At 43.6% G+C, this 576,716-nt stretch overlaps 1 protein-coding gene across 2 annotated transcripts; it reads right to left on the reverse strand.

The window, feature by feature from the left end:
- Nucleotides 1-7,499: 7,499 nt before the first annotated feature.
- On the reverse strand, nt 7,500-397,017 carry kcnd3 (potassium voltage-gated channel, Shal-related subfamily, member 3). 2 transcript variants are annotated; one of them, XM_060845057.1, is made up of 8 exons: nt 395,906-397,017; nt 56,592-56,754; nt 43,139-43,240; nt 38,276-38,284; nt 37,637-37,717; nt 28,665-28,724; nt 17,240-17,490; nt 7,500-7,698 (listed from the first exon to the last, which is right to left on the reverse strand). In XM_060845057.1, exons 1-8 carry the CDS (start codon nt 397,015-397,017, stop codon nt 7,500-7,502), a joined length of 1,977 nt encoding a protein of 658 aa, XP_060701040.1. The 2 variants fall into 2 exon arrangements, with proteins under 2 accessions (XP_060701040.1, XP_060701041.1); XM_060845058.1 differs by lacking the exon at nt 28,665-28,724.
- Nucleotides 397,018-576,716: the final 179,699 nt, after the last annotated feature.

The raw sequence follows: 576,716 nt of genomic DNA on the forward strand, positions 1-576,716 counted from the left end.
TGAGTGTCGTTGGAGCTGCCCCCATCCAAGTAAGTGGGCACTATTCCATCCCACTCCTGACTGGCACCTTTCAGATAGTGGGCGGGCTTTAGAGAGTCAGGAGGTGGGGGGGCATTACCAGCTACAGGATTCCCAGCCTCGATCTGCTCTTGTCATAACTTTGTGTCTGGTCAAGTTCAGCTTCTGGTCAACTATCTTACAGAAGGTGGTGATGAACCGCTGCAGTCCACATGGTGTAGAGATACTCACAGAGCCGTGAGGAAAGGGGTCACAGGATTTTGACCCAGTGAAGGAGCAACGATGCATTTCCAAGTCAGGGTGGTATGTGGTTTGGAAGGAAACTTGCAATGAATAATGTTCTCATACTCCTCTGCAGTGGATGGCAGAGACCACGAGTTTGGGAGATTGTGTTGAAAAGACTTCAGCAAGTTGATGCAGAGATTGAAAGAGATATCACACTTGGTGACAAAGACTGTCTCACCACTATCGAGTTTATTGATCTCTTCTACTGTATGATGGATACAGAGATCATCTGATGCTGAGAATATATGACCATAGGCACTTTCCCTACATTGTCTTCCTGTTGAACTGTGATGGAGATTTCAAAAAGCTTTTTCATTTTCGTCTTCAACAGGAAGGCCTCAATACAAATATTAAAAATGAGACTAGTTAAAATAATACAGACACAGCACATAGATCAGAAAATTAACCCACCAGGACATGAAGCCATTCTATTAGCCTAGATACACGTCATATGATTGCTACAAAGTGGGTTGCAATTGTGTCCAAATACCATGTTTCAGCCCATCCAATCAGAGCCAAGGTGGCAACATTTTGGATACTGGGACCGAGAAACAAAATGGAGCTCACTTCCCAATCCAGAGAAAGAAAGATTGGTTTCGTAAAGGTGGACTTTCTCCAGATACATGGGGATGAGTAAGATTGTGAAAATGAAATTACAGAGGAAGGGGGTGCAGGAATATGCACAGGTCCACGATCTGTGATGATCTACACTAAGGATCAGCTTAAGGACATAACCGGAAAAAACTGAGTTTTGGACAATGAGAACTTTTGGTTTTGAATTTTCATCGTTAAAATTTCAGACACAATTTCAAAACCAAACAGTGTTTTGAAAGAGAATGGGGAGTGGGGGGGAGGGCAGAGTGGGTGAGAAAGCAGAATGTGTGGGAGAGGGGAATCTGTGGGTCAGGGGGTGGGGGGGGGAAGAGGGGAATCTGTGGGTCAGGGGGTGGGGGGGGGAGAGGGGAATCTGTGGGACAAGATGTGGGGGTGGATGGGGGAGAGGGGAATGTGTGGGAGAGGGTGTGAAGGGAATGGGGAGAGGGGAATGTATGGGAGAGGGGGTAGGGGGAATGGGGGAGGGGAAGGTGAGGGTCAAGTGTAGGGGGGATGGGGAGAGGGGAATTTGTGGGAGAGGATGTGTGGGGGTGGGAATGCTGGAGAGGGGAATATATGGGAGAACGGGTGGGGGGAATGGGGGAGAGGGGAATATGTGGAAGATGCTGTTGAGGGAAAATGGGGGAAAGGGGAATGTGTGGGAGAGGTTGTTGAGGGGGAATGGGGGAGAGGGTGCTGAGGGGGAGAGGGTGTTGAGGGGAATGGGGGTGGGGGAATGTGTAGGAGAGGGTATGCAGGGGGAATGTAGAGAGGGGAGGGAATGTAAGGGGTGTGTGGGGGAGTGAGAGGGAGAGGATGTGAGAGGTGGATGGGGGAGAGTGGGAGTGGGAGACGGTGTGAGAGGTGGATGGGGGAGAGTGGGAGTGGGAGACGGTGTGAGAGGTGGATGGGGGAGAGTGGGAGTGGGAGACAGTGTGAGAGGTGGATGTGTGGGATAGAAATGGGTAGGAGAGGTGAGTGAGTGAGGAGGGGAAAGGAGGGGAGAGAGGTGGGATGAATGGAGATGATGTTGTGGGTAATTGGGAGGAAGAGTTCATGGGAAAGGGAAAGTAGAAATCATATTGGTCAATGATTTATCTGAAAATATGGGCGATCTGCGTCCTGAAGGTCTTTTTATTAATTTGCCTGCACTTTGTTTAAATTTCAAATAGTTAATGAGTATTAGCTTCTCCTTCTGACTGGTCTCCATGGTGAGATTTCTGATTGAATGTATGTCCCTCACCTTCCGGCAAGTTCCTCGAGGGGAGTGGCTAACAGAAAGATTAGTCACATGTGTATCGAAGGTCCACTTCGAGCTCATTTTCATGACTCACTGGCATTTTCCTGGTGCCAGACCAGCTCAACACCCACCCCACCAAACCTGGAGACCCATGGCAGTATGGTAATGGGGAAGAGGTGTAGTCAGTGGGGGTAGATGAAGCCCTCTTTCTCACTATCCCAGTGAGTGATACACCAGACACACACCCCAGGCAAAACCATTCCACTGCAGGGGTATCCCCACCACACTGATTAACTACGGGCTGCATTGAATTGGAGCTGTCCATCGGGCTTCTGATGGTGCTTCCATTTTGAGTTGCCCTCATGCTCACTTTCTGATCTCAGCAACACCTACCTTCCCCGGTAAGGGTCAAATTGGGTCAAATCTAGGGTCTCCTACTTAGTTAGAAAGTGAACATGAAGTAGACATGTAGGAGTCTGACTCATGTGAGGTTGGGCACCCTAACAAAAATAGCACAGGCTCAGGTCCCTCAAATAGTCCCAACATTTGATCTGGAATGCAGCCTGATGATCCCTCATTGCCACTGAGTGAACCTCCCTGCTCCTCTAACTCTGATATTTACACTATAATCCTCTATCATAATCCTCCCAAGCTGCTGAAAGCAACATGTGGACGATTAACCTTTAATTCCTAGAGACAATGGTGGGGGGATGGAGTGGGGTGGGAGTGGGGTGGGGTGGGGGTTGGCGTGGTGAAGGAGGTTTGTCAGTGTCTGGTGGGACATCAGAAGAGAGTTGGTGCTATGTCATGAACCACTGAAATGACGTGACCCTGCGTCATTCCAATACATTAAATCCCAAGACATTGTTAGTCCCAAAGTAAATGATCATGTCCTACATTCCAATAAGATACAGAAATAAACAAAGATATTCCTAAGACATGAGATATAATAATCAGGATAATACTTTAGTCATATTGAAGTCCCTAAGTGTTAGTTCTATGTTAACTAGGTCTGACTACTCTCCTCTTACCAATGCTCCATTTCTGAAAGGGAAATGTCCTTGGAAAAGTGCAGCAGGTCAGGCAGCATCCAAGGAACAGGAAATTCGATGTTTCGGGCATAAGCCCTTCATCAGGAATGAGGAAAGTGTGTCCAGCAGGCTAAGATAAAAGGTAGGGAGGAGGGACTTGAGGGAGGGGCGATGGAGATATGATAGGTGGAAGGAGGTCAAGGTGAGGGTGATCCCTCCTCCTTACCTTTTATCTTAGCCTGCTGGATACACTTTCCTCATTCCTGATGAAGGGCTTATGCCCAAAACGTCGAATGTCCTGTTCCTTGGATGCTGCCTGACCTGCTGCACTTTTCCAGCAACACATTTTCAGCTCTGATACTTCAGCATCTGCAGATCTCACTTTCTCCTCCAGGGAAATGTCCTTCCCAGTTTCCTGCTGATCTGGGGTGGTCCATGGCTGGAATTCCATATTTTAATTTGTTAACTCCGTGGAGCTCTACAGTCTGGACAGAACATTTCGGAATGTTGTTGGACAACATTCCACAGAAGGAAGACCACTATTTTGCCATTACTCTCCACAGAAGAGGGCTGAGAGGAGATCGTGAGCAGCTTGGACAGATTAGATAGAGTGAAGCTGTGTTTTCATTTGTAAATCTGATCAGATGGGCCAATGGCCTGAGGAGTGGCAGGTGGAGCTTAATTTAGATAAATGTGAGGTGTTGCATTTTGGGAAGACAAATCAGGGCAGGTCCTATTCACTTAGTGAGAAGGTCCTGGGGAGTGTTGCAGAACAGAGAGACCTTGGAGTGCAGGTTCATAGTTCCTTGAAGGTGGCATCACTGGTACATATGACAGTGAAGAAGGAGTTTGGTACGCTTATCTTTATTGGTCAGTGAATTGTGTATAGGTGTTGGTAGGTCATGTCACAGCTGTACAGGACATTGGTTAGGCTACTCTGGCCAATTATGGTCTCCCTGCAATAGGAAAGATGCTGTTAAAATGAAAGGATGCAGATAAGATTAACAAAGGGCTGGCGGGTTTGAGTTATAGGGAAAGGCTGAATAGGTGGAGGTTATTTTCTTTGGGATGTCAGAGACTGAGGGATGACCTGATAGTTTTATAAAATCATGACAGGCATGGATAAGGGTAGCGGAGTCCAAAATTAGAGGGCACAAGTTTAAAGTGAGAGGGGAAAGATATAAAAGGGATCTAAGGGGCAACTTTTTCACACAGATGGTGGTGCGTGTATGGGATGAGCTGCCAGGGTAAGTGGTGGAGGCTGCTACAATTGCAGCAATTAAAAGGCATCTGGATGGGTATATAAATAGGGTGGGTTTAGGGGAACATGGGCCAAATGTTGGTAAATAGGACTAGATTAGTTTAAGATATCTGGTTGGCATGGATGAGTTGGACCAAAGTGTCTTTCCGTGCTGTAAATCTCTATGACTGTTTGAAAATGAAAGGGTACAAATTTAAGATAATGTACACATCTATTCTGATGTAAAAATCCATTCACTCAGCGAATCATTAATGGTTTGGAATGCAATGTCTTGAAACGTGGTGGAGGCAGGTTTAATCGAGGCATTCAAGAGGGCATTGGACAGTAGTGGTGTGCAGGGACAGGGGGAATAGGTGGGATTGGCCAAATGGTCTCATTTTGCATTTCTGTGATTCTGTAATATAGCAGATCTAACATGGAGGCTCCACCAGTATCCTACATTAACTTCAGGTCAAACCCAGAGGAGAATTGTTCAACATCTTGTCTCCAGCGTTCAAATGGAGCTCCCACCACCACTCTAATGGGAGACCTGAATAACGTCATTGACATTACTGCTGAATCGGGAAATCTCATGTTGTTCTGGTTCGTGAAGACATCTAGGGGAAGATGTTGGACATTAGGACATGCACTACCTATCAGTTGCTGTTAAAAGGAATGCTTGGAAAATTGCAAACAGCCTGTGCTGGATTTTCCAACTTTTTAAAAAATTATTCATTTGTGGGATGTGGACATTGTCAGCTGGGGCAGCATTTATTGCCCGTCCCTATTTGCCCTTGGGAAGGTGGGGGTGAGCTGCCTTCCTAAACTGCTGTTGTCCACCTGCTGTGAGTTGACCCACAATTCCTTAGGGAGTTAATTCCAGGATTTTGACCCAGTGACAAGGAAGGAACATTAAGATGGTGAGCGACTTGGAGGGGAACTTACAGGTGGCGGGGTTCCCACGTACCTGCTACCCTTGTCCTTCGAGGTGGAAAATGTTGTGTGTTTGAAAGGAGCTGTTTGAGGGTCTTTGGTGAATTTCTGCAGTGCAGCTTGGAGATAGTACACACTGCTGCTGCTGAGCGTCAGTGGGAGAGGGAATGGATGTTTGTGGATGTGATGCCAATCAAGTGGGCTGCTTTGTCCTGGATGGTGTCAAGTGTTGTTGGGGCTGCCCCCATCCAGGCAAGTGGGGAGCATTCCGTCCCACACCTGACTTGTGCCTTGTTGAAGATTCCCCAATGCCTGTCCATCAATGCTCCCAGCATTGCATTTCATTGCTGTTTTTTGGGTTCTGGCTGTGCACAAAAATTAGCTGCTTTTTTTATCCCCTAGTACAGAGATTAACACTGCAATAGTTATTAATTGATAATAAAGCACATTGAGATGCTCTGACGATGTGAACAGTGATTATATCAGCACACAGTCATTGTTGTTACCTTCTCCCCAGTTCTGCTGCATGTTTCCTTTGACAGACTGTTTTTTTCCATATTTTTCAGATGGAATTTTCTTTGTGTTCTAGCTTGCTGGAAGGATGAATTGATAACAGCACAGTGGGCATTTGGCACCCGTAGCCTATCTCCTTGCTTCATGAGATGAGGATTTTGTGATTTAGACACATATCAATATTTCCTTAGCTTTTACTTCTCTTTCATGTTTGGGTGCTATTGTAAGGATTACTTAGTAGTTTGAACACTGGCTCAGAAATTACCTGGCTGTCTGATCTCTCTGTCCTTGGCCTCCTGCACTACTCCAATTAATTCCTATGTTCATTTTAGAACAGCAACTCATCTTTTGTTTAGGCAATTGACAGCCTTTGGATTCAAGGTTAAATTCAGCAATTTCCGATGATAACCACTGCTTCCAACAGCAGCTGTTGATAATAATTTTGCTCTTGCTAATTACACCCAACTTCTGTTTATCCCATTTTCTCTTTTGGCATTATTCCCTCATCTGGCCATCCATCCTATCTGAGCTGTTCCGTCTGTACTTCACCACCCCTTCCCTTTTCCCGCACTTAATTAAAAACTGTTCCATCTCTAACTTTTTTCTGGTTCTGTAAAGTTAGCTTTGTTTCTCTCTTCTGCAGACGCTGCCAGTTCTGCTGAGCATTTCCAGCATTTTCACCTTTATTTCAGCTAAAGTTCTGGAAAGAGGAAGCAAAACATTTTGAGAATAAAGCAAATCTCCAAGTTTTCGATTCACACTTAAATTTTTTTTTGCAAAATACAGAAACCGTTTCTTCTGAACTAAGTCTAATAAAGTCACGCTACGTAAGTGAGAGAGCGAACGGGGGTGATACTGGGAAGGGAGGATTCAGTGCGTGGAATGGCTTAATTTGCTGGATACAGTTTTCTGCTCACAATACACCCACAAACTGTACTTAAACTGACAAACACCATGTTTACACGATGCTGCTTCTTGTCAGCATGAACATTGAGATGTCACATGGATCAAACAGCAGAAATGAAAGCTCTTATTGTAACTACAGACCATAAGCAGACAAGTTATCTGCCGTCAGTGGCTAATAGCTGTCTTCTGTTCCACATGTAACACACACTAGAAACGTGTCAAAAAGTGGGGACTACAACAACATCTGGATCCTAAATCTCTTGTCTTTTGTGTCTTTTTTGTTAAGTCACTCTTCCACATGGAAAAAAAAATCCTGCTTGCTCTTCTTTTTTATCAAATTGGCTCACCTTGTCACATTTCCAATTTGTGAATAAATATTATCCATTTTAAACATCACCTAAATTAGGTACAGTACTTTAAAACGGCACAGTATGGAGCTGGTTCCTTTTGTAGCTCCCAAAGTGTCCCTCACTTTGGAGTCTCTCCGGCGTTGGTCCTCTCGAGTTTCCCCGGTTATTCTTCTCATTGAAAATAAAGACTAAACAGAAATCAAAAAATCTGGATTGAAACTGTGCCGTCGCTTTGAGACGCAAACGCGGTGACCTTGGATCACCCTCCCCCTTTCACTGGGATTGGTCTCATTCACAATTTCCCCTCTCACCCTTGCTATGCGATTGCCAGTGTCATGCTTGACGATGTGATCTTTGAGGTGACTGATTGCTGGGGAAGGGCTGGAATTTTACAAGGCAGACACTTTCACGATGTTACAGCTTGCGGCTTCCATGCTGGTGCTGGACTGGTTGGGGATAGCAGGCTGATGCTCCCCCTCGGGTGTAGTGCCGGGCGGGGTGGGGATACTGATGATCGCTGTGGCGATCTGCGAGCTCTTGCAGTTGATTCGCAGACCCTCCTCCGATTTGTCGTTCAGGCTGGAGCGGCTGCAGTGATAGAGGGAGAGAGAGAAAATCCAGATGATCAATACCTGCAACTCCAGCATTGTGTAAAAAGTGAGGTCTGTAGATGCTGGAGATCACAGTTGAAAATGTGTTGCTGGTTAAAGCACAGCAGGTTAGGCAGCATCCAAGGAACAGGAAATTCGACGTTTCGGGCATAAGCCCTTCATCAGGAATGACCTGATGAAGGGCTTATGCCCGAAACGTCGAATTTCCTATTCCTTGGATGCTGCCTAATCTGCTGTGCTTTAACCAGCAACACATTTTCAACTCCAGCATTGTCCCTGTCACACAAATACAGAGAGCAAGTGGTGCCCATTCAACTCTGCTCCAACATACAATGTTTTTAAAAATTCATTCACAGGAAATGTTCTTCGTTATTTCCTTATTTTTCTAATTATTTTCCCTAAGAATTTGTACTGAAGGATCTGAACCGAGGTACTTTTGTACCTATTGTCCTACTATCTGACTGTAATGTTTATCCTTTTAACTATGTCTTATTTCTAAGTATACTATGGATCATTGTACAGTAATGGAACTTTTTTCTTCTTTATTTCTCTTTTTGTATCTAAGATTTGTACCTAGGCACTTTATACCTAAGATGGCACCATGAGAGGTGACGTTATAAACTTTCTATTGTACTCTTTTGACTACACAGAGTCAAACAACATGGAAACAGACCCTTCGGTCCAACCAGTTCATGATGAACATAATCCCAAACTAAACTAGCCCCACCTGCCTGCTGCTGGCCCATATCCCTCCAAACAGTTTTTATTGTGGAGAAAGGAATGGAGTCTAGAGAATACAGAGAAATAAACTTTGATGTTTTAAAAACAGTTCACACTACAGAAGAGGAAGATCGAGAGGTCTTAGAGAATATAAAGGTGGATAAATCTCTGGGACCTGATCTATCTCACAACATTGTGGGAAATTAAGGAGGAAATTACGAGACCCCTTGCAGAAATATTGCATCATCTATAACTGCGGACGAGGAGCCTGGTGACTGGAGAGTGGTTAACTTTTGTTTCAGAAAAGTTGTAAGGAAAAAACATGGAACTATAGACCTGTGGGTTTGACTTCAGTTGTGGGTGAATCGTTGGAGCAGATTATAAAAGGTGGGATTCATGGAGATTTGGGATCATCAGCATGGATTTGTGTGAGGAAAATCATGTCTCACAAACTTGATTGAGTTTTTTGAGGAAGTTACGAAAAAGATTGATGATGGCAGAGTAGTAAATGTTTACTTGGATGCTGGTAAAGCCTTTGGCAAAGTTCCACATGTTAGACTAATTAGTAAAGTTGGGCCACGTGGGATTCAGGGTGAACTTGCCAATTGGCTACAGAATTGTTTCAATGACAAGAGACAGAGAGTAATGGTGGAGGGCTACTTTTCAGACTGGAGACCTGTGACCAGCGTTGTTCCACAGGGATCGGTTCTAGGTCTTCTTTTGCTTCTCATTTGTATCAATGATTTTGACAAGAAGATAAAAGGCATGGTTAGTAAATTTGCAGGCAATGCCAGAATTGCTGGCATAGTATACAGCAAAGAAAGTTTTCTAAGATCACAAAGGGATCTTGATCAAATGAGTCAATGGCCTGAAAACTGGGAGGTGGAGTTCAATCTGGATCCTTGAAAGTGGAGTCACAGGTAGATAGGATAGTGAAGGCGGCGTGTAGTATACTTCCCTTTATTGGTCAGAGTACTGAGTACAGGAGTTGGGAGGTCATGTTGCGGCTGTACTGGATATTGGTTAGGCCACTGTTGGAATATTGCATGCAATTCTGGTCTCCCTCCTATCGGAAAGATGTTGTGAAACTTGAAAGGGTTCAGAAAAGACTTAAAAGGATGTTGCCAGAGTTGGAGGATTTGAGCTACAGGGAGAGGCTGAACAGGCTGGGTCTGTTTTCCCTGGAGCGTCGGAGGCTGAGGGGTGACCTTATAGAGGTTTACAAAATTATGAGGGGCATGGATAGGGTAAATAGGCAAAGTCTTTTTCCTGGGGTCGGGAGTCCAGAACTAGAGGGAATAAGTTTAGGGTGAAAGGGGAAAGATATAAAAGAGACGTACGGGGCAACTTTTTCACGCAGAGGGTGGTATGTGTATGGAATGAGCTGCCAGAGGAAGTGGTGGAGGCTGGTACAATTGCAACATTTAAGAGGCATTTGGATGGGTATATGAATAGGAAGGGTTTGGAGGGATATAGGCCGGGTGCTGGCAGGTGGGACTAGATTGGGTTGGGATATCTGGTCGGCATGGACGGGTTGGACCGAAGGGTCTGCTTCCATGCTGTACATCTCTATGACTCTATGACTCTAAATGTGACGTATTGCATTTTAGTATAACAGGCAGGGGTAGGGCTTTATACAGTTAATGGTAGGGGCCTTGGGTAGTGTTGTAGAACAGAGGGACCTAGGAGTGCAAGTTAGAAAGGCGCTTAGCATGCTTGACTTCATTGCTCAGTTCTTTGAGTGTAGGAGTAGGGACGTCATGTTGAGGTTGTACAGGACATTGGTGAGGCCTCTTTTGGAATACTGTGTACAGTTCTGGTCACCCTGTTAGAGGAAGGATATGACCAAGATGGAGAGAGTTCAGAAGAGATTTACCAGGACGTTGATGGGCATGGAAGGTTTGAGTTATAAAGAAAGGCTGGATAGATTAGGACCTTTTTCACTGAAGTGTAGGAGGTTGAGAGATGATCTGAAAGACGTTTATAAAATAATGAGGCGTCTAGATAGAGTTAATGGTAGTTTCCCCTAGTTTGGGGGATTTCCAGACTAGAGGGCACATTTTTAAGGTGAGAGGATGGAGGTTTACAAACGATGTGAGGCAAATGTTTTACACAGAGATGTGAAAGGCACTATATAAATACAAATTTTTTTCAAACGTGTAGCCCAATACTCTGTTAGTTTTGTTAACTGGTCAACATGGACAGTGCAGAGTCTGGCATCCATTCTCAATCTCAGTCATTCTTGTCAGCTGCTAGTTTAACAAATTTCGTTGTGTTTCCTATTTTGTCTTCCAGGGTCTAAGGTCTTGAATATGCTTTCTCTGCCTTAGTTCTGCCCATTTATAAAGTCCCAGTTGTTTCTTCACACACTCGACCACAACAGCGTTCAGGAAACATCACGTTTGTCCAGCACACCATCCAACATTTTAGGCATTGATCCTTCCAGCACCAGCACACACCAGCAGCCATGAGTACTGTTCACAGAAAACTCTATCAAGGATCTCTCCACTCAGCCTTCAATTAAAGGGAGAAGCAGTAGGGTCTTGGAAACTTTTTCAAGTTCCTCTAGGACTGGAGCAAATAAAAGCAAAATACTGCAGGTGCTGGACATTAGATTCTGAAGTTATTAGATTAGATTCCCTACAGTGTGGAAACAGGCCCTTCAGCCCACCAAGTCCCCACCGACCCACTGATGATTAACCCACCCAGTCCCATTTCTCTCTGGCTAATGCACCGAACACTACAGGCAATTTAGCATGGCCAATTCACCTGACCCGTACATCTTTGGACTGTGGAATGAAACCGGAGCACCCGGAGGAAATCCACGCAGACAATGTGCAAATTCCACACAAACAGTTGCCTGAGGCTGGAATCGAACCTGGGACCCTGGTGCTGTGAGGCAGCAGTGCTAACCACTGAGCCACCGTGCTGCCCTAATCTGAAATATAAACATCAAGTGCGGGAGAAGGTCTGGCAGCATCTGTGGAGAGAGAAACAGAGTTAATGTTTCGAGTCTAATAGCACTCTTGGCATGTTACTTGATATGATTTCAAGAACAGTTCCATCAAACTCAAAACATCAATTCTGTTTCTCTCTCTCCACAGATGCTACCAGACCTGCTGAGTTTCTCCGGCACTTTCTATGGTTTTCCCCTAGCAAGCATATGCTATCCTGGCTTGGGTACACATTTCTTCATTGTCACTGGATCAGAATTTAAGGACTATCCATCCAACGGCACTATGGGTGCATCTTCATTGTCTGGACGGCAGCAGTTACAAAATGATACCTCTGTTCGAAGAGTTAATCTTTGAGAACAGATAGCATAAACCTGACCTCCATTGTGGATAATTGAGGTTTATTTAAAGTTTAATAATGTGGGGATTGAGGTTCATTTAAAGTTTAATAACGTGGGGATTGAGGTTCATTTAAAGTTTAATAACGTGGGGATTGAGGTTCATTTAAAGTTTCATAACATGGGGATTGATGGTGAAAAAGTGGATGAACCTTCAGCATCTTCAGCATAGAATCAGGGACAGGCCATTCAGCCTCACTCTGTCATTCGAACCATCCCTGAGTTATACATTAACTCTATCTTCATCTCTTGGGTGTGAAAGCCAATTCCAATTAAAAACAAAATAGCAAATCCAAAGGAAACATTTATATTCCTAAATTTAGAGCATTCAGTTCAGTGGTTAGTGAATCAATTTTTTTAAAACAATAATTTATAAGTTAATGGCTGCCATCACTTACTTTAATTTTCAATTACAGATTTCATCAATTGAAATCAAATCCCACCAGCTGCCATGATAGGACTTGAACACATATTCTGGAAGCATTATTCACCACAGATCCTCAGACAGCACCTTCCAAACCCAAGACCGCTTCCATCTAGAAGGACAAGGGCAGCAGATACATGGGAACACCATCTCCTGCAATTTCCCTTCCAAACCACTCCCCATACCAACTTGGATATATATTGCCATTCCTTCACCATCATGGGGTCAAAATCCTAGAATTCCCTCCCTCATGGCATTGGGTTAACCCACAGCAGGTGGGTTGCAGTGATTCAAGAAGGCAGCTCTCCACCACCTTCTCAAGGGCAAATGGAAATGGGCAAAAAAAGCTGGGCCAGCCAGCGACACCCACATATTATATTATTAGGCTGGTGCTGCTTGTTTACTGGCAGCTTCTCTGCACTTGGAATGTTTAATTACAATCATTGAGATGATTCTGGTAAAAGGGGCCATCAGGGATGTTTCTTGAAATTTGTGATGTGGAAATACTGGTGTTAAACTGGGGCAGACAAAGTCAGAAGTCACACAACGCCAGGTTTTAGTCTAACAAGTTTTTTTTTAAAACCAGAGTCCTTCATCGAAGGAGCAGCCTCCAAAAGCTTATGATTTTAAATAAACCTGCTGGATTATAACCTGGTGTCCTGTGACTTTTGAAATCTGGACATTACTCAGCATTAGAAGCTTGAAGTCCTCACTGTGATCATTGAGTCGATGTGTTTATCTAATCCTTCAACCCATCTCACAAGGGAAATGGAGTAAATTGTATTCACGGCATCTTCAAACCCTCAGATGCTCACTCGGGATTTTTACATTTTAACTATTAAAGGATAATCAGTGCCAAACAATATTGAGACCATTGGCTATTACTTTGTACAATGCACTGTTTCTGGGATAGTTTTCAATGTACATTGAAACAACCTGATATTTATCAATATTTTATGCCCTACCTTCAATAATAAATTAGGCAGTAGCTACTCAGAGTTCCAAATGTTTTGAAAAATGCATGAACTTATCCATTATACCAAAAGTTGCAAAGTTGGATTGAATGGATAGGTTTTAGATCAATGTGTCACTTAAGATTTGTACATTAATCTCACTGCTTCCCCTTTAAAAGCAATGTTTCCGATGAGTCATAAACAGCAGACAATCAGCTAAACTGAGCAATGTATGTTCACCCAGTACCATATGCCTTACATTTGTTGGACAAGGGAATGGGTAATGGTAAAACTGCCATAGAAAGGTGAGACACACAACTGGGGGCTAATATTGTAACCCGCTATGTGCGACCCCTGATCACATCCATGTGGAGGATCAACCCAAGGGCAGCTCATAGAATCCTACAGCAAAAGAGGGAGCCATTCTGTCCATCTGCCTATACTGCCTCTTTTACAGCCCTCTCCTTGCAGCCCTTCAGACATTCCCTTTTCAAGTATTTATCCAATTTCTCTTTGTAAGTGACAAATAAATCAACCTTTATAGTCAGCACATTCGAGATCACAAATGGGTTGGCGCTATAGCTCAGTGGTTAACACTGCTGCCTCCTAGCGCCAGGGACTTGGGTTCAATTCCACGTGTGGGTGACTATCTGTATGTAGTTGGCACATTCTCCCTGTGTCTATGTGGATTTGCTCTGCAATCCTTCCATAGTCAAAAGATATATAGGTTGGAGGGATTGATCATGCTCAATTTGATTAGGGATAGTCAATGTGGTTTTGGTAGGTCGTGCCTCATTAACCTATTGAGTTCTTTGAGAAGGTGACAAAACAGGTGTATGAAGGTAAAGCAGTTGATGTGGTGTATATGGATCTCAGTAAGGCATTTGATAAGGTTCCACATGGTAGACTATTGCACAAAATATGGAGTTTCGTGATTGAAGGTGATTTAGTGGTTTGGATCAGAAAATTGGCTAGCTGAAAGAAGACAGAGGGTGGTGGTTGATGGGAAATGTTCAGCTTGGAGCTCAGTTATCAGTGGTGTGCCACAAGGATATATTTTGGGGCCACAGTGTTTATCATTTAAACAAAAATGATCTGCATGTGGGCATAGAAGGATGGATTAGTAAATTTGCGGATGACACTAAGGTAGGCAGAGTGGTGGATAGTGCTGAGGGATGTTATAGGTTACAGAGAGATGTAGATAAGATGCAGAGCTGGGTTGAGAAGTGGCAAATGGAATTTAATGCGAAAAAATGTGAGGTAGTTCAGTTCTGAAGAAGTGACAGGAATGCAGAATACTGGGCTAATGGTAAAATTCTTGGCAGTGTCGATGAACAGAGAGATCTGTGTCCAGGTGCATAAATCCCAGCAAGTTGCCACCCAGGTTGATAGGATTGTTAAGAAGGCATAAGGTGTGTTGGCGATTATTGATAGGGGAATTGAGTTTCAGAGCCACAAGGTCATGCTTCAGCTCTACAAGACACTCGTAAGGCCGCACCTGGAGTATTGCATACAGTTCTGGTCACCACATTATCGGAAGGATATGGATGCTTTGGGAAGGGTTCAGAGGAGATTTAGATTAGATTACTTACAGTGTGGAAACAGGCCCTTCGGCCCAACAGGTCCACACCGACCCACCGAAGCGAAACCCACCCATACCCCTATATTTGCCCCTTACCTAACACTACGGGCAATTCACCTGACCCACACATTTTTGGACTGTGGAAGGCAACCGGAGCACCCGGAGAAAACCCACGCAGACACCGTGCAAACTCCACACAGTCAGTCGCCTGAGTTGGGAACTGAACCCAGGACTCAGGTGCTGTGAGGCAGCAGTGCTAACCACTGCGCCACCGTGCCGCCCACGAGTAGGATGTTGCCTGGTATAGAGTGAGGGTCTTACAGGGAAAGGTTGAGGGAACTGAGGCTGTTTTCGTCAGAGAGAAGAAAGTTGAGAGGTGACGTAATCGAGAGTATAAGATAATCAGTGAGACCCTTTTTTCTCAGATGGTGATGGCGAACACGAGGGGACCTAGCTTTAAATTGAGGGGTGATAGATTTAGGACAGATATTAGGGGTAGTTTCTTTGCTCAGAGAGTAGTAGGGGTGTGGAACGGCCTGCCTGCAACAGTAGTAGACTCGCCAATTTTAAGGGCATTTAAATGGGTATTGGACATGCATATGGATAATAATAGAATGGTGTAGGTTAGACGGGCGTCAGATTAATTTCATAGGTTGGTGCAACATCGAGGCCGAAGGGCCTATGCTGCGCTGTAACATTCGATATTTTATCTTCTAAATTTCCCATAGTGTCCAGGGGTGTGCAAGCTGGGTGGGTTAGCCACGAGGAATGAAGGGCTACAGAGATAGAGTGGATGGATTGCTCTTTGGAGGGTCGGTGTGGACTCAACGGGCCAAATAGCCTGCCGCCACAATGTAGGGTTTCTATAACTAGCAAAAAAAAATCTTCTCATCTCCTTCCAGCTCTTTATCTCCTATGGATATATAGGGGTGTGTGTGACCATAAATTAAAGTAAAGATTGAGAGAGGGGTTCATAAAGCATTGAGTACCTACACTTTATTAATGGGAGCATAAAATAACAAGAACAAAGAGAGAAATGAAAGAGGCATTTAAAATCATGATAGCTTCTGGACAGAACAGATGGGGGAAACTGTTCCTATTGTGTGGAAAGATTGAGAATCAGGAGGAACAGATTTAAGGGAATTAGCAAAAGAAGCAAATCTATTTTGGTTGAGTGGTTGAGATCTGGAATGCACTGCCTAAATTTCTGAAGTTTAGAAGAACTAAGGAGAATCTCATAGAAACCTGAAACATTTCAACAGGAAAAGACAGGTTAAAGACAGGAAGGATGGTCCTGTTGAGTCAAACACCAGGACAAACAGTTTCAGGATATTGGAAAAGCCTTAAAACTGAGCTGAGGAGAAATATCTTTGTCCAGAGAGTGGTGAGCCACTGGAGTTCCCTGTCTCAGAAAACGTTTGAGGCCAAACATTGATTATTTTTAAGAAGGAGTTTGATATAGCTCTTAAGGCTAAAGGGATCAAAGGGTATTGGGGATTAAGAAGGAACAGGGGACTGAATTGGATGATCAGCCGCAATCATATTGAATGGCAGAGTAGGATTGAAGGGCCGAATGGCCTACATTTGTTCCTTTTTAAAAGTTTTCTATGTTTTTAAGAAAGTGTGGATGAGGTAGGTTAAGTCGAGGCATTCAAGAGGAAATTGGATTATTATCTGAAAAGGAATAATGTGCAAGATTACAGGGAGAAAGTGGGGCTATGATATCCAGGTGAACTCCTCAGTGGAGAGCTGGCACAGACATGATGGGCCGAATAACCTCCTTTTATGCCATAACAATTCAATAACTACATCTGTGCTTTCCAAGATTTAACTGAGATGTGCTTGATGGTGAAAGCGTCTCTCAAACTCAGCACATTTACTGACAAAAAAACTACATTTGAACACACTTTCTACTCTGCCCTCCAACTCAAACTCAACGCTGACTTGGAGAATTTCTCAGCAATGGCCAGCAGCCCCCAGAGCAGAGCTGTGGGCTGTTGCTGTGGATTACCGTGAGCCCTGTGGTATTACCTGGTGTTGAAGGATTAGTGTGAGTCCTGTGGTATTACCAGGTGTTGAAGGATTAGTGTGAACCTTGTGGTATTACCTGGTGTTGAAGGATTAGTGTGAACCCTGTGGTATTACCTGATGTTGAAGGATTAGTGTGAACCCTGTGGTATTACCTGGTGTTGAAAGATTAGTGTGAGCTCTGTGGTATTACCTGGTGTTGAAGGATTAGTGTGAACCCTGTGGTATTACCTGGTGTTGAAGGATTAGCGTGAGCCCTGTGGTATTACCTGGTGTTGAAGGATTAGTGTGAGCCCTGTGGTATTACCTGGTGTTGAAGGATTAGTGTGAACCCTGTGATATTACCTGGTGTTGAAGGATTAGCGTGAACCCTGTGGTATTACCTGGTGTTGAAGGATTAGCGTAAGCCCTGTGGTATTACCTGGTGTTGAAGGATTAGCGTGAGCCCTGTGGTATTACCTGGTGTTGAAGGATGCCTGCTCTCCACTTTGGATGTGAATGGTACTAAGTTCCTGCATGCTCCTCAGGTGAGCGGCTGACACACTGGAGTTGGGAAGATGAGTGGACTTCTTGTTACTGCGACGGGAGCAGCAGGTACTGGTTGTCCCAGACTCCGAGGACAGAGATGGGCTGTGGGTGGACGGACAATTCTGCATTGAACCTTCCAGGCAGTTCTGTTCATAAACCGGTTCATCGAGCAACTCGTGGTTCTAATAAAATGCAAGAAGAGATTAAATGTTTAAATTATGGAGGCACTTGGTGTAGAATGAAGCACATCATCTTTCACAGGGAATAAGGAACTGCATTTGATCTGGGTCCGAGTTAATAATTCTGATATTCATACCCTAAGGTGAATCTGGTTTAATTTGTGCATGAATGGGATTTGGTTATTGGAATACTTCCTTTTTCAATCAGTCTTGAATGTTCCAATTACCTGTTGAATAAATAAATGGCCAAAGTTTAGCTTCAAATTTCTATTGCAGGACACTGCAAAGAAAAACTTGGGAACTATACATCAGTAAGATTAACATCTGTGGTAGTTAAGTTACTTGAAAATATTCTGAGGGATAAGATATATATGCATTTGGAAAGACAGGGTTTTTGATTAGAAATAGTCAACATGGCTTTGTGCATGGGAGATCATGCCTCGCAAATTTGTTACAATTTTTTAATGAAGTGACCAGGAAGGTTGATAAGGGCGGGGTAGTAGATGCAGTCTATATGGAGTTCAGTAAGGCTTTAGATAAGGTTCCACATGGTAGGCTGCTTTGGAAAGTTAGATAGCATGGAATCCAGGGGGAGCTGGCAAATTGGATTCACAGTTGGCTTGATGGTAGGAAGCAAAGGGTAAAGGATGTTTGGCCGTCTGGAGGCCAGTGACTAGTGGAGTGCCTCAGGGGTCGGTGCTGGGACTATTGCTGCTTGTTATCTACATCAATGATTTGGATGAGAATGTACAAGGCATGGTTAGTAAGTTTGCTGATGACACTAAAATAGGCGGCATCGTGGAAAGTGAGGAAGGTTATCAGAAATTGCAGCAAAATGCAAATGGAGTTTAATATTGATAAGTGCAATTTGGAAAGTCAAATCAAGGTAGGAGTTTCATGGTAGGGCCTTAATGAGTGAAGTGAAACAGAGGAACATTGGAGGTTGTGTGCAGGTGAAGAAGGCTGTTGGCACACTGGCTTTCATCAGTCAGGGCACTGAGTACAGAAGTTGGGAAGTTATGTTGCAGTTATACAGGATATTGGTGACACTGCACTTGGAGTATTGTGTTCAGTTTTGGTTACCTTGCTATAGGAAGGATGTTATTAAACTGGAAAGAGTGCAGAAGAAATTTACAAGGATGTTGCCAGGACTCAATGGTCTGAGTTATAGGACAAGCTAGGACCTTTTCTTTAGTGTGTAGGAGACTGAAGGGGGTCCTTATAGAGATGTATAAGATCATGAAAGGGTATGTATAAGAGGCATGGATAAGGTATATGCACTCAGTCTTTTCCCCAGGGTTGGGGAATTGAGGACTAGAGGGCATCTGTTTAAGGTTAGAGGGGAAAGAATAAAATGCAACCTGAGGAGCAACTCTTTTACACATAGGGTGGTACGCATATGAAATGAATTGCCAGCAGAAGTGGTTGAGGTGGGTACATTACAAACTTTTAAAGGCATTTGGACAAATACATGGAGAGGAAAGGATTAGAAGGATACGGGCCAAGTGCAGGGAAATGGGGCTAGTGTGGATGGACATTTTGGTCGGCATGGACCAGTTTGGACCAAGGGCCCTGTCTCCATGCTGGAGGACTCTATGACTCTATAACACTTTCATTTGTATAGCACCTTTGTTGCACATGGCCTGAAAGTGCCAATACTGAGGAGCACCATAAGCATCAGGAGATCATAAGGACTTGTAGGAAAAGCAGCAGAGGATCTTGAAAGAATGAGATGCAATTTCTCCGTAATAATGTCTTCTCAATGTAACCTGTAACTAGTTTCTAATGTGTCATCAACAGCATCTTGTTGCTACAGGAGACTCTTCTGGTTAGACCGGGAAACGGTATCCGTCTGCTGCATTAGACCAATCAGATCCTGTTATTTCCTCCATTGGAAGAGAATGGTGGCAGCAAGCTCCATCATATCCTGCACCTCATTCTGCTTAAAGTCACCATCGTCTGGCCTCCCTTTAGAGAAATCAAGAGGGAATTGGTGGTGGGGCTAATTTGAGGGGCATCACACTTTGAAAGTGGGGCTTCTGAGTCCACTGGCTGAATCAACACCTACATACGTTGTAGTGAGCTGACAACCTCATATAATGTCTTCCACAAGCTCAGAAAGTACCAAATGCACTTTACCATCAATGGTATTGACCAAACTGATTCCTGGGAGGCAGGACTGATGCATGAGGAGAACCTGAATTGGTTAGGATTCTATTTGTTGGAGGTCAGAAGAATGAGGGATTGCGGGTGGGGGATGGTGTGATCTCATAGAAACCTCTACAATTTTAACAGGACTAGACAGGGGTAGATACAAGAAAGATGTTCCCAATGGTGCGGACGGGGTTCTGGAACAAGGGGTCATAGTGTGAGAACATAGGGCAAACCATTTAGGACTGAGATGAATAGAAATATCTTCACCCAGAGAATGGTGAGCCTGTGGAATTCTCTGCTTCGGAAAAGCTTTTGTGGCCAACACATTGTATATTTCAAGTTATGCTGTGTTGGATTACATACTTGGGGCCCATTAGGATTAAAGGATAGTTGGGGGAAAGGCAGAAACAGGCTATTGAGTTGGATGGAGAAAGTGAGGACTGCAGATGCTGGAGATTAGAGTGGTGCTGGAAAAGCACAGCAGGTCAGGCAGCATCCAAGGAGCAGGAAAATCAACGTTTCAGGTAGGAGTCCTTCATCAGGATTGAGTTGGATGATCAACCATGACCATAATGAATGGGGCAAGCAGGTTTGAAGGGATGAATGGCCTACTCCTGCCCTGTTTCGATGATTCAATATACTTTGTCATTGTTTTGCGGAGGATACGTGGTAACTAATTTCAGCAAACAAACTCCCACCAAGAACAATGAGATAATATCTTCACCATCTGTTTTCGGGTGATTGGTTAAGAGTTAAATATTGGTCAATGTCAGATGATGCTGAATTAAAAACTGTTTCAATGTATACGTGTGCGAACAATTTTACTGGGGACTGAACTATGACAAGCCAAACTGTTCACATGGAACTGAAATAAATTCCGTCTCACGCAGGCTGGATTTAAATCCAGGTGCCTGGAATAAAGGAGCACCAAGTTCCACCTGCACTGAAAGTGTGGAATACCATTTGATTTAAAAAAAAATCTTCTAATTAACTTATTACCGAATGTTATTGCATACCTCTAGAGTGGGTGGGACTTGAACCCAGGCCTCCTAACTCAGAGGTAGCGACACTACCAGCACACTACAAGAGATCCTAAACAACATTGCTGAACAGACTGTTCAAAAATATCAAAGGTCATCACCTATTGCTAAGTGTTTATTTTCCTCAAGTTAACTGGGGAACTATTGTGAAAAAGCATGTTTTAACAGAAGCAAGTAACAAGTAGGTGATGTTAGTTTTGTGGCAATGCCCCAGAATTAGTGATCTGATGATCCAGGCCATGGGTTCAAATCCCATTGTATTAGCTGGTGGATTTTAAATGCAATTGAAAAACAAAACCTGGAATTTAAAGCTAAGCTCAGTAATGGTGACTATCAGCCATTGTTGTAAATGCCCACCTGCTTCACTAATGCCTCTTAGGGAAAGAACATTGACTTCTTTACCCAGCCTGACCGACACGTGCCTCCAAACCCAGAGTGCTTAGTGGTTGACTTTCAACTTCCCATTGAAGTGGCCGAGCAAGCCATTAAGTTCCACTAGAGATGGGCAACAAATGGGCAATAAATACTATTCTCAATCAAAAACCACGGTGGCACAGTGGTTAGCACAGCTGCCTCACAGCGCCAGAGACCCGGGTTCAATTCCCACCTCAAGCAACTGACTGTGTGGAGTTTGCACATTCTCCCTGGGTTTAATCCGGGTGCTCCAGTGTCAGGTTAATTGGCCATGCTAAATTGCTCATGTTAGGTGAAGGGATAAATATAGGGGTGGGTCGGTGTGGACTTGTTGGGCCGAAGGGCCTGTTTCCACACTGCAAGTAATCTAATCTAAAGAACTGTGGATTCTTTAAATCAGAAGCAAGCACAGAAATTGCTGGAAAGGTTCAGCAGCATCTGTGGTGAGGAAATTAGAGTTAACATTTCAGGTTGAGTGACTCTTCCTAGAACTGAAGTGTTAACTCTGAATTCTCTCCAGAGATGCTGCCAGACCTGCTGAGCTTTTCCAGCAACTTCTGTTTCGATTTCTGAAATGCTATTCATGAAAGAACAAATGAAACCATTCTGCCCCATCAGGCCTAAGATAGCGTCGTCCAATTTCACCCTATTCCTCTTGCTTCTTCTCTGATTAACGTTTGAAGTTTTGCTCTTCACATATTTATTCTATTATTGTTTAATGATTTTTGATGTAACTGCTACCACCACCCTTTTAGGCAACATCCACTAGATCATTTTTAAAATCTGTTATACTCACCTTCCCAGCAATCCTTCACTCCTCCCTCACACCTCTCGGCAAATGGAGGGCCTGATGCCTGAGGTAAGTTTTTTAAGCTGTTATACTCACCTTCCCAACAATCCTTCACTCCTCCCTCATAACAATTTGCTGCTTAACAATAAAGGTTCCTACGATGTCTCTGGCCTTTTTTTTTGCCAGTCACCTTTGATCTCTTTTCTGACATTCCTGCTCCTGAAAACATATTTCCCCCTTTGCAGAAATGGGAACGATACATCCCAATAAAAACAAAGAAAAAAGTGGAGTAAACTCAGCAATTCAGATAGCATCTGGGGAGAGAAATCGTGAGTCATTCCTCCTGACTCAGCCAAGCCTGTTCACCATCTACACAACACAGTCAGGAGTGTGATGGAATACTTCCCTGTTGCCTGGATGGGTGCAGCTCCAACAACACTCAAGAAGCTTGACACTATCCAGGACAAAGCAGCCCCCACTTGATTGGCACCACATCCACAAACATACACTTCCTTTATCACTGATGCTCAGGAGCGACAGTGTGCTCTTACTGTGCACTCCAGAAGCTTGCCAAAGACCCTGAGACAGCACCTTCCAAACCCACAACCATTTCCATCTAGAAGGGCAAGGACAGAAAATACATGGGAACACCACCACCTGCAAGCAATCTCCTCTAGCCACTCACCATCCTGACTTGGAAATATATCGCCGTTCCTTCACTGTTGCTGGGTCACAATCCTAGAATTCCCTCCCTAAGGGCATTGTTGGTCAACCCACAGCAGGTGGACTGCAGCAGTTCAAGAAGGCAGCTCACCCCCACCTTCTCAAGGGGGCAACTAGGGACAGGCAATAAGTGCTAGCCCAGCCAGCGACACCCACATCATGTGAGTGAATTTAAAAAAAAGTGTTCATGCTACAGGTCGATGATCTGATCCGAACTCTGATGAAGAGTCATTGACCTGAAATGTTAATTCCGTTTCTCTCTCCACAGGTTCTGCCAAATCCACTCTGCCTGAATTTGTTTGTGCTTATTTCGAATTTCTGCAATATTTTGTCTTGATATTGATGAATTTACTCTTATGAATGTCCCTTTAAATCAAAAACTATTTCAAGCACTCTGCTAGCTACAGAACACAGCATTCATTTAATTCATCCTGCTCTTGAATCTGAATAAAGGGTATACACATCTGGAAATAGAACAGTTACTTTGGTGAAGTCAAAACATTCCCCTGGTAGTTAGATTGAAAGCTATTTTCTCACAATGTCATATTTTATGTGACCCACTACTGCACTGTGGCTGTCTTAGGAATGATTGATGTTGTTGGTAAGTTCCTTTCTTAGCTTCACACAGGTGATCTGGTAATATAAGCTAGTAACATAAAGGAGAAGGAAGATTGAGGGAGGAGAGTTTTGGCATTGCCTATGGGCAACTGGTAAAGTGTGAGAGGAATGGTACGGTGAGGATCAGAATGGAATGGATTGGGATGGGATTGGATAGAGGATGTTGCATGAAGAGGTCTCGAAAGGGGTGAGTTTTCAGATGGTGGGGTGGGATAGGAGTGGACTGAGGTGAGTTGGTGAGAAAATAAATGGGGTGGCTTGAGAAAATCTGGGGTGAGTTGGATTGTGCGGTGTGTGTGTGTGATCAGATGTAATACGTTGGCATGGGTCAGCCTAGAGAGGGAGGGAACAAGATGGAATGGGCTGTGTTGGGATAGACTGCGTTGGGGTGAGGTGGACTGGAATGGATTGGCAGTGATTGGGATTGGGCTGAATGTTATCTTTATGCCCAGAGTGTGAAAAGTAAAGTAGAGTCCCCAAAATGTGATGACTATTGATCAACTTCATCAATAGAAATGGTGAAAAGAAGGATTTTCAGGTAATATTGGAGGATTCCTCGTGTTTTTACATGCAACAGAAATACTAGAAAGTTCCTGTCTCCTACAAGGAAATTCACAGAAACATTTCAAGCAAAGGGTTTCAAATATCTTATTACTTTCATGAGATGTGGGTGTCAGTGTCAAGGCCTGCATTTATTACCCATCTCTAACTCCCCTTGAATGAAGTGGCCTGATAGGCTTTTTAAGAACGCTGTTAAGAACAGCCACGTTACTATGGGTCTGAAGTCAGTTGTTGGCCAAACCATAACATGTTGGAGCTGAAGTAGACCATTCGACCCATCGAATCTGCTCCCCCATTCAATAAGATCATGGCTGAGCTAATAATCCTCAACCTGAATTTCCTGCTTTTTCCCCCTTACCTCTTGATTCCCTCCCTGCTAACACCATAAAACACAATAGAAGTAGGCCATTCAGCCCATTGAATCTGACCTGCTACCATAAGATTGCAGAGTATTCCTCCACGAAGGACATTATTGAACCAGATGGTTTATCTTAATAATGATAATTTCATATTCACCATTACAGAATAGCTTGCAATTCTAAATTTATTTGTTGAGTTTAAATTATGCCAGATGTCATGGTAGATTTGAATTCCTATTCACAGAGTATTACCCTACACCTAGTGAATTACTAGTGCTAGTGGCATTACCACCATGACCTTACCAGCATGTCTCCCATCACAGCCATGTGGAAAACCACTGAAACATAGGGAATGGTTTCAAGGTGTGAGCAGATATGTTTCTGGAGAAAGGAGGATTGTGGAACAAGAAGGCGTGAGGACAGCATTGGGGTCAGTCAATCAACTGGAATATTAAACTAAATCGTATCTGAATTTCTACCAGATGGATTAGTCCAAGTGTTAGCCATTCTCTGAAAACCTTCCTAATTCTGAGTGTTTGTTCCCCTGTTCACACAGTGAGTAATAATTCAGGACAAACTGGCACTTAGAAGCAATTGGAAAAATCAAAGAAGGAAATTGGGAGAAGTGTTTTACATTCTAAATTATTCTAATCTGGAATGCACTGCCTTAAGGTGGAAGCAGGTTTAAGTTCAACTCAAAAGGGGATTTGATGAATATTTGATTAGATTAGATTACTTACAGTGTGGAAACAGGCCCTTCGGCCCAACAAGTCCACACCGACCCGCCGAAGCGCAACCCACCCATACCCCTACATTTACCCCTTACCTAACACTACGGGCAATTTTGTATGGCCAATTCACCTGACCCACACATCTTTGTGACTGTGGGAGGAAACCGGAGCACCCAGAGGAAACCCACGCAGACACGGGGAGAACGTGCAAACTCCACACAGTCAGTCGCCTAAGTCGGGAATTGAACCCGGGTCTCAGGCGCTGTGAGGCAGCAGTGCTAACCACTGTGCCACTGTGCCGCCCACAAAAGGAGAAATTTGCTAGGTTGTGGGAAAATTGCAATGGGGAATGGGATTGACTGGATGGCTCTTTCTAAGAGTTGGATGGGTATGACGTGGCCAGTGGGCTCTTTCAATGCTGTGTGATTCTATGTGATTTACGGGAATTTTGTGTTGTAGGTCTATGTAGGTACTTGCTTGTATATAAATGTCTATTTGCACTTTATCTATTGTGTGTTTGCATGTGTATATGTGGGCATGCTTCTGTATTTGTGTGTATGTCCATATGAGTGAGTGAACAGTTTTAATGCTTCTTTCTTACTGTCACTGAAACATCAACAAAATCTGCATTTTGCTGCACAGCGTTTAAGTGCAAGACATTCACTGGACAGGTACCAGTAATGAGGGACTTTGTTTCCTTTGAGAAATTAGAGACGGTGAGCTATTCTTTGTGCAAAAAATAATTAGGCAGAGGTTTGTTAGAATTTTTCAAAATCCTGAATGTATTTAGAATAGAATGTGTGGAAACAGGCTATTCGGCCCAACAAGGCCATACCAACCCTCCGAACAGCATCCCACCCAGACCCATCCCTGTAACCCTGTGTTTCCCAAGGCTAATACACCTAATACACCTACACATCCCTGGAATTATGGGCAATTTAGCATAGTCAGTTCACCTAACCCGCACATCATTGGATTGTGGGACGAAACTGGAAAACCCGGAGGAAACCTGCGCAGACATGGGGAGAATGTGCCAACTTCACACAGTTGCCTGAGGCTGGATTTGAACCCAGGCCCAGTGAGGCATCAGTGCTAACCACTGAGCTACCACTGAGGAGAGACTGTTTGCTTTGGCTGCAGGGTTGATAACCAGAGGAGGAGAAAGTGAGGTCTGCAGATGCTGGAGATCAGAGCTGAAAATGTGTTGCTGGAAAAGTGCAGCAGGTCAGGCAGCATCAAGGAACAGGAGATTCGACGTTTCGGGCATAAGCCCTACTTCAGGAATTCCTGAAGAAGGGCTTATGCCCGAAACGTCGAATCTCCTGTTCCTTGGATGCTGCCTGACCTGCTGCACTTTTCCAGCAACACATTTTCAGCTCTGATAACCAGAGGACCCAGGGTTAGGGTAATTAGCAAAGAAAGCATGAGGAATTTTCAGGAGAAAGAGTGTTCTGAAGAAGAATCATACAGGACTTGAAATGTAAACCATCGTTCTCTCTTCACAGACCTGCTGAGTTTCTTCAGCATTCTTTGTATTTGTTGAGGATTTTTTGTTTGCGTGTGTTGTTAGGCATTGCCTGAAAGGATAGTGGAAGAAGAGCCAACAGCAGCTTTCAAAAGGGAATTGGAAAACATATTTGAAGGGAATCAAATACAGAACAACGATGGAAGAGCAAGGGGAAATGAGATTGATTGAGTCTTGCCGAAAACCTGTTGAAGTTTTTCATCTTTCACTCAGCAGGGTCATCCATATGTAGAGGGGAACAACACCATCCCATACACCACCTTCACTCCTGGTGGAGAGTACAAGAAGCGTTGCAACAACTGACCAAGGCTCCTTCAACAGCACCTTCCAAGAATATAAACTTTATCAGCTACAAGGACAAGGGCATAGGATACATGGGAACACCACCTTGAGCAAGTTCCCCTAAAAACTATACACCGTCCTGTCCTGAAACATATATTGCTGTTCCTTCACTCTCACTGTATCAAAATCCTGGAATTCCGGTCCTAATAGCATTGTGGATGTCATAGATCCCCTACTGTATGGAAGCAGGCCATTCAGCCCATTAAGTCCATAGTGACCCTCTGAATTGCATCACACCCAGACTCACCCCATCCCCGTAACCCTGCATTTCCCAGGCTATTCCACTTAACTTGCACATCATTGACTGCCATGATGTGAAGGTGCCAGTGTTGGACCGGGGTGGGCAAGGTCAGAAATCACACAACACCAGATTATAGTGACTTCACCTGACAAAGGAGCAGCACTCCGGAAGCTTGTGATTTCAAATTAACCTGTTGGACTCTAACCTGGTAGTGTGACTTCATCTTTGGACAGTAGGAGGAAATGAGAGCAACTGGAGGAAGCCCACATAGACACAGGGAAGAACATGCAAACTCCACACAGCCAGTTGCCCAAGGCTGCAAATGAACTTGGGGCCTTGGCACAGTGAGGCAGCAGTGTTAACCACTGAGCCATTGTGCCACCCTTACACCAGCCATCCTTACATCCTGAGTATTATCATTTAATAAAGTCAGGAAGAATCCCTGAGACCTAGTGGAATGAGAGGATAGGTGGCAGATATATTAATTAAGAATTAATTGGGTCTGAGTTGGTCATATAAATACAGGGAGCCAGTCATTAGTGGGGTTTCAGCTTTATGGAGCGTAGTAAATTGAAATAAATCTCCATAAAAATGTGGACTTAAATTCTGTTTAAATACAGTTAATGTATGGAATATAACACATGGACTGCAGTGGTTCAAGGTGGCAGCTCACCATCACCTTCCCAAAGGCGATAGGGACGAGCGATAAATGCTGGCCCTGCTGATGATGCCCAGGTTTTAGTAATGAGCAGAAGGAGAGTTGAACACATAGGATGTCCCAGATCATTCACTCAATGCGAAAATTTGGCAAATGTTGACTTGTGTTAATAAAGACTTAGTTTTCTATTCATAGTAAAACAACGAACTCTTTGAGTCTCCATTCTCTGAAGAATAATGAAGACATTTTTTATAGAGACAAAATGTTATGCTCTTTGATTGTTCACTAAAGGATGACATTTTTCAGTAGAAATGCATGTCTGCTTGTCAGATGTTTTGAAAAGCTCTGTCCTTGTTCATCTCTATTGTTTTTGCTCTACAGTCTTCTGCTCTCTCTCTCTCTCTCTCGCTCGCTCTGTTACTGTGCTGAAATCCTGAGGCATAGTTCCACATGCACCAGCTCGCATACAACCCTCTGAAATCACTGCGCTCTTCCAATCCCTGTTTCTTGTTAACCTCCAATTTTATTACTTTTACGATTAGCAGATGTGACTTGCACCACCGAACTCTGGACTCCTATCCCTTAGACCCTGCCCATCTCTATCTCCCTCTTCTCTGGAAGCTATTCCATAAAACCTAGCACTTCAGTCATCCATCTTATAAACTCCAAAGGTGGCTCAATATTTTTTTGAACAGTGGCTGTTATGAAGTGCAGGGGCACATTTTATAGTGGTAAAGGTGCAATACAAATGCAGCTTGCTGTTTTTAAATAGGGTAGAGAATACCACTGCACGATTTCTTAAAATAATACCAATTATTTTAAATGCGGTAATGAAGGCAGAATGAGCTGAGACCCTCAATAGATCGATTTCCCCAGAGTTTGATAATGTCACACATCAGTGCAGTAACCAAAGTCACATTGGTCAAATAGAAAGGAGGTGGTAATGTCACATGAGTGTTCATGGAGAGATGATACTTCAACGTCTGTCCTCTGGTGTAATTACAAAAAGTAGAAGACTTACCTTGGTTGAAGCAGATGTTCGGATTGATAGAAGGGGATCATCCAACAGGTAAGACAGTCCCTGCAGCACCAACAGAAGACCAAATGAAAACACTGTGGTACAGTTTTGAATTTCAAGTATTGACCTTAGTGTTGTACAGTCAGTTCCGACCTAACACGGTAGTTCCGTTCTTGTGTGATCTCGTGTTATAAGAGAAATCTCTGCACCATTTAAACCAATGGGAACAGAATCACATTATAGCCAATACAGGTAAGGAAAGTACACATTGTACAAATGACAGTCTAAATTCTTCAGTTGCGTTACAGCCAATTTGCATGATTAAACATGCGTTATAGCAGAATGACCTGTAACTATGGAGATTGGAGTGGGTATAGCTCATGATAATATTCTTTGATTCCAATCACCATCTCAATTACTGTCCGTACAAATTTATCCAGACACAGATACCATAATTTTGTCCATGAAATATTGTTATAACTTCAAGTTATAGGTTTGGATTTTGTGCTTAAGTTATCTTTGTGGTGTGACTTTTCCTCCCTTTGATTTCATTCGGTGCCAGTCAGAGATCTCTAGCATCCATCCAGTAAATAGGAATGAGCTGCCAATTCACAAAGAAAGCAGCAAATAACAAATCAGGTTTGTGTATTCACCTTCTAAACTTTTACAGAGAGTGAAATAAAGATTGACATGTATGTGAGATTAAGGCACATGGTGAAATAGTATTTTTTTCTAAACTTGCTTTTTTAACATAATGGAGTGGAGAAATTTGGCATTCCAGAAACTTAAATATCAGTTTGTCAGGACCTGAGAGGTTGTTTGTGAGTAGTTGTGGTCTGGAACCAATGTTCCCTCTGAGGTGCTGGGAATATTGCTGGATTGCTGCACAGGGAGGACACTGGACACAAACTACATCCCCTTAAAAGTGTACTCATGTAGAGCTGTGTGGAATTTCCAAGGACTGAGCAGAGTAACACCAAGTTGTGGACTTCAGTTAGAGGAATCTCTGTGTGGTGCATCATTAAACCACAGTGATGTTTCATTCAGCAAAGGGTAATCTGTTCGGCGTTATTTTTTAAAAGAGAAATGTGAAGTTCCTGCTAACGTAGTGATGTCACACTGATTCTTCACATCTATGGCCGACAGGAAGCATCTTGCAGAGGAATGAGGATCCCTGATAGTAACATCTGAATTTCTGCAATTAATACCCTGTGTATGATTGTCAGATGTTGCTTCCTGTTTTACTGTATAATAACAGTGAATACTAATGGTTCTATAGCAATTCAAAATACAGCCATAGCCTTCATTACAAGGAGAGGAGTGCAAACAACTGAGTGCTTGCAGCTCTGACAGTTGCAGGCTGCTATATATATTCAATAATTGTTCACACTTGTTATGGTGCTTTTATACTAAATCAGGCCTAAGTGGGAAGGTCCCTGAATTATGAAGAGAGGTATTTGCAACTATAAGGGGATATTGCCACATTTAGCAGTCTTGGGCAATTAAAAGGGTTGAGAAAGTAAATTGTCCAATGTTGTTCATGAGCAAATTGTTGGGACTGTATCAAATAATAGGAATATAAAGTGTGATAAGCATTAATGGACACCATTAACACATAGAGCTATTCTCACTGGCTCTTGATTTCGATTTATGCTGTGCACAAATTTTATTAAAATCAAACTAGAACATAAAATGCATTAGAAGACACTTAGCCAGCGATAGCAGCCGCCCCTGAGAATGCTGAGTCCATTTCTGTTTGGCAATCCATCTCTTTCTATGACATAAAATGGACTTTAATAGGTTTATAAGTGAGAATTACATTATGCAGACTACACCTACAACTAAACAGTGCAGAGGTCACGGTGCTGTACACGTTTGTACTTTGCTATTGAATTTTTCCTAATCTTGTCCTCACTTCTTGAATAGTCTTGGCTCAGGAGCCAACTCCAGTTTTCAGGACCTCATTCCAAACTGGTTCATTTACTTGTAGCTGACAGTAGACACTGACAGAGCCCCACAGCCCAGCTCAATTTTGCTCTGTGCCATTGTCCACACAGACACACATTTGCACAAAGATACACATATGGCAATAAGCACATGTGAATTTATTGATGCATATATGTGTAATAAGAATACATTCCTATAGCTTAACACAGTCCTCGTAATATGCTTAATAAAAATCATTGGACAATTTACATATTCAACCCTTTCAACTGGCCCATGCCTATTAGATGTGACAATATCCCACTAAACTTGCAAATACCTCTCTTCATAATTCAAGGACCTTCCAACTTAGGTGTAATTTAGTATAAAAGTTAACTGCACCGCAGAAATTCACACGGAAATACCTGTATACATTGACAAGCAGTAACATGCACGCACATGTCTGCACAGGGACACACATTCTTTACCCTGGGATATTGTCAGGATCAACAATTCATTTTCTCTCCAAGCCTGCCATAATGTTTTCTAATCAACCAGTTCAAAGATGTGATTACACACTCGTGGAGCGTGTGTGGCTTAAACCCAGCTCCCTCAAACTTGATGTATTCCCTTCCATGTAACACACACATGCCACTCACACATTTAATATCTGGTTTGTGGTGATGTTGAACTCTGGTTTCCTAATAATAATCTATTGGTTCCCGCACTAGCTGAGGTGACTGTGAAGGTCTCACCTTCCCAACCTCACCCCATGCCAGAGGTGCAATGACCCTCAGGATAAGCTCCCCACCAGTCATCTCTCCACCTTGTCTCTAATGACAGAGCAGCTTTATTGTCCTTTGCACGTGACCTTTACTTCTGGGAGTCTAGCAGTCATTCCTACCATCCCTGCTACCTCAGTCAACAAGATCCACAAACATCCATTCCCTCCACCGTCGGCGCTCTGTAGCAGCAGTGTATACTATCTACAAGATGCACTGCAGAAATTCACCAAAGATCCTCAGACAGCACTTTCCAGACCCACTATCACTTCCATGTAGAAGGACAAGGGCCACAGATACATGGGAACACCAACCCTGCAAGTTTCCCTCCAAGCCACTCACCATCCTGACTTTGAAATATATCACTGTTCCCTCAGTGTCTCTGGGTCACAATCCTAGAATTCCCTCCCTCAGGGCATTGCGGGTCTACCTACAACACATGCACTGCAGTGGTTCAAGAAGACCTCTCACCCCCACCTTCTCAAAGGGCAACTAGTGACTGGCAATAAATGCTGGCCAGCTAGCGACACACACACCGCACAAAATGAATATATTTTAAATAAAATTTAATGAACAGTGCAGTATAAGAAGCATTAATGGCCACCGTTGCGGCTCAGGTAAAACACTGGATGGATGTTGGAGAGTGATTATTTTAGTAAAATTGAACATGAGGGAGATAATGAAACAATTAAAAGATCCAGAAACGGGAGTTCCTATAATCCCCCCACGCTGCTATGAAGTCTCCTTTTTACTCACATTGAGAAATTTTGCTCCTATGGCTTACAATTTAAAAATTGTTTCGTGACTAAAAATGTTTGAGTTATCTATTAAGCAGAATAAAGCAGTGTAAACAAGACCAACATGAGAGTTTCTTGCCAAAGGTTTGAAAATTGGTCTTTACAAATTAAGCCACTTTAAATTAGACTACTTGGAATTGAATGAAGGGGGGGTTTGAAAAGAATTTGTTCTCCCTGTGCTTTCTCCTTTTCATCATTTAAATGTTACGTCTCACTGGAGTGACAGGCTGCTGAATATTAACACAACCCAGAGGGGTTCAGCATTGTTAATGTGTTAAATGCATTAATTTGTAGTACCTAATCTATCCGCAGCACATTTGATGGTGTTATTCTCTACAGCTGGTCATTTTAAGCCTTTGATTTACGTCGGATGAGACTAGACTAACACATATCCACAGAGGAGACACAATCTAAATACTTTCCCGGGGAATAGTGAGCCTGATCAAGTCCGTCTGCTACTCTGACAGTTCTGTCTGAGCCTCAGTTTTGATAACCATCTCTTCCAGGGTCTGAGGCTTTGGAGCATAGCATTGGCTTTGAGCATCTATTTTAAAGAAAATTGCAACAACTCCCCTCAGAATACACTAACTTACTGCAAAGTCCCTCTCAGAGCCTCACACCATCCTAACTTGGAAAACTATCACCATTCATTCACTACCATTGGGTCAAAATCTTGGATCTCACTTCCTAACAACATTGTGGGTCTATCTACAGCACATGGACTGCAGCAGTTCAAGAGGGCAGCTCATCGCTGTCATAATTGTAACGAGGTCAGCCGGGAACTTCATAGAATCAGTTCCCCTGCCAGGCCAACTTATTTCTGTTCACTGTTTTTGTCTAATGGTTACTTAACTGGCTTTGTGCCGAATGTATCAACTTTTGACTTGGTTGTGTGGTTGTCATGCACAGGTAGCTAGGAAGGAACTGAAGAATGGACTTAGGAGAGCTAGAAGGGGAGCATGGAAAATCCTTGGTGGGTAGGATTAAGGAAAGCCCAAGGCATTCTACCCTTACATGAGGAACAAGAGGATGGTCATAGTGAGGGTAAGGCTAATCAGGGATAGTGGAGGAAACTCGTGCCTGGAGTTGGAGGAGATAGATGAGGTCCTAACAAATACTTTGCTTCAATATTCGTGACTAAGAGGGACCTTGTCATTTGTGAGGACAGCATGAAACAGGCTGATGCACTTGAACATGTGCTTAAGAAGGAGGATGTGCTGGAAATTTTAAAAAACATGAGGATTGATAATCCCCTTGGGCCAGATGGGATGTACCCAAGGTTACTACGTTAGGCAAGGGGAGAGATTGCTGTGTCTTTGGCGATGATCTTTGCATCCTCACTGTCCACTGGAGTAGTACCAGATGATTGGAGGGTGGCAAGTGTTATTCCCTTGTTCAAGAAAGGGAATAGGGATAACCCTGGGAATTACAGACCAGTCAGTATTACGTCGGTGGTGGGCAAATTATTGGAGAGTATTCTGAGAGACAGGATTTATGATTATTTGGAAAAACACAGCTTGATTAGAGATAGTCAGCATGGCTTTGTGAGGGGTAGGTCATGCCTCACAAGCCTTATTGAATTCTTTGAGGATGTGACAAGATACATTGATGAAGGTAGAGGAGTGGATGTGGTGTACATGGATTTTAGAAAGGCATTTGATAAGGTTCCTCATGGTAGGCTGATTCAGAAAGTAAGGAGGCATGGGATACAGGAAAATTTGGCTGTCTGGATACAGATTTGGCTGGTCCACAGAGGGCGGTGGTAGAAGGAAAGTATTCAGCCTGGAGTTTGATGCCCCATACTGTTCCGCAGGTCTCAGTTCTGGGACCTCTGCTGTTTGTGATTTTTATAAATGACTTGGATGTGGAAGTGGAAGGATGGGTTAGTAGGTTTATTGATGACACAAAGGTTGGTGGAGTGGTGGATAGCGTGGAGGGCTGTTGTAGGTTACAGTGGGACATTGACAGGACGCGGAGCTGGACTGAGAAGTGGCAGAAGGAGTTCAACCCGGAAAAGTGGGAAATTATTCATTTTGGAAGGTTGAATTTGAATGCAGAATACAGGGTTAAAGGCAGGATTCTAGGCAATGTGCAGGAATAGAAGGATCTTGGGGTCCATATCCATAGATCCCTCAAAGTTGTCACCCAAGTTGATAGGATTGCTAAGAAGGCATATGGTGTGTTGCTTTTCATTAGCAGGGGGATTAAGTTTAAGAGCTGCGAGATTATGGTGCAGCTCTATAAAGCCCTAGTTAGACCACACTTGGAATATTGTGTTCAGTTCTGGTCGCCTCATTTAGAAAGATGAAGAAGCTTTAGAGAAGGTGCAGAGGAGACTAACCAGGATGCTGCCTGGACTGGAGGGCATGCCTTATGAAGAAAGGTTGAGGGAGCTAGGGCTTTTTTCATTAGAGTGAAGGAGGATGATAGAGGTGTACAAGATGATGAGAGGCATAGATAGAGTGGATAGCCAGAGACTTTTCCCCAGGGCAGAAATGGCTATCATGAGGGGTCAAAATCTTAAGGTGATTGGAGAATGCTTTTGGGGAGATATCAGAGGTAGGTTCTTTACACAGAGAGTGGTGGGTGCGTGGAATGCACTGCCAGCAGTGGTAGAGGAGTCAGAGACATTAGAGACATTAAGCGACTCTTGGATAGGCACATGGATGATAGTAAAATGAAGGGTATGTAGGTTAGTCTGATCTTAGAGTAGGATAAAAGGTTCAGCACAACATCAAGGGCTGAAGGGTCTGTATTGTACTGTACTGTTCTTTGTTCTATGCTCTATGTTCCAGTTCTCCTCTACATTGCAGCGACCAAGCGTAAACTCTGGGACCGGTTCATATGGTCCATATGCACCAACCAACCCCATTCTGGTGGCCAACCATTTCAACTCCCCCTCCCACTCCTCCATGACATGTTCATGCTGGATCCCCTCTAAAGCCTAAACAAGACCACCCACAAACTGGAGGAAGATCACCTCATCTTCTGCCTCAGAATCCTACACCACACGGCATCAACATTCAATTCACCAGTTTCCAAATCTCCCCTTCCCCCACCCCATCCCAGATCCAACCATCGAACTCAAATCCACCCTCTGGAACTTGTCCTTCTTCCTCCTCATCTATCCACTCCACCCTTCCCACTGACTATTGAAACCACCGAAATGCCGTTTTATCCTGCTCCATGGATGCTGCCTGACCTGCTGTGCTTTTCCAGCACCACTCCAATCTAGACTCTGATTTCCATTATCTGCAGTCCTCACTTTTGCTTATTGCAATCATCCCCCACCTGCATCCACCTATCGCCTTCCCAGCTACCTTTCACCAGCTCCACCCCACCTCCCTATTTATCTCTCAGCCCCCATCCCCCACCCCCCCACATTCCTGATGAAGAGCTTATACCCGAAACGTCAACTTTTCTGCTCCTCAGATACTGCCCGACCTGCTGTGCTTTTCCAGCAACACTCTTTATTGACTCTGACTCTCCATCATCTGCTGTCCTCACCACCTCCTCCATGCACAGTTCTTGTCCAGGAAGCGGGGAAAACAGAGAATTAAATAGGGTTTGTACAATATGAAATGAGCTGTGAGTCCATCCAGTCGTACTGATGTTGATCCTCCAGAGGAACAGCTAGTGAATGACTAGATTCACCTTGTTCCAAATCACTGCACTCTCAGTCACTTTGATCACCTCCCTAACCTGTTCCTAAACATCATTGTGCTCTCTGCTTCAATCACTAACTTGGCCAATCAATTCACCACAAATCCTATGTTTCTCCTGCTTTCTGCCCTGAATTCTGCCTTTTGTTTAATTTTATATCTGCGTCCTCTAGACCTTTCGGTGGCTGTAACAGTCTGACCTTGTGATTTCTGTTCCCTGCCTTTGCGGAGCTTCTGATTATTATCTGGAATCTCTCGTTGTAAAACGTCCTGTCAGGGTGGGGTAGGTTTGGGCTTCACCTAGCCCCAGATGTTCAGTAGCCAGCTACATTTTTTTTGGATTAGATTAGACTTACAGTGTGGAAACAGGCCCTTCGGCCCAACAAGTCCACACCGACCCGCCGAAGCGCAACCCACCCATACCCCTACATTTACCCCTTACCTAACACTATGGGGCAATTTAGCATGGCCAATTCACCTGGCCCGCACATCTTTGGACTGTGGGATGAAACTGGAGCACCCGGAGGAAACCCACGCAGACACGGGGAGAACGTGCAAACTCCACACAGTCAGTCGCCTGAGTGGGGAATTGAACCCGGGTCTCAGGCGCTGTGAGACAGCAGTGCTAACCACTGTGCCACCGTGCCACCCACTACATGTGTTGTAAATGGTAGCATTTCTGTGTCTTAGGTCTGAATCTTGGGATTGAGTCCCACACTTGATGGTTAAGGGAAAACATGGTCAGGGTTATAACATGGTCAAACAAGTAGGTTATTGATACTGAAATGCAATGTAGGCAGTGATAGAGGGAGAGTGAGGTTAAGCTGAATGGAATAGTAGCTGCAGTGAAATATCCTCCCCATGTTGAAAGTTGCAAGCTCTTCATAGAGTGTGTTTTGTGCCCTCCTAGCTTTGAGAGACTACCAGAGAGTTGGATGGAATATTCCACACCCCTAAAAGCAGGTCACTTGGTGGGGGTACGCACGAGGTTTCTAGTATCTGTGGGTTTGGAGCCCAGCAGGAGCCAACACTTTGGAGGAGGGGGACAGAGATTGTTAGTTTGGCCACCTCCTATGTTGTTCTAAAAACCACTCTGCCCAGAGTATTTCTTGGGAAATGGGTTATAAGTTTGAACTCCTTTAAATAAAGGATAAAGAGCAAAGATAGGATGTGGCCCACATCCATTTGTTGTGACTGATCCCTCCTGGGTTTTGTCACAAGTTTGTTCAGGTTCTGTCTAGATCAAAGGCAAAGGGACAGTGGGGGTGGGGATGGGGGGGAGGTGGTGGTGGGGGGGGTGGGGGGGGGAGGAGAGTCAGGTGGATTTTGCTGCCGAGTTGTAAAATTCCCAGAAGTTCCCAGGACGTAGGAACATCTCCACCTCCCTCCCCAACCCAGCTTCTCCCCACGAGTCTCTAAAACCAAGGTGTAAAATAACATATCAAAAGGCCAGAGAGAGTAACCACTCAGGCTGAGGCTGGGAGATAGGCTCCTAATGCAGTCAGATGTTAGACTGAGAGGCTTTGAACATTAAAGAAATGGCTGAGCCTTTTCCAAACATTAAAGTGACTCCACTGAGAGAGGTTGGAGATTGTACATCACCTGCTTCCCTGACAGACAGGAACACAGGTTTTGTGTTTTAGACTTTATTTCCCATGGACATGACCCCAGGGAACATTCTGAAGTAATGTTGACAGGTTGGAATGCTGAACAAGAGTCTATACAATTTTCACCGGAGTCTCAAAGGCAAACGTCTACAGCATGTGTTCAGCTGCACCTGCACGAGGGGGGTAAGGGGTCTGTTGACTTACTGTTGTTCTCTCTAAGCAGTGGAGCAGATGGTGATGCTGTCTCGCCACAGCTGAGCCTGGCTTGTTCAGAGACTGCTGCTGCTCCTTATCGCCTGAGTCCTGAAATGACAGCATCATAAAGAAGCAGTTTGTATTACATTTGAAATCAATGCTACTGTTTACAGAAAGAGGCCATTTGGCCCTACTGAACCCATGTCATCCCTCTGCAAGAGCAAATGAGTCTGCTCCCCCAGCCCAGCCCTTTCCCTGAAACCTGACAACTTCCCTTTCCCTTCAGCTATTGACAAACCAAAGAACTGCAGATGCTGGAGATCTGAAACAAAAACCAAAATTGCTGGAGAAACTCAGCAGATCTGCCAGCGTCTGTGGAGAGAAAACAGCATTAATACTTTGAGTTCAGAGGGCTAATGAAGAGTGTCTGGACTCAAAACGTGAACCTTTCTTCCTCACAGAAGCTGCCAGTCCTTTTGGGATTCAACGGTAATTTAATCGTTTTGTTTTTCTTTTTTAAAAGCTTCCTGATTGAATCCACCTCCAAGAGAGTTTGAGGTAGTGAATCTCAGATCAGAAATGTAGGCAAATCAAAGTAGATAAGATTTCCCCATGTCACCTTTCGTTCTACTTCCATTCATTTTAAACTGGTGTCCTCTGATTTTTGTCCCTTGCACTAAGAGGGAGCAATCCCTTTCTGTCTATCCTGTCCAGATCTCTTGTGATTTTGAATACCTCTGTCAAATTGCCTCTCTGATGCGGAGGCGCCGGTGTTGAACTGGAGTGGATAAAATCAGATTGTAGGAGAAAGTGAGGACTGCAGATGCTGGAGATTAAAGCCAAGAGCGTGGTGCTGGAAAAGCACAGCAAGTCAGTCAGCATCCGAGGAGCAGGAGAATCAACGTTTCGGGCATAAGCCCTTCTTCAGGAATGAGGCTGGAAGCCTAGGGGTGGAGTGATAAATGGGAGGGTGGGGTTGGGGGGAAGGTAGCTGAGAGTGCAATAGGTGGATGGAGGTGGGGTAAAGGTGATAGGTTGGAGGGGAGGGAGGAGCGGATAGGTGGGAAGAAAGATTGACAAATGGGACAGGTCATGAGGGCGGTGCTGAGTTGGAAAGTTGGTACTGGGGTAAGGTGGGGGGAGGGGAATGAGGAAACTGGTGAAGTCGACATTGATGCCATTGGGTTAGAGGTTTCTGAGGCGGAAGATGAGGCAATCTTTCTCCAGGCGTTGGGTGGTGAGGGCATGGCAATGGAGGAGGCCCATGTTCTCAGCAGAGTGGCAGGGGAAGTTGAAGAGTTTGGCGATGGGGTGGTGGGGTTGATTGATGCGGGTGCACAACACCGGCACCTATTGTCCAAGAGATTTATTTGAAATCACAAGCTTTTGGAGGGCTGCTCTGTTGTCGCTTCACCTGATGAAGGAGCAGCGCTCTAAAAGCTTGTGATTTCAAATAAACCTATTGTAGTATAACCTGGTGTCACGTGGCTTCTGAAATTCCTCTCAACCTTCTCTTCTTCTAAGAAACATAAGAACATAAGAACCAGGAGCAGGAGTAGGCCATCTGGCTCTTCAAGCCTGCTCCACCATTCAATGGGATCATGGCTGATCTTTTCATGGACTCAGTTCCACTTACCCACCCTCTCACCATAACCCTTAATTCCTTTACTGTTCAAAGATCTATTTTTGCCTGAAAGAAACATTCAACAAGGTAGCCTCAACTGCTTCACTGGGCAGGGAATTCCATAGATTCACTACCCTTTGGATGAAGAGGTTCCTCCTCAGCTTGGTCCTAACTCTGTTGCCCCCTTATTTTGAGGTGATGCCCCCAGTTCTAGTTTCACCTGCCAATGGAAACAACCTCCCTGCTTCCATCTTATCTATTCCCTCATAGTTTTAAAACTGTCATTCTTGAAAGCATTTTCTTTAAGAAGGTAAACACTTATTGGACCATGGAACCAAAGGCTGTCAGAGTAGATGGGAATGTGGATCATGTTCCATGATCTTATTGACTGGCAGAGACCAGGGATTGAATGGTCTTTTTATAGGGTGCTATTTATGCTCTTAGGGTGTAGGTAGGGATGGGGTTGGTTGCATAGCTCAGTTGGCTAGACTGAGTGGCGTAAGGCATAGAATAAAGACAACAATATGGTTCAAATCTGTGATAGCTCATGGAATCCCTGACTCTTTACCTTATGGAATGGTTACCATCAAGCTGCACATAACAATTGTGGAGAGGGTTGTTAATAATACTTTGTCAACTATGGCTCCCTATGGTACCATCAGGTCATCGATGGTATACGGGGATAATGTGTATAAAAGGCATTGACATGTTTGATCATCCATTATTATTTTACATGGTGGAGAGGAATTGATGGGCTGAATGGCCTACACCTGTTCCTAATTATTACATTCATATTCTCCTCAAGACCTAGCTGTCAATATTTTTCCTGGTTGATAACCATCTCCTGCATCGTGTACCTCCTCCAGCAGGGTATAGATTCATGCTTCCTTTATTACCCAAAGCAGCCTTCATTTACATATAAACCTGACCATTCTTTATTTACAGAGGAACCTCAATTATCTGAAGGACACAGGCAGGGAATATTTAGTTCGGTCAATCAAATTTCGGATAATCGAATGCCAAAATTGTTTGGCCAAGCATTGGGACCTTGTGATCTTGCCCGATAATCCAATATTTGGACGATCAAATGACGGATAATTGAGGTTCCTCTGTATAGCTAAACCTGGTCAGGAATGTTACAAAGCTGGAGGAGGTGTCACTATGCAACCTGGCTCATTTGGTACCACTCCTCAAGCCTTTAAGTCAAGACATTGAGGGTCGAAGCTGGTCGAGGACTTGAGAAGCTAATTGAGAGATGTGGGCTACATCAGGCTGTTAGAACAAAGGGTATGGAGTATTTCAAAAAGTCGTGATAGGTTTTTTTTACTGTGATCAGCAGTGAGGTTTATCTGAAGATGATAGTGAGGCTGCGTTCGAGTATTACTTTGCAGGGTGTGAGGCAGATCATAGGAAGTTACTTTGAGGGGAATAGACTACATCAACTGGAACTAATGAGGAGTTTGGGGAATATCAAACTTTATTCAAGTGAGTGAGCACTGTTGCACCGAGGGGAAGAGGTTATGGCCTATCTGCAATCATTAATACTCATGATTCTATATCTTTCTGCTTTGTATTTGATTTTGAGCCTCTCTCAAACTGTAATGACTTTGTTTTGAAATGTTATTGAGTAGGTATTCATTTAAAACTAACTGTGATTGTTCTATGATTTGGCATTGTATGTAATCCGTAGTAATGTTATTAATGTGGACTCAGTTTCTCTGGTTACTTCCCATTTGAACAAAGCAAGCCAGGTTTGTAACTAATGTTTAACCCAAACTATTGCAGGAAACGGGCTGATTTTGATCTGATAACACATGAACTACAAATCAAGCTGAAGACTAATTTTGACACAAGAGGTTGCCAGCCACAGATGGTGTCATGAGATGGAGTTTGATTGATGGGAAGTATTTTCAGGAGCCATCTTGAATTGGCCAACTTGGACTTACTCTTTGGCCAAGAAAATGACTCTGGTCCTTTCTCTTTCGCTCACGTTATCTTTTATATTTCCCTCTTTCTTTGTCTTCCTTGTTCTCTCTTTCTATCCCTCTTGCTTTCTCTCTCCTTTCTTTCCTTTTTTTCTTTCTCTCTGTCTTTTTCCCTTGCTTTTTCTTCCTTCCTCATTATTCATTTTTAATTATTTACTAAAGTTGTTGCATTAATGTATGATTTAGTAAGGTGTCACTCATTATTTCTACATCTAGAGTATGATGCTAAATCTAAGATTGTGCAGGGTCTCTTAGCCTGAAGGATGTATCAGGAAATTGCAGGGAGACATTTCAGAAAGGTCTGAATATGATATAGTGAGGAGTACATTAAAGCATGGTATGATGAGGGTTGTGAGATCCTCTGAAAGCTATACCATATATGAGAGTGAGGAATATGTGGTACATTTGAGAATGTTATTGGGCAAGGTACAAATTCTATGTGTAAACGAAAATCCAAAGAACTGCAGATGTTGGAAATCAGAAAAAGGACAGTAATTGCTGGAGAACTTCAACAGGTCTGGCAGTATTTGTGAAATCGAAACGTTTGGTGCTGGAAAAGCACAGCAGGTCAAGCAGCATCTGAGGAGCAGGAAAATTGACTTTTCCGGCATAAGCCCTGCTGTGCTTTTCCAGCGCTACATTTTTTGACTCTGATCTCCAGTATCTGCAGTCCTCGCTTCCTTCTAGCATCTGTGGAGAGGAATCAGACTTGCACCTTGGATATAGTGACCCCTTTTCAGAACAGTTATATGTGTATGTGTGTGGAATAGAGACGGATATGTGTTATTAACTTTTGTTGCAGGTAAATCTATTTGTGTTCACGTTATAGTGACAAGTTCAGAGTATGATGGCAAGCGTTACACTGAGTTCATAGAATATACAAAACCTTCTAGCCTAGAGTTCCTCTTCGGGTCTTCCTGGGTCATCTGTCCTGAATTCCACTCCAATCTTCCCAACCCCACATCAAAAATGGTAGCTGCTTTTCAAGGTCAGGTTCATGGAGCTGGAACTTCTCCTACCTGAACCAGGAATGGATCTCGGGTTTTCGGATTATTTGTTTATAATTTCGTATTACCCCATAACCTGCCAGTTCAGTGTACCATCACTTTTTCCTGCCTTTTGTTTGTTGTTGTGAAACACACATTTACTGAATATTGACCGAAAAGAAGTTGCTGCTATATATCACAAAAACAAATCGCTGGAGAAACTCAGCAGCTCTGGTACCATCTGTGGAGGGAAAGCGGAGTTAATGTTTTGGGTCTGATGATCATTCCTCAGAAAGGGTCACAGGAAATGAAACATTAAGTCTGCTTTCTTTCTTCATATATGCTGCCAGATCTGCTGAGTTTTTCCAGCAATTTCTGATTTTGTTTCTGATTTCCAGCATCAGCAGTTCTTTGTTTCATATTATTGTTGGTGTATGTGTGTGCCCACACGATAGTTTTATGACACAATGAGAAGTTTGATATGTGTTAGGATCTTACAGTCGGAGATGGGGGTATAATAGAGTGTTACTTCGAGATCAGAAGAAGTTAATATGGGAGGAGTGGGAGATAGCAGCCAGAGGAACTTCACTTATGCAATTGTTTTGACTAGCATGGATAAGATGGGCCAAAGAACCTTTAAGTGTGATGTAGATCTCTATAACTATGAACCTACGAGCTACACCACACCTTGTCAGAGTAGTGGAGGAGTGTTGTAGTGAGGCTTAAGAATAAATACTGGGAACATGCATAGGACATAGCAGGCCATCTCATTCAAACATAAGGAGAAATAAATGAGACACACTCAATCAAAACTTCAGTGTTCTTGGAATGATCCACCATTTTGCTTCCAGGCAATCATTTCCAAGCACCCTTGATCTCATCATCTAATCTCTGGGCAGTGTAATATTGAACTTACTGTGAGCTCCAGTGCCTCGTTCATCAAGCCATTACGTTTGATTTGCAGATAAGCGTTGGCATTTCCAGTCTTTGCTATCTTTATCCTCGCGAGCCTGGCTTTCTGTGAAGGAAATCAAACAGTCTCAACATTTATCCTCAAAACTATTTCAGCTTCTAAACAGTTTATTGTAGCTCCTTCTCCCTTTGAACTTGCCCTGTTTCCAGTGTGGAACAATCCGGTGCAGAGGGAGGAGATTTGTGAACAGAACCTCTCCCTGGACCCAATGGTTCCTGACTCCTCCATTTGACAATTCTCTTCAGAATTTCCCACTCTTCTAGACTCTTCTTTTCTGCCCTTTGCCATCTTGGAATCAATATCCATCACATTGAATTCTGCCCACTTTCTTCCTCAAAAGCTTCTTCCTAAAATTGGCAACTTAGAAAGCACAAGCCTACGTTCTGGTATCATAGAATCCCTACAGTGTGGAAGCAAGCAATTTGACTCACCGAGTCCGTACTGACCCTCTGAAGAGCATCCAACCCAGTCCCACTCCACCTAACTTTGGACTGTGGGAGGAAACCCAGGCAGACACGGGGACAATGTGCAAACTCCACACAGCCAGACTCTCAAGCTGGAGTTGAACCAATGTCCTTGGTGCTGTGATGCAGCAGTGCTAACTGCTGAGCCACCATGCTGCCCCAATTACACTCCGTGTAGCGCTAAAGAAAGGTTTTGAGTTTGACTCCAGAGGTTTGAGTACAAACCCAAAACTAACTCTCCAGTGGATTGCTGAAGGAGTGCGGAACTGTTGGAGATGCTATATTTCAGGACGAGATGCTAACTCTTAGACATCTGTTTCTGGATTAGTGGTGCTGGAAGAGCACAGCAGTTCAGGCAGCATCCGAGGAGCAGTAAAATCAACGTTTCGGGCAAAAGCCCTTCATCAGGAATACAGGCAGAGGGCCTGAAGTGTGGAGAGATAAGCACCTATCTCGGATGCTGCCTGAACTGCTGTGCTCTTCCAGCACCACTAATCCAGAATCTGGTTTCCAGTATCTGCAGTCATTGGTTTTACCTCTTAGACATCTGTGTCTACTCTCTCAGGTGGATGCGAAAGATCTCACTGCTGTGTTTTGAAGAAAGCAGAGGAGTTATTTCTCAACATTGCTAAAAACATTGATCATTTGTGGATCTGGGAGTAAGTGATCACACTATCACTTGCTGTGAAAAACTTCGATCCTGAGGTCATGAATGGTGCTACATAAATGCAAGCGTGTTGTTCTTGGCTCAATTTACCTTCTATTAGCATGTTTTGAGAAGATTTGTAGCTCAGGTTGAGATTTTGGATGTAGGTTTGCTTGATGAGCTGGAAGGTCCATTTCCAGACGTTTCATTACCCTACTAAGTAACATCTTCAGCGGGCCTCTGGGTGAAACACTGCTGATAATTCCTGCTTTCTAGTTATATATTTGGGTTTTTTTGGGTTGGTGATGTCATTTCTAGGAATTCTCATTGTTTGTCCTAGAAGCATGGCATTCCAACTGGAACTCTATCAACAAACACATCAAGTTAGACCCCATCTACCACTCCCTGAGAAAAGGAACAGGAAGTGACTTCACAACAGGAAATAACATCACCACAGGAAATGACATCACCAACCCAAAGAAACCCAAACATATAAATAAAAAGCAGGAATTTTCACCATTGCTTTGCCTGAGGCCCACTGAGATGTTACCTAGTAGGGTAACAAAATGTCTGAAAATGAATCTTCCAGCTCAGTGAGCAAACCTACATTGATTATCTTCTGTTCTTAGCCTTTTACCAAGGTTTTGCCTAGAGCATAATCTAGTGCCTAGTGAGTGGTTTCCATAACTTCTGTTGACTCAGTTGGGTACACTCTGAAGAGAGAGAGAGAGAGAAAAAAAGCTGTGCTTTTGAGGAACAATGAGAGAACAAATTGGGATATTGGAATGTTGTAATTAATGCAACAGAATGAAGATGTAACAAAGAGCAATGGAACTTCGAGTGAAGGTTTTGAGAAAGAGTTTCGCTTAGTAAAGGAATAAGCAAACTATTATTGCAGAGGGTGTAACCATCCACTGTTACTAAGTTCTGCACTCAAGGTATAATGCTGTCTGAGCCAGAAATATAAGCTTATTAAAAGTATTCACCCAAGGTAGATGAAGTATGCTCAACCACAAAATCTAATTCATTCCGATAAATTGTTCAGTTACATTTAGAACAACAAGAATTATTAGAATTGTTGAAAGAGTCTGGCATGTGATATTTCCACTGTCTACACATCAAGAACTAATGAAAACATTACCACTTAACATTGGCAACGAGAGGCATGCACTTAAGACAAAATAACTATCATTATTCAATAACTGTCTTTTCAAGCAGGTCTACCAAGACTGAAGCACTTCAGTACTTCAGATGAATTGAATTGATACAGGGGGAGCTTGGCCAGATTAAATCCAAGGTAACATTGGCCTCAAAGCTAACAGAAACCCTTTGCTGTCACTATTTTGTTGAATCCCTAAAGGTCAGAGTCCGGAGTCCTAAAGGACATGATTGAAGTGCAGACTTGGAAGCAATAACAGAAATTACTGGAAAGGCACAGCAGGTCTGGCAGCATTTGTGGAAAGGAATCAGAGTTGGCATTTAAGGACCAGTGATCCTTCCTCAGAATAGTCATTCATAGAATCCTGACATTTGGCCTATTGCCCCGCCAAAGAGCCATCCCATCTACAACACTGCGTTTCCCAAGGCTAACCCACCTAACCTGCACATCCCTGGACATACAGGCAATTTATAGCATGGCCAATCCACCTAACCTGCACATCTTTGGACTGTGGGAGGAAACCAGAGCACCCGGAGGAAACTCACTCAGATGCAGGGAAATGTGTACACACCACACAGACAGTCACCTGAGGCTGGAATTGAACCCAGGTCCCTTGTGCTGGGAGGCAGTGGTGCTGACTGCTGTGCCACCAATCTTAATTTATTCGCTGATTAAAAACCTCTCTATCTCAATGTTGAATATACCAAATGAGGAGAAAGTGAGGACTGCAGATGCTGGAGATCAGAGCTGAAAATGTGTTGCTGGAAAAGCGCAGCAGGTCAGGCAGCATCCAAGGAACAGGAAATTCGACATTTTGGGCATAAGCCCTTCATTCCTGATGAAGGGCTTATGCCCGAAACGTCGAATTTCCTGTTCCTTGGATGCTGCAAGACCTGCTGCGCTTTTCCAGCAACACATTTTCAGCTCCAATATACCGAAAGACCTAACCTCAGCAGCATTTGGGGGAAAGAGTTCCACAGATTCACTACTTCTTGACTGAAGAAATTCCAATTCATCACTGACTTCTATGTGTGATCACTTATTCTGAGATGATACCCTCTGATCCTAGTCTCTCCGACAATGAGGAAACACCCTCTGTGCAGATCCCCTGTCAATCTCCTAAGAATATTGTATGTTACACTAAGATTGTTTCTCATTCTTCTGAACTCCAGTGAGGTACAGATCCAATCGATTCAACCTGCCCTCAGGAGATATTTCCTTAATACCTAAAATCAATCTAGTGAACCTTCTCTGGACAGCCCCCAAAGCCAGTATATATTTCCTTAGATGAGGGAACCATGGGATATCAGCTGTGGTCTGAACATTGTCTTGCAAAGTTTCAACATTGCTGCTGTGTTTTTTCACTTTATTTCCTTTGAAATAAAGACCAACATTCCATTTGCCTTCTGTATTACTCACTGAATTTGTGTGCTAGCTTTCTGCAATTCAACTTTCTGAGGAAGGGTCACTGGACCTGAAATGCTAACTTTGATTTCTCGCCACAGATGCTGCCAGACCTGTTGAGTTTTTCCATCATATTCTGTTTTAATTTCTGTACTTCATGAACAGGGACTCCCAATCCCTCTTTAGCTTGCTTCAGTCTTTCGCCATTTAAGTACTATACAACTCCTCTATTCTTCCTGCCAAAGTGCATAACTTCACATTTTCCCACATTACTTTTCATCTTATATCCACTTTGGCTTCTCTCTTCCTTCTTATATATTTTAAGAAATTTTTGCTGTCTGTCTTAACATCACTGCCAAATGTACCCCCTAAGTTTTTGCTCAATTGCTTAACCTGTCTGTATCCCTTTGCAGACTCTGTGTTATCCTCACTATGTGTCTTGCCACGTATTTTCGTGTCATTCATAAACTTGGTGACAGTAAATTCACTTCCCTCATCTAAGTATTTAAAATATATTGTCAATAATTGTTGCAGCCTCAGACTTATCCCTGTGTCACTCTACTGGCTATAGGTTACCGACCTGAAAAAGCCCCATTATCCCATTTTCATTAGTTAGCCACTTTTCTATCCATTCAAAAGTATTTATCCCCAACACCGTGGGTTCTTATTTTATTAAGTAGCCTTATGTATTTTTATGAGGAGAAAGTGAGGACTGCAGATGCTGGAGATCAGAGTCAAGATTAGAGTGGTGCTGGAAAAGCATAGCAGGCCAGGGAGCATCCAAGAAACAGGAGAATCGACGTTTCGGGCATAAGCCTGCACTTCCTGAAGAAGGGCTTATGCCCAAAACATTGATTCTCCTGCTCCTTGGATGCTGCCTGACCTGCTGCGCTTTTCCAGCAACACATTTTTCAGCTTATGTATTTTTATGGAAATCCAAATGTATTGCATCTACTTCCTATTTATCTATCCCGCTTGTTCCCTTCATGAAGCCATATTGACTCTGATTGATCATATTATGCATTGCAGGCATATCTTTTTTAAAGACTGTCAACATTTTTCCAATGATAGATGTTAAGCTAACTGGCCTATAGTTGCCATTTTCTTTTGTTTTCCATTTTTGAATGAGTGAGATACTTTGGCAGAACATTTCCAATCCTCTGGGTTTTTTCCATGATCTAAAAAATTCTTTGAAACTTACTATCAGTGCATTGACTATCTCTGTACCTAATCTGTTAAATATCTCAATGTCCATCCCATTAGCTGCAGGGGAAATGTCGCTTTTAGTTCATCTAGTACTTCTCTAATCTTAGCTCATATTTATTTCCCCACCCTCCCACTACTTTTTGTCACTTATATAAATGATTTGTATGTGAACATAGGAGGTATAGTTAGTAAGTTTGTAGATGACACCAAAATTGAAGATGTAATGGACAGCGAGGAAGGTTACCTCAGTGTACAATGGGATTTCGATCAGATGGGCTAGTGGGCGGAGGAGTGGCAGATGGAGTTTAATTCAGATAAATACGAGGTATTGCATTTTGGGAAAGCAAATCTAAGCAGGACTTACCATTTAATGGTAAGGTGCTAGGGGGTGTTGCTGAACAAAGAGACCTTGGAGTGCAGGTTTATAGCTCCTTGAAAATAGAGTCGCAGGTCGATAGGATAGTGAAGAAGGTGTTTGGTATGCTTTCCTTTATTGGTCAGAGCATTGAGTACAAGAGTTGGGAAGTCATGTTGCAGCTGTACAGGACATTGGTTAGGCCACTTTTGGCATATTGTATGCAATTCTCGTCTCCTTCCTAATGGAAGGATGTTGTGAAACTTAAAAGGGTTCAGAAAAGATTTACAAGGATGTTGCCAGTGTTGGAGGATTTGAGCTATAGGGAGAGGCTGAACAAGCTGGGGCTGTTTTCCCTGGAGCGTTGGAGACTGAGGGGTGACCTTATAGAGGTTTATAAAATCATGAGGGGCATGGATAGGATAAATAGACAAGGTCTTTTCCAGGGGAGTCCAGAACTAAAGGGCATAGGTTCGGGGTGAGAGGGGAAAGATGTAAAAGAGACCCAAGGAGCAACGTTTTCACGCAGAGGGTGGTACATGTATAGAATAAGCTGCCAGAGGAAGAGGAAGAGGCTAGTAGAATTACAGCATTTAAAAGGCATCTGGATAAGTAAATGAATAGGAAGGGTTTGGAGGTGTATGGGTCAAGTGCTGGCAAATGGGACTAGATTGGGTTGGGATATCTGGTCAGCATGGATGAGTTGGATCGAAGGGTTTGTTTCCGTGCTGTACATCTCTATGACCCTATTGTTTGGTACAAGCAGATCATTCTTAAAAAGTGCCTCAGGGTAGCAGAATGGAGTGCAGAATACAGTGTCAGAGCTGCAGAGATGGGGCAGAGAAAGAATTTGTCTCAATTTTTTAGCATTTTTAGAATGCTGTCAGTGCCTCTTAACATAAAGATTATGCAAAACATAATTCACCTCTTCCATTTCCTGATTTCCCCAATATTAGTTCCCCAGATTGCTTCTCTAAGGACCTTATATCCACTTTGGCTTTTCTCTTCCTTTTTATACATTTAAGAAACTCTTGCTGTCTGTCTTGATATGACTTGCAAATGTACCTTCTAAGTTTATTTTTTCTTTCTTTATTACCTTTCAATTTGATGCTACCCTTAACTTCTCTGATTAATTCCAGTAGGCTTATCCCTTTCCTAGAATCTATCTTTCTGAGGCATATATTTATCGTGAGTTATGAACTATTTTCTTAAACTCTGTTATTGTTCTCCAACTGTCTTTTTAACTAAACCCAATTCCCAATCAACTCCAGATAACTCTGCCCTCATTCCTTTGTAGTTGCCCTTACTGAAGTTAGTACTGTAGTTTCCAACCACAGTTTCTCACTCTCCAATTGAATGCTAAATTTTGTCATGTTAAGGTCACTTTTCCATTGGTGATATTGTATTCTGAAATAATTTATTAAATCTGCCGCATCCTTAATGACCTGATCCCTGTTGGGAACTGTGACATATTGTTCTGGAACTCTCCTGAATACGTGGTAAAAATCACACGACACCCGGTTACAGTCCAACAGGTTTATTTGGAAGCACTGGTTTTTGGAGCATTGCTCCTTCATCAGGTAGCTGTGGGACATGATCATAAGACACAGAACTTATAGTATGAATTATTTCCTGTGGCTAACTTTTCCAATTTGATTTTCTCAATCTAAATGAAGGTTAAATTTATTCATGATTATGATGTTGCCTTGTTTACATGCTCTCATTATCCCTCATTTAGGTTGGACTAGATTAGATTAGATTGTTGTGGTTCTGTTCGCCGAGCTGGGGATTTGTGTTGCAGACGTTTCGTCCCCTGTCTAGGTGACATCCTCAGTGCTTGGGAGCCTCCTGTGAAGCGCTTCTGTGATGGTTCCTCCGGCATTTATAGTGGTTTGTCTCTGCCGCTTCCGGTTGTCAGTTCCAGCTGTCCGCTGCAGTGGCCGATATATTGGGTCCAGGTCGATTAGATTAGATTAGATTAGATTACTTACAGTATGGAAACAGGCCCTTCGGCCCAACAAGGTCGACACCGACCCGCCGAAGCGCAACCCACCCATTCCCCTACATTTATCCCTTTACCTAACATTACGGGCAATTTAGCATGGCCAATGCACCTGACCTGCTGATGTGCTTGTTGATTGAATCAGTGGATGAGTGCCATGCCTCTAGGAATTCCCTGGTAGTTCTCTGTTTGGCTTGTCCTATAATAGTAGTGTTGTCCCAGTCGAACTCATGTTGCTTGTCATCTAAGTGTATGGCTACTAAGGATAGCTGGTCATGTCGTTTCATGGCTAGTTGGTGTTCATGGATGCGGATCGTTAGCTGTCTTCCTGTTTGTCTTATGTAGTGTTTTGTGCAGTCCTTGCATGGGATTTTGTACTCTACATTAGTTTTGCTCATGCTGGGTATCGGGTCCTTCGTTCTGGTGAGTTGTTGTCTGAGAGTGGCTGTTGGTTTGTGTGCTGTTATGAGTCCTAGTGGTCGCAGTAGTCTGGCTGTCAGTTCAGAAATGTTTTTGATGTATGGTAATGTGGCTGGTCCTTTGGGTTGTGGCATGTCCTCATTCCGTTGTCTTTCCCTTAGGCATCTGTTGATGAAGTTGCAGGGGTATCCGTTTTTGGTGAATACCTTGTATAGGTGTTCTTCCTCTTTTTGCAGTTCTGGTGTGCTGCAGTTTGTTGTGACCCTTTTGAACAGTGTCTTGATGCAACTTGTTTTGTGTGTGTTGGGGTGATTGCTTTCGTAGTTTAGGACTTGGTCTGTGTGTGAGACTTTCCTGTATAACTTTGTGGTGAATTCTCCGTTCGGTGTTCTCTGTACCACGGTGTCTAGGATTCACTAGAGAGGAAGAAAAGGACAACCGACTCCCATTCCTAGACGTGATGGTACAGAGAACACCTAATGGAGAATTCACCACAAAGGTATACAGGAAAGTCACACACACAGACCAAGTCCTAAACGACGAAAGCAACCACCCCAACACACACAAAACAAGTTGCATCAAGACACTGTTCAAAAGGGCCACAACACACTGCAGTACACCAGAACTGCAAAAAGAGGAAGAAGAACACCTCTACAATGTATTCGCCAAAAACGGATACCCCCGCAATTTCATCAACAGATGCCTTAAGGAAAGACAATGGAATGAGGACATGCCACAACCCAAAGGACTGGCCACATTACCATACATCAAGAACATTTCTGAGCTGACAGCCAGACTACTGCGCCCACTAGGACTCATAACAGCACACAGACCAACAGCCACTCTCAGACAACAACTCGTCAGGACGATGGACCCGATACCCAGCATGAGCAAAACTAATGTAGTGTACAAAATCCCATGCAAGGACTGCACAAAACACTACATAGGACAAACAGGAAGACAGCTAACAATCCGCATCCATGAACACCAACTAGCCACGAAACGACATAACCAGCTATTCTTAGTAGCCACACACGCAGATGACAAGCAACATGAATTCGACTGGGACAACACTACTATTATTGGACAGGCCAAACAGAAAACAGCCAGGGAATTCCTAGAAACATGGCACTCATCCACAGATTCAATCAACAAACACATCGACCTGGACCCAATATACCGGCCACTGCAGCGGACTGCTGGAACTGACAACCAGAAGTGGCAGATTCAAAACACTATAAATGCCGGAGGAAAGATCACAGAAGCGCTTCACAGGAGGATGTCACCTAGACAGGGGACGAAACATCTGTAACACAAATTCCCAGCTCGGCGAACAGAACCACAACAACGAGCACCCGAGCTACAAATCTTCTCCCAAATTAGGTTAGATTCCCTACAGTGTGGAAACAGACCCTTTAGCCCAACCAGCCCACACCGACCCTCCAAAGAGTAACCCATCCAGACCCACTTCCCTCTGACTAATGCACCTAACACTATGGGCAATTTAGCATGGCCAATTCACCTGACCTGTACATCTTTGAACTGTGGGAGGAAACTGGAGCATCCGGAGGAAACCCACACAGACAAGGGGAGAATGTGCAAACTCCACACAGACAGTTGCCTGAGGCTGGAATCGAACCTGGGACCCTAGTGCTGTTGGACTGCAGTGTAAATCACTGAGCCACAATGCTACCACTATGTCTATTCTACAGTATAGCTACTGTCCGGGGGCTTGTAGTTTACTCCCACTAGTGTCTCCTTCCCCTTGTTTTTCTCACCTCCATCTACATGGATTCTTTGTCTTCTGATCGTAGATCATTTCTTACCAATGTGCTTATTCCATCCTGTACTAACAAAGTTATCCCACCACCCACTCCTCCATGCCAGTTCTTTTGGAAAGCCAATACTCCCGAATATGTAATTCCCAGCTTTGATCTCCTTGTATCTATGTCTCCAAAATGGCTACATTATCATACCCATTAATTTGCATTTGTGCAGTCAATTCATTTATTTTGCTGTCCATACCACACACCTTCATGTAAAGAGATATTCAGCTTGTCTTTTTACCATTTTTATCCCCGTTGACATTATTTTCTGCTGTTTTTCTCTTTATACACTTTGTCTATGTGTCACAAACTGGGTAACAGGATTGAGATAGCTGCCCTATAATGCTGCCATACCCTCTTGCTTTGTAAACCCATGCTTCCCTTCTGCTGAACTCTCCCTCCGATGTGGAGGTGCCAGTATTGGACTGGGGTGGACAAAGTCAGAACTTTCACGACACCAGGTTATAGTCTTCACCTGACAAAGGAGCAGCCTCCAAAAGCTTGTGATAACAAATAAACCTGTTGGACCATAACCTGGTATTGTGTGACTTCTGACTTTGAACTGTCCCCATTTAATCTCTAGTCTTCAAGTTGCTTGGTCCCATGCTGGCTTCAAGTGAAGCCAATCCCAGTGGAGCCGCTCCCTTGTCCCCCAGCCCTGGTGCCTGTGGCCAGCCAGCTCAGAGTCAGTCCTTGAACTTTGGAGATTCTAAATCGCCTGTTTATTTTCTCTTCTTTTTTGTAATTTTCTCCCACGCTATCGCCTAACTGTGGTAGTGCTTATATTTTCTCCATGTTGTGTGTGTGCAGGTGTGGGATGCAGTGAAAGACACAAGGCGTACAAATCTTTATTCAATTTCCATCACCAGGAAGAAAGAAAACACTCAAGTGGCCAGTGACAAGCAGCGCCCTTCACATCAAAGGGCAATGTTACGTGATCAAACAGTGAAGGGGAGGGCAGGGATTAAATCAAAATAAAGTTGGACAGGGAAATCCCCTTTTTATATCTGTCAGCCAGGGCTCCCTGATTGTCTCAGGTTGACAATCCCAGTCAAGGATTTCATAGTCAATGGGATCTAGTCAGTGACTATAGTCAGTGGTTCCAATCACTGCAGTTATAAAGCTTTTTGATACATTCAGGGTATCAAAAGTGCTACAGATATTTTAGTTAAAAATAACTTGGGACACTAACACTATGCCAGAAGTTCCCCAAGAAAATTGCAATATGAATGCAAGTTTTTCTTTCTTGAGGAGAAAGCTAAGGTCTTTTGTTAAAAATCACACAACACCAGGCTATCGCTCCAAAAGCTAGTGTGCTTCCAATTAAACCTGTGGGACTATAATCTGGTGTTGTGTGATTTTTAACTTTGTACACCCCAGTCCAACACCGGCATCTCTAAATCAAGGTTTTTTGTGATTATGAACTGTCTCTAATAAATCTGATAAGGAATTCAGGAGAGATGCTTTTACCTCGACAGTAGGGGGAATGTGGAGGCCACTATTGCAGACAATAACTGAGCTCAATAGCAATTGCATTTCAAGTGAAGCTAATCAATTTTAAGAAAGAAAGGAATAAAGATTATGCTGATTGGTGAGTTGAAGAGAAATGGGAAAGGGGCCTTTATGGAACATAAGCACTAGCACAGAGTGGTTGGGCTGAATGGTTTGAGCCTGTACTATAAATTCTATTTTTTTTTATAAGATGCAGCAGTCTGTGCAATTCTGTCCTGCAGTTCTAGCCTGAATAATGCATTCAAGCCCTTGAACCCACTCCAGGTCTTGAGCACATAATGTCAAGGCAAGGTTGCGAATAATGAGCCAAATTGCCACTTGAATGCACAGGCAAATATAATAACGTTGTGAATGCTCCCAATATCTGACTGCAGCAAAGCTCAAATACGAACAGGCAAATAGCGAAAGGTAATATCCAGTGCTGGTGTACTGGCAAACACAAGGGCGAAAATTTACACAAGAATGCTTCGAATATTACGAGGTTGGAGAAAATAATATTTCATGCAGAAATGCTGTTGGAATCTAGCACGCAATGATACAAGCCAATGGTGAGAAGAATTAGTTAGTGCAATGAGTTGTTGTAAATTGAAACACATTGTTTAAAAGGGTGTCAGAATTAAATTCAATGCCAATTTGGAAAAGATCATTAGAAAAATAGTTGAGATTGCAGTACAGGAATGGAATTTGTTACATCGTTCCTATTGAGGGTTGGCAGCAGGCACAGATATACTGAGCAGAATGGATCCCTTCTGTGTTTTCATTTCTATAGTTGACTGTTTGGGGATATAGAAAGCACACAGTGACAGATAAGCTGTAATCAAGTGGAGGGAATGCATTAAAGATCCCCTTAGCCTGACTGGACTTACATGGAATTATATACAAGTTACAGGAAAAGAATTAAGTCATTCAATTCAATTAGTCTATGCAAATGTTTCTCCTCCGCATGGACTTCATCTGAGGGTTTTCAAGGAAATTGCTGGAAAAGCTCAGTTCTGAGGAAGAATCATGCGATCTTAAACGTTAGCTCTGATTTCTCGCCACAGATGCAGTCAGATCCGCTGAACATGTCCAGAAATTTCTGTTTTCGTTTCTGATTTGCAGCATCTGCAGTTCTTTTGTTTTTATAAGAAGCAGCGAGTTGGATAGTTGATGTTTATATATTTTCGTGATGGTTGATAGCTAGTTTTAATTTTTCCAAACTCCATAAATTTGGGAAGATCCCATTAGATTGAACAATGTGCAACTCCTTTATTTAAGTTGTTAATTTAAGTTGATTTTATTTAATTTGACCTAATCTAAGTTAAGTTAGGTTAGTCTAGCATAATTTAAGCTAATTTAAACTAATTTGCTAAGTCCAACTATTTGTCGAACGTGGAAAGATCGTTCCGTACCTTTGTGATAGTTTTGGTTTGTTTTGTAGGTATTTATTGTTAATGGTTTTGTAACAGAAGACTGCGATACTACCTTTTGTACTTTTATAATTTTATAAAAAGTAAAAACGTTTTTCAATAAAAGAAGGGAGGGCGAGAGAAGCAGAAGCTACAGGTTAGTTAGCTCATTCCACACACGAGCCACCCTCTGTGTAAAAAAAAGCCCCCATGACTTTTTTAAAACTTTCTCTTCTCACCTTAAAAATATGCCCACCCCCATCTTGAAATTCCCCGCCCTAGGGAAAGGCACCAACTATTCACCTTATCTACACCTCAACAATTTTATAAACCTCTATAAGGTCTCCCCTCAACCTCCTACAGTCCCAGCCTATCCAGCCTCTCCTTATTACTCAACTCTCCAGGCCCGGCAACATCCTAGTCGATTTCTTCTGAACCCACTCTAGTTTAATAATATCCGTTCTATAACAAGGAGACACAGTGCTCCCAAAGAAGCCTTCCCAATGTCCTGTACAACCTCCCACAACTGCTCGTGGTAGCAGGAGGGGTTTTCTCACTGACCTCTGGGGAAGTAAGTTTCTTCTGAATTCCTTATTGGGTTTATAGGAACAATCTTATGCTAATGGGCCTTAGAATCATGGCTAGATTCACAGGTAAGTTGTAACATCTTCTCTACACCTTTCCTGTGAAATCCTTCTATTACATTGACAGTGTCTATCAAGCCATGCCCTCTGCCTTGATCTGTTTGGAGGATGGAATAGGTTGGAGGGGATGAGCGGCCTCCTCCTGTTCCTATACAGTTTGGTAGATGGTACATAGGTAAGAATTGCACAGAAATATGCACAATGGTGGGCAATTTCTGGCTTGGATTTGGTTTGGCCGTGAGGGTAAGAACGTCCATTGATCTGGTTGTTGGGTGTGGGGGTTGGAGTTGAACTTCTGTTTCGTGATTCTCAGTGCTTTTTAGCCTCTTGGAGAATCAGATGCGCAAGAGACTGGGACAGACGGTGTTACCTTTTGTGCCCGTCGCTTGTCTGCTCGCTGGTTCTGATGGTAGATCCTGCTGAAGTTGGAGACAATGACTGGTACAGGCAGAGCAATCACCAGCACACCACTCAACGAGCAGATGGAGCCAAAAATCTTCCCAGCGATTGTCTTTGGTACCATGTCACCATAGCTACAGGAGAAAAGAAGATTGCATTAGAGTAGAGAAGCCCACACCAGGGAATAGTGGTTCAAGAAAGAAGCTCATTCCTGCATGAGTATATGAACACTCAAATTAGGAACAGAGGTAGGCCATTTGGCCCCTCAAACCTGCTGCACCATTCAATCAGATCCTAGCTTATTTGAATTCCACATTCCCATCTATCCTCAATAACTTGCCTAGCTCTGTCTTAAAAGTATTCAATGACCCTGACTCCACAAATCTACCAGGTCAATGAGTTCAAAAGTCATACAGCTCTCTGAGAGAAAAAGAAACATTCTCTTCATCTCTGTCCTCTGACCAACATCTTGAGGGCAATTAGGGATAGGCAACAAATCCTGGTCTGGCCAGTGACACACGCATCCTGGGAAAGAATGGGAAATATCCCACTTTCTGATCATTTCCTTTGATCACTTTTAGTTATTACATTAGCCCAATTCACAGTACCACCTATTTCCCCAATGTCTGTGTCTCATCCACAAGGTACAAGGCAGGAGTGCAATGAAATACTCTCCACTTATCTGGATGACTGCAGCTCCAACAACACCCAAGAAGTCGGAACGTAGAACAGTACAGCATAGGAACAGGCCCTTCGGCCCATCTGTGTTGACCATGATGGCATTCTAAACTAATCTGATCTGCCTGTAAGCTCAACAATAAAGCACTGAGAAACCTTTGGGATTGACATCCCATTCATCAACTCCAACATTCATCCCCTGCACCAGTCATAGGTAGCATGGTGTCCAATGTACATGATGCACTGAAGCAACTTTGTAAGGCAAGGCTTAGCAAAATTCCTCAGAGTGATGATCACTGACAATCTGTCCTTGACTTCCCATGTCGATGTGATGGTCAGGAAGGCACAACAATGCCTCTGCTTCCTCAGGCAGCTCAGGAATGTTGGCTTGTCCATAAGGACCCTCACCAACTTTTACAGGTGCACCATTGAGAGCAGACTGTCCAGGTGCATAATGGCCTGTTACAGCAACTGCTCTGCCAGGACTGTAAGTAATTGCAGAAGGTGGTTTGCACAGCCCTGATCATTACAGAAACCAACCTCCCAGCCATGGACTCCATTTACAAGGCTTGCTGCTGTGGAAAGGCTGCCAACATCATCAAAGTCTCCCACCTGCCCTCCACCCTACCCAGGTAATGTTCTTCTACAACCTCTTCCATCAGGCAGAAGATACAGAAGCCTGAACACACGCACCAGAACGTTCAGGGACAGTTTCTTCCCAGCTGCTATTAGACTGATTAATGGACTCTCTCACTTCAAATAACGTTAAACTTGCTAATGTTGCTCTCACCTAGTGCACATCCTGTGCAATGTAACCCGTATGTCTCGTTTAAGTCTCTCTGATCTGTCATTCTTGCTTACTATGATATGCCTGGACTGCTCATAAACAAAGCTTTTCATTGTACTTCGGAACTCATGACAAAAAAAATCAATCAATCAATTGGGGATTGGGAACTCTGGTGAGATAGAGGCAGCGGTGGCCATTCGGAGCTCTGACTGAGTTATAACATCTGTGCTCCTGTGCAAACACATAATTGTTCATAGAATCCCTACAGTGTGGAAGCAGGCCATTTGGCCCATTGATTCCATACCAACCCTCTGAAGAGCATCCTAGCCAGACCCATCCCCCGACTCTGTTCCGGTAACCCTGCATTTGGCATGACTAATCCAAACAGCATGGAAACTATGGGCAATTTAGCATGATCAAACCAGCCTAACCTGCACTCTTTGGACTGTGGGAGGAAACTGGAGCCCCTGGAGGAAACCCACGTAGACATGAGAAGAATGTGCAAACTGCACACAGACGGTCATCCGAGGGTGGAATTGAACCCGGGTCCCTGGTGCTGTGAGGCAGCAGTGCTAACCCCTGAGCCACCATGCTGTCCCAAAGTAGTGCAGCACAGAATGAGGTCATTTGGCCCCTTCTGTCTGCCCCCATTCGAACAGGCTCCTGTTCTCGTAGGCCACTACCCTACACCACCACTATCCCCACACACACATCCTAACTTGAACCTCATGACCTGTCCTAGTTATTCCTAACCTTACTATGGGCAGCGCTACACTACCCTTGAGACATGAAAGTGGGTCACTATCACCTTCTCAAGGGTAATTATGGATGGGTAATAAATGCTGGACTGGCCAGCAACAACAATATCCTCAGAATGAAAGAGAAACTTCACATCTCCATTCGGTTTCTGCGTTCTGATTCTACAAGACCCTTTCAAGACTCAGATCTCATCACTTGACTTTCCTTGGAGAATGTGAGGACTGCAGGTGCTGGAGATCAGAGTTGAGAGTGTGGCACTGGAAAAGCACAGCAAATCAGGCAGCATCTGAGGAGCAGGAGAATCGACGTTTCGGGCATAAGCCCTTCATCAGGAATGAGGTTTGTGGGCCGGGGGTCTGAGAGATAGATGGGGGGGTGGGGTGGGGGAGGGGGGGAGGTAGCTGGGAGTGCAATAGGTAGGTGGAGGTGGGGGTAAAGGTGATAGGTCGGAGGGGACGGTGGAGAGGATAGGTGGGAAGGAAGATGGACAGGTAGGACAGGTAGGACAGGTCATGAGGGTGGTGCTGAGTTGGAAGGTTGGAACTGGGGTAAGGTAGGGGGAGGGAAATGAGGAAACTGGTGAAATGCACATTGATCCTGGGGTTGACTTTCCTTCGCAGTCTCTGTAAGTTCTATCTATAGCCTCAGGAGCACTTGGTGCTGAGGTTATAGTGGCTTATCAGGAAATACTCAAGAGAGGACAATACTGCATTTGTTTTCTTTTCAAAAGCCCATCAGCTCACATAGCCACTGCAAGCTGCCTCACATATAACTTCATTCCATCAACATGAGTTAGTATTAGATCAGATATTGGCAGTGACAGGTCCCAAAGTTTGTCACTTGGGCAGATATTTGCATTTTTTTCATCTGAATCATTCACCAACATTCAGTTACCAGTGAATAAAATATTCCGTTATTTTATTGCCTGCAAACCACTCCAAGCTATTTGTTTATTCTGTGTAGAAACTTCCAGAACTCCTCGATTAGATTCTAACCTGCAACTTCTTCATTTATGTAAGCCTTGCTCTCTGCTGCTATTGCTGCCTGGTCTCTAATCTCTTCCCGTTCTGCTTTTATCCCATGATGATGGGCAGCCTGCAGATACTGCTAAGATTCTGAGTGACAGGATTAAATGATGACAGCTGCTATCCCTGTCACTGTCTCTCATCATCTTTTCTGATATTTGGGGATCACGCATGGTCAGGACCTGTCATTTAAGTTTGGTTTCAGGTCAAAGGATGCTTACTGACTGATGTTTGAAGCCCCCTCACTTAGCAATTACAATTCCTTGCTTTTTAAAGTGAGTGAATTCAGCATTGAGAAGCCCTGTAGGTGTTTCAGGGGTTTTGTGTGTGCATGCTTCATTTCAATATGTCAAAAGACATTTTACTCAGCTGTTTCCACCACCAACATAAGCCCCCAACCCAAACTCTGCAATTTATTTTGTAATTCTAAGTTTCTTAGACTACGTTGGATGTTTCTGAGGGTTTTTTTATTCATTCACTTGTGGGACTTAGATGTTGCTGGCTGGACAGCATTTATTACCCATCCCTATATACCTTTTAACTGTGTGGCTTGCTAGGCCATTTCAGAGGGCAGTTAAGACTCAACCACATTGCTGTGGGTCTGGAGTCACATCTAGGCCAGGCCAGGTAAAGATGGCAGATTTCCTTCACTGAAGGACATTAGTGAACCAGATTTTTTTTGACAATGTTTTCATGGTCCTCATTAGACTTGTATTTCTAGATTATCATTGGATTCAAATCCCACCATCTACCATGATGGGATTTGAACCTGCATTCCCAGGATTTAAGCTGAGTTTCCAAATGAATAGTCTAGCAATAATACCACTAGGCTATCACCTCCCCAACAATGGGCCAATTCTGATTCTAAATGCATTGGAAACTCTGTTTCTGAACATCAGTCATATTTCTGTTGCACTTCTCCTGCAATTTAGACCTTTTATGTTCTCTGATTGTCAAATTTTTTGATTTCGCGTATTAGACTGCATTTATGGTTCATATAGTTCAAAATTCCAAGGTGCTTCACAGAAGTGGTACCAGGGAGAATTTGACACCCAGTCACATGAGGGTATTTTGAATCAGTTTATCAAGATAGGGTTTAATAGCCATCTACAAGCCACTGAGGTATGTTGCAGTTCATCTGTGTCCTCGATGGTCACGTGTTAGGGTCTCTGTTAGAAGGTTGGAACTAATGCAGCTCAAAACAAAGAGCTCTCCTTGGAGAGAGAAAGGCCAAGAGGACATCTGACAGAGGTTTCCAAAATCAGGAGCAGGCTGAATTGTGTAGATAAGGAGGGATGCTTTCTCAAAGGAAGAAGAATGAGAGGGCATAGATTTGAAATTATTTGCAAAAGAGCAAAGGGAGATATAGGACAAATTATTTTTATTGAGCAAATTGGTAGGGAATGGAGTGCACGGTCTTGAAAAATGGTGGAGGCAGGTTCAATTGAGGGCATTGGATGTTTATCTGGATAAAGGTAATGCGGAAGGGTTTGGGGAGAATGCAAGAGATCGGCACCAAGTGATAATGCTCATTCAATGAGCTGGTGAAAGCATGATGGGTTGAATGGCCTTTTCTTGCATGGCCAGACTCCTTGGAGCCCTGGGATATGGGAAAAGCACAGGAGATTACCACCAGGTAATGGAATTGGGAAGATGGGCTGAATGGTCTCCATCTATGCAAGAACGAGTCTGTGATGTCATTGTATCTATGTTGTTAATAAATAATGTTTGAGAAAGCCTTGCATTTGACTGGAGCTCATATGAAGAACAAGGACTGCCTTACACTGAAACACATCTGACCAAAAGCTTCAGTCAAAAAAGTCAGTTTTAACAGGGACTTAGACAATGAAATGGCAGCACAGTGGTTCAATGGCTAGCACTGCTGCCTCACACTACTAGAGACCCAGGTTTGATCCCACCCTTGGGCGATTAGCTCTGTGGAATTTGGATGTTTTCCCTGTGTCTGTGTGGGTTTCCTTTAGGTACTCCAGCTTCCTCTCACACACTAAAGATTTGCAGGTTAGGTGGATTGGCCATGGGATATATAGGGTTACAGAGATAGTGTAAGAGGTGGGTCTGGGTGGAATGCTCTTCAGAGGGATAGTGTGGACTTGATGGGCCAAATGGCCCACTGTATGGATGCTATGAAAGCAAAGCAAAGAGTAAAGGTTTAGGAAGGGGGTATCAGACCTTAAGTGAGGACTTTGCAGAAGAAGACACACCTGCCGATGGTGGAGATATCCTCCATCATCTTTGTTTACCCCAACAGGGTACAGTTCTCCTGGTGATCAAACTGCCAAACATCGTCACAGGCCGCTATCTGTGTCTGTGTGTCAATCACCAATGTCTGTTCTTTAGATTAGATTAGATTACTTACAGTGTGGAAACAGGCCCTTCGGCCCAACAAGTCTACACCGACCTGCCAAAGCGCAACCCACCCATACCCCTACATTTACCCCTTACCTAACACTACGGGCAATTTAGCATGGCCAATTCACCTGGCCCGCACATCTTTGGACTGTGGGAGGAAACCCTCGCAGACACGGGGAGAACATGCAAACTCCACACAGTCAGTCGCCTGAGTCCGGAATTGAACCCGGGTCTCAGGCGCTGTGAGACAGCAGTGCTAACCACTGTGCCACCGTGCCGCCCACTTTATTTCCATCCTAGCCAAGGGAGAATGAAGAACGACAGGAGCCAGATCTATTTCTCTTTCTGCCCCATGTGTATCTTCATTGCTTCTGTCTTGAGGATGTCTCAGCTCTTTTGGATGCATTAGAGAATGCTGTCAGTCTTTTATTCTTCAAAGCCATGGTAGTGTTGGACCAGCCTTCCAACTGATTTTGGAATAAGATTAATTCAGGTTTGGTACAAAGGGCCAAATACTGGAGTCTCTCAAAATAGATTAATCTCCAGAGCGTTCCAAACAAAAATTGGCAGCATCAGATAAATTGTACTTTTCCATTTCTGTGGTTATATAAAATGATTGTTTGATGGCAACTGGGGATGGGAGGAGTGATATACTAGAATCCCTACAGTGTGGAAGCAGGCCATTTAGCCCATTGATTTGACACTGTCCCTCTGAAAAGCAGCACACCCAGACCCAGACCCCTTCCTTGCCCTGTAACCCTGCGTTTTCCATGGCCATTCCATCTGACCTGTACATGTGCGGATTGTGGGAGGAAACTGGAGCTCCCAGAGGAAACCCACACAGACACATGGAGAATGTACAAACTCCACACAGACAGCCACCTGAGGGTGGAATCGAACCTGGTCCTAACCACTGAGCCACTGTGCTATCCTAACACTGTTACACTATCAAGATTAACACTATCATATGACAAAACATTGTTATTCATTTACAGGTTATAACTATTGCTGGCAACACCCATATTTATTGCCCTTGAACTGAGTGGTTTGCTCAGCCAGTCAGAGGGCAGTTAAGAGGCAACCTGTTGCTGTAGGTGTGGAGTCACATATAGGCCAGGCCAAGTAAAGATGGCAGATTTCCTTCCCTAAAGGGCATTCATGAACTGGAAACAAAAACAGAAAGTGCTGGAGAAACTCAGCAGATCTGACAGCATCTATGGAGAGAAAGCACAATTAACTTTTTGGGTCCAGTGACACTTCTGCAGAACCAGATGGGTTTTTATTGACAATTTGGAATTTTCATGGGCATTAATACCCTTGCTAACTTTTTAATTCCAGCTTTTTATAAAATTGAGTTTAATTTTCCTAATGGTCCTCCAGTGGGATTCGAACTGACAGCTCCAGATCATTTGTCCAGACCTTGGGGTTACACATCTACTACACAACCATTTAGGTTACCATCCTTGTATCATTGGTTGAGAATAGGCTATGGTACCAAGCTGATACGCCAATAGCAGGAGTGTTTGAAGATGGGGGTGGGTTGGGGCGGAAGGTCATATGATGTCAACCCTGAGAATACAGTCAATGAGAGTTCGCAACCCAGCCCTCCATACTAGCTTCAATGTGCCAGAGGAAGTAAGAAAGATTTCTTCCTAAAGACCAATTCAAAATTCTCCAAGGCTCTTTATACAGCACCTTCCAAATCCAAGACCTCTCTCATCTGGAAGGACAAGGCAGCAGATACATGGGAACATCACCCACTGCAAGTTTCTCTCTGAGCCACTCACCATCCTGACTTAGAAATATATCACTGTTCCTTCACTGTCGCTGGGTCACAATCTTGGAATTCCCTCCCTAAGGGCATTGTGGGTCTAACCACAGCACATGGAATGCAGCAGTTCAAGAGGGCAGCTCACTCCCACCTTCTCAAGGGGCAACTAGGGACAGACAATAAATGTTGCCTCAGCCATTAATGCTTCTGAACATAAAACAATGAGTGAGGTTGTAGGATTTACCTCCAGTGTCGATGGTTGAGACATGAGCTATATCAATACCAAGAGATTAGCTGGGACAATTGGATGAATCACAAAATTGCTAATTGTTATAGCACTGAAGAAAGCCATTCAGCTCATCATGCCTGAATTGTCTCTTCAAATGTGTGTCATTATTTAGTATCAATCCCCTGCTCCCCCAAACCCTTGTTCAGTGTCTCTGCCCAAATAATTGTCCAATTCCGTCTTGACTGCCTCACTTGAATTGTACTTAAACACATTTCCAAGCACTGAAGGAAATAGGCTGGGTGACTGTGATTAGGAATAATTGCCTGGTGGAGACTAAGTGCGAGTATGAACTTTCCTCCCAGTAGCATAGTCTAAAGCCTTCCCCAGTTTTTGGTAGTATTAATCCTGCTGATAATTTATAGAATAAAACTTTTGCAAAGCTCCTCCCTGACCCTGTACCACACCCAAGCAAATGTTCAGCAATCAAAGTTAACTATAAATCACCAGGAAATATACTTAAACTAACTCCTTACCCCCTGCTTTTCTCAAATTCCTTGAAATACAGTGATGTAGAGACACTGCTTGGTAACACAGTGAACCAGACTAATAATCCTGGGAACACGGGTTCGAATCCCATCATGGGAACTTAAATTCAGTTTGTTAATTTGGAATTAAAAACTTGCCTCTGTTTCAAGGGATTGTTCTGAGAACCCATCTGGTTTATCACTGTCTTTCAGGGAGGGAAATCTGCTATCCTTACCGAGTGTGCCTACATGTGACTCCGGACCCAATGTGACGGAGTTGACTCTTAACTACCCTCTGGAATGGCTGAGCAAGCCACTCAGTTCAAGGGCAATTAAGATCAGGCAACCGAGCTAGCCTTATTAGTGACACCCACATTTTGTGAGTGAATGGACAAATGAAAGATTGGGTCCCTTTAAGTAGCTATAAGTGCCACTGTTTTTCCTCCCTGTGTTTAAGACTGTTGATTACTGTTCTCAGTGATATCATCATCCATTACCTCTCAGTGACATGGAGGGCGGGTAAGGGAGGCAGTGGAGGTTGGTACAGGAGGAGAGTTTTCTCTGGGAATTACAATAACAATCTCACTATCAACTTGTTCTGCCGAAGATGAAGCCTCTGACGGAGTGACTAAGGCTGAGATTGCTGTCCTTTAGCAGACAGCATTATCTGTACAATCTGACAATATCTCTTTGTGCCGGTATCAGACAATTCCTCTGACGGTTCTGGATACAGAGGGATTCAGAAAATGCATTTCTCCATCACTTCTGCTTTTATTCCATGGAGTACTACAGTGCCAGGATTCAGAGTCGTTTCTATGTGCCGTTTGGTCTATAGTCCTGAACACACAACACTTGGACAGCGAGGGGAGGGTGGAATGGTGTGGAGAGTGGGCTTGACCACTAGCCGCAGAGTTGGCAAAGTGACCAAGTCACCTCTTTTCAGGGAAACATGCCGTGTCTACACTCAGGCAATTAATTGGACAGCAGTGGGGTCTTCTCACAGCACTGAGGACCCTGGGAGTGGCCCTCTCCTCCTCTGAGTACTGGCGGCCAATCAGAGACAGCTCAGATCAAGTAGGGAACCAGGAATAAGACATTGATGGCCGCAGGGCTGATGGAGGACAGGAGGACCAAGTGATATTGAAGGCAGGGGTAGGGAAAGTCTATGCCCAGACTCTCAGTGCTGGGTCCCTCGATCAGGCATTGAGTACTGCACCATTGGAGGGGCCGTCATTTGGAGGAAATTGAAGCCCACACTGTCTCTTTCGTAAAATTTACCACAGCATTATTTAGGAAAGGTTAGGGGAATTTTCCCAAATGCCCTGGTCAACATTTATCTTTTAATGAACCCTTGAATGCACATCGGTTTATCTGGTCATGATCAAAGAGCTAATTGTGGGATCTTTCCATGCACAAATGATCTCAAACTCACAACACAGCGTCCAACACTGGATGTGATTTGAATGCATTTGCTCAATAATTCTGAGAGTTTAAAGATTTATGCTGATAACAAATTTATGATTGTCAATTGGTCTAGCATCTACATGTACTGAAAGCTACTTATATTGATGCACAGGGCCCTGGTGTTCACTAACAGAATGAATGGATACTCACACTGAGCTGCTTTAACTCAGTAGAATAGGTGACAGATATTCACTGATACATTTCTCATGGCCTAACTTAAGCAACCAACTTCGACTGCCCTGGTTTAAGATTTAAACAAAAGCTTAGCACTTAACTGTCAGTCATCATTGACTGGTGTGATCTCCATGGCAATGCCTCTACTAATCAGAATCCACTCTCCAATCAGTCAACACTCTCCTGTTCTTCAGTATGTATGCATTCTCTGCGACATTAGTTTTTCTTACAAATGGTGCTGATGTTTGCGAGGTGAAAAGCTTTGATAAAGTAAAGTAATTGTGGTTGACCTGAGGCTAGATAAATGCATGCCTTTCTTCAGTCGCTGGCATATTTCCCATTGCTTTCCTCTGGACAGGAGGAGATCAGAATATGACAAGTGGGGGTGGTAATGACTGTTATTGGGGGAGGGGGTGCTGTTGAATTGTGAGAAAGGTCTAATTTGGATGTTACCATGTTTGGATAGTGTTCAATCTGCTACGATGCTTCAGGTATGTCTACATCTGTTTAGGTGTTACTTTTTCTGTATTTATTTGGAGCTATTTTGACTGTGATGGTTCGGCAGTCTGTTACTTTGTTAACCCCTGAGTTGCAGGGACTGATCTTGCAGAGACTTCCCAGCAGTTTAAACTTCTCCCTCAGCTGATTCACCATTACTCATGGTGGATACGCTGTGAGTTATTGAAATGAAACATTTCTTTCTGAAGTGCCTTTACAAATAGCAACTGTAAGAATGAACTTCAACTCACCAACGCTACACAGGGTGGAGGTTGATATGTCAAACATAACTGATAAATGCAAGAAAACAGAGAACAGACATTCCATGGTAACCGGCACAAAATGAAATTTACATGAATCATAATCGCTGGAAAAGCTCAGCAGTTTTGAGTGGCACGGTGGCTCAGTGGTTAGCACTGCTGCCTCACTACACCAAGGTCCCAGGTTCGATTCCAGCCTTGGGTGACTGTCTGTGTGGGGTTTGCACATTCTCCCTGTGTCTGTGTGGGTTTCCTCCCACAGTCCAAAGATGTGCAGATCAGGTGAATTGGCCATGCTAAATTGCCCATAGTGTTAGGCGCATTAGTCAGAGGGAGATGGGTCTGTGCGGGATACTCTTTGGAGGGTTGATGTGGACTGGTTGGGCCAAAGGGCCTGTTTCCATAATGTAGGGAATCTAATCATCAGGGGAGTGAAATCAGAGATAACTGAAAGTTCTAAAGAATGGTCACTCGACCTGAAACATTAACTCTGATTTCACTCCCCAGTTGCTGCCAGACCTGCTGAGCATTTCCAGCAGTTTCTGTTTTTGTTTCTTTTATTACAGCACCTGTAGTTCTTTCGGTTTTTTCTCATCTTAATCGTATTTTTTTAAAAATGTTGAGTTGATCGTGCATTAGCATTTTAAAATTGTTTTACGTATTTATTTACTGAAATTATATAAAGATAGCATTTTTGTTTCTTTGATAATGCAGAAAGAAAAGCATTTTAAGTCAATTGGTTTTCATAATGCAGTGGTCTAAATTAAAGTTCTATCTCTGACCAGATGCTGCTGTCAAAACAGTTCGGGTCTCAGATTGATCTCTGTGATTGATAAACATAGAATCACAGCAGTATAATGGCACAAAGTCCATTGTACCTGATCTAGTTTGTTAACCAGGTGGCATGCCCAGTGCTAATCTTCTGCTTTTTCCCTATATTCTTGCAGACTATTTCTATACAAATAAACATGCAATATCCTCTTGAATGTCTCAGTTGAACCTGATTTCCAGGCAGTGCATTCCAGACCCTAAGTGTTCACTAAGTGAGAAAGTTTATCCTTAAATCACCCTTATTTCTTTTTTAAATCACTTTAAATCCATGCCCTTTCATTATAGTTCCTTTTACAAGAGGGTTACAGTGGCACAGTAGTTCAGTGGTTAGCATTACTGCCTCACAGCACCAGGGATCCCGGTTCATTCCCACCTTGGGTGACTATGTGTGTGTGGTGTTTGCACATTCTCCTTGTGTAAGCGTGGGTTTCCTCCAGGTGCTCCGATTTCCTCCCACAGTGCAGATTAGGCGAATTGGTCACGCTAAATTGCCCACAGTGTCAGGTGCATTAGTCAGGGGTAAATATAGGGTAGGTAAATGGGTTTGGGTGGGTTATTCTTTGGATGACCAGTGTGGACTTGTTGAGCTGAAGGGCCTGTTTCCACATTGTAGGGAATCGAATCGAATCTTACAGTTTGTTTCTATCTGGCTGTCCATTCTGGGTATATCGTGAGGTGTGGGGAAAGGGGAGAGAAAGTGTCCCTACCTATTATTAGCTCTAATAAAAACACCCAAGGCAACATGCCCCTGAATAGCAGACATTTCCTCAAAGCTTCTTGCAATGTGTGGACTTTCTGAAATTGGGCTCCCTTTGCTAGAGCTTCAGGAGCTGAGAGCCTCTCGAAATGTGCAGCAGGGATCAATGTTTAAATGATCTGAAACGTCCCTCCTCCCTCATCAACTTGCGTTTCCACTGAGCCGTGCCTGTGAGCCGATGACCCCGTCTGCAGATCCATTAACCCCAGCCTCTAATTCAGGTTGGAACCCTTGTCTCCCATCTCAGTGACCTGAACAGAAGCAAAATGCCGCAGAGGCTGGAAATCTGACCAGCTACTGGCCTGGACTTGCTACCGAATGGAATGGCTGAAGCAGACTGAGCCAATATCATTAACGGGAAACGGATGATGACTTGGAGAAGAAAGGACATATTTATAGGGTGTGAAAATGTGAGGTGGGAAACTGCTTAAGTCGGTCATTAGCACATTGTTCGGGTCAAATGGCCTGTTTCTGTACTATGCTTGCACTATACAAAAGGTCAGGGTAGATTACATCTCTGATTTAGTTTGAGTCCCACTCCAAGACTTGATGATCCAGGAATATGCAGCATAACATGACCAAATAGTTTGATTACCAACAGAGAAATGTTTCTGACACATGCCAAAAGCAGTCAGTACGAATGGGAGAGCTTCCTGCTCAGCTGTGTGGTGGAAATAACCTTGGAATCTCAAGATCAAGACTATGACATGCATGTAAAGGTATATGTTACTCAGCATCTCGGACTCACTAAATGAACCACTGGGCAAAAATCTGCTAGTGGACTCAGTGTGACTAAGTTAATTAAGTAAATTGTAGTGTGTCCATGATTATCTTACCAGCATAAGTTGGGTCTCTGAATTGGTACTTTCCTTGTCTGTTTGGCTAGGAGCAGTCCTCCATTGGACTCTCAGAATGTACACTGTGGATACTGTTGGTGGAGTGGATCGGGTCTATATTCAATGGGAGTTAGAAGGATGAGAGGAGATCTCATTAAAGCATGTAAGATTCTTAGGGGGCTAGTTAGAGAGATATTGAGAGGTTGTTTCCTGTTGTGGAGGGTTTAAGACCAGAGGACATAATCTCAGAGTAATTGGTCACACATTTAAAGCAGACCCCACTTCTCTCAGTGTGTAGTGAATCTGTGCAGTTCTCTATCACAGAGGGCAGTCAAAGCTGTTTTGTTAGGTATATTCAAGGCTAAGATGGATTTTTAATCAGCAATGGAATCAAAGGTTATGGGAATGGGTAGGAAAGTAGAGTGGATGATTATCAGATCAGCCATTGTCTCATTGATTGATGGAGTAAACTTGATGGGCTGAATGGCCTACTTCTGCTCCCACATCCTATGATCTTCTGAAGTCTTCATTCAAGTTAGAGATTGCAGTCAACAGAGAGAGGGAAATAATTGATTCCAAGTGCATTAGAATCAAGTTTCCTAATTAAACTTCAGGGTGTAGAATTGCACTCAGCATACTACCTTATTGACGATAAATTTAATGGGATTATCGGATTTTTCCAAGCGATTGGAACCAATCGCAAACTATTGATATGCAGATGCAGTGATATCGATCGATATCCGCTACTGAAATAAGTCCCAGTCGAAGCTGAAGATGAAGCTGAAATATGGACTCACTGGTTGCCCAAAGCGGAAAGGTGTGAATGTTCTGTCGCCCTGTTCCCTGGTACAAACCGGAAGTGCTTGTGGTGAAGTTTGTGGTGAACAGACCATGATTTTCCCTCCAGGGTGAAATGACAAGACTGGAGAGGAAAGCACTTCCTCCTGAGCAGCAGAACTGAATTCTCAACCTTGAGTTCTGTCCGTGACATTTACATCCCTATAGTGATGCTCAGGTCCCAAGATACATGGTGAGGTCTTATTCTACTGAGTATTGAGCACAACAAGAAGTGGGAGATAGATGGAGAGTCAGAAATGAGGAAGTGGAGGAGGCCATTCCACTCTAACAGCCTATCTCCCAGTCAATGAGACATGACTGATCTGGACTTCATTTCCTCACTGTCTGTCTCCACCTCCTCATAGATCCATTGCAATAAATCAGGCCTCTCAGCCAATTGTGATTGCGCTAGCCCTTTGAAAGAGTCATCACTCTCAGTCTCGCACCTCCACATTTCGTCCATAACCCTGTAAGTAATTGTCCAAATCCCCTTTAATTTTAATTTGGTAATTAATTCGATTCTCTCCCATTTTAAGTATTTTAGATCCTGACAATTCTTGGAGGTACAGTGTTTCAAATCAAATGCTTCATCAAGGCCCAACTCTTTCTTCATTTGGATGTAAAAGATTCCCATGTCATAATTGAAGAGCAAGCGGGTTCTTCAGATTAGTGTTGCTCCTGAAAACTGTCAGACCAAAAAAAGGATTTATTTCTTTATCTTATTGTTGTCCATGGGAGCTTGCAGTGTGCAAATCCTCCTCTGCAAACATCTGCCTAAGAACATTAACTTCACCTCATCTGTTGTAAAGCACCTGTGTGATTCTGAGGAGGTGCAATTTCTTTCATATCGTTTGGAAGGGGTTAATGTTCATGTTACATCTGTACCAGCTCCCTCAGGCCCTCATCATTATTCCTGACCAAACGTGGTTGCTCTTACTGGTATCATGCAATTATCTTTGTTATCTAGGAGCAGTGTCTTTTGTGTAGATAATCTATCATGATGTATCCTTTATGACTAGGCATTAGATAGATCCAAGTTGAAAATGTGTTGCTGGTTAAAGCACAGCAGGTCAGGCAGCATCCACGGAATAGGAAATTCGACGTTTCGGGCATAAGCCCTTCATCAGGAATGAGGAGAGGGTGCCAGGCAGGCTAAGAATAAAGGTAGGGAGGAGGGACTTGGGGGAGGGGCGATGGAGATGTGATAGGTGGAAGGAGGTCAAGGTGAGGGTGATAGGCCGGAGTGGGGTGGGGGCGGAGAGGTTAGGAAGATGATTGCAGGTTAGGAGGGCGGTGCTGAGTTGAGGGAACCGACTGAGACAAGGTGGGGGGAGGGGAAATGAGGAAACTGGAGAAATCTGAGTTCATCCCTTGTGATTGGAGGGTTCCCAGGCGGAAGATGAGGCGCTCTTCCTCCAACCGTCGTGTTGTTATGTTTTGCCGGTGGAGGAGTCCAAGGACCTGCATGTCCTCGGTGGAGTGGGAGGGAGAGTTAAAGTGTTGAGCCACGGGGTGGTTGGGTTGGTTGGTCCGGGCGTCCCTGAGGTGTTCTCTGAAGCGTTCCGCAAGTAAGCGGCCCGTCTCCCCAGTGTAGAGGAGGCCACATCGGGTGCAGCGGATGCAATAGATGATGTGTGTGGAGGTACAGGTGAACTTGTGGCGGATATGGAAGGATCCCTTGGGGCCTTGGAGGGAAGTGAGGGAGGAGGTGTGGGCACAAGTTTTACATTTCCTGCGGTTGCAGGGGAAGGTACCGGGAGTGGAGGTTGGGTTGGTGGGGTGTGTGGACCTGACGAGGGAGTCACGAAGTGAGTGGTCTTTGCGGAACGCTGATAGGGGAGGGGAGGGAAATATATCCCTGGTGGTGGGGTCTGTTTGGAGGTGGCGGAAATGACGGCGGATGATACGTTGTATGCGAAGGTTGGTGGGGTGGTAGGTGAGAACCAGTGGGGTTCTGTCTTGGTGGCGGTTGGAGGAGCGGGGCTCAAGGGCGGAGGAGCGGGAAGTGGAGGAGATGCGGTGGAGGGCATCGTCGATCACGTTTGGGGGGAATCTGCGGTCCTTGAAGAAGGAGGCCATCTGGGCTGTACGGTATTGGAACTGGTCCTCCTGGGAGCAGATGCGGCGGAGACGAAGGAATTGGGAATATGGGATGGAGTTTTTACAGGGGGCAGGGTGGGAGGAGGTGTAGTCCAGATAGCTGTGGGAGTCAGTCGGTTTGTAGTAGATGTCTGTGTTGAGTCGGTCGCCTGAGATAGAAATGGAAAGGTCTAGGAAGGGGAGGGAGGAGTCTGAGACAGTCCAGGTGAATTTGAGGTCGGGATGGAAGGTGTTAGTAAAGTTGATGAACTGTTCAACCTCCTCGTGGGAGCACGAGGCAGCGCCGATACAGTCATCGATGTAGCGGAGGAAAAGGTGGGGGGTGGTGTCGGGATGGAAGATAGATCCAAGACAAGCAAAGAATAATTGATGGGGGATGGGGGGGGGGGGGGGGGGGTTTGGTGCAACAACTACCTCAAGCCAATTTTTACCAATTTTTATAGGTGCACCGTAAAAAGTGTCCTGTTGAACACATCATAGTTTGATATGACAGCTGCTCTTCCCAAGACTGCAAGAAACTACAGAGAGTTGTACACAGCCCAGTCCAGCTCTCCATCCATTAACTCCATCTACATTTCTCGAATACCTCAAGAAGGCAATCAACATAATCAATGACCCCTCCAACCCTGTTTTTCTCTCTTCCACCCTCTTCTGTCAGGCAGGAAATGTAGGACCACAGTTCCCTAAAAGTGGTAACACAAGTAGCTGAGGTGTTTAGGAAGGCATATGACATACTTGCCTTCATTGGCCGGGGCATGGAATACAAGAGTTGGCAAGCCATGTTGCAGTGATATAAAATTCTCGTTAGGCCGCATTTGGAGTATTGTGTGCAGTTTTGGTGGCCACATGACCAGAAGGACTTGGAATGCAGAGAAGGTTTACCAGGATGTTGCCTGGTCTCAAAGGCATTGGCTATGAGGAAAGGTTAAAAAGACTAGGATTGTTTTCATTGGAAAGATGGCGGCTGAGATAGGTCGCTCTAAAATAATGAGGGGCATAGATAGGGTGTATAGTCAGAGGGCTTTTTCCCAGGGTCGGAGTTTCAATTAAAACAGGGCACAGGTTCACAGTGAGAGGGGGAAACTTTAAGGGAGATGTGCAAGGGAAGGTTTTTCATGCAGAGAGTGGTGGGAGCCTGGAAGGCACTGCCAGAAGGGGTGGTGGAAGAAAATATGTTGATGACATGTACGAGGCTTCTGAATGGTTACATGAATAGGGAGGGAATAAAGGGATAAGGACTGAATCAGGGCAAAAGGTTTGTTGTTTAGTTTAGTTAGGGCATGATGGTTGGCACAGGCCTAGAAGGCCGAAGGGCCTGTTGCTGTGCTGGACTTCGCTTTGTCCTTTGTTCTGTTTTTTGAAACAACGAGATAGGAAGATATAATTACAAAAAGAAATGCAGTCCATCTATGAAGTTTGCAATGAAATGGGCATTTACTTATCACAAGAAAATTATAAATATTCAAAATCTCAGCAGCACTTTGTGTCCACCAAGTCTTATTCCCATCCTCTCCAAGTGTGAGCTCAGCCAACTCCTCAGAGACTTCACTTGTCAATCATATGAAATTGCTTCAGAGTATTAATACAATAAGCTAATTATCTTTATCCTGTGTCAGCGTTGGTAAGACCTGAATCTGTAATAAGGCTACTGAGCAAACTGTCCTATTCAATCGCATTTCTTTGCCTTCCTTACCATCCCTATTGAATCTTACAGCATCTGGACTTATTGCAAAATCTCTCCCTTCATCTCTCCTGCTCGTAAAATCCTCATTAATTGGACTGAGAATCATTCATTTTGGTTCCAGAATGACCAACCTGATGTCAATGTCTTACTGCTACCGGTTTCAACGGACTGTCTCAATTTCCTTCAATCACAGTCCCATGTCTCATCTCTCCCGGTCTGTCGTTGTCCCAGTGTACTTAGCCCTTGTCAATATTGTGATGTACTTTTGAAAGTACTGCCCCATCACTATCCACAGGAGTCAGGCTGTCGACAACAATGAAGTGGCAGTGCTCTCAGTCAGATTTGTCTCCCTAGCCTCCCATTTCCGTTGCTCATGGATCTTTAAGTAAAGAAGCCACATTATTGTTTCACCAATCCTTATTGTGTGTTTGCTGTATTTCCAATAAACAGGAGGATGCAACTGTCAAACCTGCTGCAAAGCTCCTTGTTTGCTGAGGGTCAGCGCTGTGCACCCTCACTGGGCTTTTCCATACTCGATGGGATTTCTGGGGTTTGGTCACCTTCACACCAACGATCATGTTTTTGAGTTGGTTGGCGTTTCTTTTAAAAAGATCTGCCTTCAGATCCCAACCCTCACTTGTCTTTCCCCAGGCTGGTGAACAGACATTGTCAATTAGCAGCCTGTACAGCCAGTAGGCCCGAGAGTAGGATTTGAATCTAGCACCTTGGAGGCAGGGGAACTGTCCATTATATATTCAAGCTGATAAGGCATTGATGCTGTTACTTCTCCTTTATTCAACAACGTAACAAAGAGAATCATAGGATTAATATGGTGCAGAAGGAGGCTGTTCGGCCCATTCTGCATGAACTAGCTCTCGTATCTAATGCTACTCTCTCACTTATTCCCATCTCCCTGTTCACTATTACAAGCCATATAATCACCTAACGTCCTTCTTGAATGCCCACATTGGACGTGCCCCCAGCAGGCACTGCCTTCCATGGCCCAACTGCTTGCTGAGTGAAAAGGGTTTTCTCACATCACCCTTACCCATCACTTCAAATCCAAGGCCTCTTATTCTTGTTTCTTTTACAAAGGTAAGGCAAGGTCACTCAGAGGCAGAATTATTCAGTTTCCTTTACCGGTGTGTGACAGTATGGATGATCGGTTTGAGAGCTGCAGATTAATGAAAGGGCAGCTGTATGGATTCCTTGAGGAAAGTTATGCCTAATGAATGTGTTTGAATGTTTTTGACCAGGTAACAAGAATCTAAGTGCACAGAGGCTATTCCAGCACAGGATGATGCTCCAGTTAGGCCTCAGTGTTGACTTTTGATCTTTGCAGTACAGTTTGCGATTACACTGCAGAGGGTATGGTAGAGATTTATGAGGATGTTGCCGGGACTGGAGAATTTTAGCTACAAAAAAAGATACATTGGAGCTGTGGATGCTGACATGAGATTTAATAATAACGAGGTATGTATAATAACGAATGGTTTGGAGGTACCTGCTTTCTTAGGGAAAGAAGTTAATAACTAGGAGCCATAGATTTAAAGTAATTTGTCAAACATTTAGAGGGAGGTTGGGAGATAACACATTGCCCTCAGAGAGTGGGGAGGTTGGGACTCACTGCCTGAAAGGTGGGAAAAGGCAATAACTTCACAGCATTAATAAAATCTTTGGATTCGCACTTGATGTCACAGTGTGGCTGATCAGGAATTGCCAAGTAGAAAGTTCATTTATAGCCAGGAGAGTCAAGATGGATCAAATAGCCTTCTTCAATTCTGCAAATATTTCTAATTTTCTAAGGAATAACAGAGCATAGAATTTACATCACAGAAAGAGGCCACTTGGACAGGCCAGACAGGGGTTTATGTTAATGTCTACACCATTCTACTTCATCGAATACTTTATAGGTTTATCCAGCTATTCATTTCTCCCTCATCCTCTTCTCCAACTTTCCTTTAAATTTGCCTGCAATCAGGATGGACTTAGGGTTAACCCAACTCTTAACCTAACCCTAATGCTAACCTTAACCCTAACTCTGATCCTAACCCTTAACCTAACCCTAACCCTAAAACTAACCCTGTCCCCAACCCTAACCCTAATGCTGACCCTGTCCCTAACTCTAACCCTAACCCTGACCCTGTCCCTAACTCTAACCCTAGCCCTAACCCCGTCCCTAACTCTAACCCTGTCCCTAACCCTAATCCTAACCCTGTCCCTGACCTTGTCCCAAATCATAACTCTGATCCAAACCCTTAATCCAACCCTAACCCTAACCCTAAACCTGTCCCTAACTCTAACTCTAACCCTAACCCTAAACCTGTCCCTAACCCTGACCCTGACCCTGACCCTACACCTGATGAAGGGCTCTGGCCCGAAACGTTGAATTTCCTGTTCCTTGGATGCTGCCTGACCTGCTGCGCTTTAACCAGCAACACATTTTCAGCTCTGATCTCCAGCATCTGCAGACCTCACTTTTTACCTCACCCTACACCATTGGCCTTAGCCATGCAGTAATCAGTCCACAGTGCCACCTTTATCTGTGGAAAGTACTTAAGAACCAGGAACAGGAATAGGCCATTCAGCCCATTGAGCTTGCCCCACCATTCAATATGATCATGATGGATCTCATCCCTGCCTTACTCCACAACCCTCCAGCCCACTAGCTGTTTCTCTGAAATCCCTCACTTTGATTTTCTCTGGCCACAACTTACCTGTTTCTCTTTGAGCTAGCTGACCACCCCTCATTGTTTACAGCCACCAGACAGGACATTTGGGGCTTTGGTTTCAGGTACTATTTGAAACATTGTACCATCAACAGTGCAGCACTGCCTTAGTATTACACTTGAACGTTCATCTCGAGTATGCACTCAAGACTGGAAGTCTGGCAGGAACAGGGTTGTCAATGGTCTGTGTGCTGTGGCAAAGAACAGTGTTAGGAAGATATTCCAACATCCAAAATTAAAATATATCTCCTTCCTTTACAGCACTTGAGATTGCTTCCTACGCACTAACCCTCTTTATAAAACCAGGAGTTGTTTGACACAAGGATATAGATCAGTGACTTCACCTGACAAAGGAGCAGCGCTCCGAAAATTTCTGATTTCAAATAAACCTGCTGGACTATACCCTGCTGTCATGTGACTTCTGACTTTGTTCACCCCTGTCCAATGCCAGCATCTCAGCACGGTGGTTCAGTGGATAGCACTGCTGCCTCACAGTGCCAGGGTCGCAGGTTCGATTCCAGCCTTGGGTGCCTGTCTGTGTGGAGTTTGCACATTCTCCCTGTGTCTGCCTGGGTTTCCTCTGACAGTCACAAAAATGTGCAGGCCAGGTGAATTGCCCATAGTGTTAGGTGTGCTAGTAGAGGGAAATGGGTCTGGATGGATTAATCTTTGGAGGGTCGGTGTAGACTGGTTGGACTGAAGGGCCTGTTTCCACACTGTAGGGAATCTAATCTCATCTCCACGTCATCCTTATAAAATCAGCAACATTATAATTACCACACGTGCAAACGCCCAGGAGATCTGTTAAAATAGAACTGTCTCCTTGATCCTGCAGACAGAAGCTTCACTGCTGCATTTATTTTAGAGGGTTCAAATCTCAGACTAATTATTCACTTTTTTTGTCAGGTTTACTAAACAAATGTCTTCCTACTTTCCACCTTTTGTAATGTTGCCTACACTTCTGAAAGAATTAATAATGAGGCTGCATTAAACTCCTTTCAAACTCACTCTGTCCCATAGTCTGGGCTGGGGGTAAGGCACAACCTCTGAGGATGTCACAGAGTGTAGACCTGATCGACAGATCTCCTCAAGTCTAAGTACCAATCTCCCTTTTACTGATGTAACTTGCTAAAATGCACAAATCTACATTATTTTTTATTCATTCACGTGATAAGGGCATTGCTGGTTGGGTCAGCATTTATTGCCCATCCTTATTTGCCCAGAGGGCAGTTAAAAGTCAACTACATTGTCGTGGGTCTGGAATCACAAGGACGCCAGACCAGGTAATGATGGCAGATTCCTATCCTAAAGGGGATTAGTGAACCATATGGGGTTTTCCAACGTCAATTCATGGTCACCGATAGACTTCTAATTGCAGATTATTTTTAAAATTAAACTCAAATTCCACCATCTCATGGTGGGATTTGGACCCAGGTTCCCAGAGTGCTGTTTGGGTCACAGGATTACGAGTGCAGCAATAATACCACTAGGCCATCACTGTATTATAGAGGGCCTTTTCTCATTAAGACTCACTTAATGGGAGCAAACTATTTGTTGGCATCTTAAAACATACGACATAGTGATCAGCAGCGAGAATTGGAATTTAATTTAGTTTATCACCCTGCAAGGTAACAACAATGAGAATTCCAGCGTTCCCAAGATCAGAGGATTCCAGGAGCACTGCCAGATGTTTACAACAGTAATGACTTTCTGGTTTTGAGGGCTACACATACAGCCTGTCAGTAGATACATGAGGTGACCAGTGACACACCTATACAGATAATACCTCACAGTCCAGGGTTAAACAGCTCTCAAGGTTAAAGGTGTGCCAAAAGCAGCACTGTAATACAAAGGGAGGAAGTGAAGACTGCAGATGCTGGAAAGTCAGAGGCGAAACGTGTGGTGCTGGAAAAGCGCAGCAGGTCAGGCAGCATCTCAGGAACAGGAGAGTCAACACTTTGGGTCTAAGCCCTGAAGGGCTTATTTAGCTTACCATCCTGCTTCTTGGATGCTGCCTGACCTGCTGTGTTTTACCCGCACCACATTTTTCGGTTGTAATACAAAGGGAGTCACAGAGTAAAGAATAATCATGAAGCAACATTGTGTGATACCCCCTCAGCTGCAAATGTGTTGCTGGTCAAAGCACAGCAGGTTAGGCAGCATCTCAGGAATAGAGAATTCGACGTTTCGAGCATAAGCCCTTCATCAGGAATAAGCTGGAAGCTTATTCCTGATGAAGGGCTTATGCTCGAAACGTCGAATTCTCTATTCCTGAGATGCTGCCTAACCTGCTGTGCTTTGACCAGCAACACATTTGCAGCTGTGATCTCCAGCATCTGCAGACCTCATTTTTTACTCGAAGATGATACCCCCTCAACCATCTTCAAAAGGTTGAACTACAAAGGTATAAAAGTTCATGTGATAAGGGCTGCTCTAAATTGTGTACAGGATTAGGGAACATTAGGGCACCTCATTAACATTGAAACATTATGCCTTGACACACCCGGGAAGATTCAACATCCCTTCATGAAACTATAGTCATAGAATCATACAGCACAGAGGAGGCCTTTCAGCCCATCGGTCATAGTGAAACTAGTCCAGAAGCAACTTAAGGAAATGTCTAGAATGGGTGCCTTTTCCCTAGTTACGAAAGCAAATCAAGAGATATTGGGGTATTGTCAGAGCACCCAACACCAGGAGCCCATCAGGATCTGTGTTCATATAATACATATCCACGAGAGGCTAGAGAAGGAAACCTACCCCATATCTACAATAGTCAAGAGTTCGACCAAATAGGTTAAAACCAAGCTTCTGCTAAACTTCATGTCAACAAGTGGGTTCAGCAGTTACCAATAGCAGAACAATCAAGACTGCTCACTACGCTTATGACGGCATCTAAGGCTGGCATTATCACCATCACAGATAGATTTGTCATGAAATATTTGCTCTTCATGGGATTCCTAATGTGACCATGTCAGCTACATGTCTTCCAGGCTGTTTGCAACAGTTCTGGATCTGACAGCGTAACAAGCTCATTGAGATATCTGAGAATGGGGAGGTTGCATATGGACGGTCATGTTTGTGGAACATGTTTGTGGAATGTTATTAAATGAGCAGCCCACCCAACTCCAGTGTGGCTTCTCACCATCAGGGCTGACTGACTGACTGACTGACTGACAGGCAGAAAAGTGAAGATGCAGCTTCCTATCCCACCCTAGAGGTTGACTGCACATTTAACTCCTGGATGGTTTTGGAACATTTGTGAAATGGAACAGTCTTACAGGAAGCACCAAACTGCTCACTATAACAGGGTTAAAAATCACACAATACCGGGTTACGGTCCAACAGGGTTAATTGGAAGCACTAGCTTTCGGAGTGACGCTCCTTCATTAGGTGGTTGTGGAGGACACAATTGTAAGGCACAGAATTTATAGCAAAAACTTAGACCATTCTACGCTCACACACACACACACATATAGACTCTCTCTCACAGACACTCACAGCCATCTACCCCAGACACACACACTCCTACAGACACACACTCCCACACTCACACATGTATGCCCTCACAGACTTAGACCACTCTACACTCACATACACACACATATACACTCTCACACACCCACAACCCCCCACCCCAGACAGACAGACAGACACACACACACACATACACATACACACACACACACACACACACACACACACACATACATATACGTTTGTGGGGTGAATTTGTACTTGCAGAGTTACATTGTACTTTGCTTAAAAACTGCATGAAATCATGTAAAACTCTGTTATCTCACTTTTTAGATTAGAATCAATCTAAACATTATGGCACAGACAGAGAACACAGGGGGCTAACACCAGCATCTCCAAATCATGATGATAACAGAGAGCAGGGATAGAGGATGCAGCTGGGTAAAGCTATGGATAGAGAAATTTAACAGGATTAGGACACGCCTTTGAAAGACAGCAGACCAATGTTGAGTGGTGAGTAAGTGTGATAGTGATCAGTGTGAGTGAGTGCGATAGTGATCAGTGTGGGTGAGTGTGATAGTGATCAGTGTGAGTGAATGTGATAGTGATCAGTGTGGGTGAGTGTGTTAGTGAACATTGGAAAAGCGTGTGATAGTGATCAGTGTGGTTGAGTGTGTTAGTGATCAGTGTAAGTGTGATAGTGATCAGTGTGAGTGAGTATGATAATGATCAGTGTGAGTAAGTGTTATAGTGATCATTGTGAATGAGTGTGATAGTGATCAGTGTAGGTGAGTATGATAGTGATCAGTGTGAGTGAGTGTGATAGTGATCAATGTGGATGAGTGTGATAGTGATCGGAATGAGTGTGATAGAGATCAGTGTGAGTACGGTAGTGATCAGTGTGAGTGAGTATGATAGTAATCAGCGTGAGTGAGTGTGTTAGAGATCAGTGTGAGTGTGATCGTGATCAGTCTGGGTGAGTATGATAGTGATCAGTGTGAGTAAGTGTGATAGTGATCAGTGAGAATGAGTGTGATAGTGATCAGTGTGAATGAGTGTGACAATGATCATTGTGGGTGAGTGTGTTAGCGAATATTGGAAAAGTGTATGATAGTGATTAGTGTGAGTGAGTGTGATAGTGATCGGTGTGGGTCAGTGTGTTAGTGAACATTGGAAAAGAGTATGATAGTGATTGGTGTGAGTGAGTGTGAAAGTGATCAGTGTGGGTGAGTGTGTTAGTGATCATGGTGAATGAGTGTGATAGTGAATATTGGAAAAGAGTATGATAGTGATCAGTGTGAGTGAGTGTGATAGTGATCAGTGTGAATGAGTGTGACAATGATCATTGTGGGTGAGTGTGTTAGCGAATATTGGAAAAGTGTATGATACTGACCGGTGTGGGTCAGTGTGTTAGTGAACATTGGAAAAGAGTATGATAGTGATCAGTGTGAGTGAGTGTGATAATGATCAGTGTGAGTGAGTGTGATTGTGATCTGTGTAGGTGAGTGTGTAGTGAACATTGGAAAAGAGTATGATAGTGACCAGTGTGAGTGAGTGTGATAGTGATCAGTGTGGGTGAGTGTGTTAGTGAATATTGGAAAAGAGTATGATAGTGACCAGTGTGAGTGAGTGTGATAGTGATCAGTGTGAATGAGTGTGATAGTGATCAGTGTGAGTGAGTGTGATAGTGATCTGTGTGGGTAAGTGTGTTAGTGAATATTGGGAAAGAGTATGATAGTGATCAGTGTGAGTGAGTGTGATAGTATTCAGTGTGGGTGAATGTGTTAATGAACATTGGAAAAGAGTGTGATAGTGATCAGTGTGAGTGAGTATGATAGTGAGCAGTGTGAGTGAATGTGATAGTGATCAGTGTGGGTGAGTATGATAGTGATCAGTGTGAGTGAGTGTGATAGTGATCAGTGTGGGTGAGTGTGTTAATGAGGTTCCTGAAGAAGGGCTTATGCCTGAAACGTTGAATTTCCTGTTCCTTGGATGCTGCCTGACCTGCTGCGTTTTTCCAGCAACACATTTTCAGCGAGTGTGTTAATGAACATTGGAAAAGAGTATGATAGTGATCAGTGTGAATGAGTGTGTTAGTGATCAGTGTGAATGAGTGTGATAGTGATCAGCGTGGGTGAGTGTGTTAGTGAATATTGGAAAAGAGTATGATAGTTATCAGTGTGAGTGAGTGTGATAGTGATCAGTGTGGGTGGGTGTGTTAATGAGGTTCCTGAAGAAGGGCTTATGCCTGAAACGTTGAATTTCCTGTTCCTTGGATGCTGCCTGACCTGCTGCGTTTTTCCAGCAACACATTTTCAGTGAGTGTGTTAATGAACATTGGAAAAGAGTATGATAGTGATCAGTGTGAATGAGTGTAATAGTGATCAGCGTGGGTGAGTGTGTTAGTGAACATTGGAAAAGAGTATGATAGTGATCAGTGTGAGTGAGTGTGTTAGTGAGCAATTGAAAAGAGTGTGATAGTGATCTGTGTGACTGAGTGTGATAGTGATCCTTGGAAATGAATAGTATGAATGAGCGATGGTGAATAGTGTGTAAGCAGTACTGGACGGTGTGAGTGAGCAATGGTGACAGTGTGTGTGCAATAGTGAATGGTGTGTGAGTGATAGTGAAGGGTGTGTGTGAATAATGGTGAGCAGTGTATGGGAATGATAGTGAACAATGGCGAACAATGTGAGAGAGTGATGTTTATTCAGTGTATGGTGATACGATGGATTACAGAAGAAATGGGAAATGTATTTGCAGTAAACTGAAATGATTCAATTTTGAATTCTGGTCGAGTCCCAATTGTCTATGTTAAATGATAAATAGATTGGATATTTCTTCTTAATAATCATCCAATAAAGTATCACTGATTCCTGGAATTGTTCGGTTGAAAGAGCAGACTGTACACAGAATGAGAACTTTAATATTCACCATCCATAAAAATGCTCTCCAGAGATTGTCAATTTTCCAGCAGTTCTTACAGCAATGAGTTAGAATAAACTCTCTTCTCTTTCACTGTTTGCTTTTTAAAGGGGAGTGTTAGGGTGGCATGTGAACCTTGACCTCCTGACGTGTAAAACATTGGGGTCAATGTTTGCCCTTCACTGCAGGTTGGATAAAATGGCAGAATGGGACAGTAATCTGGTTTACAAGCCATGGATTTTAACAACGGTCAGGAGGATTCTAAAAAAGGAGAGTGTCAATTGACTCCTAGAATAGAGGCTTTGGTAGTGCTGTGGTAATGTCTCTACCTCTGAGTCAGGATACCTAGATTCATGACCCACTGACTCCAGAGTTGTATAATAACATCTCAGAACTGGTTGATTAAATATATCAACAACTTTCTTCTGAGTATTATGAGACAGAAACTCCAGGTTCAAATCTCTTCTCTCCTTGAAGCCATATAATGATATTTCCAAAAAGATTAATCCAAAACAAAAATTGACTGCACTTGAACAGGTGTCTGTGATGCAGTGCCACTGTCCCTGCTTCTGAACCAGGAGACCAGGTTCCAAGTTCCACCTACTACAGAGGTATGTAATAACATCTCTGAACAGGTTCAGCAGAAAATAACTTGACTGTATTTGATCCCACCAACGGAAATTAACTAATCCTTGACTTTCAACACTGGATGCCTTACTAAATTTGAACCATTGTTTTTTGTCCAAATTGAAATCTGGGTGAAGGAGCAAAGAAAGAACTTGCAATTATAAAGGCGTCCTAAGACGCACTGCTGTCAATGAGCTCCTCTTTGAAGGATAATTACCATTATAGAGTGACTTAACAAGATAGAATGGTGGCAGAATGACAGAAAATGCTGTAGAAACTCAGCAGATCTGGTAGCACCTGTGTAGAGAGAAACAGAGTGAACATTTTAAAGCTCTAAAAAAAAGCCCTTGTCCTGAAACATTAACTCTGTTTCTCTCCCCACACAGAGAGAGAGAGAGAGAGAGAGAGAGAGCTGCTGAGTCTCCCCCAGCACTGCTGCTTTTGTTTCAGATCTCAAGCATCTGCAGTATTTTGCTGTTGTCTGTATTCTGCTCTAGTAGGTAGGGTTAAGAGGTGAACACTTGCAATGTGTAGCTCTGTAAATAATCACCCTAGATTGTAAAGATGGGCTTCAGTGTTACCCTTCTCTGAGTGGCCTTCCAGAATATAACAGGCATTTCAGGTGTAAATTTTACAACACATTTGCACACAAATAATCGTAAAAATTTAGATCACTGTCCTACAAATTATACTAAATTTAAATCTGATGCTCAGAGATTTTTGTTATCAAAAAAAATAGGCAAAGGCAAGAGTGTGGAGTTAAGTCACTGATCAATTAGGGGAATGGGTCTGGGTGGGTTGCTCTGCGGAGGGTCGGTGTGGACTTGTTGGGCCGAAGGACCTGTTTTCACGACGTAAGTAATCGAATTGAATCTAATCGAATCGAATCAATCATGACCTTAATACATGGTGTTACAGGTTTGATGGGTGAAATGGCCTCACTCAGTTCCAATGTTCCTTATAGTAAAGCATAGGATAAGATAGTCATAGGAGAGAGCGATTGTCAAAGTTATGTTGCACAAGTTGGTCTGGTGGCTGTTCCAGGTCCTCCTGTATTGTGTGTGTGCCTTGTCTTCAAGAGAGTTCACTTATCAGAACCCAACATGTGGTGGGTATACAATGCTGTGACTCTGCCTGGTAGTTAGCCTGCTGTTGGTCTGTGGGCTTTATACAGAGGGAACAATTGTTTTGCTATAACGTCTATTTCTGAATACCTAAACTAACTCAGAGTTAATCATCGAGACAGAGAAACTAACAGCAGATGTCCATTTGGCCCTTCAAATTTCAAATCCATATTGAATTTCCTTTGATTCCTTCAGTCCTAAGAATGATACCTAATTCAACTCTGAAAATATTCAATGTTTTGGCCTCAACTGCTTTCCTGTGGCAGAGATTTCCACAGACTCACCATTGTCTGAATAAAGACATTTCCCCTCATCTCAGTCCATAGTGCTTTTCCCCTATCCTTGAGCCATGATCCCTGGTGATTGGGAACACCTTCCTTCATTCATACTGTCTAGTGCTGTTAGAATTTTATAGGTTCCTGTGAGAATATTCCCTCATTCTTCTAATCGCCAGTGAAAATAGTCTTATCCAATCCAATCTCGCTTCATACATTAATACTGCCATCCCAGAAATCAGTCTAGTACCCCTGATGAGTGATTGATTATTTGACCATTATCATTAACTCAACACACAGAATAGTTCAAAATACAAGTCACTAAAGTAGAGATTTGACAGGAAATATTTGATGGATTTTTGATGCTATGTATAGCTTGTATAGGCTGCTGTGGCCAATACAGCTCTGATTTACCTGTCCCCAGTTGCAATAATAGACAACTGCGAGATGAGACTTTTGACACAGTGGGATTAAGAGCAGAGAGGAGGAAATAGCTGATCATGGAGCATGATGCGAGACTGAAACTCTTCAACTTCCGACACCAACTCAATGACATCTCAATAAAAGAAGCATCTTTCACCCAACAAGCCTGATGGAGAGGCAATGGTCTAATGGTATTATCACTTAGCTCTGAAATCCAGAAACTCAGTTACTGTTTGTTCTGGGGACACAGGTTGGAATCCTGTCATAACAGATGGAATTTGAAATCAATGAAGAACCTGGAATTAAGGGTCTACTGATGACCATGCAATCACTGCCATTGCCATGATATGAAGTTGCCGGTGTTGGACTGGGGTGTACAATGTTACAAATCACGCAACACCAGGTTATAGTCCAACAGGTTTAATTGTAAGCACTAGCTTTTGGAGCACCGCTCATTCATCAGGTGATTATGGAGGACACAACCACCTGATGAGGGAGCGACGCTCTGAAAGCTAGTGTTTCCAATTAAACCTGTTGGACTATAACCTAGTGTTGTATAGTTTTTAACGTTGTGCTGCCATTGCCAAAAGCCATCTAGTTGACTAATGTCTTTTAGGGAAGGAAATCTGCCGTCTTCACCTGGTCTGTCCGACGTATGACTTCAGACCCAAATCAATGGGGTTGACTTTTAACTGCTCTCAGGACAATTAGGGATGGACAATAATTGCTGGCCTGACCAGTGACTCCTACAGCCTGTGAGTGATTTTTTTAAAAAAGAGACTTTCCCTGTGTTGACAGTGTCATTGGATGGAATAGGATTGCTGAGGATGGTCAGTGGATGGAATAGGATTGCTGAGGATGGTCAGTGGATAGAAAAGGATTGTTGAGTATGGTCAGTGGGGTCTTTTGCCCTATTTAAATAACTCCTCAGCAAAAATGTTTGAGTTTGATTTATTGTTGACACGTGTACTGCAATACAGTGAAAAATGTTGTTTTGCGTGCTCTCCAGTCAGAACGTACCATATAAAGTACAACAGGGTAGCAGAACAGAGTCTGCCCTGCATGGGAGGGTGGAATGGTGTATAACTGGGAAACAGAGTGTAAAGGTAAAGTCACCATAGCCTTACCAGACTGTTGGTCTGCTCTCTCATTAGAGAGAGACAATTAGTGGTGGTTTAACCTGAGGGTCATCACACCTGAGTTGAAGGGAGAGGTTGAGAAAGAGAGCCCTTGACCGTAACCTCACTGGGGTGAGAATTGAACCTTAGACTGTTGCTATCAATCATGCATCACAAACCAGCCATCAAACTAAACAGCTTAGCAACAATGAAGTAGGACAGTATTGGGGCATAGAGTGATTGGGGCATATATTTAACCTGCTGCTGATAAGAAATCAGTAGAACATCAAAACATCAGTTGTAGTTCAGCAAAAGAAAAGTCTCTTGTTTCTGAAACAAGGCATGACATTGATGAATTACCAGGTAAATGCCTGAGAAATCAGAGATTGCAGTTGGGAATCAGCATGTGTAGTGAGGATTCTTTTGAACTAACTGGATTGTGCGTATCCACGTGTGAGTTACTGTCTGTCACTACAGACAATTGCTAACCTGCTGAAGCCAGCGGGGTGGAGGTGGGGGGCGGGGTGGAAATGCTTTCCTGTGGGTCCTTTTTGGTAACCAAGCTGAAAGCTAGGTCTTAATGATTGGAGTGAAATGGCAGATGTCGCGGCTACTGGGTCAATTGAGCTAGCAAACATTTAAACATTGGGAAATGTTGTATTCCAAGCCAACAATAACAACCTCTCGCTCATCATTCAGCCTCCCCCTGTGTGCGGCTCTTTACAGGGGATTATTTATCAAAGCGTTGCCCCTTGGCTGAACAAAGATGGTTGGGGGCATGTGATGGAACTCAGTGTGAAAGCAACATTGCCCACTGTGTCCAGGCCAGGTCCTCCTATTGCAAGGCTCCATTTTCCAAGCATTGACTCTCTCTAAATCAGCACAAAATGGGGCAGAAACTACAGAAATAACCTCTTCCCAAGACTCTTCAGTACCTTCTGAAGTGAGGTTGGCATTGAAGAGCAGGAACTGTGGCAGCCACTTTTATTATTAATTGAATTTTAATAGCTGCCACGGTGGGGTTCAATCCTATGTCTCCAGAACTGTAGTCTGGGCTTGGGATTGGTGTTGGTTCCCCTGCACTATCGTGAGCAACATCAGTGAGGTGGTAGTGACCCTTCCTGAGTTACAAGTTCACACGACTGAGGCAAGACTTGTAAAGCTATTTCAGAGTTAAACCCACAGGGAGTCACCTTTGAAATAGAGAACGGGTTAGGTACAAAAGGAGGCCATTCAGCCCTCTCCATCTTTCTGCAGTTGTCTGCTCCCACTCCTCTGTGCTTTCCTCTTAGCCCAGCAATCCCTCTCCACGGCTGGTGAATTTATCATGAAAAGGCAAAATGCTTTCTTCCTTTATGATTTGGAGATGCCGGTGTTGGACTGGGGTGTACAAAGTTAAAAATCACACAACACCAGGTTATAGTCCAACAGGTTTAACTGGAAGCACACTAGCTTTCGGAGCAACGCTCCTTCATCAGGTGACAGTGGAGAGTTCAATCCTAATCTGATGAAGGAGCGTCGCTCCGAAAGCTAGTGTGCTTCCAATTAAACCTGTTGGACTATAACCTGGTGTTGTGTGATTTTTAACTTTCTTCCTTTATGGTTCAGTAGTGAGCCAATTGGAACTTTAAAATAATTTCATTATCACTTTGACTGACACCAACTTTCACTCCTGAGTTATTTTTGTTTTGTTCCCTGAACATGATGGTGGCTTTTGAACCACACATTTTCAAATAGGCTAGATCTCATGATTACAATTAACCCAAACACAATGACATCTACATCTGCTGTCTCACATATATTGTCCAACTGATGAATTTAACCAAATGTAACTGTTAATGTCCCTCCACACCACCCCCACTGAAATACAAAGAATCATCTGTTTTGAATCTAAGCATCCTGCATAATGTTCTCTCTCGTTTCCCTTTGTTGCCTGCGGCCAACATTCCCTCTGCTTTTCTGTCGGGATAGGGTCATCCTATTTGCACACTCTACACCATGATTCAGTAATGTAGGGCAAGAGAATTGACTGCTTGGGAAACAGCTTTAGAGGCTGAGAGAGTAGTACTGGGAGAGAGACAGAGCCTAAAGTCCATATTTTTGTGCAGTGTAGCTTGTTAGGAATGGAGAGCAAGAGAGAGAGAGAGAGAAGTCTCCACTTCAACTCCCCCTCCCACTCCGCCAAGGACATGAAAGGCCTGGGCCTCCTCCATGCTGTCAAATCCAAGCCACCCGATGAGGAAGAGCGCCTCATTTTCTACCTTGGGAGCCTCCAACCACACGACATTAATGTCAATTTCACCAGTTTCCTCATCTCCCCAACCCCCACCTTATCCCAGATCAAACCCTTCAACTCAGAACTGCCGCCTTAAACTGTCCTACCTGTCCATCTTCTTACCCACCTATCCACTCCACCCTCCACTCTGACCTATCACCATTATCCCCTCACCTCCATTTACCCATCGCCTTCCCAGCTCCCTTTCCCCTAACTTCACTCCACCCCCTCCTATTTATCCCTCAGCTCCCTTCCTACCCTTCACATTCTTGCTGAAGGGCCTATGCCTGAAACATCAGCTGCCCTGCTCCTCGTGTGCTCTCCTGACCTGCTGTGCTACTCCAGCACCACACTTTTCGAGATGTGGGTGAGGTTGAGTAATTTGTTCCCAGTTTATTGCTTGACACTGGTAAGGGTTACAATGGTAAGACAAGTTGGGCCTGTGGAATGCTTCTCCTGTGAACTGTGCGAAAGTAGTGACATTTCCTGTCTCCATAGTGACCACGTACACAGGAAGTTCTGCTGCAGCTCCCAATTTGTTGTACGGAGTGCCTGGAGCTATGGATGGACTCACTATGGAGCATCCATGAGGGTAAGAGCATCATGGAGAGCATGTTTAGTGAGCTGGTCATAGAGTCATAGAGCTGTACAGCACAACTCGTCGGTGCTGACCAGATATCCCAACCTAATCTAGTCCCATTTGCTAACACTTGGCCCATATCCCTCCAAACCCTTCCTATTCACATACCCATCCTGATGCCTTTTTAATGCTGCAATTGTACCAGCCTCCACCACTTCCTCTAGCGGCTCATTCCATACACTTACCACCCTCTGTGTGAAAAAGTTGCCCCTTAGGTCCCTTTTATATCTTTCCCCTCTCACCCTGAATCTATGCCGTCTAGTTCTGGACTATTTATCCTATCCATGCCCTTCATGATTTTATAAACCTCTATAAGTCATCCCTCAGCCTTCGATGCTCCAGGTAACACAGCTCCAGCTTATTTAGCCTCTCCTTATAACTCAAATCCTCCAACCCTGGCAATATCCTTGTAAATCTTTTCTGAACTCTTTCAAGTTTCACAACATCCTTCCAATAGGAAGGAGACCAGAATTGCACACAGTATTCCAAAAATGACCCAACAAACGTCCTGTATAGCTGCAATGTGACCCCCAACTCCTATACTTAGTGCTCTGACCATTAAAGAAAATGTGCAGACAGAGAAGCATCGGGTGACCACCAGGAAGATGGGTAAGTGGGGACAGGCAGTGCAGGAATCCCCTGTGTCCATTCCCCACTCTAACAGGTAAAGAGGAAACTTGATCATCCGGCATTCCATGAACTGAACATCGGATAATCCGAACAAGATTGCAAGATCTTGTTGCATGCCTAGCTATGTTATCCGGCATCGATTGTCCGGCATTCAATTTACCAAATGCAATTCTCCCCGGCTGTGTCCTTTGCATAATTGAGGTTCCTCTGTATACTGTGTAGGATGCTGTCGAGGGCTGGCCTCTCAGGGGAAAGAAGAAACAGCCAAGTTCGTAGCAGCATCGTTGGCTCTGCTGCATAACAGGGGAGGAACCAGACTGGGAGAGCCTTGGTGATAGGGGACTCGATTGTAAGGGGATCTGACAGATAGTTCTGTGGCAGGAAACAATGCCATGTTACCTCTTAGTGCCAGAGTCAGAGATGTCTCAGAACGGCTGCAGGACAATCTGAAAAGGGAGGGTGAACAGCCAGAAGTTGTGGTACATGTCAGTACCAACAACATGAGGAAGTCCTGCAATGGGGATGTAGAAAATTAGGTCTTAGATTAAAGAGAAACACTACTAAGGTTGTAATCTCTGCATTACTTCAAGTGACATCCTTGAGAATAGGAGGAAGGTAGATCAGGTGAACGTGTAGCTCAAGGTGTGGTGTAGGAGGGAGGGCTTTAGATTTTTGCATTGGGACTGCGTCTGGGGTAGGTGGGACCTGTATAACCGGGATACATGGTAGTGTTGTTGACGTGGTTTGCTTCAGTTATGGACGGCACAGTGGCTCAGTGGTTAGTACTACTTCCTCGTAGTGCCACCAACCTGGGTCTCGGGTGACTGTCTGTGTGGAGTTTGCACATTCTCCCCGTGTCTGCGTGGGTTTGCTCTGGTTTCCTCCCAGAGTCCAAAGATGTGCAGGTTAGGGTGGATTTGCCATGCTAAATTACCTAGAGTGTTCAGGGATGTAAAGGTTAGTTGCATTAGTCAGGGGTAAATGTAGGGTGGGGGGATTGAGTTTGGGTGGGTTATCCTTCGGAGGGTCGGTGTGGACTTGTTTGGCCAAGGGCCTGTTTCTACGCTGTAAGGATTCTGTGATAAGGCCTTTCACAAAGCCCGAATTGAAAGGCTCGTCCAAAAGCTCAGGTAAGTTTTATTGGTTTTACCTTTTATTTTGTTTTTAAAGGGTTTTGCTTTGTTACTGACATGAGGCAACAGTTTATTTCCACAGTCCGTCGATGTGTAGGCTTGGTGGGTTGACCGTGGTTAATGTGGAGTTATGGGTTCTGGATGGAATGCTGTTTGGAGGGGCAGAGTTGAAGGGGCTGAATGACCTCTATCTGTACTTACCATTTCTTTTTGCCTTGTGCCATCTTGTCATTAAGTCTCTCCTGTCTTCCATTCTATCACTGACCTTCGCTTGTGTTCTGACTTCCTTTGACCCACTTGCACTGCCTCACTTAAAAATGGTTACATCACAAATTGCTGGCAGTTGTGACCAGGGGTCATTAACCTGTGGATGTGAACTGCATTTCTCTGATGCTGTTAGACTTGATTTTCAGAAACTTGCTGTTTTTTATTTCAGATTCCTGGCGTCCATCGTGTTATCACTGTCTGTTGGGACCAGCTTTGACAGTTGACAGTTCCTCATGATTCAATTCCATAAACTGTCGCTGAAGGAGCTATATTGAGAACCCACCATCAAATATTCATGAATGATTAGGTCCCAGCTGGCTCAGACCTTCGATCTTATTTAGTCCGAGAACAAATCGTTGTGCATTTTATTTGTTAAACTCAGTGGCTGCATAATCAGTGTCAGCCAGCGCTTGATGCGATGACACTGGATAAAGAGAAGTCAATACTCCTGGCCTTGCAAGGGGACATAAGCTTTGCAAAGGGACAGATGAGGTGAAACAGACTTGACTGGAAAAGTAGGTCACAAACTGACTTGAGCTCACACTCCGAACACTGGGGTAATTAACATTCTTGGACAATGATGAAGGCAGTGAGGCAGCAGACTGTAATTTCGAAAAGCAGGGGCACTACATGTGAACATTTTTCCTCAAATCCCTACAGTGTGGAAACAGGCCATTCGGCCTACGAGTCTACAACGGCTCTTTGGAGAGCATCCCAGAATCAGCCCCTACCCTACCCCTGCAACCCTGCATTTCCCATGGTTGGTCTGTCTGACCTACACACGCCTGGATACCATGGGCAATTTAGCATGGCCAATCCATCTAACTTGGAGATCTACGGACTGTGGGAGGAAACTGGAGCGCCCAGAGGAAACCCATACAGACACGGGGAGAATGTGCAAACTTCACACAGGCAGTCACCCAAGGCTGGAGTCGAACCCGGGTCCCTGGCGCTGGGAGGCAGCAGTGTTGACCATGCCACCCCTTTGAGCCAGCCAAAAAGCTTGATTTGTGCTTCCAGTCATGGCTACTTAAGGTCTGAATCATCTCAGTCATTATTATTAATATAAAGACAAGCACAGCGTGAGACTGTGGGTAGACCATGAGACACTGCTTCCATTGGCATCAATGTCAATAACTAAAAGGACTTTAAGATAATTGGCAAAAGATCAAAATGAGATGGGGAGGTGAGAAGAATACTTATTCAGCAGCAAGTAGATCCATTGGCAACTTTTTAAATGGGAGTTGAAGATACTTTTAATCAACCTGTTCCAATGAGTTATGACACACCTCTGGACCAGATGGGCCTTAAATTCCTGGCATCCCACTCAGAGGTAAGGACACTACCACTGCATCATGAGAACCCCTCAAAAAAGGAGTTGGATTTTCCTGATGAATGACTTAAAGTTCAGAGATCGGGCCAATTGCTGAGAAGGGAGCTATGCTCACCACGAGCAACATCACTGGCAAATTAGGAATTGGATAAACAGCCTCAAAAATACTTTCATCTCTTGCATTACTCTGTGGTTGATGAAGAACTGCCATTTAGTTAGAGATGGGCAAGAAATGTTGATACACCCATCCTGGGAAAGATGCAAAGGACACATTGACAGAGCAAGGAAGCATGGCCCATCGGACAGCCTCAGTACAGGTACAATAGGTCGAATGGTCTGTCTTGCAGCTTTTTGAATGTGGACTGCCTTCCTTTAACTTGCCTGCCCCCTCTCCTGCTCATTCAGAGTTTTGGTGCCAAGAGCCTGTTTATAGTGAACTCAAATTCCTGCTCCACTCCTCAGAAAGCACAGAGCAATTGGGTACATGGTTGCTTGCTTTCCCTCTTGCTCAGAAGGGACAATGAGGTAAAATCAACGCACCCACAAGATGATGGACCGAGTTTCTGTGGCTCAGTCCAACAGTTCCCACAGTAGGTTTTGAACCCATTCCGCTCAGAGGATTACCCAGGTCCTTTGGATCACTAGGAGAAAGTGAGGACTCTGGATCACTAGGAGAAAGTGAAGTTGGAGATTAGAGTTGAAGAGTGTGGCACTGGGAAAGCACAGCAGGTCAGGCAGCATCCGAGGAGCAGGCAAATCAACATTTCGAGCATAAGCTCTTCACCAGGAATCCCGATGACTCTCCTGCTCCTTGGATGCTGCCTGATCTGCTGTGCTTTTGCTCTGGATCAGTAGCCAAATGACATTACCTCATGCCACCGTCTTCTGACCCATTCTTAAAACCATTCTGAAGTTTGTGAGATATTTCACAAGCTCTTTTCCTAGTTCTACTTGATATAAAGGAATAAGGAATGAAAAAACTAATTGGATCAGACAGTAACATTGGCAGGAACTGCGGGGTGCCTATTACAATGTAAAAGCCATTATATTTTCAGATACCTGCCTCATGGTTCTGGAAACAATATTACAGAATTACTTCACACTTCCTCCTTTTTATTATCAGCTTGCCTGGAGGTGGCATGATGGTTCAGTTGTTAGCACTGCTGCCTCACAGCACCAGGAACCCGGCTTTAAACCCAACCTTAGGTGACTGTCTGTGTGGAGTTTGCAAATTCTCCCCGTGTCTGTGTGGGTTTCCTCCGGGAACTCCGGTTTCCTCCCACAATCCAAAGATGTGCAGGTTAGGTGAATTGGCCATGCTAAGTTACCCATAGTGTTTAGGGATGTGTAGGTTAGGAGCATTAGTTGGGGTAAATGTAGAGTAATAGGGTCGGAGAATGGGTTTGGATGGGTTACTCTTCGGAGGGTTGGTGTGCATTTGTTGGGCTGAATGGCCTGTTTCTGCACTGCAGGGATTCTATGATTCTATCGTCCACTCTCCTCAGCGTCCAGGTGCTTCATCATGCCCATTAGATATGTCTGCTTAATCTAGACTGATATCTCAATGGAGAAAGTGAGGACTGCAGATGCTGGAGATCAGAGCTGAAAATGTGTTGCTGGAAAAGCGCAGCAGGTCAGGCAGCATCCAAGGAGCAGGAAAATCGACGTTTCAGGCATGAGCCCTTCTTCAGGAAGAAGAAGATTCCTGAAGAAGGGCTTATGCCCGAAACGTCGATTCTCCTGCTCCTTGAATGCTCCTGACCTGTTGCGCTTTTCCAGCAACACATTTTCAGCTCTGATATCTCAATGTTTATTCTCAGAGATCTGCAGAGATGGTACACTATGAATTGTAATTTTATTCAGTGCTTTAAAATGTCTGCTCTCATGTTCACAACTGCTTGTCTGCAGTTTGGTTTCTCTTTTGCTTTATCTTTCAGTCAAAACATTTAGACTTAGCTAACCACACAGGAGTAGCATGGTGGCTCACACAACCAGGGACCTGGGTTCGATTCTTCCCTCAGGTGACTGTCTGTGTGGCGTTTGCACATTCTTCCCGTGTCTGTGTGGGTTTCCCACAATCAAAGATGTGGAGGTTAGGTGGATTGGACGTGGGAAATGCAGGATTGTAGGAATAGGGCAGGTATGGCTGAGATGCTCGTACAGATGGTAGGTGTGGACTTGATGGGCTGAATGGCCTGCTTCCACATGGTAGAGATTCTATAAATTAGCAGTCAACAGACTGACAGACTGGAATGTCAGACAAATGAGCAGCACACTCTGAGAGAGCCCTGTGTTGTCAAAGGTACACCTTTCAGATGAAACGTTAAACCAAAATCCTTTGCAAATGCAAGATTCTCATCCTTCATGGCCTCACCAAAGCCCTCCCTATCCCTCTAATCCTAGAAAAGAGGAAGCTGTAGGCCAGTTAACTTGATGCGTGTGATGGGGAAGGTATTAGAATCAATCACTGATAAGATTACAGCTGGATATTTTAAAAAACTCAAGGTAATCACAAAAAGTCAGCATGGTGTTGTCAGAGAGAAATCACTTTTAACCAATTAATTAGAGTTACTTGAAGCACTAACAGGTGGATAAAGGAAAATCCTGAGATTTGCTGTATTTGGATTTCCATTAGAGTTTCAATGGTTATTACTGAAAATTTGAGCTCATGGTGCAGTTGTTAATATATTAGCACAGATAGAAGACTAGCTGGCTGGCAGATCGACAGGATGCAATGTGTGGACTCCTTCAGTGTTTGGTGCTGGGACCTGACCCTTTTTGCAATTTACGTCAAGGAGGCTGGTACAATTACAGCATTTAAAAGGCATATGGATGGGTAAAGGTTTAGAGAAATGCTGGCAAATGGGACTAGATTTGAGTGAGGGGAGTGAGGGCCTGGTAACTAAATTCACAGATGATCCTTGGGGGTGGGGGGTCGGATCTCACCAGAGTCTGAGTGATGTGGGAATATTGGGAAATATGGCAGAAATGCACAAGAAGATAACTTGATTTGGAAACAACTCGCTGCTTTACTTACAGTAAGAAACAGACCCTTCGGCCCAACAAATCCACACTGACCCGCAACCCACCCCCCTAACCCTAAGACTACAGGCAACTTAGCATGGCCAATTCACCTAAACTGCACGTTTTTGGACTGTGGGAGGAAACCCACGCAGACACGGGGAGAATGTGCAAACTCCACACAGTCAGTCACCTGAGGCAGGGATTGAACCCGGGTCTCTGGCGCTGTGAGGCTACAGTGCTAACCACTTTGCCACCCTTATAGCTAAGCTCTGAAAACACAGAAGAAGAGTTACACTGGTCCAGAAACATTGATTCAGCTCTTCTCTCCACACAAGCTGCCACACCTGCTGAGTTTCTCCAACATTTTTGGTGTTTGTTTCAGATTTGCAGCATTCACAGTATTTTGCTGTAAAATTGCACTTTGTCCCCAGCAACTCTTCCCTGACATCCATCCCTTGTGAAACTTGAAAAGGTTCTGAAAAGATTTACAAGGAGGTTGCCAGGGTTGGAGGTAGGCCGGGGCTATTTTCCCTGGAGCATCGGAGTTCGAGGGGTGACCTTGTAAGAGGTTTATAAAAGGGAATGGATGGGGTAAATAGAAAAGTCTTTTCCTGGGGTCAGGGAGTCCAGAACTAGAGGGCATAGGTTTAAGGTGAGAGGGGCAAGATATATACAGGTCCTGATTTTTTCACACAGAAGGTGGTGTGTGTATGGAATGAGCTGCCAGAGGAAATGGTGGAGGTTGGTTTACAACATTTAAAAGGCATCTGGATGGGTAAAAGAATAGGAAAGGGTTAGAGGGATATGGGCCGGGTGCTGGCAGATTGGACTAGATTAGGTTAGGGTATCTGGTCGGCGTGGGTGAGTTGGACTGAACGGTCTGTTTCTGTGCTGTACAGCTCTATGACTCTGTGACTAATGGTCATGAAATACTGGGAAATGAGCTAGAGGTGTTCTTAGCGTCTCTGTGATGCTTAGGCCCAACTTGCCCAAGGTCAGATGATCCTTAATCAGTGGAATAATCTAGAGCCCAGCTGACTTAGACAAAGGTTGAGAGTTATAAGAGTCAATAGATGTAAAGCTGGAAAAGCACAGCAGCTCACAAAGTCAGTCCTGACAAAGGGCTTTGGACTAAAACAATGACTTTCCTGCCCCTCGGATGCCGTCTGATCTGCTATGCTTTTCCAGCTCCACATTTATTGACTCTTGCCTGCAACATCTGCAGTCCTTACTGTCTCTAGTGACAAGAAGCTGTGTAACCCAGTGGTTCTGTAACTGGGTTAATTTGTATGCCATCACTGCAGGTCTTAGCAATGTCTAATTAGCTGTCAGATCTTAAATCACCTCCTGGTAATTTTCTCCCCAATCCAAGCACAATTGATCATCTGGTTGGTACAAGATGAACAAGAGCAAAGAAAATTAAGCTCACTCACTCATGTGTTACATACCTGACAGGATACCACTTTCTCTGCTTAGTTAGTTTCAGTTCTGTAATTAACACTTTAGTGATAGATGTCCCACAGTGCATAGATTCATGCTGTCCATCCCTGCCTCAGGTTCTGTTTTATCCCTCTTTTTAGCATTGCTCCCTTCGAAAATTAGAAGCTTGGTTAACAATAGCATCCCACGCTCAGAACTCCAGGTCATTGTCTGCAGTCATTGCATGTTTGACCTCAGTATCTTAGAGGTGATGGAGGGCTAACAGCATGTTCTGGTTACTATCTTTAATGATGCAACTTAAGAATCATTCCGATGGGTGAAAAGACAAGTTATAAAGAGGATACAAACAGTTTACAATAGGTTAATTAAGTGGTTAAAATGTTGACAAATGGAGTACGATGGAGGAAAATGTGAAGTTCATTTTGGAAGGGAGAACAAAAGAGCAGATTGTAATTAAACAGAGAAAAACTGCAGAACGTTTCATCACAAATGGACTTGGGGGGACTTGTAGATGAAACACAGGAAGCTCGCACACAGAGCGGCAGCAGGCAATCAGGAAGGCGAATGGAATATTGGCCCTTATTTCAAGGGGATAGGTGTGTTAGAGTAGGGAAGTCTTACTGCAACTGCACAAGGTGCTAGTAAGATCACATCGGGACTCCTGTTTTGGTGCCCTTATCTAAGGAAAGATATCATTTCAATGGTGGAAGCTCAGAGAATGTTCACTGAGATGATCCCTGGTAGGGAGGGATTGGCTTATGAGCAGAAATTAAACAGGTTGGGTCTCTGCTCCCTCGAGTTTAGAAGATGATCTCATTGAAATATATCGGATTCTTAAGGGACTTGGCAGAATCAATGCTGAAAGGATGTTCCCCCTCAGGGGAGAGTCTAGGACCAGAGGGTATAGTCTCAGAGTAAAGGGGCACCAATTTCAGACTGAGATGAGGAGGAATTTCTTCTCTTAGAGGATTGTGGGTCTTTGGAACTCCTTGCCCCAGAGAGCTGTAGGGGAAGTCCTTGTGTATATTTAAGGTTGACATGGATTCTTGATCAGTCAGGGAATTATGGGTTACAGGGAAAGGGCGGGAAAGTGGATATGAAGAATTTTGGATTGACCATGAACCTATTGAGTGGTAGAGATGTCTGGAGCGGCTGACTGGCCTCCTTCTGTTCCGATTGTTTGTGAATCAGTTAATAAAGAGACTGATTATTTCAAGTCCCATTCTAGCTCAAAGTCCCACAGCGGTGGGAGTGCTGCACTGTCAGAGGTACTGTCTTTCGAATGAGATGTTAAACCAGGAATCTTTTTGCTCCCTCAGTTTCAGCTTGGAGGTGGGGCAAATAGGGCACTAGAGGCATCTGGAGAGTAGGGTAAAACTGGCAAGAGCTTAAGGAGAGAGGGGAAGAGAGGCATCCAGCTGGAAGCAGGAGCTCATTGGACAAAACCTCCAGGAATATAACCAATTCCCAGGGCCAGAACTAGGGGGATTAAAGGTAAGTTTGAGCCAAGCATAAATAAATCCGATAGGAATATCAAGAGAAAGCCCTTACTCATAGAATAGTGAAACTATGAAATATGCCACCACTACAAAGGGGTGAGGTGAATGATACATTTGAAGAATAGGGAGGGGGTTCATAAGGTTCATAATCCCAGCACTGATCATTTGTGCTGAATGGTCTGTTCTGAGCTGTAAATGGGACCAGAGGGACAGGGAACAGAGGGAGGTCATTTGGCTCATTGAGCCTGACCATCATCTGAACAGACCAGCTACCTCCATCAAAAGCAGGAATTGCTGGAGAAACTCAGCCGGTCTGACAGTATCTGTGGGAACAGAAAGCAGAGTTAACATTTCAAGTCCAGTGACTCTTCATCAGAACTAGTCGATCAGAAAGGTCTGATGAACGGTCACCTGACTCGCAACGTTAACTCTGCGTCCTTCTGACACAGAGTCAGAAAGTGTGGTGCTGGAAAAACACAGTTGGTCAGGTAGCATCCGAAGAGCAGGAGAATCGACGTTTTGGGCAAAAGCTTCTGATACGTGCTGCTAGAGTTACTGAGTTCCACCAGCTTTTGGTTTCAGATCTCCAGCATCCTCAGTTCTTGGCTTCATCTACCACAATAGCTCTTGTCCTCACTTCTCTCAAATCCCTTGATGTCATAGGCATCCAGAAATCCAGTCTTGAACATATACATTGACTGAGCTTCCACGACCTTCTACTGAGAGAATTCCAAAGATCCTCCAGACCCTGAGAGAAGATACCTAATCATCTCAGTCTTACATGGACTACCCCTTATCTTGACTCTGTCTCCTGGTTAGACCCACCAACCAGGGGAAACATTACATGACAATCTTCTCTGTCATGCCTCGTAAGAACTTTTCATGTTCTTGCTTGTCCAAACTCTAAAAAAACAAAGCCCTAGTCACTTCAATCCCTTTAGGTCTCTTTTAAATCTTTTGCCTCTCACCTTAAACCTACGCCCTCCAGTTTTGGGCTCCCCTACCCTGGGGAAAAGATCTTGGCTATTCACCCTATCCGTGTCCCTCATGATTTTATAAACCTTTATAAGTTCACCCCCCACCCCCTCTGATGCTGTAGGAAAAATAGCCTCAGCCTATTTAACGTCTCCTGATAGCTTAATGAGAAAAATTCTAGTGTTAATTAAATTCATAGAAATTATTGCAACACGTTATATGCAGCATTTGAATATGTGCCAAGAAAATAGTCAAACAAAATTGCAGAAAAATGTAGGACTTTTAGGGATCTTGGAAGGTCACTGAAAAGTTATGGCCAAAATCAGATGGAAGGGCAATGAGAAATATAAGAATTCATGAATAGAATGGAACAAGTGATTAGATTTATTTTTCTTATCAGCCTATCCCTTTCCATCACGGGAACAAACTAAAACACAACAGAAATACATCACAAACACACACAGATACAGCATCAGTCCTAAAAAAGGGTGAGTTTATGATTAACTTACCTTGTGAAAAGTTGAATCAAGGATAGTCTAAATAATAACACTGAACTGTGAGGATAGTTTTGTTTAAATCTATTTGATTGCATGTCCAACTGTGCTTTAAGGTAGATTTAAAGTATTGTGTATAAACCTCTGGTAGAACAGTTATGTGAGAATGACCTTAATTGATATAGTACTCGTTATTTTAATGCAATTTAGAATTGATTCTTAAAATAAATACTCATAAAAGGGTTAGGTTAGATTATTTAGTGTGTAAACAGGCCCTTTGGCCCAACAAGTCCACACTCACCCACTCCCCTATATATACCCCTTCACCCAACACTACAGGCAATTTAGCATGGCCAATTCACCTAACCAGTATATTTTTGTACTGTGGGAGCATACACAGACACGGGGAGAATGTACAAACTCCACACAGTCAGTAGCCTGAGGCAGGAATTGAACCCGGGTCTCTGGCACTATGAGGCAGCAGTGCTAACCACTGTGTCACTATGCCACCCATAAATTTCATACTTGAATCCTAAAATGGCCATAAGATATAGGAGCAGAATGAGACTATTCGGCCCACTGAGTCTGCTCTGCCATTCGATCATGGCTGACATGTTTCCCAACCCCATTCTCCTGCTTTCTCCCATAAGCCTTGATCCCCTTACTAATTGATAACCTATCTATCTCTGTCTTAAATACACTCGATGACCTGCCCTCCACACCCCTCTGTGGCAATGAGTTCCACAGATTCACTACCCTCTGGCTGAAGAAATTCCTCCTCATCTCAGTTCTAAAGGGTCATCCCTTCACTCTGAGGCTGTGCCCTCAGGTCCTGGTCTTCCTACTAATGGTGACATCTTCTCCATGTTCAGTCTATCCAGCCTCTCAGTATTCTGTAAGCTTCAATCAGACCACTCCCCCCGCCCTTATTCTTCTAAACACCATCAAGTACAGACCCAGAGTCCTTAACTGCTATGCTCACACCTAGATAACAGTGTCTGAGAATTATTAAGTTAGAATTCTAATGGCTGATATTGGCAAATTTAAATAGTTGTTACTGTGATATATACCTGAAGATTCATTCGACCCTGAGATAATTTTTCTGGTTGGAAACTCCTGGGGGAAAATGACATTTCATTACTTGACCCAGTCTGTCGGTGAAATGCTGACTAAGTTCCTTTAGTTATCTGAATTTCTTTTAACTGAGTTTTTATGTTGACAGTAAGATTGATTGGGTAGGTTCACCTTGCTGGAGGTAAACAGTGTAGAACCATTAAGAAATATAGAAATAGAGATAATAGGAGTAGAGTAGGCCATTCGGCCCTTCATGCCCACTCCACTATAAAGTATGATCATGGCTGATCATCCAACTCAGTAAAAACCGAAAGAACTGCAGATGCTGTAAATCAGAAACAAAATCAGAAGTTGCTGGAAAAGCTCAGCAGGTCTGGCAGCATCTCTTCACAGACCTGCTGAGCTTTTCCAGCAACTTCCATTTGTGCATCCAACTCAGCACCGTGTTCACAATTTTGGCCCATACCCTTTGATCCCATTAATCCTAAGAACTATATCAAACTTTCTCCCCTACCACCCCCTCATCGTCATTGCCTGTGCCTTCAGCTGTCTGGGACCCTAAACTCTGGTATTCCCTTGCTAAACTTCTCCATTCCCCCCTTCCCTTCCTCTGTCTTCATCTTCTCCTTCAAGAAACTCCTTCAAACTCAACTCTGATTAAGCTTTTGGTCATCTGTCCAAATATCTGGTTGTCAAGTTATTCTCGAAAATGCTCTTGCAAGACGCCTTCAGAATGGTTTGACATTATAAAGCCGCTACGTAAATGCAAGTTGTTGTTGTCTAGTTTACGTGGCATCTTTTAAACAAACCTTCTTCCGTCAGGGGACTATTTCTGTGTTAAGGTCAGATCTCTGCGGAAAGGACAGGAGGGACAATTGAATACGGTTTGCTGACAATATCTGTCAGACTGTTATCTCCCACGGGGAGAAAGTGAGGTCTGCAGATGCTGGAGATCAGAGCTGAAAATGTGTTGCTGGAAAAGTGCAGCAGGTCAGGCAGCATCCAAGGAACAGGAAATTCGACGTTTCGTGCATAAGCCCGACATTTTGGGCATAAGTTTTCCTGATGAAGGGCTTATGCCCGAAACGTCGAATTTCCTGTTCCTTGGATGCTGCCTGACCTGCTGCGCTTTTCCAGCAACACATTTTCAGCTGTTATCTCCCACTACCTCCTCATGAATCACAGCTTTCGAAGGATGTGAAGAAGGCACCCACCAATGGAAACCAGCATTGAGGCTGACAAACGGAGATTTATAAAACTGATTACAACTTTTCCACGTCTTCACCCATTAGAAGAAAAAGACCAATATATCTCTATAGCCTGGTCATCACCGTAGGACTCGCTTGGGAGTGTTGCTGAACATAGAGACCTTGGAGTGCAGGCTCATAGTTCATTGAAAGTGGAGTCACAGGTAGATAGGATAGTGAAGAAGGCATTTGGTATGCTTTCCTTTATTGGTCAGAGCATTGAATCTAGGAGTTGGGAGGTCATGTTGCGGCTGCACAGGACATTGGTTAGACCACTGTTGGAATATGCTGGTCTCCCTCCTATTGAAAAGATGTTGTGAAACTTGAAAGGGTTCAGAAAAGATTTACAAGGATGATGCCAGGGTTGGAGGGTTTGAGCTATAGGGAGAGGCTGAACAGGCTGGGGCTGTTTTCCCTGGAGCGTCAGAGGCTGAAGGGTGACCTTATAGAGGCTTATAAAACCGTGAGGGGCACGGATAGGGAAAATAGACAAGGTCTTTTCCCTGAGATGGGGGAGTCCGTAACTAGGGGGCATAGGTTTAAGCTGAGAGGTGAAAGATATAAAAGAGATCTAAGGGGCAACTTTTTCACACAGAGGGTAGTGTGTGTATGGATTGAGCTGCCAGAGGAAGTGGTGGCGGCTGGTACAATTATAGCATTTAAAAGGCATCTGGATGGGTATATGATTAGGAAGGGTTTAGAGGGATAAGGCCCAAGTGCTTGTAAATGGGACTAGATTAATTTAGGTTATCTGATTGGCATGGGTGAGTTGAACCGATGGGTCTGTTTCCGTGCGGTACATCTCTATGACTCTAATTGCTCTATAGTCAGTGAGATACAGTCACTGTTGCAACACAGGGAATTCAGCACCAACGTGTGCACAGCAAACTCCCAATGTGCTTTCCGGGGTGTTAATTGTGGATAAACTTTACCCACTCAGTGCTACACTCGAACACCAGGTGAGATTTGGGGCTGTGTTCTCTCCAGGGGTACCCCGACCTGCAAATTGTCCCTGCTGACATAAAGATACCCAGATGCCCTTTCTGTGCCCCTTCTCCTGCACACCACCCATTGCCTGGCAGCTACCAGCACTTAAGGTGCAGATCCAGATGCTCTTTGAAAGAGTTTAGGGTCTCTGCCTCCTCCGCCAACCCAGAAGCCCACCACTCTCTGTGTAAAACCATTCTTCCTCAAGTCCCCTCTAATCTTTCTGTCACTTAGTATGAATCTCTGACCCCTGGCTTTGAACTCTTTGCCAAGGGAAGCAGGTCCCTCCTTTCTGCTCTATCTCTACCCCTCACAGTTTTGTAGACCTCATGTTGCCCCTCAGCCTTCTCTGATCCAGGGAAAACAGTCCCAACCTCTCCAATCTAACCTCATAGCTACAGTTCTCCAAACCCGACAACATTCCAGTAAATCTGCACTGACTCCAGTGCACATACCCACTGCTCCAGGGGCTTTCCATAACGCACTATACCTTGATGAGCCCATCTCCCCCTCCCCAACACCCCTTGCCAGGCTGGCCTGGTGGGATTCTGCACAAAGCTTGGAGTCCGCTTCCATTCAGCCTCTTGGACTCCCTGCAGTCCCACCAGTGGCCATCACTCCTGGTGGCGTCGCTAAGACAGAATTGCTGCTGGTCACTCTCAGAGGTTGGTCTTCTTTCTGCCGTGATTGGGTACAGGGCACATCTTAAAGTACCAATGGCCATTAATTTGCTACAGGGCAGGGTGCCCAGGAGAGTCTTGCCCGTGACTTACGTGTGGAGGGGGATGGGAGGGTGGGGGTATTAGATGCTGTGGCCTCAGTGTCAAACAGCCCAGGGTAGAGCGGGAAATTGTTTATGGGTACAATGAAGCCCAATTCTCAATCATTCTGATACATTCACACCTGATCGCCCGAGTGCCAGTAATGATGTAAACCTTTTCTGCAAAAGTCTCTTTTCATTGACTGTAAAATTGTGCTTTCCTTTTCCCTCCCCCACATTAAAACTGACAATGGTAAAAGTAGGTCACTCAGTCCAGGAACACACAAAGCACTCAGTGTCTCTCCTGTGATTGTGATAATGGCCTACTTCCCGAACCACCTGAGAAGTGAGTTGTTGTGATTTGGAGTGCGCTGCCTGACGGGGCGGTAGAACAGATTCAAAATAATTTTCAAAAGAGAATCAGAGGAATAGCTGAAAAAGGTGAAAGGGACACAGCTGCAGGGCAGGGGGGTAAGAGAGAGAGAGAGACTGATTGAATAGCTCCTTCAAAGAGAAAGTGATTTGGAGATGCCGGTGTTGGACTGGGATGTACAAAGTTAAACATCACACAACACCAGGTTATAGTCCAACAGGTTTAATTGGAAGCAGTAGCTTTCAGAGCACTGCTCCTTCATCAGACAGTTAACACAACCACCTGATGATGGAGCAGTGCTCCGAAAGCTAGTGTGCTTCCAATTCAACCTGTTGGACTGTAACTTGCTGTTTTGTGATTTTTAACAAAGAGAAGGGACAGCTTACAGAGTCATGAACACAGCCCAGTCCACCACACAAACCAGCCTCCCATCCACTGACTCCATCGATACTGCCTGCTGCCTCTGGAAAGCAACCAATGTAATTAAAGACCCCTCCCACCCCGGTTATACTCTCTTCCATGGGGTAGAAGATGTAAAGGTTTGAATATGCACATGGATAGATTCAAGATCAGCTTCTTCCCTGCTGTTATCAGACTTTTGAACAGACCTAAAAATGTGTTGCTGGAAAAGCGCAGCAGGTCAGGCAGCATCCAAAGAGCAGGAGAATCGATGTTTCGGGCATGAGCCCTTCTTCAGGCCTGCTGGACACACTTTCCTCATTCCTGAAGAAGGGCTCATGCCCGAAACGTCGATTCTCCTGCTCTTTGGATGCTGCGTGACCTGCTGCGCTTTTCCAGCAACACATTTTCAGCTCTGATCTCCAGCATCTGCAGTCCTCACTTTCTCCTCTTCCCTTTTGAACAGACCTGTCATGTATAAATGTTGATCTCTCTCTCTCTCTGCGCCTTCTCTGTGGCTGTAACACTGCTCTCTGTTCTGCTACCCTGATGAACTTTGAATGGTTCAATCTGCCTGTCGACAATGCAAAACAACACTTTTCACTCTATCTCAGTGCATGTGACAATGATAAACTAATGAAACAATCAGCCAAATGGGCAGAACTGTTGTGTTCTGTGCTGTAAGATTCCATGAAATTAGTAAAAGGATTGATAGTTACGGGGAAAATAGGGTTGAGAAACATATTAGTCATGATTGAATGGTGGAGCAGGCTTGATGGGCTGAATGGCCTAATTTTGCTCCTATATGTTGTGGTTTTATGATATGCAGACACCAAGTTCTGGAAAGACGTAAAAATGTAGAGGGCTGGAAATGCTTAGCAGTTCTGACAGAGTGTTTGGAGAGAGGGAGAGACAGAGATACTGAGTTACTGGATTACATTTCTCTGGTCCCATTTGATGTGAGGTAGGGGTGAGAGTAACAGAGTGGGACAGTGTGAGGAAATCCCTTCAGGGCAGCTTCCTGTGTCTCCAGGCAGAGTTTGCATGGGAAACTGACAGACCACTCCACTCCATTAAAGCCAATTAGAACTTGAATTACAGGCCATTTATTCTCGTTGGGTGTTGACAATACACTGGGTTGGTAAACTGAGGAAGTTATGGAAGCAACCACTTACAAAGAGATCAGTTATTAGTCAATAGAATGTGGAAGGGATGCCTGAGACCAAATGGAATTAGGGACCTTGTGATGTTTGTAGATAGTTTCATGTCAATCTGTTCAGAGGTGTTACGACACATTTGTGGAGTAAATAGGGACTTCTACCTGGGCCTCCTGGCTTGGAGGTGGGGATGCTACTGTTGCACCATGAGAGCTCCAGGTGATGATTGTATGTTAATTGAAGGAGATTAATAAATTAATTCAATGAGAATTAGTTGTGGGTATCCATATCAATCTATGGGGAGCAAGTCATCAGGGTGCAGGACGTCTTATGACAGGTAAGTAGAAATAAAATTGAGCAGAAAAGTTTAAGCTTACATTCTGTCTGATCAACCTTTCAATACTTTCCAGTCAGCCTGTTCTGAGATGTTGTGATATACCTCTAGTCCAGGTGGGATCGGAACTCAGGTCATCCAACTCTGAGGTTGAGACACTACACTGAGCCACAAGAGCCCTCTTGATCGAACTTTTGTTTTGACTTAACCTATTTTTCTAATCAACCTGTTTAGAGATGTTGTTACACACCTCTGGAGCAGGAGAGACTTGAATCCAGAGCTCCTGATCCAGGAGTAAGGACACTACTCCTGCACCACAGGATCCCCTGGTGCTGCTGTTTAACAAGCTAAAAGTGGCTGAATTGACTGATCCAGTGGCAGCGACAGACTTTTCTATAGGGGTCAACCCTGTGTCCTCAGATCCCTCACGTCACTTGGTAACCTTCTCTCACCACTAGCGGAGGGAAGGTTTTCCCCAATTCCCTTCAATTTGAGGGATCCTCCTGGGTTTTTCTCATCTCCAGCAGTGCCTGATCCCCTCTCTCCCTGTGGGTACGCTGTCCAGACGTTGCTTGACTTGGGTTGGCCACAGAGAGGCTGTTTCCTCCCGGGACTGGGGAGTCAGGAACATGGTGCATGGAGTCAGGAGGCCAATCATTTAGAGCTGAGCGGAGGAGGGAACGTTTTCACTCAGAGGACTGAGAATCTCTGGAGTTCTCAACCCCAGAGGAATGTGGATCATCCAGCATTAAGGCTGTGATGGACAGTGTTCTAGTCTGTCAGGAAATCCAGGGATACAGGGGGAAGGGAAGGTAAGTGAGGTTGAAGCCTAAGAACATATTGAATGGTGGTGCAGTCTCAATGGGCTGAATAGACTGATTACACTTATAAATCTGGCGATCTTATGAGCCTGCCTCCTGGACCTCCCATGTCCATCCCATTGACCATCGTTAATTGGAAGACCAACGTGCAGTGAACCAGTTATAGGATCACCTCGTGCTCTGGCGACTGTGGTGGCTGTGAGCAAGTTTGAGATGTGTGATAGTTTGGTCGGTGAGATAGATTTGGTGGCAGCACAGTGGCTCAGGGGTTAGCACTGCAGCCTCAGTGCACCAGGGACCTGGGTTCAAATCCAACTTCAGCGACTGTCCATGTGGAGCTTGCACGTTCTCCCTGTGTCTGTGTGGGTTTCCTCCTCACAGTCCAAAGATGTGCAGGTCAGGGTGGTTTGGCCATGCTAGGTTTCCCCATAGTGTCCCAGGATGTGTGGGGTTACAGGGATGGGATTGGGTCTGGGTGGGATGCCCTTTGGAGGTACGGTGTGGGTTCAATGGGCTGATTGGCCTGTTCCCACACTGTAGGGATTCTATAATTAAATAGTAAACTAGATGATGGGCCAAGCCAAGAGAGGATGGTAATGAGAAAAATAAAAATCCTAAATGTGAGTCCAGGACAGTGCAGAATCACTACCATCTGGAAAGCAAAGGAAATTTGGGAGAAGTGAGAACAAACTGAAATTGTGAGCTCAGTGTTGAGGCTAGAAGGGGATAGCTCCTTGAGTTTCATTGGAACACTATGGGAGGTCAAGTACAGAGCAGTATGTGGGAGTGAGATACAGGATCAAAATGACAAGTTACAAAGAGTCTGCAGGACCTCAGAGAAAGAGGACTCTCAGTCGGGCAATTTCAGTTTTAAAAAATGCTGTGTTACAGAGTGTCCTCAGTGATGGATTGGGAACTTCCAGCTTGCTTGGCTGCTCAAGGCCCAGAGTGGCTCCTTCTATCCCACCCTCGGGTGGCTGTCCATGTGGCGCTTGTACGTTCTCCCCATGTCTGTGTGAGTTTCCCCCGAGTGCTCTGGTTTCCTCCTATGGTCCTGAAATGGGCAGGTTAGGTGGATTAGCCGTGCTAAATTGTTGTGTAGTGTCCAAGGCTGTGCAGTTTAGGTGGATTAGTCAAGGGAAATGCAGGGTTACAGGGATAGGGCGGGATGCTGTTCGGAGGGTTGGTGCAAACTCAGTGGGCTGATTGGCCTCTTTCCATACGGTAGGGATTCTAACAGAGTTAAGCTGAGGGTAAAGGAACGTGAGGCAAGTCATTGTGAGACAAGCCATGTTGTCCTGACGATGGTGTGATTGAGAGTGTAACTGGTCTAGAAATTGGGTCACATATATTATGACTGAGGAGGAGAGAAGGAGTTAACTAGTAATGTGTCTCTGTGCCTGAATGGCCCTGTATTGGGCCTGGTCTTCCATAAACCTGGTGCACTGGGAACCCTGTGGCTAACTGTCTGCCAGGTCTCACACAGGCTTCTTTCTAAGGTTGCCGTGGGAACAACCCAATCTAAACATGGAGATTTGAGCAAGATCAGGTTGATAAAGGCAAATGACGGCTTCACCTGTAAGGATTTGGAGATGCCGGTGCTGGATTGGGGTGTACAAAGTTAAAAATCACAACACCAGGTTATAATCCAACAGGTTTAATTGGAAGCTCTAGCTTTCGGAGCACTATTCCAACCACTTGATGAAGGAGCAGCTAGTGCTTCCAATTAAACCTGTTGGAGTATAACCTGGTGTTGTGCGATTTTTAAGTGCCTTATGGTCCTATTTTCTGGTTTTCAGTTGCACTTCCATAAGCTTTTTTTATTCCATTCCCAGGATGTGTGGGTTGGAGGATTTGAGCTATAGGGAGAGGCTGAACAGGCTGGGGCTGTTTTCCCTAGAGCGTTGGAGGCTGAGGAATGACCTTATAGAGGTTTACAAACTTATGAGGGGCATGGATGGGGTAAATAGGAAAAGTCTTTTCCCTGGGGTGAGGGAGTCCAGAACTAGAGGGCATAAGTTTAGATGAGGGGGGGAAAAGATACCAAAGAGACCTAAGGGGCAACTTTTTCACACAGAGAGTGGTGCGTGTATGGAATGAGCTGCCAGAGGAAGTGGTAGAGGCTGGTACAATTGCAACATTTAAGAGGCATTTGGATGGGTATATGAATAGGAAGGGTTTGGAGGGATATGGGCCGGGTGCTGGCAGGTGGGACTAGATTGGATTGGGATATCTGGTCGGCATGGATACGTTGGACCGAAGGGTCTGTTTCCGTGCTGTACATCTATGACTCTATGTGTAGTGATTGGAGCAGGGCCCAGGTGGATCTCTTTGAGTGTGAGACACCTGATTGGGGTTGTTAACCAGGGCCTATCAGGGAGCCCTGGCTGACAGATATAAACAGGGAATTCAGCGAGTTCCATGGGCTGTGCTCGTGTAAATAAAAGGTGACTTAGTGATGGGATACTGACCTCCTTGGAATTACTTCAGGATCACAGCATCACTGGCTGGGTCCAGCATTTATTGCCCATCCCTAACTGCTCAAAGGGCAGTGAAGCTCGTCTCTCCCCCACACCCAAGCTGACAATGAGACAAAAATGTCAGTCTACAATGCCTGCATGGAAGATGACCATATCCCAAAGGATATCCTCTATGGAGAGCTTGCATCCGGGAAGAGACCCTCTGGGCATCCCCAGCTGCACTACAACGACGTCTGCGTGAGGGACATAAAAGCACTTGATTTGGTTACAGAGTCCTAGGAAAGGCTTGCAGCTGGGGTTGCACAGTGGCTCAGTGGTTAGCACTGTTGCCTTGTAGCACCAGGGACCCGGGTTCGATTCCTGGCTCGGGTGACTGTGTGGAGTTTGCACATTCTCCCCGTGTCTGCGTGGGTTTCCTCTGGGTGCTCCAGTTTCCTCCCACAATCCAAAGATGTGCAGGTCGTGTGAACTGGCTGTGCTAAATTGCCCAAAGTGTTTAGTGCATTAATCAGGGGTAAATCTAGGGTAGGAGAATGGGTCTGGGTGGGTTACTCTTCAGTGGGTTGGTGTGGACCGAAGGGCCTGTTTCCACACTATAGGGAATCTAATCTAATCCGACTGCATGAGATGGAGAAACACCCTGAACCAAACACCTCAAAACAGGGGAAAAGAAGCAGATGAACACGCAGTAGACAATCGGGCACCAAAGGAAGGAGTGCAGCAGCTCAAGCAGATCAATGACCACATACAGATGTGATCTGTGTGTGACCGGGACTGTCACTTTAGCATTGGTCTCTTCAGTCACAAATGACGCTGCTTCAGGGAAGCAGGAAGCTAGAACAATGAGGATGCAACCCATGGTCAGCCATGATCGAAAGGGGCCTCAAATCAGCTAAAAGTGGTGTTAAATAGGGTGGAAAAAAATGAGGTCTGCAGATGCTGGAGATCACAGCTGAAAATGTGTTGCTGGTTAAAGCACAGCAGGTCAGGCAGCATCCAAGGAACAGGAAATTCGACGTTTCGGGCACAAGCTCTTCATCAGGAAAGCCTGATGAATTCCTGATGAAGGGCTTATGCCCGAAACATCGAATTTCCTGTTCCTTGGATGCTGCCTAACCTGCTGTGCTTTAACCAGCAACACATTTTCAGCTTAAATAGGGTGGAGGCAGGTACAATTGAGGTATTCAAGAAGACAGTATATGGTTATTTGGATAGAAATGGTGAGTAGGGTTAGGAGGAGAAGGCAGGAGGAGACTGACACTAGGTAATAGGACCAGGGCTGGCATAAAGGGTCAAATGGCCTTCTTCTGCCTGGTAACAATTCTGTGATTCCAAAACAACCACATTGCTGGGGGTCTGAAGTCACGTGTAGGCCAGACCAGGTAAGGATGGCAGATTTCCTTCCCATAAGGACATCAGTGAACCAGATGGATTTCATAACAATCATCTCACGGTCACCATTCGGCTATTTTCTTTTGAGATCTCAGATTGTGTTGAGTTCAAGTTTCACCATCTGTCATGGTGAGGTTCAACTTGTAAGGAAAAGATTATGGAGGTTGTTGTCTGCAAGGGTTGCAGGGCTGGTTCAGGATGGGGACGTAGATTAAGATAAGCTTACACAAGCAAGCTATGAACAGCTTTTTTTGTGCTTCTGCAGAAAACCACAATCAGGTCATTAGGCTCGGTGTGGGTTAAGGAGGGGGAGGAGTGTCGCTTTAGCCAAACACGTACACAGTTTACAATAGGAGAGGATGTACGCTAACTGTAAACCACAGAGGGTTGTGGTAAGACGATTGAGCTATGTGGTGATGCAGATACCATACCTAAGGCCAGGAGTGTGAGTAGTGGGAGATGTAAACAGGGGAGAAGCAATAGGAGAAGGAGACAGAAGATTTGGACATATGGCCATGCCAATGAGATAAGTGGGGAAAGGAGTAAACGATGAAGGGATTGTTTAAAATGTTGTGTACTCGTTAAACTCGCGGTGTGTGTGTGACTGCCTTTGTAAACAGTAGACACCACACCCCTCATGCAAGAGCGTAATAAACGATACTACTGTTTCAGATCTTGTCTCGGACTGAAATTACTGAAGTGAGTGACCTTCGTTTCTCACAAATTTCATATCAAAGAACAAAGAGAAATGCAGCACAGGATTAGGCCCTTCAGCCCTCCAAGCTTGTGCTTGTCACCATGCCCTAACTAAACGAAAAAACAATCCTTCTGCCTTTATGTGGTCTGTATCCCTTTTTTCGCCCTGAGAGTATTTCATTGGAGTTCTGCATTACAAGTCTAATGACATTACCACTGAGTCCACCAATCCCAGCACCCCAGTGCTTGTTCCTGTCATACTAGAGGCTGATAAACAGACACTACCTGGTTGAATAGTGCAAGTGAGTGGGGAATGGGAGATAGCACATTGGCTGAATACCATGGGACGCCACACACTTTACACTCCACCTATTTTACACTCCAAACGATGAATACAATAAAATGAAAATGTATCTCGTTCTATGCCAAGTTAATTTCTGGTCCTACTCCAAATTGGTGCTGTGTCAGCTCCAGCAATAGTTTTGGGAATAATACCAGGTTCTGTAATCCAGTACATTGTCCAGGGATTCTTGCCTGGGTTATACATTTCCAGTCAAGTCAGGTTTGGCTTTGGCTCCACAGCTTCTCTGATTTTTATGACCAGTTGGGAACTGAGCCCAAATGTTTTGATTGCAGTGAATTTTACTTTAAAGGTGTTGCTGTCAGTGACAGAGGAACTGCTTCAGAAAATTAACCTCCACTGCCCAAACTCACTCGGGGGAGTTCCCTATCCCCCTCTCACATCACAACAATTAGATCTCAGTATGAAAAAAGAAACATTTTGAGACAAAGATATGAAATAAAAAGTCGATTCAAATCTTGAACTACTTAACTACTGAAAAGAGTTAACAGTTGTGAGGAAGAAATGCTGCAACACTGTATTTTAATAGCAGCATTCATAACCTCAAAACGTACCAAAGTAACCTTAAGTCAATAGCAATCCTTTGAGGTACAGCCATTGTTGTAATTTAGGAAGTAGCAGCCAATTTGTAGCAATGAGAAGACAGCCAGAGAATCGCTTTGGCTGTAAGATAAACATTCACCAGAATCCCCAGCCCCCACTCTGTTCCCTTTGCTTTTCTTTCACGGACTGCGGGCTTTATTGACAAGGCCCATCTCTAATTACCCCTTGAAGTGAGTGGCTGCTCAGCTACTGCAGAGGACAGTTAAGAGCCAACCACATCACTATGCGTCTGGAGTCACGTGCAGGTCAGACGGAGTGAAGACGGCAGATTTCCATCCCAAAAGGACATTTGTGAAGCAGATGGGTTTCACAGCAAGCAATGATCGTTATCAAGGTTACCATCACTGAGAAAAGTTCCATATTACAGATTTATTTGTAAATTGAATTCAAACTCCAAAAGCAGTCGTAATGCAACTTGAGCCAGGGTGTTGAGAGCACTATCACAGAGTCACTGAAGTGTTACAACAGAGAAGGTCTCATTGTATCTGCACTGGCTGTCTGAGCATCGTGCTTTAGTACCAATCTCCAGTCTTTTCCCCAGTATATTTCGTTTCTATTTAAATAATGATCCAATTCTTTCTTGAACACTTGAATTGACTCTGCCGCCATCACACTTCCAGTCAGTCCATTCGAACACAGTCTCTCTCACATTAAATTTGCTTCTCTTTCAAATTACATCGATTTGATTCCCTACCGTTTGTATTCCTTTTACAAGCAGAAACAAGCTACAAATCTTTTTCCGGCTCAAAGAATATTCTTTGACCATTGTACTTTGTTTCCTATCACTCAGCCGATTTTGAATCCACATTACCACTACCCCTTTGGTTCCATTAGGTATCAATTTTCTCACAAGTCTGTTGTGCTGTACTATATCAACACCTTCTGGAAATCCATGGACATCACATCGACAATGTTACCCTCACCAACCCTCTCTGCTACCTTGGACACTGAGTCAGTTAAACATGATCTCCTTTTCAGAAATCCACACTGACTCTTCCTAAACAGTTTTACCATGTGACTACTAATTCAATACCAAATAATTGATACTTGAAGCTTGCCTTCCATTAGTGTTAAACTGACTGATGTATAAGTACTGGGATTACTTTTCTAACCTTTGTTTGAACAAAGCTGCAAAGTTTTCAGCTCACCGGTCTTCTGGCACCTTCCTTGAGCCTAGGCAAGACTGAAAGATTATGGTCAGTGCCAGTGGAACTTCTACCTACACTTCTTTCCTTGGATGTATCTCATCCAGCCACAATAGCTTGTCAACTGTAAGTGGCAGCAATATCCTCAATTCTTCCTCCTTGTGAAATCTGAATCCTTTCAATGAATGAGTTTCCTCTTCTGTCACTATAGCTCAGGCAGGGTCCTCATGTTTAATAAAGACAGGTGCATTGTAGTCGTTTAATGTATCATCCATACCCCTCCCTCTTTTTAGCGTTTAATTGGCTTGGCTCCTGCTCTTACCTTTCTTTTACTCCTTTTATGGCCAACAGAGAATTTTAGGACACCCCTTTAAACTGGCAGATAGTCTTTTCCAGTTACTTCTTTGATAATGCTTTCTCATCTCCCCTCTGGAACTTTCAGTACTCACTGGTATCTCTCCCCGATACCTGCCATAAGCACACTTTTTTCTTCTTCAATTTCTGTCCCCTTTGTCATGCCAGGACCTCTCGACCTGTTTGCTCTACACTGCTCTTTCGAAGGATTATACTACAGCTGTGCCCAAAGCATCCCACAGAGTCATAGAGTCATGCAGCACGGAATCAGACCCTTCGGTCCAACCAGTCCATGCCAACCAAAATCCCAAACTAAAGTAATCCCACCTGCTTGCTCATGGCCCATATCACCACCCACACCCCTCAAATTTTTCCTATTCATGTACTTATCCAACTGTCTTTTAAATATTGTTATTGTACCCACATCCACCACTTCCTCAGGGAATTCATTCCACATTAAACCACCCTCTCTGTAAAAATATGTCGTTTTTTTAAATCTCTCCCCTCTCACCTTAAAAATATGCTGCTTAGCTTTGAAATTCCCTTAGAGAAAAGGCACCTACCATTAATGCTGTCTATACCCCTCATGATTTTATAAATCTCTATAAGGTCTCCTCTCAACCTCTTACACTCCAAGGAAGCCCATTACTCACTTGGTGATCTAATTGAACTCTTTCAGCTATCAACAGGACAAGACAGGGTAGATAAAGAGAAACTATTCCTACTGGTTGGTAGGACTAAAACTAGGAGCATTGTCTGAGAATTACAGCCAGACTGTTCAGGAGAGATGCTAGGAAGCAATTCTACACACAAAGGATGGTAGATGTTTGGTACTCTCTTCTGCAGTTGGCAGTGGACACTGGATCAGTTGTTATTTTGAATCGGAGATAGATAAATTTTTATGAAGCAAAGGTATTAAGGGATATGGGCAAATATATGGAGTTAAGCACCAGATCAGCCATGACCTCATTAAATGACAGAACAGGTTCATGGGGCTGAATTGCCTACTCCTGTTCCTATTTTGCAGTTTTTCTTGCCAGTCTTTCATTCCAGTCTATCCAGCTCCATTCTTATCCCTTTGTAATCTGGATTGATCATTGTCCATCACCCCAAGGTTTACCATACAAAGATCACTGTCTCCAGAAGGTCTCTCCCACTGACACTTGATCGACTTGGCCCACCTCATTTCCAATAACCAGTTGGAGCAAGTGAATTTTTTTCTCCTTACCACTAGCCTTGGCCTCTAGCGTACCAGCTCACTGACATTATCACTGCACCACATTGTTCTTGTCTTTTCCCAAGTCACACCATGCTTGTCCATTGGAGACTGCAGATGGAACATCAGTTCAACAACTGAGCCAGTGCTGGACTCCTCCATCAACACCATTCAATCAGAAACATCCTCGTTATCCATCCGTCATGGAGTGGTCAGCAAATATGACAGCCATTTTGTGTACAGCAAGAAATCCAGAAATATTTGGCTGAAAGAGCAATCTTTCTTGGGGCAGCACCATGGTTCGGTGGTTAGCACTGTTGCCTACCGGAGCCAGAGATCCAGGTTCAAATCTAGCCTCAGGTGACTGTGTAGAGTTTGCATATTCTTGCTGTGTCTGCGTGGGTTTCTGCCGGGTGCTCCACTTTCCTCCCACGATCCAAAGATGTGCAGGTCAGATGGATTGGCCGTGCTAAATTGTCCTGTAGAATTGGGATGTGCAGGCCAGGTGCGTTAGCCATGGGAAATGCAGTTACAGGGTAGGGGTGTGGATCTGGGTGGGATGCTCTTCTGAGGGTTGGTGTGGACTAGATGGGCAGTTTGAACTAATTCCACCCTGTAGGCATTCTATGATTTTCCCCGTGGCAGATGCATTTAAGACCAGAGGGCATAACTTTAAGGTGGGGAGGAAGTGATTTAGAGGAGAGCAGAGGAAAGACTGTTTCACCCAGAGGGTGTAGACATACAGAACATGCTGTCTGAGGGGGTGCTGGAGGCAAGGACTCTCACAATACTTAAGAAGCATCTGGATGAACATTTAAAATGTCAGGGCCCAGTAGGATATGGACCAAGTGCAGGTAAATGGGATTAGTGTAGGTTGGTGTATGTGGTCGGCATACACATGGTGGGCTGAAGGGCCTGTTTCAATGCTGTACGGCTCTAAAACTCAATGACTAGTTGACTCAAAAATAACAAAATATCACGAATGACAGTGGCTTCTATTTTTGCTGAATATATGTATAGTTTGTTATTTTTCTTCTTGTTATCTCTCTCTGGTCTTCAACCATTCTGCTGTTTGTGCAGAAATCCAACACCTGGTCACTTTGCTTGCTTCAATGGCTAATGTGCTCTTGCATTCTGGGATTATGTTTGAACTAGAACTTTACATTTAGATGGCGCCTGTAACACAGCAAAAAATTCCCAAGATGCTTCACAGGCGCATTAACAAAACAAAATTTGACACCAAGCCACATTACAAAAAAAACACATAGAGGCACGTGGGGAGATGATAGCACAGTGGTATTATCACTGCACAGTTAATCCAGTGACCCAGGTAATGTTCTGGGGATCTGGGTTTGAATCCTGCCACAGCAGATGATAGAATGTTGATTAATGTTTAGGCATTAATCATCAAATGATGTCCATTAAACCATTGTCAGTAAAAACCTAATTGGTTCACGATAATGTCCTTTAGGGAGGGAAATCTTTAATACTTACCTGGTTTATGTGGTTGACTCTAAATTGTCCTCTGGACAATTAGAGATGGGCAATAAATGTTGGATGCCCTCATCCTGTGAATGAATTTAAAAAGAAAAATGTTCAAAAGCCTGGTGCCAGAGGAGGGGAGCACCATGGTGGGCGGCACGGTGGCACAGTGGTTAGCACTGCTGCCTGACAGCGCCAGAGACCCGGGTTCAATTCCCGCCTCAGGCGACTGACTGTGTGGAGTTTGCACGTTCTCCCCGTGCCTGCGTGGGTTTTCTCCGGGTGCTCCGGTTTCCTCCCACAGTCCAAAGATGTGCGCGTCAGGTGAATTGGCCGTGCTAAATTGTCCGTAGTGTTAGGTAAGTGATAAATGTAGGGGTATGGGTGGGTTGCGCTTCGGCCGGTCGGTGTGGACTTATTGGGCCGAAGGGTTTGTTTCCACACTGTAAGTAATCTAATCTAATGGTGAGTCTCAGAGCTCAGGGGTTCCAGTTTTCTGATAGGCATGTGCTGCCAATGGTGGAACAACAGACATCGAGGATGACCACAGGCCAGAATGAAAGAAGCACAGCTATTTCAGAAGGATGCAGGGGTACCTGTGACTATGGACTACAAGATACGGATGGATGAGGCCTTGAAGAGGTTTGGAAACAAGCAAGTGAATTTTAAATGAAGGTCATTAAATGTAGATAGAGGTCACTTGGGTGATAGGTGAATGAGATGTAGCCTGTACAATACAGTAGAGGTTTGGGTGAGTTAAAGGTTATTGGAAGATGAAAGAGAAGGTTCACTTAATTTTGTGCATGACATGACGTTTAAGAAGGGTCACTGGAGTCGAAACATTAATACTGCTTTATGTCCACAAATGCTACAAGAAACGGTGAGTTTCTCCAGCGATTTCTGTGTTTGTTTCAGATTTTAACCATCTGCAGTACTTTGTTTTATCTGAGGAAGGGTCACTGGGCTCCAAACTGTTAACTCTGTTTCTATCTACACAGATGCTGCCTAATCTGCTGAGTTCCTCCAGCGATTTGTGTTTTTTGTCAGTAGTTGGAGGGTGGCTTTGAGAGAAATCAGAATTCAAGATTTTTTCTTTCATTTCAGCTTTTTAAAATCAGCCACAGTCCTGATATTTCATCGCTGAGATGGAGACTCTCTTGTTGACAGAATCAGAACTGTCACCAACTGAAGTCAAATGGTATATTCACATTGTAAAAGCTTTAAGGTTGAAGTTAATGCTTGTGAAATGCTACCATAGTTTACTAATCATTCCTGATTTGCTTCAACATTTATTCCAGAGCAGGAGCTACGTCCTTCTTCACAGTCCCTGAGTAAATGGCAAGGCAGAAAATTGTTTTGAGTGAAAATTTATTCTACATTAAAGATGAAACATATAATGATACGAATGCCCTTGATCAGCAATGTACAATATCTAGACCTGTCTCTACTTGGTATCCACACACTATTACATTTTCATTGCTAGAGCTATCATCCTGGTCCTTGAATCAATATTTCTAAGTGATCCTGACCTCTTCAGATGACTTTCTGAAAGAAAACAGAATCCCAGATGTGAGCTGAAACTAGCCCTTTGTTTGTTCGAGAAGGAGTTCTTGCCTTCCAGCCATAAAGCAATTGCATTTAGTCAGAAGTCACATGAAACCAGGGTAGAGTCCAACAGGTTTATTTGAAATCACAAGCTTTCGGAGCACGATGTTTGACTCTAACCTAATGTCTTCTGACCCCAGTCCAACACCATCACCTTCACGTCAAATACTCCAAGATGCGTCACAGAAATAGTCTCAGAGAATCTCTGATATCAAATCATAAAAATGTTACCACAACTTTAGAAATTAACCCTTCTTCCACTTCCTCAGCTGTCAGCTAATGATTCCATTGTTATTCATACCTCCTCTAGACCCAATTTTTTTCTCCTATTGATGACCCATTCTCATGTTTTATTTTATTCATTCAAAGGAGATGAGCATCACTGGCTGGATCAGCATTGATTGTCCATCTGTAATCTCCCAGACAAGTTGGTGATGAGCTGTCTTCTTTAACTGTTACAATCCCATGGGACATAATGCTCTGAGGGAGGGAATTCCAGGATTTTGACCCAGTGACAGTGGGGGAACAGTGATATATTTCCAAGTAAGGTTGGGGAGTGGCTCAGAGGGGAACTTGCAGGGGGTTGTGTTCCCATGTGTCTGCTGCCTTTGTCCTTCTAGATGGAAGTGGTCAGGATTTGGAAGTGGGTGTGGAAATGGCTTATGGAAGGCTCCTTCCTCCAAACCTACCACCAACCATCCCTTAAGGGATGCTTTTCCTTCTGCACCCTCTGCTTGTTTACTTACAGAGTCAGGAATCATACAGCTTGGAATCAGACCCTTTGACTGAACTCATCCACGTTGCCCAAGTTTCCAACCTGAACTAGTTCCATTTGCCTGCATTTGACTCACATTCCTCTAAACCTTTCCTATTCATGTACCTGTGCAAATGTCTTTTAAATGATGTAATTGTACCCACCTTTACCACTTACTCTGGCAACTCTTTGCATACACGCACCACCCTCTGGGTAAAAACGTTGCCCCACAGGTCCCTTTTAAATTTCTCCCCTCTCACCTTAAACCTACGCCCTCCAGTTTTGGACTCCCCTACCTAGGGGAAAAGACTTTGACTATTCACATTTCTAAGCTCCTCATGATTTTATAAACCTCCATAAGGCCACCCCTCTGTCTCTGATGCTCCAGAGAAAACAACCCCAGCCTGTTCAGCCTCTTGTTATAAGTCAAAACCCTCAGTCTTGGTAACATCTCTTTTTGCACTCTTTTCAGATTAATAACATTTTTCCTAAAGCAGAGTGATCAGAATTGTATGCAATATTCCAAATATGGCCTTGTCAATGTCCTGTATACCCATAAAATGACATCCCAACTCCTGTACTCAATGCTCTGACTGATGAAGGTAAGCATGGCAAATGTCTTCTCCATCATCCTGTCTACCTGTGACTCCACTGTCAAGGAACTACGTCCCTACACTTTCATATCTCTCAGCTCTTTCCCCTTATCATGTTGTATCTGTGGAGTGTGTCTCTTGGTTTCAGTTTTCCTTGAAGATGATAGTAGGGAAGGTGGTGAAGAGCTTGGTGAGAGAGGGAGGGTTAAGATGGAGAAGGAGGAGGAGAGGTTTAGGGGAGGAAGTTCAGAGCTCACATAGCGGAAGGCAGTGGTGGAGTGATAAAAATCAGATCTGTACACGAGGGCAACATTGGTGGAGAGCAGGCATCATTGAAGCACTGTGGGATTGGTGGAAATAATTCAGATTGGATACAATGAGGCCAAGGAGGGATTTAAAAATAAGAGGGAGAACTTAAACAACAGCAGAAATTGCTTGCAAAGCTCTTGGCAACACCTATGGAGAGAAAGCAGAGTTAATGTTCCAAGTCCAGTGATCTATGAGAACAGAGTCACTGGACTTGAAATGTTAACCCTGTTTCTCTCTCCACAGATGCTGTCAGACCTGCTGCGTTTCTCCAGCACTTTCTGTTTTTGTTTCAGATCTTCAGCGTCTGCAGTACTTTGTTTTATTTTGCTGAAAACCTAAAGGTGGTGTGGAATTATCACAGAGTAAGCTTATATCCCAATTTCTTTTTTTATTCCTTTAGGGAAATGCAAGGAAAAGGGAAGTGGTGCCATAATGTTCATGCCATTAAGTAATCCAGCAACCCAGACTAATGTTATACAAAAGTGGGTTCAAATCTCGCAACCCATTTCAGTTAATAAATCTGGAATTAAACACCAGTCTCAGTGATGGTGAGCTGAACAGCTATCAGCAAAAGACCCATCTGGATCATTAATGTCCTATAGGGAAGGAAATCTACCATCCTTCATTCCTGATGAAGGGCTTTTGCACGATCGTCAATTTTCCTGCTTCTCGGGTGCTGCCTGACCTGCTGTGCTTTTCCAGCACCACTCTAATCTAGAACCTGCCAGTCTGGCCTACATGTAACTCTAGATTCACAGCAACGTGATTCTAATTGGACTGGGAAGCCACACAGTTCAAGGACACTGAGGGATAGGTAACCAACAGTGGCCTTGTATACGTCCCAGGAAAGAGGAAAACAAAAGGTCATGGCGGTCTGATTTAGGACTCATCCACCTATGAGGGAACAGCTGACAGATAAACCTTTTCTTAGGCTTGAGGCCTAAGGCCTACAGAAAATAACTGTCCACAGGTCCCAGTAACGTTGAGTTGAAGGGGTGATATAACTTGAATATCTCTTTCTTCCACAGGTATGACTACACTTAGATGTTCTTAGTAACAGAGGTACATGGTACCACACAGAAAATCAAAAGAAAAAGTATTATAACTCACAGATGACATTTTCTGGCCTGACTCACCTTGTCTCCTTGAAATGGAGCTCCAGTACATCAGTGTGCTCCTTCTGAGCAATGGAGACCAGGGTGAGTTGGGGGGAGGTAGGAGTGCCTTGTAGATATGGACAGGAATGAATGTACCAGGAGCAGAAGTAGGCCAGTTAGCGCCTCAGAACTGCTCCACCATTTATTATGATCAACGCTGATCTCATCTCAGCCTAGTGACACAGTGATTAGCACTGCTGCCTCACAGCACCAGAGACCCGAGTTCAATTCCCACCTCAGGCGACTGACTGTGTGGTGTTTGCACGTTCTCTCTGTGTCTACGTGGGTTTCCTCCCACAGTCCAAAGATGTGTGGGCCAGGTGAATTGGCCATGCTAAATTGCCCGTGGTGCTTAATTATGGGTGGGCTGCGCTTTGGCTGGTCGGTATGGACTTGTTGGGCCGAAGGGCCTGTTTCCACACTGTAAGTAATCTAATCTTAATTCCACTTTCCTGCTTACTCCCCATAACCCTTTAATGCATTAATAATTAAAAATCCAGCTCCTCTCCGAATTGGCTCAATGCCCAAATTTCTATTGCTCTCCAAAGGAGTGAATTCCACAGATTCACAACCATCTGAAAGAAGTAATTCCTCCTCACCTCTGATTTAAAGCGGTTACCCCGATCCAAAAACTATGATTTCTTGTTCTGGATCACCCTACAACAGGAAACATCCTCTCTACGTCTATTTTGTTAATCCCCTTTAGCTTCTTAGATACCTCAATCAGATCGCCTCTCATTCTTCTAAAAAAGCACCTTTTGACTTAGTAAAGGTCATTTAATTTGCAGTTTACTGAATATGTAGCTTTAAAACTTGTTAACTCACACTGTTGGTGACCAATGCCATCCTATTTTGTCCTGGCAAATAAAAGGATTAGCCTACGGATTTCCGTTTGGCTTGTATATCTTTGGGAGAAAGCACACTGCTGCATTGTGTCAACAGATGGAAGCTCAGGTGCAAATTGACAAATTCATGGGTATCTTGTCTTAATCTGCACAGTTCCTGACAATCCTGCTCTCCTCACTGTCACTATCATCTATGCCGAGTCACAATGAGAACCAAGGTCTAGGCAGGAGGTGATGACACTGTCACCCAGGCAGCCTCCTCCTTATATCTCTCTCCTCACTGTTTCAACATGGGAAAGTGTCCTGAGAAGCAAGTCACTATGGCAACACCTCGCACTTTAAGATCCTTGGCTTGGAATATATTCTCACCTCCTGCACCGCACATCACTGACAAAGTCCATGAGAAACACAGTTACACCAGTGGATAATCAGATAAGGCACCCAACAGCAAATGGGCACTCTGCTAATGGAAACATTCATTTATATTACCCATTTCTTCAGCTTCCAAACAAGAAAAGTTCTACTTCATTGAAAGAATTCAAACAAGAGCTATTTGCTTTTGTCCTGATATCTCTACAACTCTGCCTGCTCAGTTTAATACCTGATTCCCTTAACTATTGCTGAAAAGTTACATGATCTGATTCCTGTTTGTGGGATCTTGCTGTGCGCAAACCGGCTGCTGCGTTTCCCACGTTAGAAAGGTGACTCTGCTGCAAGAGAGTACTTCACTGACCGCAAAGATCTCTGGGATCATCTGTGGTTGTGAGGTGCTAGATAAATCTGAGTCTCTCTTTCGTTTGACCTTGGATGAAAATGCTTCATGGGTTTAAGTTCTCCCCACCCCCCCCCCACCCCCCCTTCACCCCCACCCCCCCCCCGAATCCCACTCCATTCTGAGCCTTGTGGGCAGAGGGAGGGACATGGATCACTATCTAATCATTGCCAAGACTCTCCTGGGTACCTCGCTGGAAATTAAACTCTGCTCTTCCCAGAGTCATCACAAAAGTTAAAGATCTTACTCAGTATGCAAAATTCCCCAATGACTTTAACACAAAGCTCAGAACAGGTTTTGATACTTTCCAAGTATTAGTATTTATTACAATTAATTAGACACTAGCTACAGGCAAACAGTTATAAACTGTAGGCATGATACACTCCCAGTTAAAACACACACACGCACAAGCACAAGCACAAGCACATGCACACACACACATTCAAGCACACAGATACATACACACAAACACACAGATATACACGCGGATGCATGCGCATATACACACGCATGCACACACATTCAAGCACATGCACACACGTACACACAGATACACACACAGACATACACACAGAGAGACACGCTCTCTCACACAGACACAAAGTAACACACAGATGCACACATACTGACATACACACACATACACACACACACAGACACGTACACATACCAACATGTACACTGACACACAGACACACACATTGACATGTACACATACCAACAAGCACACTGAAACACAGACGCACACAGACAAGCACACACAGACTCACAGACATGCACAAATATACACAGACATGCACACACAGCCACATATACACACATACACACACACACACACACACACACACACACACACACACACAGAGGCAGACGATGGGAGGCAATTCAGTGGCTTCTACCTATGGATTTGCTACGATAACTGAAGCAGTCCTCAAACACTGAGACCTGGACAATACCAGGCTTGGGCCAAAAGGTGGCATATTACATTCACACCAAACAGATGCCAAGCAATGACTATCTCCAATAATAACTACTGCACATCACTGTTTAATGGTGTTACATCACTGAATCCCATTAACCCACTATGAATGTCTTGGGGCTACTATTGACCAGAAACTGAAGTGGGCTAACCCCATAAATGCTGAGAGTTCAGGACCAGGTCACAGACGGAATACTGCAGCGAACAACTCACCTCCTGACTCCCCAAAGCCTGTCCACCATCTGGCCTGGCTATATAACTACAATGGTATAAGAATACATCAGAGGCTAGGAATCCTGTGGCAAATAATTTCCCGATTCCTCAAAGCCTGTCTCCCCTTTACAGGCACAGGTCAGGATTATCATGGAATTTCCCACTTCCCTGACTGAGTGCAGCTCCGACAGCAATCAGGAAGCTTAATGCCATCCAGTCCAAGGTATCTTGATTGATAACTATTTGTCATCTATAGCACTGCACTGTGACACCCACAGTATTTAACATCCGGTCAATAGTAACCTCCATTACCTTGGTGGTGAGGGATTCAGTGATGGCAATGCCATTGAATGGCAAGAGGCAATGGTTGGATTCTCTGGTTGGAAATGGCCTGGAGCTACAGTTAGGTAAAAACAATGACTGCAGATGCTGGAAACCAGGTTCTGGATTAGTGGTGCTGGAAGAGCACAGCAGTTCAGGCAGCATCCGAGGAGCAATCCTCGGCTACTGCCTGAACTGCTGTGCTCTTCCGGAACTACAGTTGGCAATCTCTAAGATGCACTGCAACAGCTCATCAGGGCTCCTTAGACAGCACCTTCACAATTTACAACTTCTCCCATCTAGAAGGTCAAGAGAAGCAGATATATGTGTACACCATCACCTGCAAGTTCCCATCCAAGCCATTCCCCATCCTGACTTGGAAATATATCGCCATTCCTTCACTGTCGCTGGGTCAAAATCCTAGAATTCTCTCTCTAAGGGCATTGTGGGTTAATCTACAGCACATAGACTATAGTAGTTCAAGAAAGCAGCTCACCATCTCCTTCTCAAGGGACAACTAGGGACTGGCAATGCATGCTGGCCCAGCGACATTCGGGCAGCACGGTGGCACAGTGGTTAGCACTGCTGCCTCACAGCGCCTGAGACCTGGGTTCAATTCCCGACTCAGGCGACTGACTGTGTGGAGTTTGCACGTTCTCCCCGTGTCTGCGTGGGTTTCCTCCGGGTGCTCCGGTTTCCTCCCATAGTCCAAAGATGTGCGGGTCAGGTGAATTGGCCATGCTAAATTGCCCGTAGTGTTAGGTAAGGGGTAAATGTAGGGGTCTGGGTGGGTTGCGCTTCGGCGGGTCGGTGTGGACTTGTTGGGCCGAAGGGCCTGTTTCCACACTGTAAGTAATCTAATCTGTATCTCATGAATGAATAACAAACATTTGACTTGAATTTGATTATTTCTGAAGAGGAGTCACATTCGAATTGAAACATTAACACGAATTGGACACCGTCTATTAATTCTCCTGTTACATTTCTCTGCCCAATTGAGGATAATTCCAGCTTCTTTTGTGCCTTCCATTAAAAGTGAAGTCTCTGATCCCTCGTCACGTTCTATAAACATGCAAATCGAGAATAGAAATAGACCACTCAGCCCCTCGTGTTTGTTCTATCAAACTCTCAGTGATTTTTATATTCCTCCGAAGGTATGGTGCCCAGAATGGATAGAATGCTCTCAAACAACACTGAACCAGTGCTTTTAAATCTTTAAAGCATCACCTTTTTTTTGTACCATAAGACATAAGAGCAGAAGTAGGGCCATTCGGCCCATCGAGTCTGCTCTGCCATTCAATATGATCATGGCTGATCTGATAATCCTCATTTCCATTCTCTTGCTTTTTCACCATAATTCTTGACACCTTTACTGATTAAAAATATGTCTACCTCAGCCTTGAATGTGCTCAACCAGTTAGCCTTTACAGCTTCTATAGTAAAGAATCCCACAGATTCAAAGACTCTGCGAAGGTTATGGAGACAATGAATGAAGCAAAAGTCATACGGTCATGTGTTCCTACATTGGCCGGTTTGCAATTCAGGGTGATGCTAACTGAAAGAGCTCCTTTCCTTTATCCAACTGAGGCTACTACAAAGCTTCTCGACTTCTCTCCTGGGCTCAGGTGTATATCTTGATGAAGGGCTTTTGCCCAAAACATTGACTTTCCTGCTCCTTGGATGCTGCCTGACCTGTTGTGCTTTTCCAGCACTAATCTAGACTCAGGTGTATAACCCTCAGTCTAAGCCACCATCAGTTGTCTCTCTCTAGCAAGAGAATGGGTCTATGAAGAGATTACCTACACTCACTTTAACATAGAATCCCTACAGTGTGGAAACAAGCCATTTGACCCAACAAGTCTGCACCTAACCTCCAAAGAGCATCCCACCCAGACCCCTACCCTACATTTCCCATGGTTAGTACACCTTACCTCTTCAACCCTGGATACTATGGGCCAACCCACCTAACTTGCACACCTTTAGACTGTGGGAGGAAGCCTACGCAGACACAGCGAGAATGCGCAAACTCCACACAGACAGCCACCCCGAGGCTGGAATCGAACCAGGCACCCTGGCGCCGTGAGGCAGAAGTGCTAACCACTGAGCCACCGTGCCACCACAAGCATTTTTGCTCCGAGTTTACCACTCTCCATTCTGCTGGTCAAATTGCATTACTTTGTACAAAAGCAAAAATAAAGCAGATGCCAGAAACAAGAAATAAAATGCTGGAACTACTGAGAATGTTGGGAGACAAAAAGGAAACGTTTATGGCTGATGACCCTTCTTTTGTTCATTTTGCTTTTTATCTTCCAACGTTCTTCAAAACCGGGTCACTGTTGGGAGATAGCCACAGTTGGAACGTCAAAAACACAGCAGCCATTTTGCACAGAATAAACTCTCACTGTGATTGAAGAGGACTAGCATCACAGCTGGGGCCACAGTTGAACTATTTAACCTCCCCCTGCCACTCCACCGCCCCCTCCCCAGTGTAGATGCTGCTGTACTACAATGAGGAGGTGACTGTCAGGGTGAATATTGCTCTGCATTGTTGTTGCGACAGAATGAAGATCACCCCTCCCTAACCCCAGGGTGCTCACACGTATCTGGCCTAATCTGGCATTTTCACTCCCTTGTTATCGTGCCAAGACTTAATGCCCAACAGAAATAAAATTGCAATTCATTCAAAGTGAGCAAACTGAAAACGTTTACAGGATCTCGTGAAAGGTCAGATTGTAAACGGCAACTGAAGGAGTAGGTTGTGCGTCACATTGCATATAGGTCTCATTAAAATATTAATAGTGTTGCACATAATTAGCATGCCACTTGGAAGCCCTGTACTTTAATCCAGGTTTAGGAACCAATGAGGGCTTAAGTGGAGGAAACTGAGGCCATAATTCAACCTGATCTATACATTTGTTGGAATAACACCTAAATAATAAGAAAGCACCAGAGATAAGTTTTCATTGTCTATGTAATCTCTCATTCCATTTCCTTGCCTTCTCTCACTCCCTCTTCAAATTATTTTATTTGTTGAAGATTCTAGTTCCAACCAAGATACCATTAATGGCTGTGCTTTTAACTGATAGGAGCTCTGGAATTCCTTCACTAAAACGCTCTCTCGCTCTCTCTCTCTCGATTCACCTTTAAGACAATCCTTAAAACTCCTCTTTGATTTGCTTCTGTTCTGCTGTAGCAACATCTCTTGGTTAAAGACAACAACAAAAACTGCACAGGCTGGAGTCTAAGGTAGAAAGGTGGGAACTGGAAGAGCACAGCAAGTATCAGGAGGTGGGGAAGTCAACGTTTCAGGTGTAACCCTTCTTCAGGACTGTGGCTGAGTTATGTCCTGCTCCTCAGATGCTGCCTGATCTGCTGTGCTTTTCCAGCACAACTCTAATCTTGACTCTGATCTCCAGCATCTGCAGCCCTCACTTTGGCCTTATGTCAGGTTATGTCAGAGCACTGGGCTGCAGTTAATGGGGGTGGCAGAGGCAAGTTCACCCTTTATCTGCAGCTCCCCTACACCCACCCCCAGTCCTGAAGAAGGGTTACATCCACAACGTTGACTTCTCTACCTCCTGGTGCTGCCTGACTAGCTGTGTTCGTCCAGCCTCCTGCCCGTCTATGTAGCAACATCTCTTAGCTAAAATGTTGCTGTGAAACATTGTGGGAGGATGTATTACATTAAAGGTGCTATACAGATGCACAGGTTGTTGCTCTTGCTGTTTACACACTCTGGCCTCTGAAGCTCATGAGTTCAAGTCCCACACCAGAGGCTTTAACACATCATTCCTGAAGAAGGGCTCATGCCCGAAACGTCGACTCTCCTGCTCCTTGGATGCTGCCTGACCTGCTACACTTTTCCGGCAACACATTTTCAGCTTTAACACATCATCCAGCTACACTTTTCCCAATGTGGTGGCAAGGGAGTGGTGTGTGAAGTTCGCACATTCTCTGAGTGGGTTTCCTCTGGATGCTCTGGTTTCTTCCTACAGCCCAACAACTGCAGGCTAGGTGGATTAACCATGGGAAATGCAAGGTTACAGGGAGAGGGTGGGTAGGATGGTCTTTGGATGACCGATGTGGAATCGATAGGCCGAATGGCCTGCTCCTACACTGTAGGGTTTCTTTGAAGAGCAACAGTTTGAAGAAAAAAAAGGAGAGTTCTCCCTCTGTATCTGGGGGAAGATTATAGTCATCAATCAGCCTCAGTAAATCAGGCATTAATCCACTGCACCAGTGAGAGATATTTGCTAATCACCCTGTTATCACACACTGCATGAGCTGATGGCATTATGACCTCAAAGGCAGGGACACTAACCACTGCACCAGATCAACCTAACACTGTGCCTGTGGGAGATATTTTCTGATGAACCTACGCAGAGATGTTAGTGCACACCTCTGGTGCATGGATGGCGTAATCCTGGGCTGCCTGGCTCAGAGGGAGGAACACTACCATTCAACTGCCTCTGTGGGATTTTAGAGTGTGCAACTGGTTGTCAGATTTCCTACATTACCACGGTGATTACACTTCAAAACATACTTTCTGCTATTGGGCTTGCATCACTCTTGAATCTCCTGTGGTTGGGAAAGGTGCCATTTCAATGCAGATCTTTCTTCTCAATTCAACCCAACGCTCATTAAATGTTTAAACCTTACTTGACCTGACTGACGTTGACAGCTTTGGTTCAAATCTCTCCTTAGAGGGTTAACCTTCTGTCTCTCGGCTTCTAATGAGCAGTCTTTCCCACTGCTCCTGCTCAGAACCTTTGTCCATTCATTGCAAGTGTGCATGAAAACAGAGAACGGTGTGGAACAGGAGAGATAATTTTGTCCAATGTCTCAGCTCCTTTAATGAGCTATTAGGTTATTCCAGAGCACCCAGTCTCTTTCCCCATAGTTCTGCAGATTTTTCTATTTTCATTTTTTTCCCTTTCAGAAGCTGCTATTGAATCTGATCCAAATTCTTGACATCTTTCCTGAGGTGTGGGGACTGGATTTGGACACAATACACCAGCTGGCTAGTTCCTGAAGGTCCAGGTTTTGCTCATTTCGAAACTCCCTGTTGGAAGCCTGAAGTCAGAAACTGACCCGGTGTGATCCTAGGCAATTATCCTCATTGTCTCAGTAAGATTGACATAATCAGAGCCAGCTAGGTAAAAACAAGGACTGCAGATGCTGGAAAACAGATTCTAGATTAGAGTGATGCTAGAAAAGCACAGCAGGTCAGGCAGCATCCGAGGAGCAGGAAAATCGATGTTTCGGGCAAAAGCCCTTCATCAGGAATAGAGGCAGAGTGCTTGCAGGGTGGAGAGATAAATGAGAGGGGAGTGGGGGTGGGGAGAAAGTAGCATAGAGTACAATAGGTGAGTGGGGGTGGGGATGGAAGTGATAGGTCAGAAAGGAGGGTGGGAAAGGTAGCTGAGAGTAACACTTCAGGGCAGAGGAAATGACCTGGGAGTTGCAGTGGGAGAGGGACTCCCTGAGATTCTTGTAGGGAGAGGAGGAAAACTTCTTCAAGGCAGGCCTTGCAAGAGGATTTGCGAGGATTCCTGCGTCTCGGATGCTGCCTGAACTGCTGTGCTTTTCCAGCACCACTCTAATCTATAATCAGAGCCAGCTACTGCCAACACCCTTCACTAATGCACAATCAGCTTCAGTTGTTAGAGACCCTTACATGTGGAGTAGTATTTATGTATCTGTGTATTATCTGTGAGTTCATTTGCATGTTTATCTAATAACTTCAAAGCTTGGCTCTTCTGATTAACCAATGAAACACAACACGGGGAAAGTGAGGACTGCAGATGCTGGAGATCAGAGTCAAAAACTTGCATCCAAGGAGGAAGAGAGTCGACAGTATGATCATAAGCTCTTCATCAGGAATACTGCCTCTCCGGCTGTGCTTTACCAGCATCACACTTTTTGAAAATGAAACACAAGAGTTTGATATGATTAATAACACTTATTTACAGAGTACATTGCATGGTCCTTACATGTCTCCTTCCCCAATTCAACCACCCACTATAAACAGATTCCCCACTTCATCTCTGATTGGATGAGTGGGTCACATTACTCCTTCCTCAGAAGTATCTTGAATGGGGTAAACTGCTACAAGTTACCTGCAGATATCTGCTTGTCTGTCTGTGTTTGCAGGGTATGCGTGTGAGTGATAAAACATGTTTATTTGTATAGGTGTCAGATTGTGTCAATGTATAGGCATGTGCAGGTATGACCGTATGAGCATGTATGAATATGTGTCAGCACGTCTGTGTTAGATTGTGAGCATGTATGTGAGACTGCAACTACGTTTGTGAGATTGTGAATGCTTGTGTGAGACTGACAGCATGTGTGAGCGAGATTGTGAGTCTGTGAATGTGAGCGAGATTGCGCGTGTGAGACTGTATTTATGTTTGTGAGATTGTGAGTGTGTGTGAAGCTCTGAGTGTATGTGTGAGGTTGTGAGTATCTGTGAGCTTGTGTGTGTGTGTGTGAGACATTACAAGCATGTCTGTATGAGACTGTGAGTGTGTGTGTGAGACTGAGTGTGTGAGATTGTGAGTGTGTGTGTGAGACTGTGTATGAAACTCTGAGAGTGTATGAGAGACTGTAAGTATATCTGTGAGATTGGCTGAACCTGTGTACGCATGTTTGTGTGCCTGTGAGACTGAGTGTGTATGTGAAATTTTGCATGTGTGTCTGTGTGTGTCTGTGTCTGTGTACATGTGTGTATGAGTTTAAATGTCTGTGTGTATGAGTGTGTCTATGTGTGTTCTATAAGTGTGTGTGTTTATGTGAATGTGAGTGAGATTGAGTGTGTGTGAATGTGTGTGAGTATGTGAGTGCGTGTATGACTGTGTGTACCGTATTTGTGAATATCAGTGTGTACGTAAATGTGAAAGTGTGTGTGCGTGTTCTATGTGCAAATGTGTGAATGTGTGCACGCATGTGTGTGCGTTCTGTGTCTATGTGTGTGTGTGCATGCATGCATGCATTCTGTGTGCGTGTGTGTGAGTGAATCTGTGTGTGTGTGTGTGTGTGAGTGAATCTGTGTGTGTGTGAGTGAATCTGTGTGTGTGTGTGTGTGTGTGTATATGTGTGTGCGTGTGTGTGAGTGAATCTGTATGTGTGAGTGTGTTTGTGTGTGTGTGTGTGTGTGTGTGTGTGTGTGTGTGTGTGAATGAATCTGAATTATGGAATCCCCATAGCATCCTGCCTGGCCTCAAGTCAGATCAGTAAAAAATCTTCTCCTTTCGACTTAAACTAGGATTTTGTTCTGGAGAGCCGATGTGAAATGTGAATGGTGGCCATTCTCGTGTTTATCTCCAGTGGAGGTCAGATCGAATGCTGTTACATCCAAGCCTTGCCAAAGAACAAGAAGGCAGTGATCTGAAATATCTGCCTCTTCTTGTATTAATGCTTGACCTGCTGTGTGTTTCAATTATACTCTGTTTACATTCCTTGAAAATTAAATCAGTCCCATCAATGCACAATGATTTCCCTAATTAATATTCTACATTTCAGTATGGTACAAGCTAGTTTATACATTCTCTGGTGAACGATTTATTGGTGGTAATAGCAGAAAACAGTGGACAGGTATGGGTGGATTGCGCTTCGGCAGATCGGTGTGGACTTGTTGGGCCGAAGGGCCTGTTTCCACACTGTAGGTAGTGGGCAGCATGGTGGCACAGTGGTCAGTACTGATGCCTCATAGCGCCAGAGACCTGGGTTCAATTCCCATCTCAGGTGACTGTGTGGAGTTTGCACATTCTCCCCGTGTCTGTGTGGGTTTCCTCTAGGTGCTCTGGTATCCTCCCACAGGTTAAAGTGAATTGGCCATGCTAAATTGCCCATAGTGTGAGGTGAAGGGATAAATGTAGGGGAATGGGTCTGGGTGTGTTGCGCTTTGGCGGATCAGTGTGGACTTGTTGGGCCAAAGGGCCTGTTTCCACACTGTGAGTAATCTAATCTAAAACAATCAATTGATGTTTCAGATGGAACTCTGCTCCGTGGTGGGACCACAGTCTCAGGAGTTGTTCTTCCCTACCAGGTCATCATTGACCCGCTTCACTTGAACAAAGTCTGCATTTCCTCTTTCTGATTTACAATGCTTTTTGTATCACAATTCAACATTGTGTTCAGATTTCTTGCAAATTTTAGATCAACAATCTTAGTGAATGTGCTAATGGACAATGTACACACTTGTGTAAAAGACAAAAGTTTCATATTTTGGCAACAAAAGTAAGAACATCAAATAACCCAAGCAGCACAAGTATTGAAAAACTGAAGCAAAAACAAAAACTGCTAGGAAAGCTCAGCAGGTCTTTTAACATCTGTGGAAAGAAATCAGAGTTAACATTCCGGGTCCAGTGACCCTTCCTCAGCACCCGATCTGAAATGTGAACTCTGATTTCTCTCCACAGCATCTGTATCTAAGTGGAGTCAAGGAGCAGAAAGATCTGAAGATCTGAAAATATAAATCTCTAAAATAGCACTGCAGGTTAATAGGTGGTTAACAAAAAGCAAGCCAAGTATTATGGTATATTTTCAGAGGGACAGAATTAATAAGTAGATAAAATTTACTACAATTGTGTTGGATATTTTGTACAGTGCATTTGCAGCATTTTGTTCAGTTCTAGTTGACAATTATCAAAAGGACAGAAAGACACTGAAAAGAGTGAAAAAGTGAATGATAGTCAGATTAAACTGGAATGACAACATAGTTCCACTTTTTCATTAGGGAGAGACAATGGGCAATGGTTGAACCTGAGGGTCACACAGCTCAAACAAAGGGGAAGCTGGAGAAAGAGAATTTTAGACTGAGATCAATCTGAGCAATGATAACAGCAGCAATGCAGGAGGCACGGTGGCTCAGTGGTTTAACACTGCCTCCTTATAGTGCTAGGGCCTGGGTTTGATTTCTGCCTTGGGTGACTGTCCACGTGAAGTGTGCACATTCTCCCTGGGTCTGAGAGGTTTTCTCTTGGATGCTCTGGTTACCTCCCGCAGTCCAAAGATGTGCAGGTTTGGTGGACTGGCCATGCTAAATTGTCCTGAGACATCCAGGCACGTGTTAGATAGAGTAGGATGCACTTCAAAGGTTGGTATAGACTTGATTGGCCAAATGGCTTCTTCCTGCACTATAGGGATTCTATGAAGAGAGTGAACTTGTGGATAAATAGTGGTGACAGCATGAACTTTATTTACTGCAATCACTTTTAATGAGGTACATTATCAAATACCTTCTGGAAATCCAGTACATCCACCAGCTCCTTCTTACCCACAGTACATGTTATTTCTTCAAAGCACCCCAAAGAATTGCTCAAATATGATTTTCCATTCTTTAAATTGACTCTGCCTGATGACCTTGAACTTATCCAAATGCCTTTGTTATAACTCCTTTGATCATAGTTTCTGACGATTTCCCTGTGATAGATGTTAAGCTAGCTGGTTGGCAGGTAAGTACGTTTTACTTAATAGAAGATTTACATTTTCTGTCTTCTCGTCTAATGGTACATTCCCTAAATCTAAGTAGTTTTGGAAGATTACTCAGTGCTACTCTTATGATTTTGCAGAGTTCTTCCTTTCCTTCCATTCCCAGATTCAGAATCTATAGGAGCAGAATTAGGCCATTTGGCCGATTGACCCATTCACAGCTATTTCTGCCCTGTTATCCTCTACAGTGAAGGCTGATGCAAAATAGCTCTTCAATTCATCTGTCACCTCTTTAGTTTCCATTATCACTTCTCCAGACCTCTTTTCCATGGTACTAACACTAAGTTCATTCTTTTCTTTCAAATATTTTATAGAAGCTCTTACTATCCATTTTTATATTTCTGGCTTGCTTTTACTACAATTTTCTCCTTTTTTATAAAGTTTTATGGGTTTTTTTCTGCATCTTGCCTAATCTTCTGACCTGCCACCTGACTCTGAATGATAATGTTTTTTATGTTTGCAACAATATGTTCAAGAGGTTGCTGGATAAATGCACAAGGGACAGATTAACTCAAGGAAATGTTGCTAGAAGGATGTTGGAGGAGGCTGAGGGGAGAATCAACACCAGCATGGGCTGATGGGCTGAATGGTCAGTTTCTCCATCAACGTAAGTGAATTCAGAAACAAGGCACAGCTCTATAGAGTCCAGGTTAGATCGCACTTGGAATATTGTGTTCAGTTCTTGTCGCCTCATTATAGGAAGGATGTGGAAGCTTTAGAAAAGGTGCAGAGGAGATTTACCAGGATGCTGCCTGGACTGGAGGGTATATTCTATGAAGAAAGGTTGAGGAAGCTAGGGCTTTTCACATGGGAGCGAAGAAGGATGAGAGGTGACATGATAGAGTTGTAAAAGATGATGAGAGGCATAGATAGAGTGAATAACCAGAGAGTTTTTCCCAGGGCGGAAATGGCTACCATAAGGGGTCATAATTTTAAGGTGATTGGAAGAAAATTTAAGGGAGATGTCAGAAGTCGGTTCTTTACACAGAGAGTTGTGGGTGCATGGAATGCACTGCCAGTGGTGGTAGTAGAGTCAAAGACATTAGGCACATTTAAGTGGCTCTTGGACAGGCACATGGATGATAGTAAAATGAAGGGCATGTAGGTTAGTCTGATCTTAGAGTAGGATAAAAGGCTGGCAGAACATGGAGGGCCGAAGGGCCTGGACTGTGCTGGACTGTTCTATGTTCATGCTACCCACACAAAACATGGGAGACTGTACATAGGACAACTCTGAAGGAAAGAATCATTAGGGAGCAATTTCTAACCTTTATAGTGACTGTATAATCAGAAAGTGGAATTTCCATCTGATTTGTATCAATTATTTCTGAATGTTAGTTCGAGTGCAGAATATGAATGACACTAATTGGATTGAAGCCTGCTCATAGTGAGTCAGCTGGTTTCAATCATGCCACAAACTGGCACATTGGATCGCCCTAACTCAGCATCCTCAAAGGGCTCTTGTGGCACACTTGTGGCATCCTTATGTCCGAATCAGCAGGCCAGATTTCAAGGCCCACCTGCTTCAGAGAATGTGCAAAAGCATCCCTGAAAAGGTGGATTGGAAAATATCTTCAGTATCCTCAGATACTGAAGCAGTCCACACCCAAATGCAGCAAAAACCTGGATAATATTACTCCATACAAGTGGCAGGAAATGGCCATTTCCAATAAGAGACTATCTAATTTTTCATCCTTGCCATTCAATGGCATTGCCAGGACTGAATCCCCAAATATCTACAATCTATGGGTTACTATTGAGTAGAAACTGAGCTGGTCCAGCCATAATGTGGCAACAAGAGAATATCAGTGGCTGGGAATTCTGAGGTGGATAACTCCCCCTTCTGACTCTCTAATGTCTATCCGCCATTGGCAAAGCACAAGTCAGGAATGTGATGGAATGCTCCCCATTTGCCTGGATGGTTTTCACACCAACAACACTCAAGAAGCTTGACACCATTCAGGACTCAGCAGGTCTGGCAACATCTGCTGGGAGAAAATAAAGTCAATGTTTGTTCCTTCACTGGGCCTGAAAAGTTAACTCTGCTTTCTCTCGACAGAGGCTGCCAGGCCTGTTGCATTTCTCCAACAATTCCTGTGCTTTTGTCACAAAAATGTTAAGTTATTTGGACTGTACCTTGTGATGTTTGTATGATCTTGCTGACTGCAAATTGGCTGTAGCTTTGTCAATGATTTCACCTCGAACTTTCTTGTTTATCTGTGAAGCATTGCAGAAAGCCCTACTCTCAACACCCTGACCGTTATTGCTGATCAGAAGCTGACCGTACTAACTATATAAATACTATGATTACAACAGGAGGTCAGCAGCTGAGGAATCTGTGGTGAGCTATCCACCACCTCCCCAACGCCTATCCACCATCTATAAGGCACAAGTCAGGAGTGTGATGGAATGCTCCCCACTTGCCTGAATGGGGGCAGCTCCAACAACACTCAAGAAGCTGGACTCCATTCAGGACAAAGCAGCCCATTTGATAGGCACCACATCCATAAACATTCACTCCCTTCACCACCAACACTCAGTTGCAGTAATGTGGGATGAAGCTGTTCCTTTAACAAGGTTATGCTGTCCATGGTTTTTTTTTCAGAGAGGTCGTAAATGACACAGATTCAGAAAAGTCTCGGCTTGAAGGGCTTTTCGGGCAATTTGATAATAGCTAACAGGTACTGCCTCAGGAAACAGGCTTTCAAGTAAAAAAAACCTTGCGCAATGAAAGGGGTGTGGCCAGTTCTCCCAGCTCAGCTTTACTCTGGTTTGGTTTGGATTTTAATGGTAATGATGAAAAAAGCTGCTAGACCCAAGGAATCCTTAGAAGAGTATAAAGGCAGTAGGAGTATACTTAAGAGGGAAATCAGGAGGGCAAAAGGGGGACATGAGATAGCTTTGGCAAATAGGGTTAAGGAGAACCCAAAGGGTTTTTATGACTACATTAAGGACAAAAGTGTAACTAGGGAGAGAATAGGGACCCTCAAAGATCAGCAAGGTGACCTATGTGTGAAACCACAGGAAATGTGGGAGATACTAAATGCTATTTTGCATCAATATTTACTGTGGAGAAGGACATGGAAGATATAGAATGTAGGGAAATAGATGGTGTCATCTTAACAAATGCTCATAATACAGAGGTGCTGGGTGCCTTGAAATGCATAACAGTGCATAAATCTGCAGGACCTGATCAGGTTTACCCTGGAAAACTGTGGCAAGCTAGGGAAGTAATTGCTGGGCAGCTTGCTGAGATATTTGTATCATTGATAGTCACAGGTGAGGTGCTAGAAGATGAGAGGTTGGCAAACATGGTGCCACTATTTAAGAGAGGGGGTAAGGAAAAGTCACAGAACTATAGACCGGTGAGCCTGACATCAGTGGTGGGCAAGTTGTTGGAGGGAATCCTGAGGGGCAGGATTTACATGTATTTGGAAAGGCAAGGACTCATTAGGAATTGTCAGCATAGCTTTGTGCATGGAAATTCATGCCTCACAAACTTGATTGAGTTTTTGGAAGATGTAACAAAGAGGATTGATGAAGGCAGCGTAGTGTACGTGATGTATATGGACTTCAATAAGGCGTTCGGCAAGGTTCCCCATGGGAGACTGATTAGCAAGGTTAGATCTCATGGAATACAGGGAGAACTAGCCATTTGGATACAGAACTGGCTCAAAGGGAGAAGACAGAGGGTGATGGTGGAGGGTTGTTTTTCAGACTGGAGGCTTGTGACCAGTAGAGTGGCTCCACTACTTTTCGTCATTTATATAAATTATTTGTATGTGAACATAGGAGGTATAGTTAGTAAGTTCGCAGATGACACCAAAACTGGAGGTGTCGTGGACAGTGAAGAAGGTTTCCTCAGATTACAACGGGACCTTGACCAGATGGGCCAATGGGCTGAGAAGTGGCAGATGGAGTTTAATTTAGATAAATATGAGGTGCTGCATTTTGGGAAAGCAAATCTTAGCAGGACCTATACACTTAATGGTAAGATCCTGCGGAGTGTTGCTAAACAAAGAGACCTTGGAGTGCAGGTTCATAGCTCCTTGAAAGTGGAGTCGCAGGTAGATAGGATAGTGAAGAAGGTGTTTGGTATGCTTTCCTTTATCGGTCAGAGTTGAGGACAGGAGTTGGGAGGTCATGTTGTGGATCTACTGGACATTGGTTAGACCACTTTTGGAATATTGTGTGCAATTCTGGTCTCCTTCCTATCGGAAAGATGTTGTGAAACGTGAAAGGGTTTAGAAAAGATTTACAAGGATGTTGCCAGGATTGGAGGATTTGGGCTATAGGGAGAGGCTGAACAGGCTGGGGCTGTTTTTCCTGGAGCATCGGAGGCTGAGGGGTGACCTGATAGAGGGTTTATAAAACCATGAGGGACATGGATAGGATAAATAGACAAAGTCTTCTCCCTAGTGTTGGGGAGTCCAGAACTAGAGGGCATAGGGTTAGGCTGAGAGGGGTAAGATTTAAAAGGGACCTAAGGGGCAATGTTTTCACTCAGAGGATGGTGTGTGTATGGAATGTGCTGCCAGAGGAAGTGGTGGAGGCTAGTACAATTGCAACATTTAAAAGGCATCTGGATGGATATATGAATAGGAAGGATTTAGAAGGATATGGGCCAGGTGCTGGCAAATGGGACTAGATTAGGTTAGGATATCTGGTCGGCATGGACGAGTTGAACCGAAGGGTCAGTTACCGTGCTGTACATCTCTATGACTCTATGATTCTAAGCAGGTCCAGGCTGCTACTCTCTCTCTGACATCTCTCCTGTAAGACCCTGTGTTTGATTTTACCTTTTGTGTCAAGGGGTGTTTATGGGGATTGTTGCAGGTATTTGGAACAGCATCATTAAGTTGGGATGATCTGTTGAGTTTTCAGATAGGTTAAGTTATTTGGTATTTTGTTTCTGTTGTTTTTGTTTCATTCAGTAATCTTGTAAATGAATTCTGTTTTCTTCAAATCTAAATGGTTTGACCAACAGCATCCCTCTGGAACATACATGTTACACGTGCTTAAAACAGCTAGAAAAGTTAGGGTCTGGACTACTTTAATGAAATGTTGTGAGGGGTCTGGCCTGGTCCATGACAAATGTATGCTATCTACATGATGCACCACAGAAATTCACCAAAAATCCTTTGACCGCGACCCCTTGCATTGAGAAGGACAAGGGTAGTAGATACATGAAAACTCCAACCCCTGCACGTTCCCCTCCAAGCCACTCATCATCATGACTTAGAAATGGATTATCGTTCTTTCACTGTCACTAGGTCAAAATCCTCAAAATCCCTTCCTAACGACATTATGGGTGTACCTACACCAAATGGACTGCAGCGGTTTAAGAAGTCAGTGCACCACCAGCTTTTCAAAGGGCAACTAGGGATGAGCAATAAGTCTGGCCCAGCCAGTGGCATCCACATCCAACAAGTCAATTAAAAGTCACCTTCCTTATTCATTCACAGGATATGTGAGTCACTGGCTAAGCTAATATTCATTGCCCTTCCCGAACTGCCCTTAAGAAATTGAGCTACCTTCTTGAACCAATGCAATCCATGTGCTGCAGGTAGATCCACAATGTCATTAGGGAGGGTGCTGCAGGATTTTGACCCAGTGACACTGAAGGAACAGTGCTATATTTCCAAGTCAGGATGGTGAGTGACTTGGAGGGGAACTTGCAGGGAATGGCCAAGTAACTGTTGCTGTTGTCCTTCTTGGTGGAAGTAGTCGTGGGTTCGAAAGGTGACCTCTTCAGGACAGTTGTAAGAGCGCCAAATTTCAAATAGTCACGGTGGCACAGTGGTTAGCACTAATGCCTCACAGCGCCAGGGACCTGGGTTCAATTCCCGCCTCAGGCGACTGACCGTGTGGAGTTTGCACGTTCTCCCTGTGTCTGCGTGGGTTTCCTCCGGGTGCTCCGGTTTCCTCCCACAGTCCAAAGATGTGCGGGTCAGGTGAATTGGCCATGGGAAATTGCCCGTAGTGTTAGGTAAGGGGTAAATGTAGGGGTCTGGGTGGGTTGCGCTTCGGCGGGTCGGTGTGGACTTGTTGGGCCGAAGGGCCTGTTTCCACACTGTAAGTAATCTAATCTAAACATACTCCACAGGAGAAAAGTATGATGATTAGTTGGCAAGTTGATTCTGATTGGCCGAGTCATTGCCACAGTAATGGAGAAGTGGGGAGTGAGTAACTGAGTAATTAATGCTGAACCATGGAAGAATCGAGTAAGGGTAGGCCATTTGGCTCTTCCAAGGCACTTTGTCATTTAATAAGCTCAAGGCTGTCACAACTACACATTCCCACATTATCCCCATAAGCCCTGAATGCTTTTGTATCAAAACATTATTGGTCTCATTCTTGCGTGTACTCAGCAAGTGCACATCCACTGGTCTGAGGGGAAGGAATCCCAACGTTCATGACCTGTTGAGCAAAGAAATATGTCTTCATCTTGATACTAAGTGACTGATCCTTTATTCTTCCACAGCCTTGGATTAGTTAGTGATAACTAGACAAAAGTTGCTGTGAATCCAGAAACTACTGAACATTTGGTGACAACAGGATAAGAATCTGGATTGCTTTTCTTTGTAAGATTTTGGTGATAATTTCATAGCAGCTTTTGCATTGAGGGCATTAACAGTCAACCTGAGAGTGCGGAACCGGAGTTACGTTTAAGCTGAAATAATGATGGCAGGGTCCCTTTCCTGCAGTCGATTAGTCGATCAATCTTAGAAACAAATGGCAACATTTATATTCATGAGTTCTGGTGCCAGATGATATATCATCAGATTTATTGAATTCAAAGACATTGCACTTATCTCTGCTTAGCAGACACAATCTGATAATGTTAGGGTTCAGAAAGAAGGCCATTCTGCCAATTGTACCTATGCTAGCTTTTTAAAAGAATTATCTAATTATTTCCACTCCCTATCTCTCTCCCTATCACACTCCCTGCATATTTTCATTCCTACAACAATTTATCTAATTTCCTTTTGGAAGTGTCTTGTGTATTTGCTACCACTGTTGTTTCAGGAAGTGCATTACAGATCAGTACAAATCGTTCTGTTAAAAAAAACTTAGCATTTTGTCTCCTTACTCAGTGAGTGTAATGATTGGAACCATGGACAGGTGGATCTCATTGACTATGAGATTGTTGACTGGGGTTGTTAACTATGGAGCCCTGGTTGACAGATACAAACAGGAGATTCCTGGCCATAAACAGGTCCAGGCAGCGGGCCGTGGAGGGGGTCGTTAGGGCCGACTGCCTACTCCTCTTCCATGGTTACGTTGGAGCTCGGGTGTCCTTAGAGAAGGAACACGCGGTCTCCACCAACACCCTGGAGTTGTTCAGGGAGAGGTGGGCGCCGCAGGGAGTGTGGTTCATCATTTCCCCCTCCAACTCTATTTTGATTTAGTCCCTGCCCTCCCCTTCAGTGTTTGATCACACAGCATTGCCCTTTGATGTGAAGGGCACTGCTTGTCACTGGCCACTTGGGTGTTTCCTTTCTTCCTGGTGGTGGAAACCAAATAAAGATTTGTGCACCTTGTGTTTTTCACTGTGTTCCACACCTGCACACACACAACAAAAAAAAAGGAAAAAAAAATAAACAAGAACGTTTCTGTTCACTCTGAGAGCTGGCTCAATAAAAAATAAACAGGAATGTCAGACATCCTGTTCACTCTGAGAGCTGGCTCTGAGGAAGCTGGACCTGTTTGTGTGCACACGTGTGCTGCAAAAAAAATAATAAATAGGAGTGTCAGAGGTTCACTCTGAGAGCTGGCTCTGAGGGAGCTGGATCAGTGTACTGCTGATCACAGTCTAGTGCAGAGGTGGGGAACCTTTTTGTGTTGGAAAGCCGCATTATGTTAGTTGTAATCTAATAAGGCCGCATCCAAGAAACTTCAATTATATATTCTTCAAAATTCACATTATTTTGTGAAAGTCCAACTACTATGTACTAACTACCTAAAAAAAAATGACAAACAGGAGATTCCTGGCCATAAACAGGCCCAGGCAGTGGGCCATGAAGGGGTTTGCTGGGGCCGACTGCTGCCCTCTTCCGTGGACAGTGTCAGAGTCCGGGTGTCTCTGGAGAAGGAGCACGCGGTGTCCACCAATACCCTCAGTATTTTCAAGGAAAGGTGGGTGCCGCAGGGAGTGGAGTGTATTATATCCCCCTCCCCCTCCAACTGATTTAATCCTTGCCCTCCCCTTCACTGTCTGATCACATAGCATTGGCCTTTGATGTGAAGGGCACTGCTTGTCACTGGCCACTCCAGCATTGCCTTTCTTCCTGGTGGTGGAATATAAGTAAAGATTTGCACACTCGTTGTTCTTCACCTGCACAGACATGACATGGATGCTGGGAAAAATAAACACTACTGCTGTTAGGCGGTAGTGTTGGGGAAAATCAAAAAAATATATAAACAGGAAACATCCTGAAAAAAAACAGAATAGGAGTGTTAGGGGTTCTGTGAGCTGGATCAGTGGTGAAGGACTCTCCTTTTTGTGTAAGGGAGGGGCCTGACCTCTGTGAAAAAAAGAAAAAAAAGAAAAAAAAATAGGAGATTCAGAAGGTCACTTTGCTCTAGAGACTGGGCTCTGAGCTGGCTGGTCAGAGTCCATGTAAATAAAGGGTGACTTGGCGAGGGGACACTGGGCTCTGTGCAGTTATTTCATTGGGTAATTAATTTGCATCCTTTGGTCCCCAATGTTTCTGCCATGAGATCAGATTCTCCGTGTTCAGTCTATCAAAACCTTTCATGATATTAACATCAGTATCATATCTCCCAATGGAGCAGAATAAGAACAGGGTGTTAAATGTATCTATCAAACATTCGTGTGTTCTATTAAGCATCAATCTGAAAACGAACAATCAAAGAGAATGATCTCTTGCTAATGCATTAAATGTATTCCTGTTTCATTGAGTTGTTGCCTGAAGCAAATGGCAGCCCAGGGCCATACTAGGAATTCACTCCTTTACTGATTATAAAGCAAAGTTCTTTGTTAATGCAAATTCATATTTGATGAGTTTTGCAGTGAGTATGGATGAACGGAAATTTCCTATGAGTTCAGCTCTCGATGTGTTCTGTAGGGAGGTTAACTCTTTTGGTTTACATTGTCACTAAAGTGTTTCACATGATAAAAACTTGAGTACAGTGAGTATTAGAACATTGAGTGCAGGATTTACGGGTCATTAATATTAATAACCAGACATCAGAGAAGCTGCACCAATGATGATAGGGCATGGAGAACAAGAGCAAGGAACTGAACTTGGTATAAGACCCTTCTCAGACTCATATGGAGAATACTCGTGGCCATCACCTTATTATAAAGATGTGAATGCATTGGAGAGGCTGCAGAAGTCATTTCCAAAACTGGTTCCAGGGATGAGAAACTTTTGTTATGAAGAGAAATTGAAGATGTTGAGAATGTTCTCCTGGTAGAAAAGAGGGTTGAGAGCAGATTTGATTCAGCTTTTCAAAATTATGAACGGGCTCATTAGAGTAGATAGGAAGAACTTACAAAAGCAACAAGAATGAGAGGACATAGATTCAAAATGATCTGCAAAAGAAGCAAGGGTGATGTGAGAAAATAATTTTTCCTGCAGTGAATAGTTAGGGTGTGGAATGCACTACCTGCGAAAGTGGAGGAGGAGATCCCATTGAGATGGAAATAGCATGCAGAGTAGGGAGGAAAGGCAGGAGATTGGCTCTTGGTTATGATGCTCGTTTGAAGAGTTAATGCAGGCAAGATGGGTTGAACAGCCTCCTTCTGTGCTATGGGTCTAGATTAGAGTTGTGCTGGAAAAGCACAGCAAATCAGGCAACATCTGAGGAGCAGGAAAATCAGCGTTTCAGGCAAAAGCCCTTCATCAGGAATTGGGGCAGGGATCCTCCAGGGTGGAGAGATAAGGTGGGGGGATGGGGAGAAGGTAGCAAAGAGTACAATAGGTGAATGGGGGTGGGGATGGAGGTGATAGGTCACAGAGGAGGGTGGGGGAAGGTAGCAAAGAGTACAATAGGCGAATGGGGGTGGGAATGAAGGTGATAGGTCAGAGAGAAGGGTGGGGGAAGGTAGCAAAGAGTGCAATAGGTGAATGGGGGTGGGGATGGGCATCCTTCTGTGCTATAACAATTCTGTGATGATCCAATTGAAAGAACAACATTTTGCATCAGGAGCAATAGTTTTACAAATCTGTTGTCAACTGCATCATTACTGTTTAAATCTTGTGGTTTATGGTTACTGAGCCCTCTGCTGCTGGAAACACGTTACCCTGGTTTACTCTACCAAAGTTGCTGATGATTATAAACACCTTAATCAAATCATCCCATAACCATCTCTGCTCTACAAACCAACTTCTCCAACATCTGTACATAACTGAAGCTCTGCACCCCGGTTTAATTTAAGTAAATGTCGTCTGCACCAGCTCCAAAGCCTTGACATCTTCCTAGGGTACAACCTTTTCACACAGAGGGTGCTGCATGTATACAACGAGCTGCAAGAGGAAGTGGTGGAGGCTGGTAAAATGACAACATTTAAAAGGCATCTGGATGGGTATACAAATAGGAAGGACTTAAATGGATTATGGGCCAAATGCTGGCAAATGGAATGAGATTAATTTAAGATATCTGGTCGGCATGGGTGTGCTGGACTGAAGGATTGGTTTCCATGCTGTATGACTCTATGACTCTGCAAAATGGGAGTGGGATTGGACGCAACAACTGGACTCAATATTATAGCTGAAGCCAAAGAAATGGTACATAAAATTTCAAAATAATTTCTTGCTTTTGTATTTGATATCTCTTCTAATAACCAGAACATTTTCTTAACATCATTATTTATTTGTTCTCTTGTAATATACAAAGCCTGGAAATGATAATTGCCATGAGTTCTATAGCAGTGATGACCTTTTCATTTATAAATGGACTGGGAGTGGCCATTCACATTGTTCACTCAGGCAATCCAAGCCCCTATTGTAATGTAAACTTTATTGTACATGCATGTTGTAATCTGGATCAATTCTCCTCCAAGCATGTGGCTAACAGGGCAGCACTGTTTGGTTAGCACTGTTGCCACACAGCACCAGGAACCTGGTGAAGAAATGAAACTGGATGGACCACCTGACATTGACTTGTGTCCTCCCTAAGGGCATTTGTGGGTCTACCTACCTACAATTCAAAAAAAACAGCTCACCACCAACGTCTCAAGGTGAACGAATGATGGGTAATAAATGATGGACCAACCAATTCTGCCCATGTCCCAAGAGAGAATTTTTAAAAAAATTACCAAATGCAGAGGAATGTTGAAGATCTACAGAAAACTGCAGCAGTAGTGATGGAAAGTGCAGGAGAAAACAGGCATCAGAGCCACATGAGTTTTAAAATCATGTAAGGTAGTGAAGTACAAACTTATCAGATGAAACCTGACCTTAAGCCACTTTGGAAATAACAGGAGAACAAAAGCTAGGACAGAGAGGTTTGTTTGGAGGAATGATACAAAGGGAGAAAGTGAGGACTGCAGATGCTGGCGATCAGAGTTGAAACGGGTGTGGTGCTGGAAAAGCGCAGCAGGTCAGGCAGCATCCGAGAAACAGGAGAATCAACATTTCGGACATAATCTCTTCATCAGGAAGAACGACTCTGCTGCTCCTCGAATGCTGCCTGACAAGCTGTGCTTTTCCAGTGCCACACTTTTTGATGAATGATACAAAGGTAGAGGGTAAGAGTTGGAATGGTTTATGAAATGGATTTCAGTGATTGAGACCTCTACCACTGGAGCTAATGGTGGAGTGCTGATAATTCAGCTATGCAAAAGCCCTGAATTGGAGCAACACAAAAATTCTGGAGGACTTTAGGCCTGGAGGAGGTTACAGAGATAGGGATTCCAGCTCTTGAAACAGATTTAAAAGTGAGGATCCACGTTTTAAAACTGAGGCATTGTGGGACTGTTTGGCAATATAGGTGAAAACTTGTAGTCAGGAGTCCCCACATGTTGATACTCAAAGACTGTAAATGGTAGGAGAATTACTGGGATGACAATGAATGAAAAGGACTCCGCAGTTTAAAGTGCTGGGAGTTTGACTAGCAGATGTTGTGCCTCTCGCTTTCAGCAAGTTGAAGATGCTGACTGAGGCAATGAGCCTATACTGTAATGTATTTGGAACTTAACTGACCTGAAACAATTTGTGACTTTTTAATCGTCTACAAATTATTCTTTAAGTTTCTGTTGCGTGGTTTCTATCAATCATTAACCACTATCTAGCATGACATTGAGGACTTTTATTCTGGCTAATTTGCTAGCACAGATGTTGTTTACATCTTCAGCACAGGATATCGATAAAACCAAAAGAGCATAAATCATAATCTTTGTATTTATAATGGATGCAGTGTTTCATGGTTAAACTATTGCCTATGGGCCTTTCTGGAATATTACCCCTCTTTATCTCTTGGCATTAAGTCAACAAAGAAAATTATATTATAATTCTTCTTCTGTTATTAATGTATTGGTGTGTAACTTGAGTGCCTTTGAGAACTGGATGCTTAAATCCTGTCAAATTCTTATATAATATTAAAAGAAATTATTAGTAATGGTCTGATGCGTGTGGCATGCTATTAAGTTGCATTGCGACCCATAAGAAAACAACCCATACATTTTAAAGTTCATTCATGGGATGTGAGTGTTCCTAGGGGCCAGCATTTATTGCCCATCCTGAGTTGCCTTTGAGAAGGTGATGGGTGCGCTGCATCCTTGAACAGTTGCAAGTAGATCCAAAATGCCATAATTTTGACCAAATGACACTTAAGAGAAGTGGTTTGAAGGGGATCTTGCAAGTTTGGCATTCCCATGTATTTGCTACCCTTGTCCTTCTAGATGGAAGTGGTTGTGGGTTTGGAAGGTGCTGTTGAAGGAGCCTTTGTGAATTTCTGCAACGCATCTTGTAGATAGTACATACTGTGGCTATGAAGCTTCGGTGGTGAAGGGAGTGGATGACTGTATCACTTTTCACAATTTCAGAACATTGCAAAGTCTTTGAGTAATTCAGAGCTCATGTTAGTGCTCCAGGGATACAGGGTTCAAATCCTACCATGACACCGGGTGGATTTAAACTTAATTAATGAAATCTGGAAACAAAAATCATCTCATGAGTATGAAGCAATCATTGTTTTTAACAAAAGCCCATCTGGTTCATAGACATCCTGCAGAGCATGTTCATGCAGCACACACTGCATATGACTCTTTCAGACATTCTTTAATGTGGCTAAATCTGAACTGCCCTCTGAAATGGCTTTGCAAGCCTTTCAGTTCAAGATTAAGAATGGGTAAGAAGTATTGATTTTCCGAGTGACATTAACATCTCATGAAATAATAAAAAGCTGTAATTGTGGTTGTAATATGGGAAGTAAAGAGTTGCAATAGTTTCAGTGAAATTGAAAATAATTTCAATTATTTGCCTAAATTGTAGTTTGAGATTAGTATCATTTACAAATGGGCAGAGGAATGATTGCTAGTCAGCGTTTTATGATTTTCATTCAGACTGAGCGCTGAGATGTTGGAATGAAGACAAATCAGAACAAATCGGCCTTTATACAATTTCTCCCATCTCACAGCATTGGCTCAAAACACTTCAGCTGCAAATGTGTTGCTGGTCAAAGCACAGCAGGTTAGGCAGCATCTCAGGAATAGAGAATTCGACGTTTCGAGCATAAGCCCTTCATCAGGAATAAGAGAGAGAGAGCCAAGCCGGCTGAGATAAAAGGTAGGGAGGAGGGACTAGGGGGAGGGGCGATGGAGGTGGGATAGGTGGAAGGAGGTCAAGGTGAGGGTGATAGGCCGGAGTGGGGTGGGGGCGGAGAGGTCAGGAAGAGGATTGCAGGTTAGGAGGGCGGTGCTGAGTTGAGGGAACCGACTGAGACAAGGTGGGGGGAGGGGAAATGAGGAAGCTGGAGAAATCTGAATTCATACCTTGTGGTTGGAGGGTTCCCAGGCGGAAGATGAGGCGCTCCTCCTCCAGCCGTCGTGTAGTTGTGTTCTGCCGGTGGAGGAGTCCAAGGACCTGCAAGTCCTCGGTGGAGTGGGAGGGGGAGTTAAAGTGTTGAGCCACGGGGTGATTGGGTTGGTTGGTTCGGGCGGCCCAGAGGTGTTCTCTGAAGCGTTCCGCAAGTAAGCAAAACACTTCACACAAACAACCTACGCTGAGATTGAGGCTTTATTAGATAGTGGAATGAATGTAGCACAGAAGGAGGCCATTTGGTCCATGCAGTCTGTACTGTGTCTTTGAAAAGGCAATCTACTCCCGTACTGTTTCCATAGAGACTTGTGTTTTTTAAATGAGTTTCCTTTGCTAATGATCTTAAGAAATGTGCAGGAACTCTGACACAGCAAGATCTCAGACCACGTCTGTGTTGGCACCAGTGATTGACAGGCCAATGTTAGTCAGGACACCTAGAATCCCTACAGTGTGTAAAGAGACCATTCAGTCCATCTAGTCTGCACCATTCCTCCAAACAGCAGCCCACCCAGGCCCAGACCCTATTTCCCATGACTAATCCACATAACGTGCACATCTTTGGACTGTGGAAGAAAACCAGATCAAACTCATGCAGACACAGGGAGAATGTGCAAACTCCACTAGAGAGTCACCAAAGGTTGGAATCGAACCCGTGTAGCTATGAGGCAGTTGTGCTAATGGCTGAGTCATTCTTGGTCATCATTTTTTTTTGGGGTCTATCTCGGAGCTTATGATAATGAGACAAGACAATTTGTCTGAAGGATGAGGAACTGCTTCACTGCACCCAGTACAGGAACCCAGATGTTATGCTCAAGAGTTGGGATTGAGCATATCATTGTCCAACTCAAAGAAGATCAATGCCAGTTATGTCCATTTGAGGACTTTGATGCACTCACATTGATTCTACAAATAATTAAAAGACAAAGTGCATTCTCATTATTAATGTTGCTCTGCAGTAGCTAGTATTTATCCCTTAGCACCATTGACATGATTTATTAATTCATCATAATCTCATAACCACTTCCACTTGAAGGACCCTACTCTGCATAATCAGTTTCCTTGTTTGGCTAAAATGCAGTAGTGAGAGTGAGCAGGGAGGTACTGCTGAGATGGTGATTGACTCTAGTCAGACTGCATTTGGAACATTGTGAGCAGTTTTATCTAAGGAATGACATGCTGGCCTTGGAGGGGGTCCAGATGAGGTTTACAAGAATGATCCCGGGGGTGAAGGGCTTGTCTTATGAGGAATAGTTGAGGACTGTGGATCTGTACTCAGTGATGGTTAGAAGGATGAGGGAGATCTCACTGAAACTTGCAGAATACTGGGAGGCCTGGATAGAGTAGACATGGAAAAGAAGTCCCCATTAGTAACAGAGACTGGGACATGAGAACACAGTCTCAGAGTGAAGAGATGACCCTCCAGAACCGAGATGAGGAGGAATTTCTTCAGCCAGAGAGCAGTGATTATGTGGAACTCTACGGAAATGAGTAGAGGCCAATTCAGTAAGTTAATTCGTGACAATGATAGATAGGTTCTTGATGAGTAAGGGGGTCAGAAGTTAAGGGGAAAAGTCAGGAGAATAGGGTTGAGAAACATACCAGCCATGACGGGCAGAATGATCTCATTCTGCTCCTATATCTTATGGTCTTCAAGGAAGATAATAAACGAAAACATGACACCGAGAGCATGAGGACGTAGGGAAAGGCAAAGAAGTAGCTTTCAAGGAGCATCTCAAAGAGGAATGATAATCAGGGAGATCAGACAGTGAGGATTGGGGCACATAACAGAACAGAATTGGAGGAGCCCACAGATCTCAGGGAACTTAGGATGGGAGGGGACAAGGGCATGGAGGGATATGAAAACAGGATGACTGCTCAAAAACTGGTGACGACAGTGTTTGCGGTTCCTCCATGCTAGATTATAATCGTAGAATCTGTCTTGCCCTGTTTTATGTGCTTAGAGTTAATAAAATATCTTGTCCGATATTATGAGGAATGAGAGAGTGAAGAGCAAACCCTGACAACAAACAGAACGAATTGCATCATTAAAGGCAGTGGGATGGAGTGGGGAAAAGGAGCGGGTGACTGTGATCGGCAATGCTGTGCCTTCGGACCCTACATTAATGGGAAAAGAAGAGTATGCATTTGTGTAGTGCCTCTGATGACCTCAGGATATTTCAAAGTGCTATACAGCCAATGAAACTCTCTGGAATTATAGTCACTGTCGCAGTGTAGCAAACGTGGAAGAAGATTACAGCAAAAAATCTCAACGTAAATTGCTTTGCAGCTTTCGATAAAATCAGCATGATAATTCAGCTGGGAGTTATTGTACTTCACATATAGTTTAGACGGCAATATAGCTTTCTGATATTACTTGTCTGGCTTGGCTATCTTGATCTGCCGTGTGTAACAAAATTAGGTTATATTTATAGGCCGGGAGTTTTGCAGAATAGTCCAGCTGACCACATTTGCAGTCTGTACCACCTCTGAGTATGTGTTCATCAATATTGTGCAGTGGTGAGTTGTGGCAGATGGGATTTGCTGCTGTATAATATTATTATTGATAAATCTATATTCCGAGACAATAGGAACTGTGAGTGAGCAGTCCTCAAATGGAGTAACGACACTTATTATTTCAGCATTCCCTGAGAAGAAACAGAGAAATTGACCTTAGCATATACCGTCAAACCTCAAGCAATAGCACAAAAATTCAAACAAAAAATGCAACAAAAAAGAAAAAAAAACTGCAGATGCTGAAAATTGAAACAAAAACAGAAATTACTGGAGAAACTCAGCAGGTCTGGCAATATCTGTGGGGAGCAAATGGAGTCAATATTTGAGAGCAATGACCCTTTATTGTACCTGAAGTGTTAACTCTGCTTCTCTCTTCGCAGATGCTGCCAGACACACTGAGTTTCTTCAGCAATTTCTGTTTTTTTATCACAAAAGTTTAAATTATTTTGACGATATCTTATGGTGTTTGCAAGACCTTGCTGAGTGCAAACTGGCTGTTGCATTGTCAGTGATTTCACTTCAAAGATCTTTGTTTGGGTGTGAAGCATTGGGTGCAGTTCCAATAACACTCAAGAAACTTGACACCATCCAGGTTGCCCACTTGGTTGGAACCTCATTCACCATTTGCTCCCTTCACCATTGCTGCAAGGTCTACTAACTACAAGATGCATTGCAGAAATTCACCAAGGTTGATCTGACAGCACCTCCCAAACTCATGACCACCACATCTAGAAGGACAAGGGCAGCAAGTACATGGGAACACCCACTCTTTGCAAGTTCCCCTCTGAGCCACTCACCGCCCTGACTTGGAAATATATCGCCGTTCCTTCGTTTTCACTGGGCCACTGCCTTGGAGCTCCCTCTCTGATGACTTTGTGGGTGTAACTACAGCACATGTTCTACAATGGTTCAAGAAGGCAGCTCACCACCACCTTCTGAAGGGCAATTAGTGATGGATAATAAACGCTGGTCTCACCAGTGACCCCTAAAGCTCATGAATGAATGAAATATAAATTATTTGGGATATCTTGTGGTGGTAATGGGTGATATATGAGTGCAAGCAATTCTCTGCTTTCTCACCACAAAAACAAATTACATTTATAGATTAAACAGAATGGCTTGGCATAATCATCAAATCTTCCCTGGATACTGGGGGTGGTGTATTTCTGTCTAATAGGATCTAACCAATGGAACATTATAAACACCTCCTTTAGAATCCTCAAAGCGACCTTATTATTCAGAATACTTAAACAAATCACCAAGCAAATTGGATTTTGTAGCTCATTGTAAGTTATGATGATTTCTCTCAATTGTGTTCCCTAAAAGTGTGTGGAACTCTGTGAACAATCTGCTGTGAACTGAACAGAGAGCTTGTGCGAATGTGAATGAGTTAAGCTGCAAATAATTAAATTTTTCCAGTTTGAGAAATTCTCAAAAAAAATGTCCCTCTGTGTCCTCTGCTCCCTCTGGCCTGTCTAAGGGAATAATTCCACACATGGAACATGTTCTCCCTCAAAGATTGATGCCTGTCCATGACTAACTGGAAGCTGATGGTTTGACTTCTCATGTTGGGGAAGAAAGTGAGGACTGCAGATGCTGGAGATCAGAGCTGAAAATGTGTTGCTGGAAAAGCGTAGCAGGTCAGGCAGCATCCAAGGAACAGGAAATTCAACGTTTCGGGCATGAGCCTTTCTGAAGAAGGGCTTATGCCCGAAACGTCGATTCTCCTGCTCCTTGGATGCTGCCTGATCTGCTGCCCTTTTCCAGCAACACATTTTTAGTTCTCATGTTGAGATATGCTTAAAGAGAGATCACATCCTGTTTAACATCCAAATTTGTTGTTGAAACATTTACTGAACTCTAAACTAAAACAACAATCTGTGGATGATGGAATTCTGATACAGAAACAGAAATTGCTGGAGAAATTCAGCAGGTCTGGCAGCATTTGTGGAGAGAGAAACAGAGTCAATGTTTTGAGTCCTGTTACGCTCCTTCGGAACCTTTCCTGAACTCTTTGGATGTTTCCAGTGCTATATTCTGCTCCATTAACACTCCAGAGTATATTGCATAACACTTTGCAACAGAAGAAATGATTTGCAAAGAAATGTTGGGAAGATTGAAGCAATTGTCTTCAGTCACCAGTACATCTCTTTCCTTTGGAACTATCTCCCTTAAGCCATCTCTGCTATTATTGCCTGGTTTGGTGGGCCATTCGGCCCTTCAAACCTGCTCCAACATTCAATCTAATCATGGCTGATCATCCAACTCAGTCCCTTGTTCCTGCTTTCTCCCCAGACTCTTTGACCCCATTAGCCCTAAGAACTATATCTAACTGATCCAATCTCTCTTCATACATCAGTCCAGCCATCCCAGACCTTAGGCGATCTGACAGAAATTTTTAAAACTATGAAAAGGTTGTGATCCTGTGAACACAGGAAAAATGTTTCCACTTTTGGAAGAGTTGAAATAAACATATCAAAAATTCCAACAAGAGGTTGAGGGGAAACATTTTCATTCAAGGGAATAGTGAGGGAATGATTACTGTCACAGGAGGCGATTAGGGTGAGTCATAGAGAAATCGTCAAGGGGAAACTGGATAAACATGCAAAGGAGAAGGAAATAAAATGTTTTGATGATGGAATGAGATGAAGAGGAAAGAGAAGAAGGATCATAAACACTGACATGGACCAGTTGTGATGAATGGTCCATTTCTGTGCTGTCCTAGTTAACACTCCTCCCATGACATGTAATATTAAAAAGAATTGTCTGTTCATTCATCTGACTGTTGTTTGTCAGATGTTGGAAGGCTGCGAGAATTGGCTACATTATATGCACTTCACAAACTAATTCCCTGCATGAACTGATTGGGCCATTTTGATGCAATGAACGCCTTATAAATGAGATTGTTATTCTCACTCGGTTGGAGGACTGGAATATAAAAGGGATGAGGTTGGCGGTCTCCATTTACATCACTCTCAGCTTCAATGACGCTCTGCTTTTATATTCTGCCACCCTTTCATACTCTCCAGATTCCTGCCACACACAGATTCTGGCACTCATCTACTCTTTCCTTACTTGTTAACATTGTTTTTCTCACACAGATCCAGCTACATACACATTGGCCGGAAAATTAACACAATCGCCATCAGGTTCAGCACTTTGAAACATCTGACCAGAGTTCTCTATTAGATTCCAGCCTGTAACTCACTCTCGGTGCGGAATCTGCTCTCCACTGTGATCCGTTTAGAGATGAGAACAGGCATTTCCTTGGCCAGGGTGAGGTTCTATCTTAACGTGCTGCCCCCATTCCTCAGCCTGATGTAAGGTCTGGCAGGAGGATGGTAACTGGCCAGTTAGGGCCTGCTTGAGGAGCTGGACTTGCAGATGCTGGGACGGATCCCACTGTAAGATGGCGAGTTGACTGTGCTGTACCTGAGGTGGCAAGCAGCGAGGGCGACTTGTCACCTCATGAGGGTGGAGGGGTGGAGAGGAAGAGGGCTGTTCTTGAAAAGAAAATCAGATTCTGAGTGAGGGACTAGATTGTGGGAAGGTGAGGGCCAATGGCAACTTCTGACCGCTCTGCATTGTTTCCGACCCGGATGCTCTCCACCCACCCCCAGGGCTCCTACTCCAAGAATCCCCTCACCCCATATTATTTATCTGTAACCTGGTTGGAGGGGGAGGTTTAAGGGGAAGGATAGAGGGGGGTGCTGGGTTTAAGGGAAAGGTCTTAGGGGCTGTTGGACTTTAAAGGGAAGGGCAGAGAACGGGTGTTGGCTTTAATGGGGAGGATGGAAGGGCTGTTGGGTTTAAGGTGAAGTGTAGAAGGTCTGTTAGATTTAAGGGAAAGTGTACAGGGTCTGTTGGGTTTAAAGGGAAGGGTAGAGGTTCTGTTGGGATTAGAGTGGTGCTGGAAAAGCACTGCAGGTTGGGCAGCATCCAAGGAGCAGGAAAATCAACATTTCGGGCAAAAGCCCTTCATCAGGAAAGGCTTTTGCCTGAAATGTTGATTTTCCTGCTCCTTGGATGCTGCCTGACCTGCTGTGCTTTTCCAGCACCACTCTAATCCAGACTCGGGTTTCCAGCACCTGCAGTCCTCGTTTTTACCTAGAGGCCCTGTTGGGTTTAAGGGGTAGGGTAGTGGGTTTGTTGGAGTTGTGGGGACAATGTCCCTGCAGCAGCAACCACATCATTCTTGGTGCTTTGCTGAGCAGAAGAGCTGCTGACGTCTGAATGGCTCCACCCACTTGGGGTCTTACTTCCAGGGAAAGGTCTCAACACTGCCTGACGGGTATGTATAAAAACCACAGCAAAAAACATGCCAATCCATAGTTTAATAGCCCTTCCCAAAAAGGAAGTAGCACAGGCCTCTCACTGGCTCTCCAGCTGGTCGGCACGATCTTCAACACCTCAACAAGATCCCAATAGCTCTCATTTGAGATGTAACACTTACCTGAAGCCCCCAATCAGATTCAAGTCTAACTCACTCTTTGGAATCTGATATTCTATACTTAAACCCCTCAAATCTCTTAATTATTTTCCAGTTTGTAACTCCCAGAAAATCCCTGTTTTACTATCTAAAACACCCGACTCCCTCAATCAGATTCCAGCCTGTAGCTCACTCCTGGACATCTGTTATTCAATATTTAAACCTCCCTAATACCTTGACTTGATTCTAGTCTGGAACTCACTCTCAGGTATCTGCCATTCTACAGTTATCCCTTCTGAATGCCTCCATTAGAATCAAGTCTGTAAATCATTTTCCAATACACCTGCTGTTCCATGTGTAATACACTCCAAAATTTCAATTAGTTCTGGCCCAATACTCCTAGTATCTCTTATTCTAAACATAAACCTCCTCAATCACTTGACTAGATCCTGGTCAGTAACTCATCCCAAGGTGCCTGTTATTCTGTATATAAAACACCCCAGGCTCCTCAATTAGATTCTGACCTGTTACATTCTCCAGGGTATCATTTATTCCATATGTAACCCACCCAAATCTTTGATTAGATTCCAGTTTGTAGTTCACTCCTAAGCAGTTATTATTCTATATATAAACCATCGAAACCCTTGTATAAATTCCAGCCTATAACTCTTACGTATTTATGACTAAATACGTGAACCAACTGAATACATCCTGTGACTCAGTTCCAATTATCTATTAAAACCATCTTTAAATGTAGAGCTAAAATTCTCAGCAGCTGTCTGCCTACTCATTTGCTATAAAGCAAGTTGGATCAGAGATCAATTTATTGATGTTCTTGCCATGCTGTTGCGTCCTCTCACTGCCTTCATTTTTAATTAGAAGGTTGTGACTTAGCTTTGCTTGTACTTACGGCTGCAACAGCTACTCAATGTCCTATCATAGGTACAGAGGGAATTAACATTACAGCTATAGTCAGTAAGCAATGCAGTCTCATGGGGGGCAACTTGTCAAATTCATTGTCACAGACATAAAAAACCTGAGGAATGGGAGCAGGTCAGGTCATTTTGCTCCTTGAACCTTCTCCACCATTCAACATGATCAATGATGATCCTGAGCTCACCTCCACTCCCCTGCCCTATCCTCTGTTCCTTGATTCCCAATAGAGACCAAAAATATATCGATCTCAGCCTTAAATACACTCAAGAGCAAAGACTCATCAGCTCTCTGGAATAGAAAATGCAAAAGATTTCTCCTTATCCTAGTTCTAAATTGCTGCTTCCTTCTCTACAGCTGACATCCTCTGCTGTATATCCAGGGAAGCTTTTCACTATTGATTCTGTCAAGCCCTCTCAGAATCTTACATGTTTTTTCCACAGAATATGACTGTTGGAGCCCTTTATCAGGCCTCTATTCCTGATGAAGGGCTTTTGCCTGAAACGTCAATTTTCCTGCTCCTCAGATGCTGCCTGACCTGCTGTGCTTTTCCAGCACCACTCTAATCTAGACTCTGGTTTCCAGCATCTTCAGTCCACACTTTTGGCCTGTTGGAGAATATTGACCCATTCTATTCAATCTCTCTCCTCACTGTCAAATCACTGAAGCTTTGGCGAAGCCACATTAAAGCAAAAATGTCTTTCCTTTGAACACCATACATTGTACTCTGGGTATATCTCACTAAAGGAGAAAGTGAGGACGGCAGATGCTGGAGGTCAGACTCGAGAGTGTAATGCTGGAAAAGCACAGCAAGTCAGGTAGCATCTGAGGAGCAGGTGAGTCGATTTTTGGGCAAGAGCCCTTCATGGGCCTTCTTGATGAAGGGCTCTTGCCTGAAACATTGATTCTCCTGTTCCTCGAATGCTGCCTAACCTTCTGTGCTTTTCCAGCACTACACTCTCGGCTCTGATCTCACTAAAGCCCTGCCTGATTGTAACACTTCCTTACCATTGTGTTCCAACTCCCTTGCAATTAGAGCAGTACAGAGGAACTTTGATTACCCGAATATCAATGATCCGAATTTTGGATTATCCAAAGAAGTTCTCAAGGTCCCGATAAAATCATGACATCAAAGAGATGTTACCAACACTGATCACGTCTTTTTTACTAATAGTTAAAAGTGAATTTGGCTAACGGAAATGCTGCCGAGAACAATCCTGCACATTGATGGGAGCCCAGGCACTGTCTCCAAATGACCGACCTCCCACTCTCTCTGTCTCTCCACCCACACTTTCCCTGGAATTCTCCACAGGTGTGTGCCCTAAACCCCCTTCCTCAGATAATCTCTCCACCATTCTCCTATACAAGGCAGATTGGGAACTTGTCAAGGTGTGTGTGTGTGTGTGTGATTTTGAGACTCACCCCCCCCTCAACAGGTAGCAGCAGCCTTGTTGTTGGTGTCCAGTCTGGCTGCCGTCTCTGTTCTGTTACTTTGTTCTGGAGTCCCATTGGGGGACAAGTGATAAGAGGCATCTGGCCGCTCCACTCCATCCTCTGGCTGGAAACGTGGAGAGAGTTGAAAGCAAAAACTTGCCGGGGGGTGTGGGGAAGGGGGGGTTGGGGTGCAAGTTCCCAGTGTGCTACTGCCTAGTCTCCTGAACGTGGAGCAGACTTAGCAAGTGCTCACTCTGTTAATGGATAAAGTGAGGACTGCAGATGCTGGAGATCAGAGCTGAAAATGTGTTGCTGGAAAAGCGCAGCAGGTCAGGCAGCATCCAAGGAGAGGGAGAGTCGACGTTTTGGGCATGCCCGAAACGTCGACTCTCCTGCACCTTGGATGCTGCCTGAGCTGCTGCGCTTTTCCAGCAATACATTTTCAGCTCACTCTGTTAATCCCATTGAAGTGAAGCAGCAGCAGGGAGAGGCTTCAGCAATGCTACAGATCCCTTACACACAAATGTGTGTGTGTGTCTGCTCAGAAACAAACCCTGGGACAGAGAGAGAGAGAGAGAGAGAGAAAGGCAGAGTGAGGAAAAAGCAAACTTCAGAAAACTCTGAGTCCCAGAGTAGAGGCATTGAATCTTTTATCTGAATAATCACTTACCTGAATGAAATATGGCCTGCCCATCTCATTCAGATAATTGAGGTTCCTCTGTACGTCTGATTTGGAGATGCCAGTGTTGGACTGGGGTGTACAAAGCATGTGAAGGAGCAGTGCTCCGAAAGCTAGTGCTTCCAAATAAACCTGTTGAACTATAACCTGCTGTTGTGTGATTTTTAACCTCTGTATAGCATTTGTCTTCTTAATTGCTTCACCTTGCTGCATTTCTTGTACAAGGACACCAAAAGCCCTCCAAACACCTGCACCAGGAAATGGCCTAGTCGTCTTATCATTAGCATATTGATCAGGAACCTCAGCAAATGCTTTGGGAACCAAACGTCAAATCCTGATGGCGAAATTGAAATTCAATAAAGGACCTGGAAGTAAGGGTCTAAAGATGATCATGAAGCCATTGTTGATTATCAGGGAAAAAACCTCTCTGGCTCACTAATGGTCTTTTGGGAAGGAAATCTGCCATCGTACCCAGTCTGGCCTACATGTGACTCCAGATGCATAGAAGGTGTTTGACCTATAACAGCCCACTGGGCAATTAGGGATGGGCAATAAATACTGGTCTAGCCAGAGATGCCACATCCTGTGAGTGAATTAAACAAAGTTACTCACTATTTTTATGCTTTTCTATTTTTCCAACTAAAATGAATAATCTCACATTAAACTTCAATTACCATCTTCTTGCCTCACTGATTAAATTGATGTCCCTTTGCAGAGTCTTTCTATCTGTCTATCATTTTATTTTCTCACCTACTTCTGCAATATCAGCAATTGTAGAAACATTGCCCCTTGTTTCCTTCACCTCAGTCATTAGTATCAATCTTCGCAGGATTCCCAATGTCCGGTTCAATTTCTGGCCAGAGGTTTGAGATACAGTGGCAGTGGGCGGCACGGTGGCACAGTGGTTAGCATTGCTGCCTCACAGCGCCTGAGACCCGGGTTCAATTCCCGACTCAGGCGACTGACTGTGTGGAGTTTGCACGTTCTCCCCGTGTCTGCGTGGGTTTCCTCCGGGTGCTCCGGTTTCCTCCCACAGTCCAAAGATGTGTGGGTCAGGTGAATTGGCCATGCTAAATTGTCCGTAGCGTTAGGTAAAGGGTAATATGTAGGGGTATGGGTGGGTTGCGCTTCGGCGGGTCGGTGTGGACTTGTTGGGCCGAAGGGTCTGTTTCCACACTGTAAGTAATCTAATACTAGTTAATGGTCAAATTCTAGTTACAGGTGAGATGTTAATGGTGAGATAATAGTTAATGATGACATATTAGTTAAAGACTTTTTTTAGATTGTCTAAACAGGCCCTTTGGCCCAACTAGTTCGCACCGAGCCTCCGAAGAGTAACCCACCCAGACCCACTCCCCCTAACTATCTGGGCAATTTCCCATGACCAATTCACCTGACCTGCACATCTTTGGACTGTGGGAGGAAACCGAAGCACCCAGAGGAAACCCACGCAGACACGGGGAGAATGTGCAAACTCCACACAGACAGTCACCCGAGGCTGGAATCGAACCCGGGTCCCTGGCGCTGTGAGGCAGCAGTGCTAAGAGATATTAGATAATGGTGAGATATAATGGAGTCATGGAGTCATAGAGTCATAGTGCTGTATAGAACGGAAACAGACCCTTCAGTCCCACTCACTCATGCTGACCAGATATCCAAAATTAATCTAGTCGCATTGCCAGCATTTTGTCCATCCCCCTCTAAACCCTTCCTATCCATATACCTATCCAGATGCCTCTTAAATATTGCAATTTTACTGGCCTCCACCACTTCCTTTGGCAGGTCAGTCCATACATGCACCACCCTCTGCGTCAAAAAGTTGCCTCTGAGGTCCCTTTTAAATCTTTCCTCTCTCACCCTAAACCTATGCCCTCTAGTTCTGGATTCCCCCACCTTAGGGAAAAGATCTTGTCTATTTACCCTATCCATGCCCCTCGTGATGTTGTGAACCTCTATAAGGTCATCCCTCAGCCTCCAACACTCCAGGGAAAACAGCCCCAGCCTGTTCAGCCTCTCCCTATAGCTCAAAACCTCTAACCCTGGCAACAGCCTTGTAAATCTTTTCTGAACCTTTTCAAGTTTCACAACATCCTTCCTACGCCAGGGAGACCAGAATTGCACACAGTATTTCAAAAGTGGCCTAACTAATATCCTGTACAGCCACAAAATGACCTCCCAACTCTAATACTCAATGCATGGAACAATAAAGGTAAACCTATCGAACGCCTTCTTCACTATTCTATATACCTGTGACTCCACTTTCAAGGAGATATGAACCTGCACTCCAAGGTCTTTTCCTTTAGCAACACTCCCCAGGACCTTACCATTAAGGGTTTAATTCCTGCCCTGATTTGGCTTTCCAAAATGCAGCACCTTACATTTATCTAAATTAAATTCCATCTGCCACTCCTCAGCCCATTGTCCCACCTGATCCACATCCTGTTGTACTCTGTGGTAACCTTATTTGCTGTCCACTACACCTCCAATTTTGGTGTCATCTGCAAACTAACTAACTATACCTGCTATGTTCACATCTACATATATAAATGACAAAAAGCAATGGACCCAGCACCGATCCTTGTGGCACTCCACTGGTCACAGGCCTCCAGTCTGAAAAGCGACCCTCCACCACCACCCTCTGTCTTCTACCTTTGAGTCAGTTCTACATCCAAATGGCTAGTTTTCCTTGTGTTCTATGAGATCTAACCTTGCAAACCGGTTTCCCATGGGGAAACTTGTCGAATGCCTTACTGAAGTCCACATAGATCATGTTCACCATTCTGCCCTCATCAATCCTCATCATTACTTCTGCAAAAAACTCAATCATTATTGATTAATAGTGAGATGATAGTTGTGTTGGTGTGATACTGGTTGACAGTGAGATACTAGTTAATGGTGAAATATTAATCAATAGTGAGATGCGAGTTAATTGCCAGATGTAAGTTAATGGTGAGATACTAGTTAATGGTGACATATTAGTTAATGGTCAGCTTCCAAATAATGGTAGTGAGATACTAGTTATGGTGAGATATTAGCTAATAGTGAGATATTAGTTCATGGTCAGATTCTAATCAATAGTGGTGAGATACTAGTTACGGTGGGATATTAGTTCATGGTGTGATATGGCGATGCAGTTGAATGTCACTAGAGCATAGTTGAGATCACTTGTAGAATTCAGTCATTGCCTGGTGTTTTGCAGCAGAATAGTTACCAGCCACTGAATCCAAAACAGTAACATGATCTGAACTGAAAATATGATCTATAGTATACGTTCTATTCATGCTGTATTTGATGTGATCTATATTCTATTGCGTCATGATTCCATGTTATGGATGAGCCATAAACTGAAGTGAACGTATGTATTTTTCCTCATACCCAAATGCTTTTGATGACCAGAGAGAATGCTTCCTCTTATGGGGAATAGTATAACCCGAGGCCATCAGACAAAGACTGTCACAAGGAAATTTAATCAGGAATTCAGAATGAATTATTTTTACCCTGAGAATGGTGACAATGTGGAACTCACTCCCATGGGAAGGCGCTGAAGTATATTAAAGGTAAAGTGAGTCACATTTAGCAGGGAGTTGGGAGTAGAGGGCTATGATGATGGATGTAGATGAAAGAATGATCAGAAATAACTTGAGTGGAACATAAACACCAACCTTTGGTGGTTTGGTCTGTTTTTGTGCTGCATTCCTCTGTATTTGTGTGGAGGTCACTATTACAGTGCTCTCCTGGCTGCTGTCTTATCTTCAATCTCTACTTTGACCTCTTGGACATCCTTAATTTTAATCTCTGTTTCGCTGGAAACCATGTCTTTAGCTGCCTAGACCCTATGCACAGAAATTCCCTCCCTAAATGCCTCAGCCTTTCTCTCCTCCTTTAAGGTATGTCTTATATTTAGCTTAGACAAAGCCTTTGAATAAAGTCTTGTCCAATGTCCAATGTTATCTGATAATTGCTCCTATGAAGTGTCTTGAGATGACCTACAGGTTCAGGACACTTGGGTGGCACGATGGCTCAGTGGTTAGCACTCCTGCCTCACAGCACCAGGGACCCAGGTTGGATTCTCTGTATGTGTGGAGTTTACACATTCTCCCCATATCTGTGTGGGTACTCTGGTTTCTTCCTACAGTCCAAAGGTGTACAGGTTAGGTGGATTGGCAATGCTAAATTGCCCATAGTATCCAGGAATGTGCAAGCCAGATTGATTAGCCATGGGAATTACACAGATAGGGTAGTCCCGGATAGATCACCTCAAAATGTTTCAAGAAAGTAGCCCAGACCCTAACTTTGCTAGTTGTTTTAAGCAAGTGTAACATGGATATTCCAGGAGGGATGCAGCAGGTCAAAGTCACTTAGTTTAAAGAAAACAGAATTTATTTACAAGATTACCGAATCAAACACAAACAAAAGAGAACAGAATACTGAATAGACTAATCTACCTGAAAATCCAACTGGTCATCCTAATTTAATGCTGCTGTTCCAACACTTGTAACAATCCCTATAAACACCCCATGGCATAAAAGTTAAAACCAAACACAGGGTCTGACAGGAGAGACAGAGATGGCAGCACCCTCTTCCATGAAACTGTTCCTGGGATCAGCAACCTCAAAAACTCTACCTGCCTGCTTTCAGTGAGTAGCCAGAGTGGCAAAACCAAACCAAACCAAACCAGTGAAAAGCTGAGCTGGGAGAACTGGCCACTCCCCTTTCATTGTACAAGTGTTTTCTTTTATATTTGAAAGGATTTCGCCTGAGGCAGTATCTGTTAGCTATAATCAAACTGACCCTAAACCCCATTGAAAGTCAGACGTTTTGGAATCTTTATGACCGCCCTGAAAAAAACAGCAAGGACAGTGTAATCTTGTAAAACGAGCAGCATCCTCACGGTGGGGGAGTGGGTCTGGGTGGAATGCTCTTCAGAAACTCAAAGGTCTGAATTCTCTATATCCACACTCTAAGGATTCTCCACAAATGCAAGTCACTATGATTGTAATTATAGATAGTGAGGACTGCAGGTCCTGGAAGGTCAGAGTCAATGAAATGTGGAGCTGAAAAAGCACAGCAGGTCAATTAGCATCAGAGGAGCAGGGGAGTTGATATTTCAAGTCAGGACCTTTCGAATGTCAACTTGCCTGCTTCTCTGATGCTGCTTGACCTAATGTGCTTCTTCCAGCTCCACACTTTATCCACTCTGACTGTAATTACAAACAGCATACAGTGTCACACAGCCACTATGAGTTTCTTCTACCACATACTACAAGACAGACCATGCATGCTATTGTGTGTGACTAACCAATAGTAAATACACTTTCTAACTAATAACCAACCAACCACCAATGATTTATAATATGCAAATTACATTTCCATCAATTTTTTAAAATTGAAGAATGGCAGCATAATTTTACATCATTAATAGCTGAGGAGAACCAAGTTATAGGCTGGGATTTATGGGGAACAGTTATGAGAATGTCTGAGGTACTTACAGTATGAATATGTTACCAGCTTTACCAACCTCAGTACTTAGAGATCAATAGTACTGCGTTACTGCTTTTAGTGTGAATTTTTCATGATTGGGCTTTTTTTTTACTGAAATGCTGAAAGGCAACATCAGAGCAGGCAGAGCCTATTCAGCCCCTCTCCCCTGTTCCTCAATTCAATTAGATCATGGCTGATAAACGTCTTAACTTCATTCCTCTGTTCCATTTAGTTCCATCAGAAACAAAAACAGAAATTATTGGAAAAGCTCAGCAGGTCTGGCAGCATCTGTGGAGAGAAATCGGATATAACGTGTCAGGTGTGAGGAAGGGTCACTTGACCTGAAACATTAACTCTGATTTCTCTCCACAGATCCTGCCAGACCTGCTGAGCTTTTCTATCAATTTCTGCTTTTGTTGCTGATTTACTGCATCAGCAGTTCTTTTGGTTTTTATTTGTCTTAGCTCCGTGATGGTTAATAGGTTTGTCCAATAAAAATCTACCAAACTGACAACTCCAACCTCGAAAGCTCTTTGCGGAGAGGGTTTTCAATTTCCGCTACCTGTTATGTGAAGGTACACTTGCTAGCATCACCCCTGAAACTAATTGCTCTAACTTTGTAGTGATTCCACGTCTCCACCTCATCATCCCATCTCTCACCTGTTCTCAGTTGTCTGCCAGAGGAAATTGTTTAAACCTTTTTAGTAAATTACTCAAACCTCAATTAGATCACTCTCCCCTTAAAGCCTCTCCTACACTTGAGGGAACACAAGTCTAATCTACGACAGGAGTCCTCAACATTTTTGTTTCCATGCTCTTCATCCTTAACATACAACTTTGTGGATTCCCTGTACCACAATGCTACTTTGTTTGGACAAGTGACTCCTTCACATGGTCAAAACCGTTTCACTCAACAGAGCCCACAAGAGGAAATCAGGTGGATTGTCTTAAACAATGTGCACCTTATCTCTGGGATCACTTCCCAATGCAATTTGAACATACATCAGGGTTCATTGCAAAATGCCTGAAAATGCTCTCGATAGATAGATAACGTAACTTTAACTGTCCATTTACAACGCTGGTTAAATCCTAAGCCCTTTCAAAATGAATAATGAGACAGCTATAATCCAGTAAGAAAAAAAACTCTGTTCTAGTAGCTTTAATATCTGCTTGTTGACTTCTTCCTGAATTTTCATCAAATGCTTGACTGATTTCCAAAGCCTATATTTATCTTGGAAGGCAGGGGTGGGTTCTGAATTCACAGTTTTACAGTTTAAAGAGATTACTGGAGGATTATGTGTCCTTGATGTGAAGTTTGTATTTATAGAGGGTTCGGAAAAGATTTACTAGGATGTCGAAGGAATGAAAGGTTTGGGTTGTAAGGCAAGGCTGGATAGGCTGGGACTTGCTTCACTGAAGCGTAGGAGGTGGAGGGGTGACCTTACAGAGGTTTTTAAAATCATAGTGGGCATAGATAAGATGAATGGCAGGTGCCTTTTCCCTCTGGTGGTGGCATATTTTAAAAAGGAAATAAGGGGCAGTTTTTTTTTGCACAGAGAGTGGTTCATGTGGAATGAACTTCCAGAGGAAGTGATGGATGCAGGTACCATTATAACATTGAAAAGAGATTTGGATAAGTACATAAATAAGACAGGTTTGGAGGGATATGGTTCGAGTGCTGACAGGTGGAATGGTTTATTTTGGGATGATGGTCTTCATGGACTAGTTGGACTGAAGGGTCTGTTTCTGTGCTGTATGACTCTAAATCTCTATGATTCTATAAGACATTGACAACTTGCGATTTAAAATCTTTAAAAGGGTCTTTGGGAATGGGAGCTTTTTGGACTTAGTAAAGACAATTAGATTATTAGAGTTATATTTTACTTCACCACAGTTTGCTGCTGAGATCTGACCATGGTGAATACTGAGTGATATAACATGGAAAGTATGAGGGCTAAGGCCAAGTAGATGAGTTGACATGAAGGATGTAAGGGACCAGAGGGGACTGGGGCAAGAAGGGCTCATCTCATTGGAGAACATTGTGCCATAGGTTTTGTTGCAATCAATAGAACTAAGATGCTGGAGAAATTGCTTCAGATTGGTGTCATGGTGGACAATTATTCAAAATATTATCTTTTATTCCTCTATCTATGTTCTGAAGAAGACTCAAAATGTCAACGCTATTTTCTCTCAGAGATCTGTTGATTTCTCCAGTAATTTCCGTTTTATTTGTTTCTGATCTCCAACACCTGCAGTTCTTTGTTTTATATTAATCATGTCCAATGATTTTTAAAATGATTTTAAAAGACAGGTGCCCTGTCAAAGATAATTTTAATGTTTTTGGTGAGGACAATAGGCCCTAAAATTTGCAATACATTAAAAGCCATAAGATAGAGAAGCAGAAAATAGGTCATTCAGCCCATCGAGTCTGCTCCGCCGTTCAATCATGGCTGATACGTTTCTCAACCCCATTCTCCCGCTTTTTCCCTGTACCCTTGATCCTCTTGATATACAAGACCCTATCCAACTCAGTCTTAAATATAGTCAATGACCTGGCCCCCACAGCTTTCTGTGTCAATGAGTTCCACAGATCCACCACTCTCTGGCTGAAGACATTTCTTCTTATCTTCGTTCTAAAAGGTCTTCCCTTTATTCTAAGGCATTGTCTTGGGTTTTGGTCTCTCCTACCAATGGAAACATCTTCCCAACACCTACTCTGTCCAGGCCATTCAGTATTCTGTAAGTTTCAATTAGATTCCCCTCATCTTTCTAAACTCCATTAAGTATAAACCCAGAGTCCTCAAATGTTCCTCATATGTTAAGCTTTTCATTCCTGGGACCATTCTAGTAAACCTCCTCTGAACACCCTCCAGAGTCAATATATCCTTCCTGAAATATGGGGCCCAAATCTGCACACAATACACCAATTGTGGTCTGACCAGAGCCTTACAGAGCCTCAGAAGTACATCTCTGTTTTTATATTCAAGTCCTCTCAAAATAAATGGCATCATTGCATTTGCTTTCTCAACAACTGACTCAACCTGCAAGTCTACCTTGAGAGATCATGGACTAGAACTCCAAAGTCTCTTTGCACTTTTAGACTTCTGAATTTTCACTCCATAATGATGGAAATTGTTGTTGGCACTGCCATCAAGTAACATTTGCTTAGCAATAACCTGCTCACTGACAGAAAATTAAAATAAAGAACAGTGGATGCTGGAAATCTGGAAAAAAAAGACATAAATTGCTGGAGAAACTCAGCAGTTCTGGCAGAATCTGTGGAGGCAGAAAGCAGAGTTGATGTTTCGAGTTCAGTGACCAATTCAGTTATGAAAAAGAATCGTTGAAGACTTGAGATCTTATTTGTCTCTCCACAGATGCTGCCAGACCTTCTGAGCTTCACCAGCAATGACGGTTTTTGTCTTTGCTCAATGTTGCTCATTTCAGGTTCAGCCAGGGCCACCCAGCTCCTGACCTCACCTCCAGAAAAAAACAGCTAGACAATTGGCACCCAGACCTAGAGAACCTGGAATTGTCTCCTAACCAACTTATCTCAGTAGGTGGTCACCCCAGTAGGTGCCCATGCCACATTTTCAGGGGTGGTAGGCCAGTTTCCATTCCATGGCACAGCGCCCCCCCCCGCCGCCCCTCCCCCTCCCCAGCCTCTCCGTAAGGTGAAAGGTGAAGGTTTAGCCATTTGGGGAAGCTAGATGCTGAGGCAGATCTGGAATATTCCAGACTCGGGTTGCTCACCGCTGTCGTGAAAATGTGAGCCTTGTACATATATTCTTAAATCTACAGAAGAAGGGCCATTGTGAGTTAAAATATGCTACAGCACAAGGAGTGTGTTTTATTGTTAGTGTAATGCTCCCTAACCTTTACGTTAAAGTTTAAGGCTCACCTTGAATTTTTTGATTTATGTTATGCCATTAGATTTATGTTATAGTGTAAGGTACACGATGTACTGTTAGACTTATGCTGTATCATAAGCTTTACATTATATTACAAGGCACCATAAGTTTTATGTTGTACCATAAGTTTTATGCCATACTGTAAAGTATATATAGTCTTCAACAGGTAGATCAACTGGAACTTCTCTCAAATAGTTTTTTTTAGTTAGAAAATATTAATTCCTTCAAAATTGGAAGAAAAATTCAATGAAAGTTAAAACACTGGCCTTTTCTTGTAAAACAGTTTCCTGGATGAATTGTTAATTTTGTTTAAAGACTGGTGATTAATGGGTCTCCTTTGGTGTGACATTTGCAGAGAGATGCACATTGCATCTGCCCTTGCCTGCTTCCAACAAAGGTCTGCCCCCCTGCTATGGCTTGGCCTTTTCCTGCTCAGCAAGTCATCCCTCATGGAATTGTGAGGCTGGCTATTTGTAGCACTGGAGTTAAGTATCTGTCAGCAGCTGCTGGAAATGAAGGGGTGAGGAGGAATGAATCTATCACAACCTCTTCCCTTCCCTCACTCCTCCTTTCCTTCACTCCTGCCCCTCTTCCTCTCCCTTTCTTCCCTTCACAGACAGATGCTGATGGGGGAGGCAATAATCCAGCAAACTAGGCTTGGGTTCAAATCCATCCATAGCAGCTATCAAATTAAAGAATTCCTTTTTATCCACTTGTGCCTATCCCTAATTGGTCTAGTGAAGATGGGGGTGAGCTGCTTTCTTGAACCAGTGCAGTCTACGTGTTGGAGGTTGACCCCCAATGCCTTAGGGAGGGAACTCCTGGATTCTGACCCAGTGACAATGATGGAACAGTGATATTTTTCCAAGACAGGATGATGAGTGACTTGGAGGTGAACTTACAGGTCCAAGTGTTCCCATGCATCTGCTGCCCTTGTCCTTCTAAATGGAAGTGGTCATGGGTTTGGAAGTTGTCTAAGGATCTTTGGTGAAGTTCTGCATAGCACTTTGTAGATATGCACACTACTGCTACAGAGTGTCAGTGGTTGTGGTAGTAGATGCCAATCACACAGGCTGCTTTGTCCTGGATGGTGTCAAGCTGCTTGAGTGTTGTTGAAGCTGCCCCCATCCAGGCAACTGGGAAGTATTCCATCACACTCCTGACTTGTGCCTTGTAGATGGTGGACAGGCTTTGGGGACAGGGTCAGGTGGTGAGATACTTGCTGCAATATTCCTAACATCTGACCTGCTCTTGTAGTCACTGTGTTTATGTGATTAGCCCAATTCATTTTTTATTCATTCACAGGGTGACTGAATCTCTGGGCAGGCCAACATTTACTACCAATCCCCAACTGCCTTAAGAGTCAACCACATTGTTTTGAGACTGGAGTCATATGTTAGCAAGCCCAGGTAAGGAAAGCAGTTTCCTTCACTAAAGGACATTAGTGAACCAGATGGGTTTCTGACAATCAGCACTCATTTCATTATTAGACACTTAATTGCCAAATTAAAAAAATTCAAATTTCACCATCTGCATACCAGGATCCAAACCCAGGTCCCCAGAATATTACCTGTCTCTCCAGAATGACAGTCAAGTGATAATATCACTAAGCCATCACCAATCCTTAAACTTAGACATCTAACTCTGCCTCTTCATTTACCAAAGATCAAAACTACAACATGATTTCACAGTGTAAGCCAGGGCATAGGGTTTGCAATATCTGAGCAAGCAGCTGAATCTACCTCACATCAAAACTAAGCTGCCATTATCAAAGTTCTCACCTAGTTTCTATCAAGTCAAAGATGCATTGTTGCATTTATGTAGTACCTTTAATGTAGCATGACATTCCAAGATACTTCAATGGGACATTATCAAACAAAATCAGACATTGAGTAATGAAGCACCATTTAAGACAAATGAAATGCTTGAGAGACAAAACAGATAGAGAAGCAGAAAGATTTAGGCAGAGAATTCTGGTGCTTTGGACCCAGGATATCAGTGGTGGAGTGATAGAAATCAGATTGGCACATGAGGCCAGAACTGGCTGAGCCCAGACTTTCTGGAATGCTATTAGATTCAAGGAGGTTACAGAAATGGAGATTGATTTAAAGACAAGGTTGAGAATTTCAAAACGGAGTTGTACAATGAATAAATATCGTTTCATTCGATCATAACATTTGGAACTTTTATTCAACCCATCCTTCATACACTGGCGGCTGTGCCTTTAAAGGCTTATGCCTGACTGCATTAAAGATGCTATGTAAATGTAAATTGTTGCTACTGTAATGTATGGGCTGTGACATAGGATTGGAGAAGGCTACGGGGATAGGGAGACCGTGAGGCCCTGTCTGATGGATTTGAAAGTAAAGACAACATTATAAAGTTAATGAGCTGGGGAATGAAGTTAATGGAGGCTAGAAAGGTTACAGGCATATGATGAATTGGATTGTTTCATTACAAACATAGGAAATAGGAGCAGAAGTGGGCTATTTAGCCCCTTGAGCCTGCTCCACTATTTAAAAAGATCAAGACTGATCTGTTTATGTTCCTAATTCTGCAATCCTGTCTATCTCCTGATAACCTTCGATTCCCCTGCCTAACAAAAGTTTATTAATCTCCACCTTAAAAATATTCAATGACCTTGCTTCCAGCGCTCCAAAAGCTAGTGCTTCCAAATACACCTGCTGGACTATAACCTGGTGTTGTGTGACTTCTGACTTCTGTCCACCCCTAGTCTGACACAGGCATCTCCACATCTTAGCTACCTTTTGAGGCAGAATTCCAAAGTTGAAAAGTTGACAGAGAAAAAAATTACTCTAATCTTTGTCCAAATAGAGTAATTTTAAAACAGTGCCCACATGTTCTGGACTGACCTATAAAAAGAAACAATAACCCTAACCCTAACCTTTCCTTCTAAGGTAACTTGCTCATTTCAGGTATCAATCTAATAAACCTCCTCTAAACTACCTGTAACATGTTTACACCTTTCCCCAAATAGTGTGGTCTCACAACATCCTGTGTAACTGCAACATAACATTGCCAAATTTATGTTCAATTCCTCTTGCAATAGGATAGTACTCCATTAGACCTCTTAATTACTCTCTGTACCTGCACACTAAATTTTGTGATTGATGCACTAGAACACCGAGATCCCTCTGCACTTGGAATTCTGCAGTCATTCGCCATTTAAATAATACTCTATTTTTATTGATTCATCTGCCCACATGAGCAACTTGACATTTCCCACATATTTACACTAGCTGTCAGATTTTTGCCCACTCATTGAACTTACCTACACTGGCCTGCAGCCGCGTTATGTCCCCTTCACACCATGCTTTCATAGCTATTGTTGTGCCATCTGAAAATTCAGCTCCTATGCCTTCCCTCTCGTCATCTAAGTTGTACAAAGCCAAGGCTGCAGTACATAACCCCCTGCAAGACTCCACTGTCCTGCCCATTAGAAAAAGACCCATTTATGTGTATTCTCTGTTTTTCACCAGCCAAACAATCTTCTTTCTATTCATGTAGTTTGTTACATCATCTTTTGTGTGTGTCTCCCTGTCAAATGCCTTCTGGATATTCAATTATAGTATATGAGCCACGTTCCCCATATACTCAGTGCCATGTTACTCCTACAACAAACCCTGATATATTGGTTAAATGTGATTCCCTCTTCACAAAATCATGCTGAGTCTTCGCAATTCACTTGAGCTACTACACCCTGAGTGCCACTCACTCTAACATGTTTATAAGCTTTTACTGTAGTTTGATGCTTTTCTTAATATCTTTAGTTAACTGTCACTGGTGGATCCTCCCTTTGGAACTTATTCTGAAATATCTCCTTAAGTATTTATCGTTGTTTCCCGAATGACCTATTCTCCCAGCCTAGTGTGTCCGTTCACTTCAACTAGCACACCCTCCATGCTCACACAGTTGCCTCTACTTAAGATAAAATACTAATTTAAATCCAATCTTCTCTGTCTCCAACAGTTTATCCAAATTAATCATGTTGTCGTCGCTGCTACCTAGGTGCGTCTTAACTCTAAGATCACTAATTAATCCTGTCACATTACACAACACTAAGCCTAACCTAACCTGCTCCCTAGTCAGTTCCAGAATGTGTTGCTCTAAGGAACTTTCTCGAGAGCATTCTATGAACCTTTCATCCTGACTATCGTTGACAATCTGAGCTTTCCAGTTTAGTGGTAGATTAAAGTCACCCTTGATTAATGTCATCTCTTTATCACAAGAACCCAGTATTTCTTCTTGTGTGAGTTATTCCAAGTTGTGGTTATTGTTAGGAGGTCTGTGGATGACTCTCATTCCTGATTTCTTTCCCATGCCATTCCTCATCTGCAGCCAAACTGATCTCCCAAACCAAGGTCATCTCTAACTATCACACAACTAAAATCTCACATTAAAATTGAATGAAAGTTTGGGAGCACCAGATAAGCTGGGAATCTAAATATAATGAATGGTATTACATAGTATTTACAGCACAGAAACAAGCCATTCAATACAACAGATCATTGAGGTATTTGTGCACCATACAATCTTTCTCCCAATTTATTTTGTCCAATTACATCAGCACCTTCTTCAGATTGATTTCATTGACAGTTATCTCATCATGGCCTCTGATTACTTCCTAAGTATCGCCTGGGGCGTTACCTCTGTCCTCTACCTGGATCCCATTCTGTGTGCATTGACTGTTCACTGATTGAAGAATTTCAGCCCTAGATCTGTCTTTTATGTTTGAGCCTGTGCCCCTTTGCTGCCAACTCAATGACTCAGACTTCCCTTTCTGACAAAGGATCCCTGGAACGGAACTGCTTTCTCTCCACAGATGTTGCCAGATCCACTGAGTTTCTCCAGCAATCCTGTTTGTGCTTCCTTTTATCATGGCATCACCATCTTTCAATTCTCTCTTTATAAGGATGAATAGCTCAAACCTCCTCTGCTCTTCCTCACCAATCATTCCCCCTGACAGTGATTGTCATCCTGACTCTTCTCTGTGCTAAGTACAGAGCTGAAATGTGTCTCTAGCGAATTAAGGATCACAAATCTTAAATAGGTGAGGACCGTAAGGGTAAATTCTCTGCTTCATTAATCGCAATGTTGATACAATATGAGGCTGCGACTCTGAATTTGAAGTGAAGATCGTGACTGGAATGTGGGATTGATACATTTCCCCAATATGTTTTTTTTGCTCAGACTAATCATTTTTGTATTACTTTCAGGTCATCACAGAACATATGCTTCAAATCTCAGAGCCTGTGGCATTTGCAGATCGATGTCCTGAGAATTATTTCCTCAATCCATCATTGCTCTTTAAAGCTGCCTGTTATTGTAAACGTCACATCATGACATTATGCAGATGTGACACTAGCTTTGATGGGGCCAAATTTTACTGGAAACCGGCTAAGTGCCAATTTTGGTGAATTTCATTGAGGGTTTCCCAGCATCCTTGATCAGGCCAAATGTCCCCAGCATTGGGGCACTGACCCTGCTCCATCAACTGCGATGGGGCTGGGCACGTCGTCCCCTAGTAGGTGCTCTACTCCCAGCTCCGAAATGGCAGGCTAGCACCATGTGGGACAGAGGTAGCACCTCAGGGATACCCTCAAGGCCTCACTGGGGAAGTGCGGCATTCCCACTGACACCTGGGAATCACTGGCCCGAGTCCGTCCAAAGTGGAGGAGGAGCATCCGGAAAGGAGTTGAGCTCCTCCGGACTTGCCATTGGGAAAAAGTGGAAGTCAGGGGGAAACGGTGAAAGGAACGCGCTGCTACACCAACACCCCATTCTTTTGCATAACCACCACCTGCCCCAAGGGTACCAGAGCCTGTGGTAGCTGCATTGGTCTGTACAGCTGCCTACGGACTCACTCTGAGAATGGGAGAGAGTCATCCTCATCTGCGAGGGACTGCCAATGATGATGATTCTCTCTGTGAACCCCAACAAATTTTCTCACACTATTTTCCCAAACCCATCTCATTTCCTACATCCCAAGTCCCCTGGTAGCCACAAGTCAAATCCTCTCCGCCTCTCCCGGTATCTCCCAGGATTATCTGTGCTGCCAATTCCTTTAATGCCCAGCTGGTCGAGTACTGGCAAGTCCACAGTTGCCCTGCCCTGTTCCTGCCAATTGTTTCAGTCATGGAAGAAATTGGTCGCCGCGCTTTGCCTATAGGAACCTGGAGGATGGGGTGGATGGGATGGTGCACAGGAGGGCTATAGTACTCCCTCAGGACTGGCAGATACCAGACACTGCCAGCCTGGAATGAGGTTGTCAGCTGAGTCACTGTCCACAGTCCAGAGGAACACCCAGCAATGTAGGAAGAAGATCAATGACCTTCTCTGCTCCATCAGTGTAAGTGCCACCACCTTCTCTCTGCTACTCCACACTTATTCTCTCCCTTCCGCTGCCAAGGCTTGTGTCTCCCACTCTCACTATTGTACAGTCACTGTTACTAGTGTATTCTGTCACTCACTCTGACCTACCCATACCCTCCCCACACACTGAATCTGCATGGCCTCTGTGCTGCCTACTCACTCACTCACTCGGGACGTCTCACCAGCTTTCCTTCACCTGCACCAGCGTTAACAACTGAGCCACCCACTGTCACCTCATTCAATCCTTCCCTTTGGCTCATTCCAGGAGACAATGGTGAACACTAGGGAAGAAGGAGCCAAGAGAGGTGGTGGGATGTCCAAGAGAGGTGGTGGGTGAGCTCCTCACTCCCTACACAGAGAGATTGTGACCCTGACTACCCCCCAAGAGGCTGAATGACCATGTCCAAGCCCCTGGACTGATATCAGAGATTGCCTTTAACTTACTGTGCTGAGAATCCCCTGACTGGGGGCTGTGTCTCCTGACATGACTGAGGACTCCACTGTTTAGACTTTGAGACATGGCCGTGCTTGAAGAACATGTTTGATGCTGATACATGGCCTGGGAGTGAATTTTTTTTTATTCATTCAGAGGATGAGGGCGTTATTGGCCAGGCCAGCATTTGTTGCCTTACCTTAATGCCTAGAGGGCAGTTAAAAGTCAACTACATTGGAGTCATGTGTAGGCCAGGCAAAGATGGCAACTTCCTTTCCAAAGGACATTACTAAACCAGACAGAATTTTATGATGATCAACAACAGTTTCATGGCTATCATTAGATTCCTAAGTCCAGATTTCTATTGATCCCAAAGTCTAGCATGCTGGGAGTTGAACCCTCAGTCTCTGGGGTAACAGTCTAGTGATAATACTACTAGGCCACTCCCTTCTCTTGACATAGCACACTTCCATAAAGTGAGGTGTCCAGCCCTTCGACTGATTGCTGCTGCCAACATTGATGACATGGCTATGTGATTTTGTGTCTGTGCCAGATGGTAAGTCCAAGTGGATGGACTATTAGCCTTTAATCTCTGGCTGAAAGAGCAAGGCACAATAAGGCAAGGCCAGGCTGAGCGAGTAGTGATACAGTGAGCATCCAAGTACGTGACCGTTGAGTGAGTGAGCATAAAGAGAGCAAGCGAGGAGCTCAGAGGTTCAGGCTGGTCCAGTCCATGTGTTGGTGCCTGTCATTGTGCACAAATTGTCCTGGGAGCAGCATTCCAATGAAAGATGCGAGTACGGTTCCAAGGTACAGACTGTATTGGGACATGTGACGTAAGGGTGTGATGAGACTGGTACATGCCCAATTCCAATGTCTGTCAATAGGAGACAAATGTAGTTGCTGCCCAGGGTATGTGCCCTGGGTATTGGTAACTGCTGTCCAAGATGAACGGTCTGAAGGAGCAAATGGAGAGCTGGAGCCATCAAGTACCTGCTCTGAGTTTCTTGTTGGGAATTGTTACCATCTATTTTCTAGATATTTTCTCATTAACCTGTTGAGGAAGACATTATGACACAACTCTAGAGCAAGGGGAGGTGATGGCCTAGTTGTATTATTACTGAACTGTTAATCCAGAGACCCAGATAATGTCTCGGGGACCCGCGTTTGAATCCTGCCATGACATATTGTGGAATTTGAATTCAATACAGAAGTACCTTGATTATCTGAAGGATGTGGGCGAGCAGTATTTCTTTCAGTTAATCAAATGCCATTTAACATAGTTTAGCTGAGCATCGGGACCTTGCTGGATAATCGAGGTTCCTCTGTAAATATCTGGAATTAAGGTTCTAGTGATGACCATTGCCAGGAAAATCCCATCTGGTTCACTAATATCCTTTGGGGAAGGAAATTGCCATCCGCACCTGGTCAGGCCTAGATGTGACTCTAGACCTTCAACAGTGTCATTGATTCTTTACTGCCCTCTGGGCAATGAGGGATGGGCAATAAATGTTGCTTAGCTCATCCAATGAATGAATAAAGAGAATAGTGGGACTTGAACTGGGATCTCATGTCTCAGAGGTAGGGGCACTGCCACTGCATCATAAGTGCCCTTGCTATCTAGCAAATAGTGGGATGTCACTGTACGCTAACATGTAGAAATAAACCTCTCCCCACTCATTACGGAGAATCTTGTTTCCCCATTATACACTGAATTGGAAAATGAGACGTTTAGTCCTTGACATTGAGAATCACCTCACATGATTTTTCAAACTTTCTCACCACTGCCTATGGCATTCAGTGTCTGGTAAGATTCCATCCCAGGTGTGAAATGCCTGAAAATATCTCCACCATGATTCCGTACTGGCATCTAGCTCTTTCTACAACACCGTTCACCTTTCACTGCACCCATACCCAGGTTGAACCAGTCCGGCCTCCTTTACTGTGTCTGTTGCTCTCGATGTGGTTACCTCTATATTGGGGAGACAGGAGGCCAATTTGTGCAATGTTTCAGAGAACATTTCCGGGACACACGCGCTAAACAATCACACTGCCCTTTGGCTGACCACTTTAACTCCGCTTCCCACTCCACCAAGGACATGCAAGCCCTGGGCTTCCTTCACCACCAAATCCTAGCCACCTGACACCTGGAGGAAAAGCGCCTCATCTTTCACCTTGGAACTCTCCAAGCACACGGCATTAACGCCGATTTCACCAGTTTCCTCATTTCCCCTCCCCCCACCTCATCCCAGATCCAACCCTCCAACTCGGCACTGCCCTCTTGAACTGTCCCACCTGTTCATCTTCCTTACCACCTATTTGCTCCACTCCAACCTGTCACCATCAACACCCCCCCCCCCCCCCCACCTGCACCTACCTATTGCCTTCCCAGGTACCTTCTTCCCAGCCCCAACCCCTCTCCTATTTATCTCTCAGGCCCCTTCCCCCTACGGCCAACACTCCTGATTGAGGACTTATGCCCAAAACATTTATTCTCCTTTACCTTGGATTAGAATTAGAATTCCTACAGTGTGGAAACAGGCCCTTCAGCCCAACAAGTCCACACCGTCCCTCCAAAGGGGAACCCACCCAGACTCATTCCCCTTGCTTATATCTGCCCCTGACTAATAATTTAAACTATGGGCAATTTAGCATGGCCAATTCACCGAACCTGCACATCTTTGGAGTGTGGGAGGAAACCAGAGCACCTGGAGGAAACCCTCACAGACATAGATAAAATGTGCAAACCCTATACAGACAGTCACCCAAGGCTGGAATCGAACTGGGTCCATGGTGTTGTGAGGCAGAAGTACTAACCACTGATGCCTGACCACTGTGCTTTTCTAGTGCCACACTTTTTGATTCTGATCGCCAGCCTGTGCAGTCCACACTTTCTCCGTGAACCAATCTAGCACAGTGAGCATCAATAGTAAACAGACTTTCAGAATCGAACACAGAACAATTGAACACTGCAGCCACAGCTCTCGAATTCCTTTATTCAGGCCTCTCCCCCTCTCTCTTCTCCAATTTCAAGATGCTCCTTAAATCTACCACTTTGCTCACCTGACCAAATATTGGCATAAATTATTCATTGATCTTATTGAATGGTGGAATAGGCTTGAGGGGCTGAATGGCCTATTCCGGTTCCTATGTTGTCAGCTTTGTTTGACAATTGCTCCTGTGAAGCACTTTGGGATGTTGATGGTGAGTTATTATGGTCTGGAAAACACACTGTGAAAAAGTAACAGATGCAAATTCAATAACTTTGCAAAGAGATAAGTATTCAGCACGGTGGCACAGTGGCACTGCTGCCTCACGGCGCCAGAGACCTGGGTTCAATTCCCGCCTCAGGTAACTGTCTGCGTGGAGTTTGCACATTCTCCCGTGTCTGCGTGGGTTTCCTCCGGGTGCTCCGGTTTCCTCCCACAGTCCAAAAATGTGCAGGTTAGGTGAATTGGCCATGCTAAATTGCCCGTAGTGTTAGGTGAAGGGGTAAAGGTAGGGGAATAGGTCTGGTTGGGTTGCTCTTCGGAGGGTTGGTGTGGACTTGTTAGGCCAAAGGGCTTGTTTCCACAGTGTAAGTAATCTAATCTACAAATGTGCAGGGGAAGGAGTAGGCAAATTGGATAGCTCCTTCCATTAGCATGTTGGGCCAAATGAACTCTTTCTTAAATACACCATTGTACAAGAAAGGCATTATCTAAATGCAAGTTACAGATGTGGTTGTTATGCAGGCAAATCTTCTGCAAGGTTAGGTCTGATTACTCATTGATGGGGTCAAGTCAGCACAGAAGAACATCTTGTTTTCTTTGTTCAGTTTGATACTGAATTATTTACAGAGCAGCACTTCATAAACAATAAGCTGATAAACCCATTTAGACTTCCACAAGGCTTTCTGTGAAGTGTGTTTTACTGAACTTAATGTTCAAACACTTCCAGCCTTCTGCAATTACTGCCATGAAACATAAATAATTTCTACTTTTCCATGGTGCAAGCAATTTTAAGTTTACAAGCATGAACAGCGATTTAATTGTAAGATGTAAAATTCTTAACAGGCTGGACAGGGTAAAGACTGAGTAAATGTTTCTCATGGTTTGTGAGTTTAGAACACAAGTCGATTCTTGTTTGGAACTGGCTATTTAGGACAGAGATGATGAGAAATATCTTCAGTCAAACGGTTGTGAGTCTTTTGGGTTAAGTTTCCCCGGTGAGCCCTGAATGCTCAGTCATTAGGTACAGTCAACACATGATCTTGATGAATGATGGAACAGCCTTGAAGGGTCAAGTAGCCTAATTCAGCTCCGATTTCTCATTGAATCTGCTCCCATCACTCCTTTACCAGTGTGTTTTCCAGACCATAATAACTCACTAACAACATCCCAAAGTGCCTCCCAGGAACAGTTGTCAAACAAGAGTTATAGAATCTTGTTGTCATAGGGTCATACAGCATGGAGACAGAGCCTTCGGTCCAACTAGTCCTACGTTCCCAAATTAAATGAGTCCTACTTATTTGCATTTGGCCCATAACTCTCAAATCTTCATGTACTTATCCAAATATCTTTTAAATATTTTAACTGTATCCACCACCTTCTCTGGAAGTTCATTCTACACAACTAATTTCTCTCTGTGTAAAAATGACAACCACCATCTGTTTCCTACCATCAAGTTAATTTTGTATCCAATTGGCAGGCTGACCCTGAATCCCATGTGATTAGATTAGATTACTTACAGTGTGGAAACAGGCCCTTCAGCCCAACAAGTCTACACCGACCCGCCGAAGCGCAACCCACCCATTCCCCTACATTTACCCCTTCAACTAACACTACAGGCAATTTAGCATGGCCAATTCACCTGACCTGCACATCTTTGGAGTGTGGGAGGAAACTGGAGCACCCGGAGAAAACCCACGCAGACACAGGGAGAATGTGCAAACTCCACACAGACAGTCACCTGAGGGGGGAATTGAACCCAGGTCTCTGGCGCTGTGAGGCTGCAGTGCTAACCACTGTGCCACCGTACCGCTCTAGTGATCTAACTTCACTAATTTGTCTACCATGTAGAACTTTGTAAAAGACTGTAATAAAGTCCATATAAACAATATCTACTGCTGTGTCCTCACAATTTGCCTGGAAGTATGTCGCAGGTTGTTGTAATTCATATTCATGTCATAGAGTCATCAAATTTTACAGTACAAATGAGGCCATTCAACCCATCATGTCTATACCGGCTCCTGAAAGAGCTATGACAAATTAAATGAATTTCCATGGGCCTAATTATCCAACATGTGACAAAATTGTAGGAACAATAAACAGTGAAAGGGTCAATAAAATAGGTAGAGGGGTTCATTGTCCTTTTTTTGCTGGAATGTAAAATGAGCAAAGGACCACCCACACGCTTCCTACTTTCAAAGTATAACCAAGAAGTAATCTCTCGCAAAAAGGGGCAGGTGTGTTTCCAGTGCATGAAGACAAAAATGTGACAACTTCAAGGGCCAAAGGGAAGTGAAGAACTTAAGACAGCATTATTAATGCAAAAACTGCCAGGAAACCGATTAGACGTAAAGATTGATAAGTCTCCAGGACCCGATCACCTACATCATGATTCATGTGTGGAATGAACTCCCTGAGGAAGTGGTGGATGTGGGTACGATTGCAACATTTAAAAGACATTTGGATAAGTACAAGAAGAGGAAAAATTTGGAGGGATATAGGCCAGGAGCAGACAGGTGGGACCAATTTAATTTGGGATTATGCTCGGCGTGCACTGGTTGGACTGAAGCATCTGTTTCTGTGCTGTCTGACTCTATGACTCTAAGTGGCTATAGAGACTAGAGATACATTGATTGTAGATTCTGAAAGGGTTCCAGCAGATTAGAAAAGACCATAAATAACACCTTTCTTCAAGAAAGAAAGGATGCAGAAAGCAGAGATCTATATGGGGCAGTTAGCTTAACATCTGCCATTGGGCAATTGCAAGAATCAATTATTAAAACGAGTATAGCAGGATGCTTCCAAAATCATGATGTGATCAGGCAGAGTCAACATGGTCTTTTGAAAGTAACAAAACATTTAGTAATCTAATCTAATCTAATTTATTGCAGATTGTTCTGAGGAAATGTATAAAGGGGACCTGGTAGATGTGGTGTACTTGGAGTTTCAAAAAAAGATGCTACATCAAAGATTACTAGCCAAGATAAGAGCACAAGGTTAAACACATTAACATGGAAACAGAATTTGGTTGGCTAAGAGGAAGCAGAGAGTGGATAAAATGGTTCTTGTTCGGATTGGCAAGCTGTAACTAGTGGAGTTGCACAGGGATCAGTGCTGGGCTTTTGTGATGCATATCAATGCCTTCGATGATGGGACCGAATGTATTGTAGCTACATTTGCCATAGACGTCACGATAGGCAGAAATTAAGTTGTCAAGTTGAAGTAGTGAGTCTGCAAAGGGATATAGACAGCTTAAATAGCAAAGTAAAAATAACAGATGAAGTATAATGTGGGAAACTGTGAACATGTCCATTTTAGCAGGAGGTGTAGGGAAAGAAAAATCAGCTTAATATTTAAATGGTGCGTACTTGCAGAACCTTGAGGTACAGAGGAATCTGAAGGTCTCGGTACATGAATCATAAAAAAAAATGCAAATATAGCAAGGGATTAGGAAAGCAAATGGAATATTACAAAATATTGCAAAGGGAATGATATCTAAAAGTGGGGGAAGAGTTCCTGCAGCTGTACAGAGCCTTGGTGAGACCACATATAGACCACTGTTTTGTTCTCCCTATTGAGCAAACCAAGTAACTACATTGGAACCAGCTCAGAGATTTTTGCTTGACCCAGCCCTGGAATGAATGGGAAAGAGATGGGAAAAGTTGAGCCAATCCTCATTGGAGTTCAGAAGAATGAAAGGTGATGTTACTGAAACAAATATGATCTTAAAGGGCAAAAACAGAAATTGCTGGAAAAGCTCAGCAGGTCTGTTAGCATCAGTAAAGAGAACTCAGAGGGGTCACCAGACCTGAAATGTTAACACTGATTTCTCTTCACAGATGCTGCCAGACCTGCTGAGCTTTTCCAGTAATTTCTGTTTATGTTCCTGATTGACAGCATCTGCATTTCTTTCAGTTTTTATGACCTTAAAGGGTCTTGTCAGGCTGAATACTAGGGGAATGATTTCTTTCCTCTTGTGATACAACAGCCTAATGCAGGAGACACAGCTTAAGAATAAGAGATCTCCTTTTCACCACAAAAAATGAGAAGCATTTTTCTCTCCGCAGGTTGGAGTTTGTGGAATTCTCTTTTTCAGAAATTGATTGAGACTGGTTAATTAACCTTATTCAAAGCTGAATTAGATAGACTTGTGATAGATGAGGGAGATCAAGGTTTAGGATGGTCAGGGCAGACAAAACATGGAGTTGAATCCAAAGTCAGCCGTGAGCATATTGAATGGTGGAGCTGTTTGAAGGGCTGAATGGCTTCCTCTTGGTCCTATTTCATTTCCTCACTAGTTCTGCCTCAAAGACACATTCTTCCATAACTACCATCTATATCTGACCTCAGAACCCTGATAAGAGTAAGAGTTAGTGAGAATGAAATCTCAATCTGAAAATAATACCCTCTCCACTTTTATTAAACTTTCACCAATTACTCAAGAATCATTCCTTTCAGCAATATAATTAACTTAATATAACTCCTAATGCTCACATCCCAAGCTACTGCTACCCATCTCCTTTCCTCCTTTAAAGAGGAGACCCTTAACTGAGAAAGATTTTAGCAATACCTTTGAGTTTCTGACATCAATCAGAAATGTGCATGAATAACACATGCAAGGGACCAATGGGACCTCGCTCCTGGATTTAAGTAGCTGCTGAAGGAGTTATTGTCATGGAAAAATGATAGGACCCGTAAGTAGGCCACTCAGCCCATTGAGTCCACACTGACCCTCGAAAAGCATCCTGCCCAGACCTCACAACCACTCCCCCATTGCTGCATCTCCCATGGCTAATCCACCTCACCTGAAAAATCCCCAGACTCTATGGGCAATTTAGTATGGCCAATCCACCCTAACCTGCACGTCTTTGGACTGTGGGAGGAAACCAGAGCACTCTCAGGAAACCCACGCAGACACGGGGAGAATGTGTCAACTCCACACAGACAGTCACCCGAGGCTGGAATCGAACCTATGGTCTCTCTCACCGTGTGGTAGTAGTGCTAACCACTGAGCTACCATGCTGCCCCTATGCCTGAAGGAAAAATAAGAAAAACAAGTGAGGGATAAAGGAATTGAAGAAAGTGCTAATCAGGTGAATGTAGGAAAATAAGGGCAGGCTGTAAGGAAGCTTAATTGATTTATTAAGCTGAAAGCCTTGGCACGTGATGTGATAGAGCGAAACAATGGCAGGAAATGGCTGCCAGAGGTTTATAACTTGCCAGCAGAGCGGAAAACTAACTTTAGAGATTGGCACCAAGAGAAAGTTTCTGCGATGGACACTGATGCAGAGTTTGAGCAAGTCGAACATTCCTCAGCTCGAAAGAAGGACCTGACTTTGGACAGCACCTCGGGATGTCCCAGTGAAACACCTTTGAAGTTGAGCCCCACTGTTGTAATGGAGGTGATCCAAGACCAAGCTCCAATACACAGAATGTGCGTGGGGGGAGAGGTGGCAGTGACCTGAGTATCCATTACACTTTACTAGTTCTCCTGGCTCCCCCCCCCAAACCTGCAAATTCAAGAGTTTCTGGTCCAATGGAAGCTCATTATCTCACAGACAAGAATGATACTTCATATCACAGCATTGAAACATTGAACAGGTTGGTTGGAAAACATTCTTAACAAAATAAATGTTCAATTAGTGGAGGGTAACTCCAAGAAAATGAACGAGGGACATGAGACCGCACACCCTGCCTTCGACTCAGAGAAAATAGGAGCAGCAATAGGCCATTCGGCCCTTCAAACTTACTCTGCCATTCAATATGATCATGGCTGATCATCCGACTCAGTATCCTGTCCCTATTTTTTCTTTGAACTCATTCGCGCAAAGAACTGAACCTACCTCCTTCTTGGAAACATTCAATGGTTTGGTCTCCACTGCTTTCTGTGACAGAGAATTTCACAGGCTCCCCATTCTCTGGGTGAAAACATTTTTCCTTTTCTTCGCCCTCAAAAACCTACCCCGTGCCCTGGTTCAGGTCACTCCCCGGTCAGCGGTAACATCCATCTGTTTCAGGGTCCAAGCAAATATTCGTGGGCTGCTGATGATGGATTGACACTATGGAATTCACTGTCACAGTGGTATGGACTAAGCCAGACCACTCAGAACATTCTTAAGCAGGCAACTCAGACCATAACTTTGCAATTTGTTTCGGTAAGTACCCGGATTAAATGAGCTAGGTTGACTGCTAGATTTCAAAACAGACAAAAATGTATTCACAAAATTACACAATGAAACACAAAGAACAAAATAAAGAACCCCTACAGAACTCAGTCTATCCAAATGAGACTTAATTATGCTGTTCCGTATATACACAACAGTCCCAATAAGCAAACTCTCTTTGAAAACCAGTATAAATGGAACACATGCTTACCAGTTGAAGTTGGAAGCGAGAAATGGAGAGAGTGATAGTTTTCACACAGCTCCCGTCGAACTCCTCACCAGTTCAAGGCTGAACTAAACTGCTCAGCTCGAGAGCTGACGACTCCCATTTTATTATATAGGTCACTTCTAAAACATGACCACTTTGGCCTGAAGTCTCTGTTTACATATCAAAAAAAATCCTCTCAAAATCCTTTTCATCTCTGTACCAAACCAGTCTGATCAGAACCCGGCCCGGTTTATTGTCTCTCTGAAAAAAAACCAAGGACAGAGTCTCCTTGAGTCAAGGAACAGCTTTTAGAAAAAAAAAGACTAGATTTGTGACAACACCATGACATGCTTTCAAGCAGGAGGTAGATATAGCTTTTGTGGCTATGGAGATCAAGAGCGTATGAGGGGAGGGTGGGATTGGGATATTGAGCTTAATGCTTGGCCATCATCATCTTGAATAATGGAGTTGGCTTGAGGGGCTGAATGGCCTACTCCTGCCCCTATCTTCTACATTTCTATGTCCTATGGGGAGGAAGGCTGAAGGCTAAGAGCTCCTCATGTTGATGGGTCCAATCTTCCATCTAATTTCTGGGACGTGGAGGTGCTGGTGTTGGAATGGGGTCGACGAGGTCAGAAGTCACACAGCACCATTTTCTAGTGCACCAGGTTTGTTTGAAATCACAAGCTTTCAGAGCGCTGCCCCTTCGTCAGGTTCATCTGGACTGTAGCTTGGTATCAGAGTCAAAAGTGTGGTGCTGGAAAAGCACAGCCAGTCAGGCAGCATCCGGGGAGCAGGAGAGATGACGTTTCAAGGTTAAGATCTTCATCAGGAGTCAACTCTCCTTCTCCTCAGATTCTCCAGCATTTGCAGTCTTCACTTCTTCCTTTAGCCTGGCATTGTGTGATTTCTGACCTAATTTCTGGGAGTCTGTTACACAAGTGCAGAATGTACAAGGATTGCAAAAAGCTTATCGGGAAACTTCTTTCATGAGTACGTTAAAGTCATTTCAATCAACAAAAGATTATTCTGTTCTAATGGGCTGCATCACTTCCCCACATACATAATACATAGAGGTTTAGTTGCACTATACAGACTTCATTTAATTATTAAAAGAGGTGAGGGAATGTGCTATTTTCCTTCTGCATTAGTATGAAGCAGAGCAGTGGTATTACTTAAGCCAGTGACAAACTGAGTATCTGCCTTAGTGTAACAGGTTGTACCCTTCACCTCAGACTTAGAAGGTCATGGATTCTCAGCCGTACTCTGCAAATGTAATAATCCAGGCTGACACTTGCAATGCAGTACTGAGTGAGTGCTGCACTGTAAGGGATGCCATCTTTCGTACGAGTCATTCACTCAAGGCTTTGTTCTCTTAAGAGATTCCAAGGCAGTATATTGATGAAGAATGGGGCTGTTCTGCATAGTTAGTACCTTGGCCATTGTATATCCCTCGACCAACGTCACTGGAGCAAAACAGCCACTCCTGCAGGTGGCACAGTGGCTCAGTGGTTAGTACTGCTTCCTCCCAGGGATCCGGGTTTGATTCCAGCCTCGGGTGACTGTGTGGAGTTTGCATATTCTTCCCTCTGGTTTCCTCCCGCAATGCAAAAATGTGCAGGTTAGGTGAATTGGTCACACTAAATTTCCTGTAGTGATCAGGGAAGTGAAGGTTAGGTGCATTAGTCAGGGTCAATGTAAAGTAGTAGGGGAGTGGGCCTGGGTGTGGATGTTTTGGACTGAATGGCCTGTTTCCATACTATCCAGATTCTTTGATTCACATTACAGGCTGTGGGAGCTTGTTGTGCACAACCTGGCTTCTGAGTTGAAAGCAACAAATGCTGGAGATCACAGCAGGTCAGGCAGCATCCATAGAGGGAGAGCGAGTTAATGTTTCCAGTCACTCACTGTGATCTTCAGTATTTGTGGTTTTCTGTACAGATTCCAGCATCTGCAATAATTTACTCCTACTTTGGTTTCTGAGTTGCCTACATTATGACAGTGATTCAACTTCGAAAAGTACTTCACTGGGTAGGTCCAGGGTGCTACTTAAATGCAAGTCTTAATTCCCAGCTGGAGAATATGTAAAATCGTGAATCGGGGCTCATTCCAGAAACTATCTGTTTCGTTTTTTTGTTGCCAATCTATAACATCAGTTGCATGCTGCTGGCAAGTTTAAAGCCCGCTACAGCACTTTCTAATATCATTTCATTGCATTCAATCGCTCAGCTGGTCTATTCACCTTCCACAAGAGCCTTGCCTCATCCCTCGCTATCTCGCTATCTGCACATTCATGTCCTGCATTTCGTTTTCCCAAAAATGCATCCAAGTTGCTGTCAGTCAGTGGTTTCCACATCCTCATGACTCCTCAATAAATTGATTTCTATTGAATATTTATGAAATATTTTCCGATTGTATTTATTTATGACTGTTTAATGACCATAAGTTTTCGATTACATGGCTTCTCATCACTCAGTTCTAATGTGATTTGAGGGGTGACACATGACTGCTTGCAATAAATTGACAGGGATTCTTCTATTTCCTGTTCAATGCTCAAACGAGGTTGTTAAGTATCGGATTGAAAACCTAAAATATTCATTGGTTCAATGGGGAGTGCAGGAGGACAGGCCAAAGGCAGCACCAAGCATACCTAAAAATGAGGTGTCAACCTGGTAAAGCAACCAAACAAGACAACTTACGTTCTGGATCAGTGGTGCTGGAAGAGCACAGCAGTTCAGGCAGCATCCAATGAGCAGCGAAATCAACGTTTCGGGCAAAACCCCTTCATCAGGAATAAAGGCAGTGAGCCTGAAGCGTGGAGAGATAAGCTTGGGGAGGGTGGGGGTGGGGAGAAAGTAGCATAGAGTACAATGGGTGAGTGGGGGAGGGGATGAAGGTGATAGGTCAGGGAGGAGAGGGTGGATGGATAGGTGGAAAAGGAGCTAGGCAGGTCGGACAAGTCCGGACAAGTCATGGGGACAGTGCTGAGCTGGAAGCTTGAAACTAGGATGAGGTGGGAGAAGGGGAAATGAGGAAGCTGTTGAAGTCCACATTGATACCCTGGGGTTGAAGTGTTCCGAGGTGGAAGATGAGGCGTTCTTCCTCCAGGCGTCTGGTGGTGAGGGAGCGGCGGTGAAGGAGGCCCAGACAAGCAGCATAAGCAGCAAGGGATAGACAGAGATAAACGGACCCAGAACCAATGGATCAGATCTAAGCTCTACATTTCTGCCACATCCAGTCGTGAATGGTGGTGGACAGTTAACCATCGGACTGGAGGATGAGGCTCCACAAATATCCCCATCCTCACTGATGGAAGAGTGCAGCACATCAGTGTAAAAGATAAGGCTGAAGCTTTCACAGCAAACTTCAACCAGAAGTGTCAAGTGGATGATCCATTTTGGTCTCCCCAGCATCAGAGATACCAGTTCGAGATGTAGGTTTGCTCGCTGAGCTGGAAGGTTCATTTTCAGATGTTTTATTACCCTACTAGGTAACATCTTCAGTGAGCCTCCGGACCAAGCCTTCATTCGGAGGGTCACTGAAGATGTTATCTATTGTGGTGACGAAACATCTGAAAACGAACCTTCCCGCTCACAGAACAAACCTACATCCAGAACCTCAGCCTGAGCTATAAATCTTCTCAAAACTCGTCAACAGATACCTGTCTCCAGTCAATTTGATTCACTCCAGGTGATATCAAGAAACAGTTGCAGACACTGGATATAGCAAAGGCTATGGACCCTGACACTATTCCAGCAATAGTACTGAAGACTTGAGCTCCAGAACTTGCCATTCCCCTAGCCAAGCTGTTCCAGGACAGTTACAACAATGGCATCTACCTGACAACATAAAATATTGTCCAGGTGTGTCCTGTACACAAAAAGCCATGAAAAATCTAACCCGGCCAGTTATCATCCTATTAATCTATTTTTGATCACCAGTAAAGTGATGGAAGGGGTCATCAACAGTGTTATTAAGCACCACCTACTCAGCAATAACCTGCACAGTGATGCCTAGTTTGGGTTCTGCCAGGGTCACTCAACTCCTGACCTCATTACAGCCTTGGTTCAAACATGGACAAAAGAGCTGAATTCCAGACGGGAGGGGAGTGTGACAGCCCTTGACATCAAGGCTGCATTCGACTGAGTGCGACATCAAGGGAGCCCTAGCAAAACTAGAATCAATGGGTATCGGGGGCAAACTCTCTGGTAGTTGGAGTCATACCTGGCATGGAGGAAGGTGGTCGTGATTGTTGGATGTCAGTCATCTCAGCTCCAGGACAGCTCTACAGGAGTTCCTCATGATAATGTCCAAGGCCCAATCATCTTCAGCTACTTCATCATAAGGTCTGAAGTAGAGATGTTTGCTGATGATTGCACAGTATTCAGCACCATTCGCAACTCCTCAAATACTGAAGCAGTTTGTGCTCAAATGCAACAAGATCTGGACAATATCAAGACTTGGGCTGACAAGTGGTAAGTTACATTTATGCCACAGAAATTCCAGGCAATGACCATCTCCAAATAGGAGACAATCTAACTGCAACCTCTTGACAGTCATTGGTGTTACCATCATTGAATCCACCACTATCAATATCCTGGGGTTTATCATTATCCAGAAACTCACCACATAAACACCATGGCTAGGAACGCAGGTCAGAGACTAGGAACGCAGGTCAGAGACTAGGAACACGACAGTGAGTAACTCACCTCCTGACACCAAAGAGCCTGCCCACATCTACATTCCAAGAGCAAGTCAGGAGTGTAATGGAATACTGCCCACCTGCCCCACATTTTAAGCACTCTGCATGTGGAGAAGTTACCCCAAATTTGTATTGGGTGCAGTTGAGACATTCTCATATCCATAGCTGCTAGTTTTGTTTTCCATGACAGTTGGGAGTTATGATCTTTACATCTACCACTTTAACCCATCGAATAAATTGCTTTTCACACAGAAAATGTTTCTCTTCCCAGTGCTCTCTCTGGATCCTGCCTTTGAGATGGACCTGGTTTTGTGTGTGAAAGATCTCACCAACTACAGTGTGTGGTTTGTAGTTTTTTTGTGATCAAAGGCTGGTCCTTTTCTTACATTGACAACAAAATGGGAAGGGAATAATTTATAAAAATAATAATCCAGTGTGTGTGTGTGTGTGTGTGTGTGTGTGTGTGTGTGTCTGTACCTGTATGTGTGTGCATGCTTGTTTGTGTGTATGCGTGCATGCGTACATGGCTATGTGTGTGTGTTTATATATATGTGTGTGTGTATATATATATATATATATGTGTGTGTGTGCGTGTGTGTATGTATATATATATATATGTGTGTGTGTGTATATACACACACACACACACACATATATATTCTGCATAGTCTGACAGGAAAGTGCCAATAATTTAGCAAGTTCAACGTTTATCCACTGCCTTACGTCTTTGGGTTAAAATGAATGGGATAAATGCCTCCTCTGCATGGTAGATGAGCCAGACAATAAGCCTCAAACACTAGGACTTTAGAGATTCATCTTCACGGAAGAGATTAAACCAGTCTGAAACCATTTCCAGGGAAATTTGAACCTGTTGCCAGGACGGCACATGGAATGGGTAGGGTTGAGGGTCGTTGTATACAAAGGCTCAGTGATTACACAAATCTCAGACGTTTCTGGTTAACAGTTCAGCTTTATTTGTAACCACTGGACAGCTTGCCACTGTTACTATGGCAATGACCAATGGGCCCTGCTGTGATTATCTGTTGCTGTGGAAACTGCAGCCTGCCGGTCCAGTCCTAAAATAGATAAAAGGTGCATTTATTTTTAATTCCCCTCCCCCCACTGAGTTGACATTTCACTGTGCACCATTCTAATTAGCAATTTACCCACTAATGGTTCTGATGGCCAATTTATGCTGAGATGTGAGAATCTCAAAGACACATCTTTGTTGAAGGGGACGTAGTTGGTATCTCACTCGTTGTTTGTTCCTTGTAAAACCCACCAGGTGTTCAACAGCTCATTGGAAGTTAACCCATGAAATGAGCTTCTGCTGGAAATGTCCTCCCTCCTCTGGATTGAAAGGATTAATCTCACGACAGAACTGCTGGGAAAAAGCTAATAGAGAGAAAACAAAACCAAAGGAAAAAGAATGTTTTCTTTCAATGCTCTTCAAACATTTTCAGTGTAGTCTTGCAGACATTGGAACTGAGGGTGTAAGAGGACATTTGTTCAGCTGGGAGGATTATATGATGAATCTAAGTTTGTTGATGGTTAGTATATGTCAGGGATTTGAAGGTTTATCTTGTGAACGCACCTCAACTTAATGGTTCAAACGATGTTGGCTGTGGAAAGATAGGCTTTCTTTGGCCATCGCAAACTCTTTCAGCTTTCTGTTTGGTCGTGGGAAGGCACTGTGGATACAGACAGCCACTGACAATGAGTACGTGTGGAGTTTTCATTAGAGACAAACAGTTGTGTGGTGGAACCCTAACCACTAACATACCTGTCAGAACTCGCAACCCCTTGAAAGTGAAGGATGGATGACCAGGAATAGAGCATTCACTGCTGTCTTGTATTAAATGCTCAACTGAACTGTTAGGAACAATTAAAAGCTTTAAAAAACTCAAAATTATTAAAAAAGAAGCAAATTGAAAAGGCAAGGAGTCTGATTGTTTTGAATACATGGGAATGAAAACATGCCAAGATGTGCATTTCAGTAGCAGCTTTCATAACCTCGGGAAGTCCCAAAGTGTTTTACAGCTAAGAACCTTCTTTTATTCCCTCATGGGAGGTCAGTGTTACTGGCTGAGCCAGTATTTCTGACCTATCTGCAGATGTCCTTGTGCAGGTAGGGCTGAACTGCCTTCTTGAACTGCTGCAGTCCACCTGCTGCTGATTGACTCACAATGCCCTTAGGGAGGGAATTCCAGGATTTTCACCCAGCGGCACTGAAGGAACGGTGATATATTTCCAAGTTTGGATGGGGAGTGCCTCGGAGATTATTTTGCAGATGGTGGTGTTCCCATATATCTGCTTACCTTGCCCTTCTCGATAGAAATGATCGTGGACTTGGAGGGTGCTGTCTAAAGGCATTTGGTGATTTTCTGCAGTGCTTCTTGTAGGGGTTGGTGCATACTGGTGCTACTGAGCGTCAGTGATAGAGGGAATGGACGCTTGTTAAAGTGGGTTGCTTGAGGAAAGTAGGGAGTATTCCACCACACTCCTGACTGGTGCCACGTCAATAGTGGATAGGCTTTATAGAGTCAGGAGGTGAGTTGCTTGCCGTATTTTTCCTAGTCTCTGCCTTCTTCTTATAGTTACTATGTTTATGTGATGAGTCCAGTTGAGTTTTGGGTGAATGGTGTTCCCAAGGATGTTTGTGATGGTGAATTTCAGTGATGGCAACACCATTGAATGTCAGGAGTGTTTAGATGGTCTTTTATTGGAGATGGTCATTGCCTGGCATTTGTGTGGTGCACATGTTACTTGCTACTTGTAAACCAAAGCCTGGATGTTGTCCAGACCTTGTTGCATTTGAACATGGACTGCTTCAGTATCTGAGGAGTCGCTTGGAGAAAGATCAAATGTAATGTAGGAAGAGGACAAGAGGGAGGATAACAATGTATCTGCCCTATCTCTACTGCAGGATTGCTGGGCTGACTATTGAAACATTGTCAGAGGCTGATCTGTCTCTCTGTGTGGGAGTCTTAGTTGCTGCTTCTGCCTCGTCTATATACAATGCATCAAGAGGTGATTCATACTTGTACAAATACAAAGCCAAGTGACTCATTTCAGGCTGACCTGTTACTTTACTCATTATTTTTACATAACTCTACTCAATCTGAACTTTGTTTAACCTCAAAAGATTCAACAGCTCATCGCCTTGTTTGCTTTCATGATTATCTGATGAATAAATGGCCCTACAACAACTTTAATATTCTATCTCCCTTGTGGCTCCTTCTAGCTCTCAAATAAGCGTTGACTTCTCACCAGGCAACAGCTTTCTTTCTCAGTGATGCAGTCAGAAGTATCACATGAGCACAGAGTCCAGGTGCCAATTTTGCTTCTCAATACGAGAGTAGTGTAATGGAATTATCGCCCACTGATCTTCTATTCTCCATCAGCTAGTATTTGTTGTTGGGAGCCTGTTAAATTGGGAACATTCTAGGTCCTTGCGCGAGCGTGCAATCTTAACTTGCAAGCCTAGACAGGTAACGCAGTACCCAATCAATCACTCAGCAAGCTCCTATCAATGCTGTAGAAATTGTTGATTCCTTTTCACCATTGTTTTATTTTCTTCTGGTCCAATACAGTTCAGAACAAAGAAATAGAGCTTTCACTTGATGTTTAAGTTCAGCTACAGCTATTCAACTACATGACAGCACAGGTTCAAGGTGAAAAGGGGAAATGTTCAGGGGAGAAGTGCAGGGAACACTTTCCCCCCCAGAGAGTGTGTGTACCTGGAATGCACTGCTGCTAGAGGTGATGGAAGCAGGCACATTTAACATAGAAATATAGAAAATAGGTGCAGGAGTAGGCCATTCGGCCCTGCACCACCATTCAATATGATCATGGCTGATCATGCAGTCTCAGTATCGCATTCCCACCCTCTCCTATACCCCTTTATTTCTTTAGCCCCAAGGGCCACATCCAGCTCCCTCTTGGATATATCTAACAGACTGGCCCCAACAGCTTCCTGTGGGAGAGACTTCCACAGGTTCACAACTTTCCAATTGAAGAAATTCTTTCTCATCTCAGTCCTGAATGGCTTACCCCTTATTCTTAGACGGTGACCCCTAGTTCTGAACCTCCCCAACATCGGGAACATTCCTCCCCCATCTTCCCCCATCAGGATTCTACATGTTTCCATGGATTCCCCCCTCATTCTCCTAAATTGCAGCTAGTAAAGCCCAGTTGATCCAGTTTTTCCACATCTGTCAGTCCTGCCATCCTGGGGATCAGTCTGGTGAGCCCTCGCTGGACTCCCTCAGGAGCAGGAACACCCTTCCTCAGACTAGGAAACCAAAACTGCACACAATCCTCAGGGTGTGGCCTCATCAAGGTCCTGTTTAAGGTGCATCTTGATAGAAACATGAATGGGAGGAGAATAGAGGGATAGAAACCACAAAATGGTGATAAAAAGGAGGTTAAATAAGGATCAGGAATTGGCACATGCTTTGTGGGCTGAAGGGCCTGTTTTGGTGCCAGTTGTTGAATCGTAGAATCATAGAATCCCTACAGCCTGGAAACAGGCCACTTGGCCCAACAGGTCCATACCAACTCTCCGGTGAGTATTCCACCCAGAATCATTCCTCTACCCTATTACTCTACAGTTCCCCTGACTAATGCACCTAACCTAAACATACCTGAACACTATGGGCAATTTAGAATGGCCAATTCACCTAATCTGCTCATTGGTCAACTGTGGGAGGAAATTGGAGCACAATTTGAATTGTATTTATTGTACTGTATTGTATTATATCCAGCACGACTGGTGGAAAGGTTTAGGGAGGGCATTCCAGAACATATGACTGTGGCAGCTGAAGGGAGAGCCATTAATAGTGAAACGTAGAATGCATGAGAGGGTAGAGTTAGAGGAGCGCAGAGATTTCAGAGATTTGTTGGGCTGGACAAGGTCACAGAGCTAGGGGGTACTAATGTGCCTTTTAGCCCCAGCAGGGCATCTTTACAGATGTGTTATCCCTTGTAGAAACCCAGATGTGGGTAACATAGCATTGAAAGATCTAACTGAGCTCACAAATGCATGCAAATATTAAAGTCACAGGCATTTTGTATCTGGGCTGACAGCAGGTTAATCAGTGACAAACAGTAGCCTACATCTCTCAGCATGTCATGCATCAAGTGGCCCTAGTTAAGCTGGAGTCTGAGACCTTTTCACCCTCAGAGTATTTCTGCAGGTTTTCTCCCGGTCATTATCCACGGTTTGGGAAAATCTCAGATGAACACAGGTAATGCTTTCTCTGGAATGTTTGTTCTCCATCAAAGTTCCAGCAGCTCGTCAGGAAATAGAGCCAAGGGAAGTGATTACACAAGGGAGGTGCTGGAAGTAATTTCAACCTTTAATACCTTTACTGACCCAGAGCACAGGCATCTAACGCTTAATACATGCTTTTATTAAAATGAGCAACTGAGGTTCAAAGTCATTTTATTTTCATAAAGCAATGAGATGAAAAGGTTTATTGGAATGTGCTTTGAAATCTAAAGAATAATTCCATGATCAAACACTCCCAGTGAGGAAGCTGTGCTTATCAGTGGATACTGTAACCTTATCTCTGACCTATGATTGCTTCATGCTTCGCCCCCTCTGCTGTGATGGTTTAACCTGGACCCTCGAAAACTGATAAAAATTCATGAAGAACATTTCTGTTCTTTTAATCCTGGCCATCCAGGGTTATTAGTTTACTGTGACTGAACTTTTCAGATTCCATTTGAAGTTCAAATGCATTACTAACCTGTGGAAATATTATCGCAATGACAAAGTGGTCAATCTATTGCATTGGGCTCTCATAGGGAGATGGTGAACACAGTCAGCGATGATTCATTCAAATGCAAATTAGATAATATCTTTTTCAGAAAAGAATGCAAAGGGACACAGTAATTTGAAACATAGCATGAGACTGTGAAGACATTAGAGAAGTTGCAGAAAAGATTTGAGAATGGTTCCAGGGATTAGGGACTTCAGGTACATGAACTGTTCTCCTTAGAGAAGAGTAAATTGAGAGATTTTACAGAGGTATTCAAATTCTGAGGCGTCCAGCTATAGGGAAACTATTATCCCAAACAGTTCTGTGACCCAGGACTCTGGGTTCTACGATTTGTTCCCTGAGGGACACATCAGGATAAACATCGACTATGCCTGGAGGGCCATCAATTTGGTGAAGGCGTTCTTTGGTCTGCCTGAACCTTGTTGGTCTACCAGTGCAAAGAGTTGACCTTAACCATGTGTTACAGATTGGCATATTCCAAGGTCCAGGACTATGTGCTGAGAGACGCGCTAAAGCCTGGGGCAGCTGCTGCCAAGGCGCGGTGGGGAAAGACCACCTTTTTAGCTCTTTCAGACAAAGTGCAACGGGATCCATTCAGTTATCAGACACTCTCTGTACCTCAAATATATGTAAGTATTGTTCTAAATAAGTAAGAAATGCCTTTGTATTTTTTGTTTGAAATGGGTAGGAAATGCCAAATTCCAATATTTGCTCTTCAGGTACAAAGACTGTACAGAACTGCTTCAGTCAGTGCCTGTAGATAAAGATTTTTTATGCGTAAAGTATATATTTTGCAATATAAAAGGGGAACTATTCCCATTGCAGGAAGAGTCCAGAACCAGGGAACAACAGATTTGAACTGAAGGGAGTCAGAGGAAAACCTGTTTTTGTGTGACGAGTTGTTGGGATTTGGAGTGCATTGTCTGAAAGTGTGATGGGGATACGGTTATTCATGGATTTCAAAAAGGAATTACAAAAAGAGATGAAAGTGAAAACTACAGGGCTATATAATGATTATTAACGAGGTCAGCTAAGTGGACCTCATAGAATATGAGTTCCCTGATTGGGGCTGTTAACATGATCCAATCAGGGAGCCCTGGCTGACAGATATAAACAGGGGAGTTCCCTGTCCAACTCCATTTTGATTTAATCCCTGCCCTCCCCTTCACTGTTTGATCACACACCATTGCCCTTTGATGTGAAGGGCACTGCTTGTCACTGGCCACTCGGGTGTTTCTTTTCTTCCTGGTGGTGGAAATCGAATAAAGATTTATACACCTTGTGTCTTTCACTGTGTCTCACACCCGCACACACACAACATGGCTGCTGGGGAAAAATAAGCACTACCGCAGTTAGGCGAAAAGAAAGAAAAAAATAAACAGGAGTATCAGATGTTCTGTTCACTCTGAGAGCTGGCTCTGAGGGAGCTGGAGCAGTGTCAAGGAAGCACCGCATGTATATAAATGGTGACTTTGAGGGTGACTGTGAGGTTAAAGATAAGTCTCCTGGCCCTGATGGAATGCATCCAAGGGTACTAAAAGAGATGGCAGGAAAAATAGTAAGTGCACTTGTGGTAATTTTCCAAAATTCGCTGGACTCTGGTGCAGTTGCAGTAGATTGGAAAACAGCAAATGTGACACCACTGTTTAAAAAGGGCGGTAGACAAAAGATGGGGAATTATAGACCGGTTAGCTTAACCTCTGTGTTTATTATCAAGGAAAAAATAGCAAGGCATCTTGATAGAAATTATCATGTTGGGCAGATGCAGCATGGGTTCATGAAGGGTAGGTCATACTTAACTAATCTTTTGGAATTCTATGAAGACATTATGAGCACGGTGGACAAAGGGGACCCAGTCGATGTGGTGTCCCTAGATTTCCACAAGGCATTTGACAAGGTGCCACACAAGAGGCTGCTGCATAAGATAAAGATGCATGGTGTTATGGGTAAAGTATCAGCATTGATAGAGGATTGGTTAACTGACAGGAAACAAAGAGTGGGGATAAATGAGTACTTTTCTGGTTGGCAATCAGTAACTACTGGTGTGCCTCAGGGATCAGTGTTGGGATTGCAATTATTTACAATTTATATAGATGGTTTAGAGTTGGGGACCATGTGTAGTGTGTCAAAGTTTGCAGATGATACTAAGATGTGTGGCAGAGCAAAGTGTGCAGAGGACTGTGAAACTTTGCAAAGGGACATAGTTTAAGTGAATGGGCAAAGGTCTAGCAGATGGAATACAATGTTAGTAAATGTGAAGTTATCCATTTTGGTCGGAGTAACAGTAAAAAGGATTATTACTTGAATGGGAACAAATTGCAGCATGCTGCTGTGCAGAGGGACCTGGGTGTCCTTGTGCACGAATCACAGAGTGTTCGCTTGCAGCTACAACAAGTAATTAAGAAGGCAAATAAAACGTTGTCCTTCATTGCTAAAGGGATGGAGTTTAAAAGCAGGGAGGTTATGTTGCAGCTGTACAGGGTGCTGGTGAAGCCACACCTGGAGTACTGTGTGCAGTTTTGGTCTCCTCACCTGAGAAAGGATGTACTGGCACTGGAGGGGGTGCAGAGGAGGTTCACTAGGTTGATGCTGGAATTGAGAGGGTTGGCTAATGAGGAGAGACTGAGTAGACTGGGACTATACACATTTGAAATAGTGTGTTCAGTTCTGGTTGCCACAATACCCAAAGGATGTGGATGCTTTGGAGAGGGTGCAGAGGAGGTTCACCAGGATATTGCCTGGTATGGAGGGTGCCAGCTATGAAGAGAGGTTGAGTAGGTTAGGATTATTTTCAGTAGAAAGATGGAGTTTGAGGGGGCTCTGATTGAGGTGTACAAAAGAATGAGAGGTATAGAGAGGGTGGATAGCAAGAAACTTTTTCCCAGAGTGGGGGACTCAATTACTAGGAGTCACGAGTTCAAAGTGAGAGGGGAAACGTTTATGGGAGATATGCGTGAAAAGTTCTTTATGGTGGGTGCCTGGAACATGTTGCCAGCGGAGGTGGTAGAGGCAGGCATGATCATTTAAGATGTGTCTAGACAGACACATGAATGGGCAGGGAGCAGAAGGTTACAGATCCTTAGAAAATAAGCGACAGATTTAGACAGAGGATCTGGATCAGCACTGGCTCGGAGGGCTGAAGGGCCTGTTCCTGTGCTGTAGTTTTCTTTGTTCCTTGTTTATTCTTTGGTTGACGGTGGCAGAAACTTCTATCCGACTGCACACCCCCTGTATTCCTGTAAGGGTGGCTCCCCTTTGACACATGGCAGTTTGCTGGGAGTATATGTAGTGTGTTCGCTGTGTACGGTGCTGGAACATGGTGGTGGTATGATGCTGATGTAACAAGGTGCTGTAGAACGACATGCCCACCCTCCCTTTGATTGATCCATTGACTGTTAAGTGCCCCCCCCCCCCCCCCCACAGACACAAGCTGCCAGTCCCTCCCTTTTCATCATAAAAGAAAATAAACTGCTGAGGCTGGCACTTCAAACGGACCCCCAAAGAGTCCTTGCCCCAACAAAGCAATGTGAGTCTTACAGAGGCTGGTAACCTTTATGTTAGTGTGGAAGTCAGTCAGTGTGTTGTAAGAAAGCAATTTGAACTACACACAGGCTTCCAGTCCCTAACTAAGTGATAAGGTAAGTGAACATGTAAAGAGATTAACCACATTAACATATAAATTAAGGTGTTAATTAAGTTAATCAAGAGTCCTTTAAATAAAATGCAACATACCAACACCCTCCAGGTTTTCAGGAGGAGGTGGGCGCCACAGGGTGTGGAGCTTTATTCCCCCCACCCCCTCCCCCCGACTCTATTTGATTTAATCCCTGCCCTCTCTTTCACTTTCTGATCATTCAGCATTGGCCTTTATTGAGAAGGGCACTGCTTGTCACTGGCCAACCTGGTGTTTCCTTTCTTCCTGGTGGTGGAATATCAATAAAGATTTACACACTCGTTGTTCTTCACTGTGTCCGACACCTGCACAGACAAGACATGGGTGCTGGGGAATAAATAAGCACTACTGCTGTCAGGTAGTAGCGTGGGGGTTTAGAACAAATAAATAAATAAACAAATAAACAAACAAACAGAAGATTCAGTGAGTCACCTTTTCCTAGGGACTGGCTCTGAGCTGGCTGGTCAGAGTCCATGAACTGTGCATGTGTAATTAAATGGTGACTTGGTGATGGGATACCGGCCTCTGTGGAGTTACTTGTGACAAGCGAAGGTGAATTTTCTTTTCATTTCTTGCTGCTTGTTAATTGCATTTCAACTTTCCATTAATGCACACTGCAAAAAAAAATGCAGCAATTAAATAGGTGCCAAGCAGTACTACTTAGTAAAGTGAGAGCTTCCCAGGGACTTAATACCTTGGACAGAAACCAGACGGGACAACTATTTGAACCATTGAAATTCATGGAAGAAACAGTGTTTTGTTTTGGTTTCATTTCATTTATTATTGCCACATGTACCTAGGTACAGTGAAAAGATTTGCTTGGCATGCAGATCATACCACACAAAATGCATTGGGGTAATAGAACAGAGCAAGGAATACAGTCTTGCAGCTACAGGGAAGGTGTACAGAGAATGAGATCAACATTAAATTTGAAATTTGAGAGGTCCATCCAGAAGTCTAATAACAGTGATTAGATTACTAGATTAGATTAGATTACTGGAAACAGGCCCTTCGGCCCAACAAGTCCACACCGACCCACCGAAGCGCAACCCACCCATACCCCTACATTTACCCCTTACCTAACACTACGGGCAATTTAGCATGGCCAATTCACCTGACCCGCACATCTTTGGACTGTGGGAGGAAACCGGAGCACCCGGAGGAAACCCACGCAGACACGGGGAGAACGTGCAAACTCCACACAGTCAGTCGCCTGAGGCGGGAATTGAACCCGAGTCTCAGGGGAAGAAGCTGTTCTTGAACCTGTTGGCCATGTGCATAAACATTTGTACTTTCTGCCTGATGGAAGAGATTGGAATGGAGGGTAACTGGGGTGGGAAGGGTCTTTGATTATATTGGCTGTGTTCCTGAGGTGGTGGGAAGTATAGATGGAGTCAATGACTGGATAAGCAAATTGATAAGACTTGTTTTTGTGGACATACATTGAACAAAGACAGCTGTCTCTTTCTGCCACAGAGGCAAATTATAATGCAGAACAGATATATTTTTAAAAAATGCATCGACAGAGGCAGCCATCTTAGGACACTCTAGGGTCAGGTTTATCACTGGAATAACCTTTAAAGATTGTGATAAAACCATGTACAGAAATTATATGACATAATGAGAACAGATATCTTTAATTCTTATTTACATGAAAATCCAAGTATTCTAAGATGGATTTAAACATTGTGTATGGATTTAAAGTTAAATGGTCATGTTATAAATGTTGTGGAGGTGTTGTGTTGGACTGGGGTGGACAAAGTTAAAAATCACGTAACACCAGGTTAGAGTCCAACAGCTACCTGATGAAGGAGCAGCACACTGAAAGCTTGTACTTCCAATTAAATCTGTTGGACTATAACCTGATGTTGTGTGATCTTTAACTATGTTATAAATATCTTTGATATTCTATCATACACTATTCAGTCCCACATTTAGAATGCATTCTGACAATAAATATTCATAAGCAAGTACAACTGCATGATAAACTCATATAGGATGTGTATTTCACTGGCTAGGTCAGCTTTTATTATTCATCTCTGATTGCCCAGATGTCAGTTAAGAGGTGACCACATCATTGTCAGTCTGAAGTCATGTGTAGGACCAGATCAGATAAGGATGGTAGTTTCCTTCACAAAAACGTATTAGTGAACCAGGTGGCTTTTTTGTCTGGATAACTGACCAGATTCTACTGCCCATTCCTAATTGACCCTTGAGCTGATTCCTTGCTAGGTCATTTTTTGTGCCAATCACTTGGCTGTGGGACTGGAGTCACACAAAGGTCAGACCGTGTAAGAATGGGTGATTCAATGGGACTTGTGTGCCCTTGAACACCAGTCCCTGAGAGGAAGTTCAGGTGCAGCAAGTGGTGAAAAAGGCATCTTGTATCTAGGTCTTCACACTGAGAAGATTGACAACAGGAGCAGGGATATCTGACTGCAATAATCCAGGACCTTGGAGAGATCAGACTGAGAGTATTGTGTGTAGTTTTGGTCTCCTTGTCTCAGGAAGGATATTCTGGTTATGAAGGGAATGCAAGAAAGGCTTCTCAGACTGTTTCTTTGGATGGTAGGGATGACTGAAGGGAGATTGAATTGGTTAGGACTACATTCAGCTGCAAATGTGTTGCTGGTCAAAGCACAGCAGGTTAGGCAGCATCTCAGGAATAGAGAATTCGACGTTTCGAGCATAAGCCCTTCATCAGGAATAAGAGAGAGAGAGCCAAGCCGGCTGAGATAAAAGGTAGGGAGGAGGGACTAGGGGGAGGGGCGATGGAGGTGGGATAGGTGGAAGGAGGTCAAGGTGAGGGTGATAGGCCGGAGTGGAGTGGGGGCGGAGAGGTCAGGAAGAGGATTGCAGGTTAGGAGGGCGGTGCTGAGTTGAGGGAACCGACTGAGACAAGGTGGGGGGAGGGGAAATGAGGAAGCTGGAGAAATCTGAATTCATACCTTGTGGTTGGAGGGTTCCCAGGCGGAAGATGAGGCGCTCCTCCTCCAGCCGTCGTGTAGTTGTGTTCTGCCGGTGGAGGAGTCCAAGGACCTGCATGTCCTCGGTGGAGTGGGAGGGGGAGTTAAAGTGTTGAGCCACGGGGTGATTGGGTTGGTTGGTTCGGGCGGCCCAGAGGTGTTCTCTGAAGCGTTCCGCAAGTAAGCGGCCTGTCTCACCAATATAGAGGAGGCCACATCGGGTGCAGCGGATGCAATAGATGATGTGTGTGGAGGTACAGGTGAACTTGTGGCGGATATGGAAGGATCCCTTGGGGCCTTGGAGGGAAGTGAGTGTGGAGGTGTGGGCGCAAGCTCTGAAGCGTTCCGCAAGTAAGCGGCCTGTCTCACCAATATAGAGGAGGCCACATCGGGTGCAGCGGATGCAATAGATGATGTGTGTGGAGGTACAGGTGAACTTGTGGCGGATATGGAAGGATCCCTTGGGCTCAGCACCGCCCTCCTAACCTGCAATCCTCTTCCTGACCTCTCCGCCCCCACTCCACTCCGGCCTATCACCCTCACCTTGACCTCCTTCCACCTATCCCACCTCCATCGCCCCTCCCCCTAGTCCCTCCTCCCTACCTTTTATCTCAGCCGGCTTGGCTCTCTCTCTCTTATTCCTGATGAAGGGCTTATGCTCGAAACGTCGAATTCTCTATTCCTGAGATGCTGCCTAACCTGCTGTGCTTTGACCAGCAACACATTTGCAGCTGTGATCTCCAGCATCTGCAGACCTCATTTTTTACTCTAGGACTACATTCACTGGAGTTTAGAAAATGAGATGAATCTCATAGAAACCCAAGAAAATTCTCAAAGAATTAGGCAGGAAGGACGTTACTGATTATTGGGGAGTCCAGAACCAGAGGTCACAATCAAAGGAAATGTCTAGATGAGGAGGAATTTCTTCACCCAGATAGAGGGGAGTCTTCTCTTCCACAGAATGCAGTTGGGGCCAAAACATTCAATGTTTTCAAGAACGAGGTCATTACAGTTCTGAGGATTAAAGGGATCAACGGGTGTGGGAAGAGAGTAGGTGCAGAGTACTTCATTGGATGATGAGTCATGATCACATCGAATGTCACAGCAAGCTCAAAGGGCCGAATGGCTTACTCCTGTTCCAGTTCTAGGCCTCTATTCCCAAAAGTACTCTGCATTTGTTTGGAGACCTGTAACGTGGTTTTAATCCATCCACACTCTGTCTGAGAAAGGAAGTGAAAAGTGTTATCCTGTTAACGTAATCATTTGGCAGTTTGTTGATTTAAAACTGTTGCTGCAATATGATAAAATTTAAAAAAATGAGTGGAACAGACCAATAGAGAGAGAAGAGATGATTGAAGACAACAAAGTAATCTTTTCCTTCTTGTTCTAATAAAGGATTCATATTAGAATATTCATACCATTTTTAACAGTTGAACTGATTTGTGACTGTAATATTTGTGTTTTTGTCATAATATGTGAGTTAAAAACAATGAATGGAAAGATGGAAATTTCCTCCAGTCTGCTGGGGACCCAAGGATAGACTTGGAAATGCAGAATGTCACGTTGCATCTTTGCAACAACAGTGGGAATTTTTGTGTGTATGAGGTACAACCACTTGCCCCTTACACAGTTGTCAGCTATTACTTTTGGACTTTCTATGGATTACAAATCAATATGATTGGAGTGGTTTCATTAAATAAGTAAAAGTAAGTTATAAGACTTTCTGTAAAGCATCACCACCTGAGATATTCCTGCCACAATTCTACAAGCACAGTAAATCTTCAGGAAAATAGTAATCTATGTTTTCCAAGGGAGGACGAATAGAAAGATAGTATGAGGGAAGAAACAGAAGTGGGACGAATGTAGACAGTGGCATATGTGTGGTGGTACAGACTAGCTTGTATTCCTGATGAAGGGCTTTTGCCCGCAGCGTCGATTTTACTGCTCCTTGGATGCCGCCTGAACTGCTGTGCTCTTCCAGCACCACTAATCCAGAATCTGGTTTCCAGCATCTGCAGTCCTTGTTTTTACCTAGATGGGCCAGACGGCCATTTATGTTTGTATATATTTCTGTAAGACTTAACTGAACTTTGTGCCCTCCCACAGGTGGAGTCTAGTGTGAGAGTTGAGGGGGATGTAACAGGCAGGAAGCTCTTATCTCCTCCTCCCTCCAACCTGACGATGCTGTCAGTGATGGGGTGAACCATGGACACCCTCACCACCCCATGCCATTTGAAGCACTTAAAAGGCAATTAATGCCACACACAGGCTGTTGGTCACCATGACCTGGTGTCAAACCAATGAGGGAGTCACCATTTGGTGAACAGATGCATGCAGGGATACTGGAGGACTCTCATTTGGGTGTCTCCCCTTTGAAGGCCCTCAGTGCCTTATTGAGGGACCCATCACTAGCAAAGGGGGGGAGGTTCGTTTGAGGGCAACCTCTCGATTCTCACTGCCAAACTCTGCTCTACACAGCAATCCCCCCACTGCTAACCCCATCCTCCCATCACTGTGATGCAGTGATGATTCCACAGGCCTGGCAAGGGGATGTCATATTGTGGTTAGCAGGAAAACTGGCTATGTGACTGGTTAAGAGCTATGATCAAGCATGCTGGGTGAAGCTGGTTTAAACTTTGACCTTGGTTAATACAGTTGGGACTTGTCCTTTAAGCTATGAGCTAAAGATTCCTACGTTGACCAAATAAGGGAGGTGACATGCTTGTCTGCTGGATACACTATTACCACTATTACCTTAGATGGAGCAGGGTATGTGTCTGTTCACAACTTGATATAAACATTGGTAAACTCCATTGGTTAGGATTGAACGAGGTGATTAGGGTCTGGTCAATTCATTGGCTGAGTGCCAGAGAAGTTTTTGGAAAGTGAGCTCTGGGATAAAAAGTACCAGCACAAAGCATTTTGCAGGAGTGAACCCTCATGACCAACATTTGAGAAGAATGTGCCCTGAAGTTATCTTCAGAGAAGACACAGAACCATGGGGTAAGATCTACACTGCCACCAAAGTTAGCCACTTCACTTGAATCATGGTGCTATTTGTTTCAAATTTATGGAATTAGAATTAGAGTAATGTAAAGTGAAGTTACATTTTCCTACAGTGTAGAAACAGGCCATTCAGCCCAACAAGTCCATACTGACAGTCCAAAGAGCAGCCCACCCAGACTATCCCTCTACCCTATCCCTGAAACCCTGCATTTCATAAGAACATAAAAACATAAGAACTAGGAGCAGGGGTAGGCTGTCTGGCCCTCTGAGCATGTTCCGCCATTCAATAAGATCGCAGCTGATCCTTTTGTGAACTCAGATCCACTTACCCGTGCTAGCAACGTAATCCTTAATTCCTTTACTGTTCAAAAAAAATTATCTAATTTAGCTTTAAAAACATTCAATGAAGCAGCCTCAGCTGCTTTACTGGGCAGGGAACTCCACAGATTCACAACCCGCTGGGTGAAGAAGCTCATCTTCAATTCAGTCCTAAATCAGCTTCCCCTCATTTTGAGTAGACAGGCAGGAGGCATGGAAGAACACAGCAAGTCGACTTCTCCACCTCCTGATGCTGCCTGCCTTGCTGTATTCTTCCAACTTCCCATTTGTCTACTTTGGATTCCAACATCTGCAGTTTTTTTGTCTCTAACTCCCCTAACTTTGAGACTATGCCCCTAGTTCTAGTTTCACCCGCCAGTGGAAACAACCTTCCTGCTTCTATCTTAACTATTCCCTTCATAATTTTATATTTCTATAAGATTCCGCACTGCCCCTCATTCTTCTATATTCCAATGAATATAATCCCAGTTTGCTCAATCTCTCCTCATAAACCTACCCTCTCAACTCCGGAATCAACTTAGTGAACCTCCTCTGCGCCCCCTCTAGTGCCAGTACATCCTTCCTCAAGTAAGGAGACCAAAACCTCATGCACTACTCCAGATGTGGCCTCACCATTCCCCATGGTTAATGCACCTAACATACACAACCCTGAACACTATGGGCAATTTAGCATGCCCAATCCACCTAACTCGCACACCTTTGGACTGTGGGAGGAAACCTTTGCAGACACAGGGAGAATGTGCAAACCCCGCACAGAGAGCCTTAAGGTGGAATTGAACTCAGGTCCTTGATGCTATGGGGCAGCAGTGGTAACTACTGAGTCACCATGCAGCTCAATGGGTGCATTAAGTTCATCGAGATAAAGTTGAAGTGAAATTAAATGAAGGAAAAAGTCTGGATGTTTTATACTGAATATTTTAACCTAAAGAATTAAATAAAGGGTTGATTTAATTAAAGTCTGAGTTGATTCCCTGCCTTTTGCCTATTGTGCAAGAGAAAAATAATTGGGTAAAAGGTTTGAGTTCTCCTTTCGGACAATAATATTGTCAGCTACTGCCTCCCTATGGCCAGAGGATAGCTCTCAGCAGGCAGGACGTCCATCACGTAGGTCCTTGATGTTGGGAAAAGGCTGGATTGTCAAGCACTTGAGTGGACCTTCCCTACCAGAAAACGATGTGGACCCCAGACCATGTTCCCTTTCACAGGATTGCACTGTCTCTGCATTATCCACGACTTGGGGGGGATTGAACTAGGGATGACAGAATTCAGTCAAGTGGAGGGATTGGTCAGTCAGAGCAGAAGGGAAGGCTAGTGAGACCTTTTAACAGAAGTGTTTACAAAGATCAAACACTTTGATAAGGAGAAAACACTTGCATTGACCAAAAGATCAGATAACTAGAGGCTGTAGCCATCCGTTAATTGTCAAAATGGTCAGTGAGCTGTTATGTTCTGGAAAGTCTGAATTTGGAACTAGATTCCAGAGCGATTTTCAAAAAAGAAACAGCCTTCTTCTGTAAAACAAAATACTAAGCTTGCTGGAAATCTGAAATGAGCACCAAAATTGCTGGGGGAACCTAACAGGTCTGGCAGCAACTACATAACGAAAGCAGAGTTAAGTCAGAAAGCTGAGTTCTGAAGAAGGGTCACTGGATTCAAAATGCTAACTCTGTTCCTCTGTTCACAGCTGCTGCCTGACCTGCTGAGTTTCTCCAGCACTCTGTTTTTATCTCCTTTTGTATTCTGATTTCATGATTCAATGCTTCCACCTAAAAAAGCACATAGTGATTAAAGATTTTAATATTTATAGCTAGAGTGAAGAACAAAAAATAACCCAAGTATTACTTCATATTTGAACAGTTTAATTAAACAATGTCTAATTACTCATTTAATTAATGTGCATTATAGGTGGGATTCAGTTCTGATTGTGATTCCAGTAATTACCCTAAAGATTAAAAGGGATTTAAAATTTGCCAGATTCCTTATATCAGACGTCGCTATAATGAGAGTTTCATTGCTGAGGGGATTCTGCACAGTGATGATAGAGTTTGGGGCAAAGCCACAAATATATCAAAATTGTTGGGGCTTAAGTTAAACTAAATTTAATACTCCCACACACATTTCACTGACAATTTAACACTGCCTATCTGTAAGAGAGTTTTATGCATGAATCCTGGGAGATAGGCTCAGGTTCTATAGAAAAGCTAATTCCTTAATCCACTGCCTTTATGCAATGCATTAAAATATTGAGCATTAACATGAGGTCACTATTCATAGAGTCGTATAGGCCTGTACTGAAACCAATCAGTCCATCTGAAATAACTGCACAGAGGCCAGTATCCCATCACCAAGTCACCCTTTACTTACACGTGCACAGTACACTGGCAGTCACCAGCCAGCTCGGAGACAGTCCCTGAAGTCAGGGGACTCTCTGACCGTCCTGTTTATATCTGTCAGCCAGGGCTCCCTGGTTTCCTGATGAAGGGTTTGTGCCTGAAACGTAGACTGCCTGCTCCTCAGAGGCTTGTGCTTTTCCGGCGCCATCCTTTTCGACTCTGGTTCTCCCGCATCTGCAGTCTCACATTCTCCAGGTTAACAACCCAATCAAGGATCTCGTAGTCAATAAGATCCACCTGGCTCCAATCACCACACTACCAATCTGTGGCAGCTCACTGAAAGGCCCGTCTCTTCATCACCACTCACTCATTCTTTCTCTGTTGCTCTATAAGTTATCAACCAAATATCTAAATTAATACCTCATACACACCCTCTGCCATCATAGGATTTCACTTTAGCTCATAAATGATAAAAGTCTTTCTTAGATTACCCTTTATACTTTATACTGTATATGTGTGCAGTGTTTTTGCATTACTTGGTGATGCATTCATAATTCAACACCAGAGATCTGAGTGCATTATCTCAGCTGGAATTCTTGTGCTTGGGACAGCAGTACTCTCTCAAATGCCATCTTTAAGATGAGATTTTAAATCGATCCTCTAAAGCAATGTGAATGATCTCAAACAGATGCAGTGACCTGAATTTGACAACTTTGGGATGAAGACATTGCTGGGTTTGCCTGGATTGTGGAGGACTCCACTCTCTGACCTCAGGGGGACAGAGAGAATCAGTAGCTTTCTGACCCTCTGTCCAGAATGCAGCAGGGAATGTTGTGATCCAAATGTTCCTATGGGTGGGACAGGCAGCCTCATGGCTGGAGGATAAAGGAGTACTGAAAATGTATTGCTGGTTAAAGCGCAGCAGGTCAGGCAGCATTCAAGGAACAGGAAATTCGACGTTTCGGGCAAAAGCCCTTCATCAGGAATGAAGGGCTTTTGCCCGAAACGCGAATTTTCTATTCCTTGGATGCTGCCTGACCTGCTGCGCTTTAACCAGCAACACATTTTCAGCTCTGATCTCCAGCATCTGCAGACCTCACTTTTTACTCAGATACAGGAGTATGGCAAACTCAGCTCCCGCACAACTCTCACTGACTCCATCCTCTGGGATCAGCCTGAGACTGGCCTCTTCATCCCACTGCCTAATCTGATTCATGAGCAGCCCTTGAGAAAACATTGCCCTGTTATGAAGATGTAAGACCATGTGATGCAGGAGCAGAATTTGACCATTTGGCTCATCAAAGCTCTACTGCAAATTCGACAGATCCTGTCTTTGGACAGCAACACTCTCCCTGTCAGGCCTGGTCTTGGATAAATTTTGCTGGGGCTGAAGATGGGATTTTCCACATTGACAGTAGTGGAGTAGGGTCATAGGAATTGTGTCTTGCCAGTCCATGCGGAGTGACATTCCTGGATCATTCTAAGATGTATGTCCTCACTGAACCTGGCTTCCAAATGGTAAGTATGCAAAAAAATTCTCCAGGGGATGTTGGTTCCTTGAAAAAGTATACACTATGGATGGGAGGGTGACTCAGTGGTTAGCACTTCTGTCTCACAGCATCAGGGACATGGGTTCGATTCCAGCCTCAGGGGACCGTCTGCGTGGAGTTTGCACTTTGGGACACTGTCTGTGTAGGTTTCCTCCAGGTGCATCAGTTTCCTCCAAAGATGTGTTGGTTAGGTGGAGTGGCCATGCTAAATTGTCCATAGTGTTCAGACTAGGTGAGTTAGCCATGGGAAATGCATGGTTATAGGATAGAGTGAGTCTGGATGGGATGCTCTTCAGAGGGTTGGTGCAGGCTGAATGGCCTCTTTCCACACTTTTGGGATTCGATGATTTTATTTATAAGAGGCGAATCAGTTGAAACTCTTGGAATGGATATATTTTGTGTACAATGAGGCTAATCTACCTAGAATGCATAGGTAGATTAATAAATAGGATAGATAAATATGGTGATTGAGGCTGGATTAAAGCACAGCTCCCACTTAATATACAAAATAGGTTACATTCCAAGGGAGAGATATATATGGCAATAGATCTCATATTATCCACCATCGGCTATCTCTTGACTCAATTATTCCAATGGTGGCTGGCTATAAGCCAGAGCCCTGTGGCCTACACGCTAATCCCTAACAAGTGCTCTTTAGTTGCTGACTTACACTGGCTCCTGATCCAGCAATACCTCCATTTCAGAGTTTGTATTCTTGTTTTCAAATCCGAACACGACGTCGCTCCTCCCCGTGTCTGTAAGCTCCTTGAGCCCTACAATCCTCCACAATCTCTCCTTCCCTTCCAGTTCTGGCCTCTTCTGCTTCCCCAGTTTCGATTATTTCACCACTGGTGACTGTGGCTTCAGTTAGGCTCTAGGTTCTGGAAGGTACTGGAATCCCCTCCCTAAGCCCCTTTCCATGTCTTTTTGTGACACAGACCGTTCTAGGTGAAGAGGCAGCTCACTACATTTCCAAGGCCCATTAGGGATGGGCAATGAATCCCAGCCAGTGACACCTACAGCATGTGGGTGAATTAAAAAAAGACACTCATTAAAACCTACCTCTTGGACCAAAAACTCCCTTAACTTCTTTCTGTTATGGAATGCTTAAGCCAACATTTATTTCTCATCCCTAGTTACCTCTTGAGAAAGTGGTAGTGAGCTGTCCTCTTGAATAGCTGCTATCCATGTGAGGTAGGTGGAACAATAATGCCCTTAGAGAGGGAATTCCACCATTTTGACCCAGCATTAGTGAAGGAATGGCAATATATTCCCAAGTCAGAACAGCAAGTGGCTCAGAGAGGAATTTGCAGGTTGTGGTGGTCCCATGTATCTGCTGCCTTTGTCCTTCTGGATGGAATGTTTTCCTAGTTTAAAGGTGCTAGATTGATGCATGTTATTGTGCACAATCAGTAAAGTTCGAGATATACTTTAGGAGGGAGCTGAGTTGGAGTTTGTGGGGAGGGCAGTCACAGCTCAATATCTAGGGTAACTTCGGAGAGAATGAGCAAAACATTTTTATTATTATTTTAGAAACCTCAAGAAATCAGAAAGAGTGTTAATGTGGAACAATTAAGCTAAATGATAACCAGCAATTATTTTGACAGTTCAGGTGCACCACATTAATGAGCTGTGGTGGCAGTTCCAAACTAATATAATATCAGTTTTGATTGCAAAATATTGTCAAGCTATTTTCAGGTTAAAAATACTCTTGTAGTGCTTATGAATAGACTGAAAAATGGGATCAGTTTAAATTAAAGAAGCTGCTCATTACCATTATGTGATGAAACACGAACATGTTATTAAAATCTCCTGGACTATGAAACAGTTAATGCTGAAGTTTAATCTTGTAGTTTGGAACTATCAACATCGTTTTACAGTTGCTTTCTGCTGTGCATTCATCTTTTTAATAATGTTGTTGATTTATTGTAAGATCTAAGAACTGTGTCCTGATAACCTGGATATGATAGACATGCAACGACAATTTAATTATTGGCCGAAGAGTCTGAGAATACAGATGTATCCACAAATAAAACCATACAAACTACAACACAGAAAGAGGCCACTATAATAAGGCCATAAGATAAAGGAACAACAGGTAGGCCATTCAGCCCATTGAGATTGCTCCTCCATTCAATAGGATCATGACTGATCCAGAAGCCCTAATTTCACTTTCCTGCCTTTCCCTGTAACCCTTCATTCTCCAACTGATATATCGATATCTATATCTATCTACTCAATTTCTTCCATTGTACTCCATCTGCCAGACCCTTGCACACTCACTAACCTGTCTAAATCTCTCTGCAGACGCTCCACATCCGCTGCGCAGTTTGCCTTTCTACTCAATTTAGTGTCATCAGTGAACTTGGATCCGTTACACTCAGTCTCCTCTTCCACATCATGTACATCATGAACAGTTGTGGGCCCCCCTGTGGCACCCCACTCACCAATGAAAGAAACACCTCGTTTATCCCAACTCTCTGCTTTCTATTGGTTAACCAGGCCTGTATCCATGCTAACACATTCTCTGCAACTCGATGCATTCTTATTTTATGGATGAGTCATAGAGTCATAGAGATGTACAGCACGGAAACAGACCCTTCGGTCCAACTCGTCCATGCAGACCAGATATCAGAGTCCCACCTGCCAGCACCCAGCCTATATCCCTCCAAACCCTCCTTATTCATAAACCCATCCAGATGCCTCTTAAATGTTGCAATTGTATCAACCTCCACCACATCCTCAGGCAGCTCATTGCATACACGTACCACCCTCTGTGTGAAAAAGTTGCCCCGTAGGTCTCCTTTATATCTTTCCCCTCTCACCCTAAACCTATGCCCTCTAGTTCTGGACTCCCCCACCCCAGGGAAAAGACATTGTCTATTTATCCTATCCATGCCCCTCATAATTTTGTAAACCTCTATAAAGTCACCCCTCAACCTCCGGCGCTCCAGGGAATACAGCCCCAGCCTGTTCAACCTCTCCCTGTAGCTCAAATCCGCCAACCCTGGCAACATCCTTGTAAATCTTTTCTGAATCCTTTCAAGTTTCACAACATCCTTCCGATAGGAAGGAGACCAGAATTGCATGCAATATTCCAACAGTGGCCTAACCAATGTCCTGTACAGCCGCAACGTGACCTCCCAACTCCTGGACTCTATGCTCTGACCAATAGAGGAAAGTATACCAAACGCCTTCTTCACTATCCTATCTACCTGCGACTCTACTTTCAAGGAGCTGTGAACCTGCACTCCAAGTCTGTTTGCTCAGCAACACTCCCTAGGACCTTACCATTAAGTATATAAGTCCTGCTAAGATTTACTTTCCCAAAATGCAGCACCTCGCATATGTCTGAATTAAACTCCATCTGCCACTTCTCAGCCCATTGGCCCATCTGATCCAGATCCTGTTGTAATCTGAGGTAACCCTCTTTGCTGTCCACAACACCTCCAATGTTGGTGTCATCCGCAAACTTACTAACTGTACCTCTTATGCTTGCATCCAAATCATTTATGTAAATGACAAAAAGTAGAGGGCCCAGCACCGATCCTTGTGGCATTCCACTGGTCACAGGCCTCCAGTCTGAAAAACAATCCTCCACCACCACCCTCTGTCTTCTACCTTTGAGCCAGTTCTGTATCCAAATGGCTAGTTCTCCCTGTATTGCATGAGATCTAACCTTGCTCATCAGTCTCCCATGGGGAACCTTGTCAAACGCCTTACTGAAGTCCATACAGATCACATCTACTGCTCTGCCCTCATCAATCTTCTTTGTTACTTCTTCAAAAAACTCAATCAAGTTTGTGAGACATGATTTCCCACGCACAAAGCCATGTTGACTATCCCTAATCAGTCCTTGCCTTTCCAAATACATGTAAATCCTGTCCCTCAGGATTCCCTCCAACAATTTGCCCACCACTGACGTCAGCCTCACCAATCTATAGTTCCCTGACTGGTCTTTACCGCCCTTCTTAAACAGTGGCACCATGTTTTCCAACCTCCAGTCTTCTGCACCTCACCTGTGACTATCAATGATACAAATATCTCAGCAAGAGGCCCAGTGGGGAACATCTCGAGTTTCCCACTGAGTTCTGAAGTACACCTGACCAGGTCATGGGGATTTATCCATCCGTTTCAAGACATCCAGCACTTCCTCCTCTGTAACTTTGGCACTTTGCAAGATGTCATCATCTATTTCCCTACAGTCTATATTTTCCATATCCTTTTCCACAGTAAATACTGATGCAAAATATTCATTTAGTATCTCCCCTATTTTCTGTGGCTCCACACAAAAGCCGCCTTGCTGATCTTTGAGGGGCCCTATTCTCTCCTTAGTTACGTTTTTGTCCTTAATATATTTGTAAAAACCCTTTGGATTCTCCTTAATTCTATTTGCCAAAGCTATCTCATGTCCCCGTTTTGCCCTCCTGATTTCCCTCTTAATTATACTCCTACGTTCTTTATACTCTTCTAAGGAATTAACCTGATCTATCCTGCCTATACCTGACATATGCTTCCTCCTTTTTTGTAACCAAACCCTCAATTTCTTTTGTCATCTAGAATTCCCTACAGCTACCAGCCTTCCCTTTCACTCTGACAGGAATATACTTTCTTTGGATTCTCGTTATCTCATTTCTGAAGGCTTCCCATTTTCCAGCCGTCCCTTTACCTGCGAACATCTGCCTCCAATCCGCATCAGCTTTTGAAAGTTCTTGCCTAATACCGTCAAAATGGGCCTTTCTCCAGTTTAGAACTTCAACTTTTAGGTCTGGTCTATCCTTTTCCCTCATGATTTTAAAACAAGATAGAATTATGGTCGCTGACCCCAAAGTGCTCCTCAGTCACCTGTCCTGCCTTATTTCTCAAGAGTAGGTCAAGTTTTGCATCTTCTCTAGTTGGTACATCCACATACTGAATCAGAAAATTGTCTTGTATGTACTTAAGAAATTCCTCTCCATCTAAACCTTTAACAATATGGCAGTCCCAGTCGATATTTGAAATGTTAAAATCACTTACGATAACTATCCTATTATTCTTACAGATAGCTGAGATCTCCTGACAAGTTTGTTTCTCAATTTCCCTTTGACTATTGGGGGGTCTATAATACAATCCCAATAAGGTGATCATCCCTTTCTTATTTCTCAATTCCACCCAAATCACTTCCCTGGATGTATTTCTGGGAATATCCTCCCTCAGCACAGCTGTAATGCTATCCCTGATCAAAAATGCCACTCTCCCTCTTCTCTTGCCTCCCTCTCTGTCCTTCCTGTTGTATTTGTACCTTGGAACATTAAGCTGCCAATCCTGCCCATCCCTGAGCCATGTTTCTGTAATTGCGATGATATCCCAGTCCCATGTTCCTAACCATGCCCTGAGTTCATCTGCCTTCCCTGTTAGGCCCCTTGCATTGAAATAAATGCAGTTTAATTTATTAGTCCTACCTTGTCCCTGCCTGCCCTGACTGTTTGACTCACTTCTGTTCTCAACTGTACCAGTCTCAGATCGATCTCTTTCCTCACTATCTCCCTTGGTCCCCCCCCCCACAAATAACTAGTTTAAATCCTCCCAAGCACTTCTAGCAAATTTCCCTGCCTGTATATTAGTCCCCTTCCAATTTAGGTGCAATCCGTCCTACTTGTACAGGTCATTTCTACCCCCAAAAGAGATTCCAATGATCCAAAAATGTGAATCCTTCTCCCTCTATACCAGCTCCTCAACCATGCATTCATCTGCTCTATTCCTGCCCTCACTAGCTCGTAGCATTAGGAGTAAACTAGATATTACTACCCTTGAGGACCTCCTTTTAAAATTTCTGCCTAACTCTCTTTGATCTCCCTTCAGAATCTCAACCTTTTCCCTTCCTATGTCGTTGGTTCCAATGTGGACAATGACCTCCTGCTGGGCCCTCCCCCACTTGAGAATATCCTGTACCCTCTCTGGGACATCCTTGATCCTGGCACCAGGGAAACAACACCATTCTGCTTTTTTCCTGCTGGCCACAGAAACATCTGCCTGTATCTCGGACTACAGAATCCCCTAACACAGCTGATCTCTTGGAAGCCGACGTACCCCTCGTTGCATTAGGGCCAGTCTCAATACCAGAAACTTGGCTTTTATATGGCACTTTATTGAACACCTTCTGAAAATAGTTGAAGAGTGTGGTGCTAGAAAAGGACAGCAGGTCAGGCAACATCCAAGGAGCAGGAGAATCTACGTTCTTGGCATAAGCTCTTCATCTGGAATCCTGATTAAGGGCTTATGCCAGAAACATCAATTCTCCTGCTTCTCAGATGCTGCCTGACCAACTGCGCTTTTCCAGCATCACACTTTTCAACTCTGATCTCCAGTATCTGCAGTCCTCACTTTCACCTTCTGGAAATAACCCACAAATCTACTCCTCCATTCAATCAGATCCTGGTTGATCTGATTGTGGTCCCAACTCCAACTTCCAATAGCTAATGTCAGACCAGAGCTCAGAACATTTTTCTCTTCAAGCATCCACCCAGTTTCCTTTAATGATTTCTCCGGAATCTGGCTCCATTGCCATCAGGACAACACATTCCCAAAACAAACTGTTCCATTTCAAAAAAAAAATTCTCCTTCTTCCTCCTCTGGTGCCAATGACCAGAAATTATGTCCTTGAGTTAATGAACATCATTCCCTCAGAAACACCTTCCCCTTATTTAGCTTACTCATACCCCCCTACACATTAACAGCACAGAGGTGGAACGAGTGGTGGGCATCAAGCTCCTGGGAGTGGTTATCCACAACAAGCTTTCTTGGACTCTTCATGTGAACGCACTGGTTACAAAGGACCAACGATGTCTCTTCTTCCTCTGGCAGCTGAGGAAATTTGGAATGATGATGAATACCCTTGCAAATGTTTATGGGTGCGCCAGCGAGAGCATTCTGTCTGGATGTATCACTACCTGGTATGGCAACTGTACCATTCAAGATCGGAGACGGTTACAGGGAGTGGTGAACTTGGCCCGGACAATCACAAAGGCCAACCTCCCATCTACAGAATCCATCTACCAGGCCCACTGTCAAGGAAAGGCCGCCAGCATTCTCAAAGATCCATCCCACCCTGGCAATGTTTCTCTACAACCTATAACATCAGGGAGAAAGTACAGAAGTCTGAACACACGCACCAGCCGATTTCAAAACAGTTACTAACCTACTGTTGTTAGAATACTGAATGGACTCACAATCTCTTAACATTCAACTGGACCTGTGTTTCTGTTTTTGCCGCTGTTTACCTATTATTTACTATCTATGCTAATTAACTCTGGTATCTGCCTGTATTGCTCACAAGACAAAGCTTTTCACTGTGCCACAGTACATGTGACAATAAATTCAATTCAAATCAATTCTTACTCACATTTCTTATAATTATGGAAGCTGACAAGGCCAGTATTTGCAACCCATCCCCACCTGCCCTTGAAATGATGACAATGTGACTGAGGAGGAGACAACTTGAGTCTTCAGGCCTGCTGTGCCACCCATAGAATCATAGAGATGTACAGCACAGAAACAGACACTTCGGTCCAACTCGCCCATGCCGACCAGATATCCCAACCCAATCTAGTCCCACCTGCCAGCACCCGGCGTATATCTCTCCAAACCCTTCCTGTTCATTCCAATGCCTTTTAAATGTTGCAATTGTACCAGCCTCCACCACTTCCTCTGGTAGCTCATTGCATATACATACTACCCTTTGGGTGAAAAGGTTGTGCCTTAGATCTCTTTTTTATCTTTCCCCTCTCACCCTAAACCTATGCCCTCTAGTTCTGGACTCCCCACCCCAGGGAAAAGACTTTGCCTATTTACCCTATCCATGTCCCTCATGGTTTTGTAAACCTCTATAAGGTCACACCTCAGCCTCCATCGCTCCAGGGAAAACAGCCCCAGCCTGTTCAGCCTCTCCCTTTTTGCTCAAATCCTCCAACCCTGGCATCATCCTTGTAAATCTTTTCTGACCCCTTTCAGGTTTCACAACATCTTTCCGATAGGAAGGAGACCATGACTGGACTGTATCACAGCATGAGCCACCTGCCTTGGCTCCACATTCTTTGACACAGAATGGAAATTGTCAGAAAAGCTCAGCAGACCTGGCAGCGTCTGTGAAGAGAAAGCAAAGCTATCATTTCGAGTCCGGGCACCGTTCCTCAGAACTGATAGTAGTTAGGAAAATGTTGGTTTACATGCAAATGATAGGGTGGGGGGAGGGGTTAAGGAGTAAATGATAGGTGATGATAGAGCCAAAGAGAGAGGAGGACAGATGGACAGACAAAGGAATGGCTCCCAATCTGGCTAGGAGGATGAAGAGCTGTTAATGGAACCTGTTAGTTGTGTGTAATAGAAGACTCCATGATAACAAGGGCCTAGTGTGTGGGGTTGGGGCTAGGTCATGGGAGAGTTCAGGTCCTAAAATTATTCAGAGGAACTGCCAGTTCCGAGGTGCCATCAGCTCTGATGAACGGTCACTGGACACGAACCATTATCTCTGATTTCTCTTCACAGATGCTGCCAGACCTGCTGAGTTATTCCACCAACTTTTGTGTTTGTTTCTTGTTTATGGCATTCACAGTTTGTTCCATTTTTATTCCATACCCTTTGATCAGCTCGGCAGACTGAAAATGAGCTGGATTTTTGTTTGACCAGTGAGGCAAGGCATGATAATAGATCAAAGCTACAATCAAATCAACCTGTTTTCACTGAATGACAGGGAAAACTGATTGGGACTCATGGTGCTCCTGTTTCTTATGATCTTTTGGCAATTAATTAAGCTTAGGTATATTTTTTGTACATGAAGATATGTTTCTAACATTCTAAATGGTTTGGCTTTAGTGTTATTTCATCTCCTTCTCCCACACTCCTCCCCACATCAAAAATGTCTCTCTCCACCCAACTAATCAATTCCTTTTGAAATCTGAAACAACTTAATCAGATTGCCCCTTTAATCTTCCACATTCCAGAGGATATAAACCTGTAATCTCTTCTCCTAATCTAACTGTTGGATACACTCTGGCGGATCTCTGCTGAAATCCTTTCAAAGTTGCAGTGGCTAGAAATGTTCACAGGTGATGGGCTTTCTCAGCTTGTAATCTCTTTTGAAGTAACCAGCCAACAAACAGTGATTAGCTCAGTTTGGTTACAAGGAGCTTCGTCGACAATAGCTGCATGCTTTTTGATCAGCAACACCGACCAACCGTGATCTACAACCAACAAAATTGGGAAAGACACGGCATCGGAAAAGAGCAGAGGGTTTGCCGCTGCATGGAAAATCAAGGCGAGAGCCCTCTGGGTCTGCTGGAGATTGACAGAACCAACATGCACCAGATTCAATCTTCTACAGCAGCAGGAATGGCTATTTTTAACACTATTGTGTCCATCTGTGCTGATGTAATGGATGAAAATGTTGAAATCATGCAGTTCTAACAATACCTAAGAAGCTTGGCACCATCCAAGACACAGCAATCCCCTTGACTGGCATCTCATCCATCACTTTAAACATTCATCCCTTCCACCACCAACAGCAGTGTGTACCATGTACAAGATTCATTGTGGTAAATCACCAAAGCTCCTTTGACAGCACCTTCCAACCCCTTGACCTCTACCACCTTGAGGGACAGGGCAATAGGTGCATGGGAACATTAACCCCTGCAAATTACATACCACCCTTCACTGTCAATATCCTGCATATCCTTTTGAATAGCACTGACAGGATATCTGTGCTCCACTGACTACAGCAGTTCATGAAACTGAAAACTTCTCAAGCACAATTGGAAATGCACAGTAAATAATAGTCTTTATTGTGATGTCCACATCTCATGGTAAATAACACCCTAGGTCTAGTCGAACTGTAGGAAGTACTTGAAGTAATTGGTATAAGTGCTGGGTGCGTGTACCCTGTGGAATCTTTTCACACCCAGGTAGTAATTAAATCAAGATTTTCCACCATCAGGAATTCACGCCCCATGGTTCTCTATCCATTATGAAGTGCAGTCATTTCGAGAGATCCTGCTTGACAGCTCTCCTCTCCAGCCTGTGGCAGGTTGACTGAACCCCCAACCTCTACTGCACTGAGATTAGCCAAGACAGTAGATGCCTTCTGTTTGGTCAGTGTGACTCAAATTTACATTGAGGGACATTTGAAAGAGGTGCATAGGTTTAAACAATAACAAATATCATTCTAGGTTGAAATCCAAGGAGAAGCTTGCTTCAATGTAAAGTATTTTTTGATAACAAGACATCCTAAAACAGCACAGAGGATGAAAGACATTTTTCAAGAGTTAGAATGCAGGAAATATGACAGCCAATTTGCTCGTAGCAATCTCCCACACACAGTAACATGATAATGTACTATTGGCCTGTTCTGGTGCTAAACATTGGCTCAGTCACCTGTGTATATCTTTGAGGAAGTGCCATAGGATCTTTTATATCCATCTTAGAGGCTTTGTTTTAAGGTCTCATTGGAAAGATAGCACTCCTGACAGTGCAGCACTCCCGCAATACTGACCTTCCAACAATGCAGCACTCCCTTAGCACTGACCCTCTGACAGTGCAGCACTCCCTCAGCACTGACCCTCTGACAATGAAGCACTCCCTCAGCACTGACCCTCTGACAATGCAGCACTCCCACAGCACTGACCCTCTGACAGTGTAGCACTCCCTCAGCACTGACCCACTGACAGTGTAGCACTCCCTCAAAACTGACCCTCTGACAATGCAGCATTCCCTCAGTATTCACCCTCTGAAAGTGCGACATGCCCTCCATACTGACCCTCTGACAGTGCGGCACTCCCTCCATACTGATCCTCTGACAATGTGGCAATCCCTCAGCACTGACCCTCCGACAGTGCAGCACTCCCTCAGCACTGAACGACCGACAGTGTAGCACTCCCTCAAAACTGACCCTCTGACAATGTAGCATTCCCTCCGTACTGACCCTCCGACAGTGCAGCACTCCCTCTGTATTGACCCTCTGACAGTGCAGCACACCTTCTGTACTGACTGCCTGACAAAGTGGTACTCCCTCAGTACTAATCTTCTGACAGTGCAGCACTCCCTCAGCACTGACCTTCTGACAGAGCAGTATTCCCTGAGTACTTTATGCTGAAGTTTCTGGAAGGAGACCTGAAAATAAAACTCTCTGATTCTGAGGTAAACCTGCTCACACTGTGATAATCAATGCAGAACCAGGAGCAGAGGAAAATTAAATTGTCAGTAAAAAAAATCAATATCATACTTTTACAAAAGAACATTGTGTTGATCAGTTGGAGATAATACATCCCAATCTCCAATTATCAATATCCTGGAGGCTATCATTGGCCAGAAAGTGAACTGGCCTCATATCTCCTGACTCCCCAAAGCCTACCCATCATCTTCAAAGCACAAGTCAGGAGTGTGATAGAATGCTCCCCACTTGCCTGCATGGGTGCCATTCCAATAACATAAGAAGTTGACAGCATCTAGGACAAAGCAGCCTGCTTGATTAACACCATATCCATCACCATCACCACTGATACTCAGTAGCAGTAGTGTGCACTATTGTCAGTATACACTGCAGAAAATCATCAAAGATCCTTAGGCAGCACCTTCCAAAAGCTTCCTGATGAAGGATTTTTGCCTGAAACGTTGATTTTTCTGCTCCTCGGATGCTGCCTGACCTGCTGTGCTTTCCAGCACCACTCTAATCTACACTCTGGTTTCCAGCATCTGCAGTCCTCACGTTTGCCTTCCAAAAGCTATGACCACTTCCATCTAGGAGGACAAGGGTGGCAGAAATATGGAAATACCACCACCTGCAAGTTCCCCTCCAAGCCGGTCACCATCCTGACTGGGTCCTTCAGTGTCACTGGGTCCAAATCCTGGAATTCCTACCCTGATAACATTCTGCTTTTGTCTATAAAACATTTTTATTGATTTAATCACAAGACGAAGGCATCAGTGATTGGGCCAGCATTAATTGCTTGTCCCTAATTTCTCAGAAGGCAGTTATGGGTCAACCACATTGCTGAGGGTCAAGAGTCCCATATATACCAGACCAGGTAAGGGTGACAATTTCCTTCTCTAAAGGACATTATGAATCAGATGGCCTTTCGTTAGATTCCAGATTTTTACTGAATTCAAATTCCACCAAGTGCTATGACAGAATTCAAACCTGTTTCTCGGGTCCCTTGATTAACATTGCAGCAATAATGTTGCTAGGCCATCACCAATCCATCGACTGCAGTGGTTAAAAAAGGCAGCTTACCACCACCTTCTTCAGGTAATTAGGGTCAGGCAATAAATTCTAGCCCAGCCAGCAATGCCCACACCCAATGGATGAATAAAGAAAAAGTTTGGTGGTGGGACTGATGATATCAGTTGTTAAAGTCACTTATACAGCTGAAAAAGACAGTCTGCTCTCTAGTTTGTAAGAACCACGAGAGAGGTGTCAATTGAGGAGAAAGGGCTGGTGTTGTCTATGACTATAATGGGATCACACACAGAGACACAAATGTCAATCTGACATGCTAATCTAACACACACTGATTAATGTCACAGAAACATATCAACATCGCAAAGTACGTGTTCAATGTTCATTTTGAGGTTTCACAAGCAGCAAGTCCTGTGTTTAAGCAAAGTCCTGCACTTTTAATATTAATTGTGAAGGCTATCCTCAACTGGGTACAAGCCTTATTATATAAATTATATCTACACTCCTGATATTTTATATAACTGTGAGAATTTCTTTCCCATTCTCGCCGACTCAAGTTAATCTTTTAAAACCTGTTCTGAAATTATGATGTTATTTGATTCACATCCATCTAGTGATTGTGTTAGCATTGCAACCAGACCTCTCCATTCCTCACCACATGCCACTTTCAGTATTCCCCAACTAATTTACCATATTTAGTTTAATAACCTGCCCTCTCTGTCACTCACAGATATTAATACCAATCCAAAAGGGAGAGGGAAACCTATTGTAATGGAAACAAGGGACCGAATGTTCCTGAGAAACTCTGTCAGATATATGTTGCTGTTTTGAGCCTTACATCAAAGATCAGCATCCCTACAGGATTATGTCAGTCTTTCAAACCATAGTGATCATTACAACGTGATCAGAATGATAAGACAGATTTTACTTCTTGCTGGTACATAATGAGTGATTGTAAATGATTCACCAACTTTAGACTCCATGTCTAATATTTTTTTCTATTGCCACATTTTATGAAGGATACATTAGTCTCCAAGGAGCGGAAACTAGGTTTACTAGAGTAATACTAGAACTTCAGGGGTTCAGCTATGAAAAGAAGAGAAACAAACAATGGTTGTACAGTGCCTGGAATTTAGAATGCTATGGGGGATGTTATAAAGATTTTCAAGAAATTAAGGGAAGAGAGACGGTAAGTAGAGGAAACAATTTCAACTCCTTCTGAGTCGGAGACTAAAGGTGATGGTCAAAACAATGGAGCCAATGATTTCAGGAATGAAATTCGGAAACGTTTGTGGACTCAAAGACTGGTTGAAGTTTGGAACTCTCTTCTGCAAGTGGCAATTGGTACTCATTTCATTACTAATGTCAAATCTGATATTTATAGATTTTTTTGTTGTACAGATTGATAAGGATTCATAGAGCTTGTATGCAGTTGTTTCTGAGAATGGCCAATCAGGTGCAAGGGATTAAAAGGACCCCTCCTATTGAAACCCAAACTGCATTATATTAACGAGGTGTAGGTGCCAGTGTTGGACTGGGGTGGACAACGTCAGAACTCACATGACACCAGGTTATGGTCCAAAAGGCTATTTAAAATCATAAGCTTTCGGAGTGCTGCTCCTTTGACAGGTGAAGTCCCGATCATAACCTGGTGTCATGTAACTTCAGGCAATATATTAAGGTGATGGAGGTAAGGTGAGTAATTGGAGTTTCAGGGCCAGTTTGTACTCCCGTCACATTAATTTCCTCAACATTGCCTCTTCTCCATAATCAGTGCTAATACATTTGGAGGGATAGAAAGCTGCCATTTGCTCCATCAAAACCACTCCATAAGGTAGAGGAAGCACTTGCTTGAGTCTCAGTGGTCACTGCCCTTAGGAACTCGTGGCAAAAGTCTGAGCATGTGCCACACACCATTTATCCCGTCTTACTAAATGTTGGTGAAGTTGTATAAGCCTGCTCTTAATTCCAATATGCCCTCAGGTTCTACTCTCCAGAGTCTGAAAAATGTCTGCAATCATGAACTCTGATCAATTAGCATCCTGTGGGAAAGTTCTACCTAAATACTCACTAATCCCCAAAATTAATTAAGCAGAATTGCAGACTCTTCTTCACTTTTCCATTCATTTATTCTGGCTGCTTCACCACTCAACATCACAGATACCAACCTACACCTTGGAATGATTAACTCTGTATCTGTCCCTCATCAACTCTATTCCCTCAGTGGTGAGCACTGCTGCCTCACAGCGCTGGGGACCTGGGTTCAATTCCTGCCTCTAATGGCTATCTATGTGGAGTTTGCACATTCTCCTCGTGTCTGCATGAGTTTCCTCTGGGTGTTCCGGTTTCCTCCCACAATCCAAAGATGTGCAGGTCAGGTGAACTGGCCGTGCTAACTTGCTCATGGTGTTAGGTGCATTAGTCTGGATAAATATCGGGTAGGGGAATGGGTCTGGGTGGGTTACTCTTTGGAGGGTCGGTTTGGACTGAAGGGCCTGTTTCCATAGAGGTCCTAATCTACTAGATACTTAGCTGGCTGCATTTTTAAAACAGATACAGTTCCATGTGTATTTCTTGCTAGAAATCTGAGACAGACGATAACACATGAGACCTAGTGTTGTGGATATTTTGAAGTGTGTTGCCTGAAGGTGAAAACGGAAAAAAAGAATTGGATAAATACTTGAAAAGGAGAAGTTTGAAGGCCAATGCTGAAAGGGATAAGACTGGAATTAATTGGGGAGCTCTTGGAAAAGCAACGGCTTATGTTCAATGCACTGAGAGGTTTATTTTTGTGCTGCTGAGTTTGAAGATTTATATATTCAGATTACCAGAAAAGAAATTGCACCTTGTGTTGACTTTTAGGACATGATTATATTTAACATCCTCCCCACCACTCTCCTCCAAACTGATCAAATTCAGCCAATTAAATCAAACCTTCTCAGCCATTATTTCACTACCATGTATTTCAGATTTGTGACTCTTAATGAAAAAAACTACATAAGACCGGAACTTAGCTTTTCAAATACGATAATAGGAATCACTCATTTTGTCAAAGTGTGGAAATCTGGAAAGATGAAAACAAGAGAGGACATTCAGCCCTTTAAGTCCATGTGCCCTGTTCCTGCTCTGATAGTTTTACAACTGATTGAACAAGTGGAAGATCAGGAGCTTTATGCTCATTGTCGTGATTAGAACAATGCCAGCTAAGTGGATCTCATAAAATGTGGGTGACCCAGTGGTTAGCACTGCTGCCTCACAGCGCCAGAAACCTGGGTTCAATTCCTGCCTCAATTCCTGTGTGGAGTTTGCACATTCTCCCCGTGTCTGTATAGGTTTGCTCTGGCTTTCTCCCACAGTCCAAAGATGTACAGGTTAGGTGAATTAGATTAGATTTCTTACAGTGTGGAAACAGGCCCTTCGGTCCAACAAGTCCACACCGACCCGCCGAAGCGCAACCCACCCATACCCCTACAATTACCCCTTACCTAACACTACGGGCAATTTAGCATGGCCAATTCACCTGACCCACACATCTTTGGACTGTGGGAGGAAACCGGAGCACCCGGAGGAAACCCACGCAGACACGGGGAGAACGTGCAAACTCCACACAGTCAGTCACCTGAGTCGGGAAATGAACCCGGGTCTCAGGTGCTGTGAGGCAGCAGTGCTAACCACTGTGCCACCGTGCCGCCCTCTAAATTGCCCGTAGTTTTAGGTGAAGGGGTAAATGTAGGGGAACGGGTCTGGGTGGGCTGCTCTTCGGAGGGTCGGCGTGGACTTGTTGGGCTGATGGGCCTGTTTCCACACTGTAGTCTAAAAAAAATGAGTTTTTTGATTGGGGTTGTTAATCCAGTTCAATCAGGGAGCCCTGGCTGACAGAAATAAGCAGGAGAGCCAGGCGTTCTAGGAGCTGGCTCTGTGCTATCTGGGTCAGTGACTTGTGTTATGCAGATATAAATAAAGGCTGACTGAGTCATGAGATACGTGCTGTCATGGAGTTATTTCACTCACAACTTCCTCAACTTTGACTCATTGAAAAGAGTTGCTAGATTGTGTAATCATTCTTTAATTCATCAAGCAGACTGATGCTCAGGTAATTCAACATTTATCTACTGACACATCAAATTCCGTGGGCCAGCCAATATTGTATGTGTATTTAGCAAACAAATACCAATATTGCACTCAAGAAGCCTAATCAAACATTAGGGATAAATATACTCCTGCAGTTTGAAGCCTGGCATACTAGGTTAGATCGCTAAAGAAAGATTCACATTTAAATAACAATTGTTAGCACCACTGGATATCTCATTGTGTTTTATATTGAATAAAGTGGGGTTAGTGCTGTAACGTGGGAAATGCAGTATCCAGCAAGGCACTACAAACAGTAGCATAATGACAAGTCAAAACTAATTTTGGAATGTTAACTGAGAGTTAAGTGTTGATCAGGTTATAGGTGAGGATTCCACTTTTCTTCTTTGAGATAGACAGGATCTTTTACAACAATCTGAAGGGCTGGCTAGAACCTCAGTTCAATGCCTCATCCAACATCTCAGCACCCGCTCCCCCTCACCACCCCAGTGTGAGAGTGTCCACCTAGTTCTTGTGCTTGGTTCCTGTTGTGGTGGCACAGTGGTTAGCACTGTTGCCTCACATCAGCAGGGACCTGGGTTCAATTCCAGCCTTGAGCAACTATATGTGCAGAGTTCGGACATTTTCCTCTCTGTATCTGCACGGGTTCCCAATGGATGCTTTGATTTCACGTCCAAAGGTGTGCACATTAGGTAGATTGGGCATGTTTGTTTGTAGTGTTCAGGTGTCTTTGGGAGAACATCGAGAAATGCATGGTTGTTTGGGAGGGATGTTCTTCAGTATAGATTCAGTGGGCAGAATGGCCTCTTTTTGCACTGTCGGGATTCTATGACCTGAACTTGCAATCTTCTGCTTCAGATGTAAAAGTGTTTCCAAATAAGCAATAGGCACTTCCTCAAGCTGAAAGTCCACAGAAATCATTAACATCATCACTTCTCTTTATGACATGTTGACAGTTCAGTCAAGTGAGTCCGTAAAATAAACCACATACTGAGTATTCTAGTTTGATTTCAGCAACCAACAACTTGGTTGCAATTAGGTAGAACGTCACTGGAGGAAAACCTTCCAGAGCTTGAAGTCTAGGCAAATGAGGGCACAGCCACTAATGGTGGAACAATTGCTCCCAGAGATACTTAAAGGGATAAGACTTAGAGGGGCACTGATATCTCAGAGAACCACATGACAGCTGGAAACTGTGGAGATATGAGGAACAAGAGCAAGCGGGATTTGCAACCAAGGAAGGGAATTTAAAAATCTAGCAGCCAATGTAGGTCAGGGATGATAGGGGACTGAGGGAATTAAGACATGGCAGTTGTATTTTGGAAGGTAGAATGCAAGACCATTTTTGGAAAAAATCTGAGCAGGTAGCAGTTGGTTGTTTTAAGATCTCATTTGAATAGACTTGTTGCCATTTAATCTGGCAATGACTCTTGTGAGTATAAGGTGGTGAAGGATTAACCATGATTAATTCTCAATAGAAGAGGCACATACTGGATTGACCATAAATATCTTATTACATAATATTAAGCCACCAGGTTGCATTAGTTTAAGAATGATCAACCTCTTTCCAGATAAGAGCCACTGCTATCTCCAAAGAGACAGTAGCTATGGCTATGCCACATGGCTGTAGATTGCAAAATGACACTTAGACAGTTAGAACTGACACTTAACCAGACAGAGGAGCAGCACTCCGGAAGTTTGTGATTTCAAATAAACCTGTTGGACTGTAAACTGGTGTCATGTGACTTCTAATGTAGAACTGGCTAGCTCCTCTCTGAGACAGTCACTCATAAATCATTGGGCGGAGCTATTCCAAAGTTTCCAAGTTAACTCTTTCCGGCCAGTTGTTATATATGACAAGGCCACAGTGTTTTTCCAAAGGAATAGCCGAATTTAGAGTCTGGACTCGTTTTAAGTTTGGATTCTTTTAAAGTTATTTTAAAAATTTTTATTTTAAGTTCATGTGAATGGCACCTACACTCAGCAGCGAAAACATCTTTCAACGTATTTTATACTGAAATACGTGTGGCAATAAATTTCTCTAAATCTCTAACGGGAACAAGACTGGGGTTTCAGTATTCAGTGGTTCTATGTGGAGCCGAGTGATCTTGGTCATGTCATGAACATGAGGCGGTACGCTCACCTCAGAATCTAAATGCGTCACCAAGGTTACAGATAGACCAGATCCCAAACAATTATCCTGGAGAAGTCTGGAGTTAGTAGTTAGGCAACAGTATTTGGAGTGGGATCAACAACAGTGGATTCAGACTTCCCAAAAGTAAATTGAAAGAAATTCTGCTCATCCTGTGTCTACAAACATTTGAATTGTATATGTCATGTGAACGGTGTTCGAGTAATAAGTTCTCAGAATTATTGAACCAGTCAACAAAAGATACCAGCACAGACAATTTAATGTAAATAAGGCTTCTCAGTATTTCAAGCCCATTAGTGTACAAATGCTTCGGCTCTCAGTCATTATTGCATAATAATTAATCATTGTTCAGGCAATTTTATGGTGACATTAATTCAAAGAGCAAGTCTTGTCATTAAAACTCCTTTGAAGATCAGTCACAGCAAATTTTCATTAACTTTAAAATCCTTCTGTTCATTTTCTGCTTTGCATTGATTTCTGTGGGGTTTTTAATTCAATGATTTTTTTTTAACAGATTACTGAAGCCTTATTGACATTTCACTATGGCTTTTTTTTTACCTGGAAACTACAGTGTTTACAAAGGCAAGCAAGTTTACAATTAATTAAAATATTCAAGGTGATGCTCCAACGCTATAAACCCAAATACATCTTTTCTCATGCAGTTTTTTGTTGCTTTGAGCAGAGACACTCATTACTTTGTTTGTAACGGTGTCGGAAATTGATGAACAAACCCGACAACATAACAATAAGACAACCTCACAGGAAGGTAGGGGAAGCTGAATGCGACGTTGAATGGGTTGGGCAGTAGGATACAAACTCTTCTTGTTTCATTGGAGTATGGTACAGGCTGAACCACACACACACCCTGCTTCAGAAATGGCTCCAAGGAGATAAAAAGGAATTCAAATGATATATCAAATCTACCTCAGCAATCTCCACCCCGACTTTCTGTACAGGACAGCATATAGTACGGACAACAGAACATTTCCATGTTAGCTGTCAGCACTGATGGAAGGTCATCAACCTGAAAACTTGGGCCTGATGTTAACTCACTCAAATTGTATTCTTTTCAATAGAGTTCACATCGACCTATGGGCTCTTGACAACAGCAGAGACCCAGTCTCCCAGCCTGGTGTGACCACAGCGTGCACTTCCAGTCTTGTCGTGATTCCAGACTAGTCTCCCGGCCTCAAGAGCCTCAAGGTGACACCTGAAGCAGTCTGGAGCCAAGATCCAGTGCGGTCTGGAGCCAAGGTCCAGTGCGGTCTGGAGTCAAGGCCCAGTGCGGTCTGGAGCCAAGGCCCAGTGCGGTCTGGAGCCAAGGCCCAGCGCGGTCTGGATCCAAGGCTCAGCGTGGTCTGGTGTCAAGGCCCAGTGCGGTCTGGAGCCAAGGCCCAGCGCGGTCTGGAGCCAAGGCCCAGTGCGGTCTGGAGTCAAGGCCCAGCGCGGTCTGGAGCCAAGGCCCAGCGCGGTCTGGAGCCAAGGCCCAGTGCGGTCTGGAGTCAAGGCCCAGTGCGGTCTGGAGTCAAGGCCCAGTGCGGTCTGGAGCCAAGGCCCAGCGCGGTCTGGTGTCAAGGCCCAGCGCAGACTGGAGCCAAGGTCCAGTGCGGTCTGGAGCCAAGGCCCACTATGGTCTGCAGTCAAGCCCCAGCCCGGTCTGGAGTCAAGGCCCAGTGTGGTCTGGTGTCAAGGCCCAGCGCGGTCTGGAGCCAAGGCCCAGCGCGGTCTGGAGCCAAGGCCCGGTGTGGTCTGGTGTCAAGGCCCAGTGCAGTCTGGAGCCAAGGCCCAGCGCAGTCTGGAGTCAAAGCCCAGGGTGGTCTATAGTCAAGGCCCAGCACGGTCTGGAGTCAAGGTCCAGCACGGATTAGAGTCAAGGCCCAGTGTGGTCTGGAGTCAAGGCCCAGTGTGGTCTGCAGTCAAGGCCCAGCCCAGTCTGGAGTCAAGGCCCAGTGTGGTCTGGTGTCAAGGCCCAGTGCAGTCTGGAGTCAAGGCCCAGTGCAGTCTGGAGCCAAGGCCCTGTGCAGTCCGGAGTCAAGGCCCTGTGCAGTCCGGAGTCAAGGGCCAGTGCGGTCTGGAGTCAAGGCTCAGTGTGGTTTGGAGTCAAGGCCCAGTGCGGTCTGGAGTAAAGGCCCAGTGCAGTCTGAGTCAAGGCCCAGCATGGTCTGGAGTCAAGGCCCAGCGCAATATGGAGTCAAGGCCCAATTCGGACTGGAGCCAAAGTGCAGCGCAGTGTGGAGTCAAGCCCAGCGCAGACTGGATTCAAGGCCTAGGCCGGTCTGGAGTCAAAGCCCAGGGTAGTCTATAGTCAAGGCCCAGCACGGTCTGGAGTCAAGGTCCAGCACGGATTAGAGTCAAGGCCCAGTGTGGTCTGGAGTCAAGGCCCAGCGCAGTCTGGAGTCAAGGCTCAGCGTGGTCTGGAGTCAAGGCCCAGTGCGGTCTGGAGTCAAGGCCCAGCGCGGTCTGGTGTCAAGGCCCAGGGCAGACTGGAGTCAAAGCCCAGAACAGTCTGGAGTCAAGGTCCAGTGCGGTCTGGAGTCAAGGCCCAATGCAGATTGGAGTCAAAGCCCAGTGCAGTCTGGAGTCAAAGCCCAGTGTGGTCTGGAGTCAAGGCCCAGTGTGGTCTGGAGTCAAGGCCCAGCACGGTCTGGAGTCAAGGCCCAATGCAGATTGGAGTCAAGGCCCAGGGGGCAGTCTGGAGTCAAGGCCCAGTGCAGATTGGAGTCAAAGCCCAGTGCAATCTGGAGTCAAAGCCCAGCGCGGTCTGGAGTCAAGGCCCAGTGCAGATTGGAGTCAAAGCCCAGTGTGGTCTGGTGTCAAGGCCCAGCACGGACTGGAGTCAAGGCCCAGTGTGGACTGAAGTTAAAGCCAAGTGCTGTCTGGAGTCAAGGCCCATCGCGGACTAGAGTCAAGGCCCAGCGCGGACTAGAGTCAAGGCCCAGCACGGTCTGGAGTCAAGGCCTAGTGTGGTCTGGAGTCGGAGCCCAGTGCAGACTGGAGTCAAGGCCCAGCACGGTCTGGTGTCAAGGCCTAGCGTGGACTGGAGTTAAAGCCCAGTGCGGACTGGAGTCACTGAGACTTTAACCACCTCAACCTGTCTACTCCATTCCCCGACTCCAACCTCTCACCCTCACAACACGCAGCCCTCCACTCCCTCTGCTCCAATCCCGATTTCACTACCAAACCAGCGGATAAAAGGGGTGCAGTGGTAGTTTGGCGCACTGACCTCTACACCACTGAAGCCAGACGCCAACTCGAAGACACCTCTTCCTACCATCACCTCGACCATGACCCCACCCCCCATCACCAAATCATCATCCCCCTGACCATACAGAACCTCATCACCTCATGAGATCTCCCACCCACAGCTTCCAACATCATACTCTGGGAACACGGCACTGCCCGGTTCCACCTCCTGCCTAAGTTCCACAAGCCTGACCACCCTGGCCGACCCATTGTCTCAGCATGCTCCTGCCCCACCGAACTAATTTCTACCTACCTTGACACTGTCCTATCCCCCCTAGTCCAGGAACTCCCCACATACGTTCGAGATACCGCCCACATCCTCCACCTCCTCCAAGACTTCCGTTTCCCTGGCCCCCAATGCCTCATCTTCACCATGGATATCCAGTCCCTTTACACCTCCATCTGCCATGACCAGGGCCTCCAAGCCCTCCATTTCTTCCTCTCCCGACGTCCCCAACAGTACCCTTCCACCGACACTCTCACTTGTTTGGCTGAACTGGTCCTCAACAATTTCTCTTTCGAATCCTCCCACTTCCTCCAGGCCAAAGGGGGAGCCATGGGCACCTGTATGGGTCCCAGCTATGCCTGTCTCTTTGTTGGCTACGTGGAACAGTCCATCTTCCGTAGTTACACCAGCACCACTCCCCACCTCTTCTTCCGCTGCATTGGCACCACCTCATGCTCCCGTGAGGAGGTTGAGCAATTCATCAACTTCACCAACACATTCCACCCTGACCTTAAATTCACCTGGACTGTCTCTGACACCTCCCTCCCCTTCCTGGACTTCTCTATCTCCATTAATGACGACCGACTTGACACTGACATTTTTTACAAACCCACCGACTCGCACAGCTACCTGGATTACACCTCTTCCCACCCTACCTCCTGCAAAAATGCCATCCCGTATTCCCAATTCCTCTGTCTCCCCTGTATCTGCTCCCAGGAGGATCAGTTCCACCACAGAACACACCAGATGGTCTCCTTCTTTAGAGACTTCAATTTCCCTTCCCACGTGGTTAAAGATGCCCTTCAACATATCTCATCCACATCCCGCCCCCCCGCACTCAAACCCCGCCCCTCCAACCCGTAACATGGGCAGAACCCCCCTGGTGCTCACCTTCCACCCTACCAACCTTCGCATTAACCGTATCATCCGCCAACATTTCCGCCACCTCCAAACAGACCCCACCACCAGGGATATATTTCCCTCCCCACCCCTTTCCACTTTCCGCGAAGACCATTCCCTCCGTGACTACCTGGTCAGTCCATGCCCCCCAACAACCCACCCTCCCGTCCTGGCACCTTCCTCTGCCACCACAGGAATTGCAAAACCTGCGCCCACACCTCCTCCCTCACCTCCATCCAAGGTCCCAAAGGAGCCTTCCACATCCATCAAAGTTTTACCTGCACATCCACCAATATCATTTATTGCATCCGTTGCTCCTGAGGTGGTCTCCTCTACATTGGGGAGACTGGACGCCTCCTCGCAGAGCGCTTCAGGAAACATCTCCGGGACACCCGCACCAATCAATTCCACCGTCTTGTGGCCCAACATTTCAACTCCCCCTCCCACTCTGCCGAGGATATGCAGGCCCTGGGCCTCCTTCACCGCCGCTCCCTCACCACCAGACGCCTGAAGGAAGAACGCCTCATCTTCCGCCTCAGAACACTTCAATCCAAGGGCATCAGTGTGCACTTCACCAGTTTCCTCATTTCCCCTCCCCCCACCTCACCCCAGTTCCAACCTTCCAGCTGAGCACCATCCTCATGACCTGTCCTACCTGCCTATCTTCCTTTCCACCTATCCGCTCCACCCTCCTCTCTGACCTATCACCTTCATCCCCACCCCCATCCACCTATTGTACTCTTTGGTACTTTCTCCCCACCCCCAACCCCCTCTCATTTATCTCTCCACTCTGCAGGCACCCTGCCTCTTTTCCTGATGAAGGGCTTTTGCCCGAAACGTCGATTTTCCTGCTCCTCAGATGCTGCCTGAGCTGCTGTGCTTTTCCAGCACCACCCTGATCCGGTCTGGAGTCAAGGCCCAGATTGGTCTGGACTGAAAATGTGTTGCTGGAAAAGCGCAGCAGGTCAGGCAGCATCCAAGGAGCTCCAGCATATGCAGTCCTCACTTTCTCCCAGAGTGGTCTGGAGTCAAGGCCCAACATGGACTAGAGTCAAGGCCCAGTGTGGTCTGGAGTCAAGGCCCAGCGCGGTCTGGAATCAAGGCCCAGTGCGGTCTGGAATCAAGGCCCAGTGCGGTCTGGAGTCAAACCCAGCACAGACTGGAGTGAAGGCCCAGCATAGTATGGAGTCAGGGCCCAGTGTGGTCTAGATTCAAGGCCCAGCACAGTCTGGAGTCAAGGCCCAACACGGACTGGAGTCAAGGCCCAGCGTGGACTGAAATGAAAACCCAGCGCGGTCTGGAGTCAAGGCCCAGCACAGTCTGGAGTCAAGGCCCAGCACAGTCTGGAGTCAAAACCCAGCGCGGTCTGGAGTCAAGGCCCAGTACGGTCTGGAGTCAAAACCCAGCGCGGTCTGGAGTCAAGGCCCAGTACGGTCTGGAGTCAAAACCCAGCGCGGTCTGGAGTCAAGGCCCAGTACGGTCTGGAGTCAAAACCCAGCGCGGTCTGGAGTCAAGACAGCCGCCCAGACTGGAGGCGAGGCCCGATGGGACTGGATGCAAGGCGATGGTATGGACTGGGTTAGAAGGATTGTTATTCTGAACTTCTTGTTTCTTTATTTTCCTAATGTTCTTGCTCTTGAGAACTTGTATTGAAAAAAACTGTACCTCAGTCCAGACCTTGAAACGGTGCCACTTGATTATTGATCACTCTACTAAGGGGAAATGTTTCTTCTTACCTACTGTATTGACAGCCTTCATAACTTGTTACGCCCACCTCAGCCTTCCCTGTTCTAAGGAAAACAACCTCAACCTACCTGGTCTGTCTTTGTAGCTGAATCGCTCCAGCCCTGGCAACATGCTGGTGAATCCCCTCTGTAACCACTTCAATGTAATTATACCCTTCCCTGAGTCACAAGCAGAAATGCACAGAGTATCATGTGCAGGCTTGTGTAAGTAGGGAAACAATGGGCTAATGACATTGTCTCTGAACCAGTAATCCAGAATTTCTAGGGAGCTTGGATTCAAATCCTGCCATGGTAGTTAGTGAATGTTTAGGGTGATATGATGGTACAATGGTTCACATTGCTGCCTCACGGTGCCAGGGACCGGGGTTCGATTCCACTCTCTGGCAACTGTGTGGAGTTTGCATGCTCACCCCGTGTCTGCATGGGTTTCCTCTGGGTGCTCCAGTTACCTCCCACAGTCCAAAGATGCGCAGGGTTAGATGGATTGGCCTTGCTAAATTGCCCTGTGGTACCCTGGAATGTGCAGGCTAGGTGGTTTAGTGATGGGGATAGGGTGAGGCTTTCAGTCTGGGTGGGATGCTCTTTAGAGGATCAGTACAGACCAGCTTGTCTGAAAGGCCTGACTGTGCAATGTGGAGATCCTTTGATTTTCTGAGTATTCCAGCTATAGCCTAGCTCATATAGAGTTTCATCATCATCTCCTTGCTCTTGTGTTCAATGTCTTGGCTAATAAATGCATATATCTCATTTCTTATCTACCTGTATTGCTGCTGCACACACTTGCACACCAAGGAACGCATTATAAATGATGGCACACTGTGTTCTCATACCCTCAGTGAATGATGGTCGTTCTCTGGAAAGTATTGTTGTCATGAGATCATAGTGAGCTTGTTGAAAGAGGTAAATCTGTCCACATGTTGGCGAACAAGAACCTTATTACAATAGAACAAAGAACAGCGGTTGCTTATAATCTGAAACAAAAAGTGACATTGCTGGAGAAACTCAGAAGGTCTGGCAGCATCTGTGGAGAGAAAGCAGAGTTCATGTCTGAAGTGCAGTGAAGAAAGCTCATTGGACTTGAAACGTTAACTCTGCTTGCTCTCCATAAGAGCCCATAGTAACGACTTTCACTACACACAAATATGGGAAGGAGACAACATTTATAGAAGGCTTAGTCCGAGTTCTAAGTGTAACCTCTAACATCAGCACACATACACTATTGGGAAAAACCTGTTATCCTACAGATATAAGAAAATGGCCCCTTACATAGGAGTGGCACAGTGGTTAGCACTGCTACCTCACAGCAGGGACCTGGGCTCAATCCCAGCCTCAGGTGACTGTGTGTGGGTGGAGTTTGCACATTGGCTGCATGTGGTTTCCTCTGGGTGTGCTGGTTTCCTCCTAGATAGAGTCATAGAGTCATAGAGATATACAGCATGGAAACAGACCCTTCGGTCCAACCTGTCCATGCCACCAGATATCCCAAGCCAGTCTAGTCCCACCTGCTAGTACCCGGCCCATATCCCTCCAAACCCTTCCTATTCATATATCCATCCAAATGCCTCTTAAATGTTGCAATTGTACCAGTCTCCACCACTTCCTCTGGCAGCTCATTCCATACACGTACCACCCTCTGTGTGAAACAGTTGCCCCTTAGGTCTCTTTTATATCTTTCCCTCTCACCCTAAACCTATGCTCTCTAGTTCTGGACTCCCCGACCTCAGGGAAAAGACTTTGTCTATTTATCCTATCCATGCCCCTTATAATTTTGTAAACCTCTATAAGGTCACCCCTCAGCCTCCAACGCTCCAGGGAAAACAGCCCCAGCCTGTTCAGCCTCTCCCTATAGCTCAATCCTCTAACCCTGGCAACATCCTTGTAAATATTTTCTGAACCCTTTCAAGTTTCACAACATCTTTCTGATAGGAAGGAGACCAGAATTGCACACAATATTCCAACAGTGGCCTAACCAATGTCCTGTACAGCCGCAACATGACCTCCCAACTTCTGTACTCAATACTCTGACCAATAAAAGAAAGCATACCAACGCCGCCTTCACTATCCAATCTACTTGCGACTCCACTTTCAAGGAGCACTCCAACCTGCACTCCAAGGTGTCTTTGTTCAGCAACACTCACTAGGACCTTACCATTAAGTGTATAAGTTCTGCTAAGATTTGCTTTCCCAAATGCAGCACCTCGCATTTATCTGAATTAAACTCCATCTGCCACTTCTCAGCCCATTGGCCCATCTGGTCCAGATCCTGTTGTAATCTGAGGTAACCCTCTTCGCTGTCCACAACACCTCCAATGTTGGTGTCATCCGCAAACTTACTAACTGTACCTCTTATGCTCGCATCCAAATCATTTATGTAAATGACAAAAAGTAGAGGGCCCAGCACCGATCCTTGTGGCACTCCACTGGTCACAAGCCTCCAGTCTGAAAAACAACCCTCTACCACCACCCTCTGTCTTCTACCTTTGAGCCAGTTCTGTATCCAAATGGCTAGTTCTCCCTTTATTCCATGAAATCTAACCTTGCTAATCAGTCTCCCATGGGGAACCTTGTCGAATGCCTTACTGAAATCCATACAGATCATATATACTGCTCTGCCCTCATCAATCTTCTTTGTTACTTCTTCAAAAATCTCAATCAAGTTTGTGAGACATGATTTCCCATGCACAAAGCCATGTTGACTATTCCTAATCAGTCCTTGCCTTTCCAAATACATGCACATCCTGTCGCTCAGGATTCCCTCCAAAAACTTGCCCACCACTGAGGTCAGCCTCACCGGTCTTTAGTTCCCTGGCCTGTCCTTACCACCCTTCTTAAATAGTGGCACCATGTTAGCCAACCTCCAGTCTTCCGGCATCTCACCTGTGATTATTGATGATACAAATGTCTCAGCAAGAGGCCCAGCAATCACTTCTCTAGTTTCACACAGAGTTCTAGGGTACACCTAATCAGGTCATGGGGATTTATCCACCTTTAGCTGTTTCAAGACATCCAGCACTTCCTCCTCTGTAATCTGGACATTTTGCAAGGTGTCACCATCTATTTCCCTACAGTCTATATCTTCCATATCCTTTTCCACAGTAAATACTGATGCAAAATATTCATTTAGTATCTCCACCATTTTCTGCAGCTCCACACAAAGGCTGCCTTGCTGATCTTTGAGGGGCCCTATTCTCTCCTTGGTTACGTTTTTATCCTTAATATATTTGTAAAAACCTTTTGGATTCTCCTTAATTCTATTTGCCAAAGCTATCTCATGTCCCCATTTGCCCTCCTGATTTCCTTCTTAAGTATACTCCTACTTCCTTTATACTCTTCTAAGGATTCACTCGATCTATTCTGTCTTTACCTTACATATGCTTTCTTCTTTTTCTTAACCAAACACTCAATTTCTTTAGTCATTCAGCATTCCCTGTACCTGCCAGCCTTCCCTTTCACCCTGACAGGAGTATACTTTCTCTGGATTCTTGTTATCTCATTTCTGAAGGCTTCCCATTTTCCAGCTGTCCCTTTACCTGCGAACATCTGCCTCCAATCAGCTTTCGAAAGTTCTTGCCTAATACCGTCAAAATTGTCCTTTCTCCAATTTAGAACTACAACTTTTAGATCTGGTCTATCCTTTTCCGTCACTATTTTAAAACGAATAGAATTATGGTCGCTGGCCCCAAATTGCTCCCCCACTGACACCTCAGTCACTTGCCCTGCCTTATTTCCCAAGAGTAGGTCACGTTTTGCACCTTCTCTAGTAGGTACATCCCCGTACTGAATCAGAAAATTGTCTTGTACACAATTAAGAAATTCCTCTCCATCTAAGCCTTTCATACTAAGGCAGTCCCAGTCGATTTTTGGAAAGTTAAAATCCCCGACCATAACCACCCGATTATTCTTACAGATAGCTGAGTCGCAAAGATATACAGGTTAGTTGAGTTGACCATGCTAAATTGCTCATCGTGTTCAGGGATGTGTAAATTAGGTACATTGCTCAGGGGCAAATGTAGGGGAATAGGTCTTGGTAGGTTACTCTTCAGAGGGTAGGTGTGGAATTGTTGGGCTGAATGTCCTATCCTCACACGGTAGGGATTCTATGATTTCCTTTTAAAGCTCAATTGTGATCCAATGCAAAATGTTTCATGAAAAACTGCATGGCCTGGATCACACCATCCCTCTCTTCCCAACAACTGCATGGCCTGGATCACACCATCCCTCTCTTCCCAACAACTGCATGGCCTGGATCACACCATCCCTCTCTTCCCAACAACAAAAGTGTAACTCCGGAACAGCAGGCTGGAGTAATGCAATCTGCTCCTGTGGACCATTTATAAAGATCCATGGATTCTTCCTGACTCTGTGAAGATCTACCGGGTGACTTCAGTGATGAGAGGAGATTGAAGAAATTGGGAATGTTCTCCTTGGAGAGAAGATGGCTTAGAGGAAATCTGATAGAGGTTTACAAAATCATCAGTGGGCGTGACAGGGAGAAGCTGTTTCTTCTTGTCAATGGAATAAGAAAGAGAGGGCATAGATTTACAGTGATGCGCAAAAGTGTGCTGTGAAAAAAAACCTTTTTCACTCAGCAGGTAATTAGGATGTGGAGCACACAACTTGGAAATATGGTGGGGACAGGTTCAATTGAAGCATTCAAGAGGGGCAAGGGATGGCTATTTGTATAGAAATAGTCATTCAATGTGGCATTTTATAAATTCCTACTTTGGAAATAAAACCTGTCTGACTCCAGGTTAAAACACAGACAGCCTCTAAACAAGGCCTCACACCTAAAGTGCATTGTCTGACCTGAGATGTCACCTTTTTTTTATTCTTAATTTATCTCAGGGCAGTGATTTGAAAGAAATTCTGAGACTTGCATATTAATCAATCAATCAAAACCTGCATCTCCATTCTAACTGATTAAAGATTTAACAGCCTTCTAGCTTTTCTTCAATGCATTCATATCAGTTGTACGACCCTTTGATCTTTTACTTAAAAATTCTGTGTCCAATGTATCCTGACTCACTCGCTACCTGAAGAAGGAGCGAGGCTCTGAAAGCTTGTATTTTCAAATGTTGGACTATAACCCAGTGTTGTGTGATTTTTTTTATTTTATAGGAAGAGTGTATATGAGGGAAAGGGAGGATATTGGCACGAGGTAATGGGGCTTGTTTGAAACGTCATTGCAGGCATCAATTGTCTCCTTCTACACTGCAGCAACTTTGTGATTCAGTAATAGCCCTATCTGTAAAGTAAGGAATCCTGAGGGATGGCTGATCAATTCGTCCTGTCACCTTAAAAAGATCTGTACACATGGGGTCTCCTGATCCTGCAATGTTTTGTTTATTCAGCCCTTAAAACGGTTTCAGGGTGTAAGCATTTGGCAACAAGATCTGGCATTGGACCCAGCCCCAAGTTATAACAGAGACAAAAAAACTGCAGATGCTCTTTCTTGATGAAGGGCTTATGCCCGAAACGTCGAATTTCCTATTCCTTGGATGCTGCCTAACCTGCTGTGCTTTAACCAGCAACACATTTTCATCTGTAGATGCTGGAATCCAAGGTAGGCAGGCAGGAGGCTGGAAGAACACAGCAAGCATCAGGAGGTGGAGAAGTCGACCTTTTGGATGTAGCCCTTCTTCAGGTGAACTCCTATTGAAGTGTTACACCCAAAATGTTGGCTTCTCCATGTTCTGATGCAACCTGGCCTGTTATGTTCTTGCAGCCTCCTGCTTGTTTACCCCAAACTATCATGCTGCTGGTTAACGAGGAATTTCCTTCCTTATTCATCCATCCCATCTCAGCTGGTTGCAACAAGGTAGTATGGGGTAACCTGTCTGGAATCCGAACAAATGGGGGAACCATGGCTTAACAATAGAGACTTGGAATATTATCGATGTTGGTTTTCTGATGCTGCTTTGTAAATCCAGTCCCAAGCTTTGATTCTGTGGATCTCACTCTTAAGACAGGAGAGTCACTTCTAGCCAAGAAATACCAATGAGTGAATTCCTAACAAATGCGTTGAGACTTCTTTAATGCTGGTATGTTCAAACAGCAGAATGAGGAGTCTGAATTTATATGTATACACTCTACAACCTCAGGTCATCTCAATGTAATGTCGGAGGTTAATTTAGGCACAGCAGACTACCATAAACTACAAGGCTAGATAATCTGTTTTGGTAATGTTGGCTGAGGCTGAACAATTGATTGAAGCTCCAAGTGAATTCTGCCATTTTCCTTCAGGATAGCATTCTGATATCCACCTGAAAGAGCAGATGGGTGCTTATCTAACTTTTTGATGTGAAAGATAACACCTCCAGTAACTCTGTCTGTATCCTATACCGGAAGAGTCGATTACTTGCATCTCGCTGTGCCACAGTGGAAACTATCAACCTACTCCCCCACCCTCTCCACCTTCTTCTGTACACTCCAGTCCTACCCTCTGACCTCCCTATTGAGGGGCAGTGATGGGATAGGCAAATGTTGTATTTGTGGCATTTTCTTTATCGATTAGATTCCCTACAGAGGAAACAGGCCCTTCGGCCCAACCAGTCCACACCGACCCTCTGAAGAGTAACCCACCCAGACCCATTTCCCTATGACCAAAACACCTAACACTACGGGCAATTTAGCATGGCCAATTCACCTGACCTACACATCTTTGGACTGTGGGAAGAAACTGGAGCACCCAGAGGAAACCCATACAGACATGGGGTGAATGTGCAAACTCCACACAGACACTCACCTCAGGCTGGAATTGAACCTGGGATCCTGGTGCTGTGAGGCAGCAGTGCTAACCACTGAGCCACAGTGCCGCCCCACAGTGTGGTTTCTGGGCTTGGTGGCAGGGTGGGGGTGGGGGTGGGGGTGGTTGTCATGGAGAAATGGGGACAGGGAATCAGAAGTGAAGCCAAGTGGAGCATTCAGGGGCCATTGCCTTGCCTGAGGTTGAGCCCCTTGGTCTCACATGAATGAGCAGGTTGACAGACCCAGTGCCTTGTAAACTGAGAGCCCTGCCCCCACTGGTTTACCAGTCGGCAAGGCTGGCATTTTCTCATTCTGCCTGGAGTTGAAGTAATTGCATGCCAGGCAAGATGAGACCCAATAATAAGTGATTGATGGCAGGCTGGGGAGGCTGACAATGAACTGAATATCTGAGATAGTAGGTCTCTCCCCTGTGCCAATCACCTGCTCTTCCTGATGTCTTCCCTGCTGTTTCCCAGAGAGGGGTAAAATTCAACCCCACGTAGCCACAGAGGGAATTACCATATATACTTGTGTAAAAGTCAATCTCATGTAAAGGTCAACCCCTTATTTTTGGCCAAAAAATCTTGTATTTTCCATTTATCTCATGTAAAAGTTGATGCTACTATATCGCATTATAAACCCTCTTACAAAGCAAACTGCATGTTCCTATTTACCCACCTTAAAAAAATCACATTCATTCATTCATAACGGTAACTCTACCCATCGCTCTTTGCATCCCCATTCATTCATAACTCTATTCAGCTCATTCGGTTTACTACAGCACATTTTGATTCATTCATTCATTCAGACCAGGACTTATTGCACTTTGTTCACAATACATCGTTAATATCGTTAAAAAATTAATCGTTTTAATTGTTCCATTATATCTGAATAAAAGTGAGCTACATATATCTTTAATTCTTTGACAAATTTGTTAACATTGTTGATGTTCGTTACATCTAAGTATAAATAGAAGGGAAACAGAAGAATTTGGTGGGAACATTCGAGACATTTATACATTTAGAATTTAATAAATGTTTCATTTTCAGTGTGCCATTATACCAGGCCATGATGATGTTGAACCGTGTGATTTTGCAGGATTTCAATTAATCTTTGGCCTGTTAAATTTTCATATCAGTATAAATAAAAGTTACTACTAATAATTTATTCTTGTTTTTCTGGTTTTTATCCAGTAATTACCTTTACTGTAATTCATTGTGTTTTTCTTCTTTACCCAGGATTAATTGAGTGATTAAATTGACTTCTGCTAATAATACAGTATTTCAAACTGCAGCATGAAGTTTCAGCCCCTCAAAACTAGCGCCTGTGTAATAGTCGACCTTATAAATTGAACCTTGTCTAAAAAAATTGACATTTACATGAGTAAATACGGTAATCCCTGACTATTCAACCTGCAGTGTAACTGTGCAACCCATTGAATCAAACAGCCTAATACCAAACACAACAGGCCAATGGATCACATATTAATATTGGACCAAGACTGACACTCATACCCAGATGTTTCTTGGAATATGAAAACAGAAATAAATTATTTTTAGTCCCTCCAGCCAAGCCTGCAATTCAATAGGATCATGGCTAATTGAATACTCAGTGATTTTTATCCCACCCCATCCCCATAACTCTGTGCATCCCCAATAATCAGAAATCTCTCAATCACTATCCTAAACAGACTCAAAGACTGAGCTTCCACAGCTCACTGAGTTAGACAAATCCAAAAGTCACAACCTTCTGAATTAAGAACAATCTCCTGACCTTCCCCCTAAGTGACATTTCCCGTTATTTTTAAATTGCACTCACTAATTCTATACTCCTTAACCAGAGGAAACATTTTCCTGTATCCACCCTGTCTATCCCTTTAAGTATTTTGTAAGTTTTCATTCTTTGAACCTTGACAATAGAGGCTCAGTTTTCCCAATCTCTCCTGTAGGCGTCTTGATGTCCTGTAAACATATTGCCAACCGACCTTTGCTGAATTTCGGATTTTCTTGTTTTTGTTCTCGAGTTGTTTGGAATTTATTCTTCGTTGCTCAGCAACTTTGCAGAAGGTGACAGTGAATCACCTTCTTGAGCCGATGTGTGAGAGGGAAGTGTTAATCCCATTGTACGTATCCAGGATACTGTCCCAGTAACATTGAAGCAATGGGTCTTGTCAGAATTACCCATATTCCAAGATGAAGTAAAAAGTGTGAACACAAACAAATTAAATTTGAAAAGATGTAACTTGAAAATTGCAGGATTATAAGGAAGGTGTAATGGGACTGGTTAGATGGGTCTTCCCAGAAGCTCAAGGAGCACAGTGGACCAAATAGGAAGCAAGATTTTGTGATTCAACACCGCTCTAGTCAAGCAAATCGCAAATTACCAGGCTATGACTGGAAGAAGAGGCATCTGAAAATCTGTCAATTCTTTCTGTAAGAGGCTTGAAAGAATAACTGATAAACGATGACAGTAAAGGTCAGAGGATAGGAATAGGCACAATGAGCAAATAGTTTATCAACTATGTGAAGCAATATATTGGTTTCTGTACTGCTGGGACCATAGGCTTGTCATTTGTGGAGTATTATTAATATACACTGAATAAATTGAATCTAATGCTAATTTAATCTCCAGTAACTTTATTTCAGCGCTTTCTTTTTAACATTCTTTTAGGGGGTGTGAGTGTTACTGGCTGGGCATCATTAATTGCCCCTCCGAGGTACAGAGGAGCTGCCTTCTTGAATCACTGCTGTCTGTGTGGTGGAAGTGCATCCACAATACACTTAAGGAAGGAGTTTCAGGATTTTAATGCAGTGACAGTAAGGAAAGGTGAGAATGTTTCACAACAAGGTGGGCCGTGTCTTAGAGAACTTGAAAGTGGTGGCGTTCCCTTGTGCCTCCTTCCCTTGCTCTTCTCGATGGTAGAGGTTGTGGGATGGAAAGACAATGCCGAAGAGCCTTGTACATTGTGCATGGGGGTCAGTTGCCTGGATTGCAATGCTGAGTAATCCTAACAGTGTGGTTTGAATTTCCACACCGGCTGACGTTACTGTGAACAGACTCTCCTTCACAACCCATGAGACTATAAGAGATAGGAGCAGAAATTAGGTCATTCAGCACATTGAGTCTACAGTGCCAATCATGGCTGATAAGATTCTCAACCCCATTTTCCCATTTTCTCCCTGAAACTCTTGATCCCCTTGATACTCAAGAATCTATCTATCTCTGTCTTAAATATACTCACTGACCTGCTCTCCATAGCCTTCTTTGGCAATGAATTCCATAGATTCACCACTCTTTGGCTGAAGAGATTTCTCCTTATCTCCATTCTAAAAGGTCTTCTGTTTATTCTAAGGCTATGCCCTCAGGTCCTAATCTCTCCCACCAACAGAAACATCTTCCCAACATCTACTCTGTCCATTCAGTATTCTGTATGTTCCAAATAGATCCCCCCTTATCCTTCTAAACTCCTTCAAGTGTGGTCCAGAATCCTTAAATGTTCATCATATGTTACGCTTTTCATTCCTCCTCTGAACATGCTCCGGGGCAATATATCCTTCTTGAGATATGGGAAAAACTGCGCACAATACTTCAAATGTGGTCTCACCAGAGCCCCATACGTATATCCCTGCTTTTATATTCAAGTCCTCTCAAAATAAATGGCATAATTGCATTTGCCTTCCTAACTACTGACTCAACCTGCAAGTTTACCTCGAGAGAATCCTGGACTAGAACTTTCAAATCTCTTTGCATTTCAGACTTCTGAAGTTTCTCCCCATCTAGAAAATAGTCTGTGCCTCTATTCTTCCTACCAAAGTGCATAACCTCACACTTTCCCACATTGTACTCCATCTGCCACTCTCCTCACCTGTCTGAATCCTTCTGTAGCCTCCCCACCTCCTCAATGCTATCTGTCCCTCTATCTATCTTTGTATCGTCTGCAAACTTAGTCAGAATGCCCTCGGTCCCTTTATCCAGATCATTAATGTATGAAGAGAAAAGCTGTCATCCCAACATTGAGCCTTGTGAAACACCACATTTCACCGACTGCCATCTTGAGAAGGATCCTTTTATCCCCACTCTCTGCCAGACAGCCAAGCTTCTATCCATGCTTGCATTTTGCCTCTGACACCATGGGCCCTTACCTTACTCAGTAGCTCCTGTGTGGCACCTTGTCAAAGGTCTCCTTGAAGTCCAGGGAGTTAACATCCATTGGTTTTCCTTGATTTAACCTGCTCGATATTTCCTCAAAGAATTCTAGTAGATTTGTCAGGCATGACCTCTCCTTAAGGAAGCCATGCTGACTTTGCCCTATTTTACCATACTCTTCTAAGTATTCAGAAATCTCATCCTTCACAATGGATTCCAGGATCTTACTCACAACTGAGGTTAGACTAACCTTACACTCAGGTTAAGCAACCACCAATTCTCTCTCTCTAATAACAGAGTCAGGGCAAGCAGAGTTTACTTCTTTGTATGATATACTTAGTTGATATTGTGCATTGGTGGTGCAGAGATTGAATGCTTAAAGTATTGGATGCAATGCCAATCAAAAAAGAAACCTTCTCAAGAGTTGAGTGTTGGGTGCACTCATCCAATTAAGTGGACACAATTCCATCACAATCTTGATAGGTGTTTTATAGATAATGGATAGGCTTTGGGAAGTCAGGAGGTGTGTTATTCACTTGAGAATTCCCAGTGTCTGATCTTTCCTTGCAGCTGAAGTGTTTGTATGGCTGGTCCAGTTCATTTTATGTTCATTAATCTGTTAATTTCTGTTCAATCCCTTTAGGTGTTAATACTGGAGGATTCACTGTTGTAATGCCATTGAGTTTCAAGGGGAGATGGCTAGATTCTCCCTTGTTAAGAATGGTCATTGCCTGGCACTTGTGGGTTGCAAATGTTACCTTTCAGTGATCAGCCGAGATATTGTTCATGTCTTGCTGCAGAGTGAGGTGAAGAGTGAGGTGACACACTTAGGTAGGAAGAACATTGAAAGACAGTGTTAAATAGGGAATACAAGTCTAAAGGGGACTCAGGAGCATAGTGACCTTGGTATGTATGTGCACCGATTACTGGATGTAGCAGGACAGGTGGAGAGAGCAGGTAATAAAGCATACAGTGTCCTCAGCTTTACTAATAGGGACAGGGAGTAAAAGAGCAAGGAGGTGATGTTGAACTTGTACCATCAACCTGTTTAGAGACTTATTACACACCTGTGGAGCAGGACCTGAACCTGCGTCTCCCCAGTCCAGGGATAGGGACATAACCACTGCACCACAAGAGAGGCCCCAAAAATATTCCTGAACACACTCTAGGACATCCTACACCAATCATTTATTTATTTACCTATTTTCACATTGACCTATTCAGTGATGTTATTGCACACCTCTGGAGAAGGCGGCACTTGAACCTAGATCTCCTGGTTCAGGAGTATGGACACTACCACTGCATCACAAGCATTAGACCTCTGCTGGGCTACTGTGTACAGTTGTGGATGCACGCTGTAGGGAAGATACATTGGGGAGAGTGCAGAAACATAGGGCCTCAGTTTAATAATTAATCCAAAAAGCAGCCCTTCTGACACTTGCAGTGCTACACTGGGAATATCAGCTTGGATTTGGTGCCCAGAGACAAATAAACTCCAGATGCTGGAATCCAAAGTAGCCAAACAGGAGGCTGGAAGAACACAGCAAGGCAGGCAGCATCAGGAGATGGAGAAATCAATGTTTCGGGCATAATAGTCCTGAAAAAAGCTTCCTGTTTGTCTACTTTGGATTTGGTACCCAAGTCTGTTGAGTAGGAATGGAACCCACAATCCTCAGGACATTGTCAGGAGGGAAGAGAGTTCGAGAGGTTTAGAAAGGGTGTTTCAAGTTAGGAAACAGAACCCTCATTCATCAATCACAAAGCAATTAAAATCAGGGATCCTTCCGACACCAGAATTAAAATTAATCCTTTTTGACTTTCGCGAGATCAGGACAACGATAAATAATGTGAAAGATATTAACGAGACTTGGCAGCAAAATAAACAAGAAATATATGATGGATGCATTAATCTGTTTCAGTTCTGTGCCAGTGAGGAGCCAATGTTGAAGAGAATGCAGGTCAGTGAGTCACATGTACAGCATTCAAAAGCCCTCATCCCAACCCACACTCCCTTTAAGCATGGCTCCCCCTCCCCCTCCATCTTGCTGTGAGTGGGATGAATTCTCCCCTATACTGTGCAAAGTAAATCACAAAGGGCTGACTGTTCTTTAGTTCCAGCATTCGGTCAATTGAGTCAGGATTGAATTTGCCAGGCTCATGAGAGGCAAGCTATCAAATCCTGATTATTGGGTCAGCTGGAGGTTGATGAGGTGCAGAGCCATTTTGTCCAGGTTGCACTCATTATGCCTTTTAGAATCTAATCCTCGCTGTGCTGGGTATATCGGCAGCAGTGACCTCCTCCACTCCTGCTCACGTGACACGGATAACAGCTATAAATAGACTGAAGGGACCCATCTCCCAGGGAATAGAGGAAATGAGAAAAGAGTAAATAACTACATAATCGATGCAGTTCCTGCCACAAATATTGAGCAAGAAGAGATTCCCGTGAAGGAAATATGCACAGCTACATATCTTCTCAAGATACCCAATGCATTGGGTGGGAGATTGTTACTATGGCTACCTGCCAAGATTGACAAACAGGACAAATCAATAATTGATACTGCAACAATATCAGGCAGTGGTGACTGTGAGGTTTTCTTCAGAACAACACATGCTGGTCAAGTGAAAAATTCTTTGAGAGAAAAATATCATTTCAACTTGCTCCAAAATGTAAGAGCTGCCCGGGAACACTGCCCCTCCCAACTGTAACCATGCCACAAGCATCGTCTCTATGTAGAAATAGGGCTTTTACACAATCTTCACCAATACATAGCAATAGGTCGGGTGAAGTTTGGAAGGTGTCCTCCTGACCCATCTCACTGTGGTTCAAGGGGATGTTGGGCATTAATGTAATAAGATGAATTTTTCTGCGTTTTGTTGACTGCTTCGCAATGTTGGCAGCTCTGGTCTCTTGTGTGTCGCCCCAATCCTGCATTCCACCATTGGTGGGCATACCTCACCTCCAACCAATGAATATGGTGAATATTCCTTCCTGCTGGGGAGTCTTTCATGAGGGTCATCGATTTAAAATTGTCATTGCCTGAGAAATGTCTTCCTCCAGGAATTGGTTGGAATGTGGAAAGCTTCCCCATCTGAACTGGTTAGGGTGGAAAGAGTTGCCAAGTTAAGGGAAAACTAAGTAGCTGTTTGAAAGAGAGCAAAGTACAAGGCCATGAGGAGAAAGCATTGGATTGGTTTTGGGTTGACTTGCAATCAAACTGACACAGACTCAATCTGCCAAGGAGCCTCCCCTAGTGGAGGAAAACCTGATAATAATCAGAAGAGTGAACATAGACAGATCATACTTTAAAAAAAAACTGTCAAACAAGGTATTATCAATAACAATAACACTGCAAAACATCCTCCAAGGCCATCAATGCAATTCAATAACTTTGTTCAATGAGGGAGCAGCTCTAAGCCTGGTAGGGCTATGGCTACATCTTATAATTATAAAATAAACTCTGGAAATAATTCTTCATGACATATTATAGCTTTCCCAAAGAGTTTTACCTCTGAGTGACTGTTTCCAGTCCATTGTAACTAAATCATATCTTAGCTCCATGGCAGACACAGTTGGTGACATCTGCAGTCATACATAAGTAACACAGTGTCACAATTGCTTCATTGGCCTTGCCTGGTTTAAAAGCTTCATGGGGGTGGACAATAGACAGTAAACACTGTCAGTGAAGGGATCAAGGCAGTGTTGAATGGGTTGGCTTGGAAAAAGACAGGTAGTCAGGGGGTTTTTCAGAAAACATTGCGACAATGTCTTCAGATTCTGCCCCACTTCAGAGATTTGAACACATGACTTAGACTGTTCATTACAATGCAAGTAAATGGATCATCTACGTTTGCTACGGCAACAAAAACACTTCAGTTAGCAGTTCATTGGCTGGGAAAGAATTTGAGATATCCTAAGGCCATGTAAGATGTACCTGAAGTACAAGCTGTCCTTTCTTTTAGTGTTGCTGACCAAAGATATGAAAAATTCTGTTGATTTGTTCCAGTAAACTTACATAGAGATTTGTCCATGATTTTATATTACACTGGCATTAAAATAGTCTCTTACCTTCCTCATACTTGTCGAGGTGATGGATGCTGTTTTGCTGATTTAAGCCAGCAGGGTTACCATTGAGCTCTCCCTGAATTACATGAGGGTTAAAGACAGGCTTGTAATAATCCACAGGGAGATGAATGATTTCATCCCATCAGTTTTAACTGGCTCTAATCATAACGCCTTAAGGGGGAAAATAAAGTCTTTCATCTGATAGCACTATTGTCATATTCCTATTGTACACGACAGGAATCAGCCTCAATTTAAAATTATGAAATGAATTAACATGGGAGGTGATCGTTTGGCCCATCATGCTTGTCTTGCCTCTTTGTAAAATCTAACCAATTAGCACCTCACCTGCTGTTTCTCCATTCCATTTTTCCATTCAAGTGTGGCAAATCTCAGTGTGTAAGTCAAAACTGTGTATTAGGTGATCCCATTTTTTTAGACACCAAAATGTACATTAGAGTGATGCTGGAAAAGTACAGCATGTCAGGCAGCATCCGAGGAGCAGGAAAATCGACATTTAGGGCAAAAGCCCTTCATCAGTAATAGATGAAGGGCTATTCCTGATGAAGGGCTTTTGCCCGAAACATTGATTTTCCTGCTCCTCGGATGCTGCCTGACCTGCTGTGCTTTTCCAGCAGCACTCTAGTCTAGACTCTGGTTTCCAGCATCTGCAGTTCTTGTTTTACCAAACTATATATGTCTGTTGATATTCTTAGATAAGCAACACTCTCACTCCACCCCATTTCTCAGCTAATAACTGTATGTTAATATGGAGGAATCCTGATTTTGGCTCTTGTTTGTAGACTATGACAAAACCTCCCACACTGTCCATTATGATGCTCCACAGAAGACACTTTTTAAAAATTCATTTAATGGATGTGGGCATTACTAATAGAGTTGGTGTTTCTTACCTATCGCTAGGTTTTTAAATTCACTTGTAGGATGTTGGGGTCACTGGCTGGGCCTAGCATTTACTGCCTGTCCCTAGTTGCCCCTTGAGAAGGTGGGGGTAAGCAGTCTTCCTGAACCCCTGCAGTCCATGTGCTGTAGGTAGACTCACAATGTCATGGAATTCCAGGAGTTTGACCCAGCGACACTGAACGAATGGTGACATATTTCCAAGTCGGGATGGTGTGTGTCTTGGAAGGGAATGTGCTGATGGTGGTGTTCCCATGTATCTATTGCCCTTGTCTTTCTAGGTGGTAGTGGTCGTGGGTTTGGAAGGTGCTGTCTAAGGATCTTTGATGAATTTCTGCAGTGCATCTTGTAGATAGTACACACTGCTGCTACTGACTGTTGGTGATGGAGGGAGTGGATGTTTGCAGATGTGATGCTGATCAAGTGGGGGGCTGCTTTGTCCTGGATGGTGTTGAGCGTCTTGAATGTTGTTGGAGCTGCCCCCATCCAGGCAAGTGGGGAGTATTCCATCACATTGTAGATCGTGGACACAGTTTGTGGAGGCAGGGGATGAGTCACTCACCACAGTATTCCTGGCATCTGACCAGCGCTTGTTGCCACTATGTTTATATGGGCATTGCAGTTTAGTGTTTGATCAATGGTAACCCCAAGGATGTTGATAGTGGGGAATTCAGAGATGTTGATACCATTAACAAGGAGAAATAATTGGATTCTGTTTTGATACAGGTGGCCATTGCCTGGCAGTAATGCAGCATGAATGTTCCTTGCCATCTATGGGCATAAACTAGATAGGTTCGAGGTGTTGCAGCTGCTTTAGTATCTGAAAAGTCATGAATGGTGCTGAACATTGTGCGATCACCACCAAATATTCCCCTTCTGGCCTTCCGATGTCGGGAATGCTGTTGATGAAGCAGCTGAAGGTGGTTGAGCCAAGGGCGATACCCTGAGGAACTCGTATAGAGATGCTCTGGAGCTGACATGACTGACCTCATATCAGCAGTAGGATCAAGGATTATAGGGAAAGGGCAGGAAAATGGAAGTGAAGAGTGTCGTCAGACCAGCTATGATCCTATTCAATGGTGTAGAATGTTCAAAGGGCCAAATGGGATGACTTCTGTTCCTATTTCTAAAGGTTTTATGGCTAACCATAACCATTCTCCATTCTATTAGGTATGGCTCATATCAGCAGAGGGTGTTTCCCCATTCTCATTGACTGCCATTTTGTTCGGGCTCCTTGAGGCCACACTTGGTTGAATGCTGCCTTGATGTCAAAATTTGATGAGAAGATTGTTTTTCTCTCAAAAGGTGGTGAGTCTGTGGAACTCTATTCCCAAGAGAGTGGAGGATGCTGGGTCATTAAACTGATTCAAGGCTAAGTTAGAGATATTCTTGATGATGAGGGGAGTCAAAGAATGTCTGGGAGTAAACAGGAAGGTAGGATTGAGGCCACAAACTGATCAGCCATGATCTGACCAAATGGCAGAGCGGCCTTAAAGGGTTGAATGGCCTACGCTTGCTGCTAATTTGTACGTTATAAAATAGAGATGTCCAGATGCTTTGTCAAAGAGCTAGCTTCTGAGGACTGACGATTAAGGCTGACATGGAGCCAATGAAACTGAGTAAGAATGGTATCAACAAGAGGAGTTAGGGGGTAAAGGTGAGTATATGGAGTTAGGCGAAGGATTGTGCATGATCTCATTGGAATATTTTGGTGAATCCTCCTTTTTCTATGTGTCAATTTGTATGTAAAGAGATGCAGGATTAGACACTCTCTTTAATGCTGGCAGAGAAGGGATTGTCTCACATTTACTCTATTGGAGGTTTTTATGAAGTCAAAAGTCACATGACACCAGATTACAGTTTAACAGGTTTATTTGAAATCACAAGCTTTCGGAGCGCTGCCCCTTTGTCACTTGACGAGCCACTTCACCCGATGAAAGAACAGCACTCCGAAAATGTCTGAATTCAAACAAACCTGTTGGATGATAACCTGGTGTCGCATGACTTCTGACTTTGTCCACCCCAGTCCCACACTGGCACCTACATCTTAAAGTTTTATGATTTTCTACTGTACCTCTAGGTCACGATCATTGATCTGATTGAGAGCTCAGCCATTGCCTTATTTACCCAATCTCTCTGAGCCAATCTCAGAGTTTGGCCATTGTCTCATTGCCCGATTCAGTCCCATTGAATTCAAAACTGAAATGGATATCAGATGGAGTGTGAGCACCACTATACTATCCACATCTATCTCGCAGTTTGTGGATATGTGTGAGGTGGTGAGGAGCATGTGAGGGTGGAGAGTCTGAGGGCCCACAAGCATCTCCTTCCTCATGCTGTGGGAGACACTTATAGATGTCATCTTTTTACCATTCTTGAACGTCCCCCCCAGGTGACTCAAACTAATATGCTGACATCGTTACAGCATCAAAATGACTTTCTCCACTGCATCTTGTAGGAGTTTACAGGCACTGTATTGTTAAACATTTCATTGTGTGGCGTTCTCGAGGATGTTCGTGACAGATGTAATAAGCTGCTCAAGAATGAAGAGCTACATTTTCTTTGAAATAAGCTGTTTCAAGTTTTATTTTTAGATCCAGCCCTTTCAGCCATAGGACAAGAACAAGGTGAGAGGAGGCATCACCTCTCAGTCTGCTGATCATTGCACACACACTCCCAGCTCCACATCTTTTTATATCCTGCCATACTTTAATAGGCAAACATGCTATTTCCACTGTCTTCATTTTGATTTTAAATCTGGTTTATATTTCACTAGTTTGAGCTGTGCAAATTGACAACAATATAAGACTGCTGGATGTACGCATCATCTTGACCCAGATGGATCCCTAACCACACAAAGACACAAACACATAGATAGACACACACACACACGGATACACAGAGACAACTACAAAGACATACAGTCACAAAACAGCACAAACACACACACACACACACATACACAAAGACACACATGCCCAGATATATGCAAACAAACACAATGATACACATGCACATATAAACGCATATACACACATGCGCAGAAAGATACATACATACAGACACACAGAGACATGTATGCACACACACACACACACTCAAAGATGCACACGTAAATACACACACAAGGACACACACACAGGCAAATGAACACACACACGGATACATACATACACACTCAAAGATGCATACACACATGCACATAGACGCACATACACAGGCACATTTTTGGACAGATTCACACATACATTGACAGATGTGCACACACAGTTACATATAGACACACATAAACAGATACATACACATGTGGATATCCAGTCACACACAGACACGTAACATTGGTACATGCACATATAGATGCACGCACACAAACATATATATTTGTACACATAGACACATTTACAGACACTCAGATGTACACTCAGACACACAGGGACTGGACACAAGAACATGAGTACACACACATACATATACACACACACACACACACACACACGTATACACACACACACACACACACACACACACACGCACATACGCTGGACTCAACACACATCCCTACCCACACAGATATAGACACACACACATGCACACATAGAAAAATGTTCACTGAACACACATGTACACATAGATGCTTACACACATATAGACAGCACACACCATTATCTTACACACATATACACCTCTCCTCACCAGCAGCACTCCTAACCCAAGCCTGTACACTTCTCACAGATATATACACACAAACATAGCCTAAAACCGACAGCCATCCCACACACCCAACACCTCTCCACACACACAATTACACAAACAATTTTATACACCATTCCCAAACTATCACATACTGATGTATTGGACTGTAAGAGATGCCATTATCTCTTGAATCAAATAATTTTTGGTTCAAATCGCACTCCAAGGACGTAATGATACCTCTTTAAGCTAACATGCCCAGTGTGGTGCTGAGGGGGTGTCTGCCATCAGGGGTACAGCCTTTTTTTGTTTGAATAAATGTTAAATTGAGACCCCTCTCAGATGGCATTCTTTTAAAAAGAAGCTTTGGAATTCTTTCCAATATTTAATCAATATCAGTCAAACATTATCTGATTATTGTCACATTGCTATTTGTTGGAGTTTGCAGTGTGTAAATTGGTCGCTGAGTTTCCTACATTACAACAACAACTCCACTTCAATAGTAGTTCACTGGCTGTAACGGACTTATGATCATGAGAGATGTTATGTAAATGAAATTCTTCTTTTCTTTATGCATATAACCAAAGCATCCATTATTAATTAACACTGAAATGAGATGAAACACCATCAGCCAGAGAGTGGGGAGCGTGTGGGATTTTCTGCCACAGAACGTGGTTGGGGTCAAAACTTTGAATGTTTTCAAGAAGGAGTTATAAGTAATGGTGAGAGCTGAAAGGATCAAAGAGTATGGGGGAGAAAGTGGGAACAGGGGATTGAGTTGTATGATCAACCATGATCATATTGAATAGTGGAGCAGGCACAAGGGCCTTTTCCTGCTCCTAAATTCTATATTTCTGTGTTTGTAATGAGCCCTACAGCTACAGGAAAAGAAAACTCATGGTAGTAAAATTCTCACAAGGCAATCAGAACTTTATCACCTCCCACCACCACATTGAAGATCTTGTTGTACACATGTGGAACTTGATGGATAGAAAGGATTGGATGGAAATGCCAATTGTCTGATCATACTTTATTAGAATAGAACCCCTACAGTGTGGAAGCAGGCCATTTGGTCCATCAAGCCTGCGCCGATCCTCTACAGAGCACCCCACGTCCTTACCCTATACCAATAATCCTGCATTCCCCATGGTGAATCCACCTAATCTGCACATCTTTGGACGGTGGGAGAAAACCAGAACACCAGGAAGAAATCCACTCAGACGTGGAGAGAATGCAGAAACTCCATACTGACAGTCATCTGAGGCTGGATTTGAACCTGAGCCCCTAGAGCTGGGAGGCAGCAATGCTAACCACTGAGCCAATGTGTCATTCCTAGAAGAAAAATGTAATTACCTCTATAGGTTTTGCCTCTGCCTCATGTGCTGTCTTCCACGGACTTAACTACAAGGAAGCGTTTGTAACCTCGACAGTGAGTAATAGGAGAGAAATGTAGGGGGGGAGAGAAGGGAAACAGAATGTGTCATTGTTGTTGGCCTGCGATGAATTCAACTTGCTGCTTTTAGGCTTTGTTTAGTTTTCCAACACAAGGAGCAGCCTCAGGGAATGGCTGGGGACTGAATAGATCACATCTAGCTCTATGCCCAGGGTTTGAATATAAGTAACAAGAATCCATCTGCTTAAATAACAGAGTTTAAAGAAAAATACATATAACTGTGCATTACACAATGACAGATTCAAATGGGAAGGCCCCAGGGTAGGAATGATTTGTCATAGGGACAGACTGGTCTCGATTGCTGCGTACGGGGATGTAAAGTGGGAATTGTTTGCGGAAGACTCCTTCAGCAATTGTGATTGTTGAAATCCAAAGGACAAATTGTTTGTTTCTTTTCACAGTAATGTCAATACTCCATTCCACCCTCACTCTCTCAACTTCCCAACCAGCTTCATAGCCTGAGACCCAATGGCGGCTGAAGATCTGTTTTCAAAATCAAAAATCTGAAGCACAAGTTTCTCATGAATTTATGGTGACTCCTTTCTGTCTGGGATGAAGGACTGAGTCAGCCAGAAAGAGCTCATGGATCTCTTTGAATCAATCAGCCAACTTATTTAAGGTGGCTCAGTGGTTAGCATTGCTGCCTCACAGCATGAGGGACCTAGGTTTGATCTCAGCCTTAGGTGACTGTCTGTGTGGGGTTTGCACATTCTCACCATGTCTGTGCGGGCTTCCTCTGGGTGCTCTGGTTTCCTCCCACAGTCCAAAGATGCGAAGGTTATGGTGGATTGGCCATGCCATAGTAGCCAGGGATGTCTGTTCTGGATGGGATTGTGGGGGGCTGGGAGGTTCCCTGGAGGGCCAATGCAGACTTAGAGTCATAGAGATGTACAGCATGGAAACTGATCCTTTCATCCAACTCATCCATGCTGACTGGATGTCCCACTTGCCAGCACCCGGCCCATATCTGTCCAAACCCTTCCTTTTCACATGCCCCTCCAGATGCCTTTTCAATGTTGCAATTGTACCAGCCTCCACCACTTCCTCTGGCAGCTCATTCCATACACATACCACAGTCTGTGTGAAAAAGTTGCCCCTTGGGTCCCTTTTATATCTTTCCCCTCTCACCCTAAACCTATGCCCTCTAGTTTTGGACTCCCCCACACCAGGGAAATTACCTTGTCTATTTATCCTATTCATGCCCCTCATGATTTTATAAACCTCTATAAGGTCACACCTCAGCCTCTGACCTCCAAGGAAAACAGCCCCAGCCTGTTCAACCTCTCCCTGTAGCTCAAACCCTCCAAACCTGTTAAATCCTTATAAATCTTTTCTGAACCCTTTCAGGTTTCACAACATCCTTCCGATAGGAAGGAGACCAGAATTGCATGCAATATTCCAAAAGTGGCCTAACTAATGTCCTGTACAGCTGCAACATGACATCCCAACTCCTGTACTCAATACTCTGACCAATAAAGGAAACTATACCTAATGCCTTCTTCACTATCCTATCTACCTGCAACTCCACTTTCAAGGAGCTATGAACCTGCACTCCAAGGTCTCTTTTTTCAGCAATACTCCCTAGGACCTTACTATTAAGTGTATAAGTCCAGGCTAAATAGTACCTGTCGACACCATAAGGATTCTATGAAAGTGGATCACTCTTCAAATTACGTCACCATTGGTAGGAATGTGAATCTGCTCCTGATCTGTTGCTATGTTGACATGTATCCTCTGTAGCAGCACCCACTGGGTGGAGAAAACTCTAATGGCTGCTATTTACTGTAGTCCAGTCTCTGACCTTGGAATGCTCTGACCATGAGAGGAGTAGAGGGAGAGCTAATGGAAAGATGGGAAAGGTGGGAACTGAATGGGCAAATGAAAAAAATAAACTTGGAGGAGCTGGGCAGTGATCATCCAGTGAGGACAGGCTGCAAATATTGCTCCCTGGAGTGTAGGGTGATCTTATAGATATTTTTAAAATCATGAGGGGCATTGATAGGGTGAATAGCAAAGGTCTTTTCTCTGAGGTTCGGGAGTTCAAATCTCAAATGCGCGGATTCATGGATTTCATGCAAGGGGGGCCCATATAAAGGGAGTATCAGAGCCCAAGCAAAACACTTCCTACTCTGCTTAAACAACACATGAGGACCCAAAAATACTCCACATGAATTCTTTTGCAGCTTCTGCATCAGATTACCAAGTTACCAATTAATAATGAATACCGTTGAGTGCTGTGGACTATTGCCTCGTGTTTGATTAGAATCCCTACGGTGTGGAAACAGGTCCTCCAGCCCAACATGTCCACACTGATCCTCCGAAGAGTAACCCACCCCCCTACATTTACTCCTGACTAATGCAGCTAACACTATGGGCGATTTAGCACACTAATCCACCTAACCTGCACATCTTTGGATTGTGGGGGGAAACTGGAGCAAACCCAGGCAGACCCCAGGGAGAATGTGCAAACCCCACACAGACAATCGCCCGAGGTAGGGATCAAACCCACGTCGCTGGAGCTGTGAGACAGCAGTGCTAACCACTGAGCCACCGTGTCGCCCTAGAGGATTCCAGAGGATATATATTAGATATGATTGTCGGACAGAAAAAGTTCGACCATTCTGATGATTAGCTCACTACTAGCTGATGCATAAGCACCAGATATTTAAATCAAACATAGAGGATGCTGGAGAAACCTAGCAGGTCTGAGTAAAACTGCGCTAATATTTCGAGTCTGGCTTCAGTCTTCTTCAGGACTGTAATGTCCAAGCAGCTTTGACTGCACACCTTACCACATTGAAGATAGTTGCATCCTAGAAAGATGTTGGAGCATATTTATTATAGAATCCCAAGCTTGGTTACTTCTAATTACAAAGTCCCTGAGACAGCTCAGGCAAACTCCAACACTGAAACAGAATTTCTTGCTTTCATTTTGGGAATACAACAATTTCATCTGCCCCTCTCTGGCAAGCATTTCATTGTTCATAACAACCACAAGTTGCCAGAAATGACTTGCTGCAAACCTTTCACAAGCTCAGCTCCAAGAACTTGCGTATGAGCCATTTGTGAACCACGAACTAGGGTGGCACAGTGCTGCCTCACAGCACCAGGGACCCAAGTTCAATTCCAGCCTCAGGTAACTGTGTGGAATTTTCACACTCTCCCCATGTCTGTGTGGGTTTCTTGCCACAGTCCAAAGATGTGCAGGTAAGGTGGACTAACCATGGGGAATGTAGCATTTCAGGGATTGGGTGGGATGGTCTTTAGGAGGTTGGTGTGGACTTGATGGGCTAATTGGCCTGCTTCTGCACTGTGGGGATTCCGAGACCAAAACGCCAACTTGTAAAGGGCTGAAGGTGTAATTTAAGGAGCAGTCCAAGCCAGATGCCCAAATGACCAATTGGCGTCGACTTCCAAGAACAAAGATATTAGAAAGAAAAGTGGGTATTGTTGAGTCTGAACTGGAAAATAATCTCAATACCAATCTCATTTGTTTCGGTTACAGCTGAGCAGAGTGGATTCAGTGAGATTCATCAGGCAATGGTTAGTTGCAGAAGCTCAAAAAGATCACCAGCAGGTGACCTCAATGGATCCAATAGATCCCTGAGCAAAATGAAATCCGAAAGAACTGCGAATGCTGTAAACCAGAAACAAAAACAGAAGCTGCTGGAAAAGCTCAGCAGGTCTGGCAGCTCTGTGAAGGGAAATCAGAGTTAACGTTTCGGTCCAGTGACCCTTCCTCAGAATGCCAGATCTGCTAAGCTTTTCCAGCAATTTCTGTTTGAGATCTCTGAGTGACTATGTTCCTTCCGGTCATTTACGGATACACACGCACTCTCTTAAAATGGAATCTTCAAAAGCAAATAAGTCATAATTTCGCAAACTCTATACCAAGACATGTTAGACGAGATCCACATACATAGTTATACAGGCAGAAAATACTGAGAGACTGGAATGTGTGACTCTAGACAATGGCCTGGCATGAATCAGGACACCGATCACATGATCAAGTCATGTGAAAATGACTTAATTTGATCAACCGCGATAATCAAGAATTCTTCTCCCTCTACGTGGGATATCCTCTGAACCATGCTGCAAGATTGCCACTGATATTTTCCAAAGACAACGGGCGTGAGTACATTCTGGAGTGTGACTATTTCACGAACCAAACGGTCACAATGATCCACAGTACACCAATGCACATTCCCAAGACAGGTGCAGGAAATGGGGCAGTCAACCTATTCCCTCTTCACCTCACTATCCTCTGTTGAATTTTCTCATCGAACACACTGTACAACCTGTAAAATCCACAATCATTAAACACACTTGCTGAGATTTTTCAACAGCTACGTTAAATCTGTGTGCTACTCCTCCAGACAATTGTTTACTCTCACTGCTGGCTCTTATGCTTGGAATCTCAGTTTGGTATGGAATGAGCTGCCAGAGGAAGTGGTGAAGGCTGGTACAATTCCAACTTTTAAAAGACATCTCATGCTGCAGCTTAACAAAACTCTAGTGCGGTGACATTTGGAGTATTGCATACAATTCTGGGCACCGCATTATAGGAAGGATGTGAAAGCTTTGGAAAGGGTTAAGAGAAGATTTACTAGGATGTTGCCTGGTATGGAGGGAAGGTCTTACGAGGAAAGGCTGAGGGACTTGAGGCTGTTTTCGTTAGAGAGAAGAAGGTTGAGAGGTGACTTAATTGAGACATATAAGATAATAGGAGGGTTAGATAGGTTGGACAGTGAGAGCCTTTTTCCTCAGATGGCGATGGTTAGCATGAGGGGGCATAGCTTTAAATTGAGGGGTGATGGATATAGGACAGATGTCAGAGGTAGTTTCTTTACTCAGAGTAGTAGGGGCATGGAATGCACTGCCTGCGACAGTAGTAGATTCGCCAACTTTAAGGGCCTTTAAATGGGCATTGGATAAACATATGGATGAAAATGGAACAGTGTAGGATAGATGGGCTTTAGATTGGTTCCACTAGTTGGTGCAACATCGAGAGTCGAAGTGTCTGTACTGCGTTGTAATGTTCTATATTCCATGTCTGGATGGGTATATTGATAGGAAGAGTTTAGAGGGATATGGGCCAAATGCTGGCAAATGGGACTAGATTAATTTAGGATCATAATTCATGTACAGTTAGATTAAAACAAAACTGAGATGATCTGGTCGGAATCACAGTGTTGATTTTGGATCTTGCTGTGCAGATTTTGGTCACCACATTTCCAACACTACAACAGAGGCTATATTTCAAACGTAGTCATTTCCCTTACAGACATCTTGAGACTGTGAAAGGCATTGTTAGAAATGAATATATTTGTTTACAAAATAGATGGCACACCCACACAGATAAAAATAGGTTTAAAAAGGCAGAGGTGGGCAGCTCAGGATAAATTCTCTTGATCTCCAATTGCTGACAGCAAAACAGGCAAAAAATTGTTCCAGAACATTTTCAAACTTGCATGTAATTTTATGTGAGGCATAAATTGTGCATCGATGTTACAAAGTGTTTTTATAGGCCTTTAAATGGGGTTGACAGATTTTGTACATGTCGATAATGCAGTCTCGAATCAAATACATGAAAGACACAAGATGTTGAAAGGCTCCAATCTTTTAAAAAGTGGATCATTTCATCAATATTATGAAATAAAAGATGGTTAAAATATTTAATGATATACAAAGAAATATTGATGGCTACAACTTGGAATCCTTGTTATCCGCCAGTAATATCCATTTTGTTTCTCCAGGTTATCACTGGGTCTGCGTCGATGTGAACTGACTCCGTGAAGAGCAGTTTTATTTTGTGGATCAGTCCAAATCCAGCCAGGGTAATCAGGCTCTAGACAGGTATGTGCTGCTTCATCGAAAACAGTGCTCCCCGCCTTATCCTGATGTGATCCCATTTTGACGCCTCACACATTGTGTGGTCTAAGGATAGGAAATTATGTCAGGGGACAGTTAAAGAGTCAACTGATACAGTTACTGTCTGGATTGTAGGTGTGTGGGGGTAAATGGTTACCGTCTGGGGTGTATAGGGGTAAATAGTTACTGTCTGGATTGGGGACTGTGGGGGCAAATGGTTACTGTCTGGATTGGGAGTGTGTGGGGTAAATGGTTACTGACTGGATTGGGAGTGTGTGGGGGTAAATGGTTACTGACTGGATTGGGAGTGTGTGGGGTAAATGGTTACTGACTGGATTGGGAGTGTGTGGGGGTAAATGGTTACTGACTGGATTGGGAGTGTGTGGGGGTAAATGGTTAATGTCTGGATTGGGGGTGTTGGGGTAAATAGCTACTGTCTGGATTGGGGACTGTGGGGGTAAATGGTTACTGTTTGGATTGAGGGGTGTGGGGGTAAATGGTTACTGTCTGGATTGGCGTGTGTGGGGGTGAATGGTTACTGTCTGGATTGGTGTGGGGGTAAATGGTTACTGTCTGGATGGGGTGTGTGTGGGGGTAAATAGTTACTGTCTGGATTGGGGGTGTGTGGGGGTGAATGGTTACTGTCTGGATTGGGAGTGTGTGGGGGTAAATAGTTTCTGTCTGGATTGAGGACTGTGGGGGCAAATGGTTACTGTCTGGATTGTGGGTTATTTAACTGTTGTGGTTTCCCTGAAATGATTCAATCTAAGAGATTGGTAGCAGCAGCAGCCAGATTCCAGTGAGCAGCTGATAGACCATAGTCCCCAACGGAACAAAGTAAAGGTTTAAATCAGCCTTGGAACTGTCAGCACCCTGCCCATGTTCACACCATTGGTGCCTTGTAGTCCGAGATAGCACAACCTCAACTCGTAGCACCACAGGGTTCATAACCCCAAGTCTGGGAACGTTTCCCACACCACCATATATACACACACACACACACACACACACACACACACACCTTCCCCACCTGGACCAGACATTGTTTTCATTTCAGGCTCTCTAATGTCTGAACTCTTTCACAATGAGGACTAGATTTCATAGGTCATCTGGCAAATTGGCCTGAGGTGCCTCAATGAATGAAAACCATTGAGAAAAGAATGAGTTTGCATTTAGATAGCGTCTTTTGTGACAGTTTGTTTCATCAAGTCATGCAGCATACAATTAGATCCTTCAACCCAACCAGTCATAGACTCCTAGATCTGTGCAACACAGAAACTGATCCTTCATCCAATTCGTACATGCTGACCAGATATCCTAAAAGAATCTAGCCCTATCTGCTAGCATTTGGCCCATATTCCTCTAAACCCTACCTACTCATATACCCATCCAGATGCATTTTAAATGTTGTTATTGTACCAGCCTCCACTACTTCTTCTGGCAGCTCATTCCATACATGCACCACCCTCTGCGTGAAAAGTTGCCTCTTAGGCCCCTTTTAAATCTTTCTCATCTCACCCTAAACCTATACCCTCTAATTCTGGACTCCACTGACCCAGGGAAAAGACCTTGTATAATCCCGAATTAAACTAGTCCCATCTGTCTGCGCTTGGCCCATATCCCTCCAAATACTTCTTATTCATTTACTTGTCAAAATGTCTTTTAAATGTTGTAATTGCACCTGCATCCACCGCTTCCTCTGGAAGTTCACTCCACATATGAATCAGTCTCTGTGATAAAAACATTGCCCCGTATGTCTTTTTAAAATCTTTCTCCTCTCACCATAAAAATATGCCCCCAGTCTTGAAATCCCCCGACCATAATGGACAACACATAAATTTCTAGACAGGACCTGAACATTATGAATGCATCTGTGATTCATGGTATTTTCACTAGCAACGTACACTCTCTTCATTTGTTCATGGGATGAATGTTGTTATTTATTATTAAACAGAATTTATTCCACATCTCTAGTGTTGTATGAAACAGTTAGAACCTGAAATAAATTAACTAGCACCACAAAATAAGTTCTGCCCATCAGAATAAAAAAGATAGCTCATGGGAGGAGCCAACCAGTTGTTCAGTTGTCTAGCCCCTTGGATGCTGCCTGACCGGCTGTGCTTTTCTAGCAGCAAACTCTCGCCTCTGATCTCCAGCATTTGCAGTGCTCACTTTCTCCCACCCGAGGGAGCAGACCCCTGCCATTCACCTTATCATGTCCCTCATTGCCATGTCCTTTTGTGACAGTGGTGTCCATTGTATTTTGTTGGGAGAGCTAGCAGTCAATTAGCACACAGGAAGTTCCATGGAACAATAAACATAGTAACACTGATCTGATTGGTCAGGATACCAAGAAGAATAGTGAAGATTTTACTACCCACTTCAGAAGGTAGTTTGGTCCTAGGTTTGATATTTAATTTGGAGAATAGCACCTCTGATAGTGCAGCACTCGTACAGTCATAGAGTCCCACAGCATGGAAACAGGCCCTTCAGCCCAAACCGGTCCATGCCTACCAAAATGTCCATCCACGCTAACCCCATTTCCCTGCTCTTACACCATATCCTTCTAAATCTTTCCTATCCATGCATTTGTCCAAGTGCCTTTTAAGTATTGTTAATGTACCTGCCTCAACCACTTCCACTGGCAGCTCATTCCATATGCGTATCATCCTCTGTGTAAAAAAAGTTGCCCTTCAGGTTCCCTCTTATTTTTTTCCCTTCTAACCTTAAACTGATGCCCTTGAATCCTTGATTCCCCAACCCTGGGAAAAAGACAGAGTACATTCACCCTATTCATGCCTCTCATGATCTTCTACGGTTTTCTAAGATTCCTCGCGCACCCCCTCCCCAGTTTCCTTCACTATAAAGAACAAACATCTCTGGTACTGCTTTGGTGTGATGACTCAAACCCACAATGTTCTCAATGAAAGGTGAATGGGCCACTACTGAGCCATGACTGACAAAGAAAGAAATGGGAAAATAAAATCGAAAGATTCAGTATTAAGGAAAAGTTCACAACTGACCTGTGTCACATCAAATGTAAAATTGATAGACCCTGGAAGATATGAAGTGAAATGTAATCAATTCATTCCTCAGTGTAATGAACTCAGATGAAGAACATTTTCTGCAGTTTATATTTACAATTTCCTGCTAACCTACATCTGGGGAAATTGCCTGAAACAAAAGCAAGGTAAGCAATTTGCCAATGATTCTGTCTCAGTTTGCTGACATAACACAGGTTCATGTCCAGGGTTCGAATAAAATTGGAAGGAGATTTGTGACTCAGTAAAGTTGTCCCTTAATTGGCTGGATAAAAACAATGACTGCAGATGCTGGAAACCAGATTTTGGATTAGTGGTGCTGGAAGAGCACAGCAGTTCAGGCAGCATCCGAGGAGCAGTAAAATCGGATGCTACCTGAACTGCTGTGTTCTTCCAGCACCACTAATCCAAAATCTTAATTGACTGATCAGCCTGCAATTATTTACAGGGTGCTTACACAGAGTTCACTCTGATCTTTTCAGAGGAAACTCATGCTTTAGGTTAGTAATAGGAACTTCCACAATCTCTTTAATGCCCTTTTACTTGGAAAATCTCCTATTTTGTTTATTGCTAAATGTACCCCATAGCATTGACGATGTTGTTGCAACTCTGTGATGACAGGAGCATAAACTTTTTCTTTATTCATTGTGGAATCTGGGCATTTATTGACTGTCCCTAGTTGCCCTTGAGAAGGTGATGGTGAGCTGCCTTCTTAAACTGCTGCAGTCCACCTGCTGTGGGTTGACCCACAATACCATCAAGAAGGAAATTCTAAGATTTTGCCCAGCGACAATGAAGGAATGTAATATATTTCCAAGTGGCTTGGAGAGGAACTTGAAATTGGTGATGTTCCCATGTATCTGCTGCCCATGTTCTTCCAGATGAAATGGTCCAGGGTTTGGAAGATGCCATCATATCCTAGTGTCTTGTTGTCTTTAATTAGCCGTATGATATGATAACCAGGTGTAGTATCTGCATTACTGACCTTACCAAAGCAAATATTCCACCTAATCCCAGGTCCTGCTTCTCTGGTCGCAGCAAAGTAAGAATGAGCATTTTGTAGCTTTTCTCTCATTGTCATCGTTGTCAGTCAGAGGTGAATATTGGAAAACAGCACTGCGAACGTGCTGCATTGCACATATACTCCCTCATATTCACACTCCCTCTCAACACACAGACACGCTCTCTCTCTCTCAAGAGCGTGCACACACACAAACATACCCACCCTCTCCCTCTTTCTCCCTCATACACCACACACACGCACTGTCTCAAGAATGCGCACGCACACAAACTCACTCACACTCTCCCCCTCTCTCTCTCATACACCACACACACTTGTATGCACACACACCCATATATATAAATCCATGGGGTGAATTTGCATTTTAAGATCTGTATTTGGAGATATGTTTTATTTTGTTCAAGTGGCATACAATCTGTGGACAGTCAGTCAAAGTGGTATTTTAGAAATTCCTACCTTGGAAATAAAACCAGCCTGACTCCAGGCTGAGATACAAACAGATCCGAAATATGACCTCGCACATCCTGACTTTTTACAGATCCATGTGCAGATTCCTATACACCTCAATATTCTGCTGTTTCTCTCCATCAATATAATAGTTTGGTTTTCTACTCTTCCTGTCCAAGTACTTAACTCCATTTGCCAATTTGTTTCCTATTCACTTAATCTATTTTTCTTTGCCAGACTGCTCTGAAGTTCATGGTTGGTTATCCTCGATGGAAAATAAGGTGTTTCATAAATCAAAATCAACACTGCATTCAATCTTCTATAACATATGACAGCTTTTAGATTAAATAAAAATTTCTTGTTAGGGGTGTCTAAAACTAGAGGACATAGGTTTAAGGAGAAAGGGGAGAGATACAAAAGAGGGTAGTGAGTGTCTGGAACAGGCTGCCTGAAGTAGTTATGGAGTGAGTGCAATTTTGTCATTGAAGAAACACTTGGACAAATTCATGGATGGGATAGGTATGGAGGGAAATGGATCAATTGCAGTTGAATGGGACTAGATTAATTGTGAAATCTGGATGGGATGGGCCAAAGGGTCTGTTTCCACATGATAAGCCTGATGACTCTTAGCACTTACACAGATAATGGTAAGGTCTGAGGGAGTGTTGCTAAACAAAGAGACCTTGGAGTGCAGGTTCATAGCTGCTTGAAAGTAAAGTCGCAGATATATAGGATAGTGAAGGCGGCGTTTCGTCTACTTTACTTTTTGGGTCAGAGTATTGAGTAGAGGAGTTGGGAGGTCATGTTGTGGCTGTACAGGACATTGGATAGGCCACTGTTGGAATATTGTGTGCAATTCTGGTCTCCTTCCTATTGAAAGGATGTTGTGAAACTTGAAAGGGTTCAGAAAAGATTTACAAGGATGTTGCCAGGGTTGGAGGATTTGAGGTATAGGGAGAGGCTGAACAGGCTGGGACTGTTTTCCCTGGAGGGTTGGAGGCTGAGAGATGACCTTATAGAGGTTTATAAAATCATGAGGGGCCTAGATAGGATAAATAGACAAAGTCTTTTCCCTGGGGTTGTGGAGTCCAGAACTAGAGGGCGGCACGGTGGCACAGTGGCACAGTGGTTAGCACTGCTGTCTCACAGCGCCTGAGACCCGGGTTCAAATCCCGACTCAGGTGACTGACTGTGTGGAGTTTGCACGTTCTCCCCGTGTCTGCGTGGGTTTCCTCCGGGTGCTCCGGTTTCCTCCCACAGTCCAAAGATGTGTGGGTCAGATGAATTGGCCATGCTAAATTGCCCCTAGTGTTAGGTACGGGATAAATGTAGGGGTAGGGGTATGGGTGGGTTGCGCTTCGGCGGGTCGGTGTGGACTTGTTGGGCCAAAGGGCCTGTTTCCACACTGTAAGTAATCTAATCTAATCTAGAGGGCATAGGTTTAGGGCGAGAGGGGAAAAATATAAAAGAGACCTAAGGGGCAACTTTTTCACACAGAGGGTGGTACATGCATGGAATGAGCTGCTAGAGGAAGTGGTGGAGGCTGGTACAATTGCAACATTTAAAAGTCATCTGGATGAGTATATGAATAGGAAGGGTTTGGAGGGATATGGGCCGGGTGCTGGCAAGTGGAGCTAAATTAGATTAGTATATCTGGTTGGCATGGATGAGTTGGACTGAAGGGTCTGTTTCTGTGCTGTACATTTCTATGATTCTAAGAAATGCGTTGTCTGACCTTAGGTGTCATCTTTATTCTGATAAAACCTGAAGTTATTTGGGGATAGTGACTTGAAGTAAAAAATGAGGTCTGCAGATGCTGGAGATCACAGCTGCAAATGTGTTGCTGGTCAAAGCACAGCAGGTTAGGCAGCATCTCAGGAATAGAGAATTCGACGTTTCGAGCACAAGCCCTTCATCATGTTATTCCTGATGAAGGGCTTGTGCTCGAAACGTCGAATTCTCTATTCCTGAGATGCTGCCTAACCTGCTGTGCTTTGACCAGCAACACATTTGCAGATAGTGACTTGAAAGAAATTCTGCAATTTGGATATTAATCAATTGAAACCTGCACCTCTATTCTAACCGATTAAAAATGTGATAGCCATCTAGGTTTGTTCAATGCATTTGCATAAGTTGGATGACCCTTTGATCTTTTACTATAATTTCTGAGTCTGATGCATTCTCTCTCACTCGCTGCCTGAGGATGGAATGGGGACACCGGAAGGTTGTGATTTCAAATAAACCTGTTGGATTATAACCTAGTGTCATGTGATTTTTGACTTTGTCCACCCCAGTCCAAAACTGGCACCTCCACATCATTGCAGAAATATGTAACTCTTTGTAGGTGATGTTAATCTGCTTAGATGGACATTGGGATTCTCCTAACCCTCCCTCTTCAAACTCTTCTCTGTCCTCCTTTAAGAGCCACTATTATAACCAAGCCTTTGGTCACGCCTTGTATCACCAGTTATTAATTCACCTTTCTGATATACAGGCATTGAAGGAAAGGCTCTTCTGGTACAGTGGTACTGTCTATCTCTCTGAACCAGAAGTCCTACCTGCTCCAGTGGCATGTAATAATATAAAAAAGCAGAAATTGTGGAAAAAGCTCTGTGCTGCGGAGCATTTCGAGGAATTTCTGTTTTTGTTTCTGATTTAGAGTGTCCACAGTCCTTTTGGTATATAATAACATTGCTGAACAAATTGATGAGGAAAATATTCCCCGACATTGATGGGAGCATTTAAATGCAGTTCGGAAAAAGAGTCATTTTAGTAATTCTATTTGTCTCTACAAATGTACAGAGTTTCTCTCATACTTGCTATTTTTATTTTGATTCACAGCACTTTGCTTTTACAGAAGTCCAGTTTTCTGTTTGTAAAGATCCTCCTCTTCCACCTATTAAGAAAGGATCATGCCCTCACCCAACATACCCCTCATACTATCTCCTCTCGATATTTTCCAGTCTGTGATCTCTTACAATTTGCAAAATTAGCTTCTCCTGCCACTTTCAAACACATGCAAATCTCCAGGGTGTACCTCCACTCTGTTTAAAGCTGCATCAGTTCCATCTGCCATGCGTTGGCCCATTTCGCCAGGACTTTATCCTCCCGAACTCTGTGCAGACATTTTAATTGCATTTTCAAGTTCCACAGAAAGCATTTCTAGCTATATACAACACTGTGCTATTTCAATATCCTCAACTTTGTTAGTTCTCCTCTGTACAATTTAGTTTCTTTTTTTTGGATTACTGAGAGATTTATGAGCTCTTGAAATGTGACAATTCATTTCTCTCCATTCCTGCATATACATCAAAAGAACTATCACTCTCACATGTGTCTCCCGCTCAGTTCTCTTCTATGCCTCTTCAATCTTCCCTGTATTTTGATGAATAGTTCCAAGTGTCACTCACCCATTGGTACAGCATTCAAACAGTCATTCTTTATACATAAGCCTCAGTTATGACTGCTCATAGGCTGTTTGATTGTTGCAAGGATGTGACTCTTTATCTTTGTGTCTTTAAAAACTGATGACTGTAAGGAGAAAAATACTGTTTCTGTTAGAAAATGGTGTGTGTGTGTGTGTGTGTGTGTGTGTGTGTGTGTGTGTGTGTGTGTGTGTGTGTGTGTGTGTGTGTGTGTGTGTGTGTGTGTGTGTGTGTGTGTGTGTGTGTATATTAATGGCATTAGTGATGAACTTTTACATTGACATCTTTATTTTTCTATTTTTATACCTGAGGTTTTGTACTGAGGTATATTTGTACCTAAGATGGTGTTGGGAATGGCAACTTTGAACATTCTTCACTGTCGTCCTGTATTCCCGTACTTGAATAGATGTGACAATAAATTATAAATCTAAAATTCCAAATTCTAAATTATATGCCAATAGTTTATATCTGTTTACTTGTAGCTATAGTTTAGTTGCTTATAATAAATAAAAATTCTTCAGTACGGTTCTGAAGAAAGATCATACTAGACTCAAAAGGTTAACTTTGTTTCTCTCCACGGATGCAACCAGACCCCCTGAGTGCCTCTTCTGTTTTATTTCAGAATTCCAGCATCCATAGAATGTTGCTTTTATTGAATTTATTCCAGTGTTGAGTGTATGGTGCTGGAAAAGCCCAGCAGATCAGGCAGCAACCAATGTTTTTCCAGCACCATGCTCTTGACTCTGATCTCCAGCATCTGCAGTCCTCACTTTCTCCAATTTATCCCATTCCTTCACTCATTTTCCGTAGCTCTACAGAGTCCTTTCTTTTCGGGCAACTGTACGATTCAGTTCAGAAATATATTGGACCTTGTTATGTCTGTTTTATTCTTAATCTTTTAGAGAGTCATTTAATCCTTTCCTTGCCCTTTTTACTTTGTCTCTGATGTGTCTCTTCCTGGTCTTGCATTGTGCTTTTTGTGGTCACATCCACTAGCTGTATCCATTTGTTTTACACTGAGCAAGGCAGAAATGTACGGTTAGTAACATTCATGAGACAGCAGTCCAAAGAGTTGCAAGGATGCAATTCTGCCCAGCTCTAAGGGAGGAGCACATTGCAAATCTTTCAATGGGTCACTCTGGAGAGTTCAGGAGTCACTAATGAAACCTCAAAATATTTCAGATGGGGACTGAGGGTCAGTGAGAGAATCACAGACAAGACACACTGTTAGATTGAGATGGAATTTCAAGCTCAGATCAGCAAAAATGAAGAGGTCTGTTCCTTTGAAATGTTTAATGAGATCTGGTGACCCACCCTGATATTAACATGGGGAGGGAGGGGTGTAGTTGCTGTGAAATCCATGGGATCTGTCTTAATCAGAGTTGCTATTTGATGTGTGTTTGATTACAATCTATTGCCCACATGAACATATTAATTCTGAGTGTTAGAAATAATTTGTACATATATTGTAGATTGTGTTACTGTTCTAATGTTGTATGGTCAAATTTTTTGTTGTTAGCTCAACATGATGGCTTTACTCTGTTAGTAAGTCCCTGGATCTCACCATTGATAATTGAACCAAAAATATTATTGGTTCCTAACTGGATCATAATATTATTGGGTGATCTTAAGCAAGGTTGTAATGTTACGTTGGTGGCCTGAACTGAGATGGCAACATTTTGTGCACTGAGAAAAGGAATGAGTTCTGAATCTTTGCCACTTCAGAGTTTGAAAGAAAAGCTTTCATTGTACATTAAGCTCATGTATATGGCGCCAAACATGAGCCAGGGTTTGGCAGAACAGATGACGCCAGAGTCCTGCTTACAATGACTTGAAGACTTGACTCACGATGAGCATACCACCTTATTCTTGCACTTCCAAGTGATTAAACACTGCACAAAATCACCATTTCTGAGCCGCTGACAATTGCTTACTTTTGGAAGCCATCAGAAATTAGTAGGACCTGATGCTTTCTGATGCCAGGAGATTGTATTTCTGCTTTGGCACTACACTGAATCAGATTCCAGTTTATTGCCATTGTAGGCTGAATAAAGCTGTAGGATTAGTTAAAGTTTACATTATCACAGCGCAGACACTTCCAAAATACTTAATTGACTGCAAAGGGTTTTGCAGCATCTTGGGCTTCGTGAAAGATATTATATATTTTCTAAAATAAATTTCTTTGGTGGAGTGCAGGTGTTGCTGGTGAAGGCAGGAGCAAATTGCTGGAGATGCTGGAATTGGTACTGAAGACAACGAATGCTGGAGATCACAGTGGGTCAGACAGCATCCATGAAGAGAGAGCAAGCTAACGTTTCGAGTCTAGAAGACTCTTCATCAGAGCTGGTGAAGAGTGGAGGGGACAGCATTTATGCAATAGTTTTGGAGGAGTGAGGGTGGGGGTAGTGGCTGTAGGGTGCTAATGGAGAAAAGATGTTGATAGTTCAGTTTAAGTGATTGGAATGTGAGGATGGCAGAACAATAGTGGGTCTCCTTCCAGACTGGAAAGGACAGTAAATGGGATGGGGGGAGGGGAGGACATGATAGCAATCTAAAAGCAAGGGAAGAAATGTTCACAAGTTAAAGTATTAAGTGCAAAAAGTGTGGCCTGAAGATGAGATGCTGTTCCTCCAGTTTGCGCTATGATTCACTGGAACACTGCGGCATGCCGAGGATAGACATGTGCATATGTGAGCAGGACACTATGTTAAAATGACTGGCTATGGGAAGTTTGGGATCAGGCTTGCGCACAAACAGGAGGCGTTCCACAAAGCAGTCACCCAGTCTGTGTTTGGTTTCTCCAGTGTAGAGGAGGCCACATTGGGTGCAGTGAATACAACACACAGGATTGGAGGAGCTACAGGTAAAATGCTGCTTCACCTGGGCAGACTGTTTAGGCCCCAGGATGGTGAGCAGGGAGGAAGGGAAGGGGCAGGTATTGCACCTTCTGCAGTTAGATGGGAAGGTGCCTTGGAGACGGAGAGTGGTGTTTGCGATTGTGGAATGGATTAGGATGTCTCTGAGGGAATGATCCCTGCAGAATGCAGATGAGGGAGTGAGGCGAAGATGTGTTTGGTGGTGGAGTTCTGTTGGAGTGGCCGAAAAGTATGGAGAATGATCCTTTGAATTAAAAGGTTGGTGGAATGAAAGGGGAGGACAAGGGGGACCTGATCATGATGATGAGTGATGGGAAGGGACAAGGTGGGAAGCATGGGTGATAGGCCAGATGCAGCTGAGGGCCCTGTCAACCACAGTTGGTGGGAAGCCATGGTCATGGAAGAAGCAAGCCATGTCAGCAGCACTGATTTGGAAGGTGCATCACCCAAACAGATACAATGTAGGTGAAGGAACTGGGACAATGGGATGGAGTCCTTCCCGGTCATAGGAATGTGACGAGCTGTAGGGAAGGCAGCTATGGGAGTCAGTGGCTTTGTAATGGATGGCAGTTTATTTCCTGAAATGGAGACAAAGAGGTCAAGGAATGGAAGGGAAGAGTTGGAAATGGACAATGTGAAAGCTATAGAGGGGTGGATATTGGAGGCAAAATGAATGAAGTTTTCAAGGTCTCAGCAGCACTGAAGCAGTTATTGATGTACTGAAAAAAGAGTCTATAGATCATAGAATCCCTCCAGTGTGGAAACAGGCCATTTGGCCCAACAGTCCACACCAACCTTCTGAAAAGTAACCCACTCAGACCCATTTCCCCTACCCTACATTTACCCCTGACTAATGCACGTAACCTACACATCCCTGAACACTATGGGCAATTTAGCATGGCTAATTCACCTTACCTGCACATCTTTGGACTGTGAGAGGAAACCCAGGCAGATACGGGGAGAATGTGCAAACTCCACTCAGACAGTCATTCGAGGGTAGAATCAAACCAGGGTGCCTGGCGTTGTGAAACAGCAGTGCTAACCACTGAGCCACCATGCTGTGGGAGGGGGACCAGTTTAAGACTGGAACAAGGGTCATTCAACATGCTCCATAAAGAGGCAGTGTATTGTGCACGTGTAAATAAAGGGTGACTTGGTGACGAGACACCGGCCTCAGTGGAGTTATTTCATTTGGAAACATGTTTCTGTTAGAGGTTGTGAATTGAAGTGCTTTTTGTGCAGGTGCATGGGGTGGCAGGGAAGGAGGGGTGGTGGTTTAATCTCCAAGGGAGTGCAAGGGAGTGCTTAAGTGGTGAAGGGTTAGCACTGAGAGATTTGTGGCTCTGTCATCGCGCACTCTTGTGGTGCAGTGGTATGTTCCCACCTCTAGGCCAGAAGGTCTGGATTAAGTCCCATCTGCTCCAGAGGCATGGAAAACATCTCTGAATGGGTAGGTTAAAAATGTCTGCATCAATTCTCTTAGATTTATGATAAGGATCCCACACAATGTTATTAAAAGAAGAAGATAGTTCTCATTGGCTTTTGTTTGACTTCCAGCCAACGGCTAAAACAGATGATCTGGTCATTTATTTTTGTGGAGAGAGAGCTTGCCATGTACAGATTGTTTGCTGAGATTCCTTTAATGCTATCCAACTGCAAATTGGAGGAAGAACACCTCATCTTCCGCCTGGGCAATCTATGACTTGGAGGATGCAACATTGAGTTCCCCAATTTCGAATAACCTCCCTTTCCATCCCCCAACTCCCTTCCCAGCTCCTCCCCCTCCCTTGCATTCGTCTGATTGACCCTTCCTTCCAGCCACCAACCAGATTCATTCCTCCCATCAACCAGCCAGGCCATACCCTCTTGTGCTCACCTATCCCTACCTCACCAGTCCACACCCCCCTCCCCCACCCACCACCCCTCCTTTATCTGAAGCTCCCCTTACACCCACCCCCAGTCCCAAAGAAGGGTTACACCCAAAACATTGACTTATCCACCTCCTGATGCTGCCTGGTTTGCCGTGTTCTTCCAGCTTCCTGCCTGTCTACCTGAGATTCCTCATTTGCAATTTGCTGCAATTCAGAAGTATTTAACTGGCTGTGAAGCACTTTGGGAGATCCTGGGTTTGGGAAAAGCATTGCAGTCAGTTATGACAGTGCCAACGCTCTTTGTACTCCATGAATAAACAGGAACTCACTGCTGCAAGTCTTTCTTTTTTTTAGAATGGAGCTACTCCAAGAAGAGCAAAGAGTTTGTCAGATGTCCCACTTGACCTGAAGCCAACACCAATGTCCCTGAGCTGAAGGAATGAGACCTTTTGAAGAGCGTGTATTTATAGGTGACATCAGGCCACGTGTGCCTGTGCTGTCCCACAGCTAAATAGGTCATTGTCACTCAACATCAAATGTCTTGAATGACCCCTTGCTCAGCTGGAAGGAAAGAAAACAAAGGACAGAATGTGTTCCCTTCAGGGAAGGTGTATCCACAATCCAAGAGCATTATGTTCAAATATTTATCCCGAATCAATGTTGCATATCAGAAACCCTGTGATGTTCAGACTATAAACAAATGTCAACCTGATCCAAAGAGAAATTAAAAATATACAACTGCCCACAAATGTATTCTATTCCCAGATGAGACAATGTCTACACATTGTTCATTCCACTCACTGAAGACATCAACATATTCTTCGTTAGGATCTCTTGGGACAGAGAAGGATAAACGTTCAGTGAGGTATATGCCAGAACTGATCACCTGCACTGGCTCATGGATTCTGTTCTATTGGATAATTATCTTTAACATTCTTCACATCAGTTGGACACAAAATCCGTATGTTTGTTAGAAATGGAAGATTTCTAACCAGAAGACATTTTGCAAGAACTTCATAAGTTGAGGGAAAATAACTGTATGAAAGATGAATGCTGATTAGTTCAAACGTGGACTCAGTAGAAGTGGTACCATGGTTAGTGCTCCAGTTAACTATGACTGACAATTAACTGCCAAACTGTATTAAATTTTTAATCAGGCAGGTTGACTGATTGGTCAAAGTACTGTCCCATGAAATGAACTGTTCTAAAGAAGTGCCACACCTGACTTGAAATATTAAATCTGTTTTTCTCTCCATAGATGTTGCTAAACCTGCTGAGTTTTTCTGCCATCCTCTGTGTTCTTCCTTCAGATGTCTGGTTCCCATAGTAGTTTGCTTTTATTCTGAGAGAATGCATCACTATTTTGTTGAGTTGAAGGAAGGCCGGTGTATGTACATGTTCTTTCTGTCAGCATTAATTTATATAACTTCCAGTGCACAAAAATACATGAAAATGTATTAGTGGGCAGCACGGTGGCACAGTGGTTAGCACTGCTGCCTCACAGCGCCTGTAGACCTGGGTTCAATTCCCGACTCACGCGACTGACTGTGTGGAGTTTGCACGTTCTCCCCGTGTCTGTGTGGGTTTCCTCCGGGTGCTCCGGTTTCCTCCCACAGTCACAAAGATGGTGCAGGTCAGGTGAATTGGCCATGCTAAATTGCCCGTAGTGTTAGGTAAGGGGTAAATGTAGGGGTATGGGTGGGTTGTGCTTCGGCGGGTCGGTGTGGACTTGTTGGGCCGAAGGGCCTGTTTCCACACTGTAAGTCTAATCTAATCTAATCTAAAATCTAAAATGCATGAATGCAAGGAAATGCAAGGCCAGCTAAGAAGCTTGTTAATGTAATTCTTTGTACATTCAGGATTGTGTCCTCAGAGATGTTGAACAGTTTGTTGTGTTTTCCAGGTATGGGTTTGTGAGTTTAGTTCATATCTTGCTTTTGAGAACAGCCAAAGGGATGTGATGTTTGACAAGATCCACCAATTGGGGGTGGGGGGGGGGAGCTCTTGAGAGTTAAATGGGAGGTTGGGGATGGGTCTGGGGGCAAGGTAGCTGGGAAGGCAATATGTGGATGCAGGTGGGAGGTGATGGTGGAAGTTCAGTGGGGAGGATGGAGTGGATTGTAGGAAGGAAGATGGACAGGTAGGACAGGTCATGAGGGTGGTTATTTTGGCTTGATGACTAAGATCCATTTGAATAAGGAACATCACTTCCATCACAGCACATGGCTCAGCTGGCTTTACTAGGCACTCAAATGTTTGAACAACATTTCACAGGCTAATCCAAGGTAGACTGGGCATTTTTCAGGAGAAAGTGAGGACTGCAGATGTTGGATATCAGAGTCAAGAGCATGGTGCTGGAAAAGCACAACAGGTCAGGAAGCATCCGAGGAGCAGGAGAATCAACATTTCAGGCATAATCTCCCTTCATCAGGAATGGCACTTTTCAGAACAACTGTGATGAACTGAACAGGGTAGCCATTATATTGCAGAAGGATACTATAAACTCAATTCCAGCATTAGGTTTTCATGTGGAGTAAATGATTTGGTCCCTCACTATGAAGTTGCTAATAAGGCAAAGTCTTATAATATGTGAACAGTAAGAATCCCAATGTGTATATTCATCCCTGAAGATAGATTTATAGTAAACAATAGTGGGGAAACCCTGGCTGTTTTTTCAATTAGGAAGTCAAGGAAAGAGCGCTGAGTTGACTGTTCCTTTTCAAAGATGAATTGGAGTGCTGGATTGGAGATTACTCTGTACAGAGGAACTTCGATTATCCGACATTTGATTATCCGAGTATTGAATTATCTGGCAAGATTGCACAGTCCCGATACTCGGCCAAACTAGGTTATCCGGCATTGGATTATCCGGAATTCAATTAACTGAACAAAATACTCCCAGCCCGTGTCCTTCAGATAATCGAGGGTCCTCTGTATATTTACAGAGTATAGATGTTTTCCCCTTAACTTCGGTGTTTCTTGCATATTGTCCTGAAGAGTGCAAGACAAATTGCAAGGACAAAATGTGTCTTTTCTCAGGAATCCCATTTTCATCAGTGAGTCTTTGTTGACCATACATTTGAGAATCTCTTCATAGATCCTGAGGTTAAGGTAGGTTTATCATTGTTCGGGTGATGAAGAAAATGCCTTGTCGGGTAATGTAGGGCACACAGTAAAGTAGCGTTGAGGCCATAATCAGATCAGCCATGATCTTTTAGAATGGCTCTCAGGCTTCAAGGACCAATGGCATACTTCTGCTCCAAGTAAACATGGTGTTGTGGATTTCTTGAGTAACTGGATTTCTTGAGTAACTTCCATCCCGTGTCTCCATGCACTTCCCCCTTGCAATAATGCACAGTCACTCCAGCAACAGACATTATTAACTGCCACTTAAATTTATTAAGCAGTAGATGAATATGTTCATAAATAATACTAATTTAATGTAATATATTTATATACATTTACAGATAGCACCAGCTCTTGAAATAGGGGAAAATAATGAATGGTTCACAATCTCAATTCTGAACTATAATTGGTAATTAAAATTAAGCAGTTATTCTTGTTTCATATTTTTATCAAGTGAAGGAGTAAAGTGGCCTCTTGCCTACACTTTAAGAGTTCCAGATTAACTCTTTCTCTCCTATTTCTGCTTTGGTCTGTCCCTCTCTCTCCCACTTTCTTTCTCTTCCTTCCTACTGTCTTTCTTTTCCCTTTTTCTCTCTCTGTTTCTCTTTGCTCTCCCTCACCTTCTTTCTTCTTCTTTCCCTCTCTTTCTCCCTTACCATCTTTATTTCTCCCTTCAAACATGCACTGTAGAAATTCACCAAGGCTCTTTCCACAGCATCTTCAAAACCCACGACATGATGTGGAAGTGCGGTGTTGGGCTGGGGTGGACAAAGTCAGAAGTCATAAGACTCCAAGTTATAGTACAACAGGTTTATTTGAAGTCACAAGCTTTCAGAATGTTGCTCTTTCACTTGATGAATAAGCATCCCTCTGAAAACCTGTGATTTCAAATGGACCCACGACCACTTCCATCCAGGAGGACAAGGACAGCAGGAACATGGGAACACCACCGCCTGCAAGTTCTCCTCTGAGTCATTCATCATTCTGACTTGGAAATATATCACTGTTCCTTCAGTGTCATCAGGTCAAAAACCTGGGCTTTCCTCCCTATAGGTCTACATGGACTGCAGACGTTCAAGAAGGCAGGTCAGCCCTACCTTCTCAAGGGGCAACTAGGGACGGGCAATAAATGCTGGTCAGACAGCAATACCCACCCCCATGAGGTTCAAATTGTTCCCTTTCCGACTTAAAGCCATTACTGAGCCATTCTCAGGGATTGATTTTATGCTTTTAGCAAAACCATTATACACAATGTGGAGCCTAGCATTTCTGATGACCTGCCCATTCCCCCACCAGGAGAGGTCGGCCGAAGAAAACCTGTTTTCATACAACACAATTGCCCTCAGCTCTGGCGAGCTATAAACAGACACTGAAATCATTGCTGCTCTTTGGTTGCACTCAGACAATTGATCCCAGATGATGCACCAGCTGTGCTCTCACACTTTGCAAATACTAACTCAAGTTGGAAATTGGAATTAGTGCTGTTCTACAGATCCTTAAAGTGCTCTATCTGAAGCATTTCAGGTGATATTTTACTATTACTTTCAAAATCATACAGAGAGCAAACTGATTCAGAATTCAGGTTAGAATGAAGCTAATTGGAGTTTCTGTGCAGACATTTAAAATCTCTACTGTGGAAATTCAGAGTTTAAAACCTGACTCAAAGCAGTACACCCAGCTCTCTATAGTTTCTTATTACTTATAACTGAGTCTGATTTCCACCTCATCTCCTTTATCAGTGACAGAAAATTGTTTTTTACTGTGGAGAATGACATGCAGGCTGGCCAGTTCATGGAAATAAATATTGATGTCTTGAAGATAGTCCACATTTCAGAAGAAGAGGTGCTGGAGGTCATAAAGAAAATGCGTAAAGGTGATAAATGCCTGGGCTTTGGGTTGCTCAGTGGTTAGTACTACTGCTCACAGCATCAGGAACCTGGCTTTGATTCCAGCCCTGGGCGACTGTCTGTGTGGAGTTTGCACATTCTCCCCGTGTCTGCATGGGTTTTCTCCAGGTGCTCCGGTTTCCAAAGATGTTTAGATTAGGTGGATTGGCCAAGCTAAATTGACCATAGTGACCAGGGATGTGCAGGCTAGATGTATTAGCTATGGGAAATGCAGAGTTACAGGGATAGGGTAGGGGGATGGGACTGGGTGGGATGTTCTCCGAATGTAAGCATGGACTCAATGGGTTGAATGACCTGCTTCCACACTGTAGGGATTCTATGATTTTAATTGTATCCCAGGACATTGTGGAAAGTTAGGGAAGAAATTGCAGGGACCCCAGCAGAGATGTTTGTACCATCTATAACCACGGGTGAGGTGGCGCAGGACTGAAGGGTGGCTTATGCCCTTGAAACGTTAACCTGGACATCTGGATTACTATATTAGAAACATTATGCCAGCATTTCTTTCCATGTAAATGGATCATTGGTGCTTGTTACAGTCCTATCTTTGCCTCATGGTACTTGGCAGAACAGTTCATAAGTTTATAAAATATAGGAGCAGAATTAGGCCATTTGGCCCATTGAGTCTTCTCCTCCATTCAATCATGGCTGATATGTTCCTCACCTCTGCCTACTTGTGGAACGTTTCAGAGAACACCACTGGGACACCCGCATCAACCAACCCAACCGCCCCGTGGCTGAACACTTTAACTCCCCCTCCCACCCCGCCAAGGTCATGCAGGTCCATGGCCTCCTCCATCACAAGACCATGGCAACACGATGCCTGGAGGAAGAGCGCCTCATCTTCCGCCTAGGAACCCTCCAACCACAAGGGATGAATGCAGATTTCTCCAGCTTTCTCATTTCCCCTCCCCCCACCTTGTCTCAGTCCCAACCCTCAGACTCAGCACCGCCTTCTTGACCTGCAATCTTCTTCCCGATCTCTCCGCCCCCCACTCCCTCTCCGGCCTATCAGCCTCACCTTAACCTCCTTCCACCTATTGTATTCCCAACGCCCCTCCCCCAAGTCCCTCCTCCCTACCTTTTATCTTAGCCCGCTTGGCACATCCTCCTCATTCCTGAAGAAGGGCTTATGCCCGAAACATCGATTCTCCTGCTCCTTGAATGCTGCCTGACCTGCTGCGCTTTTCCAGCAACACCTTTTTCAGCTCTGATCTCCAGCATCTGCAGACCTCACTTTTTCCTGATATGTTCCTCACCCCCATTTTCCTACCTTCTCTCCATATCCCTTCAATCCATTACCAATTAAAAATCTGTCTAACCCCTCCTTAAATTTACTCACCGTCCCAGCATCCACCACACTCTGGGGGTAACAGACATCAGTGATGGTGGGCAAATGCAGGAACCCAGCCTTCAGCTAAATCCCAGGCCAACCATGAAGCAGATTTGATCAACAGGAAGACCTGGCACACTCTGTGAATGGCCAACTTTGCTGTCAGTTGTTATGAAACATGAAATTGCCTTGTCTTACGTCCCAGCAAGAAATCTGTTTTCTGGTACGTTGTGAGGTCTGGTGCATGCATGGAGTAGGCTCATTGGCTCGTGTGTGCTGCGGGTCTTTTCTTAAACAACTGAAGGACCTAGCCACTTAAAGGGAGCAGGGTGTCTGCATTGTGACAGCTGGTGCAATTGGAGTCCATGAAAGCCAGTCAGTTGGCTAGAGGCAGCAGAAGCAGAAGATTATGACCTTCGAGCTGCTGGCCCAGCAGATGCTGAGAAGCAGTGGGAAGAGGCCACAGGCAGAATGTTGTTAGCAGTTTCCAGGCAGTGATGGCTGACAAGAGACGTTTAAGAGCTGAGGAGATGATCAAAGGTCAGAGGCTTTCTATTAGATAGAACAGACAAAGTTGGCTCCATAAAGCGCTCCTGTTGGCTGTAAGGAGCTAGGGCCTCACTGAAGTGCTGGGAGCTGTGTGCTGCTGAGATGTGTGGTAAAGGGAGTCCAAAATTAGCATTTGCTTCACACAGCTGTGAAAGTTTAAGATTGGATGTCTCCAAAAGAGCTGAAGTTGTGATCTGAGGAGGTAATGGAGTGCAGCGTCAAGAATCCAGGGAAATGTAGTCCCAGGAAAAGAGATTGAACTACTGGGAGGTGATCAGGTTAAAGTGGTCTATGAAAATGTAGTTTAAAGGAGTTTCAACACTAGAGATTAAAAGTAAAGAACTGAAAGCCCTTTCGGAGGAGATTATTTTTAATTAGTGTTAGTGAACCTAGAGACTGTGTTTCATTCTGTTTGATTGTTAACTAATATTTTGGGAGAAGGTGAGGTCTGCAGATGCTGGAGATCAGAGCCGAAAATGTGTTGCTGGAAAAGCGCAGCAGTCAGGCAGCATCCAAGGAGCAGGAGAATCGACGTTTTGGGCATGAGCCCTTCTTCAGGAATGAGGAAGATGTGCCAAGCAGGCTAAGATAAAAGGTAGGGAGGAGGGACTTGGAGGAGGGGCGTTGGAAATGTGATAGGTGGAAGGAGGTTAAGGTGAGGGTGATAGGCCGGAGTGGGGTGGGGGCGGAGAGGTCAGGAAGAAGATTGCAGGTTAGGAAGGCGGTGCTGAGTTCGAGGGATTTGACTGAGACAAGGTGGGGGGAGGGGAAATGTGGAAACTGGAGAAGTCTGAGTTCATCCCTTGTGGTTGGAGGGTTCCTAGGTGGAAGATGAGGCGCTCTTCCTCCAGCCGTCATGTTGCTATGGTCTTGTGATGGAGGAGTCCAAGGACCTGCAGGTCCTTGGTGGAGTGGGAGGGGGAGTTGAAGTGTTGAGCCACGGAGTGGTTGGTTTGGTTGGTCCGGGTGTCCCAGAGGTGTTCTCTGAAACGTTCCGCAAGTAGGCGGCCTGTCTCCCCAATATAGGGGAGGCCACATTGGGTGCAGTAGATGCAGTAAATGATGTGTGTGGAGGTGCAGGTGAATTTGTGGCGGATATGGAAGGATCCCTTGTGGCCTTGGAGGAAAGTAAGGGAGGAGGTGTGGGCGCAAGTTTTGCATTTCTTGCAGTTGCAGGGGAAGGTGCCGGGAGTGGAGGTTGGGTTGGTGGGGGGTGTGGACCTGACGAGGGAGTCACGGAGGGAATGGTCTTTTCAGAACGCTGATAGGGGAGGGGAGGGAAATATATCCCTGGTGATGGGGTCCGTTTGGAGGTGGCGGAAATGACGGCGGATGATACGATGTATGTGGAGGTTGGTGGGGTGGTAGGTGAGGACCAGTGGGGTTCTGTCCTGGTGGCGACTGGAGGGGTGGGGTTCAAGGGCAGAGGAGCGGGAAGTGGAGGAGATGCGGTGGAGAGCATCGTCAACCACGTCTGGGGGGAAATTGCGTTCTTTGAAGAAAGAGGCCATCTGGGTAGTTCGGTATTGGAACTGGTCCTCCTGGGAGCAGATGCGGCGGAGACGAAGGAATTGAGAATATGGGATGACATTTTTACAGGGGGCAGGGTGGGAGGAGGTGTAGTCTAGGTAGCTGTGGGAGTCGGTCGGTTTATAGTTAACTAATATTTGATTGCCTACACTATGGAAACAGGCCATTTGGCGCAGCAGGTCCTCACGGACCCTCCAAAGAGTAACCCACCCAGACCTATTTCCCTCTGATAAGTGCACCCAGCACTATGGGCAATTTCTCATGGCCAACTCACCTCGTCCACACATCTTTGGATTGTGGGAGGAAACCCAAGCAGACACGGGGAGAATGTGCAAGTACCATACAGTCACCCAAGGCTGGAATCCAACCCAGGCCCCTGTGAGGCAACAGTGCTAACCACTGAGCCACCGTCCTGCCCCTCATAGTAATGCTGGATGTTAGAGTATCAATTACTATATAGCAATTATGCATAATTATATGTGAATTATTTTACTGCTATAACTTTGTACAATAAAGATCATTATTATTTGTTCAAAGTTATGGAATTATGTGGACTTTTTTCTCTTAGTAAATATTTGGGATCACAAGCTATCTCTACTTTAAACACGAGTGTTACTGACCCCTGACTAGATCATAATATAAATCTCAAGGCCCTGTCACAGAGCATAACACTATGTCCCTTCATATCTAGTTGCATTTTCTGTAACAACATTTGAGGTTAGGATGATCAAATTGTGAGAACTGTGGGGTTGAATAACATTGGCCTGTAATCTCTTGTTGATAGAAGATCGAGAGCAAACTGATTTAGCCCTTTACAACATTAAAGAGATTCAGTGAGGTTGGAAATTCACTATGATAGGGAAATGAGAAGTGAGGAGACATAATTTCAGAACTGAAATTAGAGATCTGATGTTTAAGAGCAAAATTAGAAAGACACTTTTCACACAAAGGATGGTGAAAATTTGAACTCTCTCCCCCTAAAGTCTACCGATTTTAGGGATGAACTGAAGATTTCAAGAGTCAAATTTGCAGATGTTTGTTGGGGAAGGCCATTAAGGGATAAAGAACCAAGTTGTGCAAATGGAATCAAGGTACAAGTCAACCAAAATAAGACTAAGAATTGTGGTTGCTGGAAATCTGAAACAAAAAGAGAAATTGTAGGTGAAGTATGGCAGGTCTGAAGAAGAATCAATGTACTTGAAATGTTAAATTTGTTTCTCTCTCCAAAGATGCTGCCAAACTTGCTGAGTTTCTCTAGCAATTTCTCTTCTCATCATGGATCAGTCAAGATCTACTGAAATGGTGGTACATTAATGGGCTAACTAGTCTGATCCTGTTCCTATAAAAATCAAAGCCAAATTTGGATGTTTGAATTCTGAAGTCAGAACATTCAAGATGGAGGTGATAGCAAAGTGATATTACCACTAGACTATTCATCTGGTGATTCTGATAATATTCTAGGGACTCAGGTTCAAATCCTGTCATTTCATATTGTTCAGTTAAAAAAATTGGCATTAAGGCTATAATAAGACCTCGGTTGGCTTTAAAAATGAATCTCACTTGTTTCATTAATGTCCTTCAGGGAAAGAAACAGCCATCCTTAACTGGTCTGGCCTACATGTATGGTTGACTCTTTATTGCCCTTTGGGCAATGAGAGATGGGAAATAAATGCTTGGCCAGTCAGTGGCACCCCTGCCCCTTGTACAAATTTCACCAGGCCTGGCAGCATCTGTGGAGTGAGATACAAAGTAAAGTTTTCAGCTCCGATCTGACTCATCTTTGGAAGTCAAGAAAAAGACTTATACCAGAATGAGATTTCTGACAGTACAGGTGGATCTAAAACAATGTCGATGGATATGGTGCCAATCAAGCGGGCTGCTTTATCCTAAACATTGTCAAGCATCTTGAGTGTTGTTGGAGCTGCACTCATCCAGGGAAGTGGGGAATATTCCACCCCACTCTAGACTTGTGCCTTATAGATGGTAGAAGGCTTTAGGAATTTAGGAGGGGAGTTAGGTGTCACAATATTCCTACTGTAACCTCATGACCCAGCATATGCCCCTCTCAACCATTACCATCAAGCCAGGGGATCAACCCTGGTTCAATGGAGAGTGCAGGAGGACGTGCCAGGAGCAGCACTAGGTATACCTGAACATGAGCGGTCAAACTAATGAAGCTACCAAACAGAACTACTGACTGGCCTACTGACTGGGTGTCACTGAGCAGGTTATTACTGAGCAGGTGCTACTTAATGCCACTGTAGATGACACCTTCCATCACTTTACTGATGATCAAAAGTAGATTGATAGGGCAGTAATTGGCCAGATTGAATTTATCCTGCTTTTTATGTACACGACTTACCTGGGCAATTTTCCACATTATCGGGTAGATACTGGTTTTGTAACTGCACTGGAAGAGCTTGGCTAACTATGCAGCAGGCTCTGGAACTCGAGTCTTTAGCACGATTAAATAGAACAGTAATTTAGAATAGAATGGAAATTTATTGCCTCTGTTATTTTTGAAAAATGAATACGCTGAAGAGTGTTGAAGTCACTATACTCCATTGCCATTTTACCAACAGAAATTATAGAGATATAAAAAACATTCAGACAAAGTCCATCTCAGTTCAGTTTTGCCAGGACCTATAGCCTTTGGAATTTCCAATGCCTCCAACCATCTTTTGATATCCCGTGGAGTGAATCAAATTGCCTGAAGACAGGTATCTGTGATGGTGGAGGAGGCTAAGAAGGATCTTCCACTCAGCTCTTCTACCTGAAGATTGCTGAGAGTGCTTCCACTTTGAACTAGTATGTTGGACTCTTCCATCATTGAGTAGGGGGATGTTTGTGGAGCCTCCTACTCCAGTTAGTTGTTTAATTGTCCACCACCATTCACGATTGAATGTGGCAGGACTGCAGAGCTTAGATCTGATCTACTGGGTGTGGGATTGCTTAGCTCTGTCTATCACTTGCTGCTTATGCTGTTTGGCAGGCAAGTAGTCCTGTTTGGTAGCTTCATTAGTTTGATCGCTCATTTTCAGGTCTGCCTAGTGCTGCTCTTGGCATGTCCTCCTGCACTCTCCATTGAACCAGGGTTGATCCCCTGGCTTGATGCTAAGGTTGAGAAGGGCATATGCTGGGCCATGAGGTTACAGATTGTGCTGGAGTACAATTCTGCTGTTGTTGATGGCCCACAGTACCTCACGAATGCCCGGTTTTGAGTGGTCAGATCTGTTCCAAGTCTAGCATGGTGATAGTGCCACACAACATGATGGAGGTTATTCTCAATGTGAAGTCAGATGCCATCTCAGCAAAGACTGTGCAACGGTCACTCTTACCAATACCATCATGGATAGATGTATCTGCAGTCAGCAGTTTGGTTAGGATGAGTTTTTTTCCTCTTGTTAGTTCCTTCACCACCTGCTGCAGACCAGGCTATGTTCTTTAGGTCCTGACCAGCTCGATCTCTATGCTGCTGCTGAGCCACTGTCAGTGGTGGACATTGAAATCCCCCGCCCAGAATACATTCCGCGCCCTTGCCCCTCCTCTAAGTTTTATTCAACATGGAGGAGTACCGATTTGTCAGCTGAGGGAGGGCGGTATGTGGAAATCAGCAGGACGTTTGCTTGCCCATGTTTAATCTGAAGCCACGAGACCTTATGGAGTCTGGGATCAATGTTGAGGACTCCCAGGGCAACTCCCTCCTGACTGTATATGATTGTATCATCACCTCTGCTGGGTCTGTTTAGCTAGTGGGACAGGACATATCCAGGGGTGGTGATGGTGGTGTCTGGGACATTGTCTGTCAGGTATGATTCTGTAAATATGACTATGTCAGGCTGTTGCTTGGCTAGTCTATGACACAGCTTCCTCATTTTTGGCACTAGCCGCTAGATGTTATTGAGGAGGACTTTGCAGGTTTGGTAGACCTGTTTCTGCCATTGTCCTTTCCGGTGCCTAGGTCAATGCTGGGTGAACTGCCTGTTTGGACTTTATTTGGTGGGTTTGAGGTGAGATGGGTTGAGCTCGGCTAGGCTGTGATGAGCCTGATTAAGTAGAGTTAGGGTTGGGCTGGAATGAACCAAGGTGCGGTGGTTTAAATTTGGTTAGATTGGATTAGGATGGGGTGTTTAGGATGACCTAGGATGGGGTGGTTAGAGTTTGACTGGATTGTATTGGGCTGGGATAGGATCAAGAAGGTTGGGGTGGACTGAGTTTAATTGGGGTTCAGTTGGGGTTGGATCGAGAATTTTGAGAGGTGGACTGGGTAGATGAGGGGCTCTTATTTTGTTGATCGGTTTGGGGCCACGGGACCTCTACAGTTTAAAGAAATCCGTTCGAAAGAACAACACAGCACCAATGAGTTAATCTGCTCTGTTTGAAAGAAATTATGTCGTTGTGATATGGAGAAGCATTCAATGTGATCATTGCTTAATTGGACCAATTGAGGAATTGACATGTTTTCCCTCATGTCACAGCATTCAACAGAAGCCTTTACAGATGCTAGCATTGTCATTCAGAATCAGATAGACCAGCCCACGTTAGTGCCTTGTACAGTCACGGATCTGGTTTCAAGAGTTTTGATGCACGAGTAGCAATCTGCTGTAATAGCAGATCAATCTCAATTCACAACCACATGAAGGATTGAACTGCATTTGTTTAGGAAAATATGAGCTTTCAGAGCAAAGACAAATCACTTCCCTTCTTCTCTCAGCTTCATTTCCTCTTGTGTCTTGCTTTTATACATTAGTCAGCCTCTCTTTGCACTTTTGGCCTCACTCTGTCATGTCTCCTGAAGCACCAACACCTACTCCCTTACCCATTATCCCCCAGCAACAAGCATATTTCTCAGAATTGGAAAATGAACAAATAACCACCTCAGAAAGTTGCAGGGAAAAATTCAATATATTCTCTTCAATTTTGTTAGGTGGTTGAAAATTAATCCAGGAGATGTATTGTAGAGATGTACAGCACAAAAACAGACCCTTCGGTCCAACTCATTCAGGCCGACCAGATATACTAAATAAATCCTGTTCCATTTGCCAGCATTTGGCCCATATCCCTCTAAACCCTTCCTCTTCACATACCCATCCAGATGCCTTTTAAATGTTGTAACTGTACCAGCCTCCACCAGTTCCTCTGGCAACTTGTTCCATACACACATGATCCTCTGTGTGAAAAAGTTGCCTCTTAGGTCCCTTTTATATCTTTTCCCTCTCACCTTAAACCTGTGCCCTCTGGTTTCGGATGCCCCAGCCCTGGAAAAAAGATTTTGGCTATTCATGTGATCCATGCACCCCATTTTATAAACCTCTATAAAGTCACCCCTCAGTCTCCGATGCTCCAGAGAAAATAGCCCCACTTATTCTGCCTCTCGCTATAGCTCAAACCCTCCAATCCCAGCAATATCTTTGTAAATCTTTGCTGAGGCATTTCAAGTTCCTTTGGCAGGGAATATCTGGGTTTCCTTATCTCTCCATCTTTCTCTATCTTTCTCTCTTTTCAATTCTATTGGGTTTTGTTTTGAGTTACCATCCCATGACCATGTGACTCCATTGATATCACTCCTTCCCCTCAGTCCAGGGCAGCAGATTCAACCCCATTCTAACCCCAACTTCTGAAGTGGAACCCAAACTGCATCATATCCTTTATCACAGCATGAGTGATTGTATTTTATTTGATTATTATTATTCTGTTTTGAGATGGAAGAGGAGGTGAATTTTAGAGGCTGGAAGTACCTTTAGACACAGTATTTGAAACGTTCTTCCTGCAGAAAGCTGCTGAGACTGAAGGTTCAATTGAAAACTTGAGGTTGATCGGTGCTTCTGAGGCAAGGGTAATACAGGCTACAGAACCAAGAAATTCAACTCACAGTTCACATATAATTGTTGAGAGCATCTCATTTTTCTGCTTGGGAGGCCTGGCAGTCAACATCGAGTTCATTAACTTTAGGGTCTAAGCACCTTCTCCCTTGTCCTTATTCCAGCCCCCACACACCCGGCCGCGTCATCACATGGGCTGCTACCACAAACAACACACTGTCAATCACTAACAGTCCTCATTAGCAGCTTCTCCCAGGCTGACCTTTACCCATTCCTTCGTCCGTCCAACTATTTTCCTCTCTCTCTCTCTCTGGGCTCCACCTTTATCCCTTGCCCCTCCCCCCACTCCTTCTTTAGCACATATGCCAACCTTTCCTCAGCTACAATCAGTTTCAGAAGAAGGGCCACTGGAACTAAAATGTTACCTCGGCTTTCTCTTCACAGATGCTGCCAGGCTTTGCCGAGTTTTTCCAGCAATTTCTGTCTTTGTTTCTGATTTCTACCATCTGCAGTCTATTGTTTTTTGGTTTAACATCCTGGTAAATCTCCTCTGCACCATTTCAGGTACAATCATATCCATCCTATAATGTGTGATGATGCTGTTCCTTTAACGAGGTAATGTTATCCTTTTTTTTCATTAAAGGCACAGACTCTGGAAAGTTGAAGGGTTTTAGGGCCAATTTGATATTAGCTAACAGATACTGCCTCAAGAAAAGGCTTTCAAGTTAAAGAAAACACCTGTACAATGTAAGGAGAGTCTAGATGAGTGTGTAGTGCTGGAAAAGGGACAGGCAGCATCCGAGGAGCAGGAAAATCAACGTTTCAGGCAAAAGCCCTCCATCAGGGATGAAAGGGGAGTGGCCAGTTCTCCCAGCTCACTTTTTCTCTGGTTTTTCGGCAGTCTGGCTATTCACTGAAAGCAGTCAGGCTGAAGCTGCTGGACCCAACAAAGCAGGTCCATGCTGGTCCTCTCTCTCTCTGACATCTATCCTGTAAGACCCGGTGCTTGATTTTCCCTTTTGTGCCAAAGGGTGTCTACAGAGGTTGTTGCAAGTATTGGGAACAGCATCATGAAGTTGGGATGTTCTGTTGAGCTTTCGGATAGGTTAGGTTATTCAGCTGGGATGATCTGTTGAGTTTTGGCATAGGTCAGGTTATTTGGTATTTATTCTGTTCTCTTTTGTTGTGTTTCGTTCAATAACCTTGTAAATAAATTCTGTTTTGTTTAAAAGTATGTGGTTTGACCAATTGCATCCCTCCTAGAATATCTGCGATACACCTGCTTAAAACAACCAGCAAAGTTAGGGTCTGGGTCACTTTTTTGAAATGTTTTGAGGGGTCTGGCCTGATCCAAAACAAATGTGGATTCCAGAACTGGATGTAATACTCTAGCTGTGGCCGAACCGACATTTCAGACAGTTCCAGCATAACCGCCCTGCTCTTAAATTCTATGCATTGACTAATAAAGGCAAATATATCATAAGTCATCTTAAAACTTTATCTACCTGTCCTGTTTTCTTAAGAGACTGATGGACATGCACACCAAGGTCTCTTTGATATTTGGTACTTCCCAGGGTCCTACTGTTCATCATCCACCTCAACTGCACATTCACATACTCTCACCGTATCCCATAATCCCCTGCAGTTCTTTAATACCCAAGATTTACCAACAGAGTGCTGTCAGCAAGTGACCACTCATTGTTGCCCCTATTGGAGTGAGAATTCCAAAGATTCACAATCTTTTGAGTAAAGATATAGCTCCTCGTCTTAATCTTAAATGGCTGACCTTTTTATTCTGAGACTGTGGCTCCATGTTTGAGAATTCCCCATGCAGGAGATTTTTTTTCAACACTTACCTTGTCATGCTCCTTAAGAATTCCAAATGTCTCAATGATGTTAGCTCTCACTCTCCAAACTTCAATAAAATATGGATGTACTTGACTCAACCTTAGGCTGAGAGGTGACCTGATAGAGATGTGAAAAATCATGAAGGGCATGGATAGAGTGAATAGTTAAGGTCTTTCCCCTATAGTTGTGGGGTCCAAAATTAGAGGGCATAGGTTTAAGGTGAGAAGGGAACAATATAAAAGAGATCTCAGAGCAATGTTTTCATGCAGAGCGGTGTGCATATGGAATAAGCTGCCAGAGGAAGTGATAGAGGTGGGTACAATACAACATTTAAAAGACATCTGGATGGATGTATGAATAGGAAAGGTTTAGAGGCTTATGGGCAAAATACTAGCAAATGGGATTAAATTAATTTAGGATATTTGGTCAGTGTGGATAAGTTGGACCAGAGGGTCTGTTTCTGTTCTGTACAGCTCTATGGAAATCTGTCTTCATAGGATTATTCTTTCAACCCAGTAACCTATCGAATGAACCTTAATCATACTCTTGCTCCTCATGGTTGTTTTAGTATGTGTATGAGGTTTAATTAGCTTTATCGCCCAAACTGCTTCTTGAGTCCAAGATGGTTTCTGATTACTCAACTGAAGTTGAGATTTCTGTTGTAAAGTGCACTGCTGGGGAGGGGTCAAAGGTTACTTCCAAAATCTCAAACTTTTCTGTCGTCAGCAAAATACCTCAGAGCCCAATCTCCCTCCTCCATCTCATGCCTTACTCTGATGTCTAGATGAAAGTGAGAACTGCAGATGCTGGAGATCAGAGTGAAAAAGTGTGGCATTGGAAAAGCACATCAGGCCAGGCAGCGTCCTTCACCATTCCTGATGAAGAGCTTATGCCCGAAACATCAACTCTTCTGCTCCTCAGATGCTGCCTGACCTGCTGTGCTTTTCCAGCGCCACACTTTTTCACTCTAACTCTAATGCCTGTGAAATATAATGCCACAATTGTATAATAACAGGGATCAAGCCTTCAATGGGAAATTGCTAAAACATTTAAAGATATAGTAATAATAATGACACGGATTATGTCCAGTGCCTAATCACTGTTGAGTCAGAAAACCCTAGAGAATTTGCAATCTAATTCTAATATAGAACAGGAACATTCTGCCACAATATGACTTGAAGCAATAATTTAAGATGGGTATTGCTTTACATCTCTTCCGTCTCTTATTTCAATTATGCAAAATTCAGGATTTACAGACATTTTCTTTCCTTTGTCTCATAGGATGTGGGGGTCACTGGAGAGGTCAACTTTTGTTGCTTATTCCTATTGGCCTGGAAACTGGGCAGCTTGTTGAGTCAACCACAATGCTGTGGGTGTGGAGTTACCTGTAGGCCAGGCTGGATAAAGGCATCAGATTTGTCTGTTGGTCTTCAGTCACAGGATGTGGGTGTCGTTGACCAGGTACCCTATTATTGTCCATCCCTAATTGCCCAGGGAAGTTGAGAGTCAACCACATTGCTGCGGGTCTGGAGTTACCAGTAGGCCAGATTGTTTAAGGAAAGCAGATTTCCTTCCCTCAAAGACATGAATGATCCAAATGTATTTTTGTGACAACAGATAATAGTTTCATGGTCACCATCACTGAGATAAGACTTCAAGTCCTTGTTTATTAATTGCATTCAAATTCCACTAGATGCCATATTGGATTTGAACTTGTGGCTCTCTGGAATCATAATTCAGTAGCCAACCCCGGATGCTAGCCTCTTCCCCTATTCTCAGTTTAGTATTGACTGTCCCACCAAATAATTAAAAATGACCAATTACTAAGGGAAATGAGAAGCAAATTTTTTTCAAGTCTCCCAGTTTAAGCTTCCTCTTTGCTTCCTGATTGGTTGTCCTACCTTATATATTTCCCTTTACAGCTAATTCTAAGACTAATTCTAATTCTAAGAAATAGGGCCAGGGATAGATCACACTGTCTATTGAGTCTGATCCACCAGACAATATGATCATATGTGACAAGTCCTCAACATTACTGTTCTGGAATATTCTCATTTTCCTCAAATCCCTGAGTGTACAAAAATCTATCAAAGTCAGTGTTGAATAAATCCTGAGTGTAAGGGTTTCTGGACTGTGGAGAAACCTTCATCGATGTCATGGAGCAGCTCCCACTGGGCACAAATAGTACAGCAAGGGCAGTTAGTTAGATGCAATGAGTTAGAAAGAGATTGAATTGGATCGACAGGGAGAAGCAAAGCAGAGAATATTTTCTCAATAATATAGCAATCTTGTCTATCTCAGGATTTGATGTATGGTGGTCGTTAGTTTAATATGCAAACAACAGAATGCTAGCGATGTTTACGCCTGAAGCCAATGCTTTGCCTTGCCTTTCTACTTGAATAGTCTGTCTTCACCCCAAACTATTAGACATGGGCAAGGAAACACACAGCAAATGACCAAATATCCATAGCTATTGCAGGCAGAAGATTTATCAAAACATTCACAGACCCTAACTGAAGGAGTCTCATCATTTCAGTTCTAGGTGGATGGCCCTTTAAATTAATGTATTCCTGATGAAGGACTTTTGCTCGAAACATCGGTTTTCCTGCTCCTCGGATACTGCCTGTACTGCTGTGCTTTTCCAGCACCACTCTAATCTAGACTCTGGTTTCCAGCATCTGCAGTCATTGTTTTTACCCCTTTAAATTAACCATCAGCTCTGAGGGATTTGAATCCACAGCATTGAGTCTGAAGCCAGTGAAGGAGTTGGCTTGGTCACTGCTGCCATTGCAATGTAAGTTGGAAATGAGATGCAGAGTTCACATCTGTGAAACTTTACTGGAGTGCCGTATTATTTAGGAATATATATATAATGTACATGCTACTTGCAACTGCTTTTCCAAAGTACAATCTTCTGTTTCCCACTCTCTTCTCTCGGCTGAATGTCAGGCAGCAGAAGCATTGTTACTCTGGTACAAATGTGCCACAAAGAGTGATTTTTGTTAAGTGCAGTACATCCCTCGTGATCTAAACTGACCTTGTCTCGTCTTGTCCTGTAGGCTGTCTCATTAATCATCTGGTAGAGACTCACAGTTGTGCAATAAAAGCTTCTGACTGTAACAAGAGGCTTTGAAACATACATCATTTACTGACACACTACAAGCTTTGTCATTTTAATTTTTTTTCAATAGTTCTTGTTCTCATCATGATGAGAGGTGCTAATTCAGGAGAATAGAACAATTTCTCCTGATTCAGTTCTCAGTTTCTTCTTTCGCCTTGACCAGATAATAACACTGAGGTTCAGTCATAGGCTACATCACACAGTCTATAGTGGTTCAAGAAGGCAGCTCACCACCACCTTCTCAAGGGCAACTACAAACAGACAATAAGTGCTGGTGGAGCTATTTCAGGAATAAATTTTAAAAATACTTTCTTCAGAAACGGTCTGGTTCCTTTATCATGGAATCATGGAAAAGGCTTTTCAGCCCATCGAGTTTGTACCATCAAAGCAACACTAAATCAACACTAATCTTACCTCTTGGTTCATCGTCTTCATTGTTATGACATTTCAAGTAGTAGTACAAGTACTTTTGAAAGGTTGAGGTTTCCACCTTGCTTACCCACCCAGCCCTCTTGGGATTAAAAAAAAATCTTTCTTCAAATCCCCTCTAAATCTCCTGCCTTTCACCTTAAAAGTTTGCCGCTTCATAGAACAACTCAATATGACAACCTGGTGCCAGAAATGCAAGGTTGAAACTGATCATGTCACTCAGTTCTAGGACAGAGAACTCTGAGCTCATTTCTCAGCATCCTGAGGAACCAGAACCTCTACCACTGAGACATGGGAGCCTGCAGGGTGCCCTTCAAGTTACACACCATCCTGATTTGGAACTATATTGCCGTTCCTTCGCTCTCCTGGTCTAGCAACTCTCAGTTCTGATATTTTCATTTAAATCCCTGCATGACCTGGCCCCATCCCTACCTCAGTAACACACTCCAGCTCTGCAGTCCTCCTCCAAGTCCAGCTGCTCGTTCATCATCCAATTCATTCCCCATACCGGCCATCTGGACTTTCAATTCGGATTTCACTATAAAAGTCTTTCTGCCTCTCCACTTCTCTCTTCCCTTCTTCATCAGAACCTAATTCTTTGATCAAGGTCTTGGTCACTTGTCTGAATGTGCCTTGTATATGTTACCTTTCTTTTTTTAACATGCTACATTCCTGTGAAGTACCGTATTAAAGGCGCAACATAAATGCAAAAGGTTGTTGTTTTTCTGAAAATTCAAAGGAATAGTTACAGAAGAGGATAAGAAGCAGTCAAGCATCTCTTCTGTAGGTCAGGACTAGAGAAACAATGTTGGAGTGGAATACAGACAGCATTACCCTGCGTCTATTTGAAGCTGTGCTTAACTGCAGAGCACCATTCCCTCGAACATTCCCCCACCTTGATGAGCAACAATGTCACTGATATTTAAGAAGCAAAAGGAAAGCACACTTTCTTAAACATTCCTTCACAGGATGAGGGCACTGCTGTCCGAACAGTTTTTGTTGCCCATCCCTAATTACTTAGAGAGCACTTAAGAGTCAACCAAATGGCTGTGGGTCTTTCTCCCAGTCACATGTTGGCCAGACCAGGTACGGATGATATTTTCCTTCCCTAAAGGACACGAGTGAACCAAATGGCTCTTTACTGTCAATCGATTTATGGTCATCTTTACGTTCTTAATTCCACACTTCTTAAAGAAAATGAGTTCAAGCACAACCATCCACTATGGCAGGAATCAAACCCAGGTCTCCGCAACATTACCAAGACTCTGGATTAACGGTCCAATGATAATATCACTCGGCCAATGAGACTAACTGGCTACGTTTTGGTTTTGCATTCATCAAGCTGAATGGCTAGGATCGTCCCATTCCTTGAGATGGCAGGAAAGGACACATGATCAGTGATTAGCACTCCCAACATCCCGCCCTTTCTCATCACCTCAGTAACCAGCTGGGCAGCTCCAGGGGCAGCTTCCTGACCTGCCATCACTTTGTGATTTATTACTGTCCGTGACAGGGCCTCGGTCTTTGTTTTCCAGCCTGTGAGATAGTTATCTGCTTTTCTTACAGGGAAATCCTGCTGGATTGTGGGGAGGGGATGCTCCATTTTTCCCAATCTTGGATGGCCACTAAAAGTAACGCCTCCACTCTTTCTGTTCCTCCATTCTCTCTCTCTGCACTGCTCCCAAACAAACACCACATACACCCTCATTGGTGGAGTTCTTCATGGCCTGGGCTTCCTGAGCAACTGTCCAGCTCCCAGTACTACCAGTAGCCCCTGATGGTCCAGCCGCCTCTGATGGTCCAGCATCCTCAGGCACATAGAGAGGAGCTTGGTTCAGTGGATTTCCTAATTGGTGCAGACCTGGAGTGAATCGTCTGTGAAAACCCCTACTTGGTATAGAAATTGCATTAAATCCTGACCTGCAACTCAATCTCTTCATTGCAGTGCAATGACTACTCAATGACCTAGCATTGATCCATTGAGAAATCCAGGAATGATTCACCTACATTAATGCACTGAATTTCTGAGCTGGAACATAGCTCTGGCCTACGTAAGTAACTTGATATCCTAATTATTGCCTGACAATAGGCAATTATCAAAGGCATATCTCAATAAATAAACCATTCTGGCAAAACATCTCTGGATATAATAGCAAAAACTTTCTCCTTAGTACATAGTGGAAAGTTTTGAGCAGTTAGTAAAGTTTTTCAGCAATGTAGTTATTGTAAGGAATTTCATTTGTGTTCTTTATGGTGTTTTCAGGTTTTTAAGATCCAAGAAGTAGTGATTGGAACAGGGGGAGAGGTGGATCTCATTGACTATGAGATCCTTGATTAGGGTTATTAAGCTGAGCCAATCAGGGAGCTCTGGCTGACAGATATATACAGGCATGTCAGAGAGTCTCCTCATTGTAGGGACTAGCTCTGAGCTAGCTGATCAGAGCCCATGGACTGTGCATGTGTAAGTAAAGGATGACAAGGTGCTGGGTTAGTTGCATCCTTGGAGTTATTTCACAAACCTACTGTAAAATGATTTGCAAAAGAAGCAAATATTAGATGAGCAACGTAAATGTTTTCATGCATCGGGTGTTTGCGATAAGGAATGTACTGTCTGGATGTGTGGGTATAGGCAGAGTCAACTGAGGCTTCAAGAGGCTACTGGATGCTTATTTCAGGAAACGGCAGGAGAATGCTGCAGATGATGCTCATCTGGAGAGTGGATGCAGACATGATGGGCTGAATGGCCTCCAACTGCACTGTCACTCACTAAGTATAATATTGTATTGTGCTTTATTGCTGGGCCCAGATGAAAACTTGATGCTAGGCAGAACTCAAAAATAAAATTTCTGCAAGGTTTCACTTTGAATCTTGGTGACGACAGTTACTGTGAAAGGAAAAAGTGAAGAGAGTTTGAAAGAAAAAGCAAGAAAAGAGAAAAAAAGTCAACTGTACAAAAAAGGTGCTTTAGGGAACATCTCCAGGACACCCGCACCAATCAACCCCACCGCCCCGTGGCCCAACATTTCAACTTCCCCCTCCCACTCTGCCGAGGACATGCAGGTCCTGGGCCTCCTTCACCGCCGCTCCCTCAGCACGCGACGCCTGGAAGAAGAACGCCTCACCTTCTGCCTCGGAACACTTAAACCCCAGGGCATCAATGTGGATTTCAATAGTTTCCTCATTTCCCCTTCCCCCACCTCACCCTAGTTCCAACCTTCCAGCTCAGCACCATCCCCATGACCTGTCCTGCCTGCCTATCTTCCTTTCCACCTATCCGCTTCACCCTCCTCTCTGACTTATCTCCTTCATCCCCACCATCGGTCAGCTATTGTACTCTTTGCTACCTTTCCCCACCCTCTTCTCTGACCTATCACCTCCATCCCCACCCCCATTCACTTATTGTCCTCTATGCTACTTTCTCCCCACCTCCATCCCCCTCTCATTTATCTCTCCACTCTGCAGGCACCCTGCCTCTATTCCTGATAAAGGGCTTTTGCCTGAAACGTTGATTTTCCTGCTCCTTGGATGCTGCTTGACCTGCTGTGCTTTTCCAGAACCACTCTAATTTAGACTCTGATTTCCAGCATCTGTTTTAACCTAAAAAAGAAAGACAGTCCAGGGAGAAAGAGAGAAGGAAGAGAAATGAGGTTGCCAATTTGTATACAACAAATTCTCACAAACTGCAATGATATAATGACCAGATCATTTATTTTCTACTTACTACTGACTGAGGGGCAGACATTGGTCAGGACTCTAGGGGGGAATCTCCTGTTTAAAGACCATATCTGTTTATAGTTCTGTATTTTTAAATATGGACTGAAATGAGAAAAGAACAGCTTTAAAACCAAGGATTGTTTGATGATTGCTGCATGTTATGTAGGCAAGGAACCTTCCATTTACTGTTCATACAGCTGCTTGTTCTAGGGGAGGTCATAAAGGATACAGATGAATGGAAGCTGAGGGGATTGAATGGGTACAAGTAATGGATTGGACTGTGGACCAATTAATGATGACAAAGGCCTTCTGCCTGCCAACAGCTTTATGATTGGATCTCAGGCAGCTGAACAGCTTGAGTTTGTGAAGGAGGTGCAGAGAAAGCTTCAGAATTTCATCAGCTCAGAAGCTGTCTCTGTTCTCTGCAGTAAAAGCTACTTTAAGACTGGAGAAAACTATTTTATTTTTCCTCCAGCTGTTGATGAATCTGTGACTTTATATTAATACATCAGAGACTTTTCATAGTGTGAACCAGTTCCTGTGCCTCCTAAAGACCGAGAAAAACATCCAAAGAAGGAACACCATGAATCCGTATTCTGATCTGAACAAGAACCATCTAGACAGACCCTGCCAGCAGAGATCACTGAACTTTCCTTCCATCTATTACACCCATGTTTTTTTCTCCCTGTTTACGCCTGCATATGTTCTGTGTGAATGTGAAAGTGTTTGTGTGAGTGTAGGGGGAGCTTGTAAGTAAAATAACTTTAAAATCTGATTGAAGATTTGTAGCTTGGGTATCCGTTGTTGTGGTTCTGCTCGCCGAGCTGGAAGTTTTTGCTGCAAACGTTTCGTTCCCTGGCTAGGGAACATCATCAGTGCTGTTGGAGCCTCGTGTGAAGCACTGCTTTGATGTTTCTTCCGGGATTTATATTGGTTTGTTCTTGCCGCTTCCGGGTGTCAGTTTCAGCTGCAGTGATTTGTATGTGGGGTCCAGGTCGATGTGTCTGTTGATGGATGTTCTTGCCGTTTCCGGGTGTCAGTTTCAGCTGTAGTGGTTTGTATATGGTGTCCAGGTCAATGTGTCTGTTGATGGAGTTTGGGGATGAATGCCATGCTTCTAGGAATTCTCTGGCTGTTCTCTGTCTGGCTTGTCCTATGATAGTGGTGTTTTCCCAGTCAAATTCATGTTGCTGTTTGTCTGAGTGTATGGCTACTAGAGATAGCTAGTCGTGTCGTTTTGTGGCTAGCTGATGTTCATGGATGCGGATTGTTAGCTGTCTTCCTGTTTGTCCTATATAGTGTTTTGTGCAGTCCTTGCATGGTATTTTGTAAACTACGTTAGTTTGGCTCATGCTGGGTATTGGGTCCTTTGTTCTAGTGAGTTGTTGTCTGAGTGTGGATGTTGGCTTGTGTGCTGTTATGAGTCCTAAGGGTCGCAGTAGTCTGGCTGTCAGTTCTTCAGAAAGTAACCTCCCCAACACACACAAACGAAGCTGCATCAGGACACTATTCAAAAGGGCCACAACACACTGCAGTACACCAGAACTGCGAAAAGAGGAAGAGGAACATCTATACAAGGTATTCGCCAAAAACGGATACCTACGCAACTTTATCACCAGATGCCTAAGAGATAGACTGAGGAACGAGGACATGCCACAACCAAAAGGACTAGCCACTCTACCATACGTCAGGAGCGTCTCAGAACTGACAGCCAGACTACTGCGACCCTTAGGACTCATAACAGCACACAAGCCAACATCCACACTCAGACAACAACTCACTAGAACAAAGGACCCAATACCCAGCATAAGCCAAACTAACGTAGTTTACAAAATACCATGCAAGGACTGCACAAAACACTATATAGGACAAACAGGAAGACAGCTAACAATCCGCATCCATGAACATCAGCTAGCCACAAAACGACACGACTAGCTATCTCTAGTAGCCATACACTCAGACAAACAGCAACATGAATTTGACTGGGAAAACACCACTATCATAGGACAAGCCAGACAGAGAACAGCCAGAGAATTCCTAGAAGCATGGCATTCATCCCCAAACTCCATCAACAGACACATTGACCTGGACACCATATACAAACCACTACAGCTGAAACTGACACCCGGAAACGGCAAGAACATCCATCAACAGACACATCGACCTGGACCCCACATACAAATCACTGCAGCTGAAACTGACACCCGGAAGCGGCAAGAACAAACCAATATAAATCCCGGAAGAAACATCAAAGCAGCGCTTCACACGAGGCTCCAACAGCACTGATGATGTTCCCTAGCCAGGGAACGAAACGTTTGCAGCAAAAACTTCCAGCTCGGCGAGCAGAACCACAACAAAGTAAAATAACTCCCCGGAGGCCAGTATCCCATCACCAAGCCACCCATTACCTACAAATGGAGAGTCTTTGACACTGCTCCAGCTCCCTCAGAGCCAGCTCTCAGAGTGTACAGAACCTCTGACATTCTTGTTCTTATTTGGCAGCCAGGGCTCCCTGACTGGACCAGGTTAACAGCCCCAGTCAGTCAACCCATATTCTGAGGTCCATGTGGCAAAGCTCATTACAATCACTACAGTAAAGGGTTAAAATTTTAAATAGCAGAGTTATATCATTGCTTTGAAATGGGGAGGCAATGGCCTAATGGCATTATCAGTAGATTATAAATCTAGGAGCTCCTCCAATGTTCTGGGGTCATGGGTTCAAACCCTGCTACAGCAGATGGTAGAATTTGTGTTCAATAAGGAATTTGAAATTACCAGTCAAATGGTGATCATGAAGCCATTGAAAGATGTGCTTTTTTAAAAACATTTTGTACAACCATCAAACATATCAAAACCCTTATTTATCAATTATGTACTTAGATCCATTGGCTGGTCTATGATGCCAACAGTGTGGGTTCAATTCCTACAATGATTGAAGTTGCTGTGAAGGACTCTCTCTCCAGCTGTTCCTTTGCCTGAGATGTGATGACCCTCAGGTTAAACACCATCATTTACCTCTTTCATTGGAGAGAGATGGATTATGGTGATTTTCACTTACTGAAGTATAATCATTATTGTAATGTAGTAAACAGGTCCACTGAAGAGAGAATGACCCAATAATCTGTTTTCTTTGTGACACTGATGAAGGGATAACTATTGGGCAGGACATTGGGGTGAACTCCCCTGATCTTCACCAGAAAGTACTGTGAGATTTTACACATGCCTGCAGGCAGTCGGTCTCTTAGTAACATCTCATTTCAGAGATCGAACCTCCACCTGGAGCAACGGCCTTGGTAACTGCACTCAAGCCCTGGACAGTGCCTCATATGATGAACAGATGTGTAACCCTTGATAGAGTATTGTATCACATACAAAGCCTGATTTAGGCAGCACACAGGATAATTTTACTGCACTCCATGCTGTGTAGGCCAATGTAGAAAGATGAATTATTGGACAACGACATTTGAGCTATTGACTAGTAAAGAGGAACTGTTTTCAGGAAGGGAGAGAGTGATAAACTAAAAAAGCCTCTAATGGCCAACTCTCACCAAAAAAGCCCAATGATAATGTGGAGGGGTCTCACAGATCTACACCTCCATGTCAAAGATAACAAACCAAAATTCATTCTTGAAACCCCTAGTGCTGCCAGTCACCACACAGCTCATTAATCAGGGATTCACAATTCAGTAATGGACCATATTTTTGCCACAGCGAAAGAAACAGTGGGGATCATCTCCTTGGGTTTAAAGTCACCATCAACAAATGTGCCAGCAATACAGAGTGGAGGAGCAGACTAGAGAACTGTTAATTGGCATTGGTTACTGGGAGCTAGACAGTGTTATTCCTCTGATGATCTGAAAGGTAAGGAATTCTTTCACCAACTATCTGTAAGGAAAGAACTTACATGCACAGAGGACGATTTGCAGGATCACTAAGAATTTTAAAGGTTGTAGTATGGGGCTGTCAGTATTTTGTAGACAATTTTATAACGTGCAGCAAAAATCACATAAGCTGCAATGGGAGAAATTACCATATCAATCTTTTTGGAAAGTGACAGTAGTTGGGTGACATTAATGGGCCAGAAGACCTCCCATGTTCTCTGTGGAATAGTGCCATGGGATCCTTCATCTCGCCAAGGCCTTGGTTTAATGTCTTGTCTGTTTATTCACATGTGGGACTTGGGAATTGCTGGCTGGTCCCAGCATTTATTGTCTGTGCCTAGTTGCTCTGAAAACGGTGGTGGTGAGCTGCCTTCTTTAACCACTGCAATCCATGTGGACCCACAATGCCCTAAGGGAGAGAATTCCAGGATATTCACCCAGCGACAGTGAAAAAATGGTGATATATTTCCAAGTCAGGATGGTGAGTGACTTGGAAGGGAACTTGAAGGTGGAAGTGATCATAGGTTTTGAAGGTGCTGTCTGAGGATTTTTGGGAAATTTCTGCAGTGTATCTTGTAGTTAGTACACACTGCTGCTACTGAGTGTCAGTGGTGGAGGGAATGATGTTTGTGGATGTAGTGCCAATCAAGTGGGCTGCTTCATCCTGGGTGGTGTTAAGTTTTCTGAATGTTGTTAGGGCTACATTCATCCAGGCAAGTGGGGAGTATTCCATCACACTCCTGACTTGTGCCTTGTAGATGATGGACAGGCTTTGAGAAGTCAGGAGGTGAGTTACTCACTGCAGTATTCTCATCCCCTGACCTGCTCTTGTAGCCACTGTGTTTATGTGGTGAGTCTAGGTGAGTTTCTGGTCAATGGTAAACCTCAGGATGTAGTTGGGTGGGAATTCAGAATGTCAAGGGATTGGGGTTAGATTGACTTTATTGGTGATACTCATAGACTGACATTTGTGTGGCATGAATGTTATTTGTCACTTGTCAGCGCAAGCTTGGATATTATCCAGATCTTGTTGCATTTGAACATGGACTGCTTCAGTATCTGAGGAGCTGCAAATGGTGCTGAACATTGTGCACTCATCGGTGATCATCCCCATTTCTGACTTTATGATGGTGGGAAGGTTATTGGGGAAGCAGCTGAAGGTGGTTTGGCCTCAGACACTTTCCTGAGGAACTCCTGTAGAGATGTCCTGGAGCTGAGCTGGCTGGCATCCAACAACCACCAGAGAGTCTGCCCCGTGATACCCATTGATTCCAGTTTTGCCAGGGCACCATGATGCCACACTCAGTCGAATGCAGCCTTTATGTCAAGGGTTGTCCTTCTCCCCTTCCCTCTTTTATCCATGTTTGAACCAAGGCTGTAGTGAAGTCAGGAGCTGAGTGGCCCTGGCAGAACCCAAACTGGGTGTCACTGAGCAGGTCATTGCTGAGCATGTGCTGCTTGATACACCTTCCATCACTTTACTGATGATTGACAGAAGACTGAAGGGATGGTAGTTGGTCGGGCTGAATAATTCCCAGTTACACTGAAGGAATGGTGATATATTTCCAAGCCAGGATGGGAAATGGCTTGAAGGGAAATTTACAGATGGTGGTGAATGTCCAATAATGCATCACTGTTTCCACACTGTAGGGAATCTAATCTAAACTAACTAACTGAGTCCTGCACTGAGACTGTCAGCCTGGATTATGGGCTCATGTCTTTGGAGTGGGACTTGCTGACTCAGAAGTCTGAGCTCTACCGCTGAGTCACAGCTGCCTTTATTTGACCTGCTGTTGCCAGAACATTCTAATAATGACATTTCACACCAGGGGTGGACTTACTAAAACACAAAATAAAGCAAATATGGCATCAGGGAATGAGCATTTGAGAAAAAGAAACATAATTGCGTGACATTTTGTATGGGTACCTTCATTAGTATTGATGATGGACACATCCCTGAATCATTCGAACCTGACGTCCCACTTTACTGACCTGCTGTGATGACTTTCCCTTCTAGGTGTGCGTCTCTCATCTCATTACTGCTGTCAAGTTGAGTTAGCTTTGTTTCTTGACTCAGAGTTTGTCACTTAATGTGTTAGTCAAGTCCGGTGAGTGTAGTATTACCCTTATTCTTTATCGCAGGGCTGGGTCATTAAGTATATTCAGGCTGAGTTAGCCAGATTTTTAATCAGTAAAGAGATCAAAGGTTATAGTGAAAAGGCAGGAAAGTGGAGTTGAGGATGATTAACCATAGTTAAAAATGGCACAACACCAGGTAATAGTCCAACAGGTTTATTTGGAAGCACTAGCTTTCATAGCACTGTTCCTTCATCAGGCAGTTGTGAAGCGGGACCATAAGACACAGAATTTATAGTGAAAGATTACAATGTCATGCAGCTGAAATGATGTATTGAACAATCTCTATGACTATAAGTCTTTCATCTTTTAGAATGGGTTTGCCAGGTTTGGTTCTTTAATATGTAAATCCCAGAACTTCTCGAGATAAGTTTAGGTTTTATCCAAAAAGGTGCCATCTCAGTTCAGACAATGCATTAAAGGTTAATGTCTGTTTGTATCTCAAGCTTGAGTGAGACTGGTTCTATTTCTAAAGAGGAACATACAAAATATTACATGGATTGACTGCCTGTATATTATGCATTTTTGAACAAAATAGAATCTATCTGCAAATATAATTTTGCAACTATAAATTCACCTCATAAACATATATGAGTGTGTGTGCGTGCAGGAGAGAGAGACAAAGTAAGTGTGTGCATGTGAGCGTGCGCGCGAATGTGAGTGCATGTGAGAGAGTATGTGCTCGTGTGTGTATGCAAGCTTGGTAAAGTGTGTGTGAGAGTGTGATTGGGTATAAGCCTTGGGGAGGGTGCATGCATGGGTATGAATGTGGGGACTGTATGTGGGTGCGTATGAGAGAGAGGTTGTGTATGAGAGAGAGTCTGCGTCAGTATGTGAGCATGTAAGTGTGTGTGTGTGTGTGTGTGTGTGTGTGTGTGTGTGTGTGTGTGTGTGTGTGTGTGTGTGTGTGTGTGTGTATGTGGTGCAGTGGGGTCACCTGCAGTGTGACATGAACCCAAGGCCCTGGTTGAGGCCATCCTATTGGCTACCGAACTTAGTTGCCAGCCTCTGCTCAGCTACTCTGCGTTGTTGCCTATCCTGAAGTCAGCCTTGGAGGATGGTCACCCAAAGATCTGAGGCTGAATGTCCCTGACTGGGAGAAACATATAGGTTTATGGGGTGAATTTGTATTTGCAGAATTTTTTTGCAAATTACATTCTATTTTGTTCAAAAAATGCATAACATACAGGCAATTAATCCATGTAATATTTTGTAAGTTCCTCTTTAGAAATAGAACCAGTCTCACTCAAGATTGGGAGACAGATAGACTTTAACCTCACACCTTTAATGCATTGTCTGAGCTGAGATGGCTGGATTAGAGTGATGCTGGAAAAGCACAGCAGTTCAGACAGCATCCAAGGAGCAGGAAAATCGATGTTTCGGGTAAAAGCCCTTCATCAGGAATAGAGGCCTGAGATGGAGTTGAAATACTGTTTGTTGAAAGTATGAATTCTCCTGAGGATGTAGCACAGAGTGGGTCCTTTGCAATTCTGAGAGAGTGTGGCCCTCAGCTGTGGCAGGGTTGACTGTAGAGAGGTTAGGTGCTGGCGCATGGCTGTGAGTGTGAAGCGGAGGATCCTGAAGGAGAACTGTTGCTGGCGTTTTTGAATCTGTAGTCTACTGTTTGTCCTGTTCGGATCCGAACTCTGCTGGTTTAAAGGTGATCTGGAGTCCGTGTGGGATGAGTTGGTTATGAGGCAGGCACTGAGGAAGCAAATGTGGCTTTGGTAGCGAGTCTGTTTCGGGACATGGTTGAAGAGCTTCAGGGCAGAGGAGATGACCTGGGAGTTGCAGTGGGAGAGGGACTCTCTGAGATTCTTTTAGAGAGAGGAGGAAAACTTCTTCAAGGCAGGCAACCTTGCAAGAGGATTCGCAGTAGGATTCAAATCAACTAGTTAAAAACAATGATTGCAGATGCTGGAAACTAGATACTGGATGAGAGTGGTGCTGGAAAGCACAGCAGTGCAGGCAGCATCCGAGGAGCAGGAAAATCAATGTTTCAGGCAAAAGCTCTTCATCAGGAATACAAGGGCTTTTGCCCGAAACATCGATTTTCCTGCTCCTCGGATGCTGCCTGAACTGCTGTGCTTTTCCAGCACCACTAATCGAAAATCTGGTTTCCAGCATCTGCAGTCATTGTCTTTATCAATTGAGCTGAGATGGCACCTTTTGTTATAAAACCTTAAGTTATCTCGAGAAGGTGACTTACAAGAAGTTCTGAAATTTACATATTAAAGAACCAAAACTAGCAAACCCATTCTAAAAGATGAAAGACTTCATCTAGGTCTGTTCAATTTATCATTTCAGTTACATGACACTGTAATCTTTTGCTATAAATTCTGCGTCTTATGGTCCTGCTTCACAACCGCCTGGTGAAGGAGCGACGCTCCGAAAGCTAATGCCTCCAAACAAACCTGTTGGACTATAACCTGGTATTGTGTGACTTTTAACTTTGTCCACCGACTCATTCCTGAAGAAGGGGTCATGCCCGAAACATCGATTCTCCTGGATGCTGCCTGACCTGCTGCGCTTTTCCAGCCACACATTTTCAGCTTTGTCCACCCCAGTCCAACACCAGCTCTTCAAATCAGATTAGTCATGCTCTTATTGAATAGTGGAGCAGACCAGATGGGCCGAATGGAAACCTTTGCTCTCCATCTTATGGTCTTCTGGCCATATCCCCCAACCCATAAGGGTTGAAGAAACCTATTTAGTCTTAACACCTTTTCTATAGCTCATGCCTTTTCCCATTGGATGATATAAAGATGGTTGTGACTATGGGATAAATATTCACATCGACAATGTAATCATCCCATCACTTCTTTAACGAATTAAGAAAATAAAACAAGGACATATTCACATTTTTATATTGAGAGGCTTATATTTGTCAGAATCAAACACACATTGCAGCAGTAAAGCATTCTTTGGCTTTGCATTACAGACAAGATTCATTTTCTTTTAATTAAGGCAGCAAACCAGAGGGAGCTTAATTCAATTTGTGACTACGTTACGTACAAAGCGACATACCACAAGTTAATCTGACTTCTGCAGCTAACTGGTCAATTGGATGACTCATGCTGTCTAAAAGACACTTGACCAATTGAAGAGAGATGTCATTACTTTTGAAAATTAAATGATTAATATATTGATCGTCTGCAGCCGGGGAAAATGTAACAGATGAAGCATAACAGCACATTAGCTCAGAATATGAATTTTCATCAATTCTCACACAGACTCTGGAACTGAAATTAAATAGGCAGCACTGAAAAGAGTGTCCACAAATGTCTGCATGTATTGTATGAATTTGTGTGTGAGTCTGTAGATGCATGAGTGTGTATTTGTGTGATGTGTGTGTGTTGTGTACATGTGTGTGTATCTGTGTGTTGTGTGTGTGTTGTGTACACGTGTGCGTGTATCTGTGTGTATGTATTGTATGCAGGTGTTCCTGTGTGTGAGTCTGTCTGTGTTTTGTGCAGGTGTGTGTGGATATGTGTGTCTTTGCGTAAATGTGTACTGTGTGTGTTGTGTGTGAGTATGCGTGTGTTGCATGTGTTCTGTGTCCATGTGTTCATGAGTGTGTGTGTGTGTGTGCGTGTTGTGCATTTGTGCTTTGTGTGTGGGGTGTGTGTCTGAGTACGTGTGTACATTGAATGTGAGGATGTGCATTGTCTGTGGGTATGTGTGTGAGTGAGCATTTATGAGTGAGTGTGCGTGAGACTGTACATGTACGTGTGAGTGTGCATGGCTGTATGTATGTATCTGGCTGTTTATGTGCATGTATTTGTGAGTGCTGTACTTTGTGTATATGTGCGTTAGTGTTAGGAGGGGTGCTGATTGGAGTTATTAGATTATAAATAATGTCCCCCATCAATCTCCCCACCTGTCTATCACTTTCCCTCTCTTTCACATCTTTTCTCTTTCCTGTTCAAACATCTTCAAAAGTGGCTCCCAGAGTCAAATTTTGTTTGAGAAAGCTTCTGTGAAGCATCTTGGGGCTTGTTATTGTGTTAAGATGCTATATAAATGCAATTTATCCTTAAAGCATAGGATACCCCATAAAAAATGTAAGCTGTGCCTGACCTTACAAAAAAAGCCCCCCCCCCCCGGTGGGAGCCTTTGTCCGGATGAGACTAAATCCAGAACCCTTATCCACACTTTGATTCCCAGAATACTCCCTGAGCGAGCTGAAGCCTCATTAACATCAGAACTTCACTTACATAGCACCTTTTATATAACCATAGAAAATAGGATAAACGGTTAGTCCCATTTGGGCATTATCAATGATTCTGCTTCCATTGGCCTTTCAGAAAGTGCATTATACAGAAACATAGGAGCAGGAGAAGGCCATTCAGCCCTTCGAGCCTATCCCACAATTCAATGTAATCATGGGTGATTATCCAACCTAGTATCCTGTTCCCTCTTTGTCTGCATCCCCTTCAACCCTTTAGCCTTTATATCTATAAACACAACTGGGGCTCAGTTAGCTGAACGGCTGGTTTCGGGCATGAGCTCTTCATTATTCCTGATGAGGGGCTTATGCCCGAAACGTTGACTTTCCTGCCCCTCAGAAGCTGCCTGACCTGCTGTGCTTTTCCAGCACCACAGTTTTCGACTCTGATCTCCAGCATCTGCAGTCCTCACTTTCTCCAGGTTGGTTTGTAATGTTGAGTGACACTAGACAGACTGAATGAGGTCAATTCCCACATGAGTTCAGGTCAACATGAGGGATCCTGTTTTTCCATCTCCCCCCTCACCTGAAGTATGGCTATCCTCAGGTTAAACCACAGCTTGTCATCTCCCTCTAACAAGACAGGAGCCCTATGGTCCAGTGGCAACTTCTACCTGACACCTTCTTGAAAATTTTCAATGTTTTGGCCCCAACTGCTTTCTGTGGCAAAGAATTCCACAGCCTTCTTCCTACACATTGGGATGTCCAAGTGCCTCTGCAGGTGATCAACTACCTTTCGTACTGTAGTTAATATTGCAAGGTAGGAAATGGAGCCAAACTGCACACAGCAAGATCCCACAAGCAGCAATGAGACCTAGATTAACATCTCATCAGCAATGTAGCACCTCTGACAGTGTAGCGCCCCTCTATTTGGCACTGGTAGCACTGTCGTAGTTTAAGTATTCAAGTCACTGGCTTATTGAAATTGGGGTGGGGTTGGGGTAGATTTCTTGTTCTAAATATAGCCATGCCTGCCTCGTTCTACTGTGCCACATCACCCACTCTCCTTCACTTATCAATTTCTTAGGTTTTCTGCTCTAATAACAAGCCTAATGAGGGAGCGCAGACTTGCGTCACTCATCATACAATGCATTGTAGTTGTCTAATCGAATTAGTGCAACACTTGGTTACCCAGCATCTCTCAGGATGTAGCTAGTGACAATATAATTTTGTTCTCTATCCAATCATTGAGAAAGCCCACACAGCCTTTAAATAAATTAGCTACTCATATCACAGCAAGCTTGACAATGCTTCTGTAACGCAGAGAACTTTCAAACTAGCACCTTCAGAAAATAGAGTGGTTACTTTTATTGCCATCAGTAATTTAACCCTAAGAGATGGAACAGTAAACATTTTGTTCCATTGCCTGGCAGGCTTGTGAATTGGCAGTTTGTTGCAGTTGTATAGATGGTGATAGTTACAATAAGTGACTTTGATATAGAATGTTAGATAATGTTTTTGGGTGTTGTGCAAACAGAACACAGGTTTGAAAGGAAGTGGGGAACAGGTAGCTTATTACATACCAGGGGGAGGTGGGTACTGCAGATGCTGGAAGTTAGAATCAAGATTAGAGTAGTGCTGGAAAAGCACAGCAGGTCAGGCAGCATCCGAGGAGCAGGAAAATAGACATTTCGGGCAAACCTGGTAAAGGGTTTTTGCCTGAAACGTTGGTTTTACCACTCCTCGGATGCTGCCTGACTTGCTGTGCTTTTCCAGCAGTACTCCAATCTTGAGCTCATTATATACACTAAATGACTCCATTAGCTAGTCTTATCTTGAATTCTGGACTAAGCATTTGCTCACCTGCCTTAATATCACCTGGAATGCTGCTGAGGCACTTTCAGACATTTTGTACTCTCATGAAGCACTTTGGAATATTTTATGATGTGCAATGACTGTATATTTTTATTTTTCTCTATTTTTAATTCTATACTGAAATAGGAAAATGATTGTTCTGAAATCCAAGGGCTTGATACACTTTTAACAGAAGCTCATTGTAAGTGATCTTTACACTGCTGCTCTTGTTCAAGCAGTGGGGAGGTTAGTTGTAGACGGATGGCACCAAGGACTGTGTACGGGGTAAGATTCAGCTGGCAACAAGTAGCTGGCTGGTCTGTGGAATTGAGGCCTGTTGTCAATGACAAAGACCGTCCGCCTGCCAACAACAATGTGATTAGTTCCCAGTTAGTTGTGCAGCTTGTGGGAGTGAACAATACTGTCAGAAGCATTCAGACCTCAAGGGTGGATGGTATCTCTTTCTCTGCAGTAAAGTGGTGGAGACAGGCGACTGTCTGCGAGGAGTTTGTACATTCTTCCTGTGTCTGTGTGGGTTTCCTCCGGGTGCTCCGGTTTCTTCCCACAGTCCAAAGTGTGCAGGTTAAGTGAATTGGCCATGCTAAATTGCTCATAGGTTAGGTGCGATAGTCAGAGGGAAATGGGTCTGGTGGGTTACTCTTTGGAGGGTCGGTGTGGACTTGTTGGGCTGAAGGGCCTGTTTTGACACTGTAGGGATTCTAATAAAAAAAAATCTGAATGGGTATATGAATAGAAGGGTTTAGGGGTATATGGGGCAAATGTTGGCAAATGGAACTAAGTCAGATCGGGTTGTTCGGTCAGCACATTGGCTCAGTGGTTAGCACTGCTGCCTTACACCGCCAGGGACCTAGGTCCGATTACACCCTGGAACAACTATCTGTGGGAGTTTGCACATTCTCACAGTGTCTGTGTGGGTTTCCTCCAGTTTCCTCCTCCAGTCCAAAGATGTGCAGGATAGGCTGGATTGGCCATGCTAAATTGCCCAGTTGTCTCCAGGGATGTACAGACTAGGTGGATGAGCCAAATGCAGGTTACAGGGATGGAGTGGGTTTGAGTGAGATGCTCTTCAGAGGGTTGGTGTGGATTTGATAGACTGAATGGTCTACTTCCACACTGTAGGGACTCTATGGAGTCTGTTTCTGTGCCGTATGACTCTGTATATTCCCTGAGGGCGAGGTCTATGCTGGGACAACACATTCGGAAAGTTGCCCTTTTCTTGCCTTTAGCTTGAACATGATAAATGGCCAGTGAGGTGGGTTACCCAGTACACACCCACCACAGCTAAGTGAAAGGCATAAGGATGGAACTGAATGAAGACACACAAAGTGCTCTCTGTTTGGCACCAGTTGTCACCACCGTATTGACTATCCAGCCAGCACAAAATATCCATTATCATCCAGGAATAAATTACGTTAAGTGAGTCTAAATCAGTCTCGGCAACACTGCTCTGATATAATCCTGTGAAATACAATTGTTTCAGGAACTGTTTCCTTGTGATTAACAATGGCCCAGTGCTAAATATATGAGCACCATGGGATCAAGTATACCTCCTGTAGCCTCTAGGCTTCTCTCTGCGTATGTCCCAGCCTCACACTGCGCCTCCGTGGCACCATTTAATAGTTGGCGAATGGCATAGTGAAACAGTGCAGTAAATGTAATGTACAGGCAGTGACACTTACAATGTTGACAGCAGGTTATTGATTGTTGGGCAGATAACAATAGACAGCCTTTAATTACTCAGCCAGAGCAGATAGGATGCAGCCAGTTGGTGACCTATTTTCAGATATCAAAATCACTTTTCTGTATTCAGCCAGTCAAATTTTTCAGAGAATCGAGGGAACGTAATGCAAAACCCAAGTTTGACTTACACAACACCTCGTCACGTTTCTCTACTGTCTTCTCATAGGGGCCACTCAAATATTGTTCCTTTTTTTTCCAAACTGAGTTCAGTTCACTGAGACACTGGGTGGAATTCCTTGAGACTTACATTGGGTTCAGTTCACTGAGTCTCATATTGGGTACAGTCCACTGAGGCTTAGACCGGGTACAGTTCATTGAATCTCACATTAGGTTCAGTTCACTGAAACACTGACTAGAATTCCTTGAGACTTACATTGGGTTCAGTTCACTGAGTCTCATATTGGATACAGTCCACTGGGACTCAGACTGGGTCCAGTTCACTCAGTGTCGTGTAGGGTACGGTTCACTGAAACACTGGATGGAGTTCCTTCAGGCTCAGACTGAGTGCAGTTCATTGAGCCTCACACTGACATGGAGATTTTTGATGTTCATACTGAGGCTCACTGAGTCCACACTGGGTATACCTCTCATTAAGTCAAAACGTGTGGTGCTAGAAAAGCACAGCAAGTTAGGCAGCATCTGAGGAGTAGGAGAGTTGACATTTTGAGCATATGCTCTTCATTCCTTAATACAGAGGAATAGGAGTAGGCCATTCAGCCCCTCAAGCTTGTTTCCAAATTCAATAAGGAGGAGAAAGTGAGGACTGCAGATGCTGGAGTATCAGAGCTGAAAATGTGTTGCAGGAAAAGTGTAGCAGGTCAGGCAGCATCCAAGGAACAGGAAATTCAATGTTTCGGGCATAAGCCCTTCATCAGGAATGAGGAAAGTGTGTCCAGCAGGCTAAGATAAAAGGTAGGGAGGCCTTCCTAACCTGCAATCTTCTTCCTGACCTCTCCGCCCCCATCCCACTCCGGTCTATCACCCTCACCTTGACCTCCTTCCACCTATCACATCTCCACCGCCCCTCCCCCAAGTCCCTCCTCCGTACCATTTATCTTAGCCTGCTTGGCACACTCTCCTCATTCCTGATGAAGGGCTTATGCCCGATACGTCGAATTTCCTGTTCCTTGGATGCTGCCTGACCTGCTGCGCTTTTCCAGCAACACATTTTCACCTCCAAATTCGATAAGACCAACTCCACTGACCTGCCTTTGGACCATGGCCCATAGCCCTTAATACCTTTGCTTAACAAAACTCAGTTTTGAAATTTGCAACTGTTCCCTACGTTTTTGAATAAGAAGTATAAGCCTCAGTAGGTCACATGTCCCCTCCAGCTTCCTGATATGATCATCGTTTTCAGGAGAGAGAACTCCTGAATTCCCTACACTTGTAATGAAGCAATTCCCAACATCAGCCAAACTCTAACACATGCAGCTTTGTTAGCATGTAGTAGAATCCCAACAGTTTTCAGAGCAGACCATTCAGCCCATCAAGCCCATACCGACCCTCTGAAGGGCATCACACCCTATCCCTGCATTTCCCAAGGCTAACCTGCATATAGCAGGATATGATGGACAATTTAGCACCTGCACATCTTTGGACTGTGGGAGGAAATCCACACAGACACGGGGAGAATATTCAAACTCCACACAATCAGTTACTCGGGGCTGGAATTGAACCCAGATCCCAACTACTGTGAGGCAGCGGTGCTAACCACTGAGCCACCATGCCACACAATGTTCTAGCATCATGGGATACAAAGTTGAAAGTGTAATGAACTATGACTTTAATCATATATGCCCCTTTAAAACAAAGACAAGGTAAGTTTATTAAACAGCTTTCATTTCACTTCACTTTTCATTTTATTGTCCACTCAGAAAATTCCACACGGAAATTTATTTTGGTAATGTTGCTCATTTGTTAGAATGTGACATTTGAGAAAATAATAACAATAGAGAAAAGAAATGACGATCAGAGAAAACCAACTTTAATTGAAATATGCACAAAAGCTATTCCAATGTAATTAGAATAATCAGTCAGTGAGTCCACCCTGAATATATATCCTCATCCATATAGCAGCTCCACTTATTGCTCGTTATTCTTGTCCCTTGCAGGGTTTTGTTTTGATCATGTGTGACTGAATAAGAGCAGAAAAGAGAGCAGACTTAACCAGCTTACAGGTTGAAATATATAAAGATATGAATTGGGAGCAGAGAAAGGCCATTCAGCCCAATGGACCTCAAAAAGATCATTGCTTATCTTGATGGGTGCTCTATTCGGCATTCCCATCTACCTCTGTTAACCATTGATTCCCTTGTTAGACAAGAATCTATCTATGCCTTCCTTAAAATATTCACTGACCCTGTCTCTGCTGACATATGGGAGGAAGGGTTGCAAAGACTCTTGACTCTTTGAGAGAAATGGAAGTCTTCCTCATCTATCTCTAAGTAATAGTAACGTCACCATTGTCCCAGTGGACCATTGGGTTGCTCTCTCATTGAAGAGAGATGACTGGTGATGATTTAACCTGAGAGCCATCTCATCTCAGACAAGGGGAGAAGTGCAGAATCCTTCATGGTAAGCTTAGCTGGTGGAGAATTGGACCCACTCTGTTGACATCACAGACTGGCCAATAGAGCTAATCAACGCCACATCAAAGGTGAGACACTCCTTATTGTTAAACTCTGTTCCCTCTCCTCTCATTTTTCTAAACTCCAGTGGATACCGGCCTTATCCAAACTTTCCTTATAAGATAACAGAGAGAAAGTGAGGACTGCAAACGCTGGAGATCAGAGCCGAAAAGTGTGGTGCTGGAAAAACACTGCAGGTCAGGCAGCATCCGAGGAGCAGGAGAATCCGTGTTTCAGGCATAAGCCCTTCATCAGGAATGAGGCTTTTGGGTGGGAGGTGGGTGGGGGGGCGGAGCAGAGAGATAAATGTGAGTTGGGGTAGGGTTGGGGGTGGGGAAGGTAGCTGAGAAAACGATAGGTAGATGAAGGTGAGGGAGAAGATGATAGGTTGGAGAGGAGGGTGGAGCGGGATAGATGGGAAAGGTGATGGACAGGTCAAGAGGGCGGCACTGGGATAATGTGGGGGGAGGGTAATTGAGGCAATTGTTGAAATCCACATTGATCCTGTGTGGTTGCAGGGTCCCAATATCATCTACTGTATCCATTGCACCCAATGTGGTCTCCTCTACATCGGGGAGACAGAATGCCTACTTGTGGATTGCTTCAGAGAACATCAACCAACTCCATCACCCTGTGGCTGAACACTTCAACTCCTCCTCCCACTCCGTCAAGGACATGCAGGTCCTGGGCCTCTTCCATCACCAAACCTTTACCACCCGACGCCTGGAGGAAGAATGCCTCATATTCAGCTTTGGGACCCTGTAACCACAGGGGTCAATGTGGATTTCAATAGCTTCCTCATTTCCCATCTCTCCACATTATCCCAGCCCCAAGCCTCCAACTCGGCACTGCCCTCCAGACCTGTCCATCACCTTTCCCAACTACCCGTTCTGCCTTCCTCTCTAACCTATCACCTTCTCACCCACTTTCATCAACCTATTGATTTCTCAGCTAACTTCCCCACCCCCCCCCACTCCAATACCACCCACTCCCATTTATCTCTCAGCCTCCTAGTCCACAAGCCTCATTCCTGATGAAGGGCTTATGCCGGAAATGTTGATTCTCCTGCTCCTCGGATGCTGCCTGGCCTGATGTGCTTTTCCAGCACTACGTTCTCGAATTATAAGATAACAACCCCACCCCAAATAACAATCAAGTGAATTGTCTCTGAACTGTTTCTAACTCTGAACATCCTTTCTTAAATAAGGAGACCAACGCTGTACACAATAGCCCAGATATGACTTCAACAACACACCACATGACTGGAGCAAAACATTCCTACTTTTATATTCCATTCCCCTTGCTGGAGTTTCAAATTCAGATTGAAAGAATGAAGACTGAGTCATATACTAGAGTTTTAACATTATGCAAAGGCCATTATACAGGCTTGAGGAAGGAACTGGCCCAAGTAGACTGGGCAGAGCTCTCGGGAGATGCGAAATTCCTCCCAATTAAAATATATTCCTGAGAGGAAGAGGAATTGTTAAAAAGGTGAAAAATCATTCGTGGCTTAATGAGGAAGTCAAGGTGAACATAAAGACAAAAACTAGGGCACATCATACTGCAAAAGGTAATGACACTCTGGAGGATTGGGAGAACTTCAAATGTTAGCAAAGGGTGACTAAACACAAAATCAGAAGAGCTAAGATGAACTATGAAAGGAAACTAGCAGAAAGTATAACCACTGAAACCAAAAGCTTCTATAAGTATGCACACAGGAAGTGAGTAGTGAAAGTAAATGCTGGCTTTTCAGACGGTGAAAATGATGAAGTAATATTGGGAAACTTAGAAATGGGAAGGGAATAAACTAATATTTTGTCTCTATTTTCACAGTGGAAAATAATAATTTCGAGCTGAAAACTGCAGTTATTACAGAGGAACTTGATGAAATTACAATAACTAGGGAGAAGGTATTAAGTAAACTGATGGGATTAATAGTCACAGAGATGTAAAGCATGGAAACAGACCCTTCGGTCCAACTCGTCCATGCCGACCAGATATCCCAACCCAATCTAGTCCTACTTGCCAGCACCCGGCCCATATCCCTCCAAACTCTTCCTATTCATATCCCCCTCCAGATGCCTTTTCAATGTTGCAATTGTCCAAGCCTCCACCACTTCCTCTGACAGCTCATTCCATACACTTACCGCTCCCTGAATGAAAAAGTTGCCCCTTAGGATTCTTTTATATCTTTCCCCTCTCACCCTAAACCTATGCCCTCTAGTTCTGGACATCCTAACCTCAGGGAAAAGACTTTGTCTATTTATCCTATCCATGCCCCTCATAATTTTATAAACCTCTATAAGGTCACCCCTCAGCCTTCGACGCTCCAGGGGAAAACAGCCCCAGCCTGTTCGGCCTCTCCCTGTAGCTCAAATCCTCCAACCCTGGCAGCATCCTTGTAAATCTTTTCGGAACCCTTTCAAGTTTCACAGCATCTTTCCGGTAGGAAGGAGACCAGAATTGCACGCAATATTCCAACAGTGGCCTAACCAATGTCCTGTACATTGGTTCCTGATGAAGGGCTTTTGCCCAAAATGTCGATTTACCTGCTCCTCGGATGCTGCCTGACCTGCTGCGCTTTTCCAGCACCACTCTGATCTAAACTGTGGTTTCCAGCATCTGCAGTTCTCACTTTTGCCAATGTCCTATACAGCCGCAACATGACCTCCCAACTCCTTTACTCAGTACTCTGACTGATAAAGGAAAGCAGACCAAATGCCTTCTTCACTATCCTACCTACCTGTACTCCAAGGTCTCTTTGTTCAGCAACACTCCCTAGGACCTTACCATTAAGTGCATAAGTCCTGCTAAGATTTGCTTTCCCAAAATGCAGCACCTCACATTTATCTAAATTAAACTCCATCTGCCACTTATCAGCCCATTGGCCCATCTGATCAAGATCCTGTTGTAATCTGAGGTAACTTTTTTGCTGTCCACTACACCTCCAATTTTGGTGTCATCAGCAAACTTACTAATTATATCTCTTATGCTCACATACAAATCATTTATATAAATGATGAAACGTAGTGGACCCAATTACCGATCCTCGTGGCACTCCACTGGTCACAGGCCTCCAGTCTGAAAAACAACCCTCCACCACCACCCCCTGTCTTCTACTTTTCAGCCACTTCTATACCCAAATGGCGAGTTCTCCTTGTATTCCATAAGATCTAACCTTGCTAAGCAGTGTCCCATGGGGAACCTTGTCGAACACCTTACTGAAGTCCATGTAGATCACATCTACCACTTGCCCTCATCAATCCTCTTTGTTACTTCTTCAAAAAACTCAATCCAGTTTATGCGACATGATTTCCCACTCATAAAGCCATGTTGACTATCCCTAATCAGTCCTTGCCTTTCTAAATACATGTACACCCTGTCCCTCAGGATTCCCTCCAACAACTTGCCCATCACCGATGTCAGGCTCACAGGTCTATAGTTCTCTGGCTTGTCCTTACCATCTTGGCATCATGTTAGCCAACCTCCAGTCTTCCAGCACCTCACCTGTGACTATCGATACAAATATCTCAGTAAGAGGCCCAACAATCACTGCTCTAGCTTCCCACAGAGTTCTAGGATACACCTGATCAGGTCCTGGGAGTTTATCCAGCACATCCTTATCTGTATTATGGACATTTTTTCAGATGTCACCATTTATTTCCCTACATTCTATATCTTCCATGCCCTTTTCCATAGTAAATACTGATGCAAAATACTCAATTAGTATCTGCCCATCTCCTGCGGCTCCACACAAAGGCGGCCTTGCTGATCTTTGAGGGGCCCTATTCTCTCCCTAGTTACCCTTTTGACCTTAATGTATTTGTAAAAACCCTTTGGATTCTCCTTAATTCTATTTGCCAAAGCTATCTCATGTCCCCTTTTTGCCCTCCTGATTTCCCTCTTAAGTATACTCCTACTTCATTTACACTCTTCTAAGGATTCACTCGATTTCTCCTGTCTCTACCTGACATATGCTTCCTTCTTTTTCTTAACCAATCCCTCAACTTCTTTAGTCATCCAGCATTCCCTATACCTACTAGCCTTTCATTTCACCCGAATAGGAATATACTTTCTCTGGATTCTCGTTATCTCATTTCTGAAGACTTCCCATTTTCCAGCCGTCCCTTTACCTGCGAACATCTGTGCCCAATCAGTTTTCGAAAGTTCTTGCCTAATACCGTCAAAATTGGCCTTCCTCCAGTTTAGAACTTCAACTTTTAGATTTGGTCTATCCTTTTCCATCACTATTTTAAAACTAAGATAATTATGGTCGCTGGCCCCAAAGTGCTCCCCCACTGACACCTCAGTCACCTGCCCTGCCTTACTTCCCAAGAGTAGGTCAAGTTTTGCACCTTCTCTAGTAGGTACATCCACATACTGAATCAGAAAATTGTCTTGTATACACTTAACAAATTCCTCTCCATCTAAACCTTTAACACTATGGCAGTCCCAGTCTACGTTTGGAAAGTTAAAATCCCCTACCATAACCACCCTATTATTCTTACATATAACTGAGATCTCCTTACAAATTTGTTTCTCAATTTCCCCGCAGCCTGATGGCCTGTGCCTGAGGGTAATAAAGGAAAAGGTCCCAGAGATAATGGATGTATTAATTATGATTTTTCCAAACTTCCTTGGATTCTGGAAAGGTATGAGTGGATTTGAAACATGTTAAAGTGATACTATTATTTAAAAAGGAGAGAGGCAAAATGTAGGAAGCTATTGATCAGTTTGACCTCAGTAGTGGGGATGTTGCTGGAGTCAGTCATGAAGGAAGATGTAACTGAACACTTGGAAAAACAAAGCTCAATTCATCAGTGTCAGCATGGTTTCTTGGGGTGACATGGTGGCTCAGTGGTTAGCACTACTGTCGCACAGTGCCAGGGACTTGAGTTTAATTCCAGCCTTGGGCAGCAGTCTGTGTGAAGTTTGCACATTCTCCTTATGTCTGTATGGGTTTCCTCCAGATGTTCTGGTCTCCTCCCACCGTCCAAAGACTGTGCAGGTTATGTGGATTGACTTGACTAAACTGCGGTAGTGTCCAGGGATAGCCAGGCTACATGGATTAACCATGGAAATTGCAGTCTACAGGGATGGGGTGGATTTGATTGGGATGCTCTTCGGAGGGTTGATGTGGATTCAATGGGCCGAATGGTCTGCTTCCATACTGTAGGGATTCTATTCTATTCTATGAAGGGCAAAATTGCTGGACTTCTTGAGATGTAGCTAGCAAAATGAATACTGTGGATGTGGTACATCTAGATTTCCAAAAGGTATCCGACAAGGTGATGCATAAAAGTCTGATCCAGAAAGGTAGATCTCAGGGGGTAAGGGCCGAGTATTGACTTGGACAAGGGAGTGACTGACTGACTGACAGGAAGCATAGGATCGTGATAAATGGGTTCTTCTCTGGATAGTGGGGTACTGCAGGATTCAGTTTAGATTAGATTAGACTTACAGTGTGGAAACAGGCCCTTCGGCCCAACAAGTCCACACCGACCCGCCGAAGCGCAACCCACCCATACCCCTACATATTACCCCTTACCTAACACTACGGGCAATTTAGCTTGGCCAATTCACCTGACCCGCACATCTTTGGACTGTGGGAGGAAACCGGAGCACCCGGAGGAAACCCACGCAGACACGGGGAGAACGTGCAAACTCCACACAGTCAGTCGCCTGAGTCGGGAATTGAACCCGGGTCTACAGGCGCTGTGAGGCAGCAGTGCTAACCACTGTGCCACCGTGCCGCCCAAGTTCTTGGAACTCAACTGTTTACAATCTACATAACTGCTCTGCAAACAGGGACAGAGTGTAACATTGCAAAGTTCATTGATGATGTTAAAATAGGTGGGAAAATAGGCAGTGTATGGAGATAAAGGGCTTACAGATGGATATTAATAATCTGGGAGAATGGACCAGAATCTGGAGTTAATGTGAATAAATACGAGGTTATCCATATTGGCCAGAAAAATAAAAGGATACATTATTATTTAAATGGGAAGCAGAGGAATCTGGGTGTCCTTGTGCGTGAATCACAGAAACTGAGTCTGCAGGTACATCATAGACTAAGAATCTAATAGAACCCTGACATTTATTGCACAACGGCTAGATTATAAAAGTAAAGTTGTTACAATTATATAAGGCATTGGGGAGACCACACCTGGAGTATTGTGTTCTTACTTGAGGAAGGGTGTGGTGACACTGGAGACCATTCAGGGAGGGTCACCAGGTTGATCCCAGGGATGAAAGAGCTGTCATACCAGGAGCAGTTGAACAACTTGGGCTTATATTCACTGGAGTTCAGAACAATGATGGGGGTGGGGGGGTGGGGAATCTGATTGAGGAATATAAAATGCTAAAGGGGATTGAGAAGATGGGTGTTGAACAGGTGTTCCCCCTTGTGGGACTGTCTTGAACAAGAGGTCATAGATTATAGAGTGAGAGGAGGTAGGTTAAAACTGAGATGAGGAGAAACTATTTCTCCCAGAGGGTTGTGAATCTGTGGAACTCACTGTCCCAGAGTGAAGAGGAGCAGAATCAATCAATGGATTCAAGAAAGAAATAGATATGTGTCTGATGAAAAGTGGGATAAAGGGCAATAAAGAGCAGGCGGGAGATTGGAGTTGAGACAGGATAAGATCACCCATGATTGTGTTCATTTTTGGAGTGGGCTGAAGGGCTGCATTGTTTACTCCCACTCCTGTGTTCCAATGTTCCTAACATTCCATGTGGGGTTTCTCAGACCCTTTAAACTGCATTAATCTGATTTTTCTCATCCCTTGCATGAGAAAAGCATAAAAAGAACAATTTGCCTTCTTTCAGTACTTTTAACGTTGGAAAATGACCCAAGGTGTTTTTTGCAGGAGTGTTGTCAAAATCAAATTTGGCATTGAGACACTAAGGGCAACATTAAAGCAGATGGCCATCAGTTTGATCAAAGGGTTTTTAAGGAAAGCCTTTAAAGGAGGAAGGAGTAGAGAAATGAAAAGGTTTCGGGAGGAGAGTTCAGAGCTTCAGGCCCAAGTAGCTGAGGTAACAGCCACCGATGCTCGAGGAATTAAATCGGAAGTTCCACACAACCCATAATTGAGGGAATGCAAATATTTCAGAGGGTTGTAGGGCTGGAGGAAGATCAGAGATAGGATGGAACAAGGCTAAAGAGGGATTTCAACAAGAGAAAAATAACTTTTAAAGTTGAGTGTTGCTTAACCAGGAATCAAGGGGTTGTGGTTCTGTTCGCCAAGCTGGGAATTTGTATTGCAGATGTTTCGTCCCCTGTCTAGGTGACATCCTCAATGCTTGGGAGCCTCCTGTGAAGTGCTTCTGTGATCTTTCCTCCGGCATTTATAGTGGTTTGTCTCTGCCGCTTCCGATTGTCAGTTCCAGTTGTCCGCTGCAGTGGTCAGTATATTGGGTCCAGGTCGATGTGGTTATTGATTGAATCTGTGGATGAGTGCCATGCCTCTAGGAATTCCCTGGCTGTTCTCTGTTTGGCTTGTCCTGTAATAGTAGTGTTGTCTCAGTTGAATTCATGTTGCTTGTCATCTGCGTGTGTGGCTGCTAAGGATAGCTGGTCGTGTCATTTCATGGCTAGTTGGTGTTCATGGATGCGGACCGTTAGCTGTCCTCCTGTTTGTCCTATGTAGTGTTTTGTGCAGTCCTTGCATGGGATTTTGGACACTACATTGGTTTTGCTCATGCTGGGTATTGGGTCCTTCGTTCTGGTGAGTTGTTGTCTGAGAGTGGCTGTTGGTTTGTGTGCTGTTATGAGTCCAAGTGGTCGCAGCAGTCTGGCTGTCAGTTCAGAAATGCTCTTGATGTATGGTAGTGTGGCCAGTCCTTTGGGTTGCGGCATGTCCTCGTTCCATTGTCTTTCCCTTAGGCATTTGTTGATGAAATTCGGCAAAAACGGATACCCGCGCAATTACTATTATAGGACTATTATAACACTACTATTATAGGACAAGCCAAACAGAGAACAGCCAGGGAATTCCTAGAGGCATGGCACTCATCCACAGATTCAATCAATAAGCACATCGACCTGGACCCAATATACCGACCACTGCAGCGGACAGCTGGAACTGACAATCGGAAGCGACAGAGACAAACCACTATAAATGCAGGAGTAAACATCACAGAAGCGCTTCACAGGCCGCTCCCAAGCATCTAGGCAGGGGATGAAACGTCTGCAACACAAATTTCCAGCTCGGTGAACAGAACCACAACAACGAACACCCGAGCTACAAATCTTCTCCCAAATCAAGGGGTGACGGACACTTGGTGCAGTTTTTGACAAAGGACAGACAAGGTCAAATAACTTTACCTTATTTTGGACAAGGTCAAGTTTACAAAGCATTGAGCATGGAACATTAGTCAAGGGTGAATCGGAAGAGTCAAGGGTAGAGGAAACAAAGGCTTTGATTAAGGAATTCCCAGCAGATGAATTGAGGCAGTGGCAAAGTTCTGCTATTATACAGAGGGTGGAAATAAGCAGTCCCAGTGATGGTATAGATGATGGAAGTTCATCTCTGGAGGACAAAGAGGAATTTAATAAAAATGCATCAAGTGTTTCTACTGGAACTGCGCTGGTTGGGTTATATGTTCCCTTTGAGAACTCAGAGTGCTTCAGAAAACTTATCGCTTATGAAATTAACACATTTTTATTAAAGTTTCAAATGGACATCAAACATAATTATTGCTGATAAATCAGATTGTGTCTGTAAGAAGGAACTTCAAAGTTAATGGTAAATTTACTCCGTGTTCTCTATTTCTGAAGTTAGGGCAGAAACTAATGGATCCTCCACGCCATTAAACATTTTCCTGTCTAACTGCAATCTGAAAAGGCAGTGCACCAGCTTTCTCCAAGCCAGTGGATGTTTTTCAAACCAAAGACTGACCCTTGACCATGAACACCAGTTTAAATTCAATGGTTTGAGTGCATGGACATAGCTGCACGGTCAGAGTGGAATCTTTCAAATGGCCCATTTAACCAAAACCCTTTCCTCACTATATATAAAACAAACCCTTCACTTCACTTCCAGGAAGTGCTAGAGAATTTTCTTCAGTTTATTGCCCAATATTTATCACTGAACTAACGTCATAGATACCACTTTCTCCAATGTTGCCACCTGTTTCACACTGATCTATGTGTTTTGCCTCCTTTCTCCTCCCCCGAGGATTCTGTTCCACCAAATTTGACATCATCCTTGACAACGTCTCTGCCATTTCCCAAGCGTCTGCTCAAACCCCTCCCTCTGCTTCCCAGAACCGTGATAGGGATTCTCTTGTGCTCTAAACCCCATCCCACCCTCCCCGGCTACACACACAATGCATTACACCCTATCCTTTCAAAGATGTCCAACACGATGCCTCCACTAAACACATCTTTCGTTCCTCATTAAGCCTTCTGAAGAACCTGTGACACATTGGTGCAATTCTCAATCATCTCAAAATTCCCTACAATGTCCTGTCCCATCACCACCTTCCTGTCCATCATTCAATGATCTAAACACTCTTTCCAGGTGAAAGAATGATATATGTGTACTTCTTTCAACTCAATACACTATCTTTGTTGCTTGTGATGCAATCCTCTCGACCTCACAGAGGCCAGATTGGTGAACACCTCTATTCAGTGTGCAAGCTTCTATCTGATCACTCATCATTTTAATTCTCTGCCTCACTCCCATACTGACCCTCCAGCCTTTGTGCTTCCATGCTGTTCCACAAAAAATCTATTTAATTTCAAAGAAAAGCACCACATCTTTCAAATGGACACTTTCTTAACTCAGCAATTTGAGATCATAATTCTTCATTTTGTTTTGATCAGCCGTTACTAGTGATCAATCTGCCTTTGTACGTCCTGTCGACATCCTTTTGTTTCTTTAGCACCTCCCCTTGTACCCTGCACGATCATTCATTTGTCATTTAATCTTTGCAGCCTTCTACCTTCTGCTTTTCCTCCCATGCCATACCCACACATTCTCTGCCCCTATACTGTACCTGGTTGAAACATGTTGTCTCTCTTGACCCATTAAATTTTGATGAGGGGTCATCGATCTGAAACACTATTAACTCTGTTTCTCTCACCACACAGATGCTTCCACACCCACTAAGTACTTCTAGAATTTTGGTTTTGACGTTACAAGGTTGTGTTGTCATGGGAGATCTTACTGTGTGAAAATGTAAGTTGTTCACTTATTTACTGAGTCATGCAAAGATGCAGTGTGCCCTATCTACAAGTTGCAATGCAGCAACTCACCAATCCTACTTTGACACTGTTTCCAAACTCATGGCCACTCTAATCTAGACAACAAGGGTAGCAGATACGTGGGGACATCACCCTCTGCAAGTGTTCCTCCAAGATCCTCACCATCCTGACTTGGAAATATGTCACCATCCCTTCACTGTCGCTGGGTCAAAATCCTGCAGTTCCCTCCCTAAGGGCATTGTGGGATTACCTACCACACATGGACAGCAGAGGTTCAATAAGGTAGCTCACTCCCACCCCTCAAGGGCAACTAGGGATGGGCTATAAATGCTGGACCAACCATTCTGTTCATATTTTCATATAAATTTAACTAAAGACCTATTCAGAAGATAAAAACAAGAATTGCTGGAAAAGCTCAGCAGGTCTGGCAGCACCTGTGAAGAGAAATCAGAGTTAACGTTTTGGGTCAAGTGGCCCTTCCTCAAGGGTCTGAGGAGGGGTCACTCAAAACGTTGAATTTTGAGTGAACTGCTGAGATTTTCCAGCAATTTCTGTTTTTGTTGTGAATGAACTTACTCTTCTAGCTTCTGTTGGAAGAGAGAGAAATCTTCCCTTTACCACTGACCCTAAAGCTGCTGAAATAAACTGTTCATAAAGAAACATGCATTTCTCCACCACCTTTTAGATCCTCACAATGTTCCAAATGCTTCAAGGCAAATTATCTTTTTAAAAGTGTAAAATGGAAATGATTGAAGTCAGCAGTTAATTTGCTTTAGGTATTGTGGCCTGAGGAATAAATGTTGATATTGGACTGCAAACCACCTTCTTCAAGTAATGAGCAGTGCAGTCTCAATTTTCCGGTCACATGTGTAAGGGAACTCCTCTGACAGTGTAGCACTGCTCCAGGACTGCACTAACGTGTCAGCCTAGATCATGTTTATAGAGCTCTGGAGCGGAGGTTGAACCCCTGACCTTGTGACTCTGGGTGCGAGGAAACTAACAGCTGAGACAAGTCTGCACTTGCTAAAAGAGGTGTGTTTGGACAGATTCAATCCAGTTCCCACTGAATGTGAGTCATCAGCTCGAAGATTTGTGCTGTTACTCAGGCTAAATTGGCATCGAGCTGTCAGTCTCACTCAAGAGAGGGCATGTAGACTGCTGGTGAAAGCAGTGACAAGTGCTGATCCTGTGAACTAAATACAGAGAATGAGAAGGACTCTGCTCCACTGCCCAGGGACCCTGCAAGGTGGTACATTATCAATTTTAGGTCAAATTCTTTACAACATTGGAGATTCAGAAAGGGAGCTCATCGCCTCCCATGCATAATCACGGATTGTCTTTTCAGTTTCAACGGTGGGTGAAATTAACCAGGTTACAGACCTCATTCCCGATGAAGGGCTTATGCCCAAAATGTCAACTCTCCTGCTCCTCAGATGCTGCCTGACCGCCTGTGCTTTTCCAGTGTCACACTTTTCTCTTGCACTCTGATCTCTTGCATCTGCAGTCTTCATTTTCTGTACAGATGGATGATCTGCCTGTTAAGTAGTGTAGTGATTGGAATCAGGTCAATCCTGTTGACTATGAGATCCTTGATTAGGGTTGTTAATCAGGGAACCCTGGCTGACCGATATAACCAGGGGATTTAGAATCTCCTCAGTTCAGGAGACTGACTCTGAGCTGGCTGGTCACAGTCAGTGTACTGTGCACAAGTAAACAAAGGGTGACTTGGTGAAGGGACACGGGTCTCCGTGCAGCTATTTCATCTAACCACCTGAAGGTAAAATTGCATTTGGTGAACTTGTCGCATCTCTGTCTCACTATCTGAGGCATTAAATCAAGACTCTATCTGACTGTTCAGATAGCTACAAGTGACCCGATGTCCAAAGCTCAAAGAAGGATAAGGAAGATCTCCCTCATGTGAAAGTTAGTTACTAGCAGCAATGATTTAACTTTGAAACTTATTATTTGATCGTGAGCTACTTTGGAAAATGCTGAAGATGAAAAAGGTGCAAGTACACAGAGTCACCTCATCATCATAGTGTAGAAGGAGGCCATTTAACTCATTAACTCTCTGTAGAGCAATTAGGACAATCTCATTTCCCCATTGCCCTACAAGTTCAATCTCTTCAAATCCTTCCTGAAATTATTTATCCTTCTGCTCTGTACCAGTCTCATAGACATTGAGATTCAAGTCATTACTACTCAATACAAAAAAAAATCTTTCTCACAATTAATATCATTTCAAGTTCATTCATTCTCACACATCATTGAATTGTATTTGGGACTCATTGTGCCAAGACTGGCTTTAAATTAATACATTTAGAGGCCTCAAGAGTATGCCTGCTCATCGTCCTCCAACAGACTCCAAAGATCTCAGAAAGACATGACATTTATGCGCACACACACACACACACATACATGATTGAGGGTGATTTAGGGGTTTGGATCAGTAATTGGCTAGCTGCAAGAAGGTGGTGGTTGATGGGAAGTGTTCATCCCAGAGTTCAGTTACTTGTGGTGTACTGCAAGGATCTGTTTTGGGGCTCAGAGCCATTTTATAAATGACTTGGATTAGGTCATAGAAGGGTTAGTCAATTTGCAGATGATACTATGGTCAGTGGAGTTGTGGATAGTGCTGAAGGATGTTGCAGGTTACAGAGGGACATAGATAAGCTGCAGAGCTGGGCTGAGAGGTTGCAAATGGAGTTTAATGTGGAAAAGTGTGAGGTGATTCACTTTGAAAGGAGTAACAGGAATAAAAAGTACTGGCTAATGGTAAGATTCTGTAGTGTAGATGAGCAGAGGGATCTTGGTGTCCATGTACATAGATCCCTGAAAGTTGCCACCCAGGTGATAGGGTTGTTAAGAAGGCATATAGCCTATTAGCTTTTGTTGGTAGAGGGATTGAGTTTCAGAGCCTTGAGATCATGCTGCAGCTGTACAACATTCTGGTGCGGCCGCACTTGTGGTATTGCATAAAGTTCTGGTCACACACGCGCGCGCACACACACACACACACACACACACACACACACACACACACACACACACACACACACACACACGGACACATCCACACACACCGACAAAGACACACAGACTCACACACAGGCAGACAGACACAAACCCAGATACACTCACACAAACAGACAGACACTCACATATATATGCAGCTGTAGACAGTGGACTGGGAGAACATGCTTGATTTCTAGGCTCTGTGAAAAGCAGAGTGTCTGAAAAGCAGCCTCTGAGACTGCAGCTTTGAGTTGATCAAAGGGACAGACAGAGGTCTGATTAATTCTGGCCATTCTCTCTACTGATGCAAAAAAAGCCTCTCGACTTAAAAGTTTTTGTTATAAAGTGAGACTCAAATTACAATTATCAAAAGTTGAGAACAATTGTTTTATTCATTAAAGTTTTTATTTGGAAGATTTAGGATGTATAGATTTGACAATTGTGCAATAGATACGAATGTTAGGCCTGTGTAATTTTAAGCAGTTGTTTTTCAGTAGACAGAATCTGTAGCACAGAGACATTTAGACTAATGTGTTGGTATAAGAGCACATAGGTCCAACTTGTTCCTGAATGTCCTTCCTTGTTGTACTTCATAGGTCTGGTTTTGAACCACCTGACTTCAGCACAAGTAGGTGCGACTGCACCCTGCCCAAACAGACCCTTTCCCCATCCTCACTCAGTTCGACTATAAACCATAAGAGATAGGAGCAGAACCAGGCCATTCAGCCCTTTCAGTCTGTTCTGCCATTCAATGAGATCATGGCTGATCTGATAATCCTCAACTCCACTTTCTAGTCTTTTCCCCATAACCCTTGATTCCCTCACTGATTAAAATTCTACCGTGGCCTTGAATATAGTTAATGATCCAGCCTCAGTAAAGAATTCTACAGATTCACCCCTCTGAGAGAAGAAACTCTTTCTCAACTCTGCCTTAAGTGAGTGACTCCTTATTCTGAGATTATACCCTCTGCTCCCAAACTCTCCCACAACGAAAACAGCCTTTTCACAATTACCCTGTGAAAGTCTCGTATGTGTCATCCTGAAACCAGTATACAATGTCAAATTGATAGCATTCAGAGTGGGAGTGCCCAACAACAGCAGACACTGTTGGAGACAGAAGGGGATGATACCTGTCATTTAGATCATTTCAGAGGGAGAAGTTAGCTGTCTCTGAAATCGGAAGCAGGTGAGATTCCGTGGTGGGACCCAGCTAGACCTCCCGACATTCATTTATATTACCATCAGAAACTATCCTTACATATCCTGATGTTAATTTGAATTAATGTTCTAGAATAACCTCTTAACAATGCTTAATATTCTCCAAAATACAATAAAATCTACTGTGCAGGCTGATAAGGACAAATGCTCTTATTATTCCCAATAACAGCCCATGTGCTATAGAACAAATCCAACACGTTTCTGCATAATCCTTTTGTGTTTTGTTGACTAAAACTGCACAAAGTACTGAAGATCATTCTGATAAAAGTACAATTCAACTTGTGCCTGACTTCTTCTGACTTGGAGTGCACAGGTTATCAGGAAATCAACTCAGGTTTCCTCCTAGCTTTATATTATTTACAAATTGTATCCATTTTCATTGAGCTTCTGAATCTATGACAGCAATGTTTGTTGTAAACAGAGAGGCCTTACAATATTGAACTTCAGCCAGCAATGAAATGTGGGAACAGTAGGAGGCCATTCAGATTGTTCTACAGTTCAATCAGTGTTGGTCTCCTTGTACCTTATCCCCTTGGTTAAGCTGGAAGAACACGACAGTGCGTGAACAATGTGAGCTGTAGTTCCTTTTTCTGCAGTGTCACTGGCTGGGCCAGCATTTATTGCCCATCTCAGAGAGCAGTTAGGAGTCAACCCCATTCGTCTGTAATGAGGTCAGCCAGGTGGACCTCATGGAATATGAGTTCCCTGATTGAGGCTGTTAATCTGGCGCGATCAGGGTGCACTGGCTGACAGATAAAAACAGGAGTGTAAGGGGTTCTGCTCACTCCAGGAGCCAGCTCTGTGCTAGCTCGGCCAGTAACATTTACTATCCACATGTGAATAAAGGGTGACGTGGTGACAGGATACTAACCTTCGTGGAGTTATTTCACCTTCCCTAAAGAAAGTCAGTGAACCAAATGGGATCTTCCAACAGTCAACAATGATTTCATGGTCATCATTAGACTCTAAATTCCAGAGTTCTTAAAAAAAACATTGAACTCTAATTCCACCATCTGCCGGGTTGGAATTCAAAGCCAGGTCCCAGAACATTACACGGGTCTTCATTTTAAACAGTCCAGCGATAATACCATTGGGCCATCACCTCCCCTTTGCTCTTATACCTCTGACTCAGAAGGTTAGGATTTCAAGTCCTACTCTGGAAATCTCAGTGTGTGTCCCAGCTGATACTTCCTGGGTACTGAGGGAGTGCTGCACTGATCGGAGATCCAGACTTTGGAAAGCAATACTTAACCAAATCCTTGTCAACTCACCTTGGCTTCACAACCTGAAGCTCACCACAAAAGCCAAAATGCTGGAAATGAAAATAGAAACATGCTGGACATATTCAGCAGTTCATATAGCAACTGTGAGAGTGTGAGAGAGAGTGTGCGAGAGAGTGTGAGAGGGAGAGAGGGTGTATGTGAGAGAGAGAGTGTATGTGAGAGACAGAGTGAGACAGAGAGAGAGTAAGAGAAAGAGAGAGTGAGAGAAAGTGTGAGAGAGTGTGTGAGAGTGAGAGTGAGAGTGACAGTGAGAGTGAGAGAGAGAGAGAGATGTTGTAGGAATCAGTTATGCATTTACCATTCACCAGACCAAGCCTGTGCCCAAAGATTCAGAATTGGCCAAGTTAACAGCAGTCCCCTTCCAGCTCAGCTCAGTCCCCTACCGTCATGACCCGTCCCATCTGTGAATATTCCTTCCCACCTATCCACTCCACCCTCCCCTCTGACCTATCACCTTTACCCTCACCTCCATCCACACATTACACTCTCAGCTACCTTCCCCCCACCCCACCTCCCATTTATCTCTCCACCCCCGAGGCTTCCAGATCATTCCTGATTAAGAGCTTTTGCCTGAAATGTTGATTTTCCTGCTCCTCGGATGCTGCTTGACTTGCTGTGGTTTCCAGACCCACTCTACTCTTGACTCTGATCTCCAGCATCTGCAATACCCACTTTCACCAAGTTACCAGCAGTGCCAAGCGTTCTTTGCCTAGCCCGATTTGCCACTGAGATTTTGAATTCTGCCTCCAGGAGGGTATTTGTACCCGATGTGGTGATGCTTATGTCAGCTCCAGTAATGTAAGAACCAGTTGTGGGTATCAGGATATTAAAGGATTCAATAGTTGGTTATTGCAACTTCTGATGTAAAAAACATACAGTCATAGACATGATGTGGAGGGGCTGTTGTTCGACTAGTGGACAAAGTTAAAAATCACACAACACCAGGTTATAGTCCCATCGGTTTATTTGGAAACACTAGCTTTCGGAGCGACGCTCCATGAAGGAGCAGCTAGTGTCTCCAAATAAATCTGTTCGACTATAATCTGGTGTTGTGTGAGTCACAGATATGTCTGTGTCTGGGTTAACACTCAGCTATTTGATGACATACAGTAGCACACTTCCATCAGGATGCTTTACTTCATGTAACTTGAGATGGAGTCTGAGACCTTTATACCCTCAGGTCACATCTATGATGTAGCATTGATATCATAAGCATGTCTCATAAAGGTAGTTATAGAGTCATAGCGTCATGGAGATGTGCAGCATGGAAACAGACCCATCGGTCCAAACCATCCATGCTGACCAGATATCCCAACCCAATCTAGTCCCACCTGCCAGCACCCGGCCCATATCCCTCCAAACCCTTCCTATCCATATACCCATCCAAATGACTTTTAAATGTCGCAATTGTACCAGCCTCCACCACATCCTCTGGCAGCTCATTCCATACACGTACCACTCTGTGTGTGCAAAGGTTGCCTCATAGATCTCTTTTATATATTTCCCCTCTCACTCTATGCTCTCTAGTTCTGGACTTCCCGACACCAGGGAAAAGACTTTGCCTATTTACCCTATCCATGCCCCTCATAATTTTGTAAACCTCTATAAGGTCGCCCCTCAGCATCCGAAATTCCAGGGAAAACAGCCTGTTCAGCCTTTCCCTGTAGCTCAAATCCTCCAATGCTGGCAACATCCCTGAAAATCTTTTCTGAACCCTTTCAAGTTTCACAACATCTTGCCGATAGGAAGGAGAGCAGAATTGCACGCAATATTCCAACAGTGGTCTAGCCAAAGTCCTGTACAGCCGCAACATGAACTCCCAATCCTGTACTCAATACTTTGACAAATAAAGGAAAACATACCAAATGCCTTCTTCGCTATCCTATCTATCTGCGACTCCTATTTCAAGAAGCTATGAACCTGCACTCCAAGGTCTCTTTGTTCAGCAACACTCCCTAGGACCTTACCATTAAGTGTATAAGTCCTGCTAAGATTTGCTTTCCCAAAATGCAGCATCTCACATTTATTGGAATTAAACTCCATCTGCCACTTCTCAGCCCATTGGCCCATCTGGTCAAGATCCTGTTGTAATCTGGTTGTAATCTGAGGTAACCCTCTTCACTGTCCACTACACCTCCAATTTTGGTGTCATCTGCAAACTTACTAACTGTACCTCTTATGCTCGCATCCAAATCATTTATGCAAATGACAAAAAGTAGAAGACCCAGCACCGATCCTTGTGGCACTCCACTGGTCACAGGCCTCCAGTCTGAAAAACAACCCTCCACCGCCACCCTCTGTCTTCTACCTTTGAGCCAGTTCTGTATCCAAATGGCTAGTTCTCCCTGTATTCCGTGAGATCTAACCTTGCTCATCAGTCTCCTATGGGGGACCTTGTCGAATGATGTCCATATAGATCACATCTACCGCTCTGCCCTCATCAATCCTTTGTTACTTCTTCAAAAAACTCAATCGAGTTTGTGAGACATGGTTTCCCACGCACAAAGCCATGTTGACTATCCCAAAACAGTCCTTGCCTTTCCAAATACATGTACATCCTGTCCCTCAGGATTCCCTCCAACAACTTGCCCACCACCTCTGGTACTCACTGTGAAATAGGTTCTTTAGGGAGTGCAGCAGATGCTTATCAGACTGATCTCCGGGATGGCAGGACTCATGTATGGGGCGAGATTGATTCAGTTAGGATGGTTTTCACTTGAGTTCAGATGGGGCGGGGTGAGGGGGGGGTGAGTGGGTGGGGTGCTGATGGTGTCTCATAGACACTTACAAAATACTAACAGGACTAGACAGTGTAGATGCAGGGAGAATGTTCCCAATGGTGGATGCAGAACCAGGAGTCACCGTGTATGGATTCGGGATGGACACTTTACAATGGAGAAAAGGAAACATTTCTTCACCCAAAGAGTGGTGAACCTGTGGAATCCACTACCATAAGAAGTAGTTGATGCCAAAACATTGAATGCATTCAAGAGTGCTGCTACATACAGCACTCTTGGCGAATGGGATCAAAGGTTATGGGGAGAAAGCAGGATTAGGCTATTGAGTTGGACAATCGGCCATGATTGTAGTGAATGGCGGAGCAGGCTTGAGGGGCTGAATGACCTCCTCCTGCTCCTATCTTCTATGTTTCTGTAAAATACAATTACACTAGACATGGGCAGAAGGGCCTGTTTCCGTTCTGTGTTCCATAACCAATGTGAAGTTGTCCAGTAAGTTGGGGGAAGGGAAGAGAGACTTATAACCAAACCTGCCAACTTTCATAATGCATTGAAGCCAAGGCATTGAAAGTGTTTCAACTGGACACAGGCTTTAAGGTGTGGACTTATTAACCTACCACACCAAATTAAGTCCTTGGTTAATAACCAAATGTAGGCAAGTCGGATCAGCCATAACTCTCTTACCAATGACTCAGAATGTGGTATACTCAAGTTCCATTCTAGAAATGCCAACCTATGATCCAGTTGACACTTGCATTACTGAGGGCATGCTGCAGTGTCAGATGTCCAGTCTCCGGGATGAAATGCTTATCCAAGGTCTCCTATCCAAGAACTGCCCTCTCAGGTGGATGTCAAAAATCCCATGACACCAGGTTGAAGGAAAACAGGTGGACATTCTCCCCATTGTAATATAGAATATTCACCCCTCAACCAACCCAAGCAGATACTCTGATAGTACTCACTTTGATGTTTTTTGAACCTTGTTCTGTAAAATTGGCTGCTTCTTTTTAATATATTGCAAGAGTGACCATAATCGAAACGTACTTCATTGGCTGCAAAGCGCTGTGGAGTACTCAGAGGTCATGAAAGTTACCAGATAAATTTAAATTCTTTCTATTTCATTCAGTCACTACCTCTATTACTACCATTATCTCTTAGTATATAGTTTTGAAATATTGACTCCAGTCCAATGGGGCTACAAACAGCAGAGTGTTTCATTGCTGCTGACATGATGAAGTGGGTGATTGTTCAGGTTTGCATGACACCAAATAATGGGCTGTTTATCAACGGCTTCAATACTGAGAAGGTCTGGGCCTATTGGTCCCAGGGAACCCATCTATCCAATTCTAGGCGAGATGGACAATTGTACCGTGTAGTGAAGAGAACAGGACGCATAAAGCACAAATGAAAAAGCCATTCCCATCACAGCAATAACATTTCATTGGGGTAGCCAATAGAGAGAAAATAGTGAACTTTATTCCTTGTTCTGGACAGTGGTTGATGTTCATTTTTATGTGAATGGATGCGTCAACACTGAGGTCACAGAGAGTTGGAAGATGGTTTGGGATTTCTAACTTTTACAATAAGACAATGTTGTCAAAAGGTTGGGAGATTTGGTTTGATTGATGAGTTCTATGTTGTGCTCAAAATACATCTTTAATGAACACTCGCTTTCCCCCTTGGCCTCTTTAAAGGAGAGCATTTTCCAGCAGCAATATGACACACATATTTCCCACACATTGCTTCGCCAGTGTCAATACTACTGAAGCAACACCAATTAGTGCCACCTTTGAGGCCACTTTAGCGCTGCAGATTGGAGCCGCTGGGAGCTGTAGACAAGATGGCCTGTACTGTGCACTGAGGTCCTGTCACAGCTGTCTATAACAGAAAGAAATATCCCTTGTGTCTGAGACACGTTAATTCAATTCTGTGAAGACGAAAGAAGAAACTAATGACGAGATGTAAAAAATGAAAACAGAAAATGCTAGAAATGCTCAGCAGATCTGGCAGCAGCTGTGGAAATTGGAACAGAATTGGCATTGCAGGTCAGCTTACTCTTTGTATTTGAGACTCCTCGCACCAACAGTATTTTGCATTTTGATGAGATCTAGCATTGTTTGTTAAAGGTTGCACACTTACCCTCAGGTAGATATACCTCCCTTCTGTGTTCAGTGTAGCAATGGATTCATTTTTAACGATGATCTGTCAAATTATTGACCGAAGAACCATCAAAGGATTGGTTCGATCTGAACAGCAGGAAAGGGGCTGGACAAAACATTTCCCCAATCACCTTTACTCTATTTCGAAGATGTTGACCTGTTACAAATGCCAGTCATTACCTTGTACTTCACTTAATTAACCAGTCTTCAGCAAAGGCTGATTATTCAGTGAGAGTGGACAGAGGATGGCTGGGGGTCACTGTTGTAGTGGAGGCAAATTCAGCAGTTGATTCGCAGACAGCCAGTTCCCAGCAGAGCTCAATGCGGTAATTGAGCTGCTTGTTTTATTAGGGGGATACAGATTCAGGGGAACTATTGATACTCTTGTTTTTTTAGATATGTGTACACCCATCCCAACAAGAAATCAGAGATCTGGGGAAGCATTCTTTCTCAAACAGTGGTACGCTTTCCTTTATTCATCAGAGTATTGAGTACAGGAGTTGGGGAGTCATGTTGCGGCTGTACAGGACATTGGTTAGGCCACTGTTGGAATATTGCATACAATTCTGGTCTCCCTCCTATTGGAAAGATGTTGTGAAATGTGAAAGGGTTCAGAAAAGATTTACAAGGATGTTGCCAGGTTTGGAGGGTTTGAGCAATAGGGAGAGGCTGAATAGGCTGGGGCTGTTTTCCCAGGGGCATCAAAGGCTGAGGGCTGACCTCATAGAGGTTTATAAAATCATGAAGAACATGGACAGAGTGAATAGACAATATCTTTTCCCTGGGGTCGGGGAGTCCAGAACTAGAGGGCATAGGTTTAGGGTGAGAGGGGAAAATTTAAAAGGGATCTAAGGGGCATCTTTTTCACACAGAGGGTGGTGCATGTACGGAATGAGCTGCCAGAGGAAGTGGTGGAGGCTGGTACAATTGCAACATTTAAAAGGCATCTGGATGGATGTATGAATAGGAAGGGTTTGGAGGGATATGGGCCAAGTCACAGAGTCACAATCACAGAGTCATATAGTTTTGACAATTGGGACTAGATTTGGTTTGGATATCTAGTTGGCATGGACAAATTGGACTGTAGGACCTGCTGTATATCTCTATGACTCTGTCAGTTTCACGCTCCCTCAGTATTACACTCAACTGCTAGTCTGGGTTAGATGCTTAATTCCTATAGTCAATGCCTGTTCACTAGATGGGTGAGCTTCACTGAACCAACACATAAAGCATGTTAAAATCATCTACAGAATTGATGGTTGTGTTTCACATACTGGTGTTGTCTGAGAGACTTTGTATTCTTGCGATTCTGTCCTCATAAGTACATAACAAAAAGCTGAAGCAGCATTGCTTTTTTCAAGTTCCGTGCCATCAAGTGACTGTTTACTGTGTGATAATGCAAGCTGGGCAAAGGAACACATCAGCATTCTAAGGACACTGTTAGAATGATGTTATATGCAGCATGAGCCCAAAGTTGCATCATTAGTACATCCCTGGTCGATAATTTGTATTATTCCCTATTTCAGGACTCGACTATAAAATTGACTGACTTTAACAAGCGAGCAATATCGGAGCCATTAATTCTTGTGATGTTTGTACTATCACTAATCCCTCTTGCTTTGCACTATCGTCTCTTTTTATTCTTTCAATGGTCAAGTGGTTTGCTAAGGCCATTTCAAAGGTCTGGTATGAGTCGGACACATAGCTGAGGATCTGGAGTCACAGATCAGGATTTCTGTTTGATCGCAATCGCAGGGTCAAAATCCTACATCAAATGGACTGCAGTGGTTCAAGAAGGCAGCTTGCAATCTCTTTCCCAAAGACAACTAGGGATGGGCGATAAACGGTGGCCCAGCCAGCAATGTCCCCATCCAATGAATGATATTTTTTGAAATGTCAGACTGGATTAAGGCTGGCAGATTTTCTTTCCGAATGGATTTTTATAACAGACAATGGTAGTTTTCTGCTTATGTGATTGTAACTGTCTCTCAATTCCAGGTTTGATTAATGCAACTCCACAAGTAGCAGTCCTGGTGGGAATTGAACCCATAACATTATCATAGAATCACAACAGTGCAGAAAGAGGCCATTCAGCCCATCGAGTCACCACCAACCTCCCGAAGAGCAACCCAACCAGAACCACCCCATTATCATATTCCTCAGGTTAGCTTACCTAGCCTGCACATTCATGGACATTATTGGCAAATTAGCCTGGCTATTCCACCCGAACCTGAACACCTTTAAACTGTGGGAGGAAACCAGAGAGCCCTATGGAAACTCATGTAGACACGGAGAGAATGTGCAAACTCTACACAGACTGTTACCTGAGGCTGGAATCGAACCCAGCTTCCTGATACTGTGAGGCAGCAGTGCCAACCACTGAGCCACCGTGGGCTCCTCGCTTGCTTATCCAGTCCACCTTCCCAATATTTAACATTGCATCTCCCTTGTCTTCCAGCCCATCACAGACATTTCCTTTGGTTTCTTTCCTTGGTGTACATTTAGAATCATAGCGTCATAGAGTCTTATAGACGGAGACAGTCCCTTTGGCTCAAACTGGTCCATGAAGAGCAAAATGTCCATCCACACTAACCCCATTTCCCTGCACTTGGTTCATATTCTTCTAATCCTTTCCTAACTATGTATTTGTCCAAATGCCTTTTAAATATTGTTAATGTACTTGCCTCAACCGCTTCCGCTGGCAGCTCATTCCATATTTGTTAAAAAGCCGTTCATTATGTTAAGAGAACTCTGCAGTAACATGCCTTGGGCTATGGTAGCAGTGTCTATGGATGGGCTTTTCCCTTGGTCTCAATCCTGATTAGTTGTGTTTTGAGGGAAGCTCTTTAAATTTCCAAGCCATTGAGATCTACACCGCCCCCTACAAACTGCGCTGAAACATCAGAGGGTAAGGTTCGGTTAGACAGATCGCAGGTGTTTCTTCTCTACTCAGAGTTTTAGATATTTCTAATCAACTTCTTCAGATATTCCATAATACTCCTCTGAAACATGTGAGACTTGAACCCTGGCTGAGAGGTAGTTTCATAGTAATAGAAGCAGGAGTTGGCAATTTGGCCTGTTGAGCCTGTTCTGCCGTTCATTAAGATCATAGCTGATCTATCCATCATCTCAGCTCCTCTGCCCTGCATTATCCCCATAACCCTTCATTCCCCTACCATTGCAAAAGCCCATCCAAATGGCTCATGAATATATTTAATGAAGCTGCCTGTGCTGCTTCCTTGGGCAGAGAATTCCATAGATTCACTACTCTCTGGGAAATGCAGTTCCTTCTCATCTGTCCTAAATCAACTCCCCTAATCTTGAGGCCATGTCTCCTAGTCCTCATCTTGTGGAAATGACTTGCCCGCCTCTATCTTATCTATCCCTTTCATAATTTTATATGTTTCCATAAGATTCCTTCTCATTTTTCTAAATTCTAGCAAGTACAGTCCCAGGCAGCTCAACCTCTCCTCACAGGGAAACCCCCTCACCTCAGAATCAACCTGGTGACCCTCCTTTGCACCATCACCACCAAAGCCAGTATATTTAGATTAGATTAGACTTACAGTGTGGAAACAGGCCCTTCGGCCCAACAAGTCCACACCGACCCGCCGAAGCGAAACCCACCCAAACCCCTACATTACCCCTTACCTAACACTACGGGCAATTTAGCATGGCCAATTCACCTGACCCGCACATCTTTGGACTGTGGGAGGAAACCGGAGCACCCGGAGGAAACCCACGCAGACACGGGGAGAACGTGCAAACTCCACACAGTCAGTCGCCTGAGTCGGGAATTGAACCCGGGTCTTCAGGCGCTGTGAGGCAGCAGTGCTAACCACTGTGCCACCGTGCCGCCCACTCCTCAAGTAAGGAGACCAGAACTGAGCACAATTCTCTAGGTGCGGCCTCACCAACATCTTGTACAATTGCAGTAGATCCTCCTTGCTCTTAAATCCAATCCCTCTCACAATGAAAACCAATATTCCACTTGCCTTCCTGATTATCTGTTGCACCTTGAAAATCAACATTTAGCAATTCATGTATGAGCACTCCCTCTGCACAACACCACGCTGCAATCTTTCATCATTTAAATAGTACTCTGACGTACTATTTTTACTTTCAAAGTGGATAACCTCACATTTACTAACATTGTACTCCATCTGTCAGACCCTTTCCCATTCACTAACCTAACGAAATGTCTGTGCAAACGCTTCACATCTTCTGCACAATTCGTCTTTCCACTCAGTGTTGTGTCATCAGCAAACTTGGTCTCCTCATCCAAATTATTTGTGTACGTCATGAACACTTGTGGGCCCAACAGTGATCACTGCGGCACTCCACTCACCACTGATCTCCAACCAGAGAAACACCCATTTATCTCAACTCTCTGCTTTCTATTGGTTAACCAGTCCTCTATCCATGCTAGCACATTCCCCACAACTCCATGCATTCTTATTTTATGGATGAGTCTTTAATGTGGCACCTTATCAAATGCCTTCTGGAAATCCAAGTATACAACATCCACCCATTCCCCTCCATCCACAGCACTTGTTACATCCTCAAAGAACTCCAGTAAGTTTGTCAAACATAACCTTCCCTTCCTGAAACCAGGCTGCATCTGCTTGATGGAACCCTTTCCATCCTTATGTCTCACTATTTCTTCTTTAATGATAGCCTTCAGCATTTTCCTGACTACAGATGTTAAGCTAACTGGCCTATGGTTACCTGCCTTTTGCCTACACCCTTTTTTAAACAGCAGCATGACATTTGCTGTCTTCCAGTTTGCCAGGATCTGCCAGGAGCCCCGTGAATTTTGGTAAATTTCCACTAACACATCTATTATATCTTCCGCCATTTCTTTCAGCACCCTGGCATGCATTCCATCAAGACCTGGGGACATAACTTACTTTAGACCCTCAAATTTGTTCAACACTATCTGTTAGTGATAATAATTGAATTGAGGTCCTCACCTCCTACCTTATCCTTAACATCATTCCTTGGCATGTTAGACATGCCTTCCACTGTGAAGACTGACATAAAATAATTATTCAAGGCCTCGGTTGTTTCATCATACCCAAAATTAATTCCCCTTTCTCATCCTGCAAGGGACCTATATCCACCTTAGCTACCCTTTTTTGTTTTATATTTATAAAAAAAACCTTTCCCATCTGTTTTATGTTCTGTGCTAGTTTGCATTCATAATCCATCTTCCCTTTCTTTATTGCTTGTGTTTTTTTTTGTTGCTTTTTAAAGTTGGGACTATCTTGCAATATGAGATCCAGTAATCAGAGTTTTGTTCTAATTATGCAAATGACAACACTCCAACAACTCACTTGTTCCACATTGATAAGTGGTTGTATTCCTAATTCTGACCCAGGAGACCTGGGTACATGACCCATCTGCTCTGGAATTGTGTAATAATATCTCTGAGCAGGTTGATTCATAAATATCTAGATCCATGCAGCTGTCAACTAATTGTTCCTTCATTAACTTACAACCATCACCTCTTCCCTATTTCCATTTGATCTCAGGACTCCTGTCAGACAGTACTAAATGATAGCATGCTACTGCCAAGAGTCTTTCACATTCTAGTTTGGTTTTAGCTTACAGCAAGGCTCTGTCAGTCTCAGTTGTGCTGTAGAGTCTTCATTTACAATTGCTGAGTCATGTTTGTCTTCAGCTTCTCTTTAAATCTCAGTCATATGTCTTCTCCATTTTGTAGACAGCAGGGTAGCTTCACCCTGTCCATCACTTTAAATATCCTATTCCTAACCCATTGTACTTCACTCATTTCCATCATTTTTCAATGTAAGATATTCTGACCTGAAACATGAACTCTGTTCCTCTCCCAACAGAAACTGCCTGACTTGCTGAATATTTCCAGCAGTTTTTGGTTTTAAATCGATATCAATGTCATTTCATCATTTCCAAATTCCACCCCTTTTCAGTTGGCAGCGCCAATCCCTGCTGAAGTATGGGTCTCAGATATAAATGGCAATTTTAGATGAGGACATCTAAAGAAAACAGTGCTCAAGCCAAACTCAAAATGGAAGCATGATCCACTCCACAGCAGAGACCACACACTGTGTGGAAGATGTGGACTTGAAGTGGGATCCCTCTCTTCCTAGTTCTAGGTTACCAAGGGCAAATCTAGGGCCTGTGGCTGAGCTGAACTTTTGGGACAAGTAATCCAACAGTATATTAATCCTGTAATCTTCAGGTTTTCTTTCAGCTCCATTCCAAAACATTACTTTAAAAAATCCAATTTAAGTGACACATCCCCACGGGGAAGAAAATTCCTACTAATAACTCCTTTGGAAAAACATCAAATTGAAAAAAATAGCAGAGAACGCAGCTTCAGGACACGTGTTGATGTTTATGTCTCACCTAAGAACTCTCCCAATGTTCTCCACCTCAACCTGTCAAAATATTTGAGAGATAGGTATCTCTATAGATCAATGAATATTGATATATTTGTACATCATGTGTTTATCTCACATTTTCAGTATCCATATTATTCACTTCAACTACTCCTTGCAAATAAGCAACTTCCAAGTTCTCACTGCTCTCTGGTAAAGTAGATTGCCTTATGAAGAAAGGCTTAGATGATCCATATCCTGTGCAGGTTAGAAGAGTCAGAGGTCACTTCATTGAAACACACAAGATCCTAAGGGACCTGACCAGGTGAGTGTGGAAAGGATGTAGCCTCTTGTGGGGGACACTCAAACAGACTCGTTACCACAGCCACATCTCCTTCCTCAGCACCTGCCTAAGGCCCTCAACTCAGCACCGCCCTCCTAACCTGCAATCTCCTTACTGACCTCTCCGCCCCCACCCCACTCCGGCCTATCACCCTCACCTTGACCTCCTTCCACCTATCCCACCTCCATCGCCCCTCCCCCAAGTCCCTCCTCCCTACCTTTTATCTTAGCCTGCTTGGCTACTCTCTCTCATTCCTGATGAAGGGCTTATGCTCGAAACGTCGAATTCTCTATTCCTGAGATGCTGCCTGGCCTGCTGTGCTTTGACCAGCAACACATTTTCAGCTGTGATCTCCAGCATCTGCAGACTCATTTTTTACTCGGGGACTTTAAAACTAAGGCTCAATGTTTAAAAATGAGGAGGTATCCGTTTGAAACAAAAATGAAGAAACTCTTTTATTCCCCTCTCCCTCACAGGATTTAAGTCTTTGGAATCCCTTTCTCCAAAGGCAATTGAGGCTAAGTATTTTTTCTGTTTTTATTTATTGCACACACCCCCTAACTGCAATAATACTTATTTTCCCCCAGCACCAATGTTCTGTGAAAGTCTTTAAATATATTTGTAGTGCTTGGAATGAGGGCCAAGTGGATCTCATTGAGTATGAGATCCCTGATTAGCCCAGGTTAACAACCCCAACCAGGGATCTCATTCTTAATGAAATCCATCTGGCCTTTGTTCAGTCACTATTATTTTTAAGGCAATGGGAGATTCTAGATGACTAATGGGATGTAAGATTATTTGGGATATGCAGGAATGTAGAGTTGAGGTTAAATTCACATCAGCCATGACCTTATTGAATGGGGGAGCAAGCTCAAGGGGCTGAGTGGCCTCCTATTGTTCCTTGTGGAGAGTATGGTGCTGGAAAAACCCTTCATCAGGATTCTTGTGCTTGAAACATTGATTTCCTGCTCCTCAGATGCTGCCTGACCTGCTGTGCTTTTCTGGCACCACACTCTTGACTCTCACCTCCAGCATCTGCAGTCCTCACTTTCACCTAGTCGTATTGTTCCTTGTCTGTGTGTCAGTAAAGATTCCTTTATTGGATTTATGATTGACTGTTGTATTAAATGAAAGGATCCCTTGCATTTCTGTAGCTCCCTTCATGTCTTCAGATCTTTCCAAAATGCTTCGCACCCAATGAAGAGGCATTATTGTTGCAATGTGGGAAATCGTTATGAGAGGACAGGAACCTGTATCTGAGTGAGAGACACTGAGGGAAGGACAAGGTGTCACATACTCCAGGGAGTGTGAGAATTGACTCTTTCAACAGCTGAGCGTGAGGAGCAATGTCCCCTCTGAGCTGCACGGCTGCTCAGAGGGTCAGCTCACACTAATTGATGTACTGACTGCACTCCCAGCATTTACTTTCTGTTTGTGAACCCACGGTTGTGCTTAGATCTCACAACTCACATAGCTGAAAGCTTCACTTGAAGAAACATTGGTGAGCCCTACCTTTACTGCAGCAAGACATTCTTCAGAAGAGGAGGGGATCTACTTTAGCTAGAGGCCTCATTCAGGCCTCACTGTAAACTGTTGGTGGATGTCCTGAGATCATGAAGGTGCTATATAAATGTAAACTCCTTCTTTCTTAAAAGGTTTCACCTTTAGGAGAGGAGAGGGTGAAAACCCAAAAAGGGAAAAAAAAGCAAAAAATAATCCATTTATTACACTCTCTTGTGACTCATCTGAATCTCATTCTGCAGAAATGACACCATAATAGCCTTGGGGTCTTTAATCAGTGTCATCTTGGATCTATTTTTAACTGTTATTACCAATGTTTTTTTTCATTCACTCGGTATGTAAAATTATTGATGGTGACAGTGAGGATAAAGCTGTAATTTAATCTCAGCCTTCAGATGATGCTCACGATCTGCTTCAGTTTTGTCCTCACGTCTGAAGGCTTTCACCTCAATACTACGAGTGAACTACCCCGGTCTTAGTCACTTGTAGCAGAAGTGTTTTGTGTGATGCCTGATCTCTGTTGAACAAAGCACTCGGGAATTCTGCAAGGTGCTGAATCATCCAATATATCATTCAGCTATGCTTTTTAGTCTTGTCTCTTTGAAGCCAGCAAGTGGATATTGAGTTCACACCTCTCTTCAATATGACGGCTTGCAGTCCAGTTATTTGAGATAAAATTCACTCTAAAATTTCTGGCTCCCCTTCAGTCGCCACTCTCTTGATCTTTAACATTTTCCTGGGACTTCTTGGGGAAGTTTATATTGGAGACCCCTTCATGGATCATCCCCCAAGCCTGACCAGAGTGGTCATTAACTAGTCCTTGTCTGAATGCTTTATGCTATGGCCATGTTCACCATCTTACATATCTTGGGTAGATTCACAGCTACCAGTTGGAGGAGGTGATAGTCTAGAGGTGTTATCACTAGATCATTAATCCAAAAGGCCCACGTAATCCCCTGGGTTCAAATCCCACCAGGGGAAATGATGGAATTTGAATCCATGCACATTCTCAGACATTTTTCATTGGAGGAGGGGAGGGGACCTAATTGAGGTGTACAAGATAATGAGAGACATAGATAGTCTCTGGCTATCAACTCTATTTCCCAGGGCAGAAGTGACTAACAGGAGGGGTTATAGTTTTAAGCTGGGTGGAGGAAAGTATAGAGGGGATGTCAGAGGCGGGTTCTTTACACAGAGAGTTGTGAGAGCATGGAATGCGTTGCCAGCAGCAGTTGTGGAAGCGAGGTCATTGGGGACATTTAAGAGACTGCTGGACATGCATATGGTCACAGAAATTTGAGGGTTCATACATGAGGATCAATGGTCGGCACAACATCATGGGCTGAAGGGTCTGATCTGTGCTGTACTGTTCTATGTTCTATGTTCTATGTTCTCCCCGTGTCTGCGTGGGTTTCCTCCGGGTGCTCCGGTTTCCTCCCACAATCCAAAAATGTGCAGGTTAGGTGAATTGGACATGCTAAATTGTCCGTAGTGTTAGGTGAAGGGGTAAATGTAGGTGAATGGGTCTGGGTTGGTTGCCCTTCGGTGGGTCAGTGTAGACGTTATGGGCTGAAGGGCCTGTTTCCACGCTGTAAGTAATCTAATCTAATCTAATAAAAACCTGGAGTTAAGAGTCTAAGGATGGCTGTTATTGGAAAAACCTATATGGTTCATTAATGCCCTTTGCAGTAGGGGGACGGTAAAGAACTGCCATCCTTACCTGGTCTGGCCTACATGTGACTCCAGACCCTCAGCAATTTGGTTGCTTCTTGAACTGCACTCTGGGGCAATTAGAGATGAGCAATAAATGCTGGCCTAGTCAGTGATGCCCATATCCAAAGAAGGAATGAAAAAAAAGACCCTCTTATTTGAGCAACTAAGGTTACTGATACCACATGGGGAAAGATGTCCACTCAATATTGCCAGCAACTGATAGGTTCAATCTTGGTAAACAGAATGTGTCTGTTTCATATTTCTTAATATCTATGTATGTTACATCTGAGATCTATATGATAGTTTCTTGTGACAGATTGTAATTATTGCTCAGTCCATATTGTTAACAGTAATAAGTACTTACGCTTAATTTGAGCTCGAAGGCCTTATGTGAGGCAATTTTATAAGAGGCCTGAAGGGGGAGATTGTATTGTTTCCCAATCACAGTGTATACCAGACATTACGCAGGACCTACCTGGGCTGTGTAAAGGCGCTTACCTCTTAGATTCAGAAGCTTGCCCTTATCGAAATGGTGCTTATGGGATCTTGCTGGGTGCAAATTGGCTGCTGTGTGTCCTACATAACAGGAGTGACTGGACCGTGACCAAGTACTTCATTGGTGTTGGAACTGTGAGGTTGTTGAAAGGTGCTATATAAATGCAAATTCTTTCTTGCTTCTGTGATGCCTGCCATGGTCAAGCGACCTGCTGGGCTTCTGTGTCTGGGCTGAGGGAGGCAGGCAGGCTGAGGAGCTGGGGCATTTACAAGTGCTTCCAGTGGAATGGGAGCCCACTCTAATGTGAGGGAGAGGAAGAGGGTGGGAGGTGGGGAAAATAATCTGCAACGAAAGTGAAATTTGGGCACAGCGTGTAGAAATGAGAGTCCATCAGTTTCCACGGAGACATTCACACACACTGTGATTTTATATTTATTCAGTTTGCCTGATATTTGCATCCAAACAAACCTGTGAAAATTTACATAAGTGGATGTTTTTTTGCTATAATGGAAAGATAGCTAACAGACTCTGATGTTTAACTACAGCGTTTCCATGGTTTCTGCTTAAAAATAGACATCAGCTCAGTGCTGATCCTTAGACAATAATTGTTCACAAGCTCTTATGCTTTATCAGTGTACAATAAGCTTTAAATATTTGTTTCTTCTTTCCTTTTTATTTCTTGTCTGTTCTCGTCTTTTTGACATATGAATAGTTTGAACAGCTCTGTTGTAAATATATGTGCCACACATCGGTTGAATGAGTTCTGTTTGTTCTTAATGGGGACAGAGCAGTTTGGAACACATTTGTATGAAAAGCATAGAATAGTGAGAGACTGTCCTGAAGAATGACCCATTTCTCACACTGTTGACCTGACAGGAATATCCATTGCAAAGCCCTCATTCCCTTGACAGAGACAGAAGGAGTTGTCAAAGAGGGAGGACAGATTGCTAACCGAAAACAGTGGAGATCATCAATGCAGAACTGAGAGGCGTGGAGATTGGATTAGAAATAAGTGAAGAGGTAGCAACCCTGAAAGATTAGAAACATGGAGAAGGAAGGAGCGAAGGCAGACTTGCCTTCGTATTGTTACCACACGATTCTGAATCATGAACACACACACACACACACCAACAGGTTCAAGATTAACTTAGAATCAGAGTCATAGAAATGTACAACTCAGAAACAGACTCTTCGGTCCAACTCGTCCCATAACTTCTTCCCTGCTGTTATTAGACTGCGGAATAAGCCACTCTAACTTCAAATAATGTTGACCTTGCTCTTTGTGTACCTCCTGTGCAGCTGTAATCCGCTCTGTCTAAACACCTTATAAACACCTTGTTTGCTTGTACTGCTCACAAAACAAAACTTTTCACTGTACCTAGGTACAATAAATCAGATCAAATCATCAGTATGCTTTACAGCATTGACACTGGAGTGTGGGTGAAAGCAAGATTTCTCCAGCTGTTGGTCAAGCTTCAACAATGCATTACAGAACCTTGCAACTAAAACTAAATTTAACGTATTGTCAGTAAGGTCTCCTTTCAGCTACGTAGCAATACTCACTACATGTCAAAGTTCCATTCTTGCTTGTGAAATGTGTGAAATGTTTCTGCCCCATTAGAAGGGAAATCTTTTATTCGCACTGAGTGCTGGAATCTTTTATTTGTAAGTTACCGCAAGACAGAAGGTAAACAGTACCTCGTCTCCTGATCAAACCTTTTTTGAAATATGGAGAGGGCCAGGTTTTGACCTGGAAGAGAGCGCCTAACGGTGTCTGTTACGAGGTCAACTTGTCCTCCTAACCTTCAACTCAAAACATTTTGGTCCCTTGTGTTGCTGGAAGTATGAACAGATTTCAATTCCACTGCAGCAAGATGGCAATCTAGGAACTGAGTGAACCTGGAGACCGAGTGAACAGCCAGTGAGAAAACAAGTTATGATGAAGATACAGAGAGATGACAGAGGGGTACAGACAGCTCAGCTGAATGGAGAGATTTTGTTAGGCAGTATGTAATATGGAGAGATGCAAAGTTATCCTGTCTTATAGAAAACAATAGAAACAACATACATTTTAAAATTGTCAAACAGCATTATTGACATTCAATGGAACCATGATAGTGCTTCTACACAAATACAGACAGTTAATGGGAAGGCTTACTGTACTAATGGGGGCGGCATGGTGGCACAGTGGTTAGCAATACTGCTTCACAGCGCCAGCGACCCGGGTTCAATTCCCACCTCAGGCAACTGTCTGTGTAGAGTTTGCACATTCTCCCCGTGTCTGCGTGGGTTTCCTCCGGGTGCTCTGGTTTCCTCCCACAATCCAAAAATGTGCAGGTTAGGTGAATTGGCCATGCTAAATTGCCGTAGTGTTAGGTGAAGGGTCTGGGTGGGTTGCGCTTCGGCGGGTCAGTGTGGACGTGTTGGGCTGAAGGGCCTGTTTCCACACTGTAAGTAATCTAATCTAATGATCCTCAAATACCAGGCTGCTCTGGGGATTTGGGTTCAAATCTTGATATGATGGGTAGTGAAATTTAAATTAATGAAAATCTGGCACATAGAATCCCTACCAGCGTGCAAACAGGCCATATCACCCATCGAATCCACACTGATCCTGCAAAGAGAATCCTGCCTCCCCCCAGATTATAACCTTGCATTTCCCATGGCCGATCCACTAAACCTGCTCATAGAGTCATAGAGACGTACAGCATGGAAACAGACCCTTCCGTCCAACCCGTCCATGCCGACCAGATATCCCAACCCAATCTAGTCCCACCTGCCAGCACCTGGCCCATATCCCTCCAAACCCTTCCTATTCATATAACCATCCAAATGCCTCTTAAATGTTGCAATTATAACAGCCTCCACCACTTCCTCTGACAGCTCATTCCATACACGTACCACCCTCTGCATGAAAAGGTTGCCCCTTAGGTCTCTTTTATATCTTTCCCCTCTCACCCTAAACTTATGCCCTCTAGTTCTGGACTCCCCCACCCTAGGGAAAAGACTTTATCTATTTACCCTATCCATGTCCCTCATGATTTTATAAACCTCTATAACGTCACCCCTCAGCCTCTGATGCTCCAGGGAAAACAGCCCCAGCCTGTTCAGCCTCTCCCTATAGCTCAAATCCTCCAACCCTGGCAACATCCTTGTAAATCTTTTCTGAACCCTTTCAAGTTTCACAACATCTTTCCGATAGGAAGGAGAACAGAATTGCACGCAGTATTCCAACAGTGACCTAACCAATGTTCTGTACAGCTGCAACATGACCTCCCAACTCCTGTACTCAATACTCTGACCAATAAAGAAAAGCATACCAAACGACTTCTTCACTATCCTATCTAATTGCGACTTCCACTTTCAAGGAGCTATGAACCTGCAATCCAGGGTCTCTTTGTTCAGCAACACTCCTCAGGACCTTACCATTAAGTCTATAAGTCCTGCTAAGTTTTGCTTTCCCAAAATGCAGCACCTCTCAGAGGAAACTCATACAGGCACAGGGAGAATGTGTAAATTCCATACTGACAGTCACCTGAGGGTGGAATCAAACCCAGATCCCTGGTGCTGCGAGGCAGCAGAGTTGACCACTGATCCAATGTGCTACCTCCGAATGGTGACTGTTGTTAATTGTTGTTTAAAACTCATGTGGTTCACTCATGGCCTCTAGGGACAGAAATCTACTGGTCGCTATGTGTCTCCAGACCTACAGCAATAGGGTTGACCCTTACCTGCTGTGGCAGTAGGAAAATGGGCATTAAATGCTGGCCTGGCCAGTGATGTCCATGTCCCATGAATGAATTCAAACAAAGTTTAAATCAGGAAATCAAATTACGTGATTCACTTTATTGCGAAGTGTTTGGAATATATGCATAGACAATCTAACTGGAAGCATCGCAAATAACAAACACTACTTTGAGTGAAGACTGTGAACAAAATGAAACCAAAGCAATTATTTGAAGGAAACAAGAAGAACATTGCAGAAGCATCGGAGGAGTTTGAAGAAGAATTTGTGCAAACAATCAGAACCACTTAGACATTACAGAAACGTAAACTCTGTTTCTCTCTCTGAAACTTCCTGCCAGGCTTACTGAGTTTCTTTAGGGATTCTAGAATAAAATAGTAATTTATTGTCACGTGTATTTTTACAAAAAAAATTCAGTTACAAGTTTTATAATTTGCCATACTATGGTGCCTACATTAATGACAGATGTCATAAACAAGATGAAAGAGAAGTAAAAGTTCATCACAGCTCAATCAACGGCTCCTGGGTTCAGGGTAGACTGGATTTTCTATATTTGTTTCAGATTTCCAGAATCTGCAGTATTTTGCTTTGTTTAAATTATTTGAAGAGTTCTTTGAACTGCCGATGAATATAATAGATGAAACAATAACTTATGATTGTTGTTTTCTTTCTTTTCTTTTTAGGTTCCTTTGTATCAGCACAGTAAATGTGTGTCACCTCTTTGTCAATGAAAGGATTTGGAGATGCCGGTGTTGGACTAGGGTGGACAATGTTAAAAATCACACAACACCAGGTTATAGTCCAACAGGTTTAATTGGAAGCACACTAGCTTTCGGAGTGACGCTCCTTCTCAAGTGATAGTGGAGCGCTCGATCCTAACACAGAATTTATAGTGTGATGTAACTGAAATTATACATTGAAAAATTGATTGTCTGTTAAGCCTTTCATCTGTTAGAATACAGTGATAGTTTCACTTCTTTCATGTGTAAATCACAAAACCTTTTTTTAAAAGTTGCATTTGTGGGTTAGCTGCTAACAATGGTGATAGCTAGACAATATGTTGAAGGTGTTAGCCCCCTGTGTTCTCTGTCTATGCCATGATGTTCAGATTGATTCTAATCTAAAAAGTGAGATAACAGTTTTACATTAATTCATGCAGTTTTTGAGCTCAGAGTTCTACACGAATCCATGTAGACAGAGAATACATAGACAGAGAATCTCACTTTTTAGATTAGAATCAATCTGAACATCATGGCATAGACAGAGAACACAGGGGGCCAACACCTTCAACATATTGTCTAGCTATCACCATTGTTAGCAGCTAACCCAAGAATGCAACTTTTAAAAAAAGGTTTTGTGATTTACACATGAAAGAAGTGAAACCATCATTATATTCTAACAGATGAAAGGCTTAACAGACAATCAGTTTTTCAATGTATAATTTCAGTTACATCACACTGTAAATTTTTGCTATAAATTCTGTGTTAGGATTGAGCCCTCCACAATCACCTGATGAAGGAGCTTCGCTCCGAAAGCTAGTGTGCTTCCAATTAAACCTGTTGGACTATAACCTGATGTTGTGTGATTTTTAACTTTGTACACCCCAGTCCAACATCGGCATCTCCAAATCATGACTACTCTCGATACCACTAACCGCCGGCTTAAAGTGGAGAGGATCTCCAAGAAGATCGCACATATCGGCACAGACATCAGGTTTCTACAGGAATGCAGGCAAGCAGGAAAGTTCCCGAAAGGATTACGGATCACGAACCCACTTAGGTCGACCTACAACACAGACCAAGCAGAGAGACTTTGCCACCGCACCTCTTGTAAACTCCTCAATCATCTCGTGCACCAACTCTACAGTAGGCACCACAACCTTGAAATTCAGATGGAGTCCACACTCTCAGCCTGCACACAGGATACATCAGTACATTGGCAAACAGACAAGGTGACAAAACTACACCACGTACATGCACGCCAAGAACAAAAATCTGGAGAAACTTGGCATTCTCCCCAGTAATAGCAAAGCCCACCCTGGAACCACAGTAGACAACATTATCACTGTAGGTAAGTCTATTATCAACTTATTGGACCACACCCTTTGACCGGAAGAGATTGAAGTCCTGAGTAGGGGTCTCAACTTCTGCCCCACCACCAAAACGAACCCATTGGTTCTGGCAGCAGACACGGAGGAGTTCATCAGACGAATGAGACTCCGAGAATTCTTGCAAGGTGCCGGCAGTGATCCCACTGAGCCCTCTGATGAACTAGAACAGTCATCACAGGGATCTGTAGAGGAGCGACCAAAGAAGGTGTCAACATGGACCCTATCAGAGGGCCGCTGCCCTGGGCTTGACATGTATGCTCAAACTGTCAGGAAATATATAAATGCCAGATTCATCAGCCGTACCCACAAGGTAGAGCAAAACATCACCCGTCCACAATGCAATGCCATCCAGGCTCTCAAAACCAATCACAACATTGTCATCAAACCAGCAGGTAAAGGAGGAGCCATTGTCATTCAGAATAGAACAGATTACTGCAAGGAAATGGCAACTGAACAACCAGGAACACTACAGGCAACTACCAGCTGATCCGACCAAAGAACCCATCTGAGAATTAAACACACTGATCAGAACTTTGGATCCAGTCCTTCAGAGTTCCCTACGTGCCCCCATCCCACGTACTTCTCGTGTAGGCGACTTCTACTGCCTTCCAAAGGTACACAAAGCCAACACACCGGGACATCCCGGTGGGCGGCACGGTGGCACAGTGGCTAGCACTGCTGCCTCACAGCGCCTGAGACCCGGGTTCAATTCCCGACTCAGGCGACTGACTGTGTGGAGTTTGCACGTTCTCCCCGTGTCTGCGTGGGTTTCCTCCGGGTGCTCCGGTTTCCTCCCACAGTCCAAAGATGTGCGGGTTAGGTGAATTGGCCAAGCTAAATTGCCCGTAGTGTTAGGTAAGGGGTAAATGTAGGGGTATGGGTGGGTTTCGCTTCGGCGGGTCGGTGTGGACTTGTTGGGCCGAAGGGCCTGTTTCCACACTGTAAGTCTAATCAATAATCCCATCGTGTCGAGCAATGGGACCCTATGTGAGAATCTCTCCGGCTATGTGAAAGGCATCTTGAAACCTATTGTACAGGGGATCTCCAGCTTCTGTCGCGACACTACGGATTTCTTACAGAAATTCAGCACCCACGGACCAGTCAAACCGACGAACATTCCTCGTCACAATGGACGTTTCCGCACTCTACATCAGCACCCCCCACAATTATGGCATCGCGGCAACAGGCTCAGTGCTCAACACCAACAACTGCCAGTCTCCAAACACCATCCGACAACTCATCTGCTTTATCCTCGATCATAACGTCTTCACCTTTGACAACCAGTTCTTCATCTAGACACACGGAACAGCCATGGGGACCAAATTTGCACCCCAATATGCCAACATTTTTATGCACAGGTTCGAACAAGACTTCTTCTCTATGCAGGATCTCCAACCAACACTATACACCAGGTACATTGATGACATTTTCTTCCTCTGGACCCATGGCAAGGTTACACTGATAAAACTACACAGTGACATCAACAAGTTTCATCCCACTATCAAACTCACCATGGACTACTCTTGACTATCTGTCTCATTCTTGGACACATGCATCCCCATCAAGAATGGACACCTCAGCACCACGCTCTACTGCAAACCCACAGACAACCTCACAATGCTACATTTCTCCAGCTTCCACCAGAAAACATATTAAAACAGCCATTCCCTATGGACAAGCCATATGCATTCACCGGATCTGCTCAGATGAGGAGGAACGTGACGGACACCTAGAAGTACTCAAGGATGCCCTCACAAGAACGGGGTACATTGCTCAACGCATCGTCCGCCAGTTCCGACGTCCCACAGCAAAGAACTGTAATGACCTCCTCAGGAGACAGACATGTGCTGCAACCAACAGGATACCCTTCGTTGTTCAGTATTTCCCAGGAGCTGAAAAATTACGCCATGTTCTTCGTGACCTGCAACACATTATCAATGAGGATGAGCACCTCACCAAGACCTTCCCCACACCTCTACTACTTGCCTTTAAACAACCGCCAAACCTCAAACAGATCATTGTTCATAGCAAGCTGCCCGGCTCTCAGGACAACTCCAGACAACTCTGTCACGGTGGACACTGTAAGACATGTCAGATTGTGGACATAGATACCACTATTACGCACGGGAACACCTCCCACCTTGTACATGGCAGGTACTCATATGACTCAGCCAACGTTGTCTATCTTATACATTGCAGGCAAGGATACCCTGAGGCATGGTACATTGGGGAAACCGAGCAAAGGCTACGACAATGGATGAATGGGTACCGCACAACAATCAACAGACAGGAGGGCACCGTCCCAGTTGGGGAACACTTCAGTGGTCCAGGACATTCAGCTTCGGACCTTCGGGTGACCATCCTCCAAGGTGGACTTTGGGACAGGCAGCAGAGGAACGTGGCCGAGCAGAGGCTGATAGCTAAGTTCGGTACCCATAGGGAGGGCCTCAACCGGGACCTTGAGTTCATGTCACGTTACAGGTGATCACCATTGCACTACACACACACACAGATATTCCTACATACGCATACTCTCACATACACACAGACACAGGTACACACAGACGTGCACACAGCCATCCACACACCCTTATAGACACACACACTCCCACACTCAAACATGCACCCCCTCACAGACTTAAGACACTCTGCACTCACTACACATACACACACACACTTTCTCACACTCACAACCCCCACCCTAGACAGACAGACAGGCAGACACACACACACAAAGACCCACATGCGCACATATATTTTGTGGGGTGAATTTGTACTTGCAGAGTTTCATTGTACTTTGCTCAAAAACTGCATGCATTCATGTAGAACTCTGAGCTCAAAAACTGCATGAATTTATGTAAAACTCTGTTATCTCAATTTTTAGATTAGAATCAATCTGAACATCATGGCATAGACAGAGAACACAGGGGGCTAACACCTTCAACATGTTGTCTAGCTATCACCATTGTTAACAGCTAACCCGAGAATGCAACTTTAAAAAAAGGTTTTGTGATTTACACATGAAAGAAGTGAAACTATCACTGTATTCTAACAGATGAAAGGCTTAACAGACAATCAATTTTTCAATGTATAGTTTCAGTTACATCACACTGTAAATTTTTGCTATAAATTCTGTGTTAGGATCGAGCCCTCCAAATCACCTGATGAAGGAGCGTCGCTCCGAAAGCTAGTGTGCTTCCAATTAAACCTGTTGGACCATAACCTGGTGTGATTTTTATCAATGAAAGGAAACATTGATAAGATGAGTTTTGAGGTGGGGAGGAATGGATTCACCATCAATTTGAACTGACAGTAATATAAGGCAGGGTAAAAACAAGGGCTGCAGATGCTGAAAACTAGAGTCTAGATTAGAGTGGTGCTGGACAGCATCCGTGGAGCAGGAAAATCAATGTTTCGGGCAAAAGCCCTTCATCAGGAATAGAGGCAGGGTGCCTGCAGAGTGGAGAGATAAATGAGAGGGGGGTGGGGGTGGGGAGAAAGTAGCATAGAGTACAATAGGTGAGTGGGACTGGGGATGGAGGTGATAGGTCAGGGAGGAGGGTGGAGTGGATAGGTGGAAAGAAAGAGAGGCAGGTAGGACAGGTCATGGGGACAGTGCTGAGCTGGAAGTTTGGAGCTGGGGTGAGGTGGGGGAAGGAGAAATGAGGAAACTGGTGAAGTCCTGCCTATCTTCCTTTCCACCTACCCATTCCATCCTCCTCTCTGACCTATCACCTTCGTCCCCACCCCCATTCACCCATTGTACTCTTTGCTATCTTCCCCCACCCTCCTCTCTGACCTATCACCTCCATCCCCACCCCCATTCACCTATTGTACTCTATGCTACTTTCTTCCCACCCCCACCCTCCCCCCTCCCATTTATCTCTCCACTCTGCAGGCACCTTGCCTCTATTCCTGAAGAAGGGCTTTTGTCCGAAATGTCGGTTTTCCTGCTCCTTGGATGCTGCCTGACCCAGTAATACAAGGCAATCTGCTGACAGCACAGGTAGGCCTTACCAACAGAATTCTTTCTTATTCATTTATGGGATGTGTGTGTCACTGGCTGGCCAGCATTTATAGCTTGGTCTTAGTTGCCCTGAGAAGGTGGGGGTGAGCTGCTTTCTTGAACTGCTGCAGTTCACCTGCTGTGGGATGACCCACAATGCCCTCAGGGAGGGAATTCCAAGATTTTGACCCAGCAACAGTGAAGGAACAGCGATATATTTCCAAGCCAGGATGGTGGGTGGCTTGGAGGGGAACTTGAAGGTGGTGGTGTTCCCCATATATCTGCTAGAATAGTGTGAATGTTACAGCAAAGGCCACTGCAATACTGAGAACACATCAGTACAAGGTTGAAGAAGTCAATCAGAAAAGTAAGAAAGCAGGGCAGTGCGTATGATCTAGGGTCCACCTTCTGAATTTCCTTGGGTCCAAAAGTTCATTGATTACTATCATGGATGTATCTAAAGTTTGAGCATCACAGGTGGAGAACTCTAAAGATTTACAACCTTCTGAATGAAGACATTTCTCCTCATTTTGTTCCAAATAATCGCCCTCTTATTTTGAGATCGTGACCCCTAATTCTAACTTGGGCGATCCATACTCTCAGTATCAATCCCATCTATCTATCTATTGGGTGGCACGGTGGCACAGTGGTTAGCACTGCTGCCTCACAGCGCCCGAGACCCGGGTTCAATCCCGACTCAGGCGACTGACTGTGTGGAGTTTGCATGTTCTCTGCGTAGGTTTCCTCCCACAGTCTGAAGATGTGCGGGTCAGGTGAATTGGCCATGCTAAATTGCCCGTAGTGTTAGGTAAGGGGTAAATGTATGGGTGGGTTGTGGGTCGGTATGGACTTGTTGGGCTGAAGGGCCTGTTTCCACACTGTAAGTAATCTAAAAAAAAGAATATTTTATGTTCTACTGAAATCACCTCCCTTTTTTTTAAACTCCAAAGAGTCTCTGTCCATTCTGTTTAGTCTCTCCTGATAGGTTCTTATCCCATGAATCAGCTTGTAAGGGAAAGGTAGAAGAAATGAAAACAATGCAACTATTAAATCAGAGCTCCTTCCCTGGTTTAGATTAACATGTTGAATTCTTCAATAGTGAACTGAAAATGCCAACAGGCTTTTCACAAAAATTTGATTTGTTGAATAATTGGTTGTCTCTAATATAAATCTCTTACAATAAGAAAATCGATAGCTATCACTAAATGTCTCCTAGAATTCTAGTGCTGAATCTAACACTTATAAAGCTGCATTGTCCTCGATTTATTTTTGTGTGGTAATGTAATTTCTTGCTGGAGGAAAAAATGAAATGAAAGAATAATTCTCTTAAAGCTTTCATCTGTGAGACTTACACAATGAGCGACACCCACATGTTTCACCCCATTTGTCACCTCAGGTCATAGGACCATTTATTCCGGCTTCACCACAGTCATGTTTAAGATGCTTTTATTTTTATTTTGGGTGGTTTCTGATCCTCAGAGAGAAAGTAAATGGATCATTACTGGTTTTCAAGTCGTGATGACTTATTGTACACAATGGGAAACATTTCCGTCTGGTATTGTGCATCTTCTTGTCAGCTCATGTACATGTTCACAACACAATGGGAGTACTCCTGCCTGGTGTTGTGTGTTTATTTATCTATTATTCTCCTCTGAGTCATTGTTACTTGCCCTCACACATCACATCCTCACTTGTCTCTCCCTCATACCATCTGTTCCTCACACTCCTGCTCACTCACACTCACACACAGTCACTCCTTCACAACCTCTCTCTGTCAAACTCTCTCTTCCTCACACAATCACTGCTGCGCACCCTCTCTCTCTCATACATCACTCCCTCATACTATCATTCCCTCACACCCTTTTACCTCAAACCCTTGCTGCCTCACACCTCACACCCTCACACCATCTCTCCCTCATACATCACTCCCTCACACCTTCTATCCCTTGAATTTCACTACCTTACATCATGCCTCTTGCACCTCTCTTCCTCACATATCACTCCCTCACACCTCACACAATCACCCCCTCACATCCTCTCTCCTTCAGTCATCACTCACTCACACCCTCTCTCCCTCACACAATCACTCCCTCACACTCTCTCTCCCTTATTCATCACTCCCTCACATCTTCTCTCTCTCACACAATCACTCCCTCACACCCTCTCTAACTTATCACTCCCTCACATCCTCTCTCCCTCACACAATCACTCCCTCACATCCTCTCTCCCTCACACAATCACTGCCTCACATCCTCTCTCCCTCACACAATCACTCCCTCACACCCTCCCTCACTCGTCACTCCTTTATACCCTCTCTCCCTCACTCCTCACTCCATTACCTGCATTCATGTGGAATTTTACATGATGTGCCCAAATTTCAGAGGGAGCTTACATTCCCCACCTTCTAAGAGAAGAACCTCAAGAAACATTTTAAAAATAGTTAAATGACGAATGCAGAATTTAAGCTGTCCAGCCAATGTCCCTGCTGGTCTTTGCTCCTACCTTGACAGCATTATACTTCTCTCGAATCTATCACAAGAGTTTACAAATAGGCATTTTGTTTCAGGATATTGCATGCAAATCACGAACTGATGCTTTGGAAAGGAGAAGCCGAGTCATGATGGAAGTCTCTCCAAGCTCAATGCTGCTTTTGATGTGCTAGACAGGCCAATTAGACTTCTCTAGTTTGCCTGAGATCTCAGGCCCTGTATTTCATTCTGTTATCACTACTGATGCAGCCAGTCATTCAACTGTCCAGTGACTGTGCACATTAAAGCTGTTTCCATTGGTACAAGTCTCAATGAATGGCTGGTTCTAATCACACCAGATGGTTCTGTCTTTGGCCAAAGTCCATTCAATTCCCAGACTCAGCCATCTCTCTTTCAGCTGTCCCTAAAACAGCTCTGCATAAAGCAACTGCATCCAATGGCATTAGCAGATAGTGTCAGAGTCAGACAGCATGGAAACAGACCCCTAGGTCCAACCAGTCCAGGCCAGACCATAATCCCAAACCAAACTAGTCCCACCTGCCTGCTCCTGGCCCATATCCCTCCAAATCTTTCCTAATTATGTCTTTCTCCAAATGTCTTTTAAACATTGCAATTGCACCCATATCCATCACTTCCTCAGGAAGTTCATTTCACCCGCGAACAATTTTTTTTTTTAGATTAGATTAGACTTACAGTGTGGAAACAGGCCCTTCGGCCCAACAAGTCCACACCGACCCGCCGAAGCGCAACCCACCCATACCCCTACATTTACCCCTTACCTAACACTACGGGCAATTTAGCTTGGCCAATTCACCTGACCCGCACATCTTTGGACTGTGGGAGGAAACCGGAGCACCCGGAGGAAACCCACGCAGACACGGGGAGAACGTGCAAACTCCACACAGTCAGTCGCCTGAGTCGGGAATTGAACCCGGGTCTACAGGCGCTGTGAGGCAGCAGTGCTAACCACTGTGCCACCGTGCCGCCCAGAATTCTCTGTGTAAAAAATGTGCTCCTCACATCTTTTATAAACCTCTCTCCCGTCATCTTAAAAATGTGCCCTCTCATCTTGAAATCCTCCATCCCAAGGAAACGTTGCTTATCATTAACCCTATCTATACACCTCATGATTTTATAAACCTCTGTACGGTCACCTCTTAACTTCCTATGCTCCAGTGAAAAAAAGTCCAACTTAATTTTTAATCACCCTTTTCAAAGATTTTATAACACACCTCTGTAGCAGGAGGATGTGACCTGGCCCTCCTAGCCCAGAAATAGGGACATGACCTCGGCACCACAACGAGTCCTTGCCAATGATTACAGGGGGAGCACAAAGTGAGAACAGCCGCACTCACAAGGAAGTTACACAGCACTAAAACAAAGAGTCACAAAATCTTGGACAAATCAAAGATCAAAACCAAAGTGTGGGATTCAATTTGATTGAACTGATAGGATTTTGGCACAGAACTGGGAAAAGAGAGAGCTGTACCATTGGAATGGGCTCCACTTGAATAATACTGCGTCCAATATCCTGTTGAATCAAGTAATTCTGGTTGTAATAAGTCAGGGATGAAGATCCAATTTTGGGGAAATTTAGAAAGTTAACATGAAAGGACAATCGTACGGGAAGGCTATATTGGCAATGACAATTGGAATGTGACAGGCGCAGACAGACTCACAAATATACAAGTGCGCCAGTATATTCAGTGTAAGGAAAATGATAGAAAGGCAAACTTAAAGGCTTTTCACCTCAATGCTTGCAGTGTGCCAACAACATAGATTCATTGAAAGCATAAATAATCAATGGGTATGATCAGATAGATCGATTACAGAAATGTATTTGCAAGGTGACCAACTAGAGTGCAGCATCATGGGAGCCACCTCTGACATTCTAAGTCAAGACCCTGCGCAAACTCTACTCATCAATGAATTGTGCAGTCGGGGAAATGTCACAGATGCAAAACATTGCAGCCCGACATCTGATAAGATTGCTGATTGGGCTAAGAATTTGAAAGATTGGCAAGGAAGTGAAATGTTTCACATAAACTGAAATTCAGGTAAATCTAATGTACAAAACATCCCTTTGATGTTATCTTACAACTAGATAAGAAACATTGTAAAGTAATGTTGTCTGGTTTGGCCAGCAATCCTCCAGTCATTAGCTGTTCTTCAACAAGGAATAAGTTACTATTGTTTTAACATTAACTGTAATTATTCATTGCAATTATCCAGTGGCCTGGATAATCTCAAGGTGTTCAGCAGCAATAACGTCAGTAATCAAGTGGACAACCAATCAACCTATGTATTCACATACAGCAAACCGTGACGTTTAAAATACTTGCTTTTAATTAAAATTTTCAGATAGAGAAATGAAAGCTGTTGGCTGCATTAATATAAAAAGTTAACTAAAGATAATCAGTCTTTAAAAAAAGTTATATCTGCTGGTTTGATCGTTGTAAAGAAATTTAATATTATCCAAAAACAAGATTAGCTTTTCAAATTGCATGGGAATGTTTCACAGTCATTCTGGACTAGGGAGGGTATTAAAAAAATCTAAATGAAAACTGAAAGGACTGTGAATCAGAGACAAAAACAAACCCAGAAATTACTGGCGATGCTCAGCAGGTCTGGCAGCATCTGTGGAGAGTGACTCTTCCTCAGAAAGGTCACTTGACCCGAAACATTAACTCTGATTTCTCTCCACAAATGCTGCCAGACCTGCTGAGCTTTTCCAGAAATTTCTGGGTTTGTTTTTGTTAAAAAAAACCTAGCTACACTTCAATCAACAGGGGTTTCTCCAGAAAGGCTAACACTGTTAAAATGCAAGTTCTATCAAGTGAGCCAGGTTAAAAATGTTAGCATGTATTTTATTCACATTATTCAAATACACATTGGTCTTCCTTAAGTTGTGCCTTAAGTAATTCTCAAGCATCCGATATCTCTTAATGCACATCACACATAAAATGGAAATGCTTTATTGGACATTGTGGAGGGAAATTATAGTGAAAGTGACCAGGGTTTATTTCAGAAGTTCCACCTGATGAACGTTTGATTTTCAAAAATACTGTGGCAAGGAGTGAGAGTACGAATGATGTTACTAAGATGTTGCAATGGTGTCACTAAGTTCTTGGTGCAATGCTACTAAGATGCTGCTAATATGCTCCTAGAATGTTGCTGAGGTGATATTGAGATATTGCTGAGGTGCGGCTAAGGTGTTTTTCAGTTGTAGCGAGATCATACTCAGAGGTTGGTATGATACTACTAAGATGTTGCTAAGATGCCAACAAAATGACACCTCGAGCCATGGCAAAGTTACCTAGAAATTATTCTGGAATCTGTTAACTAAGAAATTTTCTTGGTGGAGAGACCTTAAGATCATCAGACATAAGATCTGATATAAGGCCATTCAGCCATCGATTCTGATTCACGAGACAATGAGATCATGGCTGATCTGAAAATCCTCAACTCCATGTTCCTGCTTTTCCTTATAACCCTTGATTACTTACTGATTAAAAATCTGTCAATTTCAGCTTTGAATATGCTTAATGACCCAGCCTCTACTTTAACGAATTCCACAGATTCTCTACGCACTCAGAGAAGAAATTCCTCCCTGTCTCTGTCTTAAATGTATGACCCCCTTCATCCTGAGATGATGCCATCTGGTCCGAGACTCTCCTGCAAGGGGACAAAACTTTTCAAGTTCTCTAAGAGTCTAAGGTGCAGGTATGAGGTGTGCAATACACTGAAAGGAATTCTGAAGGATAAAAGACATCAGTGCCCACAGTTGATTTTTTTTTAACCAGGAGACTTTACTTCAGTGTCCTGGTCAATATTTATTCCTTAATACCATCACAAAAACAGACTCTCTGGTCACCGTTTCATTGCTGTTTTTGGGATCTTGCTGTGCACAAATTGGCTGCATGTTTCCTACTTTCCAGCCAGTAACTATAAAGTAACAAACCCAAAGAACTGCAGATGCTGTAAATGAGAAACTGCTGGTGAGTCTGAGGAAGAGTCACTGGGCCTGAAATGTTAACTCTCATTTCTGTCCACAGATGCTGCCAGAGATTTTCCAGCAATTTCTGTTTTTAGATTAGATCACCTACAGTGTGGAAACAGGCCATTTGGCCCAACAAGTCCGCACCAACCCTCTGACGAGTAACTCACCCAGACCCTTTCCCCCTATCCTATATTAACACCTGACCAATGCACCTGACACTCTGGGCAATTTCCCCATGGCCAATCCACCTCAGACAGAGACACCTGTACATCTTTGGATTGTGGGAGGAAACCAGAGCAAACCCAGGGAGAATGTACAAACTCCACACAGACAGTGACCCGAGCTGGGATTCAAACCCAGGTCCCTGGCACTGTGAGGCAACAGTGCTAACCACTGAGCCACCAAACCACACTCTCTATTCTGGATCAGTGGTGCTGGAAGAGCACAGCATTTCAGGCAGCATCCAACGAGCAGCGAAATCGACATTTCGGGCAAAAGCCCTTGCTTTTGCCCGAAACGTCGATTTCGCTGCTCGTTGGATGCTGCCTGAACTGCTGTGCTCTTCCAGCACCACTGATCCAGAATCTGGTTTCCAGCATCTGCAGTCATTGTTTTTACCACACTCTCTATTAGTGAGTATAAAGTGCCAACTTGCTTTGAGACATTCTGTAGTTGGGAAATGTGATATCAGTGCAAAACTTTTCGTTTCATACCATTTTGAGAATCTCAGGGTACAATACTACTGAGAATTGTTGACCCACTCTTTATCGTTGAGTTTAGAAATGAGCTGAGAAAATCCCGGTAGTGGAGAGTTGAAAGGCTCAGTGTCACCTCTTCCTGTGCTACGCTTAACACTTATCATGCCTTAGATTACTCAAACACAGCCACCTTACACAGAGAGTGTAGCCATGCAGAGACACTAACAATCAGCTGTGGCCTGAACTCTGGTTACACCTTATCCTGGCCGAGAGGATGAAGAGCTAGAGCAACCTTAGCCATGACTTCAGCAGCCACTATGAAGCCAATTTTACAGTTCCTCATCACTTACCTGTAGACAGTAACCTTTCAAACAGCCATAACAGTCTTTGAAATAGCATTAGCTCATCAGAGCTAGGCACACGACCTATTGTCCATTACCATCAGACTGTCTGTCTCCTGTCTTTCAATTCAAAACAGAAAATAAATCATCGCCTCTATTTTGTCCTTAGCTCTGTGTAAATTATGAAATAAAAACAGAAATGTCTGTTTCGTGCAAAGGAAGCTTTACTGTAAATCCGAATTTTCTTATATCTGGTTCAGTTCTATTTCATGGAGACAGTGTAGAGAAAGCTTTACTCTGTATGCAACCCCATGCTGAACCAGCTCTGAGAGTGTACAATGGGGACAGTGTAGGGGGAACTTTATTTTCAGTTTAACTTACTTACATCTAAAAACAATAGATAGAGCTTTACTCTGTATCTAACCCTGTGCTGTCCCTGTCCTGGGAGTGCTTAGTGGGGACAGTACAGAGGGAGCTTTACTCTGTATCTAACCCTGTGCTGTCCCTGTCCTGGGAGTGCTTAGTGGGGACAGTACGGAGGGAGCTTTACTCTGTATCTAACCCTGTGCTGTCGCTGTCCTGGGAGTGCTTAGTGGGGACAGTACGGAGGGAGCTTTACTCTGTATCTAACCCTGTGCTGTCCCTGTCCTGGGAGTGCTTAGTGGGGACAGTACGGAGGGAGCTTTACTCTGTATCTAACCCTGTGCTGTCCCTGTCCTGGGAGTGCTTAGTGGGGACAGTACAGAGGGAGCTTTACTCTGTATCTAACCCCATGCTGTCCCTGTCCTGCAAGTGTTTGGTGGGGACAGTGTAGAGGGAGCTTTATTCTGTATCTAACCCCATGCTGTCCCTGTCCTGGGAGTTTTTTAATGGGGACAGTGTAGAGGAGTTTTACTCTGTATCTAACCCCATGCTGTCCCTGTCATGGGAGTGCTTAGTGGGGACAGTGTAGAGGGACCTTCACTCTGGATCTAACTTGTGCTGTCCTTGTCCTGGGAATGTTTAATAGGGACAGTGTAGAGGGAGCTTTACTCTTTATCTAACCCCGTGCTGTCTCTGTCCTAGGAGTGTTTGATGGGGACAGTGTAGAGGGAGCTGTACTCTGTATCTAATCTGTGCTGTCCCTGTCGTGGGTGTGCTTAATGGGGACAGTGTAGAGGAGCTTTACTCTGTATCAAACCCTGTGTTGTCCCTCACCTGGGAGTGCTTAATTGGGACAGTGTAGAGAGAGTTTTACTCTGCATCTAACCCCATGCTGTCCCTGTCCTGAGAGTGTTTAATGTGGACAGTGTAGAGGAGCTTTACTCTGTATCTAACCCTGTGCTGTTGCTGTCCTGGGAGTGTTTAATGTGGACAGTGTAGAGGAGCTTTACTCTGTATCTAACCCTGTGCTGTTGCTGTCCTGGGAGTGTTTAATGGGGACAGTGCAGAGGTAGCTTCATTTTGTACCTAACCCTATGCTGCCCCTGTCCTGCAAGTGTTTGATGTGGACAGTGTAGAGAGAGCTTTACTCTGTATCTAACTCTGTGCTGTTGCTGTCCTGGGAGTGTTTAATGGGGACACTGTAAAGGTTTCCTGTGGTGTTGGTGGTGGATGGATATGACCCCAGACTCACCAACAAAGGCCAGTAGGAAATGCCTGACTCCTTGGAGAACTCCAATTCTACAGGATCATGCTAAAGATTACTCAATTTTCTTTCCATCATTATGTTCAGCATCAAAGGATGGTCATTCCAATCAGCCTGAGAGATTGGATTCTGGTCTCTGCTTTGTGAAGATTTATCCCTCTGATGTTGAAAGGTCTCTGAAACTCAGTTGACTGTATTATATTGTATTAACAAAGCCTCAAAAAACATAGTCTAATGCTTCAGGAAAAGCAATAACAGCGGGTATTAAGTTCCAAATTTGATTCTGATCCATGTTGAACTGATGTTCACTGGCTCTTCATAAGGAGTGCTACATGTGGCCTCCATGTCTCTGAGTTTAGGAATTGAGAAGAAGGTGCAGTTGCTCAAACAGCCGCAGCTATTTCCTTCCTATGTAGTTCAGGTGAGAGCAGGATCAGACTCAGCTGTGATGCACACTGCAGTTAAATAGTCTGCCAATAAGTACCATCTCGAAAGTGAGATTAAGAATCTTTCACAGAACGAGATACCAGCAAATTATTAACCAACTAGGAGTTAGCATCTTCAATAAAAGGGATAAAATAAAGCATACTCAATCAAAAATAAAAGATTATAATGATCAAAAAGCAATTAAAAAACTGGAGTCCTTCCTCAAGAAAAGAGAGGGCTGAGAGAAGGCCTAATTGAGACCTTTAAGAAAGGAAAATGTTAAATGCAATAAATGTAGAGAAAATCGAGTGAATTTAAAGACAATGTCATTTACTCTAATCACGAGGCAGAGATGCAACCCTGCATCAGCCATTTTGCAAAAGCCTCAACAAAATTAAGTCCTGACCAGGCACTTTGCTAACCGCCATCTCTGTTCGAGGACCCCTGGAAGTGGCTTTAAAGATGAGGATTCTGCCTCCACGAGTTGCCTACCAATCAGAAGCCGATCGCTCTTTAGACTCTCCAGCACCACCATAAACAGTGGTCACTGATGGTATTACAGTAGATTAGGGACAGGCAGCAGGAACACAATACAGACATGTTGTGGGGAGGCCTGCCCAGGCAGAATTGAGCAGACCTTGGCATGAGACCCCAACAGCCATTAACTGACTACTTAAGGGCATCAATTGGACTGACCAGCTTCTTCTCCTGCTCTGACTGAATCAGGAAGGAGGGGAGTGTGGAAGATGAAGGATACACCACCACGTCTTCCTGTGTGACTAAGGGGCACACCATTCCCACCTCCCAATTCATTTGCAGGGCTGGATGGAATTCTGCCCATGTCTCCATTTTCAAAGGGAAACCGAGGGGCAATAAATACAAGATGGATGCAAAAAAATCCAACCGGAATTCTGCAGAAAGTAGCTTATCCAGAGAGTGGCACAAATATGGAAATTGCTGTCACAGGAAATGGGTGGCTTGGATCAAGGGAACAGGAATTAAACATTAGGGGCGGTACAGTGGCTCAGTGGTTAGCACTGCTGCCTCACAGCACCAGGGTCCCAGATTCGATTCCAGCCTCGGGCGACTGTCTGTGTGGAGTTTGCACATTCTTCCCGGGTCTGTTTGGGTTTCCTCTGGGTGCTCCAGTTGAATTGGCCATGCTAAATTGCCCATAGAGTTAGGTGCATTAGTCAGAGGGGAATGGTTCTGGGTGGGTTGTTCTTCGGAGGGTCAGTGTGGACTTGTTGGGCTGAAGGGCCTGTTTCCACGCTGTAAGGAGTCTAATCTTTGAATTGGATTCTATAGATAAAGCAAACAGATAGTGACAGGGTGAGATAAAGATGAGTGGATGGAGGCTTGTGTAGAGCATGGCTCTAATGGGCTGAATAGGATTGCAAGATATAGGAGCAGACTTAGGCCATTCAGCCCATCAAGTCTGCTCCACCTCATATTTTGCAACCCCATTCTGCTACCTTCTCCCTGTAACCCTTGATCCTCGTACTAAACAGGAACCTATCTCATTTCTCCTTGTAGCCTCGAAGCCGGTGACAGTAAGAGCACTGGCAGTCTTGGACAATCAATCCCCCAACCCTGAGTATTGTCATCTCTTGAATTTGAAAATGTAAGTCCAAATGGGTCCCTAGTTTGTCAATCCCTGGTCTCACAATGATTGCCACAGTCTGGGAAAGAGGAGAGGACTCCCTGCAAGTTGGAAATAACTCAGTATCAGATCAAATAGGTCAAGTGACTAGAATTGCTGCAGACAGACAGTTCCAACCTAGGGTTTTAAATCATTAGTGATTTCGTCCAGTCTCCAAAACAGTCCTGTTAAGACTAACAGCTGTCAACATGTTTTGGTTGTGTTGTAAAATTGTCTGTGTACAGAGGCCCATTATAAAAGGCTCATAATTTTTCATTTTCAATGTGTTGTCTGAGTCTTTCATCTGGATATGAGGCACTGCAAACTCTGCTCCCAATTAGTTGTTAAGTAATTTACTTCATTGCATCATGTGCCCATCAGTTGCTAAAAGTCCATGTTTTTGCATCTGTGCTCTGAACCTGAAGAATTGGTTATAAGTTCAGTAAGAAACAAAAGGGAAGCCGGGATGACTGGCAAGAAAATTTCAGATTTATGTGGCATCAAGTGCTCCTTTAAACTGCTTTTATACAGGAAATGTGACGGCTAAGTTGGGCACAGCAAGCTCTCACAAGCAACAGTGAGACAATGGCCGGATCATCTGTTTCAATGATGTTGGTTGAGGGATAAACATTGACTGGGACACTGGGGAGGACTCTGCTTTGCATCTGCTCATCTGTCGTATTTTTGGAGAATGTGTGGATGGCATAAGACCAGGACAAAGTCTCAAGCCCGGGCTCAATGCCAACTCAGTCCAATGGGATGACAATATTCCTTTCACTGCCAGCTGTAATGGCTGTAAGTGAAGTGCACTTAAAGCAGTATTGATGTGACTCCAAGAAACAGATAGTTCATAACACAAAAATGTCCAAAAACTCATCTCTAAATGGCACTTAATCAAAAATATAACTTCAACAGGTTGTGAGGTGGCTGGTGTGTGTCCACAGGGAAAATATATAATTCAGTTTTCATTTTCCCAATGTTTTTGATTGTGTCTTTGATACAGATGTTTGATACAGATGATTTTCGCTTCCACACTCCAGGCTACCTTTTTCTAAGATGTGTGCTTTTATAAAATTTAATTCGGTGCAGTGTCAATAATTGCTAAGTGCCCCCAAATGTTGCATACTGGCTGTCTTGCTAAAACCCAGGCTCGATCTTTTAGCTTATGGCTGTGTTGAATGGATGGTTTCCTACTCGGACTGTTCTCACTTTCCTGGCAATGTTGTTGAATGGTGGGGAAGAGGCAGAAAGGCAGAGCCCACTATCCATTAACTTGGCCGACAGCAGCTAACTCAACAAAAAGTGGAGCAGGATCCCTCTTGACCAGGGTAGCTCAATATCGAATGAGACAGTCAATTTTCCAACTGAATTATACATTGGAATCACCTGTTGATTCTCTTTCTGGTATGTAATCCCCTCCTTACAGCCTTAAAGGGGTGATTGATTGAGGTGTTTAAGGTGATGAAAGGATTTGGTTGTGTATATGGAGAGGGGCTTGTGTACAGTGGCAGTGTCCTCACCTCTGGAACAAAATGGGGACTTGCACCTACTCATAGAATCCCTACAATGTGGAAGCAGGCCATGCAGCCCATTGAGTCCACACCACCCCTCTGAACAGCAACACACCCAGAACCTGTAACTCTGCATTTTCCATCTCACCTGCACATGCCTGGACACCAAGGGCAATTTAGCATGGTCAATCCACCCTTACCTGCATATATTTGGGCTGTGGGAGGAAACTGAAATGGGTGGCATGGTGCTTCAATGGTTAGCACTACTGCCTCATAGTGTCAGGGACTTGGGTTCAATCCCAACCTTGGGTGACTGTGTGGGTTTCCTCCGGGTGCTCCAGTTTCCTCCCACAGCCCAAAGATGTGCAGCTTATGGTGGATTGGCCATGCTAAATTGCCCATAGCATCCAAGGATGAGCAAGTTAGGTGGATTAGTCATGGGAAATGCAGGGTTACAGGGATGGGATGGTTTTGGATGTGATGCTCTTCAGAGGGGTAGTAAGAGCCAAATGGACTGCTTCCACGTTGTAGCGATTCGATGAGTAGACGCAAGTTCCCATTTTTGTTTTTAGTAATTCACTTGATGCGCCTAAGGCAGCAATGAAATGCCCAGAGGGCAGGTGAAAGTCATTGCTGTGGTTTGAAGTCACATATAGCGATACCAGGTAAAGACGACAAGTTACCTTTCCTAATGGGACACTAATGAAACAGATGGGTTTTATAATAATTGGCAATGATTTCAAGGTCATCATTAGACTCTTACGTCACATTGGATTTGAGCCCAGGTCTGCAGGACGTTACCTGACTCTCTAGATTAACAATCTAACAATAATGCTACTGGGCTATCACCTCCCCTCATTACAGGGCGGTGTCTCATAATATGTTCAAACAAGTCGAATAACAATAATTAGGCTGAGGAGCTATTCCTGATGAAGGGCTTTTGTCCGAAATGCCGATTCTCCTGCTCCTCGGCTGCTGCCTGACCTGCTGTGCTTTTCCAGCACCACTCTAATCTGGACTCTAATCTCCAGCATCTGCAGTACCCACTTTCATCTTGAGGAGCTATTTCCTCTGGCCTCAAGTTCTGAAGAGTAGGTCAGATCATTAAAATTAAAGCAAGCTCATTCAGTGGGATAGGTTGGGAAATATCATTGAAAGGAGAGTGGACGTTGGGAACTCTCTCCCCCGGGAGCTATTCCTTAAAAATCTCAAAACTGAGCTAAATAGATTTTCATTAGGCAAAGGTCCTAGGAATTACAGAGTCATGACAGGTAAATGAGATAAAGTACCTCATAACGTAAGAATGGCCAAACATTTCGCTCTAAATGCTGCTGAATCCGAAAAATGACTCCAACAGGCTGAAGGATGGCTGGTGCATACCTACAGAATTGGTTTACGGTCCAATTCCTAGTGTCCTAAACTTTTACCATGTGTTTGATCGAATTGAATAGCAGAACAGGCTTGAGAGAGTAAGTGACTGTCTCGTGTTCAACAACATTTTTGTAGTTTATGTATAATTTATATATATTTATTTTTGGTTTGGTGATATAACTTATGTTTATAGTTTATAGGCATGGAAAATCCTCAGTGAGAAAGAGTAGGGAAACCCCAAAGGCGTTCCACACATACATAAGAGAATGATCAGAGAGAGGGTAGGGCCGTTCAGGAATAGGGGAGGGAACTTGCCCCTGGAGTCTGAAGAGATAGAGAAGACCCTAAATGAGTTTTTTTGCTTCAGTATTCACTAGAGAGAGGGACCTTGTTGATAGTGAGAACATCGTGGACCAAGTTAAAAGGCTTGAACAGATTGATATTAATGAAGTGGATGTGTTGGACATTCTGGGAAGCATCAAGATAGATAAGTCCCCAGGGCCAGACCAGATATATCCAAGGTTACTGCCGGAAGCAAGGAATGAGATTGCTGCACCTCTGGCGATGATCTTTGTATTCTCACTCTCCACAGGAGTAATACTGGCTGATTGGAGGGAGGCGAATGTTGTTCCTCTGTTCAAGAAAGGGAACAGGGAAATCCCTGGGATTGACAGACCAAATCAGTCTTATGTCTGTGGTAAACAAGGTACTGGAAAGGATTCTGAGAGATAGGATTTATGTCTATTTGGAAAAACATATTTTATTAAAGATAGTCAGCATGGCTTTGTAAGGGCAGGTCATGCCTCACAAGCCTTATTGTGTTCTCTGAGGATGTGACGAGACAAGTTGATGAAGGTTGAGCAGTGGATGTGGTGTCCATGGATTTCAGTCAGGCATTTGATAAGGTTCCCCATAGTAGGCTGATTCAGACAGTTAGGAGGTATGGGATACAGGAAGGTTTGGCTGTCTGGATACAGAATTGGCTGGCCGAAAGAAGACAGCAAGTGGTGATGGATGGAAAGTATTCCGCCTGGAGGTCAGTGACCAGTGACGTCCCACAGGGATCTGTCCTTGGGCCTCTGCTCTTTTTATAAATGACTTGGATGAAGAAGTGGAAGGGTGAGTTAGTAAGTTTGTCGATGACACAAAGGTTGGTGGTGTTGTAGATAATGTCGAAGGCTGTTGCAGGCTACAACAAGATATTGACAGGATGCAGAGCTGGGCTGAGAAGCGGCAGGTGGAGCTAACCTGGAATAACGTGAAGTGATTTATTTTGGAAGGTCGAATTTGAATACTGAATACAGGGGTTAAAGACAGGATTCTAGGCAGTGTAGAGGAACAGTGGGATCTTGGGGTCCATGTACATAGATTCTTTAAAGTTGCCACCCAAGTTGATAGGATAGTTAAGAAGGCGTATGGTGCTTTGGCTTTCATTAACAGGGGGATAGAGATTGAGAGCCGCAAGGTTTTGCTGCAGATCTATAAAACCCTGGTTAGACCACACTTGGAATATTGCGTTCAGTTCTGGTCGCCTTATTATAGGAAGGGTTTACATGATTTCAAGAGGGTGAAGAGGAGATTTACCAGGACGCTGCCTGGATTGGAAGGCTTGTCTTATGAAGAGAGATTGAGTGAGCCAGGACTTTTCACACCGGGAGAGAATAAGGAAGAGAGGTGACTTGATAGAGGTGTACAAGGTAATGAGAGGCATCGATAGAGGAGATAGCCAGAGGCTTTTTCCCAGGGCAGAAATGGCTGCCATGAGGGGCCATAATTGGAGGAAGTTATAGGGGAACTATCAGAGGTAGTTTCTTTACACGAAGAGTAGTGGGTGCATGGGATGCACTGCCAGCGGTGGTCATAGTGTCAGAGACATTAGGGACATTTAAACAACTGCTGGACCAGCACATGGACAGCAGAAAATTGAGGAGTGTCTGGGTTAGGTTGATCTTAGATTAAGATAAATGATTGACACAACATCGTGGGCCGAAAGGCCTGTGCTATGCTGTACTATGTTCTATGCAAACGTGAGGACTGCAGATGCTGGAAACTAGAGTTTAGATCAGAGTGGTGCTGGAAAAGATGCACCATATACAGCATCCTATCAGGATGCATCACAGCCTGGTACGGCAACTGCTCTGCCCAAGACTGAAAGAAACTACAGAGAGTTGTAAACACAGCACATTCCATTACGCAAACCAGCCTCCCATCCAGTGAGGAAAAAGGTCTGCAGATGCTGGAGATCAGAGTTGAAAATGTGTTGCTGGAAAAGCGCAGCAGGTCAGGCAGCATCCAAGGAACAGGAAATTCGACGTTTCGGGCATACTTTTCCAGCAACACATTTTCAGCTCCCATCCAGTGACTCCATCTAGACATCCTACTATCTCAGCAAAACAATGAACATGATCAAAGACCCCTCCCACCCGGTTATAACTCTCTTCCACCCTCTTCTGTCGGGCAGAAGGTACGAAAGTTTGAAGACAAGTACCGACAGATTCAAGAGCAACTTCTTCCCTGCTATTATCAGACTTTTAAATGGACTTCTTTAAATGTTAATGTTCATCTCTCTGCACCTTCTCTGCAGCTATAATGCTGTATCATAATCTCTGTTCTGTTACCCTGATGCACTTGTATAGTATAACGTGCTGCCTGACTGGATGTGTTTTTCCAGCACCACACTCTCGACTCTGATCTCCAGCATCTGCAGTTCTCACTTCCTCCTAGTTGATTTTAGCCTTACAGCGGAGCCTTTTCCAAGGATGCCTACTTTGAAGAAGTTCTCCTCCTCCCTCTACAAGAATCTCAGTGAGTCTCTCTCTCTCTCTCTCTCTCTCTCACTGCACCCACAAGGTCATCTCCTCTGCCCTGAAGCTTTTCAGCCACGTCTTGAAGCTGACCTCCACCAGCTCCTTCTTCAGCACCTGCCTACAGAACCGACTGATCCCACATGGACTCCGGATTACATTCAGACCATCACAATTTGGACCTGTCCAGGACAACCAGTACCTACAACAAATCTAAAGCCTCCAGAAATGGTTGTGATGCTGCCTGACCGGCTGTGATGCTCCAGCACCACACTCTTCAACTACACTATAATCTGCCTGTATAACACATAAGACAACACTTTTCACTGTATCTCAGTACACATGACAGTAATAAATCAAATCAAATCTTCCTCTGTGACCCTGCAAATGTGTTCCCTTCAGAGAATAATACAAGTACACTTTCCCTTGTGTTGTCATGTGGTGTCCAGAAACAATACTTTGGAGAAACTGCTCCTGAGAGTGGAGAGCCAGAGGATTAAATCACAGATTTAAAATAATTGATACAATAATGACACGAGGAAAAACACTTTTACACAGCAACTAGTTTCCAGCCACAATGTGCTGCCTGAGCACATTCTCCCCACCTCGCTACCCCCCCCCTCACCCTCCTCTTTATCAATAGCTCCCTCCACCACCACATCCAGTCCTGAAGAAGGGTTACACCCAAAACGTTGACTTCTCCACCTCCCGATGCTGCCTGGCTCGCTGTGTTCTTCCAGTCTCCTGTTTGGCTCTGCAGGTTCACTCTTGGCTTTCAAGAAGAATTCAATAATTATCTGATCAGAAAATATTTTCAGGGCTACAGAGAAAAGGCAGGGGAGTGGAACTAGTTGAGTTGCTCCCACAGACATGGGCTGAATGGGCTCCTGTGTTGTAACCATTGTATGATCCTAGCCCCAGGGTCATCTTGTAGCTACGACCATACTCTTACAATCTCCTAGAGAAAGTAAGCCAATCAGGGTAGCCAAGTCAAATGTGGAAACCATGCCTCCTATTGATCCATCTGTCATTGATTGATGTCAATGTTGCTACTGGCCATATTAGCAATATCTCGCCACATCTTGGCCTATTCCTGTTGAGGTTAGCTCACCATCATGTACTAAAGGAGCACTGAGTCTATCTCTATTGTGCTTTGAACAAATGTATGTGTCTGCATTCTGTAACGATACACTGAGTCGATTTAAATGCATGGACACGTAAAGCAATGCAGAGATCGGATAACATGCTGGCACATTTCCACTGGGTTACATGGAATTGGCAAATTTTCATTTCCAACACTGCTGTGGTAAATTTCAGAAATGATGTTGTGCTGTAAAGATATAATCACACACTAAATCTGCCCTGAGTCATGATTTGCAAGTTTCCTGTACAGGGTGTTTCTAGAAGGTGCTTTATATCTTAATCACACTGTCCCACTATTCAGACTGCCTCCTGAAATGAGAAACATTCCATCAATGTCGCTGTTACACAAGCAATGGTGGGGGGTGGGGATTGGGGAGAAGGTAGCAAAGAGTACAATGGGTGAATGGGGATGGGGATGGAGGTGATAGGTCAGAGAGGAGGGGGGAGCAGTTAGGTTGGAAGGGAGATTGGCAGGTAGGACAGGTCTTGAGGACCAGCTCAGCACTGTCCTCATGACCAGTCCTACCTGCCAATCTCCCTTCCCATCTATCCGCTCCACCCTCCCCTCTGATCTATCACCTCCATCCCCATCCCCATTCACCCATTGTACTCTTCCCTCCTCTCTCTCTCCCCCCTCATCACCTGCTCCCTCCTCTCTCCTTCCCCCCCATCACTGACACCGTCCTCTCTCCCCCCATCACCTGCACCCTCCTCTCCCTACCCCCCCCGTCACCTGCACCCTCCTCTCTCTCCCTCCCCGTCACCTGCACCCTCCTCTCTCTCCTCCCTGTCACCAGCACCCTCCTCTCTCTTCCCCCGTCCACCTGCTTCTTCCTCTCTCCTCCCCACCCCCCCCCCACCATCACCTGCTCTGATCTAAACTCTGTTCTATGTTCTATGTCAATGTTCGAACTTAAACAAAAGTTTTTGTCTATGTTACTCTCGATATCATTCTGTTTTCGTTTGAATTAGGGATAGATTTTTAGAAATCAAGAGCAAATCTCTTTGTTTCTGTGGGATGTTGCTTTGCTGATGGTTACCCAGTCGCAGTCGCTTGTCTACTTAGTCCCTGCTAGGCCTCTGTAACTTCATGGCAACATCTTTGTTTCCTTTGTCACTTTCAAATGAAGGGGTGATGAAAAATAACCATAGAGCAGGTGGCAATTATTTTCAGCTAAACCTATACCTCGAACCAATCGCCATTGCTTGTGCGCACTGTATAACAGCGACATTGATGGAATGTTCCTCATTTCAGGAGGCAGTCTGAATAGTGGGACAGTGTGATTAAGATATAAAGAACCTTCTAGAAACACCCTGTACAGGAAACTTGCAAATCATGACTCAGGGTAGATTTAGTGTGTGATTATATCTTTACAGCACAATATCATTTCTGAAATGTACCACAGCAGTGTTGGAAATGAAAATTTGCCAATTCTATGTAACCCAGTGGAAATGTGCCAGCATGTTATCCGATCTCTGCATTGCTTTACGTGTCCATGCATTTAAATCGACTCAGTGTATCGTTACAGAATGCAGACACATACATTTGTTCAAAACGCAATAGAGATAGACTCAGTGCTCCTTTAGTACATGATGGTGAGCTAAGCCTCAACAGGAATAGGCCAAGATGTGGCGAGATATTGCTAATATGGCCAGTAGCAACATTGACATCAATCAATGACAGATGGATCAATAGGAGGCATGGTTTCCACATTTGACTTGGCTACCCTGATTGGCTTACTTTCTCTAGGAGATTGTATGGGTATGGTCGTAGCTACAAGATGACCCTGGGGCTAGGATCATACGATGGTTACAACACAGGAGCCCATTCAGCCCATCATGTCTGTGGGAGCAACTCAACTAGTTCCACTCCCCTGCCTTTTCTCTGTAACCCTGAAAATATTTTCTGATCAGATAATTATTGAATTCTTCTTGAAAGCCAAGAGTGAACCTGCAGAGCCAAACAGGAGACTGGAAGAACACAGCGAGCCAGGCAGCATCGGGAGGTGGAGAAGTCAACGTTTTGGGTGTAACCCTTCTTCAGGACTGGAAGTGGTGGTGGAGGGAGCTATTGATAAAGAGGAGGGTGGGGGGGGGGAGTAGCGAGGTGGGGAGAATGTGCTCAGACAGCACATTGTGGCTGGAAACTAGTTGCTGTGTAAAAGTGTTGTTCCTTGTGTCATTATTGTATCAATCATTTTTAATCTGTGATTTAATCCTCTGGCTCTCCATTCTCAGGAGCAGTTTCTCCAAAGTATTGTTTCTGGACACCACATGACAACACAAGGGAAAGTGTACTTGTATTATTCTCTGAAGGGAACACATTTGCAGGGTCACAGAGGAAGATTTGATTTGATTTATTACTGTCATGTGTACTGAGATACAGTGAAAAGTGTTGTCTTATGTGTTATACAGGCAGATTATAGTGTAGCCGAAGAGTGTGGTGCTGGAGCATCACAGCCGGTCAGGCAGCATCACAACCATTTCTGGAGGCTTTAGATTTGTTGTAGGTACTGGTTGTCCTGGACAGGTCCAAATTGTGATGGTCTGAATGTAATCCGGAGTCCATGTGGGATCAGTCGGTTCCGTAGGCAGGTGCTGAAGAAAGAGCTGGTGGAGGTCAGCTTCAAGACGTGGCTGAAAAGCTTCAGGACAGAGGAGATGACCTCGTGGGTGCAGTGAGAGAGAGAGAGAGACTCACTGAGATCCTTGTAGAGGGAGGAGGTGAACTCCTTCAAAGTAGGTACCCTTGGAAGAGGCTCCGCTGTTAGGTTAAAATTAACCAGGAGGAAGTGAGGACTGCAGATGCTGGAGATCAGAGTCGAGCGTGTGGTGCTGGAAAAACACAGCCAGTCAGGCAGCACGCTATACTATACAAGTGCATTAGGGTAACAGAACAGAGATTATGATACAGCATTATAGCTGCAGAGAAGGTGCAGAGAGATGAACATTAACATTAAAAAAGTCAATTTAAATGTCTGATAATAGCAGGGAAGAAGTTGTTCTTGAATCTGTCGGTACTTGTCTTCAACCTTTCATACCTCCTGCCCGACAGAAGAGGGTGGAAGAGAGTTATAACCGGGTGGGAGGGGTCTTTGATTATGTTCATTGTTTTCCTGAGGCAGTAGGATGTCTAGATGGAGTCACTGGATGGGAGGCTGGTTTGCGTGATGGACTGTGCTGTGTTTACAAGTCTCTGTAGTTTCTTTCAGTCTTGGGCAGGGCAGTTGCCGTACCAGGCTGTGATACATCCAGATAGGATGCTGTCTATGGTACATCTATAAAAATTTGTCAGAGTCTTTATGGGCATGCAGAATTTCCTTAGCCTCCTGAGGAAGTGGAGGCGTTATTGTTCTTTCTTGACTGTCATGTCAAAGTAAGTGGACCAGAACAAATTGTTGGTGATCATCACTCGCAGGAACCTGCCGCTCTCAATCATCTCTACCTCAGTATCATTGAAGCAAAAGAGTGAGATTTGTTCAGTTGCTTTCTACAGAAATCTGGCTGCATATGATGGGGCTAAATTTCTCCTTCTGTGCTGTTACCATTCTGCAATTTGAGCATCTCAACCCATTTCACACATTCAGTGCTTGTCATCTTTTCTAAAGAAAAATGCAGCAATGTGGTCCCTTCTGTGTCTGAGAGTTGTCTGGTAGCCAATGGCAAACTACTCTTTGCTCATGGTGGTTGAAAGAAGAATGTTGGGAGGAACAAATACAAAAATGATTGACCATTTTTGTTTGAGTTGTGTTTTTAGTATGTAGGCCTGAAAATTGGCTTAATGCCTGACCTGATAACAGAACTTTAGACAATACAATACTCATGCACACGAGAATCAGCAAATGATATGAGACTCTAACAGGAGACATTCCAAACCCAGGATAAGAATTATACCAATTCAAGATACAGGTAATGGATATTCAAGATTCTAGACACATCAAGCCCTAAATCTGGTCCCAAAGCTTAACATGGAAATGCTAAAAAAAAGTACAAAATATGTGAGGAACAATCTCTGAGGATCATGGAGATTATTTCTTCAAAGGATTTTGTGGAATGATTCCAGCACAAGAGGCCATTTGGCCCATCATACATGCATCAGCTCTGTATAAAAGCATGTTCTGCTACTTCCATGGAGCTTCCTTTTCCCTTAACCCTGTAAACTTTCTTATTCAGCTAATATCTAATTCCATCTTGAATGTCTTGTTTAATGTGTTCAAACAAGTCGATTAACAATAATTAGGCTGAGGATCTATTCCTGATGAAGGACTTATGCACAAAATGTCGACTCTCCTGCTCCTTGGTTGCTGCCTGACCTGCTGTGTTTTTCCAGCACTACAGTTTTTCACTCGTCTCTTACTGGGGTCAGTATCTGGAGATGCCACACTCTCTCATGATGGCCGCTGGCCAGCTCAAACATGAGAAATAATCCACTTGTGTAACTCGAAGATCAGATGGTCAGGAGCAACAGTCCTTAACAGTCCCAGATTGTTGTTACAAATATTCCTCCACCTTCTTCATCTTCCTCCCTGACCATCTGGAAGAAGACTTCAAGTATGCTCTAATTTCTTCAGATGTTGATTGATAAGAACCATCAATTGAGAGTGATAAGTGATGTGCTCCTTTCACAGCTTTCTGCACTTCAATCATTTCAAAACTGTTTGATTTTTGTTCCCCTAAACCATTCCTGCACTTGGCACTGTTCTGATTGCAGTATAGTCATTGCTGATGCAGACCTAAGAAATTAATGAAAGAAAAGTCTTGGGGTGGGTGAGAGGGACTAACACAAGATTTTGCAGGTGATAATCAGGATGGTGGGAGGTGGGTAGAGTAGCAGAGACAGAATGAGTGTGAGGTATTGAAGAGAAGACGGTGACACTTATGTTGATGGAGTAAAGAGATCATTGACCTTCCTTCTACAGCACTGAGCATTCTTGTAGGCAGCTGAGACTTCGCTGATCCGGGTGGTAACATCAGACCAGGCTGGCATGTACCAGTGTGGCCTCTACTGCTCCAAGTAGTGGACACCCAGCCCTACCTCATCCAGCAAGACCTCCAGATCCCTGCCTGCAGAGTGGGCACTTACCCCCTGCCTGCCACTGTCTGGGGCAAATGTCAAGCATGGTTTTGGGGCAGCTTCACAGTGCCATTGCCTATCTGGGTATACAATACCCTTTCAAAGATGGTGATGATGCCAGGGATATCAGTCCATTCTGAGAAACCTCAGCATTGTTCTGGATATCGCGACTGGGAGCAAGGAGCCTGAAACAGGATGAACAGAATGACAAAGGGGCTGGGGAGGTAGGTAATTATATGAGGTGAGATAGTGTGAGAGAATCTCACTGAGTCTCATAGATAGAAACCCTTCATGAAAAACAATGCAACTGATGGTTAGGCAAAAAATCCCCATGAGATTCAGCCTTATATTTTTCTGATTTAAATCTATGAGGTTCTTTTAAATTCATACTCGTATGGGTGTCACTGGCGTATGGGTGTCACTGGCTGGACCCACTGTTATTGTCCATCCCTAACTGCCCTTGAGAAGGTGGTGGTGAGAGGCCTTCTTAAACCACTGCAGTCCATTGCTTGTAAGAATTCCAATAATACCGTTAGGAAGGGAGTTCCAGGGTTTTGAGAGTGAAGGGGTGACTGTATATTTTCAGTACTTTGGGAAGGAATCAATTCATTTAGTTTCACTTATTTCATGTGTCGAAATATTATGGACATCACTCTTGGTTTTTCAGCAAACATTCCCAGCAACTGGGGGTGGCACGGTGGCTCAGTGGTTAGCACTACTGCTTCACAGCACCAGGATCCCAGGTTCAATTCTAGCCTCGGGCAACTATCTGTGTGGAGTTGGCACATTCGCTGCCTGGGTTTCCTCGGGTGCTCCGGTTTCCTCCCACAGTCCAAAGACGTGCAGGCCAGGTGAATTGGCCATGCTAAATTGCCTGTAGTGTTAGGTGCATTAGCCAGAGGGAAATGGGTCTGGGTGGGTTACTCTTTGGAAGGTTGGTGTGGACTGGTTGGGCCGAAGGGCTTGTTTCCACACTATAGGGAATGTAATCTAAATAAGAAGCTGATTGGGTGAGAAGAGAAAATGACATTTCAAGAAAAACTACATTACTGGTTATATAGAATTCAGAAGTATAACGTTATGTTAAACATGATGAGAGGAGAGGAGAGAGCTTTAAAAAAGACATGGGGGCAAAATGTTTACACAGAGAGTGGTTCACATGGAATGAACTTCCTGAGGAAGTGTTGGATGCAGGCACAGTTACAACGTTTAAAGGACACTTAGATAAATACGTAAATAGGAAAGGTTTGGGGGGAGTGTGGGCCAGGAGCAGGCAGGTGGGACTAGTTTAGTTTGGGATTATGTTCGGCACGGAAGGGTCTGTTTCCATGTTATCTGACTCTATGATTCTGTGTCGAGGTCCATGGTCAGGTTTCATTAGATTCTAAGTCTCAGAACATTGTTCACTGCTTTGATCTCTATATTTAAAAATGTGAAAACTGTGGAAGGTACTAAAGCATTTGCAAGGAGATCATTAGAATTGACACAACTATTGGATAAATGGTACAGGTTGGGAGTTTTTCTTTAGAAATCTAATGTCTTACAGATGTTATGGTAGTTATGGTTTCAATTACAAGTAAGTTTTATCGGGTAGATTCAGGAGATGTAAAACTGGTGGGATGCAAATACAAGATAGTTACAATGATTTGATGAGTCTAAATATCAAAATGGCTAATATAATGGTGGCCTCCTATTTTCAGATGGCACTGGTAATACCAAATAGCTTAGATGGGATTCAGGATCAGTCTATGTGCAGCTGATATCAGCAGGTTCTGGGCTTTGAAGTGTTGCATTGCAAAAAGAAGTTTTTTTTAATTAATTCACTCACGGTTGTGAGTACCTTTGGCTAGACCAGGATTTATTTCCCATTCCTATTGTCCAGAGGGCAGTTGAGAGCCAATCACATTGCTGTGGATCTGGAATCACACATATGGGTCAGACCAAGTAAGGATGACAGATTTCCTACCTAAAAGGACATTAGTGAACCAGATGGGTTTTTCCCAACAATTGGCAATGGTTTCATGTTCTTCATTAAACCCTTAATTCCAGATTCTTTATTGAATTCAAATTCAAATGCCATTGTGGTATTTGAATCCAGGTCCCCAGAACATCAGCTCAGTTTCTGGATTCACAGGCATAATACTACTCGGTCCTTGCCTCCCTATTTAGCTCATTGTGCCTGCACTGGCTCTAGTATCTAACGCCAATCTCCTGCTTTTCCCCCATATCCCTTTGCACTACTTCTATCTAAATGATCACCCTCTGGAATGCCTCAGTTGAACCTGCCTCCAGCACATTTCCAGGCAGTGCATTCCACACCTGAACTATTCACTAAGTTTATTTTTTCACATCACTCTTGCTTCTTTTGCACATCACTTTAAATCTATACCCTCTCAGTGACATCAGCACCAGCACATGGTAGTTAGGTTTTAAAGGTGATGGCCCAATCTTGGTTGATGAATGATCAAATCGATTTGATTATTTCCGATCCACTTCATTGTACTAACATGATGAGCATTGCCACGTTACAGGAAGAAAGGAAATGTACAGGTTGCTGCAAAGTTGCACACTCACACTTGACGGACAAACGTAAAACATGCTAGCAGCATGTTGTTATGACTATGTCACTGGATAATGATGTCACATGGAAACACTGTATTCCCATGTGTGTATGTTCATCACTCCACCAGTTTAGATTAGATTAGATTAGACTTACAGTGTGGAAACAGGCCCTTCGGCCCAACAAGTCCACACCGACCCGCCGAAGCGCAACCCACCCATACCCCTACATTTACCCCTTACCTAACACTACGGGCAATTTATCATGGCCAATTCACCTGACCCGCACATCTTTGGACTGTGGGAGGAAACTGGAGCACCCGGAGGAAACCCACGCAGACACGGGGAGAACGTGCAAACTCCACACAGTCAGACGCCTGAGTCGGGAATTGAACCCGGGTCTCAGGCGCTGTGAGGCAGCAGTGCTAACCACTGTGCCACCGTGCCGCCCACACGGTGCGGTTTGTGGGGTTCACAGTAAATGGTGACTAGTTCCAAATGACTCCAGTGGGAAAACAAAGAGAGACATCATCACTCAGAGGCTGGTTAGAATGTGGAGTTCTCTGGCACAGAAAGAGTTTGAAATAAGCAGCATGGATGTTTTCAAGAGGAAACCAGACAGCTACATGAGAGGGAAGGGAATAGAATGATGTGCCGAAAGCCTGTCAAGTGGCAGATTGAGTCATGTGAGAATCATGTAGAGTGTAAGAACCACCATTGACAATTGTTACAAAGACCCTTCATATTTATTGTCTCATGAAGGGCTTAAACTTTGAAGGATGACAAATAGTCCTTTGGTAGTACAGAACCTGTGCATTACTGAGAAACATGTTCTTCACAGATGGAAACAAAATATACATGCTCTGTGCCCCTATCAATGTGACAAAATAGTTCACGGCCATTCTCTCCATTCCCTGATCAAACACAGTTGACCTCCTGGGATTAAAATACAAACAGAACTTGGTGGTTAACTGTCAATTATCATTAACTGCCACAATAACTCTATGACTCTAAGTTGCTGCCACTGAAATGAATAGTCAAGAACTTAGAGTTTGCACACAAATTTGCTATAAGTATATCTCAGCACAGAACTTTGTCTTTGGGGAGTTGATTGTGTGAATTTGCCACAAAACAATAACTTATTTCTGATTATGCTTTACATAAGCAAGTCTGATCTAATTAGCATAACTCATTAATGGTGCTGTTGGTTTGAGGCAAGTTCTTGCTGAGAGTGATGAGGAACTGCTGTTATGGAGGATACGGCTGTCTCTATACCACACTGTGACCAGCCAACTGTGGTTATGTGCACACAGTTCTGCATATGCGCCTTTACGCATGTCTCTATGCATCTGTAAGGCTAATCTCAAAAATGCCCCCATGCAATCTACATGGTCATTTCCAGGAGAATTCACTTGTCTATTGATGAAAGACAGTTTTAAAATGAAGTTTTCTTCTGATCAGTGATACCAGTGGTGTACTGTTGTACTGATACACTTAAAGCTGTGCATTGATGCTGTACCAGGGAAGTCTATCTCCTGAAATTGATCTCAATTCTTTCTACCCAAGTTAGAAAGGGTAACTTTCTAATTCTAGTTTTGCTTCAATTTTTTCTTTTGAAAGGCTGCGTGGACCCAAGGCCTGCCGTATAGCTATACCATCTGAAGCAAACACTCCAAGATTTACAGAGATTCAACCTAGTAATCTAGTAATACAGAATTTGAGTATCGTTGAGAAAGACACATTTTGTTAAAGTATGCACTTGTACTCTTCAGGACAGTTCGCAAGAATGAAGGGGAAACCAACATTTCTACTGCATGAGAGGAGAATGCAAATTGGCTGGTGAGTGGACTTTGAATGGTAGAGGTGTTGCTATTAGAGTGGTGCTAGAAAAGCACAGCAGGTCAGGCAGCATCCGAGGAGCAGGAAAATTGATGTTTCGGGCAAAAGCCCTTCATCAGGGATGGAGGCAGGGAGCCTCCAGGGTGTGCTTTTCCAGCACCACTCTAATCTAAACTCTGGTTTCCAGCATCTGCAGACCTCACTTTTGCCTAGAGGTTTAGATTAGATTACTTACAGTGTGGAAACAGGCCCTTCGGCCCAACAAGTCCACACCGACCAACCGAAGCGCAACCCACCCATACCCCTACATTTACCCCTTACCTAACACTACGGGCAATTTAGCATGGCCAATTCACCTGACCCGCACATCTTTGTGACTGTGGGAGGAAACCGGAGCACCCGGAGGAAACCCACGCAGACACAGGGAGAACGTGCAAACTCCACACAGTCAGTCGCCTGAGTTGGGAATTGAACCCGGGTCTCAGGCGCTGTGAGGCAGCAGTGCTAACCACTGTGCCACCGTGCCGCCCACTGTTGCTATGTAGAACGTTAATAAGATTTTGTTTACAGCCAATCAGCTTCCTCCTCAGTTTCATTCTGTATAAATGTTGATCTTTCACCCAGTTGCTATTCTTCCAAGTCATCCAAATCAGATTTTCTGAAAGACAAGGTTTCCTTGTAAAAGCTCTTGTGTAAAAGTTAAATCTCTCAGACAAATGGGGCCTGGACTGTCTGTCCTGATTGATTTAATACTAGAATAGCTCTGAATTCACAACACCATGAGTGTAACTCTTCCCACAATTGGCTCCTCAGAAAGTTCTCTCTTCTTAAACAACAAGAAAGATCATCAACATTGTTTCCAGTGAGACTTATTTTCATCACTGAAGGATTAGTACAGGATGGATTGGCCCATGGTGGGGTATGTTGATTGGTTTGATGAAATCACTGAAGGAGATCCAAATGGAATCCTCCAAATAAAGGAACATACTAAGAGGGTGATGCTGCCAAATTAGGGCGATAATGACAGTGAGTTGAAGATCCCCCTTCACATCAGTGCCTAATGAAAACTGAGGAGCAATCATATTGAGGTGCTTAAAATGATGAAAGTGTCAAGAGTGCAGGTAAAGAAAGGTTAATCCCTCTCCTTGGAAATTTTTAGATTCTTAGAACAAACAGCTGGGGACTTGAAGCTGTTTCTCAGTGAGGCTGAAATCTCCCAACAAAACTGAACAGATGATGAGTGTTGCCATGTTAAAGGAATCTTGATGTTTTATTTTTCGAGCCATCATTTTGTAATTCTCTTTCACAAAAGGCTTTGGATGTTGATGGTTAGTCGGCATTTCCATGTTGTGTCGCAAGTGAAAAAGTTCAAAACCAGAACAATACAGCTGAATGAAGGAACAAGTCTGTGAGGCTGAATAGCCACTTCCTGTTGTATTTGTTTATAGAATCCCTACAGTGTGGAAGCAGGCTATTCAGCCCATCAAGTCCACAATGGCTCTCCAAAGAGCATCCCACCCAGACCCACACCCTTATGCTATCCTTCTAACTCTACATTTCCCATGACTACTCCACCTGAACACTATGAGCAATGCCGCAAGGCCAATCCACCTAACTTGTGCATCTGTGGACTGCAAGGGGAAACTGGGGCATCCAGAGGAAACCCACACAGACACGGGGAGAATGTGCAAACTCCACACAGACAGTTGCCAGCGGGTGGAATTCAACCCGGGTCCCTGGTGCTGTGAAGCAGCAGTGCTAACCACTGAGCCACCAATCTTTAAAAGCTATAAATTATATAGAGTCATAGAGTCATACAGAAACAGGCTTTTCAGGCCAATTCATCCACACCGACCCGGTTTTTGTGATACTTTGAAAAACGTATCCACGGCCAATTCTTGAATTCATTAAACAATCCTTATCACAAGTTGTCCTGGATTTTTGTGGCATCCTGCTCCATTGGGGACCTGTCACTTTCACTGGCAAAACTGAGCAAAAGACGGGAGAATGAAACAAGACAGAAAAGAAAGGCTCCCCCTCACCAGCTTTTATTGGGAGGGAGTAAATATAGAACATAGAACAGGACCAGGCCCTTCAGCCCACCTAAGCATGATATTATTCTAAACTAATCCCATCTGCTTGCACATGTCTGTATCAAAGAACAAAGAACAAAGTAAATTTCCAGCCCAAGAGCAGGCCCTTCGGCCCTTCAAGCCTGAGCTGATCCAAATGTACTGTCTAAACCTGTCGCCCAATTCCTAAGCATCTGTATCCCTCTGCTCCCCACCTGCTCATGCAGCTGTTCAAATGCAGGCTAAATGAATCTACTGTGCCTGCCTCTACCACCTCTGCTGGCAATGCATTCCAAATGCCCACCACCCTCTGTGTGAAGTACTTGCCGCGTGTATCCCCCTTAAACTTTCCACCTCTCACCTTGAAAGCATGACCTCTGGTTATTGAATCCTTCACCCTGAGAAAAAGCTTGTCTCTACCACCCTGTCTATACTCTTCATGATTTTGTAAATCTTAATCAGGTCCCCCCTCAATCTCCTTTTTTCTAGTGAAAATAAACCTAACCTACTCAACCTCTCTTCATAGCTAGCACCTTCCATACCAGGCAACATCCTCGTAAACCTTCTCTGCACCCTCTCCAAAGCGTCCACATCCTTTTGGTAATGTGGTGACCAGAACTGTACACAATATTCTAAATGCAGCCAAACAAATGTCTTGTTCAATTTTAACATGACTTGCCAGCTCTTATACTCAATACCACGTCCAATGAAGGCAAGCATACCATATGCCTTCTTGACCACTCTATCCACCTGTGCAGCAACCTTCAGGGTACAATGGATCTGCACTCCCACATCTCTCTGCCCATCAACTTTTCCCAAGGCTCTTCCATTCATTGTATAATTCGCTCTAGGATTATTCTTGCCTAAATGCATCACCTCACATTTGTCTGGATTGAAAACCATCTGCCACTTTTCCGCCCAACTCTCCAGTCGATCTATATCCTCCTGTATTCTCTGACAGTCTCTTATGCTTTCTGCCACTCCACCAATCTTTGTGTCATCTACAAACTTGCTGATCATACCAACAGTGCTCTCTTCCAGATCATTTATGTATATTACAAACAATAGTTCCTGCTTGTTCACTTCTCTCTCTAAATACTCCTAAACTTTGCTGTCATATTTGTTCCTATCACCGACCAAACTCCGCATAAAAATCTTTCCTCGCACATTTCCTTGAAACTTATTCCCGTCTCACCTTAAACCTCTGCCACCCTACTCGTTGATAATCTCACCCTGGGAAAAGGACTCTGGCTATCAAGCCTATTTTTATATACTTCTATCAGGTCGCCTCTCAGCTGCTGATGTTCTGAAAAGATGACAATCTGTATGGGACTTTTGCATGAGGCACATGAATGGTCTGAAATGAGGCAGAGGGATACAACAGGCAAATTGTTGCTGTTAAGTCCTGTCCAACCAAACAGATGGGCACAGGTTAATTTCCCAGTTCACTGTTGCATTGCATTGTGTCCCCACTCCCCCTTCCCCCAGTACAGATCATCTGCTTTCATAAGCAACTGCTGGCAGTAACTACTCCAACCTTGTGCATTAAGACAATCAAAAATTCATTTAGAATCCTGATTGACGTTAACAATGGAATGATATGGAGCTCTGCAATTCCTTGTCATTCAGAATTTTACAGCACAGAAGAAGCCAGTTGGCCATGGAGCCTTAGTCAAAGCTTTCTATTCACTTGCTTCCATTCCCTTCCCCTTTTCCAGCGCTCTGTTCAATTTTTTCCTTTTGCAAGTAATTATCCACTTCCCCTTTAACAGCTGTTTCGATGGTATGGTGTACTGTTCGGCATACTGATGGTTGCTACATTTGAGGGGGACCAATACGCAGAATGCTGACCTTTTGCCTTCCAGCTGGTCCAGAATTTAAATTCAACCAGGACTAATGAAAAGAAAATATCCCCTGATGATTGTGCAAGAGGCAACTGCATGAGTCTTTGGAGACTGAAGAGATTGAAGGCTCTCTCTGAGCCACAACGTAAATGTATTAGTGAAGACCTCCTTGATTTCATATTTCCAGTCAAGTCATAAAATGATACTGCTGAGTTTGTGTTTTTATTTTGCTATAACGATCAAGTAGATGCAATTTCTACAGATGGCTTCTTGATGCTACAGCGTGTACAGTATCTAGTGAGATTCATATACCACATGGGAAGGCTAATTAAAGGAAATGTGATTTGGACACTCTCAACTCTGTTTCTAGAGAATTTAAGTCATGGTACAAAACTGCCTTTTATTTGGCACTAATTGATACTAAATTGTCAGCTCTTTCCAGCACTGTCAAGCTGGCACAGTAAAAGCTATTCTCTTGATGGTGGGAATTAAATACATTGTGAGCTCAGAAATCCCCATCTACCCTACATTTATCCCCTATTATCAACAGTCTGCTCTGTTACTGCACTGCAAATATGACAAGATACTCCAAATCTCAGTCTGGTCAAAGCTCAGTTATTCAAAAGTTAAACTTAGAGGCGTCTTCGACGATTTTGAAGAAACTTTAACCTAAAAATATCAAGGCCTGAGATAAAGAGTTCAAAAGCAATCCTTGGTAGTTTTACTTGTAATCATTGGAGCATGGAATCTTACAGAACAGAAGGTGGTCTTTTGGCCTCTCGTCTCTATTGGCTGTTTGGAAGAGCTCGACAATTAGTCCCACTTCTCTGCTCTTTCCCTATAGCCCCGCAATAATCTCCCCTTCAATAATTTCCCTTCTGAAAGTCACTACGAAATCTGCTTTCGCTGCCCTTTCATGGATTCTCAATCATAATTATTCACGACACAAAAAGAAACTCATCATCTCCCATCTGGCTGTTCTGTGAATGATCTAAACCTGTTAGCTCCAATCACTAACCTTCCTTTCTAGTTACACTTTCTAAAAATTTCATTACTGTTAAATTTGCCCTGAGCCTTCCAAGGAGAACAATATGATTTTCTCAAGTCTCTGCACATGAGAAATTTCCATAAACCGCATTGATTATCAATTGATTACCAAGTTATTGCAGAGGAGATTTGTTCAAATCAGGTGTGAATTTTAAAGAAGTGTGCTTATTGTGAAAATGATTTCTCTCATATCACCACAGAAGAACTCTTAGACATTGTTAACAGGTACCAACATCAACAAGCACATATTCTTCATGTGCATTGGAATTAGATGCTGTGGATGTTGCTTCACAAATCCTAGCCCCATTAACTTCAAACGAATTAACACACCCATTAAAACAGCAAATGACTTTCATCGGATTTTATCTGATTGTTTAAAGAGCCGATTTTAACACATTAGAAGTTAGGAAAAATCAAATGCTTGCAACAATTGCTAACATTCATTGACATTGTATTTTATTTAAGGTTCATTAAAGAATTAAAATGAGAGGAAGGTCACCTTATATTTAAGCATAAAGACAACATAAGAATGCAGTCAGTCACTTATCTGAATTGTAATTTCAGGCTCCACAGAACAAATCTAAAAAGCAATTGAGATGAACGTGTTTCTCCGTATCGAGATTTAACTATTCATCCCACAGTTATTAATCTCTAGATAAACATTGTTGGCTTTTTTATAGGGTCATGGTTTTATTGTTTATTCGTAATGTACCTTTTTGTTGTTTCCACTTGCTGGCAGCCTGAAAACTCAGGTTTCCTGCCTATCTTCTATACTGTACCGTACTTGAAAACAAAATAACTTCTATCCACTTGGAAGAAACAGTTTCAATTGTGGAAATGCAATTTCCAAATAACAATGATTCCTGCAATTTGCTTTATAAATATGGTGTTTACCTTTTGTAGAATACCAAGAAAGATAGACACCGCATATTGTCATAGAGATGTACAGCATGGAAACAGACCCTTCGGTCCAACCTGTCCATGCTGACCAGATATCCCAACCCAATCTAGTCCCACCTGTCAGCACCTGGCCCATATCCCTCCAAACCCTTCCTATTCATATACCCATCCAAGTGCCTCTTAAATGTTGCAATTGTACCAGCCTCCACCACTTCCTCTGGCAGCTCATTCCATGCACGTACCACCCTCTGTGTGAAAAAGCTGCTCCGTAGGTCTCTTTTATATCTTTCCCCTCTCACTTTCCTTTCTTCTTATTTGTTCATGGGATGTGGCCATTGATGGCTGGGCAAGAATTTATTGTCCATCCATAATTGCCCTTGAGTAGGTGGTGGTAAGTTGCTTGCTTGAACCATTGCAATTGTTGAGGCATACCTACAGTGCTAGTAGAAAGAGCATTCTAGGATTTTCACCGAGCAACACTAAAGGAACAGCAACACATTTCCAAGTAAAGATAGAGTTCAACTTACAGAGGAGCTTGCAGGTTGTGGCATGTTAAATGAATTAGGAGCAGGAGTAGGCAATTCGACCCATCAAGCCCGTGTTGCTGTTTAACATGATCATGACTGACCTCATCCTAGTTTCAACTCCACTCTCCCACCTGCTCTCCATAGCACACTTTTCATCAGAAACATATCTATTTCTTTCTTGAAACCGTTGATTGATTCTGCATCCACTGCATTCTGGGGCAGCGAGTTCCACAGATTCACAACACTCTAAGAGAAATAGTTTCTCCTCATCTCAGTTTTGAATTTACCTCCTCTCACTCTATATACAGTCATAGAGTCATGGAAACATACAGCACAGAAACAGACCCTTTCATCCAACCTGTCCATGCCAACCAGATATCCCAACCCAATCTAATCCCACCTGCCACCACCCGGCCCGTATCCCTCCAAACCCTTCCTATTCACATGCTCATCCAAATGCCTCTTAAATGTTGCAATTGTACCAGCCTCCACCATTTCCTCAGGCAGCTCATTCCATACATGCACCACCCTCTGCATGAATAAGTTGCCACTTAGGTCCTTTTTATATCTTTCCCCTCTCACCCTAAACCTATGCCATTTAATTCTAGACTCCCCCACCTCAGGGAAAATACTTTGTCTATTTATCCTATCCATGCCCCTCATGATTTTATAAACTTCTATAAGGTCATCCCTCAGCCTTCGAAGCTCCAGGGAAAACAACCCCAACTATTCAGCCTCTCCCTATAGCTCAAATCCTTCAACCCTGGCAACATCCTTGCATATCTTTTCTGAACTCTTTCAAGTTTCACAACATCCTTCTGATAGAAAGGAGACCAGAATTGCATGCGATATTCCAACAGTGGCCTAACCAATGTCTTGTACAGCCGAAACATGACCTTCCAACTCCTGTACTCAATAAGGTAAAAACAATGACTGCAGGTGCTGGAAACCAGACTCTAGATTAGAGTGGTGCTAGAAAAGCACAGCAGTTCAGACAGCATCTGAGGAGCAGTAAAATACTCTGACCAATAAAGGAAAGCATACCAAATGCCTTCTTCACAATCCTATCTACCTGCGACTCCATTTTCAAGGATCTATGAACCTGCAATCCAAGGTCTCTTTGTTCAGCAACACTCCCTAGGACCTCACCATTAAGTGTATAAGTCCTGCTAAGATTTGCTTTCCCAAAATACAGCACCTTGCATTTATCTAAATTAAACTCCATGTGCCACTTCTCAGCCCATTGGCCCATCTGATCAAGATCTCATTGTAATCGGAGGTAACCTTCATCGTTGTCCACTACACCTCCAATTTTGGTGTCATCTGCAAACTTACTAACTATACCTCCTATGTTCATATGCAAATCATTAAGTAAATGACAAAAAGTAGAGGACCCAGCACTGATCCTTCTGGCACTCCACTGGTCATAGGCTTCCAGTCTAAAAAACAACCTCCACCACCACCCTCTGTTTTCTACCTTTGAGCCAGTTCTATATCCAAATGGTTAGTTCTGCCTGTATTCCATGAGATCTAACCTTGCTAATCAGTCTCCCATGGGGAACCTAGTTGAATGTCTTACTTTAGATTACATCGACTGCTCTGCCCTCATCAATCCTCTTTGTTAAGTCTTCAAAAAACTCAATCAAGTTTGTGAGATATGATTTCTGATGTACAAAGCCATGTTGGCTATCCCTAATGAGTCCTTGCCTTTCCAAATACGTGTGCATCCTGTCCCTCAGGATTTTCACCAACAATTTGCCCACCACTGATGTCAGGCTCACTGGTCAATAGTTCCCTCACTTGTCCTTACCACCCTTCTTAAACAGTGGCACCACGTTTGCCAACCTCCAATCTGCTGGCACCTCACCTGTGACTATCAATGATACAAATATCTCAGCAAGAGGCACTGCAATCTCTTCCCTAGCTTCCCACAAAGTTCTCAGGTACACCTGATCAGGTCCTGGGGAGTTATCCACCTTTAGGTGTTTCAAGACATCTAGTAATATGGACAATTTTCAAGATGTCACAATCCATTTCCCTACATTCCATATCTTCCATGTCCTTCTCCACAGTAAACACTGTTGCAAAATATTCATTTAGTATCTCACCCATCTCCTGCAGATCCACACAAAGGCTGCCTTGCTGATCTTTGAGGGGCCCTACCGGCTTTCTATGACACCTTCTTTGAGATTGTTCCACAAGGGGCAACATGTGTTCAACGCCCACCTTATCAATCCCCTTTAGCATTTAAAATCAGATTCCTCCCCCCCCCCATTCTTCTGAACTCCTGGGAACACAAACCCAAGCTATTCAACCAGTCCTGGTATGACAACTCTTTCATCCCTGGGAGCAATCTGGTGACCCTCCTCTGGACTGCCTCCAGTGTCACCACACCCTTCCTCAAGTAAGGAGATCAAAACTGGACACAATACTCCAGGTGTGGTCTCACCAATGCCTTATATGATTGTAACAACACTTCTATACTTTTATAATCCAGTCCTTTTGCAATAAATGTCAGGATTCCATTTGCCTTTCTTATTCTATGATGTACCTGCAGACCCAGTTTCTGTGATTCATGCACAAGGACACCCAGATCCCTCTGCTCTGATGCATTTTGAAACTGTTTCTCATATGAATAATAATTTGCCCTTTTATGTTTCCAGGTAAAATGGATAACTTTGTATTTATCCACATTAACTCCATCTGACAGGTTCTGGCCCATTCTCCCAGATTATTAATATCCATCTGTAAACTCTTTATCTCCTCATCACTGCCTGCTGTCCCACCTATTTTGTATCATCAGTGAATTTTGTTATGTTGCACTCTGTCCCTGCTTGAAAATCATTGATATGGTTGAGGCCTGACAACTGAACTGTGTGGAGATGGGGAGGGTGAGGGGGTGAGAACCTTGGGAGTTGTTCAGTGCGTCATGTGGATGGTACACACTGCTGTTACTGTGCAACGGTGGTGGAAGGAGTAGATATTTGTGAATGTGACGCCAATTAAGTGGCTGCTTTGTCTAGAATGGAGTCAAGCTTTTTGTGTGCTATTGAAGTAAGGAGTATTTTATCACACTCCTGACTTGTGAATCATAGGTAGCAGGCAGACCTTGGGGAGTCAGGAGGTGAGTTATATTTTGCAAAGATTCCTAGCCCCTGACCTGCTCTGATTAGCACTATATTTATATTATTGGTTTTACTCAATTTTTGATTAATGTCAATTCCCAGGATGTTGAAAGTGAGGGATTCACTGATGCTCATTGGGCATCAATGGGAGATAGTTAGATTCTTTCTTGCTGAAGACAGTCAATGCTGGCACTTATGCAGTGCGAATGTTCCTTGACAGTATCTGAGGAGTCATGAATAACATAATGATTGTGCAGTCATCAGTGACCTTCTCCACTTCTGACCTTATGTTGGAGTGTACATCCAGATGAGATAGTAAATTGAAGCTTTATCTGCCCTCTCAACTGGATCCAAAAAAAAACCCATGGCACTATTTTGTAGAAAGAGCAAGGGACTTCTCTCTGGTTTCTTGGCCAGTATCTATTCCTCCTTCAACCTTACAAAAAATGAATTATCATTACCACGTTGATAAACACATTAATAAAATGTTGGCGGAATGTGGTTTGTAGTTTGTGATGCAGAAACACCACTCTCACTGCCAAATTCTTAGCTTGTTATTTCACTGTTGCAAAAGAAACCTGAAATATTGATTTTGAGAAGAATATTTGATCTTGGTGGACAGATAGTGAAGATTCACCAGAATTGTACTGGGATTAAATGGTTTATTATGAAAACTGGTTGCATTGTCTCTGATTGTCATTCACACCCAGGATGTAAGCTTTGCTAATAGCTGCAGCTTCTATTGCCCATCATTTACTGTCCTTGGGACTATGGTAGTGAACTATCTTCTGAACACCTGCAATTCATATGGTTAAGGTGCTCCTGTAATGCAGCTCTATAGGGAATCCTAGAACTTTGACCACGTGACAAAAACAAATGGGGAGCTCCAATGGAGCAACAGGTCAGTCTAAGCCAGAAATACATAATTTGATGGCTACAGAAAATATAACAAGACCAAACAGATTGAGTATCAACTCATAGTTATTCCAATACACCAAGAGCATGTCGTAAAAGTGGGCAAGTTACCTGATAAGTCATGGATCACACAAATTACAATCTCTGAAGACAGATTAGACAACTGTTCCAGAAAAAATACTACCCACTGAAACATAAGGGGCTTTGTCTGCCTCATGCATCATTTAGGCATGGGAAGAGGGAAAAAGACAGAAGTAGACATGGATGAAACAATGATTATATTTCCAAGTCAAAATGGAATGCTACTTGGAGAGGCACTTGAATGTTTTAGTATTCTCATATGCCTACTGCCCTTGCCCTTGATGTTAGATGTTGTTTGGGTTTGGAAACACTCTGAGATTGTTCATGGCATCATATTGATTGTGTACATTGTGCACTGATGGTGGATTGATTTAGTGTTTATGTAGGTGGAGGAGGTGTCAATTAAACACATTGTCCTGTCCCAAATGCTTTGTAAGTGTGGTGGAGATCCACTCATCCAATCAAGAGGACAGCATTGCCTGGCAGTCTTGACAAGTGCCTTGTAAATATTGGAATGGTTTAGGGAAGTCAGGAGCTGAGTTATTTGCTGAAGAACATTCAGATTTTGCCTTGTTACCTTGATGATAAAGAATTCTGATCTAATTGATCTTGTGGTGATCTACCAGAGATAGACAATATTATAAAAGATTTAGTACAGTACATGCAGAGAAACTGCTACCTTTGCTGAGTATGGGGCCATCAGTTTAAAATCAGAGGCAAACCTTTCAAGTGAAAAGTAAGGACATACCTCATCACACAAAAGGCAAGTAATCTCACCCCGAAAAGGTTCTAGTGCTGGCTCACTGGAACTTTTTAAACCAAGGTCAATTGATCTTAAGGCCAGGATCAAAAGCAGTTCATTGTTTCAGATACAGATCAATTGAACAGAAAATCAAATTTGAGGACATGAATGGCCTCCTCCTGTCCTATGTATGGTACAAATAGAGAGGGAGACAAATAGAGGAACTGACAGAGAGAGGCAGACAAATAGAGGGACTGACAGAGAGAGGCAGACAAAGAGAGTGGGAGGCAGAGGCGGGCAGACATAGGGAGAGAAAAATGGACAGAAAGAGGGAGACAGCTGGATTGGACAGACAGAGAAGGCAAATAGAGAACGAGAGAGGGATACAGATAGAGAGAGGCAGATAGAGAGTGGGGGAAACCGAGACAGACAGAGACAGACAAATGGACAGAGAGAGACAGAAAAAGAGGCAGCCAGAAAGAGACAGACAGAGAGAGGCAGACACAGAGAAACAGACAGCGGGATACACCGAAAGAAGGAAAAATGCTATTTGATGAAATTTCTCTCAATCACTTTCCAGGGATTAGGACAAGGAGGGAATTCAAAAATGTCAGGCAGCAGATGTCTCTACAACCTGGAGAAAGTGAGGACTGCAGGTGCTGGAAATCAGAGTCGAGAGTGAGGTGCTGGAAAAGCACAGCACGTCAGGTAGTATCCGAGGAGCAGGAGAATTGATGTTTCGGACATAAACCCTGTTAACTCAGGGATCATTTTGTGATCCAGGGAGTTAGAAGTCAAAATAGATAATAAGACAATTTAATCGGATCAGAAAGTAATAAATCTGAGGGCAATGTACTGAAGCCTCATTGGTCATGTCTTTTTTTTTTAATTGTATAATATTCTTTATCTGCAACAAGGTCAGGATGGATTCATTACCTGATGTAAGCAAATTCTGAAGCATGGTGCAGGCTTTAAGTACTCAGAAAATCAAAATAAAAACGAAGAGAGTGAGCCAGGCAGGATGTCAGATGAAATTTTTCATAGAACGTGTAACAGAGTTATGATGCAAGTTACCATGGGAAGTTATTGAAGCAGAGATTGTAAAATGAGTTGAGAACATAATCAGGTCCATTTAGAGAGAGGGAAGGGATAAGCGATTATGGTAATAAAACACAAAGATGAAGTGAATATATTAAAAATAAATAGGCTGGTTTGGCCCAATGGCTTTTATATAGGTCTAAAAATACTGGTAAACCATCAGTGCCTTGTCCTCGAGAGGCTAAGAAAATGTCATATAAAATGTTTCAATTTAAACAGAATGAATGTTCCTGGAGAATGGATATGTGTTTAAATGTGAATATGATCCCCAAGTCAAAGGCTGCTTCAGATTTTAATGACACCTAAGTTATCAAAGTATAATGTCATTCTCTGTTGGTAATGTTAGTCATTTCCAATCTGCAGAGATAAATGATTTGACTCAAGGATGACCTAATGCTGGATAAATTATAGACCCAACCCGACAATAGAAATAAAAGTTTGATGGTAATTTTGAAAGGAAAAGTCTTACTTAGTGTGATTGCCCCGAATTGAGTATTCTTGAAAATTTCCAAAGAAGAATGTAATTTTATCATAAACTGATATATTGTGAATTGCAATGTCAGAATAGTTATACAAACAACCAAGAGACTAGTACCAAGGTAGCATTCTGGAAAGGTAGTCCATCCAAAACAAACTCTGTCTAGTCTGCACCATTGTTAGTATTTTGCTTAACATCTGTTTCCTACATTGCTCAGGTCACCTGTTGTAGAAAAAAGGTAAAGTTGTCATAACCTATCAAGTTTCTCCCTCATTGGAGAGAGAGAGAGACAGAGAACTGGTGGCGGTTTAACCTGAGGGTCACCACACCTCAGGGGAGAGGTTCAGAAGGAGAGTCCTGCATGGTCACCTCATCTGATGCAGGAAATGAACCTACGCTGTTGGCATTATTTGGCTACCAACCTGTTATGCAAAGGCAAGTAAAATATTCACCTTAATTGCACTTTTCCTAACTACAAGCTGTTCTAAATTATCTTCTAGCCAATGAAGTGTTTTAATGTAGGAGATGTGGGGGCCAATTTGCTGCAAGCTCCCACAAGGAACAAAAAGATGATGGTCTTTTGTTTAATAATGTGGATGAGGGGTAAACATTGCTCAGCACGCTAGGGATTAAAGCCCTACTTGTCAAATAAATAACGCAAGGAGCTCTTTTATACCAGTCAGGCGGGATAGGCAGAGCCTAGGTATAAAGTCCAGAAGAAAGCCCTTGCGACAGTGCAGCATTCCCTCAGTATTGACTGTGCCCGGAATCATGTGATGCGGCTTGGGAGGTGGACAAACAGAAACCAGACCGATAGTCCCTGCCTCTTGGCGGACAGAGGAAACAGCCTAACATTCATCCCTCTGCAATCTAGCAGTACCAAGTGGACAATGAAAAAGATTGCCGACGGCGAGAATGACAGCATAAAAAGCGTGGGACAACCGCCGCTCCCAGAAATGTCCCAAGCGTCCAGTAATTTCAGAGAAATGAGGAGGGCCGTATTTCAGCACCATGGACAGAGGCGGTCATCAGCATTGAGCGCGGCAGCACTCATCCACCAAGCCGCCTTGTAAAAACTTTATTGCTGTTACTCCAACGAATAAACCTTCCGGCCATTAACCCAGGAAGTCTAAAAAAATACACGTTTGTTTTTGTGTATTCTATTATGGAAACCCCGGTCAGATTACATTCACAGTGTTGTCTTTCCTTAGACCAAAACAATGAAGGATAATGCATTGCCTGGTTGCAGTTTGCAGAGCGACTTCCTCAAGCAGAAATCACGCTTCTCCCATGCCCCGTCTGAAATTCCTTCTTGAGGAAATGAAATACTGCAGTTGGTGTTAAAATAAATAATACTCTCCAGGGATGGCGTCTAATCTGTTGTCTCGCAGTGAAAGCGTGCAGTAACTAAGGAAAGTGACTTAACTACGACAGTGTTAAGTACAATTCAGGGTCTGCCACTCGATGAGACATTCCCACTCACTCCATCGCACACACTGCTAGTGAATTAAACTTTCTGCTCCCCTGCCTAACAAAAAATTAACATCTGGGGCTGCTCCTCTGTCTCTGCGTGAAATGCAGCGGCTACTGGCAATGCCTGGTACACCTTAGAAAAGGGGATTAAACAGAGTTAATTCTGAGAATGTAATTATAGACGTCCAGGCTGTTCATCAAATCATGCAAGTTCAATTCCTAAACTGGAGCTGAAACGATATTTAATTAATCCCTTTTCTACTTTCAACGTTTTGCCCTACGCTACTAAATAAAAAAGGCGATGTTATCATCTATTAATTTGAGATTACTTTGAAAAGTGAATGCCGAAGGGGGGGAGCCTTGTTTAAAAAGAATCCACTTTTTGGGCTAATGACTTTACTCAAGTATTCAGGTGAAGCAGTCCTCGCACTCAGACATAGGGAGAGTTTGGGACTCTGTGAGTTAACCTTTATCAGAATAAAGAGGAGGGGAGAGGGTGTGTGTATCAGAGAGTAAAAAAACCTTTGGACTTACCCCAGAGTTGTCATGGTGACAATGGTGTACCAGAAGGAGGCGGGGATGCTTGTAAACTTGCTGTGAGTTGATCCTTTCTCCGCATAGAACATCACAGTGGCAAAGATGATGATGGCCATGGTGAGGGAGAAGAGGAGGAATCCAAGTTCAGAGGCACAGCTCTTCAAAGTGTAGCCGAGGATCCTCAGGCCTTGGGAATGGCGAGAAAACTTGAAAATCCGGAACACACGAAACACCCTGAGGGTGACGAAGGCTCCACTCACGTCTTCGTTGTTGGTCATCACCAGGCCAATGTAATAAGGCATGATGGCCACCACATCAATGATGCTCATCACGCTCCTCATGAACCGGTAGCGGCTGGGGGCAGCGAAGAGCCGGAGGAGGTATTCGACCGTGAAGATCATCACACAGGCCGTGTCCAGGCAGAAAAAAGCCACCACGTACCTCTCCCCGCAGGGCAGGTCCTTGACATCGCCAGGGCCAATTCCACAGGGCACCGTCTCCACCACATTGGTGATCACTGACACTGCAATGAAGAAGCCAGTCACATAATAGAAGACTAACGCTAAGGTGCTGGTGTGGGGGTTTTCAAAGGCTCTCCACATGGTCTGGCGACAGGTTCTGGATGGAAGGTTGCCCTCCGCTTTGTTCTCTGAGTCACTATCATCCATCAATCTCTCAGCATTCTCCCTCTTCCTGTCCTTGTACTCTTCATAGCAGCAGTCCCCAATAATCTCCGGGATGATGCCAAAGAAAGCCAACTCTTCATCATAGGCTGAGATGCACTCATGCCTTGGGTAGTGCAACTTGCCCGTCCTGTAAAAATTCAACACGTTCCTGAAGATGTCGGGGTCCCGGTCAAAGAAATACTCCTTACTTTCTTCATGGAAGAAGAACTCTTTCTCGGTGCTGCCCAATAAGGTGTCCGGAAATCTCTCCAAGGTGTTTTTCCAAGTTTGGAAGCGCCTGCCACTCACATTGAGGATGATGAGCTCGTCCTGTTTCTTATTCTTGTCTCCAGGGGCAAGGGGCATGGGACAGTTGGCCACTGGCATCCATCCTATGGCAGCGGCTCTGGCAAAGGGCAACCACGCCGCGACCCCAGCTGCCATGGCGAGTCCGGGCTGGGTTGGCTACAGTGGGCAGCACCTTCCCTTGGCACCCGGTGACATCTGCAAGAGAAAAGCGTAGCGTGGTTTGCAGGAGAAATGGGACCGGTATTCATCAGCACATCTCACTCAGACACTATTACTCTGTCGAACTCTCCCTGGTTTCAGAGTCCTCTTGCCTGGCAGGGTCAGCAGATGAACTGCAAACCAAAAACATTCATAAACCAGCCCAGAATCAATACAGATACCCCCACCCTCTTGGCAAACAGATTCCTAGTGAATGTTGTGGCTGATCTTACCCCTATTATTGGGGGGATGTATTGAGGGAGAGGGAAAGGGAGAGAGAGAGTGAAAAAGGGAGGGAGAGGGAAAGGGATAAAGAGTGGGAAGGAAATGGAGGAAGAGGGAGGGAGAGGGAGGGCGAGAGAGGGGGAGGGAGAGGGAGAGGAAAGGAGAGGAAAAGTGAAGAAAGAAGAGGGAAAGGGAGAGGGAGAGAGAAGGGGAGGGAGGAGAGGGAGAGGGAGGGACAGAGAGTGAGAGGGAGAGGAATGTTCTTTTCCCGGAAGGGCTGGGGTCTTTTTACTGTCCCACTGTCAGCTGTGGTGTATTTGAAGGACAGACACCCCATTGATGGAAGAGGAAGCTGGCTGGGAAGGTGATTGAGAATGTCCGACGAGGGGATTATTTCAGACCGGACAATGGGATTCTGTCAATAAAAACAACCAACAATAAAAAAAAGCCCATCAGACGTGAGGAAAGAGCAACATCACCGTACAACGACCTAATTTCTTAGACATTTAAAATAAATCCGCAAGCCCAGTTTAAACTTGCAGCGGGGTCCCTATGCAGGGGAAGTGAGAAAGTTTAGAGAAGAACATTTAATTCCCCCCACCCCTCCCTCCCGGGCCGGGTACCCAGCCACTTACCTCGGCGGCAGCAGCAAGACTCCAAGTCCTGCTGACAAGGACAATCCTTCTTCTTCCAGAGAATCCTAAAATAACAACGGGAACAAAAAGAGACCGACCTCCTCCTGAAAGCGACAGGTAAATCCCGCAGTAGCGAAGCAGGCGAGTGGAGATTGGAAAGTCTGGAGGGCACGGACTCAGCTCTCTCAGCCTGGCTGTTATTAGCTCACTGCATCCCCAGCCTCTCTGTCTCTCTCTCCGTCTCCTTCCCCTCACAGGGCTCTGGGAATGAGCTTTCACCTTTTGTTATTAGTGTTTGTAAATGTTTGACTCATTGCCTTTCCCCCCTCTCTCTCTCCCTCTCTCTCTCCCTCTGTGTGTCTGTCTGCCTACTATAAATGGCAGTGGGTATAATAGGCGGGTCAGGCTGGTGATGACATGTTTCAGCTCAGATGATGATGAACAGTGCTCTCTCTCTCTCTGGGCACTGGCGGTGTTTCTAAACCTGAAGACGTAGTATGACAGAGGAAGAGAGAGAGAGAGAGAGCGGGGGAACGATACAGTCTTTACAAAGCACAACGTGTTAAGCTGATTTTCTGGTCTAGAATCCAGCCCGCACCCTCTCTGCACGTTGCATTGTCTTCAGAGAAACCGAGAGACGCGAGGATCCCTCATGGGTTAACCTCAAATCAGGCAAGTCCCAGCAGGGAGATGCAACAGCCCGGGGCCCGGGCGAGATGCAGAGGGGAAGGGAGATGAGAGAGTGGGGCTGGCCCTTTTCTGGGTGCGAGGAGAGGGAGGGTTGCACTGAGCCTGAGGGGCACGGTGTTCCTCTAGCGACAAGTTTGCCTCCCGGAAGGATTCGGAGGGAAATGATTGCAGGCAATTTCTGAAGACGCTGCGTCTGGACAAGCGATTACTTGCACGTGTCTCCTATTTGGGAACGTCTCTCCCCGCGATGAGAAAGGATAAGCTTAAATACATGGCATCTCGCCACCTTTCTCTCTTGCCCACTCCAGTGCAAGACCTGTCCCTGACGTGTTATTGACTGTAGTAATGTCCAGAGAGCCTCCAGCTCTCTCTCTCTCCCCTCCCCTCCTCCTACCCCGCCCCATGTTTGTGTGTGTCTCCCTGAAGTGGGGAGATTGTATTGATTTGTGAGGGGGTTTTGGTGGGGGGAGCATTGTTTCTAGTTTTGCAAAAAACGAAAGAGCAAGCAGATATCACACAGGGCACTGGAAATTCACCACCGAGTCTACCCCCACCTCTCTGTACACACCGCCCCCAACACTAACACTTCAGATTCCCCACAAAACCATAGGACATAGGAGTTGAAGTAAGGCTATTCGATAAACTGTAGCGTGTTTTTTTTAAAATAATGTCACAGATAAGGTCAGAAACTTTCTTAGGGCAAAGCAAAACAATTCAGAGACGAACGATTAACGCAGGGGAACGTGTAGGAGCAGTGTTGGAAATCTGAAATAAATTGGCGAAGTGTTGGGAGCAGGTCAGGGCTTAAGCCGCAGTAAGGACTTCCCGCCAACAGGTATTTAGTTAGCTCACTGTTTAACCTTCTCTTTTAATGTCTGGTCAATACCAAGTGCTGAATAGGAGGGTAGAGGACGGGCTGGAGTCATTGCATTAGCTGGCAGTTTTAATTTTGCTTGGCACGGTCTAGAGGGGCAATCATGTGTTGCTGGATTGAGTTAATTAACTTTTTTTATTGTAACGGATGAGTTGTGAGCGATTCCTTCTACATAGCCAGATGGCGCAGCTCCTTTCAAACACCATAGCCACTCTTGTTAAAATGATAGTCCCGAACATAGTTGAATTAGCCCGGCTTTCTCCGTGCTATCTCACCCTCTCACTTCTCAAATTTTCCCAAATGGTTTCCAAACTCGTGAGCAAGACACTCAACGCGAAAAAAAAAGTAACTGGTAATCGATTGGAAGTAAATACAGTAGAAAGGGATTTGTTCAGGGAGAGAGGTCTAAAGAGAGATTGGATTGTTTAGGGCTTTATTCACTGAGTTCAGAAGAATGAGGAGGGATCTCATTCTGTAAGTAAAAAATGAGGTCTGCAGATGCTGGAGATCACAGCTGCAAATGTGTTGCTGGTCAAAGCACAGCAGGTTAGGCAGCATCTCAGGAATAGAGAATTCGACGTTTCGAGCATAAGCCCTTCATCAGGAATAAGAGAGAGAGAGCCAAGCAGGCTAAGATAAAAGGTAGGGAGGAGGGACTAGGGGGAGGGGCGATGGAGGTGGGATAGGTGGAAGGAGGTCAAGGTGAGGGTGATAGGCCGGAGTGGGTGGGGGCGGAGAGGTCAGGAAGAGGATTGCAGGTTAGGAGGGCGGTGCTGAGTTGATGGAACCGACTGAGACAAGGTGGGGGGAGGGGAAATGAGGAAACTGGAGAAATCTGAATTCATACCTTGTGGTTGGAGGGTTTCCAGGCGGAAGATGAGGTGCTCCTCCTCCAGCCGTCGTGTTGTTGTGTTCTGCCAGTGGAGGAGTCCAAGGACCTGCATGTCCTCGGTGGAATGGGAGGGAGAGTTAAAGTGTCTCATTCTGACAGGACTACACAGGGGTAAGCGCGGGAAACCAGAGAGTCCAGAACCAGGGGTCACAGCCCCAGGGTGTGGAGGTGGGGCCATTGGGGACTGAGATGAGGAGAAATGTCTTCACCCAGAGAGTGGGCAGCCTGTGGGATCCTCTGCCACAGAAACATTGAATAATTTCAAGGATTTAGATATTGTACTTAGGGCTAAAGAGATCGTAAGACCATTACACATAGGAACAGAAAGTAGGCCATTTAGCCCATCGAGTCTGCTCCACCATTCAATCATGGCTGATAGGTTTCTCTATCCCATTCTCCGACTCTTTCCCTGTAATTCTTGATCATCTTAACACTCTTGACCTATCTATCTCAGTCACAAATAAAGTCAATGACCTGCCTCCACAGCCTCCTGTGGCAATGAAGGGGATCAAAGGCTATAGGGTAAAAAGGAGAACAGGGACTGAATGGGATGATTAGCCATGATCATATTGAATGACAGAGCAGGCTCAAAGGGCCGAATGGCCTCCTGTTTCTTAAAGAGAATATTTTACAGATGATTGGTAGCATTGTTTATAACCAATCATTAATATTGGCTGCTAATTGTATGTTTTGAAACCTTAATATCGAGGGGAGAGACTGACTGGAAAAGTCTTTTGGTTCTGATGAATTACTTCCACATATGACAGCTCAGTCAAAGTTATGGAAATGTGCTAGGCCACTAATGTGTAACATTAAACTCATTTCAAAGATCTGGGGGAAAAAATGATTCTGGGAATGTAAATGAAAGTGATAACTTTCCGAGCTGGTGTAGTGATGCAGCATTAATGTAAACTGCTTCTCTTTTAAGTATTTCAGAATCTAGTACTATTTGCATACATTTTATTAGAAGCTTAAGTTTAATGCAATAACTCATCATTCAACCTGTTCAGATGCATGACTACCTAGTTGCATTTTGAGTTAAACATTTTGTTTTCAAGATTCTCTTCATTGTAACTGAAACACAGCCCCAGTGATCCCCCAGTGGTGATGGGGGAATGGTGTATCGGCTGGGATTGGGCAGTGATAGAGTCAATCACTGATTTCCAGACTGTCCATGAGATGGCCAAGGTGCTGGATTAACTGTGTAACAGGTAACCCTGGGCAACCATTGCCTCCATACAGACCATACTGAAAGGTCCCTCCACATTTTAATTTTGCAAACTAATGGTCCCTGTCACAGAATCTTAGAGTGTGGGAAGTATTTATTTAAAACAATTGGATCTGCTGAATGGATAAGGAGGGGCTCTTGTGGTATAGAGTTAATGTCTCTATCTCTGGGCCAGGAGACCTGAGTTTGAGTGCTAACCTTCTCCAGAGGTATGCAGTAACATGTTGATTAGAAAATATCTCCAAATAATCTGTCTTAATGCAGGTTTTGACTCCCTCAGCAAGACAATGTTTTGAGCTAAATGGAGTAAATCCAACAGTTCAGACAATGACTCCATCTTGATCAATGCTGAAGACTAGTAACTCCTGAAATGTGCTGCTGAGAATCAGCCGCCAGCAACACTTAAAGAAGTTGCTCAAGAAACCCCTGCCTCCTTTATAATATTGGACTTTCAATATACAGAACAACCGAAAATCAATTATCTGAAATTCAGATTATCAGAACAAGATCTCAAGGTCCTTGTACATGCATTTCAATTGAAAACAAGAAAATTCTATTCCTCATCAATTTAATGCATCATTTTGAAAATTTGAACAGGAATATAGATGCAAGTATGATTTGATAAATAATTAACTTCAAATATAAACTTGAGACATGACGTTAGAGTTAAGTCTGACACTTCTTATAAAACGGCTCTCTGATACTTATTTTCCCAGAGGACAAAGGTTTGTGACTGTGAACACACAAGAACAACATATGTGCAAGCCAGAGCTGTGCGCTTTAACAGCAAGATCTCATCTCAACATTGACTCACTCCATTTTGCAAACGCAACAATATTTTTTCCTCAGCTCATTCTCCGGAGAGTTAAGTCAAAAAAATGCACTTGCACTTTTCATTTCTGTTGCTTTTTCCTCCCGTTATCCCATGACAACTCTTTATTTACCAAACAAAAAGTAGTTGAATATCTTTCAGCTGACAAGAAAATTTAATATCACTTTTTTTTGATGGGACAGAGAAAAGCATAAGGAATTAGCACGCGTGAAAATAAACAGGAGGACAACTTGATGGGAGGAAACGTGGAGAAAACATTACCCCCCCTCATATAATAATTGAGATGACAGAAACTGAAGTTAACGAGAAAATCTTTCCTCTCTCTTGTGTTCCCCCTGTATTTTGCACCTCTCTCTCTCTCTCTCTCTCTCACTCTCTCTCTAAGGGCTTGGTGGTCACTGAGGAGGGAGGGACAACACTTGGTTGGTCTGGATGGCAGGATGACAGTGAACAGGAAGATGCCAGCTGCTGTCAAGGACTGGGATAAAACCGAGGAAAATGTTAGCGAAAAATTTCACCGACTTCAGTCAAACTCTCACTACAAAGTGATTTTATTTGTAAAATATCATGAATGTTTATGCAATATCCAGTATTTGTACACATTTTATTGATTTAATGAAATAAAAACTCTGTAAACATACTTTTTAACATAGTTATGTTCAGTATGGTTTCCTTTGCTTACAATCAGATCAGTTATCCGAACAATCAATTATCCGAAGAACATATTCCCCACCTTTCTCGTTCGGATATTCGAGGTGGTTCTGTATCTTGGACAACGTGCCATAGAACAGGCCCATGATGAAAATCAGTGAGTGTTGATTCAGCAATCAGTTAGCAGAATGAACTGAAAGATAACCATTAAACAGAGTGCAGGTTCAATGCATTTTTCGGTACCATCTCCTTATCTTGTGGGAGCTGACATAAGTATCACAGAATGATTATGGCGGATCATCAGTGACCACATCTTGTCATAGTGACATATCATGACAGGGGGGCTGTTATGGCATACTGGCAGTTTGGATTCATGTCCCACGTGCCCTGGAAATGTCCATATGTCTCCAAGCTAGTTGATTAAACTCCTTTTTGTTATTTTATTCACGGGATGTAGGCATCGCTGGCAGTGCCATCACTAATTGCCCAAAGGCCAGATAGGAGTCAACTACATTGCTGTGGGTCTGGAGTCACATGTAGGTTAGAGGTTTCCTTCCCTAAAGGACATTAGTGAACCAGATGTTTTTTTTCCAAAAGTGGTTTCATGGTCATCAGTTGTCTCTCAAGTCCAGAGTTTAACTGAATTAAAATTCCATCAACTGCTTTGGCGACATTCAAGTCCAGAACATTACCTGGGTCTCTGGATTAACAGTAAAGCGATAATATCACTGCATCATCATCTCCTCTGTCTGCAAGCTTATGTCCCTTGTCTTAATCTAGCAAATTCAGGCTGTACCCAGTCCAAGGCCAAAAAAACCATCCCATGGTGATGTGCTCAAAACTAAACACAGAGACTCCAGATGGATCTAATCAGAGCTTTATATAACTGACAGGTAGAGATGATTGCAACTCAGGAAAGGGGGATTTGAAATAGATATGATAAAGGATTTAGTTCTAAACCAATCTGTATAAAAACGTCATGCAGATTCATTATTCAGTGCCTAAAGGAGCCAACACCATCTGTGAAATAGTTGAAGCAATGGATTATATCAAACATTTTATTTTTGCATTGAATACAGGTACATGTGGCTGAAACAAGGGGAAAGTAAAAAAGACCCAGAGGGGAGTTGAGGAGAATTTTAATTTCCACAGCAGGTTGTTATGATCCGGAAGGCAATGTTGGAAGTTTGGTTGGAAGCAGATCCAATCATAGTTTTCAAAAGAAAACTGGATAAATAGTTACAGGGGAGAGACTTTCAGGGTGTTGACAAAAAGAGCAAGAGTGTTGGTCTAATTGGAGAGAAGAGCTAACACAGGTAAGTAGGGCCAAATGGCCACTGAATGATGTAATAAATAAAAATATGAAACCATACACTTTGGATCTATAAAAGATATTTAGTAAATGAGACAGCAGACTTTCAAAGACACTTCAAAATTTGGGATTAAGAATCTAATGGATCCATGAATCCTTTGTCAATTGTCAGAAAAACCATCTGGTTCACTACTGGCCTTTAGGGAAGGAAACTGCCACCCTTGCCTGATTTGGCCTACATGTGACTCCAGACCCATAGCAGTGTGGCTGACTTTTAACTGCTCTCTGGGCAATTAGGGATGGGCAATAAATGCTGGCCGAGTCAGGGATGTCTGCCTCCCATGAATGAATAAAAAAAAGACTTCTAATATACATTTAAGGAACATCATCATCTCTGCCTGGTTCAGAGATTTATTGTCATTGCTAATTGCCCTTGAGAAGGTGGTTGTGAGCTGTCATCTTTAACCGCTGCAGCCCATGTGGTATGGATACACCCACCATGTCAGGAAGGATTTTCAGAATTTTGACCCAGTGACAGTGAACAAACAGCAATGTATTTCCAACTCAGCATGGTGAATGGCTTGGAGAGAAACTTGCAGGTGTGGTGTTCCATGTATCTGCTGCCCTTGTCCTTTTAGAGGGTAGTGGCTGTGGGTTTGGAAAGTGCTGCCTGAGGAGCTTTGCTGAATTTCTGTAGTGCATCTTTTACATAGTACACACTGTTGCTACTGAGTGCCTATGGTGGATGTAGGAGGGAGTGGATGTTTGTTGATGTGATGCCAATCAAGTGGGCTGCTTTGGATAATGTTGAGCTTCTCGGGTGTTGTTGGAGTAGCCCTCTTCAAGGCAACTGGGGGGGTCAGAGTTGAGTTAGTTGCTGCAGGATTCCTAGCTTCTGACCTGCTCTTGTGACTGCATTATTGATATGATTCGTCCAGTCAGTTTCTGGTCAATGGTATCTTCCAGGATATTGACTGTAGGCTTTTAGTGATGGTAACATCATTGAATATCAAGGGCCAGTGTTTAGATAGTCTTTTATTGGAGATAATCAGTGCCTGGCATTTGTAGTAGTGTGAGTATTTGTCAGCCCAAGCCTGGATTTTGTCCAGATCTTGCTGCATTTGAACAATTTCTTGCTGCATTTGAACACGGACTGTTTCAGTCCCTGAGGAATCATAAATGATGCTGAACATTGTACAATCTTAGACAAGCATCCTCACATCTGACCTTATGATGGAGGGAAGGTTAATGATGAAGCAGCTGGAGATTGTTAGGTCTAGGACGCTAGCCTGAGGAACTCCTGTAGAGATGTCTTAGAGCTGAGATGACTGACCTCCAACAAACCCTCCTGTGTGTCAGGATGACTCCAGCTAGCAGAAACTTATCCCTCAGTTCTGCTTGACTCCAAACTTTGCTGGAGAGCATCTTGATGCCATATTTGGTGCAATGACTGCCTTGATGTCAAGGACTGTCACACTGCCCTCACCTCTGGAATTCAGCTCTATAGTCTATGTTTGAACCAAGGCTGTAGTTGTAGTGATTGGAATGAGATCAGCCAGGTACACCTCATAGAATGTGGGTTCCCTGATTTGGGCAGTTAATCTGGTCTAGTCAGGGAGCCCTGGTTGACAGATAAAAACAGGAGTGTCAGAGGTTCTGTTCATTCTGATTCTGAGGGAACTGGAGCAGTGTGAAGGACTCTCCATGTATAAGTAAAGGGTCACTTGGTGACGGGATATCAGCCTCTATTGAATTATTACAGTGATGGTGTCAGGAGCTGAGTGGGCCTAGCATAACCCAAACTGGGTGTCACTGAGCAGGTTATTGCTGAGCAGGTGCTGCTTGATAGCACCTCCCTCACTTTACTGAGGATCTACAGTAGACTGAAGGGGTGGTAATTGGTCACATTGGATTTGTTCTGCTTTTTAAATACAGGAGGTACCTGGGCATTTTTCAGCATTATCAGGTAGATGCCAATGTTGTAACTGTACTGGAACAACTTGGTGAAGGGAGTGGCAAGTTCTACAGCACAAGTCTATTGCATGAAATTTGTCAGGGTCCATAGCCTTTGCAGTATCCATTACCTCCAAGTGTTTCTTGATATTACATGGAGTGTAAAAATCTTCGAGGAGAAAGTGAGGACTGCAGGTGCTGGAGATCAGAGCTGAAAATATGTTGCTAGAAAAATGCTGCAGGTCAGGCAGCATCCAAGAAACAGGAGAATTGACGTTTTGGGCGTAAGCCCTTCTTCAGGAAGCCCTTCTGTGATGCTGGGGACCACTGGAGGAGGCCAAGATGGATCATCCACTCAGCACTTTTGGCTGAAGATTGTTGCAAATGCTTCAGCTTTATGTTTTATGCTGATGTGCTGGGCATTTCCACCATTGAGGATGGGAATATTTGTGGAGACTCCTCCCCCAGTGAGTTGTTTAATTGTTCACCACCATTCACAACTGGACAAGGTAGTCCTGCAGAGCTTAGATCTGATCCATTGGCTGCTGGATCGCTTAACTCTATCTATCACTTGCTGATAAGCAGTCCTGTTTGGTAGCTTTGCCATGTTGACACCTCATGTTTGGGCAGGTCGGGTACTGCTCCTGGCCTGGCCCTCAGCAGTCTTCATGAGGCAATCTAGATACATCAATCATTAAATGTCATGAACAGATATGGAAAGCAATCAAAATGTCTGGTCTTTATGTTCAGAGGACTGGATTACAATGTGGTATGCTTTATCTTTACAAAACCTTTCAGTACTGTGGGTTGTTCTGCACACAAAACCTTCAAATGGATATATTGCCCTTGGAATGACTATAGGATTGATGCACTGGAATAAAAGCAAAATACTACAAATGTTCAAAATCAGAAATGAACACAAAGTGCACAGAAACTCTGAAAGTCTGACAATACATAGAGCATACTTTGGAGGGAATTACAGATTTATTGTTTCAAGTCTAATATGATTTCTTTTGCTCTTGTTAATTCTGTTTGTTTGTGTAGATTCTTCAAATTATAAACTTGTTCTTCAGTGTACAGGCACCAGTAGGCACATCTTTTTTTTAGAAAAGGTTTTATATTAAAAATTACTAAGGAACTGTCTAATGTATGCTCATCAAACAACTAAATAGTTAGATATACATTTTAGTCATTTTCTGTGATTTTAAATCTAAAATTTTAAATAAGGACTAGATGTGCTTATTAAAGCAGCATCATTTTACTGATAATTTCAATTATTTTACCATTCTTAAATGCGTCTACGAACATACTTTAATACAAAGAGAAAAGCAAAAAAAAATTACATTCCCACAGCCTGTATAATTGCACTGGTCCAGAATTTAATGCATGATGTTAATAGAAAATAAAGTCTTGCATTTGTGTAGCATCTTTCACAACATCCCTAAGTACTATACAACAATTAAATGCTCCTTTTGAAGTATAGGTGTTAATGTAAAGTAACATCTGTACTTCAAATGAAGCAATTTTGTGCAGGCCTGAAGTATATCTCAAGTAATGTAGTGGCCACACATTTGCACAAAGGATATTCCCACTAACAACGATGCAATAATACCAGATATGTTTCCTTCACATTGATTGAAGGTGAGATGTTGACCAGGACACTAATGATAATTCCCATGCTATTCTGAAACAATACCATAGCACCCTGAGAGGACAGGCAGGGCCTTAGGTTAATATCACATCTGAAAGACTGCACTGAAACATCAGCCTTGATTTTTTTTATACTGGAGAGTGACTTTTAAAAAATCCTTTTCGACTGAGAAGCAAGAATCATAAAAACATAAGAATGCCCCCAATGGGGCAATGGTTAATGCTCAGTTGCACAGACTTTAATCTGAAATGCGATAGTGCTACAGTGACAATGTCACAACCCCCAGGCTAATACTGGGGACAACAGTTCCTATTCCATGATGACCGCTAGCGTAATTTAAATTCAATTAATGACTCAGGAATTGAAAACTAGTCTCAGTAACAATGACAATGCCAGCCATCGTTGATTGTTCTAAAAAGCCCATCTGGTTTGCCTATACCCACAGGGGAAAGATATCTACCGTTCTTACTATATTGGGCCTATCTGTGACTCCAATAAAGTGGTTCACTTTTAATTGGTCTGTGGGCCATTCAGTTTGAGAGCACTACACATGTGCCACAAATCCTAGCCTTGACAGTGATGGCCATATCCCATGAAGTTACAGCGATCAGAACAAGGGCCAGGTGGATCTTATTGACTGTGAGATCCCTGACTAGGATTGTTAACCTGGGCCAGTTAGGGAGCTCTGGCTGACAGATACAAACTGGGGATTCAGAGACTCTCCTCATTCTAGGGACTGTCTCTGAGCTGGCTGGTCAGAACTCATGGACTGTGCATAGCTACATAAAGGATGACTTGGGATGCCAGCCTCTGTGCAGTCATTTCAGAAGTAATCAAAAGAAAACACAAACATACTTTGGAATCTCCTTTTTGAATACAAAAGGGAAATTCAACCCTTTTCCTAAACCTTTGAGGTGGTTTTACCAAGTAATAACCCCTGTTCCTAAAAAAATCCTGATCCCTAACAACGTCTTTTCCCCTAACAACTCCCTGTTCCCTAACAACTCCCTGTTCCCTAATAACTTCCCATTCCATAACAACTCCCTGCTCCCTAACAACTCCCTATTCCCTAATAACTTCCCATTCCATAATAACTCCCTGTTCTCTAACAACCCCCGTTCCTGAAAAACCTCCTGTTGCTTTAATGATTCTGTGGTCCCTAACAATCCCCTGTTTCCTATCAATCCCCTGTTCCCTGATGACGCCCTGTTCCCTTACAGTTCCTTGTTCCCAAACTACTCTCTAAATGATATTTGTTCCCTTGCTGTTGTTTCTGCTTGACAGATGCTCTCTGCTTTGACCTGACCCGGACAGCTAAAGAGTTGTGAACTATAAGGACTGGATCAGTGTTGCTGGAAGAGCACAGCAGTTCAGGCAGCATCCAAAGAGCAGCGAAATCGACATTTCGGGCAAAAGCTCTTCATCAGGAATAAAGGCAGAGAGCCTGAAGCGTGGAGGGACTCCCTGAGATTCTTGTAGAGAGAGGAGGAAAACTTCAAGGCAGGCATCCTTGCAAGAGGATTCGCAGTAGGGTTAAAATCAACAAGGTAAAAACAATGACTGCAGATGCTGGAAACCAGATTCTGGATCAGTGGTGCTGGAAGAGCACAGCAGTTCAGGCAGCATCCAACGAGCAGCGAAATCGACGTTTTGGGCAAATTTTAACCATAAGGACTGCTCAAAACAAAGCAGAGGTTGTAAGATCATCATGACTGTGGACAGAAGCTAGGGCACAAGCAGCCCCAGTAGGTGGAGGGGAAATCCGGTATCCAGTGGATTCCAGAGATGGGTCTGTGCTGAAAAAGATCCAGGTTCCTCCTCAAAGCCTTTTCAACCTGTGAAACCTGCCCGCAATCAAAATCTGGTCAGGTTCGAATTACATTTTGAACGTTCTTAATTTCAAAGAAATTTACTTGCTACAAAGAAGTTGAATCTCTTGTGAAGAGGAAGAAGAAGGTTTATGTTAGGATGAGACATTGAGGTTCAGTTAGGGTGCTTGAGAGTTACAAGTTAGCCAGGAAAGGCCTAAATTGAGAGCTAAGAAGAGCCAGGTGGGGACATGAGAAGTCGTTGGCAGATAGGATCAAGGAAAACTCGAAAGCTTTCTATAGATATATCAGGAATAAAAGAATAACTGGAGAAAGATTAGGGTCAATCAAGGATAGTAGTTGGAAGTTGTGCATGGAATCCGAAGAGATAGGAGAAGCACAAAATGAATATTTTTCACCAGTATTCATACTGGAAAAAGGCAATGTTGTCGTGGAGAACACTGAGATACAGGCTACTACACTAGATGGGATTCACAAGGAGGAGGTGTTAGCAATTCTGGAAAGTGTGAAAATAGATAAGTCCCATGGGCTGGATGGGCTTTATCCGAGGATTCTCTGGGAAGCCAGGGAGGAGATTACAGAACTTTTGAGATTACAGAACTTTTGGCTTTGATCTTTATGTTGTCATTGTCTACAGGAATAGTGCCACAAGATTGGCGGACAGCAAATGTTCTTCCCTTGTTCAAGAAGACAACCCTGGAAATTATAGAGCAATGAGCCTTATTTTGGTTGTGGGTAAAGTGTTGGAAAAGGTTATAAGAGATATGATTTATAATCATCCAGAGAAGAATAAGAATAGTCAACACAGTTTTGTAAAGGTTAGGTCATGCCTCACAAATCTTAATGGGTTCTTTGAGAAGGTGACCAAACAGGTGGATGAGGGTGAAGTGGTTGATGTGGTGTATATGGATTTCAGTAAGGTGTTTGATAAGGTTCCCCAGGGTAGGCTATTGAACAAAATATGGAGGCATGGGATGGAGGGTGATTTAGTGGTTTGAATCAGAAACTGGCTTGCTGAAAGAAGACAGAGGGTGGTGGTTGATGGGAAATGTTCATCCTGGAGTTCAGTTACTAGTGGTGTACCGCAAGGATTTGTTTTGTGGCCACTGCAGTTTGTCATTTTTATAAATGACCTGGATGAGGATGTAGAAGGATGGATTAGTAATTGTGCAGATGGCACTATGGTCAATGGAGTTGTGGATAGTGCTGAAGGATGTTGCAGGTTACGCAGGGACATAGATAAGCTGCAGAGCTGGGCTGAGAGGTGACAAATGTGTTTAATGTGGAAAAGTGTGTGGTGATTCACTTTGAAAGGAGAACAGGAATAAAGAGTACTGGGCTAATGGTAAGACTTTTGGTAGAATAGATGAGCAGAGAGATCTCGGTGTCCATGTACATAGATCCCCGGTGCCATCCAGATTGAGAGAGTTGTTAAGAAAGCGTAAGGTGTGTTAGATTTTATTGGCAGAGGGATTGAGTTTCGGAGCCACAAGGTCATGCTGCAGCTGTACAACATCCTGATGTGGCCACACTTGGAGTATTGTGTACAGTTCTACTCACCGCATTACAGGAAGGATGTGGAAGCTTTGGATTCACGGAGATTTACTAGTATGTTGCCTGGTATGGTGGGAAGGTCTTATGAGGAAAGGCTGAGGGACTTGAGGCTGTTTTCATTAGAGAGAACAAAGTTGAGAGATGAGGTAATTGAGACATAAGATAACCAAAGGGTTAAATAGGGTAGACAGTGAGAGCCTTTTTTCTTAGATGGTGATGGCTAGCACAAGGGGATACAGCTTTAAATTGAGGGGTGATAGATATAAGACAGATGTCAGATGTAGTTTCTTTACTCAGAGAGTAGTGGGGCATGGAGCGCATTGCCTGCAACAGCAGTAGACTTGCAAGAGCAATTAAATGGTCATTGGAGAAACATATGGATGAAAATGGAATAGTGTAGGTTAGATGGGCTTTAGATTGGTTGCATAGGTTAGTGCAACATTGTGGGCTGAAGGGCCTGTACTGTGCTGTAATGTTCTATATTCTAGTAAAAAGTGAGGTCTGCAGATGCTGGAGATCAGAGCTGAAAATGTGTTGCTGGTTAAAGCACAGCAGGTCAGGCAGCATCCAAGGAACAGGAAATTCGACGTTTTGGGCCAGAGCCCTTCATCAGGAATGAAGGGCTCTGATGAAGGGCTCTGGCCCGAAACGTCAAATTTCCTGTTCCTTGGATGCTGCCTGACCTGCTGTGCTTTAACCAGCAACACATTTTCAGCTCTGTTCTATATTCTATAAAGGCTGGCCAGAACACTCCATTAAAATGGTAGGAGGCACTAACATGCTATCAGGTGATTGACTCATTTTAACCCCTTCACATGTCCCATCAGACATACAGCAAAGCAGATGGCCAGAGTTAAAATTGGACGTCAAGGACACCTTGACATATCTACGGTACCACTGACCGACCTTGTTCAAATGTTACATTGTGATTTCCTCTTAGATTCTCCATGTACTGGAGCGTGCTCTTGACTGACAGATGGAAAGCATTACTTTGAAGTCCACCTTTGCTGTCTTCAAATTTTGTTCGCCTCTTCCAAAGGTAGCTTACATTTCAGCAGCAGATTGGTTGCTAGCGAACACAATTGCTTTCAAAAATCCAATCAGAGTCCCCTTGAGCTCCTTGTGTCTTGTTTGTTCTTGACTCACAGAGAAAACTCACAGATGTGGCATATTGTAGACTGCACAACTAGCAAAAATAACAGGACATGGCTAAATATAGCATTCTGTCATCCTACATTCACCTGCTTGAAAGCTTGTGTAAGGGTTTATCAGAGGACACTTTAAATTGCAAGTTCCACAAAGACATACAATGCATTGTCTATTTAAAGAGGTACAGGCCTGGTGATAAAAGGGTGAATCTGTCAGCCATCACTATTACTGGACAGAATGGAGATGATTGGATCATTTTCCCACCAATTACACTTGGAAATTGCATTGCTGTAACTGACCGCGATTGATTATACATTTGTTTCACATAACCATCCTCCATACACTGTGATTTGCCTGAAGCGTTGCTCTGTGTTTTTTAAATCAGGGAACATTGCTGGAACTCTGGTCATGAATTCTCTTTGCTAAATTAGGAGGCTTTCTTCTCAAAGTAGAGTTTGTAGGCTGGTTGCTGTTGTGAGTTATAATGGACACTTTGCAGAAAAAATAATTTTTTTTCTGTGAGTCCTGTCAGAACACACACTCTGCATCTAGGATCAAAGTGTAAAGGTGCAGTTTGGATATAGAGCAGTAAAGCTGTAACTGAATGGCTGAACAAGGAATTGCATGGCAGCTATTCATCTCATCTTTGTTTTTCCTTCATTCATTCATGGGGTCTAGGTGTTGCTGGTTTGGCTCAGCATTTATTGCCATCCCTAATTGCCCAGAGGGCAGTTAAGAGTCAATCACAATGCCATGGGTCTGGAGTCACATGTAGTCCAGAACTAGAGGGCATAGTTATAGGGTGAGAGGGGTTAGATTCAAAAGGGATCTAAGGGGCAACTTTTTCATGCAGTGGTTGGTGTGTATGTGGGATGAGCTGCCAGACGAAGAGGTAGAGGCTGCTAGAATTATAACATTTAAAAGGCATCTGCATGGGTATATGAATAGGAAGGGGTTAGAGGGATATGGGCATTGAGGGTTTAGTTGAGGAAAAGAAGTGAATCGAGTGAATCCTTAGAAGAGTATAAAGGCAGTAAGAATATACTTAAGAGAAAAATCAGGAGGGCAAAAAGTGGACATGAGATGGCTTTTGCAAATAGAGTTAAGGAGAATCCAAAGGGCTTTTACAAATACATTAAGGACAAAAGGGTAACTAGGGAGAGAATAGGGCCCCTCAAAGATCAGCAAGGCGGCCTTTGTGTGGAGCCACACGAGATGGGGCAGATACTAAACGAGTATTTTGCATCAGTATTTACTATGGAAAAGGACATGGAAGATATAGAATGTAGGGAAATAGATGGTGACATCTTGAAAAATGCCCATATTACAGAGGAGGAAGTGCTGAATGTCTTGAAATACATAAAAGTGAATAAATTCTCAGGACCTGATCAGGTGTACCCTAGAACTCTGTGGGAAACTAGGGAAGTGATTGCTGGGCCTCATACTGAGATACACATGAGGTGCTGGAAGACTGGAGGTTGGCTTACGTGATGCCACTGTTTAAGAAGGGTGGTAAGGACCAGCCAGGGAACTATAGACCGGTGAGCAAGTTGTTGGAGGGAATCCTGAGGGACAGGATGTACATGTATTTGGAAAAGGAAGAACTGATTAATGATAGTCAACATGGCTTTATACATGGGAAATCATGAATCACAAACTTGATTGAGTATTTTGAAGAAGTAACAAAGAGGATTGCTGAGGGCAGAGCAGTGGGTGTGATCTATGTGGACTTTAGTAAGGTGTTTGACAAGGTTCCCCATGGGGAAACTGGTGAGCAAAGTTAGATCTCATGGAATACAAAGAGAACCCGCCATTTGGAATAAGAACTGGCTCAAAGGTAGAAGAAGAGGGTGGTGGTGGAGGGTTGTTTTTCAGACTGAAGGCCTGTCTGGAGTGCCACAAGGCCCAGTGCTGGGTCCTCTACTTTTCATCATTTATATAAATGATTCAGATGTGAGTTTAAGAGGTATAGTTAGTAAATTTGCAGATGACACCAAAATTGGAGGTGTAGTGGACAGCGAAGAGGATTACCTCAGATTACAATGGGATCTTGATCAGATGGGCCATTGGGCTAAGAAGTGGCAGATGGAGTTTAATTTAGATAAATGTGATGTTCTCCATTTTGGGAAAGCAAATTTTAGCAAGTCTTATACAGTTAATAATAAGATCTTCGGGAGTGTTGCTGAACAAAGAGACCTTGGAGTGCAGGTTCATAGCTCTTTGAAAGTGGAGACGCAGGTAGATAGGATAGTGAAGGTGGCATTTGGTATGCTTTCCTTTATTGATCAGTATTGAGTACAGGAGTTGTGAGGTCATGTTGTGGCTGTACAGGACATTGGTTAGGCCACTGTTGGAATATCGCATGCAATTCTGGTCTCCTTCCTATCGGAAAGATGTTGTGAAACTTGAAAGGGTTCAGAAAAGATTTTCAAGGATGTGGCCAGGATTGGAGGACCTGAGCTACAGGGAAAGGCTGAACAGGCTGGAGCTGTTTTCCCTGGAGCGTCGGAGACTGAGGGGTGACCTTATAGAGATTTATAAAATCATGAGGGGTGTGGATGGGGTGAACAAACAATGCCTTTTCTCTGGGGTCAGGGAGTCCAGAACTAGAGGGCACAGGTTTAGGGTGAGAGGGGAAAGATATAAAAGAGACCTAAGGGGCAACCTTTTCACTCAGAGGGTGGTATGTGTATGGAATGAGCTGCCAGAGGAAGTGGTGGAGACTAATACAATTGCAACATTTAAAAGGCATCTGGATGGGTATATGAATATGAAGGGTTTGGAGGGATATGGGCCAAGTGCTGACAGGTGGGACTAGACTGGGTTGGGATATCTGGTTGGCATGGAGGAGTTAGACCAAAGCGTCTGTTTCCATGCTGTACATCTCTATGACTCTAAATGGGACTAGATTAGGAGAGAATATCTGGTCCGCGTGGATGAGTTGGACCAAAGGGTCTGTCTCTATGCTGTACATTTCTATGACTCTATAACCAGCCGAGATTACAACAAAACACTCTCTTTCTCGACCTATCCCTTGCCTAGGTTTAGTGACTCTAAGGTTGAGAAACCCCCAGCCATCTCTTTCTCATCAGATAGCTGCCCGATGATACAGTAGGACTGTGGTCACTTTATGGATAAGGATGTCTGTATCATTGATATTAGATGTTGACTGAATTATTCTGTTGCATCCGTTTTCTGGATGTGAGTACCACTGGCTGGGCTAGCAGTTACTGTCCTAGCCTAATTCCTCTTGAGAAGATGGTGATGAGCTGCCTTCTTGAACCACTGCAGACCATGTGGGGTTGGTACACTCATAGTGATCTTGAGAAAATTGCCCCACTATCTCAACTCAGTGACAACGAGGGAATGACTGATGTATTTCTAAGTCAGGCCAGTGCGTGATTTAGATGGAAGATTGCAGGCAGTGGTTATCCCATGTTTAGTTGCTTTTAGCTGTACAGAAAAGTAATAGTTGCAGATGTGGAAAGTGTTGTCGCAGTGCACCCACAGAACATAGTGTCACCATTACACATTAATAGTGGAGAGAGTGAATGTTTAATCTAGTACATGGGGTATTAAACAAACAAACTGCTTTACCCTTGATGGTATTGAGCTTCCTGAGTGTTGTCGCCATCCAGGCAAATGGAGAATATTCCATCATACTCCTGAGTTGTGCCTTGTGGATAGCAGAGAGGTTGTGGGGTGAGTGGTTGGTGGAAGAGCAATGGCATAGAACATAGACCATTGCAGTGCAGTACAGGCCCTTAGGTTCTTGATGTTGTGCCGGCCTGTGAAGCCAATCCGAAGCCCATCTAACCTACACCATTCCATTATCATTCATATATTTATCCAATGACCATTTAAATGCCCTTAAAATTGGTGAGTCTACTACTGTTGCAGGCAGTGCATTCCATGCCCTTGCTACTCTGAGTTAAAAACCTACCCCTGACACTTGTCCAATATCTCTCACCCCTCAATGTAAAACTATGTGCTAGCCATCACTATCCCAGGAAAAAGGCTCTCAATGTCCACCCTATCAAACCCTCTGATCATTTTGTAGGGAGGACCATGATGGGAGTTATTCTCTGCCAAGTCGTTTATGTAACTCATCCAGCTAATTTTCTGCTCAATGTTTTGATGGACAAGGGAGTTAAAAGCTAGGGGTGTGCAGAGATGAAATGGAGTTGAGACTACCGATTAGATTAGCCATAAACTTATTGAATGGTAGAATGTGTTTGAGGGGAAAATAGCCTATTCCACAATCCTATCTCCTGTGTGACCCTGGACTATTGAATATGGATGAATCAATGAAGGCAATGACACTAAATGCCAATGATGTTTTCTTACTGAGATAGTGATTGTTTGGTTCTTTGCCAAGTATCAGCCCAAGCCTGAATTTTGAATAGAAATTGTTAATGTGGGTACAGACTGCTTCATTGTCTAAGAAGCTGCTAAAAAAGGACCGAGCAGGACTTTCCAGTTGACGTGAAGTTTTACTGAATTTACCCAGAGTCTTTTGCTGCCTCTTCCGTTCAGGGGCTGGTTTCTGCCCCCAGTTGGCAACAATAACAGGATTGAAATCATGTGAGGCAAATTTCAGGAGCAGTTTTACATAATCACAAATGGAAGACAGCCCCCAAAAAATCCAACAGGGAATTCTGGAGGAATAATTTTTAACCCAGAGTGGTTACACTGTCTGAGAATCCAGCTGAAGTATTCAATTGAAGCATTCGAGATAGAATTGGATAGCTATATGAAAAGGAAGAATGTGAGGACTTGTGGGTGAATGACTTCTTTGGACATACAGCACAGACACGATGGGTCAAATGTTGCCTTTCTGTGCTTCAACCACTCAGTAATTTTGAATATAGAGCTCACTAAGACAACATGAGACAAATAACAATGATAATAGAATCATAGAATCAAACATTACAGAAGAGGGTTTAAAATCACACACCAGGTTATAGTCCAACAGGTTTAAGTGGAAGCACTAGCTTTCATCACCTGATGAAGGAGCAGCGCTCCGAAAGCTAGTGCTTCCAATTAAACCTGTTGGACTATAACTTGGTGTTGTGTGATTTTTAACTTTGTACACCCCAGTCCAACACCGACATCTCCAAATCATAATTCACCCCTTCATCAAAAGATGTACATCAAACGATGGTATAAGAGAAAGCTAAACAAAAAACTGGATCACAATCATCAAAAATATGGGCAGCAGATACATGGGAACACCACCACCTGCAAGTTCCCCTCCAAGCCACTCACTATCTTAACTTTATCGCCATTTCTTCACTGTTGCTGGGTCAAAATTTCGGAACTCCCTCCCTAATGGCACATGGATGCTCTTACACCCCAAGAACTGCAGTGGTTCAAGAAGGCAGCTCACTGGCTGCTGTTCTGGGACAATTAGGAGTGGACACTGAATGCTGGCCTAGCAATGCCCACATTCCATTCACGGGAACATCTCCTTTCCATAATCCCCCCCAAAATCTTAGCTCTCCTAAATTATTGCCTTCCCACCCACAAAGGGGATTCGGGACCAAATCCATTGATTGCTGTTTCCTCATTACCACTTTGTCAAAATTGTGGAACTCTCTCCCCAACAGTACTCCCTCCCGTAGAACTGCAGTGGTTCAAGAAGGCAGCTCACCACCTACTCAGGTGAGCTTGGGATGGGTGAAAAATATTGACTCAGCCAGTAATGGCAACATTCTCTGCATGGAAAATAAATAGAGCTCAGCAATGATTAACTTTCTTCCTGACTCCACAGGTGCTGCCTGATATGCCAACTATCCTTTGTTTTATTATTTTGCATTTCTCTGCTTCCTACAGATGACTGAGCATGCCATTGCTCTGCCATTATGAATCTGCTCAAGTACCTGTAAATCAGTTTGTTGAAAAAACAAATATTCATGTTGAATGCAATTGAATTAGGTTTTTGATGCTTGTGCGTCCAATCAGAGAGCCTTAGGGATTTCAATTGGTAGTTAGTGAACTCATTAAGTGGGAACTGTCTGGACTCTCACGGGAATATATAAACAAAGCCCCTATTGCTGGCAATCTTCAAACAGAAAATATCCAGAGATTCAATCCATATCTGTATGAGAAAAGAAAGGTTCGTGTTTAAATTCTAACCTTTTATCAGGACTGACATTATTGAGAAATCTTGTTTCAGGACAAAGTAAAACAATTTGGAGGAGAGGAGAATATAAAACTGAAACAGGCCATTCAGTCCAACTCTTCCACCCCTGCTCCACATGAATCCCCCCCACACCGTTCATCCTCCGATCCTGTCAGTTTACCCTTCAGTTCCTTTCTCATTTCTGTGGTTAACTAATGGCTCATCAAATATATCTGAGCTATTTATCTCAACTATGCTACGTAATAGTGTGTCTTCACCACTCACTGAGTGAAAAAGAATCCTCCTGAATTACTCACTGGATTTATTAATGACTACCTAATATGCATAGCTTCTAATTTTGGACTTGCTTGAAAAGGAAAAGGAAAAGGAAAAGGGCTTCAGTTTGATGATCTAATCCTGAAGTGTTTCTGCACATTCACCTGTGCCTTTAAATCCTTTTTGTAATGTGAGGATTGACACTGCATAGTTAATCACATTGTCAATTTCTTTTAAGGTTAAGAAGAAATAATTGTTGTGTATTAATTCTGGGTCTGAACACATTGTGGAGATACTGTGGCTTTAAGAGGGGTATTTTGTCCTGCTTTGCTTTGAGGAGACGTTTTAAGGCTGGTGAACAATCTACCAGAGCCACTAGAAGAAATAGCTTGTGAGACCTTGGACTTTCTTTTTAAAGTTGGAACAATAGAAGCAGCTTGAGTGTGTGTGGGCAAACTCACGCCGAACCAAAAATGTTTTCAGAAGTCACATGACACCAGGTTTATTTAAAATCACAAGCTTTCTGAGCACTGCTTCTTCGTCAGGTGAAGTGGAGGGAGGCTGACAGTCACTGAGATAGTGGCAAGATAATCCCAAGTGATCAAGAGTCTCAACAAATAAGTACAGAATGAGTGGAGTGTCGACAGGCTGATTAACAGGCCTTTGTAATTGGTCAAATGGTGTGAGTACAGTGTACATTACAGCACAGAAAGAGGCTATCGGGCCCTCTGATTTCATGTGCTCTCTCTATAGAGCAATCCAGTCTGTCCCATTGGCAGGAATGAATTGCAAAGTAAATACTCTCACCGCTACCTCCACCAGGACATCAAATGAAGTTACACTTATATTTGCTACTGTGTAGGAAGTATAATTGTCATGAGTCAAGCTATGCTCGCCAGCAATAATTCCTTCATCGTTCATTTGGGGACAGCTACAAGCTCATTCACAGGAGAGCTTCCTGCAGTTTGATCTAGCTGTCTATCAGGGAAGTCTGAGGTGTCAGTTCCCATTACAGTGATTGGAATTACTTTGGAATAAATGTAGCCCATAAATTTAGGATACCACATTGTGGCTGAGGAGAACAAGACCCATAAAATATCTTGAGTAATAAATAAGGGGCTGGACTTGCCACCATCTCTTAAATGAAACACATACTTTGTCTGGCTCTTAATTATCTCAATCCTCCATCTGCTCCTTTTGAAATATTGGTATGAACTTATTATTCTCTTGATTTAGGTGTAGCCATAATTTTGGAATGGGGGATTCATAAATGGTTAAAATTTTAGATAAAGCTAACTCATTACCTTGCCCTTATTTCAAAATGATCTTAAACTGTGGCGGCATTACAAATAAATTCATGATCAGCTTTTCACAGATCTACAGTAACTAACTGGAGTTTATATTTTTTATTTTCCAAATATTCTTTGGTAATTGGGATATTTTCCAATGATGCTCGAGTGCTTTAATAAACAGCACAGGGAGTTGCTAAAATCCAAATCTATTTCGAATGGAAATAATTCTGAACCTCTGTTCAATTTCTTGATGACCTTTAAAATAAATATTCTTTTAGGGGAGTAAGTATTTAGATCCATTGAAAATACACCTTGCAGATACTTTGGAAGGATAAATGTAAGAGGTGTCAAGTGTGAGAGTTTTTCTGACTGGCTGTGCACAAAACATCAATACAGCAGGTCCCCAATTTATTAATGTCTTGTACTTACAATCATCACCTCATCCAGGGGTGAAAGATCACAGGTCCAAAATACAAACATTTCCTGTACCTATGGATGGTTTCCTTATTGTATCTTGTATCATGTTCTGACTTGTGTACAAGTTGATTATCTCCAGAACGGAACTCATTCACGACCCAGCAACTGCCTGTATTGCAAAACACTGTGGGACAGTGGTAGTGTTCCTACTCTAAACCTGGGTTCAAGACCTGCCTGCTCAAAGGTGTATAACATCACTGAATAGATTGATTATAACTTATCTGCATTGAAATGTTTGTTGGCCTTGCCTCACCTGTCTTTGGAGGATTTTTGTGGTGCAGTGGTAGTGTCTCTATCTCTGAGAAATGAGGCATAGGTTCAATCCCACTGGCTCTAGAGGTGTTCAATAATATCTCTGAACAGGTTGATTGGAAAATAGAATGGATGCCATAAAAGGGCCTTTGTGGTGTAATGGCAGTGCCTCCACCTCAAAACCAGGAGGCATGGGTTCAAGTTCCAGGGGTTTATAACCAGATGCCTGAACAAGGTGATTGGATGAAAACTACAGAATGACAGCCATTGAGTTATTACAGCAAGTGTTCCTCAGTTGAAGCAAAAACTATGAAGCCTAAATCTAAGACAGTCACTAATAAATCTAAAAAAGGAACACAGGAGAAATTTATTTTTGTAGCGTGTAGCAGTCCTTACCTCATGGAACTGTTGAGACAAATAGTTTAAATGCACTTAAGGGGAAGCTGAATGATTGTTCAAAGAGGTAATAGAGCAGTGCTTCTTAAAGTGGGTACTGGGACCCAAAGTGGGGAACTGAGCTGAAACTTTGAGGTTGCAAGCTCTGAGGCAGCAGTGGTAACCTTGAAGATCTGATCAAATTATAACCAATGTATTCAACTCTCACAGTCAGGCCCTCACTCTGACAGGCTCACCAGTGGGCTCACTGAGAGATACCACAATCTACAAGCTTTGAGTTAGTGTGACAGTGGGAAGAAGCTTGGCAAGTAAACAAGAAGACATTGATAAGACCTTCCTCCTTATCTCAGTCCAAAACAGCTAAGAGCTTTCAGCTTGGATTGTGACTTTTGGATCTAGACTGTTTGGATGGAAGATGCAGTGTCTCTGAGCAAGACATATTCACCCAAAGGGGACTGAGACTTTCTTCTTAAGCTGGTTTCAAATGGGGATCCACAAACTAAGAGAACAGAAATTGATGATTCCGGCTCCTAAGCGACAGGACCACAATATCAATGTGAGTCAGACCTGCAGGATCTATGTAACAACATTAATTTTAATGTACCTGAGGAATGGAAACACACCAACTCAAGTTGTCTTTCAGTAACCAATTCTTTGCTTCCTCATTTATCTTTCTCATTGCTGAGAGAGTTTGACAAATTATGTGGCTAAAAAATAGTTGCTGAACAAATCCTACCGTTTGTCTTTTCAATGACACAGGAATTCTAACCACTGCATCTGCAAGCAGCTTTTTTTTCTGGTTACATTTTAACTTGACTTTCTCTTATCATTGAAGCCTGTTCGTGAAGAAGTGAACACATGCAATGGTTATGTTATTGAGCTAGAGAACCCAGAGATCGTGGGATCAAATCCCCCCACAGCAACTTCGGAAATTGAAAGCAGTTTGGAATTAAAAAGCTGTGAACAGTAAACATGACCACCAAGTCACTGAAGGAGCCCACCAGTTTTATTGATCTCATCAAGAGAAGGACATTTGCTCTCCATGCTCATATATTGCCTTTTTGCGACTCCAGTTTATACCACTGTGATTGAGTCTTTACTGACCCCCTGGTAATGCCCAACATGAAGTTGCTAATTGTGGTTCAAGAACAATCATAGAATCCCTACAATGTGGAAGCAGTCTATTCAGCCCATCGAGTCTACACTGACACTCCAAAAAGCATTCTACCCAAATGAACCCTACATTTCTCATGACTAATTCCATCGAGCTTGTACACCCCTGAATATTATAGGCAATTTAGCATGGCTAATACAACTAACTTACACATCTCTGGACAGCAGGAGGAAACTGGAGCACAGACAATCACCCAAGGCTGGAATTGAACCTGGGTCTGTAGCATTGTGAGGCATCACTACTAACCACCGAGCTACCAAGCCACCCATCGCCTTCACAGGGCAACTCAAATCCCTGAGAGTGACCAATGCCCATGTCCAGAGAAGGAAAATGAAAAAAAAAGCAAAGATTCCCTCAGGATAAACCATGGAAAATGTAGAATGTGGGGAAATAGATGGTGACACTTTGAAAAATGTACATATTACAGGGGAGGAAGTATTGGGTATATTGAAATGCATAAAGGTGGATAAATCCCCAGGATCTGATCAGGTTTATATTAGAACTCTGCGGGAAGCTAGGGAAGTGATTGTTGGGTCCTACGCTGAGATATTTGTATCAGCGATAATCACAGGTGAGGTACCGGAATACTGGAGGTTGGTTAACGTGTTGCCACTGTTTAAGGAAGGTGGTAAGGAAAAGCCAGTGAGCAATAGACCAGTGAGCCTGACATCAGCTGTGGTAAGTTGCTGGAGGGAATCCTGAGGGACAGGAATGTACATGTATTTGGAAAGGCAAGGACTGATTCAGGATGGTCAACATGGCTTTGTGCATGGAAAATCATGTCTCACAAACTTGATCGAGTTTTTTGAAGAAGTAACAAAGAGGATTGATGAGGGCAGAATGACAGATGTGATCTAAATGGACTGCTGTAAGGCGTTGGACAAGGTTCCCATGGGAGACTGATTAGAGCAATGTTAGATCTCATGGAATACAGGGAGAACTAGCCATTTTGATGCATAACTGGCTCAAAGGTAGAAGAAGAAGGGTTGCTCTTCAGACTGGAGGCCTGTGACCAGTGGAGTGCCATAAGGATCCACTATCTTCCGTCATTTATATAAATGATTTGGATGAGAACATAGGAGGTATACTTACTAAGTTCGCCGATGACACAAAATTGGAGGTATAATGGACAGCAAAGAAGGTTACCTCAGAGTACAATGTGATCTTGATCAGATGGGCCAATGGGCTGAGGAGTGGCAGATGGAGTTTAATTTAGATAAGTGTAAGGTGCTGCATTTTGGAAAAGCAAATCTTAGCAGGACTTATACACTTAATGGGAAGGTCCTAGGGAGAGACCTTGGAGTGCAGCTTCATAGTTCCTTGAAAGTAGTCACAGGTAGATAGGATAGTGAAAAAGGCATTTGGTATGCTTGCCTTTATTGGTTGGTACATTGAGTATAAGAGTTGGAAAGTCATGTTGCAGCTGTACTGGTTAATTCATTGGTTAGGTCACTTCTGGAATACTGCATTCACTTCTGGTCCCTCTGCTGTAGGGAGGATGTTGTGAAACCTTTGAGTAAAAAGTGAGGTCTGCAGATGCTGGAGATCAGAGCTGAAAATGTGTTGCTGGTTAAAGCACAGCAGGTCAGGCAGCATCCAAGGAACAGGAAATTGAACATTTCGGGCCAGAGCCCTTCATCAGGAAGCCCTTCCTGATGAAGGGCTCTGGCCCGAAACGTCGAATTTCCTGTTCCTTGGATGCTGCCTGACCTGCTGTGCTTTAACCAGCAACACATTTTCAGCTGTTGTGAAACCTGACAGGATTCAGAAAAGATTTACAAGGATGTTACCAGGGTTGGAGGATTTGAGCTATAGGGAGAGGCTGAACAGGCTGGGGCTGTTTTCCCTGGAGCATCGGAGGCTGAGGGGTGACCTTTTTGAGGTTTATAAAATCATGAGGGACATGGATAGGATAAATAGACAAAGTCTTTTCCCCTGAAGTGTTGGAGTCCAGAACTAGAGGGAAAAGGTTAGGGTGAGAGGAGTAAGATGTAAAAGAGACCTAAGAGACAATTTTTCGTACAGAGGGTGGTACTTGTGTGGAATGAGCTGCCAGAGGAAGTGATGGAAGTGGTGGAAGTTGGTACAATTACAGCATTTAAAAGGCATCTGGATGTGTATATGAATAGGAAGTGTTTGGAGGGATATAGGCCAAGTGCTGGCCAATGGGGCTAGATTAGGTTAAGATATCTGGTCGGCATGGATAAGTTGGACCGAAGGGTCTGTTTCCGTGCTGTACATCTCTATGACTCTTTTCTGAAATTAGTTAGGAAAACATGAGGGGAAGGTATCAAAGTTGTTCTTCAGATCTAGATTTACAAAGTGGAAATGAAATGTGGGAAGGGCCACTGGATGGGAGACCATCCATAAATTCTTTTTCAATAAACCTTTTCTTTCCTCTTGGTTGTGTAACAGTGAAGCAAGATATCAAGTCGTTTTATGGCACTATACACACTGTACATCAACAACTGCTTACATAGGCGTCTTAGTTTTTGATCCACGGGAGGTTGCAAACCATTGTAAAGAGTCTATTGATTTCTGACTGAGTTGCAGGATTACCTTGTGAATCTCCTTTCACCATGTTTAATATGCACGCAGTCTTTTAAAATGTCAGAACCCTGGGAGCAAATCACTGTCTCTTTTAGTGTAAGTGAAGGTCAGATTTACAGTTAGTCTCTGGTACAGAGAATGAATAATCAGCATTCCTCTTGATTGTGTTGCGCATAAATTAAAAGATTGACTTTCTGTTAATCAGGGCAGACAGGCAATTCACAACCCTGTGAACTTAATCCAGACCTGTGTCTACATTCCTACTGACTGTATCTTGTCTGTATAATACTTAATTTGTTTGGAATCAAATAATCTTATGGCATTGAAAATGGCCATTCAGCCTGATGTGTCTGTAACTACTCTTTGAAAGAGCTGTCTGCTTTAATCATGTGCACAAAGCTTTCTCCTCTTTGACACTGCCTTTGCGTGTTCTTCAAGTATATGTCTAATTCCCTTTGAACAATTGCTCGAAAGTATGATTCCCTCTCCCTTTCCAGATCTTCACAAGAATTTCACATTTCTCCTTCTTTCTCTTCCAGCTCTTTCATGAATCTCTGAGTTTCTGCTTATTGATCAACACAAGGGGAATTTTTTTTCTCCACACTTACTCTTGTAAACTCCCGCATCAGTTTTTTTTAGATTCCCTACAGTGTGGAAACAGGCCCTTCGGCCCAACAAGTCCACACCGACCCGCCGAAGCGCAACCCACCCGTACCCCTACATTTACCCCTTGCCTAATACTACAGGCAACCTGACCCACACATCTTTGGATTGTGGGAGGAAACCGGAGCACCCGGAGGAAACCCATGCAGACATGGGGAGAATGTGCAAACTCCACACAGTCAGTCGCCTGAGGCGGGAATTGAACCCGGGTCTCTGGCGCTGTGAGGCAGCAGTGCTAACCACTGTGCCACCATGCCGCCCATATGTTTTCTATATGTTTTCTTTAGCTGGGCCTGCCAATAATCATCTATTCTCAAAATGTTGGGGTGACTTATAAAATGTTTCACCGTATTTTTCGTGTAACAGTACATAAGACCATAAGACCACAAGACATAGGAGTGGAAGGAAGGCCGTTCAGCCCATCGAGTCCACCACCTTTTAATCATGGCTGATGGACATTTCAATTCCACTTAACCAGTAGCCCTTAATTCCGTGTGAGATCAAGAATTTATCAATCTCAGCCCTGAAGATATTTAATGTCCTGGCCTCCACTTCATTTCATGGCAATGAGTTCCACAGGCTCACCACTCTCTGGCTAAAAAAATTGCTCTTCATTTCGGTTCTAAGTTGACCCCCTCTAAATCCATGGCTGTGCCCACAGGTCCTAGTCTCCCCGCCTAACAGAAACAAATTCCCAGCATTCACCCTTTCTAAGCCATGCATTATCTTGTAAGTTTCTATTAGATCCCCCCTCAATCTTCTAAACTCTAATGAATATAATCCCAGGATCCTCAGCCGTTCATCGTATGTTAGGCCTACCATTCCAGGGATCATCTGTGTGAATCTCCACTGGACACGCTCCAGTGCCAGTATGTTCTTCTTGAGGCGTGTGGCCTAAAAGTGGATGTAGTATTCTAAATGGGGCCTAACTAGAGCTTTATAAAATCTCAGAAGCATATCGCTGCCTTTATATTCCAACCCTCTTGAGACAAATGACAACATTACATTCACTTTCTTAATCACTGACTCAACCTGCAAGTTAATCTTTAGAGAATCCTGTACTTTGGGGTTATGAATTTTCTGACCATTTAGAAACTAGTCCATGCCTGTATTCTTTTTTCCAAAGTGCAAGACCTCACATTTGCTCACAGTGAATTTCATTAGCCATTTCCTGGACCACTCTCCTAAACAGTCTAAATCTTTCTGCAGCCTTCCCACCTTCCCAGTACTACCTGCCTGGTAAAAAGTGAGGTCTGCAGATGCTGGAGATCAGAGCTGAAAATGTGTTGCTGGTTAAAGCACAGCAGGTCAGGCAGCATCCAAGGAATAGGAAATTCGACGTTTCGGGCATAAGCCCTTCATCAGGAATGAGGAGAGTGTGCCAAGCAGGCTAAGATAAAAGGTAGGGAAGAGGGACTTGGGGGAGGGGCGATGGAGGTGGGATAGGTGGAAGGAGGTCAAGGTGAGGGTGATAGGCCGGAGTGGGGTGGGGGCGGAGAGGTTAGGAAGAAGATTGCAGGTTAGGAGGGCAGTGCTGAGTTGAGGGAACCGACTGAGACAAGGTGGGGGGAGGGGAAATGAGGAAACTGGAGAAATCTGAGTTCATTCCTTGTGGTTGGAGGGTTCCCAGGCAGAAGATGAGGCACTCCTCCTCCAGCCGTCGCGTTGTTACGTTCTGCTGGTGGAGGAGTCCAAGGACCTGCATGTCCTCGGTGGAGTGGGAGGGAGAGTTAAAGTGTTGAGCCACGGGGTGGTTGGGTTGGTTGGTCCGGGCGTCCCAGAGGTGTTCTCTGAAGCATTCCGCAAGTAAGCGGCCCGTCTCCCCAATATAGAGGAGGCCACATCGGGTGCAGCGGATGCAGTAGATGATGTGTGTGGAGGTACAGGTGAACTTGTGGCGGATATGGAAGGATCCCTTGGGGCCTTGGAGGGAAATGAGGGAGGAGGTGTGGGCGCAAGTTTTACATTTCCTGCGGTTGCAGGGGAAGGTGCCGGGAGTGGAGGTTGGGTTGGTGGGGGGTGTGGACCTGATGAGGGAGTCACGAAGGGAGTGGTCTTTGCGGAACGCTGATAGGGGAGGGGAGGGAAATATATCCCTGGTGGTGGGGTCTGTTTGGAGGTGGCGGAAATGACGGCGGATGATACGTTGTATACGGAGGTTGGTGGGGTGGTAGGTGAGAACCAGTGGGGTTCTGTCTTGGTGGCGGTTGGAGGAGCGGGGCTCAAGAGCGGAGGAGCGGGAAGTGGAGGAGATGCGGTGGAGGGCATCGTCGATCACGTCTGGGGGGAATCTGCGGTCCTTGAAGAAGGAGGCCATCTGGGCTGTGCGGTGTTGGAACTGGTCCTCCTGACAGACTACCTGCCTGTCCACCTAACTTCATATCATTGCCAAACTTCACCAGAATGCCCCCAATCCCTTCATCCAGATTATTAATATATAAAGTGAACAGCTGCAAGCCCAACACTGAACCCTATGGGACACCTGCTGCCAATCCAAAAAAGAACCTTTTAATCCAACTCTGCCTTCTGTCAGACAGCCAATCCCCAATCCAGTAGCTCTCCTCAAACACAATGGGCCCTCACCTTACTCAGTAGCCTCCCGTGAAGCACCTTATTAAAGGTCTTTTGGAAATTTCTATAGATAACATCCATTGGATCCACTGGATGTTATCTGTAGAGACTTTGCCTGGTCTAACCTACTTGTTACCTCTTCAAATAATTCTAACTTGTTTGTCAGGCATGACCTCCCCTTTTTAAATCCATGCTGACTTGTTCTAATCCAACCCTGCACTTCCAAGAGTTGAGAAATCTCATCCTTAACAATGGATTAGAGAATTTTACCAACAACCAAGGTTAGGCTATTCAGCCTATAATTTTCCAACTTTTGTCTTGATCCTTTCTTGAACAAGGGGGTTACAACAGTGATTTTCCAACCATCTGTGACTTTCCCTGACTCCAGCGACTTTTGAAAGATCACAGCCAACGCCTCTGCTATTTTCTCAGCCACCTCCCTCAGATCTCTAGGATGTAGCCCATTGGGGCCAGGAGATTTTTAATTTTTAGACCTTTTAGCTTTTCTAGCACTTTCTCTTTTGTAATGGCTGCCATACTCAACTCTGCCCCCGACTCTCCATAATTGTTGGAATATCACTCATGTCTTCCATTGTGAAGACTGATACAAAGTACTTATTAAGTTCTTCAGCTATTTCCTTATCTCCCATCATTAACATCAATTTAGAACGGCCCAATGTCTACTTTTGCCTCTCGTTTGTTTCTTATGTATTGAAAGAAACTTTTACTATAATTTCTAATATTACTAGCTAGCCTACCTTCATATTTGATCCTCTCCTTATTTCTCTCTTTGTTGTCCTCTGTTTGTTTTTGTAGCCTTCCCAATTTTCTGATTGCCCAAGGTCGTTGGCCACTTTATCGGCTCTCTCTTTTTCTTTGATATATTTCCTGACTTCCTTTGTCAGCCATGGCTGTCTAATTCTGACAGGCTAAATGTGAGGTGATACATTTTGGAAAGGCAAATCAGAGCAGGACTTATACACTTCATGGGAAGGTCCTGGGGAGTGCAGGTGCATAGTCCCTTGAAAGTGGAATTTGCACGGAGACAGGATAGTGATGCATGTAGGTGACCTTTGGATGAAGCCTTCATAAGGAGGTCACTGATGATGTTACCTAGTATGGTGATGAAATGTCTGAAAATGAACCTTCCAGCTCAGCGAGCAAACCTACATCCAGAACCTCAACCTGAGCTACAAGTCTTCACAAAACTCGCTAACAGAATAGTGAAGAAGTGATTTGTTACACTTGCCTTTATTGGTGAGAATACTGAGTATAGGAATTGACAGGTCATGTTGCAGCTGTTGAGTACATTAGTTAGGGCACTTTTAAAATACTGCATTCAATTCTGGTCTCCCTGTTTTAGGCAAGATGTTGTGAAACTTGAAAGGGTTCAGAAAAGATTTACAAAGATGTTGCCAGGGTTGGAGGGTTTGAGCTGTAGGGAGAGACTGAATAGGCTGGGGCTATTTTTCCTGGAGTGTCAGAGGCTGTGGAGTGACCTTATAGAAGTTTATAAAATCATGAGGGACATGGATAGGGTGAATAGTCAAGGTCATTTCCCCAGGTTAGGGGAGTCCAAAACTAGAGGGCATAGGTTTAAGGTGTGAGGGGAATGATTTAAAAAGGACCTAAAGGTCAATTTTTCATGCAAAGGGTGGTGCATGTATGGAATAACTGCCAGAGGAAGTGGTGGAGGCTGGTACAATTACAACATTTGGCATCTAGATGGGTACATGAATAGGAAGGGTTTAGAGGGATATGGGCCAACTGCTGGCAAATAGGACTGGATTAATTTAGGATATCTGATCAGCTTGGTCGAGTTGGACTGGAAGTTCTGTATCTATACCGTACATCTCTATGACTTTAAATGCAGGAAGCATGTTTCCAATGACCAGGGGTCAGAATTTAGGACTGTGATGAGGAGAAATGTCTTCATCCAGAGAGCTGGGAGAATTCCCTGCCACAGGAAGTTGGTTGAGACCAAAACATTGAATGTTTTCAAGAAGGAATTAGAGATAGTTTGTCAGGTTAAAGGGATCAAAAGGTATGGGGAGAAAATGGAAACTGAGTTGGATGATCATATTGAGTAGTGGAGCAGGCTCAAAGGGCTGAATGGCCTCCTCCTGCTCCTATGTTCTATGCTTCTATGAACACCATGTCAATTCTACTCTCCCACTTTTGATCCATGTGTCCTTGTTTAGCACAAATCTATACCTCATTATCTAAAGAACTCCACCACCCATAGCCACTTGGGAAAAGAATTACCTTAGTCCTATGTGGGAGAAATTATTTCCTGATTTCACTCCTAACCCTAATTTTAAGAATAGATTCCTTTATACCCCATTCCTGCACCCATGGATGTAGGACTAATGCAGAAAAACTATAAAATATTTTAACACTTCAAACATCTCAAAAAGCTCATTGATTAAATCTTTGATACTCAAGGGAATAGAAGATGGTTTTCTCCAACCTACTTTAACCAAAAGTGGGAAATGCTGGAAAATCTCAGCAGGTCTGGCAGCACCTGTGGTGTGAAGTCAGAGATAATGGCTGGGGGTCCAGTCAAGTTTCTTCTGAGCCCAATACAAGTGGAGTAAATGTTATGATAGAAGCAAACTTTTATACTCAGCGTGTAGTTAGGGTGTGACATGTATGGTCTGGAAATGTGATGGTGGAAGGTTTAACTGAGGCATTCAAGAGGAGCATTGGATACTTATTTGGATAAAAGTGGTGCACAGAGAAATGGGGAACAGGCAGGAAACTGGCAGCAGTTCATGCTGCTCATTTGAAGAGCTGTTGCGGCATGATGGGCCGAATAGCCTCCTTCTATTCCATAACACTTCCTATCATTCGATTACATAATAAACCACATCTTGATTATCTAATACAAGTCCTGCTTCTGTTTAGATAATCACATTGTCCATTCTCCACCACAGAGTACTGAACAGCCTTTGAGACGAACACAAGAAAACGGTTTGATGGTAGTTCTCCACCCCAAACACAATGGTTGGTACCCAGTCCATCAGCACTTAACACAACACCAATGGTGAGGCATTTCACCTGAAATCTGCACCACTGCTGTCAATGCGATTCCAGCAGCGAAACTTGGGTTAAGTTTCTGAGATCTTGCGTATTCACCCTGGGAGCATGCTCCCCCCTCCCCCAACAAAACTGGCCGTGTCGCAAGATTGGAAATTGTGCCAGCGCTTACTTGTGTTTAAACTTATTTGCCATTTGTTCACAGGCTGTGGACATTACTGGTCAGGCCAGCGTTTATTGCCCAGAGGACAGATTAGATTAGATTACATTACAGTGTGGAAACAGGCCCTTCGGCCAACAAGTCCACACCGACCCGCCGAAGCGTAACCCACCCATTCCCCTACATTTATCCCTTACCTAACATTACGGGCAATTTAGCATGGCAAATTCACCTGACCTGCACACCTTTGGGAGGAAACCGGAGCACCCGGAGGAAACCCACACAGACACGGGGAGAATGTGCAAACTCCACACAGACAGCTGTCTGAGGCGGGAATTGAACCCGGGTCACTGGCGCTGTGAGGCAACAGTGCTAACCACTGTGCCACTGTGCCGCCCACAAAGTTAGGAGACAACCACATTGGTTGGAGTCACGTGCAGACCAGACGCGGTAAGCATGACAGACTTCCTTCCCTAAAGGACATTAGTGACCCAATGGGTTTTTCTGATGATTGACAACAGTTTCATTTTCATCATTAGACTCTTAATCCCAGAGTTTTATTGATCCGATCTGCCATGGCAGGTTGAAATCTCAGACCCCGGGACATTACCTTGTCTCTGGATTTAATAGTCTAGTGATAATGTCTCCAGGCCATTGCTGATAAATATATCTAAAGTTAAAAAAAGAAAGTTGTTTTAATTGTTCTGGTTTAAGACCCTGTCTGATTGCACAAGCACGTGATGGGTTTTGATGAGATAGGATTTGGGCATTGCTGGTAGGTCAACATTTGTTGCCCTTCCATACTTGAGAAGCTGGTTGTGATATTAGTTTTCGGTGATAGTCCACAACAGGGAAAACAAATTGGGAGTCAGTCTTACACCATGCCTGAGTTTCCTCTTCTAATCATTTCAATCGTAAAGGCATTGACCTGGGGTGTTCGTGGCCTGAGAATCATCCAATTTTACCAAACACTAATTTTACCCTCCTTCACCAATTGTGCAGTCAGCCCATTATTTCACCATGTGGGATTTTGCTGTGTACAAGTAGGCTGCTGTGCTTTGTAACAAAGCAGAGGAGAGGTTAAACTTCACAAGAACACAGAGTCCAATGAAAAGGTTGGGTTATGATTTCTGACTGAAACCGGGCTACTGAACTGATGTGAGTATTTGCCACATCACTTAAATCCACACAAATCCAGTGCAGGTTTGTATGGGGTGAGCCTATATTCTGAATCATGGCATCATATTATACAGAAAGGGGACCACTGAGCCCACTTACCATTACCGGCTCTGCGCCAGTCTTTCTTCTCTTTCCTCATAGTTCTGCAATTCATGGAAGCAGGCCATTCAGCCCATCATGTTGGAGATGTAGTGGACAGCGAAGAATTACAATGGGATCGAAATTACATGAACCAATGGGCTGATGATTAGCAGATGAAGTTTAATTTAGATAAATGTGAGCTGTTGCATTTTGGGAAAGCAAATCTTAGCAGGACTTCTACATTTAATGGTAAGGTCTGAGGGAGTGTTGCTGAACAAAGAGACCTTGGAGCGCAGGTTCATAGCTCCTTGAAAGTAGAGTCGCAGGTAGATAAGATAGTGAAAAGGGCGTTTGTTATGCTTTCCTTTATTGGTCAGAGAATTGAGTACAGGAGTTGGTAGGTACAGGATGTTGCAGCTGTACAGGACATTGGTTAGGCCACTGTTGGAATATCGCATGCAATTCTGGTCTCCTTCCTATCGGGAGGATGATCTGAAATGTGAAAGGGTTCAGAAAAGATTTACAAGGATGATGCCAGGGTTGGAGGATTTGAGCTCCAGGGAGAGGTTGAACAAGCTGGGGCTGTTTTCCCTGGAGAGTCAGAGGTTGAAGGGTAACCTTATAGAGGTTTATAAAATCATGAGGGACATGAATAGGGTAAATAGACAAAGCCTTTTTCCATGGGGTCGAGGAGTCCAGAAGTAGACGGCATAGGTTCAAGGTGAGAGGGGAAAGATATAAAAGAGACCTACAGGGCAATGTTTTCACACAGTGGGTGGTACATGTATGGAATGAGCTGCCAGAGGAAGTGGTGGAGGCTGGTACAATTGCAACAATTAAAAGGTATCTGGATGGGTATGTGAATAGGAAGGGTTTGGAGGAATATGGGCCGGGTGCTGGTAGGTGGGACTAGATTAGGTTGGGATATCTGGTCGGCATAGATGAGTTGGGCCAAAGGGTTTGTTTCCATGCTACACATCTCTATGACTCACATTGACCCTTCGAAGAGCATCCATTTAGACCTATCCTATCCCTGCATTTCCCATGGCCAATCCACCTGACCTACACATCTTTGGACTATGGGAGTAAAGCAGAGCACCTGGAGGAAACCCACGCAGACATGGGGAGAATGTGCAAACTCCACAGAGACAGTTGCCTGAAGGTGGAATTGAACCCTGGTCCCCGGCACTGGGAGGCAGCAGGGCCAATTACTGAGCCACTGTGCCACACATAAATTCTTTTGCTTCATTGATTTTTTTTAAAGTCTAATTTCCAAGTTCGTAACCTGCTTCTGACACTCCTTTATGCAGTGTATTCCACAAGAAGTAACTGAATAATTTCATCTTTCCTCTGGTTCTTAAACTGATCAACTAGAGGCTGCATCCTCTGGTGTTGACCTCTTCTTTGTGGGAAGTCACTCAGCATCAAGGATGACTTGGCTCATGTTCCACTGTGGTCTGATGGGTTCTGAGGTAACTGATGAGCCTAATGTGCTATCTGCCAACTCAGCCACACATAGGGGCAGATAATAACTGCAGGGTTGGGGCATGTGAGATTGGAGGCTTGTGTACTCCCTTCAATGTAGGGGCAATTGGGTTGGTTTGAATGTAACACTTGCTACCATGTGGAATGATTAAGCTGAAGAGTACAGATGCATTAAGGAGGCAATTCAATGAGTGAGATGAAGAAGGAGTGAGAGAAAGGTTGTCTGGTCTGGAATATGTATCTATTGGATTAGGGTTTGCGTTTCTGCAAAGCCTGTCTAATTCCATATCAATGCAGTAGATACAGAGGGGCTGGTGTTGGAATGGGGTGGACAAAATTAAAAAATCATGTACTTTCAAATAAACCTGTTGGACTATAACCTGTTGTTGTGTGATTTTTAACTTTATCAATGCAGACAGACATAAAGATCGAGTGAAGGTGAAAATTTCCAGGAACGGGAAGCTGGAGGGACAAAATGTGGAATGAACATGTGAAAACGTGGTTTGAAGTGGAAAAAAATGCCTATTTCATTACTCGGCTTTGCTTCACCTTTATATTCAGCCTAGACAAAAGAAAACTGGGAGCACTATTTTTACAGCTGTGAATCTATTTCAGTCAGTAGATTACAAAGCCTTGGCTCAATCATGTTTCTATTCAATCTTGTTGATAAGGCAGGGAGCTCAGAAGAATCTTGACTAATTCATGAGGACGGCAGTCAAACAGAAAGGGCACAAATAAGACTGAATAAAGTATTCCACCCGGCCCAGCCTGTCTGTCTGTCACCTGTATCTTAAGTACACAGGAGTACAAATAAACCTTAGGCCAGATCAGTGTTAATTATTCAGTACTTCAATCCACAATACACTGTTCGTACAAGCTATTACTTTTTCACTTTGGTTCCAATTTCTTTTTAAATTGTCAGACTTCAGTCATTGAGACCCACAAACTGTTCTGCCGTAATTCACAGGAACATGGGAAACAAGAGCAGGAGGAGAATATTCAATCCTGTCAGTCTATTCTGTCATTCATCTAGATCACAGATGACCTTTTCCATGATTTGGAGATGCCGATGTTGGACTGGGGTGTACAAAGTTAAAAATCACACAACACCAGGTTATAGTCCAAGAGGTTTAGTTGGAAGCACACTAGCTTTCGGTGCGCCGCTCCTTCAGACAATCACCTGATGAAGGAGTGTCGCTCCGAAAGCTAGTGGGCTTCCAATTAAAGCTGTTGAACTGTAACCTGGTGGTGTGTGATTTTTAACTTTGTACCTTTTTCATCATTGCCACTTTCCTACAGTATCTCCAAGCCCCATGATATCTTTGTTGCCTAGAAATCGGTCAATCTGCCTTGATTACAATGACTGAGCCTTTGTAGCTCAGTAGAGTTGGAGAAACTCAAAGATTCATCATCCTCTGTGTGAAGAAATCCTTCCTCTTCTAAGTCCTAAATGTCTGTCCTTCCCAGTCTGGCTGTTAAACACATCATTGTTCCGCCATTCCCATATTCATATCACTTAACCTGAACTATCAACATCCTTTCTCCCCCAACACTCCAACCTCCCCCCCACAGACCAGAACTATTAAATAAATGCTGACCCATTCACACTTCACGTCAGCTCTGATGAAGTTACGTAAAGATGGGGATGGATAGGGTAAATAGGCAAAGTCTTTTCCCTGGAATCGGGGAGTCCAGAACTAGAGGGTATAGGTTTAGCGTGAGAGGGGAAAAATATAAAAGAGACCTAAGGGGCAACTTTGTCATACAGAGACTGGTACGTGTATGGAATGAGCTACCAGAGGAAGTGTTGGAGGCTGGTACAATTGCAACATTTAAGAGGCATTTGGATGAGTATATGAATAGAAAGGGTTTGGAGGGATATGGGCTGGGTGCTGGCAGTTGGGACTAGATTGGGTTGGGATATCTGGTAGGCATGAAGAGTTTGGACCGAAGGGTCTGTTTCCGTGCTGTGGCTCTCTATGACTCTATGACTCTACGAAACGTTAATTGTTCTATCTCTATGGGTGCTGCCAGACCCGCTGTCATCTCCAACATTCTTTGTTTTCAGTACATATTCCAGCATTTGCGGTAATTTGCTCATCTTTCTCTTGACTGGGTCTAAGGATCTTGTTGGTTTCCACTATTTGAGGATCGACCACCATTAAGTTTTAACAAGAAGAGCCCATGGTCTTAAGAAGATGATTTATTGAATCAGACACAAGTTATATGAGCATGTTAAGGGCTCCTGTGTTAAAGTACCAGTGTCCCTACCTCTGAACCAGAGAGTCTGTGTTTAAGGAGCTCCTGGCCCAGATGTGTGTCATACGAAAAAGGTACAAGAGCAGACCACTCTGTCCATCAAACCTGCTTGCCTTTCAATAAGATCATGGCTGATTTGATTTCAACCTCAACTCTACATCCCTCAATATCCTCCCATAATCTTTCATCTCCCTGGTTATCAAGAATCTGTCTTAACACGGTTCAGCAAGTTGATTTAAACAATCTGCATGAGCTTGTTAGACATTTTTGTTGAGTCGTTGAGGAAGTTAGGGTCTTGTGATGCAGTCTTCATGTCCCTAATTCTGGGTGAGCCGGTCTAGGTTCCAAACCTACCTGAGGAAATGATCGGCGTGGAGGAGTGTTGTAACTTGTTCATTTTTAAAACAAAAGATTATGAGGAGACCCAGGAGAAAGGTCCGCTCTCCACAGGTTCCTTGGGTGATCTGCCTTATCTCCAGCCAGGATAGCATCATCAGATTGTGTGGAGCTTAATGTAGTCTCCAATATTAACCCTTTTAGAACCTTAGACAACAGAATCCAGGAGAGTTTCATGATATCAACTCTGAATAGCGTGGCTAATTATTTGACCAATTTAAGGACCACAGCTGACCCAGAGACAGACTTGATTCTGAATGGCTAGCCTACCCCGGGTAAAATTGTGATTGAAGAGTGAGGCCGAGAATGTTGGCACCTACGATGCTTCACATCAAGCCTGTTCCAGCCCTTCCAATGCCAAGAGACTGTAAAAGCCAGTCCTGTATTGTTATGGGAACAATTCTATCCACATTTGCTGATGCCCACAGACAGTAACTAGTGGAAAATCATCCAGTAACTGTAAACTGTGTGTGTGCAGGGAGACAATCACATGATCAATGCATTTCAGGAGGCCATTCGGCCCATTGTGCCTGCACTGGCTCTCGGACAAGGATCATTATCTAATGCCAATCGCCATTACTTTATATTATTTCATTCCAAATCATTGAATGTCCCCTTGAATGTCTCAGTTGAACCTGCCTCCACCACATTCCATGCGGTAACTGTGTCTCACATCACCCTCCATTGTTTTGCACATTACTTTAAATCTATGCCCTCCCATTCTTTTTCCTTTTCGAAGTAGGAACAGCTTTGCCCTATCTGCTCTATTCATCCCACTCACAATTTTGAAAACTTCCATCAAATCTTCTCTCAGTCTTCCTCTTTCTAAGGAGAACAGTTCAGACCTTATCAATGTATCCTCATAGCTGATGTTTCTAATCCCCTATGTTTCTCATCCCTGGAACAATTCTTGTAATTCGCTTCTACGCACTCTCTTCACATCCTTCCTATAATGTGGTGCCCAGAACTGTACACCATATTCCAGCTGAGGTCTAAGCAGTATCTGACAAGTAATGCTCCTTGGTGTGACCCTCACTGGAAGACTGTCACATTGTAAGCACTCTCCATCTCCCCAAACACACCAACACAACTACATATACCCTAAATAGTTCATGTGGAGCATGGAAGTAACATTGGTTCATGTCCAGAGCTGTGTGGAGAAGCACACAAAGGAAGTAAGTAATCAAATGCCTGGGAGATTCATTTGTTCAAACTGTTACATATTTATTTATGAGGTAAAAACAATGACTGCAGATGCTGGAAACCAGATTCTGGATTAGTGGTGCTGGAAGAGCACAGCAGTTCAGACAGCATCCTAAGTGCAGCGAAATCGATGTTTCGGGCAAAAGCTCTTCATCAGGAATAAAGCTTTACCACTAATCCAGAAACATATTTATTTATGCCAACAGCCTTGTTCACCATGAAAGTGGTTTAGGAGCTCAGAGAGAATTATTTTCTCAGGGTTAAAGAGAACTATCTCAGCCACATACAGCTGCTGCTAATGGACTGATCTCTTAGTTAAGCGTAGCTATAACTCCTCCCAAATCGAAAGCACAAAATCTTGGATTATCATGGATTTACTGAGTTCACAGAGGCACAGGGTGGGGATGGAAAGTACAATTCGATGGGGAAGGTTGCAGATTGACCTGCCCGATCCAACCACAGCAAACAGCAAATAGGTAATTGATGCAGCATGCCTCCAAAGTTTATGTCACTGACATTCAGAGGTGTTGGGTCACCTGTCTGCAGAGATAACTTGGCCAATCAGCCCTCTTGTCTAAAGTGAAATCCTTAATTAAAATGTCTAAAACTATGACACACCTATTTGAAGGGAAGTCCACATTTGATATGTGGAGGCTTTCAAAGATAGGTTAAAGGTAGTGCAGGATAGGCAGGTCCTGTTGAAGGCAAAGGATAGGAAAGGCAAGATTCATGAACTGTGGATGACAGGGGAAATTGTACGACTAGCCAAGAGGAAAAGGGAAGCATACATAAGGTCTAGGCAACTAAGAACAGAATGAGCCCCGGAGGAATATCGGAAGAGTATTGACCAGTGAGCCTGACATCGGTGGTGGGCAAGTTGTTGGAGGGAATCCTGAGGGACAGGTTGTACATGAAGTTGGAAAGGCAAGGACTGATTAGGGATAGTCAACATGGCTTTGTGCGTGGGAAATCATGTCTCACAAATTTGATTGAGTTTTTTGAGAAAGTAACAAAGAGAATTGATGAGGATAGAGCGGTAGATGTGATCTATATGGACTTCAGTAAGGTGTTCAACAAGGTCCCCCAGGGGAGACTGATTAGCAAGATTAGATTTCACGGAATACAGGGAGAACTAACCATTTGGATACAGATCTGGCTCAAATGTTTACAAAATCAAGAAGGGTATAGACAGGGTGGATAGAGACCAGCTTTTTCCCAGGGTGAAGGATTCAATAACGAGAGGTCATACTTTCAAGGTGAGAGATGGAAAGTTTAAGGGGGATACACCTGGCAAGTACTTCACACAGAGGGTGGTGGGGATCTGGAATGTGTTGCCAGCAGAGATGGTAGAGGCAGGCACAGTAGATTCATTTAAGATGCGTCTGGACAAATGCATGAGTAGGTAGGGAGCAGAGGGATACAGATGCTTAGGAATTGGATGACAGGTTAAGACAGTAGATTTGGATCAGCTCAAGCTTGGAGGGCTGAAGGGCCTGTTCCTGGGCTGTAAACTTTCTTTGTTCTTTGTTCTATTACCTTTCTCTCACTTCCAGCCATGAACTTGCACAACTCTATTCTTCTACCGCTTGCTGGTTTTGTCTCACGTTTCTGGCTTTGGCAGCTTTCCCTCAGTGGTAACACTCTCTCTGGAAGACTGTCACATGGCAAGCACTCCTAATCTAGCACCAATATGCCAACACAGCTACATATACCCCAAATAGTTAATGTAGAGCATGGAAACAACAAGGGGGTTCATGTGCCGGGCTGTGTGGAGGAGAAGCACAAAAAGGAAGCAACTAGTCTAATGTCTGTATTGTACAGATTTATATTGTCCAGTACTCTCTAAAGAATCTTATGACAATGGATAGATACACTTGGGATATTTTTGAATAAACTTGTCCAGAATTTTATTATGCACCTTTGGAACAGGTGGGATGTCAACCTGGGTCAGAGCCAGGGACACTACCACTAAACCACAAGAACCATTCACTTCAGGTGCAACTGCATCCACATTCTTTGTCCCTGGGTGACAAGTCTGCATTTTGCAATTATTATTAATTAACAGTTGTATCAATTCAGAAAGTTCTTCTTTGCGAAGTGATTCTTTTTGGTTCATGATGGAGTGTTTGGTTGAAACATAAGTTACTTTGACATCTGTTATACAGTAACAAAATAAGCTTCCATTACCAAACCCAAAGTATAATTTCTGCAGGCTAGGCCACAAGTTATCCTGGCAACTTCACCCAAAATGTTCTTGCATCTTCCTGGTAATGTGAGTCCCCTCAGGTGTTGTCCAGCAAGAAATGAAGTTCCTTCTCACTAAATCTCCAAACTCCTGCAAAAATGGCCATTTTAACAGTTTGACTGTGCAACAGAACGTCTTCTGTCTGGTAATCCAAACGACAAGTGAAGGATTGGACATCCCCAGGTCAACTCTTTGTAGGTACGCCCTCAGGATCGAGGATGATTGACCTTCACCCTGAGGGTCCGATGGGTTCAGAGATGACTGCTCAGTCCACAGACACTGCCCCCTGCAGGGTAGGTGGTGTACTGAGGATCAGGTAGTTTTGTACATGTGGTTTGTACTGTCCCTCTGATAGTTCATTCCACATGTTCAGGACCAAGGCTCTCACTGTGTTTGACACCTCCCCCAGATGAATTGGTGATGATGTTTAACCCTCTTCAGGAATGTTTTGAGATCAGTGATGTGATGACTGTAGGGAAATTCCATTATGCCAGAAAACATCCAAGGTTAACATCAAACCTTATCTGTTAATCACATCAAAAGGTGATGAGCTTTATTTGGACACAGAGCAAATTCTAATAGAAACACAATTGATAATGGGTTAGCGTTGGTGTGACAGTAAAACAGTTCAGTTTATCTACACTGTGTTTGTTGGAATATCTAGTAGTGAGGAGCAAGAGACTCTGCCATGCTTGAGATGATCCTTTTCAGTAAAGACATTGAATTCAGGCGTAGTTTGTTCAGGGATAGATGTGAGAGAACACAAAGGGCCAGTTCAATGGAGCAAGAAATGAGAGTCCTCACGACATTACATTTTTCTCAAGGAAACCTCCCAGTAGCCTGTCTTTTCCAGCCAGAATTCTGAAATAAACATGATATGACATCTCATTCTGCTGGTGTGGTGTATTTCCAAAACCAAAATGAACTCTTTTTGTTTGTATCAGAAAAGAGAGATGAGATGGAGATTAAATACGCTGACTGTCAATGTGAGGAGCTGTTTCTGCATGATCAGTTTAACTGTGCTACACTTTGCTGTGAGTTTATAGTTTATATTCACAGTGTAACCACAGAATACTTTTATCTTCTGTAGGTGTCATTGGCAAAGCAAAGAGTTATTGTTTATCCCCAAGAGATTGCTACTGTGTTCTAGGACTGCAGTGGAAGAACATAGAGAATCCCTACAGTATGGAAACATTTGGCCTATCAAGTCCACACTGACCCTCTGAAGAGCATCCAACCCAGGCCTACCACAACCCTACATTTCCCATGGCTAATCCACCTAGCCTGCACATCTCTGGACACTGTGGGCAATTTAGTTGGGCAAATCCATTTGACCTGCACATCTTTGTGGGGAGAAATTGGAACACCTGAAGGGCACCCACGCAGACACACAGAACACCTGAAAACTTCACACAGACAGTTGCTCAAGGCTGGAATTGAATTTGAGCCTCTGGCTCTGTGAGGGAACAGTGCTAACCAGTGAGCCACCATGCCAGTGTGTATGGATTACTGCAAAGGGCAATTAAGGATCCACCACATTGGTGTGAAACTGAAGTCCTATATAGATCCAAGTTAGGTAAGAACAATGGTTCTCACCAGGAGATGCATTTAGTCAGCTAATTTTGTTTCTTTAACTGCAATCCAATAGCTCATGGACACTTCCAGTGATGTCAACATCATATTTCCAATTGTTTTTCGAACTGAGTCAAAGTTATCAAACATTATCAAATTATTGTTGGAGCTTTGCAAAAGTTTTTTTAACTTTTTCTGTGAGACTCCCTCTTTTTCTGTTTTAATTCTATTTGAGTTTCCCAATCTGGGTTTCACTTTCTGTACATCATTTAAAGCTAAGACACATTTTCTAATTTGGACATTCTGATTTGGATGGTACCATGTCAACAAGGATGCCACAATCTAATTGGATGGAGAGCTTTGTGTTGCTTGCCCTGTTCACAGCTTGCCTGTAAAGGATATTGAGCTGGAAAAAATGTCATGTTAAAGGAAATTTTATCTAATGAGGTCATCAAAAGTGTGGGAACAGTTGTTGGTTAAGTGAACACTGAGCTCTGTTTCCTGGCTGCTGGCATCAAAGAGTATTCTGCCCATATCCACCCTATCACTGTAACCCTGCATTTCCCATGGCTCATCCAACTAACATACGCATCCCTGGACACTATGGGACCACTTAGCATGGCCAATTGATCTAATTTGCACATCATTGGATTGTGGGAGGAGACCAGAGCACTCAGAGGAAACCCATGCAGACACGGGGAGAATGTGCAAAGTCCACACAGACAGTCGCCCGAGATAGAATCGAACCCTGCTCCATGCTAAGCACTGAGCCACCATGTTGCCCATGATAACAAATGAGACCTTGGACTGATGAAATTGATGTGTGAGGGCTAGAGAGGCTGTTCATGAGTAAGTATCACTCATCATGCAATTTAAAGTTTGCTTATGTTTCAATGCACCAGCTCAACCAACCCTAATTACTTTTAAGAAGGTAATTATTAGCCATTCAGTTGTACCAGAGTGGTCAATGAAGCTGTTAAAATAATGCCATTGCCAGGCAACAAAACCCATACAAGTATCTTCTAAGGATGAGAGTTTACCTGTTAAAAGATTTTTTATGATTTCCATGTTTCACTGGGGGTACATGGTAGTGTGGTGGTAATGTCACTGGTTTAATGACCCAGAGACCAGGCCAATGCCCTGGGGATACATGTCAAATCCCACAAGGTAGTTGGAATTTAAAAACAATTAATAAAATCGAGAATTAAAAGCTAGGCTCAGTAATGATGGCCCTGAAACTATCACTGAGTGTAATATCACATGAGGTTCACGAATGCCCGTTACACATTTTCCATAATTGGATATTGGAAATCTGCTGTCCCTACCCTGTCCGGCCGACAGGTGACTCCCAAAACAGCCCCATGAAAATACAAGCCACTCAATTCAAGGGCAATTCAGGATGGACAGTAAATTATGGTCTTGCCAACATTGCCCACTTCTAATGAAAGAATAGCAGTGCATTTGCAAACTGTTGAGCAAACTGTAGCTTTCCTCCATTAGAATGATGAACATTGAAAAACATGTCACATTCTCATCACAGATTCTGTGCTAATGACCTCCCATTGAATGCAAAAGGTTTTCTGTTGAAAAAGCAGATAAATTTCAGAAAGAAGCCAGAATTACACATCTGCTGGTTACCCCCAATTGTTGACTCCCACTGTTGTGGCACCAATCATCCACTTTCCAGTTTCGGGAGCAGTGCACCGCGTACGAAGTCTATCCCCCCCTTGCATTCTTGCGATTTGTTTCCGTTACGGCAAAGGATATTTTGTCAGGTTCGAGAAGTTGCACTTGGCAACTAGCCAAGAGGTCAACTCATTTCCTAGTCATCACGAAGAAATGAAACCTCTCTGCAGCCAGCAATTACTGTCAGCACATTTCTCCTGCAATCACCATCTTCCATCATTCTTGCCTCTGAGGCCTAGCTGCGTTTTGTCCTTTGTGTTTTGTAGCATTCATTCCTTATCTTGCTGATTAGTTTCATTGAGAGGCGTCCTTCATTCATTTATCACGGCACTATCCCTGCTTTATGGATGAAGATCACCACTTTGCTTTTGAATGATGAAGAATTAATTTTGTTTTGGAAGTCGGATGATTCAGTGAGTTAAAGAATGGTCTTTTATCTCCCGAACATGTGTGCAGTAATCTAACCCAGTTTCCATAGATGAAAGCCTCTTTCTTGCTGATATTTCAGCTTTGTGTTAACATTGTGTTAATGTCTCAACATTACTCATTGCAATTCAAGTCTGAGGTGACTGAAACTGGTAAACTTTTACTCAGTGAGGTTGCTAGCTGTGGCCCAATTATTAACAATCCTGGTCCTGAGGCTAAAAAGTCACCAGTTCCTGTCAATCTCCACAGAAGTCAAACACAACAATCCAGCCTGGAACCTTGGTACAGTTCTACAGGAGTGCAGCAATGTCTGAGGCACCATTTTGTGACACTTTAAAATCGGTCATGATTTGGAGATGCCGGTATTGGACTGGGGTATACAAAGTTAAAAATCACATAACACCAGGTTATAGTCTAACAGGTTTATTTGAAAGCACTAGTGGTAGTGGTGTTGTGTGATTTTTAACTTTAAAATCGGTGGCCTCAAGGTTTAACCATCTCTGAATTCATTCTCAAAATCTCTTTGACTTTCTACCTCATTTTCCCCCCTTTTAATGATATTCCTTAAAATCTATCCCATCCCTTTGACCTATATCTCCTTATCTCTGGCTGACATCGAGAGACAGAACAGGCAGCCTGTGACAGCAGCAGGACCAGCAACAGGGATCATCACCAATTTTGCTTTGATTTCTAATTCGATACTTCAATATATTTATTATTAATTATATCATTTGAGGTTAAGTGAGGGCATTATTACTTGACTAAATTCACCAAAGATCCTCAGACAGCACCCTTCAAACACGTGACCACTTCCATCCAGAAGGACAAGGGCAGCAGATATATGGGAACACCATCTCCTGCAAATTTCCCTCCAAGTCACTCACCATCCTGACTTGGAAACACACCACTGTTTGTTCACTGTCACTGGGTCAAAATCCTGGAACTCCCTCTATAGTGGCATTATGCGTCTACCTACAGCACATGGTCTGCAGTAGTTCAAGAAGGCTGCTCACCCCCACTTTCTCAAGGGGCAACTGGGGATGGGCAAGAAATACTGGCCCAGCCAGTGGCATCCACATCCCACAAATGAGTACCTTACAAACAGTGATGTTTACAGATATAGATTTGGCGTGGCACAGTGGTTCAGTGGTTAGCACTGTTGCCTCACAGCCCCCAGGACCCAGGTTTGATTCCACCCTCGGGTGGCTGTCTGCATGGAGTTGCACATTCTCCCCGTGTCTGCATGGGTTCACTCCAGTTTCCTGCCACGGTCCACTAGCTGGGTTAGACATGAGAAATGCAGGCATAGGATAGGGGATGTGGGTCTGGGTGGGATATCTGTGAAGGTTCAGTGTGGACTTGACTGACCAAATGACCTGCTTCCATACTGTGGGGATTCCATTCCAGATGCTGGCGCAGGTGGAGTTAGGATTTTCAATCTGTGAATAAAACCTCTTCTAAATAAAGCCCTATCTGGATTTCTTCCTTCTCTGCTGCCTATCAGGAGTAAGTGTCAATGTTCAATAGTCAAGCAGTAAGATCAAAATGATTAATTTAGTTACTATCACTTTTCATTTTGCAGGCCCCTGCATATTTGCTCATTTAAATGTTGTTGTGGTTCTGTTCGCCGAGCTGGAAGTTTTTGCTGCAAACGTTTCGTTCCCTGGCTAGGGAACATCATCAGTGCTATTGGAGCCTCCTGTGAAGCGCTGCTTTGCTGTTTCTTCCGGTATTTATAGTGGTTTGTTCTTGATGATGATGTTCCCTAGCCAGGGAACGAAACGTTTGCAGCAAAAACTTCCAGCTCGGCGAACAGAACCACAACAACGGACACCCGAGCTACAAATCTTCAACCAGACTTTAATCATTTAAATGTTCCCAAACACCAAACTCTTTGACCCACTTTTAGTCCTTGTTTTGGACTTGTGTCCAATTTTGTCTGATTCTGCCCCTGGTAAAACACCTTGGAATGCTTTACTGTATAAATGCAGATCTCTGAATTAAGACGAATGCTGTAGGATCTGAATCCACTAACATGGATAATCTTCACAGTCACTTTTCTGGAGCATTGCCAGACCCTCTAGCATTGTCATGGTAGAATAGAGTATCCTTTATTGCCACATGTACTCCAGTACAGAAGTACAGGAGGAGAGTGAAAAGTTTTACAATGCCACCTCTCATAGAGCTTTTAGGGACATTTAAGAGACTGCTGGAAATGCATATGGTCACAAACGTTTGAGGATGCATACATGAGGATCAGTGGTCGGCACAACATCGTGGGCTGAAGGGCCTGTTCTGTGCTGTACTGTTCTATGTTCTATCTCAGATACACATCTTGGATACAAAAAGAGGAATAAAAAGAAAAGTAGTTGCATTACTTTACAGTTATCCATAGGGTAAGTTAGAAATAAGACAGATTTGAAAGGATAGGTGTTACCATCAGATGAACACATTACAAATAAATGTTCTATTGCAGTAGCACAGTGCAGAGGCTTCTGCACACGGTCTGACCCCAGTCCAACAATCATCCCCCTCCGCCACAAGCCTCCAGTCTGCTCCACACTGGTTCTCAGCTGCTTAAAAGAGACTTTAAACAAGAGAAAGAGCCCCCCAATTTTAGTTCCTGGTTCCCTTGGGTGAAGAGAGTTAAAATCTTACCCTCTTAAGAATCAGAGAGTTAAAACATACCAATGTAAATGGTTGATGTTGAATGAACATTTGATAGGAGCAGAATCACAGGTCACTGGCGTTCAGCCGAAGTAAATACAAAATGGAAAAGTTGACTTTTGATTCAAAAACACTGCGATTTCTGCTCCTTCTCAGCTTCAGAAAGTGTTACATCATATTTTTTCCCTTTGAAAGAACAGTTGAATGCCGCAGTAGCTGGTAGAGGTATGGGGTGGGGGGGTTCTGATGAACAGAGTGAAAATAATGAATGCCTGAAGCAATTGTAACATCATGCACAGTGAGAAATGAAGAATAGATGTGTGTAAGTCTGGGAGCTTTGGGAAGAACAATTGGAATTGTAAACTGGAACCTGCAAATGAAAACTGGATAAATCTCAAGCTTAAAATGTTTTTACACTTAATTATGGCGCAGGATAATTGTGCAGATCCTTACACTTTATCATACTCTCAACAAAAAGTAACGTTTGATGAATCAATGATCTTACGAAATATTGATACTTGAGCATGTCTGTTTTTTTAGATTGGAAGCGTGAAACATAAGAATAGACTTGTCACTTCCACGGCATCTGCAATTACCTTTGAAGCATGCTGACTGTTGTCATGCCGGAAATTCAGCAATTAAGTTGTGCACAGCAAGCGTCCACAAGCAGTGACGAGATACATGACCAGATAATCCGGTAGGCAATTGACGACTGGCCCAAACTTGATCATAGTAAATTGACCCACAACTAGAGAAATTGGGCTTGCCAGAAAATTGGCCAAACTAAATTAAACAACAGACATCAGATTAGATTACAGTACAGTGTGGAAACAGGCCCTTCGGCCCAATAAGTCCACACCGACCCGCTGAAGCATAACCCACCCATACCCCTACATTTACCCCCTACCTAACGCTACGGGCAATTTAGCATGGCCAATTCACCTATCCTGCACATCTTTGGGCTGTGGGAGGAAACCGGAGCACCCGGAGGAAACCCACGCAGACACGGGGAGAACATGCAAACTCCACACAGTCAGTCGCCTGAGGCGGGAAATGAACCCGGGTCTCTGGCGCTGTAAGGCAGCAGTGCTAACCACTGTGCCACCATGCCGCCCACTAGAGAAAACTCAGCTACAGAAATCATTGGAAACCAATGTCACAGAGGTCACAAAGGTTCAGAGGAACCAGTTAGAACCAGCATGAGGATGCTGTATTGGAGAGGTATCAGTCAGACTGGTTGGTAGATCGTAAGGACTGCAGTCGCTGGAAGTCAGCGTGGAGCTTGATAAAATGTGGAACTGGAAACGCACAACAGGTCAGACAGGATCAGAGAAGCTGGAAAGTCAGCGTTTCAGGCAGGACCCTTCATCAGGACTTTCTGGTAGCTTGACTTCCAGCCAGTGCCTGAGGACATGCACTTTACACCACCCAGGCTTGGCAACAGTGAAAGGTGTTAGCACAACCCCATTGGATGCTTTGAATCCAGCTCATGACCCATTGGTCAAAGGCCACAGAACATTCTGGAAGGTGAGGGGTATAAAAAAACCCGTAGGCACCACCCCTCAGTGAAGACTGTCAACAGAACTTGTGATGGAAGAACATGTGACAGTCCAAGAAGACCCAGGAGAAGATCTTGACCTGCGAGATGCACCTTCATGGAGGAGAGCCGCTCCTCCATCGGACAGGAAGAAAGATCCAACAGCCTAGCTCAGGGGCAATGAATGGGTGTGGGTAAGAGGGATAGAGCTAGATAGAGAGTAAACATGTTGGAAATTTGGAAAATGCTCATGTACAGTTTTGAATAAGAAGTATTTTGTTAATAAAATCAAGTTGAACTGCAAATGAGATTCCCTGACCCTTTGTCCAACTCACCGAGAAGATCGCTTGGGTAAAGTGTTTTTAATACAGAAACTGGTCAAAATGTGCAAACCACAGACTACAATCCTTTTATTTTAATAATGTTGTTTGCTGGATAAATGTCATGCAAAATTCCAAAAACCCTTCCATTGCCTGTTTTGAGAGAATACTATTTGATCTTTAATGTCCATCTGAGGGGTCAGAGTGGGACTGGATCTCCAGTTCTGAGAACATTTAGCAATTGAGGACCAAAAGATTTAAAATGCTTAATATCATTGACTAGAAACTGACAGTCACTCTGAGAGGTAGGAGAATGAGTGTGGTTGCTTGAAGAGTGATCATAACTAATAGAGGGGGGTTGGATAGTTCAGTGTAAGTGGTTGGGGAGTCTTTTGCCTTCAGGATATATTGACAAGTTGGTGGGTGGGGATGGGTACACTCTGGGTTAATAACTAATTAAGAATACAACTTCACAACGTAAGTTCTGTCCATTGGCCAGCTCACTCAATTGTAGTCTAGCTCAAATTATTCAAATTCACCCTGGAGACTCCAAGTTCTATCATCACTAGGCTATGTTAGACACATGGGTGTCCCTTATAAAAACAAAAAAACAAATCAGGGACAACCTCTTGAACTGTGGGACCATGACATTACCACTTGGTAATGTTCCTCCTTGTAGCTGCATGTTTTAAAAGGGGGAAATGAGAGAAAGTATGTTTGGGAGGGAGAGGTGTGCATGACATGAAGAAAAATCATACTTCACATAGCACCTTCCCCAACAACAGCACATCCAAAGCACTTCACAACAAATGGAGTGTTTCTTGAAGAGTAGATAACAGTGTAATTCAGGAAACATAGCAGCCAATTTGTACACAGGAACCTCCTACAAACAACACAATGAGAAAGACTTGACCATCTACTGGCTGGTGGTACTGTGTGAGGATAGGACATGAACTCAATAGCTCTCCTTCAAAAGTTTGTGGTAGGATCATTTCCACTCACGTGATAGGACACACAGGGTCTCTGTTTGATCTGAAAGGTGACATGCACCATTGACAATGTAGCATTCCTTCAGTATTGCACCTGAGAGCCTTAGCTGAGATTTTGATCTATTCCCTGGGTTGGGTCTTGAACCCAGAATTTTCTGATTCAGAGAGAAGAGTGGTGCCCACTGTGTCATGGCTGATAATTTAAAGATAAAGCTTGCAACTTTTCAAGCCAGCGAAGAGCTCTGAACACGATGGGTGTAGGAACTAGGAGCAGGAATAGACTGTTTAACCCCTCAGGGCTGCACTACCGCTCAATAAGATTGTAGCTCCAGTCCCAAAACTATCCCAAAGCCCAGGACTCTGCTGGTGCCTAAAAATTAACCAATCTCAGCTTTGAAACAGCTCAATGACTGAAAATTCATCATCTGGGTCACTGTGTAATACTGAAATAGTCACTTGAGGAACAGTGCAGGTAATATTACCAAGGAGAGGTTATCAAACAATAACCCCTCAGCAGAGTATAACAATGTCATTATAAATGGTGATTGATTACGAGACAGTTGATATTCATAATGGCACCTTTCATATAAATTACATAATGTTACAGCTGGATTGTGTGTCCCATTCTAATCTGACTTTCAGGGATATTTTCATACACACTACAGTGCTATAAATAGATCAGAAGTGGTTAAGAATTCAACACCCAAAGGGGTTCAGCTGGTTTGCCACAGTAATTTGCATCAAGAAACATTTTTAAACTATTTATAGAGTCTGTAAATGCAGGAAGAATGTGAATGAGAGAATCTGATTTTTTTTAACGCAGCACTGCAGATTAATCAGGGTTCAGATAAAAAGCTGCTCAATGATTAATGATTGCGTGAACTAGATTTGAGCTTTTTTGTCTTTGTCCCTGTAATTGACATCAGAGATATATAAAGCTTCCACACTGTCTGAACAGCATCTGTGCGCTTGTAATGTGTGCTTTTGTGGAAATGGCTTTATCGTTTCTTTGAAGAGAGATAGAAATTAGATGGTATCAAGGATCAAAGGTGGAACACATCGGCTGAATGGATGGTAGAATAGGCTTCAAGGGCTGAATGGCCTCTTCTCTCTTCCCAAGAGCCAGAGGAAATTCTCAATCAGTTCTCATGAGAGAGGGGTCTTTAAGAAAATGAATTTCTTCTGAAGACTGTCAGGTTGAGAACTCCTCTGAAGTTTTAAAGTCAGCTGTCACGTGATGCCAGGTTATAGTCCAACAGGTTTATTTGAAATCACAAGCTCTCGGAGCGTTGCCCCTTTAACACCTCCGAAAGCTTGTGATTTCAAATAAACCTGTCGGACTATAACTCTGTGTTGTGTAACTTCTGATTTTGTTTACTCCAGTCCAACACCAGCACCTCCACATCACCCACTGAAGTTTGTCACCACTGTCAGAGCAGATTTCACTCTTGCCTCTGGATCTGAAGCTGCTAGGCTGACGTTTCACTCCAGTCCCTGAGTAAATTAAGGCTGACCCTCCAGTGTAGTAATGAAGGGTACTGTCTTTTAGATGAGATATTAAACTGAGTCCATGCTTGCCTGCTCAGTTGGACTTTAAAGGCTGATTTTCTGCTCCCTTAAGTTGTACAGGCAATGATGAGGAATTTGGGATAATATGCAGAACATGAAGAAACCCGAAATCTCAATGCCAAGCCAAAAACATTCCGCCTTAACGTTTAAATGGCAAATTCAGAATCCCACTAACGAGCAGCTATTTCCATGCATTTTCTGGGATTAACAGCCCAATTCACCTTAATTCTAAACATAGTACATAGAACATTACAGTGCAGTACAGGCCCTTTGGCCCTGGATGTTGCGCTGACCTGTCATACCAATCTGAAGCCCATCTAACCTACACTATTCCATGTACGTCCATATGCTTGTCCAATGACGACTTAAATGTACTTAAAGTTGGCGAATCTATTACTGTTGCAGGCAAAGCATTCCATACCCTTACGACTCTCTGAGTAAAGAAACTACCTCTGACATCTGTCCTATATCTATCACCCGTCAATTTAAAGCTATGCCCCCTCATGCTCGCCGTCACCGTACTTGGAAGAAGGCTCTCCCTGTCCACCCTATCTAACCCTCTGATTTTCTTATATGTCTCCATTAAGTCACCTCTCAACCTTCTTCTCTCGAATGAAAACAGCCTCAATTCCCTCAGCCTTTCCTCATAAGACCTTCCCTCCATACCAGGCAACATCCTAGTAAATCTCCTCTGCACCTTTCCAAAGCTTCCACATCCTTCTTATAATGCGGTTACCAGAACTGTACACAATACTCCAAGTGCGGCAGCACCAGAGTTTTGTACAGCTGTAGCATAACCTCATAGTTCCAGAACTTGATCCCTCTATTAATAAAAGCTAAAACACTGTATGCCTTCTTAACAACCCTTAGCACTTACTTCTCCTGCACATAAACATCCAAATCATGAATAGAAGCGGGCAATTCAGCACCTCAAGTCAGCTCCGTAAGTTTATCGTTGATTTGATTGTAACCTCAATCCACATTCCTGCCTATCCCTGATAACCCTCCACTCTCTTCCTTTTCAAGATCTTAGCTAACCCTGCCTGAAAAGTATTCAAAAACTCTGCTTCCATTATCGTTTCAAATATTTGAAAAGGAAGTGGCCATGATCTTACCACCCCATAGGGTGGCTCTCTCTTTAGAGAGAGACTACTGACCTTGATCTAGCCTGGTGGTAAAACCAGGAAAGGGGGCAGGTTGAAAAGGACAGTGAGGGATTGAATCCACACTGTTGGCATCATGCTCTGTCACAATCCAGCAAACTGAGCTAAACTACCCATTTATTCCCCGAAACATTGCTTTCCCTGCCCCTCGGATGCTGCCTGACCTGCTGTGCTTTTCCAGCACCACTCTAATCTTGACTCTAATCTCCAGCATCTATAGTACCCACCTCCACCTAAACTACCCATTTAGTCTAGCAATGCCTTTTTGTAATCTACTTATGTCCCCTTCACAACTTCTTTTCCTATCTTTGCACCATTAGCAAATTTGACAAGCATACCTTCAGTCCCTTTAACCAATTCATTCATTTATGTAATTTGTAAACAGTCGAGTTCCAGCACCCGGCCCAGAGGCACATCACTTGACATCTGAAAAATACCTATTTGCACCTAATCTTGGTTTCCTGCTAGCTATCCAATCTTCCATCTGTGCCAGTATGTTATCCCCTATATTATGAAGTTTTATTTTCTGGAAAATCCTTTGATTGGGCACCTGATCAAATATGTTCTCGAAATCTAACTTCCTTTTCAATCCATAAGACCAGAACAGAATTAGGCCATTCAGCCCATCAAGTCTGTTCAGCCATTCAAACATGGCTGATCTGTTCCTCAACTCAATTCTCCTGCCTTCTACCTGTAACTCCTGATTCTTTTACTAATCAAGAATCTATCTATCTCTGTCCTAAATACACTCAATGACTTGGCCTCCACACCCTTCTGAGGTAATGAGTTCCAAAGACTCAGCACCTTCAAGCTGAAGACATTTCCCCTCGATAAGGTCATGTTTATTTCTTTGAACTTATTGAAGTTCCCTGTTATAACATCTTCAATAATAGCTACTAATATTTTCCCTGTGACAGATATTAAGATAATTGGCCTGCAGTTTCCTGCTTTCTGTCCCCCTCCCTTTTTGAGTAAAAGAGTTACAGTCACCATCTTTGAATCTAATAAGCCCAACCTTGTGGAAAATTAAAACCAATGCATCAACTATCTCACTTCTTTCTGACCCTCCCCACAAGGCAGAGTCTAGGACCTGAGGGAATAGTCTCAGATTAAAGAGGAGCCAATTTCAGACTGAGCTGAAGAGGTATGTCTTCTCTCGGAGGGTTATGAGTTTTTGGAGCTCCTTGCCACAGACAGCTGTGGGGGCAGGGTCCTTGTGTATGCTCAAGGCTGAAATAGACTCTTCAACAGTCGGGGAATCAAGGGTTACAGGGAAAGGGCAGGAAAATAGATGGGAGATCAGCCATGAGCTTTTTGAATGGCGGAATAGGTTCAAGGGGCTAAATGGCCTACTCCTGATGGTCTTATGGTCAATATCATGCCCACGGCATGTACCAGCAGATTACACAGTGAACGCGCTGCATGTGCTTTCACCAAACGGCTCTGTGTGATAGCTAAAAGGGAACACTCCATCAAGGGGTTAATGGGCTCATCCAATACCATTTCAGGGGTTTGACCATGGTCTATCATGCACTTGGTCCCACCAGAGTCCAAGGTTCCGTGTTCTTGTAGTCTCAGGACTGTGCCATAGTCAGTTCTGAAGGTCATGTGCAACTAAAACAGGAATTACAGGTAAGTTGGTCAGGATGGCATGGTGGTATCAGAATGTGGGCCAAATATTCCCACAATGCAAAAAAGTAGGAGATTGAGTGTAATGGCATTGAATGCAGTCGGTGATGATGTAGGAGCAGGAAAGGTGGTGAGGTGCCTGTTGCGAGTGATTAGGAAGTGCAGGGAGAAGGAAGGGGTTATAGTTTTGGGGGGATGGGATGGGTGAAAGCTGTTGAGTGGACTGATGTAGGTAATAATGAAAGCTGTAGTCTGTGAGCTTTGGTGAGGTGTGTGTGTGTAGTGACAGAGTTTGAGGGAATGTTGGCCCCATGACAGTGAGGTGGCAAAATTCCGGCACTCGCACTCTTGTGGAAAGAAGAGGAAACTACAAGTTTTATTTTGGCAATTTAGTTACAGCGGTGGTCAGCCATTGGATATGAGGCTGTTGATCATCCTTTAACAAAAGGTTCACTAATATCCTTCAGGGAAAGCCATGCTTACCTGGTCTGGTCTATATGTGACTCTTGACCCAAAGCAACATCATTGACTCTTAACTCTCCTCTGGGTAATTAGGGATGGACAATAAATGCTGGCCTACCCAGCAATACCCACATACTGTGAATGAATAAACAAAACAAAAGAACATAAGTGTATCACACAAATGAAGTAAACAAAGCCATTTTGAAATCTCTTATAAATAGAAAAGACAGATCCAAACCATTTTTTTACAATATTCTTTCAAGGCACTCAAACCCAGTGAAGTATCACTCAAATATTCAGTCTTTCATTACTTATTTAACTGATGAATTTGCAAGTGTTTCTCTTCAAAAACCTTCTGTCCATTTACACAATGTGGTTTTCTGTTTCTCCCAGAGACAGAAGTATTCTTCTTCCTGTGCTGAGGTGCATTGCATTCTGTCTGGGTCCCCTCACTGTCCTGGGCTGTCATCTGGGTCTAGGCAGGAACCAAGCCTCTGTCCATACCTAACCTCATCACTACCGTCCTGTCCAGCAGGAGCTCCAGGACCCAGTCAGCAAACCGAGGAGGTAAATTTTCTTTTCTGGGTCATTTCCTTGGATCCCATAGTGTGGGGGACAGTTGTTGGCTTGTAGTGGTCAATGGGATGAACAACTGGGGTTTCAATATGGTGCCAGTCACATGAAAGTGCCAGCAGTGAGCCGTTCTCCATCTTGGTTTTGGTTGACCCCACCAGACGGGTGCTTTCGAAGCCAACGGGATAATTTAATGGGCTGAAGAATGGAAGATTGGTTGAGAAAAGTCATCGTGTGACAAGGTGGACTGGGCACCATTAACCTCACTTAAAAATACAAATTTCTGATTAAAAAAAGGGACTGTGGAGCAGGGATTGTTTTCAACAATGTGCTGGATTAATATTTATCGCTTTTCAACTGACAAAAGAAAAACAAATCATCTGCCAGTTCTCATTTTGCTACTTGCCACTCCTGTCGAAGAGTGTTGCTGGAAAAGCACAGCCGGTCAGGCAGCATCCGAGGAGCAGGGGAATCGAAGTTTTGAGCATAAGGCCTTCATCAGGAATGAGGGGGTGGCCCAAGGGGACTGAGAGATAAGTGGGAGTGGGGTGAGGCTGGCAGGAAGGTAGTTGAGAATGCGATGGGGAGATGGAGGTGGGGGTGATGGTGATACGTCGGAGAGGAGGGTAGAGCGAACAGGTGGGAAAGAAGATGGACAGGTAGGAGAGTTCAAAAAGGCAGTGCCAAGTTGGAAGTTTGGATCTGGGATAAGGTGGGGGGAGAAGAGATAATGAAACTGGTGAAATCACATTAATCCCATCACTGCAGTGACCACGCTCCAGAAGTACTTGATTGACTGAAAAGTGCTTTGAGGTTGTGCTAGATGCAACAGAAATACAGAGGGCTTTGTTTCTCGATGTGAAGATGGGGACTGTTGTGTTAGCAATGACTTAGCATCAACCAAACAGCATGCCTTGTCCATGCAGGCATTCTTACTGTGCTGACTTCTGCTGGCTTTAAGCTTGCGTAAAATGAGGCTTCAAACCTGTGGATTTGGACTGGAACCTTGTAATTTCACAGAGAAAAGACTTGGACAAAGACCAAAGCAGGAGATGAAGAGAGCTGTTTCTATTACAGCAGGTTGTTGTGATCTGAAATGCATTGCCTGAAAGGGCAATGCAAGCAGATTCAGCAGTAACTTTCAAAAGAGAATTGACTGCATACACGCAAGACTACAAATGACAAGGTTTAATGGAAACAGCTTGAGACTAATCTTTACTTCCTGCTGAGTCACAAAGGGCCAAATGGCCTCTTCCAGTGCTGCACTATTCTAGACATTTTTAATCAATCTATCCAGATATGTTATATGTGACTCCATGTTTGGAGTAGGGGAGACTTGAAACTTGTCCTTCTGGCTTAAAGGCAGAGAGATTATCCATTACACCACAAGTGTGACTTTATGATGCCTTTTCTCTTTCCGATGTTAATGGGCATCTTCCCACCGCTCTGGGCACTTGTACCTCACAAAGGGTGATATAACTCTGGATCTCAGTCCCGCTTCTGACAAGAACTTTCACCTGATGAAGTTCATTAACCAGCAGTATTAAGGAATATAAGACACAGATAGATATATGGAGATAGGTTATAGGTCAGTTTTAATCCTATTCATCGAATCATAGAATCCCTACAGTATGGAAACAGGCCATTCAGCCCATCGGGTTCATACCAACTCTCTGAAGAGCATTCCTCCTGGACCAATGCAACCCCCCCACCGCCCCCCCCCCCCTCACCCCACCAATCTACCCTATCCCAGTAACCCTACATTTCCCATGGTCTGCATCTAGCCTGCACATCCCTATGGGAGCACTGAAAGCTCTTTCCAGACATTTAAAATCTGTTGTGTGGTTTCTTATTCAAAAGGTAGTATGAGAGTTAACACATTAGGTTCAAGTCTATCGATGTTCAAGTGTCAGTTAAACTGAAAAAAAGTGAACACTATAGGTTGATGGTGGTTTCTTCTCATTGGAGAATGAAATGTATAAGCAATTTCCCATTGGCCGATCCACCAGAACTGTACATTATTGGATTGTGGAGGAAACCAGAGGAATCACACACAGACTGTCACCCGAGGCTGGGATCGAACCCGGGTCACTGACGCTCTGAGGTGGGTGGCATAATGTAAGTTTGAGGGACTAAGAGGCCTAGTGCCACTTCTACGTTCCTATTTCCAATTGTTTTTAACACGTTGAACTCCATCTGTTTCATTTTTATAGAAGCTGTATATTTCTGATGAAATATGTCATCACCAATATATTGAGCAATCAGAAGTCTCACTACGACAATCACTCAGGAACACACGATTGCCTGGAAGAGAAACTGGGTTGGCTAAGAACCAAAAGCAGAAGTTGCTGGAAAAGCTGAGCAGGTCTGGCAGCATCTGTGGAGAGAAATCAGAGTTAATGTTTCAGGTAAGGTAACCCTTCCTCAGAACTCGGTTAAAACTGAATTCACTGGAGGTTAAAGAATATGGGGAATCTCATAGAAGATGCTAACAGTAAATGCAGGAAGGATATTCCTGATGATCCGGGAGTCCAGAACCAGGGCTTGCAATCTGAAGATACAGGGTAGGTCATTTAGAACTAAGATGTGGAGAAATTTCTTCACCTAGAGAGTGGTGAGCCTGTGGAATTCTCCACTATAGAAAGCAATCAAGGCTAAACATTGAATGTTTTCAAGAAAAGGCTTGATTTAGTGCTAAAGGATCAAAGGGAATGGGGAGAAAGCAGGAACAGAGAACTGAGTTGGATGATCAGCCATATTGAATGGTAGAGCAAGGGCAGAATGGCCTACTCCTACTCCTATTTTCTCTATCTCTATGTCTCAAAGAAGAAGCCAGAAAGTCTTGGTTAGAGTATGACAAATGAAAAAAATAAACAAACTGTAGAGGATTATATATTCTGATCCTGGTTTGATTTCTGGAACTTATTAAACGTCCCTGCTTTCTACTAATGAACCTGTATCTACCAATCTGGCGTTAGCCGCAATTAGATATGCTCAAAATGCAAGTGCTACCAATGAGCACTGCGTTTCCTGAATCCATTAGCACAACTTTGAGGCCGGAAACCAATTATTGAGAAATCCTTTTGAACAAAGTGGAACCTGATTCAGTTTGAAAGGAAACATTAGTATCTTGCTTTTTTTGCATCTTTAAATCAGATACATTACTGCTCCATTACTGGGGAATTGTCACTTCCTGGTAAACACACCATTACCAAGGGAGAGTCACTCACTGGGGCTGGTGTTTGCAAAGAAAATCAGTCTCCCAATTAAATATTGATTGGCTATTTCTCCTTATATTTTTCACATTCAGGATGATACAGGTTTGTAGGAGACCTATCATGATCTGTTTGTCTAACGGCCAACTTGGCGTAAGCAGCATAATATTTGAAACTGGGATGCCAACCTACTTGGTGCTGTTATTACATGCTTGCATTTATTTAGTGCCTGGCATATCCTCAGGCTAGCCTATACTTTGCAGTCTTTGAAGTAAGTTCTTGAGTGAACTTGCAGTTGTAATGCAGTTACGTTATCTACCAACATAAGGATTGAGGTGAGAGTTGAGGGCTAAGTGTTGGACCAGAACCTGTACAATAGGAAAAGGCATGAAAGGTTAGCCATAAGAATGGAGTTGAGAAAAATATCAGTCATGACTGAACTGTGGAGCAGACTTGATGGGCTGATTAGTCTAATGCTGTTCCTTAAGGTCTTACGGGTAGGCGGGGAGTGGTATTATCACCTTAGCCATGACCTTATTGACTGGTGGAGCAGGTGTAAGGGGTTGAATGGCCTACACTGCCCTTAAATCCGATGTTTGTATGTATCTTCAGCTCTGCTGACAGGACTAGCCCAAAGTTAGTAATTCATCCAAATTATTCTGTTGACCCTGGCAGCTGATTCGGGCACGAAGACATTTGTCTTCTCAGATCCCAATTGGAAATATTGTAGAGTTGAGGAGGCTTCAATTGGCCTCTTGCCTCACCATCACTAACCACCATCTCTCCTTAACCCTGTCCTGCCAAAGCATGGGGTTGAAAGATGTCAAAAAGCCTGATGATTCATCAATGTTCTTCTGGGAAGTGACCTGTCAGCCAACACCCCCATTCCTGATGCAGTTTACTCCCAGTCCCACACTATTAGTTACCTTGTCAGGATCACCTTGTAGTGAGATATGGGTAAAATAACAGCTTTGCCACTAACCTCACATGGGAATGAGTCTCAGCATCTAAGTGAACAAATTTACCGCTCATTTATCGTAACCCATTTTATTTGGGTTCTTTTATACCTTCTACAAAGTTTCAAGGTGTGAATTGAGAGAATGTCTAGAGTAATTCTGCCCAGTGACTCTCTATTAGATTGGTGGCATGGTGGCTCAGTGGTTAGTACTATGGCCTATAGCACCAGGGGTCTGGGTTCAATCCCACCATTGGACAATTGTTTGTTGAAGTTTTCACATTCTTTTCATGTTTCCAAGGGTTACCTCCCACAATCCAAAGATATGCGGATTAGCAGGATTTGCATTAGTAAATTGTCCATACTGTCAAGAGATGTGCAGGTTAGGTGAGTTAGCCATGGGAAATGTGGGATTGCAGGGACAGAGTAGAGAGTTTGGGATGGGATGGGATGGTCTTTGGACGATCAGTGTGGACCTTATAGGTTGAATGGCCTGGCTTCCACACTGTCTTGATTCTATGATGCTAAACTTCATTGTGGAATTCAAACTCAAGTACAACTGGTAAACATGATTTCAAAGCAAAACTCCATTTATCAGCAGCCCGCTCAAAGCACTGAGACATTTGAGATCAATATCTAGACATCTATGTTGTTCATCTTGCCCTGTCTTCCTTCCAATGAGCATTGTGAGACATTTTCTTTTCTGTGAGGATTTACCCTATGAATGCAAATGTATGTTATGGATCATAGAACTGGACAGAGATCATAGCAGAAACTATGTTCTGGCTTCAAGGGGAGGAGACCCAACAGCATTCCTTTAAGTACTCACACAAGAGAATTACCATATTTATCACATCCATAGGGCTTCATTTAATTTACTGTTTTAATCTCCTGTTTTGATTATCTGTTGGCCATTTCCTTGGCCATTTCCTTGAGTTGCTATACAATCAAACTTAGACTTTTTCAGAATAAACCCTGCAGGATTTAACCAAACACTTCTGGTCTGAAACTTTGAAACTAAACTCATTAATCTGAGTTTATCTATTTCTTAACAGTTGTAAACTATTTGCCTTCTTTAAGAGAGACTATATTTCACATCCAGCGTCTGCCAAGACATTTTCAAAATTGAAACTGAAAAGCTTTCTTTCAGTTTTGGTGCTTCCATAAGCTAAACATTCCAGGACCTTCTAATTGAAACCTTTACTCTGTGCTTATAAAGGTCTCTCAATATTAACAAGTTTCTATTAGCCTCTAAGAATGATCCCTCTCATACTGTTTCTTAATAGCATTCACCATGACTACAGTTATACTTACAAGTTAACCATTAAACTTCTTTGTACACTGAAAACTCAGGAATACAAAATAGAAAAAATCTGAAGTAAGCGATATTAAAATATGTATGTAAGCTAGCTCACTGAGCTTGAAGGTATGTTTTCAGATGTTTCATCACCATACACGGTAACATCACCAGTGAGAGTATCTGGTGAAACACGCTGGTGGTATGTCTCGCCTTTCTAACAGGAAATGACATCATTCACCTTAAGAAACCAGGGCCTATAAATAGAGAGACGGGACATACAACCAGCGCTTTACCAGAGACTCTCACTGATGTTACCTAGCCTGGTGAGGAAACATCTGAAAACAAACCCTCAAGTTCAGTGAACTAACTTACATACTTATCTTCAACCTGAGCTATAAATCTTCTCAAAAATCACTGATATTAAAATATAGAAATCACAAACATTACATCACACTCCATGCATTTTCCCCTAACTCCAGGATGAAGAAAGCAAAGCTTTATATGAGACAATTTTGAAAGATTTTATAAATGACAAAAAAGACAGATCCAAAATTATTTTACAACAAAGTCTTTTAGAGGCACTCACCTTAAATATTAACTCTTTCATTCTGATGAATTTGCAAGTGTTTCCTAAAAGCAATCGTGTGCCCATTTACAGTATGTGGTTCTCTGTTTCTTCCAGAGACAGACAGGGACAGTTTTCACCGAACCCTAGGAACAAAATGGCACAGACTTTATTCCAGCACTGTCTACTTGAATTGCTACAACAGCTTAACATACATAAGCTGCACATCTTTGGACAGTGGGAGGGAATGGAACACCTGATGGAAACTCACACAGATATTGGGAGAATATGCAAACTCCACATAGACAGTTGTCTGAGTTTGGAATTGAACCCAGGTCCCTGCTGCTGTGAGGCAGCAACACTAACCACCGAGCCACTGTGCCATCCTGCACCATCAGTACACCATAAGCAGTGTCAGAGGTGGCAGACCTTTGGTAGGGTGCATGCTGAGAGATTGTTTCCATTGGCGAGAGAATCTAGAAAACAGTGCCCCATCTGACGATTAGGAATGAGAAAATATCATTCCATTGAAAGGTTGTGAATCTGTGGAAATCTGTGCCCCAGCTTGAGGATGCTCTAACAGTGAATATAGTTAAGACTGGGACAGGCACATTTTGCATCCCTCAGGGCACTGGGTGAGAAACTGGAGCTGAGGTCCAATATTAACCATGAGTAATGAATGGCAGACTAGTGACAATAAATCGTCTGGCCCACTCTCACCTCTATTCTTTTGTGAGCTTGAGTTCAATCCTCAAATGCAGGGAAGACTAATGTTCTCTTCACTTGGAGAGTCATTAAGTATAATCAAGGCTGAGACAGAAAGATAGGCAGGAACCCATTGTCAGCCACTAACTTTCCCCATTCACAGCTAATCAATTCTTCCCCTCAGGCTGATCGTTATCCAGCCCTTTGGCTGTCCAACTGTTCTTCAATCTCTTTGGATACTTTCTCTACCTACCCTTTACTCCCTACCCCTCCAACACGCCATCTTCTTCATTAAAAAAAGCACGCTTTTTCCTAGCTACCATCAGTTCTAAAGAAGCATCACGTTAACTCTGATTCTTCTCCACGGATGCCGCCAAACCTACTGAGATTTTCCAGAAGTTTCTGTTTTAATTTCTGATTTCCATCGTCTGCAGTTCTTTCAGTTCTTATTCGGAATGGCAAGAAAGTTGCATTGAGGATGACAAAATGGAATTATGAAGAATTCATTACCACAAGAAGTAGTTGATACCAAAACATTGAATGTATTTGAGAGGCGGCTAGGCATAAAACTAGGGCCAAACAGGATCAAAGCTTATAGGGAGAAAGCAGGATTAGGCTGTGGAGTTGGACAATCAGCCATGTGTGTGGTGAATGGTGGAGCAGAATCGAAGGGGCCGAATGGCCTCCTCCTATCTTCTATAAAATCAGCCATGTTTGTGGTGAGTGGTGGAGCAGACTCAATGGGCTGAATGAACAACTTCTAATCCTACATCCTACAGGCATTAAAGTGCACTATGGGAGTGTGCATTTATTACAGAACTTTTGCGGGCCTGGGCTATTATTCTGGATGATGCAAGTTCAAACTGTTCTATCTGAGAGGCTCTTGGTTGAAAATCCATTGCACACTTGTAATACCTTTACTCTTGGCAGTCACTTAATTCAGTTCATCTATCACATTGGTTTTGAGCGTTGTCTCTTTTTATTATAGATTTTCAAGCACTCTTTATGCTAACAAAAATATTCTTTCCAGATGACCTCAAGAAGCACCTAACATCACTGCTTCTACAATAGTGGCAGCCTCACAGCACGATTATTCAAAGCAGAGAATAATTTTGATGCCAGTGTTCACTGAAAGGCTAATAACATTTGTAATATGAGCGAAGATGTTTTGTTAGACAGATTTCTGCTGTGATACAAAACATATCTATCAGGGAAAAAAAAAACGTGTGCAATGAGATGTGTTATTTGGGAAGCATTACAAGTACATTTTAAGGTTAATGGATGTACGTGAAAGATTGTTTATACACTGGCTCTGTTTAGCGAAACAACTTACTAGAAGGTCACTGCGTCTTGCTCTAGCTCTTCAGAATAAATTTGAAGACAGATTGTGCATTTTTATGCTGGTAAAAGGAATACCATGGAATCATGCAACACAGACAGAAGCCATTTGGGCTGTATTGCTTGTTCTCGTTCATGGAAAGATGATTGGAATTTGTCACATGCCATGGCACCACCCCACCCCGCCCTTTCCACTTTCTCTTGTTCAAAGATTGGTCCAACTTGCTTTTGAAAGTTAGAATTGAGTTTGCTTCCATCATCCTTTGAGGTAGACAGCTACCCAATTGGAGAACAGTGGTGTAAAGCTAATCCAGAGGCATAGGATGATCTGGACACAAAGGGTCAAATCCCAACAAGGTGACTGGTGGGATTTACATTCAACAAATATAGGTAGAGTTGAAAGCCAGTCTCAGTAATGGTGACTGATATAACTGCATTGAGGCTGTTACCAAGTCACCCTTTATTTACATGTACTCAGTACATGGACTCTGACCAGCTAGCTCAGAGCCAGTCCCTAGAGTGAGGAGACTCTCTGAGACTCCTATCAGAGAGGCCTCCCTGATTAGCCCAGGTTAACAACCCCAAACAGGAAACTCATACTCAAAGAGCTCCACCTGGCCAACCCCGTTCCAATCACTACAGTGACCATGACAATGACCATCGATTGCTGTAAAGCCTCAACTGCCCAATATCCTTTAGGGAAGGAAATCTGCCATCCATTACCTTGTCTGGCCTACATGCGCCTCTCGACCCACAGCGATGTGATTGCCTCTTAACTGCCCTCAGAACTGGCTGAACAAACCAGTCAGGTCAAGGCAAATGAGGAATGAGAAACAAATTCTGGCCTTCTCAGTGACACTTAATATTCATGAAAGAATAAAAACCAACTCAACAATCCTTGCATTAAGAGAAAATCTTGCTATCTCTGCCTGGAGAGCCTGACATGACTGACCATCACACGTTTTCCCAACCACCACCCAGTTTGCCGACAACTCTCCTGATTATCCCTGAACCTAATCCCAACTGTTTAGACCTGCCCACCACTGTGGCACTTGTTTCCTGCCCATCGAAGTGATGGCAGTGGTGACTGCGGGTAAACCCCCTCCCAGTTATCCCATTCCTTGCACTATCCTCTCCATCGCCTTATAGGCCTCCCACGCCCCACCCCACCCATTCATTACCCTGGTCTCCAGATTGCTGCCTCTAATCCCCAGCTTTGAGTATCCCAATTCCCAACCACACTGTGACCCTGGCTCCACCTCCCACCTCTTGATGTTCATCCAGTTGACTCGTCATCCCCAGCACAGATATAGCCCACCCCACTCTGAACAACTTGATAGATAGCCCTATGTTGAATCCTTGCCTTGACTGAACTTATCTCAAATTTGAGACATGGCCATTTCCTTTGAGCATGTGCAGTGTGTTTACTCTCTAAGCAGCTGGTACATAATGCAGGTATCAGATTGATGCCATGCAGAAGCATGCCCACCCCCTTAGTTATGCTGCAGTTATACAAAACCCTGGTTGGACCCCCATTTGGAATGCTATGAGCAGATCTGGGCACCACACATAAGGCAAGATAGATTGGCCTTGTTGGGAGTACAATAAAGGTTTACAAGAATGATACCTGGACTTCAGGGGTTACGTTTATGAGGAGGCATTATTCAAATGAGGCCTGCTTTCTCCAGAATTTAGAAGTGAAGGGGTGATCTGACCAAAGTCACAGTGAGATACTTTTCAGAAACAGACCCTTTGATCTAACTCCTCCATGCTGACCAAATATCCTAAATTAATCTAGTCCCCACTTGCCAGCATTTGGCCCATGTCCCTCTAAACCCTTCCTATTCAATGCCAAACTAATGTCGAGATGACCATCCACATGTGGATACAGATCCCAGTCGCGAAGATGTATTTTTGTTTTCGCATGTAGGAGGGTTGCCAGTCACAGTCAATCACATCATTAAACAATTGATAAGGACCTAGTATTATCAAGGATCATTGACTATAGTAAAGTCTTCAAGATATTGACAGAAAGATTCAGGGTAGTTGAAGATAAACTATTTCCATTGGTTGGAGTTCTCGAACTAAGGGGAATGGTATGAGAATTAGGGCCAGACCGTTCAAAGGAGACAGCAGGAAGCACTTCTACAAACGAAGGGTGGGAGAGGTTTGGAACTCTCTTCCTCAAACAGCAGTGGATGCTGCATCGGTAGTTGATTTTAAATCTGAGATAGATATATTTTTGTAAGCAAAGGTGTTAAGAGATATGGGCCAAAGGCGGGTACTGTATATGGGGTATATGGCAGGCGACAGAAAAGGCTTGAGGGGCTGAATGGCCTCCTCGTGTCCCTATGTTCCTATGTCCTCTGTTCCCATGTTCCCTTGACTTATTGCCACTGACAACCATGGCAAGCTTTCTGGCTTTGTGTCTGCACTAACGGACACAGCAAGACAGAAGTATAGTGAGCCTTTAAGATGTAGCTGAGGGGGCAAAGGAAAGACATACTGTGAGCACCCTAAATGGTCCAAAGTGAGGGAGCACCAAGAAAGAATGTAAACAGCCAAGAGAAAGAAGCCTAGTCCAGTCCATGAACTGGGTGCCTGACCCTTTGCACAAAGTGTGCAAAGCGTATTTTCAGCAGCATTGATAATGAACAGTGTCTGTGTGCTCAGTGGTGAAGTGTTGAAGTGCAGAACCGAACAGTAAGTGTTGCAGTGAGGCTGGGATCTGTCAGGTTGCAAGGTTCCTGGATGGGGGTTACATGCACAGCTGCCCACGGAACCTTCTCTGAGATGTTGGTGCCTGGTGTCCAGCATGGAGCACATGATCAGCTGGATCAGACTTTCAGGTTGGGAATTCTCAGTGTCCAGCTTCTATCCAGAAGGTGGAAGAATGGGAAACTATGCATTACTGCAGCAAGATTAAAAAAATAATGAGGCCCTTTGTCTCATCATTCAGGTTTGGAAAACGGGACTTCTTGCCTGCGAGGTAAGACGTTCCTTGCTGGAAATCGCTCCTGATTTTCCTCACAGTCCTCATCCTTCAGGGGCTGGAGGATTCTGCTCAATGAGTTGTCAGTCTCACAACAGGTTATGTGAATGTGAGCAGAAAACTGCACAGGGACATACACAGACCAAAGTGAGAGGGCAAGACTAGGCAAATGCAGATCAATGTGAGATTATTTACTTTGAACGAAAGCAAGACAATGTGGAAAAGAGTGAGATACCAGAACTCTGGAGGAGCTAGAGGATTGACATGTACTGATCACTAAGAACAACTGTGCTAGTACACAAAGTAATCAGAAGTCTAACAGAAGGCATTCATCTCCAGGGAGTGGAATGCATTAACAAAAAATAAAGTTCTGTTTCATTTTACAGAACATTGATCAGCCCTCATCTTGAGCACCACATTTTATTTCAGATTTTTGAAAAAAAGAGGATTTCTAAACCTCTGAAGATTTTCATGATAAAGATTAAGATGCTGTCTAATGAAATAAGTGGAAAATTGCATTGTCATGAAGAACAATTATGACTCACACTTTCATTTAGCAGGTGTAACATTGTATTTACAGAACATGGAGTAGTTCATTCTCTGTCTTATTCTGATTTATATTTAGGAAAGGAACTGAAACCATTCAATGGTTTAGAATCAGTTGAAACAACAAAGTTCAATGTAATTTCATTGGCTCCACAGCAGCAAGTATTTTTCATAGAATCCTACAGCATGGAAGTAGGCTATTCAGCCCGTCAAGTCCACATCAACCCTCTAAAGAGCATTCCATCAGACCTACTCCCTCTAACCCTGTATTTCCCACAGAAACGTCCATCTATCTTACACAATACGGGGCAATTTAACATGGTCATTCTACCTGTGCATCTTTGGACAGTAGGAGGAAACCGGATCGACACCCGCATAGACACGGGGAGACTCTACAAATACCGCACAGTCACCCGAGGGTGGAATTGAACCCAGGTACGTAGACTACACCTCCTCCCACCCTGCCCCCTGTAATAACGCCATCCCATATTCCCAATTCCTTCGTCTCCGCCGCATCTGCTCCCAGGAGGACCAGATCCAATACTGAACAACCCAGATGGACTCCTTCTTCAAAGACCGCAATTTCCCCCCAGACGTGGTTGACGATGCTCTCCACCTCATCTCCACTTCCCGCTCCTCCGCCCTTGAGCCCCGCCCCTCCAATTGCCACCAGGACAGAACCCTACTGGCCCTCACCTACCACTCCACCAACCTCCAGATACATCGTATCATCCGTCGTCATTTCTGCCACCTCCAAATGGACCCCAACACCAGGGATATGTTTTCCTCCCCTCCCCTATCAGTGTTCTGAAAAGACCATTCCCTCCATGACTCCCTCGTCAGGTCCACAACCCCCACCAACCCAACCTCCACTCCCGGCACCTTCCCCTGCAACCGCAAGAAATGCAAAACTTGCGCCCACACCTCCCCCCTTACTTCCCTCCAAGGCCCCAAGGGATCCTTCCATATCCGCCACAAATTCACCTGTACCTCCACACACATCATTTACTGCATCCACTGCACCCGATGTGGCCTCCTCTATATTGGGGAGACAGGCCGCCCACTTGTGGAACGTTTCAGAGAACACCTCTGGGACACCCGGACCAACCAACCCAACCACCCTATGGCTCAACACTTCAACTCCACCTCCCACTCCACCAAGGACACGCAAGTCCTTGAACTCCTCCATGGCCAGACCATAGCAACACGACAGCTGGAGGAAGAGCGCCTCATCGTCCACCTGGGAACCCTCCAACCACAAGGGATGAATTCAGATTTCTCCAGTTTCCTCGTTTCGCCTCCCCCCACCTTGTCTCAGTCCCAATCCTCGAACTCAGCACCGCCCTCCTAACCTGCAATCTTCTTCCTGACCTCTCCGCCCCCACCCCCACTCCGGCCTATCACCCTCACCTTGACCTCCTTCCACCTATCATATTTCCAACGCCCCTCCCCCAAGTCCTTCCTCCCTACCTTTTATCTTAGCCCGCTTGGCACACTTTCCTCATTCCTGAAGAGGGGCTCATGCCCGAAACGTCGATTCTCCTGCTCCTTGGATGCTGCCTGACCTGCTGCGCTTTTCCAGCAACACATTTTCAGCTCTGATCTCCAGCACCTGCAGCCCTCACTTCCTCCTAGTTCTACTCTCAGGCCAAATATGAATCATCAACTTATAATTGTCTAATTTAAATTCTACCACTATGTAAACCTTTACTCACAAATGTGGACAGACAGAGACTAAATAAATTATCAATGTTATGGAAGGAGGAGAATAAAAGGGAACACAGCTCAACAGCACCAATCAACAGGATTCAATAGTGTGTTCCTTTTTCTTTCAAGTCCATCAATCTTCTTTAATTAGTAATGCGTTGAAGGGGTACAGAGAGTGGACAGGAGAGTGGGGTTGGGGCCATTCATGATCAAGGCTCAAGGGGCTGAATTGCCTACTCCTGCTCTCAGTTCTCATTTCCAGGTTCTTCACTGCAAGCACAGAGCAGTTGACAGACTAACTGTTCAATCTCTCACTCACTGGTTTATAGTATCAACTTATAGCCAGATGGTGAAACAGGATAGCTACCCATCCTCCAATTCTTCGCTATTTCTCTGCAAGCAGAGAGGGGATGTTACCTTTTTAAAGTCTGAAGGCCTTTCCGCCCAGGTTTGTTCACACAGACTACCTGCCCAGGAGCCAATCAGAGAGTTGTTGTCATGCTGATAACTACTGTTCCACACAACTGGTTCTGATTGGAGAGCGAATCAACAGTCTGTCTCTGGGCAGAATACACACGGACAGAGCCAATAAGTCTTCAGCAATCCTCCCCCACTGCCTCAACAAGGCAACAGTGCCAAAGCAACTACAAATGAGTTTCAGTAATTCATTTTAAAACCACAATATCCCCTCTACAGTTTCCTTGGTTTAAAGTTGCCTCCTTTCTGAATTTTGATCCACAAACCAAAAATAAAGAAACAAAAAACAAAACATGATCTTTTACACTGTGCTAAATGATTGAACAGTTCACAATGACCTTCATACATATTGGAGGGAGTAGGGAATGGGAGGGCACTGGGGAAAGGTGGGAATAAGCCATTAACAAAGAATAAGGCTTGAGTAGAGCATAAACACCACCATAGTCTAGATGGCCAGAAAGGCCTGTTTCTTTACTCTGTATTTAAAAGAACATACAATGTGCTTTCACAACATAACGAGGTCCCAAACCATGTAACAGTCAGCACATTGCAATTATAAGGTAGAATTGGAGGTATATATTGGAGAGAGAGGGAGATCTGGTGGCCTTTTAACCTGAAGGTCACTGAGCTACAGGTAAGGGGAGAGTCCTTCATGGTAACCTCAGGCAGTGTGGGAATTGAACCCACACTGCTACAGTCACTCAGCATCATGAAACTATCCATCCAACTAACCAAACTAACCACACCTCTTTGGACTTACAGTAACCCTGAGAGACGGCACTTCCAAAACTGCAGCACTCCTTCTGTAGTGCAGTAGAAAATCAGCCCAAACTTCTGTATTTAAGTCTCTCAAGTGGAAATTAAACAAATTTCTGATGTCAATGTGAAAGTATCTCCACTAAGCAATGGCTGACAACTCTACAGTGGTTGTCTCACGCTTACATCTATGTTCACTGCGACAGAGACAGAACTAGATAGAGGGCTGATTAATGGTTTGTTCTCCTTAGTGTTGAGACCAGCTTAATAACTGAGAAATATTTATTGTGTTGTCAGTGCCCAACTCTTGCCTCAATCCTGACTTGTTTTCTGTTCATTAACGCAACACACACTGATAGATTAGCACACCTGGTTTAGCACTAGAACAATGTCAGTTTATTTTTTAGTTTCTGTCGTAAAATGGCAGCTAAACTAAATCTTCAGATGACTATGATGGGCATCATTTTGTTAACTGGAGTTAATTTGTCTCTTGGTCAGTGGAAGGTAGTTTTGGTGCTACCATCCTCCTTTCAGATTGGAGACTGCAGTGACAGCTTTGTCTAATGCAAAGGAGGAGAACCGGTAGGTATGATATTGAAGAGAGGCTGATATCTTCACAGGATTACAGAAGTGTTACAATACAGAAGGAGGCCATTTGGCCCATTGTGCCTGCATTGGCCCATTAAAGGATCATCATCACCTCATAATAATCTCCTGCTTTCTTCCCTACATGTTTTTCATCCAAATAATCATCCTCTTAAATGCCTCAATTCAAGCTGCCCCATCACATTTCCTGGCAGTGCTTCCCATATCTGAACTACTCACTAAGTGAAAAGGTTTTTCCTCACATCTCCTTGCTTCGTTTGCAGATTGCTTTCAATCTATAATCTCTCATTCTTGTCCCTTTCACAAGCAGGAACCATTTCTGCCTAAGAAGCTAGCAGCTTGAGAAACGTCTATCAGATCTCCTCATCTTTCCAAAGAGAACGGTCCCAATGTTTTGGATCCAGGAATGCTTCTTCAGAATGATATTGGGTCGGAAAAAGAGGATTGGTACATATGCTAGAGAAGGAATGGGGGGAGGGGGCTGGAGTAGATGATAGGTGGAGATAGAGCCCAGAGAGAGAGAGAGAGAGACAGAGAAAGTTGAGCAGACAAAGGGAATGGGTCAAGGTCAGTCAGAGTCAAAGAGATGTACAGCACCAAAACAGACCCTTCGGTCCAACTTATCCATGCTGACCAGATATCTCAACCCAATCTAGTCCCACCTGCCAGCACCTGACCCATATCCCTCCAAACCCTTCCTATTCATATACCCATCCAGATGCCTTTTAAATGTTACAATTGTACCAGCCTCCACCACATCCCCTTGTGCCCATTCCCCACACACACCACCTTCTGCTTGAAAAGGTTGCCCCTTAGGTCTCTTTTATATCTTTCCAGTGTCATTCTAAACCTATGCTCTGTAGTTCTGGACTCCCCCACCCCAGGGAAAAAACTTTGTTTATTTATCCTATCCATACCCCTCATGATTTTATGAAATCATCAGGCTCTGGCCCGAAACGTCGAATTTCCTGTTCCTTGGATGCTGCCTGACCTGCTGTGCTTTAACCAGCAACACATTTTCATCTCTGATCTCCAGCATCTGCGGACCTCACTTTTTGCTCAAAATATATCATAATGTTTTAGTGGAGACATGGATAAATAGTTGAAAAACAGGCCTAGTGTCCTGTCTGATTCCCAGACTGATCACCAGACTGATTCCTGGGATGGCAGGACTGACCTATGATGAAAGACTGGATCAACTGGGCTTGTACTCACTGGAATTTAAAAGTATGAGGGGGATCTCATAGAAACATATAAAATCCTGATGGGACTGTACAGCTAGATGTGGACAGAATATTCCTGATATTGGGGAAGTCCAGAACTAACGGTCACAATCTATGCCACTCAGGACTGAAATTAAGGATTTCTTCACTTAGAGAGTTGTGAACTTGTGGAATTCTCTCCCACAGGAAGCTGTTGGGGCCAGTTCGTTAAATATATTGAAGAGAGAGTTGGACATGGCCCTTGTGAACAAAGGAATCAAGCAGTTTGGGGAGAGGGTGGGAATGGGATACTCAGATTGCATGATCAGCCATGATCGTATTGAATGGTTAAGCAGGCTGGTAGGGCCGAATGGCCTACTCCTGCCCCTATTTTCTATGTTTCTGTGTTTCTTTTCAAATACCACGGTAGAATGTCTTTAACCATCGATTCTGATTAAATCAGCCCTTGAAATATTCCTGACTAAAATGGCAGCAGCGAGGAAACTTACAGGTGGTGTTGTTCTCACGTATCTACGGTCCTTGCCCTTCTTGATGGTAGTGGTTGTGGGTTTGGAAGGTGCTGCCTGAGGATCTTTGGTGAATCATTGCAGTGCATCATGTAGATGGTACACACTGCTGGTACTGAGTGTCAGTGATGGAGGGAGTTAATGCTTGTACATGTGGTGTCAATCAAGCGAAGGCTACTTTGTCCTGGATGGTGTCAAGCTTCTTGAATGTTGTTAGAGCTGCACCCATCCAGGCAAGTGGGGAATATTTCACCACACTCCTGACTTGTGACTTGATTATGGTGGACAGGCTTTGGGAAGTCAGAAAGTGAGTTACTTGCAAGTTCCTAGTGTCTGACTTGTTTTCCTAGCCAGTTATAAGTCTAGAGTTTAGATCAGGGTGGTGTTGGAAAAGCACAGCAGGTCAGGCAACATTCGAGGAGCAGGAAAATTGATGTTTCGGGCAAAAGCCTTGCAGAGAGAGGAGGAGAACTTCTTCAAGGTAGGCAGCCTTGCAAGACTATAAGACTAGAACTGAAAATGTGTTGCTGGAAAAGCGCAGCAGGTCAGACAGCATCCAAGGAGCAGGAGATTCGATGTTTTGGGCATGAGCCCTTCTTCAGACAATAAGATAACTCCAGTTAAGTTTCTAGTCAATGGTAGGCCCCAGGATGTTGGTAGTGTGGTATTCAGTGATGATGAATGTCAAGCGGTGGATGTTAGCTTCTCTATAGTTGAAAGAGGTCATAACCTGGCATGTGCATAGCACGAATGTCACTTGCCACTTGTCATCCCAAACCTAATATTGTCCATGTCTGGTTGTATTTGGACATGGACTGTTTCAGTATCTGAGATCTACAAGCAGGATGCTGGAAGAACACAGCAAGCCAGGCAGCTTCAGGAGATGGTGAAGTCAACGTTTCAGGTGTAACCCTACCTGAGAAGTTGCAAATGGTGCTGAACACTGTGCAGTCATCATTGAACATCACTTTAGTGATGGAGAGGGATAATCGTGCGCCGCAGGGCAAGAGCTATAGCTGGGGGCAGGGAAATTATGATGCAGTGAGGCATGACTTAGGATGTGTGGATTGGAAAAACAGGCTTCAAGAGAAGAACACTAATGAGATGTGGGGATTGTTCAAGGAGCAGCTACTGCGTGTCCTCGATAGGTATGTACCAGTCAGGCATGGTGTAAAGGGCCTTGTGAGGCAGCCGTGGTTTAGTAAGGAATTGGAGTCCCTTGTGAAAGGGAAGAAGGCGGCATATGTAAAGATGAGGCGTGAAGGTTCAGTAGGGGCGATTGAGTGTTATAAGGTAGCCAGGAAGGAGCTAAAGAGGGAGCTAAGAGAAGCGAGAAGGGGACATGAAAAGTCTTTAGCTGGTAGGATTAGGGAAAACCCAAAGGCTTTCTATAGGTATGTCAAGAATAAAAGGATGACTAGGGTAGGTATCGCTCCAGTCAAGGATAGTAGTGGGAAGTTGTGTGTGGAGGCGGAGGAGATTGGAGAGACATTAAATCAGTACTTTTCATCAGTATTCACTCAGGAACAGGACACTGTTGCTGATGTGAATATGGAATCACAAATAATTAGAATGGATGCCCTGGAAATATGCAGGGAAGAGGTTTTGGGAATATTGGAAAGGATGAATATAGATAAGTCTCCTGGGCCTGATGGCATTTACCCCAGGATCCTATGGGAAGCTAGGGAGGAGATAGCAGAGCCATTGGCCTGGATTTTTATGTCGTCGTTGTCAACGGGAATAGTACCAGAGGACTGGAGGATAGCGAATGTGGTCCCATTGTTCAAGAAAGGGAGTAGGGATAGCCCTAGTAACTATAGGCCAGTGAGTCTGACTTCAGTGGTGGGCAAAGTCTTAGAGAGAATGGTAAGGGATAAGATTTATGAACATCTGGGTAGGAATAACGTGATCAGGGATAGCCAGCATGGTTTTGTGAAGGGCAGGTCGTGCCTCACAAACCTTATTGAGTTCTTTGAGAAGGTGACCAAGGAAGTGGATGAGGGTAAAGCAGTAGATGTTGTGTATATGGATTTTAGTAAGGCGTTCGATAAGGTTCCCCATGGTAGGCTAATGCTAAAACTACGGAGGTATGGCATTGAGCATACATTAAAGGTTTGGATTAGGAATTGGCTGGCTGGAAGGAGACAGAGGGTAATAGTTGATGGATTATGTTCATCTTGGAGCGCAGTTACTAGCGGTGTACCACAAGGATCTGTTTTGGGACCATTGCTTTTTGTTATCTTTATAAATGATCTAGAGGAAGGACTTGAAAGCTGGGTAAGCAAGTTTGCGGATGACATAAAAGTCGGTGGAGTTGTGGATAGTGAGGAAGGAAGTGGTAGGTTACAGCGGGATATAGATAAGTTGCAGAGCTGGGCGGAAATGTGGCAAATGGAATTCAATGTAGCTAAGTGCGAAGTCGTTCACTTTGGTAGGAATAACAAGATGATGGATTACTGGGCTAATGGTAGGCTACTTGGTAGTGTGGATGAGCAGAGGGATCTTGGTGTCCATGTACACAGATCTCTGAAAGTTGCCACCCAGGTAAATAGTGCTGTGAGGAAGGCATATGGTGTACTGGGCTTTATTGGCAGAGGAATTGAGTTCCGGAGTCCTGAGGTCATGTTGCAGTTGTATAAGACTCTGGTGCGGCCTCATCTGGAGTATTGTGTGCAGTTTTGGTCGCCATACTATAGGAAGGATGTGGAAGCTTTAGAACGAGTGCAGAGGAGGTTTACCAGGATGTTGCCTGGAATGGTAGGAAAATCTTATGAGGAAAGGCTGAGGCACTTGGGGCTGTTCTCATTGGAGAAGAGAAGGTTTAGGGGAGATCTGATAGAAGTGTATAAGATGATTAGGGGTTTAGATAGGGTAGATACTAAGAACCTTTTACCGCTAATGGAGTCAGGTGTTACTAGGGGACATAGCTTTAAATTAAGGGGTGGTAGGTATAGGACAGATGTTAGGGGTAGATTCTTCACACAGCGGGTTGTGAGTTCATGGAATGCCCTGCCCGTATCAGTGGTGAACTCTCCTTCTTTATGGTCATTTAAGCGGGCATTGGATAGGCATTTGGAAGTTATTGGGCTAGTATAGGTTAGGTAGGATTCGGTCGGCGCAACATCGAGGGCCGAAGGGCCTGTACTGCGCTGTATCCTTCTATGTTCTATGTTCTATGTTCTATGTTCTATCCCCACTTCTGACCTTATAATGGAGGCAAGGTCATTGATGAAGCAGCTGAAGATGGTAGGGATTACAACACTACCCAGAGGAACTCTTGCAGAGATGTTCTGGAGCTGAGATGACTGACCTCCAACAACCACCTTCCTATGCATCAGGTCCATTGGAGAGTTTTACCCCTGAATTCAAATAACTCCAGTTACTAGGGCGCCTTGTTGCCACACTCAGTCGAATGCAATCTTTATGTCAAGGGCTGTCCCTCTCCCCTTCCCTTTTTTATCCATGTTTGAACCAAGGCTGTAATGAGGTCAGTAAAAAGTGAGGTCTGCAGATGCTGGAGATCAGAGCTGAAAATGTGTTGCTGGAAAAGCGCAGCAGGTCAGGCAGCATCCAAGGAACAGGAAATTCAACGTTTCGGGCACAAACCCTGCGTGGCCCTGGCAGAACCCAAACTGGGTGTCACTGAGCAGGTCATTGCTGAGCATGTGCTGCTTGATAGCACTGTTAATTACACCTTCCATCACTTTACTGATGATTGACAGTAGATCAATGGAGCGGTAATTGACCGGTTTGGATTTGTTCAGGACGTGTCTGGATTTTTCTCCCCCATTGTTGGGTAGTTGTCACTAATGTTATTGTGTGGTTGGTAACACCTTCCATCACTTTACTGATGATCAATGGTAGACCGATGGGGCTATAATTGACCGGCAATCTGTTTCTTGCATTCAGGATGTACCCTGGTAATGTGTAGATGCCAGTGTTAAAACTATACTGGAACAGGATGGCTAGGGGTGTGGCAACTTCTGAAGCACAAGTCTTTAATACTATGGCTAAAATGTCATTCGGGCCCATAGCTTTATGAAAGGGCAGGGTGTTTTTTATTTATCTATTTTAGGTTTTTTTTTGCAAAACATCAAATAGAAATGACACTTCAATCACCTCTTTGTCATTTATTTGTGATTTCCCTGCTTCACAGAGGGATGCCAGCTCATTACTATTTGAATGCTGTGACTGATGTCTCTGCAGAGTATAATTGGCAGAATGACAGACAGCCTCAGGGCATCCTTGCCCCATCACTCAACAGTAAGATAGAGAAATAAGCAAAATAACAAAAGAGAAAAGAATGACCCTTCATAAATTACCCAGCAAACAGTGTGTTTTCTGGGACTTAGTCCTCATGCTAAGCAGAGAATTCTGAGACAGTCCATGCTTTTGTTCAAATACTGTTTGCAAGACACATGTTGTGCAATGAATATAGCTCACTTGTATCTGGCTACATCCAGGCTTGTTTCTATCTATTCTCAGTTATTGTAGCTGGTAGAACACATTTTAGGGAAAGTGCAAAGAATTGACTCCCTGGCGCAGTGTTGCCACGTGTATTTCACTGTCAGCGCCTGTATATGCAGTGGTAAAGAACTACCTGGTACTGCTTTATTTTCACTAAGCCTCCGTTCTACTCTAACTCCAACTTTGGATCGTCGACATAACCTGATGGGAGGGTATTATTCCACAGTGGGCAATGATCTTGCTTATGACTCCAGGTTCAAATTCTACTCTAGATCTTGATGATCAGAAACGTTAAAAACAGCGAAAACAGTAAACACAGGAAGGATGTTCCTGACCAGTGAGTTCAGAACCTGGGCTCACTGTGTGAGGGTACAGGGTAGACCATCAAAGACTGTCATGGGGAGAAATGTCTTCACTCCAAGAGTAGTGAGCCTATGGAATTTCCTCCTTGAACCATTCAAGAAAAGTCATAGGCGTGATCTCTCAGAATGCAAGTACACTTTGCAGATAGACATGTGAACATGTCCATCTGGACTACTTTATCTCACCTCGCCTGTGCTGCATAATGCTTGAACAAGCTCAGAATCACTGAATTGTAACAGCACAGAATGAGGACATTCAGCCCATCATGTTTATCATGTGTGGGCAGCACTGGGCTCAGTGGTTGACACTGCTGCCTCACGGTGCCAGGGACCTGGGCTCAATTCCTGCCTCAGGCGACTGTCTGTGTGGAGTTTGCACATTCTCCCCGTGTCTGCATGGATTTCCTATGGATGCATCGGTTTCCTCCCACAATCCAAAGATGTTCAGGTCAGATGAATTGGCCATGCTAAACTGCCCATAGTGATAGGTGCATTAGGTAGGGGAATAGGTCTGGGTGGGTTACTCTTTGGATGGTCGGTATGGACTTGTTGGGCCAAAGGGCCTGTTTTCATACTGTAGGTTATCTAATCTAACTGGCTCTCCAAATGAACAGGTCACTTAGTGCCAGTCACCTGCCTTCTCCCTGCAACCCTGTGCATTGCACCTGTTCAAATAACCCTTTGAATGTTTCAATTGAACCTTGCTCGCCACACTCTCTGACACAGCATTTCCACCTCCTGCTGTGTGAAAATGGTTTTCCTTATGTTGCCTTTGCTTTTCTTTACTAATTACTTTCAACCTGCCTATGCCCATTTTCACTGCATTTTACTGTTTTTCTCACAATAAAATATACAGGACAATAAATCATTCAATTCAATTGAATAGACTTGCACATAAAGAAGATTATTGAGCGATAACAAGTGTATCTGCCAACATATTACACTGCCGAGCAAATGCTATACAAATATTTCGTGCGAAGCTCTGCTTATTGATAGGAAAGTTACATTTGCCTATGAATTGATTTTACTTCTGGGAATTTGAGAGGACCTTATCAGAATGAAACACTGATTTCTACTTTTCAAGCTTAATTATAAAATCACATTAGGGCTGTGACAAAGCCTCAGGTCTCAGCTCTGCTTTAATGGGGTTTCAGTGATTTAAAAAAAAAGTCATTCTCATCATACTTCCCCACATTAATTCCTGATCCTCTGAGCTCTGAACATAAAAACTCTCAGGCTTTGACAGAGCTGTTGAAGGCTGTAGCTTTGGTCACAGAGCAACATTCGGCCTGGTACCTTGCTTGTGGGACATTGCAGTGTGGATCATTTACTGAAAACAACTAATGTTGGAGATCACAGCGGGTCAGGCAGCATCCACGGAGAGAGCGCAAGCTAATGTTTGGAATCTAAATGACTCTACATCAGAGCTTCCAGTACAGATTCCAGCATCTGCAGTCATTTGCTCCTGGATCATTTACTGCATCGGTTTTCAAAACTTGCAAACAAAGACAGTCAGAGATGTGGACTTTGGCTCCAGCAGGGTATATGGCCTGTTGTGTGATAAACCAGGGGTGGATAATGTGTTATTGAAGAATTCAACAGACTATTATTGTACTTTACTCATATCAACAATCAGTGAGAGGCGCATCAATTGTCTGGGTTAAAACTAACTTAGGAAGTTACAAAGGGCAGGATGTTCTCATTCGCCTGTCACGCTTCAAGTGAATCCCAGTTATTATGGAGTCTATGATCCTTATACCCTCAGGTCCCTTTCTATAATACAGTGATGATATTGTGAGCATGTCTCTTAAAGGAGTACTGACATAATGGCAGACTCTAACAGTCATCTGGACAATGTGGGCTATGGCAAAGTTTGAATCACATGAGAAGTCTAGCAAGGCCTATCTTGATGTTAGGACCAACCTTTCTACGTTTATTTAGCAACAAGGTGAGTTTCTCATTAGGCAGTGGTGAGTTGCCAATTAAGGGAGATTATTGCTTGTTAAGTGCTTTATTAACAGTACAACTCACCTCATTAATATTCAGTTTACTTTCTTACCAAAAATACCAAACAAGCTCGTTGTCTAGAATTCTCCATCTGAACATCAGAGCAGATACCTGATGACACTAGCCCACCACTTGCTCCAGAGGATCTCCATGTTGGACCCCTGAGCACCAATGTCTTAAGTCATGCTCCACAGTCACCAGCCACATGCACCCAACAGCCATGCACATTGGCATTTGCTATGTGCCAGCCTCTACAAACTCTCATGACATATTTCCAAACCTCTTGGAAGATGTTTCTGCACTTACAGAGTCATTGAGTCATTGAGACATACAGCATGGGAACAGACCCTTTTGTCCAACCAGTCCATGCTGACCAATTTCCAAAACTAAATTATTCCTACTTGCCTGCATTTGGCCCATATCCCTCCAAACCTTTACTATTCGTGTACTTATCCAAATATCTTTTAAACTTTGTAATTGTACCTGCATCCACCACTTCCTCTGGCAGTTCATTCTACACACGAACTACTCTCTGTGTAAAAAAGTTGCCCCGATGTCCTTTATAAAACGTTCTCCTCTCACCTTAAAAATATGGCCCCTTGATTTGAACTCCCCAGCCTGAGGAAAAGACCCTTGCCTCTCACCTTATTTATGCACTTCATGATTTCAATGCTGTATTGTTAGGCTGAACACATTTCTGATGAAAAGTTTATATCCGAAGTATCAATTCTCCTGCTCCTCGGATGCTGCCTGAACGGCTGTGGTTTTCCACCACCACACTTTTGACTCTGATCTCCAGCATCTGCGATCCTCACTTTCTCTCTGCACACTATCAATGCAATGTTACAGCAAGGACATTGTGTCTTCAGGAACACACACCTAGCTCATAGATGCGACTATCTCTAACCTCATTGCTTACTGACATATACACATGATACATGTGCTATTTATAAATGTTTTTTAAAAATTCATAATGTGTGGGCATCACTGGTTGACCCAGTCTTTATTGCCCTTTCTTAGATGTTCTTGAGTAGATGGTAGTGAGTCGTGGAAAGAAACTTTGAGTTTATATAAAGAACAGTGGGTGTCGGTTAGCTCAGTTGACTGAGCAGCAGTGTAAAGTAACAACCAACAGCATAAGTTCAATTCCCATAATGGCTGAGGTCACTGTCAAAACACTGTCTCCTGAACCTCTCTCCTCGCCTAAGGTGTGGTGACCCTCAGGTTAAATTCACTACCAGCTAACTCTGTCTCATGAGAGAGCAGCCTCAGGTGCACTGAGGTTTTGGTGACTTCTATTTTGCTTTTGTTTGAAGAATGTAAGAACTCAGATTAAAGCAGGTAGCAAAAATCAGATTAGTGGACATCTGACTGAATAGCAGAAGAAGCTTGAAGGGCTGAGAGAGCTCCTGTTCCTATGATGAGTAGTAATTTCACAATGTTTAAAAGCTCAATTCTTTAAAATACTAACATTCCAGACTTATGTGACTTAACTCTACTAACCAAAGAGGTGTAGATAAAACTGACACTTTTCAGCGTCTCCCAGGTATTAGGAAGAAGTATTGCCTCAGGCCTAGAATCTTTCTGCAAGGAATATGACTTGATTTTTATTTGGGTAGCTCTTGATGATGTGAGACTGTGTAAAGCAAATTGTAAGCAGCTCTCCTGCTGTCCAGCTGTACAAAAACTGTCTTGAAATGAAATGTCCTGTCTTTATAAAATAGCTTGGTCAATGATTGAATGCAGAAAGAAACATCAAAAGACAGAGTGAAAGGAAGTGAGACAGAATGGAATGGAAAGAAAATAAAATGATCAAGCAAATTGAATGTTAGCTTTTATTTCAAAGGGAAAGGAGTTTAAAAAATAGGAAAGTCTTGTTAAAATTATACAAGGAACTAGTGAGTTTTGAGAAGATGCTTGCTCAGGTCGAGGACCTTGATGTAGGTTTGCTTAGAATCAATGAGCAAACCTACATCTACATACAAGGAACTCGTCAAGCCATCCCTAGAGTATTTTGCACAGCTTACCGCTCCTTATCCATGGAAAGATATACTGGCATTCAGGCAGTCCAGACAAGTTTCACTGATACTAGATATAGAAGGATTTTCTTATGAGGAGTGATTGAGTAGGTTGGGTTTGTTCCAATTGGAATTTAGAGGAATGAGAAAATTTCTCAGTGAAACATATTAGAATCTTAAGGGAGTTGACAGGATAGATGCCAAAAAGTTGTTTCTTCTTGTGGCAGAGAATGGGACCAGACGGCACAATTTCAGAATAAGGAGTTACCCATTTAAAAGAGACATTAGGAGGACTTTTTTTCTCTCTGAGAGTAATGAATCTGTGGAATTCTTTACCAGAGAGGACTGTAGAGGCTGGGTCATTAAATGTATTCAAGGCTAAGATAAACAGATTTCTAATCATCAATGAATCGATATATGGGGATAAGGCAGGAAAGTGAAGTTGGGGATTATCAGATCAGCCTCAATCTCATTGAGTGGTGAAGCAGAATTGATGGGCTGGATGGCCTGGTTTTGCTCCTACTTCTGACCATCTAATTTCTTGCCTGTATGAATGTGACATCATGGTTTGCTTATTCCCTTTTGAGGTTTCAGGGTTGGGTGTCATGTTGGAGCTGCAGTGTTCAATGATTCTGGCTGGAAACTGGTCTACCACCTCTTTGTTGGATTGATGAAGCCTGGGTGTTGATCCAGAAAAGCTGCTGGAAGCTAAGAGTTGAACCACACTGCAGACATTTGAAACTATTATGTAAACATCTGTAACTAATGTTTCCTCACAGGGGGATACTAGTAACAAAGTTGAATGATATACCATGGACAATACATTTAGTTTTAAACTGTGCCCTGACAACATGAATTTCAGGTGAATGCAGCAGGATGAATTGATCTGATTTCTTCACACAGGGAGTAATGCACTTGTGGCATTCTCTGCTGTAGAGAAGCCAAAACAATGCATAATCTCAAGAAGGAGTTGGGTACAATTATGAAGAATCAAAAGGTATCGGGGAGAAAGTGGGAAACGGGAGACTGAGTTGGATGATCAGCCATGAGCATTTTCAATGGCAGAGCAGACTTGAATGCTCAAATGCTGCTCCAGTTTCCTACGTCTGGCCTACCTGTGACTGCGGACCCACAGCAAGTGACTCTTTATTTCCAGAAAGAATAAAGAGAGGTGGTGTCAGTGTGAATTATGCTGTGATTGCCTTCACCTGAACCACATGGGCTCTCTTGGGGAAATCCACTGCCACCAATCCTTCTTTATGATAAAATGTCACTTGCTGATACCACCGGGGGAATGAAGCCCATCCAACACCTTTAGCAGAAGACGAGATCGGTCTTGATAAGCAATAAAGGATTGTTTTTTAATTTATTACTTCACAAAACAGTCACATGACATGTGAGGCACTTGAGATCTTGGCAAGAGCTCTAGCTGTAAGTAAAAATATACAGGACAGAAACTGAAAGATTCCCACACTACCATGGTAAACAGCACAGAAACATGGCAAAACCCCGACCAATCAGAATTAACCTGTCTGGTCTGAGAATTGAGATTGACAGTTAATTGCCTCATGCATCACCTTGTTAACGATGGCCTGACCAATCAGCACCCTCTTCTCATAAAGTGATGTGGAAATTGAATAAAGTTTAAAAAAAAGTGGTGTATCCTTGTTCAAGTCTGTTTCTTGTAACCTGAGTGAAAAGTGAAAATCTTCAACTTCTAGGCTCCTCTTAGCAATCTCTAAACACAGAGAGGTTCGAACTGGAACCAAACTGACCAGCTTCTCCCAGAAACAAACCTCTACATCCTGATGGGCGGAGCTTATCTCATGGTGTTCATTAACCATTTCAGATACTCATTATCCTATATAATACAGTGTACTCTAGCATACTGCCCTAGTAACCCAGAAATGTGAACTAATCTAATAATCTGGAAACTTGGGATCATGTCCCACAGTTAAAAATTTAAATATTCAGTTAATTAAACAAATCATAGAATCATACAGAGCAGAAAAGACCTTTCAGCCCATTGAGTCTATACTGACAAAAGCCCCCCTAAATCTATACTAGTCCCACTTTCCAGCACTTGGCCCATAGTCTTGAATACTATAATAGTTCAAGTGCTCAGCCAAGTGCTTTTTAATAGTTTTGAAGTTTCCCACCTGAACTAACCTCCTAGCAGTGCATTCCAGACCCCCACCACCTTCTGAGTGAATAAATTAAACCTGTTTAAACCTCCTGCCTTGCACTTTTGCATCAGTGGTGCTGGATGAGCACAGCAGTTCAGGCAGCATCCAAAGTGCAGCTGATGCTGCCTGAACTGCTGTGCTCGTCCAGCACCACTGATCCAGAATCTGGTTTCCAGCATCTGCAGTCATTGCTTTTAACACTTTAAAGTTATACTCCATAGTTTGTGACTCTTTAACTAAGGGGAACACCAGCTTTATATTCACCCTGTCCATGCCCCTCACAATGTTATTCACCTCAGTCATGTTCCCTCTCAGCCTCCTCTGTTCTAAGGAAATCTACCTGAGCTTATCCAGCCTCTCTTTATAGTTAAGGTGCTACATCCCAGACAATATCCTGGTGAATTTCCTTTCCTTCACATTGAGTGCAATCGCATCATTCCTAGAGTGTGGCACCTTCCTGTAAATATGTCCTGAGCTTTCTAGCATCCAGTGCTACCTGGAATAAAATGCTAATATGAGTAATGGTGACCAATAACTACTGGACTGTTGTACCAGGATAAGACCACTTACTTCATCAATGTCCCTTAAGAAGCAAATTTTTCCTTGGCTGTTCTTTATATCCACAGTGTTAGATTGACTTGGAAATGTTGGCTCATTAAACCATGATGATGGACTACAATGGTCAGTCACCATCACTTGCTTTAGGCCAGTTAATCATAGGCAATAAATCCTTCCTTGGTGGTGCTGCCCACTACCTCTGAATGAAGGAAGAGAAATGTCCTTAAGCATCTCACACACTGTGTGGCAAATCACCTGATGAAAGAGCAGCTCTCCAAAAGCTAGTGTTAGAGTATAACCTGATGTTGTGTGATTATTAACTTTGTACAACCCAGTCCAACACAGGCACCTCTATATCACGTGCAGAGATGGCTCTGGGACTCATTGAAAGGCTCTTACAGTTGCAGCTGTCAGGGCTACCTATGTTTCATATAAGAGCTAATGTCTGTGGTGAGATATGTTGTGCTGTATCTTGTGGTAAATGTGACCAAATCTCCTTCATCTAGTGGTTCTTGGTTCTCCCCCCAACAATGGAAGGTTAGACCCATTGAGAAACCCATAGCTGCCCTGTGATAACCTGGCTGAGGGCAAAAGTGTAAACACCTACTGGACCTGCTGGCAATTAAAGCAATGTTAATCCAAGTCACAAGTGTTTTGGCATCTGAGGTAAGACGTTGGCACACACCATCCCTCTCCTATATCTAATATGGACAAAAACGAAGATCAAATGAAAGTTTTCCTTTACAAATTCACTTTCTCACTAGCATCTGACATGGCGTCCCTTGATGCCTGGCACCCTAGAATGGAGAGAATAAATTTTTGAAATTAGTTCCTGGGACATGTGCTTCGCTGGCTGGCTAGCATTTGTTGCTCATCCCTAGATTCCCTTGAGAAGGTGACGGTGAGCTGCTTTCTTGAACTACTGCAGACCAATGTTATAACTGAGTCTGGAATTATTCTAATGGAAACATATAATGGAATGAAACCCTCCAGGAAGCAAGCTGTGAAGAAGTGTACTCATAGTCAGAACAGAAACAGACCCTTCAGTCCCCCCAGTCCGTGTTGAATATACTGTCGGTTCTGCTATAATGCGTGTTTATTCAACATAAATTGGTTTTAATGCAATTGAAGAATTTAGACCATGATTGTAGAATGTGAACTTTCCTTACCTGTATTGGCTATAAAGTGATTCTGGTCCCATTAGTTTAAATGGTGCAACTATTGCGTGATTTCTGATAACGCGAGATCACACGAGGATGGAACCAACACATCATACCAGAACTGATTGTAATCCCAAACTAAACTAGTCCCACCTACCTGCACCTGGGCTATATCCTATTTATGTACTTATCTGAGTTTATTTTAAACATTGTAACTGTGCCCGCATGCACCATTTCCTCAGGAAGCTCATTCCACATGTGAGCCATCGTCGGGATAACTGTTGAGGCCATACAGTGTTGTTTGCCAGCCTATCCTCAGAAATGGAAATGGGAAAGCCAGGGAAGGGAAGGGGAGACTCAGTGGACTTGTTGGATTAAACCCCCTTCAGTTCCAAAGTAGAGTTTTTCATTGTTAACTCTGTTTCACAGATGTTGCTGGATCTGCTGACTGGGGCATGTAACCTTGCTCTGAAAGTATTATCGACTTGGCACCTCAATCCATGCAACATGTCTTTTGCAAATATGATATTTTGATGCTGTAGCCTACATCTTTAGAATTGCAAAGTATTCATCAAGTATATTCAGTCAGTGATTGATACTATAAGTTAATGTGTTGGATAACACCTCATCATGACAGTAATTTTGAAATGTTTCCTTGTTAAGTTGAAGGGTGTATTAACAGTGAGCCACCAGAGAATGTTACTACTCAATTTTTGGCTTCCAGCCATGCTGTTACATTGATAGATTCAAGCAAATGTGTCTCAGGTTTGGCTGGGAAAAATGAATTACAGGAGGAAGGAAAAGAAAAGAATAAAGTTAATTCCACAAAGCAAAGTTTTGATTCAACCAACACCAATAAAAACAACCCAGGGAGCAGTCGCCAAGAAGGTGATTGATGGTTGCTGCCTGTCTGACTGTCTGTTTGAGTCTGAGATTCTCACTCAAGTCTGACTGGAGATATGGCCTTTCTTATAGCTGAGCAGGTAGATGCATCAAGGTGGCAGATAAATCAGAGTGCACAGCTTAAAAGCATGAAGCTCTGCTTTTCAAAGAATCCAACAGCAAGATTTATTGAACTCCGGTAACGATAGCTGGCTAGAGTAATAGCAATGGTATTTAGCAAAACAACGCAAGTCAGCCGAAAATAAATCTTCATGGTTTCTCACAGAGTAGCACCAAAATGTCAACCTACAGTTCAAAGTTTGGGAGAAGATTTGTAGCTCGGGTGCTCGTTGTTGTGGTTCTGTTCGCCGAGCTGGGAATTTGTGTTGCAGACGTTTTGTCCCCTGTCTAGGTGACATCCTCAGTGCTTGGCAGCCTCCTGTGAAGCGCTCCTGTGATGTTTCCTCCGGGCATTTATAGTGATTTGTATCTGCCGCTTCCGGTTGTCAGTTCCAGCTGTCTGCTGCAGTGGCTGGTATATTGGGTCCAGGTCGATGTGTTTGTTGATAGAATCTGTGGACGAGTGCCATGTCTCTAGGAATTCCCTGGCTGTTCTCTGTTTGGCTTGTCCGATAATAGTGGTGTTGTCCCAGTCGAACTCATGTTGCTTGTCATCTGAGTGTGTGGCTACTAAGGATAGCTGGTAAACCTACAGTGCTAATATTTGATACCTAAGGCCTCCCTAACTTATCTTTTCCTTTTTTTTGACCTGAGCTCAGTAACTTGAAGCTTGGATGCTGATGCCTCACCCACCTCCCATCAAATCGTGTAGTTCCAGGAAGGAATCATTATTTAAAGCAAATTACAAGAGAAGCTGAGAAAAGATGACTTCACAAAGCAAATAGTTGGGATTTAGAATGCATTACCTGCTAGGGCTTAAAAGCAGAGTGAATAGAACCTTTTAAAACAGAATTAGATGAAGAGTTGAAGGGAGAATTGAAGGGCTGTGGTGAAAGGAAAGAGAAGTGAGCATAGGAGGTAAAGGGGTGACATTGTAGAGATCTATAAAATCATGAGAGGCATGGATAAGGTAGATAGCCATCAGCTTTTTTCCCTTGGCAGGGGAGTTTAAAACTAAAACTAAAGCGCATAGGTTTAAAGTGAGAGGAGATAGATACAAAAGGGCGCAGAGGGGCAATTTTTTCACACAGAGGGTGGAGACTGTCTGGAAAGAGATGCCTGAAGTAGTGGTGGAAGCGAGTACAATTTCATCATTTTGAGAAACATTGACACAGATACCTGGGTGGGATAGGTATTGAGGAATATGGACTAAATGCAGGCCAATGGGATTAATTTAATTGTGAAAACTGGGCGGTAAGGACAAGTTGGACCAAAGCATCAAGCTGCAAACCTCTATAGGTCCGTAAGTGGGTTGATTAGTGAACTCTTTCAAAGAAATGATGCTGCAATGTTAGTCAAATGTCTTCCCTCTGTTCTGTATGAATCAATGAACCACACAGTATGATTTATACTTGTTGGATCTTACATGATGATCCATTTTTACTGCCTTTGAAGGGATGATTTTTATTTTACTTCCTCCCTTCTAATCCATCAGTCTTATATTACTGCAGTTTATAATCAGCCTGTTCAGAGGTGTTATAACATACCTCTGAAGCAGGTGGGATTTAAACTCAGGCCTCCTGGCTCAGGGGTGGAGCTCTATCACTGCAACACAGTGTTTTGTTCTATATTTTCCTTCGTTATAACTTTATCACATTAGAGCTGTCCTTTCCGCATCTTTCAGATATTTTCTAATTCAGTTGTGCCACAATGTTATTGCACACCTCTGGAGCATGTGGGACCTAAACCCAGACCTCGTAGCTCAGAGATTGGGACATTACAGTTGCCCCACAAGAACCTTATAAGTGCTCTCAGGACTTAATTAATTAATACCCTTCCCCTGTGTATCTTAACAATAGAATTATATGCCATTCACAAGAGACAAGGTGGAGATAGTCATTACATTTTGTAATTCCAGTATGTTCAACTGATGCTGTTCCTGAGTCTTGCTGTGGTTTATTTTAAAACTGATCATAACCTGCTGACAATACACTGTAATGCGGGAACACTCATGGAGAGATTTGATCTGAGAGTATTAAATGAACACTGTCAATCTGAAGTCATTGCAGTAATTTTAAGCCATCCAGGTCAGTGAGAAACTAACAGGATCAGACTAGGCATAAGTCTTATATTTGACCTGTCTCTACTGTCTATTGCACATAGCGTGGCATTCCTTGCAGCAGTCAGAATATTGTCACCTTCAGTGATAAACATCTCAGAATCACGAGAAGCCTTACCTCTATATTTACATTAATATGTAGCTCAGAAATAGGCCATTCAGCCCAACTGGTGCAGCCTGTTATGTATGCACTGCACCTTTGTCCTCACACTCTATGTTATCTCATGGCACCAGTACCTCCTCTTCCTTTCTCCCCTTCTGTGTTTCTCTCAGTTCCTCTTAAATGCATTGATTCCCTCAACTTTGACCCCAATAGTTCCCATCCAGACTTTGTGAATAACCAATCCCAGGCACCAGGTTTCTAGTTTAAATAAAAGAATTAACAATTTATTATTGATACGGCAGCTTTAGCTGAGCAAAGTTAAACAAATTAATCAAATTAATGTCAATGATTTAAGCACAATCTTTTTAAATTCTAACCCCTATTCATATAAATACAGACAGACAAACAGACATAATGAAAATATAAATCTAAGGGAGGATGTGCTGGTGCTGGAGGGGGCTGAAAGGAAGTTTAGAACATAGAACATAACAGCGCAGTACAGGCCCTTCGGCTCTCGATGTTGCGCCGACCTGTCATTACTAATCAGAAGCCAATCCCACCTACACTATTCCATGTATGTCCATATGCTTGTCCAATGACGACTTAAATGCACTTAAAGGTGGCAAATCTACTACAGTTGCAGGCAAAGCATTCCATACCCTTACTACTCTCTGAGTAAAGAAACTACCTCTGACATCTGTCCTATATCTATCACCCCTCAATTTAAAGCTATGACCCCTCATGTTCGCCATCACCATACTTGGAAAAAGGCTCTCCCTGTCCACCCTATCTAACCCTCTGATTATCTCATATCAAGTTAACAAGAATGATCCCGGTGTGAAGGGATTGTCATATGAGGAGCAGTTGAGGATTCTGGGTCTGTACTCGGAGTCTAGAAAGATGAGGATACCTGGGTAGAGTGGCCGTGGAGAAGATGTTACCACTCGTGGCAGAGACTAGGCCCTGAGAGCACAGCCTCAGAGCGTTGAGAAATCCTTAAGAACTGAAATGACGAGAAATTTCTTCAGCAAGAGGGTGGAATATCTATGGAACTCATTGTCGCAGAAGGCTGTGGAGGCCAAGTCAATGAATGTATTTAAGTCAGAGATAGATAGGTTCTTGATTGGTAAGGGGATCAAGGGTCATGAGAAAAGACAGGAAAATGAGGTTGAGAGACATAGCAGCTATGATTGAATGATGAAGCAGAATCAATGGGCTGAATAGCCTAATTCTGCTCCAATGTTTTATCATCTAAATCCAAAGGAAAAATAAATTAGATTTAACTGGCCAAATTATTTAACCAGAGTACATGACGCATAACACCCCAAAACTCCAAAGGACTGCAGATATTGGAAATCATAAATAAAAACAGAAATTGCTGGGAAAACTCTGTGATGGGAACAGAAAGAGTTAATGTTTCAGGTCCAGTGACTCTTCTTCAGAACTCCCGTTAAGTCTGGTTTCTCTCCACAGATTCTGCCAGACCTACTGAGCTTTTCCAGCAATTTCTGTTTTTATCCACGGTCCACAATCTCACACGAACATGGGATTATACCTTGCTTGGTTTTTGAATACATCAACGCATGTAAACAGCTTCTAGTGGTCTCCAAGGTATATTCCCTTAATTCTTGAAACTGAGATTCTATTCTCCGAACTTCCAATAAGTTGATAATGGAAGGGTAGCCTGGAAGCAATTATTCTGTAGCTTTGGCCTCCACAATCTTTCTGACAGAAAAAAAACAAGCAGTTCAAAATCAGTGAAAACTTTTATTTCTCTTTCGTATTTTGCTGAACATTCTCTTGGTTAGACCGACTGGTACCATCACTCACTGCGATGCCCCTGCTAATGTGTAAACACCAACCATCTATTTGTGTACAATCCATTTCCAGAACTGAAATGTGTTCTTTGAACAAGAATCAATCTTCAATTAAGCTCCAGGCTTGGCCTCATGAAAAGAAAATGCCCGTTTGTTTGTTCTCTTTTTCTTAACACAAGCTGCATCTCATACTTCAAAGATCACCTTCAGCTCTCAGCCCCCAGTTCACACCTCCAAACTAAAAATAATGAAAATAGAATAATGATGGTCTCAGCAGTATAAGCAACTGACCCACAGATGATGCACAAATGGTACCTGTTCCATTATCTGACCATTGAAGGTGTTTCTCCTGAATTAATCCCCTTCTTGATTTATTAGCCAGGATTTTAGGACCTATGGATAGTATACCCCACAAATGGAAAAGTGTTATTGCCCCTAGGTTTGATGATTAAAATCACTCTCCTGCTTGCTGTATCATCTTTCATCTTATAAAGAATAGAGCTCATTCACATTTACAAATGGATGAAGAACAGTAATGAGACCATTCAGTCTCTTGGAGAAAGTGAGGACTCCAGATGCTGAGGAGTCAGCATCAAAAAGTGTGGTGCTGGGAAAGCACAGCAGGTCAGGCAGCATCCGAGGAACAGGAGAGTCAACATTTCTGGCATAGCCCTTCATCAGGAACTCATCAGGCATTCTAACACTTGGACCAACACTGCTATTTGATATAAATATGATCTGGTTGTGTCTTGTTGAGTCAGAGCGTTAAATAGATGCTGTCAAAGCTGCTAGAAGTCTCTGTCAGAATGCGAGGTTTCACCTAAAATATAACCATAGAGTCACAGAGATGTACAGCAATGGAAAAAGTCCCTTCAGTCCAACCCGTCCATGCCGACCAGATGTCCCAAACCAATCTTGTCCCACCTGCTAGCACCCAGCCCATATCGCTCCAAATCCTTTCTATTCATATACCCATCCAAATGCATCTTAAATGTTGCAATTGTACCAGCCTCCACCACTTCCTCTGGCAGTTCATTCCATACACATACCACTCTCTGTGTGAAAAAGTTGCCCTTAGGATTCTTTTATATCTTTCCCCTCTCACCCTAAACCTGTGCCCTCTAGTTCTGGATTCCCCCACCCCAGGGAAAAGACTTTGTCTATTAATCCTATCCATACCCCTCATTATTTTGTAAACCTCTACAAGGTCCCCCTTCAGCCTCTGACGCTCCAGGGAAAACAGCCCCAGCCTGTTCACCCTCTCCCTGTAGCTCAAATTCTCCAACCCTGGCAACATCCTTGTAAATCTTTTCTGAACCCTTTCAAGTTTCACAACATCTTTCCAATGATTAACCAGAAAAAAAATTCAATTACATGTCTACGTGCCCCCTAGTTCAATGGGTTTGACCACTGTACGCCTAGCCTCAGACCTGGCCTCTGTTATGGTCTTTTGCATTTCACACTGCTATTTCCTTCCTTGTTTTCTTCTTCCACAGCAATGACCTGAGATCCTGGAGGCACTGGTTCAGAATTCCTGATCCAGGTGACTTACCTTTGGATCAGTTCTGGACTGCAAGTTCCTTGACAGGAGCATGAAACAGCAGAGACCTGTCCAGGAAACACCTGAGCTAGCAGGGGGCAGGTGGGAGGGGGAGCAATATCATCAAGACCGTACCCGGTTTGGCAGCAGGAAGTGCACCATATTCTGAATTTCCAGCAACTTAGCCAGACACTGAAATGGAAAGGTAAGTGTATAGGGTGGGTGTGCAGGAATTGGAGACTACTGGGATGGGGAGCTAGAGGGGATTTGAAACGGGGAACATAGGAAGGCAGGCAGGTGTGTAGGGTGGGTGTGCAGGGGTTGGATAATAGTGGTAACCAGGTGGGGGTGTGTGGAAGAGGCTTGTGGGGTACGTTGGCAGATGGGTGAGGTGAGTATGGTGCCAGGTCAGTGAAGGGTATAGACTGCTAATGGATGAAATGTTGTTAGAGTGCCAGGTGGGTGAGGGAAGTTGTGTGCTCAGGGTGAGAGGAGCAGGTGAGAGAGGGGAGAGGGTATCAGGTGGTTGAGCGGAGCAGAGTGGCAGATGGATGAAGGGAGCTAGGTGTCAGCAAATGAGTGTGTAGGATGATAGATGGGTGAGGGGTATAGAGTTACATATGGGTAAGGGGTGTAGGATGCCAGATTTCAAACAAAATTAAGGTAAGTATTTAACATACATTTCCCTCATTTTAACAGAGGGTAAGCTAGACTGGATTAGTATAACTGTACAAAAAACTGGAAATGGTGTCTGCTCTCTCCACGCACGTTCCTACCAGCATCAGAGTGTGAGTCTGCAATAAAACAAGGCCACTCATGATGTAGTCACCACCTGTAGTCAGCAGAAAATCCAAGTCAATCTGTTTATGCAGTGCATAGCATTTCAAAGATCACTGCGAGTCACTTAACCCTGTGGTTTATTGACATCTCTGGCAACACCACCATTTCTTCCTATTACTCAATTGCCCTAACTGGGGCATTTCTGAGGGCAGTTTCAGAGAAAGCCACATTGCCATAAATCTGTAATCAGGTTGAAACTGGCCCAAGTAAGACCAGCAAATTTACTTCTCTACCTCCACGCAAACCGCTGAACATGCACCAAGTCACCCCAATCCCTCTGTACTGCAGAGTTCTGAAATCCACTGCTATTTAAACACTATCCTGCGCTGTGTTAGTAATCTTCATTATTCAGCATCAAATTGTCTGATGTGGTCTGCACTCATGCCCAATATGAAGTGAGTTTGCTGCCATCACTCTCTTTTGCAGTAGGGATCTACAGGGATCTAGAGGGATCTACTTGCTATGGTGTGATAGATGACAAACACTTGCTAGACAAACAAGCGGAGGCTTTTGGTTTGTAGAAATAACGTATTGCACGTGAACAATTAAGTAGAAGTTATACTGATGTGATTCTCCCACCAAATCCATACATCATCACAGTGGGTGGTACTAAAGGCACCATTGTATTAATCCTTTCAGAGACTTATGGCCTTTTATGCAAACATTCGATTACTTTGCCAATTTGCTTTCCAAACACTAAATTATATAAAGTCCCATTCACCCATCCTCCCAAAGCTCATTGATTTACAACTTTCCCAATGTCACTCAATGCCCTAATTTTAAAATTCATGGTCATATTTTCAAATCCATCGATGGCCTTCCCTGTCCCTATCTCTGTCCAATCCAGTGGGTGGAAGAGTATGATTTTTTTTTAGGTGCTTTGAGGAATTATTGTAAGGGTTAAATGACTCGCAGTGATCTTCGAAATCCTACTCACTACATAAACAGATTGCCTTCGATTTTCTCCTGATTACAGGTGGAGATTACATCATGAATGGCCTTGTTTTATTGCAGACTCATATTTGGGGTTGTGAGGAATGTGAGAGGAGAGAACAGACACCATCTCCAGCTTTTAGTACAGTTGTACTAACTCAGTTTAATTTATCCCCTGATAGAATGAGGCAAAAGTATGTTAAAAAATTATTTAAATTTCATTTAGAAATTGGCATCCTACCCTCTCCCCCCACTCACCTCTAACTCTAGCCCCCACACCCACCTGTAACCCTATCCCCCACAACCACCTGTAACACTATACCCCACACCCACCTGTAACCCTATCCCCCACACCCACCTGTAACACTATACCCCACACCCACCTGTAACACAATACCCCACACCCACATGTTACACTATACCCCACACCTACCTGTAACACTATAACCCACAGCCACCTGTAACCTTATATTCCACATCCACCTGGACTGCTATAACACACACCCACTGTAACCCTATATCCCACACCCACCTGTAACCCTATATCCCACACCCATCTGCAACCCTATAACCCACACACATCTGTAACCCTATATCCCACACCCACATGTAACCCTATACACTACACCCACCTGTAACCCTATATACCACACCCATCTATAACCCTATAACCCACACCTACTGTAACCCTATATCCCATACCCAATGTAACCCTATACCCCACAACCACTGTAACCCTATATCCCATACCCACTCTAACCCTATACTTTACACCCAAAGTAACCCTTAATCCCACTCCCACTGTAACCCTATACACCACACCCGCTGTAACCCTCTATCCCACACCCACTGTAATTCCATACCCCACACCCACTGTTATTCTATACCCCACACCCACTTGTAACCTTATAGGTCACACCCACCTGTAACCATATATCCCACACCTACCTGTCATCCTACACATTCATCCATTGGAACCTTACTCACTTCACCCACCTGGCACCCTATCAACACTATCAGTCATCCTACCCTCCTTAACCTCCTGGCCCCATACTAACCTCTCACTCATCTGACACCCTACACCTTTACCCATATGGCACCCTATCAACTTGATCCACTTGAAAACTACCTCATACCCATCTGACACCCTCTCCCTCACTCTCCTGGCACTCAAATACATTCACCAACCTGGTACCCTCCACCACACCTGCCTGCCTTCCTATGTTCCCCGTTTCAAATCCCCTCTAGCTCCCCGTCCCAGTAGTTTCCAATTCCTGCACACCCACCCTACACACTTACCTTTCCATTTCAGTGTCTGATTATGTTGCTGGAAATTCAGAATATGATGCACTTCCTGCTGCCAAACTGGGTATGGTTTTGATGGTATTGTTCCCCCTCCCACCCGCCCCCTGCTAGCTCAGGTGTTTCCTGGACAGGTCTCTGCTGTTTCACAACAGGACACTCCTGTCCAGGAACTTGCAGGATAGGTAAGTCACCTGGATCAGGAATTCTGAACCAGTGCCTCCAGGATCTCAGGTCATTGATGTGGGAGCAGAAAACAAGGAAAGAAATAACAGTGTGAAATGCAAAAGACCATAGCAGAGGCCAGGTCTGAGGCTAGGTGTAGTCTGTTGGAATGTGAGTATGAAGATGTATAATTGTGGATCTTCTCATTCTCACTTAGGTTCTTAGTAGCTCTGACAGCAACTACATAACTCATCCATTTCAAAGAATAACAGTTCAAGTGTACAGTATGTCTCCAAATCAGCTATCATCCTGACTCAGACCTACATCGCAATTCCTTCACAGCTATCAAGTTAAAATCTTGGACATCACTCAGAATTATAATAGGAACTTACTTTCACTGTAAGGAATACCACTGTCAGGCAGGGCAGTTCACCACCAACCTTTCTAGAGGAATGAAAGATTGGTAGCAAGTTCTGTCCCTGGCACTGTCTTCTACAATAGTGGAAGAAGATGGCGAGCTTCATGGATGTGGGTGGAGATGTTTGGCTCCATGGTGGTGTGCACTGACACCAGGAAGTCAGAGTTTTTGTTTTTTATTTAATTCGATCACGGGATGTAAGTGCCTCTGGCTAGACCTGTATTTATTGCCCATCCCTAGTTACCCAGAAGACATTTAAGAGTCAATCACATTGCTGTGAGTCTGGAGTCATATGTAGGTCAGATGAGGTGAGGTTAGTAGATTTCCTTCCCTCAAGGACATTAGTAATCCAGATATGTTTTTCCTGACATTTGGCAATGGTTTCATAGTCATCATTGGATGTGTTTTTGCAGCTCATTATTGAATTCAAATTCCACCATTTGACATGTGAGATTCAAACCCAGGTCCCAGGACATGACCTGGATCTACAGTACAGTGATAATACTACCAGGCATCGGCTCCCTTTGGGTGTTGCTGGCACCACAAGCTAGCATCCAAATTCAACAAGTATTTATTGTTGGCAGTCAGTTGACACAGTTGGCTGGTTTACAATACAGAGTGGCACCTACTGCAGCAGCTGAGGTTACCATGAAGGGCTTCCCTTCTCGATCTTTCCCCTCGCCTGAGGCATTGTGACCTTCAGGTTAAACCATCTCCAGTCATCTCTCTGTAATGAGAGAGCAGGCCTATGGCTACTTGACCTTCATTGTTAACTATTTTGAATTTGTTAAAACAATATGATAATGAGTAATTGTATTTAATGTGATGTTGACAGAGGAGTAGATATTGGCCAGAACACCGAAAGACAGCTTACTGCTGATTTCTTCAAAATATGTCTTTGGGATTTTTTGCATTGACTGAACCCAGCAGAGGGGACCTCTGTTTAATATTGTATTGTATTGGGAAGATGCCACTTCTGACTGTGCAGGCGTCCCTCAGTCCTGCTGTGACTGTCAGGCTTGGTTTGATGCACTCAAACACTAGAATGGGACTTCAAGCCAGTAATAAGCCTACCAAATAGCAGAGTAAGCTCAAGGGTCCACAAGCTCCAAACTTGTAGCTTTGTATGTTCAGAGGTGAGAGTGCTACCAACAGAATCAAAGCTGATCAGAGAGATGGGCCACTGCTGTTTCAAAACAATTAAAAGTTACAAGCATAATTATGCTGAGTTAGGGAAGAGGCTTTTCGAATGAAAATTTCTTTGGAGAGATGTATAGTGTACTAATAATCCTGAAAGAGCTTGAAAGCATGGTAAATGTTACATTTTATGTATCATTACTGTTACTTATCTAGGAAGCAGCAGAACAGGGTTTTGGTCATAGCTCCTCACATACAACACACAATGTGTGTGATCAGTGCATTGAAATGATTGCAGTTATGAGACAGAACTTTCCTAATTCAATTGTACTGATGCGATTAGTGATCTTGAAATGATGCTGTACTGTTATTAATACCATACAAATGCTTGGTGCAGTTAAATGCTAATGTCCCTAGAGCAGAACTTTAAGCTCTCTAGCAGCTCTTACTGCAGTGTCCTTGTGCAGTACATTCTTTATTTCACATTTCCTTATTGACTAGTTTGTAATGATTATCGATTGGACCAACTACAGTTACCTTTTCTTTAAATTCTTTCCGAGGTTATGGGCAACACTGGAAACAACAGCAGGTTTTTTCCTCTTACCTAATTGTATTTATTAAGCTTTCTGGGGGGGCATTTCTGAAGGGAGTTTCAGAAAGAACCATGTTGCCATGACAGTGGAGACTAGAGTCATGAAGTCATGGAGTCATAGAGATGTACAGCATGGAAACGGACCCTTTGGTCCACCCCGTCATGTTGAACAGATACCCTGAACCAATCTAGCCCCACTTGCCAGCACCCGGCCCATATTCCTCTAAGCCCTTCCCATTCATATACCATCCAGATGCCTTTTAAATGTAACAATTGCTCTGGACTCCACCACTTCCTCTGGCAGCTCATTCCAAACATGCACCATGCTCTGCGTGAAAAGGTTGCCCCTAAGATCTCTTTCATATCTTTCCACTTTCACCCTAAACCTATGCCCTCTAGTTCTGGACGCCCCCATCCCAAGGGAAAAGACCTTGGCTATTTACCCTATCCATGCCCCTCATGATTTTATAGATCTCTATAAGGTCATCCCTCAGCCTCCAATGTTGCAGAGAAAACAGCACCAGCCTGTTCAGCCTCTCCCTGTAGCTCCAATCCTCCAACCCTGGCAACATCCTTGTAAAGCTTTTCTGAACCTTATCAAGTTTCACAACATCTTTCCGATAGGAAGGAGACCAGAATTGCACGCAATATTCCAACAGTGACCTAACCAATGTCCTGTACAGCTGTAACATGACCTCCCAACTCCTGTACTCAATACTCTGACCAATAAAGGAAAGCATACCAAACACCTTCTTCACTATCCTATCTACCTGTGACTCTACCTTCAAGGAGCTATGAACCTGCACTCCAAAGTATCTTTATTCAGCAACACTCCCTAGGACCTTTCCATTAAGTGTATAAGTCCTGCTTAGATTAGTTTTCCCAAAATGCAGCACCTCGCATTTATCTGAGTTAAACTCCATCTGCCACTTCTCAGCCCATTGGCCCATCTGGTCCAGATCCTGTTGTAATCTGAAACAACCCTCTTCGCTGTCCACGACACCTCCAATTTTAGTGTCATCTGCAAACTTACTAACTATACCTCTTATGCTCGCATCCAAATCATTTATGTAAATGACAAAAAGTAGAGGACCCAGCACCGATCCTTGTGGCAGTCCACTGGTCACAGGCCTCCAGTCTGAAAAACAACCCTCCACCACCACCCTCTAAATTCTACCTTTGCACCAGTTCTGTATCCAAATGGCTACTTCTCCCTGTATTCCATGAGATCTAACCTTGCTAATCACTCTCCCATGGGGAACCTTGTCGAACGCTTTACTGAAGTCCATGCAGATCATGTCGACCACCGCTCTGCCCTCATGAATCCTCTTTGTTACTTCTCCAAAAAACTCAATCAAGTTTGTGAGACATGATTTCCAATACACAAAGCCATGTTGACTATCCCTAATCAGTCCTTGCCTTTCCAAATACATGTACATCCTGCCCCTTAGGGTTCCCTCCAACAACTTGCCCACCACTGACATCAGGCTCACTGGTCTATAGTTCCCTGGCTTGTCCTTACCACCTTTCTTAAACAGTGGCACCACGTTTGCCAACCTCCAGTTTTCTGGCACCTCACCTGTGACTATCGATGATACAAATATCTCAGCAAGAGGCCCAGCAATCACTTCCCTAGCTTCCCACAGAGTTCTAGTGTACATCTGATCAGGTATTGGGAATGTATCCACTTTTATAGGTTTCAAGACATCCGGCACATCTGCCTCTGTAATCGGGACATTTTTCAAGATGTCATCATCTATTTCCCTACATTCTGTATCTTCCATGTCCTTTTTCACAGTAAACACTGATGCAAAATACACATTTAGTGTCTCTCCCATCTCCTGCGGATCCACACAAAGGCAGCCTTGCTGATCTTTGAGGGGCCCTATTCTCTCCCTAGTTACCCTTTTGTCCTTAATGTATTTGTAAAAACCCTTTGTATTCTCCTTAATTCTATTTGCCAAAGCTATTTCATGTCCCCGTTTTGCCCTCCTGATTTCCCTCTTACGTGTACTCCTACTGCCTTTATACTCTTCTAAGGATTCACTCGATCTATCCTGGGTCTGCACCTGACATATACTTCCTTCTTTTTCAATTTCTTTAGTCATCCAGCATTCCCTATACCTAACAACCTTCCCTTTCACCCTAACAGGAATATACTGTCTCTGGACTCTTGTTATCTCACTTCTGAAGGCTTCCCATTTTACAGCCGTCCCATTACCTGTGAACATCTGCCCCCAATCAGCTTTTGAAAGTTCTTGCCTAATACCGTCAAAATTGGCCTTTCTCCAATTTAGAACTTCAACTTTTAGATCTGGTCTATCTTTTTCCATCACTATTTTAAAATGAATAGAATTATGGTCGCTGGCCCCAAAGTGCTCCCCCACTGACACCTCAGTCACCTGCCCTGCCTTATTTCCCAAAAGTCGGTCAAGTTTTGCACGTTCTCTAGAAGTTACATCCACATACTGAATCAGAAAATTGTCTTGTACACACTTAACAAATTCCTCTCCATCTAAACCTTTAACACTATGGCAGTCCCAGTCTATGTTTGGAAAGTTAAAATCCCCTACCATATCCACCCTATTATTCTTACAGATAGCTGAGATCTCCTTAAAAGTTGGTTTCTCAATTTCCTTCTGACTATTAGGGGGTCTATAATACAATCCCAAAAAGGTGATCATCCCTTTCTTATTTCTCAATTCAACCCAAATAACTTGCCTGGATGTATTTCCAGGAATATCCTCCCTCAGCACAGCTGTAATGCTATCCCTTATCAAAAACGCCATCCCCCTCCTCTCTTGCTTCCCTTTCTGTCCTTCCTGTAGCATTTGTATCCTGGAACATTAAGCTGCCAGTCCTGCCCGTCCTTGAGCCATGTTTCTGTAATTGCTATGATATCCCAGTCCCATGTTCCTAACCATGCCCTGAGTTCATCTGCCTTCCCTGTTAGGCCCCTTGTTTTGAAACAAATGCAGTTTAATTTATCAGTCCTACCTTGTCCCTGCCTGCCCTGACTGTTTGGCTCGCTTCTTTTCTCAACTGTACCCGTCTCAGATCGATCTCTTTCCTCACTATCTCCCTGGGTCCCCCCCCACTTTACTAGTTTATATCCTCCTGAGCAGCTCTAGCCAATTTCCCTGCCAGTATATTAGTCCCCTTCCAATTTCGGTGCAATATGTCCTTCTTGTACAGGTCACATCTACCCCAAAATAGATTCCAATGATCCAAAAATGTGAATCCTTCTCCCATTCACCAGCTCCTCAGCCACACATTCATCTGCTCTATCCTCCTAATCCTACCCTCACTTGCTCGTAGCATTAGGAGTAATCCAGATATTACTACCCTTGAGGACCTCCTTTTTAAATTTCCGCCTAACTCTCTGTAATCTCCCTTCAGAATCTCAACCTTTCCCTTCCAATGTCTTTGGTTCCAATGTGGACAATGACCTCCTGCTGGGCCCTCTCACCCTTGAAAACATTTTTCACCCTCTCTAAGACATCCTTGATCCTGGCACCAGGGAGGCAACACATCATTCTGATTTTTTGCTGCTGGCCACAAAAACGTCTGTCTGTACCTCAGACTACAGAATCCCCTAACACTATTGATCTCTTGGAACCTGACGTACCCCTCATTGTATTAGAGCCAGTCTCAATACCAGAAACTTGGCTGTTAGTGCTATATTCCCCTGAGAACCCCTTCCAGTTTCCAAAACAGCACACTTGTTTGAACTGTGGATAGCCACAGAAGACTCCTCCACTACCTGCCGACCTCTCTTCCCTTTCTTGGAGTTTACCCATCTATGTGACTGTACCTGAGATTTTCCCCCCTTCCTATAACTGCTATCCATCATACCCCCTTGTTCTTGTAAATTCCTCATTGCCTCTAACTGTCACTTCAACTGTTCCATTGTGTTCTGTGTTCTGTTATGTATGTCCAGTAGGTTGGCTATAATACACACATAGACAAAGAAGAAACCATGGTATCATTCGACGTGACGGCACTGTTCACATCGATTGACAAAACCCTAGCCAGAGAAACAATAGCCAACCTACTGGACATACATAACAGAACAAAGGAGGCCGAACCTATCAACAAGGACGGCATACTTAAACTACTAGACCTGTGCCTCACCACACACTTTACATTCAACAATCAGATATACGAACAAATCAACGGAACACCCATGGGATCACCAATTTCGGGACTCATAGCAGAGGCAGTTATGCAAAGGTTAGAACATACAGCCCTACCACAAATCCAACCCAAACTCTGGATCAGATACGTCGATGACACCTTTGTAATCATCAAAAACACAGAAATAGAAAAAACACACCGAATCATCAACGCCACACTCACAGGAATACGATTCACGAGAGAAGAGGAAAAGGATAGCCAACTCCCATTCCTAGACGTGTTAGTAGAGAGAACACCCAACGGAGAATTCACCACAAGGGTATACAGGAAACCAACACACACAGACCAAGTCCTAAACTATGAAAGTAACCACCCCAACACACACAAACGAAGCTGCATCAGGACACTATTCAAAAGAGCTACAACACACTGCAGTACACCAGAACTGCGAAAAGAGGAAGAGGAACACCTATACAAGGTATTCGCCAAAAACGGATACCCACGCAACTTTATCACCAGATGCCTAAGACATAGACCACGGAACGAGGACATGCCACAACCAAAAGGACTAGCCACACTACCATTCGTCAGGAGCGTCTCAGAACTGACAGCCAGACTGCTGCGACCCTTAAGACTCATAACAGCACACAAGCCAACTTCCACACTCAGACAACAACTCACTAGAACAAAGGACCCAATAGCCAGCACGAGCCAAACTAATGTAGTTTACAAAATACCATGCAAGGACTGCACAAAACACTATATAGGACAAACAGGAAGACAGCTAACAATCCGCATCCATGAACATCAGCTAGCCACAAAACAACACGACCAGCTATCCCTAGTAGCCATACACTCAGACAACCAGGAACATGAATTTGACTGGGAAAACACTACCATCATAGGACAAGCCAGACAGAGAACAGCCAGGGAATTCCTAGAGGCATGGCATTCATCCACAAACTCCATTAACAGACACATTGACCTGGACCCCATACACAAACCACTACAGCTGAAACTGACACCCGGAAGCGGCAAGAACATCCATCAACAGACACATCGACCTGGACTCCACATACAAACTACTACAGCTGAAACTGACACCCGGAAGCGGCAAGAACAAACCACTATAAATACCGGAAGAAACATCACAGCAGCGCTTCACAGGAGGCTCCAATAGCACTGATGATGTTCCCTAGCCAGGGAACGAAACGTTTGCAGCAAAAACTTCCAGCTCGGCGAGCAGAACCACAACAATGGACACCCGAGCTACAAATCTTCAACCAGACTTTAAGTATCATACCACTCTGCCATCTACAAGCCTACCTTGTCTTCCTGACATATTTTACCATAGATACCAAAAGAGAGAAAGTGAGGTCTGCAGATGCAGGAGATCAGCATCAAGAGTGTGATGCTGGAACAGCACAGCCAGTCAGGCAGCATCCGAGGAGCAGGAAAATTGGCAGTGCAGCAGTGGTGAGACTGTCATTTCTTGTAGATCATGGTATAGTTACAACTCATGAGATTGAAGCCCTGCCCACTGGGGCGAAATGCAATCCATGCATTTACAAACAAATCCTCCAACTGAGGCTGAAAGACATTCTTCATTCTGTTACATTTTGTCCAGAGCCTGTTGCCATCGACAACTGTGGAAGATGAGCAGCCAAGTAAAACCATGTGTTGAACTACCATGAGGAACAGGAGGTTTTCCTTCAAACGCAGAGGATAATGAAAGAGGTACATTGTAAAGATATTCATAGAATCCCGACAGTGTAGAAGCAGGCCAATCAGCTCATCAAGTCCACACCGATTCTCCAAAGACCATCCCACTCAGACCAAAATCCCCATGACCCTGCTTTCCCCATGACTAACCCAGTCAACTTGCACATCCCTGAACACTATGGGCATTTTAGCATGGTTAATCCACCTAACCTGCACACCTTTGGACTGTGGGATGAAACCGGAGCACCTGGGGGAAACCCACGCAGATACAGGGAGAATGTGCAAACACCACACAGACAGTCACCTGGCGCTGGAATTGAACTCAGGTTCCTGGCGTGGTGGGGCACCATGCCACACATGACCAGTGTGGAGGTAAAGAACTGCCTAAACTACTCTTTGGGCAGAGACTGTGAGTCAGAAATACAAATGGGTAGATCCCTGGACGGTATGCTGGAAGATGCAGGTTGTGCCCAGCCTCAGAATCACAGAATTATGATAGTACAGGAGGAGGCCATTGGGCCCATCGCACTTGCACCAATTATTGATGCCAGTTCTGCTTGGTGAAGTATTAGATACCAGCTGAGACCCACCTGTAACACTGGGAGAATCAGGAAGAAGATTCTAACGATGATGATGGTGGTGTAGTGCTGTTGAATGAGAGCAATCAGCAGCAAGACTACCCAATTATCAAGCATTGGTAACTGAGCTCCACAGGTACATCTCCAGAGGGGTCAGTGATCAGCTAATCAGGATGAGTTGCCAAATCCCCGAAGCGTCACATTAACGTTTTAGTTGTTAATGTTGTGAACTAGTGTTTTATCTGTTTCTATAATTATTCAGTTGGCAACACGTGCATAATTAGAGCCACATCCTGGAACAGGGAGTATACTAGGACCCAATGGGGAGGTGACTGACGAGTGGTACTATCACTGGACTATTAATCCAGACATCTAGGTAATGTCTTGGTGACCTAGGTCCAAATCCCACCACTGCATACGACAGAATTTGAATTCAATAAAGAGTCTAATGATGACCATTAATCCAATGCTTGAGGAAAACCCATCTGATTGATTAATGCCCTTTAGGAAAGAAAACTGCCATTCTCGTCTGGCCTAGATGTGACTCCAGATCCACAGCAATGTCTAGGCAATTAGGGATGGGCAATAAATGTTGGCCTAACCAATGATGCCTTCATCCCATGAATGAATTTTAATAAGTGACCAGTGGATCTCAAGGATTGGCTGTGCTTGGGTTGGGGAAGGCACACTATACTCCAGGTGAGGTCATGGGAAAATCTCTACCTGAACCAGGAGCCATATAGAGGTCTGTGAATTCAATCTTTGTGTACAACCTTATATATCTATTTGGGATAAGTTTTATCTCCGTGGGGGGGGTAAAAAAAAGCACATTCTAAATCAGTATCACATTACCCACGTCTAGTCCTGATGTTACAGGAGATGACATTTGCCCTGTTGCATCAGGTAGCAGTATCCTGAGGAGGTAAAAGCTCAGACTACAGTGGCAAACTAGATATGGGTGACTTGAAGAATGAAGAGAAAAGTCCCACTCAATGTTCTAACAAACAAGAAGAACCACAATCAGAAGAAAGTTGAGTTTTGTTCTGGGTTAAAGAGTTTAAGAGGGCAAAACTATTCTCGATTTTCTGCATCATATTTTTAGATTAGATTCCTTACAGTGTGGAAACAGGCCCTTCGGCCCAACAAGTCCACACCGACCCGCAACCCACCCATACCCCTGCATATACCCCTTACCTAACACTATGGGCAATTTAGCATGGCCAATTCACCTGACCCGCACATCTTTGTGACTGTGGGAGGAAACCGGAGCACCCGGAGGAAACCCACGCAGACACGAGAGAACGTGCAAACTCCACACAGTCAGTTGCCTGAGGCGGGAATTGAACCCAGGTCCCTGGCGCTGTGAGGCAGTAGTGCTAACCACTGTGCCACCGTGCCGCCCCTCAATACTGCATTTTATAATACTGCATTTTATTTCTGAGCTTTCAAGGTTTCAATTACCTTCCTGAATAGATTTTGCGAATGGAATTTTCAATTTATCAGCTTCTTTATCTCTTTTGTTGGTGTTCTCTCCTTCATGGCTTCACACATGGGGAATTTTCTGTTCCCAGGGGTTGTCATGGAAACACAATGAAGGAAAGCTAGGACAGTTGTTGTCCTGTCTTTTATTATTGAATGAGATAGCACTGAATGAGGTGATTCAGCCCACTGTGACTGTATCAGGCCTTTGAAAGAATTATTCAATTGGTGTTCCTTCCTACTCCCTTAGTCCTGAATCTTTCCCTTTCAAAAATTTATCAAATTCTCTTTTGAAAATTTCTATGGAAACTGTTCCCTTTTGGGTTTCCATGAGATTCTTCTCTTTGAATGTAGTTCTAACCTTAGAAACTCAGCCACTTCCCTCTTGAACATCAACAGTCCCATCTGTGCCAAATCAACATTGGACTGTTCAGTCACCTCAGGATTCACAACTCTGAGTAGAAGAGAGCCCTTAAGAGAGAGGAGCATGGAGAACATGGAGCAGGCATAAGGTATTTGGCCTCTTGAACTTGCCTTGGCATTTAATAAGATCACGGCTGATCCAATTGTAAGCTCAAATCCATATTCCTGGGCAGACTAAAGTTGGGAGGACACAACATTGAGTTCTCCAATTCCAAATAACCTCTCTCCCCATCCCACGACTCACTTCCCAGCCCACCACCCTTCCTTCTATTCCTCTGATTGACCTTTCCTTCCAGCTACCAACCAAATTCATTCCTCCCATTAACCAACCACGTCATACACTCCACCTGTCTTCACTTATCCCTACTTCACCACCCGCCCCCTCCCTCCCCACCCTCTCCCTTATCTGCAGCTCCCAGTCCTGAAGAAGGGTTATACCCAAAACGTTGACTTCTCCACCTCCTACCTTGCTGTGTTCTTCCAGCCTCCTGCTTGTCCAACCCAAATCAATGTGCCTATCTCTGATGACCTATGACTTAGAGATGCCGGTGTTGAACTGGGGTGGAAAAAGTTAAAATTCACACAACATCAGGTTATAGTCCAGCAGGTTTATTTGGAAGCACTAGCTTTCAGAGTGCTGCTCCTTCATCAGCTGGCTGTGGATCCAGTTCCACGGCTATCTGATAAAGAAGCAGCACTCCAAAAGCTAGTGCTTCCAAATAAACCTGTTGGACAACAACTTGGTACTCGGAATCTGTCCACTCTGCCTTACAAAATTCAAAGATTCTGCTTTCATCACCTTCTCAGGAAGAGAGTTCCAAAGAATGACAATCCTCTAAAGGAAAAAGGTTTCATCTTATCTCTGTTTTAAATGGGTCACCCCTTATTTTTAAACAGTGACTCCCTATTTCTGGATTCTCCCACAAGAAGGCACATCTTCTCACCCACTGTCTCAAGGCTGTTCAGAGTTTTAACAGTTTCAATCAAGTTGCCTCTTACTGTCTTAAACTGCAGAAGATACAAGTTTAATCTGTCCAAACTTCTCTCCAAAGACAACATTTCCATTCAAAATATGAGCTTGGCAAACCTTTTCTGAGTTGGTTCCAACACATTGACACACCAAGATTCGGGTGGGCGGCACGGTGGCACAATGGTTAGCACTGCTGGTTCACAGCGTCTGAGACTCGAGTTCAATTCCCAACTCAGGCGACAGACTGTGTGGAGTTTGCACGTTCTCCCTGTGTCTGCGTGGGTTTCCTCCGGGTGCTCCAGTTTCCTCCCACAGTCCAAAGATGTGCGGGTCAGGTGAATTGGCCATGCTAAATTGCCCGTAGTGTTAGGTAAGGGGTAAATGTAGGGGTATGGGTGGGTTGCGCTTCGGCGGGTCAGTGTGGACTTGTTGGGCCGAAGGGCCTGTTTCCACACTGTTAATCTAATCTAAAAAATTCCATACAAATTTCTGACAAATTCGGTGTTTCAGTCTCTACAGCGTAAAAAAACGAAAAAAAATTTTTTTTTCTGCCTTTTTGCAATTTCTCATTGTTTTCAGAATATCCATGGATATTGAAACCTCAGAGACAGTCTCACTCTGCAATGCTGATGGTAGAATCTTGAGCTAGATATACAACCTGTTCTAATATGTTCATGTCAAACAGGATGGAAGCCTCATATTTGAAGTAAACCTGTTGCACATAGCTTTATTCCTGGTGACACCACCTCAGTGTAAATGCAAGTATCTTTGGAATTCATGAACAATCGCTATTTTGGATGTGTCATATTGGACCATGACTTTGTAGTTCAAAAGGAAGAGCATGCAGGACTCTGGTGAAGAAGCAGGAGGAAAGGGATTAGTCTCAGGGCCAAATGGGTGAATGGGCTCCTTGTGCACTGTATGGAATTATATCACTGGACAAACAAGCTAGAGAAAGTGAATACAAATCCCGTCATTGCAGTTTGAGAATTTTTAATTGAGCTTACAGATTTTGGAACTGAAAGATTGGCATCAGTAAAAACTGATAGTGAAGCTGTCAAATGACCATAAAGTCTTCATATAGAACTTAGAACAGTACAGGCACTTCGGCCCTCGATGTTGTGCTGGCCTTTTATCATACGCTAAGATCAGACTAACTTACATATTCTTCATTGTACTAATGTCCATGTACCTTCCAATAGTAGCTTAAGCGTCCCTGAGTTTTTCCAGCAATTTCTTTTGTTGCTTTGGATTTCCAACATCTGCAGTTCTTAGCTTTTAGCATCATCGAATTCTACTCATACTCCCCAATACACACTCAATGGTTCATTTATTCTTGTTATTCTTGCTACAGAGGGAGCTGAAAATGTGTTGCTGGTTAAAGCGCAGCACGTCAGGCAGCATCCAATAAAGACCGTGACGTCACTTTCGCCCCCTCTTGCTACTGAGGGAGTCCAGCGAAGATTAACCAGACTGATTCCTGAGGTGGGACTGATACATGAGTGTAGATTGGATTGACTGGGCTTGCATTCACTGGGATTTAGAAGAATGAGGGGGCATCTTATAGAAACATACAAAATCCTGATGGGACTGGACAGACTAGATGTGGGAAGAATGTTCCAGAAGTCGAGAGCTAGGCATCACAGTCTAAGAATTCAGGACTGAGATGAGGAAGAATTTCTTCACTCAGAGAGTTGTGAACCTGTGGAATTCCCTCCCACTGAGATCTGTTGGAGCCAGTTCGTTAGATAGATTCAAGAGAGAGGTGGACATGGCCCTTATGGCTAAAGAGATAAAAGGATTCGGGGAGAGTGTGGGAATGGGATACTGAGATTGCATGATCAGCTACGATTGTACTGAATGGTGGTACAGGCTTGGAGCACTGAATGCCTACTACTGCACATATTTTCTATTTTTCTGAGTTCTTTTAGGCAGTAAGAAAGCCTATGATCCATGCTCGGTCTGGCCTTCATGTGACTTTAGATGTGGAGTACTGTGGTTGACTCTCAGCTGCCCTCTGCAGAGGTTTGCAAGTCCATTCCATTTGTCAAACTCAAGATGTCAAGCTAGGTTTTTCTCAATGCAATCACAGATGGCCAAATAAATACTAGTTTTGCCAAAGCTAGAGAACTAATCCTTTTCAAGAAATAATCAAAAGGAACTTGTCAGCAATTCCAAAATTAGATATGATTTTTGCCCCCCTCAGCCTAGAGCCTTGTTGGTTGGAGCAAGTGATGGGGCAATTTCCAGCATGTGATGCCATGTCCAGGTACAAAAGCCCTTTGTTCTCTCTTCTCTCTGGTAGACATGTGCAGGGGCTGTGGATCAAAGAGTGATACAAGCCCATATTTCTCAATCATAACACAAATCATTAAGGCATCAAGAGGTTAATGCTCACAGAAACTGTATGATGAATAAAAATCAGGGAAGGCTGCCCTGCTCACTTCAGACCATCCATGCAGAATGAGGAACCTCACTATCCCTTTCCTGCAACACCAAGCAGCCCCAGATATCATCCTCCTCTAGTCTACATAGAAATAGCTTCTTATTGTCTCCTTAAGATTAGATTAGATTACTTACAGTGTGGAAACAGGCCCTTCGGCCCAACAAGTCCACACCGACCCGCCGAAGCGCAACCCACCCATACCCCTACATTTACCCCTTACCTAACACTACGGGCAATTTAGCATGGCCACATCTTTGGACTGTGGGAGGAAACCGGAGCACCCAGAGGAAACCCACGCAGACACGGGGAGAACGTGCAAACTCCACACAGTCAGTCGCCTGAGCCGGGAATTGAACCCGGGTCTCAGGCGCTCTGAGGCAGCAGTGCTAACCACTGTGCCACCGTGCCGCCCAAGTCTTTTGATTTTAGGTTAAAACCAACTAAAAATTCCAGTTTGCAAATAATGTGGAGATGTAGTTGACAGGAAGTTTTTCTTAGAGTGGAGAAAGTTAAGAGAAGCTTTAACAAATTATCAACAAGTAGGAAAAAAATTGTTTGTTTACAGAGTAGGCGTGATGTGGTCTCTGGGATCTGGGAGTAGTTTCTTTATAATGAGACACCACTGTTCTGCCCATATATTCTGTTGTAGATGGAGTGGTAGACTTTTTACATTCAGCAGGATGTTTGTACCTAATGAGGTGATGCTTATCTTGACTCCCATAATATAAAAAATGAGCTGTGAGATATTTAGTACTAAAAGGTTCCACAGATAAAAACCAAAAGAACTGCGGATGCTGTAAATCAGAAACAATAACAGAAGTTGCTGGAAAAGCTCAGCAGGTCTGGCAGCATTTGTGCAGTCTGGTGACCCTCCTCAGAAGATTCAACAAATGTTTCTTACAGATCCTGGCACAGCCGTGATGGACATGTACCGAACAATTTAGTTACAAACTGTTACACGCTTCCCACGGCATGTTATGTTGGGAGTAGCCACAGGAAGACTGAATTATTTATGCCATTAGATCCCATGCCATGGCAAGTTGATGATAATATTATCAAATTTCTCAAAGATATTTACTTACTAGCTGTGAGACATAACACAAGAGAGTGAACAACTAAAGAACCAGAAGATAAAAATTTACAACAACTGGGTAAAGAAGAAGTCACATGACACCAGGTTATAGCCCAACAGGTTTAGACAAGATTAGAGATTACTTACAGTGTGGAAACAGGCCCTTCGGCCCAACAAGTCCACACCGACCTGCCGAAGCGCAACCCACCCATACCCCTACATTTACCCCTAACCTAACACTACGGGCAATTTAGCACGGCCAATTCACCTGACCCGCACATCTTTGGACTGTGGGAGGAAACCGGAGCACCCGGAGGAAACCCACGCAGACACGGGGAGAACGTGCAAACTCCACACAGTCAGTCGCCTGAGTCAGGGATTGAACCCGGGTCTCAGGCGCTGTGAGGCAGCAGTGCTAACCACTGTGCCACCGTGCTGCCCATGTTATTTGAAATCACGAGCTTTCAGAGCAATGCTCCTTCATCAAATGACGTGACCTGATGAAGAAGCAGTGCTCCAAAAGCTTGTGATTTCAAATAAACCTATTGGACTATAACCTGGTGTCATGTGACTTCTGACTTTGTCCATCCCAGTCCAACACCGGCACCTCCACGACAGGGAAAAGTCACCGGAAAGATGAAGGATTGTTTTCCATGCAGAAAGTTGTTAGGGTCTGGAACTCACTTCCTGAAAAGACAGCAGGAATTAATTCTATATCAAAGGGACCTAATACTCCACGTGAAGAAGAAAAAGCAGAGAAGAAATTTAATAAAGGCATTCAAAGCTATAAACAGCCTGGACAAAGTAGCTTGTTTCCAATGTCTGAAGAACCTGGAATCGGAGGACAATGATTTAAGAGAATGGTAAAAGAACTGTAGATTGGCATTGGGCAATGGTGATCATTTTAAGAGCCAGTACAGGGATAATGGGATAAGTGTTCTCTGTCTGCACAGTAATGTTTCTGTGATTCTGCCAATCAGAGGTGATCTGAGGACCTTTTGAACGCAGCCAGTGGCTAGATGCACTGCTAGAATGTGATGGTGAGGGCAGGTTTAATCATGACTTTCATAGGGGAATTTGATAAGTACCTAAAGAGAGAAATGCGCAGGTTTGTGGGGAAACCCTAGGAGTGGAATGAGCTGAGCTGCTCCGTCAGAGCTGGCATGATCACAGTGGGCCGAATGGCCCCGTTCTGTTCTATATGGTGCTAGATTCCGTGAACATTCTGGTAAACTCCATTGTTCTGATACAGCTTGTAGAGGAAGTGCTTCATCTCTCTCTGTCAATGCTAGCAGCACATTGCTGTCATTCTCGGAACAATGCGAGGCAGGTTGTGTGTAAATCAGAAGAATTCAAGGATATCAACTAATGCTGCGCATCAACACTTTTCTGCAACATTCTTCATGAAAACCCTTTTATGAACTAACCTTTGAATAGAAATTCACTGAAGTTCGTACAAAGAATTTGACATCCAGTAATACAATTGTTATCAGGTTTATTCCCAAGAAGAAAGACCTTCTGTGTGTGTGCTATTTAGAATAACACAGAATTTATCACTGGGAAACAGGTCATACAACACAAGAGGTTCATGGCAACGCTTATGCACCATGGGAACATTCTTCATCTCCCCCTATCAGAATACCCTTCTAACTTTTAGTGCTTTCCACAAGTCTTCTTTCTTCCTCACCCATGGATTTCTTCCCAGTGTGCTTGACTGGACTGCCCCACTGTATCCATCCCATTTCACACACTTCAGCTTTCACCTGTCCTCTTCCAGAATCACAATAGGATTCCCCTTGTACAAGTTACCTCACCTGCCAGCTTCTCTCTCAACAGATCATCTTCGGACATTTCTGTCAGTTCCGGCATGATGCCACCACTAAAGGTAACTTTCCCCACCTTCCTTTCAACATTCCAAATGGATCACTCCCTCCACTTTTCCCTAATCCACTCTTCAGTCCTCCCTTAAAAACTCTCTCCTGTACTGTGGCACCTTTCTGTGCAAGGATAAGAAATGCAACACTTGTCCTTTCAGCTTCCCCCTCGTCAGTTTCCAAAGCTCCAAACATCTCCTCTACATGAGATGTTCATGGAACGAGCTGCCAGAGGAAGTGGTAGAATGGGGTTCAATTATAACAGTTAAAAGACATTTGGACTGATAGGTGGATAAGAAAGGTTTAGAGGAATAGGGGCCAAACGCAGCCAAATGGGACTAGGATACCTGGTTGGCATGGACAATTTGGACCGAAGAGTCTGTTTCTGTGCTGTATAACTCTATGTACCTCTTTAAATCTCACCTATTATATTCACTCTGTTCATTACATGGCCTTCCATACATTTGAGAGACCAACTGCAGGCTGATGACTGATTTGTGGCATGTCTCCATTCAGATTTTGGGAGTTGGGTTGGTGGCAATTTCACAATCCAGAGGTCCAGGCTAATGCTTTGCAGGGGAATCAAATCCCATTGTGGTAGCTGGCGGAATTCAAATTTAATTAATTGAATCTGGCAACAGGGATGGTGACCTGTTATTGACAGTTGTAAAAATCCCGTTTAACTCAATAATGTCCTTTATGATGAGATATCTGCCATCCTTACCTGGTCTGGTTTATTTATGATTCTAGAAATCCTAGCAATTTTGTTGATATCGAACTGACTTCTGAATACCCTAGCATGTCACTCAATTTCAAAGGCATCTTAAGCTAAAATTTGATGATATATCATGGTGTGACGTAACGGTTAGCAATGCTGCCTCACAGCACCAAGGACCCTGGTTTGATTCCATCCTTGATCTCTCCATGTCTGCTTGGGTTTGCTTCAGGTGTTCCGTTTTCCTCCAACAGTCTAAAGATGTGCAGCTTAGGTGGATTAGTCATGCTAAATTACCCATACTATCTAGGCTAAGTGGTTTTTACATGGACAATGCAGGGTTACAGGGATAGGGTAGGGAGGTAGGTCTGGGTGGGATGCTATGTGAAAATTTAGTGTGGACTCAAAGGCCGAATGGCCTGCTTCCACACTGTAGACATTCTTTGGATTCTATGATGTATATTCTGTCAAATTTCATGTGGAGTTCCTTCTCTCTTCCAGACATTTCAATGTAATCATTACACACCATCATCACAGTACATTGTCTCATTATTTTTTATTATGGAAAGAGCTGAGAAAACTGGGCCCATGTTCTCTCATTGAAGCATGTAAGATTTTGAAGGGGTTGATAGTACTGACACTGAGACATTATTCCATTTGTTGGAGAACCTTAAACACTAGGACACAGTCTCAGGATAAGAGACTGATCATTTAGGGCTGAGATGAGGAGAAATTACTTCATTAAAAGGTTGTGAATGGTGTTTCTACTGCAGGGGCTTGTGATTGTTCCATTATTGAATACGTTTAAGACTGGAGTTGATAGGTTTTTGGTCTCACAGGGAATCTAGGGATATGGAGATCAGGTAGGAGGGAGAGCTGAAGCCTGGGATCAACTGTGATTGTATTGAATGGAAGAGCAAACTTAACCAGCCTCACGGTCTATGTCTGCTTTATTCCTTAAGGTCCAACTTACATACGTTGCAAGGTACCACAAACTGCAGGAGAATGACTGACCAGCTCAGTCACCTTTTTTGCTGAGGAAGGACAGACTCTAAGAACAGTTCCCATCATTGTTACAATTGTAGCAAGCCATCTTTAAGTCCAACAGAAGTCTTGGTTCTCACCCATGCTCTCATCCAGAAACAGTGCGGCACTCCCTCAGTGATGTGCTGAGGAACCAGCCAATGCTATGTGCTGGAGACTCAAGAGTGAACTCATAATCCAAAATAGACTGCCCTGTCCTTAATTGGGAAAGGTATAGTCTAGGTCTGAAATTCAGAGACATCAGTTTCTGAATAGGAAAGCATTGAAGCAGACAAAAGGGACATAGGGTGGGGCTTCCCAGCTGAATATCTCTTTAGATGTTTTGATTTTTCCAGATGGTACTCCTCAGGACTTTTCACATCAAAGATGTTTATTAATGCTGGTTGTTGTCATGGTTGTAATCGTATAAGTCCTAGATTCAATATAAAACTGAAAGGTAAAGAATTAGAGTCGGAAAATGGTGAGATGCAAGTTTCAGGTTTCATCCTTCTTGATGATAATGCGCTGAAATTTTGCAGGATTCTCAATCGGCATTTCTCGGCTGAAGACATTTGATTTGCACCATTGCACCTGTAATTTTTTAATAGAACTATCTTGTCAAGCAAGCAGATTCAATGTGTTCACTGTTGGATCTGACTATGAGTTGGGCAATTATAACAGTACCGGGGCTACATTCAAATACGGAAGGGGATGTGGCGATATGTTACCAGGCAAAAGGATGAATTCTCTGCAAAGCTCTTCATCTAATGCATCAGGAAATCTTCTGACATTAATTAGGTGAAGAATAAACATTTGTAGAGTGTGATGTTAAAGTCGCAGTCTCAGTAACATCAACAACCTTTCAAAATCCATGACAATGCTGAACAGAAAATTTTGACTTGAAATGTACATTGAAGTGTGGCTTTTATTTTACAAAACTGAGAAGAATTCTCCTGAGTATTGTGTGCTGGATCAAAGAGGAGTTCATGTCTAAGGAGAAATGGAAGGCAGAAGAGAAAAGAAAATGCCAAAAAGTCTTAAAATGATGCAGTACTGAAGGCCATTCAACCTATCCACCTTGTGCCAACCTTCTGAAAGATGAGCGTCTCTTTATCCTGCTCTTCCCTCCATAGGTGTGGGAAGGTAATGGTAATGGCAATGTCATTGGTATACTAATCCAGAGTCCAGGCCAATGATCAGGTAACATGGACTTGAATCTCCCCATGCTCAATGGTGAAATTGGAATTTAATAAAAATCTTAAAAACTGGTCTAGTCATGACCAAACAACCATTACAGACTGAAGTTAAAAACCCACCTGGTCCTTTAACACCCTTGCTTGTCTGGCCTGAGAACCCACGAGATATCAGATGTGTATAGAAATAGGAGGGGTCATGAACAAAACTTAATTTTACATAGAACCTTTGTATTCTTCATTTCCCATTCATTCTATGAAATGCACAGTAACCTGTTGTTGAGGGAATGGTTCTAGGACAGTTAATTCTGAAGTTTCATTAGCTTCACCCACCTGATGATGTGACATGGTTTTAAGGTTGGAGAAACAGTTACTCTTGCATTAGATCCTGAAGGTGACAAATGTGACATATCTGGTTCCTGATAGTTGTAATTATGGCAAACTAGTCATTGTTAATTGTGCCAATTGCCTTAATGCGCAAATCCATATCCTATTACATAAAATAACTGTCTCATCTTGCTAAGATTTGAAGATGCCAGTGTTGGACTGGGATGTACAAAGTTAAAAATCACACAACACCAGGTTATAGTTCAACAGGTTTAATTGGACGCGCACTAGCTTTTGGAGCAACACTCCTTCAACCACCTGATGAAGGAGCAACGTTCTGAAAGCTAGTGTGCTTCCAATTAAACCTGTTGGACTATAACCTGGTGTTGTGTGATTTTTAACTTCATCTTGTTAAGACTCTCCAGTGGTTTATCCCCAGCAACAGACCCTTAAGATTCAATATAGGAAGCAGGATTTTCCACAAACAGTGGATATCCATGTGGAATGGAATGCATAATCAAAATGACACTCAAATTTGAATGTGTAAGTTTCCTCTGTCTTTTTGATATCTGTTACAGTACTCTGCCAATCTTAATTTTTGTGGTATTTGACTGATTGGTTTTATTTAAAATAGTGGAAAGGAAGATTGACTGACCCCAACCACCAGCTGTCAATGCAGTGTAGTCAACTTGCAATGCAGGACAACACTGTGGCAAATCAGCACAGTAAGATCCCAGAAATCAGCAATGTGATAAATGATAAGTCATCAACTTTAGTCAAGCTGGACTAGTGACACAAAGGAGAACTGTTAGGTTCCTTCTTTAACAGCATTTTTTGATGTTTTACAGCTGCCTAAAAGATAGCAGGGACCTCAGTTTAATGCCTCATTGAAAGCTGGCATTCCTGACAATGCGGAGTACCATCAGCACTGCACTCAGAGTGCCAGTCTCAATTCATGCTCAAATTGTGCACTGGGGCTTAAACTTTCGAAAGGCAGTGGAATGCAGAGCTGGATAATCAATCAATTAAATCAGAACTTGTGTTTACTTTGTGTGTCTTTATGAAACAGCCGATTGATATTCCCCTTCTGTCTTGTCCTGGCTTAATTTTATAAATTCCGAATTCTGCTGACAGTTGACGGGCATTAATGCAAATTTCTACAAGGTTGTTTTAAAGTTGAAGAGTTAGATCATGAAATGAGTACAAATTCTGCATTTTGATTTAATATGAAGTGATGTTCAGATATACTTTGTCATTAATTCTAAAATGTCAACCCATAAAATTGGAACTCCCCCATCATCACCTAAGCATTATAAATAATGCAGTCAAACTTGATTTTTAAAAATTATTTCTGTATTTATTTCAGATGTGTGTTCTCCAATGGTGAGATCATTCTCACCTGTGGTCACTCACTCTGCAGGTTAGAATCTCGTGGTGATTGGATTAAGAATTTGGCTGCATTCCTGCAGAAATAATGTGAGGGTGCTGGTGTTGGACTGGGGTAGACAAAGTTAAAAATCACACAACACCAGGTTACAGTCAAACAGGTTTATTTGGACAAACAAACTTGTACTTCCAAATAAACCTGTTGGACTATAACCTGATGTTATGTGATGTTTAACTTCCCGCAGAACGACACTAGCTGATAATGATTATGGATCAGCCGAATGGGTTGTTACCTGTGGTGCACCTCAGAGTTTCATATCAGCATTATTGCTTTTCACAATCTGCAATAATGGCTTGTTTAAGGTATTGGGAGAGTTGTCCATAATTTTTTCAGTTGATAGAAAGAGCCGAGTGAATGTTAGGACCTTGGACTGCAGTCATGACCAGATCCCAGCCGAGGTTCCGCAATTCATTACAGTCCCAAACTGTAAGACCATAAGAGATAGGTACAGGAGTAGGCTGCTCACTCCCTCAAGCCTAGTCCATCATTCCAAAGAATTATTGCTGATCTGCCATACCTCATGTCCACTTTCCTGCTCTTTCCTCATAACCTTTGATTCCCCAAATGATCAAGAATCTATCTCAGCTTTTGTAGGAAGCTGTCCCACAGTTCTCTATATCAAGGAGTTCCAAAGATTCTGAACCTTCTGAGAAAAGAAATCTCTCGTCATCTCAGTCTAAATTGGTGCCCCTTTATTCTGAGGCTATGCCTCGGGTGCTAGCCTCTCCCATGAAAGGAAACATCCTCTCAGTATTTACCCCGTAAAGCCCCTTAAGAATCCAACATGTTTCAATGGAATCATCTCTCATACTTCTAAACTCCAATGAGTAGAGTCCAAACATGTTTCGTCTTTGATCATGACCCAACCCTCCCATACCAGGGGTCGTCTAGTGAATCTTCTTTGAATTGCCTCCAAAGACACAATATCACTCTGAGGTGAGAGGTCCATGTTGGGAATACAACTATTCATGTTGTCCATTAATGATCTGCGCCAAGGAACATTGTTGCTAAGTTTGCAGATGGCACAAAGACAGGTGGAGGGACAAGTTGTGTTGAGGAAATGGGGATATTGCAGAAGAGCCTGGGCAGGTTAGGAGGGTGGGCAAAGAAGTGGTAAATGGAGTACAATATGGGAAAGATGGTATTATGTACATTGGTAGGAAAAATAGAAGTGTAGACAATTTTCTAAGTGGGGAGAGCCTTCAGAAAACTGAAGCACAAAGGGACTAATTATTCCTAGTTTAAGGTTTTCTTAAGGTTAACTTACAGGTAGTTAGGAAGGCAAATTTAATGTTAGCATTCATTTCAGAAAGGCTAGAATACTAGAGCAGGGATGTACTGCTGAGACTGTATAAGACTTTGGTTAGACCTCATTTGGAATATTGTGTGCACTTTTGGGCCCTGGATCGAAGGAAGTATGTGCTGGCATTAGAGGGGATCTGGGGTAAGTTTACAAGAATGATCCTGGGCATGAAGGGCTTGTCAAACTGGGAGCAGTTGATGACACTGGGTCTGTACTCAGTGGAGTTTAGAAATATGAGGGGAGATTTGATTGAAACTTACAGAATATTGAGAAGCTTGGATAGAGTGGATGTGAAGAGGATATCAGCTCTGGTAGGAGAGAAGGTCCCAAGTGCATAATCTCAGAGTGAAGGGATGACCCTTTAGAACTGAGATGAGAGGGAATGTTTTCAGCCAGAGGGTGGTTGATCTTAGAATTCATTGTTGCAGAGGGCTGTGGAGGCATTCAGTGTATTTAAGATAGAAACAAATCGGTTCTTGTTTAGTCATGAGTTATGGGGAGAAGACAGTACCAAGAAACAAATCAGCCATGATTGAATTGTGAAGAAGAGTCAATGAGCTGAATGACCAAATTCTGCTCCTATATGCTATGGTCAATTGTGCTCTTTGTGATATGTTAATGTTCAAACCCAGGTTGGTTCACATGAGAATGTTCAGTCCCACCAACACACTCCAGTAGAATTGAAGTTGTCTTCCTAACCCCTGCCCCTGTGGTTTCTTCAAAGAGAACAACACAGAATATGTCTGCAGTTTGGGAACACAATCCTAAGGATGTAATTGGCTTTGAGCAAAGGGGTTCTTAGCCTCATTTTCACTTTGTAGTCGCCAGAGATCGCAGCCCAGTCTGTTTGAAGCTTCTTTGACATCTCTAGGTGTTACATCCTATTGGGCCCATGCAAACATTTTTGTCAGCCAGTCAGCACAAAATTTGTGCATGACTATTTTTCTCTCTGTGAGTCTTTTTTTTTGAAAGCTAAAACAGTTTGGAGTTATGGGCCCATGGTACTTTGGGGTTATAATCCATCATTGTAACCGTATGCAAATCAACAGGTCAGAGGTCAATTGATTAATAATAGTCACTGCTTGTAATTATGGATCTGAGAGTTTTAATGGGGGATTTAAATTAGCAAACATGATAGGGAGAAACTAAAATGATCAGAGTCAATGCTGACAATGCAATGTGTTAAGTGCTTTACAAGTTTAGTGGATTAGGGAAACTTTAGGAGTTTCTGCTCATTGAAGGAGCATGGACAGGTGGAGAGTGCAGTTAGTAAAGCATACCAAAAGTACAAGAGCATGAAGTGATATTGAACTTGTACAAGACACTTGTTAGACCTCAGCTGAGGTGTTGTGTACGGTTATGGGTGCCACATTATTGAAAGGATGTGAGTGCATTGGTGAGAAGCAATTTACAAGAATGGTTCCAGGAATGAGAAACTTCAGTGATGAGATTAGATTGAAGAAATTGGGACCGTTCTTCTGGTCAGAAGAAGACTGAGAAAAGATTTTACAGAGGTTTTTAAAGTCCGCGTTGCCAGCGGTGGTGATGGAAGCAGAGTCATTGGGGACATTTAAATGACTGCTGGACATTCACATGGAGAGCAGTGAATTGAGGGATGTGTAGGTTAGGTTATTTTATTTTAGATTAGGATTAATCTAAAACACAACATCATGGGTCGAAGGGCCTGTTCTATAGTATACTTTTCTATGTTCTATGTTCTATGTCATGAGCAGGCTGGATAGAGAAGGTTAATGGAAAATGTTCCCACTCATAAAAGGAAAAGAGCATGCAGTCATAGATGTGCAAATGAAACAAGGATGATGTAAGAAAAATCTTCTTCACTTTGTGAATAGTTTAGATGTGGATTGCACTGCCTGGACATATGGTGGAAGGAGGGTCAATTGAGGCATCCAAGAGGGGCATCGGATGATTATTTAGATAGAAATGGCGCTTAGAGATATATAGACAACACAGGAGATTGGCTACGTTGAATTTTCCCTGACACACTCCGATATCCAGTGATACATGAATTCAACAGTAAAGGCGGTAACTGTGCACTTTCACTGCTAATGGCCTCCTTATGGCATAGAGTCATATAGCATGGACAAGACCATTGAGCCCAACTCATCCATGCCCTGTAACATCCTGTGGTCTAAGCCTAGTTTTGTAACTAACTGAGAAAGTGTAATGGAAACGGCACAGAGGCATATCTGAGGATTAGTGATTACTGAATAACAACATGGAGAAGCAACATCTGACAAATGGTGACTGATTCACAGTTTAATTGATTTCAACGGAGATGAAAATAGAAAAGGATAATGGGAACCCACTCCATATTCAATTGTTGTTTGTAACAATAACAAGAAGCGAAAAGATAATTTTGGAATGTTATTTAAAATGAAGATACCAGAATATATGAAGGTATACTTGTTAGATTTAGTATATGTACAAGTAGGACTGATATCAAGAAGTTACTCTTTGTGCAGAGATAGCATAGATGCAGAATAAGGAGTCATAACATCTGGAATTAATCAAGAAGCAGCAGGTTATAGACATCTGGACATTCAAGGCCATCTTGCAAAATGTCCTAATGCGTGCATGATGAAAAACTTTGACAAAAGTTGTCTTTTCTCAGCAATAATTAGAGAAGTTTTTATCTAAGTTAGAATTATTTCCTTACACAACGTTAAAATCAAGAAGAATTGGAAAATGCTTATGGTTGAGTAATGAGAGAGAGAGAGAGAAAGAAACGCACACTGCTGACTGACATAGGAGTGAACCTGCACAGTTACCGCCTTTACTGTTGAATGCATGTATCACTGGATATCAGAGTGCGTCTGGGAAAATTAACAAACAGTGAAATTCACAACTGATCTTGGAGGAGCCGGTTTGGGAGAGGTCGCAGCTCAGAGACAGCTGAGTGAATAGTTTTAAGTGTGGCCTTGCTACCTTGCTGGAAGGCTGCAGTGTAGAATAGTGTGGGTTCTTTCTTGATTATATGTTTTATTGAGATATGTCTCTTCATTAAACTTAAAAATATAAGCCATAAGTATTAAGTTAGCCTGGAGCAGTATTTTGTAGAGGAATAAGGTGGTGCTATTTTCTGGGTCTGCAGATTGGAAGAAGCAAAAATGGCCTTTAGTAGAGTGATATGCTCTTCTTGTCAGATGTGGGAGTTTAGGGAGAGTTGACGGATTACTGAGGATTATATCTGCAATAAATGCCTTTGTTTGCGAATCCTATCAGATTGAATGGAATTGTTGGAGCAAAAGTTAGAGGCAATGAGGAGTTTTCAAGAGCAAGGGGATGTGATGGATGGCAGTTATGGGAAGGGAGAAAAGTCACAGATACAGTCACATAGATGGGTTAACTCCAGGAAAGGTAAGAGAGGTAGGTAGGTAGTGGAGGAGTCTTCTGTGGTTATCTTAATTAGGGGTGATGGATTCTCAGGGGAATGTAGCACAAACAGCCAAGTTTCTGGTATTGAGACTGGCTCCAATGCAATGAGGGGTACTTCGGGTTCCAAGAGATTGATTGTGTTAAGGACTGTATCGTCTGAGGCACAGAGAGACGTTTCTGTGGTCAGCAGCGAAAAAGCAGAATGATGTGTTGCTTCCCCGGTGCTGGAATCAAGGATGTCTCAGAGAGGGTGCAGAATGTTCTCAAGGGGGAGAGTAGGAAGTAGGGAGATAGTGAGGAAAGAGATCAATCTGAGACTGGTACAATTGAAAAAAAGAAGCGAGTCAAACAGTCAGGGCAGGCAGGGACAAAGTAGGGAACAAGGTAGGACTGATAAATAAAACTGCATTTGTTGCAATGCAAGAGGCCTAACAGGGAAGGCAGATGATCTCAGGGTATGGTTAGGAACATGGGACTGGGATAACATAGCAATTACAGAAATGTGGTTCAGGGATGAACAGGACTGTCAGCATAATGTTCCAGGATACAAATGCTGCAGGAAGGATAGAAAGGGAGGCAAGAGAGGAGGAGTGACGTTTTTGATCAGGGATAGCATTACAGCTATACTGAGGGAGGATATTCCAAGATATACATCCAGGGAAGTTATTTGGGTTGAATTGAGAAATAAGAAAGGGATGATCGCCTTATTGGGATTGTATTCTAGACGCCCTATAAGTCAGAAGGAAATTGAAAAACAAATTTGTAAGGAGATCTCAGCTATCTGTAAGAATAATAGGGTGGTTATGGTAGGGGATTTTAACTTTCCAAACATAGACTGGGACTGCCATAGTGTTAAAGGTTTAGATGGAGAGGAATTTGTTAAGTGTGTACAAGACAATTTTCTGATTCAGTATGTGGATGTACCTAATAGAGAAGGTGCAAAACTTGACCTACTTTTGGGAAGTAAGGCAGGGCAGGTGACTGAGGTGTCAGTGGGGGAGCACTTTGGGGCCAGCGACCATAATTCTATTTGTTTTAAAATAGTGATGGAAAAGGATAGACCAAATCTAAAAGTTGAAGTTCTAAATTGGAGAAAGGCCAATTTTGACGGTATTAGGCAAGAACTTTCAAAAGCTGATTGGAGGCAGATGTTCACAAGTAAAGGGACGTCTGGAAAATGGGAAGCCTTCAGAAATGAGATAACGAGAGTCCAGAGACAGTATATTCCTGTCAGGGTGAAAGGAAAGGTTGGTAGGTCTAGGGAATGCTGGATGACTAAAGAAATTGAGGGTTTGGTTAAGAAAAAGAAGGAAGCATATGTCAGGTTTAGACAGGATAGATCGAGTGAATCCTTAGAAGAGTATAAAGGCAGTAGGAGTATATTTAAGAGGGAAATCAGGAGGGCAAAAAGGGGACTTGAGATAGCTTTGGCAAATAGAGTTAAGGAGAATCCAAATGGCTTTTACAAATTAATTAAAGACAAAAGGGTAACTAGGGAAAGGAAAAGGCCCCTCAAAGATCAGCAAGGCGGCCTTTGTGTGGAGCAGCAGGAGGTGGAGGAGATACTAAACAAATATTTTGCCTCAGTGTTTGCTGTGGAGAAGGACATGGAAGATATAGAATGTAGGTATATAGATGGTGACAGCTTGAAAAATGTCCCTATTACAGAGGAGGAAGTGCTGGATGTCTTGAAATGCATAAACATGGATAAATCTCCAGGCCTGATCAGGTGTACCCTAGAATTTTGTAGAAAGCCAGGGAAGTGATTGCTAGGCCCCTTGTTGAGATATTTGTATAATCGATAGCCACAGGTGAGGTGCTGGAACACTGGGGGTTGGCAAACGTGGTGCCACTGTTTAAGAAAGGTGGTAAGGACAAGCCAGGAAACTATAGACCAGTGAACATGACTTATACACTTAATGGTAAGATCCTAGGGAGTGTTGGTGAATAAAGAGATCTTGGAGTGCAGGTTCATAACTCCCTGAAAGTGGAGTCGCAGGTAAATAGGATAGTGAAGAAGGCGTTTGGTATGTTTTCGTTTATTGGTCAGAGTACTGGAGTTGGGAGGTCATGTTGCACTGTACATAGCATTGGTTAGACCATTTTTGGAATATTGTGTGCAGTTCTGGTCTCCTTCCTATCAGAAGGATGTTGTGAAACTTGAAAGGGTTCAGAAAAGATTTATAAGGATGTTGCCAGGGTTGCAGGATTTGAGCTATAGGGTGAGGTTGAATTTGTTACAGTTCTTGTAAGGTATTTTGTAAATTACATTAGTTTTGCTTGTTGTCTGTATTGTCTGTAACAAACACTACATTGGACAAACAGGCAAAAAACTAGCCACCACGATACATGCACATCAAACACACATAAAAAAGACATGAGCCACTCTCACCAGTACCCTTACATACAGAAGAGGAAGGACACCACTTCGACTGGGAGAACACATCCATCCTAGGACAAGCCAAACAGAGACACACGCTAGAATTCCTAGAAGCATGGAATTCCAACTGGAACTCTGTCAACAAACACATTGGCTTGGATCCCACTTACCTCCCCCTGAGAAATAGAACAGGAAATGATGTCACCACCACAGGAATTGACATCACCAACCCAAGGAAACCTAAACACATGAATAAAAAGCAGCTCGGCCACCAGTGCTCCATCCAGAGGCTCAGTGATGATGTTACCTAGTATGGTGACGAAACATCTGAAAAATGAACCTTCCAGTTCAGTCAGCAAACCTACATCCAGAACCTCAACCTGAGGTACAAATCTTCTCAAAACTCACGGACGTCTTTCATGGTGATCTCTCTGTGCACATTCTCAACAGCTGTATTTTGTATCCTGCACTCAGTTCTGTTACCCTCATGCACTTGCTTAGTACAATCTGCCTGTAAAGAATGTAAGACAACACATTGCACTGCATCCTCGGTACATGTTTTAATAATAAATCAATCAAATCAAATCAATCGAATCATTTATTGCCTATTCTTAACTGCCCTTCAAGAAGCTACCTTCTTGAACCATTGGAGGTCATTTATAATTGGTAACTACCTGAGGTTCAATAATGTCAATGGAAATCATTATTGAGGATAGAGAAACCTTTACTCTGTTTAATCATGTTTTGGCTGAGCTGGGATACAATTGGCTGCAGCGTACACAATTACAGAATGCACAGTATGAAATTGCCTTAGCTTCTTTGACAACACCTCTCAAATCCATTAACTCTTTCATCATTGCTAAAGCTCCCTATCAAGGGATAACAGTGAAGGGCACAAGGTCCATCCACAGACTGCAGCAGCTCATGAAGAAGACTCAACCACCATCATCTCCCCAAGAGACTGATGATAAATGGTGGTGTTGTCAGTAAATAGCATATCCAAAGAAAGTCATTTTTAAGAATGCAATGTTAGCATTGTGACAGAAACAGCGAGGTTTCCCATCTCCACCTCATGCTGGTGAACAGAAAGTTCACAATATAGTGTGAAAATGATTTCTTGCCATAACACATTGCCTCAATTAAATTCTATCATCCACATTTTCTTCAGTGTATTTTTCAATTGAGTATGACCAGAAATGTTTTTCCAAATGAAAGTAGCACACCATTAGGCGGTTAATTTCCATTGGGTGCATTTACCCTGAAATTGACTGGTCAGCCATAAAAAAAATACCAAAATTCTGAAATGACATATAATTGATGTGAACGCTAAAGGAATTCTCCTGTAATTACTTGTTTCAATGATTCTTCTCTCTCTGTAATGGAGAGATGTGGTGAATTGTTGATACTCCAGTGAATTTTTTTTTGAGGCTTGAATACAAAAGTGAATGATTTCCACAATGTGTTGTGATGGGTCACTCGTCAGCTTGTGTGCACAGTCGACAGAGTTCCATATACCGTTGCAACATTTGGCTGGTGTGCAGATCTCCTGGGCAGTAATCATTTCCCAGTCAGTAACTTCTGATTTTCATTGTGGTTAGTGGAGGTAACCTTCTCAGAGGATCTGGAGAAGGTCTTCAGAACTGAAATGCTCAGAAGAATAGAGCGGATCAAGGAGAAGAGTACCAGAGTTTCAGAAAGCTGCCCAGGAGGGATGTAAAAGAAATATTTGCTTCCCAAAAGAAAAGACTTGAATTTATATTGTCCTTTCATATCTCCAGAATGCCCTGAGGCACAAAAAACACCTTCTGAAGTGGAAGTGCTATTAAAATGTAGGAGGCTTAGCAAACAGTTTACACACAGGATAATGGCCAAATAATCCTTTCTTTTAGTGAATTTTGTTGCATTGCAACTATTGACTTGCAAGGCAGGGAGAACGCCCAGAATTTAAAATTAAAATTGCTCTTGAGATGTGAGAGTTGCAAGCAAGGCCAGACTAGAAAGGCTGAATGGCCTATTCCTGTGTTCCTGTTTAGTGCCCATCCATAACTACCTTTGAGAATATCTAGACATGCGTTTTTGAATCACTACAGTGCATGTTCTGTCCCCCACAACATTGTGGAAAGTGAGTGCCAGGATTTTAACTCAACGACATGAAATGAACAGTGATATTTTTCCAAGTCAAGATGGTGGGTGGTTTGGAGAGGAACTTGCAGGTATCTAACTGCCCTTGTCCTTCATGGTGGTAGAGGCATAAACGTTGCCTGGAATGAGAGTAGATAGCTGCTTGAGTGCAGAGTGCATGGGAAGAGCCCGCAGCCCATCCACAGAGTATGCTGATTTACGTGAGTGAAAGACACTGAAGTCTGACTCAGCAAATTTGGGCAGGGAAGAAGTCAGCCAAAGAGATTGCTATTTCAGAAGATTTGCTGGCAATGTAAAGTTGGAACCAGGTTTGAATGGTGCTTCATAAGGCATTGTACAGAAATGTGAACAGACCAATCAGCCCCTTCGGCCTGTACCACCCCTCAATTGAATCATGAATAAAATATACTTCAATTCCAATAACCCACCTTTGTTTCTTGATACTGTAAATCAACAAAACGTCTATTGTACACTTAGACTACCACAAATCTGGCTATCCTCAAAAGATGACAAGGTCTGAAAACCAGACAGTTTTGCAATTTGCCATACATCAAATTTAATTGAGTACGGTTTCAAAAAACAATTTACCTGAATGATTCACCTCATGGTGTGCCACTCTAACCCATACCCAAACACCCCTTGACCCCACAAGGCACACCTTAACCTGAATTGGCCTCAACTGTTTCCTAAGGGAAGAAAATTTGAGATTTTCAAAATTCTTTTTTGTGAAGAATTACCTCGTGGACGTGTGTGTGTGCATGCGTGTGTGTTATTGGATATGTATGTGCTCATGGATGTGTGTGTGTGCAAGTATGTGTATGTAGTCATGGACATGTGTATATTAATCGATGTATGAGTGTGTGTTCATGGACATATGCATGCGTTCATGGACGTGCATGTGTTCATGGACTTGTGTGTGCATGTGTGCATGTTTGTGTTGTTCATCTGTTTTGATCCTCATGTCAGAATCCTTCTAAGCATAGCCTGAACTGCTTCACATTCTCTAAACGGTGTCAAGCAGACAGTGATTGGTTGAGCAGTTTTACTTTTGAGATCCTGAAGGCACCTCAACCTTCAAGCTTCATGACAATGTCGTGATTCAATTGAACTCATCAGAATGTTGGGCACAGAACGTGGAACACTGCAGATCTATTAAACTCAACTGAGTCCCAGGAGGGTTACCTTTGGAGTTTTTGTTTTATGTAACCTGACTACCCTTAAATGGAGATATTATGGAGCACTGACTTTGTGATATTAATAATAAGAAGCTGCCACAAATCCTCTTTTCATTGACTGTGTCTAAGGGTGCTGAGGTCAGGGCAATGTCCTGGACTGCTATTCCCTAACTCCAGGCTGAAGTTCTGAGCATATAGGTTCAGACCAGGCCATTATAGATGTTGAAATGGGAATTCAATGAAGGCCTGAAACAAACAACTGTCCTAACGATGATTATTGTCAAATTTAAAATAAACCACTTGAGACCAGAGTATTGGGCAATCGTATAGCTAGGGCTGTAGATAGGTCTTTAAATCAAATAGTGGGGGAATTGGGGGTGGGTGGGAATGGAAGGGGTGGGGGCGCTACAGGTGTGTTTAGTTTTTAAGCAAATTATAGAAAACCTTAAAAGAGGGAATCGTGCTCTGCACAGGTTATTAAAGTTTCCAGAAGGACTAACAGAGAGTATGAAAAGTGTAGGAATCCAACTTCATGCACTACACAGAAGTGGACAATGATGAGAAAAGGGAGGCAGTCAATGCGAGACTGAGGGCATTGTATTTAAGTGCACACCGTACACAAAGCAAGGTAAATGGGCTTGGAGCACAGATTGAAGGTACAATATTGTGGGTATCACAGAGACATGACTGGAAGGGGATCTGGGCGAGGAACTAAATATCCAAGGATATGCATTCTATTGAAAGGACAGGGGATGGAGTTGCCTTGTTAGTAAGAAATGAAATAAAATCAAAAGCAAGAAATGATACAGAGTCAGAAGGTGTAGAATCTATGAGGGTTACGTTGAGGAATCGCAAAAGAAAAAAGACTATGATGGAAGTTATGTACAGGCCTCCCAGCTGTAGTCAGGATGTGGGGCAGGAAGTAAATCATGGTTAGAAAAGGCAGGTAAGAAAGGCCCTATTACAATCATCATGGGGGACTTCAATGTGCGGGTGAACAGGGATAATGAAGTTGGTAGCGCATCTCTGAAGCTGGGGAGGCACGGTGGCTCAGTGATTAGCACAGCTGCCTCACAGCATCAGGGACCAGGTTCGATTCCCACCTTGGGGGACTGTCTGTGTGGAGTTTGCACATTCTCCCCGTGTCTGCGTGGGTTCCCTCCCACAATCCAAAGATGTGCAGGACAGGTGAATTGGCCATGCTAATTGTCCATGATGTTAGGTGTATTAGTCAGGGGTAACTGTAGAGGAATAGTGGATTACTACTCGGAGGGTCGGTGTGGACTTGTTGGGCTGAAGAGCCTCTTTCCATACTGTGGGGAATCTAATCTAATCTCAAGAAAAGGAAATTTGTGGAATTTCTATGAGATAATTTTCTGGAGCAGCTTGTGGTAGACGTTACTAGAGAACAGGTAATTATGGATTTGGATATGTCTAAAGAGACAGACTTAATCAGGGAGCTTAAGGCGAGGGGGTCCCGAGGTGACAGTGACCATAATATAACAGTAAGGGTAATGGAGTAAAGGTAATACAAAAACATGGTGGAGGATCTGGTCTGAGTTGATTGGAAGGGAAGGCAGACAGGGAAGTTGTTGGTGCAGCAGTGGCTGGGGTCTCTTGGGGTAATTTGGGAGACACAGCAAAACTTCATCCCAAGGTAGAGACAAGATAGATCGAGTAAATCCTTAGAAGAGTATAAAGGCAGTAGGAGTAGAGTTAAGAGGGAAATCAGGCAGGCAAAAAGGGCACATGAGATAGTTTTGGCAAATAGAGTTATGGAGAATCCAAAGAGTTTTTACAAATACATTAAGGACAAAAGGGTAACTAGGTGGCCTTTATGTGGAGTGACAGGGGATGGGGGAGATACTAAATGAGTATTTTGCATTAGTGCTTACTATGGAAAAGGACATGGAAAATATAGACTGTAGGGAAATAGATGGTGACATCTTGCAAAATGTCCAGATTACAGAGGAGAAAGCGTTGGGTGTCTTGAAACACACAAAAGTGGATAAATCCCCAGGACCTGATCAGGTGTACCCTAGAATTCTGTGGGAAGCTAGAGAAGTGATTGCTGGGCCCCTTGCTGAGATATTTGTATCATTGATAGTCACAGGTGAGGTGCCAGAAGACTGGAGGTTGGCTAACGTGGTGCCGCTGTTTAAGAAGTGTGGTAAGGACAAGCCAATGAACTATAGACCGGTGAGACTGACCTCGGTGGTGGGCAAATTGTTGCAGGGAATTCTGAGGGACAGGATGTACATGTATTTGGAAAGGCAAAGACTGATTAGGGATAGCCAACATGGCTTTGTGGGTGGGAAATCATGTCTCACAAACTTAACGGAGTTTTTTGAAGAAGTGACAAAACGGATTGGTGAGGGCAGAGTGATGGACGTGATCCATATGGACTTCACTAAAGCATTCAACAAGGTTCCTCATGGGGGACTGGTTAGCAAGGTTAGATCTCATGGAATATAGGGAGACCTAGCCATTTGGATATAAGTAGAAGACAGAGGGTAGTGATGGAGGGTTGTTTCTCAGACTGGAGGCCTGTGACCAGTGGAATGCCACAAGGATCGGTGTTGGGTCCACTACATTTTGTCTTGTTTAAAAATGATTTGGATGTGAGCATAAGAGGTACAGTTAGTAAGTTTGCAGAGACACTAAAATTGGAGGTGTAGTGGACAACGAAGAGGGTTACTTCAGATTACAACAGGATCTTGATCAGATGGGCCAATGGTCTGAGAAGTAGCAGATGATGTTTAATTCACATAAATGCAATGTGCTGCATTTTGGGAAAGTAAATCTTAGCAGGACTTATACACTTAATGGTAAGGTCCTAGGGAGTGTTGCTGAACAAAGAGACCTTGGAGTGCAGGTTCACAGCTCCCTGAAAATGGATTTGCAGGTAGATAGGATAGTGAAAAAGGCATTTGGTATGCTTTCCTTTATTGGTCAGAATACTGAGTACAGGAGTTGGGAGGTCATGTTATGGCTGTACAGAGCATTAGTTAGGCCCCTGTTGGAATATTGCATGCAATTCTGGACTCCTTCCTATCGAATGGATGTTGTGAAGCTTGAAAGGGTTCAGAAAAGATTTACAAGGATGTTGCCAGGGTTGGAGGATCTGAGCTATCGAGTGAGGTTGAATAGGGTGGAGCTGTTTTCTCTGGAACATTGGAGGCTGATGGGTGACCTTACAGAGGTTTATAAAATCATGAGGGCCATGGATAGGATAAATAGACAAAGTCTCTTCCCTGGGGTGGTGAGTCCAGAACTAGAGGGCATAGGTATAGGATGAGAGGGGAAATATATAGAAGAGACCTAAGGAGCAACTTTTTCACACAAAAAGTGGTGCAAGTATGGAATGAGCTGCCAGAGGAAGTGGTGGAGGCTGGTACAATTACAACAATTAAAAGGCATCTGGATGGGTATATGAATAAGAAGGCTTTGGAGGGATATGGGCTGTTTGCTGGCAGGTGAGACTAGATTGGGTTGGGATATCTGGTCGGCATGGACAAGTTGTACTGAAGGATCTGTTTCTGTGCTCTACATCTCTATGACTCTATGACTCTGTGATGAAGAAACATATTAAGGAGAGGATGAATCAACCACAGCTGTCAAAGGTAGTCATGATATGTAAGGAAAAGAAAGAGCATATAATGTAGTGAAGATTAGTTGGAAGCTAGAGGATTGGGAATCCTTTAAAAAGCAGCAGCAGAGATAACTTAAAAAACAATAAGAGGAGAGAAAATGATATACCAGGGGTAAGCTATATAGTAATATATTTTAAAATATGTTTGGATATATAAAAGGTAAGACAGAAGCAAGAAGGTACATTGGACCATTGGAAAATGAAGCTGGAAAAGTAGTAATAGGGAACAAAGAAATGGCGGAGGAACTGAATAGGTACTTTCCATCTGTTTTCTTGGTGGAAGACATCAGCAGCCTATGAAAACTTTAGGAGAATTAATGGGCAGAGGCAAATATAGTGGCCATTCCTCAGGAGAAGGTGCTGTAGAAGCTGCAATGTCTGAAAGGTGGATAAATCACCTGGACCAAATGGACTATATTTCAGAGTTCTGAAGGAAATGGCTGGGGAGACTGTGGTGGTGTTGGTGGTGATCTTTTCAGAATCACTGGAGCCAGGGAAGGTCCCAGAACACTGAAAATTGATTTATGTAACACCCCTTTAAAAAGGGAGGGAGGCAGAAGATGGTAAATTATAGGCTGGTTACCCTGACCTCAGTCATTGATAAGATTTTAGAATCCAGTAATAAGGATGAGATGGTGGAGGACTTGGAATGCATTATAAAATAGGACTGAGTTAGCATGGCTTCATCAAATGGAGGTCATGCTTGACAAATCTGTTAGAATTCTTTAAGGAGGCAAGGAGCAAGTTAAATGAAGTAGATCCAGTGGATGTGATCTTCTTGGATTTCCTGAAGGCCTTTAACAAAGTGTGACACAGGAGGCTGCTAAATAAGAAAAGAGCCAATGTTTAAAGGGAAAGGATGTGGCATGGATTGAGGATTGGCTGACTGGTAGAAAACAGAGAGTGGGGTTAAGGTTTTTTTTCAGGATGACAGCTGGTGACTGGTACAGCTCCTTAGGGGTCAATACTGGAACCATAGCTATACGCATTATATATGAATGGTCTGGATGAAAGAACTGAGGGTCGAGTAGTTCTAAGGAATCAGGGAGGCTGCAGAAAAAAAACTTGGAGAGGCAAGGGGAATGGACAAAGGAGTGGCAGATGTAATACAATGTGGGGAAAACTCCTGTTCTTATCTGTCAGCCAGGGCTCTCAGGTTAATAGTCCCAATCAGTGAACTTGTATTCTGTGAGGTCTACCTGGCTGACCTCATTACAATCACTACAAGGATCCTATTGGATGTTGTAATGTATTTCTGTAAGTGGAGGGCTTATAAAACATTGTAACACTGTTACCCTCGAGTATGTGGGTGCCCTCAAGAGCTGGGCCCAGCAGTGAAGAGATAGCACCTACAGAGTGGCCACTCCTATATTGGTGGGTCTGATGTAGACAGTGGTGAGGTGGTGGGGGAGGAGTTAAGGCGTAGGTATCATTGATGAACCAGCTCAGGACCCAAGGTAGAGGCGGTAGAACGAAGATCAACTCTCTTTCAGCTGTTTCTTTTTAAAGGCTTAACAGACAATCAATTTTTCAATGTAATTTCAGTTGCATCACACTGTAAATTTTTCCAATGAATTCTATGTGTTAGGATTGAGCCCTCCACTACCACCTGATGAAGGAGCATCACTCCGAAAGCTACTGTGCTTCCAATTAAACCTGTTGGACTATAACCTGGTGTTGTGTGATTTTTAACTTTGTACACCCCAGTCCAACACAGGCATCTCCAAATCATAACATTTAAAAGCATCTGGAAAGGTACATGAGTAAGAAGGGCTTAAAGGGAAATGGGCCAAATGCTAGCCAGTGTGACTACATTAAGTTAGGATATCTGGCCAGCATGGACGAGTGGGACCAAAGGGTCTCTTTCCATTCTGCCTGACTCTCTGGTTCTATGAGTCTATGAGACAATAAACTGACTCCCTTCACATCGTGTGTATGAAACAAGTATTGTTTAAAACTCAGATACAAAAGATCGTACCTGTTTCGCCTTCAATCCCTTCACAAGCCCAAGCAGGACAAGTTGGAAGGACTGCAGGAAATCCACTGTGTTGAATCTTTTGTAAGTTTAATTGTATAGAATAAACGTTTTATTTGTCAGGACATTGTCTGTGTTGGCACTTGACATGTGAGCTTATTTGATGGTGAGGTTACCTGGTATTTGTTGTAACTGCCTTTGATGTCTCACATTGTTAATAATATTCAAAACATTACCCGTGTGAGCACTTATTCATTATCAGTCACATCAATAGCAAATATTGGAGAAAAAGAACTGATGTTTGGGTACAAAGTTTAAAACCCTGTTGCAGGGCAAGCAATGACCTGGTAATATTATCGCTAGACTATTAGTTCATAGACCCAGGTAACGTTCTGCCATAACCAATAGTGCAATTTGACTTCAATAAATACCTGGAGTTAAGAGTTGAATGAGGACTATGAAATGGCCGTCAATTGCTGGGGAAAAATCCATCTACTTCACTAATGTCTTCAAGACTGTGAAATCTGCCATCCTTACCTGGTCTGGCCTACGTGTGATTCTAGACCTACTGCAATGTGGTTGAATTCAAACTGGGGGGCAATTAGGGATGGGCAAAAATTGCTGGCCTGGCCAGTGATGCAAGCATCCCATCAATGGATTAAAAAATAAGACACTGTACCAGGTTCACTTATATAACAGTTATGACTCTCTGTCCAAAACATTATCAGCACTGCTTTAAATTTGTCTGGATTAGTGCGCTTGTTGTGATAAAGTCAACTCAAACTCATCAGCCTGAACCAGGTTGGTGGGTCTCACTACAGAACAGTAAAACAGAGTATGTTGACAGTGCTATGCTGTGGTTTGTGGGAGTTTGTTCCATATGTACAAATTGACTGATGTCTTCCCTACATTACAACGGTCACTATGTTTTGAAAACACTTTGATGGATTGCACTTATGTGGTGTCTGGAGCTTGTGGGAGGCGCTACTGGAATGCAAACCTTCCTCGCTATGAGAGGAAATATGAAAAGCAAAGAGGGAATAGTCCTGTTTTGGACAATGTCAAAAGGAAAAGGACACACAACGTGATGAGCTTGGGTAGTGACACCATGTCCAAACACCAGAAGAAACATGCACAAATACTTACAGTTCATTCTGAAGCCTTCTTTGGTCTGCATTTCCATATTCAAAGGCAGACTCACATCATTTCTATTTTTGATGGAAATTACACTATCTCTAAATGGAGAAGAAGTAATTATCACCAATATCTTTTATTGCCTTATTTTTAATTATTCAGGTCCCTGTGGTGGAAACAAACCACGTCAATATGCTGCTGATAGTCAAAGCAGCTCCACCAACAATTTAGATCTGTGAGGGAGTCCTAAAACAGGGAAGGGCGGGGAGTGACTTTTGGGGCTTTAAGCAGTGGAGTGCAATCAGCATATGATTTTATGGAGAAAACGTTGTTGAAGATTGTAAAGGGGTTGAATAGTATAGATGTACAAGAAGCATTCCCACTTGTCAGAGCGACTGCTCATTCTCTTCTTGAGTTCTCTGCTATCAGCTCCAACATACTGCCCCATGACCTCCATCACTGGCAGGACAAGAACAGAGGGCTTGGATCCATCCATACTAATCTGATCCATAGCAGTTGTCCAGCCAACTCCAACCCCACCCAAAGAATCTGAGTAGCAACATCCACTTTTACTAACATGTTGCAACCTATGGTTAGTGCTAGTAGAAACTCCAGCAGCTTTCCATTATTTAGCTGAACAGGAATCTCTCCCCGATTTATCCTGTGTATGTTGGAAGGAATTTGTTAAGTTGGTACTAAGCTGTTTGGCCATGTTATGAATGCATCTTCTTTGGTCATCACGTCCTGGAGTGGGAATGGAACCCAGAGTTTCTGGTGCAGAGACAAGGGCTGAGCCACAAGATGCTGGGCAGTCTAATGACCCTAAAAATGCTTTAGTCACCAGAAACTCCCAGAATTAGGAATTCAAGAGAAGCTTCTTTATCCAGGGAGAGTTGAGATTGTGGAACTCACTCTCATAGGAAGAGGTTGAGGCAAATACTTTAGTTGCATTTAAGGGGAAGCTGAATAAGTATATGAGGGAAATTGGAAAATTAGAGATTGATAACCTGTTCAATATTACCATACGAACAAATGAACAACAGTCGGCCACTTGACCCTCTACTCTCCTATTCAATAAAGTCATGGCTGACCTGATTTTAACCCCAACTCTACATTCTTGTATATCCCTGATCGTCTTTCATCACCACGATAATTAAGAATCTTTCTCCCTTGACCTTACAAATATTTAAAGGCATCAAGGAGCATGGAGAGAAAGCATGGTGTTGAGACAGCAGGAATTATCCCTACTCATATTGAATGGCATAGCAGCCTTGAAGGGCTGAATGGCTTATTACTCTTCCTAATGTTGAGATGGGATTAACAATAGGTGAGGCTTGAGAGAACCAGCATTGACCAAAGGGGCCAAATGGCCTGTTTTGGTGCATGAAATTCTCTTGCAGTTGTACATAATGATCTGGATCAAATTGTCCTGGAGATGCTGGAGGGAAACATCATTAACAAATTCAAACGGGAGTTGGAAGATTCCTTTTGGCAAAAGCAGTGATTTGTGTACAAAGTGACAAGCGAATGCTTTTGGGATTAGCCAGATGGTACATCCAGTCCTGGGTTCCAATGAGCAGTCATGGCAGCAGTATAACAGATGATTTGACAGAGAATGTGAAGTTGGGCTTGATAAACGCTCATTAAAATTAATTGGATTTCTATTGAAAGCATATCACAAACATTATTTAACGAATGGCTCAGCACATCAGCGACATTGTCATTTGCTGTCACATTTCTTGACTGAGAAGCTAATGTCACTCACTCCACTTGGAGAAACCAGCAAGCCCAGGTCAGGCAGTCGAGATCACAAAAATCAGCAAGTGATTTTCCAAAACTCTTGTGGATTTCCAAAAGCCTGTTATACTGGGAAATCAGGGTCAATAGTAAAGGAGAGCCAATTGTATTTATGTCTTTGACTTATGTCAGCAAGAAACCACCTCAAAGTGTGACATGAATTATAAGCTGGAATTTTACAAAATCTTTGGCGATCTGCTGGGAATTCTGGCAAAACGGTACAGGAAGGTGAATCTAATGCTCTCCCCTGACACACCATTTTACCACCAGTGTCAAAATTCTCACATTTGTCACCTGTCAGGTACCAGTCGAGTTACTTAATGGTTGCCAACTTTGCCTTAGTGTATTCCTGGAGGTCACAAGGCTTCTCAATCCACTACCTGATCCAATCAGAACCTCCCTAGCACCCATTGGCAATAAGTTGCATAATAAACAACAATGTTGAAATGTAAGATATTTTTAAAAGATTCTTTCTTTCAGGTGTAACCATGTGTAGAAACAGCAGGAAATTGGCATGAGGTAATGAAGCTAGAAATGGTTCAGAAGAGATTTACCAGGATGTTACCGGGTATGCAACGTTTGAGTTATAAGGAGAGGCCTGATAGGCTGGGAGGGTAGGAGCTTTATAAAATCATGAGGAGATAGATAAAGTTAATGGTGGGTGTCTTTTCCCTAGGATGGGGGATTGCAAGACTAGGGGACACAGTTTTAAGATGAGAGGAGAGAGATTTAAAAAAAGACGTGGGACAGTTGTTTACATAAAGGGTGGTCCGTGTGTGGAGTGGGCTTTCTGAGGAAGTGGTGGAAGCAGGGACAGTTACAACGTTTAAAAGACACTTCAATAAGTACACAAATAGGAAAGGTTTGGAGGGATATGGGCCAGGAGCAGGCAGGTGGGACTAATTTAGTTTGTGATTATGGTCAGCATGGACTGGTTGGACTGAAGGGTCTGTTTTCATGCTGTATCACTCTATTACTATGACTAATGAGACAGTGAAGGCATGACTGGCCTCCTGCTGTGCCATAACACTGCTGTGATTTTGAGGTTGGTCATAGCTGTGTCTGAACAATTACCCTTCAATTCTCGGAGTCTCCTTGGACAGTTTGCAATCCAACACTTCTGTGGCCAATGAAAGACCACTTTTAGCTTTTGAGTGTATTTGTGCCAACAATTGAGAGACCACCTCTGATTTGAGGCACCATCCACTGAAACCAAATGCTCTCCACGATAGTGAGAGCTCTCCTTGTTGACCTCTCCATTAGCCATGGAAAAGGAAAAAGTCTTGGCAGCAATTGCTTCAAATCGCTACCTACCACCAATCCTCCAAAACAGCACTATCCATCTGGTGCAAAGCCCCTCTTCCTTAATTTTTAATCTTTCTGACTCAGAGTTCCACAACTGTACTCATCAATCTACCAGAGCAAGGTGCCATTGTCACACACTCTTCCTGCAGCTATGGCCTGAGCAATGGCCCTGAATCCATCCCAATGGGAATGCTGAGCTGCTGGACCCCTGAATGGGATGGCCGCCCCTGGGGATCACTAGGGTTCGATAAATGGAATGGTAGCCCCTGGGGAATCATGGGGGAATCACTGAATGGAATGGTAGCCCCTGGGGAATCATGGGGGAATCACTGAATGGAATGGTAGCCTCTGGGGAATCATGGGGAATCACTGAATGGAATGGTAGCCCCTGGGGATGCACTACCCACTCCTTACTAGGAAAGGTAGCACCTACTTGCTTGACCACCATTTCCCTTTGCCGCCTGGGGAAGCTGGGTCCCCGCCCATTTTGCAATGTGGGTTTCTGTCACCTAAATAAAGTCACAAACTGGGCTGCTCATCAGTTGGTTCCATTGCGATGGGGAATAAAATAGGATTCGACCTAAAACACACACACAATAAGTTGATTTTATATTACTGCTTCAGACCAGCTCAGACTCAAAGCATAAGGAACAAGTGGCAATCTCCCACTGGCAATCTCCCCTAGTTCCCTACCTCTGAACTAGGAGGCCTATGTTCAAGTCCTATCCGTTGCAGAGGTGTTTAGTTACCTCTGAACAGGAAGACCAGACAATACCTGTCCCACCATTAAATTAGTTCATGGTTATTCTGTACCTACCACTTTTGGTCCATGTCTTTCCAACAGTAACACATATAGATCCCAACCTGCAAATCTTCCATTGAACTGGAGCATCCAGAGACTGTTGGAAGCAAAAGACTTTGAAGCATCTTTGTGCAGGTTCTATCTGTGAGAATGTACATCCCTCATCATTCCTTATTGACCTCACATTAATATTAAGAATTGTGCTCTCTCCTTGTAGCCTCTACCAGTACAATGTTGAATTGTCTGCGTCTACCCTGGATCCCTTTCTCAGTTTAAACACCTCAATTAGTTCATATCTCAATCTTCACTATCTCGTAACATAGAGTTGTTATTCTATGACTAAATGATACAGTCATTTTATACACAGCAAAATCCCAGGAACAGCAACATGTGGAATGTTTTTGATTGAAATAGGAATGTTAGGTCGATATATTCAACCCTGCGTGTAGTAACACAGCATTTTAGAAAGAGGAGAAAGTAATGATACAGGAAGGAGACCAAGGGGAAGTTAGAGTATGGAGAGGGTTAAAGACAAACCAAAGGAACTTTGATATAACAAAAAACTTTAATTACTAGAAACTGGAACATACAGAAACAAGTTGATGGAAAAGCTCAGCAGATCCGACAGCATCAGTGGAGAGAGAAAAGTCAACATTTCAAGTCCAGTCACCCTTCTGGGGTGACACTCTCCTCTCTCCACAGCTGCTGCCATACCTGCTGAGCTGCTCCAGCAATTTCTGTCTTTCTGTGTTTTAAAGAAGCTTTGGTTTGTACAAATATGACGAGCAAAGCAACATTTTTAAAAATGTTTTTATAACCAGAATATGAGCAGTGGTCAGAGCTGGCAAAATGAGTGCCCACAGTCTTTGCAGTGCAAACATACATTTAAATAAATGAGCAGGACAGTGTGGTTCAATGTTAGCCGCATCAACGAACATAAGGACAGGAGAAGGACATCCACCCCTGAAACTCCCGTTATTCAGTTTGATCTTGGTTGATCTGTATCTCAACCTTATTTAATAGTAATGCTCCATATCCTTTGAATTTAGGATGTATATGCGATGTGCTAAATTAAGGGATTAATTGGCAAAACATTGTTAATCTCAGTCTTGAAAACTTTGATTGTTCCTAAATGTTATTCCCTTTCTTTCTCTCTGGTCAATAGGTGATCAACAGTGACCCTGGGTTGGTCTTCCCTCCATCTATCCCAGGTTTATGCCTCTAACAATATTATCATAACAGTTCAGACTCCTTTTCAATATTTGCAAAGGCTTCAGGTACACACAGTGAGATCTTGTTGATTCACACTGAGCTTGTAAATTCTCGTTTAAAATTCACCACTTTTTTTCATTCAAGTGAAATGCGTCTGTATGTAGGAGTCTGGAGGGAACACAACAACACAAGAGTAGAGTGAGGTGCATTGAGTCTGCTTCTTTTAACAATGTGTAATAAGATGTAGAGCAGACTCCCCCTGCGGAAGATTGCTTCCGGGTGTAAACATGTTTATAAATAATACACATACAATTTCTCAATCACAGCATGTGTGCTCATAAAGATTTAACATCCCAAGACAGCCAAAGAACCAGAAGCAAAGAGCCAAACTCAGGATGCTCTCTGCCTTGCAAATCAAGGAAATTATACTCTATCAGTGTAATTCTACAATCTATATTCATGACAAACCATTGCCACAATCGGGCATTTCTTATAGATTACGCAAAGCATTTGCTCTCCTACAACAACAAAGCAATTCCCTTCCTATTCAGTTTCAATTTGATGGAATTCAAATGGATCCAACACTTTTCCACCCTGTTCCATGCACCATGCAAACTAATGTCTTCTTTGAAGTGTTGGATATTATTGCATGATCAACCACAATTTGTATTTATCTACTATCACTTCCTCAAGGGCAACTGGAGAGGAAAAACAATAAGTACTGTCCCAGCCAGTGGTGCCTACTCCCGCCCTGCAAGTGATTTTGTTTTGAATGTTGGCTTTAGTGGAATGAATTGTAAAGAATTTCACTGGAGCATTATCAGAGTAGTGTGACACCAAACCACAGGAAACATCAGGGGAGGCTCACCATCCAAATGCAGATTTTAAGGAGCACTTACAGAAAGAGAACCAGGTTGGTCAGTAATGTTTTGATGTTTTTTATTTAGTATTTACATTAGATATTGTTGCACTGACAGAGACTATTTCTTCCCCAGCACTAAATGTCGCAGGTAGATAATCGTGAACTGTCTTTTTTAATCTCTGCAGTTCATAGGCTGGAGGTACACCCTCAGTGCTGTGAGTTGGTGAGCACCAAGATTTCGATCCTGTTACAGTAAAGGAACGGTGATTATAGTTTGAAGTTAGAATAGCGTGAGTCTTTGGTGAATGTGACTGTGCATTTGCTGCCATTTGAGTCACACTGTCATAGAGTTGTACAGATGGAAACAGACCCTTCGGTCCACTCATCCATGCTGATTAGACATCCTAAATTAATCTAGTTCCATATGCCAGCGCTTGGCCCATATCCCTCTAAACCCTTCCTATTCACATACCCATCCAGATGCCTTTTAAATGTTGCCATTGTACTAGCCTCCATCACTTCCTCTGGCAGCTTTATCCCATCCACACACCGCCCTGTGCGTGAAAAAGTTGCCCCTGAGGTCTCTTTTAAATCTTTCCCCTCTCATCTTAAACCTATGCCCTCTGGTTCTGGAGACCCTACTGTGGGGAAAAGACCTTGACTATGCACTCCATTCATTCCCTCATGATTTCATAAACCGCTATAAGGTCACCCCTCAGCCTCCGATGCTCCAGAGAAAATTGGCCGAGCCTATTCAGCCCCTCCCTGTAGTTCAAGCCCCCCAATCCTGACAACATCCTTGTAAATCTTGAGCAGGGCATTTGCTGAGCCTGTCCTCCAAATTGTTAGAGGTTGTGCATTTGGATGATACTGTCAACAAAATTTCATGAGTTACCGAAGTTCATCTTGTGGGTGATACACACCACTGTCACTGTGCATCAGTGATGGAGCATGTTGATGTGGTGCCAATAAAAATGATGCTTTGTCCTGGATGGTGTTGAGCTTCTTGATTGTGAGAGCTGCAGTTACTCTAATAAATGGGATTTTTCCATCACTTTTCTCGAGGATGCCTTGTGGACCAGAGTGAGGAGACAGAAGTTGATTGAAACAAAAACAAATTGCTGGAGAAACTCAGTGGGTCTGGCTGCATCTGAGGAAAGAAAGCAAAGTTAACATTTCAAGTCTGGAAACTGTTCATCAGAACTATTAGCAGATAGAAAAAATGCTAATTATGCTGAAGATAAGATTGGCAGGGGATGAAGAGTGCAGTGGTAATGATAGAATAGGCAAGTGAATTGATGGAGATGGAGCACAGAGAGAAAGAGATCTGAAAGGGGTAGACAAATGAAGGGATTATGGATAACCACAGCTAAGTAAACGACCTGATGTCAGAAAGCCCCTATTGTTTTACATCAACATTTTCAGACCAATCAGTATATACCTTGGAGGGGAGTGGGACTTGAACCTGGCTCTTCCAGCCCTGAGGTAGGGACAGTACTGGTGTGTCAGCAAAATGTAATAATGTCCAATATTGGATGAGCAGACATTTCCCACAATGAAACATTGGAATGGCCAAAGTCATTGTTCCAGACACAAACTCAGATATATCTTACTAATCCCTCTCCTGGCAATAGTCTGAGTTGAACCATACTATTCACAACTTTGAAATCATATTTCACCCTGATATGACCTTCCTGTCACATATTCCCATGCAATGTTAGTCTTATCAATCATGTTCACATCCCATGAAAGAATAAAATAAATGTCATTGCATGGAATTCCAATGGATTAAACTTCTTCCCATTCTTCCCAATGTACTCAAGCTCTAATGAACTAAAACTCCTGTCACTGCACTCCCTTTGCAGGAGTTTTAATGGGCCAAGCAGTTTTAAATTAATTTACCTAGTTCTGAATTTCAAAAGATGAAGTCACGTCATATTCACTTCAAGGCACAAATATGCATCTGATAAAATAAAAAAAACCTACTGAAACTATAAAGTCACCACAGGCCAAGCCACTTCCTATTCACTCAGTCTTCACTGAAATCATAAACCAGAAATGATTCTGAATGAACTGCTCAGAATACCAATCAAGAATCAGCCCTCTGTCTCACACTGCTTCCAGACAAGGAACATGTAGCAATCTGCTCCCATTAGTGTAAGAAGCTTTATTTTCATCCGAAGGATTACATGCCTCTCAGTTACTGGCTGGGTGAATGATTAAATCGGCTGCAGGTTCACTCTTTACAAATTAGTGATTTTTATTTAGTGGTTATGAAAATGGTGATGCGGCTATGATAGGAATTTTGGTCAGAATTCTATTTTGTGAATAAGTCAAATACTTATCTATGTGGACATAAATGTTTTCTGATAGTATGAACCTTGGACTGCAGACAAATTGAAAACTGCAAGGTTTAATCTTTCTGCTTGGATATTGTATTCATAAGCCTAATCCAATCGACAGACTAGTCCTGTTGACTGGTCATTAGGATGTTATGGAAACATTATCAAATATTAGTTCTGTCAACAGCTACGTTAGTAAAACAGAGCTTAACCAGTCAGTCACGAGCTTGCCATGATTCCATTTAGCATTTTACATAATTATTTTGTATTTCTTCTGTCTCAGTTAACATTTGTCAATTAGAGTCATTGAGATATACAGAAAAGAAACAGACCCTTCCATCCAACTCATCCATGTCAACCTGATATCCTATAAAAATCTAGTCCCATTTGCCAGCATTTAGCCCAAATCCCTTTAAACCCTTCCAAAGCATGTACCCTTCCGGATGCCTGTTAAATGTTTTAATTGTACCAGCCTCCACCACTTCTCTGGCAGCTCATTCCATACACACACCACCCTCTGTGTAAGAACATTGCCCCTTCGGTCCCTTTTATATCTTTCTACTCTTATCCTAAACCTATGCCCTCTAGTTCTGCACTCCCCCACCCCAGGGAAAAGACCTTGTCTATTTACACTATCCATGCCCTTCATGATTTTATAAACCTCTATAAGGTCACCCCTCAGCCTCTGATGCTCCAGCGACAATAGCCCTAGCTGATTCAGCCTCTCCCTATAGCTCAACCCTCTAATTTAAATTCTGAATGGTTTAAACATGACAGTGTTCTCCATGCATCATGAGCAGGAACTCTCACGTGCAGTCTTTCTCTCCTGTTTCTCCCTGAATAAGGGCCTGAGGCCAAACACAAGCTTGCTATTGTTGCCTAGCTTCCTCCACCTGAGGCCTTGTGCACCTAACGCTCACCAACCCTGAGCAACTTCCTGGATCATCAGGAGGAAACCTAGAGAAATCAAATTGGCAAAGAGCAACTTTGACCAGGGTGAATGCAAAGCCATTAATCCCATTTCAGTGCTTTCGCATGCATATCCACTCATAAGGAATGGCTTGAATGCACTGGAATTTCAGAGAGATGATGGCCTAGTGTGTTATCACTAACTATTCATCCAGGTAATGCTCTGAGGGCCCAGGTTCAAATAAATCCTGCTTGTGGCAGACGATGGAGTCTGAATTCAATAAAAAAGAATGAAATGAATAACTTACTGCCAATCATGGAACCATTGTCAATTGTAGGAAAAACCTCACCTGGTTCGTTAATGTTCTTCAGGGAAATAAATCTGCCTTTCTCACCTGACTTGGCCTAGACATGACTCCAGACCTCAGTAATGTGATCGTCTCTGAAATGGCCCAGCAAGTCACTCGCTTGTATCAATTGCTATGCAATCTTAACAAAGAAATGCAGCATGTGGACTGTAGGGGTTCAAGAAGGCAGCTCACCACCACCTTCTTATAGACAGCTAGGGACAGACATTAAGTACTGGCCTGCCACTGGCACCCATATCCTGAGTGAATTAAAACAATGTCTACTTTCCAATATCTTCAGCTAAATGCCCAGACATTGGCGATTATTCCAAAACATTCAGCAGAAGAATGTTAGCCCCATTATCATAGAATCGCAGTGTGGAAACAGGCCATTTGGTCCAACAAGTCCACACCAACCCTCTGAAGAGTAACCCACCCAATTACTCTACATTTACCCCATTCATCCCTGACACTATGGGTAATTTAGCATGGCCAATTCACCTGACCTGCACATCTTTGGACTGTGGGAGCTAACTGGAGCACCCGGAGGAAACCCATGCAGACACAGGGAGAATGTGTAAACTCCACATAGACAGTTGCCTGAAAGTGGAATCAAAGCTGGGTCCCTGGCGCTGTGAGGCAGCAGTGCTAACCACTCAGCCACCGTGCCACCCAGACTCAGAGCTTGCTTAAGCACAAATGACAGATATGGCAACAATTTCTAATTCTTACAAGCATAGTCTACAGTACTTGACACTGAAACAGATAGGTGACAGTTCATAGACTCCCTCCAGATTCCTGAGCCCAGAAGTACTAATTTTCAGATGGGCTGCTGAACTGAGGTTTATTTTGTCCTTTCATCTGATTGAAAAGGTCTCATTGTACCATCAAACAAATGTTCTACTGTTAGATATGTGATTCCAACTGGATAACACATGATAAGCAATTCTGGGCGTGCTAACAGCTGCAAAAAACGATGAGTTTAACTTAATCATTTAAGCTTGTAAAGTAACTCCTTTCCACTTTCTAGAAGCAACACACATTCATCTGAAAAAGTTTGTTCTTTGCAAACAAAGGAAATACTTTCAATCATCATGCCTTTTCAAAATACCTAGAAATATGGAGAACTTATTTGCTTGTTTCTCCATAGCAGTGGCTGGCTAAACAGTCAACTTGCCAAACAATTTTACTATTTTCTCCAGCATAAACCATTGTGATCATTTCAAAATTTGGCACTCTTGCATTTGTCCTGATGACTGCAAGATGAACAGTGAGTTTCAAAGATTAGAGGCAGCTCCACTTCCAGATTTCAATATGTAGAAGGAGTTCTGTGCACAGGCCAGACCATCACAGAAGCCAATCTCCTATCCATGGGCTCCATTTACACTTCTTGTTGCTGTGGAAAGGCTGCCAACATCATCAAAGACCCCTCCCAGCCCAGTAATACTCTTGTACAAACTCTTCCATCAGGCAGAAGATACAGAAGCTTGAACATGCACTAACAGGTTCAAGAACAGCTTCATCACTGTTATTATTCAACTGATGAGTGGACTCTCTGAAGTCAAATAATGTTGATCGTGTTCATGTTGATCTTGCTTTGTACACCTCCTGTGCAGTATAACCTTGTATGCCTCACTCTGTCTAAGCCCCTATGACCTGTACATCCTGGCTTACTGTGATATGCCTGTATTGCTCATAAACAAAGTTTTTCACTGTACTTAGGGGCATGAGACTACAATAAATCAAGTTAATATTTACTTTCTGTTTAAAAGAGTGAAGGGACTTCACTCTTCATTTAACTCTGTGTTGTCTCTGTTCTGGGAGTAAAACAAGTTTCATAAACATGTGTCTTTTTTCAGTAACATTCAAATTCTGTCCAACCAAGCATTCTGTCAGTGGGATTTTGGCTTAGTGAAAATTAGTTAACAATTTCCCCACATTTCCTGCAATAATTACATTTCAAAGATGCAGCATTGGAAGTAAAGTTCACTGCATGACCCCAGGTTAGGAAAGGCTCTGTACGAACACAAGTCTCTCTTTCTTTGTGCCAAACTATCGGAGGTGTTTGATAGGGTACAGCGTCATGTTGTTTCTAATCTCAAACTCCTGGCACCTCTCCAGACTCTAACTCCAGGTGACACTAGTTCTTTGAGTGACCATCTGGAGGACTTTGCTGAGAGACAGAATGGGACTTCATCAATTTCACAGCAGCAACCAATTTGTTTGACCATATAGGGCAACTGGAGGAAAGTCCATGTTACAGAATCAGCAGCATGTCATCCACAGCCAGGTATCCCATGGGCTAATGCTCAGCCGAAATAAATGATCCTCTAAAACTCTAATATTTCAGCAATTTCATTTGAATTTAATTTAAAAAATAAAGTTATAGTGCACTTTTAAAAAATTTTCATACACATTTCTATTAAATTGTTGTAAATGTTAGTGAATAGCACCCAAAACTTTAAGAGAAATGTCCCAGGATTAAGCTAGATGCTACAGGGGAGATGATGGCATTCTGGTAATGTCACATTTAGAAATACTATAGGAGATCTTAGTCTATAGAGACAAAATAACTGGAAATGTAAAATTCTCTGGCAAAAGATTGGATGTGGACTTTTGGAATGTAACACATAGCTGTTTCAAAAAAACTTTAAATAGAGAGAGAGTAATTTGAGATAATGAGGGTCTGACTATTCCACTAGCCAACATCCAAAGGCCTTGTCAAAGAGCTGCCCTTTGTAGACATAATACGTGCAGCGATTATAACAAGGTCAGCCAGGTCGACTTCTTAGAATATGAGTTCCCTGCTGGGGCTGTTAACCTGGTCCAATCAGGAAGCCCTGGCTGACAGATATAAACAGGCACGTCAGAGGTTCTGTTCACTCTGAGAGCTGGCTCTGAGGGAGCTGGATCAGTGTCAAAGACTCACCACATATAAATAAAAGGTGACTTGCTGACAGGATATTGGCTTCTGTGAAGTTATTTCAGTGGCAATGAGAGAAAAGCACGCTCCTGAAGAAATTCACTGACAACAATCATCTTTGAGTTGGGGTAAACATTTCTGGCATCATATCATTATTCGGAACACTTGAAGCATTCGATCCTGCTGTCAAAGTCTGGGCCCAGTATGTGGAAAGAATACATGATCTTTTCCAAGCAAACGACATTGTGGTAGATGGAAGGCAACGAGTAATTTTCCTGACAGCTTGTGGAGCCGCAGCATGTTTGGTTATTAAGAGCCTGACTTTCCCCGAGGCATCAGATACTAAAACCTTTCAAGGGTTGGCAGATTTGGTCAAGGAAGACTACAATTCCAAGCTTCCTGTAATTCTGAGACACTATCAGTTTTGCTTGGCAATTCAAGAACCAGGGGAATTGGTATCGGGATTTTTGTCCAGGTTAAGATGACTGGCAGAGATATGTGGTTTAATGCTTAATGAGATGCTGAGAGACTGCTTGGTATGCAGGATTAATGAAGTGACCATACAAAAGTGCCTATGAGCTGATGTTCAATTGGACTTCAAACAGGAACTACAACTAGCTTTATCATTGGAAGACGTGATAAGTGGAGCATATGAGTTACAAGGCGTTCTGATGGAAGTGGACATCCTCACCAGTCTAAGTGAGTTTGGGTAACACCACTTCAGTGAAAGCAATTGCACAGCCTCACTCAGGACATATGCTGAACAAAGGGACTTTCGGTCAGCCCACAGCAAAACCCCAAAACAAAACCAAGCCTCAGTCAAACAGTTAACATTTTCTTCAGGACTCAGGGCAGCAAGCTGTTGTAGATGCTTCTGGCATGCAGATTTGAGACAGCAAAGAGTCCCACTTGACTTAAATTGAGTAAGAGAACTCATAAGCTGATATCCAGGAGAGTGTACACCCTGGAGGATTATACACAAAGCTGGAAGAGGGGGGCACTGACCTTCACAAAGCTGGACATCAGCCATTGGTACTTTCAACTGCGGTGAGATGAGGATTCCCAGAAGTATGCCATGATTAATACCTATAAGGGTTTGTACCAGTATACCTGATTGTTACTTGGGGTATCGTCACTCTGTGAAATTTTTCCATGGATGATGGAGAACATTTTACAAGATCTGTGCTGGATCGCCATTTATAGAGATGATGCGCTAATAACAGGGAAGACCAATAAGAAGCACTTGGAGAACTTGGACATAGCTCTTAGATATTTCTCCCAGATGGGCAGATGCCTTAGAAGGGAAAAATGTGTGTTCCAGGGACCCCAAGTGACCTACTTGGGCTACAGAGTCAACTACACTAAGTGTGGCACAACAGCTCAGGCAGCATCCGGGGGACAGAGAATCAATGTTCCAGGCATAAGCCCCATCAAGAAATGTTGACTCTCCTGCTCCTCGGATGCTGCCTGACCTGTTGTGCTTTTCCAGTGCCACACTTTCTGACTCTAAATCTCCAGCATATGCAGTCCTCAACTTTCTTCAACAAAAATTCTTCTTACTTCCACCTATCCCACCTCCATCGCCCCTCCCCCTAGTCCCTCCTCCCTACCTTTTATCTCAGCCTGCTTGGCTCTCTCTCTCTTATTTCTGATGAAGGGCTTATGCTCGAAACGTCGAATTCTCTATTCCTGAGATGCTGCCTAACCTGCTGTGCTTTGACCAGCAACACATTTGCAGCAGTCCTCACTTTCTCCCTACAGAGTCAACAAGACCGGGTTACACCTGTTGGAAGATAAAGTGAAGGCAATCAAAGGTGCCCCAGCTCCCACACCTGTTCCAGAGCTTAGGTCTTTCCTTGGCCTGAATTTCTGAAAGGGTCAGCTAAAAAGCAAGAGGAGAAGCTACAAGAGAAAGAACCGGCCTATGTCCTCAGACTTGCTGGATAGAGGGTTGAGATGGGATATGGTGATTGTAACAACGTGAGTTAGCTCAACATCAGAGAATACAAATTCCCTGCTGTTAATCTGGTCCAAACAGGGAGCCTGGCTGACAGATACAAACAGGAATGTTAGATATCCCGACACTCTGGGAGTTGGCTCTGACAAGTTAGTACCTGAGCCAAAGACTTTCCCAGGTGTAAGTGATGAGTGACTCAGTGATGGACTATCATCTTCTGTGGAGTTATTTCAGTTCTGTTCGATCTTCTATAAAGGAACTTCACTGTCCTTTCCTGATCTGGTCTCTGTGTGGCCCCAGATCTACAGTAATGTGTTTAGCTGTTAACTGCCCCCTGTAATGATTGTTCAGTTCAAAAGCATTAGGTGCTTGGCAACAAATACTGGGCTTGCCAGCAACATTCGTGAAAAAAATTAAGTATTTAATCTGTCCATATTAATCTGCATACCAACATGTTGAAGATTCAACCTTAAGCTGCAGATTAATAGATCAAACATTACACTAACTTTCACAATAAAACATAAACGTTATGCAAATTGCACATTAATGCTTTAAGATTTTATACATTAATTTGCAAATTAATTCATTAATTTGTAGAACAATACATTGAGCATTATATTAATTGCTATGTTCAAATGTTCAGCAATCTTACATAAAACATCTGAATACTAAATTCCACCATGATACAGTCCAACATTTACAAATCTCCAAATTAGTACATTGCAAATTCATACTTTAATCTATAAATTAGAGCTGGGAAGGTTCATTATTTTATCTGTGCGTTGCCACATTAAGGGTCTCACATACATTAAATTGGATGTTAATAAGTTCAACATTAATATGTTAATTGACATATTAATACATTACATTCAATCTCTAATTTCTACATTAATACTTTAAATTTCACAATCCCTAATCCACATGCTAAAACTTTAAATTTTCAAATTCTAATCTGTATGCTAATACTTTGTGGGTGGAAACCCTAATTTGCATTTTAATATATTAAATATTCATGTACTAATCAAGATATTAAGACATGAAATATTCATGTTCTAATCACCTCATCAATGTGTTAAGCTTTCATATTGTAAATCGTGTAAGATAATTTCAACCACATTATGTCTGTTCTAGTTGATGACTCATTCTATAGAAGTGCACATTAAAGTAGAATGGGTATGTTTCATTGTATCTATTGAGACAGCTGTGTTGGGGTAGATATGCTGGGATTGGTGTCTAACTAAGAGGACTGACGAAGGTACTGTAGTTGATGTCAAGTACATGGATTTGCAAAAGGCAAAAATGAAAGCAAAACACTAGGGCTGCTGGAAATCTGAAATAATAACCTTAAAATACTGGAAAAGCTTTTGTAGTATCAATGGAGAGAGAAACAAAGCTGGGGGGAGGGGTGGAATTTTCCCACATTGGTCTGAATGTATTACAACTAATATGACGTCCCCGCTGGTGAAATAATGCAGCCAGCTGCCCACTTGCCAGCTCATTGAGAGCCAATGGGTGAGTGAGGGCAGTTATCTCAACCAATCACAGGCTTTGAATGTGGAAACTAGGTCATTGGACTAATAAGAGGCCGGCAGTGTCTGGGTCCCAGAACCCACTGGTTGAGGTGGGTGTCTAATGCTTGGGGTATCCAACAAAGAGAAGGTAATTATTTTTCTCTTCTGGGGGCAAATGAAAACCCCATCCAACATAACAGGCCAATCACTGTAGTTTCTCAGGCAGGAAACTAGCCAACTCTCTCAGCTGCTGGGGAGACAGGTGATTAGGGTGGTGGCCAGTTAAGGCCCTGGGTGGCCATTTGCTGAGGAATGAAGGACTGTAATTAGGAGGAGGTTGTCCATGAACCTTCTTGTCCAGTACCAATAGCTGGGGTGGTAAGATGAGGCTGAGTTGATCTCCAAGACCAACTTGCTCCATTGTTTCCCCTTCTCACCACCTTGAGACAGGAGGAAAGTATGCTCAAGATTTCAAGTCAAGTATGGTACTTTTTTGGAATTAACATCAAAATATGATATCCTCTTCACTGCTGAGGGTAGGCCATATTTGACTTTCAAAAGGCATTTTCCAAAGGGCCACATGAAAGTCTTGATTACAAAATGAGACCACATGGAATAAAATGGGTGGTAGCAACATGAGGTTGACAGTAGTCAATGGTTCCTTCCCATACTGAAGGGCAAGTTTACCTGGGGCTTGGTGTTAGGGTCACAGCTTCGCTTGGTATAAGTAAATGTCATAGATTTGTTTGTGAAGGACACAATTTCAACATTTGCAGATAGCAAGTAACTTGGAAGTATTGTGATCCGAGAGGAGGATAATGATAAATTCCAAAAGGACATAGACAGGCTAGTGGGATGGAAGGATAGATGGCCAATTCATTTTCATAGAGAGAAATAGACAGTGATTCATTTTGATGGGGCAGATGAGAAGAGGCAATATAAAATCATGCAATCTCTAAGTGCAGGTGGAGGCTATTTGGGCCATTGAGTCTACCCCAACTCTGCAAAGAGCATCCCACCCTTAGCCCATAACCCCACATTTACCATAATTAATCCAGCAACCTGCACATCTTTGGGCTATGGGAGGAAACCAGAGCACCCGGAGGAAACCAAGGCATAGAAAACAAAAACGAGGGAATTATGATAAACCTGTATGAAACTTTGAAAATTATTTAAAAAACAAAGACATATAAATTCAGAGCTTTTTGTCTTGCGTTCATGCAACAAAACCAAATTTAGAAAGGGAACAACAATTTATACCCAATGAGAAAAGGGTACTGATTGGTTGGGCTATGTTTGGCATAGAGATGCAATGTTAGCCGTCATTTTTAGTTAACTGGTTAAATTCAAACAGGAAAGTCATTACACAGTAATTAGCAGAACCCCCAGTACCATCAACATAAGAGGGATCTAGGCGTACAGATCCACAGTTTCCTGAAAGTGGCATTACAAGTGGATACGGTGGTCAAGAAGACATATAGCAGGCTTGACTTCACTGCTTTGAGCAAAGTGTATGAACATCGGCAAGTTATGTTGAAGCTGAATTGAACTTTAGTTCAGCTGCATTTGAAATATTGTGTACAGTTCTGATCACCACACTATCAGAAGGATATGGAGGCTTTGGAGAGAATACTGAAACAGTTTATCAGGATGTTGCTTGGTTTGGAGGGTGTCATCTCTGAGGAGAGATTGGGCAAATTTGGTTTGTTTTCACTTGAAAGTCAAAGGCTGAGGTACAACCTGATAGAAGTTGACGAAGTCCTGAGAGGCGTGGATCGAGTGGATAATCAGAATCGGAATCCCAGGGCAGAAATGCTAATTACTAGAGGACAAAGGTTTAAGGAAAACGGGGTAAGTTTAAAAGTAGATGTGAGAGGGAAGATTTTTGCGCAGAGAATGGTAAGTGCCTGGAATGTGCTGTCAGAAGACGTGGCGAAAGCAGATACAATAACAACAGTAAGAGGCATCTTGACAGATACATGAAGAGAAAGGGAATAGAGGGATACGGACAGCATAGAGGCAAAAGCTTTTTAATTTATAAAGGCATCATCTGTTAGTGTTGTCTTAAGGGGCTGAAGCGCCTGTTCCTGTGCTACACCACTCTTTGTTCCTTGTTCTTGGGTTTTGATTGGAAAGGGTGTTGCCAAGGGCATGGAGAAAGGGATTGGCTGTCTGCATAGTATTTTCCTCATTGGAAAAAAGAAATGTTGAAAAGGTGTAAACATATTCTTTTTGCCTGTAAGTACTAGGGTTCTGTGTGTGCTGACAGTCAAGCATAGGGAGAGAGTGACAAGGAGATTTACCAGAATGTCCTCAGGATGGGGGAGAGACTTGGACTATTCTCCTGAATGCTGAAAAATAAGGGGAGATTTAATAAACACATTAGGGTTAATGAAAGGAAACTTTTTCCAGTGATCGAGGGTCAATAAATAGAGGACATTGACTTGAGATTATTGGAAATAGTAGCAGAGTGAGGGTGAGGAATACAGAATGATAAGTAATTCACTGACTGAATGGGTGGTGAAAGCGGATTTTGGTAATAAGTAATTTTCCACAAAACAGTGACCATAATATTTAATTGTATAATTTAATTCTAATGGAGAAATAAGAATCAAGGGTGAAAATATTACATAGGAAGAATGATTTAGGAAGGAATTTATGACAAGCAAATGGAAATTTAACAGGAAAGCTGTAGATACACAGTGTCAGGATTTCATGATGCAGACAGTTTAGATGAGTATTTCCATAGGAGAGCAATCAAAGCTAGGATAGGATAAATTTGTCATTGTCTTACCAGAGCATAGGGCTGCTTTCTCATACAGGGAGATGATAGATAGTGGTTTAAACTGAAGGTCACCACACCTTAAGCAAAGGGCAGAGGTTGAGAAGGACAGCCCTTCATAGTAACCTCAACTGGTTCAGGAATTGAACCCACACTCTTGGCATCACTCTACATTACAAACCAGCCATCCAGCTACCTGAGCTAACTGAATCAACATAGAGCTCCCACATAAAAAACAAACAGATGTTAAAATTAATTAGGAAAAGGAGATTTATGAGAAATATCAAGTAAAAAATAGACTTGAAAACCCAAACAGAACACAGAAAATGCAGGAGGGAGTGAAAAGGATTCTATAGAAGGCAAAGAGGGATCATGAGAAGAAACAGATAGGTAATATAACGGAGAACACAAAACTTATTTAAAACATCTGATACATAAAGGATGGATAGAACCGATTAGGAACAAAAAAGGAAGTATGAGGTATGACTGAGTTACTGAATAAATAATTGGCATACAGGTCATTCTCGTATAAGGCGTATTTCATCAGCACAAATTGGATATAATGCAATTGACAAATTGTGGACATTGTTTGGATAATGTGAACTTTCTACTGAACAGGTAGGGTGATTTCCTATTAACGACCTTCTACAACAAGATTTTCTATAGCGCAGGGTTGCAGAGGAACATAACTTTCGTGTTATAGCAGAACGACCTGTATTCTTAAAACCACAGAATTACAACTACAGAGCAATCTCGATTATCTGTACGATACAGGTGGGGAGCATTTTGTTTGGATAATCGCATACCCCTCAGTTTGCTGAGGGGAGTGAGGGTGGAGTTGGCAGAAAGTCTGACCTTTCAATTCTAATCTTTCAATTGTCCAGGCAGTGGCAGGTGACTAGAGGATTGTAAATGTTACAGCCCAGTTCATGGAAGGAGAGAGGGAGAGTGACCTGGGAATTTCATGACAATTAGCTGAATATTAATGGGGTGGAAGTGGTAAACCTTTGTCCAGATTAATTGTCCAAACTAATTCTCATGTGATGGACGTCAGTTAGAAAGTGACAGCTGAGGTGAATTTTTGATGAAGTCACAGATCAGGTACTTGAATATTTTGAAAAATGTCATATTGTTAGTCAAAAACATTTTGGAGGCCCCCAACAATCGAGGTTCACTTGTAAACCAATCAGCACTTACCTGTCATAAAAATGCCTCCCGTATACATTAGTATTTCTTGAGAATCATCCTGATGAACCCAACCTCCACCCCCGGCACCTTCCCCTGCAACCGCAGGAAATGTAAAACTTGCGCCCACACCTCCACACTCACTTCCCTCCAAGGCCCGAAGGGATCCTTCCATATCCGCCACAAGTTCACCTGTACCTCCACACACATCATCTATTGCATCCGCTGCACCCGATGTGGCCTCCTCTATATTGGTGAGACAGGCCGCTTACTTGCGGAACGCTTCAGAGAACACCTCCAGGCCGCCCGAACCAACCAACCCAATCACCCCGTGGCTCAACACTTTAACTCTCCCTCCCACTCCACCGAGGACATGCAGGTCCTTGGACTCCTCCACCGGCAGAACACAACAACACGACGGCTGGAGGAGGAGCGCCTCATCTTCCGCCTGGGAACCCTCCAACCACAAGGTATGAATTCAGATTTCTCCAGTTTCCTCATTTCCCCTCCCCCCACCTTGTCTCAGTCGGTTCCCTCAACTCAGCACCGCCCTCCTAACCTGCAATCCTCTTCCTGACCTCTCCGCCCCCACCCCACTCCGGCCTATCACCCTCACCTTGACCTCCTTCCACCTATCCCACCTCCATCGCCCCTCCCCCTAGTCCCTCCTCCCTACCTTTTATCTTAGCCTGCTTGGCTCTCTCTCTTATTCCTGATGAAGGGCTTATGCTCGAAACGTCGAATTCTCTATTCCTGAGATGCTGCCTGGCCTGCTGTGCTTTGACCAGCAACACATTTGCAGCTGTGATCTCCAGCATCTGCAGACCTCATTTTTTACTTCAACAAAATGTATCTCTTTTCAGCAAAACTCAAGTTCTGTCCATACCAAATGACCATTTGAAAGTCGCGCTGTAGTTTTCGTATGCATGGGTTTTCAATGGGAATTTGATCAGTACAACAGTGATCCTGTGGCACAGTAAGTAGTGTCCCTACCTCTAATCACCAATTCATAAAATATAGGAGCAGAATTCGAATATTCAACTCATTGAATCTGCTCCACCATTTGATCATGGCTGATGTGTTTCTCAACCCCATGATAGAGTTATAGAGCTGTACAGCATGGGGCCAGACCATTCAGTCCATCCCGTCCATACAGACCAGATATCCGAACCTAATCTAGTCCCATTTGCCAGCATTTGACCCATATCCCTCTAAACCTTTCCTACTCATGTATCCATCCAGGTGCTAGTGGAAGTGATGGAGGCTGGTGCAATTGCAACATTTAAGAGGCATTTGGACGGGTATATGAATAGGAAGGGTTTGAAGGGATATGGGCTGGGTGCTGGCAGGTGGGACTAGATTGGATTGGGATATCTGGTCAGCATGGACGGGTTGGACCGAAGGGTCTGTTTCTCTTCTGTACATCTCTATGACTCTAAGTGTTGCAATTATACTAACCTCCACCACGTCCACTGGCAGCTCATTCCAAACACACACTATCCTCTGTGTGAAAAAGTTACCCCTTAGGTCTCTTTTATATCTTTCCCCTCTCACCTTAAACCTATGCTCTCTAGCTCTGGACTCCCTCACCTCAGGGAAAAGACTTTGTCTATTTACCCTATCCATGCCTCTCATGATTTTATAAAGCTCTACTTAAATAAATGATTTGGATGCAAGCATTAGAGATACAAGTAGTAAGTTTGCAGATGACACCAAAATTGGAGATGTAGTGGACAGTGAAGAGGGTTACCTCAGATTACAACAGGATCTTGACCAGATGGGCCAATGGGCTGTGAAGTGGCAGATGGAGTTGAATTCAGATAAATGCAAGGTGCTGCATTTTGAGAAAGCAAACCTTAGCAGGACTTATACACTTCATGGCAAGGTCCTAGGGAGTGTAGCTGAACAAAGAGACCTTGGAGTGCAGGTTCATAGCTCCTTGGAAGTGGAGCTGCAGGTAGATAGGATAGTGAAGAAGGCGTTTGGTTTGCTTTCCTTTATTGGTCAGAGTATTGAGTACAGGAGTTGGGAGATCATGTTGCAGCTGTACAGGACATTGGTTAGGCCACTGTTGGAATATTGCATACAATTTTGTTCTTCTTCCTATCGGAAAGGTGTTTAGATTACTTATAGTGTGGAATCAGGCCCTTTGACCCAACAAGTCCACACCGACCCACCGAAGTACAACCCACCCAGACCCAATCCCCTACACCTAACACTACGGGCAATTTAGCATGGCCAATTCAAAACTGCACATTTTTTTGAACTGTGGGAGGAAACCCGCACAGACACGGGGAGAATGTGCAAACTCCACACAGACAGTTGCCTGAGGCAGGAATTGAATCCGGGTCTCTGGCATTGTGAGGCAGCAGTGCTAACCACTGTGCCACTGTGCCACCCATGTGAAACTTGAAAGGATTCAGAAAAGGTTTACAAGGATGTTGCCAGGGCTGGAGGATTTGAGCTATAGGGAGAGGCTGAACAGGCTGTGGCTGTTTTCCCTGGAGTGTCAAAGGCTGAGGGACAGCACGGTGGCTCAGTGGTTAGCCCTGTTGCATCACAGCACCAGAGACCTGGGTTCAATTCCTGCGTCAGCCAACTGTGGGGTTTGCACATTCTCCCCGTGTCTGCGTGGGTTTCCTCCCACAGTCCAAAACTGTGCAGATTAGGTGAATTGGCCGTGCTAAATTGCCTGTTGTGTTAGGTGAAGGGGTAAATGGGTGGGTGACTTTTTGGAGGGTCAGTGTGGACTTGCTGGGCCGAAGTGCCTGTTTCCACACTGTAAGTAATTTTATCTAAATCTTATTGAGGTTTACAAAATTATGCGGGACATGGATAGGGTAAAAAGACAAAGTCTTTTCCCTGGGGTCGGGGAGTCCAGAACTAGAGGGCATAGGTTTAGGGTGAAGCGGAAAGATATAAAAGGGACCTAAGGGCAACTTCTTCACACAGAGGGTGGTAAGTGTATGGATTGAGCTGCCAGAGGAAGTGGAAGAGGCATTTGGATGGGTATATTTTTAGGAAGGGTTTGGAGGGATATGAGCTGGGTGCTGGCAGGTGGGACTAGATTGGGTTGGGATATCTGATTGGACGGGTTGGACTGAAGGGTCTGTTTCCATGCTGTACATCTCCATCACTCTATGACACCCGTCAGCCTCTGATGTTCCAGGGAAAACAGCCCCAGCCTGTTCAGCCTCTCCCTATAGATCAAACCCTCCAACCCTGGCACCATCTTTGTAAATCTTTTCTGAACACTTTCAAGTTTCACAACATCCTTCCTATAGCAGGGAGATTAGAATTGCATGCAGTATTCCAAAAGTGGCCTAACCAGTGTCCTATCAGCTGTAACATGACCTCCCAACTCTTGATTGCAAATATGTTTCTGCTCAAGCCTTTTGTATTTTCATTCGCTGATCTCCCTTTTCCTGTTAAAAGAAAAACATACACAAAACTAGAATGAATATTTACTATATCTAAGTATTATGAACTTGTAAATTAATAACATCCTTCCAGACTTTACAGTAAATGCAGGGAACTTCAAGCTAAGAGAGTATTAACATATTATGTTGAGAGTGTGGTGCTGGAAAAGCACAGCAGGCCAGGCAACATCTGCAAAGCAGGAGTATCAATATTTTTGACATCAGTCCTTCATCAGATTCCTGATGATGGGCTCATGCCAGAAATGTCAGTTCTCCTGCTCCTTGGATGTTGCCTGACCTGCTGTGCTTTTCCAGCACTACACACTCGACTCTGATCTCCAGCATCTGCAGACCTCACTTTCTCCTATTAACATACTGTATCTGTGGAAGTCTTGAAGCAAGTATCTAGTTCTCTTGCCTTCTCCATGTAACCCAGGATCCCCTTACCAATCAAGAACGTATCTGTCTCTGTCTTGAACACACTCAATGACGTGGCCTCCAAAGTCTTCTGAGGCAATGAATTCCACAGATTCACCACCCTCTGGCTGGAGAAATTCCTCCTCATCTCACTCCTAAAGGGTCATCCCTTCACTCTGAGGCTGTGCCCTCAGATCCTAATGCCTCCTTCTCCATGTCTACTCTATTCAGGCTTCTTAATATTCTGTATGTTTCAATTAGCTGAACTCCATCAAGTACAGATGCAGAGTCCTCAACTGCTCTTCATATGACGAGCTCCTCATCCTCAGCTCATTCTTGTGAACCTCCTCTGGACCCTCTCCAACACCAGCAAATCTTTCCTTGCCTACAGAGCCCGAAACTGCTCACAATATTCCAATTACAATCTGACCAGAGCCTTATCCAGCCTCAGCAATACATCCATGCTCTTGTATTCTAGCTCTCTTGAAATAAATGCTAACATTGCATTTGCCTTCTTAACTGCCAATTCAACTTGCATGTTAACCTTAAGGGAATCCAGAACTAGGTCTGCCAAGTCTTTTTTTGCTATAGATTTCCGAAGTGTTTGCTCATTTAGAAAATAGTCTACACTTCTGTTCTTCCTACCAAAGTACGTGACATCACACTTTCTCACATTGTATTCCACCTGACACTTCTTTGTCTGCTCTCCTTGCCTATCTACGTCCTTCTGCAATGTCCCTGCTTCATCAACACTTCCTATTCCTCCACCTATCTTTGTGTCATCTGCAAACTTATCAATAATGCCATTAGTTCCTTCATCCAGATCATTAACTCCACTAGTCACTGTCTGCCATCCTGAAAAATAGTCCTTTATCCATACCCCTGCCTTTTGCCAGTCAGCCATTCCTCTATCCATACCAGTACCTTGCCCCTCACACCATGGACTCTTATCTTATTTATCAGCCTCCTGTGCAGCACCTTGTCAGTGACCTTCTGGAAATCCAAATAGATTACATGCACTGGCTCTGCTTTGTCTAACTTGCTCAGTACCTCCTCAAAGAATTCTAGCAGATTGATCAGGCAAGACCTCCCCTTGATAAAGCTATGCTGACTCAGCCCTATTTTACCATGCACTTGCAAGTACTCCGCAATCTCATCCTTAATAATGGACCCTGTATTCTGCCTCCCTCCGTTCTTAAAGAGGAGGTTACATTTTCCAGTCCTCTGGCACTCTCCCTGACTCTAGTGAGTCCTGAAAGATCACCAACAATGCCTTTACAATCTCCACAACAATCTCCTTCAGAACTGTGGGAGATAGTCCATCTGGTCTGGGTGATTCATCAACTTTCAGACCTTTCAGCATCTTTAGTGATAGCTACTGCACTCACCTCACCCCCTGATAAGGTATGATGCATTGGCTTGTTTGTAAATAAGGGGAATTCAATGAGCTTTCTGACTATTAGAACATAGAACATAGAATGTTACAGCACAGTACAGGCCCTTCGGCCCTCAATGTTGCATCGACCTGTAAAAATAATCTGATGCCCATCTAACCTACACCGTTCCATTATTATCCATATGCCCATATCTGCTCACAGAATATCTTCGAGTGAATATCCAGTTTATGGGGCAATATAGACATTAGTCATGATGTAGATTAGATTACTTACAATGTGGAAACAGGCCCTTCGACCCAACAAGTCCACACCGACCTGCCGAAGCGCAACCCACCCATACCCCTACATTTATCCCTTTCCTAACACTACGGGCAATTTAGCATGGCCAATTCACCTGAATCGCACATCTTTGGACTGTGGGAGGAAACCGGAGCACCCGGAGGAAACCCACGCAGACACGGGGAGTACGTGCAAACTCCACACAGTCAGTCGCCTGAGTCGGGAATTGAACCCGGGTCTCAGGCGCTGTGAGGCAGCAGTGCTAACCACGGTGTAGTTACACTGCATCAAGAAAATAAATATTTCTCACTGCATGCAATCAGCTGCCCAAAGGCTTACACTCTGTGCAACTATTCGGAGTAACTGATTACTCATTGGGGGAAACACACAATGTTGGTTTTACAGGACGGGGTTAGGGCTGATCACTATTTAACTTGGTGGAGTGGCTGTTTACTCAGCGTGGTAATGATCATTCAGTCAGTAAACCATATGGACAGGCTGGGTAAAGGCAACTCATTATGTAACAGTGCAAAGTTTACTCAGCAGGATGAGAGCTGATCACTGTGTAACCGTATGGTGCTGCTGTTATTCAGCGGGGCAAAGGTTACTCTCACTGTGCCACTGCATGCAACAGGCATTTACTTAGCAGTGCATGGGTTAAGGAGGAATCCGTAGTCTAGTTTCCAGCGAGCAGAACAAATTTGCTGGAGACATGCACATTGATGTCAGCTACCACATTGAATTCTCAGTTGAAATCAAACAATCCTCCTGGTACTGACTGGCCTTCAGCTTGAGAACAGCTAACGTACAAACACAGAGGCTGAATTCATATTACTGCAGAAAGGCAAGCAAATAATGTTCAGTGCACATAATGAGCCTTTGGAATGATGTGTTTCCCATTCCAAGCATCTGGAGCGCAAAGATTACAATAGTCTGATGCATTATTCATGGGCAGCATTTGAATATCCTACAATTAATTGACAAATAATTATTGCAGTCAATTTTACTTGCCAAGTCACTTGCTATTTTGAGAGCCTGTGAATTGCAATTGAGGGGAGGGGTAGAGGGAGGATGTGGGGGATTTTTGAAGTTCAAGCCTGATTTGAAAAAGAAGTCACTGTATTGATATATAAGGGCAGAAGGACAGAGAGAAATATTAATATTCTGGCCAATGTTACATTTCAATGAACAGGAGGATTCCTCCCCATTTTGCCTTCGTCTGTGAGTGACCTTGACGTCACACAAACTAAATAAAGCTGAGAGGTGCCTTGGAAAGCTTTATAAGGATGTTGCCAGGGTTGGAGGGTTTGAGCTATAGGGGAGACACTAAAATAGGCTGGGGCTGTTTTCCCTGGAGCGTCAGAGGCTGAGGGGTGACCTTGTAAAATCATGAGGGGCATAGATAGGGTAAATAGACAAGGTCTTTTCCCCAGGGTAGCGGAGTCCAGAATTACAGGGCACAGGTTTAAGGTGAGAGGGGAAAGATTTAAAAGGGACCTAAGGGGTAGCTTTTCCATGCAGAGGGTGGAATAAGCTGCCAGAGGAAGTGATGGAGGCTAGTACAGTTACAATATTCAAAAGATATCTAGATGGGTATATGTACAGGAAAGGTTTAGAGGGAAATGGGCCAAATGCTGGCAAATGGGATTAGATTAATATCTGGTCAGCATGGAGGAGTTGGACCAAAGGGTCTGTTTCTGTGCTGTACATCCCCATGACTCTGACTCTATGGCTGCTGTCAGCCTTGATGGTGTGACAGGGTATCTGAGGTTTTTGTGTTCAAGTTTTCCTTCAGATATTTGAAGACAGAATCCAGGCCAACAATCCCAGTGCTGTCACAGGAACATCGGTGACAGAAGCTATAACAGAGCTACAAGGCATCACAGCCACAGCTGTCCGTAACCGAAAAAATAATTTCTTGGCAAAATAAAAATATACTCAAGAATTTTTATCATGTCTTCAAGACACCTCACCCCTTTTGGTAAAAAAAATAAAGAACTGCGGATGCTGGAATCTCAAATGAAAACCTGTTGGAAAAACTCAGCAAGTCTGACAGCATCCATGGAGAGAGAAAAACAGAATTATTGTTTCGAGTTGATGAGACTGATTGGTCACCAAACTCAAAACGTTTTACTCTGATTTCTGTCTTTATAGATGCTACCAGACCTGTTGAGTTTCTCCAGCATTTTCTGTTTTTGTTCCATCCAGTATTTACGATGCTACCGTTAGTCCAGCATGTTAAACCTTATCATGAAAACAGAAACAGATATAAACAGCTGGTCTGGAAGCATCTTTTTCAGAATGAAGACAGATGGCAATGTGATGGGTTTTTACGCTATTCAAATAAGGAAGAGCAAAAGGAAAGATATGCAAGTGCTAGAGAAACTCAACAGGGCATGTAGAATAGGCAGAGAAACATGGTTACTGTTTCAAGGCTGATCACTCTTCAGAACTGAAGGGAAGCTGGAAAACTGATAGTGTTGATGCTGTTGGAAAAATGGGGAGGAGGAGCAAGCACAGCAGATGGTCAAAGTACACAGAGCAAAAGGGGGTGCTGATGGTGATAGAGGAGGGTTATAGATGAAGAATAAGTGTTAATGGCAGAAAGTAGGTCAAGTCTGCTGAGTGTAAACCCATGCAAACTGTGTTTGTGTGTGTGTCTTTGTTTGTGTGTGCGTGTTTGTGTGTGTATGTGTATGTGTTTAATTTTATGTGTGCCTGTGTGTGTGGACCCTTTTGTGTGTGTGTGTGTGTGTGTGGAGTGTGGAGGAATGTGTGTTCAAATTGGAGGACAGCGTTCATTGTCTGAATTCGATGAACTCAGTGTTGGTCCTGAAAAATGCCTCATTTGAAAATTAAGGTGTCATTCCTCCAACATCACTAAAACATGTATTGGCCAAAGGTTTGGGGCAGAAATGCAAGCAAAAGAACTTGGTGTATCTGAAAAGATAAGTAACTGGAAGGCCAGGGTCAATTCTGCAGACAGAATGAGGCAGTCACTCAGTCTGCATTGTCGAAGAGACCATATTGTGAGCTGCGAATGTCCTCGACTAGATTGAATGGACTTCAAATAATGTTGCTTAATTTAGAAGATGTGTTTTGGACCTTGGGCAGTGAGGAGGGAGAGAGTCAAAAGGACAAGTGTTATACCTTCTGTACTTGCATGGGGAGGTGCTATGGGAAGGGGGTGTTGGAGTGATGAAAGAAAGGATGAGCGTTTCATTGAGGGAATGATCCCAGTGGAATGCAGACAAGGGGAGCGGAGTTTGATTGTGATCCCCTGCTAGACGTGGTAGATTACTCCATTTCTCACTCCGCGTGTCTGATGAGTTTGTCCAGCACAGTTTGTCTTTTATTATTTTCAATCCCCAGTATTCTCATTACTTTGAACTTAAAATAAAAGATGAAAGATTTGGAGAGGATAGAAGGCGGAAGAGATTAAGTAACAAAGATATCCTGGATCAAAAGGCAAAGGGAATAGTAATCATTTTAGTGAAGAAAGGGGAAAAAAAAACATGTTTTCCAACCTCTACCCAAGTACAAATATTCGCTATTGTTCTTCCTATCATGCCCTATTGCAACAGAATAAAACCCGATACAGTTCCATTGATCTTCAGTTCTGAAGAAGTGTTTTATTGGAATAGAAGCCTTAACTCGGTTTTGCAGATACTAACGGGTCTGCCAAATACTTCAAGCTTCTTCTGTTTTTATTTCAGATTTCTAGTACCTGCAATATTTTGCTTTGATTTTGCTGTGACATCCTGTCAGTGGGTGCCTTACCTATTGAAGAAATGACTTATTTCTTCTCATACTTTATTCTTGATGGAGCTGTTAACGTGAACGCCAGTTGAGACAAGACAAAGAGGCCTCCTTGATGTAGTAATTAGCAATGACATTTATGGATAGGACAAAGGCATAAAAATAGAAGTTTCTAATATAGAAACATTGCAGGATAAATATATTCATATTACAACAGCGAATTTAAAAAAAGGTTTCATCTCAACTTTTCCGACTACTAATGAACAAGATTTTTCATATTGAGAATGTAAATGGAAAGGTCAAAGTCCATGCTGTGGAGATCCATTGAGATTGAAACCTTACCGAGAGAAGACAGAATATTTAGGAGGCAGAAGACTTCGGTTTTCGATGCAACGGAAGAGAAAGTCAGGCAAAACAAAAGAAATTTGCAGGTTTTTTTCCAGAAAAATAAACTCGACTAGGATCCGTCCCCACCCCACTCCGGCCTATCACCCTCACCTCGACCTCCTTCCACCTATCGCATCTCCAACGCCCCTCCCCCAAGTCCCTTCTCCCTACCTTTTATCTTAGCCTGCTGGACACACTTTCCTCATTCCTGAAGAAGGGCTCATACCCGAAACGTCGATTCTCCTGTTCTTTGGATGCTGCCTGACCTGCTGCGCTTTTCCAGCAGCACATTTTTAGCTCTGATCTCCAGCATCTGCAGTCCTCATTTTCTCCCCTAGGATACGGCGATGCATGTTGGTAACAACACAGTCAGGATGTGATGGGGATGGAAGAGAGGATTTGATGGATTTTTGAAGATTTAGAAGCACAGGCGAACAAGTTGAGGTGAACAGTTATAGGTTTCTCATTATTCAGAGGATGACTAACATCGTTGTAATAAGAGCAGCTGGAGTTCTGGTTGAAACTACAAGGCCTAATAGATCTAAAACTTTGCTTTTTCTGAGGATTTATAAAAACATGAAGGTGATTCGATTACTTACAGTGTGGAAACAGGCCCTTCAGCCCAACAAGTCCACACTGACCCGCTGAAGCACAACCCATCCAATACATTTGCCCCTTACCTAACACTACGGGCAATTTAGCATGGCCAATTCACCTGACCCACACATCTTTGTGACTGTGGGAGGAAACCGGGGCACCCAGAGGAAACCCACGCAGACACGGGGAGAACGTGCAAACTCCACACAGTCAGTCGCTTGAGGCGGGAATTGAACCCGGGTCTCTGGCGCTGTGAGGCAGCAGTGCTAACCACTGTGCCACTGTGCCTCCCACAATGTTGTGGTTAGTTTGATTTTGTCTTAAGTCTGATGGCTGGCTAGTCCTGAGGGCAGTTAAACTGGATTCAATTGAAATATTAATTTGACGAATGGAGCTGAAGAGCTATTGGCAGACGTAACTGTACACAGGAGGAGGGTGAATGTTAATTGGAAGATGAAACAGGTCAAGAAATACAAGTTTTCACATGAGTGGGATGTAGGCCACTATAATTTACATGACAAAAATAATTGCGAAAGGATATGAATAGATTAAGTGTGTGGGCAGCGATCTGGCAAGTGGAGTATAATGGGAAAATGTGAACTCATCCATTTGTAGAATCTCTACAGTGTGGAAGCAGGCCATTCAGCCCATCAAGTCCACACTGATCCTCAGAACATCCCACCCAGACCTACCAACCCATAACCCTGCAATTCTCTTGGCCAATCCATCCAACCAGCACACTGTTGTACTGTGGGAGGAAACCCACAGGGAGAACAGGCAAACTCCACACAGACAGTCACCTGAGGGTAGAATTGAACCTGATCCCTGGTGCTGTGAAGCAACAGTGCTAGCCACTGAGCCACCATGCTACCCCAAGTTAAACTACTGCAGCAAGATAAGAAAGAAGCATGTTTTTGCAGAACTCTGAGATACAAAGGGATCTGCATGAATGACAAAAGGTATCATGCAACAAAAGCAAGTGTTAAGGAAAGCTAATAGAATGTTGTTTTTATTCCAAGGGCATTAGAATACAAAAATAGGGAGGTTATACTTCAGTCATACAGACACTGGTAAGGTCATTCTTGAACTACAGAGTCCAGTATCGGATCTCCTTATTTTAGGAAGGGTGCAACAATGTTGGGAACAGTTCAGATAAGGTTTGGTAGATCAATATCTGCAATGTCTTGTAAGGAAAGGTTGGCAAACTAAGCTCGCATCCACAGGAGTTTCGAAGGTTAAGAGGGGATGTGTGAGAGGACTGGAGGGTGAATGTGATGCCTTCACTGCACTGAGTGCTGGGACTCTAGAGGAAAACCTTCTTCCAAGATCCAAAAGATAAACGGAGATAAGCACAAAAGATTGGTTTTGCCAGCGACATCTGCATCCTGAGAATAAATATCTTAATAAGGGAGAGAGGGTGGAAACAAAATAAAACCCCTTCTTTTTCTCGAATAGAGCTATTCAGCTCAAATGAGTGTAATTTGATAAGCGAGGACACATTGCTCTAGCTGCCACCTCACAGACATCTTGGCACGACTCATATATTATCCCAACAGAAGGCTACCAATAAAACTTGTGAAACACGCATGTCTTTGACCATCTGGACAATGAAACCTGAGGAACACGCATGCCTCAAGCCATCTGGTGCAGTGAGATTCAATCTGAAGCTTGTGGCCAGGCTTAGTAACTGTTGAGCCTTCCAACAAAGTCTCTGATCATAAAGATAAAGGTAATGACTGTTTCCTGTATCTCGTTCAAAGCACATCGCCTTTACATGTTTTTTTTCTCACTTGCTCTCTGAAAATTGCTGCCATTTAGCACGGAGCACAGAAGGAGGCCATTCAGCCAACGGTGCAAATGCTGGCTCTTTGAAACAGTGGTTCAGTTGGTCCCGGTCCCAGATCCTCATTCTCCATCTGCTGCAGATGTTTGCACCTGAAGTATTTATCCGACTCACTTTTCCAAGTTACTGTTGAATAATGGCTTGGGTAATCTGGATTATAAAAATATGGGAGGCCATTTGGCCCATTGAGTCTGTTCCCCCATTCAGCATTGTCATTGGTGATCCTCTATCTCAACATCATAATCCTGCTCTTCTCCCCATACCCCCTGATACATTTAGCCTCTAGAAATCCATCCATTTATATTTTTAAATGTATTCAGTGACTTGGCCTCCACAGCTTTCTGTTAGGGAGAATTCCACAGGTACACCACCCTCTTGAGTGAATAAATTTCTCCTCATCTCAGTCGGAAATGGCTTACCCTGCATCCTGATATGGTGACCTCTTGTTGTGGACACCCTCCCCTACCGTGGGGGAACATCCTCCCTGCTCCCAGTCTGTCCAGCACTGTCAGAGCTTTACATGATTCAATGAGATCCTTCTCTCATTTTTCTAAACTCCTGTAGATTCAGGCCCAGTTGATGCTTTCTCAACATTGCACTGATTCCTTCTTTCACTGACAACACAGCCCCACCTCCCTGTCTGTTTCTCCTGCCCTTCAGAAAGATTGAATGCACTTGGATGTTCTATTCCCAACCATTTCTCCATAATCGCAATCGCATGGCACCTTGTACAACTGTTTGTGCTGTTAATTAATCTACCTTTTTGCCAATACTCTTGTTTCCTAAAGGACATTAGTGAACCAAATGGGTCTTTCCTGCCAATTGACAATGAATGCATGGTCACCATTAGACTCTTAATTCCAGAGTTTTTTTACTAAATTCAAATTCCTGTGGCTGGGCTCGAACCCAGGTCTCCTGAACATTACCTGAGTCGCTGGATTAACAGTTCATCAATAATGTCACTAGGCCATTGCCTCCCCAAAACAGCTGTTAAAGGTCCTTTAGTGATTTAAAGCAGCACATCCTGTGGATGATACAGACTCATTCACCTCCTCACTTTTTTATTTTGAATTCACATTCCCTGGTTCGCAGCCCTCCTCTGACGGAGGCAGTTCCTCCTACTTACTCCATTAAATCCTCCCTTTTCACAGAAAAGAATCATCAAATGTCTCTCGTCTTCCTCAAATGTGGTGACCTGATTAGGACGCGATTCAATCCTGACTTTCGTATTGAAATTGGGTAATTATCTAAAGAGACTAGCTTTGTATGGGGCTGGGGGTAAAAGGCAGAGGGATGGGACATGCTGAGCTGCTTTCGTGAGGAGCGAGGAGAGACAAGATGGGCTAAATGGCTTCCTTTCCTGTTCTAACCATACATTCCACTCCATAACACGTTAGCTGTTGTCCCAACTGCTGTATTCAATTCAGTAGCATTCCCATCCCTAAATTAGTGGACTGTGTGATCAAACATAGTGCAACAAACCAAGCCTGACCATTCTCCTGCAGCGCTGAGGGAGTGCTGTGTTGCTGGGAGGTGATGAGCTTCATCTTTTCCCTCAGGTGCATCTAAAAGATCTCCTGACACTATTTTGACAAAGAACAGAGGAGGACCCTTGGTATCCTGGCTAATTCATCAACAACCACCACCAAAATAACTCTTCTGTTCATTAATGAAGTACTTTTGGGAGCATCCTGCAGGCATGTAACAGTGACGACACTTCATATGATACTTCATTGGCTGTAAGGCAAGCTGGAATCATGAAAGGTGCTATATAAATGAAAGTTTGACTGAAAAACCTGCTGTAGCTACCAATAGAGTGGTAACAAATATGCCCTACAATGTAAAAATGAAACTTCACCATCTAGAAATTGTTACCACTCTATTGGTAGCTACAGCAGGTTTTCAGTCAAATTTACATTTATATAGCACCTTCCATGACTCCAGCTTGCCTTACAGCCAATGAAGTTTTATTTTTACATTGTAGGGCATACAAACCTGTTTACACTGGGTGGACATTAATCTTCTTGGATCTCATTGGCCTCTTAAATACTAGTGGAGAAACTCTGCAGTCCTTTCTCAGGAAGCCAGTTGCACTAAGATTGTGTGTGTAAAAGTCATACCTCCAGAAATCAGAAATCAAGAGTATGCATCTTCAAAGGAGTTCAATTTTTAAACTTCCCTCCACTGAAATAGCTGTATGATTTCTTTATATCTGGAGCAGGATGTAAGAGAAAGAAAAATGTACATTTATATCAGGCCTTTCATAACTTCAGGGTGTCTCTTTCCATACAATTAAGTAGTTTTGAGGTGTAGTCAACATTGCAATGTAAGAAATGCAGCAGCTGATTTGACAGGAGCTACCTAACCATCCATAACCAGTTGATACAATAACAACAATAATCAGTAAAAACCATAGCTGAAAAATTGTTGCTGGAAAAGCACAGCAGATCAGGCAGCATCCAAGGAGCAGGAGAATCGACGTTTCGGACATAAGCCCTTCTTCAGGAAGAAGGGCTTATGCCCGAAACGTCGATTCTCCTGCTCCTTGGATGCTGCCTGACCTGCTGCGCTTTTCTAGCAACACATTTTTCAGCTCTGATCTCCAGCATCTGCAGTCCTCACTTTCTCCTCAGTAGAAACCATAACAACCATAATCAGTAGATACTATAACAGCCATAACCAAATAGTCATGATCTTTGTCAATTTCTGAGGGACAGATATTGGCCAGGGGCTCCCAATTCCTATTCCGATAATGCCACGGAATCTCATTGATCTTATCAATAGATGTGGGGCCTACCAACAGTTTACCAACACATCCAGGAGATGGCACCTTTGCATGTGCAGTGCCCCCTCAGGACCCCAGTGCAGTGCCAGCCTGGAGTTTGCACTCCAGTCCCTGTGTGGGACAGAAATCAGAGACAGCCTGACTGAGGCAAGGCTGAGAAAGCAGCATGATCCCTGGAGACTGCACAGCTTAATGGGTAGATGCAGTCTGTGGTTTTATGCTTCAGTTTCCTGGTACTTTCCCTAATTGATATTGCTTATGAGATTTGGAACAATGTTGGTTCTGACAAATAGCAAGTAACAGAAGCATCATTTATTTCCCAACTATACACCACTGTATCTGACCTTTCTTATCTGAACTAAAGCTTTTATTTCAGCAGGAATCCAAAAAAATAATCATGCAACCAAGTGTCATGGACCCCACAGAATTGAAAATAATGTATGGCAGCCAATTTATCTTCTAGACTTTAAATAAAAATGAAGGAAATAATTCCAATAAATAGTTCTAGAAACACCTTTTCCTTCAATATTTCTCTAATGGATTTGCTGAAGGTTGAATAAATATAATTTTTCAATCATTGCATCGGAGATCACTCAGGTTGAGAATCAACAACATTCAAAAAACTTGATGTCACCCACAGCAAAACATGGTGGACACATTGAGTTCACCTTCTTAAACATCGGTCTCCTCATTGTTTGCCTCACTGTGACTGCAGTGTGAACCAGCCACAGGTTGCGCTACAGAAACACATCGAAGCCTTCATTGACAGCACCTTCCAAACCTGCACTATCTCCCGTCTGCACAGAGAAGGGCAAACAGATGCATGGATCTATCACCATGTCACACACCATTCTGACTTGGACCTCTACTGGATCTGAATCCAGAATCCCTCCCCACTTAACACCACATTGACTGCTGTGGTTCAAGGAGGAGCCACACAATGCTCAGAAGAATAAACAAAGGAAATATTGCAAGCTTCGGAGAAATACAAGTGACAGCACAGTCCTGAAGGAAGCAACTTGGCCCAAAACTCCTCTGCTAGCCACATGGAATTATTTAGAATTAGATTGGATTATGTGACATAAAACAAGCCATTCGGTTGAAGGAGTCTATAGGAACTGGAGCATCAGACTGAAGAGTAGGTGTATGCCATTCAGCCCCTTGAACCTGCCCCATTATTCAGTAAGGTTGATGTGGTGCTTATGACAATAATGATGATCATAATCCTCTTGAAACACCTTCAAACTTTCTTCTTCTAAATCTATCATTCTGACCCTCTGTTGTCTTATCCCTTATATTAGTCTAGCCTTCTGTTAATTGTATGTGGAGAAAGTGCAGACTGCACATGCTGGAGATCAGAGTTGAGAGTGTGGCGCTGGAAAAGCACAGCAGATCAGGCAGCGTCTGACGGGTTTTCCAGCACCACACTCTTGACCCTTAACTGTAGGGGTATATTTGTTTCAACTCTTCCCTGTGGTCGTGACTTTCCCATTCTCCCCTACCCCATAGTTAAAAATATGTTCTTCTAACTTCCTCAGTAGATTTCTTACATTGATGACCTCAAGTTTCCTCAGATGTTCCCTTGGAGTCATCCATCTCCTTTCTCTTTCTCCACGTCCTTTCATATTCTTTTTTTCTTCAAGGAGTCTCTTATAACACATGCCTCAAAGCACTTTGTGTAAAGCTTCAAAGACCCTTTTATCTCACTCCGGACCTTCTTTGGCCCTGCAAATTCCCATCGATCTATTGTCAGGATATCCACTCTACTGGCAGTGTCCTTTCCCAGGCCACCATCTCCATTGTTGAGGTACCGGTTATAATTGGGCTGGCCAGGTCATTTACCTACCAGACAAAAGATTCCCAAAAAAAAAGCACGACTTGTCATGACAAACAGTAGCCAGGAAGGTAGAGGAAATGCTTCAAGGATGTCATTGAATCTCCCCTGAAAAGAAAATGCAATATCCCTAACGACTGACAGGAGTTGCTAGCCCAAGACTGCCCAAAGAGAAGGAGCATTGATGATGGGATCAATCATTTCAAGAATCTCTGGCAGGCCCAGATGGAGGCCAGATACAAACATTGGAAGGAGTTGCAAAGATCTGAGCATTCTATCCTCCAAGTGCCATCTCTCCTCCATGCAAGGCATGCTGTAGGATTCCAGCATCAGACTACTCAGTGTTAAGGACCAGACCAGACCCCCTCAAAACATTTTAATAAGGTGGCCTATACTCTAATGTCTTCTTATTTTAAAGGTAGATGTGAAATGCCGTGTTCCTGATGCGATGCGACAGGCCAAACTACTTGGTATTGAGCCAAACACAATTTATTTATACACTGCAGTTAAAATACAAACAAAAGAAAGAGGAATTTAGAATAAAATAATATTGGAAAACTTAACTGAACAATACATTCAGTAACTCTTAATAATTAACTGTTACATCATAGTAATATCCCATAAACACGCTTCTTGGCAAAAAGACAACTTCAGACACAGATTCTCACATGCAGTTCTCCAATGCAGGAGGGAAAAACATCAAGCCAGAATTCAGAGAGAGTAGCAGCTAAGAGACATTCGCTGAAACCTCCAAATCTTTTGTGATCCCAAAGGCTTCAGATGTTCCCCAAAAAAAACAAAAACCCAGATATACAGATCTGTGAGAGCTGGCCACACTCAATCAGACTGTTAATAAAAAACCCAAGGCCTCATAAGTTGTTTACACAGGTCAGTTCGTCCCCTCTGCCTTACAATCATTTAAAGTGACAGCATTGCCACATCTGTCACTTCAGGACCCCATGCTCCAGAGTGGAGGAATGTCATCCTCAATTCCAAGGGACCATCTCAGCAGAAGAAGCATCTTCTAAATCCTTCACTTCTCTTGTGATGCCTCCTGCCAGAGAACTGAGGAGTGAGGAAACAATGAAAAGGTTTGTCTGTTTCCGTTCTGAGCTTGAGACAAGTAACTCTATCCCGAGAGGAACACAACACAGTAAACAGCATTGTGACAATAAATGCAGAACACGGCATTCACATTGAAAGCATTGTGATAGAACATTGAAATTCAAGTTGAGGAAAAGCTTGAACTTCTTCAGGCAAAGAATATATCTTCATGTTTAATAATAACAGAACAGAACTCTGTGAACTGAGACCACATCAACATAGAAACATAGAAACTGGAAAAAGAAGTAGGCCATTCAGCCCCTGAACTTGCTCCTTCCATTCAATATGCTTATGGCCAATGCTCTATTTCTATGACATTTTCCTGTTTTCTCTCCCTATGTCTTGATGCCTTCAATAACTAAAAATGGTCTATCTGTTTCTTGAATATATTCAGTGATTTGGTCTCCACAGCTTTCTGTGGTACACAATTCCACAGTTCCTCTACCTTTTGAGTGAAGAAATGTTTCCTCATCTCAGTCCTCAATGGTGTACCTCATATCCTGAGACAGTGTCCTCTGGTACTAGACTCCCCTACCAGGGAAAACATCCTCCCTGCCTTCTTAGAATTTTATCCTTTTCAGTCGGATCCTTTCATCCTTCCAAGCTCTAGTGAATACAGGCCCAGTCAAACCAATATTTCCACATGGGATAGTCTTATCATTTCTGGTATCAACTTAATGACCCTCCACGACACATCCTCTATGGCAACTATATCAGTTGTGAGACCAAACGTCATGCAGTACTCTGCATATGATCTTACCACTGCCACATGAAAATGTTGTCCCGTCGGTCCCTTTTAAATGTTCCTCCTCTCACCTTAAACCTATGCTCTCTAGTTTTGGAGACCTGCACCCCAAGGAAAAGACCTCGACTATTCACCCTATCCATGCCCTTCATGATTTTATAAGCCAGTCAAATGGGAAGTTTATTCAGTCGTTATGACCTCCCTCCAAATTATAAAATGAGTATTTCTTTTTAGACCTGTTTTAGTGCTGTCCATTAAGACTTGGTTGAATTTAAAACATCATTCATAGACAAGTGGCACTAAGTCTTTATTAATTTAAAATTATATTATTACAGTTGTATTAGCGTGAGGAGACATTACACCAAATGTTTTTATTCATTTGTGGGATGTAGGCGTTACTGGCTGGGCCAGCATTTATTGCCCATCCCTAGTTGCCCTGAGAAGGGGTGGTGAGCTGCCTTCTTGTACCATTGCAGTCCACCTGCTGTGGGCTGACCCATTAGGGAGGGAATTCCAGAATTTGACCTAGTGACATTGAAAGAACAGCGATATATTTTCAAGTCAGGCTAATGAGTGGCTTGGAGGAGAACTTGAAGGAGGTGCTGTTCCCATGTATCTGCTGCCCTTGTCCTTCCAGATGGAAGTGGCCGTGGGTTTGGAAGGTGCTGACTGAGGATCTTTGGTGAATTTCTTCAGTGCATATTGTCGATAGTACACACTGATGTTACTGAGCGTCGGTGGGGGAGGGAATCAATGTTTATTAAAACACATACTGTTGAGAAGAGTTGAAAGCTGGTGATAGAATCTGAATGTTTAAAGAAATCTGGAATTAAAAGTCTAACGATGACTATGTAGCCATTGTTGTTTGTCATAAAAAATCTATCTGGTTCATAAATATACATTAGGGAAGAAATCTGCCATCCTTATCTGGCCTAACTTACATGGTACTCCAGACTTGACAGCAATGACTCTTAAGTACCCTCTAACATCATCAAGCAATTAGAGAAGGGCAACAAATGATGAGCTTTCTAGCCATGTCCATATCTCATGAAGGATAAAAATATACAATGGCTTTATCTACCCTGAGTGATCCAATGCCCAGCTGATTAATCCTCATGGGTTAAGCCACCAAGAGGTTTAGAGTTAGGTACTTTTATACCAGTGCTGCACAGAGACTGCTCCCTTAGACCAAAGAATCATCGAGTCATACAGAACAAAAAAGGCCCTTCAGCCCATCAAGTCTGCACTGGCCTATCTACACTAAACCTGTCTACGTGAGTTTCCACTCTTATTATGCTACATTTTGGATTCTGACTTATCTAGGAGTGACTCTTGGGAGTTTCACCAAACTTCTTCTATGTTATAGTGCTCTCTGTAATTTAACTTCCCAGTATAGATTATTCCATCTTAGACTCTTAAGAGCAACTTGTCCATGCCAATCAGATATCCTAAATTAATCTAGTCCCATTTGCCAGCATTTGGCCCTTATCCATCTAAACCCTTCCTATTCATGTGCCCATCCAGATGTCAGTAAATAATCACCTTGTACATCATTATGTATTGGTGATAAGAGACTTCATTTAAAAGGAAAATCAGGAGAGCCAAAAGGGAACATGAGATAGCTTTAGCACATAAGGAAAAGGAGAATCCAAAGAGAATCTACAAGTATATTAGGAGTAAAAGAGTAACTAGGGGAGAATAGGTGCCCTTAATGACCAACAAGGTCATTTACGTATGGAGTTATAGGAGATGGATGAGATTCTAAAAGAGCATTTCCTATCAGTATTTACTGTGGAGAAAGACGTGGAAACCGGAAACTCAGGGAGATAAATAGTGATGCCTTTACAGAAGATGAGGTGGTGGAGATCTTAAAACACATGAAGGTAGAAAAATCCCTGGGACCTGATCAAGTGTATCCCAGGACATTGTGTGAAGATAGGGAAGAAATTGTGGGGTCAATAGCAGAGATATTTGTATCATTAACAGCCATGGGTGAGGTATCAGAAGACTGGAGGGTGGCTAATGTTTTGGATTGGTGGATAATTGGAGCTCTTTCTGGGGAAGATGACACCTCTATAAGCAGAATGGTCATCACCTGAACCAGAAGGGTACCAATATCCTGAGGGGAAATTTTGCCAGTACTCTTTGGGGAGGAGGGGGATTACAGCAGGAGGATGGAAACCTGAACTGTAGCTCCAGTGTGCAGGAGGTTGAGGGTAGTGAGGTGAAGGATAGGGTTACAAGGTCGTGAGAGTGCACCGGCAATCAGGGTCTTGGTTTGAAATGTGTGTACTTCAATGCCAGGAGAATAGAATGGGGAAGGAAACTTCAGGGGATGGACACACTTGAAATGTGGAGTTCATTCAAGGAACAGCTATTGCAGGTTCTTGACAAATATATACCTATCAGGCGGGGAAGTAGTTATTGAGAGAGGGAGTCATGGTTTACTAAAGAAATTGAAGCTCTTGTCAAGAGGAAGAAGAAGGCTTATATGAGGATGAGGTGTGAATGCTCAGTTAGGGAATTGAGAGTTATAAGTTAGCCAGAAAAGATCAAAAGGGAGAGCTAAGAAGAGCCAGGAGGGTACATGAGAAGTTGGTGGTTAGGATCAAGGAAAACGCTAATGCTAGAGTAAGATTAGGGCTAATCAAAGATGGTAGTGGAAGGTTGTGTGTGGAACCTGAGGACATAGGGGAAATGCTTAATGAATCCTTTTCGTCAGTGTCCACATTGGAAAAAGGCAATGTTAGTGAGAATGCGGAGGTACAGTCTACAAGATTTGAGGGCATTGAGGTTCACAAAGAGGAGGTTTTAGCAAGTTTGGAAGATTGGAAAATAAGTTAAGACCACTGGGCCAGATGGGATTTATCCTCGGATTCTCTGGGAAGCCAGGGAGGAGATTGCAGAGCCTTTGGCTTTGATCTTCATATCATCATTGTTGATAGGAGCAGTGCCAGAAGACTGGAGGATAGCAAATGTTGTTCTCTTGTTTAAGGAGGGGAGTCGGGACAGCCCTGGAAATTATAGGCCAGTGAGCCTTAATTTGGTTGTGGGTAAGGTGTTGGAAAAGGTTATAAGAGATAGGATTTATAATCATCTGGAAAGGAATAATTTAATTAGGGATAGTCAGCACAGTTTTGAGAAGGGGTAGGTCGTGCCTCACAAACTTTATTGAGTTCTTTGAAAAGGTGACAAAACAAGTGAATTAAGGTAAAGTGATTGATGTGGTGTATATGGACATCAGTAAGGTGTTTGAAAAGGTTCCACATGGTCAGCTAATGCACAAAATATGGAGTTTTGGAACTGAAGGTGATTTAACAGTTTGGATCAGAAATTGGCTAGCTGAAAGAAGACAGAAGGTGGTGGTTGGTGGGAAATGTTCATCCTGGAGCTCAGTTACCAATGGTGTGCTGCAAGTATCTGTTTAGGGGCCACTGCTGTTGGTCATTTTTATAAATGATAAGGATGTGGGTGTAGAAGGATGGGTTAATAAATTTGCAGATGACAATAAGGTAGGCAGAGTTGTGGATAATGCCTAAGGATGTTGTGGGTTACAGAGTGACATAGATAAGATGCAGAGCTGGGCTGAGAAGTGGCAAATGGAGTTTAATGTGGAAAAGTGTGAGGTAGTTCACTTCTGAAGAAACAACAGGGATGCAGAGTATGGGGCTAATGGTAAACTTCTTGGCAGTGTAGGCGAACAGAGAGATCTCGATATCCAGGTGCATAAATCCCTGAAAGTTGCCACCTAGGTTGATAGGGTTGTTAAGAAGGCATGTGGTGTGCTGGCATTTTTTGGTAGGGGGATTGAGTTTCAGAGCCACAAGGTTATGCTTCAGCTCTACAAGACACTGGTGAGGCCACACCTGGTGTATTGTGTACAGTACTGGTCACTGCATTATTGGAAGGATGTGGAAGCTTTGGAAAGGGTTCAGAGGAGATTTACTGGATGTTGCCTGGTATGAAGGAGAACTGAGGCTGTTTTTATTGGAGAGAAGAAGGTTGAGAGGTGATTTAATCAAGATGTATAAGATAATTAGAGGGTTAGTTAGGGTGGACACTGAGAGCCTCTTTCCTCAGATGGTGGAGGCTAACATGAGGGGACATAGCTTTAAATTGAGGGGTGATAGATTTAGGACAGATATTAGGGGTAGTTTCTTCACTCAGAGAGTAGTAGGGGTGTGGAACAGCCTTCCTGCAACAGTAGTAGACTCGCCAACATTAAGGGCACTTAAATGGGTATTGGGCACATATGGATAATAATGGAATGGTGTAGGTTAGATGGGCATCAGATTATTTTCACAGGTTGGCACAACACCAAGGGGTGAAAGCCCTGCACTGCGCTGTAACATTCTTTGTCCTATGTTCTATGTTCAGTAGATGTTGTTGACATGGATTTTAATAAGGCCTACAACAAGGTTCCACGTGGTAGACTGCTTAGTAAGATTAACTCACATGAGATCCAGGGAGAGCGAGCCACTTGGTTACAAAATTGGCTTGACAGGTAGAGAGTTGTTGTTCAGGCTGGAGGCAGGTGACCAGTGGTGTGTTGCAAGGATTGGTGCTGAAACCACTGCTGTTTGTCATTTATATCAACCATTTGGATGAGGCATGGTTAGTAAGTTTTGGACAAGACACCAAAATTGGGTGTATAGAGGACAGTGACAAAGTTTATCCAAGAGTACAATGGGATCTTGATCAACTGGGCCAGTGGGCTGAGAAATGGCTAATAGAGTTTAATTTAGATAAATGCGAGGTGTTGTGTTTTGGGAAGGCAAAACAAGGGCAGGACTTATACAGTCAATGGTACGGCCCTGCAGAGTGTTGTCGAACAGAGAGACCGAATGGTGCTGGTACATAGTTCCTTGAAAGTGGCATCACAGGTAGACAGGAAGAAAACATTTGGCATGCTTTCCTTCATCAACCAAAGTATTGAGTATAGGACTTGACACAGCATGCCACAGCTCCACAAGACATTGGTAAGACCACATTTCGAGTACTGCATACAATTCTGCTTCCCCTGCTAAAGGAAGGATGCTACTAAACTGAAAGGAGTGCAAAAC

Source organism: Hemiscyllium ocellatum, chromosome 26 (assembly GCF_020745735.1).
Source record: "Hemiscyllium ocellatum isolate sHemOce1 chromosome 26, sHemOce1.pat.X.cur, whole genome shotgun sequence".
Lineage (NCBI taxonomy): Eukaryota > Metazoa > Chordata > Chondrichthyes > Orectolobiformes > Hemiscylliidae > Hemiscyllium > Hemiscyllium ocellatum.

Coding starts and splice junctions, on each gene's coding strand:
- kcnd3 (XM_060845057.1), bottom strand. CDS start 397,017: ATGGCAGCTGGGGTCGCGGCGTGGTTGCCCTTTGCCAGAGCCGCTGCC. Junction 17,491..28,664: donor GAACATCTGCTTCAACCAAG/GTAAGTCTTCTA, acceptor GCATTTTATTAG/AACCACGAGTTGCTCGATGA. Junction 7,699..17,239: donor CAGGCATCCTTCAACACCAG/GTAATACCACAG, acceptor CTATCACTGCAG/CCGCTCCAGCCTGAACGACA.